At 42.5% G+C, this 494,093-nt stretch overlaps 4 protein-coding genes and 1 pseudogene across 8 annotated transcripts; 1 reads left to right on the top strand and 4 right to left on the bottom strand.

The window, feature by feature from the left end:
- Positions 1-18,873: 18,873 nt before the first annotated feature.
- Positions 18,874-24,060, bottom strand: C10H15orf61 (chromosome 10 C15orf61 homolog). The gene is made up of 2 exons (XM_019968177.2): positions 23,596-24,060; positions 18,874-19,096 (listed from the first exon to the last, which is right to left on the bottom strand). The coding sequence occupies exons 1-2, from the start codon at positions 23,939-23,941 to the stop codon at positions 18,969-18,971; spliced, it is 474 nt and encodes a 157-aa protein (XP_019823736.1). The 5' UTR covers positions 23,942-24,060; the 3' UTR covers positions 18,874-18,968.
- Positions 24,061-27,502: 3,442 nt separating this feature from the next.
- On the bottom strand, positions 27,503-29,762 carry LOC139185174 (small integral membrane protein 30-like; annotated as a pseudogene).
- Positions 29,763-48,864: 19,102 nt separating this feature from the next.
- Positions 48,865-285,846, bottom strand: IQCH (IQ motif containing H). The gene is given in 23 exon segments (XM_019968175.2): positions 48,865-49,340; positions 49,343-49,424; positions 57,599-57,707; positions 62,700-62,761; positions 78,691-78,813; positions 90,544-90,714; positions 120,313-120,599; positions 125,871-125,991; positions 142,264-142,455; positions 147,584-147,856; positions 156,601-156,776; positions 161,206-161,289; positions 175,183-175,249; positions 175,939-176,490; positions 190,453-190,491; positions 192,518-192,597; positions 203,615-203,743; positions 211,396-211,516; positions 248,461-248,577; positions 263,359-263,476; positions 276,221-276,312; positions 277,693-277,815; positions 285,690-285,846. Coding segments are annotated over 23 exon segments (3,198 nt in total). The 5' UTR covers positions 285,741-285,846; the 3' UTR covers positions 48,865-49,311.
- A 99-nt stretch (positions 285,847-285,945) lies between these two features.
- Positions 285,946-360,444, top strand: AAGAB (alpha and gamma adaptin binding protein). Of its 4 annotated transcripts, none has more exons than XM_070796951.1 (10): positions 285,946-286,079; positions 306,232-306,422; positions 306,553-306,649; positions 306,971-307,060; positions 322,739-322,822; positions 351,375-351,457; positions 352,271-352,364; positions 357,500-357,604; positions 357,991-358,113; positions 358,710-360,444. In XM_070796951.1, the coding sequence occupies exons 1-10, from the start codon at positions 286,007-286,009 to the stop codon at positions 358,751-358,753; spliced, it is 984 nt and encodes a 327-aa protein (XP_070653052.1). In that variant the 5' UTR covers positions 285,946-286,006; the 3' UTR covers positions 358,754-360,444. The 4 variants fall into 4 exon arrangements, 3 of the variants coding, with proteins under 3 accessions (XP_070653052.1, XP_070653053.1, XP_070653051.1); XM_070796952.1 differs by having other exon boundaries at positions 352,268-352,364; positions 358,064-358,113; XM_070796950.1 differs by having other exon boundaries at positions 352,268-352,364.
- Positions 360,445-366,970: 6,526 nt separating this feature from the next.
- On the bottom strand, positions 366,971-493,803 carry SMAD3 (SMAD family member 3). Of its 2 annotated transcripts, none has more exons than XM_019968174.2 (9): positions 493,122-493,803; positions 393,125-393,318; positions 392,805-392,936; positions 391,488-391,562; positions 388,121-388,171; positions 378,675-378,887; positions 376,335-376,472; positions 373,783-373,927; positions 366,971-371,353 (listed from the first exon to the last, which is right to left on the bottom strand). In XM_019968174.2, exons 1-9 carry the CDS (start codon positions 493,325-493,327, stop codon positions 371,230-371,232), a joined length of 1,278 nt encoding a protein of 425 aa, XP_019823733.1. In that variant the 5' UTR covers positions 493,328-493,803; the 3' UTR covers positions 366,971-371,229. The 2 variants fall into 2 exon arrangements, with proteins under 2 accessions (XP_019823733.1, XP_070653050.1); XM_070796949.1 differs by lacking the exon at positions 493,122-493,803 and adding an exon at positions 474,947-479,886.
- Between the last annotated feature and the right edge of the window lie 290 nt (positions 493,804-494,093).

Raw genomic sequence — 494,093 nt, 5'->3', positions numbered from 1 at the left:
CCACGGAGACTGCCCTTTCCTTTCCCGATCCTGATTAAAGTCGTCGAGGTAAAAGCATCTAACAAAAGAAGGAGGAAAGTGAACTAGGGCAGAGGTCCGCCAAAAGCCGATTGATGACTTCAAATGAGTACTGTGTGCCTGTACAGAAGCCTAGAAAAATAGAACTGCAGCTCTCGTTAATTCCTGCTTTATCAGCCCGTGTACTTAAATATTCGCGGAGTTTGTGCATCAAACGATCAACAAGGTTGCCTTTTTCCCTTCTTCCAAGATACAGATCTAGAGATTATCTGTCTCCCAAATGAGTAATGTGACTGTGGATTTTTCAATGAGGTTCTTTACCCCACGGTTGCCCTAAAATAGCAAACAGCCCCCTACTGAAAAGCGACAGGCAAGAAATTCAGTGACGAGGTTAAACTGCCTAGGGACATTTGGAGTTGTGGCATCATCTTTTCCTATTAAACCGTTGCAAAAAATATCCTAGACAGTCCATAAATTTTCACCTAGACAGCAATGTTTACACAATCGGTGATATCACAGGTAGTAGCAATAACCCTTGATTATTTTTAAATAACTTGTTAACTTCAGATTTTTAAATGCACAATTTTGTTGATCTGTGACGCCTATATGGAAGTTCGTTTACAAATTGTTTCGTCCTTTATCTCTAAGAAAAACCTACATATCGCTTTATATCGGGGGACTGAATTTTGTATAAATTCGGGTGAGGAGTGTTATTTCCCTAACAGTCAGTTGATGAATGCAACCCAAAAAAATCATTAAAATTATTTATCAGTTTTGATATAATACCAAATTTTCTGCATATTTTCTCTACCTACGTTCCTTCTATATTTAACTTGAAAGTCCATTGTAGGAGATAAATTATCCCTTTTCAGTTATTGTAAATTAATAGCTTAGGAGGAAATTCATTTAGTCAGATCCTCCAGATAGTGAAAGAATTGCCCCTTTCCACCTACACATCAGTCTGTGAAAAATAAATCGTTTGTTCAAGGTCCCCATACACTTTTTATTGAAAGTTCATTTCCTATTATTTGAAAAAATAGACCCCAAAACCAGAGATTTTCTATGAACTCATAATTTGTTAAAATGGCTTTTTTATTCATAGTACTATGGGGAAAACCAACTCAATTTGTACTTTCAATTCTTTTGGATATATACCCACGAGTAGAATTGCTGGATCATATGATAATTCTATTTTTAATTTTTTGTGCAGCTGCCATATTCCACAATGGCTGCACTATTTTACATTCCCACCAGTAGCCCAAGGGTTCTAATTTCTTCACATCTTCACCAACACTTGCTGTTTTCTGTATTTTTGTTAAAAGCCATGTTCTCATGCATATGAGGTGATATCTCACTAGGGTGATTTGCATTTCCCTAGTGACGCAGAAGGCAATGACACCCCACTCCAGTACTCTTGCCTGGAAAATCCCATGAACGGAGGAGCCTAGTAGGCTGCAGTCCATGGGGTCGCTAGGAGTCCGACACGACTGAGCGACTTCACTTTCACTTTCATGCATTGGAGAAGGAAATGGCAACCCACTCCAGTGTTCTTGCCTGAAGAATCCCAGGGACAGGGGAGCCTGGTGGACTGCCGTCTATGGGGTCGTACAGAGTCAGACACGACTGAAGCCACTTAGCAGCAGCAGTAGCAGTGACTAGGGATGTTCATGTTTTCATATACTTGTTGGCCATTTGTATATCTTCTTTGGAGAAGTGTCTATTCAAGTCCTTTGCCCATTTTTTAATTGGGTTATTTATTCTTTTTGTTATAAAGTATTTCTTAAATGAAGAAAATTAACATTTTACTACTACATTGATTCATAGAGGTTTTCTTTCATCTCTTTTTACCTTGCTACCCATCACAAATCCTTAACCCAGAATCTGATCCCTTCTGAATGCTTCATAGATACTATCCCAGTATTATATTCGTACTATATTTCTCTCTTAAACTTCTGTCTCCATTCTTGCCAATGCTAACAACAGTCTATTCTCAACCCAATTACCAGGATTAGATCAAGTCACTCCTTTGGTTAAAACTCTCCTGATCGCCTCCTAACTTGTACAGAATAAAAACTAAAGTCCTTTCCTTGAACTGCAAAACTCTATTCTGCCCTCCACACCTCCTGGCTTTAAGAGCTCTCAAACTTCATTCACACCATCCTCCTTCTTACTGTTCCTTGAATACATCAGGCATCCCACCTCAGGCCCTTTGCATTTTCCTTTTTCTCTCCCTGGATTGCTTTTATCCAGATATCCACATGGCTCATTCCCTCACCTTTTGCAGATCTTGACTTAAAAATCACCTTCTTGGAGACTTCCCTGGTGGTCCAGTGGCTGGGACTCTGTGCTCCCAGTGTGGGGGACGTAGAGGGGAGGGGGCCCAGATTGGATTCTTGGTTGGAGAACTGGATCCCACATGCTGCAACTAGGGGTTCCTCAAGCCAGCACTTAAAGATCCCATATGTCACAACTGAAAAAAACAAGATTCTGCATGCCTCAGCTAAAGATCCTGCATGTCACAGCTAAAGGAACCCACATGCCGCAGCAAGAATCAAAGATCCTGCGTGCTACAACTGAGACCAGGTGCAGCCAAATAAATATATAATTTAAAAAAAAAATCAACTTCTTGTTGAGGTATTCCTTTAGCTCACTATTAAAAGCCCACCCCATCCATGGATGCAATCATACAGGTGTGCATGATGCCTGGTCCCCTTCCCTAGTTTACTTTTCTCCTAACACTCATCACAATCTACCATGACACACGTTTCACTCCTGTGTTTGTCTCCACACTAATCTATAGCTTGGCAAGAGGAGGGAATGGTACGTGTTTTAATCACTGCTGTATCTCTGGTAACTAAACAGTACCTGGCATACGGTGGGCACTTTAATATCTGCTGAATGAATGAATGAATAAGTAGGATTTGAAGGCAAAGTAGATTGACTAATACAAATGCAACTACCATGCGTATCTTCTGCCTGTCTTGAGCCTCAGTTGTTCCTTTGCCTTCCCACTGCCATTACCACCACCATCGCTGAGGCTGAGACAACAAACATTATAGACTCCCATTGAACCACAAACTTCATAACATGTCGATTGCCTCCTATGTTCAGGAATCTCTTGCCTCCTTCAGTGCCTAGTGTCCCTGCATTGTTCAGTCACTCAGTCGTGTCCGACTCTTTGTGACCCCACGGACTGCAGCACACCAGGCCTCCCTGTCCTTCACCATCTCCCAGAGCTTGCTCAAACTCATGTCCAGTGAGTCGGTGATGCCATCCAACTATCTCATCCTCTGTCATCCCCTTCTCCTCCTGCCTTCACTCTTTCCCAACATCAGGGTCTTTTCCAATGAGTCAGCTCTCTGCGTCTGGTGGCCAGAGTATTGGAGCTTCAGCTTCAGCATCAGTCCTGCCAATGAATATTCAGGGTTGATTTCCTTAAGGACTGACCAGTCCTTTAGGACTGACTGGTCCTTGCTGTCCAAAGCATATAACATTCAAATACTTGATTTGGGGATTCTTTTTTCTTTTTCTTTTCTCCTCCCCTCCCCTTCCCTCAGCCACACCACTGAGCTGGCAGGATCTTAGTTCCCCGATCAGAGATCAAACCCAGTCCCAGCAGTGACAGCACCAAGTGCTAACTAGTGGATCACCAGGGAATTCCCAATACTTGTTGATTTTCATTTAAAGGAATATGATAAGAATAGAGGATGGAAAGAGTAACTTTCTAGTGGAAAACCTGGCAGATACCATCCAAACCAATTGATCAAGGTTAACATCATCTTTGATGTCATGTACTCTCTGATATGATGCAATGAATAGGGCATTTGACCTGTGGGATCTTCTTCCCAAAACCCATTACATCAATCTCATCATGAGAAAACCATCAGACAAAAACAAATTGAGGGACATTCTACAAAATATTCGACAAATAATCCTCAAAACTGTCAAGGTCATAAAAAACAGAGGATGTGTCACAGACCTGAGGAGACTAAGGAGATATGATGATTAAATGTATTGTGGGATCCTCAGTGGAATCCTGGAACAGAAAAAAAAGAGAGTAATAAAAAAACAGTGATGTGGAATCAAGTTTGGAGTTTAGTTAATAATACAGTAATATACCAATGTTGACTTTTCAGTACTGTACATTGATTATGCAAAATGCTTACATCAGCGGTATGGACCTAACTGATATGGTATGGACCTAACAGAAGCAGAAGATATTAAGAAGAGGTGGCAAGAATACATACAAGAATTTTACAAAAAAGTTTTAATGTCTTAATGACCCAGAGAACCACAACAGTCTGATCACTCACTTAGAGCCAGACATCCTGGAGTGTGAAGTTAAGTGGGCCTTAGGAAGCATCACTACCAACAAAGCTAGTGGAGGTGATGGAATTTCAGCAGAGCTATTTCAAATCCTAAAAGATGATGCTGTTAACGTGCTGCATTCAATATGCCAGCAAATTTGGAAAACTCAGCAGAGGCCACAGGACTGGAAAAGGTGAGTTTTCATTCCAATCTCAAAGAAGGGCAATGCCAAAGAATGTTCAAACTACCGCACAATTGCACTCATTTCACATGCTAGCAAGGTAATTCTCAAAATCCTTCAAGCTAGGCTTCAACAGTATGTGAACTGAGAACTTCCAAATGTACAAGCTGGATTTAGAAAAGGCAGAGGAACCAGAGATCAAATTGCCAACATCTGTTGGATCATAGAAAAAGCTAGAGAATTTCAGAAAAACATCTACTTCTGCTTCATTGACTACACTAAAGCCTTTGACTGTGTAGATCACAAGAAACTAAAAAATTATTTAAAAAAATGGAAATACCAGACCACCTTACCTGCCTCCTGGGAAATACATATGCAGGTCAAGAAGCAACATTTAGAATGGGACATGGAACAAAGGACTGGTTCCAAATTGGAAAAGGAGTACATCAAGGCTGTATATTGTCACCTTGCTTCTTTAACTTATATCCAGAGTACATCATATGAAATACTGGGCTGGATGAGGCACAAGCTGGAATCAAGATTGCTGGGAGAAATATCAATCACCTTAGATATGCAGATGACACCTCCTTTATGGCAGAAAGGGAAGAGGAATTAAAGACCCTCTTGTTGAAGATGAAAGAGGAGAGTGAAAAAGCAGGCTTAAACCTCAACTTTCAAAAAAGTAAGATCATGGCATCTGGTCCCATCGCTTCATGGCAATTAGATGGGAAAACTATGGAAACAGTGACAGACTTTATTTTCTTAGGCTCCAAAATAACTGCAGTTGGTGAAATTAAAAGATGCTTTTGAAATTAAAAGATGCTTGATCCTTGGAAGAAAAACAATGACAAACTTGGACAATGTATTAAAAAGCAGAGACATTACTTTGCCTAGAAAGGTCCATGTAGTCAAAGCTATGGTTTTTTCAGTAGTCATATATGGATGTGAGAGCTGGACAATAAAAAAGGCTGAGCGCTGAAGAACTGATGTCTTCAAACTGTGGTGCTGGAGCAAACTATTGAGAGTCCCTTGGACTGCAAGATGATCAAACCCATTAATCCTAAAGGAAATCAACCCTGAATGTTCATTGGAAGGACTGATAGTAAAGCTGGAAGCTCCAACCCTTTGGCCACTTGATGCGAAGAACTGACTCATTGGAAGAGACCCTGATAATGGGAAAGGTTGAAGGCAGGAGGAAAAGGGGACGACAGAGGGTGAGATGGTTGGATGGCATCACCAACTCAATGGACATGAGTTTGAGCAAACTCTGGGAAATAGTGAAGGACAGGGAAGCCTGGTGCATTGCAGTCCTTGGGGTTGCAAAGAGTCAGACACAACTGAGCAACTGAACAACAATATTAGGGTGATCTGTGCGAAGGTATATGGAAACTCTCTGTACTATAGTGCAATTTTTCAGTAAACCTGAAGTTTTCCCAAAATAAAATGTTTTTTTAAAGTAAGTTGCATTTCTACACACCTGCAATAATATCTTAGAAATTTTAATTTTAAAAAGATATAATTTACAATAACAATTAAAAAATAAAATTTTCCTCATAGGGCTGCTGCTGCTGCTAAGTCACTTCAGTCGTGTCCGACTCTGTGCGACCCCATAGATGGCAGCCCATCAGGCTCCCCCATCCCTGGGATTCTCCAGGCAAGAACACTGGAGTGGGCTGCCATTTCCTTCTCCAATGCATGAAAGTGAAAAGTGAAAGTGAAGTTGCTCAGTCGTGTCTGACTCTTAGCGACCCCATGGACTGCAGCCTACCAGGCTCCTCTGTCCATGGGATTTTCCAGGTAAGAGTACTGGAGTGGGGTGCCATTGCCTTCTCTGCCTCATAGGGCTAATATCCATTAATTTAGAAAAAGAATATGCAGAAGCATGGACAAAAGTGATAAGAGACAAACCCCAAAGTGTGATGGGAAAGTCTACACATTTGTGTTGTGGCAGGAATAGAAAAAGAACAGTGAGAGCAATTTCAGCACCATGCAGAAGCAGAAACAACAGTTCAACAGATATTCGTAGAACACCAAGTATGTGCTATGGATTTTGTATTTTTAAATTATTTATTTTATTTTTAGCTGCACTGGGTCTTCATTACTGCAAGCGGGCTTTCTTTAGTCACAACAAGCTGGGGCTACTCTCCCATTGCGGAGCACAAGCTCTAGGTGGGCAGGCTCAGTAGTTGTGATGCAGGGGGTTAGTTGCTCTACTGGCATGTGGAATCTTCCCGGACCAGGGATCAAACTCGTGTCCCTTGCATTGGTAAACGTGATGTAAATGTGAAGTCGCTCAGTCATGTCTGACTTTTCGACACCCCATGGACTGTAGCCTGCCAGGCTTCTCTGTCCATGGGGATCCTCCAGGCAAGAATACTGGAGTGGGTTGCCATTTCCTTCTCCACGGGATCTTCCTGACCCAAGGATCAAACTTGGGTCTCCAGCATTGCAGGCAGACTCTTTACCCTCTGCACCACCAGGGAAGATACTGCATTGGTAGGTGGATTCATAACCATTGGACCACCAAGGAAGTCCCTGTACTATGGATTTTAGATGCTCTAACATGAATTAAATTTATTAATTTATGATGTCATTGGATTGAATTTCTACCCAATACATTTTCCCTAAGGGAGAGTAGGCTGATGTTCCTGAAAATCATGTAAGTTTTATTATTTCCTTCTTTTGATCATTTAAAGGCATCTATATTTTTTTCTTTATATTAATGAATAAAATATCTCACATTTTTGTGAGGCTTTAGAGCTTGCAAAGGTCTAAAACATCTCCCTTTGTTATCCTGTGCATCATAGGAGCGACTTCACTTTCACTTTCCACTTTCATGCATTGGAGAAGGAAATGGCAACCCACTCCAGTGTTCTTGCCTGGAGAATCCCAGGGACGGGGGAGCCTGGTGGGCTGCCATCAATGGGGTCGCACAGAGTCGGACACAACTGAAGCGACTTAGCAGCAGCAGTAGCAGCAGCATAGGAAAGTATAGAGTATTGCTTAAGAACTTGGATTCTGTAGACAGATTACAGAAACTGGAATAACACTCATCATGTGTGTTGATGTAAGTCTTGAGTAAGACTTCTTGATTTCCAGAGTTTAAAAAATGGGAATAAAAATAGTGCCTAATTCATAGATTTGTTATGAGAGGATTAAAGGAGTTCATATGTGTAAAGTGCTTTATCTGGGACCCAGCACAAATGAACAATATGTAAGTTTTAGATAAACTCCATATTGTATATTGTATATACCAAGAAGGCTCTATTTTTCTCAGTATTGTTGTTCAGTCGCTCAGTCATGTCTGACTCTTTGGGACCTCATGGACTGCAACAAGCCAGGCTTCCCTGTCCTTCACCATCACCCGGAGGTGGCTCAAACTCATGTCCATTGAGTCAGTGATGCCATGTAACCATCTCATCCTCTGTCATCCCCTTCTCCTACTGCCTTCTATCTCTCCCAGTATCAGGGTCTTTTCAGTGAGTTGGCTCTTCACATCAGGTGGGTGAAGTATTGGAGCTTCAGCTTTAGCATCAGTCCTTCCGATGAATATTTAGAGTTGATTTCCTTTCAGACTGACTGGTTTGATCTCTTTGCGGTCCAGGGGACTCTCAGGAATCTTCTCCAACACCATAGTTCAAAAATATCAGTTCTTCAGCTCTTAGCCTTTTTATGGTCCAATGCTCACATCCACACATAAGTACTAAAAAAAACCATAGCTTTGACTGTACGGAACTTTGTAGACAAAGTAATGTCTCTGCTTTTTAATACACTGTTTAGGTTGGTCATAGCTTTTCTTCTAAGGAGCAAGCATCTTTTAACTCCGTGGCTGCTGTCACTGACTCAGTGATTTTGGAGCCCAAGAAAATAAAGTCCATCACTGTTTCCATTGTTTCCACATCTATTTGCCACATCATAATCTTCATTTTTTGAATGTTGAGTTTTAAGCCAGCTTTTTCACTCTCCTTTCTCAGTGTTACTCAACCAGTAATGGTACAGCAGGAACTTAAACCATATTTATCATCTTCAAGACAAGGTTCTTTGTATTATACACATAGTGGAAAAGCAATAAAACCAAGCTAAACCAGACCCAGGCCTGAAAAAATGATAATAAAATCTCAGAGATAAGGGAAACTTAAAAAATCACCAATCTAATCTTCTGCCCAATTCAAGAATTCTCTCTACATTCACCTAATGAATTGTCATACAGCCCCTCTGAACATCCACAATAACAGGATTCACTGCCTTAAGAGGTAAACCATTCCTTTTTTTTTTTTTTCCAAATCAATCAAAATATTCTTCTTGTCTCCTTATTACTAACACTACTTCTAGTTCTGCTTAAAAAGAGTAAGTCTAACTCATCCTAGTAGTTTCTGCTTAATGTTTCATTGACTTTCAAATAGCAAAATTCCTGTGCAAGGAAACAATGACGCCTTTTGAGATGCCTCAAAACTAAATGCGAGTCCAATCTTTTATTTTTCAGGAGGCATACAACAGTGTAAGTTCATTACACCTGAGATAATATTTCAGACTTGTTGACTATTCTTGTAAAAAACTCCATACGATTTCCAATTGAAGTATCCTTTTCTTAAAGCTTTTAAAAAAGAAGACAAGTTTTCTTTTTGATTTTGAATCATCACACGTTCATTTGACATACAGCCTTCATTATATGAAAAATACTGGAAACACAAAACTTAGTAACACATTGTTCTCATCCAGTTGTATACAGAAGTCATCTTGTTCAGTATAGCTTGACTGAACCCTGTGTGTAGATTCAGAACTACTAGATTTTGTTGATAGGTAAAATCAGTAAAGTTTGCCTTCAACTGATCAATGCAAAGGACTTGTAGGATGAATGAATGAGTGTTGATTTTTAATGTAATCTAAAAATGAGTGACACTATTTAGATTTTAATTCAAACTTTGAAATTCTTGGTCCCTACATTTCTTAAATTTGGATATTTGAAAGCATAAGAAACTAAATTTTGCCTTTATCTCATAGTCAGAGCCTTAGTACTATGTGTAAAGAAAGGTTGCAAGATAATCTCCTACATTTATGAATTATTTTAATCCAATTCATAAACACATACATTTTTGAAATAAAAATATCTATTTTCATTAAATGGAGTTTTAAATTCACATGTATTTATTAGAATACTGATTTTTATTTTGTACATTTTTGTTTTTGCTTTAGAGTTTGGGTAGACAACATTTTAGATCTCACTTAAGTTGTACACTTACATGAAAATAGAATTAAATGAATCACTCTGTGGTTAATAAATTCAATGTTCTGCTTACAGACAGATTGTTATAAAATTACTGATATATTCTAGCGAAAGCAGTAAAGGTTATGTCAAATAACTACTAAAAAAATCATCATATGTAGCATTAATGATGTTACCTTAACATACCAGCTTCAGGGGCTGCATAATTGTTTCTGCCAACCTATAAATTTTTGAGTAACAACAAAATTATTGTGATTTTTCTTGCTAAATAATTCATACATTACAAAGCATGTATGTAACAAGGTCCATGAATCACTAAAGCATATAATGATCATATATCTAATGACATATCTCTTTTCATAAGATGAATTCAAATAGATTTATGTATTTAGGTTAACTAAAAAATACTGAGTTTATAAGGTTCATAATTCTATCATCATCAACATCAAAAAACTTCAAATCTTCCTTAAGAAGTACATGATTTGCTTCTAAATCTGAAAGCTTTGGTTTATCAAAATCCTTGTTTAGGCTACTTTTCATGAAGTTTTACAGCTTTTAAATTGATACTATAAATATCACTGAAGATAAATGAATAATATAATGGAGTAGTACAATGTTCATAAACTGTATTTAAAATGATATAAGTGCAACTAAAATAGCTATAAGCAATACTATATAAAACCTCATTCTGGTAGTAGCTGATATTCTTTATCCAGCAACTAGGATTTAAAAGATCATTTACCAACATTTACTTTTCTTTGGTCTTATCTTTTTAAAAAAATTTTTTGGCCATGTCATGAGGCATGCAGGATCTTAGTTCCCAGACCAGAGACGGAACCTGTGCCCCCTGCAGTGGAAGCATGGGGTCTTAACCACTGGACCACCAGGGAACTCCCTGACTTTTTCTTAAATTAACTCAAACCAAGTATACCTTTAATGCTACTAAAAATGATCCCAAATGAAATTTCATCTATTTAATTCAAACTAGGTTTCATACTAAAATTTTTAAAATTCCAAGAATACAACATATAAAATGTTTTTTTTCCCTCTTTTTATTTCTAACATTTTTCTAAATACAGTTATTTTCTATAGAAATTATGCGGTCACAGTTTATCATAGTAATATTGAATCCTTTACTAATCTTTCAAAATTTAATTGAATCCTTTTCTAATTTATTTTCTTGGGCTCCAAAGTCACTGCAGATGGTGATTGCAGCCATGAAATTAAAAGACGCTTACTCCTTGGAAGGAATGTTATGACCAACCTAGACAGCATATTCAAAAGCAGAGACATTACTTTGCCAACAAAGGTCCGTCTAGTCAAGGCTATGGTTTTTCTAGTAGTCATGCATGGATGTGAGAGCTGGACTATAAAGAAAGATGAGTGCCAAGGAATTGAACTGTGGTGTTGGAGAAGACTCTTGAGAGTCCCTGGGACTGCAAGATCAAACCAGTCAATCCTAAAGGAAATCAGTCCTGAATATATTCATTGGAAGGACTGATGCTGAAGGTGAAATTCCAATACTTTGGCCACCTGATGTGAAGAACTGACTCCTTAGAAAAGACCCAGACCTGGTGCTGGGAAAGATTGAAGGCGGGAGGAGAAGGGGACGACAGAGGATAAGATGGTTGGATGGCATCACCGACTCGATGGACACGAGTTTGAGCAAGCTTCGGGATGGACAGGGAAGGCTGGCATGCTGCAGTCCATGAGGTCACAAAGAGTAGGACACGACTAAATGACTGAACTACGAATTTTTAAACATTATTTTTATTTATGGTGAAATATGCATTATGGAATTTATCACACTAGCCATTTTTAGCATATAGTGTTAAGTACATTCACATCACTGTGCAACCATCATTACCACCAAGTCTAGAACTCTTTTTATCTTACAAAATTAAAATTCTATACCTATTAAACACTAACTACCCATTTCCCCTCCCCACTTTATTAGTTTTTAATGGCTTTATTGAAAGCTAATTCAGATGCTGTACAGTTCTTCCTTTGAAAGTGTACAATTCAATGTTTTAAGTATGGTCACAGAATTGTGTGGCCATTAGAAGAGTTTCATTACCCCCCAAGAATCCCCATGCCCACTATCACTTACTCCCCATTTCCTCCCAATCTCCCCAGTCCTAGGCAATCAATTTCTGTCTCTACAGATTTGCCAATTCTGGACATTTCATATAAATGAAATCATACAATATATGGTCTTTCATGGTTGGCTTCTTTCACTTAGTGTAATGTTTTCAAGGAAGCTTTGTCAGTGCTATAGCATGAATCAGTACTTCTTTCCTTTTTTTGGTTGAATATGTAATATTCTATTGTGTGAATATGCCAAATTTTATTTTTATCCACTTATTGATATTTGAATTGTTTCCAGTTCTTTGCTAGTGAATAATGCTATGAACCCTTGTGTACAAGTTTTTCTGTGAACATATTTTCAACTCTGTAGAGTATATATCCTAGGAACAGAATTACTGGGTAATATGATAACTTCATATTTGATATTTTCAGGAATGGCCGAACTTTTCCAAAGTGACTACACTATTTTACCTTCCCACTAACTAGTTATGAGGGTTCCATATTCTCCACATTTCTTGCCAACACTTTTTATTATCTATTATAGCCATCCTTCTTCTTTTCACAGCTATTTGTAAGGCCTCCCCAGACAGCCACTTTGCTTTTTTGCATTTCTTTTCCATGGGGATGGTCTTGATCCTTGTCTCCTGTACAATGTCACAAACCTCCATCCATAGTTCATCAGGCACTCTATCAGATCTAGTACCTTAAATCTATTTCTCACGTCCACTGTATATTCATAAGGGATGTGATTTAGGTCATACCTGAATGGTCTAGTGGTTTTCCCTACTTTCTTCAATTTAAGTCTGAATTTGGCAATAAGGAGTTCATGATCTGAGCCACCATGATGGCTACTCCATTTCTTCTAAGGGATTCCTGCCCACATAGTAGATATAATGGTCATCTGAGTTAAAGTTACCCATTCCAGTCCATTTTAGTTCACTGATTCCTAGAGGTCTCTTCAAGAAAATTAGAGATACCAAGGGAACATTTCATGCGAAGATGGGCTCGATAAAGGACAGAAATGGTATAGACCTAACAGAAGCAGAAGATATTAAGAAGAGGTGGCAAGAATACACAGAAGAACTGTACAAAAAAGAGCTTCACAACCAAGATAATCACGATGGTGTGATCACTCACCTAGAGCCAGACATCCTGGAACGTGAAGTCAAGTGGGCCTTAGAAAGGATCACTACGAACAAAGCTAGTGGAGGTGATGGAATTCCAGTTGAGCTATTCCAAATCCTGAAAGATGATGCTGTCAAAGTGCTGCACGCAATATGCCAGCAAATTTGGAAAACTCAGCAGTGGCCACAGGACTGGAAAAGGTCAGTTTTCATTCCAATCCCAAAGAAAGGCAATGCCAAAGAATGCTCAAACTACCGCACAATTGCACTCATCTCACACGCTAGTCAAGTAATGCTCAAAATTCTCCAAGCCAGGCTTCAGCAATACGTGAACCATGAACTTCCAGATGTTCAAGCTGGTTTTAGAAAAGGCAGAGGAACCAGAGATCAAATTGCCAACATCCACTGGATCATAGAAAAAGCAAGACAGTTCCAGAAAAGCATCTATTTCTGCTTTATTCACTATACCAAAGCCTTTGACTGTGTGGATCACAATAAACTGTGGAAAATTCTGAAAGAGATGGGAATACCAGACCACCTGACCTGCCTCTTGAGAAACCTATATGCAGGTCAGAAAGCAATAGTTAGAACTGGACATGGAACAACAGACTGGTTCCAAATAGGAAAAGGAGTACGTCAAGGCTGTATATTATCACCCTGCTTATTTAACTTCTATGCAGAGTACATCATGAGAAACACTGGGCTGGAAGAAGCACAAGCTGGAATCAAGACTGCCGGGAGAAATATCAATAACCTCAGATATGCAGACGACACCACCCTTATGGCAGAAAGTGAAGAGGAACTTTTAAAAAGCCTCTTGATGAAAGTGAAAGAGGAGAGTGAAAAAGTTGGCTTAAATCTCAACATTCAGAAAACTAAGGTCATGGCATCTGGCCCCATCACTTTATGGGTAATAAACGGGGAAACAGTGGAAACAGCGTCAGACTTTTTTTGGCTCCAAAATCACTACAGATGGTGACTGCAGCCATGAAATTAAAAGACGCTTACTCCTTGGACGGAAAGTTATAACCAACCTAGATAGCATATTCAAAAGCAGAGACATTACTTTGCCAACAAAGGTCTGCTTAGTAAAAGCTATGGTTTTTCCTGTGGTCATGTATGGATGTGAGAGTTGGACTATAAAGAAAACTGAGTGCTGAAGAATTGATGATTTTGAACTATGGTGTTGGAGAAAACTCTTGAGAGCCCCTTGGACTGCAAGGAGATCCAACCAGTCTATCCTAAAGATCAGTCCTGGGTGTTCATTGGAACGACTGATGTTAAAGCTGAAACTCCAATACTTTGGCCACCTCATGCGAAGAGTTGACTCATTGGAAAAGACCGTGATGTTGGCAAAGATTGGGGGCAGGAGGTGAAGGGGATAACAGAGGATGAGATGGCTGGATGGCATCACTGACTCGATGGACATGAGTTTGAGTGAACCCCGGGAGTTGGTGATGGACAGGGAGGCCTGGCATGCTGAGATTCATGGGGTCGCAAAGAGTTGGACAGGACTGAGTGACTGAACTAACTGATAGCCATCCCAGTGGCTATGAAGTGGTATCTCGCTGTGGTTTTGACTCCCATTTCTCTAACAGTTAATGTTAAATGTTTTTCACGTGCTTAGTAACTATTTATATAATTTCTTTGGAGGAATGTCTGTCCATATTTTTCAATTTGGTTGTTGAGTTAGTAAAGTTCTTTATATATTCTGGCTACAAGTCCTTTTATCATATATATGATTTGCAAATATTTTCTCCCATGTCAGCTGTCTTTTCATTTTGATAGTGTCCTTTAAAACACAAAAGTTTTTAATTTTGATGATCCTCAACTTATTTATTTAGTCATTTGCCTTTTCTAACATTTATCCTTCCCCCAAACACATTTTTAGAGTAGGCTGTATATGAAATCAGTTTCCTTACTAGAAACCTAACAGAACTTAGAAATACACTTAGTAAAAATAATCTAGATTTATTTCGTCCCAGTTGGATTAAGTGTACTTTCAATTAGCAAGACAGTTTTCAGAAGTCACTGGATGACTAAGCTTGCACCATTAGGAACTATTTTATCCACATTTTCGTTTAAAGCAGAATTTTTTCCTTAGTATCTGATCTCTAGTTTTTGTTAGAAAAAGACTCTTATGGCCTGTGCTCCCTACTGACAACACTGCTTATTGTTGGGAAAACTCGTGAAACATTTGTCAAGCACACAAAATAGTATAAAAGTGAAATATAGTAATTAAGATGTGTGTTCTATCGATTGGGTAAGCTAAAGTAATTTTTCATTACTAACATAAGATTTAATAAGTATAAGTAGTTAAAGATTCTGACTTGGCACTAGTCATTAGCATGTAATTGAACTAGTAAAAAAGATCAGTTAAAGCTGTGTTGATTACCACCTTATCTTTGAAAGGCAATTAAAGACCTCAATCATTGCAACAAGATTTGATTGTGCAGCCTTTATTGGACATTGATCTTTCAGCAAAGTGCAGTTACATTTTCCATTAATTTACAGTAACACAGTTTAACTCTGATACCCTAGACTGTTGACCCAGGTGAGATGTAATGCTAAGTACTGGTTTAGGTTAAGATGCCCCAAACATCATTACTGTCTGAATGCTAAGTGCTGAGAAAAAGAAGATACCCAATCCACTAGCTTTAGGATAAGGTTTCTGTTACCTGTATTAGCTTTTAAATGAAATGAAATCCAGATCCTTGTCTTTAGTAGGTCACTCCATTCATTCAAATGACATTCATTCTTTAATGGAATTAAAAGACATTACTTCAAGAAAATTATAGATGTTTTGTGATTATAGTTTTGTGTGAATATAAGTGACACAAGATAAAATGTATATTTTAAAAGAAATATATATGGCTTTTAATAATTAAAAATGTTTCCATTTCTACTGAAGCCAACAATAAGCAAAATATTAGTAACCAAATGTGTGATGAATATGGACTTCCCTGGTAGCTCAGGTAGTAAAGAATCCGCCTCCAATGTGGGAGACCTGGATTCTATCCCTGGGTTGGGAAGATCCCCTGGAGAAGGAAATGGCAACCCACTTCAATATTCTTACCTAGAGAATCCTATGGACAGAGGAGCCTGGTGGGCTACAGTCCGTGGGATCACAGAGTTGGACACGACTGAGCAACTAAACACAACACATGTATATGATGAAAGAATTTGTAACTATTTTTACAATTTGGTGTGTCAAGACATTAGCACTGAGAAACTAGTAACCTCTTTCTTGCCCCCAACTCTGTTACTGCATCTTTTCTTTTCTGTTACAGAATCTTTATGGTGGTTCACCACTTACACAGGAACCACAAATTTTGACTAGAAATTTTTTCCAACATTTGATCATTGATTTGTATAGAAGTAACAACAGAAGAGATGCAAGATTTTAAACTGAAATTAATCTTCATTTAAAAAACACTTTTGCCTGGATTAAAGACTAAAATCCCATTAAAGTAGTAGATGCAGAAAAACTCTCTGTTTCCACAATTCCTCCTAAGAAAACTGCTATCCAGAAGGGCAGCGTCCATTTGAATCCTGCTTGCCATCTCAGGCATAGCCAGCATGTGCAGACAGGCTCACACAAACTGCCTTCAGTGTGTCTCCTTCTCCCTTCCTCTCACCTTATTTTAAAACTCCTTTTACTGATGAAGCCTTTTAAACATAAATGGAAAACAAGAATGAGGATTACAAAACCAGCGTTTCTGAAATAAAACTGACATTTGCTTATGAGCACATGCAAGATACACTTTTAAGGTAGAAGGGTTTCTTATTTTGCCCTTCTCAGATTACAGGTAGAAAAAACTAAGACACAAAGGAGGAGTTATTAGCCTGAAGTCAAAAAGTAAGGCAGCACTATGACTAAAAATAGCATCAGTCTCCTGACTTCCAGCATTTATATTTTATCCCTTTTAGGCCACAATACTTTGATGTAATATCCAACTTCAAAGAAAAAACTTAAACCATTGCTGTTCAATGAGAAGCATTTTTCAGGCTAAATGGTTCACTATAAGGCTTCATAAATCCAAGGAATGATATTTTAAATATCTGAACCATGCCCTTAGCCATTGTTGAGTTCATCCTTCACCATGATCAACTCCATGAGAGCAAGAGGTCTATTGATTTTCATGTAATACAAGAAAATATTACATTTGCTTAATTGTTACACAGTGAGCACATCAGGCAAGAAATCAAGGCTCTATTTAATGCTGCAAACAGCAGAGAATTACAGAGATCAATAGGGTAGTTTGTCAAAGATGTTCTCCAAGGAGACTTACCTATCACCATATGGACAAGAAGTCACTGTGATTGTAGCTATTGAAAAACAGGTAAGCAGAGTCAGCAGTACAAATTATCAGAAATCAAACAGGCCAGTGTGAAAAGAAGTGCAACTTTACCGAAAAGCTGTATTTATAGTCTAGTAATTAAAAACCATTTTATCAGCCTTGTGTGGGGACCAAACCTTTACAGCAAGTATTGACAAGACCAACAGCAATGAATGACCAGTATTTGACTTAAAACTTATGAGCTATAGTTATTTAACTTTGCCCATTACAGAGGAAATCAGTTCTAGCCTTCCTTGCAAAATGCTAATAGTCAGTTTTATTATTAATGAAGCTTAATGTAACACTATCTCCTTTGTGTAAGCCGTTAACTAGTGTCAAGTATATTTTTCTGGACTATAAGTACTTCTTTGATTAAGGCATTATTTAGAATTGCTTTTAGACAAGTGAACACTACATATATTAGAAGAACAGTTCACTCTCTGTAGCTCATTTAAAATGACTACCTTTAACAAAGCCAGTTTGTGTTACTTCCATTATTCTGGTACCTTCACCTCAATTACTTCCACTCTCTTTCCCTGATTTGTTAGAAGCACGCACCCCAATGTTGGCTAGATTGAATTTTATAAAATATTTTGCTACAAAAATGTGTAAACCTTGCAGAGCATCAGCAACACATTAACATAAAATGATATATAATGCATGTTTGTAATTATGGGAGAGATCATAAATCTTAAACACTCATTGGTTTAGAAATTAAATAGTTCTACTTAGTTCTCCCTAAATTACTCCAAATTTCTGAAATTTACCATTCGTCTGGGTATTTTGTAACTACCCCCAAGGATAAAATTTTTTTAATGACTTTGCTTTCAAAAATGCAATTAACTTAATAAAATTCTAACGCAAAACTGCCATCAGGTCTTTAAAATTTCAGCCCACTTCCCATGGCCAATAAGTCTATGGATACGGACCGTTTCAGCTAATTGCTTTTTTAAGCAGTTACCAAATTTATTTTTTCTGGGTCTTTCTAGATCTTAATTGTTCTTACAGCTTTATCAGCATGCTATTTTAACTTTTAATAAGTCTTAATTTCATTTATTTTGCTGCATTTGCATTAAATGGAGTTGTTATCACATTAAAAAAATTAGTGTGGTATTGGATTCTTTAGGTAATGGGAAGGTTCAACATTCCACCCACACCTCTAGTACAGGAAAATGGCACAAGGGCTTTTAACACATTTCCATTTGAAATCCTGGCAGCTGAATGGTTTAAATTTCAGATTGCAATTAGAATTCTTATCAATTTTAGATTTGCCAATGATGTTATCTTTATTCTCCATCATATATTCTAAAATTCTCTACTTTTTCCAATGTTATAGACTTTTTTTTCCTTCCTTCTTTGTGTGGGTATCTATATTTTCAAAGAGTTGATATATAACTACAGAATCTATAAATTACAATCACTTTTTATCTCTAGTTCAACCTAGTTATAGGAAAAAATTGGTATAATGTTATGTGTTTGTGGTTCCCATTGGCTAAACAGAGTACGCAATATATCACAATGTATGAAAAGCTTTGCCTCTTGAGGGCAATGATTCATCTTAAAGAACCAGACACTGTAGGAAGAAAAAGGTGTTTGCAAAGTTTTATTTTAAAGGATCAAAAATAAATATTGCACATACACGAGAAAAAAAATCTATTGATATTTACGTCCTTCAACGCACACTTTCAGTACATGGCACCTTCATCTTCTTTATTTAGAAAATAAACTGTTATTGGTCCATAACTGGTGTGCACAGTCTCTGTGACTCTAGCAAATAACCAGGAGCCAAGTCCATATAATAAAGTTGGAATACCTAAAAAACAAATAAATATGTTATTTGTGAAATAAACATTGATTAATCATGTACTCATATTTGTCATAGTATAAATCACATAGCACTCTTTAGCAACATCAATAAATTATAAAGTTATAAAAATATGAGTAAACATTGACTCTACCTAAGAGGTCAATTTCATCTATGATTGTGAAACACAGTAACAATTGTATGAGCCTAGAGATTTTTACAACTATAGATAAAGACTGGTGTAAACCTCAAGCACTTTACAAACATTAATTCATTACCTCTGAGTAATTATGAAGTAATTTTATAGTCTTTTCACAAATAAGCAGAGAATATTAATTTATTTCATTGTAGAGGCTCTTCATTATTGGCCTTGAACTTAAATTACTAGGTCATCTTTATTGTGCTATAAGTTGGACAGTAATACTGATGGCTAAAATAATTTTTGTACAATTTAAAAGAAAGTAGGTCAAAAAGCTGTCTTCAAAATCAAAGGCAAAACCTAATTCTAAGGAAGATTTTGGTATAATAACAAGCATGAGAAAGAAAGAATCCCATTCATAGTTTTACAACTGATTTGAAAATCTTGTTTCAACCTACTTGAAATAGGTTAATAGTAGACTCCAAGAATATATTTCTTCTTTGAAATATTTCCATTTGTGATAAGCTGCCATTTGTGATACATGAAACTAAACATATACTAGTCAGACATTGCATTAAGCCCTCATAGGCACATGAGACTAAGCTGGACCAAAAAAAAAAATCTTTTACAATTCCTATTTTTTGTAAGGCACTTATGTAAAATCAATGACTATTAATAACATTAAAAACATATGTATAGAACCAAAGGCACATGAAATCGATAAAAATATTGTATGCTTTGCACAAATATTAGTTTTACTGTTCCTGTGTATGAGTGGAACATACATAGGACAGAAATGGACAGAAAATGTCAATTTAAAAGAAGAGCTGTAATTTGGAAAATCACTTTCTTTCTAGTTCCTAGGGAAATCAACACATGCTCAGAACTAATCATATTGCTAAATTGTTTTCTTATTTTTTCTGCAAGAGTATCTTTGCTGTGTTATGCTCTTTTTTGATTGTATAAGTTCACTGGACTACTTTGTGCTTATTCCCTGAAGCTGCATTCCAGCCACTTTGATGCCAAAGATTAATTAGGGGAAGCATCACTAGTTGGCAATGAGAAAAGGCAAAAACCCCATTCAGACTGGCACCTCTCTATTTTTAGGAGTATACTGGGTCACTGTTTTTTACAATCACAGGGCTTCCTGGAACTCCTGTGAAACCTTTCACAGTATATTGCCTTCTTTGCCTTGTGAACACCTCCCTGCAAATCTCTGAAAGCCTCAAGGGAATGTCACAAAAAAGCCACAAAAACTAGCATCATAGAGCTATTTATTAATCATTCAACCAAAAAAAAGGGGGGGCAAGTGGGGGTGTAGAATGGGGGAGTGGACAAGAGAACAAAAGTAAGGCAGGCAGAAGTGAGTGAAGCATAAGACAGGTAGAAGTGAGTGAAGAAGGAGCAGATGAAATAAAAAATAAACTTTAATATATGTTATCACAACTTCAAAAGGTGAAAATCAATAGAGTGAGAGAAAAACAGGTTCTAGAAATAATTACTAATTTTAAATGGCAACCCACTCCAATACTCCTGCCTGGAGAATCCCATGGAGGGAGGAGCCTGGTAGGCTACAGTCCATGGGGTCGCAACGGGTCAGACACGACTGAGCAACTTCACTCACTTCCAAATATATTGATAGTAAAATAAATAAAATATGACTTTTAAACCAATGATAAGGACATTCAGTTAAGAAATAGCTGGTGACACTGAAAATTTTGTTTGTTTTTACAGTATTTATCAGTTTCCTGTAAAATATTGATTTTTTAAAAAAATCACACAAATGGTCAGTATTTTTTCAGCTAAAATGGAGGACTGACCAAGGATTACTAATAACTAACAACTAGGAACTGTTAATGCTGTTTGACAGAGGGTTGAGATGTGATATGAGAGTCAGAAATTCTCTATTTTTTTTTATCCTGCAGTCTACTTATTTAATGCAGTCAGGCTAATACACTAAATGTGAAGATTAGCCACATACATAATTAACACAGTTAAAAAACCCCATAATTTTCTTTATAGCACATATGCTATAAAATTTGTAAGGTTTGATGAAAAATCAAATTTTTTCTAGACTGTCTGAAACATATCATAACATCAAAATGAATGTGAAACCCAGTTCTTTGCATAATAATTCATTTTGAGTCAGCTGAACAGTAGGTAAACCACTGTCAAATTAAGCACTTAAAAAAAATTAGAACTTTGTAGCAAGTCTCCAATTACCCATTCATTCCAATGGTAAGTTGATTTTTTTAAATCTCAATCTACTTCCCAGCAGGATACCCAGACTGATAAACCATCAGTAAAATGTCACTTCCATTGAAAGGAAGGCAGGCAAGAAAGGGAACAAATGGGTAAAAGAGAAATCTTTATTATTTACAAAATGGAAAAATGAATTACTTTGATAATTACTAATTTGAAAGGGAAGAGGAGGAATAAAATCCTAAGTATTTTTAAATAGAATACATACTTGATGATGCAGAGGCGCAATAGCACAACACAGAATAAGAAAGAATCCTATTATCTAATTCCCTCCCCTAAGACAATAATACAAAATAAACATTACCAAATTGGTGAATAAAAAGTCCAGAAAAAAAAAATCTCCTTTTATTAGTATAAGCCAATTTGTATGGAAGCAAATACCTGAGCAGAAAGTTTCCCTTTCAGTTTAATTTAAAATTCTTATTCTCTTTTAAACAGAATTTTTAAATTTTTGAAGAGGTCAAAAAGACCATTAAATCACGATTCAGCTTTCTCTTCCATACACATTAAAAAAAAACTACAGCTGTTGTTTCTTTCTTCAAAAGATTTTACTACTTTCACTACTTTTCTATGTGAGCATGTTCTGGGCATCCTATTTCCTCTGGATTTCTTTCTACCTAAAAAGATTAGGCCCTTAATCAGTAAGGTGCTCTTAAATGGTGAAAACTTCTTTAGAAAAAGGCATTGGGTACATAGTTTACCCACAACTCTCCAGTTACGCTTTTCCTAACCCATTAAAGTGTATTAACTGTACATTTGGGAAGAATGACTTTTTTCTGTTTCTGAAGATGCTATTCAATAAAACTAACGTATTCTTCCTGAATCTAGTCATCACTCTAGTCTCTCCAAATAATTTTGGATTGAATTTTCTAAATCACTACACTCTTCAACTTCTTTACATCAACCTCAGAATTAGTGGGCGTGCTCTATATAGTTCATCAGCCAAATAATAAGGCATACTTTTAAAAGATTACACAACGCTAAATAATCTTCTCCTTAATGGGATGGACTCAGGACAGTACTAGTGGAGCAATGGCTCCAGACCCCCTGATTTACACATGTGAGTAATTATAAGCAAAAACACACCTAATGTATTTAAATTTAAGAAACTGTCAAGACTATATAGTAAAAGTGTGGCCGCGTATTCAGCTTTAATTCTGGTTCAAAAAACTGGTTGGATAATGTAAGTTAGCTTGCACATCTACATTCTGAATTACGGATTAATTGGATTATCAGTTATTAATAGGTTCAAACATCCTGAGGCCTTTCATTTACCTATAAAACAGGAAAGATGCACCCATGTGAATGTTCACGCCTCTTCTGACATTAACCGAAACATAATAAACATTCAGCAAGAGTAAATACTCTGACTTAGAATACTCCCATGAAAACATACCAGTAAAGAGGCAATCTTTTAAATATCTTTTAGGCCTAATATCTTAAGAAGCCAATACCACCGGTGAAAACCTTCGGTGGTTTTAGAAAAACGAACTTGCTGGGACTTCATGTAAAGAGAACAAAGAAACTTAAAAAAGTAGTTTCCGATTTTATACTCTGAACGCACCAACAAAGTGATGTTCATGAGAATGAATCCTGCCATATAATCAGGCATTTTATAAAAACTTCAGAGCCATTTTCAGCGCTCTACACCTTCCTTCTTACTGCCCAGTGGAAGGCTCTTTCTAGTTAACGAGTGGCTGGAAGTAAGAATAAAATGCCCTCTCGCCGGGAGCGGATACAGGGGGGTCCCACTGTACAGGCCTGTCAATAAGCCCCACTTTCCCGGGGTACCATTCGCGAGCAACAACTTAGCTCTGACAAGCACCTGCTGGGCGGGGAATACGAAGCCCAGGACCAGGGTCAGTCCTGCAAGGCTGCAGAGTGGGTGGGACGCGGAGGCAGTCTGGGAAACGCCCCAACACTGGGCGAAGCGTGGCGAGCGCGTGCGCCCGGGCGAGCCTGCGCGGGGCCGGGGCAGGGTAACGCCGCGCCGGCGCGGTCCGATCTCGGGACGGGGTCGCGGCCTCGGAGGCAGAACGTCAGCGTGCTTTGCAAACAGTGGGGCCGTCGGCGGCGGGACGTGTTTTACCGGCCCGGGGCCACTCACCGAGGTTGACGACCTTGAGCGCCGTGAAGAATCGGTCCTGCCCGGCCAAGTCCTGCCAGGGAGCCTTGGAGCAGTGGTACTTGATGAAGGGGAAGCAGCCGGTGCGCAGGACGTGGTAGTTGGCGCCTTGCACCGGCCAGTTGAAGTGCGAGAGGCCGAACTGGTCGTTCCGGACGGCGCTGTAGGGCACGCAGAAGGAGGTCCAGTGAGGCAGGCGCCGCTGCAGCAGGTGCCGCGTCAGCACCTCCGAGGCTCGGGGCTTCGGGCGGGAGGCGGCGCCCGCGGCCCAGGGCCGGCACAGCAGCAGACGAAGCACAGCCTCGTGGGCCCTCCGTAGGGCCTCCATGACCGGCCTCGCCCGCGTCCCCCACCCCTCGGCCGCCTTACGGACGCGCGCCCCTGGGGGCGGGGCCGAAGGGGCGCGCGCGCGCCCGCTCCCCGGGGCTGGTAGCGGGACGCCCAACGGGCGCCGCGCAAGTGCGCGAGAGCCCCCGGGGCGCGGCGGCGCGTGCGCACAAAGGTCTCGCGGCTTCCTGGGGAGAGAGTGGAGCAGCGAGGAGGGCCGGGCGGAGTGAGCTAGCTGAGGTAGTTAAATCGTCACCAAAGACCTCATAAAGTCGTTAATAACCCTAGGGAGGGAGTGAGGGAGTATTCGTGAGTTTTACTAGGTCAGGTATGAGGGAAATTAAGCTTTAAAATTAAATAACTGTACCCAATAGAGTGGCAGAACTCAAGCCCGCGTCTCTTTTCCAAGTCGTGGACTGAAGAAATCCTTCATTGGTGCTGTTGAGGAAACATTTGAAGAAGTTGTCCTCAGGGAAGTGAGTTAGTCCCGAGATTTGCATTGGCTAGTAAAGCCGGAGAGCACTTTTCCATGTAGGTTCCCTCTTTCGTGTTTTTTATAATACGCCCCAGATATTTCAACAGAAAAAAAAAATTGTTTTTTAGAAAGCCTTAAATCTCTCCATGCAGTGTGCACCACCATCTCCCTCAGAGGCTGGAAAACGGCCAGACCGGGAGTCTTTTAGTTTTCAGTCAGTTCAGTTCAGTCGCTCAGTCGTGTCCGACTCTTTGCGACCCCATGAATCGCAGCACGCCAGGCCTCCCTGTCCATCACCAACTCCCGGAGTTCACTCAAACTCACGTCCATCGAGTCGGTGATGCCATGCAGCCATCTCATCCTCTCTCGTCCCCTTCTCCTGCCCCCAATCCCTCCCAGCGTCAGAGTCTTTTCCAATGAGTCTTCTCCTCGCATGAGGTGGCCAAAGTATTGGAGTTTCAGCTTTAGCATCAGTCCTTCCAATGAACACCCAGGACTGATCTCCTTTAGAATGGACTGGTTGGATCTCCTTGCAGTCCAAGGGACTCTCAAGAGTCTTCTCCAGCACCACAGTTCAACATCAGTTCTTCGGCGTTCAGCTTTCTTCACAGTCCAACTCTCACATCCATACATCACCACTGGAAAAACCATAGCCTTGACTAGATGGTGACTGCAGCCATGAAATTAAAAGACGCTTACTCCTTGGAAGGAAAGTTATGACCAACCTAGATAGCATGTTAAAAAGCAGAGACATTACTTTGCCAACAAAGGAACGTCTAGTCAAGGCTATGGTTTTTCCAGTGGTCATGTATGGATGTGAGAATTGGACTGTGAACAAAGCTGAGCGCCAAAGAATTGATGCTTTTGAACTGTGGTGTTGAAGAAGACTCTTGAGAGTCCCTTGGACTGCAAGGAGATCAGTCCTGGGATTTCTTTGGAAGGAATGATGCTGAAGCTGAAACTCCAGTACTTTGGCCACCTCATGCGAAGAGTTGACTCATTGGAAAAGACTCTGATGCTGGGAGGGATTGGGGGCAGGAGGAGAAGGGGATGACAGAGGATGAGATGGCTGGATGGCATCACTGACTCAATGGACGTGAGTCTCAGTGAACTCCGGGAACTGGTGGTGGACAGGGAGGCCTGGCATGCTGCGATTCATGGGGTCGCAAACAATCAGACACGACTGAGCGACTGAACTGAACTGACTAGACAGACCTTTGTTGGCAAAGTAATGTCTCTGCTTTTTAATATGCTATCTAGGTTGGTCATAACTTTCCTTCCAAGGAGTAAGCGTCTTTTTAATTTCATTGCTGCAAAACTCTTTAGGAAAACTTTTTCTCAAGTTTTGCAGCAGTTCTTCTTGGGGTAAGAACTTGTATACATCTGTTTTCTAGAGAGGCATTTCCTCTTACATGTCTTAAATTCATGTTTGGGAAAAAACCATACAAAATGTGTCTGGAAAGTGCTGGATGTAAATGAGATAATTATGTGTAAGCACCATATAACCACTGCTGTTAATATTGTTGCTGAAAACTCAAGGGGAGTGGAGGATAGTGTGGCGACTCTTATATTCTCCAGTTTTTGATTCCTTCAACAAACAGTGATTGAACACTCACAACCATGTACCAAATCTTGTAGGATAAGTAATTTCAGGGTCCTTGTAGTCAAGCAAATAATTTAAACCTTACCTTTATAGGATTCCCTTTTAGATAAAAGTTTTTAAAATATTTTATGGGGAGGCATGATATAGTTAGATTTGCACAGAAATGGTTGGAAGGAGGCTAAGACAAGAATCTGGGAAGTTATTCAATACTATGATTTCAAATTAAATCTTTTAAACTTTTTTTATAATGGGTTTATACTTAACATTTTAAAATTCAGTACCATGATTTTTAACACTTTTTACATAATGGGTTTATATTTAATATAGTACTTCTCACCATGGAGATGTTGCTCAGTTCATATAGAGATATTTTTGTCTTTGTTAAACATTAAATCTCTTCTCCATTTCAATGTTAAATACATTGAATATGTTCTCTGAACTTTTCCCCCCACAAAAGACAAGTTTTAATTTTTAATCAACTATATTTAATATCTAGGTACAATATTAACTTGGGAGGTAACAAAAATCCAATAAAAATAATGGAGAAAAGACACCTTAGTGATACAAGAGGTACTGATTATAACTGAGCCGTAACAGTTTCCTAGGATTTTGAGCAAGAGTTTCCTTCTTCCTATTGAGAATTCTGAAACTATGAAATATTACATATGCAAATTTCAGCCATCTCACTTCTTTGACCTTCTTTCTAACTAGCAAATGCGAACTATAGATGATGTTTTTCAGTGCATTATTTGTTGTGAAGAAAACATTTTGTTTTCCATTTAACACAATATTATCAATTTGTTCAGTATACCAATTGTTCAAATATATCAATTTTTCCATTATATTGGTTTGTGCAGTCAATAACCAAGAATGTGAAACTACCCAGTTTACTCTTTCTTGGGAACTTTCAGACACCAAAGCTCAGTTCTGAACCTCAATAGCACAAAGGTTTTCAGGGCAAGGCTTGATTCACATCAGATCAGATCAGATCAGTCGCTCAGTCGTGTCTGACTCTTTGCGACCCCATGAATCGCAGCACGCCAGGCCTCCCTGTCCATCACCAACTCCCGGAGTTCACTCAAACTCACGTCCATCAAGTCAGTGATGCCATCCAGCCATCTCATCCTCTGTCGTCCCCTTCTCCTCCTGCCCCCAATCCCTCCCAGCATCAGAGTCTTTTCCAATGAGTCAACTCTTCACATGAGGTGGCCAAAGTACTGGAGTTTCAGCTTTAGCATCATTCCTTCCAAAGAAATCCCAGGACTGATCTCCTTCAGAATGGACTGGTTGGATCTCCTTGCAGTCCAAGGGACTCTCAAGAGTCTTCTCCAACACCACAGTTCAAAAGCATCAATTCTTCAGCGCTCAGCTTTCTTCACAGTCCAACTCTCACATCCGTACATGACCACAGGAAAAACCATAGCCTTGACTAGACGAACCTTTGTTGGCAAAGTAATGTCTCTGCCTTTCAATATGCTGTCTAGGTTGGTCATAACTTTCCTTCCAAGGAGTAAGAGTCTTTTAATTTCATGGCTGCAGTCACCATCTGTAGTGATTTTGGAGCCCAGAAAAATAAAGTCTGACACTGTTTCCACTGTTTTCCCATCTATTTCCCATGAAGTGGTGGGACCGGATGGCTTGATTCAGGAGACCCTTTAAAGTCATATCTGTCCATTTCTTCTTCATGCATATACACACCCCCTAAACAAGCACAGATCCCTATAATGCTGAGAACCACACCTGACAAGAGAGCTGTTGTATCTCTAGTTTCTACTGCTTCGACAACAGGCAGCACCAAAGGCAATGAAAAGAATGATTAGAAACAGTTTTGTTGACACTGGTATCAGATGTTGAGATCTTGAGGTGACTGGTTCTTGAAGGCCGAAGCTTACAAAGAAAGTGGTATTTGTTTAATTCTAACTTCCTTCCAGGAGCTCCGTATGCTGAGGCTAAGCGGCTACACATGGCAGTGCCTTCAAGGCGGTAACCATTACAGAAATTCAAATTAAATTTTAAAAAGATGGAGTTCCTTTTGAAACAAAATCTGTCATAGAACCCTAGCCTATAAAGTAGATGAAAACTTGTTTTATTACTAAACATTTATAAAGTGCAAAATTTTAATATTAAAGGTAAAATTTTAAAATGAGACTAGTTTGTTGTTGTCTTGGGTTTTTACTTTGTTTTGTTTTGCTTTTAGCAGGAAAGGAATTTGTTGGAAGGCAGTTGGATAGACAAAATAATAAATAGGAAGTCTGAAGACCCAAGCTTAGAAATTGGAAGGAATCAAGGGAGACTGGCCGGCAGAGACATAGGTAAGACCAACAGGAATTAGTATGGTTGGGATGCCATGGCTCGCCCACTGCCAATGGACTCTTGACCCTGCTGTTTTATGCTCAAAATTTTTTGAAGTTGTGGGCTATGGACAATAGTTGCAGTTATAGTAGCCTGAGGATAGTTTCTTTTTCTCTTCTTTTTTTAAAATAACAGTTTATTTCTTACTCCTTTGTTTTGGTTGTTTACTATCAAGAAAATCCTGATCTCTTGGGAGAAGTAGATATAAGTAAGAGTGGTTTTTAAGTGATTCACCTTGAAATCTTGGGCATGTGCTTCAACTAAAGATGACAACTGGAGATGAATTTTGAGATCTATGCTGAAATGGCTTAACCTCAAATTAAAGCATGGGGAGTTTGTAATATGTTAAAAAAAATTCTGACATCTCCCTTTTGACAATATAAAAATCTATTAAAAAATAAAATTTGAATCAAACATTTGGGGAACCTCTGAATTCAGTCTGAGAAATCCTACATTCTGTAGTATATAAGGCAAAAACCACCGATAAAGAGAACCAGAAATTTATATAGGTAGCTCTGCATTGTCTCATGAAGTGAAGTGAAGTGAAGTCGCTCAGTCGTGTCCGACTCTTTGTGACCCCCTGGACTATAACCTATCAGGCTCCTCCGTCCATGGGATTTTCCAGGCAAGAGTGCTGGAGTGGATTGCCATTTCCTTCTCCAGGGGATCTTCTCCACCCAGGAATCAAACCCAGGTCTCCTGCGTTGCAGGCAGACGCTTTACCATCTGAGCCACTGGAGGCTTGTAAAACAGCTAGGGAGCTGAAGGATTTCTGTTGGAAGACGCTGTCCTGGAAAAACCTCATCAGTGGTAAAGGTTTCTCTGATCCAAGGCTCTTTGATTATCTCTCTTTTCTATTGTAAGAGAGGAAGTTCGTCCAAAGATTTCTGATAGATGGTGTACCACACCTAGGTTTTCAAGAGTGTTTTAATGAAATATTACCCCAGCCTAAAGATACAGAGCCGAAGAACATGACATCTAGATATCTTTTCTAACTTTATATAGTACTCCTTCCATACTTGAAATAAAATAATCTCTCAAAAAACTACAATTCAGACCAGATGCTTGATTTTCTTTTCCGTTCTAATTCTTCATAGCAATGAATTTTCAGTTCTAATTCTTCAAGTGCCCCCAAAGGGACTTAGAAGTTGTTATTCAAAAGCCTAAGTCAGTGTTCATTGCTTAGTGTCCAGTAATTAAGTGCATTAAATGCACAAATATTTAGTTTTCCACAAAGTATGGAGAGATGACCTATGCCTTAGACAGAATCCCTTAAAAATATCTATAAATAGTCCTTCCTTGTACAGCTTTTAACATGTGCATGGGTGTATCATGCCACTCCTGGAAAGAAGGGATTTTGTTTTGGTTTTGTTTTAAAGGCACTTACGACATTGCAAATGTTCAGAACATGTTAAAAATAAGTTCTACAAAGTTGATAGTTTGGAATATATTAAAATTAAGAATTTCTGTTCATTAAAAGGCATTATTGAGAGAGTAAATAAAAAGGTAATCAAAAGAGTGAGAGAAGTATTTACAGTATATATATCTGACAAAGCATTTGGTATCCAGAACAAATCATTTAAAAAAGACAATCTAAAAAAAAAAAAAAAAAAGACAATCTAATAGAAACCTGGCCAAAATATTTCGTGGACTCTTCCCAAAGAAGAACATCTAGATGTTCAATAATGTAAAAAACTGCTTAGTTTCTCTAATCATATGAGAAATGGAACTATTAATAAAATATATATTACCTTATATATTACATACCCATTGGAGTGGGCTAAGGTAGAAAAGATAGAAAGTACTAAGGATATGCAGCAGTTAGAACGTTTATACATGGTTGGCAACCACTTTGGAAATTTTTTTGGCAGTTTATTGATTAACGCTAAATAAATGCATACCTATGACCCAGCCATACCACTCCTAGGTAGTGTGCTCAGGCTGCCATAACAAAATACCACAGACTAGATTTAGCCAACAACAAATTTATTTCTCACAGTTCTGGGGACTGGGAAGTCCAGGATCAGGTGCCAGCCGGTTGGGTCCCCTGTGAGAGTTCTCCTCTTGGCTTATGTTTCCCTCTTGCTGTAAATCCTCACATGGTAGGCAGAGCTAACTCTGTGTCTGACTCTTTTCCAGTTAGGGTACCAGGCCTATTTTAGGGTCACACCTTTATGACTTCACATAACCTTTATCCTCTCTTCACACATGAGGACTTATCTCCAAATACCATAACATTGAGTATTAGGGCTTCAACATTTTCAAAACTGTTTATGGGGTCACAAACAGTCCATGGCAATTCCCAACAGAAATTGTGTGCATATGTTCTTCATAAGACATATACTAGAATATTCATAGCAGCACTATTTATATTTGTAGTACTCAACCAGGAAAGTACTCAAATTTGTATCAGTAGTAGAGTGGATTACAAATTATGGCACATTCACACCACAGACTACTACACAGCAACAAGAATGACCTACAGTCACACGCAGCACACATGAATCTCATAAACATAGGGAATAGTGAAAGAAGTCAGGTGTCAAAGTATTTACTATTTCATTTCATTTCTATGAAGTATAAAAACTGGCCTAAACTCATCTGTTCTGTTAGAAGACAGAATAGTGATCACTACTGGTTGGCAGAGACAGTTACTACGAGGAGTATGAGGTGACTTCTGGAGGACTGGAATTATTCTGTCTTTTGAAAAACAGTCTTTGATTTTTATAGTTCTTTTTTTAAGACAAATTTTTAAGAGTGGTTTTAGACTCACTACAAAATTAAGAGGAAGGTACAGATCTTTCTCATAAATTCCCTGTGCCTCACATGCATAGCCTTCCGCATTATTAGCATCCCCCACCAGAGTAAATGGGCTGCCCTGTTAGCTCAGTTGGTAAAGAATCTGCAATGTAGGATACCTGGGTTTGATCCCTGGGTTGGGAAGATCCCCTAGAGAAGGAAATGGCAACCCACTCCAGTATTCTTGCCTGGAGAATCCCATGAACGGAGCCTGGCAGGCTACAGTTCATGGGATTGCACGAGTTGGACATGACTTATTGACTAAACTACCACCACCAGCAGCAGAGCAATACATTTGTTATAGTTGATGAACCTATGAGTTATTCTCTTCCTTGATCTGATTCTTGTTAAATGGGTATATTCAGTTTGTGAACTACTAAACACATATGATGTGTGCCCTTTTCTGCATGTATCTTATACTTCAATAAATAGCTTGAAAACAATGAGTTCTGTAATATATAATATACCTATTAACACATCCTATTAGTATTTATTAACAAATATGAACAGAAACCGTATATAGTGAACATGAGCCAAGTGTGACCTCATACATTTGTAGAATCTTTATCCTTGTATTGTTTTTGCCACCATACTGTGAGATTCTGATCACTATATTTCTGTGTGTGTGCACGCTTATAATGTGATTGAAAAGAAAGTAGGGTAGGCATGTAGATTTTAATTCACTGCTGTTCTCAGAAGGAGAATTAAAAGCAAGATATTAAGTGCATATGTTAACGAGTTGGTAAAAGATAAAGGAATTATTTAAAAGGGATAGAAATATTTCGTATTAGAATTTCATTTACAGTTTCCAGTTTGAAGCTTTAGGACTTTTGGTTTAAGAAAAGGAGGACCATGGAATTGTTGCTGCCCCAGGTCATATTCCAGCATGTTGTGGAATTTAAAAACATACTCCAAAGAGCCACCGTCCTGAGTCTCCTAGGAACCAAATTTGCCTAACATTTCAGTGCCCTCTAAGCCAAGCTCAGCACCAGAGGAAGTGCATGAGTTATCTCTACAACAGGAAGGATGCTCATTCATTTTTCCCATTTCTATCAGTGGCAAGTGGTGCTTGCTGCTCCATTCCTATATGGTTGTGTCTTCCCTGGGAAGGACAATATACATTGGTGTTATGCAAAATCATTCTCTTGGAGGTACTGAGTTATGGCAGGAGTCATTAGGAAAGGAAAGAACTGCTATATTTTTTCTAGATCTTTTTGAGTCCTTCTGTGGAATTGATTGATGTTCTGAAAGCCTCCAAGGAGTTGGCTGGCAGCTGGGGCTGCTATTACAAAGAGTGACAAGAAGAATTACTCTGGTCAGACATTTTATTGTGAACAAAGTGGGTACAGGGATCTCTTCCAAAAGTATCTATGTCTAAGCTACTTTCAAGTTCTCCCTGCCTTCCCCACCCCACTGGAATGTAAACGTTATAAGGCCAGAGGGTTTTGTGTGTTTTGTTAACGGTTGTGACCCCAGAACCTAGTAACTTGGCATATGGTAGGCACTCTTATTTGTTGAACAAGTCGGGGGCGGGGGTTGAAAGTGGGTAAAGTGAATACAATTAGTATGTTTGAAGGATGTTGGAGAAAGGAAATCATAGTATTCAGAGTCAGTGGTTTTAATTTTAATTTTGATATTCGGAGAAATTAAGCTGCAGACTAGGAAAGAAACTTATCTAAGATCATACACGAGAAACATGAATCAAAATTCTGGTCACTCAGCTTTCAGTAAGCTGCTCATTAGGAAACATTTCTATGCTATTCTCCTGTCCTGTGGATGCCAGAATCCAGTAGCAAGGAGACATATTTGTGACTTTTTGAAACCAAGTATGATTTATGCTGGTAGATAACACAGTCCACTTTATGGGCATGTTTTCAATGTTACAGTCTTTATAATATGTAGTCAGTGTTTGGGGAAGCATTTGAAAACATGACCCAGTAAATTCACTTTGTCATAAAACCCATATTAGTCTCAGCTTTGTAAAGTGAGCCTTGTCCTACTAACAGATTTATTCACGAATAGCATAGAGCGTTTTTGTAGTAGAAATCAGATTTTCATATCAAATTCCTAAGATATTTTGGCTTTATTGCTGATCTTCAACCGACAGTGACTCTTAGCACTTTAGCTGTGAGTCTTTATGCCCCCTCTCCAGACTCACTGTCAAGTAGTTAATGATCTATAAACAAATACTGAGATGCCCTGAGGGGGCTCTCCATTTAAAGGGGCCTTGAATCATTTTATTATAGAAATACAGTAGTCTACCACTGATTTATGATTTGTCAGTTTAGGTTTTGGAAGTGGCATTCCACTGGTATTTTCACATGGGACAGGTTTTTGATTTACTGTTGTTGTTTAGTCATTAAGTCGTGTCTGACTCTTTTGTGACCCCATGGAATGTAGCCCTTCAGGCTCCTCTCTCTATGTGATTTTCCAGGCAGGAATACTGGGGTGGGTCGCCATTTCCCTCTCCGGGGAATCTGCCCAACCCAGGGTTTGATCCCAGGGCTCCTGCATTGGCCAGAGGATTCTTTACCGCTGAGCCACCTGGTAAGCCCTTTGATTTACTGTGTGCATGTGCTCAGTTGCTCTGTCATGTCCAACTCTGCAGCTCCATGGATTGTAGCCACCAGGCTCCCCTGTTCATGGAATTTTCCAGGCTAGAATACTGGAGTTCAACAGCATTAAATTTTATCAGTTTTTCCCTTCAGGAAAACTTAAAAAATGTGAATCTACGTTTTCAGTTTCCATTATATGAAATACCTTTTGATTTGTGTATGCATACTTGTGCATATTTCATTTTTTTAAGCTAAAAGTGGCTGCAGAGGGCCATAATGTCAGTGTAATAATACTTAGCCAGTTACTGAGTATTTATTTCATGCTAAGTATTTTCCAACTGGGCTTCTCAGCACAGTGGTAAGGAATCCACCTGTCAACGCAGGGGATACAAGACACTCAGGTTCGACTCCCTGGGTCAGGAAGATTCCTCTGGAGAAAAGAATGGCAACCCACTCCAGAAATTCTTGCCTGGAGAATTCCAAGGACAGAGGAGCCTGGCAGGCTACAGTTCATGGGGTTGCAAAGAGTCGGACGTTACTGAGCAACTGAGCATACATTCAAGTTTCTACTTATTGTTTCATTGAAACAACATTCCAAATCAGGGTTCCATTTTCCTCATCTTCACACTGAAGAAACCGAGTGTCCAAAGTTAGAGGTTACAATAAGCTGCTCCAGTCACAGGGCAGGCAGGTAGTAGAGCTGGGACCTGTACCTACATTGATAGAATTCAAAACCTCATGTTTGACTTCGATTAAAAAGAATCATCTGATGCTAGACTCAGATGTAAAAGTTACTAACACACTTTAGATGTTACAATTTGTAAGTAAACAGGAAATACATTATAGAACTAAAATATGGCCTGTCTATACCCAGGAATCAGTCTGACTCAAAAGGAAATTTGAGGGCACACATTATGATCCTCAAGAAAAAAAAAAAGAATTATTTTTCATAATGGAATCACTTGCAAAATTTGTTGTTAAACAGCTATTTCTATGCATATCACAGTACTTTTGAAATATCTTTAAAATTGAAAGGCATGCAATAAGGCATTTGCCTACCATAAGCAAAGATCCCAACTCTAAGCAAGTTATCAAGCTCTAACACTTGGATTTTATTAGGGGATCCTGGATAGAGAATATGTAGGAATTCTTTGGACTGCTTTTACAACTTTTTTGTACATCTAAAATTTTATTCACATTAAAAGTTTGGTTTTTACAAACTTAGTTTTTAATGGAGAGAACATCTAGCCATAGTTTGGACAGGCATGAATAATGCTGCTGCTGTGAGTCAGAGGCACATTTAGTCCAAGCTAGCACTTCAGTGAACCACAACTGTAGTTCAGCTCTTTCTTTTTATTCCTTCTTGCTGTTTCTAATAAAGCAAGATGTTAAAACTAACTACATGCTCTATTAATTATATGAAGGTGAACTTGAGTCATATTTGTTACTGAAGATGATTAATAATTACCAGTTCTGCACACATTTCTGGTGCATTTCAGTAAATAAACAGGGTACATTGTTGGGTAGTAATTGATTAATTAGCACATTCATCCTACACAGCTCAATGGTCTAAGGATGCTGAGTTTGAGATATTGCTCATAATTATTAAAAGAAACAGATCTGTTCCATTTCTCAGTTTATTCTTCTGTGTGCTGAGATTTTTTTTCTAAATCGAATGTTTAATGGTTCAAAACCTTATAGGTTTTATTCAGATAAATCAACTCATGAAAAATTGCTAGTCATAATCTCAGAATCTTGTTTTTGTGTGAACTAGGGTGAAAACTTTTACAAGGCTAATTTTAACATTAGATCTTGCTGTTAAACTGGATCAAATACTGTAAATATAGGGCACTTTCCCACTATGCAGGAAATGCTCATTGAGCACCTATGCGCAACAGGGGTGCTGGAATCTCATTTGCTTCCCAACCACATCAAATAAGCTCAGGATTGCAAGTGTCATCGGGTTGGCACTTCGCAGCACTGAGCAAATATACAGAGTAATCTTCAGAGAAGTGTAACAGAATGTGTTGGTTACCGTTGTAGCTATGGAGCAATTTGGGTTTTTTTTCCCTAATTTGTTGACCCAGCATGTAGTTGAGAGAGCTTTGGACAAGGAATCAGGAGACCTGGGTTCTACTTTACCTGTATTCTTTCTTAAAGAAGCTTTGTAACTCTGGGCACATCATTACTCCCTTCTCTAAGCATGGATCACTCATCTGTAAAATGAAGGCTTCAACCAGGGGTGATGACTTAAAGTGAGGAGCCCAGGCTGCAGAGATAGATAGAGCTAGGTTTGAATCTAGACTCCCTATTACTGTTCTTTTTTTATGATTTTAGGGAAATAATGTAACCTTTCTGAGTTTCTGCTCTGTTTGCTTGAGTTTATTGTAAGGACCAAATGGCATATAAAAATATATTGTGAACTGTAAAGTACTGTGTGAATATAAGGCATTGTTAATATTACGTATAACTATCTTAACTGGTTGAGAGTAACATGATGTGTACTGGAAGGATGTGCTGAAATGCCCATGTGCTTGATGGTCTAACAATAGAGAATTAGTAACATCCTTAAACCATTATTAGAATAGCACTGGGTAAGAATTTTTGGTGACTCAGATGGTAAACAATCTACTTGCAGTGTGGGAGACCTAGGTTCAATCCCTGGGTCAGGAAGATCGCCTGGAGAAGGAAATGGCAACCCACTCCAGTATTCTTGCTTGGAGACTTTCATGGGCAGGGGTGCCTGTTGGGCTACAGTCCGTGCACTCACAAAGAGTCAGACATGACTGAGCAACTAACACACACTAAGAATTTCTGATGTGTCATCGTAATTTATTGCTAAGTGAAAAACACAGTCTGCAATATAGTATGCCTGATATAACCTATTTTAAAAATTATATACAAAGATAAAAGACTGTATAATAGGAACTCGATGCTGTGCAGTGCTTAGTTGTGTCGCGACTCTTTGTGACCGCATGGACTGTAGCCCGCCAGGCCCCTCTGTCCATGGGGATTCTCCAGGCAAGAATACCGGAGTGGGTTGCCATGCCCTCCTCCAGGGGATCTTCCCAACTCAGGGATCGAACCCAGGTCTCCCACATTGCAGGCAGATTCTTTACCAACTGGAGCCACCAGGGAAGCCCAAGAATACTGGAGTGGTAGCCTATCCCTTCTCCAGGGGATCTTCCTGACCTATGAATCAAAACAAGGTTTCCTACATTGCAGGCAGCTTCTTTACCAGCCGAGCTACCAGGGAAGCCCTAGGAACTCAATATGTATGTGATAAAAGATTAAGTTATGTGTGTGTATATCAATGGGTTTCCCTGGTGGCTCATACAGTAAAAGAATCTGCCTGTAATGCAGGAGATCCGAGTTCAATCCCTGGGTTGGGAAAATCCCCTGAAGAAGGGATTGGCTACCCATTCCAGCATTCTTCCCTGGAAAATTCCATGGACAGAGGAGCCTGGTGGGCAGCAGTACCTGAGGTTGCAAAGAGTTGAATACAATCAAGCGACTAACGCTTTCACTTTTCATGTATATATCAATATATATAAATTGAGCAACTCTTTCTACTGATAGGTACTGTTCCAGGAGCTGGGCTGTATCTTTATACTTACAGTCTTTTGGGTGAGACAGATACTTTAAAAATAGGCAGGTTTTTTATTGAATACCATATATTGTTATCTGAAAAAAATAAAGGAGAGTAAGGTGATAGAGAGTCAGGGAGTGCCAATCAGGAAGGGTGGTCAGGGAGGTCTCCTCTGGTCTAGTGACAGATGAACAGAGACTGAATGCAGTGAGTGAGCCCCCAGAAATTTCTGGGAGAGGAGAGCGTCAGGCAGAAGAAATGGGAAAGATAGCAGCCCAGGCAGGAGTAACAGCACATGCACACCAAAGCTTTAACAGTTGCTAATCTCCAGGTGGTGAAATAATTGTTGATTTTTAAATTTCTTCCCTGTTCTTTTCTGTTTTTCAAAAGGTGTTCTGTGTTTGTTTTTTTTACTTGTTTTTTGAAGCTATATGATCCTATTTGATTGTTTTATCCTGAGTGTGCTGCCGCTGCTGCTGCTAAGTCACTTCAGTCGTGTCCGACTCTGCGAGACCCCATAGACGGCAGCCCACCAGGCTCCCCTGTCCCTGGGATTCTCCAGGCAAGAACACTGGAGTGGGTTGCCATTTCCTTCTCCAATGCATGAAAGTGAAAAGTGAAAGTGAAGTCACTCAGTCGTGTCCAACTCCTAGCGACCCCATGGACTGCAGCCCACCAGGCTCCTCCATCCATGGGACTTTTCAGGCAAGAGTACTGGAGTGGGTTGCCATTGCCTTCTCCATATCCTGAGTATAGGTTTCTGTAATTAGAAACATAGGTAAATTGAAAAATTAAAATACAGGTATATTGAAAGACAAAGAAATCTTATGAAAAATGCTCATAGGTAGTTTTAAAAGCTTACATCATCTATACGTTTTGGTTTTCATGGTTTTAGTGTCAAGAATCTATGAGTTGGTAGTAGAATGAAGGAATGAATGAATGAATGAGAATGAAGGAAGCAAAGGGATTTCCGTCCTGGCAATGATATTTAAGGAAATGTTTTAGCCATGACAGTTAGAGTGGGCTTTATAGAGGGATATAGAATCATCCTACATTCAGCTCCCTATTCAGGCCTTGCTACCAGGATGTCAGAAGACTTCTGAGAAAGGCAGTGCATGCCTGCTTATGGATGTGGCCCAGGAAATAGTGCATTTTAGGAAATCTTTTAAAATATGGTATCAAAGCATTCATGCAACCCTAGGGAGGACATCTGCTTTGTAGAAAAATGATACAAAATACATCTTCCACCTCTTTTCAAGTCAAGATACAAGTTAAAGAAAAGTTCAGAGATAGTACTCTAGTTATTTGTCTCGCTGTTGCAAAAGTGAAAGTGTTAGTCGCTCAGTCGTGTCTGACTCTTTGCAACTCCATGGACTGTAGCATGTTAGGCTCCTCTGTTCATAGGATTTCCCAGGCCAGAACACTGGAGGGGGCTGCCATTCCTTTCTCTAGGGGATCTTCCTGATTCAGGAATTGATCCCGGGTCTCCTGCATTGCAGGCAGATTCTTTACCATCTGAGCCACCAGTGATGCAAAGTAGATATGTAAAGAAGATATGCTCTGGTTTATACAGGGACATTTAAAGCTTTTATTCACATTTCTATCCCACCTATTTGCACTAAGATCTGATACAGGAGGTACTCATTACATCAGTTTAGATAAAAATGTTTTCAGAATAAAATGTTTTCATTACTTTAGGTAATTTGCAATATCTAAGAGCTTAGTGCAAGAAAGTGTTGTTGTTCAGTCAATCAGTTGTGTCCGACTCTTTGAGACCCTATGGACTGCAGCACGCCAGGTTTCCCTGTCCTTCACCAGCTCTGGGAGCTTGCTCAAACTCACGTCCATTGAATCAGAGATGCCATCCAACCATCTTGTCCTCTGTTGTCCCCTTCTCCTCCTTTCTTCAGTCTTTCCTAGCATCAGGGTCTTTTCCAGTGAGTTGGCTCTTCACATCAAATGGCAAAAGTATTAGAGCTTCAGCTTCAGCATCAGTCCTTCCAATGAATATTCAGGGTTGATATTCTTCAGGATTGACTGGTTTCATCTCCTTGCAGTCCCAGGGACTCTCAAGAGTTTTCTCCAACACCACAGTTTGAAAAGCATCAGTTCTTCGGCACTCACCTTTCTTTATGGTCCAACTCTCACTCATCTCTCTCTCATTCATACATGACTACTGGAAAAACCATAGCTTTAACTTTGTAGGCAAAGTAATGTCTCTTCTCCTTAATACACTGTCTAGCTTCATCATGGCTTTTCTTCCAAGAAGCAGGCATCTTTTAATTTTATACCTGCAGTCACCATCCACATCCCAAGAAAATAAAGTCTGTCACTGTTTCCATTGTTTCCCCATCTATTTCCCATGAAGTGATAGGACCAGATGCCATGATCTTCATTTTTTGAATGTTGAATTTTAAGCCAGCTTTTTCACTCTCCTCTTTCACCTTCATCAAGAGGCTCTTTAGTTCCTCTTCGCTTTCTGCTGTAAGGGTAGTATCATCTGCATATCTGAGGTTATTGATACTTCTCCCGGCAATTCCAGCTTGAACTTCATTCAGCCCAGCATTTTGCATGATGTACTCTGCATATAAGGTAATAAGCAGGGTGACAATATACAGCCTTGACGTACTCCTTTCCCAATTTGGAACCAGTCTGTTGTTCTATGTCCTGTTATAACTGTTGCTTTTTGACCTGAATACAGGTTTCTAGGAGGTAGGTCAGGTGGTCTGGTATTTCCATCTTTTGAAAAATTTTCCACTTTGTTGTGATCCACACAGTCAAAGGCTTTAGTACAAAGCAGATGTTTTTGGGAATTCTCTAGCTTTTTCTATGATCCAATGCATGTTGGCAATTTGATCTTTGGTTCCTCTGCCTTTTCTAAATCCAGCTTGTAATCTAGAAGTTCTTGGTTCATCTACTGTTGATATCTAGCTTGAAGGATTTTGAAAATTACCTTGCTAGCATGTGAAAAGAGTGCAATTGTTTGGTAGTTTGAACATTATTTGGCATTGCTTTTCTTTGAGATTGCAATGAAAACTCACCTTTTCCAGTCCTGTGGCCTCTGCTAAGTTTTGCAAATTTGCTGGCATATTGAGTGCAGCACTTTAATAGCAGCATCTTTTAGGATTTGAAATAGCTCAGCTGGAATTCCATCACCTCCACTAGTTCTGTTTGTAGTGATACTTCCTAAGGCCCACTTAACTTCACACTCCAAGATGTCTGGCTCTAGGTAAGTGATCACACCATCACAGTTATTTGGGTTAATGACAGTTAATCACAGTTATTTGGGTTAAGATCTCTTTTTTTATAGTTCTTCTGTGTATTCTTGCCACCTCTTCTTAATATCTTCTGCTTCTATTAGGTCCATACCGTTTCTGTCCTTTATTATGCCCATCTTTGCATGAAATGTTCCCTTGGTATCTCTAACTTTCTTGAAGAGATCTCTAGTCTTTCCCATTGTATTGTTTTTCTCTATTTCTTTGCATTGATCACTAAGGAAGGCTTTCTTATATCTCTTTGCTATTCTTTGGAGCTCTGCATTCAGATAGGTATATCTTTCCCTTTTTCCTTTGCCTTTCGCTTCTCTTATTTTCTCAGCTATTTAATGTAAGGCTTCCTCAGACAACCATTTTGCCTTTTTTGCATTTTTTTCTTGGGGATGGTTTTCCCCCAAAATGAAAGACATTATCCTGGTCTCAAGCACATATTTGGCGTGCTACAATTTTTAGTCAAAAAATTCCTTCCAAGAGAAAATCATTAGCATTTCAATGAACCATTTTAAATTATAAAATATTTTATAAACACTTAATGTCACATCACTTGGACTTCTCTGGTGGTGCGGTAGTTAAGAATTCATCTACCAATGCAGGAGGCACAGGTCTGATCCTTGGCCTGGGAAGATCCTACATGCTGCTAAGCAACTCAGCAACTATGCCACTACTACTGAGCCTGTGCTCTGAAGCTTGTGCTCCACAACAAGAGAAGGCACTGCAATGAGAAGCCTGAACACTGTAAGGAAGACCCAGTGCAGCCTAAAATAAATAAATAAAAATTAAAGAAAATAAAATCACGTCTCTTTTGAATAGTTGATGAGGGCACTTAAGAGGCTGTACTAAGTTGCAAAACATTTTTCATCCATTATTTCCAGTAGATGGAAGAGAAAACTGGAAGAAAAAATCACCTCCTTGTGTGATACATAAAACGTAGTCCTCTTGATAGTTTAATGATGGTGGCATAGGACATTGGAACTAGGAGGAAGCTTAGATATCAATTCTACTTTCTTATTTTACGTGCCAGAAATAGGAGAAATTACTTGTCCGTTAAAGAAAGAATTGGAACTAACATCCATTAAGACATTTAAATCTACAGCAGATGTTTGTGCTGTGCTAAGTCGCTTCAATTGTATCCGACTCTTTGTGACCCCAAGGACCATGCCTTCCAGGCTTCTCTGTCCATGGGATTCTCTAGGCAAGAATACTGCAGTTGGTTGCTGTGCCCTCCTCCAGGGGATCTTCCTGACCAGAGTCTCTTACGTTTCCTGCATTGGAAGGCGGGATCTTTACCACTGGCATCACCTGGAAGCCCATATATATTCCATACCCATTTAGAAACTACAAATGCCTCCTAATCACTATCTGTTCCTCCAAACGTTTGCAGGTGCAGGTGCCAGAAGAATTCGTCCTTTTATGCATCTCTCTTTACATGAGTAGGTATCACCAAAAAGTCATGAATTTTTGAATACTCAGACTTAGGGTATTAAGCTTAGAATACCCTACCATGGTGCTAGCTGCTGCTGCTGCTAAGTCGCTTCAGTCGTGTCTGACTCTGTGCGACCCCATAGATGGCAGCCCACCAGGCTGCCCCGTCCCTGGGATTCTCCAGGCAAGAACACTGGAGTGGGTTGCCATTTCCTTCTCCAATGCATGAAAGTGAAAGGGAAGTCGCTCAATCGTGTCCAACTCTTTTCGACCGCATGGACTGCAGCCTACCAGGCTCCTCCGTCCATGGGATTTTCCAGGCAAGAGTACTGGAGTGGGTTGCCATTGCCTTCTCCAACCATGGTGCTAGGGAACAGTCTATTACTATCTGGTGACAGCTTTGTGAACTTGGAACTGTGAGCTGGTTATGGTATTCCCAGGCGATGTCCCTAAGTTCATTATCACTTCGGATAGTAGAACTTATGGTGAAGAAACTCATATTTTGCTTTCCCAACCTCCCCCAAATTAGATTGTTTCACTTGTTCCATTAATTAAAAACAGGTTCATTATAAGACAGAAAATACAGAAAGAAAACCCCCCACCATTAAGAAGTAAGCACTATTAACATGTGGGGGGTTATCCTTACAGTATTGTGTGTGTGTGTATATATATACATATATGCACACATTTTTTAAAAGTCATAATTTGGAGTCAGTTTTCAGGCTGTTTTAAAATATGCATTTTTACTTTGTAATAAATATTTCATTTTCTTCTAATGTAGTGTATTCTCCTAGTAGATGATTTTTTTAAAACAACTTTTTGAGGTATAACTGACATTCAAACACTGCATGTACTAAAGGAGTACAACTTGATAAGTTTTGACATCTAGGAAGTAGTTTTCACAATCAATATAGTGAAGCCCCAGAATTTTCCTTCTGCCCCTTAGTAATCCTCCCTTTCCCTACTACCTACTTACCACCCCTGATCTGCTTTTTGACACTGTAGCTTGTATTTTCTAGAATAATTTGTAAATGGATATGTACTTTTTTAATTAAATTTTTTTCATTCAGCCAAATTATATTGAGATTCATCCATGTCTTTAAGTTTTTCCACAGTTCACTCCTTCTCATTGCTAAGTAGTATTTCACTGTATGATATCCCACAATTTGTTTGTTTATCCACTTGTTGATAGATGTTTGGGTTGTTTCCAGTTTAAGGCTATTACAAATAAAGCTGCTATGAACATTCATGTATAAGTCTTTATATACGTTTCCTTTTCTCTTGGGTAAATAACTTGGAGTGGAATGGCTGGATCATGCATTAAGTGTAGGAACACGATTTTTTTTTTATGACTGAACAGAGGTCCTTTATTTAACCACAGTTTTTAAGAATATTGTTGAACATTTAGAACTTTATGATTTTTCACTGCTGTTGCAAATGATATAAAACTTTTTGACTTGGGAATATGGATATAGATATTCAACTTGAGGGAAAAAAAACACCCAAGATAATGAGTAGAAAGAAAACCTGGAGATAAAGAATATGTTGTTAGAAAATTCTGAGTTTTTTAATTACTGCAAAAGAAGTATTTTGTGTCCTCTGCTGGGAAGTAAGGGCTTCCCAGGTGGCGCCAGTGGTAAAGAATCTGCCTGCCAGTGCAGGAGACAGAAGATACTCGGGTTCAGTCCCTGGGTTGGGAAGATCCCCTGCAAGAGGGCATGGCAACCCACTCCAGTATTCTTGCCTGGAGAATCCCATGGACAGAGGAGCCTGATGGGCTAGAGTCCATAGGGTCCCAAAGAGTTGGACACGACTGAGGCAACTTAGCACACGGCACACTGGGAAGCAAAGTGGCATGAATTTTTAAATGAATCAAAATTTGAATTTCAATTTGAAGTTTATGTTGCTGTTTTGTTGTCAAGTTTATGGAACCATGATTTTATCATAACATTCCTTATGAGGCAACTGCAATAAACTTAGGTGTGGCCTTTTGTTTCTGGGAGCTATAATTAGCCATCTGGTATACTTTTTAACATTTTGTTAAATAAAAAAAATCTTAAAATGTAGCATTTTACTCACTACTTTTTCTCTCCATATATGTATACAGTCACACATATATGATATGTATGATGATAAATGTGGAAAATGTGGAAGTGAGACAAAATATTTACAGAATGGAAAAGGAATGCTTAGAAGGGAAACCACCATCATAAACCCCCCAAACCAAAACACACTTATAGACGCCAAAGCTCTATTTTTCCATGTTCTGTTTTAGGGTTTTCGTATAACAAAACAAAATTTGTTTTTACCAACAGATTTTGAAGCAGCAGTGACATGCTTATTATTTACTGTTTTGGTATCTTTCCCTCATTTACATAAATACCCCAGAAACCAGCAGTTTAAAACTAATAAATGCAAGGGCCCTCCATCAAGTGCAATAAAGTTTCATAACCATGAGTTAGACTGTTAGAGTGAAAAATAAACCCATGTATGTGGTTATGAAAGGGCTTTCTTGGGAAGTGTATAATCACATTTCAAAATTAGAACTTCAATTTGAAGTTGCAATGTAATAATGATACTTAAACATTTATGCAGAATGCTTCATCTTTACAACACTTTCCCAACATTGGTCAATTAATCTCTACTGCTTCCCTAAGGAGCAGGTCATTTTTCTAGTTAGAAAGTTGAGAAAAGTATGGCCAGTTCAGAGAAAGGCAGGGCTGGGGAGACAGGTTTCTAGTCATTATTCTGTGACTCTTTGGGATGTAACTCTTAATAGAATGCATAGTATTCTGTTCCACAGAATTAGCAAAAAACAAAGATGGAAATAGTAGCTCAATCTGCCTCAGGCTTTTAGACACAGCCCTACCCTTGTGAGGCACACTGTTTTTTTTTTTTTTAATTTTATTTTATTTTTAAACTTTACATAATTGTATTAGTTTTGCCAAATATCAAAATGAATCTGCCACCAGTATACATGTGTTCCCCATCCTGAACCCACCTCCCTCCTCCCTCCCCATACCATCTCTCTGGGTCGTCCCAGTGCACTAGCCCCAAGCATCCAGTATCGTGCATCGAACCTGGACTGGCAACTCATTTCTTATATGATATTTTACATGTTTCAATGTCATTCTCCCAAATCTTCCCACCCTCTCCCTCTCCCACAGAGTCCATAAGACTGTTCTATACATCAGTATCTCTTTTGCTGTCTCATACACCGGGTTATTGTTACCATCTTTCTAAATTCCATATATATGCGTTAGTATACTGTATTTATGTTTTTCCTTCTGGCTTACTTCACTCTGTATAATAGGCTCCAGTTTCATCCACCTCATTAGAACTGATTCAAATGTATTCTTTTTAATGGCTGAGTAATACTCACTTTTTGAAAAGAACGGGATACAGAAAAGATACAGAAGAGTCACTGCACATTCATTTCATCTGCATTTACCACGACTGGACCAAACTTCTTTCAGTGAGAAAGGTGAAGTCAAATGCTTCCTCCCTCCCTGCAACCTCTACCCTCACATTATCTTGGCAACTTAATTTCTAGTTTTCCAAATAAGATTTACTATGATTAACACATTTAAAGAGTTGAACAAATGTGTTATGCACATTAAAGCCAGAGGAGCAGTAAAACAAAACTAATGAACATTTACATTTTTGGAGGTATAATTAATGTATGCTTGGGAAATTCTTATAAACATTTAAATGTTAAAATACTTATTACCTTCCCCACAGGGACAGTCTTAGGAATTAATGAGATAACAAATGCAAAGTGCTTTGAGCTCTTTAGAAGAAAGGTGGCATAAAAATGATTATTAATTGTTAAAAGCTAGAAGATGATAACTAACATATTACTTAGGATAAAATACATCTTTTTATACTTGAAAAATAGGATGCTTGCAATTCTTGGAATGATACAGCTGAAGTAATGCTTCCCAAACTCCTCCCAGGTTACTCTACATCCTCTTGGAAGTCTTTTCCCATTTCTTAACACCCATCTTCCCAATGAAACTATGGGGCATGATTTCCCATATTCCAGATTCTCCCATACATACCTATCATCAGTCCTCCACCTTACAGATCCATCCCCATAGAATTCTACTGATGCTACTTTCTCTTCTGATTTATTTGATCATGTAGTTGTGATGCTTCACAATGCTGTCAGCTGCCCAAGTTTATGTTATGAGCAAGAAACACGTGTAAGTTAAACTATCTTTCTATGCTTTAAGCAACACATTAGAATTTGTTATAAAGAGTAAGTCCCTTACACAATCTGGGACGAGTGAAACTGAACTTTCTACTTTATTTCAGTTCAGTTGCTCAGTTGTGTCCGACTCTGCAACCCCATGGACTGCAGCACACCAGGCTTCCCTGTCCTTCACCAACTCCCAGAGCTTGCTCAAACTCATGTTCATCGAGTCGATGATGCCATCCAACTATCTCATCCTCTGTCGTCCCCTTCTCCTCCCGCCTTCAATCTTTCCCACCATCAGGGTCTTTTCCGATGAGTCAGTTCTTCATATCAGGTGGCCAAAGTACTGAAGCTTCAGCTTCAGCATCAGTCCTTCCAATGAATATTCAGGACTGATTTCTACTTTATAAAACATGCTACTAATAGAATTTGTGTTGCATGTGTGCTAAGTCTCTTCAGTCTTGTCTGACTCTTTGCGACCCTATGAACTGTAACCCTCCAGGCTCCTCTGTCCATGGGATTCTCCAGGCAAGAATACTGGAGTGGGTTGCCATGCTCTTCTCTAGGGTATCTTCCCAACTGGCGTCTCTTGTGTCTCCTGCATTGGCAGACAGTTCTTTACCACTAGCTCCAAATGGGAAGCCCAGAATTTGTGGTAAATTGAGTTTAAATCTCAAATTTCATTCAGCCTGAGACACGGGGTGAGATACCTTCACTAAATCTCTGTTTTCTCATATGTAAAATGAGGACAGTAGCAGTATTTCTCCACATGGTGTTGTTGGAAAGATACAATTAAAAAATTTATATGAAGCTTCTAATACAGTACATATCTAGCCAACAATGTGTTCAATAGAAGGTAAGTGTAAGTAGATAGTGAAAAGTAGTTAAGCAGAAAGCACAGTTTGCCACTGAACACTTAGTTTCTTTAAAACCAGTATAAAATAGGGTAATATATAAAAGGAGATAATTATCATCATCCAGTAATGTGCTCCTAAATGTTTAGTTGAGTTTGCTTCTCAAACCATCACAAACATTCAATATTAAACAATGGGTCATTTCTCTCACAAAGATAGCTCTATGGTTAAATGTATGCTTTTCCCCAAAACTTCCTGAAAATGGCAATCATATTCAAGAAATCCTCTTATTGACAAAGATTTCAGCTTCCCATTTAGAATAGTAAAAACTCAGTAATTTATACTGATTAATTTATGTTTAGGACACATTGTACACATATACATGATTTTTTTTCAAACTTAGTTTACCAGTAGCACAGTATCTTTGCTATTCATATATGCTAAAAGATAATGGACTATGCTTCTTTTCAAATGTTCTGTAATTAAAACATTTCACTAATTTAATCTGGTCCTCTGGCTTCTTTCAGGTAATTACTTGAAGTGATTGTTTTATTATACCAATTTTTCTCCTTTGATTTTGAAGCCATAGCTTTTTAGGTAGAGAACCTGACTCTCTATCACTTTCCAGTGAGACCTTAATCTGAATATAAGGCCTGAATTTGGAAACAGGCATTCTGTGGTGTCTGTTAATAATAGAGGCAAGAAGGAAAGTGCATTGTTTGAGAAACTGATTATGTGGGGTAAAAAAAAAAAAGGTACGGGAGAGTAAACTCATTTTACTCTTGCCAGCAGCTTGAGGCCCAAGAGTGCTAATCAAAATTCACATATAAAAACTTCCCTGATAGATTTTAACAGTTTTGTAGTATTAAGAAGGGGATCTCACTATGTGAAAGATCCACTGCTGTGCTGAACAAAACAGAGACAGTTTTCTTTTAAAGTCCAGAGCAGATGAGAGCCATAAGGAGACAGAGGGTTTCATTTACTCTCAGGACACGATTGTGCCAGTGAACTAATGAGTCTCCTGGACCTTATGTTGCTCTGGCTTCAATCGAGGCGAGACTCTAATGGGCATGTAGTACTTCCTATCCGTCAAGTGTCTGGACAATGGGCCCCTCATATGGATTAGAGCGATCTGGCAAGAAAAAGAGGTCATCGTTGTACCTAGCACAAGCAGGAAACCTGGCTAATTACTCCACTTCCAACTATAGCAAAACAAAAGCTGACACATACACACACAAATGTTAATTGTTTTGCAGAAATTCAGCCTATAGCTGAGGCAGAGTTAACACATTATTGAAATTCCATAGGTAATAAATACCCCTCTTTTCCTCTACACACTCAAATAGTTTTAAAGATATAAAGGTCATTCTTGAAAACAACTCTGTGATTTGTGACTTGCATATTTCACCCTTCAGTTAAGCTGGATGATGTAGAAATACTTTCAACAGTTACAAAGCAAACACCAAGAGTGTCAACACTGCATAATTTTAACACTTTGCCCTTTAAAAGGTACTGTTGAATTAAGCTTGTAAAAATCCTACTGCTGTATTAATGGAGAGCTAGAGAATACAAATGTTTATTCAAGATAGAGGGCTGAGTTACACTGTTAAACTAAGAGCAGATACTGCCACCTAGATACATTCTGATTCTTTATTTAACTAGATGTTGGCTTATTTTACTTTTTGAAAAATGGCAACAACAGACAATAGTGGCTGGCACAATAAAAAGACAATGAGTGACAAAAGATCACTTTACAAATCCACAGAAATGTAATTTTCTTGGGGGAAAAAGAGACATTTCCATTTTGCCAAATAGTGAGGATTAAGCCTTTATTCAATTTTTTACATGCAGAAGACAAATTATTATTAGGAATAGGAAGAGAAAACTTTATAGAATTTGTTTTTTTTTTTTTAAAGCTTCATAATCCTGAAGTTTATAAAGAGATAGATGCAGAAGTGATATTAGTCAGACTTGTAACTTTCTTGATAGCTTATTTCGTCCTGTGTTTGGGAAGAGGAAGAGATTGATTGAAATGATAATACAAATAGGTTTTGGTTTAATAAGTAAAATAAGATTACTTAATAAACAGTTTTTAAAGAAAGCATTACATTATAATCTATTCTGTTCCCCTTCCTAGCAAACAAAGCAAACTAACTTTCCCTTCCTTTTATTCCTAACAGAAAAATGAATGTTGCCCATTTTTTGGCTTCAGATTGGAATCCAAAATCAGTAAAGTGTTCCAGGATCATTCATTTATCAGGTTTAGAGAGGGTTTTTAATGTTTGGACTGTAGGTTTTCTTCAAATCTCAACTTGTTTTCCTCTGTTACTCCTAGAATGGCTTCAAGGTCATCAATGGCAGCCTGTAAATGAACAGTGAAAATAATATTTGTTACTTAAAGACCTCTTATAAGTCTTCCATCCAGTCCATCAAGCATTTTCTCCTTTTTAAAGTTAAGTATGGTTTAGATCAGTTCTGCTCAAAGTGTGTTCCACTAACCAGCAGCCATCTATTAATTGTTGGTTTTCAGTCTTAACGAAATGGGTTAAAAACTGAAAGGATGAACTTGGAAACCTTTATAGAGATTTTTGTGTCTATTAAATATAATGAAAAAATGGGCTTCTGTTTAATATGTCTTCGATTTTTTCATTTTATTTTTCTAGTAATTCATTTTTGTTGTATTTCACATATATATCGACGGATAATAGATCAGAAAAAATACAACAAACAGGTCCTTCATTGCAGTTAATTTGAGATGCCCTAGTCTGCTGCTGCTGCTAAGTCGCTTCAGTCGTGTCCGACTCTGTGTGACCCCATAGACAGAAGCCCACCAGGCTCCACCGTCCCTGGGATTCTCCAGGCAAGAACACTGGAGTGGGATGCCCTGGTCTAGTCACCCTAAAATGAAGACTAGTCGGCTGATGAGAGCATTTATTTCCATTGGTTTGGGGGAGGAAAAGTGGCACATTTCCATGCATTTTATTTAGTTTTTTTTTTAATTGAGGTAAAATTCACATATCATAAAATCCACCCTTTTAAAGTGTATAATTCAGTGGGTTTTAGTGTATTCATAAGAAACCATTACTCTATGTTATTCCAGAACATTTTCATCACCTGAGTAGAAATTCTATACCCATTATCTGCCATTCCCCATTTACTACCTCTCCTATCTCCTGGTAACCTCTAATCTATTTTCTATCTCTGTGGAATTGCCTACTCTGGACATTTCATGTAAACGAGTCATATAATATGTGGCCTTTGTGTCTTAGCATAATGTTTTCAAGGTTCATCCATTTTGTAGCATGGATCAGAACTTAATTTCTTTTTTATGGCTAAATAATATTTCATTGTATCTGTTATCTATTTTTACTTTGGTTGTTTGCACTTTAGGTGTTATACCTAAGAAACCATTGCTAACCACAAGATCACGAAGATTTATACTTAGTATTCCAATGTATGAAATATTATTCATTTAATATGATATAATGGCATTCACCCATTTATCTGTTGATGGGTATTTGGGTTGTTTCTACCTTTTGGCTCTTATGAATAATGTTTCTATTAACACTAATATATGTTTCATATGAGCATATATTTTCAGTACTCGGGTATAAAACTAGGTGTGGAATTGCTGAATCATATGGTAATTTTGTTTAACATTTTGAGGAAATATGAAACTATACATGGCAATGACACCATTTTATATTCCTATCAGCAATATGTGAGGGTTCCAGTTTCTCCATATCCTTGTCAATGTTTGTTATTATGTCTTTTTGATTGTAGCCATCTTAAGTGTGTAATGGAATCTTGTGGTTGATTTGGATTTCCCTAATAACTAATGATGTTGAGTGTTTCTTCATGTTTTTATTGTGTATTTGTATATCTTCTTTGACAACAGTCTATTCAAGTCCTTTGCTCACTTTTTTTTCTTTTTTCTTTTTAATTTTATTTTATTTTTAAACTTTACATAATTGTATTAGTTTTGCCAAATATCAAAATGAATCCACCACAGGTATACACGTGTTCCCCATCCTGAACCCTCCTCCCTCCTCCCTCCCCATACCATCCCTCTGGGTCGTCCCAGTGCACCAGCCCCAAGCATCCAGTATCGTGCATCAAACCTGGACTGGCGACTCGTTTCATACATGATATTATACATGCTTCAATGCCATTCTCCCAAATCTTCCCACCCTCTCCCTCTCCCACAGAGTCCATAAGACTGTTCTATACATCAGTGTCTCTTTTGCTGTCTCGTACACAGGGTTATTGTTACCATCTTTCTAAATTCCATATATATGTGTTAGTATACTGTATTGGTGTTTTTCTTTCTGGCTTACTTCACTCTGTATAATAGGCTCCAGTTTCATCCACCTCATTAGAACTGATTCAAATGTATTCTTTTTAATGGCTGAGTAATACTCCATTGTGTATATGTACCACAGCTTTCTTATCCATTCATCTGCTGATGGACATCTAGGTTGCTTCCATGTCCTGGCTATTATAAACAGTGCTGCGATGAACATTGGGGTACACGTGTCTCTTTCCCTTCTGGTTTCCTCAGTGTGTATGCCCAGCAGTGGGATTGCTGGATCATAAGGTAGTTTTATTTCCAGTTTTTTAAGGAACCTCCACACTGTTCTCCAGAGTGGCTGTACTAGTTTGCATTCCCACCAGCAGTGTAAGAGGGTTCCCTTTTCTCCACACCCTCTCCAGCATTTATTGCTTGTAGACTTTTGGATCGCAGCCATTCTGACTGGCGTGAAATGGTACCTCATAGTGGTTTTGATTTGCATTTCTCTGATAATGAGTGATGTTGAGCATCTTTTCATGTGTTTGTTAGCCATCTGTATGTCTTCTTTGGAGAAATGTCTGTTTAGTTCTTTGGCCCATTTTTTGATTGGGTCATTTATTTTTCTGGAGTTGAGCTGTAGGAGTTGCTTGTATATTTTTGAGATTAGTTGTTTGTCAGTTGCTTCATTTGCTATTATTTTCTCCCATTCTGAAGGCTGCCTTTTCACCTTGCTAATAGTTTCCTTTGTTGTGCAGAAGCTTTTAAGTTTAATTAGGTCCCATTTGTTTATTTTTGCTTTTATTTCCAATATTCTGGGAGGTGGGTCACAAAACAATGAATTTCACCTTTTTCTCAAGTGCACATGGAACCTTCTCCAGGATAGATCACATCCTGGGCCATAAATCTAGCCTTGGTAAATTCAAAAAAATAGAAATCATTCCAAGCATCTTTTCTGACCACAATGCAGTAAGATGAGATCTCAATTACAGGAGAAAAACTATTAAAAATTCCAACATATGGAGGCTGAACAACACGCTGCTGAATAACCAAGAAATCACAGATGAAATAAAAAAAGAAATCAAAATTTGCATAGAAACGAATGAAAATGAAAACACAACAACCCAAAACCTGTGGGACACTGTAAAAGCAGTCCTAAGGGGAAAGTTCATAGCAATACAGGCATACCTCAAGAAACAAGAAAAAAGTCAAATAAATAACCTAACTCTACACCTAAAGCAACTAGAAAAGGAAGAAATGAAGAACCCCAGGGTTAGTAGAAGGAAAGAAATCTTAAAAATTAGGGCAGAAATAAATGCAAAAGAAACAAAAGAGCAAAAATCAACAAAGCCAAAAGCTGGTTCTTTGAAAGGATAAATAAAATTGACAAACCATTAGCCAGACTCATCAAGAAACAAAGGGAGGAAAATCAAATCAATAAAATTAGAAATGAAACTGGAGAGATCACAACAGACAACACAGAAATACAAAGGATCATAAGAGACTACTATCAACAATTATATGCCAATAAAATGGACAACGTGGAAGAAATGGACAAATTCTTAGAAAAGTACAACTTTCCAAAACTGGACCAGGAAGAAATAGAAAATCTTAACAGACCCATCACAAGCACGGAAATTGAAACTGTAATCAAAAATCTTCCAGCAAACAAAAACCCAGGTCCAGACGGCTTCACAGCTGAATTCTACCAAAAATTTAGAGAAGAGCTAACACCTATCCTGCTCAAACTCTTCCAGAAAATTGCAGAGGAAGGTAAACTTCCAAACTCATTCTATGAGGCCACCATCACCCTAATACCAAAACCTGACAAAGATCCCACAAAAAAAGAAAACTACAGGCCAATATCACTGATTACATAGATGCAAAAATCCTTAACAAAATTCTAGCAATCAGAATCCAACAACACATTAAAAAGATCATACACCATGACCAAGTGGGCTTTATCCCAGGGATGCAAGGATTCTTCAATATCCACAAATCAATCAATGTAATACACCACATTAACAAATTGAAAACTAAAAACCATATGATTATCTCAATAGATGCAGAGAAAGCCTTTGACAAAATTCAACATCCATTTATGATAAAAACCCTCCAGAAAGCAGGAATAGAAGGAACATACCTCAACATAATAAAAGCTATATATGACAAACCCACAGCAAACATTATCCTCAATTGTGAAAAATTGAAAGCATTTCCTCTAAAGTCAGGAACAAGATAAGGGTGCCCACTTTCACCATTACTATTCAACATAGTTTTGGAAGTTTTGCTCACTTTTTAATTGGGTTGTTTTTCTGTTGTTGAATTGTAAGAGTGCTTTATATACTGTGGACACTAGAGATATCATATACATGATTTGGAAATAATTTCGCCAGTTCTCTAAGTTGTCTTTTCACTTTTTTAAGTATCCTTTGGTGTACACAGAAGTTGTCAATGTTGATGGAATCCAACTTAGTGTTTTTATGTTGCTTGATTGCACTTAACGTATATCTAAGAAGCCATTGCTAACCACAAGGTCTTGAAGATTTATACCTGTTTTCTTCTAAGAATTTAAAACTTTTAACTTTTACATTTATGTCTTTAATCCAATTTTACTTAACTTTTGTATTTGCTATGGAGTTGAGAGGTACAGCTTCATTCATTTGCATGTGGATATCCATTTGTCCCAGCACTATTTATCAAAAAGACTATTCTTTCTTCATTGAATGGGCTTGGCGCTTGTTGAAAGTCAATTGACTGTAAAAGTGAAGATTTGTTTTTGGACTCTCAATTCTATTCCATTCATCTATACGTCTGTTCTTATAACAGTACCACATATTCTTGATTACTGTAGCTTTGTAGTAAGTTTTTAAAATTTAGAGGCCCTCTTTGTTTTTTTTTCCCAAGATTATTTTGACTATTTTGGATCTCTCAAATTTCCAAATGAATTTTAGGATTATCTTGTCAATTTCTGCAATAAAGCCAGCTAGGATTTTGATAGAAATTGCAATGAATCTATGAATCAATTTGGAGGGTACTGCCATTTTAGCAATGTTAAGTTTTCTGTTCCATAAACATAGAATGTCTTTCCACTTATTTAGATCTCCTTTCTTTTATGCTGTTTTGTAGTTTTCAGCAGACAGGTCTTATACTCGTTCTGCTAAACTTATTCGTAAATATTTTATTCTTTTTTATTTAAAAATTAATTTTAGATTGTTCATTGCTGATATATGGAGATACAACTGATATTTATATTAATATATAAATTATTAAAAACTTGCTGAATTTGTTTATTAGTTCCAACAGATTGTTTATGAGTTCTTTAGGATTTCTATATACAAGATCATGTCATCTGTGAATAAAGATAGTTCATTTCTTTTCAAACTTGTGTCTTTTATTTCTTTTTCTTGCCTAACTGTCCAGGCTAGAACCTTCAATATAATGATGAATAGAAGTGGTGAGAGCAGACATCCTTGTCTTGTTCCTGATCTTTCGGGGAAAGCTTTCAGTCTTGCACCATTAACTATGAGGTTAGCTGTGGCTTTTTCCCAGATGCCCTTATCAGGTTGAAGAAGTTACTTTTTAGTCCTAGTTTGTTTGAGTGTTTTGTTTAATCAAGAAAGGATGTTAAGTTTTGTTAAATGCTTTTTCTGCATCACCTTTCATTTTTATTTGGCCTTTACTTTGCTGGTAAATCCTTGTTTACAAACTGAAAATACTTATCAGGCTGCAGTTAGGATAGTAGACAAAAATACTACCAAAAATGAATCTATTACACTTTTTAAGTTTTTAAAAGTTATTCCTATTTTATCGAAATTTAAAGTTTTTACCTTTGGACCTTCTGCTAAGACACTTCAGTCGTGTCCGACTCTGTGCGACCCCATAGACGGCAGCCCACCAGGCTCCCCCATCCCTGGGATTCTCCAGGCAAGAACACTGGAGTGGGTTGCCATTTCCTTCTCCAGTGCATGAAAGTGAAAAGTGAAAGTGAAGTCGCTCAGTCGTGTCCGACTCTGTGTGACCCCATAGACGGCAGCCCACCAGGCTCCTCCATCCATGGGATTTTCCAGGCAAGAGTACTGGAGTGGGGTGCCATTGGGTTAAAAAAAAAAGTCAAGATAGCAATGATTCACATGAGATGCAGAAACCATGAGATATTTAAAAGCTACTGGCAGATGCATGTTGATGGATGGCAAAACCAATACAATATTGTAAAGTAAAAAAAAATAAAAAATTAAAATAAAATAAAAGTAGCTGAGAAAGTGAAAAAAATAAAAATAAAAGCTACTTCAGAATATCTGACTTCTGGTGATTTTTAAAGTCAGACAAAGGGCAGAGAGAAAAGGCCTTATTTTGTCAATAGCAGTTGGCTCTGCCAACCTCAAGTCCGAGGTTGGAGTCTACTAATTCTGCATGGTTTGGGGGATAAACTCTGTGCCTTAGTCTGCCCAGGCTGCTATTACAAAACACTATAGATGGGGTGGCTTAAACAACAAAAATTTATTTCTCACATTTCTGGAGGCTGGGAAGTTTGAGGGCAAGGCGCTGGCTCTTTCTGTTCCTGGTGAGAGCTCTCTGGTTTGCAGACAGCCATCTTTTTGCTGTGTTCCCATTTAGTGGGGAGACAGAGACAGACAGAGAGAAAGAAAGAGTGCAGGGTCTGTGGTCTCTTATAAGGACACTGATCCCATCATGAGGATCCCACCATTATGACTTCATTTAAACATAATTACTTCCCAAGGTCACCTTCTTCATATATTATCATACTGGGGATGAAGAGTTCAACACGTGAACTTTGGGAGAACATAGTTCAGTCCACAGCACCATCTGATCCTGACTATTAGCTGTATTTGGACAGACTAAACTGATCACGTGCATATAGGCTCAGAATTTTGCACATTATGGTAACAGATGAAATGATGCTAGCTGGCAGGAACTTAGAATATAAATGATGAGCACAGATCCTTTAGAAAGACCAGTGAAAGTTGATGCAACACATAAAATCACTCTGAAGAGCAAAGCATTACTATCATTATTACTGTTATAGAGGGACTCTTGAGAGTCCCTTGGACTGTAAAGAGATACCAGTCAATCCTAAAGGAAATCAGTCCTGAACAGTCATTGGAAGGACTGATGCTGAAACTGAAGCTCCAATACTTTGGCCGCCTGATGTGAAGAACTGACTCCATAGAAAAACCTGATGCTGGGAAAGATTGAAGGCAGGAGGAAAAGGGGATGACAGAGGATGAGATGGTTGGATGGCATCACTGACTTGATGGATGTGAGTTTGAGCAAGCTCCAGGAGTTGGTGAAGGACAGGGAAGCCTGGCATGCTGCAGTCCATGGGGTCTCAGAGTCAGACATGACTGAGTGACTCAACTGGCTGAGCAGGACTGGGCCCTAGCTCAAGGGAAAAAAAAAATTCAAAATTTTTATTTTTATCAAGCTTTTGTTGGGCTTTCCATTTAAGAGAAAAATCACATGTGGTTTCTAATTGAATCTCCTGAGTTACTTGACCCATTCAAACAAGATGAAGGCTGACTGGGAACCAGATGCACACTCCAGTGAGCAATATCAAGTGTTTGTCTCTGTTTAGCTGATATTTTTAAAATGTTGGTATATCTTGCTCTCATTTTCTAGAGTTTAGAGAGTTCTAGACAATTACACGACTGGATTTCCTGAAGCAACATCCTTAGGTGACGTTTGGAAGCTTCAAAACGTTATGATGATATACCTGTCCCACTTCAGCAAAATGGGGTGGAGCAGATGGCTTACAAACATACTGAGGTTTTCTTCTGTTTCTCCCTATACACGTTGTCCTTCATGGGACTGCAGAACTTTTCTGGCTTTAGAAACTTAGACTTCCCAGGAATCCTTAGCCAGATATTGTATTATCTGAAATATAGGTAGCTTATAGTCAGGATTTTTGGTCATGACAGTCTCTGTTTTGGCTCCATTGTGGCACTTCAATGTCACCTTCAACATCAGAAAGCCCTGTTGTCTTGTAAGCTTAGATTTGGAAATAGCAAGTTAAAACAAGTCTACTATATTTAAAGAAAAAGTTTCAAACTATTAAATTTAACTAACCGGTTCAGTGGGAACCTTATAATATTGACCCTACATGCTGTAAAATATGTACCGCTTACAATGAAAAAAAAATGGTTTAGCACTTGTTTACAATACAGCATGAGGTATTTTCAGCCCTTGTATAGAAATTAACCAGGATCGTTAGTTAATTAACACCTCACCTTAAAATTGGTCTCGCCTTGCATATTAGGTGCTGATATTTCTTGATGGATGATGAAGAGATTGCGAGCAAAGGTCATGAGGACCCCCTGGAGATCCTCACCGATTGTTCTGTTAATGATATCCAAACAAATGAGTTTACCAACGATTCCCCTCACATGCTTAAAAACAATCACCCTCTCATTTGTGCCTGTCTGGTGATGGAATTGAATGAGTATTTTCAATCTCACAAGGTGGCAATCTTCAGGGAGATATGAAAGATGAGGCTCCATTTTAACTTGTCAACAAAAAGGATTTGTGTAATAAATATTTTTTATTAATCAACATAGCAGAATGTAGGAACAGGTTCAGTCATTCCTAGCAAAAGGCCACCACTGAGCTAGGACACTAGAATTAGCTAATTTTAAAAATTGTTAGTTTAAGAGAATTGTTTCTCAGTGTAATTCATGCTTAACAATTTACTTGCCTACAGAGACATTGGCACCTCAGTATTCTGGAGACTTTCATCTAGGGTTTATTTTCTGTTTCATGTATACAAGTGATTCCTGCCACTTATGAATGCATCCCATCTATGTGCAGAGGAGAATGTGCCCCATTCATGAATAGCTGTCTTTATAAACCTGAACACACATTTAAAGAAGATTTCAGAGAACTTGGAAACCATCTTGTAGGACTAAATTATAGTCAGTGAACATTCCCAAACCACTAGATCATTGTAAATTTTAACTTGGAAACAAAACTGCAGGGTACTTTGCTAGCAATTATTCAAACTTTTTTTAATCAAAGGAAAAAATAGATTAAATGAATGGATTAATTTTTAAAAAATTGTTCTGTCCTGAGGGGGTGAACCTAAAGAGCTAATGCCTCTTAAGGCAGCTGAAAATAACTTTGGGATTACTTCTTTGCCAGTTGTTATCTGTAAAGTAAGTCACCGTAGAGTCAGGCTTAGACCCTTTTGGAATGGCTTCCTTACAGCCTGATTGGGCTTTCCTTGGATCAGGTTGGAAGTACAAATCTTCCCAGTTCCAAGACAGGAGACCAGAGCTCTATGCCTTGCGTCTGACTTTGGGGAAGCTACTTAAGCTCTCTGGGTTTTCATTTCTTTTCTCTGAGATGAAGGAAGTGGACTAGACAAGTACTTCCAAACTTCTTGAGTTATATTCCCCCAATCCAAGGACCACCTTATAGCTACTGAACATTGGTATCTTTTCTTTTAATAGAAAAACCAATAGCCAAAGGCAAATTTTTGTTGTTGTTGTTCAGTCATTAAGTTGTGTTGGATTCTTTGCTACCCCATGGACTGCAGCACGCCAGGCTTCTCTGTCCTCCACTATATCCCAGAGTTTGCTCAAATTCATGCGCATAGAGTTGGTGATGCCATCTAACCATCTCATCCTCTGCTGCCACCTTCTCCTTTTGCCTTCAGTCTTTCCCAGAATCAGGGTCTTTTCCAATGAGTCAGATCTTTTTCAGTGAGTTGGCTCTTCACATTAGGTGGCCAAAGTATTGGAGCTTCAGCTTCAGTCCTTCCAATGAATATTCAGAGTTGATTTCCTTTGTGATTGACTGGTTTGATCTCCTTGCTCCAGGGAGTCTCCAAGGGACTCTCAAGAGTCTTCTCCAGACCATAGTTGGAAAGCATCAATTCTGTGCTCAGCCTTCTTAATGGTCCAACTCTCACATCCATACATGAGTACTGGAAAAACCATAACTTTGACTATATGACCTTTGTCGGCAAAGCAATGTCTCTGCTTTTTAATATGCTATCTAGTTTTGTCATAACATTCCTTTCAAGGAGCAAGGAGAAGGTTTATGTATCTTTTAATTTCATGGCTGTAGTCATTGTCCACAGTGATTTTGGAGCCCAAGAAAATAAAATCTGCCTCACCCACAGTAGTAGATATAATGGTCATCTGAATGAAATTCATCCATTCTCATCCATTTTATTTATTTTCCATTGTTTTAGAACTAATCTTTTTAAATTTTTAATTGTAGGATAATTATTTCACAAAATTGTGATGATTTTTGCCATACATCAACATGAATTGGCCATAGGTATACATATGTCCTGGAGAAGGCAATGGCACCCCACTCCAGTACTTGTGCCTGGAGAATCCCATGGACAGAGGAGCCTGGTAGGCTGCAGTCCATGGGGTCTCTAGAGTTGGACACGACTGAGTGACTTCCCTTTCACTTTTCACTTTCATGCATTGGAGAAGGAAATAGCAACCCACTCCAGTGTTCTTGCCTGGAGAATCCCAGGGATGGGAAGCCTGGTGGGCTGCCGTCTGTGGGGTCGCACAGAGTCGGACACGACTGAAGCAATGCAGCAGCAGCAGCATACATATGTCCCCTCCCTCTTATACCCCTTTCCTGCCTCTCTCCCCCTCCCACCTTTTAGGTTGTCACATAGCACTGGCTTTGGGTTCCCTGCGTCATACATCAAACTCCCACTGGCTACATATTTTACATATGGTAATGTGTATGTTTCAGTGCTATTCTCTCAAATCATCCCACCCTCTCCTTCCCCCACTGTGTCCAAAAGTCTGTTCTTTATGTCTGTGTCTCCTTTGCTGCCCTGTACATAGGATTGTCAGTACTACCTTTCTAGATTCCATATATATGCATTAATATACAATATTTGTCTTTCTCTTTCTGACTTCCTTCACTCTGTATAATAGGCTCTAGGTTCATCCCCCTCATCAGAACAGACTCAAATGCATTCCTTTTTATAGCTGAGTAATATTCCACTATGTATGTGTACCATAACTTCCTTAGCCATTCATCTGTCTATCCCATCCATTTTAATTCACTGATTCCTGAGATGCTGGTGTTCAATCTTGCCATCTCCTGCTTGACCACATCCAACTTACCTTGATTCATGGACCTAACATTCCAGGTTCTTATTCAGTATTGTTCTTTAACAGCATGGACTTTACTTTCATCACTAGACACGTCCACAACTGAGTGTCATTTCTGGTTTCGCCCTATTGCTTCGTTCTTTCTGGAGCTATTAGTAATTGCTCTCTGCTCTTTCCCAGTAGTATATTGAACACCTTCCAACCTGGGGGTTCATCTTCAGGTGTCAAATCTTTTTGCCTTTTCATATTGTTTATGTGGTTTTCCAGGCAAGAATACTGGAGTGGGTTGCCATTTCCTCCTCCAGTGGACCATGTTTTGTCAGAACTCTTCACTATGACCTGTCCATCCTGGATGGCCCTTCACCACGACAAAGCTGTGATCCATGAAGGGGAAAGACAACTTTAGAGTCATTAATTTTTTTTCTTTTTTTTCTTTTTTAAATTATGAAAGTATAATAACACATTTATAGTAGACTTGGAAAACACAGAACAAAGTTACATATAGTTCTACTATATTTTACAACTTTTTAAGTGGATAAATTAAAATTTTTAGTAGGAGTTTCAATATCAAACTCTCAAAAATTAATAGAATGAACAGACAGAAAAGTAGAAGGATATAGTAGACCTGAATAGCACTATGAACCAATTCAACATAATTAAGATATATACAACTTTCATACAATAGCATGATACAAATTCTATTCAAGTTCCCATAGACTACAAACCAGGAGACACTGGAACATATCTGGGGGCATAAAAAAAAGGTACAAAAAATTTCATGGTCTAAAGGTATTGAAATGGTACAGAGTCTGTTCTCTTAGCACTGTGGAATGATGTTAGAAATCATTATCAAAAGATATTTGAAAATAGTCCACATATTTTCAAGTGCAATGTGACAATTACCAAGAGAGATCTGAAAATAATTAATTTTTTAACAGTGATTTGTATTTTATTGCCACAAGGTCAGTATGTATTGGACCCCAGGTGCTTCTCCAAATTCCTGGGTCCCATCCAGATCGACAAAATCAGACTCTTTGATTGTGTAGTTTCACAAAGTCCCTCAAGGTGATTCTTACATATCCTAAAGATTGAGACTCATACTTTAAAAAAAATTGTGTGTGTGTGTGTGTGTGTGTATGATGCTGAGTCCACACATGGATTCAAGCTCCTCTAACCACCCCCTCAGTCTCCTCAGGTCCATGGTTCCCAGCTTGGGATCCAAGAACCTAGATTGACTGTATGTCCCCTTTCTATTAATAATTCATCTCTAGAACTTCCTTCATTTTTTCCTTCCTTGAGCTTTCTACTTAAATTCCACTATTTCCAGAAATATCCTAGTATAAGTGAAATCAGATGAAGTTACCCCAGTGAAGCCAAGCCACACAATTTTGATGTGGAAGGTTCCCTCTTAGAGCTCTCACCTGATATGGCCTGATTGTCATAAACCTAAACAAAACCCAGCCACTCATGAAAAAGCCTCTCAATCCTCCAGAGAAAATAAAGCAACACTAAGAAAAGTTTATATTTGTTCATCTTATCTTTTTCAATGTGCTGTAAATATTAAAAGGAAGAAAAATATAGGATAGAAAGTTTCCCAACAAATCAGAATGACTTAAAGGTACCAAATAACCATATTTCAAGATATGAATAATATACAGTTCAAGGCTATGGCTGGAAAGTTCTGAGTCCTAGATGAGGTAACAGCTTTTACTAAGCTCTCCAGAATAACCTGGAGAGAAATTTGCAGCAAACAGGGAAACACAGAGAAACCCCCTGAATGGTGGAAAGGACTCTTAGCATAAAATGTGGAGACTGCATCAGGGCTGGAACTAGATCTGAGAAGAGGCTACAGACCCTGCCTTTTAGGGAGCATCTTGCCAAGTCATCAGACCATTTTTCTAAGCATGTCAGAATGACAACTGCCCTTCTGCAATCAGGACATCTGAGCTGGTTCCTCATTAGTCAGATTTGCTGTGGCTTGTAGGTATATGTGTTTGAATATAATATGTTGTTAAAACTAGACTCTTACCCATCGATTCTGGATAATTAATCAGTTATAATAATGAACTCCCACTGACACATCTCAAGTCAATTTATGAAATACTTAAAGATCTGAATAAAACAAGATAGACTTTCAATAAATCAGCACACTGATTAAAATGCAAAAGAAGCATCATTCTTGTTGGTTGTTATAGTCTATTTTCTTAGCTTATTACATCTCTTAGATATACTTCATACTTACAACATTCCCAACCTGTCTCTCTTCAAGTTTTCAAATAATATAAAGATAGTTCCTTGTCTGTCCTATAAAATTTGAATGGGAAGAAGAGAAATAGCATATTATGTTGGAAACAAAGAAAATGTACTACACTAAGACCACTAATGCTGATATGAATTGAAGTCTAGAACTAATTGCAAATATTGTCAGAAGCACATTTGGAAAGGCTGTCTCCAGAATATGGAATAGATATATTCCTGGTCAGTGTTGTCTTTCAATTGAGATTATAATTTACATCAAACATTGTATAAGTTTAAAGTGTACAACATGTTGATTTGATATATTTATTTATTGTAATTTGATTATCACAATAGCTTTAGCTAAGACCCCTATCTCATCACATAATTATGATTTCATTTTTGTGGTGAGAATATTAAAGATCTAGTCTCATGGCAATTTTGAAGTATATAATATAATATTGTTGACTGTAATCACGATGCTCTTTGTTAGATTTCCCAGAACCTATTCTAATTTTCAAACTGCAAATTTGTCCCTTTGACCAATATTCTCCCAATCCCCCACCCACCCCAGGCCCTGGTAACCGCCACTCTACTCTGTTTCGTTGAGTTTGACCTTTTTTTTGGATTCTACATGTAAGTGATATTGTATAATCTTTGTCTGGCTTTTCTCATTTAGCATAATGCAGTCAAGTTTCATCTACGTTCTCACACATAACAATATTTTCTTCTTTCTCATGGTTGAGTAATATTCCATTCTACATATACTTTTCAAAATTGATATATAGTTGATATACAATATTATATAAGTATCAGGTGTACAACATAATGATTGACAATTTTTAAAGGTTATACCACATGTATAGTTCTTTTAACATACTGGCTATATTCCTTGTGTTGTAGCTTATTTATTCTATACATAGTAGTTTGTGCTTCTTAATCTATCCTTGTCTTATCCCTCCCACCTTCCCTCTTCCCACTGATAACCACTCGTTTGTTCTCTGTAAGTCTGTTTCTTTTTTGTTATATTCACTAGTTTTTGTTGTATTTCTTAGATTCCACATGTAAGTTATAACAAACAGTATTTGTCTTTCTCTCTGATTTATTTCACTAAGTATAATACCTCTAAGTCCCTCCATGTTGTTGCAAATGGCAAATTTTCATTCTTTTTATGGCTGAGTAATATTCCATTGTACATATATACCACATCTTCTTTATTCATTTACCTGTTGGTGAATACTTAGGTTGCTTCCATATCTTGGCAATAGTAAATAGTGGTGCTATGAACATTTGGGGTGCATGTATCTTTTCAAATTAGTGTTTTCTACCCAGGAGTGAAATTGGTGGATCTTATGGTAATGATACTTTTAGTTTTCTGAGAAACCTCCATACTGTTCTCCACAGTGGTTGCACCAATTTCTATTTGCACCAACAGTGTATGAGGGTTCTCTTTTCTCCACATCCTCACCAACATTTGTTATTTGTGCTCTTTTTGATGATAGATGGGTATGAGGTGATATCTCATTATGATTTTGATTTGCATTTCTCTGATGACAAATGATGTTGAGCATCTTTTCATGTGCTTGTTGGCCATCGGTGTAACTTCTTTTGAAAAATGTCTGTTCAGGTCTTCTGCCCAATTTTTAATTGTTTTTGTTTGTTTGTTTGTTTTTCATGTTGAGTTGTAAGAGCTGTTTATATATTTTGGATATTAACCCCTTAGTTGTCATATCATTTGCAAATATTTTCTCCCATTTAGCAGGTGGTCTTTTGTTTTGTCAGTGGTTTCCTTTGCTGTGTAAAAGCTTTTAAGTTTAATTAGGTCCCATTTATTTGTTCGGAGAAGGCAATGGCACCCCACTCCAGTACTCTTGCCTGGAAAATCCCATGAATGGAGGAGCCTGGAAGGCTGCAGTCCATGGGGTCGCTGAGGGTCAGACACGACTGAGCGACTTCACTTTCACTTTTCACTTTCATGCATTGGAGAAGGAAATGGCAACCCACTCCACTGTTCTTGCCTGGAGAATCCCAGAGACAGGGGAGCCTGGTGGGCTGCCGTCTATGGGGTCGCACAGAGTCGGACACGACTGAAGTGACTTAGGAACAGCAGCAGCAGCAGCATTTATTTATTTTTGCTTTCATTTCCTTTTCCAATCTGCAATTTAGCTCACTTTCTAGGTGATTCTCATGCACATCAAAATTTAAAAACCACTGTTCTAAGACAAATGGATAAAAAATATAGGGAAGCAGTTTGTTGTGTGAAAAATAATTTGTACTTCAAAGGAAAGCTATATACTGTCTATATCACACCTTGATTCTATGGAAGATATTTTACAAGTGACTGAGAAATTCTGTCCAGTTTGGTAGAGGTTCAGTTGATTTTCCTCTCCTGCTTCCTATGTGAAAAAATCAACTTTGCCTCCATTTACATTTTCATTTCAATAGTCATGATCTATAAAGATGTATGGTTTTTTAAAATTCTTTCTTGTCCTGATTATAAAATCTGCCTAATTCTTCTCTCTTAAATAAGATCTTTATCATGTGTGTAGTTTTGTATCTGTATGAGAGGCATGATTTTATCCTTTTTGGAAAACTATCTTTTAACATTTTTTTCTCAAATAAACAAAAGCTAATGCTAGAGTTGTCCAATAGTGGAAATGGCTGTCCCATGAAGCTGTGGACTCCTCATCACTAAAAGTGCAGGGAAAAAAAACAAAAACTACATTTGGGGGATTTGGTAAAAAATACCACATGCCAGAATTGCAATTCCCCATTGACTCTCCATTTTATCAGGAAATCTAGGCATTAGAATAGACAATGGACTAGAATGGTGGTCAATGCTGGCTGCATATTAGAATCATCTGAGTGCTTTAAAAATTTAATGCCTGGACCTTACCTCTAAAAATACTGATTTAATTGGTCTGGAGTGGGTCCTGGGTACAGTGCCAGACTCAGCCATATTAGAGCCCAAGGCAAAGGAAAAACATCAGTATATTTTTATTTGAAATATTGATATTTTGTTCATCTTGGATTTCTTGAATTAATTTTGATTTTAACATTTGCATTACATTATTAAATTTATCTTTATTACTGAGGTCCTTTGGGTAAGTGCCTCACTTGCCTCTCCTTACTCCCAAACTTGCCTGAACATCTGTACTTTTAAAATCTCACTCAGGCCATTCTAATGGGCAGTCGTGGCTAAGAACTATTGACTAGATGATCTTGTATTGCATCCTTTACTGTGCTGTCCAGCATGGTGGCCACTAGACACGTGGGGCTACTGAGAACTTGAAATATTAGTAATTGTGATTGACTTTACTGCAGCTTTCAAGCTGTCCTCTTCAGAATAGTGGGGAACATCCCCGCCTGTCAAATGGGAGATGGAGTTTGTTTCCCCGAGGCAACGTGCCCTTTTTTGGGCTTCCCTGGTGGCTCAAATGGTACAGAATATGCCTGCAATGCAGGAGACCCAGGTTCAATCCCTGACTTGGTACACTAATGTAAAATATCTTATTACTGTTTGTACTGACCACATGGTGAAGTAATAATACTTCTTTTCTTTTTGGGGTGCATCCTTTTCTTGATACTAATTTCTGAATCTATCAAGTAGGCTAAGTTATGCTTCAGTAGTTAAAAAAAAAAAACAATTACTACTTTGTGTAACAAAAAAGTTGGTTCTTGCTCATACTTCATTTCCCACATGGGTCAACATGGATGTCTGGTCCCCGTTGGTACATCAGAGCTGAAAGAGGCTCCATTTCAGTGTGCTTCCAGGATTTCCAAGGCAGGAAAAAGGACATGGTGACTCATGGAGTGGCTCTTAAAGGCACAGAAAGACATACATCACTTCTATTCATATTTCACTGGCAGAGGGTGGAGGAGGTATAATTCTCTTACGTGCGTGAAAGGAGGAGAATCAGAACATTTTGATCAGCCACCACGACAATCCGTTGGCCTGAGGAAGTGATTGCTAGTGGCTGTGGAGCCATTTAGGACCATGGCACATTGCCTGCATGTGTGTGAGACTGGCCCATCACACTGTCGCAGGCAGTAAACGTGACACTTTTCTCCATATGGCTTTCATTACAAGTTCATTTCATTAGGAAATCAGTGGGGGTATTTTGTAGCATTACAGAAATACCAGGAATGAGACCTACTGAGTTGGTTACAAACTCAGCAATGCTTCCTTCCAATATTCAGCAAGGAAAAATAAACTCATAGGGTGATCTCATTTCCCCTTTTCACCCCTGAGATTTTGGACCAAAAATAACATGTGAAATTCGATGATGATAATGGGAAGAAAAACATAATGTTGAGAATAAGGACTTTTGAGGATTCTTCTTTTGGTAGCAATGACATTGATGTGTTATTAATATTGCTTCTTGCCACATTAAATTTGATCAAGAGTGGAAACAGGTAGGGCTTCCCAGGTGGCTCAATGGTAAAGAATCTGCCTGCCGATGCAGGAGATGTGGGTTCAGTCCCTCCGTTGGGAATATACCCTGGAGTAGAAAATGGCAACCCACTCCAGTATTCTTGCCTGGAAAATTCCAGGGACAAAAGAGGCTAGCAGGTTACAGTCCATGGGGACACAAAGTTGGACACAGCTGAGCAACTGAGCACACACGCATGGAAAGGAGATAGCACATGTAACACTGGAATTAGGGTAAGTGACCTTCTTTATAGACTCAGAATAACCCAAGGAGGCAATAAAATTTTAAGGAAGTTCATTGTTATACATATCTTTTTTTTTTTTTTTTCCTTTGTCAAATGGAGACAGTTGAGGGGGTTATGGAGAAGTCTGCGCTTCTTCAACTGAAGAATATATAAGGAATACCTAGGTGGAATATTTTATTTGAAATGGATCTCAGAATTCTTGGAATAGATTAGAAATAATGTTTTAGAAACATACATAATTAGTGAGAAACAGTCTTTAGAGAGAAAAAGGTGCATAGGAGGTATTCTGATGTAAGAAAAAGAATCATATTTAACTTTATGGACAATTGTGGATTAAGGCATAAAATGCTTGGATGTGTGGCCTGGGGAAAGTGCTTAAACTCTTTAAGCACTAATTCCTCACTGTAATATGGCAGAAATAGCAATTTCTTATAGAAGATTAAAGAGATAATAATGTAATAGTGCTTAGCTCAGTGCCAGCACATAGTAGGTGCTTGTTTAAGTGCCTCTCCAAGAAAATGCAATGGAGAGAACAAGTAGAGAGTTCTGACCAGGGATGGATCCCAGGGTCTGAAAAGATGTGAATCCTTCACAGGAAAAATAGAGTAAGGTCATTGTTAGAGAATTTGAAAAATTTCCAAGTAGTCACATGTCTCCTTCTCGCCTCAGAGTTTTATGACTCAATTTCTCATCTCTTCTTGTAGCGTTATTTATTATTTGTTCTTTTTCTTTCTGTTTATCTCCTCCTACCTTATTTTTAGGAAGCTTCCCTGGTGGCTCAGATGGTAGAGTCTGCCTGCAATGTGGGAGACCCAGGTTTGATCCCTGGGTTGGGAAGATCTGTAGAAGGAAATGGCAACCCACTCCAGTATTCTTGCCTGGAAAATTCCATGAACAAGAGAGCCTGGCTATAGTCCATGGGGTCACAAAGAGTCAGACACGACTGAGCAACTAACACACACACCTTATTTTTATAGAATGTTCCAGTCTCTGGATTTTCTCCTCCAGATTTTCTCCTGTTATCTTTTTCTTCTTCATATTGTTCCATCACTCCATCACCTTCAGTCTATTTCTTTCTCTCCCACTTCATCTTTCATCCTTTATAGACTGTTTGGCACTGGAGACCTGGAGGCTACGCCCGTTGTGTCTTCTGTTCTTCTCTGCCCTTTCTTCATTCTTCTCGCCCTCAGTGGAACCCCTTCCTCTGCACCACCCACTGTTCTCCCGGACCATAGCAGCCTGTTTCCTGTACTGAGATTTGTTCTTAGAAATGAATCTGATCAACTCAGAGCCACGAAGGTGTAAATAACTTTAAAAATTTGGTGCTTTACTTTTCCCAGGGGTAGCTAGAACTTCAATCAAGTACAAAGCCTTCAGCCAAAGAAATAAATGTCTAATAATAATTTTGGGCATTATAAAGTTATGGAATATGTTTTCTTTTCAACAGGAGAACTTCTCTGCCAAATATGCCCACTCACAGAGCTTGTTCTGCTTTGATATTTTATAAGCAAATAAGTTGATTCAGATAAAGCTAGAGTTAGATTTAGCCACCTTCTGGCATATGGAAGTCTAATAAACTCTGAGGCTGAAAACTACAGTTGACTCTTCAGCTGGCCATCAGTATCACTGGAAATAAACTAAAAACGGGGGAAACTGTTTTCTATCAGAACTCCTCCTGGAAAGAAACTATGATATGTCTGTAGAAGGATGCCATGAATTGAACTGTGTACCACTCCCCCACACCCCAATTCATATGTTTAAGCCTTAATACCCTATGTGAATGTATTGGAAACAGGGACTTTAAGGAAATGGTTAAGGTTATTGAGGCCATAAGGGTGAAGCCCCATTTAGATAGAACTTGTATCCTTCTAGGAGAGGTTACAGAGATACCAGAGATTGCTTTGTCTTCACCATGTTTAGTTCAGTCGCTCACTCGTGTCCGACTCTTTGCGACCCCATGAATCGCAGCACACCAGGCCTCTCTGTCCATCACCAACTCCTGGAATTCACTCAGACTCATGTCCATTGAGTCAGTGATGCCATCCAGCCATCTTATCCTCTATCGTCCCCTTCTCCTCCTGCCCCCAATCCCTCCCAGCATCAGAGTCTTTTCCAATGAGTCAACTCTTCGTATGAGGTGGCCAAAGTACTGGAGTTTCAGCTTTAGCATCATTCCTTCCAAAGAAATCCCAGGGCTGATCTCCTTCAGAATGGACTAGTTGGATCTCCTTGCAGTCCAAGGGACTCTCAAGAGTCTTCTCCAACACCATAGTTCAAAAGCATCAATTCTTCGGCACTCAGCTTTCTTCACAGTCCAACTCTCACATCCATACATGACCACAGGAAAAACCATAGCCTTGACTAGACGAACCTTTGTTGTCAAAGTAATGTCTCTGCTTTTCAATATGCTATCTAGGTTGGTCATAACTTTTCTTCCAAGGAGTAAGCGTCTTTTAATTTCATGGCTGCAGTCACCATCTGCTTGGAGAATTTTGAGCATTACTTTACTAGCATGTGAGATGAGTGCAATTGTGCGGTAGTTTGAGCAGTATTTCAGTATTCTTGCCTTGAGAACCCCATGAACAGTATGAAAAGGCAAAATGATAGGATACTGAAAGAGGAACTCCCAGGTCAGTAGGTGCCCAATATGCTACTGGAGATCAGTGGAGAAATAACTCCAGAAAGAATGAAGGGATGGAGCCAAAGCAAAAACAATACCCAGTTGTGGATGTGACTGGTGATAGAAGCAAGGTCCAATGCTGTAAAGAGCAATATTGCATAGGAACCTGGAATGTCAGGTCCATGAATCAAGGCAAATTGGAAGTGGTCAAACAGGAGATGGCAAGAGTAAACGTCGACATTCTAGGAATCAGCAAACTAAAATGGACTGGAATAGGTGAATTTAACTCAGATGACCAATATATCTACTACTGTGGGCAGGAATTCCTCAGAAGAAATGGAGTAGCCATCATGATTAACAAAAGAGTCCGAAATGCAGTACTTGGATGCAATCTCAAAAATGACAGAATGATCTCTGTTTGTTTCTAAGGCAAACCATTCAATATCACAGTAATCCGAGTCTATGCCCCAACCAGTAATGCTGAAGAACCTGAAGTTGAATGGTTCCTAACATGTGTCACCATGTTAGGACACAGCAAAGAGGCAGTTACTCTGTTAAGTCAGGAAGGGTCCTTACTGGGAACTGAATTAACTGGAACTTCACCTTGGATTACCCAGCCCCCAGAACTGTGAGAAATAAATTTACGTTGTTTAAGTGAAGTGAAAGTTACTCAGTCGTGTTCAAGTCTTTGAGACCCCATGACTGTACAGTCCCTGGAACTCTCCAGGCCAGAATACATAAGTGGGTAGCCTTTCCCTTCTCCAGGGGATCTTCCCAACCCAGGGATTGAACCCAGGTCTCCGACATTGCAGGCAGATTCTTTACCAGCTGAGCCACAGGGAAGCCCTTTATTTTTTTTTTTTTTTTTTTAATTCTTCCAATTTTATTTTATTTTTAAACTTTACATAATTGTATTAGTTTTGCCAAATATCAAAATGAATCCACCACAGGTATACATGTGTTCCCCATCCCGAACCCTCCTCCCTCCTCCCTCCCCATACCATCCCTCTGGGCCGTCCCAGTGCACCAGCCCCAAGCATCCAGCATCGTGCATCGAACCTGGACTGGCAACTCGTTTCCTACATGATATTTTACATGTTTCATTGCCATTCTCCCAAATCTTCCCACCCTCTCCCCCTCCCACAGAGTCCATAAGACTGTTCTATACATCAGTGTCTCTTTTGCTGTCTCGTACACCGGGTTATTGTTACCATCTTTCTAAATTCCATATATATGCGTTAGTATACTGTATTTATGTTTTTCCTTCTGGCTTACTTCACTCTGTATAATAGGCTCCAGTTTCATCCACCTCATTAGAACTGATTCAAATGTATTCTTTTTAATGGCTGAGTAATACTCCATTGTGTATATGTACCATAGCTTTCTTATCCATTCATCTGCTGATGGACATCTAGGTTGCTTCCATGTCTTGGCTATTATAAACAGTGCTGCGATGAACATTGGGGTACACGTGTCTCTTTCCCTTCTGGTTTCCTCAGTGTGTATGCCCAGCAGTGGGGTTGCTGGATCATAAGGCAGTTCTATTTCCAGTTTTTTAAGGAATCTCCACACTGTTCTCCATAGTGGCTGTACTAGTTTGCATTCCCACCAACAGTGTAAGAGGGTTCCCTTTTCTCTACACCCTCTCCAGCATTTATTGCTTGTAGACTTTTGGATCGCAGCCATTCTGACTGGTGTGAAATGGTACCTCATAGTGGTTTTGATTTGCATTTCTCTGATAATGAGTGATGTTGAGCATTTTTTCATGTGTTTGTTAGCCATCTGTATGTCTTTTTTGGAGAAATGTCTATTTAGTTCTTTGGCCCATTTTTTGATTGGGTCGTTTATTTTTCTGGAGTTGAGCTGTAGGAGTTGCTTGTATATTTTTGAGATTAGTTGTTTGTCGGTTGCTTCATTTGCTATTATTTTCTCCCATTCTGAAGGCTGTCTTTTCACCTTGCTAATAGTTTCCTTTGATGTGCAGAAGCTTTTAAGGTTAATTAGGTCCCATTTGTTTATTTTTGCTTTTATTTCCAATATTCTGGGAGGTGGGTCATAGAGGATCCTGCTGTGATGTATGTCGGAGAGTGTTTTGCCTATGTTCTCCTCTAGGAGTTTTATAGTTTCTGGTCTTACATTTAGATCTTTAATCCATTTTGAGTTTATTTTTGTGTATGGTGTTAGAAAGTGGTCCAGTTTCATTCTTTTACAAGTGGTTGACCAGATTTCCCAGCACCACTTGTTAAAGAGATTGTCTTTAATCCATTGTATATTCTTGCCTCCTTTGTCGAAGATAAGGTGTCCATATGTGCGTGGATTTATCTCTGGGCTTTCTATTTTATTCCATTGATCAATATTTCTGTCTTTGTGCCAGTACCATACTGTCTTGATAACTGTGGCTTTGTAGTAGAGCCTGAAGTCAGGTAGGTTGATTCCTCCAGTTCCATTCTTCTTTCTCAAGGTCGCTTTGGCTATTCGAGGTTTTTTGTATTTCCATACAAATTGTGAAATTATTTGTTCTAGCTCTGTGAAGAATACTGTTGGTAGCTTGATAGGGATTGCGTTGAATCTATAAATTGCTTTGGGTAGTATACTCATTTTCACTATATTGATTCTTCCAATCCATGAACATGGTATATTTCTCCATCTATTAGTGTCCTCTTTGATTTCTTTCACCAGTGTTTTATAGTTTTCTATATATAGGTCTTTAGTTTCTTTAGGTAGATATATTCCTAAGTATTTTATTCTTTCCGTTGCAATGGTGAATGGAATTGTTTCCTTAATTTCTCTTTCTGTTTTCTCATTATTAGTGTATAGGAATGCAAGGGATTTCTGTGTGTTGATTTTATATCCTGCAACTTTACTGTAGTCATTGATTATTTCTAGTAATTTTCTGGTGGACTCTTTAGGGTTTTCTATGTAGAGGATCATGTCATCTGCAAATAGTGAGAGTTTTACTTCTTCTTTTCCAATTTGGATTCCTTTTATTTCTTTTTCTGCTCTGATTGCTGTGGCCAAAACTTCCAAAACTATGTTGAATAGTAATGGTGAAAGTGGGCACCCTTGTCTTGTTCCTGACTTTAGAGGAAATGCTTTCAATTTTTCACCATTGAGGATAATGTTTGCAGTGGGTTTGTCATATATAGCTTTTATTATGTTGAGGTATGTTCCTTCTATTCCTGCTTTCTGGAGAGTTTTTATCATAAATGGGTGTTGAATTTTGTCAAAGGCTTTCTCTGCATCTATTGAGATAATCATATGGTTTTTATTTTTCAATTTGTTAATGTGGTGTATTACATTGATTGATTTGCGGATATTGAAGAATCCTTGCATCCCTGGGATAAAGCCCACTTGATCGTGATGTATGATCTTTTTAATGTGTTGTTGGATTCTGATTGCTAGAATTTTGTTAAGGATTTTTGCATCTATGTTCATCAGTGATATTGGCCTGTAGTTTTCTTTTTTTGTGGGATCTTTGTCAGGTTTTGGTATTAGGGTGATGGTGGCCTCATAGAATGAGTTTGGAAGTTTACCTTCCTCTGCAATTTTCTGGAAGAGTTTGAGCAGGATAGGTGTTAGCTCTTCTCTAAATTTTTGGTAGAATTCAGCTGTGAAGCCGTCTGGACCGGGGCTTTTGTTTGCTGGAAGATTTTTGATTACAGTTTCAATTTCCATGCTTGTGATGGGTCTGTTAAGATTTTCTATTTCTTCCTGGTCCAGTTTTGGAAAGTTGTACTTTTCTAAGAATTTGTCCATTTCTTCCACGTTGTCCATTTTATTGGCATATAATTGTTGATAGTAGTCTCTTATGATCCTTTGTATTTCTGTGTTGTCTGTTGTGATCTCTCCATTTTCGTTTCTAATTTTGTTGATTTGATTTTTCTCCCTTTGTTTCTTGATGAGTCTGGCTAATGGTTTGTCAATTTTATTTATCCTTTCAAAGAACCAGCTTTTGGTTTTGTTGATTTTTGCTATGGTCTCTTTTGTTTCTTTTGCATTTATTTCTGCTCTAATTTTTAAGATTTCTTTCCTTCTACTAACCCTGGGGTTCTTCATTTCTTCCTTTTCTAGTTGCTTTAGGTGTAGAGTTAGGTTATTTATTTGACTTTTTTCTTGTTTCTTGAGGTGTGCCTGTATTGCTATGAACTTTCCCCTTAGGACTGCTTTTACCGTGTCCCACAGGTTTTGGGTTGTTGTGTTTTCATTTTCATTCGTTTCTATGCAAATTTTGATTTCGTTTTTGATTTCTTCTGTGATTTGTTGGTTATTCAGCAGCGTGTTGTTCAGCCTCCATATGTTGGAATTTTTAATAGTTTTTCTCCTGTAATTGAGATCTAATCTTACTGCATTGTGGTCAGAAAAAATGCTTGGAATGATTTCTATTTTTTTGAATTTACCAAGGCTAGCTTTATGGCCCAGGATGTGATCTATCCTGGAGAAGGTTCCATGTGCGCTTGAGAAAAAGGTGAAATTCATTGTTTTGGGGTGAAATGACCTATAGATATCAATTAGGTCTAACTGGTCTATTGTATCGTTTAAAGTTTGTGTTTCCTTGTTAATTTTCTGTTTAGTTGATCTATCCATAGGTGTGAGTGGGGTATTAAAGTCTCCCACTATTATTGTGTTATTGTTAATTTCTCCTTTCATACTTGTTAGCATTTGTCTCACGTACTGTGGTGCTCCCGTGTTGGGTGCATATATATTTATAATTGTTATATCTTCTTCTTGGATTGATCCTTTGATCATTATGTAGTGACCTTCTTTGTCTCTTTTCACAGCCTTTGTTTTAAAGTCTATTTTATCTGATATGAGTATTGCTACTCCTGCTTTCTTTTGGTCCCTATTTGCATGGAAAATCTTTTTCCAGCCCTTCACTTTCAGTCTGTATGTGTCCCCTGTTTTGAGGTGGGTCTCTTGTAGACAACATATGTAGGGGTCTTGTTTTTGTATCCATTCAGCCAGTCTTTGTCTTTTGGTTGGGGCATTCAACCCATTTACATTTAAGGTAATTACTGATAAGTATGTTCCCGTTGCCATTTACTTTATTGTTTTGGGTTCGAGTTTATACACCGTTTTTGTGTTTCCTGTCTAGAGAATATCCTTTAGTATTTGTTGGAGAGCTGGTTTGGTGGTGCAGAATTCTCTCAGCTTTTGCTTGTCTGAAAAGCTTTTGATTTCTCCTTCATACTTGAATGAGATCCTTGCTGGGTACAATAATCTGGGCTGTAGGTTATTTTCTTTCATCATTTTAAGTATGTCTTGCCATTCCCTCCTGGCTTGAAGAGTTTCTATTGAAAGATCAGCTGTTATCCTTATGGGAATTCCCTTGTGTGTTATTTGTTGTTTTTCCCTTGCTGCTTTTAATATTTGTTCTTTGTGTTTGATCTTTGTTAATTTGATTAGTATGTGTCTTGGGGTGTTTCTCCTTGGGTTTATCCTGTTTGGTACTCTCTGGGTTTCTTGGACTTGGGTGATTATTTCCTTCCCCATTTTAGGGAAGTTTTCCACTATTATCTCCTCAAGTATTTTCTCATGGTCTTTCTTTTTGTCTTCTTCTTCTGGAACCCCTATGATTCGAATGTTGTAGCGTTTAATATTGTCCTGGAGGTCTCTGAGATTGTCCTCATTTCTTTTAATTCGTTTTTCTTTTATCCTCTCTGATTCATTTATTTCTACCATTCTATCTTCTAATTCACTAATCCTGTCTTCTGCCTCTGTTATTCTACTATTTGTTGCCTCCAGAGTGTTTTTAATTTCACTTATTGCATTATTCATTATATATTGACTCTTTTTTATTTCTTCTAGGTCCTTGTTAAACCTTTCCTGCATCTTCTCAATCCTTGTCTCCAGGCTATTTATCTGTGATTCCATTTTAGTTTCAAGATTTTGGATCAATTTCACTATCATTATTCGGAATTCTTTATCAGGTAGATTCCCTATCTCTTCCTCTTTTGTTTGGTTTGGTGGGCATTTATCCTGTTCCTTTATCTGCTGGGTATTCCTCTGTCTCTTCATCTTGTTTAAATTGCTGAGTTTGGGGTGTCCTTTCTGTATTCTGGCAGTTTGTGGAGTTCTCTTTATCTGGCGTTTCCTCACTGTGTGTGGGTTTGTACAGGTGGCTTGTCAAGGTTTCCTGGTTAGGGAAGCTTGTGTCGGTGTTCTGGTGGGTGGAGCTGTATTTCTTCTCTCTGGAGTGCAATGAAATGTCCAGTAATGAGTTATGAGATGTCTATAGTTTTGGGGTGACTTTGGGCAGCCTGTATCTTGAAGCTCAGGGCTGTGTTCCTTTGTTGCTGGAGAATATGCTTGGTATGTCTTGCTCTGGAACTTATTGGCCCTTGTGTGGTGCTTGGTTTCAGTGTCGGTATGGAGGCATTTGATGAGCTCCTGTCAATGAATGTTCCTTGGAGTCAGGAGTTCCCTGGAGTCAGGGTTTGGACTTAAGTCTCCTGCTTCCGATTATCGGTCTTATTTTTACAGTAGTTTCAAAACTTCTCCTTCAATACAGCACCATTGATAAAACATCTACATTAAAGATGATAAGTTTCTCTACAGTGAGGGTCACTCAGAGAAGTTCACAGGGTTACATGGAGAAGAGAAGAGGGAGGAGGGAGTTAGAGGTGACCCAAATGAGGTGAGGTGAATCAATAGTGGAGAGAGTGGGCTAGCCAGTAGTCACTTCCTTATGTGCACTCCACAACTGGACCACTCAGAGATGTTCACGGGGTTATACAGAGAAGAGAAGAAGGAGGAAGGTAACAGAGGTGGCCAGAAGGATAAAAGGGGGGAATGAAAAGGAGGGAGACAGATCCAGCCAGTAATCAGTTCCCTAAGTGTTCTCCACCGTCTGGAACACACAGAAATTCACAGAGTTGCGTAGAGTAGAGAGGGGTTAGGGAGGAGACACAGGCGACCTGGTGGAGAAAAAGGAGGGTCCAAAGGGAGAGAGAGCAGTCAAGCCAGTAATCTCACTCCCTAGTGAAAAATGGGTCCTGAAGATTGGGTCCTTAAAGGTACAAAATTGGTAACAAATACATAAAAGCAAAAATTAAAAATCTAGAGTAGAGTTTGGGATTTCAAAAATACGATGTTAAAGAAAAGAAGAAGGAAAAGAAAGAGAGAAAGAACGAACAAACAAAAACAAACAAGGTCGCGAAAATTATAAAGAAAGTACAGGTACAAAATTGATAACTAATACCAGAAAGCGAAAATTAAAAATCTAGAGTAGAGTTTGGAATTTCAAAAATACGATGTTAAAGAAAAGAAGAAGGAAAAGAAAGAGAGAAAACAAACAAACAAATACGAACAATGTCACAAAAATTATAAAGAAAATACAGGTACAAAATTGATATCAAATACCAAAAAGCATAAATTAAAAATCTAGAGTAAAGTTTGGAATTTCAGATATACAATGTTATATAAAAGAAGAAGAGAAAGAAACAGAGAAGAAGAAAAAAAAAGGAAAAAAAAAAAAAAGTCACAGAAATTATATATAAAAAAAAACTATAGGTACAAAATTGATAACATATACCAAAAAGCGAAAATTAAAAATCTAGAGTAGAGTTTGGAATTTCAAAAATACAATGTTAAAGAAAAGAAGGAAAAAACAAAAACAAGAACAAAAAAAAAAAAACAAGGTCAAAAAATTATAGAATATATATATATGAAGTTTGCTGAAGAAGAAAAAAATAGGGTCTTTTTTTTTTTTTGCAAAGTAATAGGTTATAAAAGTGAAAATTAAAGGAACAATAGAGGACTTAAAATTTTTTTTTTTTTTTTTTTAATTAAAAAAAAAAAGAAAGAATGATCGTAAAAATAATAAAAATATATCTAGGGCTTTTTTTTTTTTTTTTTTGGGTGTTGTGGGTTCAGTTCATTTTTGGCTAGTTCCTTGGTCAGATTTATATTTCTCAAGATCTATAGGCCCCTTCCTATGTAGTCCGTAGTAACCACAGGGTTTTGATCTATTGCCTGTAGCTTCCAAGGCGTTTCCCTCTGTTATATCTTCTTCTGTTTGTTAGTCTCTTCAGTATCTGGTTTCCGCCCTGACTCAAAGGGCACGGTGGAGGACACTTTTTTTTTTTTTTTTTTTTTTTAGGCTTACTTGTTCAGTCGCGCTGTGGGGAGGGATGCTCCTTTCGAAGAGTTGGGTTGCTTTTCTGGGTGCCTGATGTCCTCTGCCGGCATTCAAAAGTTGTTTTGTGGAATTTACTCGACGTTTAACTGCTCTTTTGATGAATTTGTGGGGGAGAAAGTGTTCTCCCCGTCCTACTCCTCCGCCATCTTCCAGGGAAGCCCTTTAAACCACCTTGTATATGGTGTTTTGTTATGGCAGCCCAACCAGACTAGGAGAATGTTCATAGGTAAGCAGCTTTGGTTGGGGTCAGAAAGTCAAGACATGCTTCAAAATGAAGAGAGGGTCCCCCTAAATGACCCCTAAGTCTGGGGAGCTACAGGGTTTCTACTTTACTAACATGGGGTGTATGAGTCTGGGGACAGATATCAACTTCCCAGGACCAAGTGCTACCCTCTGTGGAGTTGCCTTTCTGCTCATCCCCAAGCAGCACTCAGCCTTCCTCTAAATACATGTCAAACCAATGTTTAAAGAACATCTGTTTGAAGAGGTACCAAATTATTAGCTGCCTAAATCCCCTACAGGCCTACATTTGGTCCAATCTTGGCCAACTGTCGTCCTTCATACCTCAATATTATAGCCGATGCCATGGGCCTTACACATATGGAGAAAAACATAGTGGAAAAACAGAGAGAGACTCTCGTGTCTCAGCTGGGTGCTCATCACTGCATAGCGACTGGTTGCCTGTGACTGGAAAAAAAAAAAACAAAACAGCTGAATGTCAGACTTTTTACAAAATATATAAACTTAAAATATTTTAAAAATTTCTTTACTTTTTTGGCTGTGCTGGGTTTTTGTTGCTCTGTGCAGGCTTTCTCTAGTTGCAGTGGGCAGGGGCTACTCTTCATTGCAGTGCGTGGGCTTCTTATTGCACTGGCCTCTCTTGCTGCAGAACATGGGCTCTAGGGCTTGTGGGCTTCAGTAACCATGGCCCATGGGCTTAGCTGCTCCGTGGCACGTGGGATGTTCCCAGACCAGGGATTGAACCCATGTCCCCTATATTGACAGGTGAATTCCTAACCACTGGACCACCAGGGAAACCCTAAATAAAATTTTAATCTCAGAATAATTGTGGATTAAGAGAAAAGTTGCAAAGATTATACAGAGAATTCCTGTATAACCCACACCTAGTTCCCCTGCTTTTGACAAGGCACATTGATGTGGTACATGCACATGATGTTTGTCATGACTAAGGAACCAAATCGCCACATTACTGTTAAGCCCATACTTTATTTGGATATAATTACTTTTCCCCTAATTCCCATTTTCTGTTCCAGGATCCCCTCCACCTTATATTTGTCATGTCTTCTGTGACAGTTTCTCAGTCTCACCTAACAGTTTTGAGGGGTACTGATCTGGTCCCATCACTTCATGGGAAATAGATGGGGAAACAGTGGAAACAGTGTCAGACTTTATTTTTTGGGGCTCCAGAATCACTGCAGATGGTGACTGCAGCCATGAAATTAAAAGACACTTACTCTTTGGAAGAAAGGTTATGACCAACCTAGATAGCATATTGAAAAGCAGAGACATTACTTTGACAACAAAGGTCCGTCTAGTCAAGGCTATGGTTTTTCCAGTGGTCATGTATGGATGTGAGAGTTGGACTGTGAAGAAAGCTGAGCGCCGAAGAATTGATGCTTTTGAACTGTGGTGTTGGAGAAGACTCTTGAGAGTCCCTTGGACTGCAAGGAGATCCACCCAGGCCATTCTGAAGGAGATCAGCCCTGGGATTTCTTTGGAAGGAATGATGCTAAAGCTGAAACTCCAGTACTTTGGCCACCTCATGCGAAGAGTTGACTCATTGGAAAAGACTCTGATGCTGGGAGGGATTGGGGGCAGGAGGAGAGGGGACGACAGAGGATGAGATGGCTGGATGGCATCACCGACTTGATGGATGTGAGTTTGAGTGAACTCCGGGAGTTGGTGATGGACAGGGAGGCCTGGCGTGCTGCGATTCATGGGGTCGCAAAGAGTAGAACATGACTGAGCAACTGAATTGAACTGAACTGATCAGGTATTTTGTAGGATATCCCTCAATTTAGGGATGTCTGATATTTTTTTCATGGTTAGATGAGGGTTGTTGGTTTTGGAGAGAGAGGGAAACTGCTACTTTCATCACTTCATATCAACATGACTTATCACTATGATGCCAACCATGGTCCCCTGGCTAAAATAGTTTTCATTAGATTTCTTGCTGTAACGATTCCTTCCATCTTTCCATACTGTGCTCTTTGGCAACAAATAATTAAAATATACTTCACCTCCTTGAAGGGACCAATGCTAGAGCTTTAATACCAACTGCTTTCTTTGTTTGGGAAATTGCTATTCTTTATCTTGCTTGCCTATCAATGAGAGCTATCCCAAAGAGACTGGTTATAGTAGGTCCAAAGTATTTCAACTATAGTATCTCCTAAAATACTGGGAATTTAATATGCACAAAAGAAAGTATTGGTTCCTGATAGTTTCATAGCATGTCCTTCATGAAATGTGATATTTGCCTTTGACAATTATCTCTGTTTGTCCTTGGGTATATGGAAATTTGGAAAAGTGCTCATAGAGCCGTGGCCAACCTTACTGCATAAAAGTGGCTACACATGGCCCAGATTTTGAACTCTGGGGACCCTCAGGTCCTGGGCAACTGCCTGATCACGTGCAGTGACTTGAAATAGGAGAAGGAAAAGGGGTGCTGCTGGCTCCCTGCTGCTTCACAGCTGGTTGCAAGGATCCTAACGACCTGACACACTATCTTTGTGAAACCCCAGGCCCCCTGTCTGCCTCTGAGCTATTGCAGGGAACTGCGGCTGACGGAGTGAGTACCCAGCAGAAAATAAACATCCTTTCCCCCCCAGCTCACACACACACAGATTTCATGTTCATCTTTTGTGACATATGTCCCCCGCATATTGTGTTTTTTCTTTAAACATTTACATAGTGTATCTGATGGTCACGTTATCTGTAGTAGTAATTAAGCCCACACACAAGCAGGGTCCACATCTCCAAAAATGTTAGGCTCCCACAGGCTAATGCATCGAGCTGTGCACCACCATCCCCACCCCCGCCCCGGTATAATCCCCACTTGGAGCCACTGGGAATTCTGCTTTTACAAAAGAAAATCTATTTGACCATCTATTGTCTCACAGCTGTACTTTGTTATCTCCCTAACCTATTATGAGTTGTTCTCCTGGCTGGCACCCTGTCATGACTGGGAGTTTTCTGAGGGCAGGCACTGTTTGGCTTCTGAATCCCCAGGCTGGACATGATGCTAGTGTTCAGTATTTCTTGAAAGAATGGATGCATGAAATAAAGCAAGTGGACTGCACTTCTCTCAGACTGAAGAGGCACTTCAAAGGATGTAATTCAGGAGACTTACAGTCACGGAGAGCTTTGGGGCAGAAACAGAGATTGATTCACAAAACGGGACAGTCACACATGCTCTAGAAAATGACAGCTCAGGACAGTCATCCCAGGCTTTGCCCCTAGAGGACATCTTTTGGAGGACAATGTAGCTCTGGCAGAGATAATTGGAGGGTAACAAGAACTGGCTAAGAGAAGCTCTGGCTCAGCCATGCAATCAGTCTGGGGGAGCATGACCACCATGCCTGCTCACCCTGCCATGCCAGGCTGTGCCACACTCCTGCCTTCACAGCAAAGGCCCAGAAGCCTGAGCTCTTGTGTATGGAAGTGAGCTGTAAATACTCTGAAATTCCATTGTGGTTACTGAGCATGTAATTGCGTGGTAATTACCATGAATTCACAAGATAATTCCAAGGTTATTTTTGTCTTCTAAACTTGTCTTATGCTGCTATAGTATATAAACTAGCAAACCCAAGATCAGGCACCAGTCAGTGAGGGAGAGAGACGGGCAGGCATCTAATACCAGGATCCAGCTCAGTGCACATCCTGGCTCCAAAGCGAGGCAGAAGAGCTCACTGTTCAGTATTACTGGACAGCAACTATCCTGAGGTTTCTTCCACTCTATGGAGACAGACTGCAGTTCCCCTCTTCCCAGACCTGGGCTTGTGATTCATATGGAATTGGAAAGAAACACCAGGATATTTGATATATGTCTCCAAGTAATGTCTTCTTTTCCATGACCATCCCCATCCTAGTCCAGACCATTGTAGCCTACTAGGGAGATGCAGGTACAAGCAGAATTCAGTAGTGGAGAGGTTAAACAGAGACAGAATGACCAAAGATCAAAACCTGACTAGGCCACTTACTGACTGTGTGATCTTGAATATGTCATTTAACTTCTCTGACTTCTGATGATTAAACAAACACCTAGTACTTGATACACAGTAGCTACTATTATTTTTGCTGTTTCTTTGAAGACTTCCACAGGGCTTGGGAGCATTGTAGACCTATACCAAATGTAATTTTCCAGGCTGTTCCTTCCTCAACTGGTACCTGGGATATTGAGCATTACGACCATAATTTAATGTTTTCCAAACTTGATTGGTCAATGCTCTGAACTCTTCAGTGTCTCCTTCTTGCCTTCAAGACTCCCCAACTTTCTCAGTCACTTTTCCCCGATCACTTTTCCCACTCCCATAATCTCTGTCCCAGCCCAGCTGGTTCATAATAGACCACAGTCTCTCTTCAGCTACTGTCCTTTCTGCTGGAGAGGGTCTCCCTCTCCTTGTCACATGGTGACTGCCTTAGTCTGTAAGGCCAGACCAAGTTCTGTGTTCTGAGCAAAGTGTTCTGTGTCCCCACCTGTCCACAATTGTTTCTCCTGAGAACCCCAGCAGCAGGTTAAGGGACTATCACTCAAAAGGCATTTAAATGAGAACTCATGGTTTTCCTTTGTGTGTGCACTATCTATTTTATATTTCTTTTCAACTCTTCAAGGACAGGGACTTTGCCAAATGTCCCTGTATCCTGGATGCTTTGTGAAATTCCTAGCTTAAGTGCTTAATAAATGTGTTATAGTAATGCAAATAAAGATGAACATACATGATACACCTATATTTTTAAAAGACTTAACCAAGTCTGCAGTCTCTATAGGCAAAAACAGCCAACGATCTAGGGTTGTCTTTAATTCAGACTGACAGCATAGATGACAGTGTTGTCTCGAGGATTAGATGAGTTCATAAAGACCTTGGAACAGCGTCTGGCACAGAGTAAGCACTCAGAAACAAGCTAGCTCTTATTAACATTTGTTAAGCTAAATTACTTCACAAATAAGATAAAATACTTGAAATTAAACAACCAACCAGTAAATCTTTTCAACAGAAAGGGACTTCAATCAGAAAACCTGGGCTTTTCTACTTACTTAACTTTATGATCTTGGGCAGCTCACTTACCTTTACCTTTAGCCTTACTTTCCTTTAATCTATAAAATGAGTATGATAGCCCATGTCTTAATTATTCTTGGGATTATCATGGGGATCAAATAAGCTCAGTTAAGTTGCTCAGTTGCATCAGACTCTTTGTGACCCCATGGACTGCAGCACGCCAGGCATCCCTGTCCATCACCAACTCCCGAAATTTGCTTAAACTCATGTTCATCAAGTCGGTGATGTGTTTCAAACATCCCATTCTGTGGTCCTCTTCTCCTCCTGTCTTCAATCTTTCCCAGCATCAGGGTCTTTTCCAATGAGTCAGTTCTTCACATCAGGTGGCCAAAATATCAGACTTTCAACTTCTGCATCAGTCCTTCCAATAAATATTCAGGACTGATTTCCTTTAGGATTGACTGGAACTCCCTTCAGTCCAAGGGACTCTCAAGAGTCTTCTCCAACAGTACAGTTCAAAAGCATCAATTCTTCAGTGCTCAGCTTTCTTTATGGTCCAACTCTCCTCTTACATCTATACATGACTACTGGAAAAACCATAGCTTTGACTAGATGGACCCTTGTTGGCAAAGTAATGTCTCTTTTTTTTTAATATGCTGTCCAGATTGGTCATAGCTTTTCTTCCAAGGAGCAGGTGTCTTTTAATTTCATGGCTGCAGTCACCATCTGCAGTGATTTTGGAGCCCAAAAGAATAAAGTCTGTCACTCTTTCCATTGTTTCCCTATCTATTTGCCATGAAGTGATGGAACCAGATGCCATGATCTTCGTTTTTTGACTGTTGTTTTAAGCCAGCTTTTTCACTCTCCTCTTTCACTTTCATCAAGAGGCTCTTCAGTTCCTCTATGCTTTCTGCATATCTGAGGTTATTGATATTTCTCCCAGCAATCTTGGTTCCATCTTGTGCTTCATCCATCCCGGCATTTCCTATGATGTACTCTGAATAGGGTGACAAAATACAGCCTTTCCCAATTTGGATCCAGTCTGTTGTTCCATGTCCCATTCTAACCGTTGCCTCTTGATCTGCATACAGATTTCTCAGGAGGCAGGTCAGGTGGTCTGGTATTCCCATCTGTGTAAGAATTTTCCAGAGTTTGTTGTGATCCACACAGTCAAAAGTTTTGGCATAGTCAATAAAGCAGAAATAGATGTTTTTCTGGAACTCTCTTGTTTTTTCTATGATCCAACAGTTGTTGGCAATTTGATCTCTGACTCTTCTGCCTTTTCTAAATCCAGCTTGAACATCTGGAAGTTCATGGTTCATGTACTGTTGAAACCTTACTTGAAAAATTTGAGCATTACTTTGATACCATGTGAGATGAGTACAAATGTGCAGTAGTTGGAACATTCTTTGGCATTGCCTTTCTTTGGGATTGGAATAAAAACTGACCTTTTCCAGGACTGTGGCCATGGATGACTTTCCCAAATTTGCTAGCATATTGAGTACAGCACTTTCACGTATCATCTTTTAGGACTTGAAATAGCTCAGCTGGAATTCCATCATCTCCGTTAGCTTTGTTTGTAGTGATGCTTCCTAAGGCCCACTTGACTTCAGACTCCAGTATGTCTAGCTCTAGGTGAGTAACCACACCATCATGGTTATTTGGGTCATTAAGATCTTGTTTGTATAGTTCTTCTGTGTATTCTTGCCACCTTTTCTTAACATCTTCTGCTTCTGTTAGGTCCATACCATTTCTGTCCTTTATTATGCTTGTCTTTTCACAAAATGTTCCCTTGGTATCTCTGATTTTCTTGAAGAGATCTCTAGTCTTTCCCATTCTGTTGTTTTCCTCTGTTTCTTTGCACTGATCACTGAGGAAGGCTTTCTTATCTCTCCTTGCTATTCTTTGGAACTCAGCATTCAGATGGGTATATCTTTCCTTTTCTCCTTTGCCTTTGGCGTATCTTCTTTTCTCAGCTATTTGTAAGGCCTCCTCAGATAACCATTGTGCCTGTTTGCATTTCTTCTTCTTGGAGATGATTTTGATCGCTGCCTCCTATACAATGTCACAAACCTCCGTCCATAGTTCTTCAGGCACTCTGTCTATCGGATCTAATCCTTTGAATCTATTTGTCACTTCCACTGTATAATAGTAAGGGATTTGATTTAGGTCATACCTTAATGGTCTAGTGGTTAAATAAGCTCACATCTATTTAAAGTGTAAAGCATTATACAAATTATAACAAATAGAAAGCATCATTTTTAACCAACTTGCTTCTAATGCTGTAAAATCCATTTAGGTTTACCAAGGGAGTCATAATCTAAATGGGTTTTATTGCATCAGAAGACTCCTCCACAACCATCTGGACCATTCAGGGCTCACTGAGTCCTGGCCTAGCTCAGAGCAGATTAGGAGCCCATGGATAATGGTAATATGTCTGCAAATAACCTCATCACACAGGGAGATGAAGCCTCTTTCGGAAGAAGACTTTTTCCATGGCTTCACTCAGAGATTTCTTCAGGGATGAGCTGAAGCTGTACTCTGGGGTTGAATCATTGACTCTCAGCCAACACAAGGCAGGTTGGGTAGCAGAATGGTCAGACACACAAGCCTGGGCATAATTCTGGTGCACACACTTGCTTGTTGAGTGACTTTCCACAAGTTGCTTAACATTTCTTATCTCAGTCTTCCTATCTAAAAATGAGCATAATAATAGCACCTGTCTCATATATTATGTTGTATAAAGATTTATGTAAAGCACTTGGTTAAAGTACCTGGTGAGGAGTAAAGGCTCAGTGTATTTTGGATATTATTATCATGTTATTATATGCATTATAGTTCTATGCTGGCCTATCTTGGTCCTTTGCAAAACTTAGAGCTCTTTACTACTTATCCTTATATCCCCTGTGCTTAGCAGAATGCTTGGCACAAAGTAGGTGAACTTACTTCCAGTTGATTCTGGCTGAAAGTTTTGACTGATAGCTAAGGTGTGGCTGGTGAGGACTCGCAATGTGACCTTGTCACAACAGTGTTATGCCTTTCTAAAAGACTCTTCAAGAAAAAGACCTTTAAATGGAAGGCTGTGGGGATGGGCCCTTCCTGTGTCTCCTTACAGGGCAAATTCCCCATCCATCGGCCTCACTGTACATCAGGGTGCCTAGGTCAGGCTTGAAACAGAGTCCTACTGTACATACAGGCCCCATAAAAAGTAAATGCCTCAGGAGACTCTAGGGGTCATTTAGACCTCCCCTATTTTGCAAAACAGGAAACTGAGGCCCGAGAAAGGATCAGAATTCCTGACCCCTGACTTCCAGTGCAGTCATGTTCTCTCCAAATTCCCACTGGCCACGTTTGGAGTGTGTGGGAATTTCAGAGATTAGCCTTTTCTAGGAAAACAAGGGGGGAAAATATAGAAGGCAAAATATTACTGGTAGAAGTCTAGTTTTATTAAACTACCTTTCTAAATCACAATCTAACAAGAACGCTTCAAGCTAAATAAAGGAAGCTTGAAATACTCCTTTTCACTGGAGAATATAATTTTGCTTCAACCACAATTTAAATTGATTTAGTTCTGAGCACCAGCACTTGAAGTGTGGAGCACATTCTATTTTCGCCATGATACTTGCTTTGACAGTGATGCATTTCAGTTGACATAGTTGAAATCCTTATGTAATAAATCTCTGCCTGAAAATTAATCATGTTTATAATATTCTGAGAATTAATAACACCCATTGCTCAAATCATTAACTTAAAAAAGGAGCTTCCAAAATCTGTTCTCGGCAGTAAGGGACCACAAATAAATGAATGTTTGATAAAATAATCCAAGTAGCAGTTTAACAAGCGTAAACTTGAATGTGGTGGCAATAACACAGAACTATTGTTTAAGGGTTGGCAGAGGCTGATGAGGTTCTTATTTCAGTTACGAAGCAGGCATCCACATGCATAATGAACTGCTCTCTGAATTATTAATGTGTTGCTTATTTAGCCTCATCTGTCTAGAAGATAATGTATCCTAACTCTAATGAGTGATTGGTTTTGTACATAATTACAGTAGCAGCAGTAGTGGGGAAATGTGTGCCTTCAAAGAAGGAATTCTAAAAATAAAGTCATCACATAAACTCTGCTGTTGTTGCATTCTATCAAAATCAAACCCGAAGCATTGGAGAATTCATAATAAATTACAGGAGACAGAATCATTATTAACATCATAATTTAACACAAAAGGTTTTACTTAATCATTCATTACAGATCATGTGCTGTTAAAATGCTTATAAATGACTGGGGTTGTTTTAAGATGTTTGCAGAAATGATCCCTTTTGGCCACCTCACCAGCTACGGTGTGGAGGGTCCATTGAGAGAGAAGAACAGTAAAAACGGGTAGAAAAGGATAACAATTTATGTCCACTCTGACAGAATGTTAATTAAAAGTTAAAAAGCCGTTAGGTGACTCCTTTTCATTTTCAAAACACACACGTCTGGGACTCATCTGATCTTGTTTCCACCTTCAAGTGGTTATTTGTGGAGGACACTGGACCAGAAGTCCATGCACGTGGTCTGCTGCTGCTAAGTCGCTTCAGTCGTGTCCAACTCTGTGCGACCCCATAGGTGGCAGCCCACCAGGCTCCCCCGTCTCTGGGATTCTCCAGGCAAGAACACTGGAGTGGGTTGCCATTTCCTTCTCCAATGCATGAAAGTGAAAAGTGAAAGTGAAGTCTCTCAGTCGTGTCCAACTCTTAGTGACCCCATGGACTGCAGCCCACCAGGCTCCTCTGTCTAAACGGGTCTAAATGGGAGTGATTGGCCACCTCTTTCTACTAAGGGGACAATAGCTCTTCTTAGAGTTCAGAAAAGTTTTTGCTTTCCCCCTGCACAGCATATTATTTAAAGGAATAGGCCCAAACTGGAAATCTTTTCTAGGCACTCACTCTGAACGTGCCCTCATTATCGCTAGGTCTATCTGTGTGTTTCCTTTTTCTTGTCTTCTGGTTTGTCAGCTGACTGAGTGTAAACTTGACGGCATCAGTCTGTTCACACTTGTTCAGGAGCTTCACTTTGGCTGTAAATTGCACCATGTGCATGCGTGCATGCTTCCTTTAAAACCTTCCCATCACATGTACACATACGCACGGGAGCACGTGTGTACACATGTGCACAGTGGCACTAGAGTGAGAACGTCCATTTATCTTTCTACAACCAAAAGTACTTCCAGTTTGTCTCTCCCTCAGTAAACCTGCATAGCTCTTCTTCAGTGATTGTAGAGATATTTGATTTACTGAAGATCATAATGCTTCCCTCTTGAGTGCAGACAATTCCTAAAAATGTTTAAGACTCTTGATCACAGGAGAATTCCTATATGTTGCCTTTAGCTAGGATTGAAATCTATAGGCAAGAAGGGGAAGATGGGAGAGTGCTTCTAATTCCAAGTGAAGCCTCTGCTTGCAGGTTTCTGAAGCAACATATTTAAATGCAGCGAATTGTCTTTGGAAGTCTTGCACTGAATACTAACTCAGCTTCCAGCTTCCTTTGGGAAATGGCATGGAGTTAGGTTTGCTAAGCCAGAAGGTATCAAATTCTACTGCTCTCCCTCCCTCTGGCCCTGAACTTAGAGTCTTGTAAAGGTCCCTTTGGTGAGGACAGGGGAACAGGTGGGACCAAACCTGGGATATCCCTAGCAAGGTCCTAGGTCTGTTTCTCATCCCTAGTCCAATTCTGCTTCTCGTCTTAATAAGCAAAGAGATCTAAGGGATTCGCATGAACAAGGGTATCTCACAGGACAAGTGAATTGAGGAGAAGAAGGAGGAGGCTGCTGCTTGAGCCCCCCAAGACATCTGGCACCCTTTTCAGGCTACCCTTCCAAGTGTATGCTGAGTTCCTGCTAAGGAAGTTGATATAGGGATCCTTGGCAGAGTCAAAAAAGGGTTCTCTAAACCCAGAAGTGTCTCTTGGATCCAAAGAGACTCAAGAGAGAGGCAGCAGCTACTGCTCTGTAATGATATCTCTAGGGAATAGGTGTGGGGGTTCTATTAACCACTGGCATTCCTCTTTTATCTGCTTGACATATTCACATCTCAAGTAGGGCTTCATTTGCAAAAAGGGCACAAAGCTCACTATTGTGAGAGGAGGCAGAAGAAACCCTCTGGCATTGTCAGAGCAGCTGTGGCTTAAGCCCCAATCTGCTCGCATATCCCACCTATAGGAAGGGCCATCTGGTCCTCTTGACCTTTGCACTCCTTCCCCAGGACCAACCTAGCCCACTGTCCCCATAGAGGTTTACCCTTTGTTACCCAGAGTCCTGAGGTTCGTAAACCTTAACCAGTGCCAGAACTACTGCCTCCAGCCCCCTAGAGATAGACTAGTGACGAGATAGGAGACTGGGCCATGGATCATGAGGGGCCTCATCAAACAAGCTGAGAAGTTGGGATTTTCCCAAAAATGACAGGAGTCATTTCAGAATCATAAGTAGGGGAGTAACATGCTCAGATTTGCCTTGACTGCCTTGACTACCTTGAGAGGAGGCAGGGAATCTTAGTGAGAAGCTATTATAACACTAGTGTGAGACCCTGAAAGCTGAAATGAAGGCTCTATCTTTGATGGGGAGAGGAAGGGTCAGAGTTGAGGCATTTTAGCAGCAGGCATCAACTTGAGCTGCTTGCTGACTGGATGCTGGGACATAGGGTGACTAATCAGCTTCTGGCCCAACTCACCAAGAGGAAGTATAAGGAAGGAGAGACCACGAGTGCAATTATGGGTTGTTTGAGCCTGAAGACTCTCCAACATTCTGTTGAATGTGGAATTGAGGAGTCGGAGGCTCAAAAAAGAGATTGGGCTAGAAAAATACAGGTTTGCTTGGAAGCTTCTGGTAACTGCAGCAGTGGATATAGATATACTTGTCCTGGGAAGTGAGCTGAGAAGAGAACAGAGGGGAACACCCAGACATCCAGCCCTGGAAAGCCCCATGCTCTTCCGTCCTTCCACATGGTGCTTTTCCCCATTTCTACAATCCCAGTTCCTACAGAATGCTGCCTCCCCTCTCCTACATTCCTATGCCAGAAGCCCATTTTGGGAGATTCAAAGATTTGCCTGAAATTCTTTCTTCCCTCTGGACCCATGGAGCTTGGCACACAACCGGAGCTCAGTAAATGGCACTGAGGAGAATCAGGAGGCATCATTGGTCACTTACCGGCCCTTTGTGAACATTTAGGTTGTTTATTTTCTTGTCTTTCTTGGGAGCAAAGCGGGGCACTTCAAGGGTGCTCAAACTGCAATCCAGGTGGCCATTGGTCAAGTATAAGGTGAGCTGAGTCAGGGCCAGCTGATCACTGTACGAGAGATTGAGGCCTGTTGCCCACACCTGCGTACAACAGGAACCACAGAAGTGAGGGTACGAACCGTCAGCAGGAGAGAAGGCCCCCACCATCCATGACCGCCCCGAACCACCCTGAACCACACCAGACCCGACTACGCCAGTGAATACGTGACTTAAGATGCTCTTGCTCATGTTTCTCCTTTGTTCAACAGAAGGATAGAGCCTTCAATCTGATTCTTGTTGGAAGATTCAAGGTTCCTGTGGGGGCTTTACACAACTGGAGATACCTGGCCAAGATAATCTGATGGAGAGGCCTGGTTCTGAAAGTCTCCTGTACCCTTTGATTTTTCTGCCTGTGGTTGGCCATTTCTAAAGTGGCCAGTGCAAGGCTTTCAACTGAGAAATGAAGTTGGATGGGAACTCCAGAGGATGGGGAGTTACAGGGGAGCAGACAGAGAAGGCAAAGGGTGAGTAAATATTAGAAAAGGGCAGTTTGCCCTGGCTTCAGAAAAAGCATTGCTGGCTTCTCTGGGAATTGCAATATGATTCTTCTTTTTTTTGGAGGGAAAATAACTTTTTTATTGTGGAAAGTTTAAATTTAGTTGGGTTTTTTTTTTGTTGTTAAATTGGAGGATAATTGCTTTACAATGTTGTGTTGGTGTTTCTGCAGTATAACAACGCAAATCAGCTATAGTTACATATATATATATAATTCCCCTCCTTCTTGCACCTCCCTCCTCGCTCCCATCCCAGCTCTCTGGGCTGTCACAGAGCACCAGGCTGGGTTCTCTATAATGCAGCAGCTTCCCACTGCTGCTGCTGCTAAGTCACTTCAGTCGTGTCCAATTCTGTGTGATCCCATAGACAGCAGCCCACCAGACTCCCCTGTCCCTGGGATTCTCCAGGCAAGAACACTGGAGTGGATTGCCAATTCCTTCTCCAATGCATGAAAGTGAAAAGTGAAAGTGAAGTCGCTCAGTCGTGTCCGACTCTGACCGACTCCATGGACTGCAGCCCACCAGGCTCTTCTGTCCATGGGATTTTCCAGGCAAGAGTACTGGAGTGGGGTGCCATTGCCTTCTCCAACTAGCTATCTATTTTACACATGATACTGTACATATGTCAATGCTGCTTTCTTAATTCATCCTTTCCTCTCCTACCCTGCTGTGTCTACAAGTTCTCTACATCTGCATCTCTATTTCTTCCCTGCAAATAATTTCATCAGTACTATTTTCCTAGATTCCATATGTTGCAATATGATTCTTAAGGGATGCTTAGGGTTGGCCGATAAGCCTTAGCTCTACCACTATTTTCACCCTAAGAGTACAAGAAAGTAATTTCACCTACCCTATGCCAGGAAACCATGACAGCAGTCACCATAGCTGAATACCAGGGTAATTAGAGGGATGTGTGTGTGCACGCATGCTCAGTTGTTCAGTTGTGTCCAACTCTTTGTGACCGCATGGAATGCAGCCCACCGGGCTCCTCTGTCCATGGAATTTGCCAGGCAAGAATACTGGAGTAGGTTGCCATTTCTTACTCCAGGGGATCTTCCTGACCCAGGGATCAAACTCCTGTCTCCCGTGTTTCCTGCATTAGCAGGTGGATTCTTTACCACTGTGCCTAGAAGGATATTATGATATAATAGAAATTAAAATGCTTTGAGAGACAGATACATGTAAGCAATAAGTTACTCTTAAGTTATTAGATGCTTGATTAATGTCCAGTAACTCCCTTGACAGATACTTACTGAGCATCTACTAGGTGCTAAACTGCTGTTGGCAAAGTGGGGCATGTGCTACCTTCTCCGTGGCAGACCATCCTTAATTTCTCTTGTCACTCCTGCACCCTACACTGAATCCAGAATCCTCCTCAGTTCAGTGCTCAAGGCATATTACTGTGCTAGTCATCTAAGTGTGAAAGGCAGAGACATGGATCCTACACCGAGAAGGGGAAGACTGAATCATGTTCCATTAATTATAACACAATGAATACTTGAGGGATGGAACAAAGTGCCACCAAAGCAGGACTGGACAAGTCGGGTTTGGCTAGTGATGTCAGGGCTGCATCATGGAGAAAGTAACCTCTAAGCTTTGACAAGTCACACACATGTGACCAGTCTCCTTGTATCAAGTATCTCCAGTGTGCCAGGGGCTTCACAGACATCTCGGATCTTTATAATAACCTTAAATATAACAGCTCTGTGTCACTGATAAAGAAACAGAGGTTCAGAGAGGTAACCGGGTCTAGGAAGTGGTGGTACTGGGGTTTGAATCCAGTCTGAATCCAGTTCTGCCTGGCACTAAGTCCACCCTCTTGCCCTTCCCTGCTGGAGGAGATGGCATCGATCCTGACCCAGTCCATCCTTACCCTGGACCAGTTTCCCAGTCATACTAAGAGCTAAAGCACAGAGGATCAAACATGTTTTTGTTTAATATCTCCATGCCATGGAAATGTCTTGTGGAGAAAACATGAAGTATTGTGTTTCTGGAGTATGCTGTAATTAGCAGTAATGCATTTTCACTGTAGGAAGTTGGAAACTAACACATTTTCATGAAGATTTGATTAAATAGTTTTTCCCCTTAGAAGGCCTACATGTGCCTCACACACCAACTTGGTATGTTAAAATACATAATACATCTGCCCTAGAGTGGACGCCTCTCAAACAAATCTAGCAGTGAGTGACTTGAGTAAGCATTGAATGTAAATGGCATCATTATAAGGATATTAAGAGGTCAGCCTGTCAAGGCCCCTTGCTAAACTGAAGCTAATTTCAGGAGTCATATTCGCACAGTAATGCCCTTTTATAATAGCAAATAAATCACATTTGCAACAATTGTTAAAAACTAACTGCCAAGTATCTGTTGCGGTTGTAAATATCCTATTTGTCAACTTAAATATTTCCTGCTGTATGGCATAAAATGCAAATCAGATGGGGACAGCTACTTTTCCTTAATATGAGAGTGAACTTGCTGTTCTTACATGGTGGGCAATTTTTTTCCAGAGCTTCTATTGATGTTGCAGAGTCCTTGACCAAAGGAATTACATATAACAAACATTACTAATATTATGTTAATAATATTAATGTTTTGGTGATAAGGATTTTAGTGGGAAGCAGAACACAGTAGGGGAACAAGAATCTAAGAGTTGGAGAGCCCGAATCTGGCCCTCGCAACAATGCAAACTTGAAACAGTTATTTAAACTCTCTCAGTCTCAGTATCTTTACATGTAAAAGGCACAAATGATAATACATACAAGAGATTTTGAAAGCAAAATAGAATAAATGCATATAAAATTCCCTTACATATTATAAAGTTCAATACAGATGTTATTGATGAATACTAAACATTTCCTTTAAGAGGAGTAGAATTTTAGGAGACACATTTTCAGTTTTCTATGCAGCTATTTGACTGCCGCATTTAATAGCTATTTTCCCCATCCATAAGCATTGGGTTCAACCTCACAGCTCAATCCACTCTGTGGTTAGGTGTGAACAAGGTTGGTATTACTCTATTTGACCCATGAGGATGCTAAGATCAAAAAGTGGCTTAATGGTTTGCCTAAGATCATAGAGCACAGGCCAGAACTCTGAACTTTTTGTAGACCCAAAGTAATTTTGCTACTCCAGGCTTCCCTAACCCCTTGGTTCACAAAGGAAACAGAACAAATTTCTTCAAGCCTTTTCCTCAACAGCAGGCTTGCCTGAATTGCTCAGATAATTGTTCTGTTCTCCATCTGGTTTTTCTATTGAAGACACTGCCTGAGGCATCTTTGTTTTGCGGACAGGGGTTCCTATTTCCCCCTCTAGACTGTCAGGCCTTTAGGGGAAGCTGCTGAGTCTTTGTCTTCTGAGAGCGCCCAGTGTCTGGGGCAGGCTGGCTCCCAGCAGGGCACAGCAGCACCTCTGAAGTTTTACCGTGAACTCCTCCACAGCCTTTCAGCGACTGGGTCTAAGTGGGCCTCTAGAAGCTGGTTTCAGATTTAAAGGCAGAAAATATTCATTGAGCATCAACTCTGCGCCAGCCCCAGGCTTTCACACATATCTCATTTGGTCCTATTTTGATCTTGGATTTTGCTGTTACCTTTAGAACTCAGTCTCTCTCGACACTGGATACTCCCAACACACTTTAGACGTGAGATGATGCACACAGCACTGTAAAAAGGCACTGTGACTGGGGTGGAGAGAAGTAGATACATTTTTAAATGTTTAGGAGGTGGCTTTGAGGTTACTTTAGGACTTGAAATTACTAGCTTGATAGGTTAATTGGTTAGATTTGAGTGTGAGGGGAAAACACCATTGAAGGTTAGTGCTTGGAAAGACTCTCAGAAATCATCTAATACAGTCAGTTTATTTTATAAATAGAGTAACTCAAGTGTAAGAAGCAAAGTGGTTTGCCCTGGGTTTCAGAGCCAGGTATCAAAGGGGTGGGACAAGAAGCCAAGGTGTATCAGCTTCCCATTATAAAGCACTTGTTGATAGCTGTTTGACTGATTAATGATATTCAAAACCCATTTTGTTAAAAATGACTACAATACTAGAGAGGTTTACATCAAGGCATTAAGAAGCATGAACAACCCAAAAAAATCTTCATCTCAGCATTACTTGTAAAGTTGAAAAATTGCAGCTATCCAACAGCTGGTCATTGGCTAAGGAGATTATGACACATCCACGCGATGGGAGAGTCTACGACATGATCATTAAAGACAGTGATTGCAAATAACTTTTGATGATGTAGGAAGATACATAAAAGAGCAAGAGAAGGATATAAAGTCATATAGACAATATGACTTCAACTTTGTAAAAATTATATCTGGAAAGGACTAGATGACAATATAACAAAATGTTAACATTAGCAGATTTATGGTAAGTAAAATTATATACAAACTCACGTATATTCTTGATCTGCACTATTATTATGGTAGCCATTGGACATGTGTACCTATCAAGCACTTGAGATGTGGTTGGTTCAAATTCAGACGTGGTATAAACGTAAAGGCTTGCCTTGTGGCTCAGCTGGTAAAGAATCTGCCCACAGTGCGGGAGACCTAGGTTCGATCCCTGGGTTGGGAAGATCCCCTGGAGAAGGGAAAGGCTACCCACTCCAGTATTCTGGCCTGGAGAATTCCATGGACTATATAGTCCATGGGGTTGCAAAGAGTCAGACATGATGGAGTGACTTTCACTTTCAGAAATGTAAAATACACACCAGACTTTGAAGAATCAGGAGGTAAAAAAGACTGTGAAATATCTCAATATATTTATATGCAGATTACAAATTGAATTGATACTATACATGGATTACATGTCAAATGATACTATCCTGCTTATGTTAAATAAAACACATTATGTATTAAAATTATTTTAATTGATTTTTCGGTTACATTTTAAAATGAGACTACTTCCCTGGTGGCTCAGAAGATAAAGAATCTGCCCGCAATGCAGGAGACCTGGGTTTGATCCCTGGGTCAGGAAGATCCCCTGGAGAAGGAAATGGCTGCCCACGCTAGTATTCTTGCCTGGGAAGTCCCATGGACAGACATGCGTGGCAGGCTACAGTTCATGGGACTGCAGAGAGTTGGACACTGCTGAGCGACTAAGCGTGACTAGAAAATTAAAATTACACATGTGACTTACATTTGTGGTTAACATTCTATTTCTAATTTGATTGATTGCAAAAAAAGTCCATTGCAGCTCCTTCCAGGGGCAGGGCCAGTGGGGAGAGGGGGCTGGTGGGAGAGGTGCTGCAGAACCCCAGCTCTACACTCCCTGACTGGGCTGGGCTAGACGCAGTCCACAGTGCAGCTGCGGTGGCAGAGCTGGGGCAAGGTAGGCAGAGCACGGGGCAAGGCAAACCAGGAAGCTATAACCACCTCAGTGCTTCTAAACAAGCATATGAGAACTGAAGACAGGGTCAGGCAGAGGCAAGCTTATCCAGAATTGTTCACTTCCAAGGTTCTGGGTCCTGCTTAGGCTGCAAGCTTTGGGATGAAATGATAATAACATGCTTCTGTGTGGGGAGGTGTGGGAGACAGGGTCCTGGTATTGAGCCCTTTTTGCCTTAGGTGTTCCAGGCAGATGGAGGCCGCCTGCTCACCCCTGCTGTTCCTGCCTCTTTCCTGTGACAGGCAGGATGGATGGGTGGCAGAGGGTATAGATGTGGGCAGATGTGCTCAGGCCCTACATCCTGTGACTATCTCCAAGGGCAAATAAAACAGCAAAGACTTTGGTCTTGCCAACCTTCTCTTTCGGGCATTGGGGTAGGTATGGGATTGAGAGACTAATTGATAGATCAAATAACATTTGTTGAAGAATCAGAGAATTTCAGAGCTGTCAGAGTCTGGAAGTTTTGCAAACCCATCTTTAGGTTTTCTTTCCTCCTCCTTTATTTGTGACGAAAAGAATCTGATGTTCCAGACGGGCTAAGTGACTTGGCTAAAGGCCCTACTCTCAGTACCAGAGTCTAAGACATATATGTGTGACTCTTGGCAAGTCTGGGCCACTTTCCTCCACTAATCAGGGGATAATAGTGAACCCTCCCTCAGCTGCATCTATGAGGCTCACTAGGAAAATTTCTAAGCTTGTATATAATTTTTTTCTATTTTAAAAATTTTATTTATTATAGAACCTTTTATTCTGATAATAAATTTGGAAAAATAATCAGTAGGTTGTAAAGAATATTCAGTCTTTTTTCATTTGAATTTTTAAATTGAGGCATAGTTGATTTACAATACTATGTTAAAGTGCACAGCATAGTGATTCAGTATTTTTACAGATTGTACTCCACTTAAAGTTATTATAAAATATTGATTATATTCCCCATGCTTTAAATATATTCTTGTAGTTTATTTTATACATAATAGTTTGTATCTCTTCATCCCTTATTCCTATCTTGCCCCTCTCCTTGTCCCTCTTCCCACAGGTAACTATTAGTTTGTTCTCTGTATCTGTGAGTCTGTTTCCTTTTTTTTTTTTTATATTCAGTAGTTTACTTTTTAGATTTCACACATAAGTGATAACAAACAGTATTTAGCTTCCTCTGACTTATTTCACTAAGCATAATAACCCCCAGGTTCATCCATATTGTTGCTCATGTGGAATTTTTTAAAAAGATAGATCCTCCAACTAAGGCTTCCAAGAGATGCAGCACTGGGAATTCATTCACCACAGAGATAACATCAGGCCTTTAGAACAAAGTGCGATACAAGACCCACCTTCCTCCGCAGCCTGTCGTGGCTGGAGGAGGTGTGCACTACCCCCTGCCCACATCCATGTCTTTATTCACAGTCCCAACATAATAGGAAACCCACTGTTTTCCCAGTGCATTGTTTCTAGAGTGAAACCAAACCCTCAGTCAGACCCACGGCTATGCCTAAGCTGTGGAGGTCAGGCCACCTCTCTGCTGGCTGGTCTATACAGTCATGGGTGGCCAAGGCTCCCCCTGTCCTTACTGATTCGTCTAAAAACAGAGCCAGGGGCTTATTTCTCACTTGTAACTGTGGAGGCTGGGAATCTACTTGAGGGTGCTGAGCAGAGGAGTGCCATGATATAACATATTTTTAACTGCCCTAGGTGCTGTGGGAGACGAGACCGTGAGATGACAAGGATGGAAACAGGGAGGTCAGAGAGGAGGCTGTTGCAGTAGTCTGGGTGAGAAACGATGGTGGGTGGTTCAGTATGGTGATAGTAGAGGATGGGAGAAGTGGTCTTATTATAGATACACTTCAAAACTAGAACCTAAAGGGCTTTTTGATGGGTTGAATGCAGATGTGAGAGAAAGAGAGGAATCAAAGATGTCTCCAAGACCTTTGCCTTGAAAAAATGGAAGGGTGGGACTTCACTGGTGATCCATGGTTAAGAATCTGACTGCCAATGTGGGGGACACAGGTTCAATCCCTGGCCCAGGAAGATACCACATGCTGCAGGGCAACTAAGCCCCTGCACCACAACTACTGAAGCTCACACACTCTAGAGCCTGGGAGCCACAACTACCCAGCCCACGTGCCTCAGAGCCTGTGCTCTGCAATAAGAGAAGCCACTGCAATGAGAAGCCCACTCACTGCAACGAGAGAAAGCCCACGCACAGCAACAAAGACCCAGTACAGTCAAAAATAAATAAATAAATATTAAAACAACAACAAAACGGAAGGGTGGAATTACCGTGTACTGCGTGGGGCAGATTGCTTAGTTTAAAAATTTAAACTAAGAATAGTTTAAAGGACAAAATTAAGATTTCAGGCTTGGGAGTGTTAAGTGTGAGATGACTTTGTTGAATGGTGTTCTAGAGGATGGGACAGGATTTCAGGCACCTTTTCTCCTTTCTCAGCTACAAAATCAGAAGAATGTGCTTGGCTGGGTTGGGGGGATAAAGCAGAATCAGTCCCTGTCGGGAGGTGTTTTCTCTCTGTTGTTACTTTTGGGCTTTATCTCTCCCTGGTGGAAGAGAGGCAAGGTCTGCAGGACATGAGGCCTTCCCTAGGGGACAAGCTTCTCACTAGGTTTAGGTCAAGATGAAATAAGGCTGAGAACGGCAGGGGAAGCTTGGTAAGGAAAAGAAGTGATGGCGGCTTGAAAGCAATAGAGACCTTGAGGGAGGCAGATGTCTTTACTGGATGGATAGAGCGCTGGACCAGAGTTTCAGGACCTCAGTAGGAGGGAGTGTTGACCTTGCCCCTTGCTGTCTGTGTAATCTTAACTTTCTTCGCTCTCTGGGCCTCAGATTCCTTGTCTGTTAACACAGACTAATGTTCATTATCTCTGAGGGTTGTCGTGAAGATCCAGTGACTACATGATATGAGACTATTATCATAGGGTCTGGCAGAAACAAATCTGGATTTGTTCCCTTTGTGACTGCCAGGAACAGAGTCTGGGGTGGAAGTAAGAACTTACTTGCCTGGCTCTTGACTCTGGTATTCTTGCCTGATTCTCAGGCACAGGGTGCACATTTAACTCTTCTCAGATGCTGTTTAAAAATAGGTTCCAGAATCCCATCTATTACACAGAGAACACACTTTCTTAAGTGTTAGTTGCTCAGTTGTGTCTGACTCTGTGCGACCCCTTGGACTGTAGCCTACCAGGCTCCTCTGTCCATCAGGATTCTTCAGGCAAGAATACTGGAGTGGATAGCCATTCTCTTCACCAGGGGATCTTCCCAACCCAGGGAAGCAGCTACTAAGTGAGATGTCTTCCCATCTTGATCACTGAGTTGCTAGACAGCATCAAACTCTCCATTGTGGTAAACAACACACCTGATGCTTAATTTTAAGGAAGGTGGTACACTGCGCTGTAATTTTACTTAGGAAAATATTGCTGTGATTATGATTTTGGGGAAGAATTGTTTGTATTACATAAAAATATCAGTAGACAGGCACAGGGGACTGCAGCCTCTTGGCATGTTGCCACCTAGTGGTGGCTTCTGAGATGGCCCAGTCTCTCAGAGAGGTGAACTGCAGTTTCTGCTGGTTGGGGCAGTCACCCTGGGCCCTGATCAACAGTTGAGACTCCTAGTATTCATCTCGGAAGCCTTCCAATATATTAATTCTATATATCGTTCTCGGCACAGTTAAAATCACAGCTCCACAAGACTTTCTCAGAGCAACCAGAGTTCTCTCTCCCACCCATCTGGCCACTACCTGATGTTGGGCCCTTGGAGTTCATGGGGCTAAAGGCAGCGACAAATCTGGGCCCTGCTACTTAGCACTCAGGGCCATGTAGTCCATCATGCCTAGGGCCTCCGTGATTTTCAAAGGCCTTAAAAATACATGGATTCTGGAAAAAATAAAAAGTTACGGGCCCCTAATATGAAAACTATCAAATAACAATGTATCAACAAAATTGACATGTCAGTGAAAGTGAAAGTGAAGTCGCTCAGTCGTGTCTGGCTCTTTGTGACCCCGTGGACTGTAGCCCACCACATGTCAGTTAAATGGAACACAACTCTTACACAGTAACATCTGTGTCACATTCCATGAGGATGCATTTATACATTTGATGTGATGTAGGGTAATAGAATCTTTAAAACTGAAAATATTCAGGGCCCAAAGAGGTCTATTTAAACATCCCTGTCCTGGCAGACCTAAAATGAGATTCATCATTCCCACCTCCTAATTTTATGGCTGAGGACTCTGAGAGGTGAACTGACACACTCAGGTACCACAATTAGGGGAAGAGCTGGAATCAAGTTTCTGGACTCCTGCTCCAGCTCTTTCCATGACACCTAATTACCAGCATTCATGGACCAATTTCTTTATAGCACCAGAAGCTTCTCTGTGATTTTGAAAATTCTTTCAGGATGTGTAGCAACAGTATTCAAAATTAATATGGGGATCCAAAATGAAAAATACTGAAATTTAAACCTGTGCCATGAGCAGCTATATTTATGTTTTCCATTTTTGGAAAAAAAAAAATCAAACCCTTCTTAATACACTCTTGCCTTCTCTGCTTCTTTTCCAAGCTTCTTCCACTGCCTCTGTAAATTTATGATTCTCTCTCTATTACTTTCAAGATTGATGGCCTGCCTGATATTATTTGTATTCTTAAGGTACAGAATTACATACTCATTTCTTTTTTTCCTTTTAAGTATTTCCTGGCTTTTTTTATTATGAATTTTTGGAAAGCCATGTTCTTATTTTGCCATTGACCATTAAGGTATAATAACCATGAAAACCCAATTTTCATAACCTGTTATAGGTTTCTAGGACTAGTAATTATATGTGCTTCTTCCATGCCAATTCAATATAATAATCCCATGCTGTAGATAGACATTCTTCTTAAATTTTCACACTATAAATGTCAGGACTGGTGAATGATTTGCTTAGTTGAGAAGTGCTCTTTTAAAGTTATTAAAATGATCTCCAAAAGGCTTTTGTGTGTGTTTTCAAGGCAGGAAGCTCTTATTCTGGAGCCCCCATGCGCCCATGGGGGAGAATCCCTGTGCCCAGTCCTTGTGGACGTGGAAGGCTGTCCTGCAAAGTGAAGTGGGGACGGGCGTGCGGCAATGGCCCCATCAGTGCAATGAGGTAACAGTAGAGTTCGCCTTCTCCTCCTAGTTTTCTTGATGGCTCCAGTAAACCAGAATGTCTTATAAAGAACAATCTTGGTTGCAGACTGTATGGGCAAGAAACACAGGTTGTGGCCTCTGAGGAGATCTTGTCCAGCCTCCTCAAATCCCAGGCACAAGACTCCAAGAGGGGAAGAGACCAGAGTGCAGAGCCCTTGATTTAAAGTTGTTTACATTTGGGAAATTCCTAGAAAGGAGAATCAGACCAACAGCAGGGCCCTCTGATTCATATCTGAATCCTGCATAATACCTAGCACAGCATGCCTGATATGTATGCACAATAAATCTTTGTTGGACAATCCCATTAAATAACACAAGGAAATAGATCGTCTCTTTAAAACACAGACAGGAAAGACACCACTTCAAACCTACAAGGATGGTTGAAATAAAAAAGACAATAAAAAGTGTGGGTCAAAATATAGAGAAATAGGAACCTTCATGTATTGCTTAAGATGGTAAAATGGTGCAGTCACTTTAGAAAAGAGTTTGGCAGCTTCTCAAAGATTTGAGGAACCCGGGAAGTGGGAAGAGGGGTTTCCCAAGTGGTGCAGTGGTAACAGATCACCTGCCAATGCAGGGGGCACGAGAGATGCAGGTTCAATCCCTGGGCTGGGAAGATGCCCTGGAGTAGGAAATGACAACCCACTCCAGTATTCTGGCCTAGAAAATTCTATGGACAAAGGAGCCTGGTGGGCTACAGTCCATGGGGTCTCAAAGAGTTGGACACAACTGAGCATGCATGTTTGCACACACAAAGATTTGACATATAGTTAACCATACGACCAACATTTCTACTCCTAGGTAGGCAAGCAAGAGAAATGAAAATGTGTTTACATAAAAACATGTGCGTGAATGTTCATAACAATATGGTTCATAACCATCAAAGTAGGGAAGCAACCCAAATGTCCATCAACCGATGAATGGATAAACAAAATGTGGTATATAAATACAATGAATATTATTCATCCATTAAAAGAATGAAGCACTGATAAATACCCAAACATGGATGAAGCTTGAAAATATTCTGTTAAGTGAAAGAAGCCAGTCACAAAAGATCACCTGGTATATAATCCCATTTATATGAAATAAGAGTAGGGAAGCCCGTAGAGGGAGAAAATGGTTTTCAGTGACTGGAAGGAGGAAGGTGTGGGAAGTGATTTCTAATAGGTACAGTTTCTTCTTGAAGGAAATGGCCTGCTGCTGCTGCTGCTGAGTCGCTTCAGTCGTGTCCGACTCACAGACGGCTACATAATTGTGATGACTGTTTAGCTCTGTGAATATACTAAAAGCCACTGAACCATACACTTTAAAAGAGTGAATTTTATGTGGATGATATCTCAATAAAGCTGTTACACACACACACACACACACACCAGTCTCCAGGAGACCCTTGCTATGCAGGACACCTCCATAATTTGTATGACCACTAGTTTAAATCTAGTTGCATGTGTAAATCATGACTGAATGAGGGATCCCGTGATAAACCACCTACCAGACTGCCCTCTGAATTTATTCCAGGTATTCTTCAAGTCTTCCTTTTAAAAAGTTTTTCCATATGTGGGTAAGAAAATACCTGCTTTATAAAGCAAACTAGCACTCAGCAAGGGTTAACACCTGGAGCTCAATAAGAAGTCGTGGGCTGGAAGAGATAATATATTAGCACCCGTCAAAAAGACTCAGGCCTGGGAATACAGCGTCACTTTTCTGGGACACTTAGCCGACTGCCCACTGCAGGCTTTCATTTTTTTTTTTAAATTGAGTATAATTACTTTACAATTTTGTGTTAGTTTCTGCTGTGCAGCAAAGTGAGTCAGCTATATGTATACATATTAATATATCCCCTCCCTCTTGAACCTCCCAGGCTTTCATTTTGTATCAACTCTTGTACAGAGTGGGGCTGCTGCTGCTAAGTCGCTTCAGTCGTGTCTGACTCTGTGCAACCCCATAGACAGCAGTCCAGCCGTCCCTGGAATTCTCCAGGCAAGAACACTGGAGTGGGTTGCCATTTCCTTCTCCAATGCATGAAAGTGAAAAGGGAAAGTGAAGTCGCTCAGTCGTGTCGGACTCCTAGCGACCCCATGGACTACAGCCTACCAGGCTCCTCCGTCCATGGGATTTTCCAGGCAAGAGTACTGGAGTGGGGTGCCATTGCCTTCTCCGTGAGTGGGGCTGGGTGTGGCTGTGTGTGGTCAAATCCAGAAGAGAGGCAGGGCTGGTCAGGCAACTGGGCACGTGACTAAAGGGAAGTTTTGTCTTAAAGACATCTGCTTCCCTTTTCCCATCTCATTGCCCATTCCCGGGTCTGCTGCCCCCACCCCCGCCCCAACACCTCAGCCTGCCTTCTGTAGTTGGGAGTGACTCCTGAGCTATATGCCGCCCATAGTGACATCAAGTTAATCCAATAATACAATAAGTCATGACTAATTTGGTGATAGTAGAGGGTTGTTTACCATAATAGAACCTTTTGGATTTGGTTATCTGAGAGATGAATCTGGATTCCACAACTTTGCCTCTGTTGTCTACAGATTCTGGTGTTTGAAAGATTTGGCACCCTATCAAGCCAATATGCTATCTTTGTTGATGGCAGCAGTATTTAGAAAGCTGCCTATTTGACTACATGGAGGACAGACTCTAGGAGGGAGACTTGGGGAGAGACAGAGGAAGGAGAATTAATGTACATCAAGGGTTTATTATGTACAAGACACTCTGGTGTTTTCTCATGTCATCCTCACAACAGCCTTGTGAAACAGATATTAACACCCACATTTTATAGAAGTGGAAGTGGAGGCTCAAAGGACCCCCAAACCTGCTCAAGTTCCACAGCCTAGTGGCAGGGCTAGGATTAGCGTCCCAGTTTGCCTGGCTGCAAGGTCCAGGTTTTCCCCGTACTTAATCTTGGCAATCACTCTCCACCTGGCAAGGGAAACAAACACCTGCTGAAAGTGAGAGAGCACCACGCTGCTGGCAGTCACCTCCAGAAGCTCCACCAATTCCTTGGTGGTTCTGAAGCCAGAGAGGCCTGTGACTTATCATGGAGCTTTGGGTGACCCGCGTAACACCTTTCTGCCTCGCCTTCCCCATTACTTGTCTGTAAAGCACTTTGACCGCCTATAATGAAAGAGCTATATGAAGACAAAGAAATACTGTCCTTCAGTGTAGGCAAAAAGGCCAGGTTCCTACCATGATCAACGGAAGTCCTGTGTCACTTCAGAAATGTATGGGAAGAGCTTTAGGGCCCTGAGAAAAATCCCAATTGAGTAACTGCTGACAGAAAATCACTCTGTAGTTTCACCTGAGTAAGTGGTTTTCAGTCCTGTCTTACCCGTCTGGGCCCTGCTCCTCAGTTAGGACTCTGCTCCTCTGAGCTTCACCCCAGAGGCTGCTTTGACTGACATACCATTTGTCCCTAAGTTCAATTTCTAGCAAACGAAAGAAACTCATTATGGGAAGTATTTCCTTTCTTCCTTCCTCCTTTCCTTCCCCTGTCTCTCCATCTTTTCTTCTAAAAATTCAATGCACTTTCTTAACATACAGCTTACTCTCAGGAGAATGCACTAGAGGGCTTGCAAATCATGACAGATACGTGAATTCTTAGTTTTAGCTCTATTTATATTTGATAATTATTTTATACAATCTTTAAGTCAATTTGTAGGAAAAATTGTGAAATCACTTTCTTCATATTTCCCTCATCAACAAGTGAATAAAAAAACTCTTTCTCTGTATATATTTAAATCTGACATAGCATATTCTTTAGTATACCATATGTTTTTAACATGAATAGAAGTCTTACAGTTATTTCTTTGAAATATGTCTTTTTTATATTGAGCCTCTTTAGAGCTGCTCTCTTATCCACACTTATACCCATGAGGGTAGGATTCCTAGTAGCTGACACAAGGGGTTCAAGCCTGCTCCTTTCAGTTCAGGAAAGACTTGTAGAAGAACCCAGTTGCCCTCCTTGGAGGTAACTGCCAATCCCGTGTTCTTTTGGAGCTACATTCGACTCTTTCCTCTATAACTCCTCTGTATATTCTGACAACGTTCTATCCATGGGAGGGGCATTCTGCTATTTGGACTTTTATTTTGTATTGGATCCTGACTGATTCTGGTCAAGTTTCAATGGGTCGGCTTGATAATATTTACGTATTAAGACGTTTGTGAAGAAATTGGATAAGATTTTTTAAAAACCAACATAAGTAAGTAAAACTCTAGAGTGGGCTAGGAATGTGGTCTGTAGGGGAAGAATGAGTCCCTCAAAAAGTGAAGCCATTTCATTTATTTATTTTAAGGACTTGGAACGCTAAGCAACACAATGAACCTTATGTATAAGAAAGCAAAATATATGTTTAAAGGAATATACATACTGTTAAAACAGCTCTATTTATGCAAAAGATTCATGTAACTTTATAAAGGTTTTCAGGGATTTTAAAGGATTTTAAGTGCTGTGTTAGACTGTACTAGTAACAGATGTTCAACGGCATGTTTAAGGTTTTGTTTTACTGAAAAAGCAATGGATTGCTTGATATTTTCTTTTAAAAAAAACCATACCAAAGTCACCACATTTTAAGTATAGCTCAAATTCATTATTTCTAAAAAGCATAAATGATTGAAAATAACAGAAGGGCTCCTAAAAATGAATATTACTGTAGTGGAGCCAGAAGATTTTGTTTGCTAAATATTCCCTTCAGAGTCCCAGTCTCTTGTGCCACTTCTTGTTCTTTTTCTATGAAGACAGATGGTGTCAGTAATTGCCTATATATTTAATTAAGTTAAAAAGCTACAAAGTAAGGTTTTGGCAAAAAGTAAGATTTCATGATATGAGCAAAGAAAGCAAAAGGAAGCAAAAATTGATAACATGAAGACACTGTTCCTCGCCAAATACACATTTTGATATCATATGTGTTGGAATGTAAGATTGGATTTTGTAAACCTAATGATTAAAAAGAGGGCATTTATTCTGAAAGATAAAGCCCATAATAGAAATCTAGATGGCAGTTCTCTTACATTTCTGACCAGCTAGATGGGAATGTGTCTACTGTCAACATCACCTCCAACCTTAGCCCAATAATCAGTGGTTATTCTCAATTCTTCTAACACTCATGTTTTTCGCCTGGGATTTTTCATCCAGCAGGCTAATCACTGTGAAATTATTATGGAGGGAAAGTCAGTAGCTACTTGTAGAAAGTGGTTTGGAAAGCTGACTTAACCATTCTTGTGGTGTCTGTTTTCAATGTTCCCATCCCGTGAATCCACCTTCTGGCTGAATGGCAATATGGCACTCCCAGCTGTGGGGCTGTGCACAGGCTTGCTCATTTAAACTCTTAAAGCTTAAAAATGGCTACCACAACACTGATTTTATTCCATTTCCCTTAGTCATTAACATTTAATGATTACCTTATGTGCTGAGCACAAGGATGGAATATATTAAAAAAAATAGGAGATGTGTTTTCTGGCTTTAAACTGTTCAGCTCAATTCAATGAGCATATTGAGGATCTACAAGGGGAACATACATTTTGTTTGGTGATGGTGGCTGAGGAGCAGGGAGAGACTGACAAAGGATGTCACCATCATCAATTCAGTGCAGCACCATGGGAAATATCTGCTGTGAGAGAAGGAACTTGCACTCAGCAGGCGGCTAAATCATGGTTTGAACCCTGGATTTGCCACTCAGTTGCTGACCTTGAACATGTCATTCTAGCCTCAGTTTCCTCATTTGTAAATTAGGGATAAGCGTATTCTTTTCTACACATAAAATATATAATGTCTGAAGTGAAAGTGAAAGTTGCTCAGACGTGTCTTTGCGACCCCATGGACTATACAGTCGATGGAATTCTCCAGGCCAAAATACTGGAGTGGGTAGCCTTTCCCTTCTCCAGGGGATCTTCCCAACCCAGGGATCCAACCCAGATCCCCTACATTGCAGGCAGATTCTTTACCAGCTGAGCCACCAAGGAAGCCCAAGAATACTGGAATGGGTAGCCTATCCCTTCTTCAATGGATCTTCCTGACCCAGGAATTGAACCAGGGTCTCCTCCATTGCAGGTGGATTCTTTACCAGCTGAGCTACCAGGGAAGCCCATATAATGTTTGGCACATGACAAAAATTCAATAGACAGGTTGATATTACCATACGTAATTATTCCAGCTGTCAGTACTGTACCTCAGCTCTGAGAAGCTAGAGAATGAAGTGGCAATAAAGGGGGATTATTAAGGTGGGTTTTCATGAAGAGTTGGATTTTGAAACATGTTTTAAAAGAAAGGAAGCTGTATATTGAAAGAAAAGAAAGGCCAATTGTAGGAATGAAGGTGGCATGTGGGAGGCAGGATGTTGCTGTTGTCCAATCTCTAAGTCATGTCTGACTCTGTGACCCCATGGACTGCAGCACGCCAGGCTCCTTTGTCCCCCACCATCTCCCAGAGCTTGCTCAAACTCTTGTCCATTGAGTTGGTGATACTATCCAACCATCTCATCAACTGTAGCCCCCTTCTCCCTTTGCCTTTCATCTTTCCCAGCAGCAGGGTCTTTTCCAATGAGTCAGATAATTAGAAGGCAGGATGAGAATGCATTTATTAAATATGGGAGCTACCAAGCAGGTCTAGTATATCTTGTCCTAGAGATACTCTGGACATGATCAATGAGAAAAACACTTAGTACCACATTGTGGGAGAGGGATTGTTCAGGGCTGTTGTAAGAAACAGGTAAGGCTTAGAGCAAATTACCCTGTACTTTTTCATTCCAACAACATGGTTCAGGTGTAATAAAATGAAAATGAATGCTCAGGACTTTTTCAAAGGGGAAAATTCATCACACAAAAAGTCGTGACCACACAGCCCCTTCTCCCTTCCCTGCAGCCCCTCCCCTTTCTCATTCTGTCTGAGATTCTGGGAATCTCTCCTTTCCCCAAGGGTGTCAGAAAGAATGTGGACAAGCTGTGGGTAAGGCAATTCCCTGTGCCCTCCATGGTGGGTGAGTGTTGGGGCCGTGGGATGGTGATCACTGGTTTCTTTGGGGCGTCTTCCCTGGTGGTCCAGTCGTTAAAAGTCTGCATTTCCAATGTTGGGACTGCAGGTTTAATCTCTGGTCAGGGAACCAAGATTCCACATGTGGCTGGGCACAGCCAAAAAAGGAAAAAAAAGCTGTTTTTTTTGGCTTCCCATGAAGGCCAGCTTCCAGAGGTCAGAGTGGTGGGTGGGAGGGCTTTGCTTCTAATGTGCCTCTTCGCTTACTCAGCCCACCTCGCTCCTTCCTGCCAAAGCATCCTCCCACAGGTCAGGGGAATATTTCATGTCCTCCTAAGGAAAAAAAAAAAGTCTTGACCACAGGTAACAGCTGGAAGTAGGATAGGCCACTCAGCTTTGTTACTGTGATGCTGGTAGACAAACTGTTAAGTTTTGGTCTTTCTTAGCATCAGCAGGGAGACTTTTCGTTTCTCCCCACCTGCTGCCCTCCTGAGTCCTGCAGAACTGTAGCACCTCCTGAAAACTGCAGGATGCAGTGTGAGTGCCCACATTGCCCTTCACTGGCAATGTTTTTGGTATTTAAAGTTAGTTAAAGACCTCTACGTTCAGGGAGAAGTGTCTGGGTTTCATTCAAAAGGAAGCAAGAATCTCCATGATGAGAGCAGTCATCTAAAGAAGTCCTGGGTGAGACAACCAGATATAAACAGAGGAACTGGGTCTATTCTTTGTCGACCAACAAAAGTTCTATTGAGGAGCTGATGATTAGGCTTGGGCTCAGTCTTTCTAAAGGTTAAGACTTAAAAGGTAAGGAGGTGAACCCAACATTTAAGGACAATTACATATGGTAAGATTATGTATAGCAAAGTTGGTCACTAGCTTACCTGCACTATCAGTGTTAAGAAACATAATCGTAATTTTCACTGTAAAAATTATTGTCATCATTGCCTTTGTGCTTACTGCGGAAGTCATGTCACCACCATCATCATTATTATTACTTGTACATTACAGGTCTCTTTCAATGGTACAAAGATGTAGACCTTTCAAAGGGACAGGTCTTTTACTTTAATGCTTCAGAACCCTTGGGATCTATTTTCCCTTCACTAGGTATTAACTTGTGATTTACAGTGTACCTATTATAGCATTTAAAAACCACTGAATAACAGGCACTTCTATTTATACTAAAGGCCTATTAAATTTTAATTTAGATATACACTGTTAACCTTCTTACATATAAATAAAATACCTTCCCTAAAGAGGAAAAGTAAATCTCATTGAAGTCCCTTGGTGACTACCTTGTATATCTTGAAGACAGAGATAGGGAGATCTTGCAAATGAGAGTACTAGATGGGGGACTCAGAGAGAAGTATTCATTCATTCATTTAATAAATATTTATTGTGGATCTGTTATATGCTAGACATGGTGCTAGGTGCTGGGTATAGCAATGAATAAGGAATTATGATATTTCTGTAGACCTTGGTTTTTCCACTCTCTGAAATAAATATATTCACTTTTGATGCTTATATATCATTTTGAGATGATAATGTTCACTGACTTTTAAAAATAATGCTAATTCAATTCAGATTCCACTCACAGTTTGAGGACCTGCTGAGGGCTCGGGTGACAGTTTTACATGTGATTATGCTGTTTGATTTAATAAGAACAGCACCTTGTATCTGCTCAGCCTCTCAGAACATCCTGTGGGAAGGAGGGCAGGCATTCACCATTTGTTGATGAAAAAACGAGGCTCAGAGAGGTCCAGTGAATTGTCTCAACGATCACAATTGCTAAGTATAAAGAGTAGGGCAAGAACCCACTATCCATCATAATGAAAATATTTTCAGCTGTCTCTTTTTTCTGTTCTAGGCTGATACATTTGTATTTAGAAATTCAGAAACAGTTTTCAGAATACATGAGATACAATATGATGTATAATCTGACATACATCAGGCTCTCCATGTTTGTCTTTCCTCATAATTTGTAACAAAATTCTTTTCCTTCTGTAGCTACCTTATGTATCTAGGAAGAACCATTGTTAGGAATCTGCAAATGTTTTCATCCAAGCTTTTTTTCAAAATTAGATGTCCTTTCTTTAAAAAGTTAATAACTATCAATGCTCATAACAGTGATAGCTATTTCAAAATTTGTGTGTTAGTTGCTCAGTTGTGTCTGACTCTTTGTGACTCCATGGACTGTAACTTACCAGGCTCCTCTGTCCATAGAATTCTCCAGTCAAGAATACTGGAGTGGGTTGCCATTTCCTTCTCCAGGGTTCAAAAGTTTACAATAACCTAAAAACAAAGACATTTTTAACCTAGGGATTTCAACAGAAAGCATCTTTGTCAATCTGTTTGCTTAGATTCAAGTTCATATAAAAGAAACTGCAGAGTGATATTTAGAGGAATTCCCTCATGGTCCATGGAGAGTGCAGAGAAGGCAATGGCACCTCACTCCAGTACTCTTGCCTGGAAAATCCCATGGACAGAGGAGCCTGGTAGGCTGCAGTCCATGGGGTCACTAAGAGTTGGACACGACTGAGAGACTTCACTTTCACTTTTCACTCTCATGCATTGGAGAAGGAAATGGCAACCCACTCCAGTGTTCTTGCCTGGAGAATTCCAGGGATGGGGGAGCCTGGTGGGCTGCCGGTCACACAGAGTTGGACACAACTGAAGTGACTTAGCAGCAGCAGCAGCCATGGAGAGTGATGACATAAACACATATTGCGCTGATGGTAAAGAATCTGCCTGCCATCGCAGGAGACACAGGAGATGTGGGTTCGATCCTTGGGTTGGAAAGATCCCCACTCCAGTGTTCCGGCCTGGAGAATTCCATGGATTATTCCATGGAGTCTCAAAGAGTCGGACATAACTGAGCGACTTTCACTTTCTCTTTTCACCTGGAGTAGGAAATGGCAACCCGCTCCAGTATTCTTAGCTGGAAGATTCCATGGACAGAGAAGCCTGGTGGGCTACAGTCCATGGGAGTCCAGAGTCGGACACGACTGAGCAGCTGAGCACACACACGCAAGTCAGTTATGATGTTTGTAAGACTTAGGTCATTTTTTTTCCTATATGTGTTTTATGCCTTCCTACCACCACCTTTCAGAGCACCTTTCCCACTTGGAATATACTCTTTCTAACCCTCCTTCAAGTCCTAATTGTCTTTCAGCTCAAACCCCACCTACTCTGTAAAAACATTTTTTGATTGCTCCAGACAGAAGGCAATTAAACTGGCATTGCCTTTTCTAGTCTCTTTTATTGTTCTATGTAGTTGTCACCTAAGATTTTTCTTGTAATTCATTTTTCAAGCCTTTCTCCCGAGTTAGATTGCCCTTACTCCCCAAGGGCAGGCACTTCTACTTCTTCTGCATCTTTGCACTCTCTCTTGCTCCTACCATAATGTCTTGTACATACTAGATGCTCAATAAACAACTTGTTCTTTCCTTTAGAATTTCCCAAAAGTGGAATATAAGTGAGTTCAGCAGATCTGGGTGTTCAAGAAGTTCCGAAAGTCCATTAATCAACTGGCTATCATACAACTATCATTGTGTAAGACATCAAGAAGAGTGCACTTTCTAGAGGATTTACAAATCTCACGGAGGTAATGTTTATGGCTAAGAACCAGTAAGAGTGTAAAACAATTGTGTGCTTGTGTATCAAATGGAATTGGGTGATGGATGTGAAATGAACTTTCTCATGACAGGAAACATGTTTCATGTTCCCTCTGCATCCAGCATAGGAACTGAGTAGACCCTGGGAAGGCATTTGTTCAGTGAACATGTTGGTGTCTTTTCAATTTGAAGTCTTCGGTAGGAGCTTCATGTTCCTCCTGAAAACCAGTAGACATTGCCCAACAAGGACTCTGGGTCCAGGGCCCATTGGGATATGGAAGTAGCTTTTGCTGCTCTCCGTTTAAGGGTTGGATCCCTCTCCTCATCTGCATGAGGGAAGGCCAGATCTCCAAAATGGCTACCTTATACCTCCATGTATTCTGCATGGAGTCTTTGAAATCCTGGAATCTCCCCGTTGCTAGGGCACTGGAATCTTGGACATAAGTCCACTAAGTGGACATAGGTAGTTTTGTACTGTCCTCTTACCAGCTCCATTTCCCAGGGATTGGCTCTTTTCCTTTTATTCCCAGTGACCCTGTGTTCTGTATGATGTTAACAATATTTAAACATTACATTTCCCAAATTCTTCCTCCATTCTGCTACCCTAGAATGGGACATTCTCATCTCAAGTCTGGATAGGATTTTCCACTCTCATCTGGATTGATTCACAATTGTGGGCCTGTTCTTCGTGCACCACTGTCATTTTATCCATCTTTCCTTGGCTCCCAGTCCCCTCTGCTCTTATTAGGACAGCATTGTATGTTATATTATTGAGGTCTGGCTGGGGCCAAAGAGCAGGAGTTTGAGATGGATTCAGTCACTTCAGCTTTCTGCCTCCTACCTTGAATGCAAGACATATGTGGATGTAAGATCATGTATGTGCTTTATAATTATCATTATTTATGATTATTATCACACACATATTTTTTTCTGACTACAAATACATGCTTACTTTTGAGAATGCAAAGGCAGAAAGCATAAAGAGCAAAACAGAACAAATTCTCTGTTTCAGTTTCCTATTGCTGCTGTAACAAAACACTGTACATTTAGTAACTTAAAGGGTCAAAAATGAGAAGTCTCACTGAGCTTAAGTCATGGTGTCAGGGGGGGCTTCATTCCCTCAGGTGGATCTAAAGGAGTATTTGTTTTCTTGCCTTTTCTAGCTTCTAGAGGCCACCTGCATTCATTGGCTCATGGTCACTTCCTCCATTTTCAGAGCCAGCAAAACCCTTGTGATTACATTGTCCCCTGCATAATCCAAGATAATCTTCCTATCTCAAGATTATAAAGTTAATTACTAATGCATGTACATGTTACCATGTGTGGTAACCTTCACCAGTTTCAGGGACTAGGACATGAGCATCTTTACCAGGTCATTACTTTGCCTATCATACCCTCAATTATTTGATCCAGAAATAATGACTTGTAACATCTTGGCATATTTCTTTAGGTTCTTCTTGTTCTGCATATATTAATATATGTTTTTTCTTTTAATAAAATTGTTATCATATTACATATATTGTTTATTTTTCTATTTTTAAAAAAATTTATTTATTTTTGGCTGTACCGGGTCTTTGTTGCTGCGTGGGCTTTTCTCTAGTTGGAGCGAGCGGGAGCCACTCTTCAGTGCATTGCACAGGCTTCTTACTGCAGTGACTTCCTTTGTTGTGGAGCACAGGCTCAAGGGCACCAAGCTTCAGTGTTGTGGCACGTGGGCTCAGTAGTTGCAGTTCCTGGGCTCTAAAGCACAGGCTCAACTGTTGTGTCACATGGGCTTAGTTGCTCTAAGGCAAGTGGGATCTTCCTAGACCAGGGATCGAACTTGAATCTCCTGCATTGGTGGGTGGATTCTTTACCACTGAGCCACTAGGAAAACCCCTATTTTTCTATTTTTTTTAAAAAAGTTTTATTTTGTCTGTGCCAGGCCTTTAGTTGCTGTGTGTGGGATCTTTTGTTGCAGCATATGGGATCTAGCTCCCTGACCAGTGATCACCTGGTAGTCCTGGGTGTTCATTGGAAGGACTGATGTTGATGCTGAAACTCCAATCCTTTAGCCACCTGATGTGGAGAGCTGACTCATTTGAAAAGACCCTGATGCTGGGAAAGGTTGAGGGCAGGAGGAGAAGGGGATGAGAGGGGATGAGATGGATGGATGGCATCATCAACTCAATGGACATGAGTCTGGGTGAACTCCAGGAGTTGGTGATGGACAGGGAGGCCTGGCGTGCTGTGGTTCATGGGGTCACAAATAGTCAGACACGACTGTGTGACTGAACTGAACTGAACTGAACCCTGCATTGGGAGTGCAGAGTCTTAGCCGCTGGGTCACCTGGGAAGTCCCACATATATTCTAATATAATCTGTATTTTACCATTCCACTGTTTATAAATAGTTTCCTGTAAATATTTTTTAAAACTTTGAATTTTACTGTCTTCCTAGCACTTGATTCTTTTCATCTGTCATAATTTGCTTAAAAAATTCTCTATTATTAGAATTTAATCTTTTTGAAGTTTTTTACTTCCCTTAACAATGTGATTAATATATATGAATGTAAGTTTTTTTATTCCCTTTGATGTTTCTAAAAAGTGAATTCTTACTATTATTACTAGAATTTTAATACAAAGGCACTATGAAAATACTATTGAAATAAATAATTTTGAACTCAGAAGTCAAGCTAACCAACTCATTTTATAGCTTTATATAAAACTGAAGATTTATATATAAATATATAAAATATATATTAAAATATTTAAGATTTATATATAAATATATATAATATATATAAATATATTAAAAACATATAATATATTAAAAAAGATTTATATGTAAAACTTTATATAAAACTGAAGATGATAGAAAATGATAAGCTCAAGGTAACACAGTAGTTTAGAAAAGGAATTAGATTTGACTATTTGAAATTTTAGTATGATGAAGAGCATTACAAATAAACTTAAAGCACAAATGACAAGGTTCATTATCCAGTTACAGATGTGGTAGGTGAAGAAGATAACAGAATTAGTTGGGAGACTGGTTACATTGAAGCAATAAATAAATTGACTGAGGAAATAAGTAAATATATTGAAGATAAAAGACTCAGGTTTCTTACTGTTGGAGAAGATATTTGTTTGTAAGTGTGGAAAAACAGAAGTCTAGAATAATCTTGAAGTGTCAGATTACAATTAGAGATATTGGCAAGAATGCATGGTTTTAAAATATATATCCTGATAGATACAGAAATGGTCATAGATACATGTATGTATATGTATGTGTGTGTATATATATATATTTGCTTGTGTATGTGTGTATTGTACATGTATAATGCATATATGTCTTAGCTCTGTCCACTGAGAGAGGCCAGAAGCAATGACACTCCAGTAGCAATGATAGCACTAACATCCCAGACCTTAATTTAATACCATCCTCTTCTAAAGTGACTCAAAGCTGTTGGGCTGATTCTAAGTCTAGGTCAGAAAAAATGTAAAATGAATCTGGAACATCTCATTGTGCAAGAAAGTAAGACAACACTCAAAGAATGATGAGGACACATCAAAAGAACCACTCTAAAGACTCTCCTACTAGACAAATCTGGGACAACTTGAGCATCAAAATGATGAAAGTGTCAAAATACAACTGACTGAAGAGACTAGAAACTTACAAGTTCAAACTGGTATAAAAATTAATACCTACATGCTTACATACATAAATAAAAGATAGAAAAGGAAAAATTCTTTGCAGTAAATTTCCAACTAATCTATATAGAAAGAATGATTGAAACAGAAAATTACCAGTGTCATCATGGTGGCTGACCCAGTAGAAAGTTGGCAATGGATACTAAATTTTGTCTGGAAATATGATGAGGAATAAGATATTATTCCTTGGAACACCTTTTCACAAAATATTACTAACCAATTACAAAGAAAAAATGGCGATTTTATGGTAGAGAAACATGACTGGCAAAAAGCCACAAGTGACAGTCTGGAGAAGGTATTTGTAACATGTATAAAAATCAAAGAATAACAGTTTCTTATGTGCTGTGTGCTGTGCTTAGTCACTTAGTCATGTCCTACTCTTTGCAACCCCATGGACTGTAGCCTGCTGGGCTTCTCTGTCCATGGGGATTCTCCAGGCAAGAATATTGAAGTGGGTTGCCATGTCCTTCTCCAGGGGACCTTCCTGCATTGTAGGTGGATTTTTTTTACCATCTGAGCCATTCTCATATACAATTTGGAAGCAATTTCTCATATACAAAGAATTTCTACAAATCAGCATTTGTATTATAGTTCAATGTAAAAGGAGCAAAAGATATGATAAGACAATTAAGATATATAAATAGCCAATAGATATAGTAAAGATGTTCATCCTCACTAATAATGAAAGAAATACTGAAGAAAACAAGATGTCATTTTTTTCCCCTGTTAGACTGGCAAAAAATGACAGGTTGCTAATATGCCAATCTCTTTACCAGCACCACAATGCAGCTGAGTTAGAAGAGAAAATAAAATGTTTTCCAAAATGATGTCACTTGCCAAATGGCAAGAGTAGATACCAGTGATTTTTCAAATAATCTATTATATACAGAGAGTTAGCATACATTCCTTGCCAGTGTAGAAACTCCTTTCTATGTGCTCACTGAGAGCTTCTTCCAGTGTTGTACTGAAAATTGTTACACAAATGGCTGTACACTAAAGTATTAACAGGAAGAGACAAGGTAAAGTATTAGTATGATAAGGTCAGAGCATCTTGGATAAATATTTATTTATCCCACCCATCAATTAATTTTTGAGCTCTTCTCTAAAAGCCTTAACAACACCATCCAACATCTGCTAGAACACCTCTATCGTTTGTTCATTCATTCAACAAATAATTTACTGAACACCTGCTTTGTGCCAGGTCAGAGATAGGCTGAGAACTAAGCAGCAAGCAAAAAGAGATAAAATATATCTCCTCAGGGAGTTTACTCTGTACAGGGGGAGACAGCTTTAATCAGATAATCATGTAAATAACTGTAAATTGTAACAAAAGCACGTGGTATAAAGGAGAGATACATGATGACATGAGAATGTAAAACAGGGGAATTTGACTTTGTCAGGAAGTTTGGGGGAGGCTTCCCTAAGAAAGCATGGCTTGAGTTGAATTATGATGGATGAGAAGGTTACCTAGAAGAGGCAAGAGCATTTCAGGTGGAGGGGTGGCATGTGTAAAGAAAAGCTCTGTGGCAAGAGGCAGTATGATGAGTAAGGGGTTGGAAAAGAGAAATAGAGGGGAAGCTGGTGTGAGCAAAGGATGTTAAGGCACATGGGGCCAGCCCTGTGAAAGGTGGGACCTTTGTCCCTGAAGCTGGGAAGGGCTGTAAGCCCTGGAACAGGACTAGCTCTGGGTTTGAAGACGATACCTCTCACTGCCATGGGTGCAATTCTCTCTACATCAAACTTGAATGAATACAAACCATTAGTCAACTGTCCCCACAGTTCCATCCTCCTACTGCTCCAGGGATCATAGATTTGATCTTTGTTTCTCATGACAGACTTTTGGAGGGGAAATCCTCTCCTGCTTCTCCCCTTGATTCCTTGTCACCCTGCTCTTTTCCAGAGGGTATTGTTCCTGTCCTCCCTCCATCCCATGCTGATTCCCGCATTCCCTTCTATATTTGTCCTTTTCTCTCTCCATGTGTGGGCCTGAGAAAGGGATGCAGAACCAGCGGAGGGTTCAGGAAGGCAAATGGAAAATGATTATTAAACAAGCTGAAAACTACTGCTCAAAGCATAAACAAAATGCTTTGAAACTATCATCTGACTGAAATGGAGAACTGTAAAACAGAGTAATAAAACAACTGAAGTTTATTTACAGTGTTGGCTGGGCAGAGGGTATCAGGAGAGGGAAAGCAGGAGGTCATTCCATCCTTTAGACTGAGTTGTGGTCACTGACACCAATGCAACAGGAACTGAACATTTTGCAAAATGAGTCTTGTGAAGTAGTAGTGAATTTAAACATTATAATTTCTGGGGCACGGGGAGAAGGGGGCAAAACAAACAGGTTAAAAGTTATCTAGAATTACTGTACATCAAAGGCACACCTGTATACATGCAGAATTTCATGGATGAAATATTGAATAAGTAAAAGCATGTTGTAGTAGAATACATAGAATGTTATGATCTATAAAAAATTTTAAAACAAGCAAAATTAAGCTATATATTAAATATATAAATCCATTATACCTGCAATCTGCCTTCACTGATCAAGATCATTTTAGTTGCAGCTATTTAAAGAAAAGTGTGTGTCCTCCAGGTGCACTTAGCCTAAACAGTATGTTTGCCTGAGCTGTTTCTCAGAAACTCGGAGTCAGCTGTGTCTAATTCAAGCTGAGCTGGTTAATACTGGGTAGGACCACTGACCCTCTAGCTGGGCAGCCCAAGTGTCAGCTCGGTGACCTTTTGACATCAGAGGCTAAAAATTTACCCTTGGATGATGACAAGTGCTCCATTTTAACACGCCCCCTCTAGGTCCACCTGCCAATGCAGGAGACGCAAGAGATACGAGTTCGATCCCTGCATCTGGAAGAGTCCCTGGGGTAGGAGATGGCAACTCACTCCATTATTCTTGCCTGAAAAATTCCAAGGACGGAGGAGCCTGGAGGGCTGTAGTCCATGGGGTCACAAAGAGTCAGGCACGACTGAGCACGTTCCCATGAAGAAGCCTGTTGCTTAGTAGTTACTCCTGTGCAGATTGACTCCCTCACCTTTTCCTCATTTCCAGTCACCTGTCCCCATGCTTCCCAAGCCTAAGACCACTCTGGTCCTTTATCCCATAAATAGCTCAAGCCCTTTGAGGCAGGTTTGAGACTTGTTCTCCGTTCTCCTTGCTTGACTGCCTTGTGGATAGACCCTTTCTTTGCCGTAGACATCAGTGTTTCAGCATTTTGGCTTGATGCATGTCAGGAAAATGAACCTGGATGAGTAACATTCACGTGCACTAGAAAGCATTAAGATACAGAAAGGAATATAAGTCCCAAGGAGGAAGGGCCGTGTGAGGGCAACTGACAAGGAGTACACAGGACTGGAGGTGGTTTTGGTTCATTATATTAGTATTTAGGCCTTCTTATATTTATGCATATTTTCCAATACACTTTTAAGAAGAAAAAACTGACCACCTAAGTTGCCGGTGAACTACTGATGAGAAAAGGGAACAGAAACAAGAACTCTTACCTCTTTTCTTGTAATTGACTCTCTATTTAAGAACAGATTCTAGGAAGGTTCCCTCCCTACAGACAGAGCATTAATGGGCAGCACTCAGACCCCATCAGGGTAAGTTGCAGTGATTTAAACTCCAGCTGTACTGAATGAGAAGACCCCGGGGTATTGGCAGAACTAGCCTGAAACTGGACCTATACTGCTTCTAACAAGAAACTGAGTTGTTTTTCAGAGACAAGAGAACAAAACCACAAGTCATACAGCCAAAATAGGCACAGAGGAGAAAATTTTGACCTCAAACAACACCCAAAAGCAAAGTTTCTCCTTCCACAGAACCAAATGACCGGGACAAGACCGGAGCCTGATTGCCGGAGCCCTTTCTGAAGCGACGGGTCTGCTGTCCCAGAAGAACTGGTACTAAAGTCTCCTTCACCACACCTCATCATAAATGGCTGAGTCCCAAAGCCCTTCAGTGAAAACCTGCCCCAACGCTTTTACCAACCAAACCCCAGATCAGGGAAGATGCAGATGTGAGCCATACCTCCTGTCTCCTGCCAGCTGACCTCAAAATAAAATCTTTTCTCAAAAGCTGTGCCACAGTATTGGCTTCTGTGCCCATTGGGCAATGAACCCTTTGCTTGGTAACACTGGTCCCATCTTTACAGCCATAAAGTATGATCTCACCTGAACTAGCATGGACCATATATAATCAGCTCATCAGAAGAGCAGAGAATCTTGGAGGCTCCCTCACAGTCCCTGTTGGATGAGCGTGGATGGTATTGGAGTCTTTACATATTTCAGTATTTCACATGGCATCAAGTTGACTCACCTGCTGCTCCATGGTGCTTGGATCAATAAAAGTCATCAGGTCTATGGAAAAGTGACCAATCACGTTTTTCATTTTACAAGCCTTTCCAATTTGAAGGCACAAAGAACTGAGAACTTGGGGATCCACTGAGGTCTGAGGCACGGTGGTCCCAGAGGAGATGAATGGGCCTTCAGCATGAAACTGGTCCCCTGTAGACAGCAGCCTGATTTCTCCATTGGGTTCTATCAGCATGTCCACCGTCACGTTGGTAATACTCTCTGAAGGTGGGTACGCTTCAATCACGCCTCCTGGGGGGAAAAGCATGGGGTGGGTAAAAGGACACACTCATGTGGACTGTGCCCATTAAGAGCAAGAGGAAAAAGCCCAGGCTTTGGCAGAGGGACTCAGGCTCAGAGCTCGCATCTGCCATGTCTTGTGAGACTTTGGGCAAGTAGCTTCAAGTCTATAAATTTCCTTTCCGTCATTTCTAAAATCAGCATAATAAGACCTATCTCACCAGACTGTTGTGAATCTTCGTGATCTACAGTATTTAGTCCAATGCTTGGTGTGTAGTTGGACTCAATGAGTGGTGGTTTTGATCCTAACTAGGAAGACACTGTAAAGATCATCAGGCCTATGCCCATTCATTATAAATGATGAACCTGAGGGCTACAGCAAATCCCTCGGGGGGAATTAACTGCCCACAGGCCACAGTTTGTACCTTAAGGACCACTGCGCTTCCTGTTCAACTTCACTGCTTTTTCAAGTTCTGACAGGTTAGGGCTTTTATCAGACATAAGAAAACACTGACCATTATGTCAGTCAAAGGACTTCTATATATAGCTGGTTTGTTTTAAAATATGGAGCCAGAAAATGCTGCCATTCTTGAGAAACAGGTAAGCTTGCTCCATGCTGATAATGGGAGCTTTATAATTTATCTTACTGCACCTTCTGCTCTGAATAGCAAAAATCGCAGAGGCAAATTTGTTGTTTAGGCGCTGAACTAAATTGACTCTGCAATCACATGGACTGGAGCCTGCCAGGCTCCTCTGTCCATGGGATTCTCCAGGCAAGAATACTGGAGTGGGGCTGCTATTTCCTACTCCAGGGGCTCTTCCCAACCCCGGGGTCAAACCCGCATCCCTTGTATTGGCAGGCAGACTCTTTACCACTGCACCACCTGGGAAGCCTGCCCACAAAATGTACATGGCCCTGTTTTCTGTCTTTAGGCCTAACCTGTAAATCTGTATATATCCCTTTTATAGAAAAAAATTGAATATTATTTGTGAAGAATTAGATAACATAATTTAAAAGTGTTCCTAGACAAGGCAGCCTCTGGAGCCCAACAGTATTAAGATAAATTTGATGTGTATTTTGGGAATTTGCTGGGAGGTGACCTATGCTCACAGGCTTTGAACAGCATATATGGTTAAATCCTGAGATTTAAAAATGTTTCAAATGCAGCTATCTGTTACTTTATACAAAAGGCTCTTTCCTTAAATGTCTATGCTGCTGCTGCTGCTAAGTCGCTTCAGTCGTGTCCGACTCTGTGTGACCCCATAGACAGCAGCCCACCAGGCTCCTCTGTCCATGGGATTCTCCAGGCAAGAACACCGGAGTGGGTTGCCATTTCTTTCTCCAATGCATGAAAGTGAAAAGGGAAAGTGAAGTTGCTCAGTCATGTCCGACTCTTAGCAACCCCATGGACTGCAGCCCACCAGGCTCCTCCGTCCATGGGATATTCCAGGCAAAAGTACTGGAGTGGGGTGCCATTGCCTTCTCCTTAAATGTCTATAAGTGTGATTAAAGCTTATAGACACAAAAGCTGGTCCTAAAGAAAGCTGAATTTCAGAAGGAAAGCTAATTCATCTTCTCGGTTGGTTTGAGATATGCTTTTCTTTAAATGAGGTTTTCGAGTGTGTGCTGTACCTAAATACTGGTTGCTGGAGATTTAGCAAGGTAAAAGTAACAAAACAATAATAACACAATGCACAAAAACAAGCAAAAACCCTACTGAGTCTCTCTGATTCAGAAAACTTTGTGGCTTTCACTATCACCTACATTTTGAAAGATGATGCTCCAGTGAAAACACTTGTCCTTTATAGTTACAAGGTTATTTTACTTCAAAGTAGCTTATTTGTATTGTCTTCTTGGTATTAGGACCACAGTCTTTTCAGTGTTAATTTTTTTCTTTTCCAAGTAATTAATCCCCCTTTTTAAAAATGTATTGCCTTTGATATAATGCTTTGACAATGCAGAAATCAAATCTATAGCACATTTCGCGACTATAAGCACACTTCAGAGAGTAGAAATGAAATGAACCAGGCAACAGGGAAGATGGCAGGAGATGGTGGCCTTAGGGTCAGGAAACCTGGGTGGGCAGCCTCTCTGTCAGTAATAATTTTATGCAGGGCCTGCTGTAGGCTCTGGGCTCAGAGCTGGGAATAGGTTTGAACACACATGACTCCCCCAAACCAGATTTCTGAGACGTGCTAGAATTGTGGGCTCTAACTGCGTTCCCACTCACCATGCACTTGTTGTGTGATTTTGTCCTAGTCACTTCCTAGCATTAAGCCTGTTTCTTTGTCTATCAAAGTGTCTCAATAAAGCTTGTTCTTCCTCCTATAAATAAGTATTGTGCTTACAACACGGCTGAAATAGAGGAAGAAAGGATAGAAATGACGGAGGCTGAGACAAAGGCTAAGCTTGTGGTTGTACAGCTCATGTGAGATGACGGCTGGGAAAACCCTTTCTAGTCTACAAAGCTCACATGAAAATAAATAGGCTAGAGGAAGGTTTGCAGGCTGACCTTGGAAGATATGGAAACTTCCTAACATCCTGTCATGTATGGATCTGAGATCTTCAGGGTCTTCCCCTCATAATCTGAAAAAAATCCTTTATTCTTAACCATTTTTTGTTGTGAAACTGTTAGTCGCTCAGAGAGTGTTAGGTCTCACTCTTTGAGACCCCTATGGACTGTAGCCTGTCAAGTTCCTCTGTCCATGGGATTCTCCAGGCAAGAATACTGGAGCAGGTTGGCATTCCCTTCTCCAGAGGATCTTCTCAACCCAGGGATCGAACTCCGGTCTCCCTCATTGCAGGCAGATTTTTTACCGTCTGAGTCACGGAAGCCACCTAGTATACCTACCTACTTTATTTTCTCCCATTTATGCACAGGGTTGACTCTTTTAGTTTTACTTTTCTGGTATTGGGTTTATGTGGAAATTTGTGGAATCACAGAAATTTATATTTGAGAGGACAGATTGTACTATAACTGCCCTCTGCGTCTCCCCACACCAGTGAAGAATCCTTTCTCAGCATTCTTGTTAGACTGTGGGCCGTCCCATCTAAATAATTTATTAACAGTGTGTTTACTATGCCCTTCCACCCCACTCTGCCTTGCAGTGTATTCCAATGCCCAGTAGATCTTTCTTTTTCGATACGATCTCATATCTTGAGCTAAGAGGTATTCCTTGGTAAATGTACCCATTGTCTCTGGCCAAGACTCCTGGAGTAGCACGGGGTAGCCTTTTATTGGCTCTGTTAGATATTCACAGAGTGATTCGAGGAGAGTTACTTAATCTTTTGTACCTCAGTTTCCTTCTCTGTGAAGTGAGGGTGATAATGGTACCCACCTCATAGGGCTGTTAGGAGGATTAAAGAAATTAATATAGGTGTGCTTAGAATAGAGTCTAAGGACTTTCCTGTGGTCTAGTGGTTAAGTCTCCATGCTTCCATTGCAGGGGGCATGGGTTCCATCCCTAGTCAGGGAACTAAGAACTCACTTGCCTCACATGCCATGAGGTGAGTCTAGCTCATGGTAAGCACAGACTGTGCTTATTATGTTGTTTTCACTGTGCTATTCTTGCCATTGGGTTGTTGCTGCTGCTGCTATCATCTGATATTATTATGATGTGCGTGTATGCATGCTACGTTGCTTCAGTCGTGTCCTACTCTTTGCAACTCTATGGACTGTCGCCTGCCAGGCTCCCCTGTCCATGGGATTCTCCAGGCAAGAATACTGGAGCAGGTTGATGTGCCCTCTTCCGGGGATCTTCCCAACCCAGGGATCAAACCCATGTCTCTTACATCCCCTGCACTGGCAGAAAGGTTCTTTACCACTAGTGTCACCTGGGAAGCCCTATTATTATGATATTATTATATATTTATGTTACATGTTATCTTTTGACAGTGGTGAATAGAGTGGAAAGATAGCTTCTGTGGTCTGTATCCTAGCCTTCTCTTATCATGCATGTGTGTAAGCATATAAGAATATCCACCTTATACTGTTGCCTCCTAAAGAGTGAGGGGCAGTGTGTTGTAGCACTCCCACAGGACCTCCACAACTGCTCCATTCATTCCCTCATCCACTGACCTCCTAACATAATCAGAAAATTGAGAAGTCAGGGGGCTTTGCTCCAGGACTATCAGTCAGTTCAGTCACTCAGTAGTGTCTGACTCTTTGTGACTCCATGGACTGCAGCACACCAGGCTCCCCTGTCCATCACCAACTCCTGGAGACTATGTAAACTCATGTCCATTTCATCAGTGATGCCATCCAACCACCTCATCCTCTGTCGACCCCTTCTCTTTCCACCTTCAATCTTTCCCAGCATCAGGGTCTTTTCCATTGAATTGGTTTTTCACATCAGGTGGCCAAAGTACTGGAGTTTCAACTTCAGCATCAGTCCTTCTAATGAATATTCAGGACTGATTTCCTTTAGGATGGACTGGTTGGATCCCCTTGCAGTCCAAGGGACTCTCAAGAGTCTTCTCCAAAACCACAGTTCAAAAGCATCAATTCTTTGGTGCTCAGCTTTCTTTATAGTCCAACTCTCATATCCATACATGACTACTGGAAAAACCATAGCTTTGTCTAGAGGGACCTTTGTTGGTAAAGTAATGTCTCTGCTTTTTTAATATGCTGTCTAGGTTGGTCATAGCTTTTCTTCCAAGGAGTAAGTGCCTTTTAATTTCATGGCAGCAGTCACCATTTGCAGTGATTTTGGAGCCCCAAAATCACTTTGGGCTCCAAGACTATAGCAGGTTCTTATTTACAAGGTCTAACCTCAGAACCAGAAGTGAGACCATTTCTTCTCTCCTAGAAAATGGAAGGAGAAACTCACATTTCTTGAAGACTTATTTTGAGTCAGGCTCCCTGGTAGAAACCTTCATGTATTTATTTCATTGAATCCTGCCAACAACCCTGTAAGTAGGTGAGGAAACTGGGCCTCCAAGCGTTTAAGAACCTTGCTCAAGGTCAAGGATGAGATCCAAACTCAGGTCTTCTGATACCAAAGTTTTTGACTACTTCTCAGGAGAAGTCTGTGGTGCCAAAATATGGTCAGAATCTCGAGATATGCACGGCATGCCTGGCCTGCTCAGTTCCTGTTTACTTAAGAGGCTGAATGCAGGATAAATATTTAGGCAAAGTTTTGAAGAAAAATCTGTTTGGAGGAGCACTTTTCTAAACCCATGCAAGAGTTTCTAGGTATTCACACTGGCCCCAGGTTGACCCAAAACTAGAATGCAAGGTTGCGCAGACCAAACCTCAACAGAAGCTTTCCAGTCTTATTTACCTTGACTGAGGAATGTTTGCAGGAATTTTCTCCACGTTGGGAACCGTTTCTCATTGACTGGCTGTGCGTGCTGTGCTAAAATGCCCGCCAGCTCCTCGGAGATCTTCACCAAAGCTGGCTCCTGCAGAAACAAATTAAATAGAACCACAAGCAATTTTACTACAGAAATGAAAACTGCTTGTGGAGTGATTAAAAACCAGGCCTCCAACAGGCAAAAAAAATGTGGTTACTGTTTACCCAGAGCCAGAAAGCCATTTTGAAAAATTTCTCTATTTTTTCCCAGCCATTTCAATTTTCTTTCCTCAAAGTGATTTGGCCCCAAAATATTGCCACTAATCATGCCTGTTGTCTCCAAAAGGCAGCCTTCTGCCTGGGTGTCAGGTAAACCCAGTTTCAGACCCACAGCAGCCTGACCAATGGCATGTCCTCGGACACTGTGTCTCCTCACTTTGGGCCTCAGTTTCTCATTGTGTAAAAGGCAGGGTTCACTACCTTCTCCCTCAGGTTCTTCAGACTGGAATTTTTTTTTTATTAAAAATTTTTTATTAAAGTATAGTTGATTTATAACGTGTTAATTTCTTCTGTGCAGCAAAGTGACTCGGTTTTATATCTTCTTGTATTTGTTTCCATTATGATTTATCACAGGATATTGACTGTAGTTCCCTGTGCTGTACAGCAGGACCCAACCTCCCTCCCTACCTCGCTCAGTCGTGTCCAACTCTTTGTCACCTCATGGACTGTAGCCTGCCAAGCTCCTCTGTCCGTGGGGATTCTCCAGGCAAGAATACTGGAGTCGGTTGCCATGCCCTCCTCCAAAGAGTCTTCCCAACCCAAGGATCAAACCCAGCTCTCCCACATTGCAGGTGGATTCTTTACCATCTGAGTCACCAGGGAAGCCCATAGATACTAAAAGAGTAACCCATATATATGCTGCTTCCCAGAGACTCACTTCAAAACTAAAGACACACACAGTCTGAAAGTAAGAGAAGGGAAAACAGTATTTTATACAAAAGGAAATGTTTTTTTTATCTTATAACGCTAACAGAGCTGACCCTGAGAGAGATCGTGGAGTTGGCAGGGTCTTTCTTGGTCACCTTGATCTCTTAAAGCCATGCCCTTTCCCCCTGGTTGGGGGACCTCCACGTAACTGTGGGATCAAAGCCTAAAATCACGGCTAATGCCGTAGAGGTGAGATTCCATGAAGTCAGGTCGTAAGAATGAGGTGGGATTTCAGGAGGTTGGGTCAGGAGAGAGAGTTGGGGAGGGAGGTCAGGTTGGGAGACTGAGGTGGGGAGGGGTGTGGTTCTCAATCACCTGATATTCCACATTAGGTCACAGCCTCATGTGACTAGACGTGAGCTAAGGTTGGCCCCCACGCCAAGGTGAAAACTGTAGGAAACCCTCTAATGAATAAAAAATGGGGGTTTGTGACATAAAGAGACTTGGTTTGTATCATAAAGATATTTGGTTTATGAGGACAATTTTTTTGTTTTTTTGTTTGCAAAGTCTTAGACTAACTAAAATTTTTTTAGATAAAAGCCACTTGTTCAGATTTCATTTCTGTCAGAAGAGCAGCTTTAGGCACCAAACATCTGATAGGCAGAATTCATATTCAAAATGGGGGACATTGACAAGAAAAACTCAGGCTTGTTCTGGGTTGCTGGGGAAATTTCTAATCTGTGAGTAGACATCAGTTATTTGGAAGAATCAGAAAGAATCAGCTTTGGTGAGTGGGGCAGGAAGGAATCTTAGAAATAATCTGTATAGCCATGTATTTTCAATTTCTGCGTCATTAAAAAGTGATTGTCCTTCCCCTCCCCTCAGCTCCTTGGAACATCTGGCTCATTCTGGGTTGAGTGCCCTCTGAAAATCTACAATGGAAGACAAATATCTGAGCGTACACTCTGGGCAGGTCCCAGTAACCTGAATAATGTCTGAATTATCTAGAAAATCCTGGTGGGAGACTCTCATCAGTCAGTTTAGTAAGTGCTTGACATACAAAACCAAAGCGCCACGAGGAAGGGAGAGTGCTGCTGCTCACCCTCTTTCAGGATGGCTCTCTGCACAGTCAGGGACGTTAAGAAGGGCTGGGGAAGCTGGCTCACACAGCGAGCCTCTGCCTCAGGAGGCAGAGGCAGGGAAATTGCTGTCAAAGCCAAGCACTTCGTATTCTGCACAACCGATGTTTTCTCTGCCCTTTACTGTACATTAATAACCTCATCTCCGCAAGGCCCTGCATTTAAATCATAAACAAGCACACAAAACGTGCGGTTCCAACAACCTGGACCGCCTCTCGTTTTCTCCTTTGAGCATTGTCCTCCAAACCCACCTTTCTTACTTTATAATTGTCTCTGTTAAAACTACTCTACTCTATTGAAAAAGACCAATTGTCTGTGATTCATGCAGTGCCCCAAAGGTGGGACAACGAAACACGGCTGTGGGTTCCCACTCTGCTTATGAAACTGAGTGTCAAGGAAGGAACCCATGCAGGGCAGGCCCTCTACCAGGACAGTGGAGACTTACTTTTTGTCCTTCCTTGATTAAAGGTGTTGAATCATCTACACAGTGATCTGCTCTCTGCTATCACATCAAGTCAGCCCAAGAGCAATAATTCACTTGTTCATCCATTCATGCAAGAAATGGCAGGTACTTAGAGTAGTTGAAATCACTGAGACTGTTAGTGGGATGGTGGTTGTTGGGGGACAGGGAGTGGCGAGTTAGTGTTTAATGGGTATGGAGGTTTGGTTTTTTAAGACAAAAAGAGTTCTGGAGCTGGGTGGTGGTAATGTTACACAACATTGCGGATGTAATGAATACCATTGAACTGTAGACTTAAAAATGGTTCAGATGGTAAATTTTATGGGTATTTTACCACAATAAAAAAAATTGAGAAAAAAAATTAGAGAATGTCAGATCTAACTTAACTAAGGAAAAAAGTGTTTATGTGTTGTGGTGGGGGGAGACTAGAGATGGAGGTGAGACAAGGAATAGATGAAAGCTTTTCTACCTGTCTCAAAAGTGAAAGTGAAAGTCGCTCTGCTGCTGCTGCTGCTGCTGCTAAGTCTTGTCAGTCGTGTCCGACTCTGTGCGACCCCATAGACTCAGTGGTGTTCAACTCTTTGTGACCCCATGGGGCTATACAGTCTATGGAATTCTCCAGGACAGGATAGCGGAGTGGGTAGCCTTTCCCTTCTCCCGAGGATCTTCCCAACCCAGGGATCCAACCCAGGTCTCCTGCATTGCAGGCAGATTCTTTACCAGCTGAGGCACAAGGGAAGCCCAGGAATACTGGAGTGGGCAGCCTATCCTTTCTCCAGGGGATCTTCCTGACCCAGGAATCAAACTGGGGTCTCCTGCATTGCAGGTGGATTCTTTACCAACTGAGCTATGAGGGAAGCCTAAGTCTCAAAACTAGATCCCTATCCACTTAAGTCAAAACTCCTCAGCACCACACACAAAGGCCCTCTGTAACCTGACCTCTGATTCCTAAAGCAGCCTCTCTTCTCTCTGTCTTCTAGCCTTGCCCCAAACTTCCCTGGCTCAGTCTCTTTCCTCGGCCTTCCTTCTTCCACTCCCTCCTCTGGGTGATTCCTTTACACCCTCTCTGAGTTAGTTCCGGTCACTCCTCCTCCAGGAAGCCTTCTCTACTATCAAGTGGGGCTGTCCTTTCTTCATGTTCTCCAGCTTCTGGGGGCTCCTTAGGGGTGTGGTCAGTGGCTTTGTGGTCAGGCTCCCAATGCTCAGCACAGGGAACACCCAATATGTGTGGCTGCAATAAACACAGGGACCTGGCCCCAAACAGCTGAAGTTATAAGGTACGGGAAAATGGGAAACCTTGCAACAGGCTCCCACCTTGCTGCCCAGGAACCACCTGGCGGGGATGACTACTTAAGAACCAATTCTTCCTGGGTGGATTTGATGAGATTCCCGGCCACTGAGGGACAATGGGAAGATAAATAAGGTGACATTTATAAAGTATCACTTCAGATGCAGCATGCTATGTGAGGGCCAATAATTAACTGGTAAGGTCGTGGCTTGTGAGAGGCATCTGGACACCGTGTCAGGCTGCCTGCATTGCCTCTGCTTACAAAGCCAGCCATTCCACCTTGATCCACAGCGTTTGTATTGTGTACAGCAAAGGGGTAAATTTCCTAGAGGAAAGTCTGCTGTGGAAATCATGTCCCATTGTGAGAAGCACACAGCTGAAGGCCCTGGGAGGGTAACACTCAATAGGGGATGCTAGGGCACATGGAGGCACTTGGGGCCACAAGAAACTCTCTAAAAGATATTCAGAGGAATAATGGGGTGGGGGGTATTAACTGTTCAATTTATTTCTGTATTTTGAAAGCATCTGATAGGAAATAGAAGGATTATACTAAGAATGGCCTTAACTCCATTGGGCCTTAGCTCCATTGAAGAGATGTCAGATGTAAGTTCTCGGCTTGGAGAGAGTTTCTGTTCTGCTCAAACATAATTATCACAACTTTAAGGGCAGGTGCTGATGAGGGAAGATCTGTAGCTACTTGGGTTTATTATGTTCAGAGTAAACTTAAGTACACACTGATGCCCACAGCCACAGACATATAAAACCATGCTACACAACCCCCAAATTCATGTGAATCCTCAGAACAGTATTCATAAAATACTTTCTCTTGTTACAGCAGGCTCACATTCATTGTCTCCTTTGGTCCTGACACCAACACTCTGAGGTGGGTGAGCACAAGATTATTCCCCCTGCTTTACAAATGGGGAGCTGAGGCTCCTAGAGTGAAGAGGCTTGTGTAAGGTCACTTGCTGAGTTATCAGATTCTGTTATGGGGTGATTTTCAACACGAGACTGAAGACAGAAAACAATGGAGTTGGGGGAACCATTGCTAGTTCGTCTTGTTTCCCCCACATTTTACCCTTGCAGTGTGTATATGTGTGTGTGTGTGTGTGTGTGTGTGTGTGTGTGAGTAAGTAGAATATCTGTTACAAGCCAGAAACCAGGGCACAAGATTCTCTGTCTAACATATTTGTGAAATGAGTAGTTCAATGCATCACATCAAGGCGATAGATGACTGGTTAGTGTTTCAAAAAGTGTATCAACCACATGCAACAGATCTTTCAGAGCTAACAACTCTAGGGGCGTGAAGAGGAAAGTGTAGATCTCATGGATGATAAGCAAATATTAGAAAAATACCCTTTAGTTTTTGAAACAATTCCAGATATTCATTCCATTTTAATTGCACTTCTGGCAATGCACATTAGCTGCCGGCCTTTGTGGAGCTAATAGCTCTAGAGCAATTCCCATCCAGGAGGAACCTGAGCCACACCTGCGCCAGTGCACAGCTTTGTCGCTCTTTGTCCAGTACCCATATTTACCCCTCAGAGTGCATCGGTGATAGTCATGACCTTGGCGGGTTCCAAGATAACTGTAGGGCCTTCATCAGTCTGACCAATGCATCCTAAAGATTCTTGTCTATCAAGCATGGACCTTGCGTCTCAGCTCTCTCTCTTTTTTTCTATCAAGAAAGTGTAAATTTGAAAGAAGAGGTATTTGACTGAAAGAAATTCAGGATATCTCAGGGGAAGCTGCTAGCATATCCAATTTAATATTGCCCTCAATGACTAAAGCTACTTCAAGCTCCAGAGAGTTAACTTTCCCAAGTAAATTCTAAAAGTGTGTATGTGTGTGTGCATGTGTGTTGGGAGGATGAGCAAGGAGGAAAAAAGAATACAAATCAGAATGATCTAAATATCAATCATCAATACTCCTTTTATTTCAGAAAGCTCTTTGCTAGATCTGCAGTGATGAATTAAGTAAAATAACTTGTCAGCTAATCACTTTCAATCTTTCACATCAGACATTATTTGGTGTTGTTCAAAACAGAAACCAAGGGACCTACCTAGATGATTCTGCTTTTACAGAGCCTTCTGATATCCCCAAATGGAGGAATGGAAGGTGACATAGGGCCAAAAGGGCAAGACAATCACTTGAAACTAAGCAGGGATATCAATATTGAAAGAGGCCGTCTGGACCATCTAAGACAAGTGCCTTGTGTAACAGAAGAGGGGATGGGGCTTCTACACACATACAGCAAGACCACAGGAGCTCTCAGCCACCTCTGGCTCCGGGGTGAGTGTTTATTGCCCCCACTGCCCTCTTTCAGAGGGAAGGTATGGGTTCCATGAAAGGTGCTCAGGATTTGAAAAGGCTAGCTGCACAGAGATGGAGAGAAGGGAAGGATTCCTAATTTGAATGTGAATTTAAGAAGGGTACTTGGTTGCACAGGACACTTTTTATACTGTTGTTGTTATTGTATTTTAAACTTTGTTTATATATTTTTGGCTGCACTGGGTCTTCATTGCCGTGTAGGCGTTCTCTAGTCGCGGCAAGTGGGGCCTGCTCTCCAGTTGTGCTGCACAGGCTTCGCACTGCAGTGGCTTCTCTTGTTGCAGAGCATGGGCTCCGGGTGGGTGGGCTTCAGGAAGCTGCAGTTCATGGACTCTGGAGCGTGGGCTAGGTAGTTGTGGTGCACAAGCTTAGTTGCTCCGTGGCATGTGGGATCTTCCTGGACCAAGGGTCAAATCTGTGTCCCATGCACTGGCAGGCAGATTCTAACCACTGGACCACCAGCAGAGTCCCAACGACAGCTATTTTTTAGGTAAAACAATAGCTCTCTCTTATTGAAAGCTTACCATGTGATAGGTCTGTGCCAGAAGTTTTTATATTATGATCTCAAAGCCACTCTCTGAAGTAGTTATTATCATCTCCATTTCATATCACAGCCATGAAGTAGCAAACTGGGATTCCAGTCTAGTTGCTACCAGTATGCCATAGTGCAACGAGCTCTGTGTCTGTAACTGCCATGGGCAGGCACTGTTGAGGTCCATCTGGGTCAGATTAGATCATCCACATGTGATGCTAAGTCTGTGCTGTCAAATTTATGAAAAATGGCAGAAATTACATCTGCTGTTGGCTGCCCAGCATCTTTGTCTTCTTGTTCCAGGTAATGATATCCCCAACTTCCTTTCAGGAACTGTCCCTACCCCATTCTTAGCTACGTAAGAATTGAGAGTAACCTCATGCTCAGCTCCAAGAAGGGGCCCCTGGTTAGCAAAGCCATACCCTGGCCACAGTGATCGGTTCAGGAGGGGCACATGACCCAGTCAGGCCAATCAAGTGTTAGGAAGCACTTGCTGGGGCCTTCTGAGAAAGAAGCCTTTATGCTTTTCTGAGAATGCTGCCTGGTGAGATTTTCTCTCTTCCTATTACCTTGACCAAGGACAAGCTTCAGGAGCCACTGGCAGCCCCCCAGCAACCCTGGGGACCACCAGCCTTAGGATGGAGCAGATATTATGCACAGTATGGGGGAGGGATGGAAAGTAACTGGGTCCTTGTTGATACTGTGTCACTGGATTAATCCTTTTCTCATGATTCTTTACTATCTGAGCCATCAGGGAAGCCTGGGTTAAGCCTTCTCTGATGTCAGAGACAATCTCTGGATTTTCATTTAGCTGAATTAATAAATTCTCTTTATTTTTTATTTTTACTTAAAAAAATTATCTTTATTGTTAAAGTCACTTTGAGTTGGGTTTTCTGTTATTGAATATTAAACATTTTAAACTGATACGAATGGGTGGACCAACCGTGTACCCACAATCCATGCCGGACACGTAAGCCGACAAATGCTCCACTCACTCCATGCATTGGTTACTCTCATTCGGCAATCAGTAGTGAAGTTTCCACTCATTCCTTTCCCTTAAGATCATTAGCAATCGTCCCTCTTTAGAGTGTAAAAATATGCTGAGAAGATGAAGAAAGAATGAAAATGTCTTCAGCAAGTCATAAACTACTTCCCACACCTACTTAAAGTTTAAGGACTGCCTTAATACTCCATGTTTAATTGTTAATTGAGAGTTTAAAAATCAAAAATGCCAACTTTGCCTTCGATGAGATGGAAAATTATGCTGTTGTAGAAGGTAACATAATGTAAAACAGCCAACATTACCAAGGCACACAAATGTTTTTGGTATGTAAAATTGCTTTGTAAAATATTTGCTCCATCTGCTGAAAGCGGCAAAGACAATTTTCCCTTGATAGCTAATGGCCCATTTCGGCTGTGTGGCAAGTGATTCGCTGTGGTGGCGGCTCTCATTAAACAGAATGGTGAAAGTGCGGTATATAATTCCATACTTATGTAGCATTATCCACTCGCTGCTTCTCGAGGAGTCTGTCCCTCATTATCCAGGCCTCCACCTTGCACCAACACGCAGGCCTAGCAGTTGATTTGACTCGAGAAGCGCTTTGTCCAACTGAGGCACATATGTTGCTTCTCCATTCGAAAACTCAGTATAACTGCTTTGCCCCGACCAGAAACACTGGAGAGCTTCATTCCCTTTCAACTTTCCAGCTCTTCAACGGCTGTTTCTTTTTCCCCCTCTCCACGGGGGGCCCTGATTTTCTTTCTAGGCTCAACCTATCGCACTGCATGCTGGGGGTTTCAATAGATAAAGATTAAGCATTTCTTGAAATTCTTAATTGAACTTTGCACATAAACAAAAGCAGGAAAAATTTTTCCTGTGGGCTAAAGCCGCCCATAAAAGCCCAACAGACACGGCCCTTGGCTCATGGTAAATGTGATGGTTTGTGATCTCTCTCTTTAAAGGAGTTGTTTACAGTATATCCTGAATTACTTCAACACCTGCTAACGGAACAATTAAAAATAAATAATCCAGGATGGTTTAAAAAAAGAAGAATCCGTTCATGTTTGGGGAATGAAATTAAAAAGTAGTTACAGCAGCCAGTGGCAGATTTTTAAAAGGTATTTTTAATGTTGGAAAATGGGTTTAAAGGCAATTATATTAAATAATAGTGACGCCAAGTAAAAATATATGACTGTTTTAAAGATTATGCAATATTTTAAAACAGAAACCACGCAGTTTAAAAATCAACTATAAGTCAAAGTGGCCACCATACTTATATTATGGCTAATAGGTTTCTTTCCCATTAGAGAAATACCACTGATTGAGAAAACTGCATATGCTGAAAAAGCCCTTTAGCTGAAATTAAAAACAAAAGAAAACACATGTGCCCTTTGGACTTGATTTTTCATTCAAGTAGTGGGGGAAAGGGGTGAATTTGTCAAATGAAATGAGAGGCTTACAGGAGAATTTATATTTTAATTTTATACCAAAGGAATGGGCAAGCATCTGCTTTCCTTAATCAGATTCTGTACCTTCCTTGATATTTCCACAGGTACAGAGGTATGTAGTTGAGGCGGATGGGACAGCATTATCTATTTATTATTTTTTTCTACAGACCATGTTTATGAAAACACCAGGGAAATAAAGCAGTGAATTCCCAAAATGAGGATTTGTTTGCTCTGGCACAATCACACAGAAGTCCGGGTCCTCTCAAGGCCATCCCCCTCTCGCCGAGGGGCGCGGAGGACAGACGACCGGAAGCAAATGGCGTGGCGGCCGGCGGTGGAGAGTCAGCCCACCCTGACTCTGTTCCAAATACCCGAGCCTGCTCTGTGGCTTTCCGCAAAGCAGGTCCTTCCAAAAGAACTCCAACGGGGACTTCCTGTGTGTGAAAACACTAACCAATTCTTGTTCCTCTCATCTTTTGCTTTATTCCTTCCTTCCACGCTGTTATTGCGAAAAACTGGCAGTTAAATTCAATTGATTCAAAATATTCCGGATCCATATGGCCGCCAACCCTGGAGCTGAGACGGCGATAGCGCCTCACTGCTGTTCTCAAGCATTTGCCTCTCCCCTAGTCCCCAGATGGTGGGAATAACATTTAAACCTCCTTTTCTCTGCCTTGTACAATAGACCTTGGCACCATTTCAACTGTTTACTCCGGTAATTAACAGCTCTGATACCACAACAATTACAACTCCTACACTCTCACCACAATAATGCTATGAATTAGTGAGAGCTAATGGCTGGAAGGTAGAGCGTTTCCAGACTGTGAGATCTGTGCATTTTTAGAATAAAATAAAAGGTACAAACAGCACGCTTGCAGTAGACAATGATTACCTTGTAATTAGTTTACACAAAGCTTCGTATTTAATGGCAAAATGCTGTAATTAACGTGTGACAGAAAATCAAAGGGTACTTTGTAAGCATATGAAAAATTAACACTGCAGGCCCATAGCTTTATGTACTGATTAGAAGCATATTAAATCAATAGGACACACAAACCAACAGCTTGTATAGCTGATTATTATAGGTCCTCGGAAGGGGGACCCAGCTTTCATTTAACTTGGGGAGGCAATTTTCCTTCTCCTGTCATCTTCCTCAGGCACTGAGACGCACCTCCAACCCAACCCTGGCAGCTTCCTGAAAATAACCACTGAATTGGAAGAAAACATTCTAAGTCATTTTCAGAGATAAGGAAAAATATGTAAATGATTAAGACTGTCCAATGATTGCGGTGACGTGCTGCTACACTAATTAGAAAAGACACCAACTGGAACCAGAAAAATGAAGCAAATGGGTCTCAACCTTGTGGTCAGAAAAATCTCTAGTTTATCAGGTCAATGCCTCTTTATTCAACATGCAGGATGCTAAAATAACTGGAATTGTTTTCTATTTTCAAATTATAAGAAACCAGGCTGCTAGCAAGGCTTATTCTTTTAAAGGCATTATCTGGGTAAACCATTGGATTAGGCACGCTTTGGTCCACACTCTTGTATCTTCAACAGTCACAATCCTATATGATAACTGATGCTTAGAACAATATTCTGGAAGCCTAAAAGGTGCTATGGGACCTTCTGAATCACCAGAAAAAGATTAAGTTGTACGTACTTGTTCAATACTACCTACAATTTAATTCTAATGCAATTTTATGGTAATGTTAATAACACATAGTCTTATGTGCTAAATATTGATACACAGCCAAGTCACAAGGGTCATCTCATTTAATTCTTATTACCTCCTCCAGGAGACAGGTACTAATATTATTTCTCTTTACACTTGAAGAGATAGAGGCTTGGACAGCTGAAGTGATTTGCCCATGGTTCCTCCCTGCCCCAATAACCTCCATTTGCCTAGTCCATGGAACCCGTGAAGCCAGACCACCTCCTACTTATCCTGAGTGTTCAACTATTCAGACTGGTTTATTCCAAACCTTTTCCTGCTTAAAAGGAAATTTACCACATCAATCTTGAACAGGAGATATAAAGAAATATTAAAAAAATAAAATATTTGGTTGCTTATCCAAAAAGCAGGGTTTTTTGAACATGTGAATTGTCCAAAAGAAATCTTTAATTTTTCAGTAATTTTTACTCTTTCTGTGCACATGTTGATTTCTTATCGTAAATGCTTTGTTTAAGATAGTGTTCTCTGTTGAGAATATTTTCATGGAATAAAATAATCTTTCCATGGTCCAAAACAAAACAAAACAAAAAGCAGGGCTTTAAATACTCATGATATTTTTAATGCCATGTCTGATTGTGAAGAAAGGTTGCTTACTCTAAGTTTTCTGAGAATTTACAGGTTCACTAAAATGATCTTGTGAGTGTATTAAGTTGAGAACAGCATTGAAAATGTGTCACCGGCATGAATGATCAAAGGGTGACATCTCAAACTCACTATCCTCACCCACTCACATAGGTAGGTGAGGCAGATGTGTTGCAAAGCTGAACCCTAGAGACTCTCCAACAGGGATTCTTCCTTGAAACTCTGAGGTACTAATGGCTCTCTTACCTTCCAGCCAACTGGCAACAGACAGCAGCTACCCTGTCAGTCAGGAAAGGAAAGACGTTCGAGAGCAATAGCTATGGGACCTTTGTGTTTCCCACAAGTCTCTGTAGAAAGCAGACAATCTGCCACAAGGGCAGCAGGCCACAAAGGCAGGGACCAGAGGGAGAACCCTACTCCAGGGCTTTCAAATAGCGGGTCTTTTCTAAATGGATTCAACTCAGTGTGGCCAGGGCAGGGGACCAGGAGGAGTGGATGTGGGTTCCAAGCTAGATGCAGATCATTGACTAGCTATGTGAACATGGGCAAGTCACTTCACTTCCAAGGAATCTATTTCTCCATTAAACAGAATAACAATACCTTCCTTCTCAAAGTGGTGTGGAAGTAAATGAGTAAAAACTTCAGAGGTTTTCCGAGACGGAATGAGTCAATTCAAGTAAAGTGCTGAAATGCCTGGCACCCAGTTGTCCCTTGCCATCAAGGGGGATTGATGGTAAGACTCCCATGGATAACAAAATCCAAGAATCCTCAAGTCCCATATATAAAATGGCATTGCTCGCCCTTGGTATGTGGGTTCCACATCTGCAGATTCAAATATGCAAGGGTACAAGGAAATGTCAAAACATTTTCCTGTGTATTCATGCATGAGTCTGTGTGCACGTGTATAGTGTATTCACGGGTCTGTGTGCATGTATGCTAAATAGCTTCAGCTGTGTCCAACTCTTTGCGACCCCATGGACTGTAGCCCTCCAGGCTCCTCTGTCCACGGGATTTCCCAGGCAAGAATACTAGAGTGGGTTGCCCTCCTCTAGGGGATCTTCCTGAACCAGGGATCAAACCTGCATCTCTCACCTATCCTGCACTGGGAGGTGGGTTCTTTATCACTAGTTCCACCTGGGAAGCCCATTCATGGGTCTGTGCTTAGTCGCTAGTTGTGTCTGACTTTTTGCAACCTCATGGACTGTAGCCTGCCAGGCTCCTCTGTCCATGGGGATTCTCCAGGCAAGAATACTGGAGTGGGTTGCCACACCCTCTTCCAGAGGCTCTTCCCAACCCAGGGATCAAACCCAGGTCTCCTGCATTGTGAGTGGTTTCTTTACTGTCTGAGCCACCAGAAAAACCCAAGAATACTGGAGTGGGTAGCCTATCCCTTCTCCAGGGGATCTTCCTGACCTAGGGATCAAACTGGGGTCTCCTGCATTGCAGGTGGATTCTTTACCAGCTGAATTACCAGGGAAGCCCATTCGTGGGAGTCTACAAAATGCTAAATCTCATGTCTAGGCCAGCATTCTGGCAACTACTTTTCTAAAGCAGTGTCACCAGGTGTCACTACTAACAAGCCAGTTTTCCAGGAGTGAGGGAGCGAAGCTTCCCTTTATAAACAGAAAGGAAACGGCATAAGAAGGACTAGTACCACAACAAATGTCACCTGGGTCTCCCTGCACTGTCTTAGGTAAGAGTGTCCAGGAAGGTTTTTTTCCCTACAGGTGTGTCTTTGCTTAAGCCTTTATTCCTACTAAATGAAAATAAATTTTCTCGTCTCTGGAGTGGCAACTTTGGAGCATGTACACGTGTGTAGATTCACTGAAACTTAATAAGCATTGAGTATTTAAGTGAGTGAGTTTACTGGAACCTGTTGGGGGAAGTAGATTTTGTTAGCTAGCAGGATAGGCACAGATGGTAAAGAATCTGCCTGCAACGCAGGAGACCCAGTTCGATCCCTGGGTCGGGAAGATCCTCTGGAGAAGGAAATGGCAACCTACTCCAGTATTCTTGCCTGGAGAATCCCATGGACACAGGAGCCTGGTGGGCTACAGTCTGTGGGATTGCAGAGTCGGACACAACTTAGTGACTTAACACTTTCACTTTCAGGATGAAGAGAGTAAGGTTGGTACCAAGACACCATGGAACAAACTGAGAGTTGTGCTGTTTTTATTGTGGCTATTATGTGACATTCTACTTTTCCTAAAATCACTTACATGTCAACACTGATTTTTAAAATATGACTTCAGTGTTTTATCATTTGTTGATTCCATGACTTTGTTTCAAGTCTCAACTGCAACCAGATAATTCTGGTTCTCAATTAGATAGGTAGAAAAAAAGATGATACTTATAGATCCTGGAGTCCACACTGAATCATGACTACATCTAAAACCAATATCTGCATAAGACGCAAGAGAATCTCAAAATAGTTCAAACCCCTATAAACAGCACTGTTTTTAATCTGTTGCCTACAACATACCAATGAGAAAAATCATGGTATCGTGTCATAAACTGCTATGCAAATGATGCTATTTGTAAGTATTAACATAATTTAGTGCTTACAGTCATATTCTCATTTCTAATAATTCTCCCAGAATGGAGTCTTTCTCTGGACTCTTAGCCTGCAGGATAGTCTTTCATCAAGAAGCTGAAATTTTTAATAACCTGCCAGCATATGTTTTGCATGTGCCAGGCTAGGCTGGATGACACAACGTCTTCATTATCAAAAGAAACAGGTCTACAAACTGTAATAGGACATTTAAACATGCCTGTGCTCATAAAGTAATGCTTTGATGTCTAAACGTGCACCATTATGACGGTCTTCTGGAACAAAGGATAATTCTAATCCTAAATTCTCAATAGCTACACTCAGTGGAGATTGCAGTTCACTGCCACTCTGAATGCGATTTCACTTTGAAGGCAAAAGAATGTCAATAGTCTCCTAACAACAAAAAAAAAGCTCTTCAGAAGTACTTTATTTTTTTATTTTTGGCTTCTAACAACATCATGGTCAAGCACAGGTCTCAGAATGTAAAAAGATTTCATAATAATTATTTTCCCTTGTTAAGTTAAAAAAAATTTAGACAGATCATTAATTATTCATGTGTCACATTTGACAACATTAACAATAATGCTGAATGTAATTGGTGGCAATTTAAAATGGTATAGTTTAAAATATTTGAAATTAAATAATATATATTCAGACTTCTAAATGCAATTCAGCTATATGTCAATATGTTGAATATTTTTAAAACTTAAAATCAAGCATTTAAAATTTATCATAGTCTAGTATCAGGAGAATTCTATAAAAATTATTGATTTGAAATACTGAGGCAAGCAAGTACTTTGTACATTAACACTGGGACTGCCCAGCTGGTGCTAGTGGTAAAGAACCTGCCTCCCAATGCAGGAGAGGAAAGAGACTTGGCTTTGAACCCTGGGTCAGGAAGATCCTCTGGAGGAGGGCATGGCAACCTACTCCAGTGTTCTTGCCTGGAGAATTCCATGGACAGAGGAGCCTGGGGGGCTACAGTCCATGGGGTCGCTAAGAGTCGGACATGACTGAAGCGACTTAGCACAAAAGCACACAAACATTTCAATTTTTTAGATTAAAAAAAAGTCATACTTTTCATGGTTTAATCTCAACAGTTTTGCTTAAAAAACTTTTTTAATACAAGATGAAATAAAATCCAGTCCAAGGAGAACACAAGAGCAACCTCTATGGGCCTCTGGGCCTCAAAATTAAATACATTTTCCTTTCCTTGTTTTATTTTTTTCTTAGGAGAGTAATTCACTTTGGTATCCTTTAAATAATATGTAAAAAGCTGGCCATGACAGGTACTGCATTAAGTCCATTCACTGATGGAGGAGGAAGAAAAGCCCTGAATAGATCATGAGGAGAACTAACATTTATCAAAGGGAGCTCTGTCTTCTGACTGTTCTCTAGATTTATTCATCATTTCATTTTCACAGGAATAATGTGATTCTCTCTGTGTGCCGCTCCCTTTCTATCACTTGTGTCTTGATTCATCTGCTTCTGTAGTGGGATGCTCAAAGCAGGTGCAAATCACCGCACAGCCACCACTACAGAATTTGGCAGGGAAGGAGTCAGTTCATGGAAAATTTGTGTCTGAATTTTCCTCATCAGTTATACTTTCATCAGTAGTGAAAAACAGAGATTTGGAATTAAGTGAAGTCAGCACGTTGAGGTCTCTGAATGCAAAATGATGCCATTTTCAGGACGGTGGGTTTAATTCATATGTGAAGCCACATAAAACTAATTATTAAGCAACTTTGAAACAGACTAAGAAGTTGTACAATTCATCCTCCCACCAATATACATGGAAAAATCCATATACATCACTCATATATTAAGAGTTTTTACCTATTATTCAGTTCTTGCCTGGAGATTTTCTTGCTGGAATGTATTATTTTCTCAACCGCTCATAGGGACCAGCAGTTACATAAATTTCCTTGAATTGTCTTCAAAAACGTATGACTGCTGACAGAATGCTATTAAACATTAGCTTCCAGGTGACAAGCATTCACTAATAGAATTTCCCTCTCACAATAAAATACAACTAGCTTAATAACAACAGTTGGTAGAAGCATATGATCTAGAATCACTTAGAGCAAATTATTAGATTTGAAATGTTATTTGGATATCATAAAAACACTACTTCCTAATTATTATCATAATCAATTTGAGGATTTTCAGGGATCCAAGAAGGAATATTTAAGATAACCTGATCAACCTCATTCACTTAGTACATAAAAACTAAGGCCCAGGAAAGTAAAAAATTGCCTAAGGTCTCAACTGCTGGTAGGTAACTCAGCTGAGTCTACAAGAAAGTGCCTTATCTCCTAGCTAAGCCTTTTGCTTTATCGTCTATCTGTTCACAGACACTTTGGGTTTATGTTACCATTGAATACTCACTTGTGCCCATTTCTTTCTCCAGTCTTCGCGACTGTATCTCTGACTCTCCTTTAGGATCCAGTTGTAGCACTTTAGGTGGGAGGGAATGTCACAAAACGCAGTCCCATTTCCTCCAAACTCATAGTCTGCTTTAAAGAGCCAGCGTTGGATTTCCAGGTGATCGATGACCAGCTGACTCACCTGTTCTATTATCTGTGGGGCCAAAGATACAGCAACATTTAATTTCCTGGATTCCTTCTTATCGTGTTAACTTAGCTGTAGTACTTCCCACATGTCTTTATTTCAAACAGTCTGTTCATTCGGTTATCTTCTAGTTACTAAAACAGATTAGAAGTTTTAAGTGATATGTGTATATGTGTGTGTGTATGTTGGGTTGGCCAAAAAGTTCATTCAGGGTTTTCCATAAGCTGTTATGCAAAAATGCAAATGAACTTTTTGATTAACCCCATACATGTATATGGTATAAATAAATCACCAACCAATGGGACCAAAGACATGTTTAAAAGTATAATCTTACTTATGAGAAATTATGAAATTATCACTTGCTAACTTTTGAAGGCAAAAGAAAAAATCTGAATATCTGTAATTGAATCTTAATATTGTTCTCTTCCTTTTTCAGAGAATAATGTGTTTACTTATTGATTCTTCAAATGATTCTTTTATAGTTTCAAGACTATAAAAAGTTATAGTCTTGAAAACTTAAACTGTTTGGAGCTTTGCTGAGCTTTTAAATGTTATAATCTATAAAATATTTAATGTTTTTCTCATTTAGTATACATGAAATACATTTGTTTGGCCAGTCAATTGACCAAGTGTGTTATATGTATTATATGAACAAGACAGATAAAGGAGGTAAAAAACTCGTGAAAGCAACTTTATTGGAATACACACCTCTCCTACATCTTATTTGAAACTTTTCTCAAGAATTGGGCTCAGTCACACGAACGTTTCAGGGGTAAACATGCAAGCTCGAATATCACAATAATAATAATAACTATAATAGTTAACGTCACTGAACTCTCAGTAGGCTCTAGGCCTTTGGCATAGCTCTTTACACAAATCCTCTCATTGAACACTCACAAAAACCTATGAAATAGGCACCATTATTAATTCTATTTTATGTATAAATAACTGAGACTCAGGTAATTTAAATAACTTGCCCACGATCACACAACACTCAGTCGCAGAACAGGGACTCCACCCAGGCTGCTCTGAGTCCAATACCTAAGCCCATTTCTTCTCCACTGTGCTACCCATCTCAAGCTACAGAGAGGTAGAGGAGAAGGGTGAGGTGGAGAAGGAAGTCAGGAGCAAGAGAAGCAACTTCCTTTACGGTCAATAAGCCATTTGGATATGTTTGAATCAGAAAAGGTCTATAGCAAGATTACTTAATTATAAGTAATACTGTTCTAGTAGAGCCTTGGTGAAAAATAACTCATTAGACCACAAAGTGATTTTTTGTTTGATCTTCTCATCAGACTTTCTAATCTATATAGAAAGAAACAATAGTAAGTGTTCCCTCTCCTGATCCTACCCCATGCTATTCTTGGCCATGGTCTGTGCTTAAGGAGGCTTCTGCAACACTGTTCTCTTCTCTTTTGATGAGTTTGGTCACCAAATGGATTTTTTTAAACTATAGAGTGTGAGACGACTCATAATTCTGGGGAAAAAAAATCTGTTGAAATCTGGAACTGGAAGATTAAAATTATTTTGATTAAAGGTACAATCTGTTCTCTTGAGTTGGGTCTTTCCAGCCAATCTTCCTGGAGATGCTACAGTATACAGCAGTGTTGAAGTGATACTAAAACAGACATACTTGGGACCCCTGGAAGCCCCATGCAACCATAGGGTATTCAATTAGGGTGAAAATGAAATTGTCTTAGCTCCCTAATTATCAAGTAGTGTCTAGGGATAATGTGGGTGTTTAAATGACAAGTACTCTGGTCTACAAACCATATGGCTATAAGCATAGCCTAGGAAGGTTTTTAAAAATGTGTCTTTCAAAGTTACATCCCTTCTTTCTCTAACGTGTTGAGAAGACAGATTCCATTATGGTCATATGTTGCAGAAGGAGAAATAGTTCTTGGCCTGTTGATGTCCAATAAGATTCTCTTGCCAGTGTGAGGAAAGATATTCTGGCACAGTCCTTTTCATTGTATGTTTGGATATATTGAATATTTGGAAGTTTCAGCTACTAACAGAATTATTATCTGCTTCTTCCAAATCCTATTATTTGTTGCTTCTGAGAATCCTATAAATGGGTGTCTGTTGATGGATTCCCTACAGTAATGAAAAGGATCAATAGTATTGTAAAGACTATAGCACTGGAAAGAATTATGTGCTATCTTTAAGTGAAAATTGAACAGTGCTTTAAAATAGCATTGCCATTTTTGATTATTTAAGCAAAGCTGTCAATATTTCATATGGAACACATGCCAGAAAGAGAAGTTGCCTGGTTACTTTATGGATCAAAACAGGAAATGCTCACTGTGCTCAAGCTGGACTTAAAAAATAAAATAAATTACTTAATCATAAAGCAGATGACTTTATGCTATTGCCAAACATTTATCATTTTCTATTTGAGTCTATCTATTCAAAAGATGTAATATATTTTTAAATTGCCATACATTTTATACTGGTGTAGGGCAGAAATAGAAAAATGTCTACTGCTAAAATCCAACTGATAGCTAGGAATATTTATTAACCTAAATTAAAATAATCACAGCTTTCTTTCACCAGCTCTAAGTTTATGATGCACATCGGTAAAAAGTCAGTGTTACTGATTCATTACCATCTGCAAATTCAAAATGCTGACATGTTCAGATAGATTAGGTAGAATAGGCATTATCTGGAAAAATCTCAGTGGAGTGCTTCAATTCTTGTTGACCTCAGACAAGTGGTTTCCAAATAAGTAGTGCAGACCTCAGTTATGACTCAGTTTATTGTGATACAATTTGCACACACCATAGGTGAAATGACACCCTTTAAATCCAATTTATCTTTGAGGAGAGGTTTTTATCCTACTTCTGAATATCAGCATTAGAGTGAAGCTTTACTGCATTAAAGATTCCTGTATCTTTAACCACAATTAACATATAAAGTTCTAAAATATTTCATAGCAAAGACTGCCTGAATTCTCATCAATGGGGACAAAAGCAAGACTCACTCAATATAAATACTGCACATACATTCTAAGGTTTTGAGGACTGTTAATGTAATATACACGTATGAAATTGTGTCACTTAAAAATGCATTTCACTTGTATTATGTCTATCAGCCTAGCATTCTACAGGGAAGCAGAGTTAAGTAATCCACTCTGTTACCTTCAAATTTCAGTGGAGGTTAATGATAATGGAAGGGACACATCAGGTCAGGGGAAGCTTCTCTCTTCTAATCCTATTAAGATAGCCTGTGCCTTTTCTAGAGTGCCCTCTTTAAAAGAAACTTCCTTCCTGAGCCCATGTATTGCCCATGAACACTCTATCTAGCAAGACTGAAACAATCTGGGGGCAATTTAATAATTGCCAGTTAGTCTCTGAAAAGTATGATTTGTTGAAAGACTTGGTTTGCGGGCTCAGCAGCTATGAGGTGCAGAGCATCAGGATCAGGCAGCTGAGAGAAGTAGCATGACCCCTAAATATTGTCACTCACAAACATCCGCATTTTGTACAGTTTTTTAGTTTCCCCAGAAGTAGGTGCCCCAAATCACTTGTGATTGGCTCAGAGGAATGGTTAAGAGATGGAATGAAACAGAGATTAAGAAATGTTAACAACTATTTGTCTTTCAGTTTCTTTATTGTAAAAAAAGATAGCAGTTAAATGTGAGAACACCTGCCAGAGCAAACTTAGAGTGGTTAATTTCTAGTTCTCTAGTGGGTAATTTTGTAGTGACTAATATTATGGTGACTGCAGCCATGAAATTAAAAGATGCTTACTCCTTGGAAGAAAAGTTATGACCAACCTAGATAGCATATTGAAAAGCAGAGACATTACTTTGACAACAAAGGTCTGTCTAGTCAAGGCTATGGTTTTTCCAGTGGTCATGTATGGATGTGAGAGTTGGACTGTGAAGAAAGCTGAATGCCGAAGAATTGATGCTTTTGAACTGTGGTGTTGGAGAAGACTCTTGACAGTCCCTTGGACTGCAAGGAGATCCAACCAGTCCATTCTGAAGATCAGCCCTGGGATTTCTTTGGAAGGAATGATGCTAAAGCTGAAACTCCAGTACTTTGGCCACCTCATATGAAGAGCTGACTCATTGGAAAAGACTCTGATGCTGGGAGGGATTGGGGGCAGGAGGAGAAGGGGACGACAGAGGATGAGATGGCTGGATGGCATCGCTGACTCGATGGACGTGAGTCTTGAGTGAACTTCGGGAGTTGGTGATGGACAGGGAGGCCTGGCGTGCTGCGATTCATGGGGTCGCAAAGAGTCGGACATGACTGAGCGACTGAACTGAACTGAATATTATGGTTCTTCAAATATTAGGGCCCTAACTATCTTTTGGAAGAATGTACAGCCACAGACTCAGACCAAGGCAAATTCAGAAACAGAGAGTTTTCCTCCTGGAGTCATTTCACGTTCCCTTTCTGGGGTTTTCCCCCTTTCTTTATGGCCACTTACTGAACAGCTAGGATTTTGGGTTTGTTTTTTTTGTAGAGCCATGGATGTCCTTAGTCTGCCACTTGCCCTTGGCAATATGACTCCCTAGAGCTCTCCTAACCTGCTCCTTTTAGCCCGAACTGACTTTCACATTTCTTAGGGTCCTACTAAAATGACTAGCTAATTAATATGATGATGAACTAATCCATATTAAGGCAATAAATATTGATAGCAGATTAATACATGAGTAGAGCCTTCAGTTCCTTAATCCAAATGAATAAATACTTTGAGAATGACAATTTCTGTAAGGCCCATAGGAAGATACTTTAAACACTGAAGGACTAAAGTGTGTTATGCTCAGTCACGTCCAACACTTTTGCAACCTCATGAACTGTTAACCCGCCAGGCTCCTCTGTCCATGGGATTTTCCAGGCAAGAATACTAAACTGGGTTGCTATTTCCATTTCCTACTCCAGGGAATCTTCCCGACACAGGGATTGAACCCACACCTCTTGTGTCTCCGACACTGACAAGTGGATTCTTTACCACTGAACCACGAAGAAAGCCCGAAGGCTAAAGCAGATCCCATCAAATCAACTCAAGTATTCCATAATATTCTTCATTGGATAGGGCTGACTCCAGAAGACCTAAAAAGTTCCTACAAGGTCAAGAGAGTGTGAAATATTTAAACAGAGCCTCACTTGTCCACCCTGCTTACCTGCTGGTGACTATAGATGTTATATATTCCAGGAGGGACTGGCACATTTGCGTTCTCAAAGACCCGTTTGCTTCCAGACTTGGTGCTATAGAAATGAGCTAGTTCGGGCTCTGAGCCTAGGATAGGTATGTTTAACATGTCTGCCACGGCCAAATCATCTCTGTGGAGGAGCCCGCTGACAATGTAGGCTTCTTTCCCTTGGATGAGATTTTTTATTCTTTTGATTGCCTTGGGACTGTACATCAGGTGAGTAGCCAGGCACATATGCTGCTTCTGGGGGGAGATCGTAATATTCTTGTTAAAAGGTATTCTTTTTCTAGTCCATACACCTAATCTATAATGTTGCACACAATAAATGCATTATTAATAGCAGGCTGGGTTATGACCTATACTGTTGTTTAGCAGTTTAAAATGATAAAAGCTGTTGGGGTGAGGCTCCATAATCGCTCACATCTTTAGTGTGTTGGAAATAGGCTCACTGGGAATAGAACTAATTACTACACATCTGTATTTATTTGATCCACGTGGAATTATCCTTCTGTCAGAAGGAAAAGAAGCTGGCGGCCTTTGGATAATAGTGATTCATCTCTGCAACACTTCTGGCATGGTTTAACACTAAAGCGTCTGGAAAATCAATACAAAAAAATGAAGAAAAGAGCCTCCTAATATTCTTCAGTATTCAGGGCTCCTAATCTGGCAACCCTTTAAATGATTCAGTAGGAAAAAGGCACTTGACTTGATACCCTCTTCCCAAAGTTCTACCACAAATTCCATTTCAAGAGTACATATTTTTATGATGATTATCATGGTTCTTGGCCAGCACTCCAGAGAGGACTCATGAATGGAAAATATTTGAGAATTTCAGCAACACTCAAATTCCTCTTCCATCGGAAAACTTTTTATTTTTGACTACTTACACCCAGGTCAGCAATACATGTGACGGTCTCCTTCAATTAAATAAATAATTCTGGCATGTCTAACAGGGGCAGAGGATGGAGCCAGATGGTCAGCACAAACCAAAACTAATACAAGAATGTCTCTGTGCTCAAGGAGTGGGAACACAGATGAGTACAATTAATGCATAATTAATACAAGGCAGAGAAGGGCCATAAAGAACTACAGAGGGCCTTGGAAGCATGGAGGAGGGAGGCAGAAGCCACGTGCTAGTGGGAAGAGCTGAAAAGGCAAATCACTTATCTCAGTTGGGTCTCAGTTTTCTCATCTGTAAAATGAGTATAATAATAGTACCCATCTCATAGGGATGCTGTGAGTATTAAATGAGATAATGCATGTAAAGCGCTTATAATAGTGCTTGGATATAATAAGCACTTAATGAACATCTGCTAATATTATTGTTATAAAAGAGGTTGGGGTTAAGGTAAATTCTGAAGGATGGGTAGGATTTTATCAGGTGAGGATGAGCATAGCCTAGGGATGGAATATGAGAGCCCAAGATTATGCTTATTTCTCTAGAGCAGAGAGCAACATGGCACATGAGAAAGTCCTGGGGCTTAGGAGCCAAATGGTTCTTTGAATCCAGTTCTGTCCCTAACAAATAACCTGAACTGGGGCAAATGACTTAGATTCCTTGAGACTAAGTTTCTCCATCTGCCGAGTGGGAATAAAAATAACCATTTGATGGGTTCCTCGAAGGATAAAATAAGACTATGAATGTTTAACACCTTTTATAATGCATGGCATTGAGTTGACATTCAACCGATGGTATTAAAAATTACTATGGAGAAAACTTAAAAAAAAATAAAGTCACTAAAATGTCATGCAAATAATATAATGCAAGACATGAGAGTCTTAATGGAGTTTAAAGGATTTTGTAGAGTGGATCCATCTCCCCCCAGAGTCTAGTCAAAATTCTGTTCAACAAGGCCTTAAATTGTGGAGAAATTCCGAGCCACTATTTTGGGGAATATCAGGCGCACGAGTTTGCAAACTGTTAGAGGATATGAATGCCGAGTATAAGAGAAAGTGACTGAGGAGACCCCCTGGATTTCAGTCCTATCTGAATTTGTAACTTGCCAGTTGATTTAGAAAACCTGATCTTTCTGAGCCTTGGTTCCCCACATTCAAATGAGGGGTTGAACCAGAAGTCTCTAGGGTCCTTTCAGCTGTGATATAACGTTAAAACCAAAGCTTTTCTGGATATACTATTTAATGGGTACAGAGCTGCTTCTTGGGATTTTGAAAAAGTTTTGAAACTGGATAACACGACGATTGTACAACGATGTGAATGCACTTAATGCCATGGAACTGTACACTTCAAATGATTTAAATGGTAAATTTTATGCTATGTATATTCTGCCTCCCCCTTCAAAACAAGATCCCCCCAAAAAATTCCTCTGAGAGAGGATTTTATGATTTACCCTATTGAACCCTCCCTTCAGAGCAAGTGATCTAAGTTCCTTTTGTCTATGGAATATGCATTTTCTACATAATTTAAATCCATTTTCAAAACCTGCCTTTAAGAATGCAGCTCTAGGAAATCCAGTGTTCCACTGGACAATGAATGGTGACAGCACCTCGTGAGTTTGTGTTTCCCATCTGATTGCTCACTGTTGATCCCCTTGTTTGTTATTTCACTCCTTTCCTTTCCTTACAAATTATTCCAATGAGGAAATGTGAAAAAGTGATATGTCTGGAGAACTGATGACTTGAGTCACAAAGTATATGGTGGACTTTTCAGGGACCTGGAAGTATATCTCAAAGGGGACAGTCTTCTCATGTCAAGTTCCCAAGGTCTCAGCACATGTACTCTTCCATTTGATCCATATGACACAATTAACAGTCCCTCTTTTGGAGATGGGGAAACTGAGGCTCAGGTGATTTGCCTATAGTCACACAGCTGGTACACAGCAGAGGCAGGATTATTATTCATTATTATTTTATTTATTTATTATTATTATTCGTTATTAGCACAGTTCTCATGGCATGGCTGCCATGATTTCTCCCATTTTACAGACTGAGTAGTGAGGTCTGAGGTTTTATGAAGTGTGATGAGGGGATGGCAGATGCAGCAATAGAACCTAATATGAACGTTCTGAACACATTTCCGGCCAGGATGAATGTCTGTCTCCTCTAGGGTTGCTTGTTTCTTTTGGCAAGTACTCTACCCAACTCTATTATGTCATCTGCAGGCATGCCTTATTCTTCAGGCAAGATGGTCCCATGGTATTGTGTTCAATGTGTGTTTGATAAAGATTTGAATGTAAGTTATGGCAGAGCATTTCTGACTGCAGGTCTGGTGTGACCACGTAGAGAAAATCAGTATCATCAGATCAGTATCATCCAGTATCACCTGTGGATTTATACAGATGACAAAAATCTAAAATGTTCCTAATTCCATAATACGATGTTGCTGTTTAGTTGCTCTGTTGTGTCTGACTCTTTTGTGACCCCATGGACTGTAGCCCCCCAGGCTCCTTAGGCAATAGGATTTCCCAGGCAACAATACTAGAGTGGGTTGCTGTTTTCTTCTCTAGGGGATCTTCCTGACCTAGGGATCAAACCCACGAATCCTGGTTGGCAGGCAGAATCTTTACTACTGAGCTGCTTGGGGAGCAACCCACTCTAGTATTCTTACCTGGAAAATTCCATGGACAGAGGAGCCTTAGGGGCTACAGTCTCTCAGGTTGCAAAGAGTTGAACTTGACTGAACAACTAAGCATGCACACATGCACCTGTGAAGCAATTCCAAAACATAGTTACAATTAACTTATCAGCACTATTTTTTTTTTTTTTTTTGGCCTGAGACAAAAGGTCGTTGCTTAGGAAGTCTTCATAAACATCACAATATTCAAAGGTAGACATGATGACTTTGTAACAGTATTTTTCACCTTTACAGATTCAAAAATTGTATAGTAACTTGGAGAGATGTACAAACAGATTTTTGGCACACTTAAAAAAAAATCTCAAAGCCATCCATTGGAATGAAAATAAGCACTGATACAATCTCTCAAATGCATTAAAAAGAAATAAAGCCATGACTAAACATGAGTAGGAAATGATATGAAAGTGATGAGAGTTTTAATTCTTATATTTTAAAAAGGTGACTGCCTATGAGTGATTAATTACTCAAATACTTTAAACTTAAACTGTAAGAAGTATAAAGTACTTAAAAATATTTCCTACTTGTTTTTTATTCACAGAGATGCAGACCTACACAATGAATGTAACCCCATGAATTTGTTAGTGCCAACTGCCTATCTCCTCTTGGAAGGTGAAGAGTGGACTGTGAAGATACATTTCTCAGGTAATAGGACCGCAGAGCTGGAAAGGACTTTGACATGATCTAACCCATCATTTCATCTTATAGAGGAATAACAAAGGACCAGAGAGGTAAAGGTCATCCAGAAGCAAGGAGGTCTTTCCAGTTCATGATGGTGTTCCAGTGTCAGACAGATTTGGGTTCATACTCTGGCCCCACTAGTAACTTAGGACTAGAAAGTGAGTATTGGTTTCCTCGGCCACAGAAGGAAATTGATCATTTCTGTCTTGCTGCTGTGTCCTAAGCATCAAGTGAGAAAATGTTTGCTAAGCATTTGATAAATGTTAGCTGTTTACTCGCTTTCCTTTCCCCAAATCTAGTTCCCCTTGCCATCCCATGCTTCTTCAGTGTATACTGGCATTCCAGATATACGGAAATTGCTTATTAGCAGCTGCCAGACATTAGCTCCAGTTTCTGGATGGAGAAAACGAGGAAATTAACCACACGCTAATGGTAGTTCTTTTCCTTCTTGCTTCCCAACATCCACAGTAACTCTGACATTGAGGACAGGGAATAACTAGGAAGCACCAAAGCAATCCTTGCATTGATGGAGATATTGGGAAGTTTCTAAGATTATACATAAGTGGCAAAGATCTGTCCCCTTTTTCTCTTGCTTGTCCTGCTCCTGCCCTTTCTACTTCTTCCACAGCCAAGTGATGCCAATGAAATAGAGCTAGGCAGAGAGCTCTTACGGGAAAATTGAGGTATTCTATTATGAAAAAGCAAAATCCTCATTTTGGTTGTTGTTGTTGTTCAGTCTTGCTAAGTCATGTCTGACTGTGACTTCCATGAACTGCAGAACATTAGGCTTCCTGGTCATTCACTGTCTCCAAGAATTTACTCAAATTCATGTATTGAATTGAGTCAGTGATGTCATCCAGCCATCTCATCTTCTGCCACCCTCTTCTCCTTTTGCCTTCAATCCTCCCCAGCACCAGGATCTTTGCCAATAAGTCAGTTCTTCGCACCAGGTGGCCATTTGGTAGAAGAGTGAAATTCACTGAGTACACCAGCAAAGTAGAAATGCTATAGCATCCCTTGATCCCACTGTCCTGTCCCCATGATTTTGGTCAAATCATGCATCTGAAGTGTCACTGGGTAGTAACTCAACACATTGATAATATTTCCTACATGAACCATGCAATTGGTTTCTCTGATGGTCGACAGTTGATTTGGGTGCATCGCACTTGTGAATAAAGAAAGTCATCTTTATCAGCAAATTCAGATACTCCTCAAAAGTGTATAGCCTATTAGGTATTAAAATGTTGATCATTTACCATGGAAAGCTTAAATTCTTGCTAAAACATGGAGAAATTAATTTCATGCCATCTCTTGCACTGCCTTATTCTAAAAATGCTTCCATCATGTTTCCATGAATTTCCCAAAAGTTCTTGTCTAGGGATAAGATTCCACTCAGAATGCATTCCACTCATTAAAAATCAGTTTCTAAAAAAGTTTAAAAAAAAATCTGAACCTTGTTCATGATGAATCATGTGATACGGTTCAGTTCAGTTCAGTTGCTCAGTTGTGTCTGACTCTTTGTGACCCCATGAATCGCAGCACGCCAGGCCTCCCTGTCCATCACCAACTCCCGGGGTTCACTCAGACTCACGTCCATCGAGTCAGTGATGCCATCCAGCCTCTGTCATCCCCTTCTCCTCCTGCCCCCAATCCCTCCCAGCATCAGAGTCTTTTCCAATGAGTCAACTCTTCGTATGAGGTGGCCAAAGTACGGGAGTTTCAGCTTTAGCATCATTCCTTCCAAAGAACACCCAGGGCTGATCTTCAGAATGGACTGGTTGGATCTCTTTGCAGTCCAAGGGACTCTCAAGAGTCTTCTCCAACACCACAGTTCAAAAGCATCAATTCTTCAGCGCTCAGCTTTCTTCACAGTCCAACTCTCACATCCATACATGACCACTGGAAAAACCATAGCCTTGACTAGACGGACCTTTGTTGGCAAAGTAATGTCTCTGCTTTTGAATATGCTATCTAGGTTGGTCATAACTTTCCTTCCAAGGAGTAAGCGTCTTGTAATTGATGGCCGCAGTCACCATCTGCAGTGATTTTGGAGCCCAAAAAAATAAAGTCTGACACTGTTTCCACTGTTTCCCCATCTATTTCTCATGAAGTGATGGGACCAGATGCCACGATCTTCGTTTTCTGAATGTTGAGTTTTAAGCCAACTTTTTTACTCTCCTCTTTTACCTTCATCAAGAGGCTTTTTAGTTCCTCTTCACTTTCTGCCATAAGGGTGGTGTCATCTGCATATCTGAGGTTGTTGATATTTCTCCCGGCAATCTTGATTCCAGCTTGTGCTCCTTCCAGTCCAGCATTTCTTATGATGTACTCTGCATATAAGTTAAATAAGCAGGGTGACAATATACAGCCTTGACGTACTCCTTTTCCAATTTGGAACCAGTCTGTTGTTCCATGTCCAGTTCTAACTGTTGCTTCCTGACCTGCATACAAATTTCTCAAGAGGCAGGTCAGGTGGTCTGGTATTCTTGTCTCTTTCAGAATTTTCCACAGTTTATTGTGATCCACACAGTCAAAGGCTTTGGCATAGTCAATAAAGCAGAAATAGATGTTTTTCTGGAACTCTCTTCCTTTTTCCATGATCCAGCGGATGTTGGCAATTTGGTCTCTGGTTCCTCTGCCTTTTCTAAAACCAGCTTGAACAACTGGAAGTTCACGGTTCACATATTGCTGAAGCCTGGCTTGGAGAATTTTGAGCATTACTTTACTAGCATGTGAGATGAGTGCAATTGTGCGGTAGTTTGAGCATTCTTTGGCATTGCCTTTCTTTGGGACTGGAATGAAAATTGACCTTTTCCAGTCCTGTGGCCACTGCTGAGTTTTCCAAATTTGCTGGCATATTGAGTGCAGCACTTTCACAGCATCATCTTTCAGGATTTGAAATAGCTCAACTGGAATTCCACCACCTCCACTAGCTTTGTTCATAGTGATGCTTTCTAAGGCCCACTTGACTTCACATTCCAGGATGTCTGGCTCTAGGTCAGTGATCACACCATTGTGATTATCTGGGTCATGAAGATCTTTTTTGTACAGTTCTTCTATGTATTCTTGCCACCTCTTCTTAATATCTTCTGCTTCTGTTAGGTCCATACCATTTCTGTCCTTTATTGAGCCCATCTTTGCATGAAATGTTCCCTTGGTATTTCTAATTTTCTTGAAGAGATCTCTAGTTTTTCCCATTCTGTTGTTTTCCTCTATTTCTTTGCATTGATCGCTGAGGAAGGCTTTCTTATCTCTTCTTGCTATTCTTTGGAACTCTGCATTCAGATGCTTATATCTTTCCTTTTCTCCTTTGCTTTTCATTTCTCTTCTTTTCATGGCTATTTGTAAGGCCTCCCCAGACAGCCATTTTGCTTTTTTGCATTTCTTTTCCATGGGGATGGTCTTGATCCCTGTCTCCTGTACAATGTCACGAACCTCAGTCCATAGTTCATCAGGCACTCTATCTATCAGATCTAGGCCCTTAAATCTATTTCTCACTTCCACTGTATAATCATGAGGGATTTGATTTAGGTCATACCTGAATGGTCTAGTGGTTTCCCCTACTTTCTTCAATTTAAGTCTGAATTTGGCAATAAGGAATTCATGATCTGAGCCACAGTCAGCTCCTGGTTTTTTCCTTGTTTTTGCTGACTGTATAGAGCTTCTCCATCTTTGGCTGCAAAGAACATAATCAATCTAATTTCGGTGTTGACCATCTGGTGATGTCCATGTGTAGAGTCTTCTCTTGTGTTGTTGGAAGAGGGTGTTTGCTATGACCAGTGCATTTTCTTGGCAAAACTCTATTAATCTTTGCCCTGCTTCATTCCATATCCCAAGGCCAAATTTACCTGTTACTCCAGGTGTTTCTTGACTTCCTACTTTTGCATTCCAGTCCCCTATAATGAAAAGGAGATCTTTTTTGGGTGTTAGTTCTAAAAGATGTTGTAGGTCTTCATAGAACCGTTCAACTTCAGCTTCTTCAGTGTTACTGGTTGGGGCATAGACTTGGATTACTGTGATATTGAATGGTTTGTGATATGGTACATAAGACCAAATTCCCCTGGAGGGAAAAAACCCATGGAATCACAAGGAATTTGTTCTTGTTTAGTCACTAAGTTGTGTCCAACTCTTTTGCGACCCCATGGACTCTCGCCCACCAGGATCCTCTGTCCATGGGATTTCCCAGCCAAGAATACTGGAATGGGTTGTCATTTCGTTCTTCAGGGGATCTTCCAGACCCAGGGATCAAACCTGTGTCTCCTGCTTGGCAGGCAGATTCTTTACTACTGAGCCACCAGGGATGCCTATAACAAGGAATACTAGTTTGGAAATCAGAAAACAGAGGCCTTGATCTAAAGGCTGCCCCTAACTAGGCTTGTGACCACAGGCAGGCCCCGGCCTTTCTCTGCCTTGGTGTTCTCCACAAAAAATTAAGAAAAAGCAACCGTAGATGTTATAAATTCACCTGCTTGATGATACAACCCAATAACTACAATTAGGCTTCAGCTACAGAGAAACTGGGCAGCAGTAGCTCAGTCAAGTCTGCAAGTTAAACTGAGACATTTATTTCCTACAGTCCAACTAGTAGTCTAATCAGTAAAGCTGTTAAACTTGCAATAATATTTCACTGATGTGTACCAGAGCGTTGCAAGTTATAAAATTTCCAATTTAATTTTACTGCATCCCTGAAGCTGTAGTAATTAGAAGACAAACTCACAGTGAAGATGTTTATAGCTTCAGGGGTGATAATTTTGAACCTGTCCCGCAGGTCACTTGTGTCCTCAAGGTTCCCGGATTTGACAGCTGCCTGTAGACTCAGGATTTTATTGTAATACAGCAGTAACTCGTCATTCATTCGATGGGAGCAGATGTAGATGACGCTCACTTTGGCATCTGAAAACAACAGGCACAATGTTAATTACTGGTATAAAGGTAAATGACATTACGAACTCTGGCATCGGATTGATGTTGTGCAGTTTAAAATAAAGAGCATATCCAAAAGCCACATTCAAGTTAATTTAGATTGGTTTTGCACAGATCCTAGCAATTCAACTGGACTTTTTAAACTTTAGCATTTCTCTAAAACAACAACAACAACAACACCATTACCAAAAAGTAGACACAATGATTCCTTCAGAAGGAGAACTGAGAGATACCATGGAATTGTACTTTCAAATAAATACATAGGGATTTAGCCCCCAAACTCCCATTAACCTCAATGGGAACTGCATACTGCTTTTAAAATTCATCCCATTAACTTTAGTAAATTATAAAACCAAGCTATTAACTTTAGAAAGCTGATGAAATTGCAATTTCTTATTCTGCTTAGACTTGGGATTGTTCTATCCAAATAAATGGTCTGATTATGACCATAGCAATGATTATTTCAGGAAAGCAACCTTTTCCTTTCTCCATTCCCAAAGAGGACTATATTACTTAAATAGGACATCTAGTGATTCTTGGTTTAAAGGAAACACTATCTTAATTTAACTGTTCTCCTTCTTAAGATGTGCTTCTTATTATGTGTATAGAAAGAAATCCTAATTAAATTTCCCATCCAAATGGAATAGTAAGATGAGATTACCCACTCCAGGCTGCAGAATATTTTAGGGAGTATGGACAGGAAATCAGCAGCCAATGGAGTCACTCGTTGATTCGTAAAATAATTGACTGATCACTAGGGACAAAGCACTTTGCTGGACACGAAAGGAAATACAGGAATCAAAGCAACTGAGGTGTTGCCTGTGAGAAGCCACATTTCACATGTACTGCTGCTGCTGCTGCTAAGTCACTTCAGTCGTGTCCGCCTCTGTGCGACCCCATAGACGGCAGCCCACCAGGCTCCCCCGTCCCTGGGATTCTCCAGGCAAGAACACTGGAGTGGGTTGCCATTTCCTTCTCCAATGCATGAAAGTGAAAAGTGAAAGTGAAGTCGCTCAGTTGTGTCCAGACAGCCCTAAAACATGGTGGAGTGTGGTAGATCCATGGCACATGCAGAACAGGTGCCCAGGAAAGGTCAGAGGAGGAAGCACTGTAAAGTGTTTCCTTCATCAAGCAGGGTGGAGAGGAGAGGATGCTAAGACTCCTATGTTCAGTTTGGCAGAGTATACAGAGCACAGACTGATTAAATTCTTGCTCAGCTGCATGCAGGCTGGAGTACATTATTTAATCTTTCTAAGCATTAGTTTCTTCCTTTGTAAATAGAGAATCAAATCACCCAGGGCACAGACTCTGGGAGAGTATGAAATGAAAGAATAAACACACACACGCACACACACACACATACATACATATACAAACACACACACACTCACGTAATGCACCTGGTGCAGTATCCAGCACATAATAAGTGCTCAACTAACAATACAGATGCACCAATCTGCCCCTAAGTCCACCCTGACTAGGCCAGCTAAGAGTGATTCTACACCTCGCCTTCCACACTTGCACTCCTTTTCATCAGTGCCTGAAGATGTAACACAATGAAGTAGTGTCCTCTGCTGTTCTATCTTGTTGTTCCAAATCCTTTGATCTTGGCTCTCCAGACTCTTTAAAGGTAAGGTGTATGCTTTAAAAAAAAATCCCATGCCCTGGTATAATGTCAAGTGTGCAGGAGTCACTCAATAAATATTTGTGAGTTGACCAAAGGGATCTCGGAGAATGGAGAGATTCAGGAAGTTGAAAGTCATACACAATAGTGAGATTCACAGCATGCAGGAGAAATCTGTTCTGGAAAAGAGCATTTTGTGGCTAGAAGCAGTGTCTTCTGAGCTGGACCAGAGGTGGGCCCAGAGTAAGTGCTCCATAAATGTAAATACTTAAGTGGCTCCTACTTAATGTCGAAAGCACATTGCCACATGAGCCTCAAAATAAATTAACCGAGGAGACAGCAGTTACAAAACTTGTATTCAACTGTTGAATGATCAAATTAGTAATCACAAATCTTGTGTTTTCAATAGAAGTCTAGTATCTTATCACACTAGTAGTTTTTAAAACCAAACTAGTGGGGGTTTTTAAGTATAAAAAAAGGACACAAAAACAAACAAAAATAATAAAGATTCCATAGCAGAAGAAAACTAAATTTTTCTTGGGAAGAAATTTCTGGGTTACAAATAATAAGAAATCATGTTGTTAATTTTACCTTTCCTGCTCATTTTGGGCAAAGGAATGTTATATCACTAACAGTAATATCCAGTATTATCCAGTTTGACTGTGGATCAACAAATATTCAAAATTAATTGGTGATTTTGGAAAGGAATTAATGAGAAGATGAAATTGTTTTGATTGCTAGTCAACAGTCAGGATCAGTCACTCTCTTGCTTAAACTCATCTAGAAGTTGAAAACATTAGCCACTGAGGTCTCCCCACCTGATACCCTGACTTTACAGCCAATATCTGAACAAGTCTTAATGTGTGATCAGAATAGCTTTGTTCCCCCTGAATAAGCAGAAAAATCAACACCTTTTACTAGGAATTAACAGAATTTAAAAAATAAAATCACTGATTCTTCCACAAATTACCACTTATTTTCCTAGTTTCTTTATATTTTTATTTCACAAGCAAGGACTTTTCCTATCTTCTCATTTCTCTCTAAACTTTTATTACTTCTCTTGAAGGGGTTTTCGGATTGCATTGTTATGTCATGAAGATGGTATACAAAGAAAAGGCATTTGGTTCTAACTTCTCAGAAAGGTTCATATTAGCAAACTTTTCCACTGCGGGTAGACATAGACTGAATTACTGAGTTATTTAAAATAGAAGCCTAATATGTTTAAGTTTTCTCTAATAAAGAGACTCCTTGGTAAAGAAATTCTTTGCTGATGGTTTGGGCTATAAATATACAGAAGGGTATATAAAAAGCTAAAGAAAAAAATTAAATAAATTAGAGCAAAGCCTGCCCTCTGCTGCACTTCAGTGGTTTCCACCCAGTCAGGTTTTTAGTTGAAATAGCTCAGCACTAACAAATCAATCTTAAGTCATTAAAATAATTTTTGTAAGGCTGAAAAACAATATTAGTGCCTAGATAATAGATTAAAGCAATTACCCTATTATTATTTTAGGACACTGTAAATTTCTAGTACTGATGTATTTTTGTTACCAAATGGCATTTATAAAATAATAATGATGCTGAAATATATATGAATCATGTAAAGTGTGTCATTCCAGGGAGCCAGCTAAGTTGGTCATTGATAATTTAAAATTCTTCCTTGTTTTGCTTAAATAAGGGCCAAAGTGATTATATTTTAGCAATACTAAGAAGTTCTTACTTGGAAACTTAGTAAAAAAAAAAAAAAAAGGCTAGTTTTTTGTTTAACCCTGAATTTCTGGCCAGGATCTCCCCTACTGATTCAACATTATTGCTTAGGCTTTGAAACCTTTATTCATTAAACCTCATTTCAAACAGTGTCAAACAAAGCCATAACATTCTTGTATCCTTCTTTCTGGGCCCCAGGTTGGTGTCTGATTTAAAACTGACCAAACCAGTACTAGAACTCGACTTTTACAAAGATGTGTCTATCACTCAAGGTCTGTGTTTCTAAGAATTCCCTTCACTAGGCACTTTCTGTTGTCTCATAGCTAGATACTGCTGCTGCTACTGCCAAGTCGCTTCAGGCGTGTCCAACTCTGTGCGACCCCATAGACGGGAGCCCACCAGGTTCCCCCATCCCTGGGATTCTCCAGGCAAGAACACTGGAGTGGGTTGCCGTTTCCTTCTCCAATGCATGAAAGTGAAAAGTGAAAGTGAAGTCGCTCAGTCATGTCTGACTCTTAGCGACCCCATGGACTGCAGCCCACCAGGCTATTCCATCCATGGGATTTTCCAGGCAAGAGTACTGGAGTGGGGTGCCATTGCCTTCTCCAATATATTTAAATAGAAGCTTCTTTTAAATCTATATTCATTCCCCTCTTATTCTTATAATGAAAACAGAATGTACAAAACCACAGTTCTGATACCTCCATTCATTCCTCATAATATAATAGACAATATTGACACAGATATAAAAAACATTGACTTTCTTCACTGCCAGATTCAGTAAAAGAAGAAGAGTTGGGGCTATAGGAGAGAAATCCTTATTCAATCCTGCAGCAAAGAGAATTAGAAAATTACCCAAGTATATTGGTTAAAATGTCACTTGTTTATTCAAGTTGACTTCACTATAAATATGTTCTTTAAAATGAAACATTCAATTGCCCTACAAGTAGAAGTACTATTCAAAGAAGCCTTTTACAAGCCTTTTCTTTGTAGAGTGAAAACAAAAACATTTAATCAACATTCGTTGATAAACATCCTGAAGAGCCATTTGTGTAAAAGTATTTACTATACCTAAGATGTCACATAGCCTCCCCAGCTGCGTGTTCTGCTCTGTGTTGAAATCGGCAATATTTTGTCGCACAGGCTGGGAATAACCTAAAAGGCAAACCAGATGTCAAAATTCAGAAAGAGCAAGCCACTATGGTAAAATGGCACATGAGGATTTCAGTGTCATGGTCCACATTTCCAGAAAAGAATTGTCTCTGAAGCATCTTGCAGAAACAATCCAACTCCTAAGAACGAGGTCCTTGCTCCTCAAGGGATTAAGCACTACTCTGGAAGATGTGCTAGGCAGCATATTCTGCAACGGAGAGGTTCATATTTTTCAGTACCAACAAAGCTGCTGGGAATCAGGATCACAGAAACATGGGGAAATTTTGGCAATTTAACACAAATGTTTAAAAGAGCACGTAAGAACATTATGCTCAGATTTTAAAAATATTTTGCCTTTTCAACCCATGCATCTGATGTGACATTTTGAAGTGTGTCCTGGAATCATTCTCAACTGATACTCAGATTTCAGACAAAACCCTTGCTGTTGCAACTATGTATTTAAATAACTCTAAATACTAAAGAAATATGCTTCTGCTCACACAGTCAAAAGGACTTTAACTTTAAAGGGCAATAGAGGTTAATGTAGGTACTTTGTCAGTACTAATGAAAGCCCCACCATTTCTTTTGTGTCCATTGGAACGGCAGAAGGAAAACACATGTGAATTATTGTCCTAAAATCTTCTACAGCAGGAAAAATTCCTGCTACTTCAGGGGTTAAAATTAAAAAGTGGATCAAAACACGAACTTAAAAGGCATGCATACTCACAAATATGCATAATTGTTTATACAAATTTCAGCAACTGTAGGTGTAACTTTTAAAACAATAATAAAATTGCTTTTCACATTTTGAAGAGATGCTTCAATGCCTCCTTGTGGTTAGTGAGCCCAAACACATGTTTCAAGTTAAACTGCTGTAGATAAAGTGGTTTTAAATACTACATCTTCGAGATGTGACAGATTTCCTTTTCAGCATAAGGAAAACTATAGCAATTCAGGCAACAGGGCTTCAGATCAAATGAACTCTGATAATTGGCTCTTTGCTTTGATGTTAGTGTTTAAACACTAGACAACGTCTGGAAATTAAATGAGTTTACAATTCATCTAAAAGTCTCCCTTTAGCTTTATGCAGATGAGCTTAAGAAGTAAAAAGGCAGAAGGACAAGAGGGCTGTTTGAATTATTTTTGAAAAATTATTAATTTCTAAAATAATTTGGGGAACTCTTCCACATATGAAAGTTAATACATACAGCTACAAACAATGCTACCTTGATGTGCAGTTGCAATAATGTAACTCTTGGGATTTTGCATATGTATAATTCTGTCTATACTCAGATAAATGTTTAAGAAGATGTGAATATCATCTATCAAGAATATAAGAAGGCAGGAAAATGCCTAGAGAATAAAGTATGATTAAGAAAAGTGCCTGAGAGCATTCTACGAATGCATTTCCTTTCAAAAGAAAGATAAAAGGCAGTGTGAGATGGCTCATTAAAATGATGTCCAATTTAAAATATAAAGGATGTCTGATCACGTTCTTGCCACATATGCAGCATGTGAGGAAGTCCGTGTTTCGATCAATTACTTGAGGTCAGTTTTCCAACAAATTACTCAGTACCTTTGTTACCCTGATCAAGGAGCACATAGAGTGTCATGCAGGATTATGATAAATGCTTACTCAGTTAACCCTACAAATGCACCCATATTACAGAACCGTATATTAACAATCTCAGGGCATTGTTACAGAGGATCATATGGAGCAACTGATAGGAAGATATTTTGTAAACTGTAAGTTACTGTGTAAACAGAAGGTATTTTAAAATTACAAGCTTTTAGGACTTCCAAAGCTTGTAACAGCAAAAACAAATTCTGCCACAGCAACAGATCATTCCACATGGGCAAGATACAGTGCAAGGCACACTTCCATCAGCAGAGCAGAAGTTAGGAGTCAATTTTTTTAAAAGTCAGATTTCTTAGGTTTTGTACATCCACAAAGTACACACGTTGACACCTGGGTGAAAAGACCTCATCGATGTGGGCAGCATATATTAAATACAATAGTGACTTAACCAGGAAACTGTCAGCATGGATGTTGTGGGCCTGAGGAGTTCAGCAGACATGGCCAGTGGCAATGAAACATCATACTTTGGAATACAATCTACGAAGTCATGGATATGTCAAAGGTGCGACTAGAAACACCAGAGAAGTTTTGAGAAATCTTGTACTTCAACCCTCTTCATTACAGATACGGAAACTCGGGTAAGTCCCTTGTCTCTTTTCCAAGGTAACATACACTTACAAATTATTATATAGTTCAGATACCACATCTTTAACTCTTGTGACAAATGTGCTTGTGTCAAGTGAGAGAGAAGACAAGACTCCCAGTGTGAGGAGAGAACGCCAGAGGGACAAAGAGCTTTTGCCAGTTTTCTCACTTTTATTTTCAGTTGCTATGTCAGGCAGAATAATGGCCTCCAAATCTGTCCCCGTGCTAATCCCCAGAACCTGGGAATATGCTAGGTTACATGGCAAAGGGGAAATAAAGCTGCAAATGGAATAAAGATTTCTAATCAGCTGACCTTAAAATAAGGAGATTCTCCCAGATTATTTGGCTGGACCCAATGCCATCACAAGGACCTTAACAGTGGGAGAGGGAGGTGGCAGAGCAGAGTTAGAGCAGAGGTGCCTACAGAAGAAAGGCACAGAGAAGCCACGTTGCTGGCTTTAAAGATGCAGGAAGTGGGCCATGGCCTTTCCTTGTCCATTACATTGCGAGTGGCTTCCAGAAGCTGGAAAGGGTCAGAAAACAAATCCTTCCCTAGAGCCTCTGAGGGAATGCTGCCCTGCACACACCTTGATTTTAGCTCCTTTCACACTTCTGAACTACAGAATTATTACTATGAAGCAACAAATTTGTATTGTTTTAGCCAGTAAGCTGTGGAAACAATAACTGTCAAAAATTCTTAAAAATATGGGAATACCGGACCACCTTACCTGCCTCTTGAGAAACCTGTACACAGGTCAAGAAGCAACAGTTAGAAGCAGACATGGAAAAATGGACTGGTTCTAGATTGGGAAAGGAGTACGTCAAGGCTGTATATTGTCACCCTGCTTATTTAACTTATATGCTGGGCTGGATGAAGCACAAGCTGGAATCAAGATTGCTGGGAGAAATATCAATAATGTCAGATGTGCAGATGACACCACCCTTATGGCAGAAAGTGAAGAGGAACTAAAGAGACTCTTGATGAAGCTGAAAGAGCAGAGTGAAAAAACTGGCTTAAAACTCAACATTCTAAAAACTAAGATCAATATTTGGCAAAACTAATACAATTATGTAAAGTTTAAAAATAAAATTTAAAAAACAAAAACAAAAAACAAACTAAGATCATGGGATCTGGTCCCTCAGTTCAGTTCACTTCAGTTGCTCAGTTGGGTCTGACTCTTTGCGACCTCATGGACTGCAGCATACCAGGCCTCCCTATCGATCACCAACTCCTGGAGTTTACTCAAATTCATGTCCTTTGAGTCGGTGATGCCATCCACCCATCTCATCCTCTGTCGTCCCCTTCTCTTCCTGCCTTCAATCTTTCCCAGCATTAGGGTCAGCTAATGAGTCAGCTCTTTGCATCAGGTGGCCAAAGTATTGGAGTTTCAGCTTCAATATCAGTCCTTCCAATGAATATTCAGGGTTGATTTCCTTTATGATAAACTGGTTGGATCTCCGTGCAGTCCAAGGGACTCTCAAGAGTCTTTTCCAACATCACGGTTCAAAAGCATCAATTCTTCGGCACTAGGCTTTCTTTATAGTCCAATTCTTACATCCATACATGACCTCTGGAAAAACCATAGCCTTGACTAGATGGACCTTTGTTGACAAAGTAATATCTCTGTTTTTTAATATGCTGTCTAGGTTTGTCATAACTTTTCTTCCAAGGAGTAAGCATCTTTTAATTTCATGGCTGCAGTCACCATCTGTAGTGATTCAGGAGCCCCACAAAATAAAGTCTGACACTGTTTCCACTGTTTCCCCATCTATTTCCCATGAAGTGATGGGACTGGATGCCATGATCTTAGTTTTCTGAATGTTGAGCTTTAAGCCAACTTTTTCACTCTCTTCTTGCACTTTCATCAAGAGGCTCTTTAGTTTTTCTTCACTTTCTGCCATAAGGGTGGTGTCATCTGCATATCTGAGGTTATTGATATTTCTCCCGGCAACCTCAATTCCAGCTTGTGCTTCATCCAGCCCAGCGTTTCTCATGATGTACTCTGCATATAAGTTAAATAAGCAGGGTGACAGCATACAGCCTTGATGTACTCTTTTTCCTATTTGGAACCAGTCTGTTGTTCCATGTCCAGTTCTAACTGTTGCTTCCTGACCTGCACACAAATTTCTCAAGAGGCAGATCAGGTGGTCTGGTATTTTCGTCTCTTTCAGAATTTTCCACAGTTTATTGTGATGCACACAATCAAAGGTTTTGGCATGGTCAATAAAGCGCAGAAATTGATGTTTTTCTGGAACTCTCTTGCTTTTTCCATGATCCAGCGGATGTTGGCAACTTGATCTCTGGTTCCTCTGCCTTTTCTAAAACCAGCTTGAACATCTTGAAATTCACGGTTCATGTATTGCTGAAGCCTGGCTTGGAGAATTTTGAGCATTACTTCACTAGCGTGTGAGATGAGTATTATTGTGTGGTAGTTTGAACATTCTTTGGCATTGCCTTTCTTTGGGATTGGAATGAAAACTGACCTTTTCCAGTCTTGTGGCCAGTCCTGAGTTTTCCAAATTTGCTGGCATATTGTGTGCAGCACTTTCACAGCATCATCTTTTAGGATTTGAAATAGCTCAACTGAAATTCCATCACCTCCACTAGCTTCGTTCATAGTGATGCTTCCTAAGACCCACTTGACTTCACATTCCAGAATGTCTGGCTCTAGGTGAGTGATCACACCATCGTGATTATCTGGGTCGTGAAGATCTTTTTTGCACACTTCTTCTGTGTATTCTTGCCACCTCTTCTTAATGTCTTCTGCTTCTGTTAGGTCCATACCATTTCTGTCCTTTATTGAGCCCATCTTTGCATGAACGGTTCCCTTGGTATTTCTAATTTTCTTGAAGAGATCTCTAGTCTTTCCCATTCTATTGTTTTCCTCTGTTTCTTTGCACTGATCCCTGAGGAGGGCTTTCTTATCTCTTCTTGCTATTCTTTGGAACTCTGTATTCAAATGGGTATATCTTTCCTTTTCTCCTTTGCTTTTCACTTCTCTTCTTTTCACAGCTACTCGTAAGGCCTCCTCAGACAGCCATTTTGCTTTTTTGCATTTCTTTTTCTTTTTGCATTTCTTTTTCTGGTCCCATCACTTCATGGCAGATAGATGAAAACAAAGTAGAGAGAGTGACAGATTTTATTTTCTTGGGCTCCAAAATCACTGCAGATGGTGACTGCAGTCATGAAATGCAAAGACAGTTGCTCCTTGTAAGAAAAGCTATGACAAACCTATACAGTGTCTTAAAAAGGAGAGACATCACTTTGCTGACAATGGTCCATATAGTCAAGGCCATGGCTTTCCAATAGTCATGCACAGTTGTCAGAGTTGGACCATAAAGAGGGCTGAGCGCCAAACAAGTGATGCTTTTGAACTGTGGTGCTGGAGAAGTCTTGAGAGTCCCTTGGACTACAAGCAGATCAAACCAGTCAAACCTAAAGGAAAGGAGTCCTGAATATACATTGGAAGGACTGATGCTGACGCTGAAGCTCCAATACTTTGGCCACCTGATGTGAAGAGCCGACTCACTGGAAAAGACCCTGATGCTGGGAAAGATTGAGGGTAGGAGGAGAAGCAGGTGACAGAGGATAAGATGGTTGATGGCATCATCGACTCAATGGACAAGAGTTTGAGCAAATGCTGGGAGAATAGTGAAGGGCAGGGAATCCTGGCAGGCTGCAGTCCATGGGGTCACAAAGAGTCAAGCACAACTGAGTGACTGAAAAACAACAACAACAACAGCCAGTAAGCTGTGGTGACTGGTCAGAGGGCAATAGAAAACTATTATGACTGTCTACTTTCCCTTACTCCCAGTAAGAACACCCTCCAGACAGTGTACTCCTCTTTCACCTCTAACTGAAAGATGGTGATGGGGGATTGAGATCCCTAATTAGAGCTCAGAATAAGCACTCAATAAGTATCATTGTTGTTACTATTATTTTTCCTAAGCTCAGCTGAGCCAGACTTAAATTCTCTAAAGGAGCTCTACTTAAATGTAGGGAAATCATTGTTATAACATGCACAAATTACTTGGGCTATCAAAATACTGCTCTTCTAGCTTATGGAGCTGATCGACCCTAATTGCTGTCAGATAGACCTGACTTCCCTTTTCTAAGAAGGTTCTCAGTCTTCCCTTACTATCATTCTCTCACACGCTCTCTTCACCACTTTTCTCATTTTGTCATTACATTTTCATTTGCTAGCTTGTTTACTTGTTTGTGGTACATCACTCCTTCCCCCTGCATCACTCTGGCTCTGTTAGCCAGACTGTAAGCTCCATCAGAACAGGAACGCTGTGATACTCCCAATCAAATGAGCCAAGGAAATGTGCCTGAAGAGCCTACTCAAAGAATCTGTCTTTTAAATTCTTAGCCCTTTCTCTATTGTGTTTTCATCACTCCCTCCTCTCCTTTCAACACTCATGAAGTTGGGTTCTCTGATCTGGAGAATTTCTAGGGAACTCATGGAATGGTAAGTGGATTTGTAGCTTTCTCTAGGTCCTTATCAGCATAGACTAAAACAGCACTCGCATAAAGGTACACACTCTCTTCCTTACAACCATAGAGAGGAATACAGATTCTTTCCTTATGCCATCCTCATCACCTGCAATGTATTCATAGTTTGATAAAGTATTCCATCTTTCCTCAAAATATTATTGTCTCTGCTTCATATTGAAAAATGGTATCTGAATGTGTCCCTCTGAAGTTTTCCAACTACCATACTTTTGGTCTTCTATGGAACCGAGGATGCCCATTAAGGGTTACTGGCTATCATTTCTCCATCTTAATTTCTGCCCTCGTCTTCTTTCCCATCCCTGTCTTCACCCCGACACAAACTCCTATCAGATGATGCTAATTGCCTGTTTGCAACCCAGTAAACTAGTCCTGCTAGGATTGACTTTTCCTTTACAGCAACTGCAGAGACCCAAGAACATGAGCAAGGCCATGCTAAGCGGCCATGACTCCTTGGGACTGTGGGTGCCTTTGTAACAGGCCCCTACTATTGCAGTAAAATCAAGTATTCTTGAACCCTGCTTATTACTCTGTGGTTGACTCCCACTTTATTTTGTCTCCAAGTCCTATACCATACAATTGTACCTAAGGCAGAGAAGGGGTTAATAACAAATTTCCAGTTACTACACAGTTGTCATTCATCCCGTCATTCTGACCTGAGGTGGGAGTCACCCATGTCTCAGTCTGATGAACTGGAGCAGTGGTTCTCAACCTTTTTCCCATTTGGAAACCCATCACAGGCAATGTTCAAATGCATCACACACTCCAAAGGGCATTCGCAGGGTTACAAAAGCAGTAGCTTTAACTCTATCCCTTTCTCTTCCACTCGAGAAACCATATAAGATGCAAGCTGAGTGAGGGTGGCATTATTATAGAAATCATCTTGAATTGTTCCAATTCATAACAAGTTAAACATTAGCGAAACTTTGGAATCTAATAATAAAAATTTAGGGAACACAGAACATACTTTACAAATGATTGCACATCAGCATCCTGCAGTCATCTAGAGAAATGTGATCTAGACATTATGGTTATACCCTGATTTTACTTACTTGTGCAAGTGTGAAAGCACAGGATACTGAGGTAGGAGATAAGATTCAGCAAGAGGGAGGCCTGTCTGGGTTATGTGTATGGTCCATCCAGTGCCAATTTGATGAAAATAAAGCTGAGGGTTGGGATTACCCTGGAGGTCCAGTGGTTAAGAATCTGCCTTCCACTGCAGGGGATGTAGGTTTGATTCCTGGTCAGGGAACTAAGATCCTATATGCGGCAGGGCAACTCAGCCACATGCTGCAACTTGAGAAGTCTCAGCTCTGCAACTAGAGAAAGCCCATGCCCCACAACAAAGACCCAGTGCAGCCAAAATAAAAACAAAGCAAAAACAAACAAACAAAAAACAGGTTAAAAAACTGTTTTGGGGGGCTTCAGAGGGAAATTAGAGAAATTTGTGATGAGGTACACACAAGAAACATAGGAGGTACTCAAATCTTTGCTGAGTTTTGAAAACATTCTCGAACCAAACTGGCCAAATGGATTCTGTACGGTGCTGAAAGCCTTTCCCTCAAGAGTGAAAACTTTTTCTTATTCAAACTTTTTGTCAGTGACTGGCATAGCACTGTATCCAACTAAAGTTAGTGATTCTCAAAGCGCGGTCTGGGGACCTGGGGGACAGGAGGCCTGGAAGGTTAAAACTCTTTTCAAAATAATACTAAGATGACATTTCCCCTTTTCAGTATTATCCTGCCACAAAATATAAGTTCATTGATTTCAGATTCCACATTGAAAGTAAATCTTAAAAATAATCACTGTTGAGTTTTGATATAAAATCAAAGTAGAGTCTACACAGTTATCTGAAAAGGCTATAAAATATAAAAAGTATTCCTCCCTTTTCCAAATACTTATCTGTGTGAGGCCAGGTTTTCTTCATATGCTTAAACCAAAACAGTATATTGCAACAGACTGGATGCAGAAATAGACAGGAGAATCCTACTACTTTCTATTACGAGATTTGCAAACTTGTCAACCAATGCCATTCTTCTCACCAAATTTTTTTTGTTTGTTTTGGAAAAGAAAGGGTCTTTTTAAAATAAAAATATGTTTTCATAGGTTAACATTGGTAATGTGCTTACTATTGCTATTTTAATATAAACTGTTTTTAAAGTATCTCAGTTTTCGTTCCTAATGTGGTAGATATAGACAGATATAACCCACATAAACCAACACTCTAGGGTCTTCAGTGGTCTTTACAAGTGTAAATTTGAGGACCACTGAACAAAAATCTTATTATTTTTTATGATAAGGAGATGAAAAATATATTTTATCTTAGTGTAAGTAAGACTTTCTTTGAACCATATCCTAATACTAATCATTTCATCCAGAGCCCAGGAACTGATGTCACTTGACACCCAACTGAATGCTGTTTCTGTATTTTAGGGTACAACATCTGATAGACAGCTCAAGTCCACATGGGCCATTTAATATTACAAGGTCATGGGGCCAACCCTGATCTAACCAGTGAATGCATGTTGATGTGGGTTACTTGGATGAATACAACATGGATGAACAGAAATATGTTTTCATTTTAATTGGGGCTATAAAGAAATCTGAAAGTTGTAAGCATACTTTATTCCTGATCCCCAAAGATCTGGATTTTCTGGGAACTGCTCTCTGGAAGATCTTGGCAGTACATGTGTTTCAAAAATCTAGTGTGGCCGAATCATAACTAAACTGAGGATTCCATCCTTCTTGCCAAAATACACTTTGAAGGCTGCAAAGATTTGACTGAAAGTCCTGATTTCCCAGCCCTGAGGTGAAAGCAGAAGAAATGTATCGAGTCTTTGAGTTGTCAGCTTGAAGTGGGAAAGTAGAAAAGGGTCAATGTGCTCAGAGGCACAGTAAAAATGTGATTCGAGATATACTCCTCTGGGCTCTGGTCCCAAACCTGATCACAAATGAAAGTGAGCACAGTTCTTACCTTCTGGTGAAACAGGAGCGGGGTTAGGAAGGAACTGTCTCATGAGCATTTGGGATATAGCAGTTGTGCATAAAAGTTAGAACCTCTATCCTTCACGCTTTTGTGACAATACAGAGCAACAGAAAAACATTTTCATGAGCCTTGAAGTAACAGGATCCACAATTTTATGGACTGGAGTATCTTGGAGACCAGGAATTCTGTTAGCCTCAAGGATAATTTGCTGAAATAATGCACAGATGGGAAAAAATGAGGCTGAACTATATACATTCCTTTTTGCCATTAAATAGGCAATGAAATAAAAGACCACATGGAGAAAAGGGGAAATCCCACCTCAATACATTATTCCCTATTTGTATTTTAGAGGAGGAAGAGAAGTGACAGAGGACGGTCATCACTGGGAGTTTAACTGGTTGGCAGCAGCCTCATATACCTGCTCATGGTATCAGAACCCCACACTCGGCACATCTCATTTAATGTTAACATATTTTAAAATGCCAGTGAGCTTAAGAGTAGCAGCAAGTGACGCACTGTAATAAAGAAGCACGGGGGTTAAATTAAAAGTGGAGGAAGTAACCTGGCCAAAGAAACTGGAAGCAGAGTTCGTTTGTAGGTTTTATTTAGACCTCTGATTTTTCTAGAGGAATTAGGATTCTTTGTTGCAGTTCTTACTTAGCTTGACTGATAGATTTTACTTAAAATAGACCCTAGTATTCTATTCCTGCTATGAACCATAGTAGATTATTCTGTTATAATTATATTTCATTAATAAAAATGATAAAAATGTGCAATATCCAATTAAGAGATGAGCCTATATAACCTGGAAAGGATTACTTTCTTTTCATCATCTTATAAAATTACAAAGCCAGTCTGTTTCTTTGGACAATTAATCAACAACATCCTACCTCTCCTGTTGGTTAAAAATAGCTAAAACTTTCTGTTACATCTGGGAGTACTTCCCAAAATATATAACAGCAAGTCATGTCTCATAACTCCTTTCAAAGAGGCAATGGCTCTGCAATGTATAATTGTCTTCATGCTCATCAAGCCATAGATTTTTAAATACATGGTAAATATTTTGTGGTCAAAACTACTGAGAGGTCATCCTTTGTGCGATTAGGGTCTGGAGAATGCAATTACTCCTGTGCGTGCAACACTGCATACACAAATAACCAAATGCCTACAACTGTAATATATTATGCAGTTATCAGCTACTAAGCTTTCATTTTGGGGTTTTAAATAAGTTAGTGCAAGCCCAGTTGGTTGGCACATGGTATAATTATTTCTGGGGCTAATTCCACACCAGATCTGATTAGAAGTCTCCTACGGAAATAGTAACAGAGGACAAGGCTGCAACTTGTATTAAATATGTACCTGAATCCTACACACCTACCAACTGATTTTGAATAGTGAATCCCTCTCAATTATGGGAATTAAATTACTATATTGAATAGATTGAGGGGGCATGTATTTAGAGAAAAAATTGCTTCACTTTCATATACTTCTATTATCATAAATTATGTAGATAAGTCTCCAGTGCAGATGACAAAGTAGGCATGTTGTGGCCAGCTGAAATCTTCTTTAAGTATTCCCAGGGGAAGTGTATATAATAAAAAGGTATGTTATCATCATTGGTAGCTCGGATAGTAAAGAATCTGCTTGCAGTGCAGGAGACCCAGGTTCGATCCCTGGGTCAGGAAGATCCCCTGGATAAGGGAATAGCAACCCACTCCAGTATTCTTGCCTGGAGAACTCCATGAACAAAGGGGCCTGGAAGGCTACCGTCCATGGGGTCGCAGAGTCAGACACTACTGAGCAACTAATAAGGAAGGAAAGGAATCGTTTAAAAAAAAAAAAGAAGCAGGTATGGTTTGAGAACTATGCCTGTGGTATAGGTACCAGATGACAGTTTAAGTTATTTAAACCCAATTTAATGTTCACAGTCACTTCATAACCTAAAGCATAAATTTTAGAAACAAATACAATATGATCAAAGCCCAAGTATTATTCTCTTGTGAAAATTTGAAATTGGGCTTTTTAAATACTCAGTTGAGAAAAATATCTGAGCTTATTCTTAATCTCTTAGAAAATACATGATTAGCAACTTTTCTTGCTCACCTAAAATGGGTTATTATGTTGTTAACAAGCAAAAACTACTGCAATAAAGGAAATGTTCAAAGTTAGTATGTATTTAAACTGAGCATGAGTAATCTAGAAGAAAACTAATTTTACTATCAGATTTAAAATAATGTCTTCTAGTTATAGTTTCTGTCCAGGTTATTTTTGTTGTTCTTTAGTCCCTAAGTTGTGTCAGACTCTTTTGCCACCCCATGGACTGTAACCCACCAGGTCCCTCTGTCCACGGGATTTCCCAGGCAAGAATACTGGAGTGGGTTGCCATTTCCTTCTCCAGGGGATCTTCTCAACTACTACTTAATTTATATTCAGCAATCTCTTTGGAATTTAAGACAGCTTCATTTAAAATTATATTTTATTAACCAATTTATATTAATATCTGTTACTTTCATAAGTTGACCTCTTTGGAGGCTTGTTTCCTATTAGGCTTTTCTGCAGGGCTGACTGCTTGGGGCTGCAGAGTCAGAAGGTAGGGTACAGGAGGGAAGAAATTTGTGAAATTGGGTTTATAATAACTTTGTGCTTGTCAACACTAAAAGCATGGGGGTCTTATTTCTATTTATAGTTCTGAATAAAATAGAGCCTGCAAGACAAAATTTCCCACATGATATCAGGTCAGGTCCACAATTAGTTGCAGAAGCGAAAGGCTTTTGTACCTTATTCTAAGGACTCGAGCCAGTTAATTGGGTCTGCAATTAGCCTCTCTGGTTGTAATCAATTACAAGTGCAATTTCTGTGTGTGAACTAATTTTGTGTGCAAAAGTAGTCCCACCAAAACAAAAGCCTAAGTTAGAATGAAATTCAGATCTGTCTTACCTCACTTACATCCCAGGAAGGAACCGATTTCTTCCGTGAGTCTTGAAAAAAGATCTAACCTAAAAGTATCTATGCAACTGAAGTATTTTCTTAACTTTTCTACAAGTACTTAGATGTAAATACTTTAAAATCTAGGAAAGTGTACATTACTTTGTTATTACTAATATTTAATTAATTTAACATATCATCTTAATTATATTTACATAATTATTAAAATTTTTTTGCTTCTCATGTGTTAGTTTCTATACTATGCATAAGTACCCAAACTCATATACACAAATAAATTGCAATCCAGAATTCCATTACAATAGATCACTTAATGCATTGCTCTACTTAAAAGGCCTTAATATGTAACATGAAGATTCAATGAGTTTTACTGTTTGTCAAAACTCTATTAAGTCAGCTTGGGAAATTTGGCCTCAACCAAGGAAATTTAACACACTCGACAGATAAAAAGCAAAACAAAACAAAACAAAGATGCAAACACATCCCAAACATTTTGACAGCAGTTGATGTTTTAAAGGAACTTCCAATACACATTTCTGAAATTCCCAATATCATTTTGGCATACCTATTTTACTACTGTGTTGCAGACAACAGCTTTTAAGTCCCCCAATTCATAAATGTAATTAAATAATTACATTAGTGCTAATTAACATGAAACTGCAGATTATTTAAGCGCAAAAAACACTATTCAACTTCTTAATTATTCTTGTTCACACAGCATTTCCTTTTGCTCAGGCGCCCTAGGTGCAAATAAAGCATCCCATCTGCTCGTAATTAGAACTAAATAATTTCAGAGAATGTAGCTTATCATTTTGACTGCACATTTGATTAAAAACAGTGTACAAGCAATATCCTGGCTTATTGGCGTAACAACAACAACGCACACAAGCCTGTGTTCTTCCATCATTAAAGAAGATCGAAAACATTATCTGTTATTTCAGGGGGAAAAAATACAACTTTTTAGTTCATTTCATACAGATGAAAGCGAATTACAGCAAATCACCTCTCCACTGAATAGCAGCCCCCACATAATGACTTTATTTGCTTAATCCCCAAATTAAACGCCGTCTCGAGCGAGGGCCCTGTGTTATTACTCTCATCATGTCGAGAACATTTTCCTGCCGAGACCAATTTGAATAAAACAAGGGGCCTTCCTTGAACTCAATCAAGGAGCCATAATGTGGTGGGTAATAGAGGTTGCTGATAGATTTGCAGGCAAAAGTGTTATACCTAATGATGGGATATGGATAATAGTCCTCCTGGAGGTCCTGATGCGATTCCAGTTGGCTGCCAGATGCTAAAAATCAAGAAGAGCATTGATCAGTGACAGGAAGCTGTAGTGGATTCATCTAGTCAAACTTCAGCTGTTTTTCCACTGTACAGTTAAGCCAGGCATAAATTATATTAATTGATTTAATTACATACTTAAAACATCTTCCCCAATTAATTTAATTAGGTGGCTACATGATGCTACTGGCAGGGGAAGATTAGAGGCAGCTCACTTAATTAACAGAATATGAATGAAAAAAAGAGAAAGCAAACATAAATGAAATTGTGAGCACTAATTAAAAGGCTGTCTGCAAACTTAAATACTTTCTGACAAAGTGGTGACAGCAATGTAGACAAGAGAGGATTTTTTTTTTTCCCTAGCAAATTAAAGTGCCCAGGAGGTATATATAGGGAGAAAAGGTAATGCAGTTAAAACATTGATTTTCTGACAGAACTACCATAGTCAAAGTGAAGGGACTTTTTTTTTCTACAGAAAAATTGCAACAGACTTTGCAGGCACAAAATCCTGATTCCTTATTAGGGCTAAAATATGATGTAGAGACAAATGTAGGGTTTGTGCATTGTACATTAAAGGGAGTGGAGGGGGTAGGGAGTTGGAGAGAGAGAAGGAAGATAAAGAGACAACTTACTGCAATCGTTCAAGCGAGAAATGTTTAGAAAAAGAGGTCTGCCTTAACAGCTGGCAGCCTTGTGTACCTTGGCTCGGATGCGGAAATTCTCCAGGTGTCTCTCACGTGATTCCTTCAGAAGCTTCCTGAGCCGGGTCTTATGGCAATGTAAGAGCCACGCAATGGCGATGACACCTGATGCCCACTTCTGCCGGCGATAAGACAGGAAATATTTTCTTGCTTTGTAGCATTTCCACGTGGCTTGGATCTTCATGGCAGCCTCTGTCTTTCCATCCTGGCCCTTGTACCTCTGTCCCGGAAGATTTAACATCATTTGGATGTCGACTGGGTTCTCTAACACTGAGAGAAGGTCATATCTGGTAAGTTTATTCTTCAGCTCAAACTCTGGAAGGAGAGTTACTAAACTGTTAGCTTTTATTTTGACTTCTGGTATCGCATAGTCCTTGAGAAACTTCTCGATGTGTTCCAAGAGAGAAAAAATACTTCCCCAAGACAAACTGAAATGCTCCTTGAAAGCTAAGAAGTCTGGGGCTGTCTTGTCTACAACACCATTGTAAATAAAAAAGTCATAATCCCACGGTGATTTCTGGGTCTTAGAAGGTGCTGTTGCTTTCATGGCCTGGGGAAGGAAAGTGTCAGCAGAGATGAAATAACTGAATGGTCAACACACACCCTCACATTATCATTTATTACCTGAGAATGGGAGGATAGGAATCACAGTTCTGATTTAATACATACATCATACATGTTGTAATAGGAAAGTCTTGCTGTCATATAACCTCAGACTCATTGCCAGAAGAATATCTTAGAGGTTGCTGCTCAAGGCTATAACCATTCTTACAAAAGTGTTGTAAAACTGATCAAGAAAACTGATCACGTAAAAATCAGGCATTTAGTTCACTTTGATACGGTTAGCTGACCCCATAATCTCTGTGATTTACTTTTCACACATGCATGTGAATGGAAGCATGTCACTGTTTTCTTGTTCATAAATTATCCACCAATCCTGAAAAATAGAATGAAGCCTTTCTTTGCAGTTTCTGCGACACCTTCAGATAAGCCCATCAAAGCTGTCCTGTCTATTCTGAACTTTTCTAACAGATCAGCGCTTTCCAGCATTTTGGAGTTCTTCTTTCACCTTCTCTGAATATTCAGGAGTTAGTTTTATAAAAAGCATTATGTTGTATGTTATCACCCTTGCCACTTTCAAGGTTTATCTTCACATGTTCTTTTATTCTTAAATCTGGACACTTCTTAGGGACATATCTAGAGCTGTCCCCAGGCAGACAGAATCTGAAATTTCACAATTAAAACCAAAAAATATTTGCTTTTCATTTTGTTCCCATCGGTACTGATTGAGTTTTAAGTCATGAAAACATATTACTTTTATTTTTAAATGTCAAGAGGCATTCTCTAAGAATGAGATTATTGGGCAGTTTTTTATTCTTTACATTTTTCTGCATGAAAAAAAACTGAGCAAATGCTATTTTAAAAATAAAATAAGAAGAGATTTGGATGACAACAAGCAATATATGTCACACGTACATTGCTTTAAACAACAGAAAAAAGGAAAAGGAAATTTGTGTCACTGTCTTCTATGAAACTACTTACATTTCATTATTTAAACCCATGGAACTAGAAGAATAGGCATTCTGCCCCATGGTCTAAATGAGTCCTATGGCCTGAGGTGTGAGGGCTGTAGGTGATTCAGGTCCTGCCTTCTTGTTAGTCAATGAGGTATCAACTTAACTGTGCTGACTGCTTCTCGCTAAGGGATTTGAGGAACAGATTGTCTTCAGTATGTCAACATAATCAGGTGCATAAACTCCATCTCTACCAGATTATAGATTATATTGCTCTCTGCATTTTGAAGAATTTTCACAAAACACAAAGGAAAAAAGACCCAGTTAATTTATCAATGACTATTATTCCACAGCACTGTGCTGAGTATTACTACATTAAATTGTTCATGCTTTGTCTTTACTAAACAAATGTTAACTGATATTAACTAACAAATTCAAAGCAGAAAGGTAAGAGAAAAGCAAGCCAAGAGATATATTTATAATAAAACCACAATAAGGAAACACAAGGGGAAAAAAATCACCTTTCAATTCTTTTTCTTTTCTTAAGGTTCCAGGCAGTGGAATAATTAATTAGGCTGCCATCTCAAGTAAAAATGCTGAAAAGCAAGTGTTAAGTTTGAAAGGGGGTACTTTCCTTGAATTTTGAAGCAGACTTTTATAGCAACAAACTTTTGTATACTTTCTGAGTCATTATAGGCATAAGAACAATGAAGAAAGCATTTTACCAAGACTCTAGCCCTTTCTGAGCTAATCAAGGCTCTGAAAGAGAATGCAAACTATTTGGTAGATGGAAACAAATTCCTTTTCCTTGGACGGGCAAGAGGGAGTTAGAGAAGCAATGCCTCCTTCGGCAGACATCAACCCTGGCAGGAAGAGCTCAGCTCCTGGTAGAAGACAAGGGGCACATGTTCCAAAAGCGGGATCACTTGGCTACATTTCTGCCTTCCTTCAAGAAAGAAGATGGAGGGAAGGTTAGAATTCAGAGAAGAATGGCAGTACTTCATCACTGAGGAACAGACATGCAGAATAATCACAGATGTATAGAACTGGCTGGTCCTGCCAGTTATGTGGTTGATTTTGTGAACAAGACCCTGAGATTCCTATAAGAAGCACAGCTATGAACGAAAGATTCACCAGGAAGTCTTGTCTCCTTGTTAACGTTAAACTAGTTTTGAAATTTCTTTTCTTTACAACGAGTCATGTGAAATTGGAGCAACCTTGGGAGAAGTTTAGAAAGGTGTGGACTCTCAAGCCTCTATTGGACAGTGCCCTTCCAGGGAGTAGGTCTAGGGCATTGACATACAGCAGCAAATGCATCTAAGACCTTTTGAAAGAATAGCTGTGCAGTGGGAATGGGGTGACCGAATTGCACAGGGGCTGTTTTAGAACAAAGGGATTACACCTCCCTACCTTCTTGGATGATATTCCAGTAAAGACACGCTCTCAAAGGAAACACACTCTTGGACATCAAATAGACCACTCAGGCACAGGGAAGCTATGGGTTTAGAGTCAGCTAAAGCATAACTGTAGTACATCTGTCACGGAGAATGCCACACTTGGGAACACTTTAGACTTAGAGCAAGAAAAGACATGTCTCTCAAGAGAAAGGCTTCCCAAATTAAAGCAGTGCATCAGCATTGTGAGATCCATTGAGCAGGTAAAGACAAAGCTGCTTCACAGCCTGCTAGGAATAAGAGCCCTGATTAAAGGTCACGCCATGTTTCAGGTTCTGGTTCCTTCTGCTATTCTTCCCTTACTATTTATCTCCATGAACTTGTCGACAATTATTTGTTGCTTTCTTTCCTCCTTCCTTCCTCATTCTCTCCCTCCTTCCCTCCCCCACTCTCTTTCCTTTCTTCTTTTCCTTCTCTCTCTCCCTTTCTTTTTCCTCTCTTTACTCTTCTCCTCCCAGACTCTTTCTCTCTCCTCTCTTTTGTTTAAGATGGGTTGTACTACCAATACAGTGCTACTGACTCAATAGCCACACTGCTTCCTTCTAGCAGGGATGGCTGTCTATTGCGCCATCTGCATACTCACCTAGTTCTTTTCAGGACACCAGTCACACCTTTGTGAGATGCCTGCCCTTACTAATCAGCCCACATAGAGTCCAAAGCTGTGGCTGTGGCCTAACTATTAGCATCCTGTTCTAACTGAGTCAACTAGCTTGGAAATTCTCTTCTTCTTTTCCAAAGTGGAATTACTAACTAGGTGACTTTGAGAGTTTTTGGAGCAGTTATTTAGATTAAAAAATTCGAAGTCTAAAACAAGCAGAAAGGCAGGATGTTGTTGTTCAGTCACTGAGTCAGGTCCAACTCTTTGCAACCCCATGGACTGTAGCACAGCAGGCTTCCCTGTCCTTCGCCATTACCTGGAGCTTGCTCAAACCCATGTCCATTGAGTTGGTGATGCCATCCAACCATCTCATCCTCTGTCATTCCCTTCTCCTCCTGCCTTCAATCTTTCCCAGCATCAGGGTCTTTTCCAATGAGTCGGCTCCTTGCATCAGATGGGCAAAGTATTGGAGCTTCAGCTTCAGCATCAGTCCTTCCAATGAATATTCAAGGTTGATTTTTGTTAGGATTGACGGGCTTGATCTCCTCACTGTCCAAGGGACTCTCAAGAGTCTTCTCCAAAACCACAGTTCAAAGGCATCAATTCTTTGGCACTCAGCCTTTTTTACTGTCCAGCTTTCATATCCATACATGACCACTGGAAAAATCATAGCTTTGACTATAAGGACTCTTGTCAGCAAAGTAATGTCTCTGTTTTTTAATATACTGTCTGGGTTTGTCATAGCTTTTCTTCCAAGGAGCAAGCATCTTTTAATTTTATGGCTGCAGTCATCTTACATGGTAATTTAGAGCCCAAGAAAATAAGATCTCTCACTGTTTTCATTGTTTCCCCATTTTTAGCCATGAAGTTATGGGACCAGATGCCATGATCTTAGTTTTTAGAATGTTGAGTTTTATGCCAGCTTTTTCACTCTCCTTTTTCACCTTTATAAAGACGCTCTTTAGTTTTTCTTTGCTTTCTGCCATAAGGGTGGTGTCATCTGCATATCTGAAGTTATTGATATTTCTGCCTGCAATCTTGAATCCAGCTTGTGCTTCATCCAGCCCGGCATTTCTCATGATGTACTCTGCCTATAAGTTAAATAAGCAGGGTAACAATATATAGCCTTAATGTACTCCTTTTCCTATTTGGAACCAGTCTGTTTTTCCATATCCAGTTCTAACTGGTGCTTTTTGACCTGTATATAGGTTTCTCAGGAGGCAGGTAAGGTGGTCTGGTATTCCCATCGCTTTAAGAATTTTCCAAGTTTATTGTGATCCACACAGTCAAATGTTTGAGCATAGTCAATGAAGCAGGAATAGATGTTTTTCTGTAACTCTCTTGCTTTTTCTAAATCCAACAGATGTTGGAAATTTGATCTCTAGTTTCTCTGCCTTTTCTAAATCCAGCTTGAATATCTAGAAGTTCTTAGTTCACACACTGTTGAATCCTAGCTTGAAGGATTTTGAGCATTACTTTGCTAGCATGTGAAATGAGTGCAATTGTGTGGTAGTCTGAACATTCTTTGGCATTGCTCTTCTTTGGGATTGGAATGAAAACTGACCTTTTCCAGTCCTGTGGCCACCACTGAGTTTCCAAATTTGCTGGCATATTGAGTGCAGCACTTTCACAGCATCATCTTTTAGGATTTGAAACAGCTCAGCTGGAATTCCATCACCTCCACTAGCTTTATTCGTAGTGATGCTTCCCAAGGTCCACTTGACTTCATGCTACAGGATGTCTGACTCTAGGTGAGTGATCACACCATTCTGGTTATCCAGGTCATAAAGATTTTTTGTATAGTTCTTCTGTGCATTCTTGCCACCTCTTAATATCTTCTGCTTCTGTGAGGTCCATACCATTTCTGTCCTTTATTGTGCCCATCTTTGCATGAAATGTTCCCTTGATATCTCTAATTTCCTTGAAGAAAGCTCTAGTCTTTCCCATTCTATTGTTTTCCTCCATGTCTTTGCATTGTTCACTTAAAAAGGGCTTCTTATCTCTCCTTGCTATTCTTTGGAATTCTGCATTCAGATGGGTGTATCTTTCCTTTTCTCCTTTGCCTTTTGCTTCTTCTTTTCTCAGTTATTTGTAAGGCCTCCTCAGACAACCATTTTCCCTTTTTGTATTTCTTTTTCTTGGGGGTGGTTTTGATCACTGCCTCCTGTATAATGTTATGAACCTCCATCCATAGTTCTTCAGGCACTCTGCCTATCAGATCTAATCCTTTGAATCTATTAATCACTTCTACTCTATAATCATAAGGGATGTGATTTAGGTCACACCTGAATGGCCTAGTGGTTTTCCTTGCTGCTGCTACTGCTGCTAAGTCGCTTCAGTCATGTCCAACTCTGTGCGACCCCACAGACAGCAGCCCATTAGGCTCCTCTGTCCCTGGGATTCTCCAGGCAAGAACACTGGAGTGGGTTGCCATTTCCTTCTCCAATGCATGAAAGTGAAAAGTGAAAGGGAAGTCGTTCAGTCATGCTCGACTCTTAGCGACCCCACGGACTGCAGCCTACCAGGCTCCTCCGTCCATGGGATTTCCCAAGCAAGAGTACTGGAGTGGGGTGCCATTGCCTTCTCCGAATGGTTTTCCTTATGTTCTTCAATTTAAGTCTGAATTTTGCAATCAGGAGTTCATGATCTGAGCCATAGTCAACTCCCAGTCTTGTTTTTGCTGACTATATAGAGCTTCTCCATCTTCAGCTACAAAGAATACAATCAATCTGATTTTGGTATTGACTATTTGGTGATATCAGTCCATGTGTAGAGTCATCTGTTGTCAGAGGGTGTTGGAAGAGGGTGTTTGCTATGACCAGTGAGGATGATGATTACCTATATCAGTAAGTCACAGATGTGAAGCAAAAAAGATAGGCCCAGTATTAGCTTCTAAAATTCAGACATAACCACCTCAAAGAAAAATTCCAGGAAAAAAAAAAAAGGCATGTGTTTAAATCTAATCTGAATGTTTTCATCAAAAATGTTATTTTCAAACATACGGATAGCATGTGGATATAGGATTAAACTGTAGCCAAGGATCTAAATTGAATTTAAACAAGATCTCTTGGTGGTAAATGGTCCAGTTTTGGGGATAATCCAACATGGATATCACCTTTAAAGAATGATTTGCCTAGAAGGATAGACTAAACCACTTTTGAATCTATTAGCCAATGTTCAGTTTCTCAAACAATCAGACATATCCACTGGTAATTAACTTAACCAGTTCCACTGTGTGAAAAAGATTAAGTTCTTCCTGCCATTATGGCTCTAATGGAGAGCTTAGTTCAGAGTATGAATGGAGTAACCTCCAGAGATGGAGAATTCATTACTCCCTGATGACCAGGGATGCCGTTTGTCTGGTCTGTTCTTTAATATTCATTAAGAGTTTACAGTGTGTTAAGGTTTGTACAGAACAAACACCAAGACCTCAGCCTGCTAGACTTGTCTGAAAGATACATACAATATTCAGAGACAACAGCTGACCTCATCAGGGTTCAGGAATTGAGCCCAATCACAGACCTGAACTTTAGAGCATGAGGAGTCTTGAATGTTACTGGCCTCACCTTTAACCCAAATAAGATATTGTGGGTCCAGGGAAATGAGCCTTGGCCTTGAAGTCTGACCAACCTGGGATCAAGTCCAAGTCAAGTCTGCTACTATGTGCTATGTATTCTTGGACAACTTACCATCTGCTATAGACTAAATGTTTGTGTCCTCACAAATTTCATATGTTGAAGCCTTAGTCCCCAGAGATAGGGCCTTTGAGAGGTAATTAGGATGTGAGAGTGGAGTCTTCATGATGAGGTTAGTGCCCTTATGAGAAGAGACAAAAGAGATCTCTTTCTCTACCATGTGAAGATACAACAAGAAGGCAGCCATTGTTAAACCAGAAAGAAGGCTCTCATCAGAACCAGCCAGTCTGGCACCCTGACCTTGGACTGCCAGCCTCCAGAACTGTGAGAATTTATGTTTGCTGTTTAACCCACACACTCTATGATATTTCATTATAGCAGCCTGAGTGGACTATGACAACATCCTTTCTGACACGTTTCTTATCTGTAAAAATGAGAGGGTCCTAAGAAGTTATTTGTGAAGATTAGAATATATGTAAAGACTTTTTCACTGCCTGTTAAACCAACCCTGATGAACATGCCAGAGAACCATGGTATGGTGGAAAAGTGATGGATCTGAAGAAGACCAAGGATCTAGATTGTCACCACCTTCCTCTGTGGCCTCTGTAGGAAGTCACTTCTCCCATGGGGTTTCAATTTACAACAGGGCACTTCTAATTTTGACACTCTATGTCTCTCTGACTTACAGTGTTACCTCTCCAGTACTACCTGTGTTTAATACACTCCTGGAGCTAGTGAGGCCATCAAACTAAAGGCAAACATCTCCAATAACTTTACTTCATGTACCATGAAAGACACCCAGGTTTGGTTTTTTTCCCCCCTTTTCTAGCTTTTATACAGGAAACTCTAGCAACTTACAAACTATAATAGCGAAATAGTAACTGCACCAACTCTGTGTAAAGATGGTCATGGGGAGAGAATCCCAAAAGGAGATAATCCAGTATTTTAAGGTCAGCAAATCAATAGAACCGCTCTCAGTTTGTAGGACATAGAAACTGCATAAGCCTTAAGGGTCAGTTAAAAGTGAGAGTCAGAGCCCTTCACCTTTATAAAGAGACTAAACAACAAAAATAGAGAACTCATTGAGTTGAGTGTAAAGGCCACTCAGATCAGCAGCAATCCTCCAGGGATAATTTCTGTAATTGTTTTGAAATCTATCTTTATTTAAATGATTTTTCCTGAACTCTGAAACACTTCCTGAGGAGAAAAAATATCCTCATCTCTGGTTGTATTCTTTTGGAGCAGAACCACTCAGTGGATCCAGTTCTGACTGAAGATCAAACAACAAAATCAAGGAGATTTTTTAAATAGATGGAATCTATATTTAGTCAAATGTAAAGTTGCCTTTTCCAGAAACATTTTGTTTTACCGCTGCATTGATTTCATCTTTCTTGCTACCCTTCTACTACTCTCTGAGAGAATGTGACATAGTTCAGGGCCTCTTGGACAATTATGATGGATGGGAAGAACCTGCTAAGGATATGTACTGAATAGGATGGAAATTCAGAGCAGCCTGGAGTTCTAGTTTCCTGAGAAAAAAAAACACATTATCATTTTCTCTGTAGGTGAAGGAAAAATAGCAAGCCTTCAGAAGGTCCTCTATCATCACCAAAGTAAAGTCTGACGTGACAATTTTCGTGAGGAAAAATGTATGTACAGCAAGTCCGTTGATCACAGATCACTAAACACTTGCAAAATTCTTATAATACCTCATCTTGTCACGCTCTCTATACCGACATATATTGGACAGTCTAAAAGGTTCGTTCAGTTTTTTTCCGTAAGATGGCTCTAGCAGAACTTAGTTGCCCTCAACTTCATTTGAAACAATTTTGTTAGAATGTATTGTGACAGCTATCATATCAGGTGCATTAAAAAAAAAATCAAAATTGGTGAATTTTCTTTTTTCATTTTTTAAAAAAAGAAATTTGGCTGTGTTGGGTCTTCGTTGCTGTGAGTGGGGGCTGTTCTCTAGTTGCGAGGTGTGCAGGCTTCTGGTTGCGGTGGCTCCCCTTGTTGCAGAGCACAGGGTCTAGGCACGTGGGCTCATCAGTTGTGACTTGAGTGCTCTTGAGTGCAGGCCCAGTAGTTGTGGTGCATGGGCTTCGTTGTTCTGCAGCATATAGGATCTTCCTAGACCAGGGGCTGAACCGGTGTCCCCTGCATTGCAAGGTGGATTCTTAACCTCTGGACCACCAGGGAAGCCCCCAAATTGGTGAATTTTTTTATAGCCATTTTAATATTGAAGATGGAAGAAAAAAGACATTGTGGTATATTATGCTTTATTATTTCAAGAAAGGTAAAAATGCATCTGAAGTGCAAAAAAAGATTTGTGCAGTGAATGGAGAAGGTGCTGTGACTATGGATTTTGTCAAAAGTGGTTTGTGAAGTTCCATGCTAGAGATTTCTCACTGGCCAATGCTCCACAATTGGTCAGATGAATTGAAGTTGATAGTGATCAAATTGAACATTAATTGAGAACAATCAACATTATACCAGGCAGGAGATGGCTGACATACTCAAAATATCCAAATCAAGCATTGAGAATCATTTGCACCAGCTTGCATATGTTAATTGCTTTGATATTTGGGTTCCAACAAGAGGAAAAAAAAAACTTTCTTGACCGTATTTCCAAATGCAATTCTCTACTTAAATGTAACAGAAACGTTCCATTTTTTAAACAAACTGTGATGGGCAATGAAAAAAATGTATGCTGTACAATAATGGGGAACAGAAGAGATCATGGGGCAAGCAAAATGAACCAACAACAACCATACCAAAGGCCAGTCTGCATCCAAAGAAGGTGATGTTGTGTATATGTGGTGGAATTGGAAGGGAGTCAGTCCTCTATTATAAGCTCCTTCTGGAAAACCAAATGGTTAGTTCCAACAAGAACTGCTCCCAAGTAGGCCAAGTGAAAGCAGCACTCAGTGAAAAGCATCCGGAATTAGTCAACAGAAAACATATAACCTTCCATCAGGATAATGTAAAATCACGTTTCTTTGATGACCAGGCAAAAACTGTTACAGCTTGGCTGGGAAGTTCTGAACATCCACCGTATTCACCAGACATTGCACCTTTGGATTTCCATGTATTTTGGTCTTTACAGAATTCTCTTAATGGAAAAAATGTCAAATCCCTGGAAGACTGTAAAAGGCACCTGGAACAGTTCTTTGCTCAAATAGAACAAACTACTGGGAAGATGGAATTATGAAGTTGCCTGGAAAATGGCAGAAGGTAGTGGAACAAAAGAGCAAATATGTTGTTCAATAAAGTTTTGGATGGAAATTAAAGATGTGTCTTTTACTTAAAAATCAAAGGAAATTTTTGACCAATCCAATATATTCTACTTTATTTTAATTCATAGCATTCACCACTACCTCACATATTAAAATAAACAACTTTCCTCTTCCCTTATTAGAATATAAATCCCAAGAAGGCAAAAACTTGATTTGTTTTTTTCACTGCTATATTCCTAGTGCCTAAGTACCCTGCCTGACCCACTGTGAAAGGTCAATAGAGAATCTCTGAATGAATGAATGAGTGAATAGTAAAATTTAAACTCAACACCACTTGGGCTAGGTTTATAGCTCAATGCTGTTCTATGATCACACAAATTATTTGTAAACTCATAGCTTCAGGTTTGGAGCTGAATAGAAAGTTTAATAGAAGGTTTGGTTATTTGTATCTAAAAATGTCTATATCCTTTGACCAAGGAGTTCTATTATTGGAGAAGACTCTTGAGAGTCCCTTGGTCTGCAAGGAGATCCAACCAGTCCATCCTAAATGAAATCAGTCCTGAAGATTCATTGGAAGGACTGACACTGAAGCTGAAGCTCCAATACTTTGACCATCTGATGTGAAGAACTGACTCATTGGAAAAGACGCTGATACTGGGAAAGACTGAAGGTAGGAGGAGAAGGGGATGACAGAGGATGAGATGGCTGGATGGCATCACCAACTTGATGGACAGGAGTTTGAGTAAACTCCAGGAGTTGGTGATGGACAGGGAAACCTGCTGTGCTGCAGTCCATGGCGTCGCAAAGAGTTGAATACGACTGAGCGACTGAACTGACTGACTGACAAAGATTTATGCACAAATTTAAAAGACGTTCATGGCAGTTTTATTTATACCAAAGAAAACTGGAAGCTTTTTATTTATTAATAACTTTAATACTTATCAATAATTTGACATTTATAATTTAATGTCAAACAATCAGGTAATGGCTTCTGACTTTCTCCTTTTCCTAGGGCCTTCAGGGTGAGCATCATAGGGGTCATGGAAACTGCTTAAAAACAATGACCTGGTCTAATATCCTCTTTATACAGATAGGGGAAAGGAGACTGCAGGGCAGTCATATGCTCAATGTCACATGTGTTGCTTGATTAAAATAGTTCAGCTATAGTGTAACATATAGTTTTCTAACAAGAGGATTAAGAATGTATGATGGTAAAAAAAAAAAAAGAATATATGATGGTAAAATACTAAAGACAGTAACAATATTGACTAAGAGAAGTAAGACCCCGCATTTGATATTACAGTGTTACCACTCAAACCTAATCCTTCTACACCAAAGGATATTTTACAATAGAGTGTATGGCTTAAGAAATAGGATTTTCTTTTTCTATTTGTTTTCCTTTAGTTTGGAAAAAGTCTCTAGATTACAGAAAACTATAGAGAATAATAAAAACATCTATCATGGACATACATTAATCTTTTGTCTTCTTTGACATATAAATATTACATATTTTGTGACATACATATATCATACATACATATATATATATCCATGACTGATAAACTTGTGAGAGTAAACTAAGAAAATCCAGTATTTTTAAATCAGGAGGACCTCTATGAGGATGAATTATGTTGTTCTGTGAAGTCCTACTGTTAGATAATACAGATTATATATAATAGAGATACATGAGAGATATATATATATGTATATACACACATATATATATGAAGCAAAGAAGACAAAAAAATATATATTTAAATTTTTAATATTTAAAATGCAGTACATTTTATACATTTATAATTATATCATATGCTAAAAATATTTATTTATATATTTATATATGTTTAAATAAAGGAAACAAAACATTAGGTACGATCGAAGTCCTCTCTATATTTCATTTTAGCTCATTCCTCTCCCTCCACCATTCTCAGAAGCAAACACACTCATGAATTCAACCTGGACTCCTATGTCCCATAAATGTATTTCTTTGCTTGTTTTATCTATACAGGTAGATTTTTTAAATCAAAATATTAATTAAGTGGATCTTAACATAGTTGTTAAAATAATAAAAAGATTTACTTGTTGAGAGAGGCAATTTTAGAAACTTCAAACCTTTGAACTAGATTCCTTTTTTTTTTTTTGATTTCTTGAAATAACTACTACAAACTCTACTATGGTCTATTATTTTATTCCTTGGATCCTTACACTGAACTTGATTGACTCAAACTTATCATTCAACCAAATGTATTGATACTTAGTTAAATGATCTAGGAGATAGAAAAGGCTGCTGAATTCAGAGCCAATAAAAGCAGACCTGAGAGCAGAGGTGACGACCATTGTCCTGATATCGAAGGAAATAAAAAGACACCAGAAACTGGATATATACATGTATGATACTGAATAGAGAAAGTTTTTAAATTACATTAGGGAGGCAGAGATATATCTTTTAGAAAGATTTCCATCAAAAAATTATTGAGATTTTTAAAAAATATCTAATGTTTGGGTCTCTAGGCAGTCATGCAGTTCATTCTGGCTCTGCCACTTGTTGGATGACTTTCACTTCCCTGAATGTAGGTCCTCCCAGTATAATGGGAATAATAATAGTATCTACTGCATAGAGTTGTTGTAAAAATGAAGTGAGATGTTCCTTGTAAAAAAGTTCAGTGGCTGGCACAGATAAGGTACACATGCATGTTAGCTGCTGGTAGTGAAAGTAGTAGCAATAATATCGAAACCAGCCCATGAGGAAAAGTTCATGACCTGGTATGTGGACAGGGCACAAACTCTGGAGCCTCTGTACCTCTTTACCAGCTGTGTGGGCGTGGGGGCAATGACAGTACAGAGGTTCTTCCGGGCTGCTACGAGCATTTGGTCGGTATGGAAAATACTAAGTGCATGTTTTAAGAACACAATCAATATGAGCTGTTAGAAATATCCCAGATAGAGAATGCCTTAGTATTCTTAAAGCACATCCTAATTTTAAGGTGCAGAAGCAAGCTCACAGTTTCCTCACAGCAAGAAGTAAAGGGAAGTTAGGGGACTGAACTGCATTGATTAGTTTGTCCCGGAGCACCCTCTGTCTAGGTTCAGAACGACTGTAATGCTGTCACTGCTGTAAATACAGCCCTGAATGCTCTCAGCTCTGCAGGAGTATGAAGAGACCCAAAACGTGAACTCTTTTTCCTTGAGAAGGGGTGACTAAACTCCCTCTGAAATTCTGATAAGGTCACCAAGAGAAGGAGGCCTAGAAGATACTCTTAAAAATAGACTAGTGAATAGTGAAATAAGTACTTTATCATTCCAAAGTACTTCCACACATGATAACACCTCTAATCCTCAGAGCCACCCTAGAGAAAGGAGGTATCATCCCCATTTCTCAGAGGAGGAAAGTGGGATACGGAGAACTGAAGTGACTTGCTCAAAGTTCCTCTGTTAGTAAGAGGAAAATCTGGTTCTCTCTTGCTCTGCTCCTTACTAAGTGAATGTTTAGAACTTCTCTTACCCACACATGAACCTATGGAATGTTCCTTGCTGGCATGTGCTTTTCTTTGTGGGGACTATTTTATTTTTCCAACTTTTTGGTTTCCTTGTTTCTTTTGGTCAGCTTAACTCTAAATCCCACACTCTTGCCTGTTACATCATAGATGCAGAGTGCAGTGCACACGCGTATGAACACACACGCTCATCCCTGTATGCATGTGTAAGCACGTGCTGGAGAACAACTGGAGTCTGTTTTTCATATTTTATCATTTTTAGCTGTATTTTTAAAAGACGAAAATCTTTGATAGAGGTCAAAGACTGATGTGATTCAGAAAAATTTGAGTATGCTAAATCACTTTTTTGGACTACAGCCTGCGAAATAAGTCAGTCCCAAAAGGGAGGGGGGAGTGTTTTTCATTTTAAACGAACCATATTTTCTGAAAACATGATTTAATTTCTTTTATAAAAGAAGAGGGCAAGAACTTTTGTTGGTCTCCAGCTGTCAAACCCGCCTCCCATACTTCTGCCCTGAAGCAAAAGGAAGGGACATCAGGTGACAGACCCCAAATTGCAACTAGTCACACAAATTACAGACCTTCTTATCATGGTATCCTCTTGACTTTCTGCCTTTCCACTACAATGAAGAACAGACACAGTTTAAATCAAAATGACTCTCCTGGGTAATTTTACAAAACAAATAGAAGGCACAGGGTCTCCCCCTCCCCCACTTCCCCAGCTTTCCCTGCTGGGCCAGCCTGTTCCCTCTTTCCAGGCAGGCAGGAGCTAATAATTAGAAAGACCTTCCCCACCCCAGAGTGATGTGCTGCTTGCCAACAGCCCTGTTTGCTTTGAAGAAAGAGTTTGACAAAATAAATACTAAAAACGACCAACTATAATCAGATGCCAAGTTCCATTTTCAAGAAAGGGCTTCTGTATGTGGCATCTCACTGCCCGGTGGTGGGGACTGATCCAAGCTCTGTTCTGGGTTTCTCACGAGGCCAGGCCTATCACAGTCTTTCTCTTAGCCTTTCAACTTCCATGCTAGGACACTTTTCACAGAGACTATGAATAATTTCATTTACCATTCAAGAGTCAATTCGGAAATGTAGCAACTCGGGACTATTAGGAAAGTCTTTAGATATTACTGCTTTTAGCACTAGGGGAAAGCTTGGTGAAGTCAGTAGACAGGAAAGTAAAGGCAGGGTTAATCAGCACTCAGGAAATGTCATTATTTACCAAAAAAAAAAAATTTTTTTTTGAGGCATTCCACTCACTGGATAAAACTTAGTCATATTTACATTACCTGTAGCTCTGTTACCTATAAACTGTGGAGCCTGAGAGTGCCAACATGGTGAGAAGCAAAACAGGTGTGCCTGCCTGTTCCCATTATGCACGTTAGCCCATGGCCTTGCACACACAGCCTGTTAAACAGCTGAGATGGAAATCATGATGGTGCAGGCCAAACACTAGCCTGAAGGCCTGTCTGTCTTGGGATTTGGCCATTTACATTGATTTTTTTTTTTACGTTTTTCACGAAACACAAATATTTGCCATGGCAACTGGGGTGTCACATGACATACTGCTACATAAACAGCTTGGAAATATCTTAAGGAGAGACAGCCCACCCGTGCTGCAAATACAGTGAAAACATCTTGAGGAAGACGTGCATGTTAAAAGACAAGGTCTACAAAGAACAGGTAACAGTTGACTACGTAGACACAGGGGGATTAATTTCTTCTGTGTCACTCTTCAATTCTGCTTTCATTTTCTTTTTTTTTTTAATGGGAGCAGCTGTAAACATGACCCCATAGGGTAAGCCCAGAAAAAAAAAAGAAAAACACTGCCAGCTGTCTCCTTCTATGTTGAAAAGTTTCAATTATCACAAGTCTGTCTGTGGCTCATAAACATAAGAAAGCAAGCTATAAAAGTCCAGCACCTTTAAACCAGGAGAATCTCCATAGGGATGAGCATTGTACTCTGAGGTCCTAAAGTCAGAGAATAGAGCCCCTTTCCTTTCCGCATTAAGGTATCTGTCCAAAACTGGGGAACTTGCTTTATTATCCTACGCTTAATGATAAAGGAAACCTCACAATAACATGCTTCCCTGGTGGCTCAGATGGTAAAGAATCTGCCTGCAATGCAGGAGACCTGGGTTCAATCTCTGGGTTGGGAAGATCCCCTGGAGGAGGGCATGGCAACAGACTCCAGTGTTCTTGCTTGGAGAATCTTCATGGACAGAGGAGCCTGGTGGGCTACAATCCATGGGGTCTCAGAGTCGGACATGACTGAGTGACTAAGCACAGTACCTACAGCACACAGCACACAATAATATACCCCATGTAACACAAATTTGCATATAAAGCCTTGTATTCCGGACTCCTGGGCCCTTGACCAGACAGCAGTAGAGATTAACTGAATCAGTTAGTCTAGAAATAATGGAACATGATTGAATTTTTTAGATCCTACTGATATTGTCATGGTAGAGTTTACTTGCAGAACAATCTTCCCTTTTAAAATCAAATGCATCCCAGCAGCAGCGGAAATAATATTCAGTTCTATGTGAAACGTACAACTCTATAACATGCACATATTACCAAAAATCTCACTGAGGATATTGTAAATTAGAACAATTTTCTTTTATTAGTTAGGAATATGAATACCTTTGATCTCTGTCTCTTGAGAGAGACAGTCTTCATCTCCTCTGGAATCGACTCTGTTCTCTGGGGTGCAGCAAACGGGGCTGTGGACAGAGGTGAAGAAGGGTTACCTCTTCCAAAAAGAGAGACTGATTCATTGGGTTGATGCTGTTGGGTTTGCACCTTAAAAGTCAGGTGGCTCTGTCACCCATTCTCTGTTCACTCCCAGTCATTCTTGTATAAATTCAATGAAACATTTGTGATCATTGACTTCAAAAGGAAAGCAAAGAGCTTGGAAGAGCAACAGTTCCATCAGAATATAAGGTCAACTCCCCTATGCAAACTTCCTAGAGAAAGAGGCACATTTTTAAAGAAAGCAACTTAGAAAGTTATCTTTGTCTTATAAAATGTTTCACTCTAAGATTTCTTATAATAGCTGTATTCCCAAATTCAGTCTAAAGGGACATGATGGTTGGGTTAGTCGCTAAGTCATGTCCGACTCTTGCGACCCCATGGCCTGCCAGTTTCCTCTGTCCATGGGATTCTCCAGGCAAGAATACTGGAGTGGGTTGCCATTTCCTTCTCCAGTAACTATATATAGGATGGACTATTCTAATGTATAATCATTTAAAAAGACAATTCTAAAGAATTTAAGAGGCTTGGGATAAATAAAGCAAGTGAAAAACACAAGTAAATATTGTTTTGGGAATAAATCTATAAGCAACAACTTATGGAGAACACATCTAGTCCATAGTGGAGGTAAGCCTACATGCCAGATAATGCTTGTAAGAGAAATCGAATCTCTACTGTTGCCTGGCAGCAAACACAGCTGCCTTTACAAAACAGCTCAAATCTGACATTCTCAGGAGAGAAAAATCCTTATACTGCTCTTTTTAAGAAAGAGAACAAATAATTTATTTACATAGTTAATTGAGTCAAAGAAGTGAGGCTTCTTTCTACTCATTTCCTTAGTCCACCCCTTTTCTGTCAGTTCTCTAACAACAAATCTTAGAAAGAATTAACAGATACTCTTCAAGTATCAGCACCCTTCGATAGCTCAGCTGGTAGAGCTGCTGCTGCTAAGTCGCGTCAGTCGTGTCCAACTCTGTGCGACCCCATAGACGGCAGCCCACCAGGCTCCCTCGTCCCTGGGATTCTCCAGGCAAGAACACTGGAGTGGGTTGCCATTTCCTTCTCCAATGCATGAAAGTGGAAAGTGAAAGTGAAGTCGCTCAGTCATGTCCAACTCTTCGCGACCCCATGGACTGTAGCCTACCAGGCTCCTCCGTCCATGGGATTTTCCAGGCAAGAGTACTGGAGTGGGGTGCCATTGCCTTCTCCAAGCTGGTAGAGCAGAGGACTGTAAAGGTGATAAGCTGCTGTCATCCTTAGGTCACTGGTTCAATTCCAGCTCGAAGGAGGTAATAAACTTTGGCTTCCCTGATAGCTCAGGTAAAGAATCCACCTGCAATGCAGGAGACCCTGGTTTGATTCCTGGGTTGGGAAGATCCCCTGGAGAAGGGATAGGCTACCCACTCCAGTATTCTGGCCTAGAGAATTTCATAGGGCTGCAAAGAGTCGGACACGACTGAGCAACTTTCACTTTCTTCAAATACAGCATATCAATATACAATTTAGAATTCCACTTTGAGCACTTGGTTCTCTTACACTACCTCAAGTAGGCTGCAGGGAATGTCTTCAGCCATCTCCTAAAAAGTAGCAGGAATTCCATTGTCTTAGCACTAGAGATCACCTTCACAAAAGACTTTTGTTGTGTTGGACAAACCCTATTTGACCACCTTTCTGCTTCCAGCGATCCTCCTATACTGTGAGACTGCCCACCACCTTCCCCAAGGTTAGGCAATTGGCCATACAACTGGCTATACAATGGATTCTGCATCACAGATTCAACCAATTTCTATCCACGGTTGGCTGAATCCGCAGATGCAGAACCCAGGAATATACAGGGCCAACTGTGCAACGCCATTTTGTAGAAGACCATTGAGCATCTGCAGATTTTGGTATCCACAGCAGGTCCTGGAACCAACAATCCCCCGTGGACACAGAGGGACGTCTGTAGTGTGTGAAGACACCATTTTCATCCTACAAGTTTTTGCCTTGACTTCTGTGCTCTCCTACCCAGTTGTCCACTTGAACTTGGCTCTCTAACTTTGAAGGTCAGCTCACACTGTATACCGAGGATAGTATGAATTCAGATTCACCCATAAAGCCTGTTTTTCCTATTATCTGCAACTTCAGTACACTTTTTGTTTAACTTTCAGGTTCCTGCAGACAAATGAGATTTATTGCTAAATTACCATGATGAAACAAAATAGCAGTTGAGAAGTGGGCATAATTTTTAAAGGAATTTATTAAATTTATTAATTCCTTTTTAAAGGAATTTATTAAAATTTCAGTGAAATTTGGTAGGATAAAGATATGATTGCAATTTCACATGGATAATCCATGGTTAATGGTTATCTCTAAAAAAAATTTTTGGAGGTTTTTCTTCATTACCTGCAGAAATTCTATCATTAAATTTATAACTTCATATGGCCTTGAATTTTATGGGATACATGCATTTGATGAATGTCTGCATCCTAAGACACTGCCTATTTTGCTACTCAGTTTCCATTCTGAAAAAATCTGTAGGATAAATTTTGCCTCAATGTCAGGGGGATAAAAAATCTTGTCTTTCTGGAAGTATTTGTATGATTCTTGTGGTAGCAATTTATTGTTATGTGCTTCCCAGGAAGCCATCTCATTTTTTCCTTGCTAATTTTAGAACCTCAACTTTTTTTCAGGGTATCAACATTCCCAGCTTCTAGGGTTTCCAGATTTAGGAAAACAATTTTTTAAAAAGGGTATGCAGTTAAATTTAAACTTTAGATAAACAAGAAGTAATGTTTTAAGTAAGCCCCAGATATTACATATATTTCAAAGAACAGAATTTCATGAATGGATTAGACCAAGCATAATCAATAATACTAAGTATTTCGTTTATGTCCCCAATCCTAATACTACTACTACTACTAAGTCACTTCAGTTGTGTCCAACTCTGTGTGACCCCATAGATGGCAGCCCATCAGGCTCCCCCGTCCCTGGGATTCTCCAGGCAAGAACACTGGAGTGGGCTGCCATTTCCTTCTCCAATGCATGAAAGTGAAAAGTGAAAGGGAAGTCGCTCAGTCGTGTTCGACTCTTCGCGACCCCATGGACTACAGCCCACCAGGCTCCTCCGTCCATGGGATTTTCCAGGCAAGAGTACTGCAGTGGGGTGCCACTGCCTTCTCCATCCTAATACTAATCCTAACCTTATCCTTGCACATTCACTTGCAGCCTTTCTTGTCTTTAACAGTGGCCGTGTGACCAATGAGAATTGAAGGGAGGCCCATCCAAGGGCTTCCAGGAAGAGACTGGTGCTACTATTTCCCCCTCTTCCTGCCTGGAATGAGCATGTTAAGGCACAAATCTGCAGGAGTCATCTTAGAGCTGTGAGGTGGATGAACGAAACATGCTAAAGAAGGTAAAGCAGAAAGAGAGTTGTTACAACGCTGTGTATAAGCACCACCGTCGATAGTTTCCCTACTTCCTGATTCCTTACGAGACAAATGAACTCACTGTTTCAGCCCTGCTAGTTAGGGTTTCTGATAGGTGCAGTCACATACATGCCTGACGGGTACCCTTCCCTCCCACTCCTCCTCTCTATACCATGCCTCCTCTCATTGCACGGGCTAGGGTCTCAGGGGCAGTGTCCAACAGTGACGGCAGTAAGAGTGAGGGCAGCAGTGGTCATCCTTGAACTGTCTCTGTTTTTAATGAGGAAATATTAACAGAATATTTCTAAAGCCTCCCTACTAAGAACACTGTTTGCTTTGGGGTTTTGGTTGAAGACAACAATCAGGTTCAGAAAATTCTCTTCTACTTCTATGCTGCCCAGAAGATTTTCTCTTATTATTAATGTTGAATTGTATTTTATGATTTTTAAATTTTGATGTGTATTAAGATGATCATAGAGTTTTTCTTTATTAATCTGTTAATGTGGTGAATTATATTGTTCGATTTTTCTAATGTTGAATCTGCCACATATCCTTCCTTGATTATAATGAATGTAAAAACATACTGCTAACTTTTTATTTTTGGATGATACTTGCTTTACAGTGTTGTGGTGGTCTCTACCATACATCAATATGAATCAGTCTTTTATACTGATTGTATATACCCCCTCCCTCTGAGTCCCTTTCCCCCCACATTTCACTCTTCTAGGCTGTCATGGAGCACCAGGCTGGGCTCCCTGTTACACAGCAGTTTCCTGCTAGTTATATATTTTACACATTATAGTCATACTGCTACCTTGTATTTAGAATGCTATTTTTTATGTTCCTGAGATTGACTTATATATTTTTTCTTGCACTGTCCTCATCTAGTTTTGGTACCAAAGTTTTAGTAGCTTCATAAAACCAGCTGGTAAGCTCTCCTTCTTTTGTTTCCCTATGGCATTTAATATATGAATTACCGGATCTTTAAAATTGGTAAAGCTTGCCTATAAAAGACCTGAGGCCTTTTTTGCTTGGTATATGTGTGTGTGTGTGTGTGTGTGTGAGTATGCACATGTCCGTCTGTAAGACAGATATTTTTACCTACCAAGTCAAATTTTCTAACGTTATTGTTTTAAGTTTCCTATTTTTTCTTGAATTAAGTAATTTAGATTTTTCTAGGAAAATTTTCATTTTGTTTTTTAAAGTATATTGACATTGTTATCATATTATTTTTTTTTAATTCTATCTGCAGTTTCTGCATTTTTTCATTTTCATAATATTTATTTGTTCCTTCTATTTTTAAAAATTATAGCCTTATTGAAGTATAACTGACAAAATAAATTATAAAATATTTAAAGTGTACATTGTGATGATAAATATACATATATATATATATATATATATATATATATATATAATACATACCAGAAACTCATGCAACTTAATAGCACAAAACAAAATAACCCTAATTTTTAAATGAGTAAAGGACCTGAATAGACATTTTTCTACTCACTGAGGCAAAACTCAACAGGCTACTAAATCCAAAGGAAAACATAGGAAAGGAAAAATTTAGGACAACCTTTCTCCTGAACAATGGTAAACAAAATATTAGCAAATGAAATCCAGCAATGCATACACAGGATGATATATTGTAGCTAATTTGGCTTATTTCTCAAGGGCATAGAGAATTAACAGGGGTATCAGGGGAACCAGCTAAAACAGATTTAAATAAGAACCAGAGTCTTATAATATAATACCCACAATGTCAAAGTTTCTATTGAGGATCACTTACCATACCAAGAACCAGGAACTGAATGAAAAAAGACAAGGACTAGATACCAACCCTGAGATGACAGAAAGCTTAAAATTACCTGACAAAAATTTTAAAGCAACCATTATAAAAATGTTCCACAAGCAATTACAGAAACACATGAAACAAAAGAAATAATATGAAAGCTCAGCAAAGAAACAGAAAGTCTCCACAGAGAAAACAGAATATGTAAGGAGGAACTCAACTGAATTTTTAATTGTGTTAAAATACACAAAACAAGGAATTCCCTGGTGTTTCAGTGGTTAGGATTCGGTGGTTTCACTGCCATGGCCTGGGTTCAATCCATGGTCCAGGAACTAAAATCCCACAGCTGTGCAGGGCAGCCAAAAAAAAAAAAAAAAACCACATTTATCATCTTAACCATTTTTAAGTGTACATTTTTTTAAACAAATTGAAATTTTGGAACAGAAAAATACAGTCATCTAAATAGAAAATTCAGTGGATGGCTCAACAGCAGAATGTAGAGGACAGGTAAATCAGTGAACTAGAAGACAGAAAAATAGAAAATACCCAATCTGAACAACGGAGAGAAAAGACATGGGCGGGGGTGGGGTGCAGGGAAATGAACAGAGCCTCAAGGACCTGTGGGAGTCTACCAAGAGATCTAACATTTGTATCATGTAACCTATAAAGAGAGGCAATACAGGGCAAAGCTGAAAAAAAAAAATGTACTCAAAGAAATAATGGCTGAAAACCCCCCAAATTTGGCAAAACATACAACCCTATAGAAGGTGAGCCAATCCCAAACAAGATGCTACTGCTACTGCTGCTAAGTTGCTTCAGTCGTGTCCGACTCTGTGTGACCCCATAGACGGCAGCCCACCAGGCTCCCCCGTCCCTGGGATTCTCCAGGCAAGAACACTGGAGTGGGTTGCCATTTCCTTCTCCAATGCATGAAAGTGAAAAGTGAAAGTGAAGTCGCTCAGTCGTGTCTGACTCCTAGTGACCCCATGGACTGCAGCCCACCAAGCCCCTCCGTCCATGGGATTTTTCCAGGCAAGAGTACTGGAGTGGGTTGCCATTGCCTTCTCCACCCAAACAAGACAAAACCAAAGAAATTCATGTTAAGATATGGTCAAGACTTCCTAAAAACTAAAGACAGAGAAAAATCTTGGAAGCAGGAGAAAAAAAGCAACACCTTACCTACAGCAGAAAAAAAAGGGACAGTAGATTTCTCATCAGAAACCATGAAAGAGAAAGGAAGTGGCAAAAGGTTTTTTTAAATACTGTAAGAAAACCACTGTCAACCCAGAATCCTAAAGCTAGTGAAAATATCCTTTAGGAAATAAAGAAGAAATCAAGACAGTCTAAGATGAAGAAAAATGAAGATAATTTGTCACTAGTACTCTGACGCTCAGTTCAGTTCAGTCGCTCAGTCCTGGCCAATTCTTTGTGACCCCATGGACTGCAGCACACCAGGCCACCCTGTCCATCACCAACCCGGGAGCTTGCTCAAACTCATGTCTGTCGAGTCAGTGATGCCATCCAACCATCTCATACTCTGTTGTCCCCTTCTCCTTCTGCCTACAGTCTTTCCAAACATCAGGGTCTTTTCAAATGAGTCAGTTCTTCGCATCATCTGGCCAAAGTATTGGAGTTTCAGCTTCAACATCAGTCCTTCCAATGACATTCAGGAGTGATTTCCTTTTGGATGGACTGGTTGGATCTCCTTGCAGTTCAAGGGACTCTCAAGAGTCTTCTCCAACATCACAGTTCAAAAGTGTCAACTCTTGGGTGCTCAGCTTTCTTATAGTCCAACTCTCACATCCACACATGACTACTGGAAAAGCCACAGCTTTGACTAGTCGGACTTTTGTCAGCAAAGTAATGTCTCTGTGTTTTAATATGTTGTCTAGGTTGGTCATAACTTTTCTTCCAAGGAGTAAGCATCTTTTAATTTCATGGGTGCAGTAACCATCTGCAGTGATTTTGGAATACACAAAAAATAAAGTATGTCACTGTTTCCACTGTTTACCCATCTATTTGCCATGAAGTGATGGGACCAGGTACCATGATCTTCGTTTTCTGAATGTTGAGCTTTAAGCCAACTTTTTCACTCTCCTCTTTTACTTTCATCAAGAGGCTCTTTAGTTCTTCTTCACTTTCTGCCATAAGGGTGGTGTCATCTGTACATCTGAAGTTATTGATATTTCTCCCGGCAATCTTGATTCCAGCTTGTGCTTCATCCAGCCCAGTGTTTCTCATGATGTACTCTGCATATAAGTTAAATAAGCAGGGTGACAATATACAGCCTTGACATACTCCTTTCCCTATTTGGAACCAGTCTGTTTTTCCATGTCCAGTTCTAACTGTTGCTTCCTGGCCTGCATACAGATTTCTCAAGAGGCAGGTCAGGTGGTCTGGCATTCCTTTCTCTATAAGAATTTTCCAGAGTTTGTTGTGGTCCACACAAAGGCTTTGACATAGTCAATAAGGCAAAAATAGATGTTTTTCTGGAACTCTCTTGCTTTTTCGTTGATCCAACAGATGTTGGCAATTTTATCTCTGGTTCCTCTGCCTTACTAAATCCAGCTTGATCTGGAAGTTCACGGTTCATGTACTGTTGAAGCCTGGCTTCAACAATCTGGGTTGTGAAGATCTTTTTTGTATAGTCTTCTGTGTATTCTTGCTACCTCTTCTTAATATCTTCTGCTTCTGTTAGGTCCATACCATTTCTGTCCTTTATTGTGCCCATCTTGCATGAAATGTTCCCTTAGTAACTCTAATTTTCTTGAAGATATCTTTAGACTTTCCCATTCTATTGTTTTCCTCTATTTCTTTACAATGCTTGCTCAGGAAGGCTTTCTTATCTCTCCTTGCTATTTTTTGGAACTCTGCATTCAAATGGGTGTATCTTTCCTCTGTCCATAGTTCATCAGGCACTCTATCAGATCTAATCCCTTGAATCTATTTATCACTGCCAGTGTATAATCGTAAGGGATCTGATTTAGGTCATACCTGAATGATCTAGTGGGTTTTCCCTACTTTCTTCAATTTAGGTCTGAATTTGGCAATAAGGAGTTCATGATCTGAGCCACAGTCAGCTCCCAGTCTTGTTTTTGCTGACTGTATAGGACTTTGCCATCTTTAGCTGCAAAGAATATAATCAATCTGATTTTGGTGTTGACCATCTGGTGATGTCCATGTATAGAGTCTTCTCTTGTGCTGTTGGAAGAGGGTGTTTGCTATCACCAGTGTGTTCTCTTGGGAAAACTCTACTAGCCTTTGCCCTGCTTCACTCTGTACTCCAAGGCCAAATTTGCCTGTTACTCCAGGTGTTTCTTGACTTCCTACTTTTGCATTCCAGTCCCCTATAACTGATAAAAGATTAGTATCCAGGATACCTACATAATACTATATAACCAAGAAAAACAACCCATTTTTTAAAAATGTTGAAGTTTTAAGTCAGTTTACAAAAGAAGATACTCAAATGAGCAATACACATATCAAAAAAAAAACCCCACAAACTCTTTAACTTTATTGGTCGTCAGGGAAATAGAAATTAAATCCACAAAGATATACCACAACAATCTTCAGGGTGGCAAAGCAATAAACAAAGAAAAGAAAATATCAAGTGTTGACAAAGATATATATCATCTGGAATTTTCATATACTGCTAGTAAGAAAATAAATCAGTATAAACACCTTGCAAAGCCATTTGGTGTTATCTGCTAAATCTGAGCATATGTTTACCCCATGCCTCAGCAATTCTTTTTAATATGTATCCAAGAGCAGGGTATATATATATATTTACATTAAAAGACATATGCAAGAATGTTCATAGTGGTATTACCCCTAACAGCTCTATGGTATAAACCACTGAAATTCCCATCAACAGTAGAATGGATACAAAATTGGGGTATGTTCATACATATTTATCCCTGATGCCTCTCTTTTCCTCACTCCTATCTGTGAGCCATTCTTCATTTCTTTCTTTCAGTCATTCCTCATGGCTCTACCTCTAAAATAAAATATAACATGAATTTGTTTACTTCACTTCATATCCACTGATACCATCCTCCTTAAATTCACCATCATTTCTCACCTGGTTTACCAAAACAGTCTTTAACTAGTCTTCTTGGTTCCACTCATGTTCCTGTATAACTCATTATCTGTAAAGCAGTCGCCATGGTCTTATTAAAATATAAATCAGATCACCTCATCCTCCTCTTAAACTTTTCAGTGATTTCTCACTGTAATTAGGATTAAATCCAATTCCTCATCATGATTTGAAAGGATGCCTTGCTGGTTCTGCTACAATGTAAGGCTTTTAAAAAGAAAGATCCTAAGATATAAATGGCTTAAACAAATTAAGAGTTTATTTCTCTTTCACACAAAGGTTGAAAGGAAAAGAGTCCTGGGTAGGCAGGGTATCTTGTCCAGACTCAACCTGGAGTTCCATTTTTGACTTCAAAGTGCTTGCCCATCATATATACCTTCATCCCAGCTAGTCAGAGATAGAAAAATGAAAAGAAGCTATGCCCAGAAGTTTCCATTTCCCCTTCTGCTTACATTCTTATTGTCCAGAACCTGGAAGGAAGTTCCCAAGTTCAGCTAGCTGAAAGGAAGACTAGAATGTCTTTGGTCAAGCTGACATGTGCCCACCCATGACTCAATTACTGTGGAAGTAGGGAAGAATTAACCTTGAAGACAACTCGTGGTCTCTGTTCTACCATACATCATTCCAGTCTTCTCTACCTCTCCAACATTATCTCTTCCTTCTCTTGGCCTTCCAGCCCCATTAGCATTCTTGCTTGCTGCTGCTGCTGCTAAGTCGTGTCCGACTCTGTGCGACCCCATAGACAGCAGCCCACCAGGCTTCCCTGTCCCTGGGGTTCTCCAGGCAAGAACACTGGAGTGGGTTGCCATTTTCTTCTTAAGCATTCTTGCTTACTCCCTCCTTAATCCCCTGGGCCATTACGCCAATGCTGTCCTACATCTGAAATACTCTTCTCTAGATCTTTACATGACTGGGTACTTCTCATCATTTGGATCTCAACATCTTCCAAGATACATTCCCTGACCCTTCCCTCCCAAGCAAAGTAATCACTTCCTTTTATCATTCTCAGTCTATGTTATTTTATTTCTAGCACTTGTCCTTAGCTTAAATTCTCATTTACTTACCTGATTATTATCTATATCCTCTACTAGAATGTAAGCACCACAAGAATACATATGGTTGACTTATTTTCTCTGTCAGATCCCCAACTACCTTGGATAAAGCAAGCATTCAACAAATACTTGTTGAGCAGATGAATTTATTAGCCAAAACCCCTCGTTTTATAACTGACAAAGCTGAGGGCCTGAGAAAGTAAATGACTTGCCTGAGGTTCTACAACCACTTAGTAGATAGCTAGGTGGGTGCTTTTCTCCTATTTTAGCCAGCCTCCTCTTTGAAGTCTTCTATTGTTTCACCTCTAAGCAATCATTCTGCATACTCATAGTACTAGATTTTAACATCCATTTGGTTTTTAGTTTGTAATGCTATGTATTATTATTTATTTTTTATATATCTGTCTTATTTTCCCAACCAAGCTGCAAATCCCTTAAAAATACCAACTTTCTCACACATAGAAAACACAGGCCCTAAGTAGGTATTTCACAAAAAGACTAAAGTTGCTTTATTCAGTAAACTGCAACTCAGAACCATTACAAGTTTAAGTCTGTCCTATTACTGAAGATAAAAGTTGGATACTAGAAGAGTAGCTTTTGGTAATTTCTGTCTATCCCCAACTAAGAAGACTGTCTTACCGGTAGCCAAAATCTTACGTCCTTCATCAAAATGGTGCAGAGTTGCTGCTCTGGGGACAATAGGTGGATTCTGAAAGGTAATTCTTGCTGTTGCTGGAATCAATCCTCGTTCTATCATACTTAAAACCCCTAAAAAGGAAGGTTAGAAGAATATGAGTTTAACTTCAAGCACTTCCACAAAGTCTGAACTCTATAAATTTCACAAATGTAACTTTCTCTATTCATTAGTTTATTTGTGAGAGTACATTTAGTGCCTTAATCCTTTGCATGAAAAAATAGCCATAGTATGTGTCCTATCTATTTTTCTAACAACCGCAGGAAAAAAGATGGCATTTCTAATAGTGGCATTTTGAAATAAACTTGTACTATGGTGATTTCAAGACAGAAATATACTTCCAATGCAAACAAAACCTTTTTTATACATCATGGCATTTTCAATTATTACTAATATTGGTATTCTTTTTAAAATTCAGAGAAATCAGGTACACAGTCCATAACTAGGGAGATCTTTGGTTCTGAAAGAAAGAACATCTGTGTGCTTGAAATCGTATTTCTGTTGTTATAATGAGTTACATTTTATTTTTTAAAAAAAGAGTTCCTTTTAGACATTTCTCATATTACCAGAAGATGTGAATGTCCAAATAGATTGTTTTAGTGTAACTGGGCAACATGGTTAGTATTACTGAAACTAATTTACAATTCCTAGATCTCATACTGTGTCCATATGACCAGTGCCAAGGCTTTTCAAGGACAGGAGACATCATTTTTAAAAACTTCAATGAGTAAATGAATATCTGAGCAAAGCCTGCTGTCAGGGGCAGAACTCACATTCAGGGGCAACTACCATTGGTGGTGCTAGTGGTAAAGTGGTCGCAATACAAGGAACCAAAGAGACTTAGGCTTGATCCCTGGGTCGGGAAGATCCCCCGCGGAGGGCATGGCAGCCCACTCCAGTATTCTTGCCTGGAGAATCCCATGGACTTCTAGAAGGGCCTGGCAGGCTATAGTCCAGTCTACAAAGAGTTAAACACGACTGAAGAGACTTTGTATGCATGCATCATATTGAAGCCAGAAAGTCAGGGAGTACTTGACATAGATGTGTGATAGGGCTTCAGCTTCTTGTTGCTGTCAGGTAATAGGAAGAAAAATAAAGAACTCTGGGTCTCAATGAAATCTAAGTTAAAAAACTGTGTTCTAAACTGGACTAGGCTGAAGAAGTTGGCACACATCCTAAGAGGGATAAATACTGTTTTCATTTGCCTTATGACCTCTGCTGCTGCTGCTGCTAAGTCACTTCAGTCGTGTCCGACTCTGTGCGACCCCACAGACGGCAGCCAACCAGGCTTCCCCATCCCTGGGATTCTCCAGGCAAGAACACTGGAGTGGATTGCCATTTCCTTCTCCAATGCATGAAAGTGAATAGTGAAAGTCAAGTCACTCAGTCGTGTCCGACTCTTCGCGACCCCATGGACTGCAGCCCACCAGGCTCCTCCATCCATGGGATTTTCCAGGCAAGAGTACTGGAGTGGGGTGCCATTGCCTTTTCTGTTATCACCTCTAAAGACTATATTATATCACATTCAGGATATTAAAGTCTAGTGTTAAAGGAATTCAGAAGAATGATGGGGGAGCTGAAGAGTTCACTAAGAACAGTGATTCCAAAACAATGTTGTGATTCTAAAACAATGATTCCAAGAGAAGTCTTCAGTTTATTTGTGTGTGTGTGTGTGTGTGTGTGGCCATGCTCACTCAGTTGTGTCTGACCCTTTGTGACCCCACGGATTGTAACCCACCAGGCTCCTCTGTCCGTGGAATTTTCCAGGTAAGAATAATGGAGTGGGTTGCCATTTTGTCCTCCAGGAGATCTTCCCGACCCAGGGATGGAACCCACATCACCTGCATTGGCTGGCAGATTCTTTACCACTGAGCTACCTGGTAAGTTTACTTACCACAGGATTATTTGGAATGAGAACTTTTTATTAAAAATGGATATTCCTGGGCCCTATCCCAATTTCTGAGGCAAAGCCCTGGTAATATGCATTATTGAAGGCTCCAGGAGATACTTATGTGCACTGAAGTTTGAGAACCACTAGAATTGGGGCCCCGAAATCTACATTTTAAATAAGCACTCCAGGTTAATCTTTTTCACTATTAAAACTTAAGATCTACTGATCCCAAGTACAACTCTTCAAGCCCTTTTCAACATTAGTATTTTGGGTTTTTATTATAATAACACCAGAATTCAACTACTTTGAAATATAAAAACTAATTCTTTGTCCTCACAAATATTTTCCACCTATAAATATCATACCCCATGTCCAAGAACTATGCCCATTTTGTAGATGTGAAAAACAGAGCTCCTTCTAATTCAGTGTATTTTCATCACTGGAGTGAGCTTCATTCTCTGAGAATCCCAAAGAATATGAGCGTGATTTTAACCTTTGCTTTAGTATTGGTTAAAGCAATTCACTTAATTTTAGACAAACACATGTGTGCATTTACCACTGAAAGGAAGAAGTTGAGGCTTTGGAATAAGCTAAAGAGAGTACTGGTTATCTTTTCATGGCAATACTGGAGACTTTGATTTCTGACCCTATAATCACCTTTGTTTTTGATTAGTCTATTTTACAATTCTGCAGTGATTAAGGTTAGTTGATAGAAAGCAATGCAAATAATTCTTGTGTGTATATATGCAAATAAATTTTGTCACATAGAGGGAATGTACTTCTTCCACCCCCAAAATTCAGTTTTACCTGCATTTGCAAATTTATTTTTAAAGGTGTGATTGATAAATTTGTCTGCTGTTTGAATTCTTCTTTGAATCAATTGTTACATTTTATTGGTTCCCTCCTTTTTAATTAATCAGTTAAACAGAATCTTTGATGTGTTCATTTTATATTTGTATAAGAGTCATGGTTTCACTTTAAACTATATATATATATATCCTTTTAACGATTTTGGAGCTCCCACCAAGATGACCAAAAGATTCACCTGAAATTGCCAGAAACGGTACCTACATCTCACAGGGAGCCAAGCCAGGCACATATTTTCTTGGCATCCATAAGTTAATTCAGAGAGGCAACAGAACTTTGCTGGCTCTTGTTTTTCTGATTTTTCTAATTTTTATTTTATTATTTACTTGGTTGTTCTGGGTCTTAGTTGTGGCATGTAGGATCTTTTGATTGCAGCATCTGAACTCTTGCAGCATGTGGGATCTAGTTCCCTGACCAGGGATTCAATGCGGACCCCCTGCGTTGAGAGCGTGGAGACTTAGCCGCTGGACCACCAGGGAAGTTCCTTGCTTTTCTAATTTTGACAGTACTCCCTATTAATTTTGTGTCTTGGTTCATTTGTGGCTGACAAGTTAGTCCTTGTTGGTGGCTACAATGACTGGGAATTTGGTGATCTCTGTAAACGGGTCTCACAGAGATTTATTCCTTATTGAATGAGAGACAATGGAGAATATAGTTAGTAGTCTTCCATTTGTCTATGTGTATTCTGAGCTGAATTCAACTAGGTATTTCATACCCACAAGGAAGGAGAATAACTCTTTGATATCTAGACCATTACACTTCTGTGTTTATTTTTCATCTGTGGCTGAAACTAGAATAGAAGCTATAAACTCTATTGAATGCCTCAGTTCAGTTCAGTTCAGTTCAGGGGCTCAGTCATGTCTGATTCTTTGTGACCCCATGAATCGGAGCATGCCTGGCCTCCCTGTCCATCACCAACTTCCGGAGTTCACCCAAACTCATGTGCATTGAGTTGGCGATGCCATCCAGCCATCTCATCCTCTGTCGTCCCCTTCTCCTCCTGCCCTCAATCCCTCCCAGCATCAGAGTCTTTTCCAATGAGTCAACTCTTCGCATGAGGTGGCCAAAGTATTGGAGTTTCAGCCTCAGCCTCAGTCCTTGCAATGAACACCCAGGACTGATCTCCTTTAGGATGGACTGGTTGGATCTTCTTGCAGTCCAAGGGACTCTCAAGAGTCTTCTCCAACACCACAGTTCAAAAGCATCAATTCTTCAGCACTCAGCTATCTTCACAGTCCAACTCTCACATCCATACATGACTACTAGAAAAACCATAGCCTTGACTAGACGGACCTTTGTTGGCAAAGTAATATCTCTGCTTTTTAATATGCTATCTAGGTTGGTCATAACTTTCCTTCCAAGGAGTAAGCGTCTTTTAATTTCATGGCTGCAATCACCATCTGCAGTGATTTTGGAGCCCCCAAAAAATAAAGTTTGACACTGTTTCCACTGTTTCCCCATCTATTTCCCGTGAAGTAATGGGACCAGATGCCATGATCTTAGTTTTCTGACTGTTGAGCTTTAAGCCAACTTTTTTACTCTCCTCTTTCACTTTCATCATTGAATGCCTATGTATCTGTAATTCAGAAAGATCTTTATTTCTCATTATGAATGTAGAATGTTTATTGTCTCCAGGTGGTATTAATAAATTAGATGGTAAAATCTCAAAGGAACTCTGTTCTGATTAACTTACATAGAGAAATGAGCACTTACAGGAACTGAATATTCCCAGAAAATAAGGAAATTGAACTTCTACTACTTTAGATGAGCTCCCTCTCACCTCCCAAATTCAGAAGCTCATTGAGCCTCCTTACTTTTCATGGCAATATGGGCTATTTGCATAGATGCAATAAGAATCCTTTCTTCTTTTACTAAGATAGAATTGAAAAAATTGCTTATGCAACCAAGAACTTGCCTGGAATTTCATATTTAACAATGATGCTATTAATCAGGTGTAACAAATTACATTTAAAGGAGTAAGCTTGATTTTATGGAACCAAAAGCCTACAAAACCCTCCTAGAAAAACTGGCCTGGCTTACAGGATTTCCATCCTTACAGTTGCAAAGTAATGTCACTTCCCAGCAGGCTCAAGAACCTTAGGATATGGGGAACATCTCTAGAGGAGAGGAATGTACCCAAATTTATAGGTCCTACAGTTGAAATCTGGTGGACAGATTTTCTAGTCTCAGGATAGCAAGTAATAGAGGATTTTAAAAGTTCAATCTGAGATTCCTTCCAACAGAGCAAACTTAAGATGGCCTATGTGGTGATTAACCTTCTTGCTGCACCTGTGTAAATAATCAGACCAAACCTAATGAAATGACTTACTTTGTGAATAATTTTTTAAGACCATTTTGCATCAAATTGGGGCACAATTGTAGGAAATTTTTTTTTTTTTTTATGTTTTAGAATGAGCAAAAGAGATTACCGAATACTTTTCAATGGAATGCCTCCAGGAATTATCTGAATCTAGTCTTTGACTATTGTACAACTCTGCAGAGATTAAAGTTAACTTGTGGGGAAAAAACTGATAATAATGCAAATAATTCATATCTATAGACATGAAAAAAATTGGTGAAGGTTCATTCCTTCCTCCCATGCAAATGCCAATTTTCCTTGTGTTTACAAATTTATTTCAATATTCCTGATCTACAAAGATATGTCCTTTGGATTCTCCTTTAGACCAGTTGTGACATCTTACAAATTCTCTTTCAAACTGATGAGTTAAACAACTAAAATCTTTGACTTGTGTTCATTTGTGAGAGAGTAGGGACTTTACCTGTTTTTGAAAATTATCCCTTATCACCATTGTCTCATTACATGTTCATAGCACTCTCACATTCCTGTTGACTAGATTAGGAATTAGAATTCATCTATTCATTCATTCATTAAAAACTCATTCATTCATTCAACCAATATGTAAGTTCCTTTTATATGTCAGGAACTATTCTGGGGCCTGGGGATTCAATGGTGAACCAGACAGATCTCATGGAGCCTTTAGTGATGGAGAAGACAAAACAAATTCACAAATTAATATATAATTACAAAATTGTGATCATCTATAAAGCAAAAAGACGGATGCTTGAGGAAATGACTTTTACAGGCAGAGGTAAGAGGACTGGTGAAGGCCTGATGTGAAAAGGTGCTTGGCCTGCTAAGGAAAAGAGAGAAGTCCCCTGTGGCTGGAGCACGGAGAAAGCTGAGTGAGATGAGAGTGGAGGTGAGGCCAGATCCGGCATGTCTCGTTTATAGAGTTTTTTCTAAAACTGGAGCACAACTTGCCTGAGATTTCACAGAGCCTGAACTGAAAATTTGGTTCCTTATTAGAAGACTTAAATTCTTAATCATTTACTAGGGGTGGGGATAGGGGTGAAGACATTATTCTTTGGATTTAGCAAGATAATTCCAGAAAAAGTAGGGAAGTTTGTCTTGCATTTTCCAAAACTATCCTCTCTTCTGGGAGTTGGTCATCTTTCACCACATGCTGGACTAGTATAGATCTGGGGTGACTCCAGTGACAGTTCAGAGCATCAGGACAGGTAAACATTTAGGCACCGTATCAGCATTTGTGTGGCTTGTGCTTTCCTGGCATTCATATTACCTTGCACAGTACCAGACATATGGCAAGTAGTCAATAAATGTGTTGATTAATTGGTTGATTAACTACAAATATTATGGTAGGCCATGTGTTCTCTGGCAGATAACTGAGGGATGAAAATGTGATGCTTTTCTGGAACAAGTTGCTATGACTCTAGATTTACCTTTGTTTTGCAGCAATTTTTTACTGTATCTATTGCTAAAGCAAGGATAAATAGGTTGGTTGATCCATTCATTCATCTTAATTTGACCCCAGGAAGAATATAAGTTTTTATAAAGCAAGAAATAAAAACTCCCTGGAGTTTTCCCAGGGAGTAAATATAATGTAAACTAACTAAAACCATGTGTCACCAATATTTCTAAACAACCAGGGTTCGTAACCAAGAAAGTAATTGTTTCAGTTGTGGGAGGTTTAATCAACTAAGAGGCTTATAATGATGCAGTCCTTCTTGAGTTTTTCTGTACCACCACTAGTGGGTCAGCAGACAGGATACAGGAGCTGTAAAATGGAGAACCTATAAATCTTCAGGTACCAGAGGAACCCTGGGGAACCAACTTTAGGTCTAAAACACTCCAGACATCAGTTAGAAAGTGAGATAGAAATAAATTAAAGATCATCTCACTTGCTCATATTTGAGATACAAAAGGGGATCCACTTAAGCATTCTTTAACACGTCAGCCAATTATGTAGCAGGGAGAAGTAAAGAGGGTTACATTTATGACACTCAGTCTTTAGTCATTCACTTACACTTTCATTTGCTTATCCATTCAACCAACTATTTAGTATCTACAAAATGCTAGATGTGGTTCTAAGCACTGGGGATACTGAGATAAAGATGACGTGACCTCTTGCTTAAAAAAATGAGAAATCTACTGGTTTCACAAACCAGTATTAGACTAAGTATTTAGACTGGTATAAGTCTTAGTATAAGTATTTAGATTAGACCTGCATAGTTCACTTAATAATTACATTCATTTCTGGCTTCATATTTTTATGTAGTAATATATTGAAATAAAATTTTAAGTATTATCAGAAAAGGATCAGAAACTATCTGCTCAGAAGCTTTAAAAATTATAATATCACCTAAATACAATAATAATTTTAACATGTAAATATACCAAAATCTAAATCAATAGAAAATCTATAGAATAATGGATCTTAGAAGTGGAAAGGGACTCTGGTGGTCATCTAGTCCAACCTTCTGATTTACAGAGAAGGAAACTCAGGCCACAGTGAGGACTTGACTTGTCCAAAGTCACCTTGGAGAATCAGCATCTGAGTCTGAATTCAAACTCAGGCCCCCAATCCCACCTCAAAGCTCTTCCCCTTATGTTCCTAAACATATAAAATGCTTATCTGAATCACTAACCTTTGTTAGCATCTGCTTGTAAGACTGGCACTGGGGTGAAATAGGGATCCGTGCGATGAGAAGCTGGTAGAACCGTGAGGCTGGATATAGTGGAGCCTTTTATTAACTTCTGAGCCTTCACCTAAATGATCAAAAATTTGTTTTCAGCAGACATTTTTGCCTTCAAAATGAACACAGTTTTCTTCTTGTAAACAATAAATAAGGTTATGAATATGAATAGTTTCATTAAGTTTTAATAAAGTAGAAATATCAGCTCCAATTTTATTGCTCACTGGTACCCTGTGCTTTGTCTACTGTCAGGAGTTTGTGTAATTTAAAATAGTTAATTAAATCCAATTAACATGTTGTGATTTCCACTATGCAAAGTCAGTATAGTAGTTAATAAAGGAACTATTAAGATTTTGTTCAATTTTAATGACTACAATATAAAAGTGCTAAATCTTGACAGAGGAGGTTTTGAATACAGCAAAGTTTTGTACAGGCAAATTTTCTAGGAAATACACATTAGAGTTTTGAGGATAAATAAAAACTGGGAAAATGTAAAAATAAACATATCAGTCAACATTAACAGGTTAAGGATAAACTCGGAGCAGACTCTAGCAGATCTTAGAAATAGTTAAAGATGTGATGTATAGATCACTTAGAGTAGATGATTACTTTTCCTAAAGTCATTAAGTGCTTTTATTATAGTCACGAAATATGAATTGTTTCTATTAAATGCTTTCTAGATTTCAAATATTATATGTATTGCAAATAAATCACATGTAATTATATAGGCCAAGCACAGTATTTTTACCTTTATTATAGGAGGTTATGAATTACCTAGGCCCTCTCATCAGGGAAGATGCAACTGTTTGGTATTTAGAGATGATTTTAAAATTTCCCAGTCATTTTCCAAACATTAATTAATTTGCATAACTTCCAAGGGAACTAGGTAATGGTTTGCTATTTAACTACTGATTTTAATAAAGAACCAAGTCAGAAAGGTTAGATTTTTCTCAGGTCACGGTAGAGCACTAGATATGCAAAGATTATTCAATTCGAAGATTGATCTGATTCTGCATTAGTGAAATTTGCCATTGGGTTCCACAGTAGCACATCTTCTAGTTCATCAAGGTCATGGTGACCTTAAGGAAAAAGAAAGGGAAAGTTTCATCAAGACTCCAGGGAGAAAATCACTTTGAAAAATAATATTTACTGGCTGAGAAATGTCTGTGAACAAAGTTATTTTAGAACTCCACTGCCAGGATGTGGTACTTAAGGGAAACTATTAATATAAGTAACACCATCTTATGGACACCAAACCCTTTGGCGATGTTTGGAGAGGATGGTTTAAAATGACTACAAATAGGATTTTTTACAGGAAAGAGCAGACTGTTAATGCAGTCAGTTTCCTTCCAGGCAAGCGGGAAGAAGCAAGGGTAGAGCTCCGAGTTGTGCTGATGAGAGTGCGCATGCGCATTGTGCGATTGTGGCACTTAAGCATTGCTGGTGCTCCTTGGTCTCTTTTCCTCATCCTCAGCTCTCCTCCCGCTACTTCACTTCCAGATAGGAGTAACTGCCAGGAGCTCCTCCTAGCCAGGGAAGCTGAGATAATCATACAGTGTACTGTGATCCAGACATGGTGCAGACATAGACGAGGATGCTCAGTATCAAAAACAGAAGGGTCTCCAGTTGTCTGATCTCAGGGTCAGGGAGGCAAAGGTAAATCGAAGGAAGATAGAAAGATTCCACTTGAATAAAATTGTCAAACACTGTGAAGGTGTAAAATATAGATTTGGCAGTATCGGGGCTCACAGCATCGTTCATCTGGATTTTCTGAAAGCCTTTGACAAAGTACACCTGACAATGTGCTCTTGAAAGCTAAAGTAGCAGATCTGACAGTAAACACAATGTAAAGTGCGACATGAAGGAGATGGGGGAAGGCAGACGACGGTCAGCTTCTGTCAGGCTGTCAGCACTTTCATAACGCTGGTTTCTTTCATTCTTTACATGGCGTCAATCTCAACAATGTAAAAGCTGGACCCAAGGGCTAGGGCTGTGCTGAAAAGGCAGTGAGGGGGAGTGTGTGTGTAGGAGGCAGAGAAGGGTGACATCCTGGTGAGTTTACAGAAGTAAATCCTTCAGACAGGATCTCTGGATGGGAAACATCAGCCCCCTCTGCTGTCGGGTTCCCATGGTAAGGATAACCACTCCTGCATGTGCCCGGTTGGAAGAACAAGGTCAGTAACAACCTCAGCATTTACTGAGCACTTACTATATAACACTAACTTTAATACAGTAAGCATTAAATTTCATGAGCAATGGAAAATCTAAGAGCTATGAGAGCGCAGAAGAGGGAGTAATTAACTCTGCCTGCTGGTATTGCAGAAGGCTTTGCAATGACTCTCAACACTGGCTGTATATTAGCATTACTCAGGGAGCTTTTTAAAAATACTGCTGCCTGGGCCCCAACCCTGGGCAGTTAAACCAGAATAGCTGTGCTGGAGCCTGGGCCTCGGTATTTTTACAAAGCTCCCCAGGTGATTCTGATGTGCAGCCAAGGTTGAGATGTACTGCAGTAAGTGATATTTAAATTGCATCTTAAAAGAAGCATTGAATTATATCACGTGGAGAACAGGATGCAATTATAGGTAGAAAGAATGGTGGCAAGAAAGCAAAAGAGCACACAAATGCATGAACATTTCACTGAAGGTGAAGGTCTCTATGTGGCTCGAGTATATTGTGTGTATCAGGAGGATAAGGTGTGGATGAGACGGGAAAGGTAGATAAATGCAAATTAAAGAAACCATGTGAAAGTGCTGATTGCCTAACAGAAGCTGAACATCATCTGATTCCGGCTTATCTTTTATGTTGTGTTTGATACTTATACTGAACTGTGCTTTGTGGTTTGTATGCTGCTAATAAAAGAATCATACTATAAATAGAACAATGTCTCTCATATCTGGTACTTCTCATTACCATTTCCAAAACTGTAATTCAGAATTCTTATCACTTTATGTGGAAATCTTCCATAATAGCTTAAAATTTTTTTAATATTTAAAAAATACAGAAAAGCTTAAAGAAAAAAACAGCAATCATATTCCTGTCAGCCAGAATTAATCATTGTTAGTATCTTGGTATATTTGCTTCCAGGGATTTCAAATAGAAAAAATGTTCTATTTTATTATTCTGGTAACAATGATATATGCTCATTAAAAAGATTCCAAATAAAAACAGAGGTGAAAATTGAAGAAACCATATCAAATATCACTAGATGATTCATTATCCCTGATACCTTGGGATGATTTACTTATTATTTTAAAAAAATAGGATTTATATTACATTATTAAACTTAATTTGACATGAATTTAATAGGAAGGGGAAAGGCTGAATTAAACCCAACCAATTATTAAGCCTCAAATAAATATTTCTTTACCACATAATTCCTGTGAGTTAAAAAAGATTCTTCTGCATGGGTTGGCAAAGTTCTTCTTAAAGGGCCAGAGAGTAAATGTTTTGGGCTGTCTGGGGTCTATTTTTATAGCTGGAAAGTAGCATAAGCAATATGGAAACAAAGGGATGAAGCTGTGTTCCACTGAAATTTAATTTACAAAAACAGGCAGTCTGCCCTCAGGCAGTGATTTGTGGACTCCTGCTACATGTTCAATAAAGGTGATTATGAAAAAATATTTAGGTTATTTGTTTACCTATTTATGTAGATATATATATTTTTAACCACATGTTTTTATTTTGGATAATAAATCCTAGCTTCAGAAGATGAGAACATGAGAAGTTTCTTGCTACTTCCATCTCCTCTCCCTCACCTCCCAGTTTTGTATTGTATTCTTTTTACATTGTCCAGATTTATAATATTCATTCTGTTTTGAAACCATCATTGCTATGATTGTTTAGCATCAGTTCTACATGTGAATGGATCCAGTGATTATCAACAGTTCTTCTGGCATGGTTTCACTATGCTTGCATTATTTTGTGGATTTTTAGATTGCTTAGCTTTGGTTGTCAAGCAGTTCTTTCCAACAAGTGTTCATGGATATTTTGCTTCCCTGAGCCTTTACACTTGAATTGCACCTGGGGCCATCCTCTCTTCTCTCAAAACTGCACTGCCGTCTTCCACAATGAATATAATGAAATCTGATAGCAGCCTGATTTTTTTTTACCCCTTGTAGGTGATTTTTTTCCTTCTGCCTAGATGTCTGAAGCATTCTTCCTCTTTCAAGTTCAGGTGTTTAACTAGGAAATACCTTTATATTAAATATTCTAAATCAGACTTTCTTGGGATTCAGTGTTTTCCTTCATATTGCAGATTCAGTTCTTTTTTCACTTCTGGAACATCTTCTTACACTGCAGCACCAGGTACGTCCTCTCTTTCATTTGCTGGGTTCTCTTTGTGAGGGAAATCACGTGTCCTTAAATGTTGGCTCATCTTTATCTTTCATATTGTGGTTCCTAACTATTTGTTCTCTCCCAGCTCCTTTTAGAATAGAACATTGAGTTTTAGCTGAGCACATGGCTATCCAGTTAAAGACCACATTTTCCCAGTGTCCTCTGTGACTAAATGTTGCCAGTAAAACTGTGGCGTAAGTGATATGTATAACGTCTAGGGCATCCCTTAGAGTGCCTTCCCTGGACTATTTTTATCTTTCCTATGGACTGAAACACGGGTATGGAAAGGAGCCAGCTTCAACCACTGAAATGAGAATTTCCTATAACCACAGGGATGAGGAGGTGATGGAGCATCAGGACAGAAGGAACTGTATCTTGGATGACCTCCTGGAGGAGATCCTGCCAGCCTTGGATGTCTCATCTGTGGATTGTTTTGTGAGTGAGAAAGAAACTAATTTATATAAGGCATTATTTCTTTGGATTTCTTTGTTACAGCAGCTTAGCTGGTAACAAACTAATATGCATATCTATTAACTTCAAATTAATTTCCTTTATCAGATGAGAGTGCATGTACTGTGCTTACAGTTTTTTCTCCCTGTCAATATTTCAGTATTCAGCAGTGTCTGTTCTGTTCTTTCTATTTATAGTGTATTTATTAGTTCCATAAAGTATTTTGGTATTCGATTTATTTCCTTATGTCTGCAACCTCTTTTTTTAATCTCATTCTGCTATGTTATCATCACATGGTTGAGCTCTAGTTTTATTTATGTCCCTATCAACTGTGCTATAATGTGAAGAAATGGTGAGAAAATTCCTCCTCACAAAATTCCTTGAGTTATGTTTTCCTTAAATTAGGCTTTGTCTTTTGAAGCCCAGGATTCTCCCTCCCTCCCCACTTTCCTTTCTTTTGTTAGCTGTTGGTGAAATACTGACATATATATAACAGATCGGTAGTGACCATATCCTTTCTTTTCACCTTGCACATATTTGCGCAGCTGTGTCCAGGCATTCTACTTGCTCTAATACAGTATCTTGTCCCCCATTTTCTGGCACTAGTGTGACTTCACTTTCACTTTTCACTGTCATGCATTGGAGAAGGAAATGGCAACCCACTCCAGTGTTCTTGCCTGGAGAATCCCAGGGACGGGGGAGCCTGGTGGGCTGCCGTCTATGGGGTCGCACAGAGTCGGACACGACTGAAGTGACTTAGCAGCAGCAGTATGGTTTCTATCCTAGCAACATGTGCTAACTGGGTATTCTGGGTTTTTCCACCTTTCTATTACCTGAAGGCTTCTCTCCAGATTTTGTAGTATTTCTGAGGATCTCAATATTTTGAGGATTCTCAAAATACCAGTAGTATTTCTAAGGGCTGAGGCGGGGTGAGGCAAGGAGCTATGGGGCACCCTCTACTTTGCTCCAGAATCTCCTGCTTAGTGAATTTAAGAAATTATGTACAACCTTCATGACCATATTCAGCAACCCTGGCCCAACCCTAATCCTCATCTGATGGATGGGGAAACTAAAAATCAGAAAGGGAAAATACTTGGAACACGTGTATAATCTGCCTTGTAGTTCAGAGGCACAACTGAAATGCAAGTCACCCTCATGCCCCAGTGCTTCATGCTGTATTTTCTTGATTCCTGAGTTCCTGAACCTTTAAGCAAACACATCTCAGGTTGTCAGTTCCTAGTAAAGTCCTACCACTTTGTGCCCTATCTCACTCCTTTCCAAGTACCATCTAATTTAGAGATAGCAGGAGTCTCACCTTCTCTCAGACTAAGTGAAACAGGAGGGGAGAGGGCAAGGCACATTTAAAAGAATGACATAGATATAGGACATGCCAAGAAATGGTTAGAACCAAGTAGGTCCAAGATGGCCAAAGATTCGACTTCCGGTGGGCCTTGACCTTCATTATACACTTGTTGTAATACACTAGCATGCTAAAGAACGTACCCACCAGCACCATGGCAGTTCTGAGGCTAACCATGGTTGTGGTTCAATTGCTCAGTCGTGTCTTACTCTTCGATACCCCATGGACTGCAGCATGCCAGGCTTCTCTGTCACTGTCTCCAAGAGTTTGCTCAAACTCATGTCCACTGAATCGGTGATGCCATCCAACCATCTCATCCTCTGTCATCCACTTCTCCTCTTCCCTTCAATCTTTCCCAGCATCAGGGTCTTTTCCAATGAGTCGTCTTTTCAGTGGCCAAAGTATCAGAGTTTCATCATCAGTCCTTCCAATGAATATTCAGGGTTTGATTTCCTTTAGGATGGACTGGTTTGATCTCCTTGCTGACCAAGGGACTCTCAAGAGTCTTCTCCAGCACCACTTGGATGGCATCAATTCTTCAGCACTCAGTCTTATTTATGGTCCAACTCTCACATTCATACATGACTACTGGGAAAACCATAGCTTTGACTATATGGACCTTTGTCAGCAAAATGATGTCTCTGCTTTTTAATACACTGTGTAGGTTTGTAATAGTTTTTCTTCCAAGGAGCAAGCATCTGTTAATTTCATGGCTGCAGTCACTGTCCACAGTGATTTTGGAGCCCGAGAAAATAAGGTCTGTTACTGTTTCCACTGTTTCCCCATCTATTTGCTAGGAAGTGATGGGATCAAATGCCACAATCTTAGTTTTTTGAATGTTGAGTTTTAAGCCAGCTTTTTCACACTCCTCTTTCACCTTCATCAAGAAGCTCTTTGGTTCTTCTTTGTTTTCTGCCATTAGGTGGTATCATCTGCATATCTGGGGTTATTGATATTTCTCCCAGCAATCTTGGTTCTAACTTGTGCTTCATCCAGCCTGGCATTTTGCATGACATACTCTGCATATATGTTAAATAAACAGGGTGATAATATACAGCCTTGATGTACTCCTTTCCCAATTTTGAACCAGTCCATTATTCCATGTCTGGTTCTAACTGTGGCTTCTTGACCTGCATACAGGTTTCTCAGAAGGCAAGTAAGGTGGTCTGGTATTCCCCTATCTTTAACAATTTTCCAGTTTGTCGTGATCCACACAGTCAAAGGCTTTAGTGTAGTCGATGAAGCAGAAGTAGATGTTTTTCTGGAATTCTCTTGCTTTTTCTGTGATCCAGTGGATGTGAATCTAACCAGAAAGGCCCAAAGTGGGCATGGCCAAATTCCGAGAAATCTCCACCCCTTTCCTGAAATAATGGGAGTAATCCTTCCACTCATGAGCCTAGGAAATTATCCATCCCATAAAAACCAACCAGGCCACACTTTGAGGCTCTCTCACCTTCTGAGATGGCCCACACTCGGTCTGTGGAGTGTGTTTCTCTCTAGATAAGTCCACTTCTTACCTATCACTTTGTCTCTCACTGAATTCTTTCCCAATGAGACATCAAGAACCTGAAATTCACTGGGAACATAAGGATTACCAGTATTCTTGGAACTAGTAGAAAAACTCTCTGGAGAAGCTTCTGTAGCACAAAAGCAAGAATCCTGAGTTTGAGAACTGTATTTGCGTCCCAGCTTTGCCATTTACTTAGCAATGTACAGGGTAGGCATAAGTCATTTACTATCTCTGAGTCTCAGTTTTATCTTCTGTAAAATAGGAATATTCTTATCTACAGAGCAGCTGAATTTTATGTAAAGGATCTATTCCTGGAGACATTTTATAATTGTAAACTCACATAGTTCAAAACAACTAGACAAAGAATGGCAAGTATGGCAAAGACGTCTGCTGAACCATCGATGTACTGATCAGCCAGAAACTGCATTTCCCAGGCCCTCTTGTAGCTTCCCATGTCTTTGTGGCAAGTTCTGGCTGGCAGTATAGAAACTGCAGTGATTCTCCTGGTAGGACTACAGAAAGACGGTGGGAGAGTCACAGTCATCTTAGATCACAAGATAGAAAATTGCCTGTTCAGTAGGACAGAGCCGTAAAATGGAAAGTGTGTGGTACCTGGCATTGTAGAGCTGCTGTGTCAGCCAACACTGCTCTGCTGAAACTGTGACACCAAAAAGCATTAACTAGTGTTGCATCTGTTATTTGTATTATCCTGAATTACACAAGGTATTTTTATCTACTCAAGTGGTACCTCCCTTAAGCTTAAATAGATCTTAAATTTGCTCAGATTGATCCAGCTTTGTAAGAAAATGAAATTTTTTTTTAACTTGGGGAGATTTGAATCATTTCAAATTTTGTGTATAAAGCCAGAATTTATTATTTTACATCATGGTATTTCAAGTTCATATAATTCAATTTCACATAAAAATCAGCATAACTGGACTTCCATAAGGTCATTGTGAGGGATTAACATGTTAATATATGGAAATACACATGATAAACTTTTCTTGATACCAGAAATTGGGTTTCATTTTTGTTTCACATAAACATTTTATTGAAGTGTGATATTATTTAAAGGCACAAATCATAAAGTCGTCAATTGATAAATTTTTACAAAGTGAACTCTGTAGGTAACCAGCCTTCAGAAAAAGAGGTATAACATTGCAAGCACCCAAGGGACTTCACTCAGGTTCCCTCCCAGTTGCTTCCATAACCCAAAGGTAACCACTATTCTGAATTCCATTACCACCTATAAGTTTTCTGTTTTTGGACTTAAATGGATTGTTACAGTATGTATTCTTTTGTATCTGACTTTTTTCTTTTAAAATTGGTGTAAGATTTACCCATATTTTTATATATAGCAGTGTGTTCACACCATAGTATTGATTTTGAATTATATTAAAAATTATAGCTATAACCAGTAAGACTTGAGCCTCCAAACCTCCCACTTTTTGCATTGTTTATGAGATTTCTTCTGGAACGCTGTCTCTCCCTCTTTCTCTCTCTCAGCTCTGGCTACTATCACTCTTTAACTACTGCCTTAAAGGTAATATCCTCTAGGAAATCACCTCTGATCTCTTCTTCCTCTGAGTTAATATAGCTTTTCTTTGTACTTTGCTTATTTCATTTACAAATATATTTTAGGTATTCGTGTAGCCCCTGAAGGCGTTACATAATTCAGAATTCATCTAAATCTGTCTTTTAATCTCACTTGAAGAAATAGAACAAAAAAGTTTTTTAAAATAGAATCACTTAAGACATTGGAAAGCAGCAATTAACATAATCACATTAATAGAAAATATTTTCCTTTCAGATAAAGATAGTACAATAGTGAGACTGAAAAATGGGCTAGTCACCATTGTGGTAATGATAGCTTATAACAGACTAATCCTCCTGAACATAACAATTATAAATTCTGGATAAAATATTAAAAAGGGAAAAACTATTTGAAGGTACACAGGTAAATTGAAAAAGGCAGAAGCTAGAAGGGAGTTGATGAGGAAATAAGGAAACTATTGGCAGAGATCAAATTGCCAACATCCACTGGATCATCAAAAAAGTAAGAGAGTTGCAGAAAAACATCTACTTCTGCTTTATTGACTATGCCAAAGCCTTTGACTGTGTGGATTACAACAAACTATGGAAAATTCTTAAAGAGATGGGAATACCAGACCACCTGACCTGCCACCTGAGAAATATGTATGCAGGTCAAGAAGCAACAGTTAGAACTGGACATGGAACAACAGACTGGTTCCAAATTGGGAAAGGAGAATGTCAAGGCTGCTTATTTAAATTATATGCAGAGTACATCATGCGAAATGCTGCACTGGATGAAGCACAAACTGGAATCAAGATTGCTGGGAGAAATATCAATAACCTCAGATATGCTGATGACACCACCCTTATGGCAGAAAATGAAGAACTAAAGAGCCTCTTGATGAAAGTGAAAGAGAGTGAAAAAGTTGGCTTAAAACTCAATTCAGAAAACTAAGATCATGGCATACGGTCCAATCACTTCACAGCAAATAGATGGGGAAACAATGGAAACTTTAAAAGTGAGGAACTTTATACTGGGGGGCTCCAAAATCACTGTAGATGGTGACTGCAGCCATGAAATTAAAAGATGCTTGTTCCTTGGAAGGAAAGCTATGACCAACCTAGACAGCATATTAAAAAGCAGAGACATTACTTTGTCAACAGAGGTCTGTCTACTCAAAGCTATGGTTTTTCCAGTAGTCATGTATGGATGTTACAGTTGGACTATAAAGAAAGCTGAATGCCAAAGAATTGATGCTTTTGAACTGTGATGTTGGAAAAGACTCTTGAGAGTCCCTTGGACTGCAAGGAGATCCAACCAGTGCATCCTAAAGGAAATCAGTCCTGAATATTCATTGGAAGGACTGATGTTGAAGCTCAAACTCCAATACTTTGGCCACCTGATGCGACGAGCTGACTCACTGGAAAGAGATCCTGGTGCTGGCAAAGACTAAAGGCAGAAGGAGAAGGGGCCGACAGAGGATGAGATGCTTGGATGGCATCACCGACTCAATGGGCATGAGTTTGAATAAACTCCAGGAGTTGGTGATGGACAGGGAGGCCTGGCATGCTGCAGTCCATGGGGTCGCAAAGAGTCGGACACGACTGAGCGACTGAACTGAACTGAACTGATATTATGAAAAATTTTTTCTACTCTGTGGCTTGGCATTTCATTATCTTATTGGTGTCTTTGTTTTTAAATAAAATTTTAAATTTATTAATTAAAAAAATTTTTTTTGGCTCTGCTAAGTCTTTTCTGCCGTGTGAGGGCTTTCTTTAGTTGCAGTACACTGGCCTCTCATTGTGGTGGCTTCTTTTGAGGCAGAGCAAAGGTTCTGGAAGGCACGGGCTTTAGTAGTTGTGGACACAGGCTCAATAGTTGTGGCACATGGGCTTAGTTGCCCTGCAGTATGTGGAATCTTCCCAGATTAGGGATCAAACTGGTGTCCTTTGTCTTGGCAGGTGGATTCTTTACCACTGGACCACCAGGAAAGTCCTATTTTTAACTAAACTTTTGATTTTGAGATAATTGTAGATTCACATGCCAATTGTAAGTAATAATATAGGCAGATCCTTTGCATTCTTAACTCAGTTTTTCCCAGAATAGCATATTGCCAAACTACAGTACAATATGACAACTGAAATATTGATGCAGCTAAGATATAGAACATTTCGTCTAGCTCATGGATTCCTCGTGTTATCCACTAAGAGCCACAGGCACGCCCCTCCCACCCCCATTCCTTTAAACCCTGGCAACAACTAATCTGTTCTCTATTTCTGGAATTTTGTCATTTCAAATACGTTAGATAAATGGACTCTTACAGCATGTAACCTTTTGGAATTGTTTTTTTCACTCAACATGATTCTTTGAAGATTTAATCCAGGTTGTTGCTTTTATCAGTAGTTTATTCCTTTTTGTTGCTGACTAGTAACCCACAGGATGAGACTACCACAACTGTTAAACCATTCACCTGTTAAAGGATGTTTGGGTTGTTTCCAGCTTTTGGTGACTATGAATAAAGTTGCTGTAAACCTTTGTGTACAGCTTTTTATATGAACCTGCATTGTCATTTCTTTAGGACAAATTCTCAGGAGCATAATTGCTGGATCTCATGGTAGTTGCATGCTTATTTCCTCCACATAAATTTAGAGCTATATCAGACAGTGTTATGATTTTTATTTCAAACATCAAATATAATCTAGAAAACTCAAGAAGAAAAAGTAAGTCTATTGTTTTTACCCATATTTTCTTTACTGTGTTTTCTTCTTTTCAGATGTTCCAAAATTCTTTCTTTTATCATTTTTAATCTATTTAGAATATTTTGTATAGCCATTGTTTAGGGTCGGAATAAACAATATTTCTCTATAAAGAGCAATATTGCATAGGAACCTGGAATGTTAGGTCCTTGAATCAAGGCAAATTGGAAGTGGTCGAACAGGAGATGGCAAGAGTGAACATCAACATTCTAGGAATCAGCAAACTAAAATGGGCTGGAATGGGTGAATTTAACTCAGATGACCATTACATCTACTACTGTGGGCAAGAATCCCTTAGAAGAAATGGAGTAGCCATCATATTCAACAAAAGAGTCTGAAATGCAACACTTGGCTGGAGTCTTAAAAACGACACAATGATCTCTGTTCATTTCTAAGGCTAACCATTCAATATCACAGTAATCCAAGTCTATGCCCCGACCAGTAATACTGAAGAAGCTGAAGTTGAATGGTTCTATGAAGACCTACAAGATCTTCTAGAACTAACACCCAAAAAAGATGTCCTTTTCATTATAGGGGACTACAACGCAAAAGTAGGGAGTCAAGAAATATCTGGAGTAACAGGCAAAATTGGCCTTGAAGTATAAAACGAAGTAGGGCAAAGGCTAATAGAGTTTTACCAAGAGAACGCACTGGTCATAGCAAACACCGTCTTCCAACAACATATGAGAAGACTCTACACATGGACATCACCAGATGGTCAATACTGAAATCAGATTGATTATATTCTTTGCAGCCAAAGATAGAGAAGTTCTATACAGTCAGCAAAAACAAGACTGGGACCTGACTATGGCACAGACCATGAACTCCTTATTGACAAATTCAGACTTAAATTGAAGAAAGTAGGGAAAATCACTAGACCATTCAGGTATGACCTAAATCAGATCCCTTATGATTATACAATAGAAGTGACAAATAGATTCAAGGGAATTTTAGACAGAGTGCCTGATTAACTATGGACAGAGAGGTTTGTGACATTGTACAGGAGACAGGGAGCAAGACCATCCCCATGAAAAAGAAATGCAAAAGGGCAAAATGGTTGTCTGAGGAGACCTTACAAATAGCTGTGAAAAGAAGAGAAGCGAAAAGCAAAGGAGAAAAGGAAAGATATAAGCATCTGAATGCAGAGCTCCAAAGAATAGCAAGGAGAGATAAGAAAGGCTTCCCCAGTGATCAATGCAGAGAAATAGAGGAAAAGAATAGAATGGGAAAGTCTAGAGATCTCTTCAAGAAAATTAGAGATACCAAGGGGACATTTCATGCAAAGATGGACACAATAAAGGATAGAAATGGTATCTAGAAGGATAGAAATGCTTCTTCTAACAGAAGCAGAAGATATTAAGAAGAGGTGGCAAGAATACCAGAACTATCCAAAAAAAATCTTCACGACCCAGATAATCATGATGATGTGAAATCTAACCTAGAGCCAGACATCCCTGAATGTGAAGTCAAGTGGGCCTTAGGAAGCATCACTACGAACAAAGCTAGTGGAGGTGATGGATTTGCAGTTGAGCTATTTCAAATCCTACAAGATGATGCTGTAAAAGTGCTGCACTCAATATGCCAGCAAATTTGGAAAACTCAGCAGTGGCCACAGGACTGGAAAAGGTCAGTTTTCATTCCAATCCCAAAGAAAGGCAATGCCAAAGAATGCTCAAACTACCACACAATTGCACTCATCTCACATGCTAGTAAAGTAATGCTTAAAATTCTCCAAGCCAGGCTTCAACAATATGTGAACCATGAACTTCCAGATCAAGCTGGTTTTAAAAAAGGCAGAGGAACCAGAGATCAAATTGCCAACATCTCTTGAATCATCAAAAAAGCAAGAGAGTTCCAGAAAAATATCTACTTATGTTTTAATGACTATGTCAAAGCCTTTGTGTGGACCCCAACAAACTCTGGAAAATTCTGAAAGAGATGGGAATACCAGACTGCCTGACCTGCCTCTTGAGAAATCTGTATGCAGGTCAGGAAGCAAGAGTTAGAACTGGACATAGAACAACAGACTGGTTCCAAACAGGGAAAGGAGAATGTCAAGGCTGTATATTGTCACCCTGCTTATTTAACTTATATGCAGAGTACATCATGAGAAATGCTGGGCTGGATGAAGCACAGCTAGAATCAAGATTGCCAGGAGAAATATCAGTAACTTCAGATATGTAGATGACACCACCCTTATGGCAGAAAGTGAAGAAGAACTGAAGAGCCTCTTGATGAAAGTGAAAGAGGAGAGTGAAAAAGCTGGCTTAAAACTCAACATTCAGAAAACTAAGATCATGGTATCTAGTTCTTTCACTTCATGGCAAATGAATGGAGAAATAGTAGAAACAGTGACAGACTTTATTTTGGGGGCCTCCAAAGTCATTCAGATGGTCACTGCACCCATGAAATTAAAAGACACTTACTCCTTGGAAGAAAAGTTATGACCACCCTAGACAGCATATTAAAAAGCAGAGACATTAGTTTGCCGACAAAAGTCTGACTAGTCAAAGGTATGGTTTTTCTAGTAGTCACATATGGATGTGAGAGTTGGATTGTAAAGAAAGCTGAGCACCCAAGAATTCCAGAAAGAAAAACACCAATACAGTATACTAACGCATATATATGGAATTTAGAAAGATGGTAACAATAACCCTGTGTACGAGACAGCAAAAGAGACACTGATGTATAGATCAATCTTATGGACTCTGTGGGAGAGGGAGAGGGTGGGGAGATTTGGGAGAATGGCATTGAAACATGTAAAATATCATGTATGAAACGAGTGGCCGGTCCAGGTTCAATGCACTATACTGGATGCTTGGGGCTGGTGCACTGGGACAGCCCAGAGGGAGGGTATGGGGAGGGAGGAAGGAGGAGGGTTCAGGATGGGGAACACAGGTATACCTGTGGCAGATTCATTTCGATATTTGGTAAAACTAATACAATATTGTAAAGTTTAAAAATAAAATAAAATTTAAAAAAATAAACAAACAAAAAAAAAGAATTGATACTTTTGAATTGTTATGCTGGGGAAGAGTCTTGAGAGTCCCTTGGACTGCAAGGAGATCCAACCAGTACCTCCTAAAGGAAATCAGTCCAGAATATTCATTGGAAGGACTGATGCTGAAGCTAAAACTCCAATACTTTGGCCACCTGATGTGAAGAACTGACTCACTAGAAAAGACCCTGATGCTGGGAAAGATTGAAGGTGGGAGGAGAAGCGGCAGACAGAGGAGGAGATGGTTGGATGGCATCACCAACTCAATGGACATGAGTCTAAGTAAGCTCCAGGAGTTGGTGATGGACAGGGAGGACTGGCATGCTGCAGTCTATGGGGTCTCAAAGAGTCAGAAACGACTGAGCTATTGAACTGAACTGAACATTTGAGATTTATGTATGTGATTCAAAAGTACTTCTCAGTCGATAAGATGCAAAGTGACTATAATTTAAGAAGAAAGGCACAGTTTCACTTGCTAAAGAAGTAAAAGGATGGACTTTAAGGGTATCATAAAGGCTGAAAATGAAGGGGAATCCCCAAAAGGAGAAGGTTACATGGCAGGGATTCAAAATTGGCAAATAAATAACATGCAAATACTTGGATGACCCTTGAGCTACACATATATGGAAGTGATTCTAAGAATCCCAGCAAAGATACAATAGTTAGCAATTTGAAAAGCTAAGCACTGAGAAAACTGAGCAGAGATTTCAGCTTCTACCCACGCAGGCCAGCATTTGGAATTTGAGTCTCACCAAATTAATTGCCTGCTTGAGTAAGAATTAACACATGGTGATGGAATTCACAGTTTGTGTAACACATTTATAATGTCCTTAATGATAAAATGGTACTGTATTTGCTAAGAAATAGAGGAAAATATTATCCATGCAAGAGAAATTGTCATCAATAGAAACAGACCCTGGAAGTGATTAACCAGTTTACAGCACAGATTGTGGTGATGGTTCACCACACCCATCAAGTTGTATACACTAAATATGTACAGATTTTTTATGTCAATCATACCTTAATACATTAGTTTTTTACAATAGAAAGATGTCAAGATAATCCAGAGCATAGACTTAGCAAAAAAGAACTTTAAAGCTGTTATACATATTTTTTAATAGTTAAAAGAAAACTGTTATCATAATTAATTAACAAATGGAAAATCTTGGTTGAAAAATGAAAACTATAAAAAAAGAACTAAATGGAAATTTTAGAACTGAAAAGTAAAATGTCTGGGATAACAGGTTCATTGGATAGGCTTGATGGCAGATTGAAGGGAGCGTAAGAAGCAAGAGAGATTAATAAATGTTATTTAATCTCAACAGCAAAAAGAAAAAAATAATAAGAAAAAGAATAGATCCTCTGTGACCCATGAAATTTCATGTTGTATATTTTATATGTAACTGAAATCCCAGAAAGAGGAGAAAGAGAAACGTGGAGACAAAGTTAAAGAAATAATGGCCAAAATGTTCCCCAATTTTCTGGAAAACATAAACTTACAGATCCTAGAAGCTCAATGAATCTGAAGGAGGATAAAGACAAAGAAAGTCACACATGGACATATCATGATCAAATCCCTGGAAGACAAAGACCGAGGAAACTTGAAAGTAGACAGGAAAGAAAAAAAAATTATATACAGGGAATCAGTGATCCAGATGATGGCTAACTTCTCATCAGAAACAATGGAACTTAAAAATGTTAATATTAAAAACCCAAAACCTGGCAACTCAAAACTCTCTATAAAGGGAAATACTTTTTTTTTTTTTTTTTATAAAAGCAGACAGCATTACAGTAAGTCTTACATAAGCGGTATGAGTTATAAGAAACACTTAAAGGAAGTTCTTCAGGCTGACAGAAAATGATCCAAGATGGAAACTTAGAACTCTACAGTAAATATGAGACTATATATTTTATATTTTTGTCTTAATTCCTCTTAAAGATATTTGAGTATTTAAGGTAAAAATTATAACATATGCAGTTTACATGATAACAAAAGCACAAAGAATTGGGAGGTAAATGGAATTCTATAGTTGCAAGTTCCTTACATCGCATGTGAACTGGTGCAATATTAACTCCAAGGAAATGCGAATAAGTTAAGCATGCATATTGTAATTCCTAGAGCAACCACTAAAAATAATACAAAGAGGTACAGCTTAAAAGCCAATAAAATGGAATATTTTTAAAAAAATTTTAAAAGTAAAGCAGGAAACAAAGGGACAGAAAAAGAGTTGGAAAAAATAGAAAGCGAGTAGAAAAATGGTTGTTCTAAATCAAATCATGTCAATGACCACATTAAATAGAAACTGATTAAATGTTAATTAAAAATGAGAGATTATCAGGCTGGATTTTAAAACCAAGATAAAACTGTATGCTATCTTTAAGAGATGGATTTTAGTTTTAAAGACACAGGATTGAGTAATAACAACAACAACAAAAAACATTAAAATGCCATGTAAACAGTAAGCAAAGAAAAGAGTGGCTTTTTAAATACCAAAGTAGATTTTTAAGACACAGAGTATAATCAAAGAGAAAGAGGAATAAAAGTTTAGTTGGTTGAGAAAACATAAAATTATAAACACATATGTCTCTAATAACATTAATACAAAATATATGTAATAAAAATGATCAAAACTAAAGAAAGAGACAAATCTTTGATTAGAGTTGAAGATTTTAAAATTCCTCCCTCAGTAATTTGTAGAACAAATAGACTTTAAGAATCATTAAGAGTATAGAAGATCATGGGATTCCCTGCTGGTCCGATGGTTAGGACTCTGCACTCTAAATGCAGAGTGCCCAGGTTCAATCCCTGGTTGGGGAACTAAGACCTCACAAGCCGTGTGGCATGCCCTCCCCCCAAAGTAAGGTTTTATCAACATGGGTTTCATTACAGAATCTAAATAGTCTCTAAATTATGAGGAAAAAAAGAACACAGATAATCTGAATATCACCAACAGCCATCCTGACCTAATTGATACTGATAGACCCCTACAACCAACAGCAGTGAAATAGACATTCTTTTCAAATGTACATGAAAATTAACCAAACTAAATTATATCTTGGGCCACAAAATAAGTCTCAATCAATTTCAAAAGATTTAAATCTTATAAAATATATTCTTTGCCCCCAGTGGAATTAAATTAGAATTCAGTAAGAAAGAGAAAACTAAAAAAAACAAAAACAAAAAAAACAAATATTTAGAAATTAACACGCTTCTAAATAACTCACAAGTCAAAGAAAAAAAATCATTAAAGGAACTTTGAACTGAATGATATTGAAAATGTGACATATCAAAATGTGTGAGATGCAGTTAAAAAACTGCTTAGAGAAAAACTTATCAAGTTTAAATGCTTATTTTAGAAAATAAGAAAGGTCTAAAGTCAGTGATCTAATGTTCTACCTTAAGAAGCTTTTAAAAAAAGAGTAAAATAAACTCAAGTGAAAAGAAGAGAATTAAAAAAGAGAGAAACAAATGAAATAGAAAACAATTAACAGAGAAAATCAACAAAGCCCAAAGTGATTCTTAGAAAAGACTAATAAAATAGATAAACCCGAGGGAGAATGATCAAGAAAAAGAGAACTCATAAATTACCCATATTAGAAATAGGAAAGAGAGAAACAGAACAGGAGAGAAAGATAGAAGTGGGGAAGGAGGGAGGAAAAGAAAGGGCACACAGAAGGTCACCGTTCTCAGAACTGAGAAGGGTCTCAGGACGATAAAAGGGTGGTAAGTAGTAGAAATCACCCTGGGATTCTGAACAGACTCAAAGAATGTGGTGAGTAGAGGTGACCATGGAAGAGGTGCCAAAAGAAATATTATATGAAACACAGAGAAGTCTAAGGTGTAAGTATCTGCACACCTCACAGGCCCTGAACAGTACATCACATTAAAAAAAAAAAAAAAGAAGAAGAAAGTGGAGTTTGTTTTGATGCCCCAAAATCCCCAAGAAAATATTAAATTTCAGTAAAATGTGACTAAAGAAGGAAAATATGTAATATCGTCTAAAAATTTTTCCATTAAAAATAGTTACAATAAAATCCAGCCCTTAAGCAAAAATTTTCAAAGTTTGTTCCTTTGAATATGGTCTATAGCTGTTCTGCAAAAAAAAAAGAATTCTGAGGAAATTTTGGAAACATTACTAATGGCATTGGCTACCCTCCTTCTAAAGATTCATACTGGACATCAGCATGTTAGTGACTCCAGGTGGCCTAATGGTGTGACAGTCAGTCTGTCTCTCTTTAACGTCGTGGTCCCCAATCTTATGGGACACAAAACTTTTCTTTCATGGAATACCTATTAACATTCCAAAGAACCAGTATTCTTTGGAACACATTTTGGAAAAAAACGATCAAAGAATTAAAACGTAGCTAACAACAGTACTTGCTGTAATTTGTTACTATTAGACCATTCTGCAAAGTCAAAAGATGAGTGATAACTTGATTTTACATGAAATTTTTCTTTGAAGGAACTTGAAACATAATGGACTCAGGATTTGCTGATAGACTCAGACTGACAGATGAAACTCTATTTCTTGTTTCTATTTTGTCTCTCTATATTTAACAGCATTAATTTGTAGCCTTCCAATAGAAATTTCTAAAATCTGGAAAAGTAATCTCTCCAGATTCAAAAAATCTAGAAAAGTAAGAGAGAATAATGAAGTGCTGGCCTTTCACCTGCATGTTTATTACATCTCATACTAGAGGGGAAAAAAAAACTGGTTTGCTTATGTTTGTGATTTTTGCATACTGGTGAATATTGTCAAAGACACGGAAAGGAAAGTAACTGGAGTAATTCTACTATCTATATAATTTTTCTTCTGTAACCTTAGGGCTATATACTACAGTATATATAATGCTTATAATCTACAATCTTAACCTTTCCTAGGGACCACAAGAGAGGCAATGAGTTTAAATATTAATCCTTTCAGTTAAGATCTAAGAAAGTCTTCGCGAGTAGTTTATCGTTGTTTATAATTATTTTTGCTACTGATATTTATCCCTTATTATAGAACAGTGTGTCAGTCTCTAGGCATTTTTGTTTAAATACCGGCTAGGGTCACAAGTGAAATGAAGTTTGGTCCTCATTTACTTCATACCAGCAGTTGGGTTGGCACGCAGCTGCAGAACTGCTGGGGCTCTTTTTATTTAATTTGGCATCCCTTCCTGAGCAGTACTGAGACTTTTACTTCAATGACTCCACTGGGCTTTGCCATAATTTCTATGTTGTATCAGTGAAGTCTCCAGAAGAGATGCCTAAGCAAACCTGAAAGCAGGTTAGGAATGCTTCTAGTTCAAGTATTTTTAACTCAATGAAGGACTCCCAAATATAAATTAAGCCCATGAAAAATTACATTGTTCATTTAATTAAGAAGCTGATTTTTAAAGTATATTGTGTGTGTGATAGCCGCTCAGTCATGTCCGACTGTTTGCGACCCCATGGACTATACAGTCCATGGAATTCTCCAGGCCGGCATACTGGAGCGGTTATCCTTTCCCTTCTCCAGGGGATCTTCCCAACTCAGGGATTGAGCTCAGGTCTTCTGAATTGCAGGCGGATTCTTAACCAGTTCATCTTAATACCGTCAGTGCGTGCGTGCGTGCGTGCGTGCGTGCGTGTGTGTGTAAGTGTTTGTCCTTTTTGCACAGATTCTCTGGAAATAATTTTCCTAGACTTAATCAGACTGTCAAGAAAATATATGTCTAAATTCTGAGTTAACCATGTGTTAATTACATGACTTGGTTGTATATCTTAACCTGTACAATCCTGAGATTATTAGGGGAGTAATAATCTCTCTGACATGTTCTGAATATGCCGTGATAACATATAAAAGTCACTAGGACAGGGTCAGGTACCTAACAGGTTGTTAATAAATACTTTGTTAAATGCATTTATGGAAAAATGAAAACATTAACGCCTTCTGTGAATTTTACATCCACAGTCAGAAGAGAAAACAGCTTCACCTGGTCTACCTTTCTGTTTTACATGTCCTGTGTTGGTGGATACAAATGGGAAAAGAAGGGAGCCAAAGGAAAGAGATTTTGATCAGATTCTGAAATTCAGGATTGTCAGAACTGGATAATATCTTAGAGATGATCTGATCCAGTGCCCTAAGTTTACAAATGAGCAAACTAAGTTCCAAAGAGTGTAAGTAATTTGCCCCCAAATCACAGAGAAGTTAGTGACAAATCCAGGATTGGAGCCCAAGATAAACGTGGACTTTTCTTGTAATGAGGATTATTAATATTGTATGAGATTAACAGTGTGGGAAAAAATCTTCCTTTTCATCAAAATGTCTACAAATAATAAATGCTGGAGAGATTGTGGATAAAAGGGAACCCTTCTACACTGTTGGGGGAATGTAAATTGGGGCAGTCACTTTGGAGACCACTATGGAGGCTCCTTAAAAAACTAAAACTGCAGCTACCACAGGATGCAGCAATCCCACTTCTGGGCATATATCCAGAGGAAACTCTAATTCAAAAAGATAAAGCTACCCCAGAGTTCATAGCAGCACTATTTATTACCACAATAGCCAAGCCACAAAAACAGCCTAAATGTCCATCAACAGATGAATGGATAAAGAAGATGCAGTGCAGACATACACACACACTCACTCACACACCCTGGAATATGACTCAGCCATGACAAAAAAGAATGAAGCAATGCCATATGCAGCAACATGGATGGACCCAGAGATTATCATATGAAATGAAGTGAGTCAGAGAAAGACAAGTATCATATGATAACACTATATGTGAAATCTAAAAAATAGTACAAATGAACTTATCTACAAAACAGAAACACACTCACACATGGAAAACAAATTTATGGTTACCAAGAGAAGAAGGCATGGGGAGAGATAGATTGGGAGTTTAGGATTAACAGAAACATACTACTTTATATAAAATAGATAACCAACAAGGACCTACTTTATAGCACAGGGAACTCAGTATTTTGTAATAACCTGTCAGGGAAAAGAATCTGAAAAAGAATATATATATATGCACACACACATACATCTATATACATATGTCTGTGCCTATGTGCTCAGTCGCTCAGTCACGTCTGACTCTGTGCGACCCCATGGACTGCAGTCTATCAGGCTCCTCTGTTCATGGGATCCTCCAGGCAGGAATACTAGAGCGGGTTGCCATTTCCTCCTCCAGGGGATTTTCCCAACCCAGGGATCAAACCCACATCTCCTGCATTTCTTGCATTGGCAGGCGGATTCTTTACCATTGACTCACCTGGGGAGTACATATATGTACACACATATGTATATGTATGTACATATATATGTATGTATATATAACTGATCACTTTTCTGTATACCATAAACTAATACAATATTATAAATCAACTATACCTCAATTAAAAAAAAAATCTTCCTTTAACTAACTTAAAAAATAGTTCTTTTTTATTGTTTTCTTTTTTTCCTCTTTGTTAACTTTTAATTTAATCCACTTGGAGTTTTCTTTTGTTTAGATTATAAGGTTAGGATTAGCTTAATGCTTTTTTCCCAAATATTTAGCCAAATGACTCAGCACTCTTTATCTAACAGGCCCTCCCTTTCCTACTGACTTACAGTGTGACTTTTATATTAATGCCAATATCTATGCTCATTTCTTTTATTCCATCAATCTGTCTGTTAATTTTTGTGCCCAGAGGATGCTGTTATAATTGTTTTAATTTTTAAAAATTGTTATTTCTTAAATTTTTATTTTATATTGAAGTAGAGTGATTAACAATGTTGTGTTACTTTCGGGTGTACAGCAAAGTGATTCAGTTACACATATACACGTATCTCTTCTCCTTCAACTTGTTTTCCCATTAGATCATTACAGTTCCCTATGCTGGACAGTAGGTCCTTACTGGTTATCTGTTTTAAATATAAGTGTGTATATGTCAATTCCAAACTCCCAATCTATAATTGTTGTAACTATATCATATGTTTTAATAAGAAGTATAAAAAGTTCACCTTCATTAATATCCTTTAGGAAAAAAAGTGAAGTCTTTGCCCAATTATTTTTTAAGATGATGAACACTGGCAAGTTGAAAAGATTAATATTCCATGCAAACCAAATAAAACCCGTAAGAATTTTGATTGGAATTACATTAGATATAAAGATTAATTTGGAGAGAACTGGCATCTTTATTATAATCATTTTTCCTTTTCAGGAGTATGATATATCTTTTTATTTATTCAACTGTTCTTTGACATTGCTCAGTAAATTCATGTAAAGACTTTAAAAGCATGCAGCAGTGATCTAGGAAGAGAAAATTAATTCTACCTGAAGAGATCTGGAAAGACATTTTTATGACCCGAAAGAGGAGAGCTCTACAAATGTAGTCAAATGAGGTACATGGTATTTCATTACTTAACTCAACACAGACTATCTCAATTATACAGTTCCCTAACAATTTTCTATTCAAAATCCTTAACCACATACACATATCAGAGTTAATTTTCACCGGATTCTGGCCAGTTAGGGCACTCTGCTTGATGTTGGAAATATGGTCCCTGCTCTCAAACGGGTTTACAATCTAGCTGGGGAAAATTTTCACGCTAAAAGTACCAACTCTAGAGAATAGATCTTACATGTTCTCAGCACACACACACTCACTCACACCAAAGATAATTATGTGAGATGACAGATGTGCTAACCAATCTTATTCTCATAGTCATTTCATAAGGAATATATGTATCTAATCATGACATCGTACACCTTAAATTTACACAACATTACATGTCAAATATATCTCAATACAACTAGGGGGGAAAAGTACCAGCTTCTCTTATTATTCTAATCCTTAAGTTAATGTAGCTTATCACTAAGTGGTTTGATTTTTTACTTTTATTTCCAGACCAAGGTAGAGACATTTCTCCACAAATTTCTTGGTCATCAAGGAATTAATTTTGGGCAGGGTCCCAGCTCTGTTCCTTGGATGTGGGTCAGTATCACCATCCGCAAAGCTACCAGAGGTGGTATATTAAGAATGCTAACTTGGAAGTCAGACTGACTGAGTTTGAATTATGACCCTTTGACCTTGAGCTATGTGGCTTTGGGTGAGTTATTTAACCACCTTTGCCTCAGTTTCCCCAAATACAAAATGAAAGTAGTAATAGTACTTGTAGGATTAAAGGATTGCATGAGATAGTCCATGTATATTGTACTTAACACCATGCCCAACACAGAGAAGGACTCAGGCGTGTTACTTAATGTGCATTTTCCCGAGCAGGTGATACATTTCAGCATAGAGGGCAGCTCTGCTTGGAAGCACAGCTGTGTGTCCTGTAAATGCTCCAGACTAGAACAGAGTTCTACTTCCCCCCAAGGTTGTGGGGGAATTACCCTCTCCTCTAGTAAAATCTAGGTCCTACTCTTGAAACTACTGGTAAATGGAATAATAAACCCAAAACTATGGAAAGATGGCGACAGGTACTTCCCCTGAGATTTCAGTGTTTTCCATTAAATGATAATTCCAAGCCAAGGTAACAGCTTTGAAAATCCTTCACTGAAAGTCAATCCTCTTTTCCCCTAAATTGTGTTTATATTGAATGACTCCAATATTAGGTATCAAGTGCATCTTTTAATGGGTGGAGAAGAGGACTTTTTGGGTATCAGCTACCTCTCTGGGGGTGACTGCCTGTTTTCAGTTCACAGCTTCTCCTGACAACCTTCTGTAACAATAGGACCATTTAAGTTAGAATTGGAAATGAGTACTTTGAAACTCAGAGAAGTTTTCTTAGAAACATCTTAAGCTGGTAAGATCCTTAGGCAAACTCATGCGAGATATTAGTACAATTGAACCTAATGACTGGAAATTTCTGGACCTCTCACCAGCAAGGCATGGGAAAAGGAGAATTCTTGCTCTTATGGCTCTGGTGGCTTGGGAAATAGGGGAAGACAAGCGAAGCAGGCTATCTCATCAGGAAATCCCCCAAGAATACTTCTCTTTATGGACTGGTTCCTTCTCACCTTTCTTATCTGTCTCTTTTTCTCCCATATGCATCCTATTTCTTCCTGCTAGAGACTCTTTCCTCTTCTGGGTAATACAGTTACTTGGGAAGAAATTTATAGTAGTGACAAGGAGATATATTCCCTCACCCCAACCCCAACTCTGAATGTGAAACCAGAAAAATAACTAAATTATCAGTGTGGCCAGCTCCATGTAGAGGTTTAACGTGAAAGACTCAGGCTCCAAGTTGGAATGTGGTCTAGTTAGTCTCATCAAAGAAACCAGAGTCAGCTGAAGGTGAGTGGTCTTTTTACCAGGAACTTAGTAAAGAGGGCTTCCCTGATAGCTCAGTTGGTAAAGAATCTGCTTGCAATGCAGGAGACCCCAGTTTGATTCCTGGGTCGGGAAGATCCCTTGGAGAAGGGATAGGCTACCCACTCCAGTGTTCTTGGGCTTCCCCTGTGGCTCAGCTGGTAAAGAATCTGCCTGCAATGTGGGAGACTATGGTTTGATCCCTGGGTTGGGAAGATCCCCTGGAGAAGGGAAAGGATAACCACTCCAGTGTTCTGGCCTGGAGAATTCCATGGACCATATAGTCCATGGGGTCAAAAAGAGTCGGACACAACTGAGCAACTTGCCCTTTCTTAGTAAAGAGGAAGGCATTGGTTAAGAACATAGGCTCTAGGGACTTCCACAGTGGCCCAGTGGCAAAGACTCTGTGCTGCCTAATGCAAGGGGTCCGGGTTCCATCCCTGCTCAGGGAACTAGATCCCATATGCCACAACTAGAGAGCCCGCATGCTGCAAATAAGACCTGGCATAGCCAAGTAAGCAAAGAGAGAAATATTAAAAAAGAAAGAAAGAGAGAAAAGAAAAGAAAGCTCTAACATCAGGTAGGCCTAGATTTGAATCTGGATTCTACCACTTATTGATTGTAAGACTGGAGCAAGTAACTTAATTTCCCTTAGCCACAGTTTGTTTGTTTAATCAGTAAAATGGGGGTAATATCATTTATTCCAAGGGGATAAATGTGGTTGTCGGTTTAAGAAGCTCATCACAGTGCAATGTAATTCACATAATCAAGTCCAAGCAGACAGTAGCTATTTATTATAAAAAGTTGAATCAGAGAATCAAATTTGCTCAGTGCCATAAAGCACTTACTTCACAGGGATGTACTCATATCCCTTTGGCAGGAGTTGCTTCACAGATGGATGCATCAGACTATAAATGTGTGGTGCTGTTCACCGTGAAGATCGTCCAGCTAATTACCCTTAGTCAGTTTCTCTATTCACCAAGCAGGCTTCTAGCAGGGCTTTCTGTGGAGCTTTGTAATAAGGGCACAATATGCTCATCAGATCAGCTGACTTGAACATTCAGGTCTGTTTGGCCACGATAGCCCTCCTTAGAATAAATAAAGCAGAATTCCAGTTTATACATCAGCCTCTTGTGAGTCCAGCTGCACCCAAGAGATTGATCAACTTTGACAAAATCAACCTCTAATCCTATAGAGTGCTGTACCCTGTGCTGCACCCAAGTACTAGCCCTCCAGGGGGCTCTCAACTGCCAATTGCTGACCTGCAAGACAGATATAGCTATGTAGTCAAAGAGTTTTTTAAATTATCAGAGCAAATATTTGAAAATCAGGAGATTTCACCAAAAATGTGAATACAAGTTTCCAGCTTCTTTTGAAAACCCAGCCAAAGGGTTGGAGCTGAGGCAGCTGTTTCCTGTCAGAAGGGCCATTCTCCTCAGTTCAGCACCCCAGCTCTTAGACCTGGTCATTTCAGTCAGTTATCACCTCGCGGGCCTAAGAGGATTTACTTCTGTGATTCCTGTTCTAAACAAGAACACTTGGAAGATTTCCTTAGGGTTTTTACTCCTTGCAAAAGAGGGAGAAACTCAGGAAGGAAAAAGCCAATCAAATGGACACCATTTAGTATAAACAGATGATAAGTTTGGAAACACACCCATGTTTTAGGAAACACTTGGACTGTGATAGTCTCCTGGGTGCTTCTTTGCATGAGCAGACAGGACCACAGGGAGCTGGTAAGAGGCTGAATGTGGGGGAGGAGTACTGATGCTGATAACTGACCGGGAGGAAGTGCGTGACTTGGGGGCAGAAGACAGAGAGAAGGGCAGCAAGCATTGGCGAGGCATCAACCACTCCTATTCTTTAACCTTCTCTCTCCACAACTCCTGTCTCAAACAAGACCCGCTTTGACCAGCACTGGAGGAAGAGGTAAGACAGGACAGGGCTGTGGCAGAGTTCTAGGCGGCAGTGAGGTATTCAGTATCAGCACCGAGAGAGAGGTTAGGAGGAAGTCTCAGCCATCCTTCTAGAACAGCCAGCTCTCAGTGGCCATTCATAGGAAAGAGACAGAGGGTAAGTAAAAGGTTAAGTGCTGCCTGTAGAACTCTGATCAGGCATTTTCATGAACTTCTCTCAAGTTCAGCAGATAGTGCTATTCAAGAAATCTTTATACCCAACAGGATAGGAAATAAAGTTTAATAACCAATGAGGACATCAAGGGAGAGAGATTGTCTAGGAGAATTCTCAAGCTGCCCTTCAGTTAGAGCATCTGGAGAAGTGATCTAATTTCAGAAACTGTCTGCCTTAAGCCCTTCTCTTTATGATCTAGATGGAGGTCACACAATTAGATTTCAGTGGCCCATTCCAGGGCATCCATCAATTGGCTCTACACATCGAACCACATCTTTTGGCTCCTTGCTTTATAAAAAGTCAACATGACTGGGCAAATCTCTAAGCCATCCTCCATTACCTTCATTATTCTCCACCTTTGCCTTTGCTTCTGTTGCTTCCAGTGCTTAAAATACACACCAGGTCTGCTTTCAGCCATGTCCATCAGTTTCACAAAGGCCTATCTTGAAGCTTGCCTCCATCTGTCAGTTACACTGATCACGACTTGCCTCCCCTGAGAGAATGGTGGTCCCACAAGGCACCAAAGGAGGCATGTTAATCTGGGACTTGCATCACTGGGGCTGTGGCTGTAATGATGACTCTGAACAAGTCAATTTGACATCTCAGCATACAATCTTTAGAGGCTAAGTGATGTAGTCTCTGAAGGCTTATAGCAGCAGCAGAGGCAGGATGAGCACCCTAGTGCTCTGACTTTTGTCTCAATCTGTGGTTCTTTCCACTAAGAGTGTGCATGGTTGCACACTTTCAGATCTCTTAGTTACCAATTGTAAACAGATTTGTTCAGATTACCATCGAAGGTAGAGATGGGAATTAAATCAGGTGTTTTGCTGACATATTATCCCAACTCCACGGCCTAATGAGAGGTATCGTCTCCAAGTAGATACCTCCTGGGCTTACATTACATTCTGATTCAGAAACTGTGCTTTTAAAGAAAGTATAGGGTGAACCACTGTGGATTGTGGATACTTGCTTTTTTTCTACCAAAGAGGTTTTAAAAAGCAAGAATGTATACTTGAATTCAAGTACAGTTTAAGGTACAATGGGTTAGAATATTGGAGAACACAGCAATAGTATTTTTTCATCTCAAGTACCCCTCAGTAGATAATTAACCTGGGCTATGATTAAAAAAAAACAATTCTGTTAGGCCTATTTCTCTTGTGGCTAATGCTGTTGTGCTACTTGCTGTGGTATTTTTTCTTTGCTTCATTTTAAGCAGACCAGTCACTGTAATATTGCAAGCATTACCATTTTTGTAACTATTCCACTTTCCTCCTTGCAATAAAAAAGCCACAGTAGATAAAAACATGAAGTTTTATATTTTCACTCATGAAGACACAACTCTTAGGAAAATCCGAGTGGCAATTGGTGGGTTTTCTGTGCAATCAACTAAGAGAAGTAGCTCTTTCATCCATATAGAATACAGAGTTTTCAGGATACTCCTCTGTTACGATGCATACTTTGCCCCATACTTGAAGTTTGTGTGAAAGGAAAGTTTGATCTATCACAAAGAGTTCTAACTTTTGTGGATGGGTGTCATGAACCGCTTTGGCAAACTGGTGAAGGCTATGTATACTTTCTTAGAATAATGGTTTTATAATTGCATAATAACTTACATTGGAAACCAATTACACTGAAGTACAGTTTTATCCATGAACCCCTTGTGTCAAACTTATCACAGTGCTGACTCAGGCCCCTCCATCTGCCTAATTTTTAGCTTTACAAAGCTTTTCAAATTTTTAGCTTTTCAAACTATGAGGTTAGAAACACAACCTCTTACTACAGAGTCAAACAAATATGGAAAGTCAAGTCCAAAGCCCGAGTCACAAAGTGCCAAGACACTGGATCACATCAGGGAGCAGGGCCAGCTAGTTAGCAGGTGGCTGCTGACCGGGGATGAACCCAGGGCAATGCAAAGGCTCTCTTCCCGCACCCCCCAAATCCCTCTTCTCCTTGTCCACTCATGCTTGAAATCCCTTAATAGAGTCTAACTCCTTTGGTTTAATTAAATAGAGGATTTACTCTTGTTGAAAAGCAAAAACCCCTGGGAGAGGTAATTCTCTATGCCAAAGATTTTCAAATTTATATTCAGTAGTAGAATCTATTTTTCAGATGTAACTTTAAATACAATGCTGATAGGTAAATAGATGCAAGTTTTATACAAATTTAGTATAATGTTATATGCTGTATTGTACGTAAATAAGAATATATATGTATTTACAACATTGGAAACAGGCTATTTTGATAAAGACAAATTATGACATCAAGATTTATGGATAATAGTGCAGTCTAACATTTATCAGAGTATACACCTTATTTCTGTATTTTATTTTGCCTGCACAAGATGGAGACAATCCTGACGTAAATAGATAAGTAATTTCTAGCTAATGATTTGTTATGGCATTTATTATCTCAGGATTTTCTTCAATTAAAATAATCCAGAAGTTTATAGACTAGTAGGAATTTTTTGTTTCAAACTATTAATGATATTTAACAACTGTTCATATTCCTTAGTAATTAAAAATTAGTTGGTAAGTACTTAATTTGGGGATATTTGACAAGTAGATTAATAAATAATTTGAATCCTGAATTCCTGACTTCATAACCTTAGGCAAGTAGCTTAATCTTAATCTCAGCTTCCTCATGTGTAAATGATTAGCATGTATTTTATAGGTGAAAAAGTTAAGTAAGACAGTGTACATAAAGCACTTAACACAGTGTCTGGCATACTTCATGAGGGCTGTTATTATTGAAGAACTGAATGACCAAAAGTACTTTTCAAATGTGCCATGGACCATTTGAAGATGTTCATCATGTCCAATTTAAATTTATTTTCAGATATCTCAGCACCTTTCTTTTTCAGATATTCATTCAGTTTCAAAACAATCTAATCTTGTTTGGCACCTGAGTCCAAAATTCCAAGACGATGTTTTACTGCTGACTTTTTATCTGCAGATGTAAACAAAGTAACACTGCGATCCTGCAACGTCCAATTCAGATTGTATAGCACGTTCTGAATCAAGTAAGGCCCAACCCAAACTTAAAATGAGCAATGAAACAATTTATGATACTATATCATCAGGATGCAATATGCATTATTGTAATTGTACAGTTCACTATTATTCTGTGCCAAACGTGCACCAGAGAGCTTGCCTGGCTTTTAACGGATGGGAGCACACAAGTGTTGTATGTAATACTAATGCCAGTTAATGTTAATAGAATGCTTACCTGGGGCTAGGAGCTGCTTTAAGAACTTGACAAGTATTAGCTCATTTAATCTTCACTTATTTATCTCGTATGATTATTATAGGAGTGTACATGAGTGGATGTGCACTTCAAAATATGACTGGTACACAGATAAACCATATCGAATTTAAAAAACACCCTTAAAAGAAATTCAAATGTGCGCACGCACATACCTCGACATGCACGCATCTATGCCCATGTGCTCATGGAGTTAACCAAATAGCACAAACTAACCCATTGATGGTATCGAATGCATTAAAATTTGGTGTTTAACTTACATATGTATTTTTGTTCTTTATTATGCTTCAAAATAGCTTAAATATTTTGAGCTATTTATAAATATGAATTATAATGAAATATGAATTGAATGAAATATGAATGAAGTATGAATTAAATGCTTGCAGGCTCCCTGAAGCTCACTGGAGCTCTCTGCAACAGTTTGAAAACCAGGGCATTAAACCCTATTACTCACTTATAATGGAGTGTGAAAAGAACCAAATCAGATCCTTTTTAGGATGCAAGGGTGTGAAAAAGAGAGAAGTATGAGGTTTTTAATATTCATAAATTTTCCGGAAAGACAGGAACCTTATTAAGCACCTATTATGTTCCAGCAATGTTAATATATTATCGATAATTATAATATACTTATCGATAATATATTATCTATATTATCCCCATAACACCTGAGCCTAGTAAACACCATTATTCTGATTTTACAAAGAAGGAAACAGAGGATCAGAGATGTTAATTTGCTTACCTAGGGTTACACAACTGGAAAATGGCAAATAGGACCCAACTCGGATCCATTCAACTCCAAGCCCTTCCTCCCACCTGACTGCCTCCATTCTAGCGTCCCCATTTTATAAACTAGGAAAATAAGAATAACTGAACTAGAGTGACTGGCTTATAAAGTTAGTTAGTGGCCAGGCTGTTACAAGAATCCAGGAACAAGAGGGTTTCACCAGATAAACTTCATCAGATGGCTAAGTGGGAGGATGCCCTGTGCCTACTAAGAGTCAGCAAAACCGTGGCCAGGCTGTTACAAGAATCCAGGAACAAGAGGGTTTCACCAGATAAACTTCATCAGATGGCTAAGTGGGAGGATGCCCTGTGCCTACTAAGAGTCAGCAAAACCATTACTTCACTTCCAGATTTGGCAAGAAGTAACACAGCTTCAGTGTGAGGACTGGCTGGATGAGACCAATTAATCCTCTCCTATTATGTGCAAAACACTGCTTGGTGCAGTGGAGGATGTGAAAAACAGACAAAGGGACCAGACAACTGTCTCCATAGCAGTATGGGAAAGAAGGCATCATCATGTGAAATGTTAAATAGAATCTCTGGAAGGAACCTCAGTGATACTTTGGTTCTCCCCCTTGACCCCCTACAGTAATGTAAGCTTTAAATGACTGTATAAAACATGGCATAAGATAATATGTGATATTGCCAACAGTCATAACTGAAACTTTCAGAGCACTTATTTGTACCAGGACCTTTGCTAAGTGCTTTGAATTATTTCATTTAAATCTTAATACAATCCTGGGACTTCCTTGGTAGTCCAGTAGTTAAGAATCTGCCTTCTGATGCAGGGGACACAGGTTCGATCCCTGGTCAGGGAACTAAGATCCCACTTGCTGTGGGGCAGCTAAGCCTGTGTGCTGCAGCTGGAGAGCCCGTGCCACAACTGCTGAGCCTGTGCTCTCTGGAGTCCGAAGGCCACAAGGAAAGCCCGTGCATGTCACAGCTAAGGCCCAACACAGCCAAAAAAGCCCAAAAAACTCATTAGAATCCTATGAGATTCTTTTATCATGGACATTTTACCCATAAGGAAATGGAGGCCATTTCTGTGAGGTTCTCCTTCTATTAATAAGAGTCCACAGCAGGCAGTCTAACCCAGAAATGTGATGCTCCCAGCTAAAAAGTGGCTGGAGTTTGGTGTGGGGTTGGTTTGGGAACGCATGCAGGATCTCAGCCCAGAAATTCAAGAAATAACAGCGTTCACAAGGACTTAGAGAATGTGCGTTACCTGATGAGGACATGGCCTCCAGTTACCTCTCCCCACTTCCAGATGGGCTTTTGTGAGAGAACCAGATGTGAGCCAGTGGCCTTTGCCACATCACTTTCTCCAGGTTTGTCGGCACTCCAAACCAAAGCAGAACTAACGTTCTCAATCACCTCAGCCTCCAAAGCCAATACACCACTTTACCACCACTACGCTGGTGGAGTAGGCTTGGAGTCAAGAAGAACATGAAAAGTCATTGTTTTCTTGGAAACTCTCTCAAGACAACCTGAAGAGGAACCTCTCTTTAGTGACAGGAATGGGGGTGTTGAACATGCCATTGCAGCTCTTGGGTAATGACTGTGTGTCATAAGTAGGATGTGGCATTTCTAAATGTCTTTAAAGCTATTTCCTTTTGTTCAACTAATTTAATTTACCAAATGCTCCTGGGGAAAGGGAGGGGGACAAGATGCTGACTCCACATTTCCTGAAAATTCAACATTCTCTTTTGAAACTGTTATCACAGAAATCCCGTCTGATTGTTGTCTGCTGGCTCCCTCTGTCAAAATTCTGCCCTGGCAGGTGTGGGAAAGAATAGAGATGCAGAACTTGAGTGAATATCCACATCTGTTTTTGGAAAAAAGGAACAGAAGCAGCACAGAAGGAAGTAAAAGAGATAATTGCTGGCTTGAACTACAATACATTTTACTTGTGGGCAGAGGGCCAGCTTACAGCAGGCGGAATATGCAGGCCCATCTTATTGGAATTCAGGGGTGGGCCTCCATTCTTGTCCGGAGACAGCTGTAAACCAGCAGCCCATAGCATCACAATCAGGCACTGGGTTTTGTCAAGGAATGCTGATATGTACAGAAGCAGCTTTGTCTGCTTCAACTGCACCCCTGCCTAGTGAAATGACAGTCAATCTCTGATTCCAGATGACAAGAACTGGATAAAAACTTAAAACAAATGGCGACCTTTCAAAAGATTAATTTGTTTACCAACAAAATGTTCCCTCTTTGTCATCTGAGATGGGGGTGACCTTCACTTTCCCATATCTAGGCTGAAAGGATGCTGACTATAGTCATCTGTTAAGTTAACTCCATCTCAGCAATTATTCCCTTTTTTATTTTTAGTGACAAGAAGGGTTTATTAATTCACTCTGCTTCTTGTTATGGTTTATAAATGCAACAAGCTCATTCTGAATTACTGCAGTGTAACATCAATTTGTTTAAATCTAATTCTGCTACCGTTGCCAAATTATGTTGAGACTGTAATTGTGGCCATATGCATGGGCTTAAAACGCAATCATGTTGTGAAATAGTCCTTCTTTCTGCCCCTACCCCTCCTACTTACCCCCACCTTACTTCTGGTGCTTCTTCTAATCATTCGACATTAACACAATTGCCTCACTTTCCATTACTTTATCACTTCAGAAATGAATGTGCTTTCAGTGAGAGATTACTACACACACCCTAAGTGAAACAGTAAAGAATGAAACTATGATTTGTGAAGTGTGGTTGCTACCCAACTAAGTTAGTGCAAAACACGGCATAACATATGACTCATAAAATCTAGAAATCATAATAGTATTAAATCCAACCTCATGAATAAATAAAAGATTCTAAGTTTACATTGCATTATATATTTATTTATTTGGAAAGTGGGACCAAAGAACCGGTATAATTCTACAGCAACTCATACGTTGCCAAAAAGAAAAATGTTTTTATGATTCTTTTCTAGGTCATAACAGTTATAATCAGAGTTATTTGTGCAGCAATTCAAAGCAATGTTTTGTTTGGCTATTTTGTTATGCATTCATAATCGTTCTTTTAAAATTCATGGTAACAGATACATGTTTCAAGCCTTTTAAGAAACCCTTATTTTTAAAAAAAATAAATCAAAGTCAAATTTTCTGTAGATCTTTTAATGTGTTGCATTATAAAGTCTATCTTTTAATGCATTGCATTATAAAGTCTAACTGGAACTAAATGTCAGTGAGTAAGTATGAACAGAATCACAGATTTCTTCTTATCTATGCAAACCTGTACGGCTCTACTCAAGAATGTGTTAGAGGGTTTTTGTTTTAATTTGGCAAATTTAATATATTGAAAAAAATCAGTGACTTTTACTTTTAATGCTTTTTTTGTAAATTGCTTTTACACAAGAGAGTTACAGGATATATAATTCCGAAGGCAGTTTTGTGGGGGTGGGTATATGTGTATGTAGAGTGTATGTGTTTTAAATGCACTAAAATCTTTTCATCAGCCTGTGATTATCAGAAAGTATACACCTCTTCATAAAATGGAGAAAACACCAGTTTTGGGGAACTGGTAATGTAAATTAGCAACAAATTCCAATTTGCTCTGTCAAAAGTATCTAAGATTACTTATAGGCTTTTGATAAGCTGTTCAAGTTTCATAAGAAGTAAGGAAACACATGGCCCTCAGCAGCCAAATAATAATCCCCTTTGAGTGTTTAGAGTGGTTATAAAAAGCAATTAGCTCTGATGCTGTTTTTCTAATTAACTATACATCATAATGCTAGACACATTGCTTCAGTTTGGGTACGTGCTTTCAAAAACATTTTCATAAGTGGTAAATCACAACTGTATTTATTCCCAAGTATTCCACATGATTGTTTAAAGCCAACACTGGAATATTTCTTTCATAGGACCTTTTGCACAATGCTTGTTTTACAAATCTGAAATGAGAATATGTTTTTCACTTAGTACCATCGTCTATACATATATCAACGTAAAATGATAGGGTCAACTATTTTGATTGAAATGCCAATAGTTTGAGCAAGAGGGACATAATGTACCTACATTTTAAAGTGATCTGGTGTAGATTTTTATGGAGTCAAGTTTTACAGGGGGAAAAAAGGATCTTAAATACAATCAATGAGCATACAATGAGTACATTAGGTAATGTACACTCATTGACTGTATCCTTGTATCTTACAAGGCCAAGTGCTCTCCCAAGTCCTCTGTGTCCTAAGGACAAGCGTACACTATCCAAGGCACATATCCTACTTGGGAAATTTTGGACATAGTTTTGAATTCCCTGTTTATGTCAGAATTTTTGTTCAGATTCATTAAAGCAAAGCTTAATCCCCTGTAAATGTTGAGGTATGCCTTTTTAAACTTCAATACTCATCAGAAAAAGTTTGCATGACATGCTGCAATTGCCTTGGGCTACAAAGCCTCAGCGCTCCCCCAGCTAAGCCAATATTAATTCTAGACTGATGGGGAAAACCAACAACAACGAAAGCGAAATCTGCTTCTGTCTGTACAGCCAGAGAAATAATATTTTTATTTCAAGGGCTTCGGGCTCACGGGAAGCAGATAAAAACCCTTTCACATTATTCACAGTGACATTTTAAATAAAGTTTCAGCAGGAATAAAAATATCTAACTTTCTAGGTATTTCTTAGGCTATAAAAGGATTTCTATGATAAAATGCTCTTAAACCAACCCTGTTAGAATAACATAAAGCACATATAAAGAAACTAAAAATATATTTCAGGGTTACATGAATGAAGTAGGCAGTTGAAAATGTCTACGTGGGAAATTTGAAAGATTAAGAGACTATTATGCTGGTTGGAAATGGCTTTGCAATTTAATTCTAAAATTAATCTTGTTTTTAGTTTTGATTTCACTGAAGGATACATTTAAGAGCTTTGGAGAAAAGCCAAAGGTTAAAAAAAATGTATTTAAAAATTATAGATATCACTTTGGTAATTATTTTCAATATTAGAAATGATCTCAAATAAAATAATTTTTCTAATTAAAATCAAGCTCTACTCTTGGTTCTTCTAAGAAAACCCTGAAACACAGAAAGAGTACAATCCCTGCTTTGGGACACTCAGCAGCAAGTCAACGGCAAAAATAGGAACAGACTCTGAGATTCCTTAATGACAGTCTCCTTGTTATTATTTTTCCTTCTCATCATTTTGCTAACATAAAGGATCAACCCCTACTTTCTTCAGATTTAGAATAAATATTCTTAAATTTTTGCCTATTATATGAGCATATATAATTGAAGCTCATGCCTTGCTGTTGTTTTTTTTTTTCTTTTTCTAGGAGAAGCCTGTACACAAAAGAAAATATTTAACAGCTCTGTATTCTTTTTGTTGTTAAATTACTTCCTCTTGTTAAATTTTGATATTAGTTAAAATTATGGTACTAGTTTATTTAGGGATATCAGATAAAATAGAAAAATTTGAATGATCTATACATAGATCTTTTAAAAAGAAGTTTACACTTTCTTCATCATTTCTAATTACAAACAGAATGAATGCCACTCCATTTCATCTCCAAAAAATTCTAAGGACAAAAGGATTCAATTCTTAAAATCTACCTTATGTCTTATAGCACCAATGAATGAATTTTAATTCTAAAAAATAAGAGCTCATTAAAACCACTCATTACTTACACTTGCTTTTCTCTGGTTAATGTATGGCAAACTGATTCCATAGGTCGCATTTACAGCAGCTCTGTGGTGGATGCTTTCAGGATCCTGCATGATTTTTATATTCAACCCTGTCTTTCCCTGAAACAAAGAAACAATGAAAGTTTCATGCTGGATGAACAAAACTGCTTGTTAACATTTTATATCCTCAAAGGAGTATAAAGTTCTTTGAGAATAATTATTTTAATGTAATTCTCACTGGAAAAAAATATATATATATATCTTTAGGTCTTTTATTTAGGTAACTAATTTTGTCTTTTATTCACAGAAAAGGAATTTTCTGCAGATTTTCCTCTCTGAATCCCTGTTACTCATAAAAATCCACCATTCATTTTCTCCAAAATACTGCTAGAAGCCAACCAAGGTGGACAAAGGGTAGAACACCTGGTCTCGATTTAGTTTTAGCTTTCCAGGTCAAGAATTTTCCCAATGAAATCTATACTACAACTATGCAGGTAGAGGGCTCCCTTGGTCTGTTAATGTGGCCACTTTTCTCAAGGGACATTTACAGGTAAATCTCAGTTAGGACTTGGTAAATTTACCACAACAAATGTATCTCCTCCTTCATAGAGATTTTGCTATTTTCTAGGGGAAATGTATGCTTTCATTAGAAAAAAATAAAACCCACACATCTCATTTGAACCATGTGTTCCTCATTTAAAATAATTCAAGTGAGTTACTGCTGAGATAGACTACCAGGGTAGGCAGCATAGAGGTGGTGAGCAGGGGCACCAGACAGGTGCCTGGATCCAGTCTTGCTCTACCCTGGACTGTCTGCGCGTGACCTTGGGTAAGTCACTTTCCTTCTGTGGAAGTCAGTTTCTTTATTTGCAAAATGTGGCACTAGACTTGACAGTCTCCCATTGAATTATCAACCCCCAACACCTCCCACCCGTGTTTTGCATTCTGTGCTAAAAGGTAGCATTCTATGCGTTGATGCTCAAAGGGAAGCTGACACTTACGGAGTATGGTAGTACTGAGAGTTTCTGAGGTCTTTTGGGAGTTTTAAATTTAGTGAACTTTAGCATATTCACAATGTTGTACCGCCATCACCCCTACCTTAATCCCAGAACATTTTTATTACCCCAATAAGAAACCTCACACTCATTAACAATTCCTGCTCATCCCCTCCTCCTCCCAGAGCCTGGCAACTGCTAATCAGCTTTCTTTCTCTTGGATGTGCCCATTCTGGATATTTCCTATAAATGAAATCATACAATGTGTGGCCTTTGTGACTTTTTTTAAAAGGTGTTGTGAGCAATTAAAAACACTGTTTTCTTTTCAATATAGTGCTAGTTCTGAGGGTGATCTGATGCAATTGTTAAAATGGTTATAGGAACCAGACAGATTAGCTCATGCTGCAGTAATTTCTTTGATCCTAAGCATTCATACATGGCCTGTGCCTGAGGTCAATGTGACGGGGAAGGCTACAAAAACACCTTTGGAATGCATGCTGTCTAGATAAGTTATTTCTTAATACAGCCTCCAAACCTTCCTTTTATTTTTTAAAACATAGTTTTTAGACAAAATCTCCAAGTAACTGCACTCAATTGTGCACTTTAACTCATGCAGGAACACAGGTTACAAATAAGGCACAGCTTTTCTCTCTAAAGTCCGTGTGGTGACAGAAATAATGTAGTGCCTAATTACAAATGGCTTTCCTTGTGTGGGTAACCCACATGTACAGCACAACTCTGGGGTTTTTGCATGAAAGCTGAGCGCCTCTTTTATTGAAATTAATACCTGAACATAATTTTTTCCTTCTTAATTAAACTTTCAGAATAATTTCCATCCTACCAAGGATGGGGAAATTGCTAATATGTATTATATTGACTGGATGTGGTTTCTGTAATTAGGGTGTTTTTAAAATGTGTATTCTGGATAAAATTGATGGTAATAGCTTCATCTATCATGTCTAAGCTTTGTTAGAACTTTTTAATTCTGGGATCATTGGCTCAGTGAACTATAGCCATTTTCTTAGTTTTATTATGCTCCATCAACTTTGCATGGCTATAGGACTGGTGTAGAAACAAAACGATCAAATTTAGAATCATTATTAAAACTGGCATTAAAATCTAGTTGTTCCCTTCCATTTTTACATTTCTATGGCACTGGACACAGATATTTCTGGAAAGAAATCGAAATGTAAGCAGAAATTCAACAGAAATGCCAGGTTGTAATAGCAATTCTTTATTAGTTTCTAAAGCAATAAAAAGATCCTTTAAATATTAATATTCTATTATTTACCCTTTTGACACCAAAGGATGGATATATCAAAATTATATGTAGCACATATGATTTAATTCCCCTTTTAAAAAATATTAAGAGTCTACATTTAAATGATATAAAAATGTCAAATGGTATCACTGAAAATCACTGCCATATACATGCATAACCTAAATTTATCTTACAATCTACAGAGAGGTATAGGAAAATATTTATGAGAATAAATTATCAGACCCAGTAAAAAGGTTTTTCAAGGAAAACAATTATAGATTTTAAAAAACAAAATTAATCATTCCATTAAGCATAAAAACAATGTTCTGGAAGATGATCATTTTTTGCCAACAGTAAGATAAATATCAGAAATAATTTAAGAAAATTTTCTTAAATTGTTCAAGAAAAGACAGCAATTTATTTAATCTATCTTGAGTCACTAAACAATCTAAACTTTGTATTCCCTCCTTTTGATAGTAATTACAAGCAGATATATCAAATGTGACTCTCATTTAGACTTTGGTTTGTAAGAACAAAAGTTATTATCAGAGCCAATTACTGTTTTACCTACATGGCTGCACAGAAGCAGGGAGCTCAATTTTCATCTCATCAGTGATTTTGTGGTATTTATTTTATTACTATGCCCACAAAGCGATATAAGAAGGAAATAGCTTATGCTATTAAAACTAGGGCTTGAACATGAGAGGCTAAGGTTCCTTTCAAAAGAAGTTCTGAATTAAAAACACTAGGCAGCACATAATACCAGCTCCCCAGACATGAGCAGACCATAAAATGACATGCATCTGAGCAGTAGATCCCACACAGAGTAATCAAAATGGAAATGCTTCACAAACAAAGTTGAGACAAGCTATTTACTAAGTTACAGTATTATCAGCATAACATTATTCTCAACAGTGTTTGCCAAAAGTAATGCCTTCTAAATGTACACTGGTTAGTCCCACTGGTTAAAGGTACCTGCTATTTAATCTCAAAAGAAAAAGAATCCAGTCACCTTTAATTGTCTGATTCTTTCAACCAATATCATATTTAATTGAAAGAACAGTAGACACCAAATCCTACTTCAAGCTATATGATCTAGATTTTTTCATTTGTGAAACTGGGTAGTATTAATAATACTTTACCTTCAGGGGGTTGTTTGTGAATTTTAAGTGACTGATGTGTGTTCAGCATCTCACAAATGATAAAGTACTATTCAGTATCCTACAAGTAATACTTTATGCACTGAAACACCTCAAATATATAAAAATCCATAGTTCTTAATATTTCCCCCTTCCCCAAAACCTAATTGATAAAATAGATCAATTAATCTACAAGATAGATAAAAGAAAGAATCGTGTATTTATTCTGCTTTTCCTGAAAAATCTGCTTTTCAGGTTCACCAAAGAGTTGCTAAGGGAAAGTTCTTCAGAGAAGCTAATAAATGCAGAAGGAGTGATAGAATTATAAAATCATCACTTTGCAATCCCTAATGAAATAATTAGATACATATCAGTTTTTGCTAATATCATTGGGTGAAAGGTTGTGGGGAACTTTATATAAGACTAGATCAAGCTGGTAATACACAGACTCACAGCTCAATCTTAACATCACTAAAAGAAAAAAGAAACTGCCTCCTGATAAACAGTAAAAGCAAGTGCACAGTACCACCTGTGAAGTATTGCCACCAAAAAGACGTCACCTGCATCCAATCAAGCTTCTGGATAGAACTGCTGCTGTGCTGTGCTCAGCTGTGTCCGACTCCTTGTGACCCCATGTATTGTAGCCCTCCAGGCTGCTCTGTCCATGGGGATTCTCCAGGCAAGAATACTGGAGCGGGTTGCCATGCCCTCCTCCAGGGGATCTTCCCAACCCAGGGATTGAACCCAGGTCTCCCACATTGCAGGTGGACTCTTTACCACCTGAGCCACCAGGGAAGCCCAGATAGGACTGCTAGTTTACAAGAAATACTAGAGACAGGGGCACATGTAAAATGACACCATGAGATTGTAAGACATGAGATTCAGACAAATCCACACTAAGCGGGTGGTGAACCTATTTGAGAAATGACCTGATTTCTTAAATAAGTGACCTTTAAAAACTGAAGTATAGTTGACCTACAATGGTGACTTTTTTCATGAAGCAAACTGTTACAGATAAAATGAGATACAAATGCAACACATGATATTGTACAACATAGGGAATATAGTCAATATTCTATAATAACTAGAACCTTAAAAATTGAGAATCATTTTATTGTAACACCTGTAACTTATACTGTACAACTATGCTTCAGTTTTTTAAAATGAATAAAACAACAACAACAAAAAAACAAATGCAATGTGCAGACATGTTTTACATCCTGATTCAAACAAACAATAGAAAAATAGTTCTAAGACAACTGGGGAAGACTGAACGTGGACTGAGAATTATATAGTATTGTGCTCACTCAGTCATGTCTGACTCTTTGTGACCTTTTGGACTGTAGCCTGCCAGGCTCCTCTGTCCTTGGGGTTTTTCAGGCAAGAATACTGAAGTGGGTTGCCGTTTCCTTCTCCAGGGGATCCTCCCAATCCAGGGACTAAACCCGAGTCTTTTGTGTCTCCTGTATTACAGGCAAATGTAATATTAAGCGTTAGGTGTGATAATACGTCTGTGCTTTATGACATCCCCTCTTATACCCCTGCTAGGTAGGGGACCAACAATCACAGCATCACTTAACCCCAAGCTGCTTCTAAAAGCCCAGGTGCCTCAAGTTCACAAAGCCTTAAGATTTGAATTCCATTCAGATGTGCCCATCCTGTTTTTTGATTCTGGTAGGAGTTGAATTGTAGAACAAGAGGAAGGTTAGGGGAGAGGGCTAACATTTATTCAGCTCCCATTTTGTGCCAGGCACCATAATATGTTGGGGGTTGTCATAATCCAAATGATGTACTTTAGTCCTTAAAATGGCAAGAGGGAGTATATGAAATTATCCTCTTTACCAGTGGGGATAAATGGCTAAGTGATACTACCCCAAAGTGAAGAGACGGGATTTTGCTTATGTCTCTGTCTTCAAAAACCTCTTTCCATCATAACATGCTGCCACATCACAAAGAAATGTTGACTGATACACTCTTGATTCAGCTTCCTATCTGTCAGATCCTTTACTTCCTCTCGAATATCCACAGGCACTGCTCCGATCTGTGCCCTCATTGATTATTACATGGACCTCTATAATGAGCCCTAAGATGGGTCTCCTTGAGTCTGCATGACCTCCAGTATGACTGAACCTCTGGTTACTAACTGAAACATGTATCTCGCCTCTAGTGGTTTCCTTTAGAGGGACCCTTCCTACTTTGCAGCCCTGTATTCTGCCACTTCCTCACGACTGCTCAGTGACCAGCCAGCCTCCACATATAAAATGTTCTCTCCACCTCTCCAGGTGAGCAGGCTCTTCCATTTTCTGGGAATGTCCTCTTTTCCCCCTGACCTTCAGCTGTTCTCTGGGCACACTGTTACTAACACTGAAACTTGGATCAGGTGCAACTTCCTCTGGGAGATCTCGCCTAACCTCCATCTCTCCTTCTCTACTCCCCACAACATTCATTCATTCATTCCAACATTTATGGAAAGCCTCATTGAGGTGTTGGTGAATAAAAACAAGTTTTTGTCCACATGGATCTTACATTCTTGAAGGAATGAGAGGAATCAGTTAATAACCATGTAAACAGATATAGACTTAATTTTACATTTCTATAAGTGCTCTAAATAAAATACCCTAGGAGAATGGGAGGCCGCCTTAAACATGGTGGTCAAGGAGAGCCTCTCTGAGGAGGTGAGAAGTACACTGAGGCCTGAATGGGATAGTCACACAAAGATCTGGGGATGATGGAGAAGTCAGAAATCAATGATTAATGAGAGGCGAATAACTGGAAGAGCTAAGCTAAATAAGAGGCTGGCTTTAACCAGAGAAGGGACATTTCTTCCACTCTGACAAGGTAGAAAACATGAAACATAAATCTAGAGATAGAGAAATTAAATATGATTATAAAAGGATAATGGTAATGGGAATAGGGATGTTTGTCTATGTGACTGAACATTGGAAGAATATTACTTCAATAAGACCAAATTTATTGTCCTCATGTATATGAAGTCCAGATATAAGCTGTTCAGGGTTGGTCTGGAAGTCCAGGAAGTTGCCAAGGACCAGGCCCCTTTCAGTTTAGTATTCTGCTATCCCTAATGTATGGGCCTCCTCCTCCTGGCCTAAGATGGCTGCAAGAGTCCCAGTGAACACAGCTCCATTCCAGGCAGCAGAATAGAGAAAGGAGAAGAAAAGGATTGAAGAGCAAAAGTTGGATATCATTTAAGGAGGTTTCCAGAAAATTTCCCAAAATACTCACCACCTAATATTTCACTGGATAAGGAAATGGCAACCTCTTCAGTATTCTTGCTTGGAAAATCCCATGGACAGAGGAAACTGGCAGGCTACAGTCCACAGGGTCATAAAAAAGTCAGACACGACTTAGTGATTAAACAATAACAACATTTCATTAGCCAATACTTGATCATATGGTTATGTCCAACAGCAAGGGACACTGAAAAACGGGATCTTTATATTGGGCAGTCATATATTTAGCTAAAACTCCGCAGCTCAGGAAACCCTCTGGGGCCCAGTCCCTTTCCTCCTCTATGTCCTAACCATCTTCAGAGTGTTGCCTTTGGTTCCTGTGCTTGTCACCTCATGGTTGCAGGATGCTTGCTGCAACTCCAGATGTCATGGCTGTGTTCAGGGGAGAGAAAGAGAGGAAGGGGAGAAGGGACACGCCAGTTGTTACTATACCCTCTCACCAGGAAAGCAAAACATCCCCTAGAACCAACTTCAGGAGACTGCCACTCAGTACCCACTGGACAGAACTGGGACACGTGGTCAAACTTAACTGCAAAGAAGGCTCAGAAATGAGGACACTTATTCCTCTTGGCATGATGCCATCCTGAACAAAATCACAGTTTATAGTAATGCAGATGTCGGATGAATATTAACAATGAAATTAACAATTTCTGCCACAGCCATCAATCTAATCTAGTTAAGAAATCAAGTACAAAAGTGATAAATAGTGAAATAATGAGGGGCCAGTGGATTGAATGTCCTCACGGTAATGAAAAACTGTTGGAAGAACATATTATATGAACTGGAAGGCCAGGACATGGAGGTCAGAGATTGCTGTGCTTGAAACAGATCTTAGAGATGATGTACTTACTGGGTACAAGCCCAGGCATTCAGCATATCCCCCTGGCCAGAGTACTTTTGTCAAACCTCTAATACCACACTTGCCACTCTGTCTGTAGAATGCCTGACTATAGGCTGTGAACACCGACAGCAGTAAAATCTGCATTCTAGCACCTAACACATAGTAGCATTAACATCAAAACATGTGAAGAAATGAAATAGCACACCCGTGAGGGAAGGCATCTTTTGGTGTTACTATGTTTCTGTTATTCTTACAAGATGCCATGGTGACACAGTCATCAGCTTATAGCAGTCGTGTGGGCCAAAGGTGCATCCTGTCCAACTCTTATGGCACAGGGGCCAGTTGCTAATTCCACAACCTCCCTATCTTTGCTACAAGCAGCTCTCGTGAGTTGGTGGCCAGGGAATGAGGTCCCCCTACATGCCCAGAAGTTAGCATCCCCTGGTAAGCCAGGGAGAGAGGCAAGAGATATTTGGGATGCCATCTTTGAAATGTCATTGAACCACGGGATACCATATATTAATAATAAATTTTGAGTATGCTTTTCAGTTGTAATAAATAGCTTATGATTCTGGAAAAGATGCTATGAGTCATAAATATGTATCTACTTGAATCTTCTCATAGAAATCTTTTGTAAAAAAAAAAATAAACAATTTATTCAGCTTCTTTCTTTATTTTCCCCAAGTTTCAAGTTGTTAATTTTCCTGTGGCATAGTGTTGTTAGAATATACAGGCCTAAGGGCCTACTTTTGCCCATTTTTAATAGAAATAACTCCAAATACCATGTTTAATTACCTGTCCCATTAGCTACAACTATGTACACTGTAAAGTATAAACCTCTTTATATATGTAAACCACCTGGATGGTAACTAATTACAGAAAAACAGCATTATTGTTGAGTATAATAATGTATTATGAATAATTCTAATGTGGCTTCACCACTGCCATATTGGTGTCACTGCAACAAATCAGAAAGTAAAAAGGTCACTTTTACCAGGAGCATTACATTGAGAAGTTCCTTTGGGAAATTTTATTTATTAATTTTTAAATATTTATTTGACTGCACTGGTCTTAGCTGCAGCATGTGCGATCTAGTTTTCTGACCAGTGATCAAACCCCCTTCATTGGGAGTGTGGAGTCTTAGCCACTCAACCACCAAGGAGGTCCCTTTTTGGGAGAGTGTAGAGGGACATATCTGAGGATAATTCTGGGGGTGGTTAGGACCTTTTGTTAAAGGAAAAAAAATCAACAATTTATTCAGCTGCTTTCTTTATTTTCCCCAAGTTTCAAGTTGTAAATTTTCCTGTGGCAAACACAGGGATGGAGGTCAGGGTTTTGTACTTTTAACACAAGTGAGGAAAAGCCAGCACTCTGAGGTTACACAGAGCTGAGTCTGAATGCTAGTTCTCCTGTTTCTTAGTTTTAAATTTCTATCATCTCTCATCCTTGGTACGCTCATCTGTCAAATGGGGATAACAGTAAGTCCTTCCTTCAGAAATGTCGTGAGGATGAGATATGACTTCATCATCATGGCTAACACAGGCTCCTGCATGGTCTCCCTGCCTCCGCCCTTGTCCTTCTACATCACAGTCTCCACATAACAGTCAGAGGGACACTTGTCAATTGTAAATCATACCCAATCGGTCCCCTGGTGAAAAGCCTCCCATCTAACTCGTGATCTCTGCAGTCCTCACGATGGTCTGTGAGATCTGACCTCTACCCCTGTCCCTACTTCTCTCCTCCTCGTACATTCCTCTCCATCTTCCTTGCTGTTCACACTCCTAATTCAGGGTCTTTAGCGGTTCTGTCTTCTCTGCCTGGGATACTCTTCCTCCAGGTATTTGCACAATGCCTTGCTCCCTCACATCCATCAGATTTCTGCTCAAGAGTCACCTTACAACTGAGACCATCCCAACACTCCCTATGTTCCTACCCTAACTATTCTCTCACCAACTAACATATTATATGTTTACTTTTCAAACGGTTTTCTATTTTTCTAATGACTGCTGCTACTGCTGCTGCTAAGTCGCTTCAGTCGTGTCTGACTCTGTGCGACCCCATTGACAGCAGCCCACCAGGCTCCACCGTCCCTGGGATTCTCCAGGCAAGAACACTGGAGTGGGTTGCCATTTCCTTCTCCAATGCATGAAAGTGAAAAGTGAAAGTGAAGTCGCTCAGTCATGTTCGACTCTGCGACTCCATGGACTGCAGCTTAGCAGGCTCCTCCATCCATGGGATTTTCCAGACTACCTTACCCTAACTAGAATGTAAGCCCCCTGAGAATAGAGAAGTTCAGTTGATGCCTGAAACAGTGCCTGGTACATACCAGGTACAGTGCCCCATTACTAGTGAATGCTATGTAAGTGTTCATTCTTCTGATTATTTGTTGACCAGAAGAATGAACACTTACATAGCACTCACCAGGTATGGGCCACTGTTATAAAATGTACATATGTTACTTCATTTATCCTTACAACAGAGTATCACAGAGCCCGTTTTGCAGATGAGGAACTAAGGCATGGAGTGGTTAAGTGACTTGCTGAGGTACAGATAGTAAGTGGTGGAGAGCTAGTATGGGATGTAAACCCATACTTCTAACCATCATGTTGCCATCTATTGAGAGCCTATTCCAGGCTGGGCACTGTCTAGTAACTGGTTACAGCAATGATCTAAACAGAGTCTCTCTGCTTTAGATTAACAAAGACTTAAGAAATAAAATAACAAAACAGAAATAGACTCATAGAGAACAGACTTTTGGTTGCCAAAGGGGTGGGGGGCAGGAGAGGGATGGACTGGGAGTCTGGTGCTGGTAGATAAAAACTATTATACTTAGAATGGATAAACAACAAAGCCCTAATGTATAGCACAGGGAACTATATTCAATACCCTTGATAAACCATAATGGAAAAAGAATATTTTTAAAAAGAATGTATTAAAAAAAAAGAAATAAACAATATATAAACCTTAACAGGTCCAAGTTTGTATAAAGAACAGTAAAAGTCATTTGGAGGATAACTGGGGAAATCTGAATATAAACTGGATATCTATTATATTCAGAAATTATTGTTAATTTTGTTAAATGGGATAATGGTGTTGTGGTAAGGAGGAATGTGTTCATTTTTAAAGATGTATGTAAAAGCATTAAGGGATGAAATGTCATTAGATCTATAGTTTAAAACATTTCAATAAAAAATAGGTGAAGCGAAACTGGTAAAGGTTAACACTTATTAAATCCAGGTGAAAGAAAAATAGTTATTAATATACTATTTTTGGTTTACTTGAATAGTTTCATACTAAGAAGGTCTTAAGAAGTCACAGAAAGGGAAAAGTAGTTTTTAAAGGTTTATGCTCTCATGGAGTTTATATTCTAATGACAAGGCAGAGTTCATAACGCTTGTTGGTTTCTTGTAGGCATTCACTTTTCCCCACTTTATTCTATAAAATCCACCTGGTATTTCATTAGCAAAATTTTCCCACCCAATATTAAGTGAGATATAACCCACAGTGAAAATCTGTAAAGCAATCCTTTCTTGATCTCTCATCACATTATTCCTCATAATGACAAAAATCCTCAAAACCTTAGTTTTGATCAAATTTTGAAAATCATTCTCAATGAGATCCATATTCACAAAATTAAAGATCCTTCCCATCTTATACATAGATCTTATATATTGCTGTATCGAAATAGATCACAATCTATATTTTTACATTCTTTTGATAGAGTATCCATTTTATGGAATTCATTTGGAGAATAACTCTCAAGCAATGAGATCCATTTATTTTCCCTGATCTGTAAACATACGATTTGTATCATGCTTCTAAGTAGTTCCTTGGATTTAAACAATTTCAATTCAATTCAGTTCAGTTGCTCAGTCGTGTCCGACTCTTTGCGACCCCGTGGACTGCAGCACGCCAGGCTTCCCTGTCCATCACCAACTCCCAGAGCCTACTCAAACTCATATCCATCGCGTCGGTGATGCCATCCAATCATTTCATCCTCTGTCATCCCATTCTCCTCCTGCCCTCAATCTTTCCCAGCATCAGGGTCTTTTCCAATGAGTCGGTTCTTCACATCAGGTGGCCAAAATATTGGAGTTTCAGCTTCAGCATCAGTCCTTCCAATGAATATTTACACAGTAGGAAACCCTCTCACAGGTGGGTCTGTGGGGAGTTTTGGAATCACAGAAGGCAACATAACTGGGAAAAAAAATTAAAAATCCACAGAATACACGCCTAACCGCCACTGCTGAAAAGAGAAATTCCCCGCGAGAGGCTCTAACCTAACAACCTAACATGCAGCCTGGCCCACTCACAGAACAAAGGATTGAGTGAATACCAAAGGAGAGCTAGCCGGTTAAACAGCTTAGGAACGTCTGTTTTGAAATTTGCCTTCAGACAGCTCACCAGACACAACAAGAAAATCAAATACTCTTTTGGCCTATAAAGTTTTTCTCCTTCTCTTCCTTCCTCCTCCTTTTGTGTTTGCTATTTCAAACCCTTTCCTTGACTGCCATGAGTATACGTGTGCTCAAAGTGCCTAAAAGAAGGGTTGGGCTCACTTGATTTGAAGCTAAGATATACTTAAAGAAAAGGCACCAGAATATGGCTTTTTAAATGTTACAGAAGAGTGATAATTCTTTATTGTGATTCTTAATTACAACTGAGAAACTCCAAGTGATTTGTCATTTTAGTTTTTTCGTGTGAAATGGAATTCCAAAAACAATTTCTTCACTTTGGAGAAAGAGCTTAAAGTAGCAACTGGGGTTTACCTAGTTTAAAAGGTTGGCAGTGGGCAATTAAAGGTGGTGATATCCCAGTTGGATTTCACAACTACTCAATAATACAAGGTTTTAAGTTGGTGCAGTAGGCTTACAGAACAGCTGGCAAAACAGCACTGTTTGTCATTGACTTTACAATGCAAAATTAGGGCTATTTTTGTGTCAGCAGTTATGCATTTTTAAGCAGATGTCACTGATATTAGATATAAAACAACAATAGGGATCCAGGCCCTGGAGGTAAAGTCAGGGTGGGAAGCAGTCCGTGCCTCTTTCTAAATGAAGCTCACCCCTGCTTGCAGTGTTTAAAAGAACACGGGGCATATAAGATCCCTTATCTTTATAATCATTTGCCAGGATTCAAAACTCTTTGGGGAAAATAAATTTCTGGCCATAGTTTTTTTTTCTTTTTTCCTGGAAAAATATTAGTAACAGCAACTGTGTGTTCTAAAATAGTCCTAATTTCATATATTTTATTTCATTGTCTTTATAACCTAGAGATCTCCAATTTTGTGTTTATGAACCATTCTGGCTCCCCTGAGACTCCTGGCAAAATAAAAATTTAATGAAAGCAGAGACTTAATAGTAACAAAGATGAGAAGTTTAAGTTCCATTTATGATAACACTTTTTTTTTTTCCCCCATGAGAGTCTTTATTATTACCTGGTATTTTCTTACTGATGGTGTATCTCCATCGCCCAAGAATGGGGACCTGGTCTGAATTGTTCCTCCCAATGTGCCTCTAATAGTCAGTCCTTGGCACATAGTCAGCACTCCACAGATGGTAACTGAAGAAACCCAATGTGACAAGTCCAATTACAAAGATAGGAGTGAGCTGCTTTGAGAGTGCAAAGCGGAAGTCATACAAGAGTATCAGGATGTTAATTATAGTGTATTAGTTCAGGCTGTTGTATCTGAATGCCATAGACTGGAGGCTTATGAACAACAGAAATTCCCCACTCTTACCTCTTCCTCCTTCCAGCCTCTGGCAACCACTAATCTACTTTCTGTCTCTATGGATTTCTCTGTTCCTATCTCTACTCCTATATTCACTGGAATACTCATTGGAAGGACTGATGCTGAAGCTGAACCTCCAATACTCTGGCCAGCTGATGGGAACAGCTGACTCATTAGATAAGACCCTGATGCTGGGAAGATTGCAGGTGGTGGTTTCCAAATACTCGGGTGTGTTTGCACCTGAGTTTTGTGTTGCACTGTGAAAACTGGTACACCGTGGTATACCTTGGCATATTTGTCACATGGAGGAGGAAATGGCAACCCACTCCAGTATGCTTGCCTGTAAAATTCCACGGACAGAGATGCCTGGTGGCCTACAGTCCATGGGGTCCAAAGAGTCAGATACAGCTGAGAGACTGAGCACGCACACATCCCTCTTAATGAAGGGAAAAAATATTAGTAAAAATGAAAAAGTGTGATGCCATCCATACAAGGAGCCGAGTCAACAAACAAAATATATATAAAAATACTATGAACGAAAGACTCGAAAGACAAGTGCTAAGGTATAACCCACAAAATAAAATCAGTCATTTGCAAAGTATTGCCATGATCTACACATATTAATTCAAGTATTCTGTATTTTGCAAAAAAAGTCATTTAAATTTTGTCATTCACTTCTCGTACTTCTTTATGTCTTTGTTAATGTCCCTCTTTTATTTTTTTTTAATAGCAAAACTGCCTTATGGCCAATGAGTTATGCAGCAAAAATGCTTGAGGTGAAAATAGTTGCAGCAAAGATGTCCACAGCAAAGATGTTTATGGACAGAGTACCTGGAACTGATACAAGCCATTGTAAAAAGGGTGCCAAATGATGGCTGCCCAACTCTGTGAATATACTAAAAGTCACTTTTAAAAGGGAGAATTTTATGGGGTATAAATTAAATCTCAATAAAGCTATTGTTTTAAAAGGGGTGTCACAGTGGTTACGAGCACAGTCTGGATTCCTACATTTCTGGATTTGTGATCCTTGCTCTGATACCAGCTGTGTTCTCTTTGCCCATCCAATAGTTAACATTTCTGAATCTTGGTTTCTTCATCAATAAGATGAAGATAATAATAATATCTCCTTCTAGGATTATTCTGAAGATTAAACAATTTAGCATCCCCAAAGCACTGAAAATAACCCCTGGTACCTGGAAGAAGTGAGTTGTTATCACTCTGGGGGAGTCGGGGAGGGAACAGGAGTTCAACTGTGAGCACACCCCGAAGTCAGAAACCTCTTGGGCTCTATTCCTTGCCACCTGGAAACTTAACTACAAAGAAAGATCTTTTGTCATAGAAATTGACTATGCCATGAACATATCTGAAACAACAATGGCATGTTTTTCCATTTGGAATACAATTTCCTACCTTCACTCTTGGGGGGAAAAAAAAGGCTTCCAACAGCTTTATGGAGATATAATTCATAAACCTTAAATTCACCCTTTCAAGGTATACAATTCAACATCTAGTAGATTCCCAGAATTGTGCAGCCATCACCACTGTTTAATTCCAGGACACTTCATCATCCCCAAAGACACCTGACAACCATTACAAGTCATTCCCCACTCTCCCTGCCTCCTCCTTCCAGCCTCTGGGAACCACCAATCCACTTTCTGTCTCTACGGATTTCTCTTGTCCTACCTTTATTCTTGGAAAGGCATGTGGAAATGAACTGTGCTCCTTCTGGGGTCGCCAAAGTTTCCCCTCAGATTCCAGAGGGAAAATAAATGTTTTCTGATCAAGTACAGCTGGGAACAACCTAAGTTTAAAAAAAATATTAAAATCAAATTTGCTATCCTTAAAGCTTCAAAATTGTAATTTAAAATAATGCTTCCTAGTTAAATTACATTTTATAGGAAATATTCTATTGGTAATTACAACAAATTTGACCAACTTTAGTATTGTTACCACGATAAAACTGCAGTTGTTTATTAAGCATAAGAACTTCCAAGTCTGATAAGGGCCATTATAGCATGGATAAAAAGCTATATCTCTGGCTGAGTTTATATGACTTACAATTGACAGAATTACTGTACTATAAAACATTTATTGGTTAAAAAAAATGCTGTATTTTATTAAATTAAGTCACAAGATAGCCAATGTTAAATATATTAAAAATGCTATTCCTAAGCAGTTCATCCTTATATCTTTAAACTTCTAGTGTTCTATGTAATTGCAAAGACTTAAGGATCAATGTCTTTGCAATTACAACTGGCTTCCCAGGTGGCGCTAGCAGTAAAGAACCCGCCTGCCAATGCAGGAGACCTGAGTCACAGGTTTGATCCCTGCATTGAAAAGATCCCCTGGAGAAAGAAATGGCAACCCACTCCAGTATTCTTGCCTGGAGAGTCCCATGGACAGAGCAGCCCGGCGGGCTACAGTCTACAGGGTCGCAATGGTTGGACATGCCTGAAGCCACTTAGCACTGAGGATAAAAGTGTTAAAGGTCTTCCTTGTTAAGCAGTCAGGAGTTCCATGGGATAGCAATGCGCAAAAAAAATAAAGTTATAAGAATGTGCATATGCATGTAACATAGGTCTTAATTTAAAGCAGGTTTCAGTTCTTTAAAATAGTTAACATAATTCAGGTCAATTGATTCTATTGTCCACTTCTGTAAAATTATCACTAAAAAGCAATTTATAGACTTCTGGTTTCATTTCAACATGGAAAGAGCTTGGAAGTTATCACGCCAACCCTCACAATAAGAAACAGCTGAAGAAACAGAAAAGCAACTCTTCTTAGATACATCAAAGAACTGAGGAAACTGCAGGGAAAGCTGCTGCCTTCAAAACTGGAAAAAGCAGTGGATAAAACCCAAGAGCAGAAACCTGCTGCTAGAGCCAGTACTGGAAGAACACTTAAATTCTAATCAACAAAGTGTTGGAGGTTCAGAATAGATTCACTTGAAAGTTAAAATCTCTCAGGGGCCAAGTCTTAGCACAGCCTACAATTTCATGAGTTTTACTTCTAGGAGCCCCACCTTATTTTCTCTGTGAACATCAGAGGAAAAACCCCTTCCTGCTTCTAGCAGGGCAAAGAGCAGGAAGAGAGGCCATTTCAAAACACTCCAAGCTCTGTTCTTTGTTCTGTTCTCTGCAATGAAGGCTGTGTCTCACGGAGAACTATTTTACCAGAGCCTTATCTGATCTGAAGGAGGGCAATTAGCCAACTCCAGCCCCCTTTGGTCTTCCTATCTCACCAAAGAGGGGAAAAACGCTGAGAAAAATTTGTGAAGAGTCCAGGGGCACAGACCTTCCAAAAGATTGAGACCTAATCACAGGATTATTGAATGCTTCCCCCCAACACACACTACATCCACTTCTGTGCAAGGCTCAGATTCTACATAGGAAAGAGATTCTAGGGAAACACAAACACAATAGAGAGGCTAAAAACAAAGATAATTGGTGAAATGAAACCTCAGATACCTACAGTTATAGCAGATGGCGTAGCTCCTGGCCAGAAAAATGCCTACTTACACTAAACGCCTACTTACCTGCCTGGTATTCTCTGTGTGGTTTTTCATCTGTCATTAATTTTGGAAAATTCTTAATATCTTATAGAAAAACCTGCCCATTTTTTCTACACCCTCAGTAGCACTGAGTACTAGGGTGGCTTTATATGTTTTGCTAATTTGTTAGTTTTCTGTAACAAATTAGATCACAAACTAATGGACCACAGCCCTGTCTAACTCAATGAAACTATGAGCCATGCCATGTGGGGCCACCCAAGACGGGCGGGTCATGATGGAGAGGGCTGACAGAATGTGGTCCACTGGAGAAGGGAATGGCAAACCACTTCAGTATTCTTGCCTTGAGAACCCCATGAACAGTATGAAAAGGCAAAATGATAGGATACTGAAAGGGGAACTCCCCAGGTCAGTAGGTGCCCAATATGCTACAGGAGATCAGTGGAGAAATAGCTCCAGAAAGAATGAAGAGGCTGAGTCAAAGCAAAAACAACACCCAGTTGTGGATGTGACTGATGATGGAAGTACAGTGTAATGCTATAAAGAACAATACTGCATAGGAACCTAGAATGTTAAGTCCATGAATCAAGGTAAATTGGAAGTGGTCAAACAGGAGATATAGCAAGAGTGAACAGTGACATTTTAGGGATCAGTGAACTAAAATGGACTGGAATGGGTGAATTTAACTCAGATGACCATTATATCTACTACTGTGGATAAGAATCCCTTAGAAGAAATGGAGTAGCCCTCAGAATCAACAAAAGAGACCAAAATGCAGTACTTGGATGCAATCTGAAAAACAACAGAATGATCTCTGTTCGTTCCCAAGGCAAACCATTCAATATCACAGTAATCCAAGTCTATGCCCCAAACACTAATGCTGAAGAAGCTGAGGTGGAATGGTTCTATGAAGACCTACAAGACCTTCTATAACTAACACCCCAAAATGATGTCCTTTTCATTATAGGGGATTGGAATGCAAAAGTAGGAAGTCAAGAGATACCTGGAATAACAGGCAAATTTGGCCTTGGAGTACAAAATGAAGCAGGGCAAAGGCTAACAGAGTTTTGCCAAGAGAACGCACTGGTCATAGCAAACACCCTCTTCCAACAACACAAGACACAACTCTACACATGGACATCACCAGATGATCAACACCGAAATCAGACTGATTATATTCTTTGCAGCCAAAGATGGAGAAGCTCTATACAGTCAGCAAAACAAGACGGGGAACTGACCGCGGCTCAGACTAAATTGAAAAAAGTAGGGAAAACCACTAGACCATTCAGGTATGACCTAAATAAAATCCCTTACAGTGGAAGTGACAAATAGATTCAAGACATTCGATCTAACAGAAAGAGTGCCTGAAGAACTATGGATGGAGTTTTATAACATTGTACAGGAGGTAGGGGTTAAAGCCATCCCCAAGAAAAAGAAATGCAAAAAAGCAAAATGACTGTCTGAGGAGGCCTTAGAAATAGCTGAGGAAAGAAGAGAAGCTAAAGGCAAAGGAGAAAAGGAAAGATAAATCCATCCGAATGCGGAGTTCCAAAGAATAGCAAGGAGAGATAAGAAAGCCTTCCTCAGTGATCAATGCAAAGAAATAGAATGGGAAAACAGTAGAATGGGAAAGACTAGAGATCTCTTCAAGAAAATTAGAAATACCATGAGAACATTTTGTGCAAAGATGGGCACAATAAAGGACAGAAATTGTATGGACCTAAACAGCAGAAAATATAAAGAAGAGGTGGCAAGAATACACAGAAGAAATATACAAAAAAGATCTTAATGACCCAGATAACCATGATGGCTCATCTAGAGCCAGACATCCTGGGGTGTAAAGTCAAGTGGGTCTTTGGTAAGCATCACTATGAACAAAGCTAGTGGAGGTGAAGGAATTCCAGCTGAGCTATTTCAAATCCTAAAAGAAGATGCTGTGAAAGTGCTGCGTTCAATATGCCAGCAAATTTGGAACACTCTGCAGTGGCCACAGGACTGGAAAAGGTCAGTTTTCATTCCAATCCCAAAGAAAGGCAATGCCAAAGAATGCTCAAACTACTGCACAGTTGCACTCATCTCACATGCTAGCAAAGTAATGCTCAAAATTCTCCAAGTGAGGCTTCAACAGGACATGAACTGAGAACTTCCAGATGTTCAAACTGAATTTAGAAAAGGCAGAGGAACTAGAGATCAAATTGCCAACATCCATTGGCTCATACAAAAAGCAAGAGAATTCCAGAAAAACATCTACTTCTGCTTTATTGACTATGCCAAAGCCTTTGACTGTGTGGATCACAACAAACTGTGGAAAATTCTTCAAGAGATGGGAATACCAGACCACTTTACCTGCCTCATGAGAAATCTGTATGCAGGTCAAGAAGCAACTCTTATAACTGGACATGGAAAAACATACTGGCTCCAAATTGGGAAAAGAGTGTACTTCAAGGCTGTATATTGTCACCTTGCTTATTTAATTTATATGCAGAGTACATCACGTGAAGTGCCAGACTGGATGAAGCACAAGCTGGAATCAAGATTGCTGGGAGAAATAGCCACAACCTGAGATGGGCCGACGGCACCACTCTTATGGCAGAAACCAAAGAGGAACTAAAGAGCCTCTTGATGAAAGTGAAAGAGGAGAGTGAAAAAGCTGGCTTAAAACTCAACATTCAAAAACAAAGATCCAGTCCAATTACTTCATGGTAAATAGATGGGGAAACAATGGAAACAGTGACAGACTTTCTTTCCTAGGTGCCGGGAGCCGGCATATTGCATATTGAGTGCATATTGCATATTGAGTGCAGCACTTTCCACGGCATCATCTTTCAGGATCTGGAATAGCTCAACTAGAATTCTATCACTGCCGGGAGCCAGCGTGAGGAGCTCCACCCATGACAAAGGTCATGAGGAAGGAGGCTCGGCATATGCAAAGGCGGGATCGAGCCTCAGGAGTCCCCCTGGAAATTCTTGAGTATCTACCCCCAAAACCAGAGTCTGCCTACTTTCTGCTTTGTGCTTTCACCTACACCTCTGACTTTACGGGGGGCTGTCCCCCACTACCTCTCTCTGAAAAAAGAGTTAGCTTACAGCTCCAGTTAATAATTCCTGGGTGTGACAGTGTTTTAACCTACAAACTCCTTTGGAAATCCTCTAGCCTGCCTGAATAGGTTTTTTCGGCCACATGTGATTGTTCAGAGCCTCCCAACTGTGAGAGGAAGAATCTGTCTAAACACAGATTCTTCTGAGTAGTTAAAAGATTGATTAGAAATTGTATTGGTGAAGGGTTTTTCACTTATTGAGCCAATGTTTGCTGCTAAGTCTCCATACCCCTTACCTACTGTGTCCTTGGCAGTGTATTGATTGATATAATGGGTGTGTAGAAATGTAAGTAGTAGCTCAATGTTTGTAACCTTGGACCCTTGAGTTAATTCTTTTCTTGACTGAGCCCACCTCACCTTTGCCCTATAGGAATGCAGCTTTGTCCAATGCTTTTTTGGAGGCTGGTGCCTGACTTTGGAATAATCACCTTTAGAGAAAAATAAGTTCCTTAAAATGTTAACAGGCCTCCTGGCCAGAAGATGATGTAGTTCACCTGAACTTTTGCATATGCTAAGTTTGAAAGCCTGGCTTCAATTAGGACCAGGAACTGCTGTCCTTGCATGACTCCACCCCTTCCCCCATTATCCTCTATGCACAACTTAAGGTATAAAAACTACTTTGGAAAATAAAGTGCGGGCCTTGTTCACCAAAACTTGGTCTCCCCATGTCACTCTCTCTCCCAAATTCTGGCTGAGTCTCCATCTGGAGCGCGGAACCCGCCATGCTTGCTAATTATGCCTGGGCTTCTAAGATCCGACCGGGGAGGCCTCAGTGTCTCCTCTCCTTCGGGAGAACGGAAGGACGCCTGCGGCCTACGTAAGTGGTGCAAACTTCTTGTCTTGAAGTTTTATTGGTCTCCCGCATAAACCAAGCTACTCAGCCTCTTTTCTCCACTGAATTTTCCTACTGAGCTATCCTCATCCTATTACTCTTTATATCTTTGATAAAATATTTAAATAAATAGGTCACCGACGCCGTCCCCGCTTCGAATACCCTGGATAAGCCAGGGCTGGTCCCCGGCACCTAGGCCTCCAAAATCAATCAGATGGTGATTGCAGCTATGAAATTAAAAGACGCTTGCTCCTTGGAAGAAAAGTTATGACCAACCTAGACAGCATATTAAAAAGCAGAGACATTACTTTGGCAACAAAGGTCCATCTAGCCAAAGCCATGGTTTTTCCAGTAGTCATGTATGGATATGAGAATTGGACTATAAAGAAAGATGATCGCTGAAGAATTGGTGCTTTTGAACTGTGGTGTTGGAGAAGACTTTTGAGAATTCCTTGGACTGCAAGGAGATCCAACCAGTCCATCCTAAAGGAAATGAGTCCTGAATATTCATTGGAAGGACTGATGCTGAAGCTGAAACTCCAATACTTTGGCCACCTGATGCAAAGACCTGACTCACTGGAAAAGACCCTGAGGCTGGGAGAGACTGAAGGCAGGAGAAGGGGACAATGGAGAACGAGATGGTTGGATGGCATCACTGATGCGATGGAAGTGAGTTTAAGTAGTCTCCAAGAGTTGGTGATGGACAGGAAAGCCTGACATGCTGCAGCCCATGGGGTCACAAAGAGTTGGACACGACTGAGTGACTGAACTGAACTGAATTGCTAATTTGTTAGGCAAAATAGTAATATTGGTTTGGCCAAAAAGTTTATTCAGGTTTTTATGTAAGCTGTTATCAGATCAGTCGCTCAGTCGTGTCCGACTCTTTGCGACCCCACGAATCGCAACACGCCAGGCCTCCCTGTCCATCATCAACTCCCGGAGTTCACTGATACTCACGTCCATCGAGTCAGTGATGCCATCCAGCCATCTCATCCTCTATCGTCCCCTTCTCCTCCTGCCCCCAATCCCTCCCAGCATCAGAGTCTTTTCCAATGAGTCAACTCTCGTATGAGGTGCCCAAAGTACTGGAGTTTCAGCTTTAGCGTCATTCCTTCCAAAGAAATCCCAGGGCTGATCTCCTTTAGAATGGACTGATTGGATCTCCTTGCAGTCCAAGGGACTCTCAAGAGTCTTCTCCAACACCACAGTTCAAAAGCATCAATTCTTCAGCGCTCAGCTTTCTTCACAGTCCAACTCTCACATCCATACATGACCACAGGAAAAACCATAGCCTTGACTAGACGAACCTTTGTTGGCAAAGTAATGTCTCTGCTTTTGAATATGCTACCTAGGTTGGTCATAACTTTCCTTCCAAGGAGTAAGCGTCTTTTAATTTCATGGCTGCAATCACCATCTGTAGTGATTTTGGAGCCCCGAAAAATAAAGTCTGACAGTGTTTCCACTGTTTCCCCATCTATTTCCCATGAAGTGGTGGGACCAGATGCCATGATCTTTGTTTTCTGAATGTTGAGCTTTAAGCCAACTTTTTCACTCTCCTCTTTCACTTTCATCAAGAGGCTTTTGAGTTCCTCTTCACTTTCTGCCATAAGGGTGGTGTGTTATAGATGACCCTAAATGAACTTTTTAGCCAATCCATTATATAGTTCAATTTGTATTCCTATGGTTCAACAGTGCTATTAAACATTTTTCACATACTTACTGGTCATTTGCATTTCCAGCTCTGTGAGTAGTCCACTGATGTCGCTTTGTCTGTGCCGAGGTTTTTATTATGATTATGGCAAGAAAGCACTTTGTATTTAACAGTGTTAGTAATTTTTGTATCACATATGTTGGAACTGTTTTTCCTATTTGTTATTTTATGATGCTTCTTAAAAATTTTTATTTTTTGTTTCAAAAAACTTCAAAGCCACAAAGAATTTGAAAGGATAGTGAGCATGCAAATACCCTTCACCTAGATGACCAAGTGGAAACAGCTTGTCCCCTGTGCTTTGTCTCCCTTTGTCACTAGGATGTAGTCATATTCTGAATAAGTGGGATTTGTGTACTGCCTTGTAACAACGCAGAAGAGGATGGCTCTAAGGGGGTCCAATAACTGAGTGAGAATATACCTTCTAATCTATGCTTATCATTTAACAGAAACCTCTTCTTTCCTTCTCATTGTTTCTCACTATTATTTATTTGCTTTGTTCTTTTTTCCCCCCCTCAAACACTAGTGTAACCGAATATAAAATGAAGATTTCTGTGCAGTTCTGATGGTGTTGGTACAGATGGTAGTCACCCTCCTAGTGTCAATAAGCAAAGGGTGGTCGTTAAGAACAGTGTGAGCAGATATCTCATGCAATAAAATCTGTGCAAGCCAGCAATGATAAGAGGAAGAACCTCACTTTGACACAGAAGAAGAATCATTGCCAAAGTGGGAATAATAATGAAGCCTATTTTGAAAACAATACAAAAGCACTTTGAGCTCTTTGGAGAAAATGTACCACTTTTGACAATATCCTTATCATTGTTTTCTGAATGACTGCTGGGAGAATCTTCCATTTGCTGGAATCCATTGTCATCATGTCGTGTACCTACTGGGTTTTGTCTCTACTAGACAAAAAAACCACCAGATTTTTTCCTTGAGCAATACTGGCGAAAAAGGAAAACCATCCTCTGAAAATTAGACTTCTTGGCTTTTATATACCTATGGTGTAGGAGAGGACACTAGCAGACAGTTGACTGGACTCTAATCTGGGCCTCATTGTTCTTTTTAAGTTTTAAAAATTGAAGGATAGTTGGATTATGTGTGTTAATTACTGCTATACAGCAAAGCGATTCAGTTATACATATATATGCATTCTTTTTTAAAATATTATTTTCCATTATGGTTTATCATATTGACTATAGCACTTTGTGCTATACAGTAGGACCTTGTTTATCCATCCTATATATAAAAGGTCACATCTTCCACTCCCAGGGACTGCCTTGGACCTGCTTACTTTTAAGACCCAGTTTGGACTCTCTCCAGTTTTTGACCATGGCTCACTTCATTTCATTTTCAAATTTGAGGCCACTTTAGCCTCCCAAATCCACAGCAATGACTGAGATGCTCCCCCAGGCTTGTAGGGCTCCTACGAACTTGCCAGGCTCCCATCTTCCTGATAAGACAGCCAGTGGTTGTATTACTTTATTGAACAGGAAAGGAAGGATGCAAAGACCCTTTCTGGGTTCCAGCTCCACGCCCCAGTTCACATTTTTCTCCATTCTTCCAGACCCTAACAGGGGCAAGGGCACTCCGTGGCCATGGAGAACTGTGCAAGCAAAGTGCTCTGCCAGAATCTTTGTATTTGGTTCTCTGCTACCTAGTCTGTTCTCTTCAGCTATCATAGCGTGCAAAACTGCAGCTCAGAAACTCTGTGCTCTGTCAAGAGGAGAAGACAAAGAGGAACTGGAGACAGGACAGGAGAACTTTCTTGAGGGCTGGTGACACACAGCTCGTCTCTGTCCTACTTCCCCTGCCTTCTCCACCTGGAGCTTTTTTATCGCTGTGTATCCACTCCACCTCTTGGATGGACACTCCCCGCCTACCACACATCCCCTGGCTGCCATCTAAACAGTCCTCCCGCTTGGCCTTGTGCGGCTCTCTTGACTTATTATTATTTTTAATATTTGTTTATTTGGCTGTGCTGGGTCTTAGTCGTTGCATGTAGGGTCTGGTTCCCTGACTTGGGATCAAACCCAGGCCCCCTGCACTGGGAGTGTGGAGTCTTAACTGCTGGACATGAGGGAAGTCCCTGTTGTTTTCATTTAGAACTGAGTCAATATGAGGTAGTAAAATAACCTCCAGTATTTTCTTCTCCAAGAATCCCTTTTGTTATTTTCCCTACAGATTCCTTGTTTCAAACAATGATTTATATAAACCTATTTGAAAATCATATTTTTATTCTCAAATTAAAAAATCTAAGGTAGGGCAATTCCCTGCTGGTCCAGTAGTTAAGATTTCATGCTTTCATTGCCAAGGGCATGGGTTTGATATCTGGTGGGGCAACTAACATCCCACAAGCTGCATGGTATGGCCAAAACAAACAAACAAAACCCTAAGATATAAATGACTTCAAACTAGACAGACTAGTGAAGGGTTGCCTCTGCCAAGGGATGATGGCTGCCTGTGGCACTACCTTCATGGAGGGGAAAGGGAAATGGGTACACTGAACACCTGAGGCTCTGTTCCCCACTACAAGAGCTGGGACCTGGTTGTATCTCTGGGTTTCTCCCTGAAACTTGACCTCTCTGTTTGATGTGATTCATTTACCCTTGATATATATTTATGATGCAAAAAGGACTACAGGGTTTTAAGCTTCATACAAAACCCTGATCTACGTTCACTTCAATTCAGAACGCCTAGACTGAAGAAGGTCCAAACTAAGAAAAGGTTATTTCTCTTTTTATTTTTTAATTTTTTTTTTTACTATGGTTGGCTTACAATCAGTTATACATATATACTCACCTAGAGTATATACACTCATCTAGAGTCAGACATCCTGCAATGTGAAGTCAAGTGGGCCTTAGGAAGCATCACTACAAACAAAGCTAGTAGAGATGATGGAATTCCAATTGAGCTATTTCAAATCCTGAAAGATGATGCTGTGAAAGTGCTGCACTCAATATGCCAGTAAATTTGGAAAACTCAGCAGTGGCCACAGGACTGGAAAAGGTCAGTTTTCATTTTAATCCCAAAGAAAAGCAATGCCAAAGAATGCTCAAACTACTGCACAATTGCACTCATCTCACATGCTAGTAAAATAATGCTCAAAAGTCTCCAAGTCAGGCTTCAGCAGTATGTGAACTGTGAACTTCCAGATGTTCAAGCTGGTTTTAGAAAAGGCAGAGGAACCAGAGATCAAATTACCAATATCTGTTGGATCATCCAAAAAGCAAGAGAGTTCCAGAATAACATCTATTTCTGCTTTATTGACTATGCCAAAGCCTTTGACTGCATGGATCACAATAAACTGTGGAAAATTCTGAAAGAGATGGGAATACCAGGCCACCTGACTTGCCTCTTGAGAAACCTGTATGCAGTTCAGGAAGCAATGGTTAGAACTGGACATGGAACAAGACTGGTTCAAAATAGGAAAAGGAGTACGTCAAGGCCGTATATTGTCACCCTGTTTATTTATATATGCAGAGTACATCATGAGAAATACTGGCCTGGAAGAAGCACAAGCTGGAATCAAGACTGCCGGGAGAAATATCAATAATCTCAGATATGCAGATGACACTACCCTTATGGCAGAAAGTGAAGAAGAACTAAAGAGCCTTTTGATTAAAGTGAAAAAGGAGAGTGAAAAAGTTGGCTTAAAGCTCAAGATTAGGAAAACTAAGATCATGGCATCTGGTCCCATCATTTCACGGCAAATAGATGGAGAAACAGTGGAAACAGTGTCAGACTTTATTTTTGGGGGCTCCAAAATCAATGCAGATGGTGATTGCAGCCATGAAATTAAAAGACGCTTACTCCTTGGAAGAAAAGTTATGACCAACCTAGACAGCATATTAAAAAGCAGACGCATTACTTTGCCAACAAAGGTCCATCTAGTCAAGTCCATGGTTTTTCCAGTAGTCATGTATGGATGTGACAGTTGGACTATAAAGAAAGCTGAGCACCGAAGAATTGATGCTTTTGAACTGTGGTGTTGGAGAAAACTCTTGAGAGTCCCTTGGACTGCAAGTCTGATCCAACCAGACTAAAGGAGATCAGTTCTGGGTGTTCATTGGAGGAAGTGATGTTGAAGCTGAAACGCCAATACTTTGCCCACCTGATGCGAAGAGGTGACTTATTGGAAAAGACCTTGATGCTGGGAAGCATTGAAGGCAGAAGGAGAAGGGGACGACAGAGGATGAGATAGTTGGATGGCATCACCGACTCAATGGACATGAGTTTGGGTGAACTCCAGGAGTTGGTGATGGTCAGGGAGGCCTGGTGTTCTATGGTTTATGGGGTTGCAAAGAGTCGGACACGACTGAGCAACTGAACTGATACTAATGCTGATACATATTCTACTCTTTTTTAGATTCTTTTACTATATAAATCATTACAGGGTATTGAGTTCCCTGTGCCATACAGTAGTTCCTTATTAGTTATCTATTTTATACATAGTTGTGTGTGAAAAGGTCATTTCCCTTTAACTCAATACTAATTTTAATAAATCATCTCTTAGGCTGTATTATTAATGTATATGTTAGTTGCTCAGTCGTGTCTGACTCTTTGTGACCCGATGGACTGTAGCCCACCAGGCTCCTCTGTCCATGGAATTCCCCAGGCAAGAGTACTAGAGTGGGTAGCCATTCCCTTCTCCAGGAGATCTTCCTGACTCAGGGACTGAACCTGGGTCTCCTACATTGCAGACAGATTCTTTACCATCTGAGTCACCATTTCAAGCAAGTTTATTACTTTTGTTTTGTTTACCCTGGATACCAAAATCATCTTTACAGTAAAGCACATATGACGGGCTAAGAACTATAAAGAAAGCTCCAGATGATCTAAATAGCATAAAAATGGATTTGCTTTAAAATATTTCCTATAGGAATTGAATTTGGCACGTTGTTGTTATTGTCTAGTTACTAAGTTGTGTCCGATTCTTTTGTGACCCAATAGACTGTAGCCCACCAGGCTCCTCTGTCCATGGGATTTCCCAGGCAAGAATACTGGTGTGGGTTGCCATTTCCTTCTGCAAGGGATCTTCCTGACCCAGTGATTGAATATGCATCTCCTGCATTGACAGGCAGATTCTTTCCCATTGAGCAACCAGCGAAGCTGTTGAATTTGGGATATGCTTTACTAAAAATACAAAAGATGTAACACCAAAACTAGGACCCTGAAATAACTGTCATGATGGCAAGCATTAAAATGCAATGAAAATAACAAAGAATAACTTTATTAAAGTCTAAATTCTGCCATTAACTTCATATGCAAAACTTGTATGGAAGTTAGAATGCATATAAAGCAAAGGAAAATTATCTTTACAGTCATCTCACTGAGTGAGAAAAGTTGTTTGCTGGTTTTGTACTTATTTTAGACCCTAAAATGGTTATTTTACTTACCATTTGGAAGCATGAGAAGAATATAAGTTATAATCAATAGGAGTTGTTAACACATGTTGGTGTACAACGTTTAAATACTTCTCGATGTGTATCTGTTACAGAAAAGTTAAAGTTTAGGCCATTAGAGTGGACTGGAAATCCTCACCTAATTTTCTCCATTACATTAGGTTAACCCTCTGACTGATGTAATTAAGCCAAAAGACATAACATGCTATGTGTTTATTACAAGCCTAAGGTATCATTAGGCATCTCAAGGCCAAATTACTTTATCCCAAAAAGCATCATAAACAGTTGAGACTCAAAGCTGAAGTGACCTGCAGCATTTTTCACAAATGAAACTGCACAGTAGTCAGTTTGCTACTTGGTCGGGGGAACTTGCTAGGTACAATGGACACAGAGTAATGTCTTTCTCTTACCAGGACTTCAACCAAGCATCTGAGGAAAGAGTTTGGCCTTTAGGTAACAGATTATTTTAAATGGCCAAACCCAAAGACTCCAGCTGGGTCCAGCCCTCTCACCATCACGTTATATAGGACAACAGCATGCTAACCCGATGAGGCAACAACATATTACCCCATCTCTCAGCCTCAGGAGCTGAGCTAGGAGGCCAGTAGGATGCAACAGTGAAGGCTGGAAGCAAGAGTAGAGATGCTGATAGAGGTCTAGACAATGGAGGTGGTCTTTATTGGAGCCACGTGCTAATAGATCCTGGTTTTGTATATGAGTGTTATCCTAGTCTGAAGATTGGATTCTCCTGTGCCATTAGGTCCATCTATAATAATGAAGTTCCTATTTACTTTTTAAAAAATATTTATTTATTTGGCTGTGCCAGGTCTTCATTGCAACACGTGGGATCTTTAGCTGGGGCATGTGAACTCTTAGTTACAGCATGTGGGATCTTGAACCCTGACCAGAAATCAAACCCAGGCCCCCGCCGGCATTAGAAGCTTGGGGTCTTAGCCACTGGACCACCACAGGAAAGTCCTCCTATCTACTTGAGTTCTATTTCCAGTGTTATGTACTAGGTTATAATATTTAAAAATTACTTAATATTAAAACACTTAAGCTATTAAGGAAGAGTAAACTCTATTTTTTAGAATCCCAGTGATTCTGATAGAAACTCTCTACAATGTATTGGTATGAATCCTTTTCTGTCAGGCATACTGTTAGACTAAGAGTAGTTATTTTTAAAATTATAAATTCTTTTTATCAAACCACATTTTAGGGGTCATAAATTACTGCATAATCATATATTATCCATGTCTCACATTCTTTGTGGCCTGTGACAGGATGTAAATTAATCAATCAGCTAATAATCACCATTCTTAAAAAAGGAACAGGATGGGAAAGCTGATGACCAACCAAAGCCCCCTCTGTTCCAGAATTACACAGAGCCTGTGAGAAGCACAGTTCTTCTGGAGGAATCTTTGTCTCCTTCCAGGATTTTATTTAATATCTAAATCTCTACTTACTTTTAACCCCATTTCAGTCCTTTTGATGGCTGTTTCAAGATTCTGAATGTCTAGAGCCCCGCCTTTTTCCTCAAGCGGGAATTTTGTTAATTTCTCCCTTAATTCATAAAGATCTTCATGGACCTAGAGAGAGAAACATGTAAAAGAATACATAAATATTACACCTAAAAGAGTTACTTAGCTTAAAGGTTTGCAATCTGCTTGAATTGCTAAAGACAATAAAGTTGATTTAAAGGTGGTGTTCATTGAAAAGACTGTCCTTATAGTTCTAGGATATGCTTTATTAGAAGCACATTATGGCTCCAGTTACTGTCTTTCAGATTTTGAAAAATTAAGATTTTATACAATTTTCTATTTGTCCTTCCCCCATTAGAAACGGATCCAAGATAAAATTGCAACCCAAATACCTTCTGCTTTCTCTGGTGGAAAAGAAGGTGAGTCAGATATAAGAAAAAGTTCATTCCAAACTCTGATTTCTACTAATTGATTGAGAGGTTAAAAAGAAAAAAGAAAACTTTCAGAAAAGAAAGGTTCTAGTGAAAACAGTGCCTGTCAAAAGAGAATTCTAAATATGTTGACAGGGTCTATTGGTTTTCCATTCTAGCTAGATCTTCCCCACTTAGTGCGCTGAAGAAGCAGTTCTGTAGGGGTGGCCTTAATTTTGTTTTATGTACTCAGAAATGAAAACAATCCATGAAGAAAAAGCAACATGTCATTACTTGAACATTTTCCTTCAGTTCATATTTTCCTTAGAAATGATGAATATTTCTCCAAAGTCAAGCACCCTCAGAGTAACGTGAGCATTATGAAATTAGACAGCACAAGATTCTCTGCCTTCATATTAGAAACCAAACTTCCAGAAACAAATACAGATGGCACCAATTATGGCATGGGCTGCTGCCACAAGAGAAACATTTTGCTATGCAAATTTATGAACCCAACACCTGTTTCAGCAATAGTCACACCAATAACAATCTGCAGATTGGGTGGCTAAAGGCACTTTGAAACAGTTACCTTTTTCTCTGTTGGTATAACTGGACCTATACATTGATCCAGCCTACGTTATCAGTTACTCTCAAACATTCCCAAGGAGCCAAGTATTTGAAAGATCAAAAGATTTGCATCTTTTCACTGATGAGCAGCACAATCTGGCAGACAGATCAGGTCATTTGTACCCTGCACAAATTATTATATTGAGCCTCCAGGGCTCACAGATTGAAATTTGAACACACCTACTGTTTGCTGATAGGCACTAAGGATGAAGATGTATTAATATTTTTTTCGATTTTTTTGTCCAAATTACTGCTGCAAGCTATTTACAGTCTATTGTCTAAAGACATTTGAAAAGTACAAAAAGGCAGTTCAAGGGCAAGCCCACTTCCAGGCCCATAATTTTGTGGTTTCACTTTTTCTTTTTTAAGATTTATTTATTTATGGTTGCACTGGGTCTTCATTTTTCTCTAGCTGTGGTGCATGGACTTCTCATTGTGGTGACCTGTTGCAGAGAACAGGCTCTAGGCACACGGGCTTCAACAGTTGTGGCTCTAGAGAGCTGGCTCCGTAGCTGTAGCTCACAGGCTTAGCTGCCACAAGGCATTTGGGATCTTCCAAGAGCAGGGATTGAACCCGTGTTCCCTGCATTGGCAGGAGTATCCTTAACCACTGGCCCACCAGGGAAGCCCCTGGCTCAACTTTTGAATGCACTGAATTTCCTTCTTGTGGCTCTAGTATCTGTAGCTTCATGTATCCTTGTATAATTATACCTGTCAACTGCTGGAGGGAGTGAAAACAACACTGGACTATTTATCAGGGAACTGAAAATCTGGCTACTTCTTCTGTTTTGTAGGAACCATTATGTCTTCATAGAGTTGGGAGATAATATGTAACAGTCTAATAGTAATAACTTGGTAAAAGGCAGATGAACATGATTCCTTGTTCTATTACTAGTCACACAATGTCCATGCACACCATCCACATTTCCTCTAGTGTCCTCACCAAGGGGGAAAAAGAGAATTACTCTTCTTATGTAATGGAAATGAGACAATACATGTGTAAATGAACTAATACAGGCTTTGGAATCAGACAGCTATGAACTAGAATTCTATTTCCTTCTTTACTAAACTGAGATAGGCAAATTTACTTTTTTTTTTTAGAGCCTTAGTGTTCTTATCTGTAAAATGGGGATAAATAGCATCTTTCAACATAGTGGCAAGAATAAAATGAGTTAAAAAGATGTAAAGTGCTTTGTCCAGGGCCAGCCACAGAGGAGGACACTGAGCCAATGTTAATTCTTTTCTCCTAATTGGTAAAACCTAGTGAAACACTTTGTATGTAACTGGCACTTAGTTAATATTCATTGACTTGAATTACTCCCTTAATCTTTCTGAAGAGCTTTTTACTTTCCTAGCCAGGTATTGTCTTCTTCCCTCTTAGTAACTGCACAGCTGTTTGTATAGCCGCAACAGAGACAACTACTATAGGAAATGTTTCACCAGACCTGGGTAGAAAAAGATTAGGTTCTAAATCTTTGTTCTTTCTTCAAATAGATTCACTCTCCCATACTGAAATTTTATGTGTCACCCATCATTTTTGTGATTATCAAATACATTGTGTTCCATACATTTCCCACTTGGAGAAAGATTTCGACAGTTTGGGGACAGGGCTACTTAATAAGAAGCTCTCAAAAGATTTAATGCAGACAAAAATTGCTCTACAATTTAAATTATTTTTTAGACTTTTGCCATATCATGTGGCTTGTTGGATCTTAGTTCCCCAATCAGGGATTGAACCTGGGCTCTTTGCATGAGGAGTCTTAACCACTGGACCACCAGGGAATTTCCTAGAATTTAAGAGCCATGCAACACCATGTTCATGGATTGGAAGAATCAATACAGTGAAAATGAGTATACTACCCAAAGCAATTTACAGATTCAACGCAATCCCTATCAAGCTACCAACAGTATTCTTCACAGAGCTAGAACAAATAATTTCACAATTTGTATGGAAATACAAAAAACCTCGAATAGCCAAAGCGATCTTGAGAAAGAAGAATGGAACTGGAGGAATCAACCTACCTGACTTCAGGCTCTACTACAAAGCCACAGTTATCAAGACAGTATGGTACTGGCACAAAGACAGAAATATAGATCAATGGAATAAAATAGAAAGCCCAGAGATAAATCCACGCACATATGGACACCTTATCTTTGACAAAGGAGGCAAGAATATACAATGGATTAAAGACAATCTCTTTAACAAGTGGTGCTGGGAAATCTGGTCAACCACTTGTAAAAGAATGAAACTAGACCACTTTCTAACACCATACACAAAAATAAACTCAAAATGGATTAAAGATCTAAACATAAGACCAGAAACTATAAAACTCCTAGAGGAGAACATAGGCAAAACACTCTCTGACATACATCACAGCAGGATCTTCCATGACCCACCTCCCAGAATATTGGAAATAAAATCAAAAATAAACAAATGGGACCTAATTAACCTTAAAAGCTTCTGCACATCAAAGGAAACTATTAGCAAGGTGAAAAGACAGCCTTCAGAATGGGAGAAAATAATAGCAAATGAAGCAACTGACAAACAACTAATCTCAAAAATACACAAGCAACTCCTACAGCTCAACTCCAGAAAAATAAACGACCCAATCAAAAAATGGGCCAAAGAACTAAATAGACATTTCTCCAAAGAAGACATACAGATGGCTAACAAACACATGAAAAGATGCTCAACATCACTCATTATCAGAGAAATGCAAATCAAAACCACTATGAGGTACCATTTCACACCAGTCAGAATGGCTGCGATCCAAAAGTCTACAAATAATAAATGCTGGAGAGGGTGTGGAGAAAAGGGAACCCTCTTACACTGTTGGTGGGAATGCAAACTAGTACAGCCACTATGGAGAACAGTGTGGAGATTCCTTAAAAAACTGGAAATAGAACTGCCTTATGATCCAGCAATCCCACTGCTGGGCATACACACTGAGGAAACCAGAATTGAAAGACATGTGTACCCCAAAATTCATCACAGCACTGTTTATAATAGCCAGGACATGGAAGCAACCTAGATGTCCATCAGCAGATGAATGGATAAGAAAGCTGTGGTACATATACACAATGGAGTATTACTCAGCCATTAAAAAGAATACATTTGAATCAGTTCTAATGAGGTGGATGAAACTGGAGCCTATTATACAGAGTGAAGTAAGCCAGAAGGAAAAACATAAATACAGTATACTAACGCATATATATGGAATTTAGAAAGATGGTAACAATAACCCGGTGTACGAGACAGCAAAAGAGACACTGATGTATAGAACAGTCTTATGGACTCTGTGGGAGAGGGAGAGGGTGGGAAGATTTGGGAGAATGACATTGAAACATGTAAAATATCATGTAAGAAACGAGTTGCCAGTCCAGGTTTGATGCACAATACTGGATGCTTGGGGCTAGTGCACTGGGACGACCCAGAGGGATGGTATGGGGAGGGAGGAAGGAGGAGGATTCAGGATGGGGAACACATGTATACCTGTGGCAGATTCATTTTGATATTTGGCAAAACTAAGACAATTATGTAAAGTTTAAAAATAAAATAAAATAAAATAAATAAAATAAATAAATTTAAATTAAAAAAATAAAGCAGAAAAAAAAAAAAAGACTCAGTTTTGTCAAAAGCAATCTTATAATTCCATTTCTTTGCTAGTCCTAGGATCACACTTTGAGATAAGAGCTAAAGATAAGAGTTTAAATGAGTCATTCTCATTTTATTGTTGTATGGTATACACTCCTGGCAAACCAGACAGAAGAGGTTGAAAAAGAATTCAGTCGGTGCAGTTCAGTCGCTCAGTCGTGTCCAACTCTTTGCAACCCCATGGACTGCAGCACACCAGGCCTCCTTGTCCATCACCAACTCCTGGAGTTTATTCAAACTCATTCCATCGAGTCGGTGATCCCATCCAACCATCTCGTCCTCTGTCGTCCCCTCTCCTCCCGCCTTCAAACTTTCTCAGCATCAGGGTCTTTTCTAGTGAGTCAGTTCTTCACATCAGGTGGCCAAAGTTTTAGAGTTTCAGCTTCAGTATCAGTCCTTCTGGGGAATATTCAGGACTGATTTCCTTTAGGATGGACTGGTTGGATCTCCTTGCAGTCCAAGGGACTCTCAAGAGTCTTCTCCAACATCACAGTTCAAAAGCATCAAATCTTCAGTGCTCAGCTTTCTTTATAGTCCATCATTCACATCCATTCATGACTACATATATTAATTTTTTCCCTCATTATACATATTCTACATTGTATCAGGGAGAATTTTACACTGTATATACAGATCAGACTCAATAATTAGATTAAGGGGTGGCCTCTCTTTCTCTACATAGCCCTCCACTTAAGTGTGTACAAAGTAACCCTTTCAAGCAAGTAGGGGTGTTGATCAACATAGATATGATTATTCCTAGTTCTTCCCAAAGAGAGACCTGGCCTCTGCCATTAGACCCTGGGACATGATCACTAGGCCCCCAGAGCATCCTGTTTGATGGGAATGGGGTTTATGATGGGGACTTTGAGCTATGCTGTATCAGTTCTAATCTCTAGAGGAATTAGACTGAAATCATTGGTCTGCTCTCTGGGAAGGGCTGAAGACTAAAGTCAGCCAAATGGGCATTGTGATTGAGCTCCAATAAACCTCTGGACATTAAAGTCTTGGGAAAGCTTCCCTAGTTGGCAATAATCTGTATATGTTGTCACATATCATGACTGAAAGGAGGTAATGCTATGACTCCACTGGGAGAAAATGGCTGGAAGCTCCATTTGAACCCCTTCTGGACTCTCTGCCCTGAGCCTCTCTTCCCTTGGTTGATTTTAATTTCTATTCTTTTGCTATAAAAACACTGTAATTATAAACACAGTGCTTTTCTGAGTTTTGTGAGTGCTCTAGCAAATTAGCCAATGTGACATGGTTGGGGCTTCCAAAAGTGTAGACAGCTGGTCTGAATTAAGGATAGTTCTAGGGACCCCTGAACTTGTGCCTGGTGTCTAAGTGAGGGCAGTCTTGTGGAGACTCTTCCCTCACACTTGGCAGTCTGGCCAAACTCATTCTAGGGTGCTGGTGAAAGCAAGGATAAGAAAAGGTAAGGTAAGAAGACCTGGGTATGATTCATATTGAGGAAGTCTATAAAATTGGTGAGTTTAGGGGTTTAAAGAAGTCTCCCAGAGGGAAGGACCAAATCATGGCAGGAAGAAAAATTAGACCAAGTGCAGATCTGAGTAGAGTTCTGATAGTCCTTAGGGAAATTACTTCAAACTTTTAGTCAAGTAGAGCTAAATATGAGTTGAAGGTGATGATATGTCAAAAATGTTTCAAAACCATCACATATAAATGTGGGGGGGGGGGGCGGAAAGTAGTGCTTTTAACATTCTGGAAAAATCTGAGTGTAACAGTCACAAACTGAGTTGAACTGAGAAATCAAAACTTTCCTGATGTCCCCCCCTCAGATTAGAGAGTTACTTTCCTGTGCTTTTCATCACCTTTCCACATTCAAAGTTTAACTTGATTAGCAAGCTTTTATCTTGTTCCCAAGTAAGGAATTTTTATTATTTTTATTGGTATATAATTGACATAAACATTATATTAGTTTCACATAGACAACATCAGTCAATATTTGTACATATTGCTAAATGATTGCCACAGTAAGGCTAGTTAACATACATCACCATATATAGTTATAATACAACTTTTTTCTTGTGATGAGAACTTGTAAGATTTACTCAGCCACTTTCAAATATACAGTATTATTACTGTAATCACTATGGTGTCCATTACATCCCCAGAACTCCATTATATGCAAGGGACTTTTAGAGTGAAAAAAATTGGGGTACTCCCATCACTTCATGGGAAATAGATGGGGAAACAGTGGAAACACTGTCAGACTTTATTTTTTGGGGCTCCAAAATCACTGCAGATGGTGATTGCAGCCATGAAATTAAAAGACGCTTACTCCTTGGAAGCAAAGTTATGACCAATCTAGATAGCATATTCAAAAGCAGAGACATTACTTTGCCAACAAAGGTCCGTCTAGTCAAGGCTATGGTTTTTCCAGTAGTCATGTATGGGTGCTAGAGTTGAACTATAAAGAAAGCTGAGCGCCAAAGAATTGATGCTTTTGAACTTGGAGAGGACTCTTGAGAGTCCCTTGGACTGCAAGGAGATCCAATCAGTCCATTCTGAAGGAGATCAGTCCTGGGTGTTCTTTGGAAGGAATAATGCTAAAGCTAAAACTCCAGTATTTTGGCCACCTCATGCGAAGAGTTGACTCATTGGAAAAGACTCTGATGCTGGGAGGGATTGGGGGCAGGAGGAGAAGGGGACGACAAAGGATGAGATGGCTGGATGGCATCACCGACTCAGTGCACGTGAGTTTGGGTGAACTCCGGGAGTTGGTGATGGAAAGGGAGGCCTGGCGGGGTCGCAGAGTCCGACGCGACTGAGCGACTGAACCGAACTGAACTGAACTGAAGAAAAGTAGCTACTTCCCTTGTAGCTCAGCTGGTAAAGAATCCACCTGCAATGTAGGAGATCAAAAGCAGTTCATCTATTTCAACTTTCGCCCAGATACGTGTCTGATTTGTATCTCCTCCATTTCCTTACATCATAGGATTAAACTTTTCAGAATATAACATTTAAAAATGGTGCCTCAGTGGAACATGGATTTTTCCAAAGGTCCCAATGGGGTGTATCGTCCTGGAGTTTTACCAGAGGCAGATTGGTCGTGCTTCGGCCGCGCAACCTCCATCGTCAGGCTCAAGAGGTGTGTGAGGCTGGCGAGAGAGGTCTAGGTTGGCACACTTGGGAGTTCTTTAAACCGTGGTGTTGGAGGCAATCTGAGAAGCAGCGCTTTAAGTGGGTAAGCGTGAGTGGATGGGCTCTGCTGGGCCTCGCTCGCTCAAAGTGTTCTAGCTGGACAGGGTTAGGAGAGGCCCATTTCCCACCTGGATTAAGATAGATCCGACGGGGTCTTGGTTTTCCTTCTCCTGGGCCATGCCTTCGGCCGGGCGGGGTCCCTCCTCAGGAAGGCGCGGTCTCCAGAGTCGTGTACTTGCCGCGGAGGGAGCTCGTCCCCATGGCAACGCCACGCGAAGCCCAGCCTGGTCCACGCCAGGAGCGGAAGAGGGGGCAAAGGAGGAGGCAGGGCCGGCCGTGCCTCTGAGAACGCGCCTTTCTCGCGCGTCTCCCCCGCGCACCGGCGGCCGTGGTATCGTCCAAGGCGGAAGTGGCTCCGGGAAGGAAGCTGTCCGCGGGCGCAGTGATGGCTGCGGGCGTCCCTTGCGCGCTCGTTACCAGCTGCTCCTCCACCTTCTCCGCAGACCGGCTAGTGCAACGTGAGTAACGAGGCTCCTAGGCCGACCTCCAAGCCCCAGTACGAGCCTCGGCAGGCGGCAGTCCCAGCACCGCGGCCTCTCTCGGGGCCTCGGTCCTCGCCGCGAGCCCTGGACTCTTCCTCTCCTCGGTGGTGGCCCGAGGCCCCTCGGGTGCTCCTCAGATGTGGTCATGGTGCCTAGTCCCCCAGGTGTCCACTGTTAGCTACAATACTCGTTGCTTCTCTGTCTCTGCTTGGCCCACCATGGGGTTTGTTCCAGCGTTTTCTGTTAAGTAGGACCTCAACCCTACTGTCGGCGGGCAGCCATTGAGGGGAACAGAAAAGGCTCTCTGGGAATTGAACCTAGGAACGCGAGCGTCAGGTGCAGGATTCGTGATTTATGTTGTCATTCCTGCTCTTGAGGTAGAGTGGTTCCTCTGCACCCCCCGCCCCATGTGCATATGTTAAGACTTGTTAAACTTGCCCCCTCCACTCTGAGTTATTCACTGCCTTGCCTTCCTCCTGAGACGAGGCCCTCCGCCAGCAAGCATTAGTTTTTGATTATTACTGGACCTAGTATTTTTCCCTCTAGACCCTCATAGTGGTTGTCAACTTAAGTCACTCTTCAAAGAATCGTAGGCGAGGAGAGGGGAACCAGTGGAGTAGAGAGAGCATAGGGTTTGGGGCTCGACTCCTCCACTGAGACTCCCAAAGTTGATTATAACTCAGGACTCCGTTTCAAATTGTGGCTTCGAGTCAGAACGATGATTCTCAGCTGTAACCTATGCTTTTCAGTTTTCTGATCTGTAAAGTGGTGATAATTTTCACATGACTGTTGTGCTTAACACTTTGAGTGATCAGTCGGTAAATGGTAAATACTATTAATAGAGTACATTATCTCTCTAGCCCTCGGTTTCCTGATCCTGAAAGTGGGGCGTGCTAAGTCGCTTCAGTCGTGTCCCACTCTTTACGGCCCCATGGACTGATGCTCGCCAGGCTCTTCTGTCCATGGGATTCTCCAGGCAAGAATACTGAAGTGAGTTGCGAAGATCTAGGGGATCTTCCCGACCGAAGGATCGAACCCGCTTGTCTTATGTCTCCTGCATTGGCAGACAGGTTCTTTACCACTAGCGCCACTTGGGAAGCCCTGAAATGGGACATATGAATCTACCTCACGGGATTCTTTGAAGGATAGATGATGTGACATTTTGAAAGCATTTGGTAAACTATAAAGCATTATATAAACGTAACTTTTCCTTGTACTGGTCAAATGACAGAATTAGGCAGGGTGTCTCTCCAGCACAAATACTATATAACTTAGTTATCATTTGTGATCACCTAGAATGTTCCTTGCCAGACTAAAAAGTTTAATTATACACTAAATGGTAACCAGCTGCTTTAATTATGCCATTTCCTTACCTCTCAGCAGTGCTCCTTCTCATTTATTTCCTTGCTTTTTAAAAATTGTTTTATTGTAAAAGTAGTGCATAGTCCATTAAATAAGATTTAGCATAATGGAGAAAAGGAAATGTCAGCCAGGGTCTCATCACCCAAACGCAAATACTGTGTTAACATTCCTGTGCATTTACTTCCAGTTTTTTTCCCCCCAATGCAGACTTTAAAAAATTGGTAATTGCATTTCCAATATATATACAATTTTTATCCTGATATTTTATAATAGTTTTAACATTTTATATATAGCATGTTATATTTTTATTTTACATATAAAAATTCAAATATTGTATCTGAAATATTAAATATATTTATATAAATGTATGAAGTTATGTATTTATAACATTTAAGGCATATGATTTTTATAAATATATTTATATATACTTTTATTTTCATATAATATTTCATATTTTTCATTTGTAAAAATTTACCATTACATTGTAAGTTAATTTTCATTATATATTACATCTAGAGAATGTATTAGAATTTGCTCAGAATTCTTAAGCTTCTTGGTGTATTTAACTTCCCAAAAGAATTATATGCATTTTGATTTCCATTACTGATATATAAAAGTCCTTTCAAAGTCAGTCTTGAAAGTATTAGGTTTTCTTGTGGCTATCACATGCTTTTGTTGCAGGAAGGGGCCCCCTTCCAGGGCCCGAGAGTGGACTCTTGTCTAACACTCAGAAAAATGAATTGTCAGAGGAGACACACACGCTGACAGATCAACAGACTTCATTGGGAAGGGGCACCTGGGCAAAGAGCAGCAGGGTCAGGGGACCCAGCAGAGCTGCTTTGCCACGTGGCTCATAGTCTTGGGTTTCATGGTAATGGAGTTAGTTTCCAGGTTGTCTCTGGCCAGTCTTTCTGACTCAGTGTCCTTCCCGGTGGCGAGTGCATGGCTGAGTGAAGATGGCTTCCAGCGAGGAGGATTCTGGGTGGTTGGTAGGACATATGGACTGGAGTCTGCTCTCTCCTTTTGACCTTTCCTCAATTCGTCCAGTTGGAGATATTTTGTTAGTTATGCATTCCTTATCAGGACCTGCTGTCCTAAGATAAGCATGCAAGTGGCGCTATCTCGCCTGCCCAGGGCAGGCAGCTTCAGTCGGCGTTTCCCCTAACAGTTCAAGAATTTGCAGACACAGTCATTTCTTGAAGGAGCTAGTTACCTGTAGTTGGTGAATGGTAATACTGTACTTGAAAATATATTAGCATCGTTGGAAATGAAATAAATCCTGTAAAACAATCCACTTTATTTCTGTATATAAAATGTTTCTTGGATGGCTTCTATGTTGGTTAAAATTAGATAACCTTTCCTTTGTGGTTCCATTAATGTTTTATAGTGAAAAATAAGAACAATTAATGAAGAGATTAGTTGAGTAAGGAAAAGTGAACCATGAAAGAGAATTTACCCAGGTTAATGATTTGGCTAACATTAGAATGTAGTATTTGCTGAGTTTTGATTCTGTTTTATCATAATTAAAGATGGAGTCATCACAGTTTGAATCTAAGTTTGGCATAAAAGGTGAAGACTGAGTTTTGTTAAGTATTCAGTGACATTAAGCCATAGTATGGTTTTGGACTGAATCTTAATTTACCTTTTTGGGACTATTTGGTTTCCTTCCATGCATTAGGAAGAAGAACATTTAGGGTTTCTCCGGTTTCTTTCCTTCAACATTTGATCTATTTCATTGCTTTTAACCAACGATGGGAAATATTTCTTAACCAAATAACCAAGAAATAACCAAGTTTATTATAAGTAGTCATGAAATAAAAATCAGTATGCCGCCACTATGGGTAAATTATGGACTTTGTGAGAAGCTTTTTTCATTTTGTCACTCGGGCCTTATGTGCATTTTTCTGGGTAGGTATCTGACAGCAGATAAAAGGGGCGTTACCCTTTTAGATTTTTAAAGGGGAATGAAGGTTCCTGATGCTTGTACAAGGCTATATGTGGTATGAGAGCAAGTGTCTGTACCCCAGGCCAGACCTCACATATGTTTATACGAACATTTTACTTTTATTCTGGAAAAGTGTATCCTGATACTAAGAACAGAGCTAGTCTTTGTGCCAGTTTGTTGTTTAGTCACTAAACCGTGTCCGACCTTTTTGCGACCCCATGGACTGTAGCCCGCCAGGCTCCTCTGTCCGTGGCATTTCTCAAGGAAGAATACTGGGGTGGGTTGCCATTTCCTTATCCAGGGAATCTTTCCGATCTAGGGGTCCAACCGGTGTCTCCTACACTGGCAGGTAGATTCTTTACCACTGAACCACCAGAGAATCCAGTTACTGTAGCTAAAATGATGGCTAAGAGACTATTCCTGTCTTCAGGAAGGATGTTGTCAAAGTGCGTGCTCCACCTGTGCAAATATTAAAATGTGTTAGTAGATACCGAAGTCTTAACATCTTATTCTACTTTCCTAGAAGAAACTTTTGATAGAAAAATCCCATTTGGTTTTAATATATATAATGCATATTTAGCAACTGTAAGCCATTTAGGTTCTACACCTAAACATTTGGAGCAAAATTTTTTTCTTCCTGTGAAATGTGGGAATTTGGAAATCTTAAAATCAAGCATTTTTATGTATATCAGTACTCTTCCCAAACATGTTTTCACATAATTCACTTTGGTTCTTGTATCCCCGTGAATTAACAAAGTCAGAAAATTTGAATTTTACAAATGAAGAAACCGTGGCTCAGAAGCACTTGGTGAGTTGCCTGGATTGCTGAAGTACCAAGTGTGGAGGATATGTTCTCTTTTGGGATTTGTGTGCATGGGCTGTGCAAATGAAATATATTCAAATTCCTCAGCAATCAGAACTATTTAAATTTAAGGTGGTGGCATTGAAGAGAGAAGATTAACTCTAAAAGAAGGTTTTAAAATATGCTGGCATTTCCATTTAGAATGGTTGAAGTCTTAATTCTGAGTGAAGAAAAAAAAAAAAATCATTGCCCAAAGCATCTGTATTTTAAATAGAGTATGTGCATGCCTAATAGTCTTTAAGAGTGTCTGGATTTTTTTCCCCTCAATTGAGGAAACCCATATATACACATTGTATATATTAGTCTGTTCTGATACATAAAATTAACATTAAAATTAAAGGGTTGTTCCAGATCATGTCTAACAGCATCCCTTCTAAATGTGAAATTCTAAGTATTGGTTATTTTTATGTTAGATTATATAATTCAGTTCAGTCACTCAGTCATCGTCAACTCTTTGTGACCCCATGGACTGCAGCACGCCAGGCTTCCCTGTCCATCACCAACTGCCGGAGCTTGCTTGAACTCATGTCTGTTGAGTCGGTGATGCCATCCAACCATCTCATCCTCTGTTGTCCCTTTCTCCTCCTGCCTTCAACCTTTCCCAGCATCAGGGTCTTTTCCAGTAAGTCAGTTCTTTGCATCAGGTGTCCAAAGTATTGGAGTTTCAGCTTCAGCCTCAGTCCTTCCAGTGAATATTCAGGACTGATCTCCTTGATGATTGACTGGTTGGATCTCCTTGCAGTCCAAGGGACTCTCAAGAGTCTTCTCCAGCACCACAGTTCAAAAACATCAAAGTTTATATACTACTTTTTCTTCGTGTTTATCTTTTGAAAACTGAAAAATCAAGCCCCATTTTCAAGTTGCAGTAGACACTTCACTTGTAGTAAAGAATCTGACATTTTGTATTTGGAATTCAGATGCATTTTTACCCATAGAAACAATCTGCTGATCCTCAGGTTTCTGCAGCTGTGGAACCAGGTAGCTCAATTATAAGATGGATAAACTAGACTTTGGAGAATTATACAGGCAAAGCTGGCCATCAGGCTGTCCACTGCTGCATTGGGAAGCACTCATTCTGTGAAACTGGGAGTTTGTTCTAGGTCAGACTCCTACAGTTTACAAAAGATCTTAAAGTAATTTACTAAAGAGAACATTCCTAATTCGGGGTAGGGGCTATTACACAACCTAACCAAGGTTATCTAGCAACAGAATAGCGATAGGAACTTGTGACTTCTAATTTGGGATTTTCTGTAGCAGCTTGAGGTATTCTGAATGGAGCCTTTTAGTTTACTCTGGGAATAAGTAATAATTTTTACTTAAACAAAGTTGCTTATTTTGTTATGGTAGGAGAACTCTGCCTTTGATTGGATTGTGTATTTCCAAGTCTGTATTTTCCTCAAAGGAAGAAAGATTGGGCCAGGAAGATTTACCATGAGGATGATTTCAAATGGTAGTGGAAGAACTTTGATTTGTTTTCAACTATAATACTTAATATATTTAATTTTCAAATAGCATTAAAAGAAGGCTCAAGATTTTTATCTTTATTAAATGAGGAATATTAAGTCATCAACCTTAAATACAAGTTCACATCCTCTCCAGACCTCAAAGGGACTTAAAACACGTTCATATTATCCTTCTGTGTGTCTGTGTGTGTGTATGCTGCTGCTGCTGCTAAGTCGCTTCAGTCATGTCCGACTCTGCGTGACCCCATAGACGGCACCCCACCAAGCTCCCCCGTCCCTGGGATTCTCCAGGCAAGAACACTGGAGTGGGTTGCCATTTCCTTCTCCAATGTAGGAAAGTGAAAAGCGAAAGTGAAGTCACTCAGTCGTGCCCGACTCTTCGCGACCCCATGGACTGCAGCCCACCAGCCTCCTCCGTCCATGGGATTTTCTAGGCAAGAGTACTGGAGTGGGGTGCCATAGCCTTCTCCGGTGTGTGTGTATAAGTGTATGTAAAATTAAAACTCAAAGAGATTGTGATTTTCTAAGTTTGTTTAGGTCATAAAAGTTGGGGAGCCAAGATTCAATTCCATCTTTTGTGTGTATGAAATATGAACTTCCTGGTGACCAGAGCTGATGTCTTCACAGTCAATTGAGAGACAGTAAAAATTACAGAAGATTTTACTACTACATTGAGAACTTTTATCGTTCAAAATAAGTTTATACCTTTTGTGATAATTGGAGCCTTAGTAGATGAGCTATGGTAAGTTAAATAATAAATGAAAATGCCTCTATTGGTGCCCAATTTGTTTTTTTCATCCATTGATTAGAGAATTTGTATGAAGTGTTCGACTAATCCTTTAGCCATTGTCAATGAGTTAAATGATTATAAGATGTTTATCTTCCCAGCAACAGAGGTTGGGGAGCAGGAGGAGAACAGCAATGGGGAAGTGTTGCACATCAGACCATGGTGCACAAAACCGTTCATGATACTGAGAGTACCGCATCATCCTGGAAAACCGAGTGTGCCAAAACTCAGACCTTTCTTTCTGGGCCACTCAGTGGCTTAGTTTTGTGTAGCAAAAGGTCCAGAAGATATGCAGTGGTCATTTGGTTTAAACAACTTGCTGCCTTTTGCCCTGAATAATTTTTTAGCAAATAGTGACACTCAGTAAATAATGAAATCTGATATGAAACTATTTTTTTTAAGCTATAAGTATGAAAATTGTTTTAAATATGTCTGGCAAGAATGAGAATCCTGGACATGACATTGTATTTATGTTGGAGCCAGTGCACAAACACTTCCCTGATAATTACTTATCCAGGAAGCAGACTAAGGTGTATTCAGACAGAGAGGATAGTTGTGAAACTCTTAAAGAGCCTTTGTGATGTTTCAGGTTCAGTAACAAATGACCTATTTAGGGTTTAATTTTGTACGTAGACCTGAAAGCTGGTTCTACACAGGGGTAAAGTAGTATCGTACCTGGATCAAAATCAGTATGCTCAGAGCAGAAAAATGAGCAGGATCATTTGGTAATAAACAGCACTGTTATGCTGACATAAGATAATTACCACTCTATCTGAATTCTGCTGGAGTTTTTAGGACTTTTGTGGGGAAGACATTTGTGAATTGAGCACTGAGTTCTACCCACTTCCTAGCTACCTGACTTTAAGCAAGTTAATCTTTCACCCCACAGATACTTTCTTTGCACGTGCCGTCACTGTTCTCAGTGTCTAAATCCTGTGCCTCAGTCACCTACCTTATCCATAAAGTGAGAGCGCCATCTCCCAGTTTCCATGATTTTTTTCCAAGCCCCTTTATTGGGGTGTGATTTAAATGCCATAAAATCCACCTGTTTTTAAGTGTAGGCCATTCCTGTCATCCTGGAAGAAAACCGAGCTGTTGGCAGTCATTCCTCACTCCCAGCCCCAGCCCTGGGCAGCCACTAATATACCTCCCACCACTACACAGTTGCCTTTTCTGGACATTTTATATAAAGGACTCACACACTATGTGGTCTTTTGTGCCTGGCTTCTTTGACTTAGAAGAAGTCAAAAAACTTTGATGTTTTTGAGATTCATCCCTGTTGTAGCATGTACTTGGCATTCCATTGTATGGCTAGGTCACTTTTGTTTACCTGTTCATCAGTTGATAGACATTTGGTTGCTTCCACTTTTTGGCTATTATGAACAAACGCTATGAATAATAATAATATGAATGCCATTGTGGACTTTCTGAGAATCTTGTATTCTTTTATGAAACTGCTGGGCTTTTCCGGAGCGACGGTATCATTCTGCCTTTCCCATCAGCAGTGTGTGCTGTTGTTTAATCTCTCAGTCGTGGTCGACTCTCCCGTGACCCCAGGGATTGCAGTTGCCGGGTTTCTCAAGTCTCTGGGATTTCCCAGGCAAGATGACTGGAGTGGGTTGCCATTTCCTTTTGCAGGAATCTTCCTGGCCTAGGGATCAACCCGCATCTCCTGCATAACAGGCGGATTCTTTACCTCTGAGCTACTGGGGAAAATGAGAGTTTCAATTTCTCCACATTTTTGACAACAGTTGTGTTTGTTTGTATTTTCAATTAGTATTTTCAATTGTATTTTCAATTTCATTCTAGTGGGAGTGAGGTAGTGTCTCATTGTGGTTTTAATTTGCATTTTTTTAGTAACTAAGGACGTTGAGAATCTTTTCTTGTGTATATAGTCCATTCATATATCTTTGGTCAAAAGTTTATTCAGATCTTTTGCTCATTAAAAAAAATTGAAGTATAGTTGGATTACAATACAGTGTTGTGTTAAACAACAGCAAAGTGATTCAGTTATATATATATATTTCAGATAATTTTCCATTATAGGTTATTATAAGATATTGACTATAATTCCCTGTGCTATCTTGTTGCTTATCTGTTTTATGTGTAGTAGTTTGTATCTGTTAATCCTGTACTCCTGATTTCTCTCCCCTCTCCCTGCTTTGGTAACCACCTTTGTTTTCTATGTCTATGAGTCTCTTTCTGTTTTGGTATAGGTTCGTTATTATTTTTATGAGTCCGCATATAAGTTATATTGTATAATATTTGTCTTCCTCTGGTTTCACTGAGTATAATATTCTCTAGGCCCGTCCATGTTGCTGCAAATGGCAAGGTTTCATTCTTTTTTATGGCTGAGTAATATTCCATTATATATGTATACTACACCTTTGTAAGCCGGTTGTCTGTTGATGGGCACTTGAGTTGTTTCCATATCTTGCTTTTTTCCCATTAAAAAAGCCTTTATCTTCTTATTAGTGAGTTTGTAAGTGTTTTATGTATCCTAGATACATATTCCTTATCATGTGTGTAATTTGTGAATATCTTCTCCCATTCTGTGGCTTATCATTGGTTTTCCTGATGGTATCTTGAAATGCAGCACTTTTAAGTTTTGAGGAAGTCCAGTTTACTGATGTCGTAGTTTTCTTTTTCTGTGGTCCTTTGTGTGTTGTCCAGTTACGATTTTAACCTGTTCTGCAGAACCTTTTGGGGACTGGGATGTGGGGTCTGTTGCCTTTGTAATGTTTTTCATTGGACCAGGCTTATTTTCAGTACATGCATACCGGGACTACAGAATAGATGTTCTTCACTGAATTTATTCTGTTTGGGGAGGTTCATCTCAAATGTGTTTACCTTCTTTCAGAATAAGTTAACATCTGCTGCAGATTCTATTGTCAACTTGAGCTGACATCAGTATTTTTGGTGTGAAGTTTTATTACTTGATGCTGATTTGTTTATGAAAATTACCATTTGAGTATAAAAATTATTTTCATCTCATAATTGCCCTGTTCAGGCTTATGTGTTCTTCAGAAAACCACCATTTATAAATTATTTTCAAAACATCTAAGATTAATTGCCAGATAATTTTTACAGTTAAAAGAATTAAACAATACTTTTAAGATAGGTTTTTGATCAGATGCAAATGAATGGCATTTATGTCTGTGGTGGGAGGTTATTGTGCCTGGCTGTAAAAGGCTAGCTTCAGTTCTGTAAGAAAGAATAAAACCAGCTGTGCATTCCACAACTTCTATTTTGTTTCATGAATACAGCTAAGTCAGTGCCACAAGTTCTTTTGCTTTAAATTAGGGTTTCTGCACATTAGCATTGTTGACACTTTGGACCGAGTAGTTCTGTTGTGTGGGGCTGTCCTGGGCATTGTCTTCCTGGCCTCAGCCCACTAGGTGCCAGTAGCATCTCCCTGGTTGTGACAACCAAAAATGCCTCCAGATGTTGGCACGTCCCCTGGGAGACAAGATCATCTCCCAATAAAGAATCACTGCTTAGATATGTATCTCAAACTATGAGAATAGTAATGGAATTCAAAGAGGTCCCCTCCTCTCCCCACATATAAGTAGGAATTGTCTGTCAGCTGCGCCACTGGGATTGATTAAGTGGTCTTTGCAAGAAGCCCATGAAACTTAGAGGCTGGTGGTTTTTCCTTGGTCCTCCTAAGGCACTTCTCCATAATCTCTCTCCCCTCCCTGCCAGCTTCTTTACTTTCTTTTGTGCATATTGCTCTTTCCTGGGCAAGCAGAGACACCCCCACCCCTAGTTATTTTTTTGGAACTTTTAAATTTTGTATTGGGGTGTAGCTGATAAACGATGTCGTGGTGGTTTCAGTTGGACAGCAAAGGGTCTCAGCCATGCATATGCAGCCATTCTCCCCCGAGCTGCTGTCCCATCCAGGCTGCAGCATAACTTTGGGCAGAGTTCCCTGTGCTATAGAATATTTCCTTGTTGGTTATCCATTTTAAATATAGCAGTGTGGACATGTCCATCCCAAACTCGCTAACTGTCCCAGTTTTTTTTTTTTTTTGTCCCAGTTATTTTAACCTGAAGATGTAACCATTTCCAAATGGTTATTGGAAGAAAGTGAACTTGAGGAAAAGGAGGAGGACTGAGTTGGATTTCCTCTGCTTCAACTTTTAAAACTTCTGCTGTGATACAGAAAGCCTCAAAGCATATGGAAATGGGACTTTAGAGAGGGACCAGAGAGGAGTGTGTGAGGAAGAGGTAATTAAATGTTGGGAGCAAACCAGAATTGCTGTGCTCTTGTTAAAGCAGGCATATACTGCTTTAACTCAGTCCAGTTCCTCTTCTCAGTCACTTAATACTGCTCCACTGATGGAGCTGTCATCTACACGCAGACAGATGTTGCATTTATGTGCACCGGGAGGCTGCAGGATGATTACTCAGAGAATCACAGATAAGAATTTCCCGACATTTGTCTCTGTAAAGTCCCAGCCCTAACCTTGCAGTTTTAACCTTTAAATGGCACACAGGCTCCAAAGGCCCTTTCCACTGCAGCAGTATGAGCTACTTCTAGTGAATAGGGAATAATCTGGTAGTTAATAACAGCTACAGAGTTTTTGACAGAGCAGCACCCACCTTATACAATGTTCTCATGAAATTGTGGTTATGAAATGGTCACTGCATGCAACAGCATGGAGCCATTATGATTTTTAAAGATTTCTGGCTTTCCTTCTCGCTGGTTAAGGAAAACCCTGGCTGTCATATATTTTCCCGAATCACATTTTGCTCAATTCTTTTCTTTCGTAATGGTTGCTTTCCCCTTCAGCTGACGTCAGACTCCACTGCCTCCTATAATTTTCCTAATTGCTTTCTCTTCTGTCTCAGTCTGCACAGTAACAATGGAAAAGAAAAATTCAAGAAGGCTGACTTTGGGGAAGGAGGGCCGGCGGCTTAAGGGCGGTGGTTATTTCCTAATTGAATGTCTCTCACCCGCTCTGCTCAGTGCGGCGTAACTTGTCCTCTTGGAGTCAGGAGTGCTCTCACACGTGCGGGAGCTGAGCTGAGGAGGGGGACGTGGACTTGACTGAGGGCCTGCTCTGTGCCCGGTGCCCGCCTGAGCTTCTCGTGCATCATTTTATTTAATCTTCAAGGTGCCCTTTGAGGAGTGTGTTTGTCTCCCGTTGCAGGTGAGGCCCTGACTCAGAGAGAGGTTAATCTGTCGTTCTCACCCAGGGCTGGCGTTCAGGTACAGGTCCCTCTGACCCTGGGTCTGTGCCGTCTCCTTTTCCTGGCCCTTTCAGGTCAGTGGTACTGTCATCTCAAAAGGAAAGGGAAGCAACTGTGGGTCCCCAGAGTAGTGTGTGCCATGAAAGACACTGGTGTTGGGGGTGGAGGTTACAGTCCTCGGCTGCAAAGGCAGTTTCAGGTCTGTGAGAAAGAATAAAACTAACTGTATTCTCAGAAGAGTACTGCTTTCTGGAAGGATCATCTTGGTTTGAGATGACAGCTGTCACTTCCCTCAAGGCGTAGAAAATATGATTTAACTACTGGACAACTCTTCGCAAAGAATATCATGATTAATTAAGTGTCCGTTTATTCTACTGGTATTAAAAGTATCTTTAATTGTCCGACTGAAGGAGATAGGAATAATCTAAAAGAGTATCAGTTGCTTGAGTGCACCGATTTGGTCTCTTTTGGCTGGAGTAGATAGAAGAAAAGGAGTAAGGTAAAGGTTATATTTATATATATGTATGTATGAAATTGGATATTTGTGCTGTTGAGAAATTTGCCTTGGATCTTCAGTCTGCTTCTTAGTTCACAATAAAGAGAATATTAACCTCTTATTGATTCTAAACCACAGAAAGCTACTTGCCTCCTTTCTTTCATGATTCCTTTTCAAATTTATACTCTTTTCTGAGGGAAGGAAGGTCAGAAAAGATGGAAAGTAGTACAAAGAGGGGCAAGAAGAAGGAGTCTTTGAGTTGCTGGCCTAAAACTTCTTTGGCTTATAGTTCTCTTCAACTCTTGAATCTCTTCACTGACTTCCTGTGTGGGAGGGACTGTAGGGGAAATAAATTCCCCCCAAAGTGAGAAATAAGTAGGAGCTTCTGGAGAAATGATGGCTGCTTAAGTTTCTCAACCAGGGAGGGAGATTTATATTGTGCTTAAAGCTGGGGGAAAGGTTTATACCTGCTACTGGAACCGATTTGACATTTAACTTCTCATCTAAAAGCATTACGAATTAACTCTTTTAAGCTGTGAAGCCATTTATAGTAACAGACCCAGCAATTAATCACCTAGTATTTGTCTCTTGAAAAATGATGTATTACAGCTCCACCAGGTGGCTGCCGGCAGAGTGAATGAGACAGGCCACCACCCTCCAGGAGGAGGGAAAAGCTGCTCATGATTGCGTGTGTGCATCATTTTGACTCCATCGAAATCCAGTTGAGTGCAGGGCTTCCCAGGTGGCACGAGTGGTAAAGAAGCCTCCTGACAATGCAGGAGGTGTTAAGAGACACGGGTTTGATCGCTAGGTTGGGATGATCCCCTGGATGAGGGCATGGTAACTCAATCTAGCGTTCTTGCCTGGAGAGTCCCTTGGACGGAGGAGCCTGGGGGGCTACAGTCCATGGGGTCACACAGAGTCAGACACGACTGAAGCAACCCAGCATGCACGTAGGGCGAAGAAGAGAGACCATGGCAGGTTTTTCTAGGAAGTCTGTCTGGGAAAAAACTCCCACAAGATCACTATGACTCATTTTTGACATATAAATACTCAGACCCGTAGACAGTTTTCTGATGGGTTAGTTGTACCTCTCCTGTCTTTGGGTATCCTCATTCTGGCTATTGTTCTTGGTTTTCATGAAAAGGCAGAGGATACTTAGGCCCACAGTTGATTTTAGCTTGTGACTGTTAGACACCTGAATGTGACTTGGCTCAGATGCTAAATATTGTGGTGTGTAATGACCACAGTGGAGTAGGGGAGATGCTGGTGACCTGGATTCTGTTTTAGGCTCTGCTCCTATTAGGCAGGTGGCCTTTTTTTTTTTTTTTGGTTGTCAGTTTTCTTATCTGGAAATGAGTGAATTATACTGACCATCTCCATAAACTTAGCGCATTTGAGTAGTTTTTGCTTTAATTTGGAAAAGAATAAACTCGTTAAACACTTGAAACCAAATATAAAAGATGAAGGAGAAAAGCTATACTTAGTGTAGACATTTACATTTTTTAAATTAAACTCTGCATTATGATATTGATGATAAGAACTAGAATGAGCCAATCTTCACTTTTCTCTCTCTAGTTCTAATATGGCACAGATGTGATAATAAAGCCCATATGCAGCCTTGCTGAAAGTATATGATTAGACATAAAATGTTGAAAAAAAATCTGATAAGTAAATTGAGCCATCAAGTTGTTTTAGGCAGCACAAAGAATGAAAACAAAACAAAAAACCCACTCAGCTCCTAAATCTTTGAAAGGTGAAACTCATTTTTCCAACTTACTGGTGCTGCTGCTGCTAAGTCGCTTCAGTCGTGTCCAACTCTGTGCAACCCCACAGACGGCAGCCCACCAGGCTCCCCCATCCCTGGGATTCTCCAGGCGAGAACACTGGAGTGGAGTGGGTTGCCATTTCCTTCTCCAATGCGTGAAAGTGAAAAGTGAAAGTGAAGTTGCTCAGTAGTGTCCGACTCTTTGCAACCCCATGGACTGCAGCCCACCAGGTTTCTCCGTCTATGGGATTTTCCAGGCAAGAGTACTGGAGTGGGGTGCCATTGCCTTCTCCAATGTAGAGAAAAGAGAAAGAAATGACTTCTTTCTACGTGTTCAGTAAATGCCTTCTTGTTTGAAAATCAGTGACAGCATGATTTTAGGAGCTCTGAGGAACACAGTTTGTCCTCTTGTGTTCATTTATTAACAAAATGAACCATCCTTAAATGGATCCAGATATTCTGTATTACAGTTTGTGAAGTATATGACATCCTCATTGATTTAATTGTTTCATGTTCGTCTAAGACACTGATTTGAAAAAAAATGTAATCCACATTGTATCCCAGTGTCTGACACTACAGCCAGTCTAGGAAATATCAAGAACTGGCTGTGGTGCTGGTAGGAATACTGGTCCCCGGCTCCTTCTCCTTCCCCTCAACAACAGTAAGTTCATCACTGTACTCCTTTAGCTTCCCCAGTTTAAAAAAAAACAAGTCAATTCATTATTTTAAAAAAGTATCCATGAATGAAGACTGATTCCATATGGTGGCTTGTCCTACCCTTAAAAAAAAATCAGTTTATACTTTTTTTGCTACACCCCTTGGTTCAGTTTGTGTTCTTCCATATGTGCTTTTATTGGCATATTGCTATACCACCTGCTTGAAGTTTGAAATGTTAGTTTTGGATGCAACATTGACTTTGATCTAAGAGCTCTGTGTTTTTTTTTTCTGCAAGACATTTATATGAAAGCAGAATCTTTGATTTTAGTAACTTATGTGTTCTTCCTGCTGCTTATTTCTTAATTGTGCTCATCGTAATGTCCGTTACGAGACTACTATGGCATTATTGATAATTAATAAAAGATTATAACTTGAGATAGAAATTAAGCAGAAAGAACTACTGATTTCTTAAAGACACAAGGTAAACTCTGATTTTCAAATAGTGGCACAGACCTTCTGTTAATATGAGAATAACAATTCTAGTTTTGGTGAAAAATTTTAGAAAGTTAGTTTCAAAATGTGCCTTATGGCAAAGGTAAATTCCTAAATTTATTTGAAATTTAATTTTTTATAATTAAAAAGTTTTATCTTCAGCAGGCCAGTTCTTAACCACATGATGAAGTTTACTAATGAAAGAAAGCATGTTCACACATACATGCTTTATATATTATATGTTATTTCTAGCAGTTTGGGAACTAATTTCTACATATTTTTGTTGAGCAGAAACTATGGCAGTGTCCCAAATATATAATCCTAGGTCTGGAATTTTAAATTTAACTTCTAGTTTCTTGTGTCCTGCTAATTGTCAGTTTGAGAATATTTTTTTAATTTATTTTGTTGAAGTATAGATGATTTATGATGTTAGTTTCTGCTGTACAGCAGCGTCATTCAGTTATACATATATATTATTTTTCATAATCTTTTCCATTATGGTTTATCAGAGAATATGGAATATAGTTCCTTGTACTATGAGTAGAACCTTGTTTATCCACCTTATATATAATAGTTTGCATCTGCTAATCCTAAACTCCCAGTCCCTCTCTTTCCCACACCCCCATTTGTGTCATATTTTAGAATCTACATATGAGTGGTATCATATGGTATTGGTCAAATTTCATGAATTACTTTCTATATGATAATTTCTAGTTCATCTGTATTACTGAAAATGGCATCATTTCATTTTTTTTAAATGGTAGAATTCCGTTGAATTATGCACCACATCTTCTTTATCCATTCATCTGTTGATGGACATTTAGATTGTTTCCATGTCTTGGTTGTCGTGAATAGTGCAGCTATGAGCATAGGGGTGCATGTATCTTTTCAATTATAGTTTTGTCTGGGTAGATATCTAAGAGTGGGACTGCTGAATCATATGGTAATTCTATTTTTATTTTTCTGAGGAACTCCATACTGTTTTCCATAGTAGCTGCACCAACTTACATTCCTCCCAACAGTGTAGGAGGGTTCCTTTTTCTTCATACCCTCTCTAGCATTTATAATACATAGCCTTTTTAATGGTGGTCATTGTAGTTTTGATTTGCATTTTTCTTAATGATTAATGATGTTGAGTGTCATTTTATGTGTTTGCAATCTGTGTGTCTTATTTGGAGAAATATCTCTTTAGGTCCTGTGCCCATTTTTTGATTGGGTTGTTTTTTTGTTGTTGATTTATATGAACTGTTTTTATATTTTGGAAATCAAGCCCTTGTCAGTTGCGTAATTTGCAAATACTTTCTCTAAGTCCATAGGCTGTCTTTTGGTTTATTTATGGTTTCCGTTGCTGTACAAAAGCTTGTAAGTTTGATTAGGTCCTATTTGTTTATTTTTGCTTTTATTTCTATTGCCTTGGTAGACTGGTCTAAGAAATGCAAAAAAAGCAAAATGGCTGTCTGAGGAGGCCTTACAGATAGCTGTGAAAAGAAGAGAAGCAAAAAGCAAAGGAGAAAAGGAAAGATATACCCATTTGAATGCAAAGTTCCAAAGAATAGTAAGGAGAGATAAGAAAGCCTTCTTCGGTGATCAGTGCAAAGAAATAAAGGAAAACAATAGAATGGGAAAGACTAGAGATCTCTTCAAGAAAATTAGAGCTACCAAGGCAACATTTCATGCAAAGATGGGCTCAATAAAGGACAAAAATGCTATGGACCTAACAGAAGCAGAAGATATTAAGAAGAGGTGGCAAGAATACACAGAAGAAGTATACAAAAAAGATCTTCATAACCCAGTTAATCACAATGGTGTGGTCACTGACCTAGAGCCAGACATCCTGGAATGTGAAGTCAAGTGGGCCTTAGAAAGCATCGCTACGAACAAAGCTAGTGGAGATGATGGAATTCCAGCTGAGCTATTTCAAATCCTAAAAGATGATGCTGTGAAAGTGCTGCACTCAATATGTCAGCAAATTTGGAAAACTCAGCAGTGGCCACAGGACTGGAAAAGGTCAGTTTTCATTCCAATCCCAAAGAAAGGCAATGCCAAAGAATGCTCAAACTACCACACATTTGCACTCATCTCACATACTAGTAAAGTAATGCTCAAAAGTCTCCAAGCTAGGCTTCAGCAATACGTGAACCATGAACTTTTATATGTTCAAGCTGGTTTTAGAAAAGGCAGAGGAACCAGAGACCAAATTGCCAACATCCGCTGGATCATGGAAAAAGCAAGAGAGTTCCAGAATAACATCTATTTCTGCTTTATTGACTATGCCAAAGCCTTTGACTGTGTGGATCACAATAAACTGTGGGAAATTCTGAAAGACATGGGAATACCAGACCACCTGACCTGCCTCTTGAGAAACCTGTATCCAGGTCAGGAAGCAACAGTTAGAACTGGACATGGAACAACAGACTGGGTCCAAATAGGAAAAGGAGTACGTCAAGGCTGTATATTGTCGCCCTGCTTATTTAACTTCTATGCAGAGTACATCATGAGAAATGCTGGGCTGGATGAAGCACAAGCTGGAATTGAGATTGCTGGGAGAAATATCAGTAACCTCAAATATGCAGATGACACCACCCTTATGGCAGAAAGAGAAGAGGACTAAAGAGCCTCCTGATGAAAATGAAGAAGAGAGTGAAAAAGTTGGCTTAAAGCTCAACATTCAGAAAACTATGATCGTAGCATCCAGTCCCATCACTTCATGGCAAATAGATGGAGAAACAATGGAAACAGTGGCAGACTCTGTGTTTTGGGGCTCCATAATCACTGCAGATGGTGACTGCAGCCATGAAATTAAAAGACGTTTACTCCTTGGAAGAAAGTTATGACCAACCTAGACAGCATATTAAAAAGCAGAGACATTACTTTGCCAACAAAGGTCCATCTTGTCAAGGCTATGATTTTTCCAGTAGTCGTGTATGGATGTGAGAGTTGAACTATAAAGAAAGCTGAGTGCCGAAGAATTGATGTTTTTAAACTGTGTGTTGGAGAGGACTCTTGAGAATTCCTTGGACTGCAAGGAGATCCAATTAGTCTATCCTAAAGGGAATCAGTCCTGAATGTTCATTGATAGGACTGTTGTTGAAGCTGAAACTCCAATACTGTGGCCACCTGATTCACAGAGCTGACTCATTGGAAAAGACCCTGATGCTGGGAAAGATTGAAGGCGGGAGGAGAAGGGGAGGACAGAGGATGAGATGGTTGGATGGCATCACTGACTCAGTGGACATGAGTTTGGGTAAACTCCGGGAGGTGATGGACAGGGAGACCTGGCGTGCTGCAGTCCATGGGGTCACAAAGAGTCGGACACGACTGAGCAACTGAACTGAACCGAGACTGATCTAAGAAAACATTGTTATGATTTATGTCAGAGAGTGTTTTGCTTATGTTCTCTTCTATGAGTTTTATGGTGTCTTATATTTGCACCTGTAAGTCATTGAGTTTATTTTTGTGAATGGTGTTGGGTGTGTTTTAACTTCATTGATTTACATGAGACTGTCCAGCTTTCCTAGTGCCACTTGCTGAAGAGACTGTCTTTTCTCCATTGTACATTCTTGCCTTCTGTCAAAGATTAATTAACTGTAGTTGTGTGGATTTATTTCTGGGCTCTTTATTCTATTCCATTGATCCATATGCCTATTTCTATGCCAGTACCTTGCCATTTTGGTTACTGTAGCTTTTTAATATTGTTTGAAGTCTAGGAGAGTTATGCCTCCTGCTTTGTTCTTTTCCTTGAGGAATATTTTATATCTTCATCTTGTTGTTGTTTTAGTCATTAAGTCATATCCGACTCTTTTTGCAACTCCATGGACTATATAGCCTGCCAGGCTCCTCTGTCCTTGAAATTTTCCAGGCACGAATACTAGAGTGGGTTGCCATTTCTTTCTCCAGGGGATTTTCCTGACCCAGGGATCAAAGCTCCATCTCCTGCGTTTCATGCAGATTCTTTACCACTGAGCCACCTGGAGGCCCGTATATATGTTCATCTTAGTATGTATTAAAAAGGAGTTTGTGGCCATTTTGCTGTATATTCTTATAATCACCCAGTTAGTGGCATGTCATTTTAGATCTCTAAGTTCATTTTCTACATATGTGTAGAATAAAGATTGTGGATTTGGGTACGAGAGATGGGAGTTTGGGTTAGAACAATTTCTGATGTCTCTTCCAGTTCTAAATATGACTTTATAGACGCAGAATGCTCTGTTGGTCCCATGACCACAACTGTATTTGTTCATCATTGACTTGGCTTTTACTCTAAGAATTTTAAAAGTTATACCCTTACTATAAATGGATTTCTGAAAGATTTGGTTCTCTCCTAAAGCACTTAATTTTCTTGGCTCTTTTATATTAAATTTGCCCAAAGTGTCTTTGTCAACAAGAATTTGAATTGGCTTTCAAAGAATCTAACAAGGCTGAATATAAATGGAAAGGGGTCATTTATCGGTATCCATTCTTTTATTAGTTGAATTAATGCGTCAGTGTTTGGCGTAGGGACTGTGTGTAGCCCTTCCATTTTGTTAATGGTTAGCCTTGCTGCCATCTGCCTTTTAGCTTGCAGTAAGTACAAAATAGTTAAATATTCTTGACTTTTCTTAGTCTTTCAGCTGCCATGAAGTATGTAAGCAATAAAATAAATGTAACTGTTAGATTTTCTCTTCCACACGCTCTTTCGTGGGTGTTTTGTTAGATGACTGTTTTGTGCTCTAGTATTGTCTAATCTAGTCTCAGTAGTTTTCATATTCTCTTTTTGGCTGTGCCAGGTGGCATGTAGTATCTTAACTCCCTGACCAGGGATTGAACCCGTTCCCCCTGCATTGGAAGCATAGGGTCCTAACCAGTGGACCTTCAGGGAATTCCCTAGTTTTTATATTCTTAAAGAAAAATGCCAATTAATTGAATTAAATTATGTCACTATTACAGTCAAATTATCCAAGAAGAAAATAGCGTATGGGATCCCCTTTGAAAACTTCGAAATCCTTGCGTAAAGAGAAGCAGCGGAAGTAAATGCCTTTTTAATACGGTATTTTACTGAGCAGTTTGACCAGTGTATATTGATTTTGCACTTCCCATGGTAATGTTATGTCATTTATTTAGATATTCTTGGAACAGAAGACGTTGTTGTGGAAGTGACTGCCAATGATGCTGTGAGGTTTTATCCCTGGACCATCGATAATAAATACTACTCAGCAGATATCAATCTGTGCGTGGTGCCAAACAAATTTCTAGTCACCGCAGAGATTGCAGAGTCTGTCCAAGCATTTGTGGTTTACTTTGACAGCACACAAGTAAGATTTTATTCTCCTTGGACCTTGAATAAAAAATTATTTTGTGCTTTTTCTTTCCCCTTTGCATTTTCTGTGAGTTCTCTTAATGTCTCTTTTTCTGTTTTTGTTTGTATATTTTTTATCCCTCTAGAAATCTGGTCTTGATAGTGTTTCCTCCTGGCTTCCTCTGGCAGAGTCGTGGTTACCTGAGGTGATGATCTTGGTCTGCGATAGAGTATCCGAGAATGGTAAGGCACAGCAGCAGGTGGCACGTGTGTTTGCCATTCCTTGGTAAACAAGACATTGGTTTCCTTAGCTCAGAGCTGTATGTCTTGTATGATTTTACTACCTTACAAAAATATCTTCAGCTTTTTCTCTTGCAGTATTTAATTTTTTAAGAATGGACACTTGGGGTTTGAAAAATCATCTTCTTTTTATTGATTTATTTTGGATGCCTTTAGAATAACATTGACATTAAAGATTAACACTTTGTGGAGAGTGTTGCAGCAATATTCGTGTTTTATTTTATTTTCTTTTGCTTATGAAGAATCTTTTGCATGTTATTTTAGGTGTAAACCGACAGAAAGCTCAAGAGTGGTGTATCAAACACGGCTTTGAATTGGTAGAACTTAGTCCGGAAGAGTTGCCTGAGGAAGATGGTAAGTATTTTTATGTCTGGAGAAAACATAGACTTTGGATTAAGAGATGAGAGATTATTTTAATTCAAGGAAGAAGAATCAAAGTGATACTCAAAACACATAATTTGTCCCTAGCTTTTTGAAAAGATTTATGCAGAATCCATTGATGCAGTCTGACTATTAATGGAATAATCCATTTATTTGGTTTTAACCACCCACTTGAGGACTTTTGACATGTTTGTTTTTCTTATGGATAGAGATTTCTACCTTAAATCTTAGTCATTTCCCCAGTCTTTTATCCTTTCTTTGCTGCCAAAAAAGGAGGGTTTGGCCTAATTCATAAATAGTTATAAAGTTTATGTTTCTTATTTTGCATTTCTAGTAACCTGAGGCTGAATTCCTAGGGACCGTAGGGGGCCTGTCAGTACTATTTGTGTGTCTTTTGGACATTTGAAACCACAAACAGACGCAGAATGTCCCCCCGCCCCTGGGTGGGTAACTCTGTACTTAGCTTCCTTCTACTATATTTTGGACCTTCTATTTCTTTCCCCTCTTTTTTCCCCTTCCCCCATTCTTCTTCTCATATTTTTCCTTCCAAGTACAACTGTGTTAGCTACTGTGGAGTCTACCAAGATAAGACAGTTTGGCCTCCAAAACCTTATAATCTGGTACAAGAGATGAAACTTGTATACAAATTACTGAATACATGGAACTTCCTAAGTATTATAAAAAATATAAATCATGGTGCTATGGTGTTTCAGAGATCAAAGAGGTTATTTCCCTTCAGAAGTTCAAAGAATGCATTGGCACTGTGAACTTGTACTTGTAAGCTGCTCCATGGGAAAGAAATAGGGAAGGTACTGGATTTAGAGCCAGAGGACTGGTGGGAAGATGCTGGTTGTTGCAAAAGACATTCTAAGTAGGGCAGCCAACTTGAATTAAAGTGCATAGAGAGGCTAAAAGTAATCATTATTTGAAACCTATTTTTTTAAAAAAATAAATTAAGAAACATTTTTCTATATTCTGACTTAGAATTTTTTCCAAAAAATGTTGTTACCTTTAAAGCCCCACCAGAGAAAAAGAGGACAAAAATGAAATAAAAAAAGCTGATTTTTCTCCCTGTACATTTTTTAGAATATTCAAAATTATTAAGTACAATTTCTCTTCCATGTTTTTCTAGAATTCTTGAAACTTGTGCCCTGTTTTGCACGCTAGCATGTGTGTGATTGCTTACTTCTGGCACAAGAATGTGCTCTTTTTCCGATTGTCCTTGAGAAAAAACATTTGAGTCATTTTCTTTATCTGTTTTCATTTTGGAATCTCTGCTCCTTTATCTTGCTATGCTGCTCCCTTACCCCTTGTCTGGATAATGTTCCTTTTTTAAAAAACATTTATTCATTAATTGGAGGATAATTGCTTTACAATATTGTGTTGGTTTCTGCTGTGTGTGCGTGCGTGCGTAGTCGCTTAGTCGTGTCCAGCTCTGTGCGACCCCATGGACTGTAGCCTGCCAGGCTCCCCTGTCCATGGGGATTCCCCAGGCAAGAATACTGGAGTGGTTTGCCATGCCCTCCTCCAGGAGATCTTTCCAAACCAGGGACTGAACCCAGGTCTCCTGCATTGCAGGTGGATTCTTTGCCATCTAAGCCACCAGGGAAGCCTGGTTTCTGCTATACATCAACATAAATTAACCATAGTGAATAATGTTCTTGTATTCAGCATAATCTTTTTTTTTAATTATTCAATTTTGTTCCTTTATTATGATTTTGTGTCTTGTATATAAGACACTTTTTTTCTTTCTTTTAATGGTGTGCCGCGTGGCTTGCAGGATCTTAGTTCCCTGACCAGGGATCGAACCCTGGCCTATGGCAGTGAGAATATGGAGTCCTAACCACTGGAGTGCCAGGGAATTCCCTAACTGAGCTTAAAAGTAGATTTCAACATATTATCTTTAGGTAAATTAACTAAAACCTTCCTAGAATGTTTCAATGCCAATTGTTTGCATATACCCTCATCATTTATTGGCATGTATTATTCTATATACTCTCATTGTTTATTGGCGTGTATTGTTGCCATATACCTTCGTTGTTTTTTCCCATGTATCCTCATCCCATATACCCTCATCATTTCCCTCATATACCCTCTTGTTGATTGGCATGTATTATTCAAACATCAATATGAGACTTTATCTTTGTTTGTATTAAATTAATCTTATCGATTCTAATTCTTTATTTATGATCATATTTTTGGCTCCTGGTTATATATCATCTGAAGTATTAGTTATTCTTTCAAGATTTGAATCACTGAAAGTTAAGATAAACATAGCTTTTATTTCTTCATTTAAACACTGATGAAGATAAACTTGTCTTTGTTGAGTATTTCCGATTTAATCCTTCCTATATTTCTGTTAGGTTGGTAGGATGGTATTTAAACGATTCATTATTTCATCATTTACTAAAAGCCTCTTGTCTTTCAGGCGCTATGTTAGTTTAAGGAGTGAGAATAATGAATTCAGTAAGACATGACTCCTGCCTTCAAGGAGTTTCCATTTTAGAGGGAAAGGTCACACCAGTGAATCATCAGTTCCAGTGCATCTTTTCCACGGGAAAGGTACACAGGGTGATGTCATCTCTACTTTTCTTTGAGAATAGCATGAGTGATTTGCCCTTAATCAAATAGCTAATAAGTTACAGAGCCTGGCTTCACATTCAGATCTTATGACTTCTAATTCTGTGCTGTTCCCGTTAAACCACCCAGGACTGGGCCAGGCCACTAGAGACAGGTTCTGTACGGACTGTGCTCTGTACACTCTAAAAAACTTTTTAAACCACATGAAAACTTTTAGATTCTGCTGCTATTTTCCACTTGAGTATTGTAAGACTCAGCTGAAGGATTTTCATTTCCTTTGTGTATACTCATATCAACATTGTAGCTAAGAATACTGTCTTATTATTGGAATGCAAACTAGGATTACTGCCCTGTTACTTTTAGTGTCAAATTCCGGAAGCAAGATAGTACTGATACTGAACTAATTAAGTTGTCAGTGTTTGTGGTTTATTCTTTCTTTTTTTAAATGACCCCTTGCTTATCTCTTACGGTTATAGTAATTTCACTTCTCACTCTTAAGCTGTCTATTTCCCATCAAGAAATTGTTATCTAGATATCTATTATAAATAGTAATTATCGCTGTATGGTTCCCAATGAGGAAAAGTTGGGGCATTTACTGGATTTTATAGCATACCAAGAGGACCTTTCCTGCCCTTGGGAAACTCATTGTTTATGAAAAGCCAAGTTTGGTATTGCTAGTACAATCCCAGGATTGTGTAATTGATGGAAACTAACATTTTCCGAGGAGTATGAGTGGATTCCATTGGTGAGGTAATGAGGTTGACTTTACTAGATAATCCTTTGTACTGTGTGTTTATTTAATTTAGTTTCTAGAATATATTTTTAATTAAAGTCGTGGCTCAGACAGTAAGGAATCTACCTGCAATGCAGAAGACCCAGGTTTGAGCCCTGAGTTGGGAAGATCCCCTGAAGAAGGGAATGGCAACCCACTCCAGTATTCTTGCCTGGAAAATCCCATGGACAGGGGCTACAGTCCATGGGGTAACAAAGAGTCAGACACAACTGAGCAACTACACTTTTCGTAGTTGGTTTACAATATTGTATTAATTTATGCTGTAAACAGAGTGATTCAGTTGTATGTGTATATGTATGTGCTGTGCTTAGTTGCTCAGTTGTATCTGACCCTCTGCAGCCTCATGGACTGTAGCCTGCCAGCTCCTCTGTCCATAGGGATTCTCCAGACAGGAATACTGGAGTGGTTTGCCATGCCCCCCTCGAGGGGATCTATCCAACCCAGGGATCAAACCCAGGTCTCCCAGATTGCAGGTGGATTCTTTACTGTCTGAGCTACCAGGGAAGCCCAAGAATACTGGAGTGGGTAACCTATCCCTTCTCCAGGGGAACTTCCCAACCCACGAATTGAACCCAGGGTCTCTTGCATTGCAGGCAGATTCTTTACCAGCTGAGCTACCAGGAAAGTTCTGTTTGTGTGTGTATGTATATTATATATATATATAATATATACATATACATGTGTATATATATATATAAAACTATAAAAAAGATATATATATAAAAGAATAGTTTCCATTATGGTGGAAAATATCCCAGGATATTGAATATAGTTCCCTGTGCTATACAGTAGGACTTTGTGGTTTATTCATTCTATATGTAATGGTTTGCTTCTACTAACCCCAACCTCCTACTCCATCTCTTCCCCCACCCCCACCCCCTTGGCAACCACAAGACTGTTTTTGTTATGTAGGTATTTTGACTTGCGTCATCTTTAAGATTCCACGTAAAAGTGATATTTGTCTATGGTATTTGTCTTTTTCTTTCTGACTTACTTTGCTTAGTATGATAATCTTTGGGTCCATCCATGTTGCTGTAAATGGCATTCTTTCCTTCCTTTTGGTGGCTGAGTAATATTCCATTGTGTGTACAGACCACATCTTCTTTATCCATTCATCTTTCCATGGACATTTAGTTTGTTTCCATTCTTTGCTGTTGAATATAGTGCTGCTGTGAACATACATTTACATTTACATGTATCTTTTTGAATTATAGTTTTGTCTGAGTATATGCCCAGGAGTGGGATTGATGGATCATAAGATGAGTCTATTTTTAGTTTTTGGAGGAACCTTCATTCTGTTTTTCACAGTGGCTGTACCAATTTGCATTCCCAGCAACAGTTTAGGAGGGTTCCCTTCTCTCCACACCCTCTAATAGCAGTAATTGCTATTTGAAGACTTTTTAATGATGGCCATTCTGATTTGTGTGAGGTACTACTTCATTGTAGTTTTGATTTGCATTTCTCTAATAATTAATGACATTGAGCATCTTTTATGTGCCTGTTAGCTATATGTATGTTTTCTTTGGAGAAAAGTCTGTTTAGGTCTTCTGCCCATTTTTTGATTGGGTTTTTGTTTTTTTGTTGCTGTTGAGTTGTATGAACTGTATATGTATTTTGGAAATGAAGCCCTTGTCAGTTACATCGTATGCAAATATTTTCTCCCATTCTGTAGGTTGTCTTTTTGTTTTGTTTCCTTTGCTTTGGAAAAGCTTACAAGTTTAATTAGGTCCCATTTGTTTATTTTTGCTTTTATTTCTATTGCCTTGGGAGACTGACCTAAGAAAACATTGGTTTTATGTCAGAGATTTATGACATAAAATGATTTATCTCAGAGAATGTTTTGCCTGTGGTCTCTTCTAGGAGTTTTACGGGGTCTTGTCTTATATTTAGATCTTTAAGCCATTTTGAATTTATTCTTGTGTATGGTGAAAGGGTTTATTTTAGCTTTATTGTTTTACATGTGGCTGTCCAACTTTCCCAGCACCACTTGCTGAAGAGACTGTCTTTCCCCATTGTATATTCTTGCCTCTTTTGTTGACTGTTAATTGACATAGGTGTGTGGGTTTATTTCTGGTCTCTCTATTCTATTCCACTGATCTGTATTTCTGTTTCTGTGCCAATACATGCTGTTTTATATTCTTCTAAATTGTGGAAAATATCTAGGATATTGAATTTAGTTCCCTGTGCTCTTCAGTAGGGCCTTGATGTTTTTCCATTCTGTATGCAGTGGTTTGCTTCTACTGACCCAGCCTCCCACTGCAGCCCTCCTCCCACCCCCTTGGCAACCACAGGTCTGTTCTCTGTGTTTTTGTTTTGTAGATACATTATGCCTCCTACTTTGTTCTTTTCCTTCAGGGTTGCTTCGGCAATCCTGGTCTTCTATGGTTTCATATAAATTTTAGGATTATTCTGGTTCTGTGAAAAATGCCATGGGTAATTTAATAGGAATGGCATTAAATTTGTAGATTGCTTTGGGTAGTATGGCCTTTATTTGGGGTATGGTTGCTCTATAATGTTGTGTTAATTTCTGCTGTACAATGCAGTGAATCAGCTCTGTGTATATATGTCTTCTTCCTCTTGGACCTCTCTTCCACCCCCACCTTTCCCCCTTCCATCTAGATCATCACAGAACACTGAGCTGAACTCACACGAGCTATCTCTTTTACACATGGCAGTGCTTATACATCAGTCCCAGTCTCCCAATTTAGTATGGCTATTTTAGCAATATTAAATCTTCCAATCCAAGAGCATGGAATATCTTTCCATTTCTTTGAATCATCATTAAAGAACATTTTAAAAGTGTGTGTATCACACATAACCCTCCCAGACTTCAAATAATACAACATGCTAAGCAAAGTAAGTCATAAAGAGAAAGACAAATATCATATGATATCACTTATATGTGGAATCTAAAATACAATACAAATCAGCGTGGGTCCATCATGTTGCTTCAAATGGCATTATTGCATTCCTTTGGGTGGCAGAGTAATACTCCATTGTGTATGCAGGCCACATCTTCTTTATCCATTCTTCTGTCTATGGATATTTAGGTTGCCTCTTTAATTTCCTTTATTAATATTTTGTAGTTTCTAGCATATAAGTACATTTATTCCTAAGTAATTTTTTGGATGTGATTTTAAATGGGATTGTTTGTTTACATTCCCTTGCTCATCTTTCATTGTTAGTGTAAATAAATGCAACTGATTTCTGTATGTTAATCTTGTATCTTGCTAAGTTGCTGAATTTATCAGTTCTAGTAATTTTTGTGTGGAGTCTTTAGGATTTTCTGATATGATATCATGTCATCTACAAATAATGACATTTTTACCTCTTCCTTTGTAATTTGATACCTTTTATTTCTTGTCTGGTTGCTGTGGCCAGGACTTTCAATACTGTGTTGAATAGAAATGATGATAGTGGGCCTCCTTGTTCCAGATCAGCCTTTCACCGTTGAGTATTATATTGACTGTGGGTTGTCATAAATAACTTTTATAATATTGAGATATGTTCCTTTTATACTCACTTTGGTAAGACTTTTTATCATGAATGGATGTTGTATTTGGTTAGGTGGTTTTTGTGCATCTGTTGAGGTGATCATATGGTTTTTATTGTTTGTTGAGATGGTATAGCACATTGACTGATATGCATATGTTGAACCATCCTTGTGAACTTAGGATGAATCCTACTTGGTCATGGTATATGATCTTTTTTATGTGTTGTTGGATTCAGTTCAGTTCAGTTCAGTCGCTCAGTTGTGTCTGACTCTTTGTGACCCCATGAACTGCAGCACGTCAGGCCTCCCTGTCCATCATCAACTCCCGGAGTCTACCCAAACCCATGTCCATTGAGTCAGTGATGCCATCCAACCATCTCATCCTCTGTTGTCCCCTTCTCCTCCTGCCCTCAATCTTTCCCAGCATCAGGGTCTTTTCCAATGAGTCAGCTCTTTGCGTCAGGTGGCAAAGTATTGGAGTTTCAGCTTCAACATCAGTCCTTGCAGTGAACACCCAGGACTGACCTCCTTTAGGATGGACTGGTTGGATCTCCCTGCATTCCGCGGGACTCTCGAGAGTCTTCTCCAACGCCACAGTTCAAAAGCATCAATTCTTCTGCACTCAGCTTCCTTTATAGTCCAACTCTCACATCCATACATGACTACTGGAAAAACCATAGCCTTGACTAGATGGACCTTTGTTGGCAAAGTAATGTCTCTGCTTTTTAATATGCTGTCTAGGTTGATCATAACTTTCCTTTCAAGGAGTAAGCGTTTTTTAATTTCATGGCTGCAATCACCATCTGCAGTGATTTTGGAGCCGAGAAAAATAAAGTCTGCCACTGTTTCCACTGTTTCCCCATCTATTTGCCAGGAAGTGATGTTGGATTCAGTTTGCTAATATTTTTTGAAAATTTTTACGTCTGTGTTCATCAAAGATTATTGTTGTTCAGTCGCTAAGTTGTGTTTGACTATTTGTGACCCCATACACTGCAGCCTGCCAGGCTTCCCTGTCCTTCAGTATCTTCCAGAGTTTACTTAAACTCATGTCCATTGAGTCGGTAATGCCATCCAACCATCTCATCCTCTGTTGCCCACTTCTCCTCTTGCCCTCAATCTTTCCCAGCATCAGAGTCTTTTCCAATAAGTAGTCTCTTCACATCAGGTGGCCAAAGTATTAGAGCTTCAGTATCAGTCCTTCCAGTGAGAATTCAGGGTCAATTTCCTTTAGGATTGATTGACTAGTTTGATCTCTTTGCTGTCCTTGGGAATCTCAAGAGTCTTTTCCAGCACCACAGGTCAAAACCATCAGTCCTTAAGCTCTCCGCCTTCTTTATGGTCCAGCTCTCACATCTGTATGTGATTACTGAAAAAACCATACCTTTGACTATGTGGACCTTTCTCAGCAAAGTGATGTCTCTACTTTCTAATACACTGTCTAGGTTTGTCATAGCTTTTCTTCCAAGGAGCAACCAACTGTCTTTTCATTTCATGGCTACAGTCACCATCCACAGTGATTTTGGAATCAGAGTTAGTAAAATCTGTCACTGTTTCCACTTTTGCCCCTTCTATTTGCCATGATGGGACCAGGTGCCATAATCTTAGTTTTTTGAATGTTGAGTTTTAAGCTATCTTTTTCACTCTTCTCTTTCACCCTCATCACGAGGCTCCTTAGTTCCTCTTCACTTCTCCCATTAGAATGGTATCATCTGCATATCTGAGGTTGTTGATATTGTTCCTGGCAATCTAGATTCCAGCTTGGACTCATCCAGCCTGGCATTTTGCATGATATACTCTGCATATAAGTTAAATAATCAAGGTGACAATATGCAGCCTTGACGTACTTCTTTCCCAATTTTGATCTAGTCCATTGTTCCATGTCTGGCTCTAACTCTTGCTTCTTGACCTGCATACAGGTTTCTCAGGAGGCAGGTAGGGTGGTCTGGTATTCCCATCTAAGTTTTCCAGTTTGTCATGATCTACACAGTCAAAAACTTTAGCATAGTCAATGAAGCAAAAGTAGATGTTTTTCCGTAATTCCCTTGCTTTTTCTATGATCCAGCAAATGTTGGCAATTTGTTCTGTTTCCTCCGCCTTTTCTAAATCTAGCTTGTACATATGGAAGATCTTGGTTCACGTACTGCTGAAGCCTAGCTTGAAGGATTTTGAGCATTCTTGCCAGCATGTGAAATGAGTGCAATTGTGCAATAGTTTCAACATTCTTTGGCATTGTCCTTCTTTTGAATTGGAATGAAAACTGACCTTTTCCAGTCCTGTGGCCATTGCTGAGTTTTCCAAATTTGCTGGCATATTGAGTGCAGCACTTTATCAGCATCATCTTTTAGAATTTGAAATAGCTCAATTAGAATTCTGTAACCTCCGCTAGCTTTGTTTGTAGTAATGCTTCCTAAGGCCCACTTGACTTCACACTCCAGGATGTCTGACTCTGGGTAAATGAACACATCATCGTGGTTATCTAAGTTATTAAGATCTTTTTTGTATAGTTCTTCTGTGTATTTTTGCCACCTCTTCTTAATCTCTTCCGTTTCTGTTAAGTCTTTAAGTTAAGTCTTCTGTTAAGTCTTTCCATTTCTGTTAAACCATTTTTGTCCTTTATTGTGCTCATCTTTGCATAAAATGTTCCCTCGATAACCCTGGTTTTTTGAAGAGCTCTCGTCTTTTCCATTCTGTTGTTTTCCTCTATTTCTTTGCATTATTCACTTAAGAAGGCTTTCTTATCTCTCCTAGCTATTCTCTGGAACTCTGCATTCAGTTGGGTATATTGTTCCCTTTCTCCTTTTCCTTTCACTTCTCTTCTTTTCTCAGCTATTTGTAAGGCCTCCTCAGACAACCATTTTGCCTTTTTGCATTTCTTTTCCTTGGAAATGGTTTGATCACTTCCTCCTGTACAATGTTTCAAAACTCTGTCCATAGTTCTTCAGGCATTCTGTCTACCAGATCCAGTCCCTTGAATCTATTCGTCACCTCCACTGCATAATCATAAGGAATTTGATTTAGGTCATACCTGAATGGCCTAATGGTTTTCCCTACTGTCTTCATTTTAAGCCTGAATTTTGCAATAAGTTGCTGATTATCTAAGCCACAGTCAGCTCCTGATCTTGTTTTTGCTGACTGTATAGAGCTTCTCCATCTTAGGCTGCAAAGATTATAATCAATCTCATTTCGCTATTGACTATCTGGTGATGTCCATTTGTAGAGTTGTCTGTTGTGTTTTTGGAAGAGGGTGTTTGCTATGACCAGTGCATTCTCTTGGGAAAACTGTGTATTAGCCTTTGCCCTGCTTCATTTTGTACTTCATAATATCATCAAAGATACTGGCCCGTAATTTTCTTTTTTGGTGATGTCTTTGTTTAGTTTGGTATCAGGGTGATGGTGTCTTCATAGTATGTCTTTGATAGTGTTCCCTTCTCTTTAGTCTTTTGGAAGAGTTTGAGAAGGATCGAGAAGAGTTCTTTGTATGTTTGGTAGAATTCGCCTGTGAAGCCGTCTGGGCCTAGACTTGTTTGTAGGGAATTTTTTGTTTTTTCAACTACAGATTCTCTTTCACTACCAGTGGTCCATCTTTTCAAATTATCTTCTTCTTGATTCAGTTTTAATGGGAAGTATTTTTCTGGAAACTTGTTCATTTCTTCTCCGTTGTTAAATTTGTTGGCATAAATTGTTCATAGTATTCTCTTATGGTTTTCATGTTTGGGTTCCACATAAGTGAAAAAAACGTCGATCATATTTTCACATGTGACTCTGCTTAAACGTAATGAAAACGTTCCATTTTAAAAACAATTTGTGACAAGCAATGAAAGGTAGATACTGTACAATAATGTGGAATGGAAGAGAACAGAGAACAAGAGGTCGTGGAACCACCACCGACCACACCAAAGGCTCGTCTTCATCCAAGGAAGGTGATGTTGTGTACATGTGGGTTGGAAGTGAGTCCTCTACTAGGAGCTCCTTTTGGAGCTCGATTAATTGCAGTAAGTACCGCTCCCACGTAGACCAGGTGAAAGCAGCACTAGATGAAAAGTGTCTAGAATTAGTCAACAGAAAATGCATAATCTTCCGTCAGGATAACTCAAGACCACATGTTTCTTTGATGACTAGGCAAAAAGTGTTACAGCTTGACTGGAAAGTTCTGATTCATCGTCATATTCACCAGATATTGCACCTTCGGATGTCCATTTATTTCAGTCTTTATAAAATTCTCTTAATGGAAAAAATGTCAATTCCCTGGATGATTGTAAAAGACACCTGGAAGAGTTCTTTGCTCAGAAAGATACAAAGTTTTGGGGAGGTGGGATTATGAGGGTGCCTGAAAAATGGCAGAAGATAGTAGAACAAAATAGCGAATACATTGTTCAGTAAAGTTCTTGGTGAAAGTGAAAAATGGGTCTGTTATTTTAACTTAAAAACCGAAGGAACTTTTTGGCCAGTCTAGTGTTCCTGTGTTCGCATCACTTTCTCACTCTATGTCTGTCATGATTTGTTTTACGTATTGGGGTGTTCCTGTATTGGTGCATATAGTGTCCTCCTTTATTTTTCTTTATGCCTTTTGCTTTAAAATCTATTTTGTCTGACATGAGTATTGCCAACTCTTGCTTTCCTGTGATCTTCATTTGCATGATATGTCTTTTTCCGTCCCCTCGCTTCCGATGTGTGTGTTCTTTGCCCTAAAGTGCAAAGTGCCTTGCGGTGCCTACAAGGGTGCCTTGTCGATAGCATAGTCTCTTGTTTTTTTAATCCAGTCCACCACCCCGTGTCCTTTGATTGGAACAGTCTGTTTACATTTGAGGAAATTATTGGTAAATATGTATTTAATGTCACTTTAAACCTTGTTTTCCAGTTGATGCTGTGTTTCTTCTTTGTCTCTTTGTTTTTCATTTTGTGGTTTGATGATTTCCCTTTATTTTATGCTTGTGTTTTCTCTTTGGTTTTTGTGAATCTGTTGTATGTTTTTGATTTGTGGTTACCCTGTTTTTCAAGTATGTTAACCCCTTCCTGTATCTGCTTGCTTTTAGACTGGTAGTCATATAGGCTCAAATGAAAGAATCTGTGTTTTCCTACTCTCCTCCCCTGCATTTTATCATTTTGATGTCCTCAGTTACCTCTTCATGTTCATCCTTTTGCCATTCCTTATGTTTATCATTGCTTTCATAAAAAGATTTAAAGCCTTTTTTTTTTCTTTTTGGTCTGTATATTGGCTTATTTAAATGATTTACTTTACAATTGTGATTTTCTCTTTCCTATATCTTCTTGATTCTTTTATAATAAGAGAAGACCTTAATATTTCTATTTTTTTTTCTAATTTTATTTTATTTTTAAACTTTACATAATTGTATTAGTTTTGCCAAATATCAAAATGAATCCGCCACAGGTATACATGTGTTCCCCATCCTGAACCCTCCTCCCTCCCCATACCATCCCTCTGGGTCGTCCCAGTGCACTAGCCCCAAGCATCCAGTATCGTGCATCGAACCTGGACTGGCAACTCGTTTCTTACATGATATTTTACATGTTTCAATGCCATTCTCCCAAATCTTCCCACCCTCTCCCTCTCCCACAGGGTCCATAAGACTGTTCTATACATCAGTGTCTCTTTTGCTGTCTCGTACACAGGGTTATTGTTACCATCTTTTAGAATAGGTCTAGTATTGCTCTTTTCTTTTAGTTTTTCCTTATTTGAGAAATTCTTTCTCTCTCCTTCTCTTCTAAATGTTATTCTTGCTGGGTAGAGCATTCTAGGTTGCAGATTTTTCCCTTTTAAGACTTTAAATATGTTTATCCACTCACTTCTAGTCTGCATTATTTCTGTAGAGAAATCAGCTTATAGCCTTATGGGTGTTCCCTTATAATTAACTCTTGTTTTTCTTTTAGTGCATTTGGGATCTTCTCTTTGTCTTTAGCTTTTGCCATTTTGATTATAATATGTCTTCATGTTGGTTTGTTTGGGTTCATCTTGTTCAGGAACTCCTGTGCTTTCTGTATCTGGATATCTGTTTCCTTCTTTAGGTTTGGAAAGTTTTCAGCCATAATTTCTTCAAACACATTTTCAATCCCCTTTTCTCTCTCTTCTCCTTCTGAAGTCCCTGTCATCATAGAAGGGCACCCTTTATGTTATCCCATGCATGCGTGCTCAGTTGCTTTAGTTGTGTCTAGCTCTTTGCAACCCAATGAACCATAGCCTGCCAGGCACCTCTGTCCATGGGATTTCCCTGCAGGAGTACTGGAGGGGGTTGCAGTGCCCTTCTTCAGGGAATTTTCCCAACCCAGGGATTGAACCCATGTTTTCAGTGTCTCCTGCATTGCAGGAGAATTTACCGCTGAGCCACCAGGGAAGCCCATGTTATCCCATAGGTATTTTATATTATTTTCACTTTTTTTTTTTTTTCATTTGGCTTTCTGTCTACTGTGTTCTTGGAGAGGGCAATGGCAACCCACTCCAGTACTCTTGCCTGGGAAATCCCATGGACGGAGGAGTCTGGTGGGCTACAGTCCATGGGGTTGTGAAGAGTCAGACACGACTGAGCGACTTCACTTTCACTTTGCACTTTGATGCATTGGAGAAGGAAATGGCAACCGACTCCAGTGTTCTTGCCTTGAGAATCCCAGGGACGGGAGCCTGGTGGGCTGCCGTCTGTGGGGTTGCACAGAGTCAAACACGAGTGACGTGCCTTAGCTGCAGCAGCGGCTACTGTGTTCTGAAGGGTGATTTTCATTATTCTATTTTCCAGATCACTTTTTCATTTTGCTAGTCATTGCCTTTATCTTAGTTTTAGTCTTGGCAAATGAATTTTCTAATTTTCTTGCCTCCTCATAGTTTCTAGTTATTTGTTTGTTTTACAGTAATATGCATTTCTGTCGATAGCCTTTCTTAATTCCTCTGGTATCTTCATTACCTCTTTTTTGAACTTGGAGTCTATTACACTGGAGAGGTCTGTTTAATTGTTCATTTAGGGGAATTCTCTTGGTCTTTTAAGTAGTATTGGCTCCTCTGCATCTTCATTTTACATATATTTCTCTTACTCTGAGTTTAGGAGAAACTTATATACTGTGGTCTTGGAAGACTGTTTGTGGGAGTGTCTCTGTGTAGCTTGTTGTAGGTTTAATGTTTTCGGTGCAAGGGCTGCTCTTATGTGGATGCCTTCCTCCTCTCCTCAGCGTGTGCCAGCTGTTATCCCCTTGATAGGGGGTGCACAGATGCTGTAACTCATGTGTTCTCCCAGGCCGATGGCGGCATTGGCTGATACCCACTCCCAGGGCCCAAGGCGGCAGCTTCTGTGCACTCGTAGGTTCCACAAAAGCAGGGGCAGTGATTGGCACCATTTCTTGGATCTCTCTTCGCCCCCAGGGCTTGCATAGGCAGTGTCCTGAAGTCTGAGACCGTGTGTGTGGGGAAGGAGGCTCTTAAAGCAGCCCTGTCTTTCCCCTTGCGTGGCCCCTACAGTGGCACCTTGCCTCTGTGGCAGGTCCAGGCTTCTTCCTCGTGCACCTTTGGTCGTGGATGTACCATAGTCCAGCCCTTCAGGCCGTCTCTGCACAGCCAACCCCAGCACTCCCCCTGAGTTTGACCTCCAAAGCCTGAGGTGCAGCACCCAGCCCCCACCTGCACTGGCAGACACATGTCTCAGACTGGGCAGGGCAGGGCAGCCACACCTACTGTCTGTGTAGGTCTCCGTTTTGCCTTCTCCAGCCAGTTGCTGCACTCGCCTTTGAGTCTCCAGAGCTCCCACTCTGTCCTGGCTGGTCTCTCTGCTGGTGCGGGGACTTCCCAGGATATTGGAACCTTTGCTCTTTCATGGCTCCCTTCCAGGGTTGCAGGTCCTGTCCTGATTCCTTTCTCTTTCTTTTTTCCTTTTGTTTTGTCCTACCTGGTTATGTGGAAATTTTCTTCCTCTTTCAGAAGTCTTGAGTTCTTCTGCTGGTGTTCAGTAGGTGTTCTGTGAGAATTGTTCCACATGTAGACGTATTTTTGACGTATTTGTTGAAGGAGGTGAGCTCCACATCCTTCTCCTTTCCCATCTTGTTCACTGTCCAGTTTCTAGAATATTCTTATCAGGAGCTCTAAGCTTTGTATTTTCTTAGTTTTTTTTTGCTTTTTACATAAGTTATAGAGTGAAATAACAACTAAATAGGCAAGATAATTGTCAGTTATTTTGAAGTGTGGACTGTGGCCCACAGTCCTAGATATGCACATATAGTCAGCCCTCTATATCTAAGGGTTTTGCATCCGTGGATTCAACCAACAACATGTTGAAAATGTTCAGGAAAAAAAATCCAGAGGGTTCCAAAAAGTTTACGTAGTATTAGGTATTATAAGTAGTCAAGGGATGATTTGTATATGGGAGGAAAAAAGATATATGGGATGATAATGCAGGTAGATTATGTGCTAGGTCACTTCAGTCATGTCCAACTCTCTGCAGCCCTATGGACTGCAGCCTGCCAGGCTCCTCTGTCCATGGGATTTTCCAGACAGGAATATTGGAGTTGGTTGCCATGCCCTTCTCCAGGGGTTCTTCTGGACCCAGGGATCGATCCGTAGGTAGATTATGTGTAAACACTAAGCCATTTTATATAAGGAACTTCAGCATCTCCAGATTTTGGTATCCATGGTGGGGAGAGAGTCCTGGAGCCAGTCCTCCATGAATACTAAGGGATGAATATATATAAATATTTATGTGTGTGTGAGTATGTGTAAGTGTGTGTGATTATGTTTAAGTGTGTGTATATATATGTGTATATATATATATATTTTTTTGCCCTCCCTGATTAGATGACTTTCCAGAATCTACAGGAGTAAAGCGAATTGTTCAAGCCTTGAATGCCAACGTCTGGTCCAATGTAGTGATGAAGAATGGTAAGTAACTTGGGACTAAACCTCCTAAGGACTTTTTTCCTCCTGTTCTAAGTTTTAAATTATTCAGATATATGTGGAAGCATTAGGATTACATGAAATCTGTGTATTTGTTCCATTTTAAAGCCCCCAGTTGAAGGGAAGGCCAAAATAAACATTTCTAAGAATTTAAAGTATATGTTTAGTCGTTAACAAGAATTTGGAACTTACGTTTAATATGCTTGGCCTTGTCTTTGGCTTTGAGAAATAGCCCCAAAGTTGTAAAGCATGAATTCTGTCCTTAGAGAGCTCATAGTCCAGCAGAGGAATCAAAGTGTGTACTTTTAAAATGCTAGGTAACTGTGCAAGGCAGTCTTTGATGAGTACAGAATGCCTGATACAAGCAGCAGAGGCAGAGGGGCCAGAGGTGTGGCCTTTATTTATTGTGGGCCTGAGTATAGAGAGTTTCAAGACGAAAGCAGGTCTTAACAGTTGTCTTCACGGGATGGTCAAGATTTGGGTTGGTGAAGCGAGAGTGGCAAACAGTGGAGGGAGCATGTCTTCAAGAATAATGGTTGTATCTTTTAGGGTTTCTCAGAAACTCTTGCCTACCAGTTGGACCTAGCTTAGGGGAGAGAGGCCTGTATTTGAGGCAGGAGAATCTGAGCTTTTTCCTATAGGAAGTGATGAGTCATTATGAGACTACTTAACAAGTGGTGCAAAGAAGTTGGCACCTTTGAAAGGTTGATGTTGTGGTGGGTTTGGCAGCTGAAGCAGGTAGAGGTAGAGCCTGAAGTCAGGAGACCAGGCCCCCATGGCCGCAGCTCAGTAGCCACAGGGCGAGAAGCTGAATCTGAAGTGCAATTTGAAGCCAACAGGCTAGTTTGGTACACTAGCCTCTTATTGTCTGTATTAGTTTGCTCGAGGCTGCAGTAACAAAGTACAACCAGCTGGAGTCTTAGAACAACAGATATTTATTGTCTCACAGTTCTAGATGCCAGAGGTCCAAAATCAAGGTGTCAGCAGGGCTGTGTTCCCTTTGAAGGTGCCAGGGAGGTATCTGGCCCGCTGTCTCTTCTGGCTTCTGGTGGTGTAATTCCAGTCTTCACATGTATTCTCCCTGTTTGCTGGTCTCTGTCCCTGTCTTCTTTATATAAGGATAATAGTCATAATGAATTAAGAGCCCACCCTACCCCAACATGATTTCATCTTTACTAATTATATTTGCAAATAAGGTAACAATCGGAGGTATGAGAGGTTAGAACTTCACCATATAATTTGTAGCGGGGTGTAGTTCAACCTATAACATATTTCTGTAGGAATCACTGCCCGTGTAGTGTTTTTCTTTTTTGTAGCTCTTGGCTGCCCCAACAAGTATGTTATGCTATGTGAAACACTGCAGAAAAGAATGAGAAAAATCATGTTTAAGTGACCTTATCCCATATTCCCTGAGATAAAGGAAAATCGGTTTTATAAAAACAGAGATATTTCATCTCAGTTTTCTTTTGACACTTGAGAGTAAAGTGAGGAGGGGGCTTTTGAGCTTGCCTGAGATCTAATTTAAGCCATACATCATGAGAGAATTTGCTTCTGGCATAGAAAGGTATTCCTTCCTCCCCTTTCCTTCTCCTTCCTCCGTTTCACTTAATTTTTTTCTGGCGGAAAATCTAATGGGTCTATTGTGTTGAATTCCAAAGATATTAGACTTTATTCTGTTGCAGAAGCAATCAAGTTAAGGCCATGATAGTTCTTAAAAAAATAGATTTCAGCCCATGTTGTCATCTCCCTGTTACCAAAACAGACTCCAGTCAAGGCTTGGTTCTCATTCATTCATTCAGCAAATCCTTCTTGAAAATTTATCATGGTGAACCATTGCTATAGACTGTCATCACTATGAAAATACATTTAAGGTACAGTACATAAACTGGATCAGTGTGGAATATAGTTACATTCGGTGGTGCTTTTTATATTCATGAGAAATATTTTCAGGAGAGCTTGTTCGGTTTCAATCACTTTTTGAAAAATCTGTCCCCAAGTTTACACATTAAATAAGTCCTGCAGGCTTCCCAGGTGGTGCTAGTGGTAAAGAACCCAGCTACCATCCAGGAGACTCAAGAGACACAGGTTCAATCCCTGGATCAGGAAGATCCCCTGGAGAAGGTCATGGCAACCCATTCCAGTATTCTTGCCTGGTGAATCCCACGGATAGAGGAGCCTGGCAGGCTACAGTCCATGGGGTTGCAAAGAGTCAGACGTGACTGAAGTAACTTAGCACGCATGCACGTCTTATAATTCACATTTATAGCTATAAATTTAGAAGCTGGACTGAACACACTTTATTACTTTGGAATTATGGTCAAAGGTATTTTCTGGAAAACAAAATATGCTTTTCAGACATTAAACAATACTCTTAAGAAAACTGCAAAGCCAAGAGGCACACTGGATTTCTCACAGTCTTTGCCTTGAAGCATCATTTCTTTATTTTTTTTTCTCTGCAGTAAGTGATATATTGGTTTGCTGTTAACCAAATCTCAAATATTGCTGTTAGCTTAATTCCATTTTTAAGAGGATCTTGACCTACATGGTGTGAAGGAGACTTAACTCTCTTCCTTCTCGAAGGAGCCCGAGGTATGGAAATACAGTGACATTTAGAGGCAGCCCACGTTTTAGGAGGCGTGGAGGACGTCCTTGTGTAACCCACATCTTAGATTAGAGACAGAACTCGGTGTGAGTGTGTGGTGGGGGTCATGTTCCTGTTCAGGGTTGCCCTACCTCCCGTGCTCTCTGCAGGTCCTTGCTTTGCTGGTGGGCTGAGTAAACCGAGCCTGCCTCCCAGCAGGCTGTTCTTGAATCCTGCCAGCAGGTGCTCAGGCTGCTTTGTTTATTTGCAGGTGTCCATCTTTTCTACTTCTTTTTTCTCTTTCATTTCCCCCTTTTCCTCTTTCTCTCCTTTTTTTTTTCTCTTTCTTTTAAACAATTGTGGTTAAATGTACATAGCATGAGAGTTACCATGTGAACCATTTTTAAGTATACAGTTCAGAGGCATTGAATACGTTCAGATTGTTGTGCAGCCATCGCTACTCAAAGCTTTTAAACCCCCCAAAATTTTACATCAGGAAGTTAGTTGACAAAATAAAGCAAGGTATTGGAGGTGTTCTTTTTTTGTGTCTTTCTGCTGGAAATTCAACCAAGGTTTTTTACACAGGGTTTTATTTATTTATGTATTTAAATTTTATTTATTTTAATTGGAGGCTAATTACTTTACAGTATTGTAGTGGTTTTTGCCATACATTCACATGAATCAGCCACAGGTATACATGTGTTCCCCATTCCTGAACCCCCCTCCCACCTCCCTCCCCATCCCATCCCTCTGGGTCATCCCAGAGCACCAGCCCTGAGCGCCCTGTCTCATGCATTGAACCTGGGCTGGCGATCTCTTTCACATATGATAATATACATGTTTCAATGTTATTCTCTCAGATCATCCCACCCTTGTCTTCTCCCACAGAGTCCAAAAGACTGTTCTATACATCTTTTATACAGGATTTTAGAGAACAGTAGGAGAGGTAGCATACCTAATTCATTCTAAGGCCAGGTTAAAATGATCCAAATCCCTAAAAATAGTACCAGTAAAGAAAATCATTAGAGGCCATCTCCTCTATGAACATAGATGCCATGATTTTAACCAAAATACTAGCAACCCTAGCCCAAAATACATAAAAAGAATATAACATGACCTAGTTGAGTTATTCCAAGAACCTAAGATTCTTTAATATAAGAAAAAGCTACTTAAATCACCACATGAGCAGGTTATGGGGGTATCATATCATTATGGCAGTTAATGAAAAATGCATTTAAAATTTTCAACATTTGTACAGAGGGAGGAAAGAAAGAAACTGTGAACAAATCAGAAGTGGACTCTTGTGGCAGAAATGGACAATGTGTAATATAGTATATACCACACTGAGTGTAACACAGGGAGAGGTGGAGTGGTGCCACTTCTCACTCTCAGGACACTGATGACTAGTTTTTATGTTGTTGTTTTCATTGGAAAAATTACTGTAATCACAGTTGATTCTTTGGGATTATTACCTTGCCAGTTATATAATCTCAGTTAATTATTTTGAAATATGTATTATCTATTTATTTGTCAAGCAATAATGGATCATTGAGGTTATGTCATATTGGTCTTTAATTTCGATTCAGAAAAGTATCAGTTTGAAAACCTTTTAAAAATGCATTTTAAATGTGCTCGGCTTGGGAAAAACGTTTCCAATTCTAATAAGGACTGTGAAAATTTAGCTGTTACGGCAAATATCCCTGAAAACATACAGATCTGACTAGGGTTTCATTTCTTTGCAGTTTATTGGCCACTAGGCATTCAAAAGTCAAACACTCAATCTGAAAATCCACTTAATTAAAAACTTAGACATGAATAACTGTCTTCCTGCCTTCCACCAAAATAAAGTGAATGTGTTTTCCTCAATGGGACTTCCTGATTGAAATGAACGGCAAGCTCAATTCTTTGCTTATTGCAAGTCTGAACAACTTACCCTGCTATAGTAGGTAGCCTCGTAAGTTTTTGCCCCTAGTCTTTTCCTTAAAAGTTAATAATATAGAAGATGGTTCCTTGGGACTCTAGTTTCACCATCTTTGTGGCCTGCTGGTTTTGCAAATAAAGTTGTTATTCCTTGCCTCAACAACTTGTCTCTTGATTTATTAATCTGTCATGCCATGAGCATTATGAGCTTGGACTTGGTAAAAAGTTTTGGCCTGCCAGCCTGGAACCTTGGGGCTCATAGACAGCTGGCATGGGTTGAGGAATTTTCAGGTAAGGCCCTAACAGCTTCCAGGACCACTTGTCTTGAGACTCTTCCCTTCAGAATTCCCCAAAGCAACACTGTCTGCCACAGGGCTTGGCAGTTGAAGCAAGAAACTGACATCTGGTCTGTACAATAGGGTAAATAGAAAAAGTAAAGTTAATGATAACTTAGAAGTATGAGATTAACAGATACAAACCACATAAAACAATAAGGATTTACTGTATAGCAAAGGGAGCTACATTCACTATATTATAATAGTCTATAATGGAAAATAATCTGAATATATATATATATGTGAAACTGAATCACTTTGCTGTACACTTGAAACTAACACAATATTGTATATCAGTTATGTGAAGTGAAAGTTGCTCAGTCATGTCCAGCTGTTCGTGACCCATGGAGTGTATAGTCCATGGAATTCTCCAGGCCAGAAGACTGAAGTGGGTAGCCTTTCCCTTCTCCAGGGGATCTTCCCAACCCAGGGATCGGACCCAGGTCTCCCACATTGCAGGCAGATTCTTTACCAGCTGAGCCACAAGGGAAGCCCAAGAATACTGGAGTGGGTAGCCTGTCCCTTCTGCAGCAGATCTTCCCAGCCCAGGAATCAAACCGGGGTCTCCTGCATTGCGGGCAGATTCTTTACCAACTGAGCTATCAGGGAAATCAACTATACTTGAACTACTAAAAAAAAAAAAAGAGGGATATATTGTGCAGCTGGAAACACACACACACATTAATGAGAAACAGCCAAAGAAAAGATAAATTGAACTTCATCAAAATTAAAAAACTTTTGTAATTCAGAGTACACTTAGGAAAGTGTCCTCTGAATGGTGGAAAGTATCTGTAAACCGTACATTTATTTGATAAGGATCTAGTTGTTCAGTCAGTCAATCATGTCTGACTCTGTGACTCCATGGACTGCAGCACACCAGGCTTCCCTGCCCTTCACTATCTCCTGGAGTTTGATCAAACTCATGTCTGTTAAGTCAATGATGCCACCTAACTTATCTCATCCGCTGTTGCCCCGTTCTCCTCCTGCCCTCAATCTTTCCCAACATCAGTGTCTTTTCCAGTGAGTTGGCTCTTTGCATCAGGTGACCAAAGATTTGGAGCTTCAGTATCAGTTCTTCCAGTGAATATTTATGGTTAATTTCCTTTAGGATTGACTGGTTTAATCTCCTTCCTGTCCAAGGGACTCTCAAGAGTCTTCTCCAGCACCATAGTTTAAAAGCATCAATTCTTTGGTGCTCAGCCATCTTTATGGTTCAGCTCTCACATCTCTACATGATTTCTGGAAAGACCATAGCTTTGACTATATGGACCTTTGTTGGCAAAATAATGTCTTTGCTTTTAATATGTTGTCTAGGTTTGTCATAGGTTTTCTTCCAAGGAGCAAGCACCTTTAATTTCATGGCTGCTGTCACCATCTGCCGTGATTTTGGAGCCCAAGATTCTGTCACGGTTTCCATTTTTACCTCATCTATTTGCCATGAAGTGATGGGACCAGATGCCATGATCTTAGTTTTTTGAATGTTGAGTTTTAAGCCAGCTTTTTTACCCTCCTTCACCTTCATCAAGAGGCTCTTTAGTTCCCCTTCGCTTTCTGCCATTGGGGTGGTGTCATCTGCGTATCTCGAGGTTATTGATATTTCTACCAGCAGTCTTGATTCCAGCTTATGATTCATCCAGCCCGGCATTTTGCGTAATGTACTCTGCATATAAGTTAAATAAACAGGTGACAGTATACAGCCTTGACATACTCCTTTCCCAATTTTGAACCAGTCCATTGTTCCATGTCTGGTTCTGACTTTTGCTTCTTGACCTGCATACAGGTTTCTCAGGAGGCAGGTAAGGTGGTCTGGTGTTCTTATCTCTTTAACAGCTAATGCTGCTGCTGCTGCTGCTAAGTCACTTCAGTCGTGTCCAACTCTGTACGACCCCATAGACGGCAGCCCACCAGGCTCCACCGTCCCTGGGATTCTCCAGGCAAGAACACTGGAGTGGGTTGCCATGTCCTTCTCCAATGCATGAAAGGGAAAAGTGAAAGTGAAGTCGCTCAGTCGTGTCCGACTCTAGCGACCCCATGGACTGCAGCCTACCAGGCTCCTCTGTCCATGGGATTTTCTAGGCAAAAGTACTGGAGTGGGGTGCCATTGCCTTCTCCAAACAGCTAATGTTAGTAGTTCTCAAACTTTGCTGCATATTATAATTAGCTGGGGATAATCACCTGGAGAAGATGTTTTAAATCTCTATGCCTAGGCCTCACCCCACAACAGTTAATGCAGAATTTCCAAAAATTTTCCACAGTTTGTTGTGATTCACACAGTCAAAGGCTTCAGTGTAGCCAATGAAGCAGATGTTTTTCTGGAATTCCCTTGTTTTTTCTATGGTCCAGCAGATGTTAGCAATTTGACCTCTGGTTCCTCTGCCTTTTCTAAATCCACCTTGTACATCTGAAGGTTCTTGGTTCATGTATTGTTGAAGCCTGTCATGAAGGATTTTGAGCACTACCTTGCTTGCATGGTGAAATAAGTGGAACTGTGGCATTGTTTGAACATTCTTTGGCATTTCCCTTCTTTGGAATTAGAATGAAAACTGACCTTTTCCAGTCTTGTAGCCACTGCTAAGTTTTCCAAATCCAGTTTTCCTATTGAATGCAGCAGTTTAACAACATCATCTTTTAGGATTTGAAATAGCTGGGATTTGATCACCTCCACTAGCTTTGTTCATAGTAATGCTTCCTAAGACCCACTTGACTTCACACTGCAAGATGTCTAGCTCTAGGTGAGTGACCACACCATCGTGGTTTTCTGGGTCACTAAGACCTTTTTTGTACAGTTCTTCTGTGTATTCTTGCCACTTCTTCTTAATATCTTCTGCTTCTGTTAGGTCCATGGCATTTCTGTCTTTATTATGCCCATCTTTGCATGGAATGTAGTACTTAGAATGTATAAAGAAATCTTATAGCTGAATAATGAAAAGACAGTGCAATTTTTAAAATGGTGAAGGAGTTGAATAGACATTTTTCCAAAGGTACACAAATGGCCAGTAAGCACATGACAAGATGCTTACCATTATTAATCATCAGGGCAGTCACAACCACATGAGATGCAGCTTCATTCCCACCAGGTTAGCTGTGATCTAAGGAGACACTAAGAAGCGTTAGTGAGGGTGTGAAGGGATTAGAACCCTTACACACTGATGAGGAGAATGTAAAATGGGCTGTAGCCACTTTGAAACAGTAGTAGTTTCTCAGAAAAGTAAGCCATATGACCCAGCAGTTCCACTCATAGGTATTTTACCCAAGAGAATTGAAAACATATGTCCACAAAAAAACTTGTACACAGATGTTTCTAGCAGCAATATTCATAATTGCAAAAAAAAGTGGAAACAAATGCTGAATTGGAAATAACTGCTGAAAACAACATCCATATGATAGAATATTATTCAACCATAAAAAGAAATGAAGCATGGATGCATGCTACAACGTGAATGAACCTCAAAAACATCATGCTAAATGAAAAAAGCCAGACACAAAGGCCACATATTTTAACAGTTCCACTTAAGTGAAGTGTTCAGAATAGTTAAATTCATAGAGATAGAAAGTAGGTTAGTGGCTCCCAGGGGCAGGGAGGGGTGGTTTGGGGTGTGAGATTTCTTTTTTGGAGTGATGAAAGTGTTTTAGAATTATATAATGATGGTGGGTACACAACTTTGTAAACACACTAAAACCCATCAAATTCCATACTTTAAAGAAGTTGAATGTTATGTATATGTAAGCGATACCTCAGTACGAAGGAGGAAAGGGAAGGCTGGAAGGAGAAAGGAAACAAGGAAGCAAGTCAGGAAGGAAATAGTACTGATAATGATGATGGTACTGTTAGAAGGATGTTGGTTGGAGAAGGCAGTGTGATGGTAACCGTACTAATGAGCTGCTGATATACATACATTACCTTATTTAATCACAGTATTCAAAAGAGTTAGGCTTAAAGAGGTCAAGTAATTTCCCCAAGGTCATATGTCATCAGTTCTCAAACTTGTGTGCACACTGGAATCACTTGGGGAACTTTAAAAAGTACTGATGCCTGAATCTCATTCTTGGAGATTCTGCATTAACTGTTGTGGCCTACGCATAGAGATTTAAAACATCTTCTCCAGGTAATTATCCCCAGGTAATTATAACATGCAGTAAAGTTTGAGAACCACTAATATTAGCTGTGAAATAGCAAAGCCTCTGATTTGAACTTAGATCTTTATAATTTTGAAGTCTCATGCATGTAACTGCTGTAACGTATAGCCTTATAAATTACTATATTTTAATGAAATTCTTCCAAAGAGTCTGGTGACAGTGTCCTGTCTGAACATTTCTATGTAGCTGTGTGACCTTATGTGGCTCTCATTCTGTCTAGGCTTTATTTTTAATCTGGAAAAGGAGGTTGGTCTCCATCCATGGCTCTGGCTGTACAGTGAGATCACCTGGGAAGCTTTTACGACCTGTACTGTCTGGGTCTCACCCAGACCATTTATCTTAGAAGGGAGGGGTGGCTACAGTGTTTTTTAAGTGCCTCAGGAATTCAGATAGGCAATTTTGTTGAGAACCACTGACATAGATGATAGTCCTCTAATTCTAACTTGTAAGAGTCTGTGCTTAATCCACAGGAGTAAACTCGGCACTTTGAAAGCTATTAGCCCCTTGACTGATTTGCTTTCTCCCATTCATGAGTTGTGCAGTACTCACAGGTCACTCCTCTGAGTTACAAAGCCGGAGGACAGAGACAGGACTCTGCCCAGGGTAGAGTCACCTAGAGGCAAAGGTGAGCACAGTGGGCCCTGGCCTCTGTACGTCCTTGGTACCTGTTTCTAATGTGACAAGATCTTCTTGAGACCAGGGAGAAATAACACAGCCTTTATAAGTAGCTACCTGTCTGGGGCACCGTTGAGACCTTAGGTGTGGCTAGATCATACGAGTTTGTCTTCTGTCAACCTCAGATTTCTCACTGCTTCATAATTTTAAGACCCAGTTTCAAGTGTCTGTTCGTTCATTCAGAAAAATACTTTTTTTTTTTTTTCTGGCTGGGCTGGGTCTTCATTGCTTTGCGCAGACTTTCTCTAGTTGTGGCCGGTAAGGGCTACGCTTCATTGTGCTGCACAAGCTTCTCATTGTAGTGGCTTCTCTTGTCGTAGAGCACAGTCTCTAGGCATGTGGGCTTCAGTAGTAGCTGCTCATGGACTCGAGACCGCGGGCTCAGTATCATGGTACATGGGTTTAGTTGCTCCCGGCATGTGGAATCTTCCTGGACCAGAGATCAAACCCATGTCCCCGTTATTGGCAGGCAGATTCTTATCCACTGCACCACCAGGCAAGTCCAAATAATATTTATCAAGTGGTTACTATGTGCCAGGCATTGATCTCTGTGGTTGGGATGCATCAGTGAACAAAACAGACACAAGTTTCTGTCCTTGTGGAGTTTTCGTTCTAGTGGGACACATTAGCCAGTAGACAATACACCTAATTAGTAAGTTGTACAATATACTAGAAGATGATAAGTGATAATGAAAGAAAAATACAGCAGGGTTAAGGATGTTGAGATAGTTGGGTAGATTGCAGTATTAAATAGGTGTAGGTCTTAAGGTTGATCTTCAGAGCTTGAGATCTGAGGATGGAGATGAGGTATTTGCCATGTGGTATCTGGGAGAATAGCTTAGCAGGCAGAGTGGATAGCTACAGTAGAGGCCCTGAAGAGAATCCATGCCTGATGTGTTTGAAGACTATCGAGGACTGCACTGTGGCTGAGGAGGGAGCACAGTCAGGGGATAATGAAGGGTCTCACAGGCCATGATAGTAACTTTTGTATTTGCTTAGAGGCAGCCAGGGACTTTGGCAGGTCTTTTGCTGAGTAGAAGAGTAACATGATCTGACGTGAGGTCTGAAAAGAGCACTCGGGCTGCTTTGTGAAGAGACGGTGGAGGGGAGGAGGAGCCAAGGTGATCTCATAGGAGGTGATTGCAGTATTCCAGGTGAGAGAGAGCGGTGACACAGACCAGAGTTGTAGCAATGGAAGGAGTGAGGAAAGGTCAAATTCCGGATCTGTTTTGTGGTCGTGCCAGCTTGATTTCCTGATGGTTTGGATGTGAGGGATGAGCGAGAGAGGACAGTCAAGGAGGACCCCAGGATGCAGGCCTGAGCAGTCAGAGGAAGAGGATGCCATTAGCAGCAGTAAGGAAGCTGCAGGTGAAGCCGACTTTGAGGGGCAAGGGGCATATCAGTGGTTTCCTTTTGGACGTGTTAACTTTTGAAATGGATGCTAGACTTCCAAGTGAAGATATCAAGTAGCCAGTTGGCTAGATGCATGGAGAGGCACATGCATAGCATTTAAAACCTTGAGCCTACATGAGATCGCCAGGTGAGTAAGTGTAGTAAATAAAGAGGACCAAGGACTCAGCACAGGGACATTCCAAGAGGAGGAGGATGGGGAGAAGAGAAAGAACCAGCCAGGGACACAGAGAGAGTGACAGGGGCCTGGAAGCACAGTGGAGGGCTATCAAGGTGGAGGGGGTGGTCAGCCGCGCCAGAGGCTGTTCACGGGTCAAGGAAGATGAGAACTGGCCTTCAGATTTAGCAATGTGGAGATCATCAGTGGCCTTGAGAACAGTTTTGGTGAAGTAGTCTTAGGAGAGATAGGGAGGAGAGGAATTGGAAATGGTGACTGAAAACCGCTCTTGAAAAAATTTTTTTTTTTTTGCAGGAAAAAGGAACAAAGAAATAGGTGGGTGCTAGTGAGAAGGGTGTGGTTTTCTTTTATTATTTTTCTTGAGAATGAGATCAAGAGCAGCATGTTCATAGGCTGAAGGGAATGAGCTTGTAAAAGTGAGAAAACTGTTGGAGGAGGAGGAGAAGGGAGGGGTGCTAGAAGGCTGTCCTTGAGTAGGTGAGAGAGGGCGGGCTCTAGTTGGGGAGTGAAGAGGTTGGCCGTGGATGGGAGGGGAAAGTAGATCTGTGCAGAGGCAGAATGGAGTATGTGGGCACAGATGTTGCTGGGTGGGGAGATGTGGCAAGGAGATCTGTGGAAATTTCTTCTGATGGCCTCTATTTTCTCAGTGAAGTAAGAAGCCAGGTTATCATCTGAGGACAGAAGGAGGTTGCATTAGGATTTGAGGAGAGAGAAGAAAATGTGAAAGTTATCTAGGAGAATGAGAGAGTAGATGATCCTAGGGATGTAAGATATGATGCTAAAAATAAATGACTGCCAGACAGCACGAAGGGGCCTGCTTGAAATTTGGTGTGATACGTTTAAAGTGAAGACAGGCACAGGCGGCATGAGTGTGTGTGTGTGCCTGTGGGGGTGGAGTCGAGGGGTGGGTCTTTTCCCTGGCTGCCTTCAGGTACACGGGTACAGCCATGGAATCAGCCGTTTAGCTTTTCCCAAGCAAGGATAATCATGGTAAGAGAGAAGAAAGGGCTTCCCTGGTAGCTCAGAGGTTAAAGCGTCTGCCTGCAATGCAGGAGACCAGGGTTCGATTCCTGAGTTGGGAAGATCCCCTGGAGAAGGAAATGGCAACCCACTCCAGTACTCTTGCCTAGAACATCCCATGGATGGAGGAGCCTGGTAGGCCCCAGTCCATGGGGTCGCAAAGAGTCGGACACTACTGAGCGACTTCACTTTACTTCACTTCATAAGAGAATGAGTATAATGATTGATCATGGAATTTAAGCTAGGTAAGAAAGGGAGAGAGAAAATCAGGGCGGAGAGGATCAGGGAAAAGGTGATAGTTTTGAGGTCCCAGTGAAGCTGAAGGATAATTGGCTTGGGCTACTATAAGGGAGTGGGGATAATAAGCTGGGAAAATAAGCAGTGACCAGCAAATGAGATGCATGAAATTGAGATGACAGAGGGGTTGTAATTGATAATAATAAGATCTTAGGCTATGACCATGGGACTCTTTGACTGAAATAGGTCAAGGACAACATCTGTAAAACGAAACTTTAATGAACCAAGAGTCAAGTTCTTAGAAGGACTATCAGTATGTATTGGAGAAAAGGACAGTGAGCCAGTAATTAAAATTGTGATGAAATAAGGGGAATGGTTGGATAATATGTTGGATGATGGTAGCAAAGTATCAGATGCTTAGCCTTCAAATATAGACTGTGAGAGTATTGGTAAGGTTTTATATTCAGAGGCAGTTTTAGAAGTAATTTAATGCAGTGGGAGTGGGGGAATGTATACTAGATATGACACACATCTTCTCCAGGTGTTTGCCTGGCTCCCGTCGATAATCATTTTAACTAGTAAGCCCATGTTACCCAGTTGATTGATAGGTGACATATCTCTCGAATGCATTTAGATAGAAAACTGATAGGAACGTTTGAGCTAGTCTGTTCTATCCAGTACAGGTGTGGTTTCTATAGCATCCCTGTCCGATGATTATCCACCATTTTTGGTTGAATGCTTCTAATAATAGTTACTTCAGTATTTTATGAAGCAGTATTCCTAGAAGCAGTAAATTGCATAGAAAAGTCAGAGAACAGGCCTGTTAATTCTCAGAAGATATAATATCTTAGTCTGGTAGTTTGGGGAAAGGATATTTTACTTTGTGACATAGAGCTGAGAACAGTGGTGAAAATTTTCTCTCTAATGTATTTTCTCCACATCTCCCTATTTACTGGGTTTCATTTTGATCACTCTTCTTCCTTGTCCTCCTTGGAGGTGAAGAAAGTTCCAGTGGAAATGATTTAGCTCAGAGCTGTTGAAATGATCAAGGGGATGGGAAGAATGGAGATTGTCTAAAGTAATGAGTTTGGAAAAACCAAAACTGAGAAGGGATTTAATTGGAATATGTAGTGTAGGGTATGCCTAGGGTACATACGGACTTGATTTCCCAAAGCCTAGGAGGTAATTTGTGGAGTATATTCCACTAAGAGATGATCCAGGCAGAAAAGAGAAATGATTCTAAAAGGACTGCAGTGAATTCTTTTGAATGACAGTTGTGCCTGATTCAGGTTAGGAAGGCACTTGGCCTAAACTTTTAAGACTTTTTCCTTTGGAGAACAATCATTTACTTCCCAATATTTTTCTATGCAGTATTTTTTTCTATCAAGTCTTGTACTGGCTGTACAGATTGCATATTGTTGAACTTTATAAAATTTAATAAGGGACATCGTTTTGTTTGGTGTGCTAGTGTATATGAATTAGCCAGGGGAAGCATTTAGAACATAGAATCGCTATGCATGCCTCTGGCGTGATGTGTTCCTTTCATAGATGCGGAAAAACGAGGCCCTAGGGAAGAGAGGTGACTTGCCCACATCCCCACAGTGAATCAGTAGCTAAGGTGCGACAAGAGGGCAGGTCTCCTGACCCAGGAGCGTTGTGTGTTTTTCCATTACTGTGTGTGTGTGTGTGTCTCTGTGTGTGTGTTATTTGCTCAGTCATGTCCGACTAGGTTGGGAATTCTCCAGCAAGAGTACTGGAGTGGGTTTCCACTCCCTTCCCCAGGGGATCACAGTGTGTGGATCACAGTATTGGCTGGTGAGAGAAATGAACACAGAGGAGTTAAATAATTTACCCAGGCTGCATGGGAAATTATTGGCAGAGTCAGATGAGATCATTCCCACAGAACTCTCTCAAGCCGAGGCGTTCTGCTGCCATGAGTAAGATTTTTAATGAGATAGGCAGGAAGTAATGATCATACCTGAGTTTTTGGACCTTTTTTAGTGACTGCATTTTAAATAAATCCTTTTAAAAAGGTTGTCTGATGTGGTGTTGATACTAACTTTATCCCATTGTTCTGCACTTAATCCAAAACACCGGTAAGGCTTCTGGATAGTTACTGTAATAACTATCTTGTTATGCCTAATGAAAGATAGTTTATTTTAAATTTTTAAATAATAATAATTTAAAAATTATTTCACTTCAGAGTCACCATGGATTATTCTCTTTAGTTTGAGTTAAGGTTTATTTGTACATAATAGGTGCTCTCTTATTGTAATTTGTTACTTAATTTCACATTGTAAAAGGAAACAGGTTAAATTATAGTACTGCAGTTCAGTTCAGTTCAGTCGCTCAGTCGTGTCGGACTCTTTGCAACCCCATGAATTGCAGCACGCCAGGCCTCCCTGTCCATCACCAACTCCCGGAGTTCACTCAGACTCGTGTCCATTGAGTCGGTGATGCCATCCAGCCATCTCATCCTCTGTCGTCCCCTTCTCCTCCTGTCCCCAATCCCTCCCAGCATCAGGGTCTTTTCCAGTGAGTCAACTCTTCGCATGAGTTGTAGACAAATTGTTATTCTAGAGAGAGATTTATAAATCTTCTTGATATAGAGGTAAAATTTCTGGGCTAATTTATAGTAACCTGGTTTCATATTCTCAGCCCTACCAATGTCTTGTTTCATAAGTGAAAGCTTCATACTTTTAAAGAAATTTTTATTCATTTTAAATTGAAGGATAATTGCTTTACAACTGGTCGATTGTGTTGACTTCTGCCGTACATCAACATGAATCAGCCATAGGGATACATATGTCCCCTCTCTCTTGAACCTCACTCCCGCCCCTCCATCCCCGACCCCCCGCTACATTGTTACAGAGCCCCAGTTTGAGTTTCCTGAGTCATATGACAAATTCCCACTGGCTATCTGTTTTACATGGGGTAGTATATATAATTTATTTTTTATATATAAAACACAGATATGCATATAATGTATAAGCATAGATATAGTGCATCTGTGATATTAATAGTTCAGTGAGGAGGGTATATCACAATTAGGAAACAAATGTCTAGAAAGGCCCTGAGGGGGCGTGTCTTTGTACCCAGTTCCTGGCACAGAGCTCCAAATAATACAATAAATTAATATTTGGGTTTTGTCCTGGCTCCTGAAATAACTCCAGAGCAGTCAAGGTGAAAATAGTATCTTCTGTGAATTCAATAACAGACCCCTTTAAACCACACTGGAGTTTATGTTAATAGAATGACTTTTGGAAAGCCCCTGAGAATGGGAGACTGGTTATCAGGGGAACCAGCCACATGATTAGATGGTTGGAACTTTTGACCCCACCCCCAACCTCTGAGTTGGGGAGGACGGCTAGAGGTTGTTAATCACCAATGGTCAATGATTTAATCAGTCATTTACTTCCAGTCAAATTGTAAGCAGTGCAATTTGGAGTTTCCATATTGGTTAACACATTGAGGTGCTGGGAGGGTGGCATGCCTGGATACCTTGCTCTATGCATCTCTTCCATCTGGGTGTTCCTGAGCTATATTCTTTTATAATGAATTGGTGATCTAGTAGGTAAACTGTTTTCCTGAGTTCTGTGAGGCATTCTAGCAAATTATCAAAGCTGAGGAGGGGTTGATGAGGAACCGAGCCCTTGGAGCAGGGAGTTCTACACTGTCTATGGAGAGTAGTGTCAGAATTGCATTAAATTGTAGGATATGTAGTTGGTGTCCTCCAAGAACTGGAGAATTGCTTGGTGTGGGGAAAAAACCACACATCTGATGTCAGAAGTGTTGGTTATAAGTAGAGAAGTAAACAAGTTTTTCCTTCAGGGGCCATGATGAAAACAGCTGAGAAACAGTGAGCTGAAGGGTCAGGTGGTACATACTAAGCTCTTAGTTCAGTTCAGTCACTCAGTCGTGCCCGACTCTTTGTGACCCCATGGACTGCAGCATGCCAGGCCTCCCTGTCCATCACCAACTCCCAGAGTTCACTCAAACTCATGTCCATTGAGTCAGTGATGCCATCCAACCATCTCATCCTCTGTTGTCCCCTTTTCTTCCCACCTTCTATCTTTCCCAGCATCGGGGTCTTTTCCAATGAGTCAGTTCTTTGCATCAGGTGGCCAAAGTATTGTAGTTTTAGCATCAGTCCTTCCAACGAATATTCAGGACTGATCTCCTTTAGGATTGGCAGATGGGATCTCCTTGCAGTCCAAGGGACTCTCAAGAGTCTTCTCCAACACCACGGTTCAAAACAATCAATTCTTCGGTGCTCAGCTTTCTTTATATTCCAACTCTCAAACCCATACATGACTACTGGAAAAACCATAGCTTTGACTAGACAGACCTTTGTTGACAAAATAATGTTTCTGCTTTTTAATATGCTGTCCTTGGAGGAAATTCCCAGATGTCGCTGTGTTCACTGTAGAGAGGTCAGAGTTTCCACTGTATGCATTAAAGCCTTCAAATGGTGTGCAAATGAAATGGATAGAAATGCCTGTACACCTCAGTAGGGTTTTTTAGATGTCTGTATCTACATTAATTTGCTCACCTTGTATAATCTTCCCTGTACTGTCTTCCCGTCCATTTACTCTACCTGAAAATTGATTTAAGAAAAGGCATGTCAATAAAATCTCGGCTGCCTACTTGAGTTACCCTCAGCTCCTGTGAGAGCCAGCTTGTGGCTATGGAGACTTAGCATTTGGGGTTTTTTATAATTGGATAATGTCCTCTTGTTATGAAAGAGAAACTGATGAGGGCCAGTGCTTTATGCCAAATGTGACAGGTTTTTAAAGTTGATTCCCCTCACTCCCACCTCCCTTTTTGGTCTCCGGTGTAGCTGTCTTCACTTTCCATTTGCCTGGTGTACAAGGAGACCTAGTGACAGACACCTTTGTTATCTTTGGATGATCAAGGCGTCTTGCAACGTGAAGTGTTAGTCACTCAGTCATGTCCGACTCTGCAACCCCATGGACTATAGCCCACCAGGCTCCTCTGTCCATAGAATTCTCCAGGCAAGAATACTGAAGTGGTTGCCATTTCCTTCTCCAGAGGATCTTCCTGACCCAAGGATTGAACCTGGGTCTCCTGCATCACAGGCAGATTATTTACTCTTAAGACTTGGTTTTAAAATCCAGGAAAAGAAGATGGCTAGTAGAGGCCTACGGAGAAGGCAGTGGCACCCCACTCTAGTACTCTTGCCTGGAAAATCCCATGGACGGAGGAGCCTGGTGGGCTGCAGTCCACGGGGTCGCTAAGAGTCGGACACGACTGAGTGACTTCACTTTCACTTTTCACTTTCACGCAAAGGAGAAGGAAATGGCAACCCACTCCAGTGTTCTCGCCTGGAGAATCCCAGGGACGGGGGAGCCTGGTGGGCTGCAGTCCATGGGGTCGCACAGAGTCAGACACGACTGAAGCGACTTAGCAGCAGCAGCAGTAGAGGCCTGATGAGCTGTGTTTTGCTTCAGGTGAAGCTGTCGCTTGTTGTTTTGCATAGGAATGCACGTTGTGTGTAGTGTCCTTGGTTCGAGTGTCAGGTTAATGTTACCCCCAACCCCTGCCCCCCACTCGCAGGCTTTGTCACCTGACCACTGGTACCACAGAGGATTTAGTTGGCTCTTGGGTGTTCAGTGGGTTTTTGTTTGTTTGTTTTTATTTTTTACAAATACTACCACTGAGGGATAGGCTAGGAGGGGAAATTCTGTGATCTTTTACTGTTCCTAATCAGTGAAGGAGGGATTAGACTAAATAAATACTACAGGGTTGTAACAGTGCTCTCCCAGTGGTAAGCAGTAATTGTGGAGATTGGATTTCAGAAGCTCTGAAAATTTACCTTCAGTTTATTATAATATTGACTATCCAGTGATACAAGTAGGTAAAGATTAAGTGGAATTTTAATGTTAGAAACAATTCTTTCGTATGGTTTTCTGTGTTTTCCCATTATAAATGAAAAGATTGGTCATCTATTAATGTATGTTCTCCAGAATGTACTTGGTAACAAGATACCATGGCAGAAATCCCAGTCCATTTTTAAGGCATCCTTTGCAGCTGATGTAGAGCAGTATCAATAACGGAGTACCAAAAGATAAGGTCTCTCTGGCTACCCGATTCCTGGGTTACTCTCCTGAGAAAGCAGACGGCTAGTACCTTTAATATAATTTTTTTCTAAAAGTTGAAAAAAATGATGATTAAATAAAAAATTGAATTTAATGTTACAGAAAACAAAATAACATCAAAGTAGTGAATGGAAGAATGGTTAATGAAGAGGATTCTAATGGGGTCTGTCTCTGCCTGGGTGGTTTTGGGAAAATGGCATCATGGACTCCACTTTCCTAACCTCTAGGATAGAGTAGAATTATATCGACGTAATATTCTATGAAACTGAGTTCCTTGAGACAGGATGAGTTGTTCCTCTTTTTTTATTCCAGCACCTAATATTGTGGGACTGAAAAAAAAAAATGATTTGAATAATCTGTCAGTACTCTCACTGTGAATATTGTGGTCAAAAATAAAATGTGTTATATTAATACATTGATTTTTAGGTAGAATGCATAATTTGGTGGAGAAGATTGTGTTGTAAGAGCAAAAGGGGAAGGAAGAATTGTGACAAATTAGAGAAGATAGAAGGCAGTAAATGTATGAGTAAAATAATGAGATTTTGTTTTTAAAAAATCACCCCCAAAATTGTCCATAGGCAAATAAATGATGGGAAATCTCTTCAGATGAGTCACCGTGAAGGCACTGCAGGCCTCCTTCTGTGGCCCCCTTGCAAAACATTTTTATAGTCATTCTTCGGAATTATTTTTAGAGCTGGTTATGAGCCACATAAGAAAAGTCGTCTTTTTGTTTGTTTCATTTGCTCTCATTCATCCCCACACTTGGTTTTGAATATTTTTTTGTTTCTACTTGATTCTAAACCTTCCGTTGAGGAATTTCAAGAGTGTGCTTTAGGCTCTGGAGAAGGGACTCACGGTAGAACCACTTTTGGAATTAGTTTAAAGCTTTCCTTTACAACCTTGGAAAAAACAGTACTCATTCTGATATTTAATTTGGTTGATTAAGAATTTGTGTGTATACATAAACAGGAAAAAAAGAACAGGAGGGCATATGCTGAAGTTAACTGGCATCTTTGGTTATTTAGTTTTCTTCCTATGCTTTTCTCTATTTTACAAATTTTCTACAAAGAACATATTTTCAATCAGGAAAAAAGGCAAAAAAATATAGTGTGGTTATTTTCTGGTCACATTTATTACATGTTCAAGTTTTGGCAGAGACAGTTCTTCACTTGTGAGCATGTGTCACAAGTGTCAGAGATCGACTTTTCTGAATTCGGAGCTGGTGATGGAACCAGATTTAGTGCTTAAGCCTATTTTTCTGAAGATGTGCTGTCTTTAATAATATACTTTATAATTTTACCCTTTTTAAGCAGTAGTTTAGAAAAAGAGAATAAGTCAATTCTGATTCTTTTGTGATTTTAAGAACATGTCATTTCCATTTTTTAAAGCAGAAGTGGAATGTGAGATAAAAGTATACGCTTACTTTCCTAATACTAGGGAAATCATTTTGGATGAAGTACTGTATTTGCATAACAGTTTTTATGCAAATAATATGGTATGTTTAAAAAAATTATTAAAAAACATACCTCGTCTCTGTATAAATTGAGATATCTTAGTTGTGGTTATGGTAAATTTGATCATCTTATCACACAGGTAGAAAAAAAAATACTTTGTGGGGAGAGAAAGGGGATGTAAAGAAGACTTAAAATACAGGAAAACTTGAACTTTGTATAACGAGATGATGCCAAATAATTGGTGCTTTAAAGAAATAAAAGCTGGGGATTTCCCTGGTGGTCCAGTGGTTAAGACTGTGCTTCCAGTGCAGGAGGTGCAGGTTTGATCCCTGAGCAAGGAACTAAGATCCCACATGCCACGTGATGCAGCCAAAAAAATAAAGGAAGAAAAGCTAAAATATGCACACAGAAAATATATAACATATCATCTAAGACATTTTGGGGGTGCAGTCATGGAAATTCAAATATTGTGAGCAATACACATAAATCTGAAGTAAAACCTTCTGTCATACTTGCAGCCTCTGTCTAACAGCATGTTAGGCTGTCAGCGGGTTTCTCCACATCCCCCCTGTAGGCTTAGCACTGTGCTTTGGGCTATGCAAGGTGGAAGAACCCTGAACTCCTGTCTCTGTCTGCACGGAGTTTCTAATATAGTTTAGAACAGCAGGTAGACTCAAGGTAGGTGTTTATGCTATGACAGTAAGGACAACAAGGCAGATGGGACTGAGGAGCAGAAACCATTTAGAGAAGTTTCCCAGAGCAGGGAGAGGTGGTTTGTGATGCTGACAGGATATAAAGATTGACGCCAAAGTGCTTTTATTACTTTTCCATTGAAAAATCCTTACAAGAATGACTTAAAACCTGAGCATTTTAGGCCCAAATTTCCTGTCCTAATTAGATTTATATCAGTGGTTCTTAATTCAAGGTAGTTTTGCCCCCACCCTGGGGACATCTGGTAGTGCCATAGGTATTTGGTAGTATAGGTGGGGATGTACAGGACGCCCCCATACATGCTCAAATGTCAGAAGTGGTGAGTTTGAGAAACCCTTGTCTACATATCCTTGAAGGCACAGTGAAGGGACCCTGGGGCTAACCACCTGTTTGCCACGGGTTTTATGTGACCAGTGTCTCCAGGAGTTACAGGGGCTGGGCTAGGATATGTTAGTGAGAGACACTGAAGCGGTGTATAATTAATTATTCAGTTCTCAGCTGTTCATCTTATTTCAGTTGAAATCAGCCTAAACCAGGGATATAATAAAGGATTACAGACAAAAGAGAACTATATGTGAATAAAAGGATATCTTTTTACACTTGATCCAAGTTTGTGTCATCGTATTCAATGTTTGTATTGTCATATTCAGTATTTGTATGTTAAGCATTTAATGTCTCTTTGCTCTTTATATGATACCTTTGGGCTTAATGGAAATTAATTAGGATGGAGATTTTTTAAAATGTTCTATTAATTTATGTTTGGCTGTGCTGGATCTTCGTTGCTGTGTGGGCTTTCTTTAGTTGCAGCGAGCAGGGGCTACTCTCTAGTTGCAGCGCATGGGCTTCTTATTGCGGTGGCTTCTCTTGTTGTGGAGCAATGGGTGTAGGGCATACAGGCTTTCACTAGTTGGGGTACGTGGGCTCTGTAGTTGCAGCCCCCCGGGCTCCAGAGCACAGGCTCAGTAGTTGTGGTGCAGGGGCTTAGTCTTCCCCTTTATATGGATCTTCATGGATCAAGGATCGAACTGTGCCTTCCACTGAGCCACCAGGGAAGCCCTAGAATTGGGATTAATTAGAATCAAAGAGTTCTGAATTTCACGTTCAGGTTCTAGTTGTGTGACTTTGAAGAAGTTACCTAATCTCTATGAATTATAGTTTACTCTATTTAAAAAAAAAAAGAGAAAACTTCGATTCATGTTGATATTTGACAGAAACCAACGCAATACTGTAAAGCAGTTATCCTTCAATTAAAGATAAATAAATTTTAAAAAATTTGAAAAAATTTGTAGAAGAAGATAAATAACAGTGTTCCTTTAGCTTTATAAAGAGATATCCAAATAATTTCATATATTTCCACAAGGCTTGAATTTTCCATTTCTCATCTTTATTCTAGATGCTGTGGCTTTGTTTCTCACATTTCCTTGAGGAATTCTATGCAGATGATCAGTACTGAATTCGTGTTTTTAGACCAGAGTTTAGTATACTTACTATTCCTTCTAGAAGAATTTAATTTACATCACTTAACAACTTCCCCTTTCTGTAGCTCTGAAGTTCCAGAAGAATCCATTGAGTAGACAAATTTATTCCTTCTTAGTCTGGTATTTTGTAGTGTCAGTAAAACCAGAGATGCTAAAGTCAGTTTCAACAGCTATCAGCTAAAAGAATAAATTCTTAACAGGGATGACATTTCCATGCCCTGAATCCTGGAGAGAAAAATCTGGCAAACAAGACAAGATTTAGGTGATTCTTACCTGTTAGAACAGTAGTTTTACAGTGGGTGCACATGGGTAGAGTTTTCCTAAACATTGAACTCGGGGAAAATGGAAAGTTTCTTTAAAACCATGGGTGTTTAAAACATCCAGGTTTTTTGAGCAACATTAATGTGCTTTTCTAATTGTGAAAATTTTTGTCTCTAACTTCCTTAAAATATAAGCAGTGGAACATAGTGAACTCATGTTAGTTGGCCAAATTCTCCATTGTTTATAAGAAAATACTGAGCCAAAGTTCTTCCAGCTTTCATTAGCCTGAAACCTGATTATAAATTCATAACCATCTATAGGTCTTGAAAGGATTTTGGAATTTTTTGTTCTTATTTTTCTATGAAGTAACTTAAAATACTTAATTCAGAGTTGACTGTCAAGAGAAGCTGAAGAATGCCACTTTACTTTTTAAAATCACAAACCTCTAGAGCAGAAAGGGCCATAACAACCATTCTAGCAATGCTTTTTAAAAAAAAAAAAAAACCAGATCAGAAAATTGAGACACAGAATGATTGACTTGTCCAAGGTCACACTGGTAGGTCAGGCCTATTTGACCACTAGTCCTGACTTCTTCCCACCTATTTGGACTCTTCTCATAATTTTATTCATTATTAGAATGAGACAATCAGGGTTTTTTTGTTGTGATGGTGGTTAAACACACATAGCATTTAATCATTAAAAGTTTTATCTTTATGATAAAATTCAACATCCATTTATGATAAAAACTCTCCAGAAAGCAGGAATAGAAGGAACATAGCTCAACATAATAAAAGCTATATATGACAAACCCACAGCAAACATTATCCTCAATGGTGAAAAATTGAAAGCATTTCCTCTAAAGTCAGGAACAACACAAGGGTGCCCACTCTCACCACTACTATTCAACATAGTTGTGGAAGTTTTGGTCACAGCAGTCAGAGGAGAAAAAGAAATAAAAGGAATCCAAATTGGAAAAGAAGAAGTAAAACTCTCACTGTTTGCAGATGACATGATCCTCTACATAGAAAACCCTAAAGACTCCACCAGAAAATTACTAGAGCTAATCAATGAATATAGTAAAGTTGCAGAATATAAAATCAACACACAGAAATCCCTTGCATTCCTATACACTAATAATGAGAAAATAGAGAAATTAAGAAAACAATTCCGTTCACCATTGCAACGAAAAGAATAAAATACTTAGGAATATATCTACCTAAAGAAACTAAAGACCTGTATATAGAAAACTATAAAACACTGATGAAAGAAATCAAAGAGGACACTAATAGTTGGAGAAATATACCATGTTCATGGATCAGAAGAATCAATATAGTGAAAATGAGTATACTACCCAAAGCAATCTATAGATTCAGTGCAATCCCTGTCAAGCTACCAACAGTATTTTTCAGAGCTAGAACAAGTAATTTCACAATTTGTATGGAAATACAAAAAACCTCGAATAGCCAAAACAATCTTGAGAAAGAAGAATGGAACTGGAGGAATCAACCTGCCTGACTTCAGGCTCTACTACAAAGCCACAGTCATCAAGACAGTATGGTACTGGCACAAAGACAGAAATATGGATCAATGGAACAAAATAGAAAGCCCAGAGATAAACCCACGCACCTATGGACACCTTATCTTTGACAAAAGAGGCAAGGATATACAATGGAGAAAAGACAATCTCTTTAACAAGTGGTGCTGGGAAAACTGGTCAACCACTTGTAAAAGAATGAAACTAGAACACTTTCTAACACCATACACAAAAATAAACTCAAAATGGATTAAAGATCTAAACATAAGACCAGAAACTATTAAATTCTTAGAGGAGAACATAGGCAAAACACTCTCCAACATACATCACTGCAGGATCCTCTATGACCCACCTCCCAGAATATTGGAAATAAAAGCAAAAATAAACAAATGGGATCTAATTAAAATTAAAAGCTTCTGCACAACAAAAGAAACTATAAGCAAGGTGAAAAGACAGCCCTCAGAATGGAAGAAAATAATAGCAAATGAAGCAACTGACAAAGAATTAATCTCAAAAATATACAAGCAACTCCTGCAGCTCAATTCCAGAAAAATAAACGACCCAATCAAAAAATGGGCCAAAGAACTAAATAGACATTTCTCCAAAGAAGACGTACAGATGGCTAACAAACACATGAAAAGATGCTCAACATCACTCATTATCAGAGAAATGCAAATCAAAACCACAATGAGGTACCATTTCACACCAGTCAGAATGGCTGCGATCCAAAAGTCTACAAGCAATAAATGCTGGAGAGGGTGTGGAGAAAAGGGAACCCTCTTACACTGTTGGTGGGAATGCAAACTAGTACAGCCACTATGGAGAACAGTATGGAGATTCCTTAAAAAACTGGAAATAGAACTGCCATACAACCCAGCAATCCCACTGCTGGGCATACACACTGAGGAAACCAGAATTGAAAGAGACACGTGTACCCCAGTGTACATCGCAGCACTGTTTATAATAGCCAGGACATGGAAGCAACCTAGATGTCCATCAGCAGATGAATAGATAAGAAAGCTGTGGTACATATACACAATGGAATATTATTCAACCATTAAAAAGAATATAGTTGAATCAGTTCTAATGAGGTGGATGAAACTGGAGCCTATTATACAGAGAGAAGTAAGCCAGAAAGAAAAACACCAATACAGTATACTAACGCATATATATGGGATTTAGAAAGATGGTAACGACAGCCCTGTATACGAGACAGCAAAAGAGACACAGATGTATAGAACAGTCTTTTGGACTCTGTGGGAGAGAGAACGGGGGGATGATTTGGGAGAATGGCATTAAAACATGTATAATATCATATAAGAAATGAATCGCCAGTCCAGGTTCGATACAGGAAGCTTGGGGCTGGTGCACTGGGATGACCCAGAGGGATGGTATGGGGAGGGAGGTGGGAGGGGGGTTCATGATGGGGAACATGTGTACACCCGTGCCGGATGCATGTTGATGTATGGCAAAACCAATACACTATTGTAAAGTAAAAAATAATAATAATAATTTAAAAAATAGAAAAAAAAAGTTTTATCTTTAAATAGGCAAACACATGAATATGGAACAAACATTAAAAGGTACACAGAGGTTTATAGTATGCAGTGATGAGGCCAACTCCCTTGCTCTCCTGTCCATCCCAGATCCCTTCCTTGGAGGCAGCCACTGTAAAGAATGAGGGATTTTAAATAGACCGTTTGGGTCTAAATAGCATGTCTAAACTGACATTGTATTGCATTATTCTTCATGGGTTGCAGTTTGGCCTGCCAAGTTTAGGTAATGCCCAACAAAGGAAAAACATAAACCGTGGAATTGGAATATGGAGAGAATTGTGTACTGATTTGAAAATTACCCAGAGTCCAAGTGATTTCCGGTAATGGAAGTGACGGCTCCCTTACATCAGTACTCTGTTACTCAGATAATGCCTTTTGTGCAAAGAGCCTGAAGTATTTTTTTAGAACTCTCATGTATCCTCATGACATGTAAAATCCCTGAGTAGTACATAACTACTTTCAACTGCTTTAGAGTCTATAGCACATTGGCCACAAAAAAGAATTATGTTGATGTTTGAACAAACACCTCCAGGCTCTGTGAAACCATCAGTGTGGGACATCACACGGATCTGCTTTTCTCAGCCTCTGAGCCTCCATGGCCTGCCTTGATGAAACCTTAGTGTCTGGTCCTTGGATGGGGCATACCCAAGCATTGGGCCTGGAGAATTCCTCACTGAGTGGGCAGTTTGGCTGAGGGGTGAGGGGGGCTCCAGGAGTACATGTGCACCTTTGGTTGTGGAGCAGGGAAGGCGGCAGGGCAGCAGCAGACACTTGGTACCGCCTAGTGCCTTTGTAGCCTTAAAGCATGGGTGCTGACTCGGGTAGATAACTGCCTGCAGTAAGTAGGTGACTGCCCACGTGGTAAGAGTTCAGCCTGGAAAAAGCTGCAGGTCTAGACTCCATGTGCCCCAGTTGGGCCTCATCCCAGTTTCCAAGGCAGACCTCCCCAAGTGAAAAGGGGGACGAGTAGACTGCAAGTGCTGATCTTTCTGTGGCACTCTGTGTGACTTATGACAGTTTCACCCAGTAGGGAAGAAGACCTTGGAAGTTTGTAGGTTGTTTGAAGAGAGATGAGAATGGAGCCAGGGAAGCCACAGGGAGAGGAAAAGTGAAGTAGGAGGAAATTATCTTTTTGAGAGAGCAGTTCTGTGACTTCTGTGCTGCTAGCCTCTTAAATTATGGGTTTCACATTCTGCTCTCAGGCAGTGGTTTTTTGTTTGGGGGGCTTTTTATTGTTGTTTGGCTTTCCCTCCAGTTTTCCTGATCCTAAGGATATTCCTGGGCTTCCCTGATGGCTCAGTGATAAAGAACATGCCTGCCAATGCAGGAGATGATGCTGGTTTGATCTCTGGGTCGGGAAGATCCTCTGGAGAGGAGAATGGCTATCCTCTCCAGTCTTCTTTCCTGGAGAATTCCGTGGACAGAGGAGCCTAGTGGGCTACAGTCCATGGGGTCGCAAAGAGTCAGACACCACTGAGTGACTAACGCTACTTAATAAATACAAATACTGAAAGTATTGGGAACCTTAACTGAATTAAACAGAGCTTAATTTCAAGAAAGCATGAATGTTCATTTTCGTCTGGTAATGATTCCTTGACATTGATTCTTTTTAATGTTTTTTAATTGTTTAGACACTGAAATATTAGTTCATCAGTTCAGTTCAGTCATTCAGTCGTGTCCGACTCTTTGCGACCCCATGAATTGCAGCACGCCAGGCCTCCCTGTCCATCACCATCTCCCAGAGTTCACTCAAACTCACGTCCATTGAGTCGGTGATGCCATCCAGCCATCTCATCCTCTGTCGTCCCCTTTTCCTCCTGCACCCAATCCCTCCCAGCATCAGAGTCTCTTCCAAGAAGTCAACTCTTCGCATGAGGTGGCCAAAGTACTGAAGTTTCAGCTTTAGCATCATTCCTTCCAAAGAACACCCAGGACTGATTTCTTTTAGAATGGACTGGTTGGATCTCCTTGCAGTCCAAGGGACTCTCAAGAGTCTTCTCCAACACCACAGTTCAAAAGCATCAATTCTTCGGCACTCAGCTTTCTTCACAGTCCAACTCTCACATCCATACATGACCACTGGAAAAACCATAGCCTTGACTAGAAGGACCTTTGTTGGCAAAGTAATGTCTCTGCTTTTGAATATGCTATCTAGGTTGGTCATAACTTTTCTTCCAAGGAGTAAGCATCTTTTAATTTCATGGCTGCAGTCACCATCTGTAGTGATTTTGGAGCCCAAAAAAATAGTCTGACAGTGTTTCCACTGTTTCCCCATCTATTTCCCATGAAGTGATGGGACCAGATGCCATGATCTTCGTTTTCTTAATGTTGAGCTTTAAGCCAACTTTTTCACTCTCCTCTTTCACTTTCATCAAGAGGCTTTTGAGTTCCTCTTCACTTTCTGCCCATAAGGGTGGTGTCATCTGCATATCTGAGGTTATTGATATTTCTCCCAGCAATCTTGATTCCAGCTTGTGCTTCTTCCAGCCCAGCGTTTCTCATGATGTACTCTGCATATAAGTTAAATAAGCAGGGTGACCATATACAGCCTTGATGTACTCCTTTTCCTATTTGGAACAGTAGCTATTAAAACATCAGTGCTGTTAATCTTTGTAAACAGAACTACTGAGCAGCCTTTGTTATAATGGCCCTGCCATATATTTGTCCCAGGGACGGGAAGCCTGGTGGGCTGCCGTCTATGGGGTCGCACAGAGTCAGACACGACTAAAGCAATGCAGCAGCAGCCATATATTTGATCTGGACTAATATACCTTGATTTCAAAGTTATTCAGAATTTAGAGGGTTTTGTAATTAATTTTTTATAGGTAAAACTTTTATAACGAGGAAGTAGCTATTATATCATCATCACAGTCATTTTAACAGCTTTAAATGTAAATAAAACATTTCACTGATTGTACTTTTTCTCTTCAGAGAGGAACCAAGGCCTTAACCTTCTCAGCTCATTGACTGGAGCAAGCCATAGCATTGGATCAGCAGAGAGCTGCCACTCAGAGGTAAAGATTTTTCCTGGATCTTTCTCTCCTTTGGCTTTTCTTTCTACTCTATGAATCTCTACACCATTCATCGTTTTTTCCTTTCCACTTAAGAAGTGGTAGAGAATATCAGGAATAGATACAAGGAGCCTGCTGCCTGTTAAGAGCAGGCTAGATTGGTATTAAAGCAGTAAGCCCTCTCAAAATGTTTACAATTTGGGCTGTTCCGTGTGTTTTTGCTAGAGTGCTTTTAAAAACATGCTAGAATTTCCTTGAGGCTGAAGTTTCCCCCCAGATCTTCAAATATAAAATAAAATTAATGGTTCTTTTCAGTACTTCCTGTGTGCTCTACAGTCTGAGGAAGGTCCTTGTCCTTAATGGGTTTAACAGGCTGACTTCAGCCCTCTGTCCTCAAGGACTTTGGTCCGTGTCTGCCTTGGTCGGCATGCTGGAATAGTGAGCACATTATATAGTGCCACGTTGTCTGCCCAGGACCTCCTTCTTCCATCTCTGAGCTGTTTTGTGATAGGATTGTATACATTTTCAGGTTTTGAATAAAACATGATTTGAAACAAAACAAACAATATGTTTTTAATAGTCAAAGGCAAAATCATAACACTTTTCTATCCCTGAGGAAAAACAGCCCCAAGTTAGTAAATCTCTGGCCTTTTTTTAAATAATGTGACCTTGATCCTTCTTCCATCCCTCCTCATGTCTAGCTCCTGTTACTGCTTCTCTAAAGCTGAGCAGTGAGTGGAACTGTGAGCTGTTTTGGAGTTAGTTCGGAAGCAGCCTCCTATTAGGTTGTGACCCGTCTGTGTTTCTCCACAGCAGCCCTGTGTGCCAGCAGCAGAGAGGACCGAATCCCTCTTGGATCATCGAGGGGCTGCTTCTAACACAGCAGACGTGCAGGTCGATAGCATTGTGGGTAAGTGCTGTGTGGCTGCCAAGTGACAGCTCTGTGGAACTTGCCAAAGCCCATGCATTGGGGCATAAATCATCCAAAGGCAAATTGCCTTTAAACGAGAATGAGGGAAGGACATTGATCATGGTTATTGTTTAGTTGCTAAGTCGTGTCCGACTCTTTTGTGACCCAGTGGACTGTAACCCGCCAGGCTCCTTTGCCCATGGGATTTCCCAGGTAAGAGTATTGGAGTGGGTTGCCATTTCCTTCTCCAGGGGATCTTCTGCACCTAGGGATCGAACCTTTGTCCCTGCAGTGGATCCTTTACCACTGAGCCACAGGGAAGTCCAAGGACATCAGTAGTGACCCCCAAATGAATGTGAGCCTTGTGGGCGGCTGCAGAAAAAGCAGGGAGAGCAAATAGATCACAGTACAAATCTGTGGGCACCACTGGTCCTCTCAGCAGGATCTTGATTAAGATTATCTTGGTCAAAGTAGGTAGAACCAGGTGGTGAAACAGCTTTATATCTCCATAATCCACCATTTTTTCATGGTATTTTACAGTAGTCAGAATTGTTAACAAGAAGAATATAGTTTTATAAGCCCTCTCATATCCTTTTAAAGTTCTTTTATGTCCACATTCTCATTTGGTAATGAAGTTTGGCAGAGAAGTTGTTTTACAAAGATGAAGGTGCAGCCCAGAGCAGTTTAATAACTTGTCCAAGGGCATCGAACAAGAAAGTGTTGGAGCTGAAACTGAAATACAGTTTGCTGTCCAAAAAGCTAGAAGGCCAGGGCGCTTAGTTGACAATAACTATAAATGTTCTTTTGTTGGGAAACTACTCACATCACTACTACTTTTAATGCCACGGAGGGCCCATGTGCAATAATAAGTCTTAAAAATTTTTTTTTTTGTTTGTAAAATAATCCATAAAGAAAACTCAACTAATTGGTTATAGAAACATATTAAGAAGAAAAAATTGTGTATAACTTCATTTCTCTCCAGTTTATTCAATCTTGTCCTCTCAGTTGAACCCTTCACATTGGCTTTGAAACCTACTGAAGTCTCTGCCATGAGAGCAAACCAGTGACCACACTGAAGAAGATGGGAGGATAAGAACGAACCTACAGAACTTGGGGAAATGGTGTCCTGACTGGATGCCGTGAGCCAGAAACAAAAAGAACTGAACAGAAATCCTACACTCTGCTTAATAAATGTGATTCTTACAGGGATCTGGGTTTTGAAATTCTGAAAGTAAATATATTTTACATATATTATGGTTGAAAGAATAAGAAAATATAGCCTAGAGAAAGAGAGCTAGGTTTCTCACTGTCAGAGAAGTTAAGGAAAGGTGAAGGCTGGGTTGAATCCTTTGGTACTGAACTAGAATTGAAGGTATCAGTATGAACTCTTAGTTTGTTAAAATATAGTTTGAGCAGTGGAGAGATAAGTATAGATGTGTGTGCCTGTGTGGGCTTCCCAGCTGGCAGTAGTGGGGAAGAACTTTCTTGCCAAAGCAGGAGACATACGACATCTGAGTTCTGTCCCTGGGTCAGGAAGATCCCCTGGAGAAGGGAACGGCAGCCCACTCCAGTATTCTTGCCTGGGAAATCCCAAGGACAGAGGAGCCCGGCTGACTGCAGTCCATAGCGTCACAAAGTGTCGGACACAACTGAAGTGACAGCACACACTCAGGTATGCATGTGTAAGTACACACACACACACACACACACACACACACACACACACACACACACATTTCCTAGCTCAGTCCACTAGGAGGGTCTAGAAGCAATAATACTCTAATAGTGGTGGAGACACTTAACACTTAGATCTTGGTTTCTAAATACCATTCTCCAAGAAAAGATACCAGGGCTACTTGGAGAAGTGTGTGATTCAGGGCTGGGGCAGGAAAACTGAAGGATGAACCTGAAGCATCTCGTGGGGCCAGATAGTAAAGTGAAAGTGAAAGTCGCTCAGTCGTGTCCCACTCTTCACATCCCCATGGACTATACAGTCCATGGAATTCTCCAGGCCAGAATACTGGAGTAGGTAGCCTTTCTTTTCTCCAGGGGATCTTCCCAACCCAAGGATCGAACCCAGGTTTCCCCCATTTCAGGCAGATTCTTTACCAGCTGAGCCACAAGGGAAGCCCTAGAATTCTGGAGTGGTTAGCCTATCCCTTCTCTAGCAGATCTTCCCAACCCAGGAATCAAACCAGGATCTCCTGCATTGCAGGTGGATTCTTTACCAACTGAGCTATGTGGGAAGCCAGAAAGTAAGGAAGTGCTCAAAAAAGTATGAGGGCATGTTGAAAGGTCACAGGAACCAACTTGAAAGCATTTCCAATGGCTAACGCTGGAAGATTTTGACAAGTAACATAAATTAACATTAGTATTAGGTAGTAATCTATAAAATAAAATGTATATCCATGAATCCATACTAATTTAAATAAATAATTGAATAAATACATACCTGGAAAAGAAAGGGCTGCTCCTCCTCCTAGAGGAATTCCAGTCAATAAATGTAGACATTATGAGGGAAATAGAAAACCATCCTTAGCCACACTCTGCAGTAATAGCCGTTGCAGGCAAGATCCACTGATGGTGAAATTAGTAGATGAACATTTGAGAAGAAACACATTTCCATAGTCAAAAAATATCTTTTCCAAATTACTTATTACAAAGGGAGAATAGTAATTTTATCCTAGAAAAACCTGGTCAGTACCCCTTTAAGGGATGAAGGTTACGTCACCAGTAATGGCATGTTGATATCTCCTCTCAATATGATGCACTGAAAGGGTACTCACGCCTGTGGTATGTATTCCCGCCAAAGGTCCATAACCTCAGTCGTGGGAAAACATCAGACAAACCCAGATTAAGGGGCATTACACAAAATAACTGGCCAGTACTCTTCAGAAGTGTCAAAATCATGAAAGACAAAGACTTAGGAACTGTCACAAATGGGAGAAGACTAAGCAGATTTGACAGCTTAGTTCTGTGTAGAATCCTGAATTGAATCCTGAAACAGAAAAAAGATATTAGTGGAAAAACTGATAAAGGGTGAATGAAGAATGTAGTTAATAATAGCACGGTTCCATTATTAACTTCTTGATGTTTATACTTGTACCTTAGTTACGTAAGATGTTACCACTAAGGGAAGGTGGGAAAACGGCATATTGGAATGCTCTATACTATTTTTGCAACTTTTTTTGTAAGAGTAAAACTATTTCAGATTTCGTTAAAAAAGGAAAAACCAAACTGGCGAAAGTAAAACACTTTCCCTACCCCACATCTTCCTCCTCTCTTTACTTATTTCCATTCCTCAACTGATTCTCATCTAGCTCTTGTTCCCATTTTCCGCTAAAATAGCTCACCAACAACTTCTGTGCCACTCAATCTAATTGATGTCCTCCTGTCCCCATCTTGACCTCTTGGCAGCATTTGGTGTTATGAATCAATCCCTTTCTGAAGCATTAGCTTCTCTTCACTCAACCAACACATCTCCTGGTCTTTTTCCTACCTCTCTGATGATTCCTTCTCTTCCTTTGGAAGAGTACTCTCCTTTACCCAGCCTTTAAATATCTCCATTCCTCAATGTTCCATCTAAGCTCCTCTTCCAAACCTATATTTGAGCATGAAGTGATTTTACCATATCCATAGTTCAATTAACATGTATACAGATAAATCACAAATTTTTTGTCCCTAGCCCTGTATAGCAACTGCCACCATGACATACCCATTGAACGAAAACAAATTTATTAACCAAAATATCTTTAACATCAAATAATCTGTTATAGCATTGTAGTAGATGCAAAGAATTATGTTATCATCCTTGTCTTCAAGGAGGTTATAGTCTAAAAAATGCAGAGACAGGCCTTGTAATGTAATGGGTAAAGTCATGGACTTGGAGTCCTGGACAACTAGGTTTGAATCATGACTCTGCCACTAGTAGTGAAATGACCTTGAGTAAGTTATTTAGCTTTCCTTAGTTTCCATAGGGCCTTAGTTTCCCCTTCTATAAGGTAAGGGTAAGAAATCTTTCTCACAATGCTGTTGGAAAAATGAAATGGAATTGTGTCAGTTAAAGCACTCAGCAGTGGAGACAAAGCTGTCTTTCTCTCTTACCTTGGTATATATTACAGAAGTGGTGGACAGATGTGAGAATACAGAGTAGTGTGTGTCAGTGCCAAGACAGCTCTGTGAACACCAATTGTGGAATGAATCTTAAGGAAGGAGACGTGTGAGTTGGGATGGTCAGGGAAGACATCCTACAAGTGGCCAGCCTGGAGTGGAGGCTGAGTGAAAATTCTGACTAAAAACAAAGTTTGATAAAGAAACCACATGCTGAAGCAGAAATAGTAAAGGATTTGTGGTAAGAAAATAGGAATTTAGATTGGCTCTGCCTTTGAATAGCTCTAATTGTAGAAGAGTTCATTTTTAAACCCAGGTTGATTCATGTGTAAATTGTGGACAGTGGTATCTGTCCTAACCACCTTATATGGTTGTCAGTAACAGATGTGAAAATAGTTGTTGTCCAGTAAAGTATGGTATAAATTTCAAGCATTTATTGAATCTGCATATCTTAGTACAGGGTGTGGGCTTTAGAAATTGGAAACACGTAAGTGAGTCCTGGCTTCCCAGGTGGCTCACTGGTAAAGAATCTGCCTGCCAGTGCAGGAGCTGCAGGAGATGCGGGTTTGATCCTTAGGTTGGGAAGATCCCCTGGAAGAGAAAATGGCAACCCACTCCAGTACTCTTGCCTGGAAAATCCCATGGACAGAGGAGCCTGGCAGGCTGCAGTCCATAGGGTCGCTAAGAGTCAGGACTGAGCATACGTACATGCATAAATCTGACGCGAAGGTCACACTTACTAGCAGTGACCCAGAGTAAGATCACTTCTCCTTGTGCTCTAGTTTTCTTAAGAAAGGTAGAAACAGAATTCTTTGCCTCATTGCAGTTATTTCAAGGATAAAATGAGTCCCTGTTCACTTGTGAGGGCCCCCTAGCAGCCAAGCAGGATACAGCACCAGGAGCTGTACAGCTGGCCCATGCTGGGCCCTCGTTCAGTGGTAACTTGCATCCAAGCCAGATTGATTGCTTTAGGATTCTGTGTATTTAGTGCATACTTAAATACTGTGTGCAAATCCTCATTGCAGATCCCATGTTAGACCTGGACATTCAAGAACTTGCCAGTCTCACTACAGGCGGAGGAGATTTGGAGAATTTTGAAAGACTGTTTTCAAAGTTAAAAGAAATGAAAGGTAATTGGATCCATTGGGTCTTACAGGTTTCCATAGTGATGCCCCTCTGTTTTATCTAGTAGGATTTTACTTTGTAACTGCTAATAGCATTCCATGCTTTGGGCTCATCTGAGAAATGTAGATACTGTGGGATTGTGCCATCCTCTGTTGGTAAAAATTTCTTTAGGAAAATTCTCCCCTTTTTTCATTCTTTTTCTTTTTCCTTTCCCTTCTTCTCTTGCCTGTCTGTTTCTTTCAGTCTGTCTCATTAACATGGAATCAGTAAGATCCCTAGCAATTTACTCACATCATTCCCATCTGGAAGATTTGGAAGACTTAAACTATCTAACAGCTGTAATGACTCCACCATAAACATGTGTTTTTGCAACCCATCTCCCATCTTCTAGTGTTAGAACATCTATGCGCTCCAGATTCTCCTGTGCGATTAGATGAATTTCTTAAGATATATTTTCCCCCTAGACAAGGCTGCGACGCTTCCTCACGAGCAAAGAAAGATGCATGCAGAAAAGGTGAGAAAATCAGTCAGGTATTTGCTTACCTACTGCAGGTCCAGTGCTGTAAGAATTACATGTCACACTTGTTTACTTCTAAAGTGTCTTACTGTGAACTTTCTGTTGGATATTCACTTACAGTTATTTGAATATGTAGTTGCTGCCATCAAGCCAGGGTTTTCCAGTGTGTGTTGAGTGATGTGGAACATTGAGGCTCAGAATGTTTGCCTTCCTAGCTGTTAGGCTGGAAAACTCTTAGTTATTTTGTTTGGGTTGGCAAGAAATGTATATGGTTTATGTATTCTATTGTATGACTGTGTCATAACTTACTTATCCACTTCCCCATTGGACATTTCAGTCATGCGCCCTATTTTTTCTGTAGTGAAGTTGTTCATATCCTTATACGTCACCTATGTATACAGTTCTGATAATATCCTCAGTATAAAGTCTAGGAGTAGAAGTCCTGGATCAGGGTGTTCAGGGGTTTTGATAGATGTGTCAGAGCACTGAAGGGCAAGGTATAGAATTTTAAGTCTTAATCATTTCTGTGTGTGACCTGAAACGAGCTGAATATTAGGTGTTGCCTAAACTCTGTTGCTTGCTTCTCTCCACAGGTGGCCAAAGCCTTCTGGATGGCAATTGGGGGAGACAGAGATGAGATTGAAGGCCTTTCATCTGATGAAGAGCACTAAACTATTCATGCTAGGACTTGCCTAACTAGGACCCTAGCGCTCTCTCACTGAGATTCTTCTCTCCTCAACCCCATCATCTTTTGCTGAGCTTACCAGCATCATGTTGGCTGCCTGACTTATTTATAGGGTCCCGTTAATTTTAGTTTTTAGTAGAGGGTAAAGCAGAAATCTCTTCTCCCTCAGTATATTGTAAGGGAGTGAGAAGTTTTCAAATAACATTTTTTGTTGTAGGAACGGGAGTGGGGTGAGCCTCAAAGGCCTGTGTGACTTGCCCAAGTTAAAGAAGAAAAACCACCACCAAGCTTTCCTGGTCAGTCTTTTGAGGAGCATTCCCTGTGTTCATGTTGATCACTGAAGATCAAGAGTTTTCTGGTTTTCTCTTTCAAGGAGCTTGCTGCTCAAGGTTTGATGCTTTTGGTGGGAGGAAAGGAAGAAACTGCAGATTTAATCTGTGCTGCAGCACAGATTATAGGTCAGCCACTGGCCTTCGGTTTAGTCTCTAGCTAAAAAAAAGCATCTGAGTATTTCATTTGAAATACAGTATCTGACCTCCTGGTAGAAAGTATTGAGAAACCAGTGTGAATTTTTAGACTATAATAAATGATGCAAAGGTTTTCTACTCTGGTGGGGATAAAAATAAACCCTTCTCTACCAAGTTGTGGGCGGGCATGGGGGTGGGGGTGGGGCATGGGTAAGAGAAGGAATTCCCTGTATAAGCCATTGAATCAGTATGGTCCTAGCCTGAGATTTTTGCATTAGTATTACCACGTAGAAACTGTTCTTTCTTAGAGTTTGCCACTTGAGATGGCAGAGATGTGTTGTCACAGTTGATACCCTCAGAACAAGGGGAGCTTCCTCTTCTCTCTCTGAACTCAGAGATCACTGCCAAACTAGTGACACTTAAGTGGGACTTGGTGAGAAAGCACGCGAAATGTTAAGCAATGAATCCCTCAGTACCTGTGTTACTTCCAGAGCTGAGGAGTTAGGCTCCAGGGAAACTGACCTCTAAGGGGGAAAGTTCCCAGAAGAGTGGGAAATATAGCAAATGAAATCCTTATTTCTGTTCGTTTAGGGACTGCGTAATGCATGTCATGAGCCTTCAGTCTGCCATGGCTCTCAGCTGGCTCAGGGCACATGGGCTAAGAACTGCTGCTGGCCTGGTGTGAGTGTGAACCCCATAGGTCACCAGTAGAAACGAATTTCAGACCTGGCTGTGCAACACCTTTTCAGCCCTGCAGAACCTGCTACAGATGGCAGAAGGAACGGAGTGCTCCAGGGTCCTGGCCAGAGCGGCCACAGGATGGAAGGTTTCAGTGAGTGGATGTTCAGGGAGAGCCATTCCAGGGAACACTGGAAGCTGTCTTCCTTGATAACTTTTTTCTTTTTCTTTAACTATTCTGAGGGTCTTTGAGACTGTAGTTTACCACCATTCCACCACTGTTTCTTTGAGGTGACTGCATTGGCCATTGATGGGGAACGTAAGGAAAGTCAGTTCTGGGATTGCAAAATGAAAGGCGAAACAAGTTTTTCTTAAAATATGAAAGGTTTCAGAGAACACATTAGGTCACGTGGTTTGGAAAAACAGACTATAAAAAGCTGTGAACTTGATCTTGTGGATTAAACAAAGCCAGGTATTAAAATGTGGTTTATTTATAAAGCCTGCTTATGTATATTTTTATGATTTTGTTGTTTTTTAGTAGAGGATGTGGGCAGGGTAGGGGGGAGCCTTCCTTCATTGGATTAGGCATAAACAGCAATAATCTGTTGGTCGAACTCACTGTTTTAAATCTACCCTTCATGTGTATAATACCATGCTTTCAGGGTCTCAGCTATCTAGGTATTGGCCCCTCCTGGGTGACATGTGAGATTAAAGTATACAGTAGTAACTACTAAAGGCCCTTTTAAGAAGTGTGATCATGAGCCAATAGTGCAATAGAAATTTCAGACTATCCGAAGTGACCTATGTACATGCCACTGCAAGTTATTATGGACTGTCCATCTGGGATTTAAAACAAGAGCCTTGACTTTTTTCCCCCTTAAACATTTTTCTATTTGTGTAACCCAGCGTCTGGCACAAACTGGGCCCTTAAGTTTGGTTTGGATTTTCATTTGATATTTTGATGGCTATGATTGCAAAGTTTTAAGGTCCATGAGTGTTGGGAGAGACAAAAATAAACTTTTTTTTTCCTGAGAAAATCGTATATTATGTAATAATTTTAGAGTGATGAAGACATAGATATTTTTATAATTTTAAAATATGTTATCCTGCCAGAATATGAGAAGATTGACAGAACCACGTCTGCTTGCTGTCTTTTTATAGAACTTGGCCACATCTAGTTCAGAGAAGCAAGAGATTCAGGGAAGCTAGACTTAGATGGCTGAGTAATACGGGATGTGGTTCAAGGACCATAGAGCATGTCAGGCCATTGCTGCAAACTGCTTGTGACACAGGAAATGTGATCTACAACTAACTTCGTGTTCCCGCCATGGAGAGCTGGGGATAAATGGTTTTGCTGTGGCCCATCAGATTCTCTCAACCTTGGGCCAGTCTCTTAACAATGGACATTAAGAGAGCACGTGGAGTGCCCCTTGCCCTGCCTTGGCCTGCCATGGAAAAACAGTCTTAGAAGAATCACTGTCTAAGGGTAAGATGAGAGCTCCCTGAGCTATTCTGAGCTGGAGTGTTTGCTGATGCAAAGCTAAATTTAGCCAACATCTGTCCAGTGTGGTCAGAAGTTTGATTCATTGAACGTTCTGATTGATGGAGACCGTGCCAGGGAATGCTGGATGAGTTAAGAGTCGCCCTTCACCACCCTCCCCGCCTCGCCACCAAAAAAAAAAAAACCTTTTAAAACAGACGAGACAATTTAGCTACAGCCTTCTATCATCAAATACCCATCTTATAGAGGACTGTAGGCAGAGAAAGTGTGAAAAATCAGGTCAGGTGTAATCCTGCATCCCTTAGTGCAGGATTGGTTTAAAAACAACACCCTAACAATTAACTTGCCCATAATTTGTGTTCCTGAAAGCATCATGCTGACCGTGCAGGACAAAGTTCTAGTTTTGATTTAGATTCCACTTGGGGTTTAGATTAGTGATTTATCCTTGCACCTTTAGAATGTGAGCTCTTGCAGAAGGGGTCTTAGAAATATTCTACGTTATATTTTATGCCTGTGATTAACATCACCAGTCTTGCTCTTAATCTGGGTGTCTTTGTTCAGGGTTAAGTGTGTGTTACAGTTCTTCTAGTGTAGGAAGTGTCTTTCTTGATTCTGAGGTGTCTCTGATTTGCAGAATGAAGAATTGAAGAGGTAACAGCAACAGTGTGATCTTTTTGTTGGAACACTGATGAGCCCTGGTCCGGTTCTTAAATACATGCTCTTCTACTGTGTTTCCTGTTGGAAAAGTATTGATTCAAAAACAGGACTTAATGGTTATAACTAACTGCATCTTTGGAAAACAGGTTTGGGAAGAAAAAAATTTCTTTTTCCTCTAAGCTCCTTTTTCATATGTGTGTGTGTTCATAGGCTTAAATAGTTGAGCCTCACAGCTGCAAATCTGGGAAGAATACCTGGGCCACAGAAAGCCTCCCGGGTTCTCTCCTGTGAAGCATGTGGCCTCCCCTTGCCTCTCCCTTTTCTGTCATTGACCAGGTGGCTTTGATGGTACAAAGTATGGGCTGAATGAGGCCTGAGGTAGGAGCTTTGTGGAAAGAGCAGCATAATTTAGGAGAGATGAGTCTCTTCTTCTAAAGCCCAAAGATATGGTCTGCATCAATCCTCTTGCTCCAGGAAAGTCTCAAGAAGTCATTAATGGCTTTAGAAGGCCTCAGACCTGATGTTAAGGACGAGCAACTGCAACCTGTTCCTTTATCCTGGTGAGAGCTGAAAGGAGGCCTCAGTGCAGCCAGCCCTGCCTGGGACCCTTCTCGGTGCCAAGACTGCTCTGGCCGGGCTGTCCTCTCTAACAGCTCATCGTCTGACTCAGGAGAGAGACAGGGGCGAGCAAATTGAGGCTACAGAAGGCCGAACGCTGGGCAGGACGTGAAGTGCGCTGTACCCAGCCTTGACTGCTGTGGGAAGGAGTGCACCCAGTTGGAGTAGGAAGGGCATAATGTACACCTTGGAGCAGCGGGTCTATCTTGAGCCCACGTCAGAATCACCTAGAGGGCCCCACTCCAGGATTTCTGATTCAGTAGGTCTGGGGTGGGACCTGGGAATGGGGATTTCTAACATCCCAGATGATACTGATGCTGCTGGCCAGGGGCTGCACTTTGAGACCCGTTGACTCTGAGGAAGCTTGAATTGAGCTATTGGGCTAAGAATCGGGGTAGATATATGGGTGAGGTTGCAGAATTCTCAGTGGAGCTACAGCATGAATAAAGGTATAGAGATGAGCAAGGGGTGATGTTGGGGAAACCCCTGTCGTACAGCTAGAGAAGTCATGGTAGATGAGGATGAAGTGATGTTGAGAACCTCGGAGTACCACTCTGTGCCTGCTTGGGAGATCATCAGGGAGCCGACGGGCTTAGGGCAGAAAAGACAGGTAACTGTAATTCCAGGAACATCTGGCAGCAGTACTAGCCAACACCAGTTGCTTACCAGTCTTCCTAGAGAGCTGTGTTGAAGATTCTGAAACTGAGAATGGACTCCACACTGTGATGAGTGCTCTGCATGGATGGAAAAATAGCAAGTGGTGGTGATTTTGCCCTGTATTTGCCATCCCTGGACTAAAGGGTGGCAGATTAGAGTACTGGAATAACTGATGAAAGGTAATCAGAACTTTGGGTGGCCTTCCTTCAGCCATATATAAGGACTTGTATGGGACAGTAGGACTTCCCAGCTGGGGCTAGTGGTAAAGAACCCACCTGCCAGTTTAGGAGATACGAGAGTCAAGGCTTTGATCCCTGGGTCAGGAGGATGCCCTGCAGAAGAGAATGGCAACTCACTCCAGTATTCTTGCCTGGAGACCCATGGACAGAGGAGCCCGGCTGGTTACAGTCTGCATGGGGTACAGCTGAAACGACTTAGCACACACGCACATATGGGATAATGTGAAAATGGATGGAAAAGGTACTGCTAAGGTAGAGTCTACTATAATATGGGCACCAGTTCATAGTTCAGCAAAAATATGTGATTGCCAAAAGAACCTGAGGATACAAGAATAAGATGTAGACCCTACTTTGAAGGAACTCGGCTTAGATGGGTAGACAGTTAATGCAAGTTGACTCCACGGTGATAGGCAGATTCACAAAAGGCTTCCTTTCTGAAGTGAGTCTCGGAGCATTAGGGGAGGTTAGCCAGGTGAACTGCTGCTGTGTCAGGTGGGGTGGGGAGCAGGGTGTAGACTGGGGAGGAGGTGTTGCCATTGCGAGTGGTCACGGATCCTGGTGTGATAAGTGAAGAACGGTGTCACCAGGGTGCTGGGTTGCAGGGGCGAGGTGGCAAGCTGGATGGGGCCCAGCTGCCAAGGGTCATGAGGTTCATGTCGAAGGCCTTAGAATTTTGTGCTGTGGACTGTGGGGCCGTCTGAGGTCAGGGAGGTGCCTGGGTCACTGTGGATGATGCAGTTACAGGAACGCAGGCTGGAGGCTGGGGGAGTGGTTAGGAAGCCAGGCAATTGTCCAGGTGCTGGAGAGCCTGGGGCTAGGACTGTGAGTGGAGGGCCAGGACTGGTCAGACATGGGGCACAAGGGAGTGGTGGGCGACTGTGACTTCATGGCCGTGGGCTGGGTAGAGGGCTGTGACGAAAGAGGGTTGAAGGCAGGAGAGGGTGATGGTTCAGTGAGGGCAAGGATAAATTCTGTTCTTTTAAACTGAGTTCGGAGGTATTGAATTTTAGGAAAAGGAGTCCGTCAAGGCTGTATATTGTCACCCTGTTTATTTAACTTATATGCAGAGTACATCATGAGAAACGCTGGACTGGAAGAAACACAAACTGGAATCAAGATTGCTGGGAGAAATATCAATAACCTCAGATATGCATATGACACCACCCTTATGGCAGAAAGTGAAGAGGAACTCAAAAGCCTCTTGATGAAAGTGAAAGAGGAGAGTGAAAAAGTTGGCTTAAAGCTCAACATTCAGAAAACGAAGATCATGGCATCCGGTCCCACCACTTCATGGGAAATAGATGGGGAAACAGTGGAAACAGTGTCAGACTTTATTTTTCTGGGCTCCAAAATCACTAAAGATGGTGACTGCAGCCATGAAATTAAAAGACGCTTACTCCTTGGAAGAAAAGTTATGACCAACCTAGATAGCATATTCAAAAGCAGAGACATTACTTTGCCAACAAAGATTCATTTAGTCAAGGCTATGGTTTTTCCTGTGGTCATGTATGGATGTGAGAGTTGGACTGTGAAGAAGGCTGAGTGCTGAAGAATTGATGCTTTTGAACTGTGGTGTTGGAGAAGACTCTTGAGAGTCCCTCGGACTGCAAGGAGATCCAAGCAGTCCATTCTGAAGGAGATCAGCCCTGGGATTTCTTTGGAAGGAATGATGCTAAAGCTGAAACTCCAGTACTTTGGCCACCTCATGCGAAGAGTTGACTCATTGGAAAAGACTCTGATGCTGGGAGGGATTGGGGGCAGGAGGAGAAGGGGACAACAGAGGATGAGATGGCTGGATGGCATCACTGATTCGATGGATGTGAGTGTGAGTGAACTCCGGGAGTTGGTGATAGACAGGGAGGCCTGGCGTGCTGGGATTCATGGGGTCGCAAAGAGTCGGACACGACTGAGCGACTGATCTGATCTGATCTGGTGGCTCAGACAGTAAAGAATCTGCCTGCAATGCACAAGTCATGAGTTCAATCCCTGGGTCAGAAAGATCCCATGGAGAAGAGAATGGCAACTCACTGCAGTAGTCTTGCCTTGAGAATTCCATGGACAGAGGAGCCTGGCAGGCTACAGTCCATGGGGCCTCAAAGAGTCGGATATGACTGAGCAACTAAGACCCTGAGGTACCAGTGGCACCTCCGTGTACCAGGCTGTTGGATGTGTCTGAAGCTCGGGTTTGATGTCTGGGCTAGAAGTACTGATCTGGGAGTCTTGAATGTATATGTGGCTTGCAATCACATGGGTAGGCAGGCTCTGTGAGGGAGTATCCAGGGTACCTACCGTGGTCTGGGTGCACCGCCATGGAGCGGGGAGGTGCAGGCCTGAGAAGAGCTTGTGCAAGAGGGTTCAGGGGAACCCGAACACTCAGGGCCTTTCCAAAAGGGAGGTTTGGTCCCCAGGGGCGGCTGCAGAGGTACGTGGGTCTGGGGAGGAGGCCTGGAGGTGAGGCTCCAATAAACACTGGGAGTCAGGAAAGGGAGTTTGCTTGGGCAAGGTGGAAGATGATTCAGTTGGGGTGTTGTCTGGCTCATGTTTAACAGATGGCTGGAGTTAAAGTTGTGGAGCTCAGGGACAGGCTGGTTAGAGGAATGGATCCAAGAGTCATTTGCTGAGAAATCGACTAGATAAAACCTTGAGGAAAGTTGTTTACGGGCAGGAGGCTGGAACTGGCCAGATAACGATGAAGGTAGGAATGTGATGTCATTCATGGAGGGCAAACCTACAGGCTCACAGGTGCGGTTCCTGTGAAGCCCGAGCCCGCCTCCCTCCTGGGAGTCCCTACTTGGACTCTGGTGATGTCCTTAGAAGGAAGTGACCCAGCTGGAGATGATTCCAGCTCCCTTCTGCCTTCCCCAAATGGTTTACTCATTCTAATCATCCTTTTTCTTAATCCACATCATCTCAGGTCAATGTACGACTCAGCCAGAGGAGAGATTTTGACGTCTCTTTCTCCTTGGGGGTTTGAAATTTAAAATGAATTTCCACAGGAGCTAAGTCCATCAGAGCTGGAAAGATGCAGAAACCAACTTCTTTAGGAGTCTGAAACTTACCTCTATGCCTGTGGGGAGACTAATCCGGTGACCTGCAGCCACTGGCCGGAGGCTTTCTGATACAGTGGACATGAGCACAGACTGACAGCCTGGAGGCAGCACCGCTGGGAGGTGTGCCAGAGCTGGAAGCCCCCGCTCTCCCTGCACGTTGTGCTCAGTGAGTGAATGCGGGCAGCGGCAGAATGGGACCTGGCACACCTGGGCTCAGCGACTCTCTTCTCTGAAGGCCCCAGGCCCTTTAAACTCTGCAGCCAGACACGGCAGCAAGAATGAATGTGCACTTCCAGCCCAGCTGCTTTTCAATGAAGTTTTATTAGAAGGGCACTTACAGGAGGAAGAGAGGAGAGAGGACACATTTAACAACAGGGGTACAATGCTTAAACAGGTGCTCAGCTCTTAAGATACAAAAGTTAGAAAAGTCTAAAACACTATAAATACATACATGCTTTTTACAAAGGGTATTAAAAGGTCAGGCTGGCTGAGAAGGGAAGGTAATCAGCATCCTCCGTTCTCTTCCCCACCCAAGCAGGAGTCCCGCCCAGGACAGCCTAGTTGCAACAGCAGCACTGAAGGTGAATGAAGGCTTCTTGGGGGCAGGTGGCTCCAGCCCTCTGTACAGTTCCCGCCCCTGGGAAGGGAGAGGGGCTGGGTTCATAGGCCCCTGTGGACGGGCCTGCGTTGGCCTGAGCTAGCTGCCTGTGTTCACATGCTGCCACACAGGGAGCCAGCCTGGGTTGGTGGCTCTGGGGGCCAAGCCACTGTCCTCGGGAGGAGAGCCGTTTCCAACTTTCTTCCAAAATTAAATAGTTATCTGTCTTGGTTTTAAGAAATTATTACATAAATATAAAAACACCAGAATGCTCGAGTGTACATTACTTCAGCATAAAAAAAAATTACAGGATCACTTGAGAGAATTTCTCAATCCAGTTTACACAATACATGAGTTTTTCTTTGTGATAGCCGTGTTTCTGAAAGGTTGCTTGTATAGCAAGTCATCTCCCCACTCTCCCATCAGAGAGGCCTCTTCAGTTTTGATCCATACATTTTTCTGCTTTCCTACCCACTTGAGAAGTGGCGGATACTCCTCAAAGACTGTTACTTGAAGGAAGGTTCTAGAAGGGAACATCTATACCATACCAGAGTGACTATGTTGAGGTTTTCTTCTAGCAAAGATGTAGATTAGGGAGAAAACTCCCAACTCTGCCACTTGAAGTCACAGTGAGATACAGGGTTCAGAACCAAACATGCGCCCTCTCGCTACTGGTAACCCCCTTGATAAACAGTCCTAGGAGCGCATGCCAATTCCTGTCCCTCCCTTCTCTTACAGACTACAGAGAGTGGCCTAATGGGAGCTCTGGCCCTGCAGAGGTCCTCAGAGCCTCAGAAATGGCAGCTTGGGGCTGCAAATGAAATCAGATCTCTGCCTTCTCCCCAAATGACTCGCATGCATGCATGACATGCACGCATTACTTCAAGAAAACTTTTCTGCGGTTTGAGTAAAAGCATTTAGCCCTGGAATATGTCCAAACTCCGGGAAGCCAGAGGGAGATGGAGAAAAACAAACTGAAGCACAAGATATGTGCTACAGCTCATTCCAATACGTTAACAATGATTTAAAAAAATAATCACCACGGACGATTAAAAAAAAACCTCACAGACAACATAAGGACAATGGAAGAGTCTGCCAGCAGCCTTGCCCTGCTGTCTGTTCCTCCTAAGAGTCAAAGTCCCCGCTCCTGACTCTGGGTTTGTCTCAAAATGTCAGGTCTGCAGCCTGCCAGGAAGGTGGCCAGTGGAGATGACGTGCCAGCACAGGCCTGTAACCCGAACTGCCAGGGCGGCTACCTACTTGCGCTGGAAGGCTCCCAGTACTAAATAAAGTTAGGAGTGGGGAGGGTGTGGGAGGAGAGGAAAGGGAACAGAAGCTGGCTCCCAGGGGAGGTGCCAAGGCCAGGACCTAGGGCCCCTGCGCTGTAGCCACACCCGGGTCAGCATCGCCGCAAGCCGCAAGGTGAGGGCGGCCTGGCGGGGAGCCCGGGGCCGGGGAGCAGGCATGTCCTGCAGCCTGGGCAGTGACACCAAAAGCACCCTCCAGCAGCTGCCATCACCCCGAGAACCGCCCTCCTCCTGCCCCTTCACCTGTCCTGTCTTTCAATGTATAAATGCCTTTATGCAATAGGGTTTTAAAACTACTTTTTATGACTTGTAGGACACTAATATCACACATGCCTCAAAGCCACTTACGCAGCCTCTATGATGGGAATGAAACCAGATCCTAACCTCTAGGTACAACCAAATTTTCTTTTGAAGGGTGCTGAACGTGGTCTTACCCACTTTTTCCTCACCCGTCTTCCTTTAGCAGTCTAGTTATAAAGAAAAAAGGCCAAGTAAGTAGCTTTAGGGAAAAAAAACACAAAAACTCCATGCCTACTACAAAGATTCTTTAGCTTTCAGCATTGTGGGTTCTAAGACGCCATCCAGATGCAACCAGACATGACCAACCAGATCACCCAAATTGGGCTGTACCTGAAGCCAGCTCCCAAGTACCTGGAGGACAGCTGTGTGCCATAGGGAGTGCTCTCAGGAGATGACGGGCCCCTGGAGACTGCTCCCCGTGGCTTTTAGTAGGGGCACCACAACGGCTCCAGCCTAGGCCAAACTGAAGTTAGAAGCCATACCACCAGTCTCAGGCCTGACCGGGGGCAGAAACACATCCAGGAGGTTCACATGATTTCTTGTATCTGTAAAAAGCAGTCCACGATCATTTCACACCAGGCAGAAACTTCAGAGCCACAGCATCTGGCCTCAGGTGGAGTGAGGGGCTGTGTGGTGTCTCTGGACTCTGACAACAGCCCTGTGTGAACACTAGTCCACGTCTGGCAAGGCACTCCTGCCTGCTGCTGTGTCCTCTGGAGGCATGGTGAGCAGCCCTCCTACCTGGACTTCGGGGCTGGAGCTTCTGAGGCCTAGGGTCCTGCGAGCAAGGCACCAGGAAGCACCCAGTGTCTCCACACAGCATCACAAATGTCATCACATTTGAGGTTTATACCTGCCAAAAGTACACAACTTTCTTCCCTTCACCTGGAATAATACAGGACTTCCATAGGAAATCCCTTTATTTTTCCTGGTAGAAAACCATGCAAAAAATATGGGATAACTCATTTCATACAAAAAACAGCAGCAAAGAATAAAGTACCAATTGCAAGTGACAATTCCATCTGCTGCATTCTGCAAAAGGTCAGTATAAGGGGGCTCTTTTTTTTCCAGTTGAAATAATCTATAGTAGTTTCCTCACTAATTGCCACCGGGAGCGATACTTACTACACATTCTAACTGCTAGAGTTGTCACTGCCGGTCCTCTGCCGTGAGCTAGATAATCTCATCCCTCAGGGGAAAGATGACAGACCTCTTGGCACCAATTCTGCAGTTTTCAAAGGTGTAAAAATAATTTTTTTTAATAGCCCTTTTATTTCTTTGTCGGCCTGAGATCTTTCCCTCTTGGTGAATTTGCTTTTGTCAGTTTCAGCTTCCAAAAGTACTGGCAGGTGTCGTCTTAACAAAACCTGGAAAAAGCTTCACTTTGGGAGAGAAGTTGCTGGGTCCCACTCTGGTTTCCCAGTCAGTGTGTCACCCGGGGTGTTTGTTTTTTTAAAAAATCAAATGTTTAAAAGACCATATGATACAGTTCATTTAATTAACGCAACTGACTATACCAACCAATACAGCCAAATGCATGAGAAAGCGGAGCGAGCTCTTACAGGTGACCGGACACCCTTGCACACCTCATGGACAGCTACCTCCTGGGAACACTTCCCGTGATTCGGATCTCTCTTGAGATTAACATGATGATACAAACTGTATGTTGGGTATGTGCTGAGCCTCAACAGATCCTGCCAACTGCTGAAAATGAGGGCAAATTTAAGATCATTTTTAAAGAAGAGGTGTCTTTCCACCCCTTGCCACCGGTCCCTATGTGCTCGATTCTAGACACAATCAGTAGGCTCAGAGAGGTGGAGACAGACGAGCCCCTTCCCCGCCGCAAGTCAATCCAGCGCCCAGGTACATGGTCTGCTCCTGCTGGGGTTTGGGAATATTCAGTGGAAGGGGAGGGCTGGGCCCATGGTGTGCTCAGACCCCTGCAAGCTTCTCCCTGCCCAGAGCACCCAAGGCAAAGTCCACACTCCAGTCCTAACCAGGGGGCCAGTTCCTGTTGGGCACTGACATCTCAGTTTGCTGTCTTTAAGAAAGAAGGGGACCAGGGGAGGGGCAGGCGGTGAAACACTACCTGTTTGCTCACGCCACCAGAGCAGAAGCCATTTCTTACCCTTCATACTGGGGCCGAAGGGCCACCGTGTTCAGCAGACAGCTGTTCACAGAAATTCACCTCTGGGTTTGCTTTCGTGTTTTGGAAAACAGGCTGATGCCACTTTAGTTGAGGGAGAAAAATTTCTTCTTTTGACACCAGTGAGTTGAGTTCTGATTTCTCCACCTCCTACATGGCCCTCTTCCCCAAATCCACCCTCCCTACCCTCCCCCTTCACTCGCAGTGTCCCTAAGACACGCTGGAGCAGCGGATGCTAGGGGAGCCCATCTGGGTGAGGACCTTGTCAAGCCACTGCAAAGGTCCATTCAGGTGCAGCTCAATCCAGCAGGGGGTGCTGGTCACAGTTTGTCTCCTGCAAGACATTTGAGAAAAGGGTGGGTGGGGGCCATTTAGAAGATCCAGTAGCACACAGATGCATCAGAGTGGCTTCTCCTGATCTGGTGTCAGTCTTCTTCCCAGAGCCAGAGCTACAGCCTGCCCTGCCAGACCCAGTCCTGGAGAAGGTGCCACCAACTTGCTGAAACTGCCTGCCAAACTCCTCCAAGCAGGAAGGGAAAGGAGGTGGCCCCCTTAGAGAGAAACATGTAAGGCAAATTCCAGGGTGCCCCAGAGGCCCACCGGTTGCCGTGACGGGCGCCTGATGGAGAACCTCCAGCCAGAGCAAAGGTCTTCCCAGCCCCCCGTCCTAAGTGGGCACCCACAGTTCCCCCGCCTCCAGTCCTGGCAGGCCACGGTGACGGGCGTCTGTCTGGTTGAGGGGTGTTTTTTAACAAAGCGCCGACAGAGTCCGCATGCCGTTGGTCCCCAATGTGCTGATATAATTCCCATCTATGGCCTTATTTTGGAAAATCTTACGAGCAGAGCGAGCCATGGAACAATTACTGGAAAAAAACTAAGGCACACCACACGTTTCTTTTCCCCAAAGCCCTCTGTCTAAATTCGGGCTGGTTGATGACGCAGCTCGCAGGCGAGCTCCCAAAGGCCTCCTCTGAGCAAAAGGCTATCTGCTGAGGCCGGAGGTGCGGGTGCCAGCTGGAGGTGAGAGGCCCGGGCCCCAGGCCCGGCTCTGGGCCACCTCACAGGAAGGGATGAAACCTTCCTCTCCTTGGCCCAGGAGGCAGAGGAGGGCGAGACTGTTCTGGGAAGGGGCCGCGCCGCCGGTCAGGCTGCTCCACAGTGCTGCCAGGCAGCAGTGACGTGGTGGGCTGCACAGGCCGGGGTGTGCTGGCAGCGTGTCCTGTGCGGTGACACAGTGGCCCCAGGGAAAGGCTCCGGCCAACAAAGGGCCTCTTCCCCCAGCACTTGAAGCTGGGCAGCTGCGTGCCGCGCCAGGTTGAGAGCCGCCAACCCCAGGGCACCACCCTCCTCGCCTGGCCTGCGCATCGTCTGAGCGGAAGGTTAGAAACGGGCTCGCAGACTCGGCCCCGGGGTGCCTGCCTGACCTGGGTGCCTGCGTGCGACCCTCAAAACACCAGTCTGAGTGTTAGGAGGGACAGACCTCCCTCTGGCTCCTTCCCACTGGGTCCATCTTTAAATATTTTCCTTCCCCAACAAAAAACAAGACTAGTTTTCTAACCTTTCTTGTTGCCTAAATGATTCCAGCCAAGGCTAAGAGGTGAGCTACAATGTCCCTCGGGCTGGGCCCGTGGGCCTGGGCTGATCTCAGGCTGTTATCAGCCTGAAGGCTGACCACTCGGACTGCCCAATTGGTCACACCTCCCAGATTTGAGAGAGACCCCACAGACCAACGGCTGTGTTCCCCAGCACTGTGGGGCAGACACGGGGAACAGCAGCTAAAATACGGTAAATGACAGACGAGGATTTTACGGACCGAAATCCTCTAATGAGAATCTGACTTTCCATAAGTCACGCTCATCTGGATTTCATTATAAATGGTGGCCCAGAGCCAATACTGAAATGGGTTTGGCCCGGGTGCAGAATGACTGCAAAACAAAATGGATTCCAAACATCTGGGAAAATGAAGAGAAGGGGGGAATAACTTGCGAGGTACTGGCTCGGGCTGACGTGTGGGCGCCCCTGCCTCTGCCGTGGAGTGGGGGCTGGGTGCACAGACCCGCCTCTCGAGGAAGCTCCTGTGCAGGTGTGGAAAGAAAAGGAACAGGCAGCTTAGGCCCACACCCGAGTGGTCTGAGAGCTTCGACAGAGCGGACCAGGGACATCCCCTGACCAGTGCTGCGTTTAAACCAGTACGTGAAATTCTGAAAGAAAATCATTTCTGAGCAAGTGAATATTGTTCCTTTGACTGCTGGCATCTCCTCCTCTCTTCCCTGCTTTCTCAGTTTTAAAACCCTAGATCCTCAGGATTACCAGGTCAGAGAAGGAGCCACAGAGGAGGGAAGGAACCCTGAGGGGGAGACTTAACTCCTTGGAGAGGGTCGTCCTAAAATCATCTGCCCAGAAGAAACGAGGAAGATGCAAAGAGGGTGCAGTAGCAGGCTCAGCGTTTCCACCAGTGATGTGACTTCAGGCAAGTCAGTTCCCTCCCTGGGCCTTCGTTCCCTCATCTGTACAACAGGGATGATACCAACATCCCCACCCAGGGTTGTGACGATGAGATGCTGCCCGTGCCTGAGACACTGAAACGATGGGCAAGCACTGCTCGCTCTTCCTCGTCTAATGGGACTCGGCCCCATGCTGATCCCCGGTCCTTCTGCTCTTCGGGGAGAGGGCCAGCCTAGCTCATCTCTGAGGAGCCCCTGCTCAGCTGTTCTGAGTCACCTGTGGCCCCTGCGCCCCTAGGACAGGCACCCCAGCACCCACCTGTACTCGGCTCCCCAGCCTTTGACAAAGCTCATGCGAATGGTGCACATGCGGGTCAGCTGGTACACAGCCTCGAAGCCCTGGTTGACAGACTGAGCCAAGAGGGCGGCAAACTCCTGGTTGTTGAAGATCTTCAGGTTGCATCCTGCCAACAGGACAGATGCAGAGCTCACGGGGAAGAAGACGGTACTTGGCCTGAGCGCCCCTCCTGGTTAAAGCCACCCCCAAGGTCACCCCCCAGACCAGCGTTTCCGCATTAGCCACAGACTCCACGCTCAGCCGCCTGCTGCGGGCAGCCCATGTGGTCTCCACCCTGAAGCCACCGCCACTTCAATAGGGAGGTGCAGCCGACACAGCTGTAGGGGGTGCTCAACCCTGGTCCATAAGTTCTAGTTCCCAGAGCAGGGGGAAGGCTGAGGGAGACAGTCAGGTGGGGGGCTCTGCCCTGGGTGAAGGGGCCAGGTGGAACTCCAGGGAACAGAGAGACAGGGCTGTGACCCGGAGGTGCCCTTGGTGTGGGGCCTGGGGAACAGAAGGCCGTGCCCTTTGATGGAGGGGGCGCCGGACAGGGCAGCTGAGAGGCTGCCCAGCCTGCCATGCCAACAGGAAGTTCAGCAGAGGGTCCTGGGCACCTTCCACCCAGGGTTCTCCGATGAATCCACCTCCACTGGGACCGGGGGTAGCGAGAGATCTGGGCACAAAGCTGGGTTAGGGTGACATTCACAGGAAAGTGAAGGTGTGTGCCTAACTCTCCCAGCAGTACAACCAGAGACAGGCACACGTGAAACGCACAATAAATCTCCTGTTTGAAGTCCTACAGCCCAAGTGCCAGGAATGTGTCAACGAGAAAAAGAAAAAGACAAAAGCACATGCCGGAAATGCCCCAAAGGTGAGCTGAGGTGACGCTCGCTAGCGGGCCAGCACTGACTGGGCCCCTCGGCTGGCTGTGCGACTCTGGGCTGGTTCCTTTCTCTTCTAAGCCCATATCTCCCTTGTGAAAGGAGAGGCTGGCCTCAGGAGCCCCCAGCGCCGACATTCCAAGAACTGACAGCCAGCACCACAGCCAGCTCTGCCCGAACCAGAGAGGCTGGGAGGGCCAAGGGGTGGGCAGGAAGCCAAAAGTGCAGCTGGGCTTCCTCTCCTCGTCTTCTCTGAGGGGACAGGAGGTGGAGCAGGGCCCACAGTGGGCTCCAGCCCCCTGCCCAGCGAGCAGCAGAGGAGCACACAGCCTGAGGCTCATCCTGGCTCGGCCACTTACTAGCTGTGCATCCTGTGCAGGTGACTTAACCTCTCTGAGCTTATTTCAACATGCCTCCTTGCCTGGAAAGCTAGAGTAACTGGAGAGGACCAAGTGAGCCCCAAGATAGACACGTGCTCTGTAAACGCAACCGCACGACCTTCTGGGAACACAGAGCACCGCTAGCCTCTCAAACTGCATTCTTCAACTGACCTTGCCCATGACCCGCCACACTACCATCATCTGCCTCTTGGCAGGCAGGGAGACATGCCACACTCATGCCGAAGGCAATGGCCTGAGCCACACATTCCACCCGCCAGGCGCAGTCCACGCCCTGCGGCTGCATGTCCTGGGAGAGGGGGCCTCGGGGGCTTTCTGCCTCTGCTTTCTATGCAAGGTTCTAGGTAAGATCAGCCTCTTGCCTGGTTTTCTACCCAGGGCTGGCCCTGTCCACACCACCCTCTGAGGTGAGCCAGGTGAGTCCTCCACCCCCTGGAATACATAGTCCTACTCAGAAAACCCTCAACAGTCCCCTTGAGTAAACGTGATCTTGTGTCCTTCCATGGCCCGGTCCCATCATATTTTCTAAACACGTCCCTGACTGTCTTAAACAGCCTCCACCACAGCCAGAGTGCAGCCCACACATGCCTTGCCCTCCTTCACCTCTAGGCCTTTGCCCATATCATCCCCTCTGCCTTGGAATGCCCTCGTCCCTGCCCCCATCACCCTGTGGCTACTCCTTCCACACAGGTGCAGGCCCATGGCTCCTTGCAAGCCCAAATGCCTTATCCTCCATGAAGCCGCCTCTGAACCATCCTAACAGTTAAATGCTTTTCCCCCTTGGTTCCAACAGCATGTGACCTGTGCTGCTTGCTTTGTGCTTAGCACCACCCTCTCTTGTGTTAAGCACATTTGGGTCTTTGCCTTGTACACTCAGCTGATGGGTACACTCTGAGAGGGCAGCAGTAGGGCTTCCTGTACCCTCCCATCCCCCTGCAGCTTCCAGCATGGCTGTAGGAAGGGAGGAGGAAGGGAAGAAGGAAGCAAACAAGCATACTACCTCAGCATCTGTGCACACAGGCAGGAAACAGGTACCCACAGATCAAAGGCAGACCTGTCAGATGCTGCGTCTGTTCTGCGGAGGTTCCAGGAGGTCACAGTGAGACAGCAAGGCACAGAGAAAACGCAAGTGAAGCATCTCCAGATTGTCAGTGCAAACACCAATGAGGAGAAAAGGAAGAAGAAGGCTTTCCGGCCTCCCGGGCATGCGCCGCAGAGGAGAGGCCCACAGGGAAGGGTGTGTAGATGGTGGTACCTGGTGGAATCTTGCAGACGGTGGCTGGGTGCCAGCCATAGCGCTGGTTACAGTTGGGAGACTGCACAAAGATGGCGCTGTCACTGAGGCATTCTGCGAAGACCTCCCCTCCAATGTAGTACAGCCGCACACCCCGCCCTAGAGAGATTCAGGTTAGCCTGGACCGGCTCTCTGGCCCCCACAGTGGTCCCGGCACCCGCCGCAGCGACCACAGGAGGCAGAGCTGCAGTCAACATTCCAGGTGACTGGTCTCTAGCAGCATCACCAGGCAAAGGGGACCCAGAGTCCAGGCCTAATCCCACCAGGAGGTGATGGCTGATGCTGGGCTGCTAAACCAGGGAGGCAGACAATGAGAGGAAAGAGCACAGGGTAAGTCTTAATGGTAGCCTCCACCAGTGATCTGCCACAGGCCTCAGCCAAGTTACTCAGCCTCAGTTTCTTCATCTGCAAGATGGGGATAATGATAATACCTACCTCATGGGTGCCCGGTGAGCAGCAGTTGTTGCTGCTGCTATTAGGTCCCTTCCCCCTTCCAACATTCAGAAACTCATAGTCAACCTGCAGAGCTCCTCAGGCAGCAGACACCCCAGGAGCCCTTCACTGCAGGCGTGGCTTGATTAACGCCACCCCATGTACCTTTCTCCTCTCGATGCGTTTTTCTAAACCATTCCATAGGTCTACATCATTTCATTTTCCTTCATCTCTTAAATCTACTCCAGATGGACAGAAATTATTTTTAAACTGGCCCTGCAATTCAAGCGGTTACATAAACCCTCCAACAATGAGTCTCTGCTCGGCCAGGGGATGTACTCTTCTGCCTGGAAGGCCTCTGTTCCCACTCCAGGAGGGGAGAGGCCCTGAGGGCCGGGAAATGGAGCCAGATTTCACAGGCGCGACGTGGAGCGGGATGGAAAGCAGGTGATCGGCTACAGGCCTGCCACCTCGTCCCACAGCTGTCCCTCTCCCCTGCTCCACCTGGCTCAGTGCTACAGGACTTGGCATCTCGAAGACTCCAGGGTGCCGGCAGACCTGGGGGGGCCCCAGTATTACATGAGTCAAGAGCAGGAGGCAGAGGTGGAGGTGGGAAGACGATCCAAAGAACAAAAATGTTTGTTTGGGTAACTTTTAAAATACTATTTTTAGATATACAGAAGTATGGAGTGAGTAAACAAACCTCTGTGTATACCACTGCGGGTCTTTCTAAAACAAGTGGGAGGCTGTCTGGGAAGGGTACGGGCTTGGGGCGGGGGGCTCTATGTCACCCACTGTGTCACACAACTGCTGTGTACCCTCTGCCCCTCCCTGGGTATCAGGTTATTCCCTGGAAAATGATCCCACTGGTGCAGGCCCATGGCTTCCCAACTTTTAACTGGAAAACCCTCTCTCTACATGAGATCTTCTGTGAAGGCCCACGATACAAGCAAGAGCAGAGGTGCTCTGGTTCACATGGGCCCGGACGCCTGCTTCCCCACTCAGCTCTTGAGTTTGCTCTAGAGCCCCTCGGCCACCGTGGATGAACTGAACAATGTCTGAGAATACCCACCCTCTCTACTCCATCTCTAGGACCCTTCTAGGTGACTGGATCGCAAAGTTGTGAACATCCTCAGCATGATAATTTTATGAACAAACCAAGGGACACACATCAAGGCTTCACCTTCCCTATACTAAGTGATATTTTGCCACAGGCTGGGGCTCAGGAGACAGTGTTAGCAGCCGTGTTGTCCTGGCCGCAGGCAATGAAAGTGAAAGAAAGTGAAAGGTGCTCAGTCGTGTCCGACTCTTTGTGACCCCATGGACTATACAGTCCATGGAATTCTCTAGGCCAGAATACTGGAGTGGGTAGCCTTTCCCTTCTCCAGGAGATCTTCCCAACCCAGGGATCGAACCCAGGTCTCCCGCATTGCAGGCAGATTCTTTACCAGCTGAGCCACAAGGGAAGCCCAAGAATCCTGGAGTGGGCAGTACCTATCATCTTTTCGCCTTTTCTAAGTTCCTAGGACAATTATATATGAAATGAACAAATGAAAGCTCACTCCTCCAAGACAGACTATCTACCTGTCTGCGCTCTGTACTTTAAGGGTATTTTTATTAAGAGAATGGCACAGTTGCCTTTCTCAAGAAATCCAAGGGTCTTCCTCTACTGCTTTCAAATTTTCAGAGATGGTCTCTGCCCGAGGAGGGATGAACAGGCGACCTGGATTATACCTGTCTTACCCTAAGCAAGGTGACAAGGCCTGAGGGGCAGGTGAGGGAGGCGCGGCACAGCGGTGGCAGGTGGGTCCCCGCGGGGGCTGGGGTGGGCTGGGGTGTCGGGGGGAGGGTAGCGTGGCCGCCCCTTACCGATATGCCTCCGTGTCAGCTCCACAGCTGCGTTCCGGTTGACGTTGGAGAGCAGCCCCAGGCAGAAGCGCTCCGAGTTGGAGGGGTCGGTGAAGCCATCCACCGTCATGGACGGCTGGGAGGCGTGGAATGTCTCCCCGACGCGCTGGTTGAGCTCGTAGTAGGAGATGGAGCACCAGAAGGCCGGCTCACAGTAGGTGACGGGCTGCAGGTCTGAGGAGACAGGCCAGGCTGCTGGGTCAGGGAGTCCCCCCAGGCACTGGGCTCCTGGATGGGGTCCCCTGGATACCCTGGAAGACTGTTTCCTCGCCTCTCAGAGGGCATTATGATCTCCCCACCCTTTTCCTGTGTAAAACTCACAGGATCCAGTGGGGCAGAACCCTTAGGTTTTCGGAGATGCATTCTGCCGGCCCTGGCACTGTTTAGTTTGAGCTCATAAAGGCCCTGCCCCGCCTGGCCTTAGGTCAGAGCCATCTTCAAGGAGGTGCCAGACCAAATCTGAAAGGCCCTGGGACCAACAGACACCTGGGCAGATGCACCACACAGGCCAGGAGCGGCCAGTGCAGTCTGGTCCCACCACCGGCCTTTCTTTCAAGGTCCCCATAGTAACCCTTGCTGATCTCTGCCCCCCAAAAGGGCCTGCAGCTGCTGGTTCTGCCTGATCATGTACCAACTCCTAGCCCATCTCACGGCAGTGTCCAGGCCTGTGAAACAGCCAGATGACGAGGCTGGCGCGACCCCGGGTGTCACCCGGGCTCAGCGGTTGCGACCACACAGGCACCGGCTGCCGTCTGCGGCGTGAGCTGGGTCCCTGCCACTGACCCCGGAAGCTGTCCTCCACACGTGTCCAGAGGCCATCCACTGGGGCGGCTGAGACACACACGTTCACCTAAGAGAAACTCGGAATTTATCCCAGTTGCCAGCCTGTGTCTCAGTCAAGGGCACCTTAAAGCAAACTGCCATCCTGTGAGGGGGTGGTTCTCAGAAGAGGAAGGCACCCTGGAAACAGAGGTTTCCCCTCTCGTGGCCCCACATCGCCTTTCCCGTGACTCGTGCCACCTCCAGCCATTCCAGGCTCCACACCTGCCCAGGAGCCCTCCTCCCGCCCGTCTCTCCGTCATAGCTCATCTCAGGGTCCTACTTCCTGGCCAGGGGCCAGGCCCTCATCATTCCTCGTTTGCACCACTGCCTGCCCGCTTACATGACCCCCTGCCACCCCCTCCGCACCCCAGTCACCCCTTCCAGCCGGGCACTGCTCCTGGGACCACATCCTGCACTCTGCCCCCTTGAATCCCGTGTGCTGGACAATCAGGGAGTTTGCTGCTCTCAATGCTCCATCGCAGAGCATGGAGCATCACCCTGGCTCTTATTAATACATATATACATATACATGGACGGTCATTCAGGGTGCATCTCTGGGGAACTGGTGAGAGAGTCCAGGAGGGCTCACTGGACCAAGTCTCAGCCCTGGCCCGAGACCCCTGCTCACTGCCCGCCAGGCAACTTCCCAGAGCCCACGAGAGCCCACGAGAACCTCTGCTCAGCTCCCCAGGCCGCTGACAGTGTGAGAAAAACCCAGAAGGTGGGGCCAGGTCTCCCTGCTGGGCAACGGGGCCCTGACCTCCTTCCAGGGTCAATGTCCATGATCCCATCTAAGGGTAAAAAGAAGGTCAGCACACACAGGAGGATCTGAAGACCGGTGACAACCCTGCCCTTGCCACACCCAGGAAGAGTCAGCCGGAGGGTCAGGACATCTGACCAGGTTTCTCCACCTCAGCACTATCGAGATTCGGGGCCGGGTCATTCTGTTTGGGGAGAGAGGCTTCTGTGGGCTCCAGGATATGTGTGGCACCCTTGGCCTCTAGATGCCGGCAGACCACATCCGTCTCGCCCTCCCAGCTGTGACAGCCAGAAGGGCCTTCAGACATTGAGAGAGGTCTTCCAGGGGGCAAAATAGCCCCCAGACGACAGTCACTGCCCTGAATGTTTGACCAGGTCATGGAGCCCAAGCTTCAGGCCAGACACAGAGCAGCTGTGTGCTGCTGAGCAAAGCAGTTTAGCTCGGAGTTTCAGTGTCCACATCTCCCTGGGGCCACCCGAGTGGAGAACTTCCTTTCTCACCCGGCGCTGTTTTTGGATGGACTGAGAGAATTCAAGTGGAGAGCAGGGCACGCATCAGACACTCAATAAATGGTGTCTATAGCAATTAGAATAATTTTGGTTGTTCAAACTTGAGAACATCCTATTCTTGGCCTGACCTCCAACCAAAGGGGGCAAAGTGTCCTTGCTCCTCCTTCTCCTGCCAGGGTGGAGCAAGGGAAGAGGAGGGAAGGCAGGGTGTCCAGGCTACTTAATGGCGAAGGGGGTGTGATGGGGGCAGGAGCGACCACAGCCCGCGGCCAGTACCCTGGAGGCTGGACTGAGCCATGTCAGCCACATCTGGCTCTGGCGTTGCTCGATGTTTGACATTCCAGTGAGATAAGTTATATTCTAAACAATGTGCTCACTAAAATGTGAGCTATGTTGCTTTGGAAATCTTAAGAAAAACAACCACCACCACCTAAGAAATCCAAGTGCACTCCAAGCCTTCAAAGTGGCCCGGCAGCGTGTCAGATCCAGAAGGTACTGGGGAAGCACGGTGGGCCCCACTTCCCAGAGGCAGGCTCTGCTGACTTTGCTGTGCAACCTCAGGGACATGACGTCCCTCTCTGGCCTCAGTGGCCCAGTCTGAACAGTGACTGCCGTGTACTGGAAGCCACCGAGAGCAGACTCTGAAGGTCACGGGTCACCCTGAAGAGGCAGCCTTGGCCTCCCTAGCCAAGTACAGAATAGCGTCCTCGTCCTCAAATGATAAAGCCAAGTCCAAGTCCTGGGCTTAGTCCAGGCAGAAGGCAGTGAGCCAGGATCCCAGGAACACTGACCCAGTCCACTTGTCAAAAGAAGGGAAGTCAGCAGGCCACCTGCTGGGTAACACGGGGCCAGAACGCCATTCTGGTGATGTGTAGGCTTTGAGGTGTCTCAGAATCAGAGAGAGACTTGGAGTCCTCGCCAGAGGCTCTCCCAAGCAGATCTGAGCCCTTATCTAAACATCCCTGCAACTCGCAGACGTGCACCAAACAGTGCTGTGGAAAACACAGGATGCAGGAGCCTGACACATAATTAAGCAGATGGTAGTTTGGGGAGTGGAGCCGTCAGGCCAAGGCCAAGTCTGAAGGCTGCCATTTCAGAGAGGGCTGTCTGGACGAGCTGACCCACGTTCAGAAGCAGCACCCCAGCCGTGCACTTACTGTGGTCTGCAAACAGCTGCCAGTCGGCCCGGCCTTTCCCCTCTCCCCTCCCATCATCGCTCAGGGCTTCCTGCAGGCACTTACGCCAGGGGAGCTGCACGTCCGAGTACGCCCCCCTCCAGGGCTCTGCCTTGAATGGTGCTTTATTTTCAAACTGCATGTCCGCCCTCATTTCTTTTCCTAGTAAAGGACTTATCCACACCATGGTTCGGAACAAGACCAAGTCAGGACCCTGGGAAAGAGAGACTATAAACAGGCTAACCATCAAATTAGATAGCTACTTAAACAGCACTCAGCTTGGCTCTGAGCTTCCTAGCAGACAAGGCAAAAAGGGGGCATGACATGCGACCTGGCTCTGGTTGGCAAAAAGAAAATTCTTACCAGTTCTATAGGGAAAATAAAGCTTGTCCTGGCACTAAATCTTAAAATAACTCTTCAGTGAGGCCACTTCTCCCCCACAATAGTCAATACAGTCAGCCAAGCCACCCTGGATTCAAGAGGGTCCCAATAAATGCAGAAGCAATTTTATATAAAGCTGCTTCTGGGGGAAAAAACTCTGAACACATATGGCTCACAGGCTCCTCTGGGAGGACAGGGCAGGATGACCTGCCCCAGAGAAAGCTGTTTCGCTTCCCCAGACCAAGGACTCCACACACCTGGTGTGGCAGCTGACGGCACACGCCCAAGGCCTTCCCTCCACACGGCTCTGCTCCCAGTCAGACTGCTGAGTTTGTGCTAATCCCTCTTCCTGTGGCAGAGGTGTTGCAGACGCAGGAACCTCCTGCTCCAGCCGCTCTCGGCCCCCAGCCCCCACCGCTGCGGTGAGGGCCAGATTCCTCGAGGGGCAGGGGGCACTTAATTCTCCACTGGCCCCCTGCCAGCCTAACGCACTGGCTGGCTCTGGTTCTGAGCCCAATTCCAAGCTGGCATGGACTTTCTGTTTTGTTTAAGGGAAAGAAAACAGAATAAAACCCAGAAGGCAACACTTGGATTAAGGGATGCCTATTAAAAACACGTGCAAGAGATCCAAATCCGGGAAAGGAAAGGGGGGAGCCCCGAGCGGGGCAATTAGCTTTCCGCTATACGTCGAGCGCAGGGAGCGGGTGAAGAGCGGGCGCGCTGATGCGGCGGAGCTAAGGTCAGAGTGCCAGCACCCACCTCCATCTGGGCCCTGTGGAAGAAGACTCCACACCTAGGCCCCATCTGCCTTCCCACTGCCTGCACTGCTCGCCCCCCTCATCTGCTGGGACACGACCTTCACGGCCCAGCTCAGGTGGCTGTGAAAACATTCTCTCATCCCTGGTGTCTGAGCCACCTGCCTACCTAAAGGTCAGGTCCCTGCCAGCCCAGGACAGTCATCCCAGCAGCTAGGCACCAATTCCAACTGATCTTGCGAAGGATTAGGCAACAAGCCCACTTTTACCCAGAAAGGACCCCTGCTCTATCAACCTAGGACCAGTCTACTGAGACCAAGAACAACGGAAAGTCTCAGAGCTGGACGGACGCCCAGGAGTCTGACGGTCCAGCCAGCAGTTGACTTCCTGCCATGAAGACGTTCGCCTGTGGTGTCCCGAGCTTATGGAAGACGAGAGCTCAACGGGGCCTTGGAAAAGATACCTGGGATCGGGTTTGGGTTGTAGGGGGTCCCCTGCCCTCTCTTGAGGGGTCAGGGGTCTTCCTGCGACCTTGGCCACCAGGGCCCCCTTCTCCCAGCAGGAGGAGAAGGCAGCCTCAGTCCAGGGCCCTCTGGGAAACCATCACCTCCTTCAACTCCAGCTCAGTTCCTGCCCCTGGACACTCCCTGGTACCTCACTTCCCCCAGTCAAAGCCTCTCCAGAGATGTCTCACTCTAAAGCAAAGAACAACTTCCTCACAGGCAGGATCTGGCTCGTTATCTCTCTCCACCTCCCCCCAACCCCTGCATTTGCTCCAATCCTTGACCTAAATCCTTAGGAAATTCCAGGTGACTCATCCAACACAATGTGTAATAACAGGAACCTCACCTGCTCACATCCCTTCCCTGCACAACAAAGCCCTGGGATCTCCCCAGAGCCTGCCGCTGGCCAGAGGCTGAGCTGGCTCTCAGTCACTCCTGGGGCTCCCCCATGAGGCACCCCAAGTGGCTTCACTGTGGCCAGAAGCTCAAGCTTTTGCCTGGAGCAGGAAAGAAATGAAGATAGTAGCCAGATGTCCTATGCCTGCTTTCTGTTTGTATAGTAACTTCTTTATGAGAACTAATAGGTGTCCTGAGATGCCCAGATGTCTCCGGGGAGAACCCGCCGTGTGCCCGTCGGCATGCTGCGGTTTGGGACATGCGGCCGTGAAAGAGGAATGCAGGGGTGGGGGCTGTGTGCTGCCCCACCCCCGCTTTTATCTGCCTGCAGCCCACTGCCGAGGACTGGAGCCCCCTCTCCTGCCCACACCTGCTCTCCAAAGGATGCCCTTGAACCCTCGAGGAGCTCTCTCCTTACACCTCACTTGGCATCTCCACAGCACCTGCCCACCCCCTGCCCTCAGCACCTCTCTCCCCTCTGACTGTTGGGCCCCATCCTCCACCTGATCCCCAAGCCTCTTCCCGAGGCACATCTCGTGAGTCCATCCTTAGGTCTCCCTCTCCATCCACTCCCAGGACTTCAGCCAAAACTTTGTCAGTGTTTCCCAAGTGAGGACTATAGAATGGTCCACGGGATCCTAAGAAAGAGGTGTTCCAACAGTGGTCGGATCCCTGGGAGAAACGCTGGACCAGCCAGGCCTTCTTTCTGCAGGACTCTCAGAGGCTGTACGCTGCGAGTGCCCTGGGGGGCCCCAAGAGCGAGCACAGGACAGGCTTTCCAAACTCATCTGATGACAAAATCATGTCTCTGACCCCACGATGGGCAAGGCTATCACACATGCTAATGGCTCTGAAGCTGCACCTCCAGCCATGGCCTCTCTCCTGACCATCCCGCTGCTTCCTGGACTCAGGTGAGTAGAGGCGCCTCCCTGTCACCCTCCACGCCAAACCCTGTCCCTCATCTCCTGGGGTCCGGCCGCAGTGACACGGAAGCCTCCCGGTCTTCCCAGTTAAAGCTGGTCAATAAATGCTGCTGATTTAGGCCCATGGTGCTTGCAGATGCCTTCTCCCGTTCTGCTTTCTTTCTCTAAAGCGTTCATCTCAGCCTCCTCCAGTGCTACAGCTTCCTAAGTGGGTTTTTTGGGAGGGGTGGGGCAGGGGTGGTAGCTCCAGCAATTTCTCCTAAGATTTAAATTCCACATAGTGCCCAGATTAATCATTATGAAGCCACCATCAGATAAGTGCCCAAAACTCAAAACCCACCATCTTGCCTTATCCTGTAGGCAAGACGGGGCTACGGAAGTGTGGCCTTCTGCGCTCTTTTCTCAGCCCTGCCAGCCCCCTCAGCCTCGTCTCCACTGTGCCTCCCACAAGCCAACCCACCACACGGCCAGCCATCCGCAGAGCTCGCCCGCCCTTGCACCGGCAGTGCCTTGCCCTCCAATTCTGCCTGTCCCTCAAGGCCCAGCTCACACGGGCCACCACAACTCTGAGGTCTCTGCACCCTGCCTGGCACATGCAGTTCCCGTCCTGTGTGTGCTGGGCACAGTACATCACCGGTGACAGACACCTCCAGCCACTCCACCAGACAGTGAACGTTTGAGGGTCTTCAGCTCTGGACCCCCAGCATGGGTACATACTAGGAACTCAGTGAATGAGTGAGTAAATACGGAGAAGACACTGACCACCCAGCATGATGTCCCCACTGGAATGCCACCATTCCCTCCTGTAAGCCCTCAGGGTATTTCATCTGCACCTACCTCTTGTTTTATATAAAAAGTTATTTACAGTCCTCCTTATTTATCCCAACAAGGCGGACAACACTTTGATGTCAGGGTCTGGGGCTCCTCTTTGAATTCCCCTACCTGGGCTGGTATACAGAGACCAAGCAGGAAGTGCCAGCAAATGGCTGAGTGAGGAAGAGACAGGCAAGCAGGCAGGGGTCCCTGCCAGGGACGACATGGGACACCAGACCCTCAGTTCCCTCCCTGAGCCGAGTTCTACTGAGTGAGAAAGGGGAGAGCTGGTCCAAGTGGCCGAGCATGGCAGGGTCCCGCTGCATGGATCCCTGCAGCCTGGATCCCCGAGGCCTGAGGTCCCCACTTCCCAGCTGTGTGGATGGGACAAGTACATTAACCAGTCTGTCCCTTGGCTTCCTGTTCCACAAAATGAAAACTGTAGCACTACCACCTTATTCAGCTGTCACGAAGATTCAGCTAGCACGCAGGAAGTGCTCTGAACAACACTCAGTAAACAGCGAGTTCTCAAGAAATGCCAGCCATTATCATCACCATCCTCTCATCTCCATCCAGCCCTGATGCCAAGGCGATCAGACTGTAGGGTCCTATCAATGGTTTTGAGTGGGCGAAGGCTGGGGTTCAAGGGCTCATCAAGCAGAAAGGAAGCCAGGCCTGTCCGCACCCGAGTCTCACCATGAGTCCTTCATGACTCGTCAGCTGACTCGTGCCCCCATTCACATCTTCCCAGCAGAGGGGCACCCCTCTCTGTCCACCGGGCTTGGAGGCTGTTCCTTCATTTGGAAGAGATGGCCTCAGAAGTCCTGACCCTTAGACAAGAGGCCGAGGGACAGGGCCGCAGGCCGGGAGGATCGTGCCAGTTGGGCACTCTGCCTTGGGGCCAAGTTCAAGGACATGCTGTCATCCTGGTCTACACAATCTCGAGGGGAATGCAGAGCGAGCACCCACCCAGGACAAGTTTCAGTCCGAACCACAAAGTCAGGCAGTGGGGTTGCCAGGTCAAGCACCAGCTCATGTCTGTGGACTGAAAGGGCTGCCGTGGTGGGGTCAGAGGGGTCATCCTCCAAAGCGGAAAGCCCAGAGTGAAGCTCACAGTCATGGCCTTCAAGTTAACATGAGCTTCCAGCCTTCAGCGTTTATGTTGAATAACTCCATCAGTCCTTTCACATTGGGAACATACACCGTGGTATTATTTTACAAAGATGCTAAAACAGATCCCCCAGTCACATTTCACAGTGCCCACTTGTCAGCCGTATTAAAGGGTTTTCAAGCAGCTCCCACATTCCAAATGATGACTCTTCATCTGATGCTATCAGTCAAGGACTGGGAACAACTGGGAACAGAAGCCAGGCCAATCCACTCTGATTCACCAAGTTTGGATATTAGCTCCTCCTTTCCCTGAGCCCCAAGTCAAGTCCCAGCAATACAGGCCAGAACAAAACCAAACTCACATTTTTCTAAAGCTACCAGACCAACTCAGGAAAAAAATTCCCCTAGATGAGAACTGAACAAATATTTCATTTGTTTTGAGCCCTCTGGCAGGCCCCACACTGAAGCCAAAAGATGCTCCTGGATTAGAAAAGCAAATCTCACAAAAACGACCCAGAAATCAAACATCTGAGGGAAGGTTGTGGAAATGATGGCCCAGCCACCCCAAAACATCATGAGATGATGCAAGATGATCAATGAGACATCTAAGCATGGAAATGTGTTTACAAAATAACAAGATAGAAGGAAAAAGTGAATATTTAGTATTCTCTCAAAGGCAAAGCACAAATATATGTGCTTGATCCAAAAACATCAGAGGACCAAGATAAAGGAAACACATGTGCGTTAGGGTAGAGGGATTATGGGTAACTGTGCATTTTGTTTTTTAATTCCTTATATGGTACCCTTTTAAATAAAAATGACATCACTGTCAGATGAGGTGCTCAGATGAAATCCAAGCAAGTGTATCTGAAACAAGTCCCCGCCAGCTGGGGGTTGTAGTCTGCAGCACTGCCCATGGCTTTGCATCAAACCACACACGGATGCTCACCGACCACAGACCCTCATGTTTCTACAGCACAAGATTCAGGGGATTTTCATTCACTCGTGTCTAACCGCCTCCCCGGGGAAATACAAACCTGGCCCACGGCTGCCTTTCCTGCCACCGCTGTTCTCAGGTTTCCCATCCTGTGGGTGACCCCAGAAGCTATGCAAGCAGAAACCTGATGGGTTGTGCTGGGCGATGGTGGGGGCCGGGGGTGGGGGAGGAGCCTCACCTTTCAGGGCCTCCTCCCGACACTGAGCACCAGCCAGGGCTACAGCTAAAGGGGGTTCAAATCATACAGACAAGGAGCTACTTACCCAAGTTATTGTGTGTTGGGGACATCGGATTCGGGGAGAGGTTTGGAGAACCTGCGAGGTAAGACACTGCTGTGAGACGTCAGAAAAGCCTGCTGGCCTGGGAGCCAGATGACAACATGTACATCACAGCGGGGCGGGGAGAAAACCCCCGGCTGAGCCTCCACGGCCCAGGAGAGGGCCGCACCTCCCTTCCCTGGGTCCCAGCTTCTTTATCTGTGCAACCAATAGATGAGCGGATGACCTTGGAGTCTTTTCCACAACTCGAGGGTCTGATGCGTCTAATCAAGCCCGCAGCATGCGGTTGCTGCGGTCCCAGCCTGAGCGCACAGACCCCACACTGACATGCCCTGTTAACTGAGGGACAAAAGGAGCAGGAAGACCCTATCCCCAGCCGCCCAGACCCCTCTCTGCTCTCAGAGCTCAGGGTCTGCAAATACCAATGCAGGCATTCCCAGGTTTCAGGAAACGCACCCAGCTGCCTCAGACACCCCACAGCTCAGCCACCAGACTGACGTTTTATGCAAAACATGATGCTACACATGGGGAAAAGTCCTAACTACCCAATTCTTCCTACTCTATTATCTTTACTCATTCTCCTGGTGGGTGGGTGGGTGTGTGCGGACCCACACAACATCAGCCTTCAGAAAACCAAGCTATCGCTTTTCCAAAAAGCAACACTGGGCTGGTCCCTCCATTGTCCCTGCACCCACGGGGCTCCAGCTCCAGAGAGTTGCTTGTTTCCTGATAGTCCTTTGCGCCTGGCTCCACTCCCTGAAATCTCCAATCCTCACCACCGGGCCTTCAGCTTAGGCTGCCTTGAGCTGTGAGCGGGGGTCTGCTCCTGCCCCTCAACTCAGCTGTGACCTCCTTGAGGACGAAGGGGGAACCATGGGTTTCACCCCTCGCACCCAATCTTCTGGGGGATGTGGAAAAGTCACAGAAAAAGCAGAGCTTTCAAATCTTCCATGGTATCTGGACATAGCACCACGTAGCCATGGGTCTTTGGCAAAGTGGTTCAAACACTTTGAGCCTTGATTTTTTTCCCCTCAGGTATAAAATGGGAATGATACCATCTACTGTGTGATGTGTAGAAATGAAGTGGAACGGTGCACACAAATATGCCTACACCATGACTTGTACACAGGAGGTGGTTAGTAAGTGTTGGTCTCCTATTTCAGGCTGGTCCAAATCATGGAGACCCAGGAAGTGGGACCTTCTCTCTGGTCTGAACAGACATGCGCATATATCTGGGGAGACATGGGGCTGGACAGGGAGAGCCTTGGGCCCCAGCTGAGATGCTCCTCCTGTCTGCTGTCAGGGAAGTCAAGCCCATGAGCAACTGGACTGGTCTGAGTGAAGAGCAGAGAGTAAATGGGAGACCCCACCCACCCACCCGTCACGGGCTGGCTGGGCTCCACAAAGCCCAGGGCTCATATTCAATAAACATTTATGTCCACAACAGGGTCCTACAGGTACACGACGGGAGGAGATGAGGAAGGGAGGACAGAGAAAGGAAGGGGAGACACAAGAGTTGAGAGGGTGAAAAGGTGGGCTTGTCCCATGTAAGACCTTCCTCTCCTTTGGTCTGTTTGCACAAGCAGACTTTGTGTTACTGTGCTTTGCAGATGCAGTGCTGCATCCAGCCAACATACTGGCACCATTTTTCCAACAGCATTCAATGATTTCATGTCTTTTGTCCCCTTCTGAAAATTCTCACAATGTTTCTAATTTTTTAATTATTGTATTTTTGATGGCAATCTGTGATCTTTGATAGTTACTACTGCAAAAAAGATTTTGACTCATTGAAGGTTCAAATCATGGTTAACATTGTTGAGCTACCAAGTATTTTTTAATTAAGGTGTGTACACTACTTTTTTGGACATAATGCTATTGCACACTTAACAGACCAGGACAGTATAAACATAACTTTTACACGTACTAGGGAACAAAAAATTTGTGTAACTTGCTTTATGGTGGTTATCTGGATGTAAAACCACAGTATATCAAAGGTTTGCCTGTAATCCTTCCATAAACCTGAAGAGTAGCGAAGAGGGAAGCAGGCAGGAGAAGAAGAAACACAGCATCTGCAGAGATGCTGCTCAGGGGGCTAGTTTCCCATGCCAGCATTTAAAGATGTGGGCTTACAGCAGGCACTTGGCATCAAATACAGGTCTCCGATGCATTCTGACTGGGTTCATACCATCATCCACTCATCAGTGGTATGTGGAGGTATGTGGCACGATGCCCAGGCTATATATCAAGTGACCACATTTACAATAAACATGCACATCCCCTGCATCCTTCTTTCGGGAACTGCACTCTCTTCTGGGCTATGTGCAGGGCACGTGGCCCGACCACATCGGACGGCTCTGCGTACCCAAGGCATGCCTCCCATCATTGGAAGGGAACATCTGCTTGGCTCCCTCCTCCTCACCCAACCACATGCAACGCCATGCACGTGTGATGTGGCAGCTGGGGTTCAATTCAAGAAGCCGCTGGTCTGAGGCCAATTTGGTCCCAGAACAAATGAGGTGGGAACATCTGGAGATGTGCCTGGAGATGACTGGGCTGGGCCCCTCATGGCAGGAACACATAGATCACATTTGGGCATCACACAAAAATAGATGCTTCAGGGCCTTGCAAAGATCTTGCCTCTGTTCCAGCGCTCCTGAGCTGTTTCAGGTGATGAAGCCCACCCTCCATCACACTGCCAGCAGCATCTCATCTGCTTTCAGCCTGCAGGGGCTCCACGTCAGCCTCTGGCTACACCTGAAGCTTTGAATGACTGGCCCTCCTGTCTCTGGAGGAGGATGCTCTAGCCACACGGAGCTCTCACCCACCCCAGAACTCACCAGCTCTCCTCCCCACGGCCCCTCATGACTCTGCCTGGCATGCTGCTCTGCCTGTCCTGGCAGCCTGGCCAAACCCTATATACTTCTAATACTCAATGCAGGAAAAGCCTACACCGCAAGCTACTGCTCAGTCCCCCAGCACTTTGTCCCAGGCTGGGTGGCACGGCCCTGTTCCACGCCACATAGCATCTTCCATCAGGTCATACAAGAGACAGCATGGTAACTGCGGGCTGTCTTGCTGGTCTCCCCCACACACCATGAGCCACTCAGGCTCCTCCTCTATCCCAGTTCTGGGCCCATAGTGATTGCTCAGTAAATACTGGATGGAGGGACAGAGAGAAGGATGGAGAGAGAAAGTGGGGAGAAGGGAATACAGAGAGTGAGATGGAGGAACAGAGGGAAGGATGGAGAAAGTGGGGAGAAGGGAATACAGAGAGCGAGATGGAGGGACAGAGGGAAGGATGGGAAAGGGCAGGCACTCAGGACGAGGAGCAGAGACTCCACAAAACTCTGACCTGCATCCATGCTGTGGTTCATCTGGTGGTCACTGGTCTCTCCATCTTCACTCAGGTAGCCTGGGGGTGGGGTTTCTGGGAATTGGAAGGAAGGTGGTTCATTACATGGCCTCCGGTTTGGCTTTTAAGCCGCCCTTTGCAAACTCATAGCTTCAGGCCACTACGCCAGGGGCGGGAGCTGAAGGCTGGGCTTCGGACCCCTGGCTCTCGCTGTCCTGTGTTCCCACCTGAATCGCTCTGAACTTCGTTCACACTGTCTGACTCCCAGTCTGAAGTGCCTATTCCTACAGCCTCTGTGGGCCTAAACTTCTCCCCATCCCTCAAGACCAGGTTTAAGCCCCGCTCCCCGCCCTGCCCTCCCCCACCCCCGCCACCTGGCAGTGAACTCACCTATCTCTGAGGGCAACTGCCTCAAACCACCCTCTGGCTCCACCACCCACCCCCGTACCATGATCTGCCGGCTCTTGAGGGGACGTCTCAAGCGGGATGCAAACTGCATGAGAGCAGACTGCCATGCATTCCTCTCATTGAGCTCAGGCCCTGACTGACTTCTCTGCTTTGCTGAACAAAGAGAGTAGGCAACCCACCCCCTAGGGACCAGAGCCACCTGTGACATGAAAGGCCGGGGCTGTAAAGCAGGTCCTCCCTTAATGCTCTGACCCACGCACACAGCCTGCGGTCAACCTCAGCACGGTGAGCTCATTTGGGACCAAAGGCTAGTCCAAAGTAGATGGCTCCAAAAGGAACACGGCCCATCTCTGCCCCAGCTACCCTAGTGCAGGGTCTGGCCAAGCACTGCCAAGCAGTTTTCCTGGACTCCTGGAGTTCTGGTGATTCACACATTATTTGCATGTAAATGATGGGCTTCTAAAAACATTTACACTCTGACAGCAGAGCCCACTTCTCCCTTTAGAGTAAAACCTCCCACCCAGGCTGGAACCCTCCCAGGGCTTACTTACAGGCCCCGTTCTCCACACGCTGCCCGGCCCTTGGCCCCGGCTCGGCCCACTGCCTCCGCAGCCCCCAGACCTTGGGGGATCCTGCCTGAACTCCAGCCCCAGGGCGAGAAACACAGCCTTGCTATTTCCGCTTCCAAAATAAATGACTGCACCGAGGCCGGGCGGAAGGGTCACGCCGCCGCTCCTCCATGCCAAGAAAAGCATCATTAGTGAGCGGGGAGCCAAGGCCACGGATCCTCTCCCCAGAGGGACGCGGGTCTGAGTCAGGGGCCTCGGGCCAGCGGGTGTGCGGAGATGGGGTGATGGGGCCGTCCCGCGCCCGCCTCCAGGGCTGGCCTCACTGCTTGTGGGTGCCTACCTGGAATATTGCTCTGGGGCTCGATGCCGGCAGGGAAGTTAGTGTTTTCGGGGATGGAATGGCTGTAGTCATCCAGCGGGGGGAACTCGGCCGGGATCTCTGTGTGGCGGGGCACCAACACAGGAGGTAGAACTGTGCGGAGGAGACAGAGGGAAGGAGGGTCAGAGTGGATGCCAGGCTGGACTGAAGCCCCGGCACCCCCAGATGCACCAGAGGCCCGCCCTCAGGAAGAAGAGAGGAAGGCAGGGGACGGGGAGAGGAAGAGGCGGAGGAGAAGGATGCCCGGTAGACACCTGCAGACCCCACAGAGGAGGCCATACCTGGGGTCTCTACCCTCTGATAGTGGTAGGGATTCACGCAGACCTCGTCCTTCTTCATGTTGAAGGCGAACTCACACAGCTCCATGGCCCGCAGCTCGTGGTGGCTGTGCAGGTCGGGCCATCGCCACAGGCGGCAGTAGATGACGTGGGGGAGCCCCTTCCGGTGGGACACCTGCAGCCGGCCATCCAGGGACCTGCCAGGATGGACAGGAGGAGCAGAAACGGACAGTGAGGGGGATCCGGCCTGCCTCCTCCCCAAGGCCAGCCCGCCGAGCTCCTGGGAGCCTGGCGGAGACTCAGAAAGCTCCCCCCACAGCCAGCGCTTGTCCGGCTCGCATGCAGAGGGCTTGCAGATCAGAGAAGCTCTAGGCGTGCTGGGAGGGGTCCAGGAGAAGAACAGAGGCCCACCCGGCAGGCCACGGGCTCCTGGGCCGGCAGAGCAGGCCCCGGAGCCACCCGGCAGGCCACGGGCTCCTGGGCCGGCAGAGCAGACCCCGGAGCCACCAGGCCGCGGGATGATGACCCTCCCCGACCTTGAAGGGACGGCACTGAACTGTGCTCTGCAAAGGCCAGGCCAGGCGGAGGTGGGCAGAGGGGCCAGGGCTGAGCTAGAAGACGGGAGCTCTTCAGGAGCCGACGTGAGGATGCAGTGATGCCGCAAGGAGGATGACGGCGCGCAGCCCGTCTCCAGCGGCTCTCCACCCTCACCCAGTTCCTTCCTCAAACACAAGAAAACAAGGGGGAAAATCCCTGTTTCAGCTGGGGTCTGTGATGAGGTGGGGAGCGAGGGAGGGACATGAAAGGGAACTGTAACTGGTCAGGGCCTACACAGCAGGCCTCTCAGGAGCCCCTTTCTGGCCGGGGGCCCAGACGCCCGGTCCACGGCGCTCGCCTAGCTCAGAGCTCAGGCCTACATGGTCGTGTGTGCAAAGCTGCGACCGCACTCCAGGCCTGGTTCTCCTCGGTCCCCAGCCCAGCTCGGCCCAACCCACCACCCACGGCAGTGTCCTGTCCCTTTGCAAGCCTTGTTTTCTGTGGTGACTTGGCCTGTGAGCAGTTGACCTAGTGCCCATCACACCCCCTCCCCAGAGTAAAATGTGGTCCTTGATGGACCAGTGGCGTGTGTCCACGGGAGCTCTTCTAAAAGGCAAAACCAGAAAGCCTACTCCAACCCATTACATCAGAATCTTCCTCTAAAATCTCCAGGTCATCGGCCCAAAGGAAAGTTGGAGCAGTGCCATAGGCCGTGACGACTGGGGAGCTCGAGTGGCATGAGCACCATCAGCCAAGAGTCAGGTGGGAGACAGGCGGCTTCTGAAAAGATGCGAGACTTCGGGGACAACCAGGATTAGACGGGTGAGGAGAGTCCATACACAAAGAATTCTTTATCAAGGGATTTCCCTGGTGGTTCAGGGGCTAAGACTCCATGCTCACAATGCAGGGGGCCCGAGTTCAATCCCTGGTTGGGGAACTAGATCCCACACGCCATCAACTAAAGGTCCTGCCATAACTAAGACTTGGAGCAGCCAAATTACAAAGAAGAAGGAGGAAAAAAAAAGGAATGCTTTATCTAACAAGTGTTTCATGAGCTCCTACTTTGTGTGGCATTAGGGATACCGTGGTGAGGGAAAGAGGAAAAGAGCCCACAAAGCGGTCCCAGCTTCCACAGAGCTTCCATGGGCCAGGCCGACGTTAATCTACCAATCAGGTCAGTGACAATGACAAGCGAAGAGCAGGGAGCTGCGAGCGCATACGACCCTGGGGATGACGCTTCACGGAAGGGCGAGACGGGGCATCTCTGAGGGGACAGTGGTTGACCAGAAAGTCTAAAAGGCAAGTAAGCAGACAAAGAGAGGAGGACATTTCGGGTAGAGAGATGAGCATGTGCTAAAGTTCCAAGAAGGTGGAAAGCACAATGTGGAGGGAGACCAGAATGGAGGCCAGAGTGGCCAGAGAGGATGGAGGCTGGGGCAGCAGGGAGGGGCGCCTCTGCAGGGTCTCAGATTCTGGTTCTGCCTTCTTCCTAAGAGCCACAGGAACCCTCTGAGATGTGTGTGTGTGCGTGTGCGTATGAAATTCTGGCTGTGGGGACAAGCGGACTGGAGGCAGTGGTGGTGGAAGAGTCAAGAGTGGATGAGATGGGGAATTCTCTGGTGGTCCAGTGGTTAGACGACTCCCTGCTTTCACTGCTGAGAGCCTAGGTTCGACACCTGGTTGGGGAACTAAGATCCCACAAGCCGAGTTGCATGCCTCCCACCACAAAAAAAAAAGAGTGGATGTGATGGGTGCTCTTATATATAGAGAGAGGCCGCCAAAGGCAGTACTGCCCTTCCTACAAGAAGGCTCATCCTTGGACTCCACTGGTCAGCGGGCAGGACGTTTCTGATGGCTGGGCAGGGCTGGTGGAGAGGCATTTAAAGCTCTTTCTCCCTGCCCCCATTTGACTGAGGGTACCTGCTTTCCTGAATAAATGGAATTTATGGACACTGTGAGGGAGAGGCCTGCCAGATGCCACCAGAAGTACCAACCAAAGAGACAGAAACAGGAATCCAGGCAAACTCTCTGAGTCACTGGCCTGGGTAGGGTGAAGGATGGACAGAGGTCAGATCCAGGCTATGGCGCAGGGGCTGCCGGGAGCTGCTGACTAAGGGCAACTCCAAGGGTGTAATTACCTCCCTGCTGTGGGGCCCCACACCAAGGAACCCCAACAGCCCCAAAACAGTAATTAGCAGGCAGAATGAGAGAAGACAGCCTGGGACTCGCCCCTGAGACACGGAAGGCAGACGGCCAGATGTGGAGTCATGAGACCCGGGGTCAAGATGAGGTTCTACTCTTCTGCCTGTGAGACCCTGGGCAAGTCTTGAGGTCTCTGGGCCCCTCAGTTACCTCATCTGTAAAATGGGAACATTCTGCCCCCACTGCTGCACTTGACCTCACGCAATTTTCAGTATCCACTCAAAAGTGCTTTCTGGGGGCTTCCCTGGTGGCTCAATGGTAAAGAATCTGCCTGCCAATGCAGGAGACACAGGTTGATCTGGGAAGATCCCACATGCCAGAGAAACTAAGTCTGTGCACCACAACTGTTGACCCTGTGCTCTAGAGCCTGGGAACCACAGCTGCTGAGCCTATCCACCCCAACAACTGAAGCCTACACACCCTAGAGCCCATACTCTGCAACAAGAGAAACCACTGGAATGCAAAGCCTCTGCTCACCATAACCAGCAAAAGCCCACATCCAGCAACGAAGACCTAGCAGAGCCAAAAATAAATAAATAAAATTATTAAAAAAAACAAAAAGTCCTTAGTGAAGTACCAACCAATGAGCATTATTCTTCCACACAACGGACCATCTCCGAAGTCAGCCCTGGATAAGTGAGGTGGGCTGAGGGGGAGAAAAGGGGGGAGTGGGAGGTGACTAGTGGGGACAGAGAAGGACTTAGCTGTTCCTATTGTCTTGAAAAGCCACTGTGTGCCCACAGAGAGGGACGTGGCCACACTCCCTCTTCAGTGTTTGCCAAAATCCCCCGAAGAGAGATAACTGAACGCCTGGAGTGGCCTCCACATGGAGAGTCCTTGGCGAGATGCTCAGCCTAGCAGGAAGGAGTGACTGTGCAGGGAGTCCCCCTTCCCTACCCAGTTGATGGAAGGCTTTTTTTTTTCTAAATGCAGCACTATTTACAATTGCCGGGACATGGAAGCAACCAAAATGTCCATTGACGGAGGAGGACTGGATAAAGAAGATATGGTGTATATATACAACAGAATATTACTCAGCCATAAAAAAAGAACAAAATAATGCCATTTACAGTGACATGGACGGACCTAGAGATTGTCATATTGAATGAAGTAAGTCAAACAAAGAAAGACAAATATTATATGATACCACTTATACATGGAATCTTAAAAAATGATACAAAAAAACCTATTTACAAAACAGAAATAAGAGTCATAGATGTAAAAAAAAAAAAAATAGTAATACAGGGCAGGAAGAGGGTGATGGTGGACAACAGGAGAGAAGGGTCCCCCTTTCCACGGGACAGACAGCCTGAGAGAGTGAGCAGAAGGCCACGTTCCCGTCAGCCGTGCAAGGGGCCTGGGCCTCAGCAGGGAAGGCGGACAGGAAAGTCTGGGCACTCCTGGTGCAGAGGGGTGCCCACACGCCGCCCTAACGGCCTAACCCCCGGACCCCTAACAGCCAAACCAGAGACCCAGAGTGACCCAGGGCCCCATATCTGCTCGGGGGCCTGCAAGGGAGAGATGGGTGCAGAGTGGGCAGAAATGGGAGGCCGTGGACGCACAAGGCCTGAGCATGCTATGTGGGGATTCGGCCCTTATGGGTTTGGGGAGTTGACAGCGGGGAAGGAGAGGCAAGGAGGGCAGAAAGCACATCACACTGGCAGGCAGAGGCTTCAGTGTCCTGACTCCTCATCCAACCCCTTCTGGGTTACATGGGTTGTTTTTTCTCAGGGCCTAAAGATCCTGGCTGTCTACCTGCAGTATTAAAGCAGACAAAGCTCCAAACATAAAGGAAGGAGTAAGGAGAAGCGGGTGGTGATAAATGGGAGGGGGTATGAGACTGGGAAGGCGAGGCGGGGGAGGGAGAGGGGACAAAGGACAGAGGATGGGAGGGAGGTGGAGGAGAGAGAGGAGGCAAGTGGTAGATGGTGGGAAGGAGATGGATGGAAGAAGGGGATGGGAGGGAAGAGAAAGGAGGGGAGAGGAGGAAGGGGAGGGGAGTAGGGGGAGAGGAAGGGCAGGGGTGGGAGAGACTAGGAAAGTCTTTGGTCAAATACAACAAACCAGACGGATGCATTTCTCCCTGTCCTGCCCAAGACAATGAGTAGAAGAGCAGATCAGACAAAGCTGGAAAGCAGCTGGCCAAATGGGAACAGACTTAGCAGAGTGATGTGAGCTGAGACCAAGCATCAGCAGAGGAAGCCAACAGAAGTGATTCTCACTGGGCCTCAAAACCTGGGAAGACTCAGGAGTTGGAGGCACCACTCACGTGTCAAGACTCGGCTGCGAATAGGAAGATGGGGCTGAAGTCTGCAGAAGAGGCCTGCAGGTCCCAGCTCCTTCCCTGTCAGCCTCCCCACAAACAGGACCTCCCCAGGCCTGCCAGAGACAGGTCTGCTTTCTGTGGAAAATGATCCGGAGAGCAGGGCTCTGGATGGGGTCACAGGGCTCAGCTGGGGGTGAAGTCAGAAAAGGGTTAGAAACAGGATTTCGTGAAGGCTCCCTTGTTCACCAGGCACCAGGACACTAACAGTCAGGCCCATGCCCCCACTCCCACCTGCAGAGGAATTCAACAGCTCAGCCCAGGAGAAAAGACCTGCAACACTGACATCTGGGGATCACCCAACAAAAAGACCCAGTTCCTGCAGGCCTGCCCTACAGGGAAGCCCATTTGCCAACAGGCCCCTCCCATTGCCATAAGCCGAGCAGGCACTCAGCTTTTCACTGCCACACTCTCTAATAGAGACGCACATCCGGAATCCCCACAGAGACAGACATAGTGGGGAAGAAAAAAGAAGTCTGAGACAATGTAGGGAGCAGGAAAAAACTTCCAAACAAAATGAAACAAAACAAAAACTACTCTCAGGGAGACAAGTCACTGGAATCCTAAAACAGGAACATTTGCACACTATTGAAAAACATTCCTGGAAATAAAAAATAAGAATATGAAGGAAAAAATCAAGAGAGACTGAGTTCTTCATGGACTTCTTGAGTTTTTAAACTACATACATGAATTATTTTGAGTATAATTTTTTTTAAACCAAGGAAGGTACAATGCAAGGTACAGATCAGTGGACACTCAGAGTCCAGAAACAGCCGCGTAGATACGATCCACTGGTTTCTGAAAAAGGTCCAAAGATAACTCAGTAGAGAAATAAGGGACCATATTCAACAAACGGTGCTAGAACAACTGGACGGCCATATGCGAGGAAAATAAGATGCAATCTACACGTGTACCTTACACTGAAATTAACTAAGGTGGGTCATAATATAAAGCTTTAAACTATACAACTTCTAGAAGAAAACAGAGGACAGCATCTTTGTGACCTTGGGACGGGCAAAGATACTACATCAGAAACATATTCCAAGTTTTTTTAAAGTTGATGAATTGGACATCATCAAAGCCTCAGCCTCTGGTCTTTGAAAAGACCCTGTTAAGAGAATAAAAAAGACAATCCACAAATTAGGAGAAAATATTTGCAAAGAATATATTTGATGGGGCTTCCTTTGTAGCTCAGTCGGTGAAGAATCTGCTTGCAATGCAGGAGACCCCAGTTCAATTCCTGGGTTAGGAAGATCCCCTGGAGAAGGAAATGGCAACACATTCCAGTATTCTTGCCTGGGAAATCCCATGGACAGAGGAACCTGGTGGGCTACAGTCCATGAGGTTGCAAGAGTCAGACACAACTTAGTAACTAAACCACCAACATATTTGATAAAAGACCTATTTCCAGAATACATAAAGAACTCTGAAAACTAATAAGAAAACAAACAACCCAACTATTAAAAAACAAAACAGGTAAGTGACTTGAACAGACACTACACAAAAAGATATAAATGTGGCGAAAAAAGGAGGATGAAAAGATGCTTGACATCACTAGTCATTAGAGAAGTGCAAACTAAAACAATGAGATGCCACTCCATCATTATTAAAACAGCTGCTACTGAGAAGACTGCCATGTCCTGGCAGGGATGTAGAGCAACTACAACTTATATTGCTGGTGGGAATGTAAAATGGTACAACTACTTTGAAAAACAGTTTAGAAATTTTACAAAAGTTCAAAATATAAACCCACCATATGATCCACTAGGTCCGCTCCGAAGTCTTACCCGAGAGCAACGAAGGCATCTGTCCACACAAACGTGTGCACGAATGTTCATCCCAGCTGTACTCATCCAAGCCCCAAACTGCAGATGACCCAATGCTTCTCAACAAGTGAATGAACAAACACACTGAAACAGCCATACAAAGTCTAGCAACAAAAAAGGATGAACCACTGATACAAACCACGTGGATGAAGAGAAAAACAATCATTCTCAGCGAAAGAAGCCAGCTGTGATTCTGTTTGTATAACATCATATAAAGTCAACGGACAATGCAACCTTATGTTTGCATGACAGCAAGCAGATCCACGGATGCCTCAGGATGGCGGTTGGAGGCGGATGGGATAGGGAGCTTATCAAGGAATAAAGGTGATGGTTGGTACCTTGACTCCTTGTGGTGTTTTTTTTTTTTTTTTAATTGAAGGGTAATTGCTTTACAGAATTTTATTGTTTTTTGTCAAACTTCAACCTGAATCAGCCATAGGTATACATATATCCCCTCCATTTTGAACTTCTGTCCCATCTCCCTCCCCAGCCCACCCCTCCAGGTTGATACAGAGCCCCTGTTTGAGTTTCCTGAGCCATACAGCAAATTCCCGTTGGCTATCTATTTTACATACGGTAATGTAAGTTTCCATGATACTCTTTCCATACATCTCACCCTCTCCTCCCCTCTCCCCATGTCCATAAGTCTATTCTCTATGTCTGTTTCTCCTTTGCTGCCCTGTAAATAAATTCTTCAGTACCATTTTTCTAGATTCTGTATATGTGTGTTAGCATACAATATTTATCTTTCTCTTTCTGACTCACTTCACTCTGTATAATAGGTTCTAGGTTCATGCACCTCATCAGAATGGACTCAAATGCGCTCCGTTTTACGGCTGAGTAATATCCATTGTGTATAGGTACCACAACTTCTTTATCCATTCATCTGTCGATGGACGTCTAGGTTGCTTCCATGTTCTAGCTATTTGTAAATAGTGCTGCAGTGAACAATGGGATACATGTGTCTCTTTCAATTTTGGTTTCCTCAGCGTATATGCCTAGGAGTGGGATTGCTGGGTCATATGGTGGTTTTATCCCTGGTGGTGGTTCTGCAGGTATATACACAGGTCACAAATGACCAAACTGCACAGTGGAAAAACATGCAGTTTGTTGTATGTCAAATATACCACCATTTTTTTAAAAAAAGGACTTTGGGGCTTGGTACTTGGATAAACCTGGATTCAAATACGGACTCTCTGGTCAATAGCTGTGTAAACTTGATCAGATTGCTTAATGTCTTGGTCTTAATTATCTGTCATCTTAAATAAGTCCCTTTGCTGGATTGTTGGGAGGACTAAATGACATTCCAGGGAAAGCTTTTGGTGAATAGTTAGGACACAATATATGGCATCAACCCACTATCGTTTTTGTAGCATCACTATTACTACCCCCATCACTATGACAGCACCCGGAAGAGAAAGGTCCCCAGGAGGAGCTCAAGACAGCAGGCCCCGCCCCTGCCCGGGCCATCTGGGTCCACAGCCCTGGAGCCACAGCGAGGCCTTGGGTAGCCTGGTGCTTCTAGTCTTCACAAGACTCTCGTGCTCCTTATCTCAGAGCAGCCTCACCGAGATGCAGTTGGGTCATAAGGCAAGTCTTGTAATGGTCCCGCCTCACTCCATCGAGAGGAAAGGCGCCCCCCTCCTAGGACCACACAGCTGTCTGCACCCAGGTTATAGCTACAGAGCAGGTCTCCTGGCTGCCAGGCCAGGCCTGATGGTGGGGAGACATCACCACTCTCTCCAGCTCCTGAGTACATGACCACCGGTCTGGCTTGGCAGTATCCTCAAGAAGTCACCTGGGACTTCCCTGGTGGTCCAGTGGTTAAGAATCTGCCATCCAGTGCAGGGGACGTGGGTTCAATCCTTGGTCGGGGAACTAAGACCCCCATGCCATGGGGCAAGTAAGCCAGTGTGCCACAACTGCCAAGCCCATGTGCCTCAACTAGAGAGAAGCCCACATACTGGAATGAAAATCCCAGGTGCCACAGATAAGAGCCATGCAGCCAAATACATAAATAATAAAATATTCAAAAGAAGAAGAAGTCATCTAGTTCATGCCCCTGCTTCTGGGCTGTACAATTTGCACCCTCACGACAAGGAGGGCATCTCATTCATGTCCTTCTATGCATCACCGACTACTCCTTTGGGCTCAAGGCTGCACAGAGCTAGCCCTGGTAGTGTTCCTTCTCTCCCTCTGTCCCACTCAAAACACCCAGTAATGCTTACCAAAGGATTAATAGTGAACTGGGAGTTTCAGCTGCTGGATCTAATTTAGTCCATGTGTCTGGTACACACCCTCCCAGCTTTACGGGGCGCCGGGCCCATTTTAAGCAAATCCAATAAATAAGTCTTAATTCTGAGCTGATGTTACCATAAACACGCTCCACTGCAGAAAAGGGTCTATTTCCGACCTGCCCCTCTCCCTGACCCAGTCCTTTCTCAGCATGGCCCAAGACCAGCTGCTGGGGCTAAGAGCACAGTCCGCCTCTGGGCTGAGGTCCTGTCCCACATCCAGCAGCTTCCTGATGAGAGACCCTCAAGAGTTTCTCCAGCAACGCTCTCAAGCTCCTCTGACAGAGGTTTTATTCCTTAAATATATTCTTCACCAGCTGAACCATTTCCTGTGGCAGGAAATTAGGTTTCCTCCCATTGGCTCCAAGTGGGGCCCATAAAGTGTCCCAAAATGATGGTGGGAGCCACAGCCAAGGACACGGACATGCCAAAGTCCAGAGCTGATGGTGAAGCAGAGCCCACCAGTGCATTCGGGCAGAGAGGCAGGCCTGGGGCCCACATATCCCTGTGACCAGAGATTTGTGACCCACAGCCATCTGGGGGCCGACATGAAACCGGCAGACTTGGACACGGGGCTGGGAGATCAGGATCAGAGCACAGAGCTCCAGAAACACACCAGGACCCAGTCACAGCATGGACTATACGCGGGGCACATTGCTGCATAGGCATGCGTGTGCACTCGGTCATGCCCAGGTCTTTCTGGCCCCATGGACTGTAGCCCACCAGGCTCCTCTGTCCATGGGATTTTCCAGGCAAGCATACTGGACTGAGTTGCCATTTCCTTTTCCAGGGTATTTTTCCCAACTCAGGGATCTAACCCGCATCTTTTGCATCTCCTGCATTGGCAGGCAGGTTCCTTGCCAGCTGAGCCACGGAGGAAGCCCGGGCACACTGCTACTATGTGAGAATACAAAGACGGCTCAACCCCAGGGCATCCTGCCTTCCCCAAGTTTAGAGAACTAAAGGGGCTTGACCAAGGTCATGTAACTTGTACAGGAGCAGGGCCAGAACTCAGAGCCAGACCCGGGTGGAGAAATGGAGGGTGGGCTAAACAGTGCTTTTTCCCATGCTGTCCCACGCTGCCTCCTTACCAGGGAAACTGACTTCTTGCTGCTGCTGCTGCTAAGTCGCTTCAGTCGTGTCAGATTCTGTGCGACCCCATAGACGGCAGCCCACCAGGCTCCCCCGTCCCTGGGATTCTCCAGGCGAGAATACTGGAGTGGGTTGCCATTTCCTTCTCCCCAGCAAATATGAAAGCCCTGCAAATAGCCCTGCTGAGAGGGCCAGTGGATTTAGGGGTTCACCCAGGATCCTCTCCCTTTGGTCAACACAGCCAAATCCAGGACTTGCCTGGTGCTCCAGAGGTTAAGACTCTGCCTGCCAATGCAAGGAACACAGATCCGATCCCTCGTGCAGGAAGATCCCACCTACCGGGAGCAACTAAGCTTGAGCACCACGACTACGAAGCCCAAGTGCCTGGAGACCACGCTCTGCAATAAGGCACTGCAATGAGAAGCCCTCGCTCACCGCAACTAGAGAAAGCCCATGAGCAGCAGCAAAGATACAGTACAGCCACAAACACACACACACACACCCCACAGACAAAACCAAAGCATCCTCTGTTCCAGGCAGAAATGCCACACAGGGGTCACACGTCGAGTCAAGGGGCTCCAGGTGACAAATCACAGACGTCCAGCATTTAAAGAACGAAGCATTCCTGGTCAGCTAAGCCCCGGCTAACTGTCTACCTGAAAACCCACTCTGCAGAACTGCAGACTGGGACTTGAGGACCTTGAGAGCATCCTGCCCAATTCCTTCCTTCTGTGGTTGAGGAAACAGATTCATAGATTAAGCCCTTCAAGTTCACCCAGCAAGTGAGCGCAGAGCAAGAAGGTGGTCGCCCAGCTGTCATTTCACAGCAGCCAGAACTCGCTGCTGAAGTCTGAAAGACGTGAGCCCACATTCGCCCTCAGTAAGCTGAGTGCGACAAAACATATTAATAAATTTTCTTTATTGTATTGGATCTTAAGTTGCCTGGAGTTCTCAATCTTCAGGATGACAAATATTTTTTTAAAAACTGGGTCTGAGCACTTGATCTAGGTGAAGGACGTATGCTATAATTTCTGTCCCATCAGTGCAACCTTCTGAAAGTTACATTAAAAGAACCTGTTACAAACAAAAAGAAATTTAGCTGTATATTGAATGTGCTGCTGCTGCTAAGGCACGTCAGTCGTGTCCAACTCTGTGAGACCCCATAGACGGCAGCCCACCAGGCTCCCCCATCCCTGGGATTCTCCAGGCAAGAACACTGGAGTGGGTTGCCATTTCCTTCTCCAATGCATGAAAGTGAAAAGTGAAAGGGAAGTCGCTTGTCGTGTCCGACTCTTTGCGACCCAATGGACTGCAGCTCCATCCATGGGATTCTCCAGGCAAAGAGTACTGGAGTGGGTCGCCAGTGCCTTCTCCGGTACATTGAATCTATTATTCCCCAAATCTTTTCAAAGTTTACTTTGGTTGTTAGAGTTTAAATAAAAAGTAACATTTCCAGTATTGGCTCCTTCTTATCATCTGGTGCCACAAAAGAAGAATCTGGCACAGGGGATTGGGGGGTGGTCCCCAAGTTCCGGATAACTGAGGTTTCCCTGTAACCCCACCACAGCGACCACATGCTCCAGCCCGTTTCATAAATGTCCTCAGCAAGTTTTGTTAAGTACACTAAGCACGTTTTTTTGTTTTTTTTTTTTTAATGTTCCAGTTTAGATTGGCCTGTGAAGAGCTGAAAACAGAATTTCACAAGGCCTGATACCAGTCACTGAACCACCTCACCAAGAACAACCCAATTCCCATCTGAACTTGCCAATGGGTAATAGCTGATGCTTTAGGCTGCCACACTGGGGAACAACCCATCCCATGCCAGGCTGAAGCCCCCTGTGCTGTGCTCTGGACCAGAAACCAGCTCTCACTCCTTCCCCACTGGACTGATGTCTCCCCTCCCCGCTGAGAGCTTTCCAGAGTTGCTGGCTCAGATCTGTGACAAGTGCTCCAAGCAGATGGGGCCCAAGTGTGAGCCCCAGAGGTGGGAGGACCCCCTGGGCAAACCCTGGAAGGAAGAAGCCAAGGAACACCTCGTCCTGCCCACTGCGGGAGGTGGATCCCACAGGAAACACATTATCTGGACGTGAGGGCCTCACTCCTCCCAAGGGCCCCGGGATGCACTCAGGGTGTGCACTTTCTACAGAAGGAGGAGGCTGATCTGGAGAAAGTTCACTTAATTACAATCATCTGTAAAGCACACGTACAACAAGAATCTTTCAACATCGGGCTGTGAGGGGAGCCCAGTCCCCTCCTCACCCCAGCTGCTCAACCTCAGCTTTCCCGAGACTGGGGACAGATCACTCTACATTGGGGTGGAGAGGAGCCACAGCTGGCCTGTGTGTGGCAGGACATTTAGCAGCATCCCTGGCCTGTACCCAGTAGATGCCAGTAGCACCTCACCTCCCAGCTGCAATAACCAAAATCATCTCCAGGTATCACTAAAGGTCCCCTAGGGGGCAAAGTCACTCCCCTAGGTTCCTTGAGAACCTGTGGGCTATGGAAATACTCTGGGCACAGGCACAGGTTGGGGAAACAGAAGCAATCTCCACCTCAGAGCAGGTGTCAGCCTGGCACTTCTCACTCATCATCTCCCTGGGTACAGGGATTCTGTGGGCTGGGTCCCCTCAATCCCATTTTACAGGTGAAAGATTCACATGACATTGAGTGACTCGCTCAAAGTTGCCCAGATGGGCAAGAAGTGGTGCCCGACTTTGTAAGCTAGGATCACAGCCCAAACCCAGCTCCCCATGCCTGTGATCATTCTTTTTGAACCAGAGGTTCTCCATGGGACTGGTGAGACCATCCATGGTCATGGTACCCTCCCGTCCCCCTCACCCATGCAAAGAAAGTAGTTATGTCTTGGAGGGAGAGGGGGAGAAGGAAGACAAGGAGGAAAAGGAGTGTTTCATGTGGAATCTATTTCACAGCTTTGGTGTTCAGGAACTTTTTTTTTCCTCCAAGAACCAACTTGACGGGGATTACTTTTTTCTCCGCAGGATCACAGAGGTTTCACACTGGAAAGGGAAGATGTGACAGAAGTCTGGGTTGGTCTCTGGTTACTGAAATAAGGGGGAAAGAATTGATGCCAGGCTTCACGGAACTTTCTGGATCGCCATTTTGCTCTGCCAGTTAATATTCACTAAGAATGGAATTAAGCCTGAAGATCATGTATTTGTTTATTTTTAAAGAGATCACTCACAGAATGCTCAGGATACTCATAGCCCTTGGCCCTGTTCTGATGGGCTTAAGGCAAAAAGTACGCTTCAGCCCAGCTTTTATTACAACCCCCACCCCGAAAGCTCACTTCGTAAAACACAGGGAGTTTGAAATGGAACTGTGAGTTCAGGTGTGTTTAGATACTTCTCATTCGACTGGGGGACTCTGGCCTCCTGTGGCCCTGGCCCTACATGCAGCATGGCTATTCAAACAGCCCACACTTCAAGGGTCCCTGCTTCCAAACTGCTCTGGAGAAATGGATTCATTTGTATTTTCAGTATGGGAGAAAAGAAGAGAAAATGGCAGCCTGAAGCCCAGAGGACAGACTCACACAAGAAGACAAAAGGGTTCCTTCTACATGGCACTCCGGGAGCAGCTGGGGAAGAGATTCACCAGGCTCCACAGTCTAACTTTGGAGGGAAAAGTTTAAAAAAAAAAAAAAAAAAGACGCTGGTGGGGGGTAGGGGGGCGTGGGGAGCAGCTTTTGGAGACTGTTAGATCATTATCTAGGCTTAGACCCTTTTTTCTGAAGAAGAGAAAACCAGGGCTTGAACTGCAGATCAGCCTTCCACTAATAAATGCCTGAAGACTGAGAAATGTCTTTGATCTCTTACAAAATAAAAAGGCAGGGCTCCAAAGAGTCACCTCCCCTGACAACTGCTATTTCTCTTGTCTTATCTGCCAGTGAACTTCAATATTAGCTCACTTCGCTAAACAAACAACTCTTATTACAGGACTCTTAGTCATTCTGTTTTTTCACTTTCTTCCAGCAGAAACCATTAAGGTCTGAGTAGCCTCTCTGGGGCTGTCTTTTCCCAGACCCAGTTCCCAGCCTTCCACCTCCTGCCCCACCAGGTTTGCAAGAACTGAGCCCCATGAATCACTTCCTGTGGGCAGACTGCACGTTTGGGGATGGGATTTTCTTTGTCTTTTTTTTTTTTTCCTTTTTTGGAGAAGATTCTCACAGACAGTTGGGCCTCAAGGAGTGGAACAAGGCAATGATGATGATCGCTCACTGCCTTGTCCTATTAAAACAAATCAAAGTTTCCAAAGACATATAGAAAATGTCAGGCGGTGTTCGTGACTAGGGGAGTTGGGGGGGGAGAGGTGAAGAGGACAAATGAGGAGTTTTTCTGTTAATTGCTCAGTTTTGACTTCCTTCATTATGAGTCACTGGCCAGGGAGATAAAACAATGTCATAAGCACTATAGAGCATGCAGGGTAAACCTGGCAACTTTCTGTGACATTTGAACTGAGGAGTAGGGCTTCTAGAAAATGTTCACTCAAGCTCCAAGTTTACAACCATTTCTGGTGAAATACCATACAATACGGGTTGGGAAAGGAACATTCTCACATTTCAGTCTTAATCACATTTACCACTCTTTCCCTTATTTTTAAGAGAGGCCCACAAATGGGAAGGAAATCTAAAAAACAGGGGCTATATGTATAACTGATTCACTTTGCACAGAAACTAACACGACATTGTAAAGCAACCATACTCCAATAAAAATTAACTTTAAAAAAGTAAATAGGCCCCAAAGCCTTAAGTAAGAATCCTCAAACCTTTCAGGGCAGCCACTGTAGGGGAGCTGGAAGCAAGGGAGGGGTGGGAAATGACCACATTTCTAGAAAAAGTGAGTTTAAGGCCCATGAAGTTAAACAGCTACCTGTGTAAGCAGAAAAGACAGCGTTTGCAGGACACCAGTCTCTAACATTCCACAGACACTCTGCCTCTCTGGTCCAAAGCTTTACAAGCTTACATAAGCAGTTTCCATCTAACTGGTAACAAAGAATGGGTGTCCTGTATATTCTGGGCATCACTATCCTGAGGACAATTTAAGCAGCCAATTAGCATTCCTTTCAGACTAAGGGGACAGACTTCCTATTGTCTCTCAACAAAAGGTTCTGGTTCATTGGGGGCAATTGCACCTAAGACAGCAAAGAACCCCTATGGGCAGGAAGATGGGAATTCCCAGTAAACAAGAAGGGAGGACTTCAGAACTTAAAACGTCAGGGTGGCAATCACCTGCTGGCCTCAAGGACTAAACAGCTCTAGGCTAAAAGCTGCATCACCAACCACTGCCCCCACCGACCCCCCCCCCCACCAGCCCCCGCCGGCAGCTCCACTCGGGAGCACAGAAAGGCTTCCAGGTGAAGCTCCCTCCCCTCGGGTCCAGCACCCTCACAACTCTCTTCCACACCCAATGCACCCAGTCCCAGCCAAGTACCCAGAGTACCTGCCCACCCACCGCCTCATCAGACGCCCACTTCCCAAACAGCACACAGGTATTTAGAGGCCTGTGTTGCTGTTGCTGCTGCTGCTGCTAAGTCACTTCAGTCGTGTCCGACTCTGTGCGACCCCATAGATGGCAGCCCACCAGGCTCCCCCGACCCTGGGATTCTCCAAGCAAGAACACTGGAGTGGGTTGCCATTTCCTTCTCCAATGCATGAAAGTGAAAAGTGAAAGTGAAGTCGCTCAGTCGTGTCCGACTCTTTGCGACCCCATGGATTGCAGCCTACCGGGTTCCTCTGTCCATGGGATTTTCTAGGCAAGAGTACTGGAGTGGGGTGCCACTGCCTTCTCCGAGAGGCCTGCGTTACAGGTATGGAAATTCACGGTGCTTCGCTGGCTCAAGTTGTTGAGGTAACATGTTGCAGCCATAGTGCCTGAGTGTGGGGCTCTTATATCCACAGCCACAGATCTTCAGTCCTTGGTTACCACCATGCTGACATGGTCTAGGGGTCCAGAGGCTCCCTTCGGCCCAATTATGCCTCCAGCTTAAAGATTACCCCCATTCTGTGGCTCTTCCTGCAGAAAGATCTCTCTCTGTCCTCCCCTCTTCAAAGACTTACAGACCTTACTGTCCAACACTCACCAAACTCACCATCACCATCACCTGGGATGATAGAGTAACTTCCATGTGTACCTGGCTTCCCCTCCCAGCAAAGACAGGAGCTCCTTAAGGACAAGGAGACCCAGCTTAAAATAACTGCCCCCATCCCCTGAATGGAGCATGGGGCTTGTATGTTGCATTTGTTCACAAGTAGGTCAGGGCAAGGGAATTACTCCTCTGGGCAGCAACAATCAGAAGATGGAGGCAACAAATACAAACCTTAGGCTGCATCCCAGCCTTAGGAACCCAATCAAGACACGAAGCCTTGTAGTAAAGGGACCCACAGATGCACGTTACTGCCAGAAACCCAATGCCAGGAATGTTCTCGAAGCAATCAGCTGGTATCGAGAGGTGCCATTAAAAACAGCGGGGGAATGACAGCCACAGGTGCCAGTTCATTCTGCTAAAGCAGCCAGCGATGGGGTGCAGGGAGCTGAAAGGCTTCTGAGTGAGGAAGTCCTGCCTACTTCACTCATCATACCAGAGACAGACAAAGTCATATGTGGCTAAGGTTGTAGGCAGACACGGGCTAGAAGGTTTTTCGATGAATTTACTCAACAAATATTTGTTGAGTGGAGATTTTATCAGTGTTGAAGTTACTGGCAGAGAAGACATATGCACAACAAATGTGGGTCTACGCCAGGGAGTGGACTAGAGTGTCTGCGCTCCCACGCTGGCTGTGCTGCTCAGAGGTGAGGGGGCCTCTAGGTATGGCGCATCCCACCTATACAACAATGGGTTCAGGGACTTCCTTGGTGGTCCAGTGGTTAAGACTTCGCCTTATAATGCAGAGGGTGTTGGTTCAATTCCTGGTCAGGGAACTAAGGTCCCATATGCCTCATACTCCCCTCTTTAAAAAAGAACTAGAACATAAATAACAAAAGCAATATTGTAACAAATTGAATAAAGACTTTAAAAATAGCCACATTAAAAAAAAATCCTTAAAAAAATGATGGGTTCTGCCAGTCTCTCCTGTCTGCTTGCTATCCTGCACTGACAGTTCACCTACCTGAGAAACACACTAATTTGCCGTGAAAAGGATCTTCAGAATGGTTGTGTTTACATCTGCCAGCTCCCTGACTGCCTTTACGCACGTAGGGCCTTGGAAGAAACAAATCTGAATCATCAACAGCAGCAGAGCAAATACATGATCAAGAAGAGGGACTACCATCTCAGAAATGAAACAACACACAGCAAGGGGAAAAGAGAAAACCTCAGGACTTCCACTCTTTCTGCAGGTTAGAAGAAAACAAACCCCCAAAGCCCAAACCTAACAGCAGTATCAGCAAGGCTGTGGCAGTCACAGCTGTGAGGCGATAGTAAAGGATAAACTGGTATCAAACAAGTTCCTGAGAGAGAAGTTGGCTTCAAACCAGAAAGATGGGGCTTCCCTGATGGTCTAGTGGCTAGGACTCTGCCCTCCCAGTACAGGGGGCCCAGGTTTGATCCCTGGTCAGGGAACTAGATTCTACATGGTGCAACCAAGACCCAGTGCAGCCAAATAAATAAAAATAAACATTTAAAAAGAAACCCAGAAAGGTAACAGGCTGCAGAATTGCTGACCTCAAAGGTCAGAGGTCAGGAAACGGGTGCTATGGCTCACAGACGTGGTCACATTCGTGGCTAGCTTCGGTGGGATTTGCCCAAGACACAGGAATGAATACAGATGACCTCGTATGGTTTGTTCCAGGTTCAGGAATCAGAGGACTTCAGAGCTGGGGGTGGGGGTGGGGGTTCTAAAATGAACCACTGCACTTCCTCTCCCTCTTTCTCTCCACTTAGGAGGAGACCGAGGCCCCGGCAGAGAGAGCATCACCCAGGGCCCCTTCCGTTCTTGTTTTTTTTTCTACTCCAGGAATCCATGATCCTAAAACTATCTGTGGCCCGAAATGGAAAACTCAGCTGTCAGGGAACAAAAAAGCTAAGCCCACAACAAACGGCAGGGCTCCCCTCTGGGCAGGAAGACCAGAGGGCGTCTGGGCAGGAGGACCGCCTTCTGGCGCTTCCCACCCTCCGCACAGCCAGCTGTCGGCCCCAGCGCCCTCCCGGCCCATGTTCCAAGGAGGCTGGGCCCATCTCCCGGCTCTGTAAACAGCTCTGCCCTCCCCTCCCTCTGCCGCCAGAGCGCAGACACCCCCTGCCACCGGGGCCTGGACTGTTTGGTAACAATGGAGGGAACGTTAAACAAGGGTGGAAGACGGGAAGTGAATCACTGAATTCTCAAGCAGGCTCCTTGGAAGGGGCAGGGTGGCGGGAGGGGAGGCTGGGGCCACTCGGGGAGGCCTGGCAGACGGTGGGGAAAGTTTCCCGGATGCTCTCTTCTTGCCCCACAATAGGGTGCCCCCCGGCTCTGCCTGCCTTCCGGCAACAGGCAAGCTCAAGTTCCTGAGTCATCTCGGCTGCTTTGAGAAGTATCTCGGATGTTCTCTGCTCGGGCACCAGGTGGAAGCGGGTGGAGATGCAGAAGAAGAGCCACTTCTCCACAAAAGGACCCAATTCTGTCCCCACGGCCCTTCAACAGTCAGATCCTGGTCTCCCCAGTAAAGGGAATGGCTTTGTCTCCTCTTTCCCCTGCTCATAGCATCGATTATTTATATGGAGATTTTCCATGGGACAATGGCAGGGCATGACTTGAAGTGGCATCTAAGTGAGACACACACTGTCCCCTATCCCCGCCCCCTCCCCCCGCCCAGTCTGTACTGATTCCCACTCAGCCCAGGTGCCACGCCAAGCCACCTCCAGAACCATCACTCACCTCCACTGACGACCACCTCTACCAGGAGAGGCACGGAGATGCTCCAGCAGCTCCAGTCTGTAGTTACTGAGGGCCTACTATGTGCCGGGCACTTAGCGAGCACCTCTGTTTGCTCAGCTTTTCAAAGGATCAAGGACTAAAGGACCAAACCATGCACCCCTGAAGTCAGTGTGCAGGAGCAGGGCCACGGGCACCCCACAGTTGGTGCAAATCGGACCTAATTTTTGCTTTCCAGGCTCTCTTTTCACAACTAGCTTTTCCCATACCTGCCTCACCTTCATTCCAGAGGTAACATCAATCAGTTGTTTCCTAAAGCAAGTTCTTCGCTAAGCACTTTATACTTATATACTTTTATCCTGCTGGACAGGGCCCTGTTTTGTAAAAGACCACCATGAAGTTCAGAAAGGTTAAGATTCTTCCACAAGGTCACACAGAGAGCAGGACAGCAGAGTCAAGCTCTGAACTCCAAACACAACAGCCTAGGGTCTTTCCATTGCATCAGGCTGCTGCCCGGCATACTCACCTGCCATGAAGGAGACACGGTGGGAACAGGTGAGACCAGGGACCAGGAACCAGATTCCAGCTCTGGCTCCTCTCTCTGCCACCTGGGTGACCTTAGGGAAGGTGTCTCATCTCCCAGGGCCAGTTTAAATGTTAGAACATGACAGAAACTTCATCTGAGGACAATTTATGTTGTTGTCCGTCCTGGTGGTGTTTTACATGACACCAGCAGCTTTGAGCAGAGACTAAGGAGATGAACAATTTCCTCCTTCCTAAGTCCACTCAAGTTTGCCAAGTTTTTCTTGACACTCCCATCCTCAGAGATCATGAAAGTGAAGGTCTGAAGCAGTTGCCTGGGTTCTTCAAGTCCCAGTCCTGCTTTAGTGACTATTTGTGAGTTATTCCCATTCCCCAAACCTTAGTTCTCATCTGTAAAACGGGCAGGTTGGACCAGATATGCCCAAGGTCCCTTCTCCGACAATGTGACTAACTATTAATCAGCAGCTCACTGTTTTGTTCTTTTTCTCACACAGAGAAGACTTCCTCCAGGCAAATTTCTCTGAACAATGCAAAAAGGAACACAATTCCAACACCCCAGCAATACCATTCTGTTCTAGCTCCCGCTGGGGACTGCCCAAGTGCCAGGAACTCAACTCCCATGGTCAACTCCAAAGCTGGCCTTCTGTGTGTGGCTTTGCAAGGATGAGGGAATCCACAAGGTTAACTTCCTGCCTGCGCTCCGCACGAATGCTCTGAGCAGGAATCACAGAGCTGCGGAAGCTGCAGCGGAAACTGCAGAGTCTGTCCCCATGCCTGGTCACGGAAGAATCGCAGGCAGGGAAGGCGTAGCTGCTGCAACATTCAGCATCGGCCACTGAGAAGATTATAGAAGGCAAGCTGGTGCCATCCTGTGTCTAAAAGCACCGCAGTTCTACCCCAGGTAGGATGTCAGAACCTCATGAGCAAATCCATTGATGGCTGTGATGTGAAGTCCTTTTGTGCTCCCAAGTCCCAGTAGGAAACACTACATAATTACTGATTTAATTAAGTGAAAATTGAGGGCCAAATGCATTCTACACCAATATCTGCTCTTTCAAAGGGCATTTTCAAAAGGAAAAAAAACTCCTCCTCCATAAGAAACATTTAAAACAAAAAGTAAATGAGAGAAAACCCACGTGTACATATTCCCCTCGGACATAATATTTTATACGGATCATGTACTTTTGACAGCCTCAGCTAAAATTCTTTGCTTTTAAACACAAAGAGCAAAACTCCTGTTTATATCCATACAGTGAAACATTACCCAGTTATAAAAAGGAATTCACGACTGCAACATGCAAAAACATGGAAGAATCTGAAAATAATTATGCTATGCGAATGAAAGTATCCCCCCCACCAAATAAAAGGAGTACACCCTGTACAATTTCATTAGTGTAAAATTTTAGGCAGTTTAAACTAATGAACAGTGACAGAAAGCAGACCAGTGGCTGCCTGGAGACCGAGGGGCAGCAGGCAAACAGGAAGGCAGAGGTACAAATGGCAGAAGGATCTTGCGAAGGGCATGTTCATTATCTTGATCATGCCAATAGTCTCATGCGTGTACATATGTCAAACTCATCAAACTGCACACTTTCAATAAGTGTCATTTACTGTATGTCAATTATATCTCATCTATTGCTCCAAAAGTGTCAGAGCTATCTTTCTGTTTACTCCATGACACGCTGAAGAAAGCCAGTGTTGACAAAGGAAAGCATAACGACTCCATTATGACGTTCTAAAAAGGCGTGACATGTACACACACTAATGAGTTTGCTGAAAAAGTAGTTACAGCCTCTCTGGTACATGAACGTCTAACTATCTAGTCATTCTCATAAAACTGCGCAGATCCATGACTTGAGACACTGCTCGTAACAACTGTTGATCAATGAAAAGCCTCAGAGCATCACAGAGCGGGTCTCAGAACTTCAAGTTGGCACTGGAGAATAAATTGTACACAGAGACTCCAGCCCCTGCCTCAGTAGTGTGGGGACTGGGGTGCGTGCAGGGTGTGGCCTGGCCAGGAACGATCCACGGAGCAAAGGGGCATGCCAGGGAAATGATGGTGGGGGGATGTTTAAACCCAGGAGCAAACTTCCGGGTGTGCTGTGCTCCGAGCGAGCTCTCTCTTGCACACGGCCTCACATCCCTGTGTTCATGTTCAATGTGGTGGGCCCAGATGGTGAAGTGCAGGGGTCCTTTCAAGCATCACAAGACTATTCTGTCAGTTTTTTTTTTTTAAATCTTTAAATGTTGAGGTCACTATAGCTTCACCATAATTTAGCACGGTGGTTTGCCAATGTCTTAAGACATCGGCAGCCTCTACAATCACTCAGGCCTCCAGACTCCCCTATATTAACCTCCTATTCCCAAACAAACCAGATATAAACACTGTTCCCCTCAAGGAGCCTAAGATTTGGGGATGGTAAGGCTGTATATCAGGGCACATCACTTGGAAACCTCTTATCTAGGACACTCATGGCTCAGGCAGTAAAGAATCTGCCTGCAATGTAGGAGACCCGGGTTCGATCCTTGGGTTGGTAAGATTCCCCTAGAGAAGGGAATGCCAACCCATTCCAGTATTCTTGCCTGGAGAATTCCATGGACAGAGAAACCTGGCTGGCTACAGTCCATGGGGTCTCAAAGCATTGGGCATGCCTGAGCGACTAACACATCTAGGACATGCCAAGAGGCAAGAGCACTCGGCACACTTAAGACTGACGCTGGGGGCAAGAAGGGAGGGGCACATTAACGAAGTGAGAGACAGAGGTCGCCGTGCCCGAAGGACAGTCCTTCCAACCTGGTGGTGATGCGTCCCCAAAAGTTCTGCAGAAAGACCGAGTTCATTGCCAGCCCAGCCCCGGGATTGAGTATTTCCAGTATAACTCCACACAAACCATGGAGGCTCTGCAAATGTTCACAGACGGTGATGAATTCCTACTTCTGGCCAAGTGCACAGGGAAAAAGGCCAGTTCTTAAACATTTGAATGCTGATAGTCCTGAAACAATGGGGGGGTTTGGGCGGGGGGGATACGAAGAAGAATGAACACACACACACAAAGGAAATTAAAAATGGAATAGTTTAGCATCATGGATAAGAGAACAGTGAAAGTCAACCGTCCGGTCCGGGACTGGGTTCCTCCTAGCCCAGGTGTGTGTCCGCGAGCAAGTTACTTAAGCCCTCCGGATCTTAGTTGCCTCAAACCATCCTGGAGGCAGGTAGTATCATCCCCAACTTAAAACTCATGGTGCAGGAGACCAGAATATGTGAGCAACATTTCACAGCATCAAGAACTGACCCTCCCAGAGCTTGCCCCGACCTGCGCCTCCCCTCAGCCCCAGGTGAACTGCATCTGTTTTCATCACAGTTGAACTGGCTTTTCTGGGGCACCTGGCCCCTTGTTCAGCTGCCAGAGTACAAATAAGCTAGTACCTGCTGGAAGCCCATCAGAAATAAGAATCACAAACCAGAAAAAAAGCATTAAGTAGAGACTGTCATACAGAGTGAAGTTAACTCAAAGGGAAAAACAAATATCACATATTCACGCATATATGTATGAGACCTAGAAAATGGTCTCGATGATCTTATTTGCAAAACAGAAATAGATACACAGATGTAGAGAACGAAACGTATGGACACCAAGCAGGGAAAGGAGATGGAGGGGTTGAACTGGGAGCTTGGGATTGACATACGTGCACTATTAAAACTATGTATAAAGTGGATAACTATTGAGTCTCCTGCGCTCAGGGAACTCAACTCAGTGCTCTGCGGTGACCTGAATGGAGACGAAATCCAAAAAAGTGGGGCTATATGTACACATAGAGCTGACTCACTCTGCTGCAGAGCAGAAACTAACACAAGACAGTAAAGCAACTACACTCCAATAAAAATTAAAACAACAAAAAGCGAGTTTAAGGTCCAGGAATCTGGTGGGTAAGCAGGAGGCAGCCGCAAGGTATTAGATTTTCTGGATAATCAAAGACAAACTTAGGGGTCCTCTAACCCAGTTCAGTTCACTCGCTCAGTCGTGTCTGACTCTTTGAGACACCATGGACTGCAGCACACCAGGCTTCCCTGTCCATTATCAACTCCCAGAGCTCACCCAAACCCATGTCCATCAAGTCGGTGATGCCATTCAACCATCTCATCCTCTGTTGTCCCCTTCTTCTCCCGCCTTCAATCTTTCCCAGCATCAGGGTCTTTTCAAATCAGTCAGTTCTTCTCATCAGGTGGCCAAAGTATTGGAGTTTCAGCTTCAGCATCAGTCCTTCCAATGAATATTCAGGACTGATTTCCTTTAGGATGGACTGGTTGGATCTCCTTGCAGTCCAAGGGACTCTCAAGGGTCTTCTCCAACACCACAGTTCAAAAGCATCAGTCTTTGGCACTCAGCTTTCTAGTCCAACTCTCATGTCCATACATGACTACTGGAAAAACCATAGCCTTGACTAGACTTTTATTACTTTGTTGGCAAAGTAATGTCTCTGCTTTTCAATGTGCTGTCTAGGTTGGTCATAGCTTTTCTTCCAAGAAGCAATCATCTTTTAATTTCATGGCTGCAGTCACCATCTGCAGTGATTCTGGAGCCCCCAAATTAAAGTCTCTCAGTGTTTTCATTATTTCCCCATCTATTTGCCATGAAGTGATGGGACCAGATGCCATGATCTTAGTTTTCTGAATGTTAGCTTTAAGCCAACTTTTTCACTCCCCTCTTCACTTTCATCAAGAGGCTCTTTAATTCTTCTTTGCTTTCTGCCATAAGGGTGGTGTCATCTGCATATCTGAGGTTATTGATATTTTTTCTGGCAATCTTGATTTCAGCTTGTGCTTCATCCAGCCTGGCATTTCTCATGATGTACTCTGCATATAAGTTAAATAAGCTGGATGACAATATACAACCTTGACATACTCCTTTTCCGACTTGGGACCAGTCTGTTGTTCATGCCCAGTTCTCCTCTAACCCAACAGCCTCAGATACAGCACTACATTCGAAAGTTCTGCCCAACACAGGGCTGAATGCAGCCTGTTCCTCTGTGATTTCTGCCTCCTGCTCTTAGAACAAAATTCAGGGACCTTGCAGAACAAGTGTCCTTGGCTGGGCACTCTCTGTTCCAGGTGGTCACGCCCAGGTCTTTCCTCAGATGAAGACCATCTCCTACGGACTTTTGCATTAAGCTGACATCCAATGAGCTGTCCAGGGCCTGAGAGCTGGGTCCCAGGTTCTCCATCCACATCCCTTCTTGAATTTCCCCCATTGCATCCATCCTGGTTGTAATCCCAGGGGAGAGGCAGGGACGCATAACAGTGCACGATATAAAGAACTTATCAGCATGAGTAGGACAGCTGTCTCAAAACATTAAACCCCAAACACGGCATAACAGAGAAAGCGCTTTGAACATAACAGGTGCTCAATAAATATTTATTGTGCAAATGAATGCTCCATTGAAGTCAAGGCAAGCGCCTCTCTCCTCTTCCCCACTTCATTCGTGGTCAATTTGGGCAACTTCCTGAGAAACTTCCCGCTGCCGGAATCCAGAGACACAGAAGAAAGCCACCAATTAATTGGTCTGGGCCGGAGGTTGAAAACAGGCAGCAGCCCACAGATGTTGTGCTTGGCCTACACAGAGATTTTTAAATTTTTAAGTTAGTTGCCAACTTTTAAAAGCTGGGAGATTTCATATGTAAATCTAGATTTTTGGCCTCTCGGAAAAAAAAAATCAGAAGATCTGGCAACCCCTGGCTGATGCCATGTCACCGATGCCCCTTTAGATGGGAAATGAATCCTCAAGTTCCACTCTGTCTTGACACCAGGCCCCAGCCTCCCACCTTCTGCCTGTCCCCGGGAGCATCTGAGCCTGCAACTCTTGCCTGTTCTTCCAATGGGGGAAGCACTGCTTCTTATAAAACAAAATGGAACCTGAAGGGCCAAGGGACATTTGTAGACCAACCACACAACGTTCGCTTGGGACAGTTCAATTCACACTGCCCTCGTGTCATTAGTAAATGCATCTCCTTTCACTCGCAGAGTCCCAGTTTGAGTAGCAAACTGTATGGCTACCCGGAGCCTCTGCCAGCTCTAGACCTACCTGGATCAACCCAAGAACTCAATACCCAAAGCCTGAGAAGGAGAGTCCCTTGATCTCTCTACAGGTTCCCATCCTGAAGATGTCAGACTTCTAGAGGGGTTCACTCCACAAAGAAGGCCTTCCAACAGCCTGCAGAGCCTCGTGGTGGCTTTGTCGAAGCTGTGGCAGTGGCCAACCTTGGAGGATCTGCAACACTGAATGCCAGGGAAGGCTGGGGAGGTGTGGCCTGGACTACACTTGGGGCAGGCAGAGACAGAGAGAAAAGAGAACAGAGAAGGGAGTTTAATAACAACCCCACCTCTGGGTACCATTTCTCTTGCTCGAAATCACAGGGAGAACTAAGGCTACCTCATTTTCAGTGGAGACTAGGGAAGAAGAGAAAACGGCAGCCTTGATGGGGAGACAAGTCATCAACGGTCATCAATTTGTATTTATTGTCTCTTCTAGAATCTTCTACCCTCTTGGATCAAACACGTTGACTTGTCGGGGCCAGGAGCCTGGCTTCCACCCATGCTGATGAAAAGACAGACTTACTGAACCTTTAACTGAGTGAGGTTGGGTCAGGGTTTAAAAAAAAAATCTAGTTATCCAACATTTGGGGGGCCTTTAGTATAGCCAAGGGAGGTACCTTGCTTCAGACGGGATGCTTTGCAAAGACACAGCGACAGGAAGGCAAGCAGGTGAGCCTTTTTTCATACTGAACAGCAACACCCAGCCAGCCCCAGGCCCCAGGCTGCAACATTCTTAAGTATTTCCTAATACCCCTCCAATCCAGCCTCGGTGGAGAGGGAAGCTTTGCATTTAACCCTGAAATCAAAGTATTCCCTTTCCAATCTTTAAAGGGTTAAAGGCCAGGGAGGGAATGATTTCCCTGAGGGAGGAGGGCAGCAGAACGGCTCCCTCTCCCTAATACAAATTCTGGCAAGAGCAGACAGTGCGCAAAGGCGAAAGGCAAGGCCGGAAATCAAGCACTGCTGTCTTGACATTTTATCCGAAAACCTGACGTAACTGGATCTCACAAGGCATCTGAGGCTTATTTTTTTCCCTCCCTAATGTGAGCAAACAGAAGAAAATCGGGTTCTGAAAATCCTTAAGGTCCATGTGAACTTAAGTCCCTCACCCTCTTCTTTTCCAAAGTGGGCGCATTACAGAGGAATCATGGCCACCAAAATCTGTTTTTAAGTTTTCTTAGGTCACTTGCCTCGGAGATACCCAAGCCCGTTTCATTGAGCAACAGAGAGCTAACAGAATGCACAATCTACGTGGAAATGGGTTCCCAGGATTTCAGTCTCTAAAATTTTGTAAACAGACACAGGGAAGGGCCTTGGCTTTGACGTGGGCAGGGAATCAGCTAGTTGCTTAAACACTGATCAAATTCTACAAAGAGGACAAAGAGAAAACGCATCTGAAGAAATGGTATTTTGTTTTCCCTGATCAAGTTAGCCAGCAGCCTGGGTTGGGAGGGTTAACGGGATGGAGTTGTAACATCTTGTAGGGCGGGGAAGAGTTGAAGGGTATTTATAAATTCTCCGCTGGCCTTTCGCCAGGGCTGCTTTTATTGATCTAATCAAACACAAATGATGATGCCTGACATGACTTGTATATACAAATGGCCATCTGAAAACAGTCACAGACCTAATTGAAGGAGACGGCAGGAAATCAAAGGAGGGCTGGATGGAGGAAGAGAAATACCCAGACCCACAGAGCAGCATTCCAGCTGCCCAGAGAGGCGGAGCAGGGGCTTTTCCTTTGAGGGGAGGGAGATGTTTACTCTCACTGAGGAGTTCGGCTCCCCTGCCTGCCACTGTCCCAGGGAGCAACTCAGAGCAGCCATGGCTGGAAAGAACGAATAGCCACCCTCGCCAGCAGGCTCCCCGCAAGCTCCGCCACAATGGCAGCTCAGCCCTGATGTCATGTGGTGGAGCCAGGGCTCAGGGACTGGAACCCAGCCGAGGGTCATGAGCAATGCTGCTGTTTCTGTCACGCAGGGGGTTTCCTGCAGGAACTGTGGCTTCCTGACAGTTGGAGCATCTACAACCCCACCCAGAGAAGGATAAAGCTGGAAGACTTCTAACAGCCTTCCGGCAAGCAACCCTGTGGACGGACAGGGAGACCAGCCCACAGAGGAGACTTAGAGGGGACTTGTCCCGGGGTGGGGCGCCTGACCCCCATCTACTGTGCTTCCCAGCATACCAGCCTGGAGCTGCCCCATTCCGAGCAGGCAATAGGTGCTGGTGAACTTGGGAGGTCACAGAGCAGAAGGTGAGGAATGTGGTGAGAAACACAACACAGCCCTTCCTAGTTCTCCTATATCCCTAATAGCTTTCATGTTCTCTACTGCCAAGAGGAAAGCTTTAGTGATATCCAGAAAGGAGAAACCAAGAGCGAGAGTCATAGTTTGTAAGCTTGTTTCAAACTCTTCAAGAAAGAAGACTTTTGGACCCATCACTCCAATTCCCACAGGCACTCTGACCAAATGACCAAGAAAAATTAGACAGAAATAATCAATCCCAAAGAGCTGACTCACTGGAAAAGATTCTGAAGCTGGGAAAGACTGAAGGCAGAAGGAGAAGGGGGTGACAGAAGATAAGATGGTTGGATGGCATCACCGACTCAATGGACACGAGTTTGGACAAACTCTGGGAGATATGAAGGACAGAGAAGCCTAGTGGGCTGCAGTCCATGGGGTTGCAAAGAGTTGGACATGACTTAGCAACTGAACAACATAATCAATGGTAATGGCTATCATCACAAACACATTAATTTGCTGAAGATAAAAAGTAAATTGGCAACATTGAAAAACTGCAAAAATCAACCCAGGGGAAAAAATAGGCTCCAGAGTAAAAAGTTCAGCACAAAATAAAACTGGAAGCAGTGAAAACTGTAGGCAATGAAAGTCATTGATAAAAACTGATGGACAAAAAATCTAATAATTCAGATATGCAAAGGAAAACTGGACTTGGTGGCAATAATGGCACAAAAGAAAATTCCAACATGGCAGAAGCTAAAATCAGTACCAAACAAAGGGAAGCAAGCAAACAAAAACTGAGGCAAGTTTTGTTATAAATTGCACAAAGAGCAGCAGATGCTAATCAAAGTAATTTGTTTAAAAACACAAACAAGTAAGAAGTCAAGAACGGTTTATAACACACAGAAAACGGCCGAGGTATTAAAACGACTCATGTCCAGTTTAAAGTGCTCAAATGAAAAACGTCCAAGACGTTTTCAGGAAAGGTGGTCAAAGGTCCAGCCATTGTCTGTGGCTACCTCCCCGTTTCCCTGAAGAGAAAGAGGGGCCTCTCCCCTTTGCTGGATGCTTTGTCATCATGCCTGGATCAGGGCCAGGATCCATGAAGGATCAGACTTCAGCATAAAGAGAGGTATGATAGAAACACATCTTCAGCCACCAGGAGATGGCTTTCCCTTCCCAATCAGGTCACTGACCTGACCTAGGGCAGGTGACTGCTTCTCTCACCTTGGGACACAGACCCTATTGTAAGTGGAGGATGGACCATTACTCACTAGGAAACCCTGAGTCCATGGTGCTGGCCCTACTTGGGGGACCCAGCGACTTCCAATTTTCTACCCTTGTAGGGGTGGGTAAAAGACAGAGAAGGACACAATTCTATGGGTGGGGGGTGGTCAAATGAGCAGAGCAATGGGCAATTTTCATCTTTCCTTCCCCGTATGTTCTGAATTCTCTACAATAAGTATACATTACAGTTGTGATGGGGGGGTGGTGGTTGGTGAGAGGAAGCATTAAAGAAAAAAAGTCAAAAAACCTACTCTAATAATAGACTCCAGAATGTATTTACTCACATGAAAGGTCCAGATGACCCTGGGAGCTCCAGATGGCACAAGTTCGAATTTATTTGCAATTAAGCATGGAGGCAGGGTCAAGTTTTAAATCCAAGGCAAAGGATTTGTAATTTTGGAATTTAATATAAATAATGATTCAGGGGCGGGCAGACTTGCTCTCTCTCTGAAGCTGTTTCCCTCGCCTTAGGTATTCAGTCTTCTTCTTCCAAATGCTGATCTTTTGGTGGTTCAAACACATTCCAACAGAGTTACTCGGCTTTACAAACAAAACACTACAAAGTCCTGGCTGGGAAGGACACACACCAAATTCACGAGTAAACACCTGTGAGAAGGAGAAGGGAGAAGAATAGGAGGGGGGTGGGCTAACAGGAAGCCTTTAGCAGAGTAGCTTTAGGGTTTTGTTTTTGTTTTTTAATAAAGAAATAAGACATTACAGGTGTCTGAAGTAAACATGGAAAAATATCAACACTCGTTATATCCAGTGGAAGGTTCATAAGCAAGATATAGTATACCTGTAGCTTGTATGTTTCCAATTTTTGTATCATGAAAACACACTCACAAAACCCCAACAACAATAGACCAAGGCAAGGAGTCACCTCTGGCCACTTGGAGAGGGTGTCTGAATCAGCACAGAGCCAGCTGAAAAAATCAAAGTCCTCTGGTATGTAAATACTTTGCAAATTCTTGGCCTGAGAGTATATACACAACATATTAACTTGTCTCTGCCTTCTGAAATTTTTGTTATCATAGGAGAAAAAAATTTTTGTTTTCTTTTTTAAACAAATGAGTGTAAGGGAAAATGAAAACTATTATTGAGAGATGGCCTACTTGGTGTCTGGTACTTTGCAAGAAGTCTGGGGTATTGGCTCATCTAAGGTTTAACAACAAAGAAGGCTATTGTGACCCCCTTCCTTTCAAGAGGAGGAAACTGAACTTCCGAGGGGCCAATCACTGGTCCAAGGTCAGGCATTCAGCAAGGAGAGCGGAGAAAGGCAGGCCGGGCTCAGGGGTAAGAGATATTCACAGTGCCCCATCTTTCTTACCCTCAGTTGGGGTTATTCTCTGTGGAGTCCCCCTCTCTCCCCTACCAACCTACATGTCACCCTCACAGGGTCAGAGCCCAGATCACCAAGCCATGGGACAAGGAACCTTTCCCAAACACAGCCCTTCCCTGCTGTCTTGTCTCTGCAGCTCCACAACGGTGCCAGCTCCATCCCCGGGATCTCCCCACACTCATGCTCCTAGGACAGCGCCATCTTCTGGGGACACATCTTCCCCAGGGCAACACTGGGAGATTCTGAAGGGCAGATAGCTTGGAAGGCTCATCTACCATCACCTCTTTAAACCTCAGGGTCCTCCTCTGTAAAATAAAGAATCGTGGCTCCATCTCACATGATCGCTCTGAGGGCTGGGTGCAAGAACACACCTACAGCTCTTAGAATGGGACCTGGCAAGATCACAGGCAAATATTTATCATCAACACAATGGTCCTTAACAACTCCGGGTAAATACAGTTTCTCCCGGCACCTAGATTTGAGATTCTTTGACAGCAGGAGTCGTGCCTTTTGTGTTCTCACAGCCCCCACAGTACCCTCAGGTGTCAGGGGAGGGGAGGAAGCCCAAGAGGCTGGGGCGGGGTTGAGCGCCCACCCAGGAAAGAGCTGGGCACCTTGAAGGAAGGGTCCCTTCCACCCTTTAAGACATCCAGTTAGTAAGGAAAACAACGAAGAGACAGGGGAACTCTCACAAGTGGCTTTTCTTAGAGCTGCTCTGTCAATTCGGGGTCTGCATGTGTAAGTAACACACACATGTGAGGGAGTGGGGCCAGGGGAGATGACATCACAGGGCTTCACTTCAAACAGGTCAGGGGGACAGCATTCACAAAGTCTCTGGTGACTCAGGGACATCTCAAAGCCCCAGTTCAGGAACTTCCCTGGTGCACCAGCAGCTAAGACTCCATGCTCCAGATGCAGGGGGCCCGGGTTCGACCCTTGGTTGGGAAACAAGATCCTACGTGCTACAAATAAAGAGTTTGAAGGCTGCAACTAAAGAAGTATAAAGGTCCCACGTGTCACAATGAAGGCAGAAGATCCCATATGCCATAACTAAGAACAGGCACAGCCGAAAAAAAAGCCCCAGTTCATCCAAGCTTAGGGAGGCGCAGGAAGAGGTCCTGCTACAAACTTCGAAACCCTGAAACACATTCCCTGCTAATTAACCACAGGCTGACTTCACTCCCAGATCAGCAGATTCTAGCTTGGCCTGGGGTGAGCTCGGGGGAATAACCAGGCTCCTTCAAGGGAGAGAGAAACCACTGTGTTCTCCCTTGAAGCAGCATGGCATGCAGTATGCAGCAGCAATCTGACCCAAGTGCACGAACAGGGTGGCCCTGGACGGAGGGTTCCCTTCCCTCTACTCTAACAAGGTGCCGCATTAGATGAGAGCCCAGATCAGGTGCACAGGAGGCTGAAGCACATGCTCCCAGGAGGCAGAGGCAGAGTACTGGCGTCCAGGCTCTGGTCTCAGCGCTGGCGTTCCCGGCTGTGTGACCTCAAGCAAGTCTCTCACCATCCCTGAGTCTCTCAGTCGCCTCATTCAGAAAATAGAAGGTTAGAACAGATCATCCCAATGATCCCTGCCAGTTTTAAAGTTGTTGGAAAGGGCTCTCTTCTGGGGAATATGTTTTGCTCTCCCAAACTCAGACTTGAGTGAAAACCAGAGCAAGTCCTGGTTGTCACACCCATCCCTCCCAACACCACTCCCCCACCAACACACACACCCATCTGCTTCTGCTAGTTTTGTATGTTTGTCCCTGAAAGTCCTTCTAACTCTCTTCTAATTTTCTAATTTGTACTTAATCACAAGGAACTGCACTCACATTTGGTATGGGGTTCACAAATGGAAAATACTAATGACTTTGTAAATTAATTTCAGATTTGGCTTCATAATTTCTGGCTGTAAGATTCCACTTTGTTTTCCTTCTCATTGTTTTTAGAGGCAAATGGAAATGCAGCCCACCCCTCCAAAAGTACATTAAAATTCCAATTAAGTTTTCATGGGAAAAAAAAAAAAAAACTAACAGCAACATAATATTGGCATCTGGGGCAAACAAGCTGGAGTGTGGAAGATGGCAGCTATAAGCCTGGAAGCGTTCAGATGGGCTGAATGTGACATGGGATTTCTCCTGCAAGAAGATAAGAGGTCTGGGAGGGCTGTCCCTGATCCCACCAGCAGCTCAGCAAAGGCCACTTCATTCACCCTTCCATGAAGTCAGACTGTCGCAGGGCCTGCCTGGAGGGAGGCAAAGACCTTAGGGCAGGGTGGCTATGATCTCTGCTACTTGGGCTGGGCTGTTAAGTCTTGTCCTGGGTGTGACACTGGACTGGGCCATCAACAAGCTGCACAGCATTTAAATGGGAGGGACCAGAGGGTGAGGAAGTTTAAAACATAGGTCAGAGAAGGAACAGATGAGGAAGCTGATGATGCTCTGCAGAGAGAAGTCCCAGGGGACACAGCAGAAGGCCCCCTCCCCACCCCCCCAGGCCAGAAGACTCACTGATGGGCTTTTCTCAGGTGCAGTGAAAGTTACAGGGAGGCTGACTTTTGCCCAAATCAAGGTGGACTTCATTGGAAGGAGAGAAAATAAAAGGGCTGTCTTAGAGTAATGATTTTGGAAAAGGAAATGGCAACCCACAAGTATTCTTGCCTGAAGAATCCTAGGGACAGAGGAGCCTGGTGGGCTGCCATCTATGGGTTTGCACAGAGTCAGACACGACTGAAGCGACTTAGCATGCATGCATGCATTGGAGAAGGAAATGGCAACCCACTCCAGTGTTCTTACCTGGAGAATCCCAGGGACAGAGGAGCCTGGTGGGCTGCTGTCTATGGGGTCGCACAGAGTCGGACACGACTGAAGTGACTTAGCAGCAGCAGAGTATGACTGGAGGGGGTCAGCAGCCGGTTAAGGATTTTTAAAAAGCCTGTATGACATTGAAGGCACATGCTTCTGGGTTACTCTATACTGTTACCTGATTCACACAGACCTTCTGCAAGGGCCACCACTCAGGCCTCTTGGTGTAACCACCAACCTCCATATAGTCACTGGGGCTTTGCCCCAAGTTCACACAGCAGGTAAATGCAGGTGCAGGGACCTGAGCTGGGCTCTCCCCTGGCTTTTTTCCCCTGCATCCCTCCTGCTCCAGTGCTGATCCCCTCTGCGTTGCCTGTGGAGGGGCATGCAGATTCCTGGGGGCTAAACGCCATGCCATGCGGTGTAAATGTTCCTTGACTGTCTATCTCAGGAAAGGGTAGATGGTGAGGTGGTTCCTCTCCAAGCCCCCTGGCAGGGGCAGTGGGGAGAGACACATTCACATATCAAGTGGTTTAATCCTCAGGATTCACTTGCCGAGAGGTAGTGAGGCTAAGCTGGGGCTCCCAGCCCGGGAAGGTGCTACTCAGACAGGGAAGGAGACCCATGCTCAAGTGTCTCTGATGTAAAGTCTAAAGGCTGGTGTCTCTAGGACTTGGCTCCTCCAGCCCCTCCCTACAAAGTGAACAGTTGGCTCAACACCTTCCGGTCTTCCACATCTCTAAAGTATGGAACCTCTCAGACGGCCAGCAGTGTGGACCAGGCTCCCTGCAGCTCGGTGGTGCTCCAGGAGGACCACACTCTGAAGTTGCCAGTCATCAGGAGGGAAGAGGGCAGACAGGAGGGACAAAGGCCTGCTCTGGTGGGGCTCTCACACACTGCACCTCTCGTGTAATACAGCTTTCTTAGCCAGGCAGACTCTGAAAGCAGCAGCATCTCCTTCTGCAGAGGATGGACTGGCTGTTCCTGCCCCAACTTTACAGCTGGGAAAACAGAAGACCAGACAAGGTGGCACAAGAAGGAACAGGGGAAGCTGGGCTTCACTTTGGGATCAGTCCTGGACCCTGGTAACAGAGAGGTAGTGTGGTGTAGGGGCTGAATCGGGGCTCTAGAGAGACCAGCCGGGATTGAAATCCCAGCTCCTCCCGAGGTGTAGGACCTCAGAAAGTGCCGTGTCTCTGCGTCTCAGTGGCCTTCTCTTCCCATCAGCACTGGGAGGAAACCCTGAGGTTGATGGTGACCACGCCTGGCACACAGCAGACGTCGGCCACTACTCAACATCTGGTAGCTTCGTGATTACTCTCAGATAGAAAACAAGACACTGCACACCAGACCCAAGAAATCTGGAAACACAGCTCAATGCCCAGCATATAGGAGCTCAACGACTGCCTGCTGGCTAGACAGACAGGCAGACAGAAAGTCAAACACACAAAACCCAAACCCCTCAGTTCTGAGGGCCTGTGTCCTCCATTCAGTAGCCATCCCGCACGAGATCTCTCCTCTTGGAGCCTCAGCTCATCGCACTGTGAAATGGGGTAACTCAGTACTTCAGAGGATCGCCGTGGGGTCTAAACAGGCTGATGGGCTGGATCTTCCAGGGAAAAGGTAACACATAGTAATTCCAGCTCAGAGCACGTACTCAATAAATATTTGCTGAGTGAGTGAGGGCATGAAGGCACACATGCATTCAAGAACTTGCCCAATCCCAGCCTCCCCAAATTCTTGGGGTTTCTCCAAGCAGAAAGTCTCAGCTGCTCGGAGCCTCTTGAAGTGCCCGACATTCCCAGGTGGCAGCGGGAGCAGGGCCCGGCGTGCTGGCCTCTACAGTGACTGCCCATCGTGGGCTCCCCACCCCCAGCCTCCACTATCACCAGCCCCATCCCCCACTGGTTTAAGAACCTGGGATTAGAAGGAATGTGTTTTACACACACATCACCTAACAAAGCAGCCCCAAGCCTTCTGAACCTATGTCCCGAAGCCCTCGTTGAACAGGCCAGCCATAGCGCCCCTCTTGTGCCCTGTAGCTTTCTTTGAGCACTTGGCCTGACTGCTATGCTGTGTGCAGATTTTCTTTCTCTATACAGAGGGAAACAGACAGGTGAATGGATGGCTCTGGAATCAGCAAGCCCTGGTCCAAATTCCAACTCCAGCTCTGACTGAGAAGCCTTGAGTAAGTTGCTTGGCCTCTCCGGGCCTCTGCTACTTCCTGTGTAAAAATACACATGCTATCCATCTACCACTGAAAGTTCAACAGAACAACAAGGGCTGAGCGTCTAGGACAGCGCCGGGACACAGCAGACACTCACCGAATTCAAGTGTCTCCTGCTTCCAGTGGAGAGGAGACCCGAGCACTAGCTCCACTCTGCTCCTCACTGGCTGTCACAGTGAGTCACAGGCCCTGTGAGTACAAATCTCCCCCTCCAACATGCAGATACTGGGACTTCCCTGGGGGTCCAGTGGCTAAGACTCCACACTCCCAATGCAGGGGGCCCAGGTTCAATTCCTGGTCGGGGAACTAAATCCTGCATGCTGTAACCAAAGAATCCGTGTGCCACAACAAAGACCATAATTAAATAAAGTAAATATTCCTTTTTCTAAGTGCAGATTCTATTAGTTGACCAAACAAATCCTTGAGCTGTGCTGTCCAATATGGCAACCACCAGCCATACATACCTATATACACTAGCCATGTGGCCAGCCAGGAGTGACAGGTACTGTGAGTGGAGAGAACAAGCTAACTTCAAACATTCAGTATAATCTTTTTAAAGGATGTAAAATGTCTCATTAAAAATGTTTATATTGAGTACATGCTGAAATGTTAATGCTTCTGGATACTCTGTATTAAATAAAATATATTATTTAAATGAATTTCACCTTTTCTCCTTTCATGTCTTAACATGGCTAATAGATTTCAAACCCCATCTGTGACGTGTACTCTGCTGCTGTCAGAGCACTGCCCCAGGGTTCTAAGCAATCGGGAGTTAGTGCTGTGGGCACTAGTCTCCCCCTACATAGCCTCCAATTTCTTCTGGACCCCTGTTAGTGCTTTCTTTTCCCCAGAGCACTTAACACTGTAGTGTTCAAGGTGCGTACCGAAATGCTCTTAGGGACCTGATGAATAAAGTCTTAAGATTTCAGACAAGATCAGTCACTGCACCAGGAACCATGTCGGTGGGTAAAAATACACCCAGCTCATTTAATCCTTACAGGAGCCACATTTCACAGACAACAAAACTGAAGCTCAAAAACATTGAGCGCTCTGCCCAGGGCTACTAGATGGTCAGGGACAACAGCCGGGACCCCAGGCCATGCAGGCCCCACTCCTTGTTCCAGTGGCATCCCTCTCCACCACACACATCCTGGAAAAGCTCCAGCCTCACAGTGCTCTGCCTTCCACCCCCATGCTCTGCCTCCCATCCCCACCACCTAAGGATTTCCCAGCAAGGCAGAAATGACACACCACCGAGTGAGTCCACGTACAACCCTACCTGCATTTGGCCTGGGCTGGGTTAGCTCAGAATGAATCACCTTGTAAAAGGGGTGAGTGATACGGAAGGCAGATTCTAGCTTATTGCCTCTGAACTTCCTGGCCAGGGTGCAGGTGGGAGCCTGGGAACAAGGAACTGGTAAGCAGTATAGGGCCTGATGAGGTTGTTTTGCTTTTTCAGAGGAACTCATTAGCAAGGCTGAACAGCCCCAAGTTTCATAAACTCAACCCCATTAAAAATCGCCTCCCCGGGACTTCCCTGGTGGTCCGGTGGTTAAGACTTCACCTTCAAAGGCAGGGGGTGTAGGTTTGATCCTTGGTCACAGAACTAAACTTCCACATGCCGCCTGGCCAAAAAACAAAAACAGAAGCGATGCTGTAACAAACTCAGGGCTTCCCTGGGCGCTCACTCAGTGGTGGAGAGTACATCTGCCAACATAGGAGACCCAGGTTCGATCCCTGGTCTGGGAGGATTCCACATTCCTCGGAGCAACTGGAGTCATGCACCATAGCTACTGCACCTGTGCTCTAGAGCTTGGGAGCCATAACTACTGAGCCCACGTGCCACAACCATCGAAGCCCTCATGCCCTTGAGCCTGTGCTCTGCAACAAGTCTGCACACCATGACTAGAGAGGAGCCCCCACTTGCTGCAATTAGACAAAGGCCCGAGCAGCACTGAGGACCCAGCACAGTCAAAAATAAAATAAATTAATAAAAAATTTTAAATCGTAACGAATTCAACAAAGACTTAAAAAAAAAAAAAAATCACCTCCCTGCCACTCCCAGGTCACCTGTCCTCTGGGCTCTGGCTGTCCACCTCAGCCCTACATATGATGTTTCTTTGGCATCAGGGATCAGGGGGAAGGCCCAGGCTGATCATAAGCGTGGTTTGTTAGATGTGTATGTGAGGAGATGGAGGCAGAAACAAGGCAAAGGAACAGCTTTAAAGGTGCAGAAGCTACAGTCCTGTCTGAATGAACTCACTCAACAGGGTACAAAGAACCTGAAAAATGAAGGACAATGCAAGAAATACCCAGCAAGCAAGTACTGTTGGCAAAGGGGAGGAAGCAGACGGAGGATGAGCCAACAGGCTGCTCCTTGTCTAAACCATCCAAGCTCAAGGACAGAAGTGGTTTGCAGGTGGCAGGGAAAGATCAGGGTGGGCCTGGCAGTTTGGGAGGGCTTCATAGAGGAGGATGTGCCTGCAGGAGGAGCAGGGCTCAGACAGGCCTGGAGGACAAGCCAATGGTTGGCTGTGTCAAACCTGACACTTAGCCTTTCAACCTCTGGGTTTCCTTTTTTTTAAAGGGGGAAGGGGTAGAGGCAGAGAGGGAGGAGACAGAGAAAAAACAACGCCTGGGAGACAGTTCATATCCGACCTCAGACAGGGCAAATATTTACTCACCCATTCACGAACCTGGCTCTGGGGAGCACCCTCAGCTGGGGACACCTGGGTTTATGCTGGTGTCTGGTCTTGATGTGAGGCCTGAGGCAGCCAGTGTTTAGCCAATGGCACAGAGTCCAGCCCTACACCTTGTCTGTCTGCGAGCTCAACGGACAGCATTCGATGGCAGCGGAAAAAGTGACCGCCACAATGACCCCACTGCTCACGCCAAGACACACGGGAGCCACAGGGCAAGCTGCCCTCTGTTGAATGCCCACCTCCCACAGGGCCGTCCTGAGTGTGTGGGCCTGTGTGGGGAGGGAGCTGGAGGGGAGGCTGATGGCCCCTCATTCCAAGGATGAGGATGCCAAGGCTCGGCAAGGCCACACGATTCCCACGGAAGGCAAACCTGAACCCGTCCGGTCAGACCATCGCCTGAGCTCTCCCACGCCAGCCCTGCAGCTGAGAAAAACTGTCAAATACTTATTGAGAACCTACTGTGTGCCAGGCACTGTCCAGGACAAACAGGGAAGGAGCCTGGTCCCCGGGAGCTGGCGTACCATGAGAGGAGACTGGCGCAAACACAGAACACAAAATTAAGATGAGTTCAGTAGTGATAGCAGAGAAGGCAATGGCAAGCCACTCCAGTACTCTTGCCTGGAAAATCCCATGGACGGAGGAGCCTGGTAGGCTGCAGTCCGTGGGGTCGCGAAGAGTCGGATACGACTGAGCGACTTCACTTTGACTCTTCACTTTCACACACTGGAGAAGGAAATGGCAACCCAGTCCAGTGTTCTTGCCTGGAGAATCCCAGGGACAGGGAAGCCTGGTGGGTGCCGTCTATGGGGTTGCACAGAGTCGGATATGACTGAAGCGACTTAGCAGCAGCAGCAGGAGTGATAGAGGCTCATTGTCTGAGGAGGTGCGAGGTTAAGTGGGCTGAGCCCCTGGACCACGTTAGAGCAAAGATTCGTAAGAATCACCAGGAAGCATGTTTCCGTACAAATTCCCAGAGCACACCCCAGGGCTTTCACTACAAGTCTAGGAAGCGACCAGCAAATCCACATCTTTAGGAACTGGCCAGGAGCCTGGAGGCCCTGGATTCCCAGCAGCCTGGGGCCTGGGCACAGTGCTCTGGCCGTGTCCCACTCTCCATGACGGGTTACAACTCCCCCCTCAATCCGTCATCCATAAAGTGAGCATCATTCTTTCCCATGACAGTTTATCACCAGATATTGAATCCAGTTCACTGTGCTATACAGTAGAGCCTTGTTGCTTATGCATTCTAGATACAATGGATTGCACCTACGAACCCCAAACAATAATGGAAAACAATGTGAAAAATTTATATATGTACTGCTATAACTGAATGACTTTGCTATACAGCAGAAACTAATTCATCATGGTAAATCAACTATAGTCCCAACACATAATATTTTTTTAAAAAATAAGCATAAAAACAGCAGACCTGACCTCCCTCTCAGGGTATGCTGAGACGCAAAGAAGACTGTGAAGATACAGAGCTGGACAAGTGGGAGTTACACACATTTTTAAACCACACTGTTGGGGATTCCCTGGTGCTCCAGTGGCTTAAGACTTCACACTCCCAACGCAGGGGACCTGGGTTCAATCCTTGGTCAGGGAAATAAAATCCTACATGCTGTGAAGCATGGCCAAGAAATAAAATAATATTAACAGCAACAACCACACTGCTGGTGAGAGTGGACCCACCAAAATGAAAAAAAGAAAACCACACAAGCCCGGGAAACCCGGGGCTGCCCGTCCAACGCACACTGCTCAGTGACAGATGCCCCTGCACATAACCCACCCTGCCACATATAATCATTCTGACACAAGCGCAGTTGCTCAACAGGGGCCCATGTGTGTGTTTCCATGCAGTGGCCCCATCCTGTGGGAACCCAGTGTGTGGGGTTCCTGGTTAGGCAAGCGGCTGCAATAAATTACCCCGCCGCCAGCGGCTCTAGCCCACATGTTGCTCTTATGGTCAGCGCACTTCATCCGAGCAATGACCTAACCCCAGCGCCAGTCAAGTCAGCAGCAGGCTCTCCTGTTATCCCCCTCCAGCAAGCACCGGCTCACATTTCAGGCCGTTTGCTCCCCTGGGCATGACTCAGAGAGTCAGTTGTCTTTAAAAAATGCTTTTCATATTTCAAATCAAAAATAAATACCACGCACTCTGGACACAAGCCATCACAGATGTCTCTGTTGAGTTATTCAAGTAAGAAGACCCGAGGAAGTAGAAAAAGTTAGAAAAGGTGGTTAATTCTTATCATCCTGTCCCTACTCACTTAACACAGTGGGCTGGTAGAGTGGGCCTGAGGCCAGGTCACAGGACTGATTGCTGGCTAGGGCAGGAACAGAGAGGTCAGGGGTTCATACATTCATTAGGACTGGGAAGTGGAAAAACAAATGCCCTGCAGGCTAATCCCACTAGGAGACATCGTGAATCCTGGCAGCGTCACCTTGAAGGGGCTCTCTGTACACAGACTGGAGTGGCTCTTAATCCCTAAAGAAGAACGGTGGGTGGTGGGCAAAAGCAGCTGCAAGGGCTGCCCAGGCAAGCACCATCCAGCAGGGAGGGGCCTGCCCAGCACACAGAGATGCACCCGGCCCCCAGGGCCCTAGGCCATTCAACCAATCTGCTTCCCATGACTCCCTCTTTCCCTTATCCTGATCCACCCATGCCTTGACCATTTGGCTTCCTGGGTGGGGTGCCCACAAGGAGAGAACGCCCTGCTTAGAACCTCATAGTGGTTCCACTTTTCAACAAATAAACTAGTGGTTTGATTTGTGCCTTAGCTTCTTACTAGTTAGTGGGAGCCCGCAGTCTTGACTTCAGGCTGACAACATGAAGTTTCTGAATGGGTCAGGCCAGGCCCAGCTCCCAGGTAAATGACCAAGGTCAGAGCCATCTTCTGTCTACCAGCTCTTCCCCGGCTGGCACATCTTTGCTCCCAGGCCCTCCAGACACACCTCCACTGGGCACAGAGCTGTGCATTTTTTCAAGGTGCTCCTAGGTCACACCTGCAAGTGTATCTTTGAAAGCGGAAATCAAAAGCGAAAACTTCCCCTTTAGCCATGGGTTAATTTCCAGTCAGACATGGTCACAGGTGAGGCCCTGATCAACTGTGATACTGTGTATGGGACATTCTGATTCACAAATATTCTCATTAACCAAGGATAACCAGAAACCTTTCTTTTTCCAATTCCCTGTGAAAATATTTCTAGAGTATCTATCCACTCTTCTTTCTCAACAACTCTGTTTTCTCTGAAGACAAGACATTTTTAAGACTAAGGATCCCTTAGCCACTCAGGCCCAGACCATGAAGGGAATCCTCACTAGACAGATCAACAAGCGTGGTGACGTGCAGAGGTGGCCGGTCAGCCTCACCACCCCAGGACAGCCGCTGGCAATGCTTCTTTCCCAGGAACAAATAAAATTGACTACAACCTATTTTCCAGTGATTGGTTTCAGTCTTATTCCATAGGGTATCCAAAAAGTTAGAAAACAGGGTATGCTATTTCCCCTCTGTTTCTAGACTTTCTGGGCTCCCTGGGATATTGATACTAAACCTTTCCAGGTGAGAAGTTGGACTTATCACTTTCAATTTAGAGGTCTGTGACCTAAACAGAAGTCCAAGGGTTGCAAAAAAACATTGAGTATCTTATTTGAAAATGTAACTAAAAGACTGTTTCAGAATAAGTCTATCCCATGCCCCAACTCTGTGGCATGTATCTGAGCACCTTATGTGCTGGCCACGAAGCTATAAAATTTAAATGCTAGAAGGAGGTGATGACATCATCATGCTATTAATGGCTACCATTTAATGAGCAGTTGTAATATGTCACGGATTGGCATTACATCTTGTCAACTTCATTTTTTAAAACAATTCTGGCGAGCTATTTTATCCCAAATTTACAGATGAAGAAACAGAGGCTCAGGAAGTTCAAGTCGTTCTATGTGGAATCTAAAATATGATGCAAATGAACCTATCTATGAGACAGAAACGGACTCACAGACAGAGAACAGATGTGTGGCTGCTGAGGGGGGTTGGTGGAGGGACAGACTGGGAGTTTGAGATCAGCAGATGCAAACTAGTATACATAGAATGGATAAACAGCAACATCCTACTGTATAGCACAGGGAAATATATTCAATATCCTGTGATCAATCATAATGGAAAAGAATATGAAAAACAGATATATGCACAACAGAATCACTTTGCTGTACAGCAGAAATTAACAGAACAGTGCAAATCAACTATACTTCAACAAAATTGATTTAAAAGCAAAAAACACCTAAAAACAAACAAACAAGGAAAGTTGAAGTCCTTGCCTAAAGCCCCATAACTTCTGAGTGGCATGGCCAGGATTTGAACCCTGGTCTGTGCATCTCGAAAGCCCTGTTATTCTCTACCTCACCATGCTGTGTATCTCAGACCTCAGGAAAGTCACTGCAGTGTGTTCCTCTTCATGAAAAAACAGTTCTTGCCCATGAAGTGATTACTTTAAGATTATCTGATAAATCCTGGCTTGAGAATCAGTTCCACTCAACTCCCAGCTGGCTGCATAACCCACGAACCGCCCTCACCTCTTTGGACCTTAGGATCTGGGGCTATGAAATGAGTCTATATTTCCCGAGACTTCTTTCAGAGCTAACAAAAAGCAAAAATTCCCAAGAGGTCACCAACAGCCATAAATCCTCACATAGGAAATAGACCTAAGGATTCCTGCGAGGAAAGCAGACCTAACTTGCTCACTCTCAAACTCTGGGGAGAAAACCAGTAGAAGCTGGATGGTGTCCAGGGAAGGACAGACCCTCACAGCACCCCTTCAGGGCTACCTGAAGAGTCCCTGAAGCTGCAGGTCAGTTTCTCTTTCCTAAGAAAGAAAAAAATAACATTCAGTTTCCTGGTTTGTAAAATGGAAATGTCTCATGTGTTCATTCAACAAAGGACTGCCATGTGACTGCACTGAAATATTAACCATAAACACACTTTTAAAGAAAAATTAAAAAAAAGTGCAGAGCTCCTGGGATAGGCAGATTTGGATTAAAACTCCAGCTCTGACTACAAGTGAACAAGTCAACTTAACCTTGAATGAGACTCAGTTTTCTCATCTATAAATCGGACCCCAGATTAGGCCTAGAATTTTCTGTAAGGATGAAAAAGTCTTGCTCTGGGCTGTTCAATGTGGTAGCCACTAGCCACCCGTGGCTACTGAGGCCCAGAAATGTGGCCACTGTGACTGAGGAACTGGATTCTAAATTTTAATTACCTGATATTTTGCAAATGCAGGAGGCATATGAGACCTGGGTTTGGTCCCTGGGTCGGGAAGATTTCCTGGAGGAGGGCACGGCAACCCACCTCCAGTATCCCTAGAGAATCCCAAAGACAGAGGAGCCTGGTGGGCTACCATCTATAGGGTTCCAAAGAGTCGGACACTGAAGCAACTTAGTACAAGTGCACCAGATATTTAAATAGTAACCCGTGGGTGGTGGCCACCCTATTATATAACATAGCCTTTGTAGCGATAAGAATGAAATCAGATAACGTCTGTAAACTGCCTAGCACAGTACACAGGAAGCAGTAGGTTCAGGAGGAAAAATGCATGAATATATAGAGGTCCCATCAGTGGAGATTTTTTTTAAGCAGAATATTCTTACATCAAGAAATGGAGGCACCAGAAGCTGACATCTAGACAGAGAGACACATGGATAGTTTAGAAAAACCCCAAAAGAAAAATCAGATACACTATTGGAACCATTCCTTTAAGTGTGTAAATGCCTGGCTTGAACGTTTTGTTTTCTTCACCAATGTTCTTGTCAGCAGATAGAGAGGGCGTTTTAGGCCAAGCTGGGTTTTTATAACCCTCAACGCCCAGTACAAACTGCCCCATGAGCAAGCTCTCTCAGCAAAACCTTCCATCCTGATGGGCAGCCGCCCCCAGCCCACGTGCAGCCTCCCTGGGGCCCTCGAGGGAGCTGCCCACCCAGCCCCGGGCACACCCTGCTGGGGCCACGGGCCCCAGGGAGGGAGGGAGGGAGAGCCGCCCACAGGGCCCGGGGAAGGCGAGGGGAAGGCGGGGGGCAGGGTCACGGTGCGGGCGGGAGTACCCCCGCACCCACTGGCAGGCAGCCTGCGTCAGAGCCCGACAGGAAACAGGAGAAGACAACACGGGCCGCGTGGAAATCCCCGCCGGGCCCCACGCCAGAGTGTGACTCAGTGGGGCCGGCCGGCCAGCTGCCCTCCCACCCCGCAGCCAGGACCCAGGGGGCCGGGCTGCAGGAAGCCGCGCAGCCTCTGCACAGACGCGGCCACTCGAGTCCTCCAACGTTATTCACTACATGACAGATGCCATCTGAAAGCGGGTGAGACAGGAGGCCCAGCCCATTGGGTGGGAGTTCAAGGCTGTCTAACTACAGCAAAATGCAGTTTCCCTAAGGGCAGGTTGGCGTTCAAGTCCCAAAGCTGCCACCAAGCCTAAGAAAGCCTCTGCACCTTCCTTGGCCTGCACGATCCAGGCCCCATCCCACCTCCGGCCCCCTCCCACACACCCTGCGGCAGGTCCGAGTCTCGCCCCAGGATGTCAATTATCCGAAATGTGGACGTTCCAACAGGCCTCCCCTTCAGACACTTATGTCACCAGGACACAGGCCGTGCCTGATACGGTCAAGGTGAGTTGGATACATACAGGGAGTCACTCTTGTATCCAAAGAGGTAGCATGGAATACCTCTAGAACTGATATCCCACAACTTTCCTGCTGCCCCAGCAGTTGAGGGTCCACCTGCCGATGCAGGGGATGTGGACTCGATCCCTGGTCTGGGAACTAAGACCCCACATGCCACGGGGCAACTAAGCCTGGGTGCCACAACTGCTGAGTTGGTGTGCCCTAGAGTCCACGCTCCCTAACGAGCGAAGCCACTGCAAGGAGAAGCCCAGAAGCCCGAGCACTAAAGTTAGAGAATAGCCCCCACTCGCTGCCAACTAGAAAATCCCACATGCAACAAAAAGACCCAGCACAGCAGGGAAAAAAAAAAAAAAAGACTGTATCCTTGACAACCCCTGGCCAGCTCCAAGTCACCACAGGTCCATCTGGGCTGCCAGGGGCTCTATCTCATGCCTCCCTCAGGGCAAGGTCTATTCGATACATTTTTCTTTCCCCCATAAAGTACCCTGTGTACTTGAGGGCACGTAGCTGGTACTGACAAAAAGAAGCAACAGCAGCAACAACAACAAATTCCTGGTGTGACAGACACAAAAGGCTCACTAATCCAAAGTCTTGACCCTTTGAAATAACTAGAAAAGTCCAACTTGCCTTGACTTTTTACTTTCAGAAGTAACCTTGGGCCATTTTGCCTTTGGACTACAAACTTCTTACAAAACAATCCATTTGCTCCACTCCCTTAAGTGCGTGCTGGTTTGAGCTTTAAGGCTGCTTTTGGCAAGTCTGAGTACAGCTTGGACTGCCTTCTGTGTACCTCCCTAACCACGGGAACGTACTCAAGGCTCTCCCCTCCCGTGGGGCACTCCAGGTCCCCACCCAGCTCCCACCTGGTGGCTGTCCTGCCAGCACTGGTGAGTGGTAGTAGCAGTGACCCATGCCCTCTGTTTCCCCTTCCTCACCTCTATTCACTCTAGGACTTACTGTGCGGGCCTGGCCCCCAGCTACCACCACGACTGCCCTGACCAAGGCCACTAGTGACCACTGAGTCACAAACTCCAAAACACGAGCTTTGCACCCCTTCGCGTCCTGGCTCCGCCGCTGCATCCAACTGCGCTGCTCCCTTCCTCTCGCTGCAGGGCCTCACCACTCGCACCTCCCACGTCCCCAGTGTCTTGCTTTGCCTCGCTCTCCCTGTGCCCTGAAGGTAGCTGTCCCTCAGGTGCTGGCCTCCTTCTCGACCCACCCTCGCACCCTCCCCAACCTGGCTTCATCCATACCATAATGCCTCACAAACATGCATCTCAGCTCAGCCCTCGCCCCAACTCCACACGCATCCACCTAGCTGCCCGCTTTATGGGGCCCATGACAGGAGCTCCATCAACAGTCACTGGTGCTCACTGCTCGTCAGCCCAGGCCCCCTCTGTGCGTGGTGTGATGGGAGATGCATGGCCCTGGGTTCAAGGGGTACCCAGTGAAGAAATGCTGTGCATCTCAGAGAAAGGGCAGACCTCAGCAGGTCGGGGCTCCTGAGGAAGGCACCACCGAGCAGGTGGCATGTGGGGTGGTATCTTAAAAGACAGCTTAGGAAACTAGCATTTTTATCCCATGAGGTATTCTGCACTCAGCACCCCCACATCACAGGGAGAGAGCACATAGTCTTACCTGGCTGTTTGAAACTGCTCTTTTACATCCTAGGTTGGATGAAAAATCTCCTAGAGAAGGGCACTGTCTAAGCAGATCTCTTTTATTTTTTTCTTTGCGGCGAGGGGTGGGTTCTTTGTGACAAATGGACTCCTCCTTCCTAACTCTGCTGCTGCTGCTACTGCTGCTGCTAAGTAGCTTCAGTCATGTCTGACTCTGTGCGACCCCATAGACAAAAGCCCACGAGGCTCCCCTGTCCCTGGGATTCTCCAGGCACGAACACTGGAGTGGGTTGCCATTTCCTTCTCCAATGCAAGAAAGTGAAAAGTGAAAGTGAAGATGCTCAGTTGTGTCTGACTCTTAGTGATCCCATCGACTGCAGGTCCTAATTCTAATGCAGTCTAAAAGTAAGATATCTTTGGACCAAAGTTCACTGGCCCCAGCCCTCCCTCACTCAAAACTGCCATTTATTTACAGAAAACATCTGAGATTCGCTTTATTCTAATTCTGGTAAGGAACGCGCTCTAAAGAGGGAAGCTCCATCTATATTTTTCACTCTCGCCCCTGGTCCTCTCAGCCAGGCTGGACAGCCCCTCCCTGGGTCCCCACTGCAATCCCTATGTGGGGTGGTATGTTATGTGTCCCTCTCCCCTTGCTGGGGGTAGCGGGCACCCTGCACTGTGCCAGGCGCATGGTCAGCACCCACCACAAGCATGTGAAATAATGCATTTCAGACTCTTAATAAGGAGTTCTTGCAATAAATGATCTCTGGGTTGTGCTTGGCATTATATGCCTTCTGTGCTATCACTAAAACATCATTACATGATCATGTCTCTAGGCATTTTAAAGCAAACAAGAGTCTCTAAAGAAGGTTTGAGGAACTTCCCTGGTGGTCCAGTGGCTGAGACTCCATGCTCCCAATGCAGGAGGGCCTGGGTTCAATCCCTGGTCCAGGAACTAGATTCTGCATGCTGCAACTAAGAGTTCGCATGCCACAGTGAAGATCAAAGATCTTGAGTGCCACAACTAAGACACAGGAGAGCCAAATAAACAAATAAAGATGTTTAAAATGATCATTATTAAAATGTGAAATGCCAGGCTTCAACTCACAAGCTGAAATCAAGACTCTAGGGAAAAATATCAACAACCTTTGATATGCAGATGATACCACTTTAATGGCAGAAGGCAAAGAGGAAATAAAAAGCCTCTTGATGAAGCTGACAGGGGAGAGTGAAAAAACTGGTCTAAAACTCAACATTTCAAAAACGAAGATTATGGCATCTGGTCCCATCACTTCACGGGAAACACATGGAGAAAAAGTGGAAACAGTGACAGATTTTATTTTCTTGGGCTCCAAAATCACTGCGGATGGTGCCTGCTGCCACGAAATTAAAGGACTCTTGCTCCTTGGAAGGAAAGCTATGACAAACCTAGACAGAGTATTAAAAAGCAGAGACATTACTTGGTCAACAAAGGTCCGTCTGGTCAAAGCTATGGTTTTTCCAGTGGTCAGGTACAGATGTGAGAGTTGGACCATAAAGAAGGCTGAGTGCTGAAGAAATGATACTTTCAAACTGTGGTGCTGGAGAAGACTCTTGAGAGTCCCATGGACAGCAAGGAGATCAAACCAATCAATCCTAAAAGAAATCAACCCAGAATATTCATTGGAAGGACTGATGCTAATGCTTAAGGTCCAAAATTTTGGCCACATGATGCAAAGAGCTGACTCACTGGAAAAGACCCTGATGCTGGGAAAGATTGAGAGCAGGAGAAGTGGGTGACAGAGGGTGAGATGGTTGGATGGCATCACCGACTCAATGGACATGAGTTTGAGCAAACTCTAGGAGATGGTGAAGGACAGGGAAGCCTGGTGTGCTGCAGTCCATGGGGTCACAAAGAGTCAGACATGACTTAGTGAATGAACAACAATAAAGAAATGAAGCAATCACAACTGAAAAAAAAAAAGAAGGCTTGAAAATCTGTGCTAAATAAACCCATCTCTTTCACATGAGCTTGGAGGGCTTCCCAGAAGGAAGGGAAACATCCCCACACCCACCAGAGTCTCACGCCCAGCACCACCTGCTCTAACCCATTTGGGGACCTGGTGACTTCCTAATGATCAGAAGGGGACAGCCACTCTGTGCAGTGAGGGCTGCACGGGGCTGGGGCTCAGGGAACCACGGCCTGACCCTGAGGGTAGCCCCACTACCACTTCTGCTTCGGGGCACATGGCTTCCTCCTCTGTGAAATGAAGGAGCTGAGCTGTCAAGATCTGAGGGCCCTGCTGGGTCTGCCAGGGGCTCTTTCCTGACTTTCAGGTCTGACCAAAAAAAAAAAAAACCCTGCCCATTAGCTCCTTCTGCCAGAACCCAGGGTCACCACCTGAGTGAGGCTGGGTGGCAAGAAAGAGTCTGGATTTTAGATCAAAAGACCCTAATTGGTCTCCTAATCAGTGTTTTCAGCCTGTGAGGCCTCCAGAAACCTTATGCATCCGAAAAGCATTATGAGTCACCCCAATGGCTCTATAAGACAGACCAGTCATGGCCCTAGACCTCAAGAAGCCAACCTTCCACGTGGAGAGGCAAAGACACTTTCACACAGGGTGTATCTGGGGGTTGAGGAGGTGGAGGGCCCAGGAGGACTGGGTGGGGGAGCCCAGAACGGCTTCCTGGAGGAAGTGAGCATGGGGATTTCCGAGCAGTTTACAAGTTTTTTTGAGATAAACATTGCATTTATCTGCTTTCTTACCTCCTGACCTTTGCCTTCAAAATTGGACATGCCATCATATCTAGTCATAAGATGCTTCTCCAACCATGAAGTAAAAAGCTAGCTGCCTGGGTCACTTCCCCATGGGTGAGAAGCCATCTGCTCAGCTCACTGAACACGTGTCCATTTCCTCCATGTCGAATGGATAACACCAGAGGTCTTCCTCATTTCTTGCTCCTCGGCTCTCCTGTCTCGGCTTGTGAGCGCCTACCTAGAACTCCCTCCTCTCGGGCCTTCCCGCTCCCTTGGGCTCTGAAGAGCACTCCCAGCACCAGTGACTTCTTCACTTCTGATTTCCTATGGCACCTACTTTCAAGACTACTCACAGGACTGCTAGGAATAACCACCATCTTCATCACAGCAGCCCCCTTTTCCTGCATGCTCCCGCAGCCCCGCACTTGCATGACCCACTTATGATCACAGCAGTAGCCACACAACCCCATGAGATGGGTGCTACGTTTATCCCCACCATGCCAGGATGGGTCTTATACTCAAAGCATATGTCCCTGGCCTGGTCACCTGGCACTCTGTGGGTAAGATTTCCCCTCGCATGGCAAGGGATGAATCGGTATCCTAGGGCAGGATGTCCCGGAAGTGCCTTCCAGGCCCTTACATCAACTATCATGCCCTGATGGCGCCAGCACCTGTGATGAACTTAGCCCCTAGCAGCTGCTCCAAAAAGACCCCCTGAAGGAAATCAAATAGGAGATGCTAGAGATCCACGTCCATAGCCCTCCAGGCAAACTTCTCTCTGTTGTTAAACGTTCCTCCTTCCTCAAGGCTTCTGCACTTGCTCTTCCCTCTGTCCAGGCTGCTCATAAATCACCTCTTCCCGTGGTGACCCTTACTCACCGTTTACACTTCAGATCAAATGTCACTTCCTCCAGGAAGCCTTCCCTGACCACCACTCCTTCCACAAACAGAATCAGGTCTCCTTGCCTACAGTGCTCAGGCCCTCTCCCTGTCCTCATTCATGGCCCCCAAGGTCTACAATGTGACATCTGTGATTGGTGGGTTCCCCAGACTGCAGGTGCCTTGTCTCAAGGCAAGGACTCTCTTTGTTCACCACAGAATTCAGAGCCTGGCTGAGGGGAAGCGATCAATAAGATATGCTGAATGAATGAACGAGTGAGTCCATGTCATTAAACCTTATCTCAGCCTCAACATCACTCTTGAACACAGACTGCCAGACATCTTCATCCCCACTACACTGATGAGAAAATTGTGACTCAGAGGACACATGTCTGTCACCTGGGGTCAGAGGCTTGGTAAAGACTAGGACAAAAATGCCCCCAAAGGGTAAATGCCCCCAAAGGGTCACAGAGTTTTCCTGTTGGATTTGCTGGTGACTGGCACAGGTCTCAGCACACAGGAGGTTTGGAGACCTAAGGAGATGGACACGGGAGCCAAATGACCTCCCAGGTGGGCCAAAACAACTTGTTTTGGTGGTTGTTGGCCAGCATCATGTTCCCATCCTAACAGATTCTGGAGCAAGGCCACATTCTGTCTGCAACCTGATTCCACTCTGCTTGCTCTCTTCTGAGAATATCGTGAGGGGCTGGAAGGATACAGAGAAATCCACGAGTGTAAGTGAGACTTTACTTCTGGAGAGAAGAGACTTTCTTTCATCTCATCATGTGAGTAAAGTGCCAAGGCACTCCTGGAGGTGCCCACAGCCCCCAGAGCAACATAAATTCTCAGCTTGCTGGTTCGACCCGACACACATTTGAGAGTACTGGGTCAGGAGTCAGACACGGGTTTCTCAGCCCACCTCTGCCCATGACCACCTGGTGACCCCAGGTAACTCAGCATCCGCACACACACAGTGGGGGAGACAGCGCCCACCCTGTCTCCCTCGCTGTGGTCAGGCTCAGACAAGACAGCAGGAGCGAAACAGTCTCTGTAAGTCCCAGGCAGTAATCAGATGTCTACATTCTTACATTATTACAAGGCCACTGCTGGCCAAGGGCCAAGAGGTGCAGAGGGTGATCCCTGGGGGGCTGCTTTTTGACACCCAACCCCATGGAGGCAAATGTAACTTTAAAGGAAACTGCTCTTACCTGTTCAAAGATACCCAAAGCAGAAAGAGTGCTGGCCTCTTACACTCCCTAAATTAGATCAAGAATGGGGGCCAGCAAGTAGAAAAGGAAGGACAGGTGAAATCAAAGCCAGGATTCCCTGGGCTGGAGTCATCTCTTGACACGTTACTAGCTGTGTGACTTAGAACAAGTAGCTTACACACGCCGAGCCTCCATTTCCCCATCTGTAAACGGTGCAACAGTAACCTCCCCTAGAGGCTGGTGTTCAAATCTCTCTTTTTTAAAAAAAAGAATGTTACCAACAAATAGTAAAGCCCTTTATTAGGGATGAGATGGAGCAGGCCACCCAACATGACACATGTAGTCAGTTAAAGGCAGTTTGCTTCTTTGCCCCGTGAGGGAGCCTGTCTGGGTGGGCCTCTTTGTAGAGTGACCAGGCCTGTGCCAAGCACAACCACAGGTGGTGGTAGCCCCAATTCTAGGAGAAGCTGTCCAGTTTGGGCCAGGACCTCCCTCACACATGCTGGATTTTTCCATTAGGCAGGGAAGCAGGAAGGCATGTCAGAGTGAACAGAAAGGATGGTCCAGCACCGAGGAGGTGGAAAGGTGGGTGGGCTCCAAGGTGGGTGAAGCAATGCTGCCTCCCTTCTAGGTCACTGCCGTGTCTCAGAGCAAAGCCACCCAGCACTCATCACTACTTGGCCAGCTCTCAAGGAGCTAATGGCAGTAAATAACTCCTAAAACACAGCCAGAAGGGCGAGCAAGCACTTCACTTCTCTACCTCCAAATGAGCCTCAAAATCCTAACCTGATTGCAGAAGTGTCACTGAAGCAGGGAATACACATTCAGAATTTTAGAAAGCATTCAATCAACATTTTTTTAAAGTACCCCCCCATGTCCCTTCCTAGGCATGATGGGGGGATGTGAGGGAAGACACAGTTCCTGCCTTCAAGAAGCTATCAGGGGAATTCCCTGGTCGTCCAGCAGTTAGGACACCACACTTCCACTGCAGGGGCCTTGGGTTCGAACCCTGGTCAGGGAACTAAGATCCGACAGGCTGCCTCGTGCAGTCAGAAAAAAAAAAAAGATGGATTATTAAAAAAAATGTTATCAGTCCAAAGAGACAGAACACAACTGAAACAATTATATGCTCAAGAATCTCTGGCCCTAGGACCCACAGGGGAAAGTCTCTCACGTTGAAGCCCCTGAAAATATTGGATTCCTCCCTTAGGGGAGGAAAAAAATTTTTTTCTTTAAATCCCATGGCACATATGTTACTCTGTTCAGAGGTCACATTTCCATTTTACCTTCAGCTGATAGGAGGCTCAGAGCCAAATTTGCAAGCTACATCTAACAATCCCACAAACCTTTATAATACACAATACTGTGTACTAACATTACCTTTGATCTCATCTTATTTTCCAATCCTTTTCTCCTCTTCCCCTGATTTCCCTATCTCAATCCTTTTTTGTTCACTGTACTTGAGACTTATCTCAAATTCTTTTTTGGAACAAGGTAAATGATTAAAAATATTTTTTTAAACTTGATTAGTATTACAATGCTGCAGCAATCAAGGCTGGCATGAGGATGAACACATAGATCAATGGAATAGAACTGAGAGTCCAAAAATAAACCTTTACATTTATGATCACTGATTTTTTAAATTTAATTTTACTTGTAATTGGAGGAAAATTACTTTACAATAGTGTGATGATTTCTGCCATACAACATGAATCAGCCATAGGTATATATATGTATTCTTAATCACTGATTTTTGATAAAGATGCCAAGACCAGCCAGTAGGGAAATAATAGTCTTTTCAAATAGTGCTTGAACAACTAACTGTATATCCATATACAAAAGAAGGAATTTGGACACCTATCTCATATCATAAACAAAAATTAAATTAAAATAAATCAAAGATCTAAATATATAAGCTAAAATTACAGAGCTCTTAGAAGAAAACAAGGGAGTAAATCTTTGTGACCTTAGGGTGAGATAATAAGCAAGAGCAACAAAAGAATAAATACATTTAGCGTCATCAAAATTAGAACCTTTTTGTTTCAAAGGACACCATCAGGAAAGTGAGACAATTCAAGGAATGGGAGAAAATATTTGCTAACCATCTATCTGAAAGGGGAATTTGTATCCAGAATACACGAAGAACCCTTAAAGCTCAACAAGAGAAAGACGACCTAAATTAAAAAGTGGGCAAAGGATCTGAACAGATATTTCTCTAAAGCAGACAGACAAATGGCCAATGAGCATATGAAATGATGCTCAGTGTCGTTAGTCATCAGAGAAATGCAAACCAAAACCACAGGGTGATACCACTGCACACCCAGTAGAATATCGAAAATAAAACAGACATCGACAAGTGTTGGGAGAAACTGGAACCCTCGAACACTGCTGGTGGGATTTGTAATATACCCCCGCTTTGGAATAGAAGCCAGTTCCTCAAAGAGTTAAAGGTAAAGTGATAAATGACCCAGTAATTCTACACCTAGAGATATACCCAAGAGAAATCAAAACACAACCATACAAAAACTTGTACAGCAGTAATATTCGTAATAGCCAAAAAGGAGAAACCACCCAAATGTTTATCAACTGACAAATGGACAAACAAAATGTGGATACAGCCATATCATCTAATATTATTTGACCATAAAAAGGAATGAAGGACTGATACATGCCACGACATGAGCCTTGCCAACACCATGCTCAGTGAAATATGCCAGTCACGAAAGACCAATACTGTACGACTCCATTGTATGCAATGCCCCAAACAGGCAAATCCATAGAGATAGAAAGTAGATCAGGTTTCCAGAGCAAGGGGGTGGAGGGTAGATGAGCAGTAGCTGCAGATGGGTATGAAGTTTCTCTTAGGGGTAATAAATATATTCTGAAATTGGACAGCAGTAATGGTTATAGAGGGCATCCCAGGTGGCGCAATGGTAAAGAATCTGCCTGCCAATGCAGGAGATGCAAGAAACATGGGTTCAATCCCTGATCAGGAAGATCCCCTGGAGTAGGAACTGGCAACCTGCTCCAATATCCTTGCCTGTACAAATCCCATGGACAGAGGAGCCTGGTGGGCTCTAGTCCATGGGGTCGCAGAGTCGGACGTGACTGAGCGCACACACATACACACAATGGTTACAGAAGTGTTAATCCACTAAAACCAATGAATTGTATATCTTAAAAGAGTAAATTTCATGATATATGAATTATATGCTAATAAAACTTTTTAAAAGTTCTTTTTTAAGGTTGGTTAAATAAAGTCAGGAGTTGTATTAACAGTAACTCACTGATGCTGGTTTCTTAATTTTGACAGAAGTACTGTGACAACGTAAGCTGTCAGCATCAGGAAAATCTGGGTGCCAGGTACATGGGGACTCCCATGTTATCTCTGCAATTTTTCTGTAAGTCTACAATTATTCCAAAATACAAAGTGTACTTCACAAAAAGGTGGCTCCTATAGAGTTAACTATTATGTAATTATTGAATGAGGCTACACAACTGTAGTGTACCTCCCCTCTAGAAGGCAGCTGCTCAAGGGCAGACAGAGCTCACAGGTCTAGTCCACAGACTCTCAATGCACGTCAGCAGGGGGGCTGTATGTGTAACAACAAATGTGGTCCTTTTCCCTCCTGCAAGAGCGGGGAAAGATCCCTGAAGCTTCACGACCATACCAGAAGGGAAATACTGTCACCCAGGAAGCCATCAGCCCAAGAGACTCTTAGTTTTCCACCACTGTTTATATATACATGCAATTGTGTTTGGCCAAACCCACTGTCCACTTAAGCCAAACCCTCTGACACAGCCTGCAGTGGGCTGGGGTCCTGGGACACCTAGCCGGGCATTGCTGACCCTCCCTCCTCCAGCAGAGGAGGTAACTCTCTTGATGTCCCCTTGCATACACATTGCATATAACCTGATTAGGGCCCCACAGACCTCTGCATGTTTACAAGTCTCCTCCCCTAACTGAATCTAAGTCCAAGGGCAGAGACAATCCTTTATTTATTCTTATTCCCCCAAGGTCTTATAGATATACACCCAAGCAATGATCAAGTTCAGTCATAAATGGGTAAACTGGGAGAGTTCAGGAAGCATAGGGTAACATCATTCCTACAGGAAATCTGGTCTCAGCAGAGAAGGACTAAAAAGCAGAAATCCTTCCTGGTCTTCTCTTTCTTACATGGACATCACTAGTGGGTTGAGGTTTTGGTTTTGCGAGCACAGGGTGGGTATCTCAGTCCGACCAACCTGGGAGCCGCAGCTGCTTGTTTTCTAGAGACACGGGTGGTGGCAACTGGGCTGTGGGGGTTGGGGTAGGGGGGCAGGCTTCACATGCTCTGCCAGGCTGATGGCAGCGCTGCTTCCTGTGGGGCCACTGACATCAAAGGCCAGCCGTGCGCAGGGGGCACGCGGGTGTCCCAACAGCAGGCAGCAAGCAGGGTCATGTGAAGTTCAGCACTGGGGCTTTCTCAGTCCATTGGGTTTTACTCATCCCCTGTCCATGAGGCGTGTTTCTCCCCCTCCCGCTCCTCTTTGTGTGCGTGTGTGTTTTAATTATTCGAGGGCTCTTGGCTTGCTTTCCTAACCCCACATAACATTTCCCTCCGCTACTGAGAAAGGAGGCATTCCATCCGCTGGAAAGCAGTCAAAGAGGCCAGAGAGAATTCCAGCTCTGTGCACGAACCCTTGGGGACACGGTCTGTGTCCACGTGCCAAAGAGGAGGATGGGAGGATGACATGAGCAGGGCAGCAGGAAGCTCTTGGAAGCCACGTGGCCCACTGCCCCCTCCCACCCATTTTACAGATGAGGGTCACGAGTCCCAGAGGGTTCCAGCAACTTGCACAGGGTCACCCAGCTTCCATCAGAGCAAAAGGACTCAATTTTTTACAACTGCTACCATAAAGCATTTTTCAGTCCAGGCAAGCACTCTGCATAAAAAACATTCCCCCACACAAAGAATTTACAGTGGAAATCATGTCTTACAAACCAGCAAGCCATGAAAATTTTCTAATCACCAAGCATCAAAAAAAACCCAATGTGCAGATTCACCCCATGCCTTCATTTGACAAGCTTTATTAAGTGACTACTCTCCACCTGGCATGGTGTTAGGCTGAGAGGACTCGAGGGTGAATTTGAACTGATCCCCCTGCCTTCGAGAAGAACCCAAAGGTTGTCTGTGAGACAAAGACCGATCCGTGGAAAATAAGTTTGGGACCTTTAGCGCAAGCTCACCTCCTCTGACGAAAACATCCAAATCAAAACTAACTGCTGAAAAAACCATCACCAAAAAGATGCTGGAACCTACCAAAAAGGATACCCTACAATCATACAAGTCCGACTTTATGTAATAGTCATAAGAAGTAATACCTTCTATGATCTTCATAATTTTTATCTCAACCTCCAGATCATTGAAACCTCTAGATTTTCAGTTTTTCCTTCTTTTCAAATGAAAAAAAGAAGCACAATGATCTGTTTCAATATATTAAGTCATAAGCCACAAGGCATAAGCAAGGGCCAAAAGCTCAGTTTAGAACCAGTGCAGTCCAGGGAACAGAGCTCACACAAGGCTAGACTGCCCTGCAGTCCTGAGCAGTGATGTGCAGAATGACCCGAATGCCAGCACCCCGCCAGCCTCGGCGACCCAGAGACTAGCCCCACAGAGCCTTTGCCCTCAGGGGGCTCACTGTTTAGGCTAAAAATAAAATAAAAACCTAGAAACATGATTTTCTACTAAGATTTAGGTGTGCTCGGCAGCTGTGGCGGTAGAGGGGGTGAGAGGGCAGGCGGAGGACACTTAGCAATGGCTAGGAGGAGGGGACGCCTGTAGGCTGCTTCCTGGAGGAGACCAAGATGGAATTACATTGTGAAGGAAGCTAGCTGAATAGGTTTGGGACATTCCATGGGCATGAGGCGAGGCAGAGGCAAGAAATAGCCTGGGGAAGGGTGGGGCAGGCATGCAGTACTCAAGTCAGAGTGAGAATTCTCAGCCTTGATGGGCAAAGAGTGATCACTGGGAATTCCAATGATCTTCAAAGGTCTCTCCCAGGATCGCGGAGAATTCTCAGCCTTGATGGGCAAAGAGTGATCACCGGGAATTCGAATTATCTTCACAGGTCTCTCCCAGGATCGCGGTTGTACTTGATATGCGTCACCTGAGTGTACATGTGAATCTCTGACATTTGTGGCAAATATGGAACCTCAGAGTGATTTCAGCTGCCAAGTGGGAAAGCTCCTTACCAGAGCCATCAAAGGCAAGGCTGAGTGAGGAGACATAGGAGGTGCCATGCAGACCCCGAGGGACAAGCTGAAGCATCCTAAGGCTCTGGGTGCTAGGATGGCTTCTAAGCAGGGAGTGCCAGGGCAAGACTTGTCCCATAGAAAGACTACCCTGGGGGAGCAGGAGAGCAGACCCAAGGGTGTGGGAGAGGAGGCTACAGGGAGAGTGCTGTGCAGAGCCTCATCATCCAGGTAAGGGAGAAGCTTCATCCACCCAGGAGTCAGTGTCGAAGAAGCCTCAGGCCAGATCCTCCTCCCTTCCCAAAACTAATCACTCACTCATTTTAAACAACAGTTTCCACTCTCTTTGCACCCAGCCCTGAAACAAATCAAAAAGGAGGATTTTCTTACAACAAAACCCAATGGCTCCTCCCTTCCTGTTTTCACAGGCTACATCCACATGACACGTGGAAAAGGCACCCATGGGGCGGGGCTGGAGCGGAGGGAAGGAGGCCCGTCTTGCAGTAACCACGGCAGCCAGATGGTCAGTGACTGGGCTACACAAACCAACATGACCTTGGCGGGGCTCAGAGGGGCAGGAAGGGCCACGGGAGAAATTCTCTCACATCAGGGATGATATCTAGCCCTTGGTTGCCTCATTGGCCTCAACCTGCAGATGATCACAAACGGCATCAGATGAGCAGGTGGATATGATCACACGACTTCCACCTCCTCTGGCACCTTGGGAAGCCAAGAGTAGATAAACCTCATTCTGGGGAGAAGGACACGCGGCTAAAGTGACGTGGCTGGTGTGGCAGGAGGAGAGATGTGGATTTAAGGGCTTTGAAAGGCCACCTGCTTTCTACTCAGATAAAGCTGCCTCTTTCCTGGTCTGGCACAGTCATGGTCATCGTGCTTGAAATTCCCACCATTTGTCATTCCTCTGGCATCCAGGGCCTAAAGACTGACTAATGACACCAAAAGCCTTGGTTAAAGTGTGAGTCATGAAAATCAACTTCTGTTAAATTCACGTAGTAAATATTTCTGCAGGACCTGCCCCTGACAGGTACTGTGCCAGGTACCTGGGAGGAAGGAAGTGAGATGACTGAGGTGTGGGGACCTGCAGAAGCAGACAGAAGCCAGATGCACACATGGGGCCTTGTCAGAGCCTCTACTTGGACTCCCAGGAGCTTTTTAAACCACCAGGGAATGATATGTTTTGATACCATCATTTTGCATCCCCTGGGGTAATAAACACTATGTCATTAGCGCCATTAACACCTTAGTGTGAATTAGGTAATCAGATGAAGTGTCACCTTGCAAAAGACTGAGACGTGGGACTGATAAGTTTTGATGCCAGAGGAGCAAAGCCAGGGAAAGCCCAGTGCTCACAGGCCACTCAGTGGGGACCAGAGAGTAGGGGACAGATGCCAAGAGGATCAGGGTGCTGAGGCAATGGAAGCACAAGCAGACATGTCCTCCACCTACCATGCATATATTTACTGGGCTCTGCAAATATTTACAGGGCTCTTTGGTCCTGGGCCCTGGGCATAGTGGAGAATAAAAGAGTTGGCCCCTGCCCTTGAGGGGAAGACAGACAGTAAACAAATAAGCACACAGAATTAAAGCTACAAACCGAGGGACAGTCTCTGAGTGACAAGAACCACATGCCATGGAACAGCGTGGCAGGAGGTATAAGGAAATGGGGGGTGGGGTGGAGGTGGAGGGCTCTCTTAGGAGAGGATAGATAAGCTGAGACCTGATTCACATTTGCCAGCTGAAAATGGTGGGGAAGAGTACTCCATGCAGAAGGCACAGCCCTTACAAAGGCCCTAAGGAAGGAAATTTAAGAAGGCCAGAGTGGGGATGCAACCCCAACTGGAAATAGTGGTTGGACAGGCAGGCTTCGGCCAGACTCCACAGCCTCATTAGGGATTCGCACCCTCACCCTCAAGGCCACAGGAAGCCCCTGAGTGATTTTCAGCAGAAGTACCAGGTGACAGGATGCACGTTTTTTAGAGTTCACTCTGGTTGCGTGGAGAATGGCCCTGGGGAGAGGTGGATGTAGGCAGAGGGACCAGCTGGGAGGAAGGCTAGGCCAGAGAGACCGTGATTCGGATGAGGAAGCCACAGTCGAGATGGGAGATCAGACAGATGTTGACATTTTAAAGGCAGGACTGGTAGGCCTTGGTGATTTACTGGGGAGGGGAGTGGCGGGGGGAGCGTAAGGATGACTCCTCTTGGGGTCTGGTTCAGGCAACTCACGGGATGGTGGTCCTTTCATGAGAAAGAAGGCTGAGCAGATGGCAGAGAGGGTGCGGGGAAGGAGGGCAAAGCAAGGCTCGGATTTGGAGTGTGCTCAAGCAAGGCCCCGAGAGGCCCAGGAGAGATCTCAAGGGATGTTCACAAGCCCTATGCAGCTTCAGGCAGAGGCGGCTCACCATGGGTGGAAAATCCCATGGCATCCCCAGCCAGAGCATCAGAATCAGGGAGTTTCTTGGCACCTGAGCCCAGAGACGCATGTCCGTTCCTCCCTCCCATGCCCTGTCAGAGAGGAAGGCTTCCCTTTTCTGGAAGTGTCAAAAACGCTGCGCAGGAAACTCCTTCAGCTGCCAGGGTGACTAATATTTATCACTGGTATATACAGTAGCCATTCTCCAAGGCCATGAAATTCTGCCCACAGTTACCACCACCAGGCTCTCGGCAGCCCTGCCCGAGCCCAGCCATGCCTCGGCATTCCACAGGGCTGAATAATACCACTCGCTTCCCGGAGAGGCTCTGCTCACCCCGCACCTCAGCAGCGTCTCGGCATCCTGGACTTGCTGCCTGCAGGTCAAGGTCCAGAGTCTCTGCTGTGCTCACGGACATGAACCATGGCTTTGCCCAACCTGCCCCTCCAACCTCAAGACACAAGCAGCACCTCCCTCCCCAGGGGAAGAACAGGGAGGGTAGGGACTTTGGAGGGCATCCTGACCAAACTTTTCATCTTCAGAGGACCAAACCGAGAGTCAGAGAAATCTAATCACTTGCCCAAGGTCACAGAGCAGAACTGAGACAACAGCTCTGGGCCCAGGGCTCACTCTTTGGGGTCCCAGCCATAGGATCGAGGCAGCAGGGCGCAGGTGGGTGGGAGCGAGCTGCAGCCAGTGATACAGAGACCCCCTCTGGGAGAAAACAGGAAGCAGATCAGGAAAGGCATCCACTGGGACATCCCGGAGGATCTAACTCTCAAAGTCTGCACGTGGGACCCCACACACCCTGTCCTCTCCAACAAGACCTTCAAACAAGAAGCAGGCGTCTGTGCCAAAAGTGGGGCAAGAGCTGGGCCTTAGGAGCCCATTGAAAGGTTCCTGGGAACAGCAGGCTATTCTCCGAGAAGACTTTCAGCAAGACCCCAGCTCTTAACAGAAATGGCCTCACTCATGCAATGCAGTTTACAAATTTATCTACGCCCACAGGTCTCCGTGAAGGGAAGCCCACAGAGGAAGTACTTTCTCATGTGACAATGACCATCGAGGAAAGGTACTAACAAGATAGCACGGATACAGCAATCCGGTGTAAACTATGCCGTTCTGAAAGTCCCCTGCCAAGGTTATCTGCCTGCAGCACCTGCCAGAACAGAGGGGAAATCAACTGCGAAAAGGGCACTGCTCACCACTGCTATGGATTTTTTATCACTGCATGTGCAAGACACATTACAGTCCCCTCTAGGAACCGAGGAAAACAGAGCCTATACTCCTTTCTAGTCAGAGATGTTCCTGAATTCCAGAATACTGAAGGGTGACCACAAAATGCAGAAGGACGGGGACAAGGAGGACAGCGTCAGAGGGCAATTCTTTCTTCCTAGAAGCTCCATCTTCTTTTATAATCAGACATGTCGCTTAGTATTTCTGAACCCATCAGATCTGCTAACAACCATGGCTTTATATATTCACTGACACTGCTGTGAAGATGAGACGTGGAAAGTCATTCATTCAAACTATTCACTGAATATGCTGAAACACCAAGTATTGTGCCAGGCACATGGGAAAGAAAAGTTGAAAAATACTCAGTCCCTGCCCTGGAAAAGCTCACAGCCATCAAAAGTTGGGGGAGGGTGAAAATCCTGAAATCTGATCTTATCTATCTTCCTGCTTTTCAATGCCACCCCCACAAAACCAGCTGAAGCAGGCACTTCTGCAAGTCTGGACCCGTTACACACACGTTCTCAGCAACTAGCGTCTTCCTCTCCTCCAGGGTTCGTCACTCCTTCTGTACCATCACCCCCCACCATCTTTAAATGTCAACACGACTAGAAAGGGTGAAATAATTCAGCCACCTTAAATACTGCAAAGGGCCTCTCCTAACAGTTAAAGCGAGTGCTTATGGCATGTCCAACTCTGCAACCCCATAGACTATAGCCCACCAGGCTCCTCTGGCCACGGAATTCTCCAGGCAAGAATACTGGAGTGGAGAGCTGTTCCCTTCTCCAGGGGATCTTCCCAACCCAGGAATCGAACCCAGGTGTCCCGCATTGTGGGCAGATTCTTTACCATCTGAGCCACCAGGGAAGCCCAAGAGAATAAAGAAAGAGGTTCAGGGTGGGCCCTCAAGGTGACATCAGAGCGGACATGGCCAACGCACAAGCGCTAATGGTTGGAGGGAACCCTCCTGATTATCTCAGCCAAGTTCCCACCAAACATGAGTGGGGAGTTGGCACCTGCTGCCCCTCCCTGACACAGTGCCATGACCAGCAGGGTCAGGGCTGGAAAGAGTCATGGAGCTGAGAAACATGGAGCCCAGGGAGGGTGAGTGAAACTCTGTATTCCTAGACTCCGGGGAAGTGGCATATACCAGCTCTCTCTTGGGGCCCTTGCTTGTCAGGTCACAGCAGCTAAGAGCCCATCCACAGGCCAGTAACAGCTCCTGTCTGTATAGTGCTCTACAGTTTTGAAAAACTCTCCCATCCCTTGCTCTCTCCTGATGACCATGGTCACCTTCAGTGTAGGCAGGTGGCTCTCACTAACCACACTGTGTGTGTGTGTGTGTGTGTGTGGTATAAAGGAAGTCCCAGGACTTCCCTGGTAGTCCAGGGGCTAAGACTCTGCACTCCCAATGCACGGGGCATGGGTTCGATCCCTAGTCAGGGAACTAGATCCCATGTGCCACAACTAAAGATCCCACGTGCTAAACTAAGACCTGGCCCAACCAAATAAATAAAAATAAATAACATTTTAAAAATAATAAAATGAATCCCATGGAGGCTGTGTGCTTGGACCAAAGCCCTGTCGAACAGGGAGAAGTGTCCAGGCATGTCCACTCCTCTTTCACAGGGCGGCAGGAAGTGGGCAAAGTATAAAACATGAGCCCAAGACAACGGCACCTGCGCAAAGGAAGGTGGCAACCACGTTTGGGAGGATGAAGGACACACAGAGAGGGCACCTACCCCAAAGAAGGGCCCAGCTCATACATTCGAAAATAATGATTATGTACAAGGAGTGAGTCAGGAGACCATTTAAAGAGGAGATGGTCACAGCAAACTGGGACCGTCAAGGGAAATGCAACAGAGGGGAATGTAAACTGGGTGTGCAGACAGCAGGCTGGTTAGGGGCATGCTACGAGGAGACTCATCTTGGTGGGGGCAGAGAGACAGACACAAGGTCAACCCATGAAACGGCGGTCCCTGGAGGACTTTAAATATCAAGCAACAGGCCCCAAGTACCCTGTCTACAGAAATGCAGGGCATCTGGCCAGCCCAGTCCTAGGTCACCTCCTGCTACAGACCAACCAGGACCACCAACAGGGTCAGAACTCACCTGTCTAATAGATCTGCCCGCGGCCTTGACCCCGTCCATATCCCACCCGCAGTCAGCCTGGGCGGGCCTGGAGCTGGCAGCTGGGGCAGACACAAAGTTCCTGCATATGAGGAAAGAGCTGAACCTTTACAAATCCATCCTGGCTCCAGAGAAGGTGGGTGGTGGGCAAACTTTCAATAGAGCCACATTTTGCACATTTTATGTGGTTTTCGCACATTTCTGAGCAAGTGGATGACTGCTGTGTGTGTGTGAGCATAACGAGTTTCAAAAGGGAAAAAACAGTGGGCAAATCTGACTCATCTTACACACACACAAACACACACGCATTTCCCGCCCCAGGACTTTGACTTGAATAGCACAGCTGGGGCGGTGGTGGGGGTGGGGGGGGCCTGGGGGCTGCATTGGGTCACCTGCACTCCCTTCTCAAGTGCTCGCCTTCCAGGTGACCCATGAAAACACAATTAAACTGTGGACTCCTGGAGGGCAGGAACTGGGTTTTCCTCACACTGCCTTTGACAGAGCAGGGGCCTCAAGAGCCCTGCTGATCTGATGGCAGAAATAAATAACCGTGCATGCCAAGTGCTGCTTCCCTGAAAGTGAAAGCCAATTCTACTCCTCAGCTCCCAACACAAACCAGTCTGCATTGGTGCTTTATTCCTTCGGTCTTTCTACCCGCTGGCTTCATAAAGCGCTTCAGTAAGCACCTCGACAGCTAACGAAGCACTTTCACATCCATCACCTCACTCAGATGCTCACAGCAACCCCAGGACATGGAAGAAGCTAGGATATTATTCACGTTCCAAGAGGAGGAAGCCCCAACTTAGAAACGTTAGACCATTTTGCTAAGGTCACGTGACTAATAAAACTCGGGTCCCGTCATTCCTTGTCCATGGATCTTCCTAACAGTCTAACTGTCAAGATTCTGGAACCTGATTCACCTTCTCCCAAGGATCAAATATATATTTAATTTCATTAAAGCTCAGTCTCTTTTAAATGGCATCACCTTCATCACTGTCTTGCCACCAACCAGGACAGGAGGCTAGAGCCTGACCTACGAGAGTAGGCAGGCCTGTCTACTGCATAACCAGAGGGTGGGAGAGCTAGGGGGCTTGCTAAATTTGAAATCTGTTCTGACATCCAAGCATTTAAACAGCTCATTGACTCCCATACGTAAATATTACTATAAGCTACAGTTTCATTTACCCTGTGCTGCAGCCAAGAGGGTTTGAAAGTAGAGTGAGCACAAATTAGGTACTGGAAAGTTTCTTATTTCCTGTAGTGTCAGATGTTCACAGTCAAAAAGAGAAGAAAAGAAGAAGCAATGTCACGCGGTAGGTCTCCTATCAAACAGCAAACGTCTTGTGTTCACACTTTATTGGTTCCTTTTGCTCAGTGCCAGCACTGAGCAGCACAACTGGAATTGTTCTGGACGACCCAGGTCTGAGGCTCTCCTGACAGCTGAGTCAGTCCAGGGGCTGCTCCACCAGCGTGAGACACGGTTTTCCCAGGTATTACCTGAGGCACGTGCAAAACAGCAAGTGGAGCAGAGGCGAACCTCTGTAGCTGGGCATTTATCCAGTGACACAAAGAAGCTTTTAAAAAAAACAGCACATTTCCATTGCGATTTTCCTAACAGAAAGTGAGAAGGCCAGAATCCATACCCCAGCTCTGAGCCCTTCGGCGACTTACTATCCCTCTCTGGGTCTCTTTTTTCTCCTAAAGGTGAAGCCTGGTTCAGAAAGCCTCAAGTCTGCTTCAGTCGCAATGCACACACCAATGACTCCTCCCTTTCTCTCTCACTCAACACAGCATACCTGAACCCAAGTTAGTGACAGGGCCACCATAAGGAAAATATATTTATTAAAATACATATTGTGATCTACTGGACATATACCCAGAGAAAATCATAATTCAAAATGACACCTGCATCCCAATGTTCATTGCAGCAGTATTCACAATGGCCAGGACATGGAAGCAACCTAAATGCCCATCAACAGAGGAATGGACAAAGAAGACGTGGTGTGTATATGCAATGGAATATTACTCAGTGGTAAAAAGGAACCAAACTGGGTCATTTGTAGAGATGTGGATAGAACCAGAGATTGTAATGCAGACTGAAGTAAGTCAGAAAGAGAAAAATAAATATCATATATTAGCATACATATGTGGAATCTAGAAAAATGGTATAGATGATCTTATTTGCAAAACAAAAACAGAGACAGAGAGAACAAATGTATGGACACAAAGCGGGAAGGGTGGGGTGGGATAAATTTGGAGATTAGTACTGACATATATACACCGTTGACACTATACATAACATGGATAACTAACGAGAAGCTACTCTATAGCACACGGAACCTTATTCTGTGCTCTGTGGTGAACTAAATGGAAAGAAATCCAAAAAAGAGGACAGAGACATACAGCTGATTTACTTTGCTGTACAGTGTCCAATACTTTGGCCATCTGACGTGAAGAGCTGACTCATAGGAAAAGACCCTGACTTATGCTGGGAAAGATTGAGGGCAAAAGGAGAAGGCAGCAGAGGATGAGATGGTTGGATGGCATCACTGACTCAATGGACATGAGTTTGAGCAAGCTCCAGGGGATAGTGAAGGACAGGGAAGCCTGGCGTGCTGAGTCCATGGGGTCACAAAGAGGTGGACATGACTGAGCAACTGACGACAACAACAGTCCAAACTAGCACAACACTGTAAAGCAGCTCTACTCCAATAAGGATTGATTGTAAAAGAAAAATAAAATATACACTGTGATAAAATGCACATAACCTAAAAAGTTGCCACTTTAACCATTTTAAGGGGCACAATCCAATGGCATTTAATTCATACAGAATGTTGTGCAACCACCACTTTTATTTAGTTCTAGAACATTTTGATCACCCCTAAAGGAAAGCCATGAAATTAAAAGACGTTTACTCCTTGGAAGGAAAGTTATGACCAACCTAGATAGCATATTCAAAAGCAGATACATTACTTTGCCAACAAAGGTCCGTCTAGTCAAGGCTATGGTTTTTCCTGTGGTCATGTATGGATGTGAGAGTTGGACTGTGAAGAAGGCTGAGCGCCAAAGAATTGATGCTTTTGAACTGTGGTGTTGGAGAAGACTCTTGAGAGTCCCCTGGACTGCAAGGAGATCCAACCAGTCCATTCTGAAGGAGATCAGCCCTGGGATTTCTTTGGAAGGAATGATGCTAAAGCTGAAACTCCAGTACTTTGGCCACCTCATGTGAAGAGTTGATTCATTGGAAAAGACTCTGGTCCTGGGAGGGATTGGGGGCAGGGGGAGAAGGGGACGACAGAGGATGAGATGGCTGGATGGCATCACCAACTCGATGGACGTGAGTCTGAGTGAACTCCAGGAGTTGGTGATGGACAGGGAGGCCTGGCATGCTGCGATTCATGGGGTCGCAAAGAGTCGGACACGACTGAGCGACTGGACTGAACTGAAAGGAAAGCCTGTACCCATTAGACAGTCATTATACCCCATTCCACCCCATCTCAACCCCCTGGCAACCATTAAATCTACTTTCAGTCCCTAGGAACTGACCTATTCTGGGCAGTTCATGTCTATGGAATCATCAACACATGGCCTTTGTGTCTGGCTTCTTGCCCTCAGTATACTGTTTTCAAGGTTCACCCCTGGTGCAGTATGTACTTCATTGCTTGGTTGAAAAAATATTCCACTGTATAAAGGAATATGTTTTGAATTAATGGGCAAGGAAACTATTCATGAACTTCAGCAGTATTAGCAGTAATAATTAAATAAGATGATCTAGATAAGGTCCCGGGCACATACTAAGTGCTCAGTTAACAGAAGCTTCATTATCTTCAGCCTTCCTGAAGGCTCAAGTTTCTCACAGCAGGGCTCGCTTGAGAATCTCTGACCTGGATGCCTCCCGAGGCACCACCCAGGCCCCAGCTTCTTTGAATAAGCGAAGCAAAACGTTGCACCCACGTGCTGCGACTTCCCCCAGCTCTCCAGGACATGTGAACCACTCCTCTGAGCAGCTGAGGAGTAAACCATCCTTAGGCACCAATAACACAACCTTGCAAAACAGTGGGGGCCTCTTCTAAGCCGTCTTGCTCCTTGAATGTACCAAAATAAAACATTGCTGGGGATGTAGTGTAATTCTTCATTTTTCAAAATGACTCACAACAGGATTCCTTGAAACGGTTTCCCTGGTATGCTTGAAACATAATTCAATTGACACCATCACTGTTTCGGCAATAGACCTTCTCCATAAAACAGCGTGTGGCTATTAGGAGTCGGCTCTCATCCTGGAGGACAGGGTTTGTTCCAAGTCAGTGGGACTGATGTTTGCCTTTCCCTCCTCATAATCAGTGTGCTGCGTCTGGAGACAGAAGCCCTGAGCCCTCACCCTACTTCCCAGCCCTGCGACTTTGAACAGCCACCTCCTGGACTGTCACTTCACTTCGGGAATATAGAAGTCGCCCCCACTTCCCCTAGTGCTGGTACCAGAATCAAAAGTGCCACAGAGATGTGAATTACTGTTACTCACAGACCCAGCCACGTGTTGCATGATTCCATTCACATGAACTGTCCAGAAGAGGGCAATTCACAGAGAGAGAAAGCAGACTGGGACTTCCTGGGCGGTGCAGTGGCTAAGAACCTGCCTGTCAGCTGAGGAAATGGGTTTGATCCCTGGTCCGGGAAGATTCCACATGCTGCAGGGCAACTCAGCCCATGCACCACAACTACTCAGCCCACATTCTAGGGCTCGTAGGCTGCAACTACCAAAGCCTGCATGCCTAGAGCCCATGCTCTGCAAAAAAAGATCCCAAGACAAACAGTAGCGTAGACCCCGCTCGCCACAACTAGAAAAGGCCTGTACAAAGCAATGAAGACCCAGTGCAGCCAAAAATAAATTAATTAATTAAGAGAAAAGAGATTAATGGCTGCTAGGGAAGTGAGATGGGATGGAATGAAGCACAATGACTGCCTAATAGTCCTAGAACTAAGTTGTTCTGGGCACAAGTTTTGGGGCACAAGTGCACACTTGGAAGCATTTCAGAACCCTGTCCCACCTTCATGGGTAGCTTGACCTTCTCCCAGCTGGTAACCTCACAGACCAAGGTCACTCTCCCATCCCACACAAGCCCCCCTACTGTCCACATCCAGCCTCCCAGTGGGTCCTCAGAGCTCTCTTAGGGACACACAGGGGCCTGGATGCCTGCTTCACCTGTCTTCCAGGGGCTGTAGAGGCCTCCACAACCCAAGCAACTCTCCCCAAGTGCTCTGTGGCCAGTCCTCTCCCAACTCCCATAGCTTGTTTTCTTTAATTAGCTCGCTGTGGCAGGAGAAAAATGCGGCCCCACCCTCGAAATGAGCAGATCTGGGCCTCAAATGTACTCTGTGGTTCGCCTCTGTGCTGCCAAGCTGTTAGCCGGGAGTGACAAAGCTACCGGAGCTTAATAGGCAGGGGCTGGTGAGAAACCCTGCTCCAGTAAGAGAGGCCTTTCTCGTCCCAGCATCTGACGTCTCTCGCCAACAAAGCTGGGCTGCACCCCTTCTCGAGTCCCTGAAACCTGCCATTGTGGTTCAGGGGACAATTCCAAATTCTGCTGGTTTGCTTTCTTTTCCCTCCCTCCTTCCTTCTTTTTTAATCTGCTCCTGGGACAGTTCATCGTCCATCTCTGATCTCACAGATCAAGGACTTTGCCCACGCAAAGTAGCTGATGCTCATCTCCCGATACTAGTGAGCAACGTTTCAACCAAGACTGAGAACTCACCAGGGAGTTCACACAGCACCCCGAGTCTAAGCTAAAGGAAGATTTCTACCCATGTCATCTCAAACGCCATGGAAGGCAGGCAGACCCATTTCACAGATAAATGAAGGGAGGCTTGGTGGGGAAAGGACTGTCAGAAGTCAAGTGACTCAGGATGACAGAGGGTGGAAGGACAAGGACCCAGATCTTCCAACTCCAAGCACGACAATGTTTCTCTCATTCTGATAAACTTCTAAAATAGTCTGCAGAGCTACTTAGGAGTCAGGCTTCCCAGGCACTCCTCCTCCCAGACCCTCTCCAGGTAGACCTTGAAGACTGGGGTCCCAAATGCTACTCCTTTGGTCCTAGAACCTCGAAGGATTGATTATTTTTCACCATCATGACCACTGCTATCATTTATTCAACACAATGTACCAGTCCTGATGTTAGTTCCTTTCCCTGAGTTCATTTCATACCATTTTACAGATGGGGAAATCGTAACAAGCCAGGAGGCTTGAACAACCTGCCCAAGGTCCTGCAGCTAGTTATGACATGAAGATGCGATTTGACCCAAAATTCCGCCTCCAGGTAGCTCACACTCTTCACAACTACATTGTAACTGAGAGACTAAGGATTGTCCAATGAGGAGACTGACACAGGAAGAAACAACTTGCCCTAGGAGACCAAGCCAGAGGTGGAATCCTAACTGGGGCCTCTCTCTTAGCCATTGCTGGCTCAAGCCCCTGCACTGGGATGCTTAATAATTCACAAGAGTGAATGCACAGCACGCTCCCAAAACACCTCCAACAAGGGTATCTTTGTAGCCTCTGAGAATTCTCAGCTGTGAGGTCCATCGACGACAGACCCACCATCACCTGGAACAGCCTGGAATCTTTAGCGCAAGTGCCAATGTTCACTTATCCATAAGTTGTTTCTTGGTTCTACAACCTGGAACAGAGTGAATCTAGCAAAGGACCTGTGTGTATAAGATCAGTCTGAGGCCCCCAGCCCCAGGAGTCATCCAGCGTCAGCCACGTAATTTGTAGGACTCTAAGCAAAATGAAAATGTAGAGACCTCAGAGCAGAAAGCAGGAAGAAATGGTATTAAATGTAAAATATTTCCCCTTTCTTCCAGTGTCTCTCTCTGGACTTGTGATAATGGGTTTTGGCTTGTTTTTGCTATTTAATACCATCCTAAGTCAAGAAAAATTACAATTTTAAATTATTGGCATGAATTTTGCCATTCATGTTTACATTGTGCAATGCCAAGTTTTGAACACAAACAAAAGAACACTTAACTAGTATGTGAAATCATCAAAATCACACTGTTTGTATTTCGTAGCTTGGTGCTGTATGCTCATTCGTGCCTGACTCTTCGCAACCCCCATGAACTATAGCCCACCAGGCTCCTCTGTCCATGGAATTTTCCAGGCAAGAACACTGAGTGGGTCGCCATTTCCTCCTCCAGGAGATCTTCCCAACCCAGGGATCCAATCCACATCTCTTGCGTCTCCTGCATTGGCAGGCAGACTCTTTGCCACTAAGCATACATAATACCCACCACACATCGTATGACTGAGCAGCAGCACCACTGCGTAAACTAACTCAGCTGTTTTCACTTCACTTCTTGATATGTGCACATTCTACCAACATTCCCCCGGGCTGCTTACTGATGAAGAGGGAAAAGGCACCGTGGGCTGCCTGATCTTTCCTTGTATGTCATCATTTTCAGGGTAAGTGACTGGCTAGCACAGAGAAGTCACATGAATAAGAAAGTATATGATGAGATTCTTTGGTGGTTGATGTTTCTTAGAATGACATCACTTTCTGTATCTCAAACAAGCTCTGGTTCAAACTCAGGACTATCATGGGCTTCCCAGTTCTTGGAATAGCTTCAGAACAATAAAGATGAAACAGGTATCTTCCAGTTATTCATAACAAGCTCCTTTCTACAACACCTGAGTTTATGGAAAGCCTCTATGAATGAGGGGCTTGTTGCCAGGGAAACCAACCTTATGATTAGAAGGTAGGAACTTTCAGCCTCAGCCCCTCAACTCTGCCCCCAACCCCAATCACCAATGGTCAATAATTTAATCAATCAAGTCTTCATAATGAAACCTCCATAAAAACCCACAAGGACTGGGTTCAGAAAGCTTGCAGGTTGGTAAACACATGGAAATGAGCAGAGAGCTGTGCATCCAGAGCACGGATGCTCCGAGCGCCTTCCCACATACTTGCCCTGTGCATCTCTTCCATGCGCTTGTTCTCGAGTTATACCCTCTTACAATAAACCAAAAGATGTTTTCCTGTGAGCCGCTCCAGCAAATTAACTGAACCCTAGGAGGGTGTGGGGGAAAGCTCTGATTAACAGCTGGTAGGTGAGAAGCACAGGTGTCAACCTGGACTTGTAACTGTTGTCTGAGGTGGGGGAGGGTGAGACTGAGCTCTTATCTGTGGGATCTGAGGCTACCTGCAGGTAGAGAGGGTCAGAATTGCCTGAAACTGTTACTATCCAGCTGGGTGTGGGGAGATCACCATACCGCACCCCAACACACACACACACACATACATACAGTGATCAGAAGCATCAGAAATGAAGTTTTCTGTGAGTAGGGTGTGAAGAGTAGACAAGTGGAAGCATTTTCCAGACACCCCTCTAGGCAGCCCTGGTGTCCTCCTAGAGACTGATAGCAGAGGTGGGTAAAAACTCAAGTGCACTGAAGGCCAGAAAAAGAAAGAAAAAAAGAGTGACCGACTCCAAAGGTTCTAGAACATCAAGTCAGTTGCAACCTGCAACTTTAAATAAAGGATTTATTTAAAGAGTTTTAAATAAAGAGTTACTGGAAAGGCTTCGCTGAGACACCTGTTATAAAGGTATTGGGCAGCATCCTTACCTAGATGAGTGCAGCCCACCTGCTTCCCTAAATGCCTGTGAAGCAGACCTGAGGTAATTACGATCCTCAGACCATCTGGGCTATATTAGAAATGATGTGCATCTATTGCGTTAAAAGTTCAGGTCCTGCCTCCAGCACAGTTATTTAGCGTCCTCAGGACCTGCCCGAGCAGGCCCGGTTCCGTGTTATCACACCCTGCCCTGGCACAGCCTTGTCCTCAGGGCAGCGATTCTGAGCAGAGCTGGAAGAGTAAGATTGTTTAGTGCTGAGTCTATCTTAGGAGGAAGCTAGGCAGATGCCCTCAGCCCTGCCCGGGGGGAATCACCAGGTGGGAAGACAGCCCCGGCTGACCTCCAAGTGTGGGATGAACGGAAGCAGTGGGTGCTCCCCTCTTAGAGCCTTCACATCCCAACCTGATGTCACTTCTAGCTACAACCCAAACAAGAGGATAATGTTTGCTGGTTGGAGGAGGACACGTCTTCTGACCTGCCCCAGCCTTAGGCTGATTCGCTGGACCTGTCACATACAGATCACCCCACGCTGGTCATCTCACATAGACCCACTGACCACCTGTGGACCCCCCACAGAACAGCTGGAAAAGGATCTGGAAAACTGCCAAGTGGTGGCTATGCCTGGATCTGGGGAACACCCTGGAACCATGCCAAGAGCCCTGGACCAGAAAGGATGCGAACGGGGCTCAGATACCCACCCTCAGACAAACCATTCGACTGCTCAGAGCCCCAGCTTCTTCAGTCGTCAAGTGAGGAAGGCGTCTGAGTGTGCAGAAGGACGGCGGCTGGTCCTCCCACTGGCCCAAGAGGCCTCTCACAGGTGCTGCCAGGAGCGGTGAGGTGGGAACCTGGCTGCCTGGGTTTCTGTTGGGCAGCCAGCCTCCCCACCGGCCCTGATTGGCTCTTCAACTGCACCCACAACACTTGTGGGCGTGAAACATCATCAGAAGCCAGCAGGAGCCCTTACCCAGTTCCTCTTTCCCTTCTTAGCAACAGCAATGCTGCAGATGGCTCTGGGGCCAAGTGGGCCTCCGTCTGTGCCCTCAGGACCGGCTTTGTTTACATCCTTCCTCTTAAGCTATCTGGGCCTCAGCTACTTCTTGGAAGTCTTGGTCCTTGGTAGGGCTGCTGGGAGGACCGAAAGACTAAAATGTGTGGAAGACCCTGGCCTGGTACCTTCCTACAGGTCACGGTTAGAATGAGGATCCACCCAGATTGCCTGCCTTCGCTGAAGGAAGCCCCTCCTGCGTTGGGAACAGAGTATGAGGCTTATGGAGATAGCAAGGCGGACGAAGGGCCCAGTGGAGATGTGAATCCTAAAGCTGCATACTCAAGTGGCCCACTAAGGTTCAAGCCAGATTCCACATCTGTCACCCCACCTGATCTGCACCATGGTCAGCGAGCACAGAGGCTTTACAGACAAGAAAAGCGCGGCTCAGAAAGGTTAAGTGACATGCCCAAGAAGACACAGCCAGCTCAGGAAGCCGGGGTCCTGAGGGTCCTTTCCATGACACCAAGTGGTGAACAAAAAAAGAGGGACAAAACAGTGGTCACAGGGTCAGAGCACCACCTCTAATAAAAAGGGCAGGGAAGGGATCTTGACTATAGATACGGAACTCTCAGTCCAAGATTCCTACTGCCTTAAAGCTCCCTTTCAGCCTCCCAGTGCTCATCACTGACTTTCGGACCACAACCCTCAGGTACTAGGGCCAGGGCCAACTTCCTATGGCCCAGATGCCCGCTGCTATTGCCACATTTCCCTCCCTAAAGCTCTAGAAGACCCAACATATAGGAAACATCATGCCCGTTATTGAATCCTCAGAACACCGCCAATGATAAGATTTCATATTTTTAGCTGTTGAACAAATGAGAAATGAATCACCCAGGATCTTAAGGGCAAGAGAAGGCTTGACCCTAGAGGTGAACAGCCCTGGAGTCTGGGGCCTTTTCTGTCACACCACACAGCTCTGGATAAAGACCCTGGACCAACAGTACCCTCGGTATCCTGTCCCCACCTTTAATGGGGTGCAGCATCACCTGTAACAGTGGCTCTCCAGTTTTAACGTGTGTCAGCATCTTTCAGAGGAAACACAGACTTCTGGGCCACACCCCAGGGGTTCTGAGTTGGGAGGTCTTGCTTGGTAAAGCCTGATACTCTTCATCCCCAACAAGATGTGGAGACTTGCTGGCTGGTGACCACACTTTGAGAACTGCTGATTTATCATGCATTTAAGCTCTCTCCGAACAGCTGAGGAATGGTTAACTCTGGCATATCCACTTGAGATAATGTGTAATTATGAAGACCATGGGGAAATGCTTAAGACAACATCAAATTAGGACAGGAGGCTGGCTCCCTAGGCTGGTCCAGATGCTGTGTGTCCTCTGATCCGTTTCTCATCCTCCAGTCCTCTGCTCTGTATCCCCAGGGCTGATCCCTAACAACAGGGGGCAACTGGGGAGTTTGGACAACAACACAACTCATGGGAGGGTGGAGGGTGGGAGGCAGGGAGCAGCCGGGGTGTTTCTCCCCTCTCCCCGTTTCTGCCTTGGGTGGGCATTTCTAGAAGCAGCTGCATCTGTTCTAGATAGGTGGCCCACCAGTGACCCTTGACCTTGGGCTCTGGACAGAACACCTCTTCCCTTTGTCCCTCCAGCCTAGAAGCAGCTTTCCTGCCACTGAGCTCTAGGTCGCCTCCCCTTCCCATGTTTGGCTTCTTGGCTTCTTTATCACCTGCATAATGAAGGCCCATATTAAATTCCCTTTGAGGTAGGTACTTGATGGTGTTCCTGCTTTCCTGGTTAGATGACTAATATACTCTGATTACAGCTACATAAAAACGCTTATGCCGACGGACAACTCTGGAAGGTAGTAGGGAAAAATGAAAAGAGGTAACAAGGTGAAGCTTGTCTTCCAAAAATGTGAGAAGACTGTCAGCTATTTATTATCAATGACTAATATTTAAAAACTGGTCCTAAGCACATGGTTTAAGAGAAAACAAGGAAAAGAAAGAAAGAAAGAAAAAGAGAAACAACTCTTTCCTTCATAAGGAAAAGGTTGGGGAGCCAGGAGTCCATGACAACAATCTAAGGAGAACAAACCCTTTACCTTCATTTCTAAAAACACCTTCTCTTAGAGAAACCATGGCCACAGCCACAATGATACTAGCAGTTCCCCCTGAAAGTACCGGTGGTTATCTGGGGGTGAGTGACTCACTTGTTAAAGAGGTCACGTAACATATCATCACAAAGCTGGTCTCCGGGGCAGAGCGGGTCACACTGGACAACTGCCCAAACCACCTTCAACCCTCATTACCATGGAGGCAGCTCCCACCTCAGGTCAGAAACCCGGGACCCATTCGAGAAATCCCTTTAGAGGAGACCAGGGTCCAGAGACTGCTGGGAGGGCAGGAGTAATGAAAGAAGATGTTCTAAAACGCAAAAGGATTCTGTTCAAGCCACATCCACCAAACACAAGGGGAGCAATGTGTGTGCGCCTGGGGAACGGGGTGGGGGGCGGGTATCTTATTTTCCCAGCATTTGTAGGGCTTTTCTCCCCCAAAGAGCACAATTAAAATCAAAAGCAAGGCTCCACAAAACCAGATGGTAACAATATAAGAAATTATGCTGGATTCCTGCATTGAACTCAAGGCTGAACACTGCGGCAGACAATCAAATGCTCAAGTGGGGAGGGAGGTTCTTGGCCTTGGACCAAACACAGTTTGGTGGTCTGTTTATAATATTTTAGCCTGACAGCACTGCACAGGATGGACCACGAGGCTCACCGCTATAATGGGTTACTTTCAACCCCAAGCCAAAGATGATTTAAAGCCCTAGGGAAATGGGGGTGGGGTGGGGTGGGGAACGCAACAGAGAGAAGCATCAAGGGCTTTACGAGAAATGTACATGTACTCTTGAAAACTCTGAGTGGAACATCTCAGCGTCAGAACCATGCTTACCATCAAGAATACTTGGAAAACCAGGACTAAGCTTACAACAGCTCACGTGGAGCAAGCATCAGAAAGTCTTTACTGCCCTGCCCTATCCTCCTATCCATTCTCCTCGTCCCAAGAAACGGACATCAGAGACCTCTCACCTTCATCCCTGGGAGCTGGCTGACTCTACGTCATAAGGCAAGTAACTCCTTAGGGACAGGGCTGTTTGGCCAGGGTGTAAACTAACAAGAAAAGCTACCCCAAGTTCAGGCAAAGCACAAGCAAACAAAACACCCACACAGGATCAAGAGACTCGGCACCATCTCCAGCTTTGCCCCTCATCCACTGTGAGCTGGGGCAAGTCCCCGTGCCTCTCAGAGCCTCAGTTTCCATCTGTGAAAGGGGCTGGACTAGATACCTATCAAGTCAATTCACCAGGGGAGTCACTCCTGTGTAGACCCAGTCGATGGCCCATGCTTCTGAAGGACAGACAGAGTACCCCCCAAGTTCGGGTCAAAGTGCTAAAGTGACTATCCTAAGAGCCTAAGTTGGGACTGTCAGCAAACCTGCCAGGCTCCAGACTCCGGGCCTTCCTACCACCCCAGGAGAGGTGCCCCACTCTCAAGTGCTGCCTTCCTGCACATACCCTGCAGAGTCAGCCTCTCTCAGTCTGACCCAAGCAGCCTGTCCCCACTCCCTCGGGGTGGCCCTTCCTCGGTCTGAGTGTGCCTCCTCCTCACACGTGGGTCCAGGCTTCCACACAGGGCAGGGCAGGAACCACGACCCTGTGCGGCTTCAGAGGCAAGAACAGCAAAACCCAATGCCTCCAACTGCTGGTTTCACCACCCACCGCCCCCGCGGGATTCTCACTTCCCCATCCACTGCTGCTACCCGCTTCCCACTGGCCTGATGACCAGATGCGGGGCCCTGAGCCAAGTCACTCAGCATCTCCAGGCCTCCGTTTGTTCATCTGGACCAGCATCAACTTCCACAGATTGTCACAAAGATGAAATAAAATCAGGTATGTGACACAGAGATAAAATGAGATCAGGTCTATGAGAGCTCTGTGTAAACTGTAAAATACAGTACATCAAAGGCCATGTGGGGCTTCCCTGGTGGTCCAGTGGTGAGGAGTCTGCCTTGCAAAGTGGAGGATGCCACTTCCATCCCTCATCTGGGCAAATCCCACAGGCTGTGGGGGAACCAAGCCCATGCACCACAACTGCTGAAGCCTGCACACCCTAGGGCTTATGCTCCGCAACAGGAGAAGCCGCTGCAATGAGAAGCCCACGTACTGAAACTAGAGAATAGCTCCTGCTTGCCGCAACTAGTGAAAGCCTGTGTGCAGCAATGAAGACCCAGCACATCCATAAATAAATAGTTTTTTTTTTTTTTAATGTCCTGGTGGTGGTGTCTCCCCTTCCCAGTGACAGCAGCTGGAAAAAGAGTCCATTGTCGTTGGCAGGATGCACTGAGAAACCTCGTGAGCACACACACCTGTGCACTGACGTTTGAGGCCACGTGGTGCAGCAAGAGAACGACCCTGTCAAAGCAGAGGAGAAAGGGCCACATGAACACTCAGATGGTCCCTGTCACCTAGAAGACGGGTGAGACCACGTCTCTGCCGCCCCCCGTCCCAGGGCTGCTGTGAAGGAAGACAGTGAGAAAGTGCAAACTTCCCGTCCTCCCCGCAGGAACGGGGAGATGAAGGTAACGGCTAGAGGACGCTTGGCTGCCTTTCTTGCTCTTCAGAATCACCAAGGAGCTCACAGAAAGGAAAAAGCAGGAAAAAGGATAGCGCATTGAAAAAACAGCCGGGAAGCAAGCATGGCTGGGCAGGCAGAGCTGACCAGGAAGGAAGAGGGTATGGGTTTTTGGGGTGTTTCTCTTATCTTTCAGGGGCTTCTAATCTGGTGTCTTTAGAAACACAAAAACAAAACAAAAGCAGCCATCTCCCCAAGGAAAACAAAAACAAAAACACCTACCTTGCAAGAGAAAGTTGTTGGCTTGTTCACGCTCAGGACCGTGCTGTGGGTCACAGAGTTTCCTGGGGTTTCCCGGGAGCTCTGTGGGGCCGAGTGCTGAGGGTCCCTGGGGAAGGGCTTGCCCTTCTCAGTTCACTGAGCGCTCTCTGTTACACAAGGATGCCCAACAGAGGTTTGAGCGACCTGGTCCATACCATGTGCTTCTGGGTGCTGATAGACCCCAGGTGTGAGCCGCAGTGGGTGCCAGTCCCCTCCACCACCCCGCCCCCAGAACAGCTGCTCCCTGGTTTGTGGAGGTGGGGCGGGTTCTGAAACAGCCTTCCTAAAGCTGTGCCCAACTACAACGTGTGAAAAAGCAGCAAAATACCGCGTGTGTTTCCTTCGAGCCTGCTTCCACCACGCAGCCCCATAGCTCTGCTGCTCTTGTGGGTTTCTCCCCAGCTCTGCCCCCTCCGCTCCTTCACGGATGCTCACTCACACTCATCGATGCATTCCACCTGGCCTCCATCCCGGGGTTTCCCTGGTGGGCTTCCCCAGCCCCTGCCCGCCCCACTGCCCTAACCCCAGCTGACAGGTAAATCAAAGAACATGAGATCCACCAAGCCTACCGGGTGAGGCAGCTCCCACTTAGCAAGAGCTAACCCTCATGTGTGGCCCGCCTCCAAGCCATAGTCTCAGAGAATTAGTTCTAGGCTGGGGCTTCCCTGATGGCTCAGTGGTGAAGAATCTGCCTGCAATGCAGGAGACCCAGGTTCGACCCCTAGGTCAGGAAGATCCACTGAAGAAGGAAATAGCAGCCCATTCCGTTATTCTAGACTGGGGAATCACATGGACAGACGAGCCTGGTGGGTTACAGTCCACAGGGTGGTAAGAGTCAGACCGGACTGAGGCAACTGAGTACCACTGGGGCACTGGACGCCTCTGACCACCCGAGCAGAACATCCACACAGGCAAAGGGGCAACAGAGAAAACAGACCCCGGACCAGAATGACACTGCATGAAGCCTCCTGCGATAAAGGGAGAGAAACGAATAAACGCATAGCCGCTCCCACCTCGAGCTCCAGGTCTCTGTTTTCACTCTTCTAGATGAGCTCCAGGAATCACTGCTGAGCTGTCGATCAGCTGGGCCAGAGGAACTCTAAGAACTTTGATAGAAACCATGGCTTCCCAAGGGCCTGGCTTGCTCCGCCCCAACCCCCTCTCCCAGCAGAGCTGGCATCATAGCAAAACAATTTCAAAGCACAGAGACCATAAACACCAAATTAAAAGGTAAAGTAAAAAAGGGAGGAGATGTTTACTGGAAACTTAAGTTCTACTGCCCAGAAAAAAAAATATAGGTCTTTTTTTAAACACACATACACCAACACACACACATATATATAAAGCCTCTGCCGCCCACCTTAAGAAATATGTACTTTGCTCTATATATGGCTTTCTTATCTGCCCTCGATTATGCTCAGTTCATAACCGTGAAGCCTGAAATAATTACCCACAGAGAAATAATAGCCTTGGCCCCAGTCAGGGCCTAACAAAGCCAGTCCTGTATTTACCAATGATCACACAACTCACTCGCAGGACAAACTTGAGTTTGCTGATGCACAGATAATCATTCCCATCCATACCTGAACCACAGCCACCGCTGAGAGGGTGCCAGGTGGCTACTGGAACCAAGAACAATCATCTTACATGGTATTTCTGGGATAGAAAGGAAAGGAGTTCCAGCTGAAACTAGGCAGGAAATCAAGGTGGGCAGATGGTAATCATCAAAGCAGGGGGCTGGCAAAGACCACCTCTCTCTTGCAGGAGAAGGAAAAAGCTAGAGGAAAATTGACTCCTGAAAGCAGAGAATTTTGAGGGGGGCAAGAGTACACAGTCCTTCTTACTAGCACGGGGGTGCCCCTCGGGGCTGCTCCCCAAAGACAATCAACATGTTAGAAGCAGGGAGACAGGCCCAGGAGTTTCCTTTTCGTTAGCTCACATCCTTGACTGGACCTGATCTGCCCCACCCGCACCTCCACTGCCCCTCCCTCTGGGCCCCTGCGTCCTCACCACGTTCCTGAAACACAGAAGGCCTTCAGATTGGGTTGCCCAAATGTTCCTTCAAGTTCCCCTGTAAGATACTATGGAAACACCTCAATGAACATTTTGGCCCACCCAATACTATCCCATACTTGTGCAATCAAACCCCAAGTCAGATGGTAAGCTGTCTGAGGGCAGTGGCCATATTTGCCATTTCTCTGAGCACCTTGCTCCATAAATTTAAGTGACTGATGGATTCTTGCCTGAGAAACAGCAACCTCCATCTGGCATCTGTGTCTACACCCACAACTCAAACCCTGTCACTGAAAAAGCTCTTGAACCCCACTCCCCTATTTGCAAGACCCTTCGGGGTTCATCAGTACTGACCAGGTCTCCTCCCTCCTGAAGCTCATTTCACACCCAATAAGTCATCACCTTTGCAATCCCACCACCATCACAAAATGCCTTCTTCTCTTCCTGAAAATTAGAACTGAGCTGTGCTTTCCCGTTAAAGTCTGACCTGGACAGCCCCTCAGATTCCTTCGGCAGTAGAGATGGAGTGCCCGCAAGGAACTATGAATGACTGGGCATAAACAGGAGTGTTTAGATGCTGCAGCTGAGGGGAAAGAACACCCACCAGGGCACAGGGACCACCACAGGACACACTTTCACGGCCCCCAGCACCCACCAGGGCACTGCCAAGGAAACACTAAGGTATGCCAGCACTGGCTGAGGCCTCTCACTTGGTTTCACAAAAGAAGTGTGGGTGCGTGTAATGGTCTGTTTAATCCATTCCTGCTCCGCCTCTGCTCTTGCCACCGCCCCTCGCCCCACCTTAGTACTCTGAGTTTCCCAAGCAGAAATAACCAACTACAGATGGTTCCACTCCTTCAGAGATGTTTGAGAAACCACTGACCCAGAGATAGGAGAAAACTGAGGCTCCAAACCTCAGGCAACTATCCACCATCGGCAGCTGTGATTACCCAATCAACATGCTTCTAGAACTTTTTTCTGTGTACATGTGCTTTTTCTTTTTAAACCAACCACTATCACTTTTCCCCGAGAAGAGATGCCCGAAACACTGAACCACAGCTTTACTTAAGATCTAGAGCTGGGGTTTCCCTGGTGGTTCAGTGGTTAGGAATCTGCCTTCCAATGCAGGGTATGTGGGTTTGATCCCTGGTCAGGGAACTAGATTCCACATGCCACAGGCAACTAAGCCCGCATGCCTGGACTACCGAGCTCGCACTCCACAAGAAGATCCAGTGTAGCCAAAAAATAAATGTTAAAAAAAAAATCTAGGACTGTTGATTCTCAATCCTGGCTACACACCAGAGAACTTTAAAAATCCTGATTCCCAGGGCCCACCTGTAGAAATTCTGAATTGGTTTGAGGCGTGGTCTAGGTATTGGAATTTTTATAAGCGACCAAGGTTGAGAATCTTCCATGTTGAGCCTAAGCACCAAATGTGAATCATGAGGAAGCAGGAGTCCCAGCTGCCACAGCTTACTCCTGCACCTCAAAACTCTTTTCATCCTGTCTTCAACGGCAAGGCCCCCATCTCCAGCGCCCGGAGCGATGGTACAGTGATCTTGAAACTCCCCAAATGAGTAACAGAGTTGGTCATTTCTTTGAATGCAAACTTCAGAATTAGAACGTTTAAGGTACAGAAACTTTAAAAATCCTGCTAAGCCAATGCCTTTGGTTTGTCAAGGAGGAAACCAGGGGCCCAGGTAGCAAAGTGACTCACCCAAGGTCATGAAGCTGGTTCACAATGGGACAGGCCTAGAACCCGGGTCTTCCACCTCTAGTTCTCTCTCCGGGACACCAACCAGGAGGTCCTGGGGTAACAGACCCCCAACAAAAGCGAGGTCACAGGAATGGCCACTGTTTACTTCTTGTGTGCTTTTAGCGGCCAGCCCCTCATCACTGCATCTCTGGGAGGCTCTGTCTCTTCGCTGGCCTTAAAACAGCTGAGAGCAAAGATGGTTCTTCTCTTTAAAGATTCCTGAGCATGCCGGTCAAATCATAATCCTCAAAGAATATATTTGCTGGCTGGCTGGAGTTTGTGAAAAAAAACCTTTAGAAAAAAGAGTCTACCCAAGTTTTGAAAGAGTGCTCTGTTGAGCTGCGGGTCTGAGAGCCTGAAAAGCAGCAGTGGATTCTGGTTTCTTGTGGATAAGAGAGAGTTGATTGTTAGTTTCAAAATCTCTAACCAACCTGTGAACACGTTTCCCTTCCTTCCTGTATTTTTACGGCACCACGCCTGCAACGCATGCAGCCGGTGGCTAGAAGCACAGGAAGCCTGTGCTTTGGGTGAAATGAGAATTCCTCTCTGCCTACAAGCTGCCTTCCCCTAGCACAGGGAACAGATCTTCATCAGGTGAGCCTTGTTTCAACACAAGCCTGGCAGCTCCAGGCAGCAGGAGTATACGCAACTATCCAAATCTACAGACCAGTTACAGCCCCTGGACCACAGTGTCTGACAGCACCGCCACCAGCTGAAGATACTCAGTAACTATCTGACGTGTTAAGTCACCATTGTAACAATTAATGTAAGGAGCGGGCCACCTCTGAAGGTAAAGCATTGGACAAAAAATTAGATTTATCCCCCCGGAAAATATGTGCATCAAGAAAAGAGTGAGGGGACTTCCCTGGTGGTCCAGTGACTAAGACTCCATGCTCTCAATGCAGGGGGCCCAGGTTCCATCCCAGGTCAGGGAGCTAGATCCTACATGCCAAAATTAAGACCTGGCAGCAATTAAGTGAAAAGCAAGAAGTCAAGGGAGAGAGGGCAAAGAAGTGTCATGAAATATTAGAAGTGATATGGACCTTTGAGATTCTCTCTTGGACTTGTCATTTTCTAGATGCAAAGACCAGTACTCAGAGAAGCCAAGTGAACTTTCCTGAAGTCAGAAAGCCAAGTTGCATCAAAGAGTAGCCGAGGGCCCTCAACCTCACTGGAGAAACAGGATGACGAGACTGCGGTTCCCTCCTGTGCATGTGTGTCTGTTCTCAGGCTCATTCAGCCCTTCATTGACCCTGGAGCTTCAGCAATGATGACGGTGAAGACCTGTGGAGGTCGTGGAAGGAGTATAGACAGCAATAGTCATTGTTCAATTCCAGGCATTTCTGGGATGTTCAGATACAGACGTCCAGTGAACAGCTGAAGCTGAGGGTCTCTAGCTGTGCAGAACTACAGATCTGGAAGTCAGCTCCCCAGTGAAACCCAGGCAGAGGACAAGTACTGCAATTCTGAACTGTGATACCCAGCAGGGTAGAACGAGGTCCAGCCTGTGGTTTGATTTTCTCATAAACAAAGTTAAGGCTGATAGGCAAAAAATAAAAAAACAGAGTGGCCAAAAGGTGACATTCAAAAAGATTCTGGGATCAAAGTCCCTTTGTGAGCACTGTTATTTCACCCTCCTCTGAACGGTAACCACTTCCCACATGAGCCTCAGTAAGGCAACCGTGTAGCCCACAAAAGAGATAGAAATATGACCACACTTCCCTCTTATAAACAGGCGATGGTAAACATCTGAGACCACTGGTCCACAGTCGTGGTTAAACAAAGGGTCAGGGGGCCCCCTGGAATGGCTGTCAGGGCCTCCATCTCCCCACATGCTGACCCTCCTTCTGAGTGGGGACCTTGGACCATTAACTTCAGAGCTCCAGCTGGTCAAACAGAGCCAGCCTCACCCTGGAACCACTTTGTTGGCTTTCACGGCCAGGCTCCCCTGGCCACTACTCCTAAAGACTCAAGAATTTTTAAGGAGAGTAGCTGCCTTGGTGCCTGCCCTGTGCTCAAAAATGCCACTCTGGGGTGGGGTGGGGGGGGCAGGTTCTCGCAAAGCAGGCAGGAGGGCAACATGTCATGCATGTGCTGAACCATGCAATCCCCCCACCCCCACCTCCTGGAGGAGTAGTGGGGGTATATTCTCCTTTAAAAAGAAAAAGAAAAGTCAAAACTGCAACTCTTTCAATCAAGCAAGAAAAAGAGGCAAAACCTCAAACAAGTATCTTTAATTAGCTTTAAGATGTTCCCTGGGCGAGGGTCCCGGCTCCTAGATCAACAGGAAAATAAACTTTGAGGCCTTGGGACAGACTCTGTTTTCTCTGAATTGGAATGAAAAAGGCTTTGCAGACCTGAAGCCAGTTGTTAGCTGACTGTGACAGAACTCCTCCTGGGTATGCTGTGTCTGCCGAATGTTCCATCAGAAGAGGACCCTCAGATTCTATAAATCGGCCAGCACTTTGTTTTTAACCACTGAACATTTATAGAATTCTTATTTCTTCGTCTACATGCTTTCAGAGAAAGTTTCCAGCAACTTCAAAGCCAGTTAGACGCACAAAGACGCTAAACATGCAATTAAATTTCACAGGGTTTTGAAGCTAGAATACCACAAGAACCTTTAGAAAATTTCCCCTGGGGGCAGGAGGCTCTTAACTCTGTACCCCACCCCCACTCCATACTCAAGGGCAAATTTTTAATCTTCATTTCGTCAACAGGAAAACACGACTGGTAAAGGGGCGGAGATAGAAATCTGAACTGCTTGAAAGACCTGACTTAAGTCAGAAAGTATACAGTCCTCAGATACAGTGTTCAGAGGCTCTGCTGGTCCCCTCAGTGAGTCTCACTTCTATTTGCTCCCCTGAACCCCAATTTCACACCCATTCCTAAGCTGTCCCACAGCAGACTGCTACAACCCACACAGGTGGATGTTCTGAACACAGATAATGGTCTCTCCATCTCGACTGTAAGCTCCATGAGGGCAAAATCTAGCCCTCTGATTGGGTTACCAATGGGACCGCTAAACTCAGCAAGACATCGTTCAAGACATCAACAAGCCAAGTGTTCAGGAGTCTCAGAGAAGAAGGAAAACACTAATCAAGTATTAATTGACTTTTACCAAATGCCCAGCAGGTATTACCGTTCATAGAATTCAGTAAGGAAATCAACCCTGAATATTCATTGGAAGGACTGATACTGAAGCTCCAACACTTTTTCCACCTGAGGCGAAGAGCCAACTCATCGGAAAAGACCCTGATGCTGGGAAAGATTGAGGGCAGGAGGAGAACGGGGCAACAGAGGATGAGATGGTTTGATGGCATCACCAACTCAATAGGCGTGAGTTTGAGCAAGCTCCAGGAGTTGGTGATGGACAGGGAAGCCTGGCATGCTGCGGTCCGTGGGGTCAAAAAGTCAGACACAACTGAGTTACTGAACAACAAGAGCAGGTACTGAGTACCACAGTGAGCCAAGGAAACAGCCTGGGTCTTTGACTTTGAGGGACTTGTTACAGTCTAATTTCTGCCACTGGCTGCATGGAACACAATACTGGCCAGTGAGATCCAAGAGGGGTTCTGGGAAAGGTTTCCTTCCTGGATAAAGAGACCCCCAAGGAGAAGCAGCCTTTCCTGCTGTTGGATGCAACCGTGTAAAGAGGGGAACACCTGGAACAGCTGTGATCGTCAGTGGATCATGAAAGCTGGAGATGGCAGAGCAGAAAGACGGAAGGCTCCCAAGTCCTGCAGGTGCCTGACACCACCCTGCCTCCAGACGTCTTAGAGGCGGTAATAAGCCCCCTCCTCTAAGTGGTGAAGCTGTTAGCTGAGTTTCAGGTTACTTGCAGCCCAAGCATCCTCAGACAGTGAGTCTGGCCCCTGATCACAATACGGAGTAGATCGGAGAGCAAAGGAGCTGGCTGGCTTACTGCAGAATCCAGGCATGAGAAAGCGGGGGCCTCGGCTGAGGAGAGGGTGGTGATGGTGAGGACAGCTTGAATTCAGGAAACACAAAAGCGGATTCCAGTCTTACCCACACGATGGCCTAGTCATCTCCATGAAGCCCAGGGCCTAGTTCCCACGCTGACTCTCCAATGAACTGGAACATAAATAATTAATATTCCCGGCCCATCCTCACCCACACACATGCCTGCTTGTGTCTGTGGGGTAAAAAAGAAAAAAAAGGGAAATGCATGTTGTTCTATTTATAAGAAACAGTGCAGCCACAAAGGGTGTTGACTAGAGGGGCACAGTATCAGCTGAAGTTCTCCAAGCAAGTGCTAAGTTCGGTTTGAATTTACACTTGGCTTCTCTCAGCCTGTAACTGGTCCTCTTCAACACTCCAGCTGCTCTCCTTGGAGCTCATCAGACAGGGCCTTGCCCACAGCAAAACAGTCTGGTTGGAGGGAATAGAGAACTCAAGCCCCCTCTCTAGGCTTCCAACAGATTATCTGGGGCAAGAGAGGAAGAATGAGGCTTGGATGATCACAGAAACGAAGCCTGTGAACACGAGGCAGGAGTGAAAGATGCAAAGTCTTCCCATGTTCTCCATGAGATTCCACTGGCAGACAGGGTTACTTAGGGCCACGTACCCTGGTACATTCCATGCATTTACCACCATCAAAGAGAAAGAAAAGGTATGCTTGCTCTTATTTTTAATTCCTTCCCCAAAGCCTTCCAAAACTCTTCAGCAGAAGACTGATCCACTAAACCCCCACAGCTCCCAGCCAGTAGTATCTTGGAAACCTTAATGAAAATGGAGCTGGAAGCAGGAGAAGTCAGCTCACAGAAGACTTCACTCCTGGACATGAAATCCCATCTCAGCTGCACTGGACCTGGGGGCATCTCCTGCTTTCCAAAGGGACATGTCTTGATGAGGATGCATATGTTCTAGAGCCAAGTGAACACCCTACCACCCCCTCACTGCCACCCCAACATCCCCCGGACACACCCCCATCTCCACCTCCTGCTTCTTGTCCTTCCCTTCAGAGTGGCCATCAGTGAAGCCAAAGGTTCCCCAGCTCCCACTGCAGCTAAGTAAGCGCTAGTGTTAATTTGACTATTGTAGATTATCTCTAAGGTCTCATCCAGTTTTAAATTATGTTACATTGCCAACTTACTGAATGATCTTAGACAAGTCACCTCACTCAGAACAGTAGTAAACGATCTAGACAGTCCCTGCCTGACACTTTAGCAGTGGCAGAGAAAGCGATTGATGGACCCTCCCAGTTACTCTGGCCAGGTATCGTGATCACTGGCACAGAGGCAGGGTGGCTTAGAGGGTGGCACTACCTCTCCAGGTTTGCCTAGATAGTCCAGGTTGACATCAGTTTCTGGCCATCACTGATAACAGCACTGCCCCCTTTTCACTCTTAGAAGTGTCCTTAGAATTTAACGAATTCTTTGGTCACCCTAGATTCTAAAAGGGACAGAGCTTCAGAGGCAAATCCAGCTCCATCTCTTATCATGAGACCTACAGCAACTTTGCTAAGCAATTTCATGGGTTTTCTTATAAAAAGGAGAACAGTAGCCCCTTTTTGGGGAGCCCTGGGGCAGACAGCTGGGAATGAGAGGCCTGAACTCAGATTGCTAGGCTGCTGCTGACTCCTCAAAGCCTGAGCCTCCTCTTCTATAAACATTGGGAACTCATCCTTCCCAGAAGATGGGTAAAGAAGATCAACCAACTGATGAATGGCCCACCTTGGTGTCCAGCACATAGTCAGCACCCAGTCCACGCTGCATGTACCAGAATCACTCCCAGTGAGACAGCTCAGGTGATCCGCCACATTTCAGCACGACTGACCCAAATCCTCAGACAAGACCATAAGCACCAACTCACCTAAGCTTCTGGAACCAGACCCATGCCCCTCCTCCCCCCCAACCCCCACTAATGGTACGCACGCCCTAAGATCATACTCCTGTTGAATTCTGTGTATCATTAAGGTTTTTCTCTAAGGTCTCTGTGAAAATGTACGTGTGACCTTGGAAGCCTTAACTCCATCTCTGTGAGGAAGGGTTTCTAACAATACTATAGACCTGCGCTTCCTAAAGAAATGAGTGGGGACTTTCCTGATGGTCCAGTGGCTAAGACTCCATGCTCCCAATGCAGGCGGCCTGGGTTTGATCCCTGGTCAGGGAGCTAGATCTGACACGCCACAAGAGTTCGCATGCCACAACTAAGACCTGGTGCAGCCAAATCAATCAGTCAATCAATATTTTTTTAAAAAAGAAAGAAAGAATGAGTAACACTGCATAATACTTTATAGTCTGCAAAGATCTTTCAATACGTATGCTATGCTATGCTAAGTTGCTTCGGTTGTATCCGACTCTTTATGACCCCATGGACTACAGCCCGCCAGGCTCCTCCACCCACAGGATTCTCCTGGCAAGAATACTGGAGTGGGTTGCCATGTCCTTCTCCAGGGGATTTTCCTGACCCAGGGATCAAACCCAGGTCTCTTATGTCTCCTGCACTGGCAGGCGAGTTCTTTACCACTAGCGCCATTCATTAATACATAGCTCATCTACATAAACAACCACCATCCTATCAAAGGAGGCATCGTGTTTCTCATTTTACTGATGAGGAAAGGGAGGCTCAAAAAAAATCAGGTGACTGGTCTAGAGTCACCAAAGCAGGAAGGGGGAAGGCAGGGATTTGAACCTGGGTCTCCTGAATGCAAGCCCAGAGAGCTCCATCGCAGCAGGCTGCCATTTCAGCAACAGGTCTCTATCAGGGTTCTCAAAAATGGTCCATGAACTAAGAACCTGTCCATGGACACAAAACTTTTAACTTCTAAAAACCTATAAACTTCAATTAACAGCAACAACAAAAAAGCTGACCCTGAACAGATGAGGTAAATTGTATGCATGGTTACCAAGATTTCTGCTTGCCCTTGTGATGAAATATATGAACTTACCCCATTTCACTCTCTTACTAAGGAATGTAATCTGTTTTTAATACATGAGAGCATCTGATGAGTCTCAAGTAGAGAACTTAGGCATTTTTACTGATTGCAGTGTGGTCTGGAACTGGAAAGCCCGACCTAGACGATCGTCAATGAAGAAATTTAAAACACTGACCAGAGACATTCCACACAAAGACACCATGCCAGGCACAGGGAAACCCAAAGAGAGGCTGGGATCTGACGTCGGGGCCGTTGCTTGGGGAGAACAGGCCTCTGCATGGAGCCCAGCGACACTCTGCTTAATTTCCCAAGGAATCCATGTCAAGAGGCTGGCATGACTCACTGGCTAATTACCTGAACACTTGGGCTCCCAGAGCCCTCCTGGCTGTACAACCCGTCTTCTCTCCTGCCGGCGAACAAAACACTATTTTCACCCTGGTCCAGACATAGCCTAAAGCTGTCCACATGGTGGTGTAAGGGATTATGACTCTGACCTGGATAACTCAGGCAGAAAACTTGCTCTTACCAGCCACGGGCTGGGGGAGGCGAGGAAACGCGAATAGAACGGTGGCTCCAGCCATGCCACTCCCGTACTTTAAAATCTCCTGGGTGCTTTACGGAGCAAGGTCCAAACTCTAAGCTTGGCCGAATGAAACCCTTGGCAACCTCCTTCTCAGACTCCTCTCTGGCCACGCCCTCTTCCACGTTCTGGCCTCCCCGCCCCAGACGCCAGGCCCTTCCACGCTCTGTCTGGCCAGTGCTGCGCTCAGCCTTCCCTTCACTCCCACACTCCTATCCACCCTTCAAAGTCTCGCTGGAGCATCATCTCTTCTGTGAAGCCTTCTGAGTCCCTCAGAAACAAGCTGCTCTTTCTCTGGGATCCCCAACACTGCTTTATTCAACCTGGAAGTGTCTTTCCCACGAGCCCAGTGTAGCTGCAGTCACTGTCCCTTTTAGCCTCTGCACAGTTCAGAGACAGGGCTTTATCTCCGCATCTCTCTCTCTCCTGAGGCCCAGCACAAAGTCAATGCCCAATAAATGAAGCCACCAACCAACTGCTCTAGCGGGGGTTGGGCTCTTCACTCTGCCTTTCGGATAGGCAGCTGCCATACGCACCACCCATCCCTGACCTGCACTTCATTCACTGTGATCTGAGTTCAAGGTGAGGGAAATCAATCCTGCCTATAGAAACACCCACAATCTTCCATATAATGGTGCCACCTGAGTGGGGCCTCAGTTGTGGCTCTATAACAGAGAAAAAGTATTAGTCGTTCCGTCATGTCTGATTCTTTGCAAAGCCATGGACTATAGCCCACCAGGTTCCTCTGTTCATGGGATTCTGGAATGGCAAGAATACTGGAGTGGCTTGCCATTCCTTTCTCCAGGGAATCTTCCCAACCCAGAGATTGAACCCGGGTCTCCCACACTGCACGCAGATTCTTTACCATTTGAGCCACCAGGGAAGCCCACTGAGAGGATGGCCAGAAAAACAGGACTGCCTCCACCATCAAACGGTCTGAGAGCGGGAGGAACTATGCAGTTGAACATATAATATGTCATATATAAAAGAGAGAATCAAGGTAACAGACTGATAAACAGAATATGTTCTATCATATTGACAAGGACCTTAAGACAACCTGGGAGCCCAGGTTTGAATGTAGAGTTCTCTGACCCCTTGGGTTTCACAGTGGAACTGGTGAGAGAATTCCAGGAGAACTGACCCTGAATCCCAGCCCATTCCTGTCATCACCCCCCACTTAGAGGGGCTTCCTGTACACTCGTGCAGACACCCCAAGGCTGAATTTCATCCAATTTCTCCATCTCCCAGCATGACCCACGTCATCAGCCCAGGGTCAACACAGTCTCCCTTCCTTAGGCAGATGGACCTGGGGAAGAGCCCACCTGGGACCTGGAAGCAGGCTCAAGATCATGGGGGCTGGGAACGGAAGGGTCGAGACCCAGTATACCATTTGAAACAAGGAAGTGCAGGCTCTACACGTGCCATCCCTGGGCCCACAGCTCTACCCCGTGGAAAGGACCACATCCAGAAGGATGTGCAAAGGATGGTGCACTAAGTGTGAGCCCCCTGACACACCTAGAGGGCAGCCAAAGGTACCACCATCCATGTCTGGGTCATTTTGGAGCCATGAGCTTCCGGGACTGAACATTCTCACCTGACAACCAAGCAACTGGTGAGGGGGTGCCTGGAGCCAGAACTGCCTTCCAACCAGGCCTCAAAAACACACCAGCAAGAGTAAACAACAGACACTTCCACACATGGATGGGCAGGCTATCGGTGACAGGCCCGTGAGTCACGGCATTTCTTCTTCAGGATCTTACACCCACCCCCCACGCCAGGAGCACTGATTCATCAAAGTTTGTTTTCAATACTATTATTTTTAGTCAGCCAAACAGTTTTAAAAATGATGATGGAGGACAGGAGTGGGGAGGGGAGAACCACCTAAGAATACGAATTGTTTCTCTTTGAATAGCCTGCCAAGCCCTGCATCAGCAATCAGTGAGACTGTGGCCTCTTGGTGAATATGAGCTGGAGGCAGATTCTTTTACTGCATCCACAGGGGGTCTCCAAACAGTGAGCCCCGAGAACGAGTGGAGGGGCCAGGATCCCTTACTGGAATCTACCAACACCATCAGTCAACCCCACCTCCGTCCTTGAAAGGGGAAAAGTGAATGTTTAGAAAGCACCTACTATGTGCTGTGAGCCACAAATACCAGCCAAGTGCATGCTCTCTCTTATATCCTGTGTTGATTTACAGGAGGCAGGCAGGCCCATGCCCATTACACAGATGAGGAAAGTGGAGCTTCATCAATGGAAGCAGATGTCCCCAAGGCTGCCACATGGTCAGTAACTGGCCAACTCAAACCCAGGTTTGTCAGACTCCAGAGCCCTTTGTTCATGCTTGATGACTGTGGTCTTCCAGCCTACTCACGCCCTGAACCCCTGCTCCCCAGGCAACATTTTAAGAATCTTTGGGTAGAGATAAAAGGGTACACACAACATCTTAAGGGGGGGACAAAATAAGGTCACTCACCCTGCCCTTCCAGGCACACAGAGAAACAAGACTCACCTTGAGCCTGAATTCAACGAGGGTGTGAGAGAATTTACAATGGGGAACATTTGAAACAAAAGGAAAAACCCAGCTTCCATCACCAGGGCCTGCTTTCAGCCACTTGTAACTATTCAAAAAGTCCTTTCTGGATCCATTACTCCACATTTGGGCTTAGCCCAGAGGTGATTTTTTAAGGAAAAAATGCCTTTTGGCATTTTTGAGCTGTGACAGCCGTAAAAACAGACCTTTAAAAAACACACACCCAAAAAGCATTACTATTTTCAAAAGCCCAGTCTCAAAGAAAAAGAAAAAAAAGGTGACACCCCAGAGCTACAACTAGGCCTGGCGGTCTGTGATGCGAGCGTGAGTGGGGAAAGCCAAAAGACTGATAATGCCATAGAATTCAAAGGCAAACCTTGACCCAAGGTTTCTTAAACAATACCCCAGTCCTAAACTCCCAACAAAGCTGTCAGGAGAAAAACCTGCCAGATGTAAGCACGGAGAGCCGGTGTGATACAGAAAAAGTACTATTATTTCGGGGGAAACTCACTTTTCATTTCTTAGCTGGGGTTTCAACTTGTAACCTCCATGCCCACCCCGCAACAAGAGGCGCATGCTTACGCAATCAAGTATAGCCTTTCTTTATATAGATGCTTGAAAATAAATAAAGAAAGCTTCCTGGGTAAACTCTGACATATGAGCAAACATTTTCCACAGGTATCCTCTATAATGCCTACCTCTCACATTTAACCATTTTTAGGCAATTGTGGTCATTAGTTTAAGTAAACTTCCTGCTCTGAGGATAGCCAAAAATAGCAACAAAAGAAAAACTGCTCACTGCATCTCAAAACATTCAGCCTTCATGGTGTTATCCTTGTCTTCAGTTATTTTTATATTCCTTTGTAGTTAAATTTCACTGATTTAGACTCACAGGGCAAAGGAGAGGCAGGGAGGACAGAGAGGGGGAACAACTAAAATTAAAAGCTGAATTATAGTTTTCTTACTTTCAACTAGGGAAATTCATTGGCACGAGACTAACAGGGACTTAGGACATTAATAATTAAGAAAGATCTGTGGTTTAGTGATCAAGCGGATGCATGCAAAGGGATGCTTCTAAGATGCTTGCACAGAAACCACTTTAGAGTTAGAATCTCTGATACAGCTCAGGTAGCCCATTTCCCAGTTGTGAACATCTGAGGACCAGAGACGGTCAGTGACTTGGCCCAGGTCACACAGCTAATTAGAAACAGAGTTAAAATCTAGAACTTACCCAGGTCTGTTGACTCCTGCCTCCAAAATGACTCCCAAAAGTTTGTTCATGACTAATTTTTCTTGACAGCATTTATGGGGAGAAAAGGCCTGCTAAACAAACTTCAGCCTAGTCCAGAATTAGACAAACTTCTTAATTAATAGGCTTCTACTGTGTTTTCATTTTAAGCTGAGTCTCTCTGTCAAAACACCCTGCAGCAGTGTGCCACGGTGGCAGGCTGCTGTTTACAGCAGAGGCCTCAGATAATCACAACGGATAGTGTGACTTGTGCTCTAGATTTGTTATTTCTAAAACTGTTAATTAAGTCAAAACAAAGGGTAACGTTACACTCTCTCTCTCTCTCTCTCTCATCAGGACTCAATAAACTGCGGGGCTTGGGGAATTTGGTTCTCTGGCATTAAGAAAACAGTATTTACAAGTTAAGCAGAGTGAACACACGCATGATTCTTACAATTCCAAAGGACCAGTGTTCAGCAGCCAGTGGACCCGAGGCTACAACAGGGCAGGATACGGCATCTGCCCCGTGCACTGGTGTGTTCCTGCTACCGGAAACAGGTTTTGGCACCTGTTAGGTGCGCTAAGGCAGCACGCATGAACTGGACGAGTGCTCTTGGATCTTTGTTTTAAAACCTGGAATTCGGTAAAATTAGAAACCAAACTTCTGCAAGGTAGGTTTACTATGGCAACTTCCAACTGTTTCCAGAAACCACGGCACCTGAAGATTGAAGGCTCCGTGGCCCAGGAACCTGTCAATGGTCAATAGATGATGCCCAGCCCTCCTGGGGAAGAACTAGTCCCATCCACCACTGCAGGGGACATTCGTGTCTGCAAAAGGCTACTAAACCTCCCAGGCCCTGCATCAGCAGCCTTTCTGGGCAGACTGTAAAACCAGATGTGGATCTGGGAAGGGGGCAGGGCGAATTCTTTTTTTTTTAAATAGGTCAATACATCAAAGGAGACAAGGACAAAAGTTAATTAGAACTATTCATGAGCTTTGTTGATTGAAAAAGCGGCATTCCACTTTCAAGAACTTAACTGCGCTTACCAGAGGCTGGGGGAGGGGTAAATAAGGTGGGAAAATAGATGAGGGAATAAAGTCAGACTTCAAGTCTTAAAGCAAGCACCGCTTGCAACGTTGATAGACCTAGAGGTTACCAGACTAACTGAAGTAAGCCAGAGAAAGATAAATATCATATGATATCACTTATGCATGTGGTCTAAAAGCACGATACAAATGAACTTACACAGAAAACAAAAATAGACCCACAGACCTAGACAACAAACCTGTGCCTACCAAAGGGGGAAGGGGAGGGAGGGATACATGAGGAACCTGGGATTAACAGATACACATTACAATATATAAAACAGATAAGCAACCAGGACCTACTGTCTTGCACATGGAACTGTATGCAATATTTTGTAATAAACTGTAAGGGAAAGGAGTCTGAAGAAGGACAGACATATATAAGACTGAATCAGTTTGCTGTACACTTAAATCTAACACAACACTGTAGATCAACTATACTTCAATAAATAAAGCAGGCACTTCTTGGTCCTATTTATTTCCTAAAGGAGCTCGTACAGAGACACGGCTGCATTGTGCAAACAATGGCATTTAGAAATCTCCCCGTAAGTTAACAAGTGAAAATTAATGGTCGCTCAGTCCATTAAATCGTGTTAATTTTATTTCCATTAGAATAACATAGCAATTACAAATTTACATTATTGAACCAATATTTATTTTTCAAAAACTCATTTTAATTGGTTTCCTGATGTGATAAGCTCAGGCCAGTCTCTCTATACCATCAGCTGCTTCCATTTCTCATCAGAAGGAACCGACTACTGTATGCATTGGCTTTTTCTATTATTCGAATTGTCATTTAAACCTTTATATCCTTGCAAAGACTTTTAAAAATACATTATTAAAGGCTCTTATGTCTCTGTAGAAATTCAGGTTTAAAAGATTTATTTTTTGGCAAGTGTTAACCAGAGAAATGAAAAGTTACGGTACACCAAAACTCAAAAATTCTGAGCATCCACCATCACCTCCAAGTTGCCCACTTCTTATCGCCGCGGTCTGTTATATTCTGAGCTAATACATCCTAAGTCACCGTTTCCACCAAGGAAACTTGAATTTCAGGTTTGCCATACTAACTCCTTTTTTATTTCAAAGGGAGAACACTTTACAGTGGCATAAAATACTGAACCCAAGTCGCTGGTCTTCTGGTGCAGACTAGGAGGGTACATATTCATAGCAGCAATCCATTTAGGAACAAGAGGAAGATAAAGACATTCTCAGTCCTGTAGGCAACTAACACCAGAACCCAAAAGTTCCCATGACTGTACTACGGTCCAGAAACCTCCTCCTCTGGACTATAACTCCTGTCCTCTTGGTTTTCCACCTTGCATTGACCCCTCCCTCCTCTCCCCACCTCTTCCCAGAGAAGTAATGGTCTGTCCCCCACATCCCTGGGCATTTTGTACATCCTTTGGCTGCAGCTCATGGCCTATATTTTGGGCAAGTCTGTCTCCCACTCTAGACAGGGGGGCCCTTGAGTACAGGTGCCCTGCCCTGCTCATCATAGTAGGTATTTCATAAATGACTGAATAATTTAGTAATGAATGGATGATACACAGAGACATCTAAATATAAAACACATCTGTCAAACTTTCTGGTTTACAAAACACTTCCACAGGCTTTACCTCATCCCGATTTTACAGGTGCCAACAAGAAGGCTCTGAGACATCAAGTGAACTGCTAAATCCATCCAGGTATTAAAACAACAAGATTTAGGACCTGAATTCTGTGCTTTTTTTCTGGGGAAAACAGATGGCCATGCTTACTTTGTTATCTAACATAGTGACCTCTAAATATTTAAAAAACATATCATAATCCCCCTCGCCCCCCAAAAATATCACTCCATACTAGAGCTCATATTCCTCCTGATGGCTGGGAATAAGAAAGAAATAGACACAAATAATGTCCTGTTGATGCTTTCCTTACTCAAGTGTAAGCTTGTCATAGGCAGGGACCATCTCAAGTTTATCTCCACATCCTCCCCCACTTCCCCGAATACTGACTCAGACATGGGAGGGGCCAATACCTATGAATCCACAAAATCCCATCCTGTAACATTTGATTAGGAACTGTGAGCAAGGGACGGTCTTCAACACATACTGAGCCCAATCATTCAACTCCTGGGTGCAAGGAGCAAGTTCGAAGGTTCCAAATGGCTCCTAAGTTTGAAGGTCAAGTGGCTCCTTGGCTCCTAACATTCAGCCATAGCTCTAAGCCAGTCCCACGTCCACTACCCAGTGTCCTGCAGACTCCTTCTCTTTCCTGCCTTGGTGCAGAACTCCTCTAATCGAGCTTAACAAGAGAAAGGAGAGGATGGGTGCTTGCAAGTGAGTTGGGTTCCAATGGGCCACACAAGAATGGTGCTCTGAGCTGCAACTGAGAGCAAAGAGGACAGGAGATGCTGAAATGGAGAGGGTGTTAAAGCTACCACTCTTGCACCCCTGGTCTGTCCCCAGAAGCCTGAGAAAGAAATGTTACGGTGAGACCAGCCTGGCAAAGTCCAGGCAGATAGCAGGAGGAGGCCACACCAAATGAACAGATGCACAGAAAGGTATGTGTCAGACCTTATGTTTGGTTCGAGTCCGCCACTTTCCTCTGGACTTGGTGCTCTAACACAAGAAAGCCTGAATTTCCTTCCAAACAAATAAGGTCTTAAGCTTGGTCCAGCCCTCAACAAGTGGGCCACAGCATGGGTCCCATTGGTAGAAATACAAATTATCTGTGTCCATCAGAAAAGTCATTTTTAAGTGTGCCTGGCTCCTTCTCCCTGATAGAACATACACACACCTTCTCTGCCTCTCGTTGGCAAATGCTATCACTCTATTCTTATAAACTGGCCAGGAAGATACCTGCAGCTGGACTCAGGTACTCAAGAAGGATAGTAGATGACAGGGAGGATGCTATTACACAACTCATCAAAGTTCTGACCATCCTGCCAGACCTCAGAGAATCCTGATAGCCCCTCTACTGGTGTATCTAAATCAGGCTCTTACCACTGCTTTGGCACCAGTCTCTTTGACATTCTTGAAACCAGTAAGCCTGTATCACTCCAGCTCTCTTGATCACTGAGATAAGTTAGAGCCGGAGTAACAGAAGAACGCACGCAGTCTGGTGGGCTCCAATACACAGCTCTAACTGCTAAACAGTGCTGCTGCGGCTCATGACCTTGTATTAGCCAAAACAAGCTGGAGAAAATCTCCTTAGACAAAGGGTTGCTTACACTGTGAAGTCCAGATCTTGTAGGGTACTTTTAAGCACCCAGGGCCCCACCGCACACCCACAGTGGGATAGCTAGGTGAAACATTTCCCTTTGTCAGTTTCCCAAAGACCTCATTATAAAAAGCTGTGAGGAGAGAGCAGACAATTTGACAAGCAACCCCACAACCTATGGGACTCAGAGACACACCGCTATCACCCGTGTGAGGCCAGCTAGCCACCTCCCCAAGACATGGCCTTTAGTTTTCTGCCCACGAGCAAAACAGCAGCCGCTGTTGCCAAGGGAGACAAGGTGACCCAGAGGCGTGGGCACAAAATCCAAGGATGGAAATCCACTTTGTCTGGATCCACCCAAGTAACGGGGTTTCCCTAACTGAAAAAGATGGAAAAAAAATGTGCCTCAGCATTAGGTCCTTGCCAGACAGGTAGAAGATGGCTCAGTCCTCACAGAGCCATGGGAAGGCTGAGTTAACTTGAACTCTCAGGAACATCAAAAGTGTCCATATGCCCCAGGCTGCGGAAAACACTGGAAGAGGAAAAGGCAGGCCACAGCTATGCTTTCCCAGAGGGCAAACTCCTACTAAGGCAAGGGGGAGCCAGGCCTCTCCTCCAGGTTGTCACCAGCCCAAAGAATGCTGGCAACCTTACTACCAAAGGTCCCAGGGCCCACCCCTGTAGCCATCAGCAAAGAATGTATTCAGACCCTTCAAAGTGAAGAGGAGCCATGGTAAGCAGAAAGGGCACATTTGGTCAGAATGGCATGTTTTGCTATGCCAAGCCTTTTCACCTCTCTCCTCCAGAGTTTTCTCAACTTTGAAAATAGGATCAGTCTTAGGCCTAATTAATTGCCTTATCTATTTTCCAGCAGTTTCTTTTTCTTGATCTCCTAAAAGCATACCAAAGTCCTTTTGTAAACTGTGAAACAATTCATGCAGCTGTTCGTTTTATACTGGATACTGATTTTTTTTTTTCTGTCTCAAAACATAAAAAAGCACTTGTCCTCAGCACCCTCAGGCAGGTAAGAAGGTAGGTTCTCCCCAGGAGGGAGAAGTATGACATTCATTTACCCTACTCCCTACCCCTCACCTAAAGTAATAAAGAAGGAAGAACCGGGGCTGAGACCAGGACCTAGGACTCCCTGACCATCACATCACACCACCTCCTCTGAAGTCAATTCTGGCTCCCCATCATACACCAGAACACACTTCCCAGACAGCACACCACCTTCCTTCCCGCTTTATTGACTGGATCCACCCAGTTTTGAAAAAAAAAATTATTATTTTTCAAGTCAGCACTCCCACCATATGTGGCATTTATTTCCAGAGGAGGCCGGCTCTGGGTTTCCGTGGACAGATGTTGCTTTGTGCCTGCCTGACACGGCTGGCGGCCGGCGTACAGCTGCCCCGAGCAGGTGGCCAAGGACGGGGTCCACTTCTGGCCCGGCATCAAGAGGGACAATTTATGTGGAGCTCTGGCCCCGGGGACCCTCTGCTCATTCCTCCACAGCCAGGGACCCCTACTCACACACACAAACTCAGTACACAATTAAGACGTTCAAAGGAGGCCAAGAGGGAGACACAGAAAGCTAGGATACCTCCCCCCTCAACACATCCCAATTTCCAGCCAGGCGCAGCTAAGCTAAGAGAAGGCCGTGGGGAGTGGAGAGAAGTCACTGACCCCTTCTATCAGCCATCTGTGAGCTCCTGCCAGACCTAGCTAGCGCGAAGTGGAGGATAAAGGAGGTCCAGACAGATGGCAAAGCGCTTTGGGAAGGAGGGCTCCGTAGGAATGCGAGGGCCGATGCGAGGCCCACTTTGGGGTGCGTTTTGTTATCTCCTCGGCTCCAAACCCCCCTCCTTTCGGCACCCACCCGCAATCTCAGACTGAAAGAAGGGCAAAAAACAGTCGGGGGAGGCGGGGGAGAAGACCCCACTCTCCGCCACTTATCTCTCTCATTTGAAAGTCAGAGCACTGCACTGCAACTAAAGTGCGTGTGTGCGGAGGGGGCGGGAGACTGGCACAACCGAATCTAAAAATACTCGATAAAAATGCTAATCCCGAAGGCAAAGAGAGAACGAAGAAGGAATCTGTCAATCACGAGGCTCCCGCTCCTCACCCACAGCCCCAGCTGTACGGACTGCATTCCTGTCGAGAAGGAAAGAAGTGGGGGGACAGGAATGAAGAAAAGAAAGGGAGAGACACCACCACCTCTCCGAGCGCGGGCCGCGGGGGCGGGAGGCGGCGGCGGAGGAGGGGCTCGGGCCCGCGGAGCCGAACAAAGCGGGCCTCAAGTTCTATCCCGCAGCTCCCCGGGGTGTGTGTGGGGGGGGTGCCTATCCTGCAGCACCCCCTTTCCCGGAGGTGAAAAGCCAATGCGGGGTCTGGGAGAGCGAGTGCCGCGTGGAAGTCCCAGGCTCTGAATCTTTGCAATTCTAGAAAAGGTTTTGTTTGGGGTCCCCCTCACCCGCTTCCTGCCTGCGTTCCCACCCCTCGTATATACACACACACGCACACAATCCCTCCTGCTCCAATCCCACCAGGCCGGCCCCGCCACGCTATGGGGCTGGGCGGGCGCGCCCCAAGGTCCCTCCAGCCCCCACCTGGGGATGGTGATGCACTTGGTGTTGACGTTCTGCGTGGTGATGGCTTTCTCCAGCTCGTCCAGCTGCCCCGTCTTCTTGAGCTTCTTGACCAAACTCTTGACTGCCTTCTCGCACCACTTCTCCTCCTGCCCGTTCTGCTCGCCCTTTTTCCAGCCCAGCAGGCGCTTCACGATCGGGGGAGTGAAAGGCAGGATGGACGACATGGTTGGGGAGGGCGCGCGAGCTGCGAGGAGCGCCCCCGGCGGGGCTGGGCGCGGCGGGACGCCGGGGGCGCAGCGAGGAGCTCAGCCCGGGCCGGCCGCGGCCGCCCAAACTTCGCTTCAACTCTCGGCGAACTTGCTGGTTCTCCGGGCCCGGCCGCGGCGCTGCAGCCGGCGGGGCTCGGCGCGCGGCCCTGCGCCCCGGGCGTCTCCCACGGCGGGGAGAAGGACGGCGGGGCGGCGGGCAGGCAGTAGCGAAGCGGGATCGGGAAGGCCAGGGACGCGGGGCGGAGGCGGCGGCCGCGGGGACCGGAGTGGCAGAAGAAAGTTTGGGTTTCCGCACGGGGTGGCTGTTTGGGTGCCGCCTCCAGGAAGGAAAGTCCAACCCCCAGCCAAACTTTGCTCGCCTCGCTCGCTTTGATGCGCAGATCCCTCCGCCTCGGCAGCCTCGCCTCCCCGCTGCCCTCCTCCTTCCCAGCTCGCTCGCTAGCTGGGCCGGCCCGGGGCGTGCGCCGCGCTCCTACTCCCGCCCGCTCCCAGTCTGTGTTTCATGCAAATCCGCGTGCAGCCTCCTTTCCAAGCGCTGTCACCGCCCCCTTGCCGCTGGGGCTCCCCGCCTCCTCCCCCGCGCCCTGCCGCCTCCTCCTGCGGGCGCCTTGCCCGCGCCCCCCCACTCCGCCTCCGGGAGGGCTCCTGGCCTTCCCCCCGCCCGACGCGGAGCACTCCCACGTGGGCGACCTGGGACAGCGGCCGCCAGGGCTGGAGCGCG

This window comes from Bos indicus, chromosome 10, assembly GCF_029378745.1.
Source record: "Bos indicus isolate NIAB-ARS_2022 breed Sahiwal x Tharparkar chromosome 10, NIAB-ARS_B.indTharparkar_mat_pri_1.0, whole genome shotgun sequence".
In the NCBI taxonomy this organism is placed as follows: Eukaryota; Metazoa; Chordata; class Mammalia; order Artiodactyla; family Bovidae; genus Bos; species Bos indicus.
The sequence above is the reverse complement of the archived record's forward strand: the minus strand, read 5'-3'. Positions and strand labels throughout refer to the sequence as shown.

Coding starts and splice junctions, on each gene's coding strand:
- C10H15orf61 (XM_019968177.2), bottom strand. CDS start 23,941: ATGGAGGCCCTACGGAGGGCCCACGAGGCTGTGCTTCGTCTGCTGCTG. Junction 19,097..23,595: donor GCTCAAGGTCGTCAACCTCG/GTGAGTGGCCCC, acceptor TTTGTTTTTTAG/GTATTCCAACTTTATTATAT.
- AAGAB (XM_070796950.1), top strand. CDS start 286,007: ATGGCTGCGGGCGTCCCTTGCGCGCTCGTTACCAGCTGCTCCTCCACC. Junction 306,650..306,970: donor CGATAGAGTATCCGAGAATG/GTAAGGCACAGC, acceptor ATGTTATTTTAG/GTGTAAACCGACAGAAAGCT. Junction 351,458..352,267: donor CAGAGAGCTGCCACTCAGAG/GTAAAGATTTTT, acceptor GTTTCTCCACAG/CAGCCCTGTGTGCCAGCAGC.
- SMAD3 (XM_019968174.2), bottom strand. CDS start 493,327: ATGTCGTCCATCCTGCCTTTCACTCCCCCGATCGTGAAGCGCCTGCTG. Junction 393,319..493,121: donor AAGTGCATCACCATCCCCAG/GTGGGGGCTGGA, acceptor CCATCCTGGCAG/GTCCCTGGATGGCCGGCTGC. Junction 388,172..391,487: donor GAACCACAGCATGGATGCAG/GTCAGAGTTTTG, acceptor CTTACCTCGCAG/GTTCTCCAAACCTCTCCCCG.